At 43.9% G+C, this 487,530-nt stretch overlaps 7 protein-coding genes across 13 annotated transcripts; 4 read left to right on the forward strand and 3 right to left on the reverse strand.

Moving 5' to 3' along the window:
* Window positions 1–6,041: 6,041 nt before the first annotated feature.
* ELAPOR2 (endosome-lysosome associated apoptosis and autophagy regulator family member 2) lies at window positions 6,042–97,468 on the forward strand. Its single transcript, XM_081927652.1, has 22 exons — window positions 6,042–6,204; window positions 48,393–48,507; window positions 53,302–53,497; window positions 56,158–56,305; window positions 63,132–63,218; window positions 66,927–67,032; window positions 69,120–69,272; window positions 70,587–70,675; window positions 73,643–73,823; window positions 75,149–75,277; window positions 76,258–76,348; window positions 77,098–77,200; window positions 77,818–77,955; window positions 78,813–79,076; window positions 79,643–79,816; window positions 82,561–82,750; window positions 84,124–84,220; window positions 84,913–85,014; window positions 86,298–86,424; window positions 88,043–88,221; window positions 90,311–90,476; window positions 95,041–97,468. Exons 1-22 carry the CDS (start codon window positions 6,055–6,057, stop codon window positions 95,098–95,100), a joined length of 3,045 nt encoding a protein of 1,014 aa, XP_081783778.1. The 5' UTR covers window positions 6,042–6,054; the 3' UTR covers window positions 95,101–97,468.
* A 4,516-nt stretch (window positions 97,469–101,984) lies between these two features.
* On the reverse strand, window positions 101,985–240,418 carry GRM3 (glutamate metabotropic receptor 3). 2 transcript variants are annotated; one of them, XM_081927664.1, is made up of 6 exons: window positions 240,293–240,418; window positions 134,231–134,837; window positions 125,226–126,081; window positions 105,254–106,320; window positions 104,045–104,219; window positions 101,985–102,140 (listed from the first exon to the last, which is right to left on the reverse strand). In XM_081927664.1, exons 2-6 carry the CDS (start codon window positions 134,726–134,728, stop codon window positions 102,067–102,069), a joined length of 2,670 nt encoding a protein of 889 aa, XP_081783790.1. In that variant the 5' UTR covers window positions 134,729–134,837; window positions 240,293–240,418; the 3' UTR covers window positions 101,985–102,066. The 2 variants fall into 2 exon arrangements, with proteins under 2 accessions (XP_081783790.1, XP_081783789.1); XM_081927663.1 differs by lacking the exon at window positions 240,293–240,418 and adding an exon at window positions 189,688–190,531.
* A 152,147-nt stretch (window positions 240,419–392,565) lies between these two features.
* On the forward strand, window positions 392,566–401,337 carry LOC309378954 (uncharacterized protein). Its single transcript, XM_081927633.1, is given in 5 exon segments — window positions 392,566–392,734; window positions 392,736–393,012; window positions 394,076–394,311; window positions 395,466–397,561; window positions 399,830–401,337. Coding segments are annotated over 5 exon segments (3,870 nt in total). The 5' UTR covers window positions 392,566–392,633; the 3' UTR covers window positions 400,990–401,337.
* Window positions 401,338–402,847: 1,510 nt separating this feature from the next.
* INTS13 (integrator complex subunit 13) lies at window positions 402,848–430,657 on the reverse strand (the record flags this gene model as incomplete). Of its 4 annotated transcripts, none has more annotated exons than XM_081927712.1 (18): window positions 402,848–404,027; window positions 405,384–405,519; window positions 407,975–408,114; window positions 408,783–409,013; window positions 409,290–409,444; window positions 410,597–410,767; window positions 411,811–411,989; window positions 413,806–413,895; window positions 414,527–414,616; window positions 415,486–415,570; window positions 417,330–417,353; window positions 417,494–417,622; window positions 418,391–418,481; window positions 419,553–419,633; window positions 420,307–420,509; window positions 423,594–423,668; window positions 426,386–426,617; window positions 430,533–430,657. In XM_081927712.1, 18 exons carry the CDS (start codon window positions 430,655–430,657, stop codon window positions 403,988–403,990), a joined length of 2,277 nt encoding a protein of 758 aa, XP_081783838.1. In that variant the 3' UTR covers window positions 402,848–403,987. The 4 variants fall into 4 exon arrangements, with proteins under 4 accessions (XP_081783838.1, XP_081783840.1, XP_081783841.1 ...); XM_081927714.1 differs by lacking the exon at window positions 430,533–430,657 and adding an exon at window positions 430,143–430,268; XM_081927715.1 differs by lacking the exon at window positions 430,533–430,657 and adding an exon at window positions 429,525–429,703.
* Window positions 430,574–441,707, forward strand: FGFR1OP2 (FGFR1 oncogene partner 2). 3 transcript variants are annotated; one of them, XM_081927893.1, is made up of 6 exons: window positions 430,574–430,695; window positions 432,994–433,130; window positions 434,691–434,808; window positions 436,824–436,966; window positions 438,209–438,322; window positions 438,905–441,707. In XM_081927893.1, exons 2-6 carry the CDS (start codon window positions 432,996–432,998, stop codon window positions 439,037–439,039), a joined length of 645 nt encoding a protein of 214 aa, XP_081784019.1. In that variant the 5' UTR covers window positions 430,574–430,695; window positions 432,994–432,995; the 3' UTR covers window positions 439,040–441,707. The 3 variants fall into 3 exon arrangements, with proteins under 3 accessions (XP_081784019.1, XP_081784021.1, XP_081784020.1); XM_081927895.1 differs by having other exon boundaries at window positions 438,908–441,707; XM_081927894.1 differs by lacking the exon at window positions 430,574–430,695 and adding an exon at window positions 431,658–431,721.
* A 1,100-nt stretch (window positions 441,708–442,807) lies between these two features.
* TM7SF3 (transmembrane 7 superfamily member 3) lies at window positions 442,808–468,436 on the reverse strand. Its single transcript, XM_081927744.1, has 12 exons — window positions 468,279–468,436; window positions 457,884–458,041; window positions 456,483–456,633; window positions 455,690–455,810; window positions 454,515–454,680; window positions 453,953–454,130; window positions 453,740–453,826; window positions 450,780–450,860; window positions 449,092–449,244; window positions 448,145–448,242; window positions 446,974–447,136; window positions 442,808–446,405 (listed from the first exon to the last, which is right to left on the reverse strand). The coding sequence occupies exons 1-12, from the start codon at window positions 468,349–468,351 to the stop codon at window positions 446,143–446,145; spliced, it is 1,692 nt and encodes a 563-aa protein (XP_081783870.1). The 5' UTR covers window positions 468,352–468,436; the 3' UTR covers window positions 442,808–446,142.
* Window positions 468,437–471,052: 2,616 nt separating this feature from the next.
* On the forward strand, window positions 471,053–476,806 carry MED21 (mediator complex subunit 21). Its single transcript, XM_081929210.1, has 4 exons — window positions 471,053–471,202; window positions 471,537–471,651; window positions 474,011–474,111; window positions 475,403–476,806. The coding sequence occupies exons 1-4, from the start codon at window positions 471,161–471,163 to the stop codon at window positions 475,574–475,576; spliced, it is 432 nt and encodes a 143-aa protein (XP_081785336.1). The 5' UTR covers window positions 471,053–471,160; the 3' UTR covers window positions 475,577–476,806.
* The last annotated feature ends 10,724 nt before the right edge of the window (window positions 476,807–487,530 follow it).

A 487,530-nucleotide genomic window follows, 5' to 3' on the forward strand; every position in this document is an offset into this window, starting at 1 on the left:
TGTTCTGTTTGGACTTTTAATGGAACACCTTTCCTCCATATTTGAGCTGTGGGTCCAGCCTGGCATGATGTGAGGGACAATGGAGAGTAGGGGAAGGAGTTTCCTTCTGTCTCTAGCAGGTGCTCCTCCTCAGCTGCCACCCACTGGGCTAGCATGGTGGGGGTCTGCCCTGCTTGGCCCTTCTGCCACCCCAACCTCACCTCAATCCTCCGTCTTCCTCCGTGCTTGAATCTCTTCCGAGGCCAGCATGGGCGAGAGGCTGGAGCTGCAGCTCAAGTTGCTCGTGGGAGCCAGCATGCAGGAATCCTTTCGCCCAACATGGGGCTCAAACGCTTGACCCTGAGGTTAAGAGTCTTATGCTCTACCGACTGAGCTATCCCGGCAGTAGGGTGTATACGGATGTGATAATACAGCCTTGTTGTGACAATCTTGTGGGTCTGAGAGCAGCTGAGGGAGCACATACTTCTACATCCCTAATAGTACCAGTGCTTCTAATAAAAGAGAACTAGAAGGAACAAACAGAAATATTTTATGTGCAAAGGAATCTCACATCCCAGAGAAGGGAATGAGTGAGACCTCGCCTAAAACACCACTAGACATTACAATTAGCTGAGCTGTTATCACTGAGGAGGTTGATCTCTGCAGCAGCAGCAGCTGAAGAAAGAGTTTAATTGAAAATCAGCATCATATACTGTACTGATTGCCAGTTGCTTCGTGTAATTTTAAAGTAATAAAAAACCCAACCCAACCTATTTGCAGAACCTCTCCCCCAAGTATGGTGGTGAATAGGCTTTGAAAAAACCAAATCCCGCATTTCATGCCCAAATGTTAAAAATCTCAGTCCTTTTCTCTCCCTGGAAGCAAAACACCACGAATTCGTGGTACTCTATTCCAGCAGTTGTGGTGTATCTTCCAGGCATTTGAACTGTGGGGACAGAGGTGGCCCCCATTCACTTCAGTGTAGCAGAAAGCTTTCTAATGAATCTATACAAACAGCAAATCATGTTTTAATTTTTTTCCTGACGTGTCCAGGAAAGGTTGCCTCGGGATGGTGGTGTGCTTGGGAGGAAGAAAAAGGCCCTGAACCATTTACACATAGAAAATGAGAAGGGACGGCTGGAACACTTCTCCCCAACATCAGGTTCTCTGTGTGGAGGGAGGAGCCAGCAATGCAACACCCCACCTTTCTTGTCTGACATCACACAGCCCAGGAAAAACGTCATCTGGTTGTCATCATAGTTTACGTAGAGAAGAGAATTTTAGCAGGAGGTTTTCTCAACCTCCATAACTTATGACAAGAAAATCAGCACCTTCTGAAATTTCATTCCCCCCCCCCCACACTGCTAAAGCCATGTCCTAGTGTAACTTCCAACAATATAATATCTCCTGTTCTATTTTTCAAATAAATATTCTAATGATAGATGATAATGGAGTTCTGCTAGGGTTGACATGGGCATTTTTAATCCTCAATCTTTCTTTAAGGAAAAAAAATTCATTTGACTGTTCTCTCACCTCAAGCAGGATGTATCATTTCCTGATATTTTTCACTCCTTATCTAGAATTCATCCCACTGACCCTCCTGATATTTCTGGTGAGTGTGCAGTGAGTTTATCCCTCACAAAATGTCAGAAAGAAAATGCCTCAGGAAAGCACAAAGGTTTTGAGTTTCACTCGCCTGATAGGGTTAGCAGCAAAAGGTTAATGGTTTCTCTCACCCTTTTTTTGTTGGCTAAGGTACCATAATGGCGACCTAGAGACCAAGCTAATCTTGGAGCAGCTGCTAATGGTTTTCTTCTAAACATGAAGACATCTGCTTAGATTCCCCTTTTCAGTTGTGTGTTGGGTAAAAACATCAGATCAGAGGAAAATATGATACAGCCACTTTTATGCCACTGTTTGTTCACAACATATGGCTTAGTTGGGGGATGGGCAGATCATCCCCCCCATTTGTGTTGCTTTCATATTTGTTCATTCATAAGTCAGTTTCGTACTATTTCTGCATTAATTTGCAAATGTTTAAAACTGCTTGAAACTTCATATTTAAATACACATTTTAATCAGTATATATATAATTGTGCATGCTTTTAATGTAAAATACATTTAGATATGCACTTTATCTCAATGTATGCATTTCCAAACCCATTTTTATCCTAAAATGCACATTTTAAACACATTTTGGTCTCAGGGTAATTATGTTCTAGGTGGGATGCGAGTGGCGCTGTGGTCTAAACCACAGAGCCTAGGAAGGTCAGGGTAATTATGGGACAGGGTAATTATGTTCTAGGTGGGATGCGAGTGGCGCTGTGGTCTAAACCACAGAGCCTAGGAAGGTCAGCGGTTCGAACGGGGTGAGCTCCCATTGCTCTGTCCCAGCTCCTGCCAACCTAGCAGTTCGAAAGCACACAGTGCAAGTAGATAAATAGGTACTGCTCTGGCGGGAAGGTAAACGGCGTTTCCGTGTGCTGCTCTGGTTTCACCAGAAGTGGCTTAATCATGCTGGCCACATGACCCGGAAAAACTGTCTGTGGACAAACGTCGGCTCCCTTGGCCAGTAAAGTGCTGCAACCCGAGTCTTTTGTGACTGGACTTAACTGCCAGGGGTTCTTTACCTTTTAATTATGTTCTGATCGTCCTGTTAGTCTAGAAGGTACACATCAGAACAATCCGAAGCCTGGGGCTTTGTATACATGGAGAAATGCACTTCTTTAGCTGATACATAGGGTTACTTGGCTGATAGCCTAGCAAAATGTACTGTGTCCACACAGTACAGGCAGCCAAACCCCCTGAAGGCCAGGTTGTGGGGAAGGACAGTCTGCTGGGACTGAACCCCTTCTTCCAATTGTCGAATGTGTACATGGGCAGAAGTGCTGTGGGTGGGGTCCTAACTGGTGACAACCCAGGAAAGCCCTGAAACCAGTCTGCATGTCAGGGGTAGGTAGCTAACATGGTACCCTCTAGATGCTCCTGGACTACAACCCCCACTATCCCTGACCATAGGACATGGGGCTGATGGGACTTGTAATCCAACACTATCTGAAGGGCACTGTGTTGGATACCCCTGAGGGAGGGGGCTTGGCCATGGCCTGAATAGCTGGCAACTATGATATCACAGGGGCTCACAAAGATATGGTTGCCAATGGATCAGTGGGGGGGTGGGGTGGCCGAGCCTGTTCTGGTACTTAATAAAAAGATATGGTGGTTTTTCCAAACATTTTTTTTTATTCCATACTATTTAAATTATACAACAATGGGAACAGAGAAGCGGGGATGGACTGAAAGGGAGGAGGAGGAAGCAAGAGGAGGAAGTAAGGAAACTCGAGCTTCTCAGCTACGCCAAGGAGTTAGCAATATCCCCGGGTCACTAAGCACAAGTTTCAGTCAACCCAGACACAAGCAGCCATGTGTGCCTCTTCTTGCTGGTCTTGCCTGTAGGCTCCAAGTTCATAGGAGGACAGAGAATGCAACTCTGTGATCCTGTATTGTACTCAAGGTAGAAAGATCTCCTTCCAGTGTTGCAGCCACAAACAAAGCAGAGAAGATCCATTGCTCTTGACTTGAAAAAAGGTTTCATATGGAGAGTATAAAATCACAATAGATACACATCTTTAAACCACAAAGAGGACTAGGTTGGTGATAACCAGGACTTCTGCCCAAACATGGTTTTTGCCAAGCATGCCCAGATGGAGAGGATATATTAAATACCTTCATCGTTGATTATAGTTGTTAGGCAGGCATCCATTTTACTGTTGAAGCAGACGTGCTTCCAGATCTAGCAAGGACCATGCAGTAGAAGGAAGCACTACTTTCCATAGCCCTGGTGGCTTTAAAAGCACTTTGATCTAGTTGGTGTAGCTTTTCATGGCACAGAGATGAGCACTGTCATCTGCTAATGTTTGTAGATCAAGCTTTTATTAAAACTGCACAAGAGCGGAGTCCAGTAGAAAAGTGGGCAGCGTAGAGCTTTCTCTTATCAGCATGAGAACATCTGCAGGATGAATAGCAGCTGCATGGATGCTCATGGGGTGTCTGCCTAAGGCTTAAAAGTACCATATTTTTTGCTCTATAAGACTTTTTCCCTCCTAAAAAATAAGGGAAAATGTGTGTGTGTCTTATGGAGCGAATGCAGGCTGCACAGCTATTCCAGAAGCCAGAACAGCAAGAGGGGTTGCTGCTTTCACTGCGCAGCGATCCCTCTTGCTGTTCTGGTTTCTGAGATTCAGAATATTTTTTTTCTTGTTTTCCTACTCCAAAAACTAGGTGCGTCTTGTGGTCTGGTGCGTCTTATAGAGCGAAAAATACGGTAAGTTGTGGTAAACTCAAGCAAACTCAGAGGGCATGGAGTAAGTACTTACTGAGTACTTTTCTGGAGTTTTAACAGGACACAGAACAGCGTTTTCAAAACACATTGTACTATAAAAACAGGTGCACTTCAATTCCCATTGCGAAGCATGACATCACTGTTAAAATCTCATGGGAGCTGAGTAAGGAAAACATTGACTTAATCCTGTGGGCAAATAGTGCAAGAAGCAGAGAGCTTTGTTTACTTGCAAGACATGCAGCCTCATCCTATGCAAAATGAAGTGCGCCTACTCTGTTGAATCCATGGGCTCAGGCGCCCCAAACTCTGCCTTAGAGTTTGGCTAAAGCAGAAGTGGGAACCTGTGGCCCTCCAGTGGTTACTGGACCACCTTCTCCATCTTTCCTGATCATGGCTCTGCTGGTGGAACTGGAGTCCAGCAACATCCAGTGGGAAATGTGTTCTCCTGGGTGAAAGGAAGCCATGGATAAGGGGGACTCCAGGGTGAAACTGCTGAAGTGAATCAAGGTTCTGAATGAATGAACTCCTGCCTTTGAGTGCTCTAAAGCACCATAGAAGTGTTGAGTATCTATCATTATTCCAGGAACTGGTGCAGCCTTTCCCAAGGGGTCCCAAGGGACACACTCCCTGCCAGGCAAGTGGGCACAGACTGCAGCTGAGAAGAATGAGTGACATTTTACAAAGTCCTCAATTCAAATCTTGCTTTGTCACACCCACGCTTTCTCATACATACATACATACATCATTTTATTTGTTCAATAACTACAAACATAACAAAAGTAATCGTGAGTAACAAATAAAATATCAGCAAGTACACAATGAAATGGAACATTTCCACGTAAGATTTAAAATTAAGATACCAGAAAATTATATCAATACCAGCAATGCACCAACAAAACCCTTTAAATAAGGCCCAGGGGTCTCAGTCTATGGGAATCGTGCAAACCCACAGAGTAACATGGGCTCCCAATCTGTGGCCCACGGGCGTCATTCAGCAAAGCTGCGGATTTTCGACGGAAGACGGCACATCCGACGCGTTAAATATTCACACTGATTTTTAATTATGCTCGTGCCGCTTTCATGTCTTCCATCTTAGTGTATTACAGTTTGAAGTCTATGGAACTCCATGAAAACAAGACCCCATTTAGCCTGGCGCATTAAAGATGCTACAGCAGGTGCAAGATGCTGCCTTTCCGGAGACCCCGCGGCTGCCTCCAGCTGCGAGCAGAAGCGCAGGAGCCCCAGCCGAGGAGCCCCCGCCCGAAGCCCGGTTGCTCTCCGGCCCCCCCCTCGCTGCTCCCCGAGGCCCCCCGGCACAGCGCGGCCGGACAGGTGCGCCCTGGGCGCGTCTTCTGGGCGGCGGCGGCGTCTCGGAGCGGCGCGTCCGGGGCCGCCGGATGTGGCGGGCGCGAGAGCGCGGAGCAGCGGCGCTGCGGCGGCGCCTGCGCACTGCGCGCCCCTTCCTCCCGGCCCCTCCCGTGCCGGGCTCGGTCCGCCCCGTTGGCGACGCCACGGAGGGCCCCGCGAGCGAGCGAGCGAGCGAGCAGGTGGCGCGCCCGGCAGCCGCTCCGTTTCTCCGGGCCGGCAGGAGGAGGAGGAGGACCCGGGCGAGCCTGCGCCTGAGATGCGCGCCGGGAAGAGAGCCGGAGAGGCTCCCCGCGGGGCTGGGGCGTCGTCGGGGGCTTGAGTCGAGCTCGGCGCTCAGAAGCCCGGCCGGGAGCTGCCTTGGTGCCAGGATGCGGCGGCGCGGCTGCTGTGCCTGGACGGGCTCCGCGCCGGCCCCGAGCATCCTGCTGTGGTGCCTGGGCGGATGGGCTCTGCTGGGCTGCCGGAGCGCCGAGGCGGTGGCGGCGTCGTCCATCCTGCAGCTGCCTCAGTGCCAGGAGGTGAGATGCGGGCGCTGCTGCTTCTTCTCCTCCTCCTCCTCCTCTCTCTCTCCCTCTCTCCCTCCCCGTCGGGCAGACAGAGCCGAGCAGCTGGGGAGCCCCGCGCCAAGGCGGCCAGGAGGCGCCGCGCCCCCCGCTCTCCAGCTCGCTCTCCTCTGGTCTGGCCGCGTCCCTCGCTGGGATGTCCATCCCCTCGAAGTATCAGCGCTTCTTGGCCAAGGAGGGGAGATCCCACCAGTGGCGTAGCGTGGGTTGTCAGCACCCGGGGCAAGGCAAGTAATTTGTGCCCCCTAACCCGTGGATTTGCGCCCCCTAACCCCCAGATGTTGCGCCCTAACCCCTGCACCCCCCACGCGACGCCACTGGATCCCCCATAAGCGCGGGGGCACTAAGAGGATTTCAGATAGGGCTTTTTAGGGGGAAAGCGCTCCAGGTGTGTGAACTCGGGCTGCTTCCAGGCGCCGCGTTCCTGGCGAGTTCTTCCCGATTTGTTTCCGCGGAGACTAGACCTGAGCTACTTTAGACGAGCGTTTGTCCGGATTCATTTTCAGGGGAGATGGATGATGTCGTGGCACCGAAGCAGGTGTGGCCTCACACTTTTCTTGAGAAGTGGGACTGAGTTTGCTGTGCAAGAGCGACAGCAGTTGTGCAGCTTGAATCGGGTGGCGTGCGATCGAGTTATACCCCAAAATAGCGACAGCAGGAAAGCGCACTTCCCAATGCAATAAGCAAGTTAGCCGATTAGTATTACTGCATTAGTATTCTCATTTTGCGAATAAAAAGCGGAGGCTGTGGGGTCGCCCCTCTCCCTCCCTCTACTCCTGTGCCATTTGCAGTAGGAGCATCGTGACACGGAGAAATTAAGCGAGCAAGGAGATAAATGGACCGGGGTGAGGGAGCAGCTCCTGCTCAATTTCTGGGTGTTAGGAGCAGAGCCAGCAAAAACGGTGGCATCCTGAGAGATCGACAAGTCCTCGTGCTTGTCTGGCAGCACAAAGCGAGCACGCGTCTGCTCAGAAGTCAGGCCTATTGAATCTAATGGGGTTTGCTGCTAGGAATGGGTGTGCGCGATTGCTGCTGGATCACTTCATAACTGAGGTGCGATTTTAATTGAAATCTTCCTGATTCTTGGCTCCTGTTCTAAGGAGCCAGCTGCACACGGCAACTAAGCAGATGCCGTGAGACCTCGATGGGCTTTCTAAAAATTAAAATCAACTCTCTCTCTCTTTGTGCGTGTTTAGCTTTGGACCTTGAGGGAGTGCTTAACCCTTTCCCTGATGACTGTTGTATTTTCTGAGTTTAACAGTTTTCTCCAGCAGCTTTTCACCTCTGTAGTGCCTGTTACCCTGATATAAATTAATCTGGAACTCATGTGGGTGGGAGATGCATTCAGCGTGTGTGTTATTTGGAAGGAAGGAAGGAAGGAAGGAAGGGAGGAAGGGACTTGAGTATTCTCATCTTCCTTAAAGGTTTCTTTGTCCAAAATCACAACCTCCTGAACCTGCTTTTTATTAATAGCAATAAAGCAATACTTTTAAAAAATATGTGCTTGTATATAATACGAACTTTCCCTGTGACTATGTCTGCTCATTTATGGAGGCACAAGCAGAGCCATCCTCAAGAAATGTTGATTTCACGGTTGGCTGCCTGACACCAGACCTGGGGCAGACTTCACATCTATGGGATCTACTTTACCTGTATGATAGGGTCCCCAAAGCCCACTCACCAGACCCACATGCACCCCATGAGCTACACACTAGCAGGACTTGTATGTACAAGTACAAATCTCTGTTTGAGTTACTTGAGATCAGGGCTTCTAATATGGGGGAGGTGGGTGCTGCTTTTTGGTGCTGCTACTGCTAAACTATTGGGAATCAGAAACACTTGTTGACCTATTGCAAATCAGATCCAGATTGTCTCCTGCCCACCCTCTGCCCTATGGGATCTAGTGCATTTGCCAGGATCCCCTGCTTGGAATGCAAATAGCTCCCTAGTCGCTCTCTAGTGCCCTCTGCAGCATCATGGCGGAGGTTTCTGGGGCATCCCCCTGGCACTGATTTCAGTGACGCCCTCAATCCCATTGCCATGCTAAGCAGCGTGGGTTTCTCGTGCAAGCCCTGGGCCTGAGGCTTTGCTTGTTTATTTTGTTAGATCTGTGAAAAGGACCAAGAGGGCATTGAGCTTGGCTTTTCACTTTTCACATTTGAAACTTGTCTCCATCAGCTCCTCCAGAGAACTCAAGATGGCATACATTTTGTTCGCACAGCAATCCTGTAAGATAAGTTTGGTGAAAAGCACCGGAAGCTGCCTTTCACCAAGAAATCTTTGTCCATATAGCTTAATATTGTCTACACTGACTGGTAGCAGTTTGCAGACAGGGGTTTCTCCCAGCCCTACATGGAGATGTTGAGGACTGAACCTGGGACCTCTTTCAGATGCTCTACCATTTAGCTAGGTTAAAGGTAAGTTGGGCTGAAGCCTGCCTTGCCATAGACCAGGGTCTCCCAAACTTGAGTCTCCAGCTGTTTTTTGGACTACAACTCCCATCATCCCTAGCTAGCAGGACCAGTGGTCAGGGGTGAAGGGAACTGAAGTCCAAAAACAGTTGAAGACCCAAGTTTGGGAAACCCTGTTCTAGACGATGCACTGAGTGTCCTGCCTGAGGCAGGATTTGAAACCTTATTTCCTAGCTCCTTCTTCCAAATTCTATCCACATTGGCTCCAGAAGGTATTATTACACTTATGGGCTTGCCATATGTACGTATCTTTTTCATCCGATGCAGCTGATGAGGTAAGCTGTTCATTCAAAAAGGGCAGGACACACCCTAAACCACTCAGCTCAGCCTTCTTCACTCTTGGGACTGCAGGTGTTTTTGGATGACCTTTGGCTAAGTTGGTTGGGGTTATGGGAGCTCTAGGGCAACAACATCCAGTGGGCAGACGATGCTTTCAAAGGGCAGCTCCGCCCCCTCCTGATTGTCTGGCTGTGAAGTCCTTCACGGTGTGCCATTGGTTGATTGACAGGTGGGCAGCCTCAGCCATCTGTCAGATTTGGCCTGTCAGTGATTGAGGAGATAAGGATCTGGTCGGCCTGCCAGAAAAAAAAGTTCCCCAGCCCTGGCCTACAAGGAGCTGCAACCATTTCCTCCTTTGCAACATTTGAGTGCTGATAGGATGTGCTGCGCTGTGCCTGCAGAAGTCCAAGGGGAAACCGCTGGTGTCTTCCATTAAAAGGTTCAAGAGGCAGGGGCTGGGAAGCAGATCTCTGCCAAAGAGAGCTTCTGCCGGTTGCAGTAGACAATAGTGGGCTAGATGGATAAATAGCCTGACTCAATATAAGGCAGTTTCAGAAATGCCCACTCTCACTGAAGAGACTCTGACAGGCTGTGCTGCGTGCTCAATTTATATTGGGAAAATGTTCCATGGCTGCCTCTGCAGGGTCTTTTCTGTGGTGGCACAAAGAGTTGAAAATTATTCCTGAAGGGAATTGGCTTATTTCTTTCTCCTCCTTGTTCAGAGTAAAGCTAAGGCATTCTTATTTCACCCAGATTATGGCACTGCTGAAAAATGAATAAAATGGAAACTGAATCCCCCCCCCCCCCGTTGTTAATGTTGATGTTTTGATTAATTCTGTATCGGTATTTTGATTTGGGAATATTTTGAATATATTTTAGACAGTTGGCTTATGGAGGATGTTCAGCAGAAGCACAGGGCTATGTACTCAGAAATAGGTTCCATGGAGGTCCATGGGCCCTACTCGCCAGTAAATGTGCTTGGCATTGCAGCCTTACAGAGCAACAGAAGCCTCTACTCTACCCTTCTGGATGGTGTTTGGATTTGATGTGGGTGTCCCCTGCGCTTGGCTCTGCTGTCCTACCACAAGGGCCCCTGCTAGGCCTGCTGGCAAGCCCTCTAAAGGGAGCTTTTGGGAGGCAGGGAGGGGGTGAAGCTGGGCTGGCCAAGAATCTCCCAGATCCTCAGCCAGTCCACTTACCAACTATGTGTCCAACTTTGACTTCTCTGCTGCTCTGGCCTTCAGAGCAGTTGCCGCTTCTGCCCTGCCCAGTGCAAACGGCAGCGTTTCGGAGATGCTGGCGGCTCCCCTGCAATGTTCACCTCTGCTGTTTCTGACCAGGAGTTGTTATTATTTATTAAATTTATACACCACCCTTCATCAAGAGATCCCAAGGCGGTTCACAGAATAAAATACAGTGGTATCTCAGGTTAAGAACTTAATTCATTCTGGAGGTCCGTTCTTAACCTGAAACTGTTCTTAACCTGAAGCACCACTTTAGCTAGTGGGGCTTCCCGCTGCTGCCGCGCCACCAGAGCACAATTTCTGTTCTCATCCTGAAGCAAAGTTCTTAACCCGAGGTACTATTTCTGGGTTAGTGGAGTCTGTAACCTGAAGCATATGTAATCTGAAGCGTACCACTGTACAAGATTAAACACAAGTAAATAATTAAGCCAAAAGGTTGTAGGATATCAATCTCCGTATATAATAAAGTCAGTTCCTGGATTGTTCCACACCAATCTCAAGTGATCAAGAAGCAGAGACCAGGGTGGGACTCTGCAAAGAAAAGGATAGGGATATGCAGATAAATACTAGCTTGGTTTTCAGTCGTGTCCATTTGGCTCTACCAAAAGAAATAAAGAAACTTCAAAACAGATTGCATCTCCAGCACTGGAACCTGAAGTGAGTCCTTAGCTCCCTTCCTTGACATTCTTTCTGCTTTATTACGGGTATTTTACTGGTAAATCAGCAAACCAATCAACAGTATAAAGCCCACTGTAGTTCCTGCTTTAACAATACAGTACTTCACGAGTCGTCCTGTTCTGCCTCCTCCAAGCAATTCTTTATGTTTCTTAAGAGATCTGAAGAGAAGCCATAGCAAGCAATTTGTTTTTGCCCTGGATCAAGTGAAAGTCAAGTTTTGAGGTCTGGCGGACATGCATGCTGAACTCAGCAACTTTCTGGAATAAAATAGTTTGGGGAAATGTTGAGGTCTTTCTCTGCCTATCTGTTGCTTTCATGGCCGGTGTGTTCAGTTTTCAAGGCTTTTTGACCTCGTAAGCAGTTTGAGAAGGAGGCAAACTTGTTGTCATTCTAGCAAAAGATTTTAGACGGTAGCAAGCTGGTGCTAAGACATAATATACATGTTAACACAAACACATTCTTTCTCCCCAGAGTTTGATCATTTTTTGTTTGTTTTTAAAATGATACTGCCTTCAAATGATATCCCTCTTCCCAAAGGGTAGAAAGTGGAATTGAAGGTGGGAGTGGGGGGAAGAGGCTGATGGGCAGGTCTGGTTGCCTGTTGTTACTCATGCAAATACTTGTGATAAATGAATGGCAGGAGCAGGAGAATGAACAAAGGGGCAAAGTTGATCATTTCAGCTGATACTAAATTTCCTGCTGCAGTTGCTGTGACTATTAAGCCAAGTCAAAATCCAAACTTCTACATTTTAAAAAATGACATCTCTCTCTCTCTCTCTCTCTCTCTCTCTCTCTCTCTCTCTCTCTCTCTCTCTCTATCATCTATCTATATCTATCTATCTATCTATCTATCTATCTATCTATCTATCTATCATCTATCTATCTATCTATCATCTCTCTCTCTCTCTCTATCTATCTATCTCTATCATCTATCTATCTATATCTATCTATCATCTATCTATCTATCTATCTATCTATCTAATCTATCATCTATCTTTCTATCATCTATCTATATCTACCATCTATCTATCTATCATCTATCATCTCTGTGAGTTGAGGGAGGAGTTAGCAGCCAGCAGCAAACTTAACTCATTGCCGCATCTGGGAGCTTGCAACCAAGAGCTCTCAAACTGGGGCATTTGTGGAAGAGTTTGAGGCGGAGGCCAAGAGTAGTGTCTCTCGGTGTGAGACGGGTGAGCTCCCATTGCTCTGTCCCAGCTCCTGCCAACCTAGCAGTTCGAAAGCACACTAGTGCAAGTAGATAAATAGGTACTGCTGCGGCAGGAAGGTAAACAGTGTTTCCTTGCGCTCTGGTTTCCGTCACAGTGTCCCATTGCGCCAGAAGCGATTTAGTCATGCTGGTCATATGGCCTGGAAAGCTGACTGTGGACAAATGCCAGTTCCCTTGGCCTGGAGTGAGATGAGCGCCACAACCCCATAGTTGCCTTTAACTGGAATAAACTGTCCAGGGGTCCTTTACCTTTACATTTTAACAGCAACACCAGAACTTGCAGCGTACTAAGTGAGGAATAATCCTCATTAATGAATGTCTTTTTCTAGTCACTCTGCGATAGATGCGATAGATGTTCCAGTACATATATTGATATCTGAAGCAGCTCTTAAGGAGGCAAGTTAGGAGAATTAGCATCTAAATCAGATGTGATGAAGCACAATATATTCTGCATCTACAGCAGAAGTTGAACTTGTTCCGAGTAACTTCATGGCAAAGTCAACTAGCAATTCATACTTTCAAATGAGGCCCCCTATCCATGTTTTATACTTATGTAACTCTCTAGTCTTTGCTTATACAAGGACCCACCATTATCCCTTTTTCTGGCAAGGAACAGTGGGTGGATTGAGAGCCTGTTTTGACAGCAAAACTCCTACCCTATGACTAAGGGTACATATATATAAGCCAACACAATGTGCCATAGACTGCTAGTGTTGCCAATATGTTGAGCTGAATAAAAACTGTTGCATTTTTTTATAAAAAAAGTTAGGCTGATAAGAAAGTAGATTGAAGATATTGTATGAGTCATCATCAGTCTTAGCAACTAATGCATAACTAAGCACACTGACTGCCAACACCTGTTGGGAACCCCCCCCCCCGAATCCTGCCTGGAGGTATTGGCCAGCTTTCTTTCTTTTTATCTCTTTTCTTTATTATCAAACTCTGACTTAAGAAGTGTGTTCCCGCCCCCAGGAGAGAGCAAAGGCATGACCAAAGCAGAGCAGGTGAGTCAGGAGTGGAGCCTCATGGGATTGGATGCATCAGGTGCACCCCAAAGCATTGTGGGATGGAGGCTGGGGCTTCTGGGAGTGGGCTTTCCTGCAGCAAACTCTTACACAATTAATCTTCTGGAATCGATAGAAGTGCAGACACACTACAATGTACATATACTTGAACAGAGTTAGGCAAGTGAGCAGAGTGTACTGCCCTGCCTGGCAGAGGACAGCAATGACAAGAATTATTCTCAGTTAGGGAGAGGGAAACCCTCAGATCACTTAACTTCACCAGAAGACTTGGGAAAACCAGGTCCCAACTCCCTGAATTGGATAATACAGTCACAGTGTTGCTTCCAAAAATGGTCACAGGAGCATATAAGCTCATTAGTTGTTAAAACTGAGTGGTATGAATGTATTTAGAGGCATGGGGAATGTTACTTCTTTGGCTTCTGGCAGTATTAGCGTGTGTGTGGGGGGGGAGTCCCTGTGGAAATGAAAGGCAAAGGAGAACCTGGGTGAGCAGGCAGAGGAGCTTTTCAATGAGGTTGCATCCCATGATTCATTTGAGATGACTAAAGAAGACAGAGGGAGACTTGGCAAAACAAATTGTGGGTTTGTGGCATGGGAAGGAGTGTGCACACGGGGCAACCAAACCTAGATGCAGCCTCTAGCTGTGGTGAGTCCCATCATGCATTCTGTTCGGAGATGTTCACCAGCTTTATTAATTCAGCAGCAAGTTCCTGTAGGATGCCAGCAAACTCACCGTTTTCAAGTTCCAGCGCCGTGGCTTCCTGGAGAATCCAGAAATTTAGGAGTGGCTTTCCTGGCGGGGCAGGGATACCCCTTTTCTCCTTGGCAAAACCAAAAGTTCCTATCCCTCCCCTTTCTGATCACTTTGCTTTTCCATGGAGACGGATGCCATTAATTGCTATTAGGTTCCAGTTCTGCTTAGACTGCAACAGCAAAGTCACATCTTTTTCTGGAACATTTTGTTGCATATCTCTATCCTACTTTATCAAATAATTCCTTCTTTTTATGTTTCTATATCAATATTTGAAACATTTAGGTAAAGCCATCCAATCTTACTGTTTTTCAATTATAACTAAAAATCATTTTTTAAAATTACTTTCTTGGGTTTTGATTTTGCTCCAGTCTATTTAAAAATGACCTTATTTGGGCCACTTTTCAGTGGTGGCTTTGCAAATGTGACCCTCTCTTCCTACTGATGTCTATCTTGAAACTTTACTTCATATTTTTAAATGACAGGTGAATATGTACCTTTTCCACCAAGTTTTTGAAGAGAGGGATTGGTTTTGATGAATCTGATGAGTTTTCCCCTGTTGGGCTGTTGTTTTATGGTGTTCCTCTTTTATGCTGTTGCAATTTTAATTTGGTTTAGTTTTTAAGTTTGTTTTCTTGATGCATATAGCCCTGTGTCTGTAAATAAATAAATGAAGCCCATTCCATTTCTTCCCTGGTTGGGGAGAAAGTAGCTCAGGTGGGGTTCTCCGCATACACCAGCACAGCCATGTTACGGCCAATAGGAAAAATATCTATTTTTGTGAGCCATAAATAATAACCCTTGTGGTTTTTTTAAAAAAACACACACATGCATTTTTTAAAACACCAAAACAGACTGCAGTTTGAAAACAAATAAAGTCTGGAGTAGGGTTACCAGGAACTGGGTGGGTGGGTGGGAGTCTGGCTATTTGTGTGTGTTGGCCAGTTTCTGGAAAAGGGTAAGACAGCGTTTTATTGGGGGCGCCTCCCCTTCCCTGAATGGACAGTGTTTTGTGCACCAGTGAGTGCCGAACTCTACTCTCTTGATCTCCCCCAATGGGCTGTGCCAGTAAACTCTTCAAAGGCCCTCCGGCTGCAGATCCAGTGCAGGCTCTGTGCCCAGGTCTTGCTCAGATGCCCAAATTCAATCATTGGATTCTTGCTATTAAGTATACCAAGAAAAAAGCACACCAAGAACTCAGGCCAATATAAGAACTCAGGCCAATATCAGGATTATACATCATTTCTTTAAGACCTCAAATTAAACTGCAGCTGTCCTCTGAACTTTAGAACTCTATGCCTTTGAGAAGATCTAGGGGATCTCATCTACCCCTCTAAGTGCATATAAAAGGTAACAGGCTCACTTTCAAATTGAAAACGCACAGAAAAGCTCAAGATACACGTTGATCTACCCACATGTAGGTGAGGAATCATATGATTATATGCTGCCTTAGAGTTTTAAATTTGATTCAACACATGTAACTATTATTAATATTGATTAATTTCAGTTCTTATCCTTGAGAAACGTGGAAAATAACAGGATATATTTATCCAAAAGTCTTCAAACTTACACAACCCTTTAAAAATTAGATAAGGAACCAAATGTTATATAATACTGTTTTATAAATTATAATTCATGATAATTTAGAATTTAAATGTATTTTCATGTAACATTTGATACTTCCAGCTGATGAAGGTGAATACATCGAAACAGGGCCCTGTCCTGATTTAATCCATAATTGACTTCTGACTTCTGCTCAGTGATTGAAACTAAGAACTCCACGATGAATCTATGGACTAACATGAACTTATCTCTACTTATAAACTCTTACTTCTAATTCTGTAATGAATTATTGTGTTATACATATTTTTATGAGTTTGAGTTTGTAATCTCTATTTGAGTTTGTAATCCTTGTCTGACTACATACTTTTGAATGGATTAGTTTTTGTTACTATTGACTATTGATTTGTGAGTAGGGACCACTCCCGCTATTGAAACTTATATTGGCCTGAGTTCTTGGTGTGCTTTTTTCTTGGCAAATTCAATAATTGGCAGGCCTAATCGGCAGGACATTTTATAAGAGGCACCAAGGACTTTAAAGCATTGAACTAGTGTTCAACTCAAGAGCTCATTTAAATCTCACAGCAGCTGCTGTGCCTGTGGAGGAGTCATTCCAGTTTTGCTCATGTCAGACCTGTTGTTCTTCGAGGATCCTGCCTGCTCTCTTTTAATGAGGAGAGGAGAAAACGCCAGTGAAAAGGTCTCTTCAGAAAAATCTTGAAGAGAAAAGTGAGCTAATCACGATAAGCAAGAGAGCCATTCGGTAAACCTTGTTGAAATGGATTTCCTTCCTAGAAGTGTAACAGCTGCTGTGCCAAACTGTTCAAAATAATGTAAAAACCATTTGCTCTGCATTTATTTTGATATTTTTATTAAAAAACTCAGTCTTTGTAGCCCGGAAGCTTGGGCCTGTTAACAAGGCTTATGGACTGGAGCAGCTGGGTTTTTACTCTTGAGCCTTTGCTGTCCACTAGACGTCTCTTGTGGAATTTAGGTGGTGGGAAATATTCGGAGGTGGAGCTTTGTTCTGTGGGGCTGCTTGTCAAGGCAGCCCACTCAGCTGTTTGACTTTTATGAAAGCAACAGCTCCGTATTAATGCCTAGGTAGTGGTTTAATTTTGTCATGGTATCCATGTAAACATGCAAACTAGCGATTGTTACTATATTAGTCAAGCAGCAGCCTTGGTTCGAAGTTTACAGCTGCTTTGTATGTGGCAAAATCATAGAGCTGGGGAGGTGGAAAGAATCATCTAGTCCACCCCCCCTGCAATGCAGGAGTCTCAGCTCAAGCATCCCTGACAGATGGCCATCCAACCTCTGCTTAAAGATCTCCAAGGAAGGATCGTCCACCATCTCCCAAGGGAGACCTTTTCACTGTCTAACAGCTCTTCACAATACCTCTGAACTGCTCTCCATCCAAGGGCTATCACAGCCGGGTTTGGCGGTTCAGGTAACCTACTGTGGCCAATAGCTATGCCAATACCACAGATTTGTGTAAATTCCTGTTAGTCCACCCCATGTCTCCAAAATAACCTCAATCTGTGGCTCACACATTTCGGCTGGCCTTTGTGGCCACCAACATCATTTGTGGTCGCTACTGGCTCTGCTGCGCACCATTGGGAAGAGAGATTCCCCCCGCCCCGGCCTCACACAATATGAGAGACCCTTTCATTCCCCACGTTCTCACCACAATGTAGAGAACTCATGATGAATAATCTCTCATTTTCTGCTGAAGGCATGTGATCACCAGAATGAAAAACATTGGGTGAAATCCAATGGTAGATATACTCAGAGCTGACCCATTGACATCAAGTGACTTAAATTACTTAAATTCATTACTTTAAATGAGTTGACGCTAGAGTAACAATGGTTACCGTTCATTGTCACAACTTGCCCTGTCCTTTTTCTAAATTACCTGACACATATGAGACCCAGGAGAGGGTTGAGTACTTCCCTCCTAGTTTATACTGGAGGCACAAAGTGGCAGAGAATGGCAGCATGGTGAGAAATGCCTTCTCTCTCGGGGGGGGGGATTGTGGGAGCGGGCACTGGCATTCTGAGCCAGGGGCAGGTGGTTACCAAAACAAAAGCCATGCTTTCCTCAGTGGACCTGGGAGTCCCATTTGTGGGCACTTTGTCATGGTGAGAGGAACACCTGAGCACTGTCATTGGGAAAGATTTCTAGGCCCATGCTTTCCATGTGTTTTTATTCATCATAGATAAGTAGCATGTTAGGGAATAAGATGATGCTAAGCCATGATGCTAAGCACATTTACTTGGGAAAGAGACCTTTTGTTGTAGAAAAGGATAACATATATTTTAAAACAAAAATAATATAATGTGCCACTGTACCCATGCACATGTCTGGCCTGCTGCCCCCCCCCCCCATGTATGTGTGTTTGTCTAATGCTAACTGCTGGATTTCACCTCTGAGGTTCTGCCCTGGCGGCATCACTGTCCTTAGGGCTCCTTGCTCATGTGCAGCAACTGACCTGCAGGAAGAAAGTTTGAAACCACTGTCTTTTTCATTATTACTGTCACCCATAGTTAACGTGATGCCATTGTTCTGGTGCTGGATGTAGCTGTCCTTGTTTAGAAATGGAAAGCGCTGTGGGAGAAGTCCTATTTCCTGGCAATTCAGTTCTAGGGAGGCTTCAGTATAGAAGCCAGCAAAAGCTGTCGTGTTCCATATCACCTTCTGAAGGAAGGCTATCCAAAACAACACAATGATAAGGTTTACAAACTGACTGCTGACCAACTGGTCAGGCGCAAAGAGCAATTCTCTGCCTTGGAGAGTGCAGGGCCATGCATTTCACTTAATCCAAGATAAATGTCTAACTGCAGAACCAACTTAATAGAGGTCAGAAATATTTAGATTCAGGGACTCTTCATAGTTCCACCCTAGGTTTCACCTACAGATATTATTATTATTTTTTGATTGTTTTTGGAGCTGAAATTTGCTCAAATTTTAATCCCCATTCTTTTCTCTTAAACTTAATGTAATGGCAAGAGCCAAAAAAATGTTCTGGTTAAAAGGCCTTCTTATACTTTTTACATGAAAAGAAATTGTTTTCCTCTTCCAAGGAAGGCTGTTTAGAAATCCCTTGAGAATACCATATTTTGTGCATCACACAGTGCAATCCTTTGGAGAATTACCAGCACTTTAAATACATTATTGCAAGGAATTGTATTATGGCTTGAAGCAAACTTTTAGTGTCTGCAGGACTTTAAAGAAAGTCTCATGCTTTTATGATGAAAAAGTGAGAACAATTTCACATAAACCATCCATGCTGTAGAATCCCTGTGGAGGCCCCTAGGCAGTCAAGATCTTGGGGGTGCCCTTCACAAATTATCTTCTAATACGTTTTTGTAATTTCCTTTCAAGATCAAATCAATATTATTTTGATCCGTTGTCATGGGGCCCATAAAAGGTGTCTACTCTGACTGTTTGGTAATTTGGCATTCTGTAGAACAGGGTCGGCAACGTTTTTTGAGGCCAGTCAGGTCCACTTCCAGGCAGACCTCTTGGTGGGCCGGAGCGTACGCCCCCGTGCATGCTCTCAAGCTATTTCCGGCGCATTTCCAGGATGGAGGAGCGCCCATGTGCATGTGCACACACTATTTCCGGCGCTCTGCCCACCTGGAAGTTGGTCCCCTTGGCGAGAAAAAAATGGCACCATGGGGAAAAAAGCACGGAGTCCCCACGCTGATCCACGGAACGGCTGTGAGCCAGTTCTAGGAAGCTCATGGGCCAGAACTGGCCCATGGGCCTTAGGTTGCTGACCTCTGGTGTATAATATCTACTGCACAAATTGGGTAACAAACTGACTACCCTGATCAAGGAGAGAGCCAAAAGGCCCTCAGCAGGGAAATCTTTGGCTGTTTTGGCCCTTGAGCCACTTGGTTGCTCAGTTTCCAATGTTCAGGCTGTGAGCATGTTGCTGCTTATGTCTCCAAAATGGCACCACCTGCAGTGACCCCAAGACTTGCAGAGGTTCATGCAAATCCAAAACCACCTTTAGAAAGCCAGAAATGCAAAACCAGGTGGGAAGGGAGTATCCTGGATTAGGGCAGTAAATTCAACACGGCAACATTTTATTACAGGTCTTACTCGTTAGAGTGTCCTATTTTCCTGCATTAGGTGCTCAGGTGCAACAGTGACAAGTGTGGCTAAGAGGCCCTGAGTGCCTTGCTAACTGCCTCTTAGGGCTGGCTTAGCCTGGTCATTGCACAGTCTGCAAGGAGAGGTAGCAGCTGTCCCTGCCTTGAGAAAATATGCAGACTGAGACATTGCAAATTTCCTTTTCTAGAAAAAAGCAATAAACAAGACCCCAAGTTAACCCAGCAGTCACTTCTTTATTCTGAGCATGGGGGAATTTAGCTGATCAGGGATCATTTCCCATGTTTTTTCTCTCATATTTATACATATGTGTGTGTGTGTGTGCATGCACGCACGCACAACTTCAGGGGAAGATATTGTATCGCACACTAGTTCACCAGCACAAGTATGCTCACAAAGACAGTGAATTTAATAAAAACAATAACAATTCATGTGACTTGCATGGGGAGGGGGAACGACAGACTGATACCTGGATGCTGAAGAGTGAGACAGTGTTGTGTTTCATAGGTGTAAAAAGGGGGGGGTCATTTCCCCTCCTGATATGCAAAACAGCATCTGTGGCCTTATTCATTATTAATGAGAAATAGATTTTACTTAATTACCAATGTCAGGAGGAAACGATCCTTTCTGCTAATGGCTATCTCCATTGCAATTATCTCTAAAGGGTAATGAGAGCTCACTTTTTGTTAATGTATCTCATTAGCCATGGATCATATTACAGCCAGCTAACCTGCTGCCCTGTTAGAGAGTGAAACATTCCTCCCCCACAAAGAAGTGTGGAGATTAATTCCGCCCCCCCCCCCAGCCACACAACCACTGGGATTTTCCTTCAGGTTTTAGTGGTTTGTTTCCTGCTCAGTTCACAAGTCTGTTAAGCCCGTGGGAATATGTTGGGTCTGGATCTCAGTTCTTCTGTTTACTTGGTTGTGATGCAGGCTGATCATTTGATATTATGTGTTTTCATTCAGATGTTGGCCAAGGCTGACCAACAGGAGTTGAGGGGCTCATTTTGTTTAGTCTCCAAACGGCTGCAGGCATATGGGCGGCAATCTGTTGGCTGCATATTGGACAAACTACTTTCTGCATCATTTTCTGTGAGCTGGAAGTGCCATTTCAGATTTCAGTAAATGGAAGGCAAGATTTTCAGCAATTCTTAAAAGTTAACCCCACTCATAGATGCATTCAAGATTACATTGCAATTCTAATCCCACATGCTTTGTAAGGCATGTGAAAGCTGCTTCCAAAATATATCCTTACAGAAATGGCTAACGTGTTCAACTAGTGCATTATGTATGGGGGGTGGGGCTAAAATACATCCACATAATATATACAAACTCCAGAATACTGTCAAACTTAGCTTGTGCATGTAATGGACTGTCTGGAGGCAAAGGGATGGTGGGAGGAACCAGCTGGGGAAGCCCCAAGGGAAGAAGGCTTAGAGCCCGAGGAATGGTGATGGGTCAATGATCGGTGGTCAGAGAGAGAAGACGGAGAAGACTGAGAAGAGGAGGTGCTGGAAGCTGAAGAGGTAACAGGGTTTAGTGAGTGGGGGGAGTCTATGACAGATAGAAGTCCAGGATCAGAAGCAGAAGCAGAAGCAGAAGCTGGCAAGCGGGAGGAGGGCGGTCATGTCCTAGATTGGGATGTGTAATTTAAACTGGTAAAAGTCTTCCCCATTCAGCAAATCTGAGTGTTGTTGAAGCCAACAGCGCTATCAGAAGTCCACTTCAGTGGGTCTTCAGTGGGTCTTCTCTGAGGATGACTTAGTTGGACATCACCCCTTCCTGCTAATCAGTCCATTCTGGAAGAAAGCCAGCTCGACAGGAAGAAGCTTCCAGAATAGCTCTTTGCCTCTTTGGCTGGTGTTCTATCTGCAGAGAGTTGGTTTCAATATGAAAGAACATCCAGAAATGTGGTTCTTCCACCTGAAGTGTGGCAGACCTCAAGATACCACCACCCAGCAGTACTTTCCAGCCTTGCAAGGGGTTGGACTACTTGACCCTTGGGGTCCCTTCCAACTCTACAGTTCTGTGATTCTAAAATATGCAATAAAACAATCCCATTAAAACAAGAGAGTAATTAAAAGAGGAGACTCGGGTTAAGAGACCAAGGAAATGCTTGTGTAAACAAGAGGGTCATAAAAAAAATACCGTAGTTCTTTGTTTTCTGTCTTTCTCCTTAAAATGAACTTCTTTTAATTTGGAATGACACTATTAACTTAATCAAAGCCGCTCAGAAATAGACTTCCACCCTGAAACTCTTTAGACACAAGCATGGGTTTCCTCCCTAGCAGCATGTGTGTTACAGCGTCTTATACTGCTACTGCCTCAATATTTGCCTTAATACAAATAAGTTTGTATTAAATAAGAGATTTTGATAATTTTTCCTAGTCTCTCTCTCTCCCCCTCCCCCCATTTTAAAATGCATTTCCATGTTTTATGAAGCAAGTGTGGAATTAAATGTACATGGGAGACAGTTTACAGAACATCGTGGTAAGCGAGAAATGCCAAAATGCAATTCGCCATCTGCTAGAAAATCAAGGGAGACAGACAGTGAAGAATCTGATGAGAAACATGGTGTGCTAGTTTCTGCTACCCCAGGTGTAAATTTGCGCACTCTTCATTCATGTAACTAATGATTCACGACTTAACACTGGTGTAATCAAGAGCAATGTTTGGCCCATTACAGTACATATGTTTGAAAACAGACTGTGAAACATTATTTTTGCAAGGAATATGAAAGGCACCTAATAGGTAGAACAAAGCTTTTAGGGTCAAATAAATAACTGTGCTGAAATATGATCTGATTTCATCTTTGTCAATTTCAGCGAAAGTTGTTACAACAGGTGCTTCCAGACAGGTGTTTGATGCTCCTCAAAGTGAGCAGGTTTTCTGCAGCACCCATAAGGTGTCAGCATCAAAATCCCAGCCTGTTTTCCTAACCCCTTTTAATATAGATTTACCCTTTTTAGAAAGAATCTAGTAAGTTAACACACACACAAATACACACACACACCTATTGCCAACGGTCCATCTATAAGAACTGAATGACCCTTGGCAGTATTAAGACGCCAACTGAAAATTCCCCAAGAGGATATACTTTTCTTTATTAAAGTGTGAAACATACAATTATTTGTGTGGGTGTGAAAACATGCACTGCCTATGATGCCTCCTTTTCTCTCTGGTTGCCGCATGTTGAGAAGGTGGTAGAAAAGTGTACTGCCTCTGAATGTGAGTGTTTGATTTACCAAATGCCTAGAGGTGCAGAGATGCCTCTCTATGTGGCCCTTGGGATTCCCCCAGCCCCTCCTCAGCCCCGCCCCTCTGGCTAGGCCACGCCTCTCAGCAGCCCCACTTCATGCCCTTCCTGGGGGCTTCTAACAGAAAGGAGTGTAAGTAGAAATTGGATCACTGTACAAAATTACATTTGCTGCTGCCATGTGGCCCCCAGAACGTTGCCTAGATAGGAAGAAGGTCTTGGTTTGAAAAAGGTTCCCTGTCCCTGCTGTGTAGTTATCCAGGAAGGGTCATGCAAACGGTCACAGGGCAGCTTCAGTCCCCCCCTCTCCAAGTTGGGCAGAGAGAGGCTCCAGTTGGAAACTGCAGAGGACTCTTGCCAGGCAGTGTTGATGATTCAGAGCGAGATGGGTAGAACAAGGGCGGTGATCTGCCTTTAGCCGACCTTTGGTTGGAGCGACATCATGATGAATCCATTGCCTGCTCACCCATGGTGAGCAAGATGCTGTTCCAGGTGACCTGAAAGGGAAGCTCATTTAAACTGAAGATGAGCCCCCAGCCCCACCAGCATTTTGTTCTTATGTGGTTGTGCATGGCCAGCTGGACTGACTTATGTAGACTTACTTGCTGGGTTGTTTTTGTCTTTTTGCACCAAGTTCTCCTCCTTTCTAAGTGCAGATTGCAATGGTGTCACTCACAATGCCTTCTGTCTCAATAGGTGACATATTTTACATACAGTCCTTAATGGGAATTGGGAGGTTTAAAGTGTATAAGCAGTAAAAGCAAAAGATGACAAGAAGAGCGCAAGATGAATCATGCCAAAGGCCCAGCCAGGAGAACATCCTGGTCTCACCAACCAGATGCCAATGGAAATGCAGAAACAGGACCAGAGCTGCAGATGCCCTCCCCCCCCTCAGGAATCCTAGGACTTAGTGATGTTTCTCTTTTGTGGAGAGGATGGATCGTGTGTGTGTGTGTGTGTGTGTGTGTGTGTGTGTGTGTGTGTGTGCCTGCCCTCAGGAGAAACCTCCAAGTTCCATCCTTGGAACCAAGCCCTGCTCTTTTGTTTTCATCTTAAGAAAGTCCTTGTCACTCTGCATTGGCTGTTGTCACCTAGGCTGTCACTGCTGGTAAGATTAAAGAGAAATAATAAAAAGGGAGGTTGGGAAAGGGCTGAAAATGGATGGTTTATATAATATTTCTGCATTTTTAAAACCAACGAGAGTAAAGAAAAGGAAGGAATCTACCCTGGCAGCAGAGAATTAATAGCAAATGAGCAGTCTTTTGACTGCTTTCTGAGCTTGTTAATTCAGTTCACTTTCTCAAATATGACAGCCCTGCAAAGCTCATTTCAGATGCAGACTGAACTACTGAATGCTCCAGCTGTACAACAGTGTAGGTTTCCTTCTTTCATCATGCTGGTGATGTGAGCCTGTGGGTGCCGCAGGCAGTATGGCCCCATTGTACACCCCAGGCTAACGTGGTAAACTCTGGGTCATGAAGGAGGAGCTCCTGCTCAGGCTTCTCCTTAGGCTGCTTTTGCCAGTTCTGGAAAGATTTAACATCTTTGTGCGATGATTACCAGCTTGGATGGCTTTGAAAGGAGATTATATAAATTCACGGAAAATAAAGCTGTTGGTTGCTACTAGTCGTGATCACTGTATCTTCCCTCTCTGTATGTTGAGGGAGGGATTAAACTGCATACCAGAAATTTAGCTTTGAACCATTAAAAATCAAAGAACCATAGAATCTTAGAGTTGGAAGGGACCCCAAGGGTCATCTAGCCCAGCCCCCTGGAATTCAGGAATCTGCTAAAGCATCCCTGACAGATGGCCATCCAACCTCTGCTTGAAAACCTCTAAGGAAGGAGAGTCCACAACCACCCAAGCGAGTCTGTTCCACTGTCAAACAGCTTTTACTGTCAGAAAGTTCTTCCTGATGTTTAGTCAGATGGGTGGGGTTTAAATTAGTTGTTGTTGTTGTTGTTGACCCTCCAAGTGCCCCTATTTTCCAGGGACAGTCACAGATTTACAGAAGTCATTCCGGTTTCTGATTTGATCCTGGTATGTCCAGCTTTTCCTTAGGATGTTGCTAATTTCATTGGAGGGTCTGGAGTTCTGCAACCCCCGAGCCAAGGAGATATATAACTATTCAACCTTTAGAAGATGTCTGAAGGCTTCCCTGTATAGGGAAGTTTTTTTAAAAAAATGTTTAATGTTTTAGTGTGTTTTTATATAGGTACGTTGGAAGCTACCTAGAGTGGCTGGGGCAACGCAGTAAGGTGTGTGGGGTACAAATAATAACACCATCATCACCATCATTGTTGTTGCTGTTGTTGAATAGGATGTCCCTATTTTCATTGGAGAAGTGTTGGAGGGTATGTTGTTGTTGTTAGAAAGTGTTGTCGAATAATTAACAGGAAGCTGTACATGCAGTGCCCAAGCAAATCAGAATGCTCATTGTCATATAACCCCCCTGTAAACAAATTGGAATGGATGCTCAGTAAATACTGGGCACAGTATGACCTCTGCCTGAGCTTTGGTCAAACAAGTAAGGGCGAGTGCTCTGTAAATGGCTTGTCTGGAGGACCTTCTGGTGTCGGAAGGCAGTAAGCCATGGAAACCAATGGATACCCATTGTTGAGGAACCCCAGGGTTCCCAAGAAAGAAGATTCCACCTAAACATTAGGAAGAACTTCCTGACAGTAAGAGCTGTTCGACAGTGGAATTTGCTGCCAAGGAGTGTGCTGGAGTCTCCTTCTTTGGAGGTCTTTAAGCAGAGGCTTGACAACCATATGTCAGGAGTGCTCTGATGGTGTTTCCTGCTTGGCAGGGGGTTGGACTCGATGGCCCTTGTGGTCTCTTCCAACTCTATGATTCTGTGATTCTATGATTCAGGGGTAGTTTGCTGTTGCGGGTTCTGCTTGTGAGAAAGGGAGAGCTACCCTAGCTGGACGTTTGGCTTGATCCAGCAGGGCTCTTCTTATGTTCTTGACCACCTCTCAGTTGCTTTATATAAATATGCAGTTTTCCCTGTGTCTTGGTCTCCAAGCTGAACATGTATTCTTTTCAGTCCAGAGCCTGCAGAAAAAAGGCAGTTCTAATGAGAACATGGAGCCCCTGAAAAGTATGGAATTTTTTAAAATAGTAATGTTTTCAGATCAGTTTGTATGGGGTGGACACATTTATTTTATTTGCTGTAATTCCAGGCTACTTTTCAAGGTGGTTTAGGTAATAGCAGTTCTAACTGAGGGCTGATCACTGTTGTGCCACCCAGATGCGGGACTACAATTCCCACCCTCCCCCTATTGCCTGGGGCTGATGGGAGTTGTATTCCAGCAGCATCTGAAGGGTACCATGCTGGCTCCCTTTGTCTCTCAACAATTCTAGTGGTGAAACCACTGAAGCAGCCATGTCCTCAGGTGGAGTCTAAAAACCAAAGAACAGAGCCAGCTTCGCTAGCAGAAGATTAGAGCCGCATCTCTTCTCCAAAACCTGCTTATTCTTCAGCCTTGGCAAATAAATAAGTGTAAAGCAGCGTGTCTTAAAAGTTCCAGCGCAGGTGGGGAGATGCCATAAGCCTGAAGCCCCAACACAACTAGCTGTAGTTGCTCTCTGGAGAAGGCAGCCTCACACTGCTTTGAGGTTTTTTCTTACAGTCACGTGGTATAAAAATTTTATGAAATAAACTAAAATAAAAACAAGGGCAACAACTGCAGGGCAGATGCATGTCATACATTTAAAGCACATGCAACACGCAAGACTTCTTCCGGAGAATTCTGGGAACTGTACTTTTCCTCTGCAGAGTTTCACACCCCAGGGCCCTTAACCAACTGCAGTTCCCAGGAGTCCTTGGTGGAAGCCGTATGCTGTAAATGTGCATTGAAGGAGCTCTAAATGTGTGATGTGGGCCTGCCCTCTGAGTAAAGACTTTTTAAAGCAGATCTTCATGCCAGGGGCTTGGGGAGACAATGCTGCCTAAGATTTGAGAACTGTTATATCTTTATCCCTTTTCATTGGTGCTTCAGTGCTCTCTCTCTCTCTCTCTCTCTCTCTCTCTCTCTCTCTCTCTCTCTCTGTCATTTATAAGAATCTGATGAAGAGCTAACAGCTTCACAGTTAACTGTGCTTAACCATAGCACAGAATTGCAAACTTGCTCTGTTGTGAGAACTTCTCATTTTAAGAGCTTCTTCAACCTTGAATTGCAGTATTCACAATCAGAGAATGCTGTTTATTGCACATTTCTAAGCCTTGCTGCTGCTGCAAAAAGCAAACAAACCTCCAGAACATGATTAAGGGAAAGATTGAAGGCTATAATTGAGGATGCCACAGATATCTTTTACTTCTCTCTTCCTGAAGGTCACCAGTCTTCAGTTGTCACAAATAGGCCAACAGATTTTCAAACAGATACTGCATATATTCACAACAAAAGCAACGGCCATCTTCGCAGCCCAAAAGGGAGATATGCTGTTTATGTGGGCTTATTGCACAGAACAGGAAAAGAAGATCTGAATGTGTTGCTTCAGTGGAGAGGAAGGAGAACCACAGTCTGGTCTTCCTCCTACATCAGGTATATACTGACATGCAGATGGTCTCTTACTATTTCCCCAGACAATGTATTCAGTGCAGACCTAAATAGTCAAAAAGTCTAACTTGGTATAAGGCATCTTCTTGTGTCCCTAGAACATTTTTCCAAAGTAGGGCTAATTCACACATTAAGCACATTACACATACAGCACATTTAAAAAATACAATTGGGTGATGACTGGCAGCAGGAAAACCACCCATGTTTCTTCTCCTCCAAAATCTGAGCTTTTCAATAGGGGTAGTTCACACTCTCAGTTGCCATTCTTTGTTGTGTACAGTCATCAACCAATTCAATACATACATACATACATACATACTATATACAGTATATGAGTGAATCAAGGCTAAGAATTTAGTGTGGTAGTGCTACTGAGGATTTAGTGTGAAATTTCTGTTCTTCTCAAGGAACTACTGTATAACCCCAAAAGCTTCTCAACATTTTTCGAAGCTTTGCCAGCCTTCTCTGAGTGAGGGAGTCACCCGGGGCTCTTTCTGATAGCTTGTGCATTTTTTGTGCTCCTTGGGTATAAAAGCCCAGTGTTGTACTGAAGGCAGTTGATTGGAGCAAAGCAAAGGGGGCAGAGCTGCCTCCAAAGTTGGCAATTTAAGGATGTGCACACTCTGCCTTTAAAGCACATGCTTTCCCTCAAAGAATTCTGGGCATTGTTGTTTACCCCTCACAGAATTACAGTTATTAGCAACCCCTTAACAAACTACCAGTACGATTCCCAGAACTTTGTTTTTTGTATTTTGAACATGCTTCAAAGGTAGAATGTGTATGCAGCCTTGAAGGTGGTTAGGATGGTGGTACCTGAGGTTGAATGGTACTTTTTGCAATGGTATGTTAGAAGAGGTTTGGCTAGTGAGCATCTTTGGGGCAGGATTGGAGGGCCGGCATCCGTTGCAAAGGCAAAGAGACAGGCTAGGGATGCTGGGGGTGTCCTGCTTGCTCTGCTGTCCATCAGCCTCCTTGGCTGGGCTGGCCAAAGTGGTCTCCTGTGTGGATTAGTATACTTTGCCAGGGTACAGAAAGAAAAGTATTGACAGGTGTCAAATATCTTCCATCATGGAATTGCATTGGTGGGAGAAGATGACATTTGTCCAAATCTTCCTTTACCACCTTATGTGGGCTTCATAATGCCCTTATGGAGGAGACTAGGGAAACCTGGACTAAAATTAACTCATCAACTATTTCTCAGGCCATGGGTGGCAGGGACCAGTTGCTTCAGTTTGCCCCGCTGCTTTCTCCCGGGAAAACCCAGTGTAGTGGGAAGCTGCTTGCACTTCAGGGCTGCCTGGCTGTGGGGGAGAAGTGCAAGTGTGGAGGAGCCCTTACTCTACCTAACATAAGCAGGGTTGTTGTGAGGATAAAATAAATAATTCTCAAGTCTGTCACCTTGAACTTGGAGAAGGAGAAAAATACAAATGGGTTACCTTGCACTTCCAGGTAATCCTGTGGGAGAGGATTTTTTAAAAAATCAATAATTATTTCACAAATAATTAATGCCGATAAAAATATGGCTTTTTTGTTTCGGTTTGTGGAATGCATTTGTGTCTCCAACAGGAAAAGTGATGTAGGGTAGTGGAAGATTTTGTAAACAGCACAGGAATCCTTGAATTGAGATGCAGAGTTAGCTGCTTTTGACAATCAGCTCTTTGGTATGTTCTCTCACTTTCTTCCTCTTGTTTTTCTTACCCGTCTGGACTGTATTAACCTTGTGCTGCCTCCTTAGTACTGACTGGAGTAAGAGAGATGACAACCGCTGCCCTCGACATGGTGTCACGATCTGCATTCCAATCCATATAGATGAACACTTTGTGGAGTTCAGTATGGAGAAGTGTTTCTTGCACATACAGACGTGGAAAGCCTGGGTCTAATATAAGCGAATGTGCCTTCTCAGCTGCTTTTCCCTGAACAGCAAGAGTTTACTTTCCTTCTGGGAAGTCCACATGGCCATGTTGCTGGAGGGCAACTAAATGTTGTTGTCTCAGCTCTGCTCCCAGATAGAGAAGAAAAGGAGGGTCTTCCACAGTCCTTTGCAGCATGTAAGGAAGCATTCTGACTATTTTCTACCAGTGAATACTCTTTCAAGTGGCACAGAGGATGCACCAGTCAGTTGCTGGATTTCAGAGGAATAATTTAATGCTGTAAACGTCAGGCCTGGGGACTGAGTATGTCTCTCCAGACCTCTCTGTTTGATCCTTGGGACTCTTTCCAGGCCATTCCCCACTCCGTGGCTGCCTCCCTTTCCCCCATTGCCCTTGCTTCACATCCTTCTTGCATGGTGTTGACATGCTGGAATTTATTGTTGAACTCTTACCATGGCTCTCAATTGCCTGGATGGTGTATAGAAAGAGATGAGTGTTTGTAGAAACTAGCCTCCCGCACAAAAGTAATAGTTATATCTGTGCTCCAGCCACTTTTGTCTCTGACCCTCCTCCCACCGCTGGCACGCCCCCACCCTCAAGTTGCCCAGAAGGGAATGTGGACCTTTGTTACATGGTCACTGGTCATGTTGGAAGAGTAGGGTGGCAGGATCCTATCAGAACTAAACTAGTAGTTAAATGTCAGCGCAAATACATCTCTATTCACCCCTAGCATTTTTATTTACAGTATTTTAAACATTTAAACTCTTCCCCATAGGGACCCAGGGGAGCAGGGGATACTCCAATCAATATAGTAATTAAAACAGCTTACCATAAAACCAATAATTAAAACCATTGACAAAATTACATTGCAAAACCAAAGCCAAAACACAAGCACTTAGGAGAAGGAACACAGAAGAAATGTGATTGTTACTTCTTCAGTTTCTGCCCCCCAAGTTCTCAGTTGGTCACTGAGAGAATAGCATGCTGGTGGCGCTGTGGGTTAAACCACAGAGCCTAGGGCTTGCCGATCAGAAGGTCGGCGGTTTGAATCCCTGCGATGGGGTGAGCTCCCGTTGCTTGGTCCCTGCTCCTGCCAACCTAGCAGTTCGAAAGCACATCAAAGTGCAAGTAGATAAATAGGTACTGTTCCGGCGGGAAGGTAAACGGTGTTTCCGTGCGCTGCTCTAGTTTGCCAGAATTGGCTTAGTCATGCTGGCCACATGACCTGGAAGCTGTACGCTGGCTCCCTTGGCCAATAAAGCGAGAAGAGTGCTGCAACCCAAGAGTCGGTCACGAATGGACCTAACGGTCAGGGGTCCCTTTACCTATACTTTTACCTATCAGTTAGAGCTCTTTAGATGATGGATATTGTTGTGTCACAGTGCCTGTGTTACTGGAGCATCATGGCTGGATATTGGCCCCTTAGGTCCTTGAGGCTGAATCTTGCCTATGCCATGAACCCAGTAGGAGGTCAGAGGGCCACATGTGAAACTAAGCACCGCACATGGTGCCATAGGTGCTGTAGGGTCCCTGGTTTTTTTTTTTTTGGATCATGGTTCAGTGAGAGGGAGTGTAGCCATTTCTTCCCCTGCCATGGTCCCAATGAGAATCCCACTCCCACAGTGGCTATTAGTCCTGGAAGCCAAGCTCTTGTAGGTGACTCGGGTTTAGGCACTTGCAGAGGGGAGAAAAATTTACATGGTTTTATGTGCCTCTGCAACAGCTTTTAACAATAAAATATACAGCCACAGCACTGCGAATGAGGCATTCTGCGCCAAATTTAGTTCAAGGCTGCCTTGCAGGATATCTTTGGGAGAGGCAACTCCTGCAGTCCAGCTGGTGCCTACTTTCCTTTGACTGTATCAGCCAGGCCAAGAGGGGAGTCTTATCGTCTGGGCAGCTCAGGACACACTGCCCAGTCTGGCACCCTGAGGAGGTCTCTTTGGTACTGCCAACACAGTGGTTTGACTTCAACCCAGAGGTGCCGTGGTGATGGGGTTGGGTTCAAAGTGACAGGAAAAGAGAGTATTTAGCAAGGAGTGCTGGGAAGAAGAAGGGGGAAGAAAAGATTGGGCTCCATCTTGGGTTGGCTGGCTGAAGGCTGGCTGGGAGAGATGCCTTGGACTTCAGAGCTGCACGGCTGTGGAGGACAAGCACAAGTGTGGACGAGCCCTTACCCTACCTAACGTAAGCAGGGTTGTTGTGAGGATAAAATTAGTAATCCCAAGTGTGCCACCTTAAACTTCTTGGAGAAGGAGAAAGATACAAATGTGTCCCACTTGAAAGGGCCATGCTGTAAGATCTGGACTCCCTCTATGCAGACTGCAAATTGGTGAATAAACCATATTTCTTAAAGCTATGAGAGTCTCCTCTGTGTCTCAGTTTTCCAAAGGAACACAGGCCCTGGGTGTGTGCTGGGAACCTCATGGGCTCTTGCTACCACTTGGCAGAGAGAGAAGGGGAGCTACCCCACTTTTTAACAGTATTGTCTTTGCCTCCCTCCCTTGCTCATAAGATAGTTGGTGGCTGAAGGCCCTTTGAAGAAGTAGGGACAGTCCAGTCCAGTCTTGTTTGCCTGCCTGTCTCAGTCCACTGTCCCTTCCTAGAGGGGAGCTGCTGCTTATTCCTAGAAATATAGAATTGTAGAGTCCGAAGGGACCATGAGGGTCATCCAGGCCAACCTGCTGCAATGCAGGTATCTTTAGCCAAAACTGTGGCTCAAACCCACAACCCCAAGATTAAGAGTCTTGCGCTCTACTGATTGATTTTCCAAGGTGGCACTGGGCTGATGCAGCAACAATGGTTGTAAAGGCGAATATTTGGAAGGTAGTAATCTGCAGAAACTGCAGGGAGCCTTGCACTTTGCTAAGATGATATGCAGTGGCAGATGAAGGGCAGCTGCTCCTCATACATACAGAAGTGGGTAGACCAGGGGATCAGTAAACTGCAAATCTCTGGAACTCCTTTGAAGCATAAAATGGCTTGATTTCTGTCACTTCTTTATGCCTAACAAGAGCTGTGCCTGTTAGTGATTGTGTATGGAAACTTGAAGACCAAAATTGGCCTTAGATTAACTGTATACAACCACTGGGACAACTTCAAAGCTCAGTGCCCAGCCTGATAAACCATAGCTTAGCAGTCAGGAAGAAGCCACAGCACCATCAGCTTCCTTCACTTCCTCCCTTCCTTGCCAGGCTGAAGTTGATTTAAGATCCTGGCAGTCAGCTGATATTAAGCCACAGTTCCTTGTTTGGATGTTAATGGCTAACTGTAGCTTGAAAAGCATTTTTGTTTAACTTCAGTGCCAAACACGAATGGAGTGAATAATACATTTCTCTTGAACTGTATTCTTCCTTCATAGGCTCTACCTTAAGGGGCTGAACCCTTCCAATTTTGAGGGGTTTGGCAGGTCCCATCAGGCCTTCTCATGGCTGCAACAGGCCTTGCCAGGGCCTGTTTGGCCTTCCTGTTGAACCTGGCTGGGCCTCACCGTGGCTGTGGTAGACTCCGCTCAGCCTCCTCTCACCACATAACATCACATGTGCACATCATGCATGTGACATCACACGCATGCCATGGTTGGCTGGAACCCGGTCCCTATGTCCTCCATCACTGAGGGAATTAGCAGCTGAGCATTTTGCATCTGCATAATGCATGAATGACAGACAAACACTGTTCACAAATGGCAGGTTAGGGACCTGACACAGGGGAAACACTCAAATTAGGGTGCATTTCCCATTACTTGCAAAATGCTTTTCAATGGTAGCAATTAATTGTGCTTATTTTGATACACATATCCAACTCACGTCATTGTGTTCAGTGTAAAAAATATACATCATGTACCCATGAACCTTCTGTCTGTGCAAATAAAATGCAAAGAAATTAGATTAGATTTTGACAACTGGCATAACAGCAGACTGCTTCTTACAATGCGTTTTCCTGTTTAACCATTACTGTGTACTTGGTGAATAATGAGGAACTGCTTTGGCCGTCATTAACTACCTTTCTCCAACAGGGATCAACTAAGACCCAATTAGGCATGTTATAGCTCCATGAGTAAACAGGAAGTAACTAATTATGGGAACAGAAGTGCTTTAACAGACAAAGCCAGGAGGAAGCTGCTGATTAAAAAGACAGTGTGGGGTGAAGGGAGCCTGTGCTTGAACGGGCCGTCTGAGCTGAGCATGGCAGGATCTTATTTGTGAGGATAAATCTGGCTAGATTTGATGAGGAATAGAGCACCGTTTTCAGTGCTGTGCAGAGCCGCTTTTCATAGTGTCCTGAATTTCTAGGCATGGTCCAGGAATTATGGCAGTCATCCTGGCTTCTGATTTGGTCCTGGAACGTCCCTATTTCCTCCGCCAGCACCAGTACCACCACCATCGAGGTCAAGGAGGAAGCTGAACCAAGCAACGACCATGGTGGTGGCAGCGGCTGTGAGCGAGCATTCCATGGCCTTTCTGGGGCTGCCGCCACTGTCCTCCTCGCTTGGGCAGCTCATAGCAGCTGCTGGAGAGCAGGAGAGGAGGCGGAGAGGCTGTGGCTGCACTGGCTCTGAGGGGCAGGCAGAGAGCAGGGCTGCCCTGGGAGGGAAGGAAGTGCAAGCAGAGCAGAGGGCAAGGAGTCTTGCTTTTTTTTTTAAATGCTTTGTGCATCCGTGTCTAATTTTGCCCCTTTCAAAAATTTATTTATTGGTGGGTTTTTTTCCTTTTTGCAAATCTACCAAAGAATAGAATAAAATAAAATCAGAATTGAGAGGTTTTCTCAGGAGGGTGGAGGGCACGTGTTGGCTCTTGCCCTTTTTCTGATAGGATATGCTTTGCAGGGGGAGGGGATAAAAATGGGGGGTTGAAGAGGGTCACTTGGGAAGAGTGAGAAATGCCTCTATTTTCATCTGAGGACTGTTGGAGGGTATACACTATTTTAATTCTGCATGCGTTAGCTCAGTGCTGAAGTTTAAACCCCAGAAGGTTTTTGCTTACAAAATTCTGACATCCTGATACTAGCACCATGAAATGATGAAGCTTTATGAAGAGCTTCAAATAATATTGTCACACACTTTTTAAAAGTAGGAATTTGCAGTTGTATTGGAAGGTTTAAAGGTGGTTTACTCTAGCCGTGGATGAATCCTAGATGGATCTAGTCTATTTCATTTTTGCATGTGTTCAATCTCATAATTCCATTCTTTTCTTTTTCCATGTTAATTTGTGATCTTTCTTCCTGAAAAAAGTGTGGAATTCTGCATTTGAACATTTATTTAAATATTATTTTGCAACCTATTTTCTCTCAAAGCATTAATTTTTACAAATGTGTTTTCCCTTAAAAATGCATTTTATATGATTTCTTTGCAATAAAGGCTGTATAACAAATATTTTGGATAAATAAATCCAAAATATTGGGTTGTTTTTGTTTTAGCTGAAAACTGTGTCAAAATTAGGGAAGCACAAAACCGCTGAATAACTTAAGTTTTGCTCTACAAATTAGTCCATGAAGTGCAGACCAGGCACAAAACTCGGGTGGAAGTTTGGTTTTGTGTAAAAAGATGTCTGGCTATTAATTTTCACTCCAATAGACAGAATGACATTTTGATTACTTCTTCAAGAGTTCTAAAAGTTCCTTGCAATATGACGCTATTGTGGGAAGCCTAAGATGAAAAGACGATCTGTGACTTTGTGCAATCCTTTATCGTAGGGAAAAGCTAACTCTTAGCTCTTGTGAGTGTGACCCCATTCACACATGCGGTAGCAGCCCGTATGGCAGGGCCAGCTGCTGTGGGGTCTCCCTCCTGACACTGGTGCCTCCGCTGCTTACCTGGGTGGGACTTTGGGGTAGGGCAGCAGAATGGTCTAGACTGTGTGTGTGCACTGCTGGTGTGCCCACACTGACCTGTCCGCTATCCCAGCCCTGCCCAGGTAAGATGCAGGGATGCCAGTGCTGGGAGGTTGCTCTTGGGATGCTACTCCACACACGCAAATGACCGCTTAAGGTTGCAGTCATGTTGTAGCCAACCTACATGTGTGGACTCCTTGAAAGGCTAGCAGGTTAATACAGTTGGTGGGCTGGGTGCCAGCTATGGGCAACCTGTGCCCTCTGGATGTTGTTGGACTCTGGCTCCCGTTAGCTTCCCAGTACAGCATGGCCGGCGTTCAGGGAGGCAGGTTTCTCATCTCCCCACGCGGCAGCACCTCCTTTGCCTTGTTCTCTTCTTGGTCTCCGTCCACAGTAACTATGCTTTATGGGCATGGCCTGAAACATGACTTGTCCATGCCAATTATGACCAGATGGCAACAGTGCTGATGAACCCAAAGGAAGGAGAGAAAAGTGAGACCATCTAGGTCAGGGGTCTGCAACCTTTAAGACAAAAAGAGCCACTTGGACCCGTTTCCGAAGAAAAAAAACTGGGAGCCGCAAAACACGTCATTATAAAAATAACTTTTTTTGTCACTTTTTATTATTTCTTTGTTTGACCCCTCAGAATTACTCCTCCTCATAGAAATAAACATTAAATTAACAAGTTACCTTTTTTTGTGTGTGTGTTCTTCACTCCCCTTCAAAACAGTGACCAGCGTACATGCCCCCTTTCAATGCAGTGACCAGCGTACATGCCCCTTACAATGTAGCGGGTGGGCGGGTGGGCGGGAAGGTGACGTCAGGACGGTGCGTGACTAACGCACGCACCGCCCCATGCGACGTCACAGCCAGTACAGCACCCGCCACAGTGGGGAGTGTCGGGGCACACAATGCGCCTCCTCCACTCGCTAGTATCCGCCCCGGAGCCGCGGCAAAGGTGTAAAAGAGCCACATGCGGCTGCGGAGCCGTGGGTTGCAGACCCCTGATCTAGTTCATTAGAGCTGTGCTGCTGCTCCCACTAATATGGTCTCCTGAGGCTCTCGAAAGGTCTCCATGCCAACCCACCTCCCAGAACACCAGCAGGAGAGCAGCAGCACTGGGGAAGTCAGGGTTAACCTTTCCTCTGTGCCAGGGAGGGGGAAGCTGTGCCCTTTAGATGACGCTGGATCACAGCTCCCATCATAAAGGCAAAAGGTAAAGGACCCCTGGACAATCGTCCAGTCAAACTTGACTATGGGGTGCAGCTTTCATCTCACTTTTCAGGCCAAGGGAGCCAGCATTTGTCCACAGACAGCTTTCCGGGTCATGTGGGTAGCATGACTAAACCGCTTCTGGCACAACAGGACACTGTGACAGAAACCAAAATGCACGGAAATGCCATTTACTTTCCCCGCCACTGCTGTACCTATTTATCTACTTCTGCTGGCATGCTTTCGAACTGCTAGGTTGGCAGTAGCTGGGACAGAGCAATGGGAGCTCACCCTGTCATGCAGATTCAAACTGCTGACCTTCTGATTGGCAAGCCCAAGAGGCTCAGTGGTTTAGACCACAGTGCCACCCGTGTCCCTCACATCATATCTGCCCATTGGCATCCTGGCTGCATCTGAAAGGAGCTGGAGTTTCTGGAGGGTCACAGGATGCCTTTTTCTGCCCAGTGTCTTTTGCTGATGTGATTCCTCTCCCATCCAAAGCCATTTGCCTCAGAGCAGAAAAAATGCAGGCATGGCATGAGGCTAATAGTACCTTTGGAGGGGAAGAGATTTAGACTGCAGAATTGGCAGGGGAGATTGGTTAGCTGCTTTTAGGTAAAAATGAAAACATCGGGAGATGTGATTATGGGTTTCCTACTTTGTGTATCTTTTGGCCCCGACAGCAAAATTCCTGATTTGTCTCCCCTGTGAGCATACCAAGGAACCAGCAGCGTAAGGAGGGTTGAGGGCACCTGTGGTATCCTGCCCTCATTGCAAACTGGAAATGGATTCAAAATGCATATTAAAGATAATGGAATATATTGATGGTTGTCATTTTGCAAGCTTCTCTTGACTGAATGGGATAATTAGACATGTTCACAAAAAGGAAGCTGGAAAAGCCAAATAGTGGCTTGGTCAGTGTCTGAGTGAGAGCATCAGACCAGGCTGAGTGGCATCACTGTGATTTCTCATTCTGGCATCCCTGCAGCTGGGGAGGGACAATGGCTCAGTGGGTAGAGCACATGCTTTGTCTGCAGTAGGTCCCAATCTTTGGTATCTCCAGTGAAAAGGACAAGGTAACCAGTGATGAGTGGGACCTCCCTGAGACCCTGGAGAGCCACTGCCAGTCAGTGTAGACAGTATTGGGCTAGATGGACAAGTCATCTGATCTTGTATAAGACAACTTGATTGCTGGCTGTGTGTCCACAGCCTAATGCATTAAAGCATCTTTGGCAGTTGAATCCTGCTAGCAGGCGAGGAGAGAGCTGAGGGCATGTGTGATGGACAGTGGATTTTCATGTAGCACCTTTTGAGCTGTCTTATTATAGAGCAGTGGGGGAAGTCCATCTTAGCTAGAGAGGTATAAAATCAGGAGCCTGCCTTGAATGTAGAAATGATTGGCTATGGCACTCTGAGGAATGTTCTGGGATGCTCTCTGTCAATGTGTCATTTCGTGGCAGAAGAATGTGGAAGCTGAGCTGGTGAGTGCTTTGCTTAATGCAGGGATGGGGAACCCAAGGCCTTCCAAATGTTGCGGGACTACAACTCCCAGCAGCCCTGACCACCCCCCATGCTGCCTGGGGTGGACAGGAGTTGGAGTTGAGCCACATCTGGAGGGCCACAGCTCCCGCCCTCTGGTTTAACATCATGTGGCTTTGTGGGGAAAGGAGGAAGCCTATTCTGTGGCTGAGGAGGAGGAGGAGGAGGAGGACTGGCCGAGGTGTTGCAGTCGTCTTTGCCTGGCCCTTTCCACATCTTCTTTTCATTTACATGTATAGTGGGTTGTACCATCCTGAGCTGCTGCTCATAAAGTTGCAACAGAATTCCAGTCTTGAGCCTGATCCCAGACGCCAGTTAGAGTAGCACCAAACATTATATATGATGTGGGGATGTAGCCCCAAATGACATCCCTGCCGTGGGCTCTTCCCCACTTCTCGGTCATGTCCAGCCACACTTGCCCATGCCATGGTGTCATTCACCCTGTTGTGCATTTGCACTCTCACACCACCAGCATCTAGGGATCAGGTGTAGCAGCAAAGAAAAGCCATGAGGGGATGCTGTGGTGCCATGGGGGGGCATGCCTAAACATTATAGGGAGAGCTGGGAGAGTTTGATGTGGACCAGCTGTTTTTGGCATCAGCCCTGCATCACCGTTAATACCCAATCCCCCGGTTTTTGTTTTGAAAGATTTAAATTGATTTAGTCCTATAAATGTCAATATGGCTAAAATGAGTTCACGCTGAAGTGTTCTCTTGAACTGATTTGTAGTTCACAGCCAGAGCTGATAATGTTTTATTTATATCCTTAGATTTGTTATATCAGGCTCCCTTGCCCAAATGAAAATGTAATCTACAAATCACTTGAATGTGGCTAGGATCAAAGCATAATAGCATGTTATGTATGAGCTGCCTTAAAAACCTGTGTGGCATGAAAAATGAGGCATAGGTAATCAATAGCTGGTTACCATGCTCTTTATTAGAGTGATTTAATTGCTCACATCTAGATTTTCCTTCCGCTGGAAATTTGTATGAGACCTTTTTCGTTTTCTGCCATTGGCTCTTGTCCCTGTAACTGACCAGAGGAGCTTCATTCATAAAACATAATGTGTTTAGAGGGAACTTTATACACACTGTGATTTGGGACACTCATTTCGTTTAAGAATTCAGTCTAGTCCTGTTTACCCCCCCCACAAACTCAGGACAGTTACTCAAAAGTCAGTTTATTTATTAATGAGATTTACATGTCACTCATTACATATATTTTTTGGGAGGCTATAAGTGATAATTATATACAAGTACAATGAAAATGTTATATACAAGTACAATGAATATTTTCTGATCTTTTTTTAGTTGGTACCCATTAGGCATTGTAACAAGACAGGCAGGCACAGGACACAAAGCAGCAAGGTCATTGCAGCACCATGGACAGCTCCTTGTGCCTACTGGCTCCTACAAAACCGGATTTTTTTGGGGGGGGAGGAGAGGGACTCCACTAAGGCCCTTGAACATTTGCCTCCAATGCAACCCTCCTAAGTTTGAAGAATGGAGATTCTTACAGGAACAGACACCACTTCTCTTTTCTCCCACCCGAGTAACTCTCATGTGTCAGGAGCAGCAGTGCTGAAGGCCCTTGGGCTCAGGGAAAAGTGCTCTCCAGGGTTCTGGCTCCAGTTCTGCAGGTTCTTGTCTGCCAAGTCCAGACTCAGGGCTTGCCCACACCTCCACTTGTCCCACTGACTTCCCCCAAGGAAACCCACTCTTTGCCGCTGAAACGGAACAAACGTCAATAAGGGTTTCTGCAGATTGTTGTTTGCTCTGATTCAGCGGTAAAAAGCACGTCTTCCTGGGAGAGTGGAGGGGGCAGAAGAGCCCTGCTGCCCAGGCAGGAGACAAGCAGAAGTGCAGACAAACCCAGACGTGGACACCTGGTCACCAGCCTCAGGCTCAGTGTTAGAAGCCCAGACCAATTTCCGAGGCAGATGCGTTGTGGCCTTGGGTTCAGCAGGTGTATCTCCAAGCTTAAGGTCAGGGCTGTGGCACTGGTGCAAATCCACTTCCAACCCTCTTTGCAAAGTGAGTGTGGCACCAGTTAGTGAAAATGCCAGAGCTGGTGAATGAAGCAAGGCTGACCTCCCTTTGTTGCTTCTCCATAGCCTCTGGCAGGCAGAGGTATGCTGCCTTTTACATGGATTTTCCATTTAGCTGAGATGGTTAATACCAATTGATGGTTTCATTTCTCTTGAGATCTCATTGGTCTGTGCGGATGTAAAATAGACTTGGGGAAACTGGCCTGATTTGCTGAGCACATAACAAATTTGCGGTGATGCAACTGGTCTCTCTTTCTTAATATTTTATTTAGAATTTTCAAACACTCACTACATATTTAATTTTCACCGCTCTTTCTAGTACATGTGAACTTCCCCTCCATCCCTCCATGGTTTCCTTATTTTCCCTTACCCTGCTGCATATTGTAACTTAACATCCCACTTTCATCCTAACTTAATATCTTTTAAAAATAAATTTATTTATAAGCTTTTACAACATACAAAATAAAAATAAAAATAAATCACAACCATTCTCTTATTTTGACTACCCTCCCACTCTTTGTCTGGTTCCTTCTTTATATTTTAATTTACTTCATATACAAATTATACCAATTTGTTATACAGTATTGGCCTGAATATAAGCGGCACCCCCCCCCCCAATTCTGATCATGAAAAGTTAAAGTGTGGCTTATATTTGCAACCTTACACGGCCGGAAAAGCGATGCAGCTCCCCCCCCCAAAGCAGCCCACCCACCACTCCAAAGCCTCCCTTGAGCCACTGGAGAGAAGGGGAAGGGGGGGAAGGCTTCCGGCAAAGCGGCATGACTCCCCCTCCAGAGAGCACCCTGGGAGTGCGGGGCAATGGCACCCTTCATGTCCACAGCTCCCAAGCCTCCCCCGAGCCATCAAATTTTAAAGGTGCAGTTTATTTGCAGGTGCGGCTTATATTCGGGCCAATACGGTATATGTTATTATTTTAATATTATTACTTTGCATTGTTTACATTAACCCTGCTAATGTCTTAATTTGTTTACAATAACTTTATGCTATAAATGAGTTCCATTCTTTCTTGAAAACTTTATCTTCTTGATTTCTTGTTCTTCCGGTATATAACATTCTGTCAGCAGTGGCCATACATAAATACCTTTTTATTTTGCTTAGGTAACTCTAATCTCATTATTCCCAAAAGAAAAGCCTCTGTTTTCTTAATAAAGGTTAACTGAAACATTTTTAAAAATTCATTATCTATCATTTCCCAGTAGACTTTTGCCTTATTGCAAGTCCACCACATATGGAAAAAGGTACCTTCTTTTTCTTAACATTTCCAACAAGTACTCGATTCAGTTTTGTACATTTTTGCTAGCCTATTAGGTGTTAAGTACCATCTATACATCATTTTCACATAATTTCCCCTCAAATTATAACAGGCTGTAAACTTTATATCATTATTCCATGATTGCTTCCATGCCTCTATTGCAATATTATGACCAATATCCATTGCCCAATGTAGCATTGAAGATTTCACTGGTTTGTCTTTTGTTTCCCATTCTAATAACATCTTATACATTTTTGACAACACGTTCACATTGCATTCTAGCAGGTTTCTCTTTAATTGGAAGATTTTCTTTATTTTAAACACTTCATTCAGATGTTGATACTGTAACCAAGTTGTTAACCTTCCTTGTAACTCTTCTAACTCTTTTAATTTAATTTCACCACCCTCCTCCTTTAGTAAATCTCTATAGGTCACCCAATTTTCAGTCATATTTTTCTGTTTCACATCTATGGCTTCTAATGGTGAGAGCCAAAGTGGTGTTTTGTTTTCCAAAAGCTGTTTATATTTATCTCATATTCTATATAGGTTTTTCCTAATTATATGCTTCAAAAAGCTTCTGTGTACTTTTGTCTTCGCATACCACGTGCCATATGCTTGCCAACCAAAACTGTTTTCATGACCTTCTAGGTCTAAAATATAAGGATTCCTTAAAGACAACCATTCCTTTAACCAGACGAGACAAGACATCTCATAATATATTCTCATGTTCAGCAGAGTATCCTAACAGTATCTAAATTATTTTACTGCTGTTTACAGTTCAAATCCTACTTGCATATTAATCTGGTTACTATCTTCCTTCAAATATTCTACGTAAGCTTTCCACTGCTCTCTACACACTGACTCCTCCTGATCTTTAATTTTCATTGTTAAACTTCTGTCAATTTGTTTGCCAGTCTTCCTTGGTTGGTATTTCTCTGTCTTTCCACTTTTTGCTCTTGTTGCTGTCATCACATATAGTAATAAACTGACCAACTTATTGGGTTATTTGCATTTAAAAAAAAAACCCATTGATTCTCCTGGTCTCAACATCTCTGTCAGAATAAAGGAGCACCTTAAAGACCAACTAAGTTAGTTCTTGGTATGAGCTTTCGTGTGCATGCACACTTCTTCAGATACACTGAAACAGAAGTTACCAGACCCTTCTATATAGTGAGAAGGTGGGGAGGGGTATTACTCAGAAGGGTCTGGTAACTTCTGTTTCAGTGTATCTGAAGAAGTGTGCATGCACACGAAAGCTCATACCAAGAACTAACTTAGTTGGTCTTTAAGGTGCTACTGGAAGGAATTTTTTTTGTTTTGACTATGGCAGACCAACACGGCTACCTATCTGTAACTAGAATAAAGGAGGAGAGAGTGTTTTCTCTCTGCCTCCAGCCTAATTAGTTAGAACACTAGAGCATTTGACTGGGTTAAATCCACCCCCCCCCATCTCATAATCCTCCTTTTGTTCTTTTCTTAAAGAAGCTTTAGTGTAGGGTTTTTTTTGTACATTTAATTCCTGTTCACATGTAAATATAGATCACACACGTGTCTCTAAAGATTATGGAAGCCCCTTTTAGCTGAGGAGATCTTTTAATAGCATTGCATGCTGTTAAGCAGTTAATCAGGTTAAGGGGAAATGTCTTATCTGCAAGATGAGGAGAAGTGATGTGTCCTTTCTTCAGAGGGAAGGAGGAAAATTACCTGCTTTCAACCATTTGTTCTGCAGTGATTACAAGATAGGCAAGATGAGAGCCATTACGTTGTTCTTAGTGTTTGCACTTGAACAATAGTACTTATCTATCTTGTAGAAAAGCTATTTCCTGAGAGTCCATCGCACTCTATAGTGCAAAGGGGGGGGGGACTTCAGGCTCAGGGGCCAAATGTGGCCCCCCATCTTCTCTCTCCAGTCCATGGAGAGCCCATATCCACACCCCCATTTGCTCAGGCCACGCCTCTTGGCAGCCCTCTTTGCATGTGTCCTTGACGTCTCTGGCTTGCCAGGTTGGAAGGTGGAGAAATGAGTGTAGAGAAACCTTTGTGTGGCATTGTGAGCTGAGTTCTATACTAAAGTAAGGATTGCATGTGCACACATTTCTAGTTTTTGCCTCTAGTTCCTCCCACCACCGGTGTGCAGTCCCTGGAAGGCTGCCCCTGAGTGAATGTGGACTTTGGATGGAAAGAAGCTTCCCGAGCCCTCCTCTAGCGGGGCCAAGAAGCAACCCAGCCTTAAGGATGTAAAAAGGTAAAGGGACCCCTGACCATTAGGTCCAGTCACCAACGACTCGGGTTGCGGCGCTCATCTTGCTTTACTGGCCGAGCATGACTAAGCCGTTTCTGATGAGACCAGAGCAGCGCACGGAAATGCCGTTTATCATCCCACTGGAGTGGTACCTATTTATCTACTTGCACTTTGACGTGCTTTCGAACTGCTAGGTTGGCAGGAGCAGGGACCGAGCAACGGGAGCTCACCCCATCACGGGGATTCAAACTACCGACCTTCTGATCGACAAGTCCTAGGCTCTGTGGTTTAACTCCCAGCGCCACCCGCATCCCGTAAGGATGTAAAATGGTGTAAATGGCCACTTGTCACGAAAATCTGACACATTTGACATATTTCACTTCAAAAGAGAGAAGTCCCCCAAAAGGATTGGGAAAAATAGGGCCAGCCCAATACATTTTGGCACCTGAGGCAGACCCCAAAATTGTGGTCCCCCTCCCAGGGAAAAAGGGGTGAAGAAGATCTACATTAGGAGCAAGCGGAAAAGGAAGATCGACATCAACATCTGCTGCCCCAGTGTCTCCAGCTGCCTGAGGCAGTCACTTCCCCATGTCTCATGGATGGACCAGCCCTGTGTAAAAAGGAAGTTGCTGAAAGGCAAAGGCAGCAGGGTCAGACCTCTCCAGAATGCTCGGAAGTTGTTTAAAAACACACTATTAGGAGCTCAACGGGAATGTTGATACCAGGAATCAGAACCAAGATGATGCTTGCATTGTTACTGAGCAGAGTCCAGGGAGTTGGAGGAGGCTTATTCCCTGACAGTGGTGCGTGGAATTACCGGTACATTCTTGTGCAATTCCTGGTGTATCAGTGATGGTATCAGGGGATCTGAGCCTGGCTGCATATTCCACTTGCCACACAACACATACACAAGCTCTAATTGTTGAGAGCTCCTGAAAGGTGCCTCTTCACAGGCAAGGAAAAGTGGAGGAATTTGCCCTGACACCATACGGCTAGGGAAGGAGGCATAGCTAGCAGGTGGATCTCAGTATCTGTTTATCTCACTTAGCTAATCTCTGCTGATCTTCAACTGCCAGAGCAGACTGTGCTGTGCTGAATTTCCAGAAGGCTTGATTTTTGATGCAAAAACGTTTGTCTGCTGCGGGTGGTGCAAAATTCTCGGCTTCCCACTCTTCCAATATTTCCCCATGTCACTTCACCGGTCTTGTTTCTCCTGCTCCTGTGCAGCTTTAGCACCCCCACCCCACCCCAAAGGGGTGCCCTTACTGCACGGTGCATTGTGGGTTGTGAAGTGAGCATGATGATCAAAACAAAAAAAAATTCCTTCCAGTAGCACCTTAAAGACCAACTAAGTTAGTTCTTGGTATGAGCTTTCGTGTGTATGTACACTTCTTCATGATGATGTCATGGTGCTTTGGAGCAAGTCAGACTTTACTGTGTGATGACGTGGCTGAGATGATGTGGCTCCCATTGCTGTCACTCTGATGGGGGGGGTGCAAGAGGCAATTTGTCCCTGTGGCCCTTGGCCTTCCAGCACTGAGCAGTAAGAAGGTGATCCTGATCCAATGTTAGTCTCGTCCGTTATGCATGACTAGTGGGGCAAAACGTGGGCGTCTTCCGTCCTCATTTGACATGCCTTTCAGTGGAATATGCATCAGTACCACAGCTATGCTTGCATTTTGTCCCCGCTGGTCAGTGTTGTATAATGTGTAGCCAGGGTCCCCGTCCCCCCCGCACACAAAAAATCAGTACAATAGCATAAAAGCAAAGGGTGTGTGTGTAGAGACCATGCTTTGGTTTCCTCGGGTCATCAAAATGGATAATGGAAGAAAGTACGAAGTGTCTTTGCTATTGTTGAAGAAACACAAATTGCAACGATTGGAAGGAGAACATTTATAAAACTGTCCTGCTGAGCTAAGTGGTTGTCAGAGGGGGGTGGAGCAGATTACCACCATGTATTGCACAGAAGGAGTGTGCTCCATGCAGTCAAGCAGGGCACCATAGCAGCAAAAGGGATGATAATCATCCTTAGGTGGTCTTATAATGTTAAGTTTAGTAGAGTTGCTGCAGTTGTATCTGGCCTTCCCTGGGCCAGTGCTTTCCAGATGAAGGAAGATCCTGTAACGTTGTGTGCTTGAGAAATTCTTACAACATTGTTGGACGACACAGATACCTTTTCACTGTCAGAACAGTACAAGTCAATGCATCGTGGGAGCTATCTGGAAATGAACATCTATCTATTTTTGGCCTTGCTCTCCGTGTTACTGTTAACCTTTTCAGCTGAATCTTGCAAATTGATTTTGGTATGCTTCCTGGAATACTTGGAAAAATGTCAGCCTTCCATTAAGAAAATTATGCAGGTTAACTCTTAGTTTGGTTTTCACTAGAAATAGACCCCTTCAGCTCCTAGCATTACACCTCGGACTCACCATAGTCTTTGCAAAAACACAAAAGCTGAGAGGAAAGGCCGGCAGGTTGCAAGCTAGATTTGCCTTTTGCCTTGCTGCTGAAGGGGGAAAGGAGGCGAGCACAGCTTTCCCTGCTGGTCCCTTTACTGTTATCTACAGACTTCTTCCCTTCTACTCTCCAACTCCAACTCTCACATCATGAATCAATGTCATTTTCTTCCTCGGTTGGAGAAGGACCCCCCCCCCCCACGCTAAATAGGCATGTAAACCCTTCTGGAACCATCCATGTTTATCATAAGAAACAATGTGTCTATATTTCTCTCTCTCTGCAATGGAAAGTCTGTTCAATAGCATGTTGGATTCATTTTACATGGCATTTCATACGGTTTCATCAGCTCAGATGACCACATCCCTCTGAGGTGTCTAAGAAGGGGCTCTTCCCAGCAAAGCTAGAAACAAGGGGGAGAGGACAACTCACTATTTTTGTTTGTGAGCTTTCAGATTCCCCTTTTGTTACATCTAACCAGTGATGTCTTAGCTACCAACTGCACTTTGTGTTTCTAAGGGGTGTTTATTTAGTGAATTTAATGCAAAAGGACATTATCACTATAGTGGAGGTTTTTTTTAAATTCCCCATGAGGCTTGTATGAAGTCAGACACATTGTGCTGCTGCAGAAAGAATTGCCCTGGCTGCCCACCAGATGCTGGGTGAGCTTCGAGGGCTGGCATTGGGGCACAAAGCCCTGTATAGCTTGGGACCAGGATCCCTACAAGTCGCCTCTTTCCTTACATCCTCAGCCAATCACTGTTCTGCAGGGGAGGCATCTTGCAGATACCATCCTATCAGGAGCAGGGCTGGAAGAATCCGTCAATTTCAATTCTTTCCATTTTTTATTTCTCTAATCTTGAATTCAGTTCTCCAAATTTATGCAGCAAGTTTATTTTTATTTTATTTTAAAAAATAAAATCCTAGTGAGAATTATTCAGCATTTTAGTGTAAATTTCTCCTAATAAACACATTTTTGGGGCAGTTTTGACTAATGGACACATTTTTACAGGAAATTTCTCAACATATAATGTATTTTTGCATATTATTTTCATTTGTTATGCCCACTTTCTCCTAATATTTGCATTTTTGTAAAGATTATTTGGTTGGAGAACTGCATTGCAAAAGTTTGGATAAGTGCAAATGTCTATAGGGTTGCCATAATGTTTTGGAAGGTGGAAATTTGCTAGCATTTAAAGCAGGATCTAACTGAATCAAATTCGTCCCCACCCCTAATCCAGAAGTCCATTCCACACTCCAGTGGAGTAGGCTGTATGGTGAGACCCTTCTAGTTCCTGGATCCAGCAAGGATTCAGATTCCCGGAGCAGTCAGGCTAGCTTCCTACTGAGGTAAGGGGTCATCAAGGTAACAAAGGAAGTGGCTTGGTGCCAGAGGACAAATGGGTGGGGCCCCTCCCTTCACTTTCTGGTGGTGAGAAAGACAAAGAGTTGAGTTGTGTGAGCTGGAAGCTGGAAGCTGGAAGCTGGAAGCTGGAAGCAAGGCAGCAGGCTGGGAAAGCGGACGGCAGAGCCATGCCTGGTTTTTGCTGGAATGCCAGGCTGTGGCTGTGGGAGAAGCAAGACCCTCTTGGGGTGTGAATGCTGTGAGCCCCTCCATTGTAGACTCAGCTTGTATATATGTGCAAATAATCCATATATCCTAAAGACACCACGGTCTCTGCTGGGCCTCATTCTGAAGGAAACATGAACCCTGGGGAACCTCCTGGAACCCCGGGAATCTCTCAGCTCTCAGAGACTGGGGAGGTGAGCAACCGTGTGTATTTATTCTACTGTAGGCTTTGGGATGCCTCATTGGAAGTGATTTATAAATGAAATAAAAATAATAATAGGCCAGTGTGTGTTAGTGAGTAAACAACAATATGGCAATGTCTATTGATCAATGATGATGTTTTCCTTTCACATGTAACATTTGGGGCAAATGTCCCCCATTGCTCCCCTAAGGAACGGTGTGCCTGATAGATATGGATTTTGTTCATCGGCATCTTTATGGCCACTTGTCTTGAAAGAGAGCTCTGCAGAATCATAGACTCATAGAATTGCAGAGTTGGAAGAGTCATGTAGTCACAGCCCTGCACTGCAGGAATCACAGCTCACGTTTATGAGCCACTTTGAGTATTTGTGCTCAGTGCTTGGAATGGCATTCCTGCCCATGAGCATTTTGTCTCACAAGCCCTTCCTCTGGCTGCATGTTGGCAGCCTCATTTCCAGAAGGCGAAGCCCACACTCTCAGAGTTGACGCATTTGTAGCCACTTAGAGGAAATTTGGGCCCAAGTCTCGCTTTCTATGCATTTTCATTTAAGTCCTGATACTTTGTGACCCTTGTGCATTTTGTCACTTCATGTCCACCCAGGCACTGGCAGTTCAATATTTTGTATATTAATGTGTTTCCTCCCCTTTGATGTTCTACTGATGCATTGGGATTAAATAGAAATGTAAATATATCATAACTGAAGCATTATTATTATTGCTTGCAGACAGAGTACCACTTTGAATACACGGAGTGCGATAGCAGTGGGTCCAGATGGAGAGTTGCAGTCCCAAACGTGGAATGTTCTGGTTTACCTGATCCTGTCAAAGGGAAGGAATGCAGTATGTATTGATGCTTTCTTGTTACAAATCTCATGTAAAGCTTGCCATTTCTAGGTTTGTTTTTTGTTGCTTACATAATCAAGCACGACTTAGGATGTGATCAAATGCCCATTTATTTGGGAGCAAATCTCACTGAGCTTAGTGGGCCTTCCTTCTAAGGAAACATACGTAGGGATATTCTGTAGATACATTTGAAAAATCAAGTTGATATCTAGAGGGGTTTGCTGCTTCTTACTCTTTGAATATACTTACTCTGTGGGTTATTCTTAGTTTTTTGTTATTCTTAAAACCATCCCCTTTCTCTCAATTTTTATTCTCTGACAGTGACAGCCTCCTCTCACATATTTATCACTAAATGAACCATAGTCTGCAGGTGTTTTCTCACGCAAGATTAAAAATCTAAATTTTTAAAATTAGTTTGTTAATGCAAGTATAAAGTTAATATTTGCTGGAACAATGCTGTTTTATTTTGCCAGCCTTGAAGCATTGGTTAAAAGGTGGGTTGCACATTTTAAAATAAATGAGCATGGCTAAGATTGAGAGAGGTTGGCGCGAGGTGGCCGGGAGCTGGGCATGGGGCAGATGCACTGGCAGAGCCCATCTGGCGTTGCTGACAGTGTTTGCACCATGTCGGTCCCCCCACCCTCCACCCTCCCCTCAAGCAGCAGTGACTCTGCAGCAGTGACTCCCCCCACCCTCAAGCAGCAGTGACTCCCCCACCCCCACTGCCATCAGCTGCTGCTCCTCAGACAGATGTATCTGGACTCCCCCCCCATGGGGGGAGGAGGTGCATTTTGAGTGGGAAACGTCCGCCTCCTCCAGATGCTCCTCTGTTCAAAACCACCTCATGGGGTGAACATTTATTTCAGAAGACCTGGCAGTGCTCACATTCAGGTATTTGCTGTGTAGGACTAGAGCTAAAGCCAGAGCTGATCTTGCTCTGAATGGTTAACAGTCCGGCTGTTGCAGCTCCCGAGCTCAGCTGGCTCTGTGACTAAGCAAACGCATTCCCTTTCTGTCAGGTCTCGAATGAGCCAGCAACCAGCTTAACAACAAAGGGTTTTCTGCTCTTGTTTGGGTCTGACCTTGGTGGGTTTTTTAAAGTACATTTCTGGGACACACTGAGTGCTGCTGAGCCTGTTTTATCTTGAGAGGATAATGACCAGCAATAGCCCAGGATGTACAAGAGATGGGGAGCCGGTGGGCGGAATAGGGGCAAGAGCCCTGGGCTCCTGGGGTGGAGCTACGCTCTCCTTTGAAGTAGGAGGGTGGACCAGCCAAAGAAAGGACTGGGCTTTCTCTTGCCACAGGTGTATTGCAACGCAGGGATGAGAGGAGGTATTGAAATATTGGAGAGCCAGAGAGCAGGAGATGTCAGTGTTGGGTTCTTGCTGCTCCTTTGACTTCCTTCATCCTTCCTGGCACCAGGATCACACGGTAGTTCAGTCTCTCTCCAGTCTGTGCCTGTTTCACTGTTGTTTGTTCATAAATCCCTTAAGTTCATAAGTTCACAACATAAAAATACTTTTAAAAAAAGAACACAAAATACGGTACATAAAAAAGCAATACACATTTAAAATACATATTGCTTAAGAAGCCAAAGGCCTGGTTATAGAGAAACATTTTTGCCTGGCACCTAGAAATATGCAATGAAGGCACCTGGCAAGCCTCCCTGGCAAGAGGATCCCACAGACAGACAGGGAGCCACCACTGAAAAGGCCTCTGGGCCTCATCTAGAGGAGGCACACAGAGAAGGACCTCAGAGTCTGGGACATTTTATATGGAGAGTGCTGGTCCTGGAGGTATTGCGGTCCTGAGCCATTTGCGCCTTTATAGGTCAAAACCAGCACTTTAATTTGGGCCTGAAAACTGATTGGCAGCCAGTGGAGTTGGGCCAAGATTGGTGTATTATGTTCAAAGCGTCTTGCCATGATGAACAACCTGGCTGCCAAGTTCTGCACCAGCTAAAGTTTCCAAACCGTCTTCAGAGGCTGCCCCAGGTACAATGAGTTGCAGCAGTCTAGCCTAGAGGTTACCAGAACATAGAAAACAGAAGTTAGGCTGTCCCTACTAAGACAGGAGCACACCAGCCAAAGCTGATGGAAAGCATCACCTGAGAAATGGAAAGCATAACCTTTAAACAGTTACCATGAGATGCACAGTAGGACTTTTAATCCCATGATTGGTAAGTTTGCTTAGGAACCTTTTTTGAGGACGTAGACTTTGTTGTAGAGTTGGTAGGGACCACCAGAGTCATGCAAGGCAGGAATATTTTGCCCAACGTGGAGATCCAGACTATGACTCTGAGATTAGGAGTCTCAGTCCAAGTCCACAACCTCTGTCTTCATTTCAATGTGAGCTTTTTTAGAGCCTGGGCTATTTTAGCAGCACCCTTTTAAAATTAAGATTCAATTGAGGCTAAGAGTGTAGGCAGTTCTAATAAATGGGGTGAAATAAGCATGAATTCAGGGTCTATTAAGAAGCTCCACATAAATGATTCAGATCTGGCATGCTGAATCAGGAAAAGGAAATTATAGGTTATAGTATTCTTATGAACATTTTGAGTTTAATTTTCCCAGTTTAATTCTTTATTCTTTATTGCTTCATGATATTCCTTGGTGACTTCATTCAGTGGTACTATATTGACTTTAACCAGATAAATTCTATGATGCCATGCAACCCTCCCCAAAAAACCCCCATGGAATTTGGTATGAGGAAAATAAGTATCCTGAGAATATTTATTTATTTTAAAAGTTTCTAACCCTTATAAAATTGGGGCAACAGGCTTGAATGAGGAATGTCTTGTGAACTGATCCCAAATGATTCAAGGTCAGGGGGAGGCTGGGGTGTTCGCTACCCCATGAGCGGAAGCAGCATAAATATTGACACTTGCCCAGGACATTTCTACAGGTTGCAGGATTCCGCCTTTCACAGTGCAGAATTTGGGTTCCTCAAGTGCAAAGTGGTTGACTTGATAGCAAGCAAGCAAAGAAGCAAGAAAACAAACACACACACACATGGGCAGCAGAAGAGCCACAGCTTTTAACACAGGAATTTTCAAAGCGTGTTCTTCTGGGGAACTTTGGAGCTCTTTGGAAGGTTTCGGGATTTTCTCAAGGAGAACATTAGTAAGGACAGGCAATCTGCCACCAAAGGCAGCTTGGTTGTAACTTGGCAACACAGAGTTTCAGAAACTGAGTGATGTTAAAACCGTGGTGGCGGGGGACTGTTCCTATCATTATTTCATGATTATGCTGTTTATTATGTTTTTATTATTGTGCTCCATAAAATGTGCCCTTAATGTGTACACTGCCCTGGTATCTTTTGATAAAGGATGGTATATACATTGAATGAAGACGTTAATAATAAATGTATTGGGCCCACATGTGGAGGCTCAACAGGCCTGGCCAGCCCTCTCCCCAGACTGAGCTACAATGTGCAGAGGAACCTCGGTGGGCAGGCCAGCATGGAAAGAGGTCTCTGGTGATAGACAAATGACCAGCTGAAACACAAATCAAGTTGCACAGATTGTCCCGGATGTCAAAAGAGATTCATTTTGCCATTAGCCATGCTCAGCCTCAGATTGAACCAGGCAAGCAGCTGGCTTCCTCCAAGCTACTTCTGCTCATGGAGAGATGCATTGTGACGGGAAAAGAGCATTCTCCTGTGAAACGTGGAAATAGTTGGCCATTTGATAAAGAGACGGTAATGAAGCAGCAATGAAGGCTCCTGTCGCAGTGAAGAGCCCTAAGGACTTAATGCTGGTCTAGGCTCTCCTCTATGTTCATTAGGACGTTCATGTGAACATAGTGTTCATCTGACGGAGGGGATGGCCTGCACCACCTCATAGGTCACAGGGATGAATCACCTGCAGATCAAGGATGGCTAACTGAATAGAATGGGGCAGGCATCCTTTACTGCATGTGCGGCAAACCTGAAAGTCAGGTTTGGTTGGAATGTGCCTGCAAACTGCATTCTTGTAGTTCCTTGCTAGCAGGTTCTTCAGAGATTAGATGGGCATCGGGAAGAATGTCTGGCCAACACGTTGCACAAGACAGCCTCCGGGGATGCGGGATGCTTTTAGATTTGAAAGACAATCAAACTTGTTGACTGGGGAGCTTGTCTTCTCCTTCTCCTGGGCGTCTCTGGCATTTTGACATGGTGTAATTTGCGACTAGCAGATTCTGGTCATTCATGAAAAACAAATTGGTATTTAGCTGCAAAATTAAAAGCACCTTTTGGTTAAAAGGTGTGAGTGCACATTTGTTCTAGGTGAATGGTGAAACTAAGTATCTTTGCTGCAAGTTGTCAGAAGTTGCATTAATAAATTTTATAGTCTGCACTATTCAAAGGGCTGAAGGGAACAATTTGAAGCAACAATTTTATACAAAGAAATGAATCTGTATGGGGTGTGTGGACTGCCGTGAACATTCAATTCTGTTATTTTTATTATTAAAAGGTGTAGTTTCTTCATCAATGTTTAAGCTGTCCTCATTGTGAGATCAATGAAAATAATTTGCTAGGTGTGTCAATGGTACTATGTAGATGACCCAAATATTGTGTGCTGTCCATGTTGAATAAGATATTGGTTTACAGAAATAAAATTCTTACGATTGAGATTTGTTTTCAGATCGGTGCTGTGGTCAACACAACGGATACCAGATCTGAGAAACAGGTGCCAATCAAATTTGTGATTTTCTACATTTGAGGGTTGCTGAATGCTTGTTGAGAAGAGAGCTTGCAATGGACCAATTGCTTGTGCCCTTAATCAGCTGTGCATGTTTTCCTTCTCAGCTTTCTCATGTGCTTCTGGGGAATACCTAGAAATGAAGAACCAGGTGTGCAGTAAATGTGCCGAAGGAACCTACTCCTTGGGAAGTGGGATCAAATTTGATGAATGGGACGAGCTGCCTGCAGGATTCACAAATGTAGCCACTTACATGGACACAGCCATGGGCTCAGCAGAGAGCAAAGCAGACAGCTGTGGCAAGTAAGGACCTTGGGGGGCTGTGTGCGCATGGCACACAGAGGCTTGGAGAAACCATTATAACTGAGGTGCAGTGGTGCCTCTGGTTTTAAATTTCCCCTTCTCTGGTATATTTATATTCATAGGAATGTTGGAAGCCACTTGTACAATCAGACCATTAGTCCACCCAGCTCAGTATTGTCCACACTGATTGGTGGCTGGGAGATGCTGGGACTGAGCCTGGCACCCTTTGCATGAGAAATAGGCCCTCTACCACTCTACGGCCGTTGCCTACTCTTCCTAAGTTCAAAGTGGCTTACATGGTCTTCTAGCAGTTTCCTGTTCAAGCACTGACCAGGTCATAGAATCATAGAATCATAGAGCTGGAAGAGACCCCAAGGGCCATCGAGTCCAACCCCCTGCCAAGCAGGAAACACCATCAGAGCACTCCTGACATATGGTTGTCAAGCCTCTGCTTAAAGACCTCCAAAGAAGGAGACTCCACCACACTCCTTGGCAGCAAATTCCACTGTCGAACAGCTCTTACTGTCAGGAAGTTCTTCCTAATGTTTAGGTGGAATCTTCTTTCTTGTAGTTTGGATCCATTGCTCCGTGTCCACTTCTCTGGAGCAGCAGAAAACAACCTTTCTCCCTCCTCTATGTGACATCCTTTTGTATATTTGAACATGGCTATCTTATCACCCCTTAACCTCCTCTTCTCCAGGCTAAACATGCCCAGCTCCCTCCCTCCTCATAGGGCATCGTTTCCAGGCCTTTGACCATTTTGGTTGCCCTCCTCTGGACACGTTCCAGTTTGTCAGTGTCCTTCTTGAACTGTGGTGCCCAGAACTGGACACAGTACTCCAGGTGAAGTCTGGCCAGAGCAGAATACAGTGGCACTATTACTTCCCTTGATCTAGATGCTATACTCCTATTGATGCAGCCCAGAATTGCATTGGCTTTTTTAGCTGCCGCATCACACTGTTGGCTCATGTCAAGTTTGTGGTCAACCAAGACTCCTAGATCCTTTTCACATGTACTGCTCTCAAGCCAGGTGTCACCCATCTTGTATTTGTGCTTCTCATTTTTTTTGCCCAAGTGCAATACTTTACATTTCTCCCTGTTAAAATTCATCTTGTTTGTTTTGGCCCAGTTCTCTAATTGTCAAGGTCATTTTGAAGTGTGATCCTGTCCTCTGGGGTGTTAGCCACCCCTCCCAGTTTGGTGTCTTCTGCAAATTTGATCAGGATGCCCTTGAGTCCATCCTCCAAGTCATTGATAAAGATGTTGAATAAGACTGGGCCCAAGACAGAACCCTGTGGCACCCCACTAGCCACTCTTCTTCAGGATGAAGAGGAACCATTGATGAGCACCCTTTGGTTTCGGTCAGTCAGCCAGTTACAAATCCACTGAGTGGTAGCATAGTCAAGACCACATTTTACCAGCTTCTTTACAAGAATATCATGGGGCACCTTGTCAAATGCCTTGCTGAAATCAAGGTAGGCTACATCCACTGCGTTCCCTTCATCTACCAGGGTTGTAATTCTGTCAAAAAATGAGATCAGGTTAGTCTGACATGACTTATTTTTCAGAAATCCATGCTGACTATTGGTGATCACAGCATTCCTTTCTAGGTGCTCACAGACTGTTTGCTTAATGATCTGCTCCAGAATCTTCCCTGGTATTGATGTCAGACTGACTGGGCGGTAATTATTTGGGTCCTCTCTTTCCCCCTTTTTGAAAATAGGGACAACATTTGCCCTCCTCCAGTCTGCCGGGACTTCGCCTGTTCTCCAGGAATTCTCAAAGATGACTGCCAGTGGTTCTGAGATCACATCTGCCAGTTCTTTTAATACTCTTGGATGCAGTTCATCTGGCCCTGGAGACTTGAATACATCTAAACTAGCCAAGTATTCTTGTACTATCTCCTTAGTTATTCTGGGCTGTGTTTCCTCTGCTGAATCATTTGCTCCAAATTCTTCATGTCGGGCATTGTTTTCTTTATCGGAGAAGACTGAGGCAAAGAAGGCATTGAGGAGTTCAGCCCTTTCTGTGTCCCCTCAGAGGTCCAGACACTCTGAGCTGGAATGATGCTGCAGAACCAGCGGCTCTCATGCAATTTACGGGGTCTCAACTCATTGACTGAAATGGTAACAAGGCACAAAGGGCCCGGTGCTCAGAAATGTATGTAGTGGTCTTTCTTCAAGGAGTTGACATCACCACTTGGACCTCAGAAGTAGCTGTGAGAAGCAATTTAATATTATTTTTGTAGGTCCAAGACTGCCAAGCTGATCAACAGGGAAGGGGAAATTTTCAAAAGGAATCCACTGCATCTTGGAGAAATGGTCTCCTGATAGAATGTTAGTTGCAAAATGTATTTTATTTCTAGAAAGCTTGAAAAGCAATTGAATAACATTATATTGTCCTCCTAATGTATCAGTGAATGCTTCCCTGTCATCACTGTATAGGAATTGTAGCTAACACAAATCAGCTGAAAAATTTAATATTTTCTAGACCAAGAGAAGTGATGGATGAGAAGCTCCTTTATATTCTTGCCTTTATTTTCCCAGGATTTTTAATGCAGCAGATCATTAAGTAGCATATGGGTTAAATATGCCTGATAGATGGATATTTATGGTGCCTATATGGTAAAACAATTCTTGTTTCTACTCATGTTTGCTCAGATCGTCGTGGACTCCTCGTGGGAATTACATTGAGTCAAACAGGGACGACTGCACCGTCTCCTTGATCTACACAGTGCACCTGAAGAAGTCGGGTTCCGTCATCTTTGAATACCAGTATATTGACAACAACATCTTCTTTGAGTTTTTTGTAAGGGGGATTTGTGCACTAAATCTACACTAAGGCTAAACTGCAGAGGCAGTCTTCTGAAAAGAACTCTCGCAGCTTATTTTTGAGGCAGTTTATTGGCATCCTGAGTGTCTTTGCCTCTATGAGGCTTATCGAAATGTGCATCTGCCTTATACTGAGACAGACCACTGATTTTATTTAGCCCACTGCAGATTGACAGCTGCCCCCAAAATATGCTTTGCATAGACTCATAGAATCGTAGAGTTGGAAGGGACTCCAAGGGTCATCTAGTTCAAGGCAGCAATCTCAACTGAAGCACCCATGACAGATATTATTATTATTATTATTACCCCACCCCTATGACCGGGTTGCCCTAGCCACTCTGGGTTCTGGCCTCCAATGAAGGAGAGCCCGTCACCTCCTGAGGGAGACTGTTCCACTGTTGAATAGCTCTTACTGTCCAAAAGTTCTTGCTGAATTTTAGTTGGAATCTCCTTTCTTGTAAGCTGAATCCGTTGGTTCGGATGGTCCTCCCCTCCAGAGCAGGAGAAAGCAAGCTTGTTCCCTCATGCATGTGACATCCCTTGAGATATTTGAAGATGGCTATCATATCTCCTCTCAGTCTCCTAAACGTCCCCAACTCTCTCTCCCTCATAAGGTTTGGTTTCCAAACCCATGTTCATCTTGGTTGCCCTCGTCTGCACATGGAATAGAGTGGGACTATTACTTCCCTTGACCTGGAAACTATGCCTCTGCCAACTTGAGTCCTTCCCAGATTCACAGAGGAAGTGTTTATATGGTGTCTAGATGCTGAGAAGTCTAGTTTAGCCAAATGATTTAAGTGCTATTTGGTCATCTTGTCTCAAGCACATCAAAACCTATGGCCTGTCTCAAATGCTTGCTGAATATCCTTCCTTCCCAAAGCTGCTGGCAAACTCATGATCCAGCTTGGAATGCATGGAGATTCTGGATGTAGGAAGTGTATCCTCTATATGGGTTTGTTGTACCTGGTGGCAGCTTGCCCAAAGGCCGCTGACTGTGTTGATCCCAGTGTCCGTGTGTCTAACCTCCGTGTGCGGATTCATACTGTTCATGACTGGCTGGATCTATAGTTTTTCCAGAGGGCCCTCATCGACACCTGTTTATGCAGGTGAAAGGTGTTTCATGCCAAGAATCAGAAACTCCACAGCCTTTTATCCTACAGAGCAGCCAATGGCTAGCTTACAAACCTTCCAGTATGAGTGAGTTCAGGGACTCCCCATGCCAACAAATCTACATGTTGGCATGGTAAAGATATGTACAGGCCAAACTCAGCTGATAACGCTCTTAAATGTAGAGGCTGTAATACTTTGGATTAACTGGGTTGTAGCTAAGGCACTCTGTCATTTTATTTACACGACTGGAAAGAGACCCAGGAACCACCCACTCCAGAACTTTGCCCAAGAAGTGAACAAGGGCTCCACAATTTTTTAGATTTTCTGGGTCCAGCTGGCCTTTCTTAAGGCGTGGTTTTGCCATTGTTAGGCTGGCAGGGACCAGCCCCTTTCTAACACAAGTGACCCACCTTGTAACTCCCTCAGCAAAATGAAGCCCACCGGTGAGCTCCCTGACAGCCCCTCTCTCTTTACAGTCCCTGGAGGGAAGAGAAAGTCTGGCTTCTGGTGAGTCTGGCAGGCAGATGCGTTGGGTGGGCTTGCCTTCGGCTTTGGTTCAAAAGGAGGGCTGGCACCTGACTTGAAACAAAAATGTGATGTAGCTGGGGACACACCCCCCCTTCTTCTTTGTCTTTTTTGCAGTTTCCATAGCATCTTGTGTGAAAGACAGAATTTTGGCTGGGTTCCCAGAATTGTTTGAGTGAACCTCGGGTTTTTCCTAAGTTAAAGTCAGCCAATGCATCTTTACACAAATTGCACTGCATATGAACCGTGAAATGCAGGACAGACCCTGTTGCTCACCTGCATTTCTCCCCAGATTGTTGAATGTGCGACTGGTGGGTGCCTGGGTGTGCTGTCTCTCTAATTCCCCCACCGCAGGCTTTTCTCCCTCGCCGAGGGAGGCGAGGTGGGTGGTGCCAACACAATGTGACAGCTTGGCAGCTGCGGGCATTGCTCTCCCGCCCACTTACCTTCCTGCACAACTCCTTCACTTGGCATTAGGATCTGCCGGCAGAAGTCACAGGAGCAAAAAATGTCTGCTTTCACCAATGTTCAAAAAGTCCAGCCCATTTACACCCCACAGCTCTGTCCCTAGCACTGCCCAGGCCCCATGATTTTTGAAATCAAAAGCTGGCAACCCTGACTTGCACATTATGCAAGCTCACTGTCAGTTCCAGCCGCTGGGCCAAGTGACCTCTTTCTATATGAACTCAGAAGCCTGACCTGGGTCTAGCCATTATTTTAATTCCCCAAAGCGATGCTGGATCAGGGGTTCTGTGGAAAATGAAAGGGGTGGCTAACTCCGGCTGTCCGGCACTGCCATGAGTGCTGGTACAGAAAAAAATAAGGGAGGCCAGGGCAGGCATCCGCATTGGGCTGCAGCGGGTTCTCTGGTTGTCAGGTGTTGATGCCCTTTGCCGGCCTGCTGCCTAATGGGCATCACAAATGCCAGGGGAGTGAGGGGAGCTCCTAATTCATGTTGCCGCCTTGTGCATTCAAACAATGCTGTGCAGGTGGCTGGATGAAAGTAGAGGAAGACTAAAGAAGTGGAGGATGGAAAATGTTCCTCTTGCTCACCCCCCCCCCCCCCCGCTTTGTGTGAGGGATGAATCACTCCTGTTTCTGCTGCTGCCACAAAAGGAGTTTGGCCCTAATTAACATTTGCAGACTGTTTGGAGACAATGAGATGCGGCACTGTGGGCAGGAAGCTCCATGTGCCAGCTCCTTCTATGCGGCAGGCATGGAAACATGGGCAGAACAAGCATGCCGCCCAAGGCACCTTCCTTCTGTTGGTTCAATACCATCCATTGCCCTTCGCTAATAAGACGGTACGTGCTCACGGGAGATGTCTTTTGAAGTACTGTCTATATTTTTAACCATACTGGCTTGTTAAGGTTCTGAAAAAGGAAGCCACAAGTGATTCTGCTGCAGTTACATTAATTTGCTTCCAGATACACACTTGTAGCAGCTGCTTGGCTGGGCAGCAATTGATTTCTTTCTTTCTCACAGGAAAGCAAAATCATCGACTGCCTGAGTATGAGGCCCAAGAATCACTTCCAGCCAATGACTGATGTTGATCAAAGCATCCTTGATAGCTTTTCTGCACTCTGGGGGTCCCATCTTTAAGTCTCATTAAGCAAGAGCAGCTCTAGTGTATCAGTTAGACCAGGAGTCACTGGGGGGAAACACAGACAGACAGACAGACAGACAGACAGACAGACAGACAGACAGACATGCAGACATCTAGCTCCATACTTAGGCAGATGCGCAGCTGGGTGTCTGAACTTGCCCAAACCTCCCCTGACTCTGCTCCTTCCTCAAACCTGAGACTCGCTTTGGGATGTCAGAGAATTCCAGTCAAAATGGGAGCAGGAGCAAAATTTGCTGATGCTTGCTTATTTCTCCCATGTCCAGGAAGGAAATCAATCCAGTGAATAGAATGTGTATTTACTGTTATTCTTGCTTTCAGTCCACAAATGAGTAGTAATTGTTTACATTTTCCCATATTTGCATTCCGTTTGCTTTGCATTGAAAATAATGGGATGGAATAATGTAACAACAATATATGTACATTTTTATTTTATTTTATATTTCTAGTACCCCACCACCACTTACAATATAAAAACACAAAAATATACAACATAGTAACAAACAAACAAAAAAAAACCTCAAACCCAGTTTAAAAGGCCATAGATTGTTTAATTGGCCAAAGGCTTGGGAGAAGAGGAACACTTTTGCCTGGCACCTAAAGGTGTATAGCAAAGGTGCCAGACAAGCCTCCCTGGGGAGAGCACCCCACAAATGGGAAGACCCGTTCTCAGGTGCCACCCTCCGGACCTCATGCAGACGAGGCACATGGAGAAGGACCTCCGATGATGATCTGGATTGGTTCATACGGGGAGAGGCAGTCCTTGAGGTGTTGCAGTCTCTGCTGTAGGGTCAGAATTGATGCTCTATATACTCTGGTGAGCAACCTGGCCACTGAATCCTGCACCAGCCAAAGTTTTGAACCATCTTCAAATGCATATAGCGCAGTGCAGTAATCTAGTTACATTTTTTAAAAAATTGTGTTTCTGATACATTTCAACTAATCTAGTTATGTGAATGGATAAGTTACTTAATTTCACCGCAGTGGACAGCGGGATGAACAATTTTTCATGGAAGACGAACTGCAGCAAAACTGAATCCGAATCATAGAATTGCAGAGTAGGAAGGGACCCCAAGGGTCACCTAGTCCAGTGCAGGAATCTCAGCTAAAGACTCCCTGGCCGATGGCCACCCAAGCTCTGCTTAGAAACCTCCAGGGAAGGAGAGTCCACCGCCTCTCGTGGGAATCTGCTCCACTCTTGAACGGCTCTTCCTGTCGGAAAGTTCTTCCTGATGTTTAGTCGGACTCTCCTTTCTTGTAACCTGAATCCATTGGTTTGAAACAGAACTGCCTGTGGAATGAACAATGAGGCCTTCTTGCACCTCGTTTCACAAGGCAGAATATTATTTTTAGACACCATTATGTCTATAATCACCTTTAAAAGTTCTTTTATTTCCTTGTAGTTAGTTACTCTATAAAGCAAGGTCCAATTTTTCTGTAAGACATGGTTGTTGTTTTTTAAAAATTAATTATGTCAGTATGGCTCACATAGAGGTGCTTTCCTGTGGATGTTGCCCCTGTCAGCTTAGAAGATGCTCTGTCTCACTTTGTCACAGGTTTATTCTTCTGAACATTAGGGTTTCTGATTAAGCACCTTTCCCCCCTCTTTCTTTTTACTCCAGTGTAGTTACGACAAAGATGCTTGAAATGTGAAGCTTAGGCTCCCCCCAACCCCACAGAGGCCTCCAACATCACTGCTCTAGATGAAATAGCATGTTATTATCACTTTTCTTAAATTCCTGCTGTTACAGAATAGCCAGTCATTTTGTCTGCACTGCTATTGAACAATTTTGCTATTCTCCTGAACAGTTATTTGCTAGCAAGTAAAGTAAAAGTGCCCTGCGGGGAAGCCTCCCCCTCAGGCACGGCCACAGAAGATACTCGGGAATCAGAAAAGCCATCTCTGCCTGCCCGGCTGCGGGAGAGAGGGATGCATCAATTCAGACCAAATCAGCATCTTTTCAGTTTCCAAGTATCCATTGCTACTGTGTTTGAAAACATATTTGGAAAGTTTGGATTCATTTGCTGGATCAGGCCAATGATCCGCCCAAGCCAGCATTTCGTCTCTGGCCCATTCAGCCCACGGTTGCTCCCTGCCCGTGCTGGTGGCAGGTCTGTCCCAGCACTGATCTAAGGCCTTCTGCCTTCTGATTTAGAGACTCTAAAACATAGAGGCTTCCTCCTTTTTTGCCACAGGTAATAGGGGGGAATCCCCACTTTTGCAGGGGTTCTGCCCCTGCCCTGCCTCATTCTTCCCCATTCCACCCCAGTCCCCTTTCAGTGCATTAAGCACGTGATTTGCACGTTAAGGAGATGCCTGCAGTCCTTAAGGGAGACAATCAGTTCAGTTGTGTGGGACATGGAGCCTGGGTAGGGGGGCGCTGGAGATGCTGTGAGCCTTGAAGCTTTCCTAGCCTTGAAGCTGCTGTTGATCAACTGTTTAGCCTGACATGCATGTGTAACGCGAATCAAGGCCTACAGCCGTGATCAGCAACCTGTGAGCCTCCAGACCTTGTTGGGCTGCAACTCCCATCAGCTCTGAGCCATGGCCATACTGGGGTCCAGTGAATGGGGGGGGGCACAGGTTGCCTTGCCAGGACTAGAGGAATCCAGCTGGCTTTTGGGTGCTGCTGGAGAGCAGGACATAAGTGAAGTCTGGGTCAAGTAGTCAACTCCTTACATGTAAATAAGTGTGGGGGAGGAAGCAGGATCATGCTGGCCAGCCCTGTACCCTTAAGGTTCATCACCTTTTTCATTCTTTACCGCCCCCCAAATTTGAGGCTGAAGGTCTGAAGCAGAGAGCCTTCTCTGCTATGGAGATTCCTGCCATGATTTAGGTGCCTACTTGTGTGAATGAGGAATTGTCCTATTCCAAGGGGATAGCATATCATGTGAGCCATGAGCTGACTCAATAACCTTAGGAAAGGCTGTGTTGTCTTCACTCACACTCCTCCCACCCCACTCTGGAATATTAATGGCTGTTAAGTTTGGGTTTACTGGGTGGCAAAGGTAAAAAGGGTTGCAGGTTGTGCTGTGGTCTAAACCACTGAGCCTCTTGGGCTTGCTGATCAAAAGGTCAGCAGTTCGAATCCACATGATGAGTGAGCTCCCATTGCTCTGTTTGAGCTCCTGGCAACCTAGCAGTTTAAAAGCATACCAGTGCAAGTAGATAAATAGGTACTGCTGTAGTGGGAAGGTAAATGGCATTTCTGTGCTCTCTGACTTCTGTCATGGTTGTCCGTTGTGCCAGAAACGGTTTAGTTATGCTGGCCACTTGATGCAGAAAACTGTCTGTGGACAAATGCCAGCTCCCTCAGCCTGAAAGTATAGATGAGCACCGCAACCCCGTAGTCGCCTTTGACAGGACTTCACTGTCCAGGGGTCCTTTACCTGTTTATCTTACCTTACTGGCTGGCACAAGGATTACTGAGATGCATGTGAGGGTTTTTTTAAAACATTCAAAGTGTTACATAAATATTGCTTCTGTTATTGGCTGACAGCAAATTAACTCAATATCTGAAAGCTCCCATTTTTAAATCAATAGATTCAGAATGATCAGTGCCAAGAGATGGACTCCACAAGCGATAAATGGATGAAGCTGACAGATAATGGTGAATGGGGCTCCCATTCTGTGAGTATAATGTTTCATGGCTTGATGAACAGAATCATAGAATCGTAGAATTGTAGAAAGGGACCCCAAGGGTCATCGAGTCCAACCCCCTGCAATGCAGGGATCTCAGCTGAAGCATCCATGACAGATGGCCACCCAACCTCTGCTTAAAAACCTCCAAGGAAGGAGAGCCCACCACCTCCCAAGGGTAACCGTTCCACTCCTTTCTTGTAACTAGAAGCTACAGTGGTACCTTGGTTTACTAACTTAATCTGTGCCGGAAGTCCGTTCTTAAACCAAGGACTTTCCCAATCCTTGATCATCCTGGTCACCCTCCTCTGCACATGAGTATCAACCTCTTTCTTAAATTGTGGTGCCCAGAATTGGACACAGTATTCCAGGTGTGGTCTGACCAAGGCAGAATAGAATGGGCCTGTGACATTCCTTGATCTGGACATTAGACTTCTGTGGATGCAGCCTAGAATAGATATAGTGGAAACCTGATGCGTGGGCAGTTCAATCCTGCTTGGTTTTGGTGCAAAAGAGTTCCATGCTGAAAACTCTCTTCCACATCCACAACCTGCAGGAAGCACTCACTCATAAGCCAATGACAAGGGAGATCAGTTCTGCCTCATAAGTATCTTCATCCTACCCTCACAAGCCAACTTTGACAGGTGGGTGGGATAACCTGATGTCTATCCCCTGAAGGCTGGCAGGGAGATAGAAACAAAACCATTTCTCCACTTGCTTCATGTGACTGCATCACTCAAAATTCCAAAGGGTTCACTGTAAAGATAAAAAGTTCAAATTTCTGAGACTGAATGAAGGATCATTCTCAGAACCACACAGAAAAAGAATCACCTTGTGTGTGCTGTGTGTAGGCCTGAGGCAGAGTTTCTCCTTTTATTTGCATGCAGATACCTTATCTCACATTCTTATTCCATGTCAAACCCATGAGCTGAGTAAACAGGGCAAGGCTTCATTTCTCTTTTCTGGGTGAGGGGAGAAAATGAAACCTCTCTATGTGTTTTAAGCAGACCTGTCAGTATGTTTGACTGAATTGTTTGCTCTCTAGGTCCTTTAAACTAGTTCAACAAAACTGGGGTGTGGTTTCTCAAAGATTCTTGTGCCTCCTTGTCTCTTTTAGCTCCAAGGCAAAAAGTACTCTGTCTTCAAGTACCCTGTTTTACTTCTTGGAATTTGCAGCAACAGTGGGGGGGTGGTTGTTTTTTCATTTACTCCTTGGTGGTTCCAAAGTCCGAAGCAGCAACTGGTGTGCGTGAGGATTCTTCCAGGGGTAGCTTGGCTTTGTGCAGTGATGTCAAGCTTCAGCAAGCCTTTCTGCATCGACTTTTTCCATTCAAGGAATGCTCACCTATGTGCTTGGACACATGCACAGATCATGTAAAATGCTGGTTGGCGGGGGCAGCCCATCTCGTCTTACCACCTCGGGTGACGGGTCTTAGTGCTGCTCCCACTGCTGCCACCCTTCTGCTAAAGCCTCACTTTCTGGGGTTGTACAGCATCTTCTGCTGGGATCCTGTGGCGTTCTTGTGAGATCTCGCTGGAAGCTGCTGTCGCCACTTCTCTGGCAGTGGTGGCAAGAGCAGATTTTCCACCTCTCAAGGTGGCTGCCTCGGCCCAGGGCAGCTGCACATGGGAGGGGGAAACTGGGAGCAGTGAGCAAGCATCATGGAAACTTGTCTGCAAATTCCTGTTCTCATTGGGGAGACACCACATAGCTTTCCAGGGTTCCCTGGAAGCACAGTTTGAAGTCACTGCTCTTGCGTAACATCCTGGAGTAACTATGACACCAAATGAGGCCAATGAGGAAGAGACCCCATTTGGTAAAGCAGAGTGGACTTTGGGCTGATGAACATGAGCAGCAAAATGACACTGAGAGTCCTTCCTGGACTGTTCTACTCCCCTCTGCAGATGGGGAGTTGCATTGGGAATACCTCCCTGTCTTAATAACACCCCTTCCTGAATGTAAAAGGCTAGTACTTTGGGGAAACACGTTAGATCCTTTATCCCTGGTAGGAGACATTTCTAAATCGAGGGGATTGGGGATAGAGGGATAGCCTTGGAAGAGAAACACCTGGGGTGAAGACAGTGGTCACCAGGGAAGTCTCTCAGCTTCACCTACATCAAAGAGCAGTGAGGAAAAGATGAGATAAAGCCACATCACAATCACAATATCTATCTATCATCTATCATCTATCTATCTATCTATCTATATCTATCATCTATCTATCTATCATCTATCTATCTATCTATCTATCTATCTATCTATCATCTATCTATCTATCTATCTATCTATCTATCTATCTATCTATCTATCATCTATCTATCATCTATCTATCATCTATCTATATCTATCTATCTATCTATCTATCTATCTATCTATCTATCTATCATCTATCTATCTATCTATCTATCTATCTATCATCATCTATCATCATCTATCTATCCATCTATCATCTATCTATCATCTATCTATCTTTCATCTATCTATCTATCTATCTATCTATCTATCTATCTATCTATCTATCTATCTATCTATCATCTATCTATCATCTATCATCTATCTATCTATCTATCTATCTATCTATCTATCTATCTATCTATCATCTTCTATCTAATCTAATCTAATCTAATCTAATATCTATCATCTATCTATCTATCTATCTATCTATCTATCTATCTATCATCTATCTATCATCTATCTATCATCTCTATCATTTATCTATCTATATCTATCTATCTATCTATCTATCTATCATCTATCTATCTATCTATCTATATCTATCTATCATCTATCTATCTATCTATCTATCTATCTATCTATCTATCTATCTATCTATCATCTATCATCTATCTATCTATCTATCTCTATCTCTATCTCTATCTCTATCTATCATCTATCTATCTATCTATCTATCTATCTATCTCTATCTATCTATCTATCTATCTATCTATCTATCTATCTATCTATCATCTATCTATCTATCTATCTATCTATCTATCTATCTATCATCTATCTATCTATCTATCTAATCTATCTATCTATCTATCTATCATCTATCTATCTATCTATCTATCATCTATCATCTATCAATCTATCTATCTATCATCTATCTATCTCTATCTCTATCTATATCTATATCTATATCTATCTATCTATCATCTATCTATCTATCTATCTATCTATCTATCTATCTATCTATCTATCTATCATCTATCTATCATCTATCTATCATCTATCTATCATCTATCTATCTATCTATCTATCTATCTATCTATCTATCTATCTATCTATCTATCATCTATCATCTCTATATCTATCTATCTATCTATCATCTATCTATCTATCTATCTATCTATCTATCTATCTATCTATCATCTCTATCCATCATCATCTATCATCTATCTATCTATCTCTACCATCGATCCCCCACAGGCCTGAATAAAAATAAGATGTGCAATGGTTTTATTTGCCATTTGAAGTGAAATAATCCAGGAAGGCCTTGCTTGTTGACTTTCTGATAGTTTAGTTCCTCTCTTAATATCTGTTCTAGGAAGTGCTGGGTCAGGCCATTGTGTGCTCAAGGGCAGCTCCCGACTGTGAGTCTACCCATACCCTTGTACGCAGAAGTCTATATCATGTTCATATCAGGGTGAGGTTTGAATGACCTTTTTGTGTGTGTTTTTGTGTGTGTCTCTTCTCAGGTAACGTTGAAATCTGGCACTAATGTATTATACTGGAGAACAACAGGAATCCTTATGAGTTCTCAGGTGGTGAAGCCTGTCCTCCTGAAAAACATCACCATTGAAGGTACAAAGCAGGAGTTGGCAACCTTTTCTCTCTGTCGGGGGCCACATGCCCCAGGAACAAACTGTCAGGGGCAGTCTGCTGATGGTGGGCAGAGCCAGAGACACAGTGTTCTGGATCTACTAATCCAGAAAAAAGGCTTTATCACACAAATATTCACCATGGCTGCCACATATTACAATTCCCAATTCTATGCAAGTCTACTCAGAAGGAAACTCCACTGGGTTTGGTGGGATTACTCTCAAACGTACAAAGGTTTAGTAAAACATGTCAAGAACCAGTGCCCTAAGACTCGGGACGCCCCTTCTTGTTCATTCAGCAGAGTAGCAGAACTTTGGCAACACTTGAATTCCAAAAAGACACAGAGAGCAGGAAATGTCTTTAGTAGAGATTTACTATGGCATAAAGTTGGTTGCTAGCTCCCTAGCAAGGCAAAACTTAGCTCATTTAGAGCAAATCCAGTTTCCAGCAGTAAAAAACAAACCAAACTAAACAAATATAAATGCAAAAACAGAATAGCAGTAGGAGAAAAAGAGAGAAAGAGAAGAACAGAGTCCCCTGGGCAGACAGTGTGTCTCTGGAGCGAAAGGCCTTGAAGTTTAGAGATAGCCCAGCAGGAAAAGAACACCTGTGCTTTCTCTGCCTTTGAGAAGATCTGAGAAACTTTTAAACATTAGAATGTCCCAGAATGTTTCTGGGGGCCTATGTACTTCACAAAACCTATTCCCTGACAAAACATCCATACAATATGCTGCTCTGAAAAGCAAGCGAACAGTACAGTAATCCCTTTCTGACATAAGTGTCACCCACCCCAGCAGAAGCTTATAGATTTCTTCTTAGACAACCGGGGAGGGGGGATTTGAGCAGCGTACACACTAATCTATTTGCAGCACAAAAACTGTATTTTCTCCCAGTCTTGAATGATTCATGTTCATGCTCAATGTGCTGCTTTAAATCTAGATTGATTCTAGATCCTTCTAGATCCACCAGGGTGGGTGTGGTTACTTCACCAGCGTGTGAACTCCCTGCCCCTCCCAGTGCATTATCTACATTTCTCCCATGCCCCAGTCGCTGAAGAAGGAAGTAGCTGTTGCTCTCTTGCCATTCGTCCGCCCCAAGCAAACTAATCTTAACTAACAAGCACCGCCACCACCACTAAGTGGCAGGGCAAACCATCAATGAGAAAGTGAGGTTTTCAATTTAAAGGGAAAAACTAAAGGAAGTACATGCTGCATACTTTGTGTATCGCTTTCCTTTCCACAACAAGCTTCTTTAGGTTGGGAGAACATAATACAGCAAATTTGTCTTGTTTTGTGTTATTCCTCTTTCTCACCGCAATCTGTACTGGACTTTAGTTTAGAAAATATGCCTTTGGAATGCCTCAGTTACAGGACGACTGCTGACCTCTGTTGGGGATAACTAGATTTGCAGTGATACCAATATACCAATATACCTGTATACCTAGAAGATTTGCTTTAGGATTTACAGGAGCATGGGAGTACTCCTGGAAGTGAAAATATCACTTTGCGATATTGTCATCAGAAGCAACTCATAAATGGAACAAAATAAATGAAAATGAAATTCATATGCCACACCTTTCTCGGTTTCCATGCGGGCACACATTCCTTGTCTTGTGGCAAGTGGCTTTGGAACAGAGAGATTCCACTATAGTTTGGGATATATTTAGGAACATGCATCCTAGAGCAACACATTCCAGAGGTGTGATAAAGTCAATCATTGACAATTAGGGGTGAATGAATAAGTTTTTTTAAAACAGACTTCATATTACTTTTGCATGTCTTCTTTCTGCAAATAGTACACATATTGAAACATTTTTATTTAACATTTTTATTTCAAAATATGTATTTTGTGATATATTTTATCTGAAAACATGCATTTTTAGATGCATTTTGTTGTGTTTTTTTGAGCCAAGTAGTGTATCACAAAATTTTAAAGAAGTGTGAAGATAAGAATGCAGGGTTTGGATCCTTCTTTCCTTAAGTCATGCTGAGCCTAATGAATTGGGTCTAATGCTGTTCTTTGGGGGAAGCCTTTGCTTCTATACTTGCTGAATTGCATTTGCTTTATAGGAGTGGCCTATACATCTGAATGCTTTCCCTGCAAACCTGGCACATTCAGCAACACCCCAGGCTCTTCCACTTGCCAGCTCTGTCCTAGGAATACTTACTCGGAAAAGGGTGCCAAGGAATGCACCAAGTGCCAGGAAGAAACACATTATGCAGGTATCGTGGAGAGATCTGAAAGGCTGGGTCCAGTTCAAATTAACCATAAACTGTCATGTCAGAATAGGATTTTGTAGCCATGTGTACAATTCTGATTTGTGGTTATTTTTGTCCCCTCCAGCCCCAAAATGTTGTATGAGAATGTCCTGTGATATGTCCTGAGGAGGTTGTGGAAAGGGCTGCTTCATAGATGAAGTGGTGTCGAGAGATTCTAAAGAGAATTTGCCCTTAAATCTAAGATAGCAAAGACATGTTGAGGACTGCAAATAGTTTTCCTAGAGAGGGTCTCCTTGAAAAGGATTTGATGATTGGTTCAAAAATGCTGGACTCTGCTGTCCCCTCCAAATGGCGTGGCACCTCTCTGTGCATGCAGTTTGGTCTGGGGAATCCAGATCTCTCTTGTCTCTCAATAGAATATACAATGGGGAGGGCTGTGGGTCAGTGGCAGAGCATCTGGCTTGCATTCAGAAAATCCCAGGCTCATGTGAACAGGATCTCAGGGTCCCAGTAGACCACAAGCGTAACATGAGTCAACAGTGTGCTGCAGCAGCAGCAGCAGCAAACGAATGAACAAACCCAAATGCTGTTCTAAGGTGCATCAACAGAAGTAGAAATCAAGGGAAGTAACAGTTTTGCTTTATTCTGCTTTGGTCAGACCACAACTGGAGTCATAGAATCATAGAAGTGTAGACTTGGAAGGGACCCCGAGGGTCATCTAGTCCAAGCCATTGCAATGCAGGAATCTCAGCTGAAGCATCCATGACAGACACCATCCAACCTCTGCGTGAAAACCTCCAAGGAGGGAGAGTCCACAGCCCCCCCCCCAAGGGAGACTGTTCCACTGTTAGCAACCCTTACTGTCAGAAGCCCTGTGTCCAGTTCTGGGGACCACAGTTTAAGAAGGATATCAACAAGCTGTAACATGTTCAGAGGAGGGCAACCGAGATGATCAAGGGACTGGTTGAGGCAATTTTGTATGTTTAGCATGGTAAAGAGGAGATTGAGAAGAGATATGAACTCAAACCAACGGCTTCAAGTTGCAAGAAAGGAGATTCCAATTCAACATCTGGAAGAACTTTCTGACAGCAAGAGCTGTTCAACAGTGGAACAGTCTCCCTCGGGGGGCTGTGGACTCTCCTTCCTTGGAGGTATCTATGCAGAGGTTGGGTGTCCCTCTGTCATGGATGCTTCGGCTGATATTCCTGCATTGCAGGGGGTTGGACTAGATGACCCTTGGGTCCCTTCTACAATTCTATGATTCTGTGCAAAGTATATTTTGGGTTCTGTGTTTATAAGTATCTGTTCTGCTTTCAGAGGAAGGATCAAGCCAATGCATTGAACGTCCTCCTTGCTCAAAGAAAGACTTTTTCCAAATCCACACACCATGTGACCGAGATGGAAAAGTGAGTAGCAGACCCTCCCAAAGCATTTCCACGGGAGTCTTCCATGGTGTGGACTGAAGTGTTGGTGGTTTGCACCCAAGACAGGGCGGCCAAGATGGTACCCTCCAGGTGTTGTTGGACTGCAACTCCCCCCATTGCAGGCCAATGGCCAGGCTGACTGGAGCTGAGAGGAGGTGGAACTGGCTCCCTTGACCTAAGTTTGATCCTTGGCTTAAGGAAACTTGAGATATTGATCCTTGGCTTAAGGAAACTTGAGATATTAATTGTAGTCTATTTGTTGGCCAGCTGCTCATAAGATAAGCATTTGCAATGTTCTTGGCAAGACTGTGGGAGTTTTTGTAAGTTAATCATCTATTTAAGTTCATAGAATTTATGAAACATGTTTTAGGTCATATGATATTGTGCTCTGTGACCTCTGCAACAACCTTGTGAATTAAGAGCATTTACTATTGAACCTTGAGGTAACCCGCTGTAATTGCAGATCACTGTGTAATTGAGCTGTGAAATCCAAATCCCTCCCCAAGGCTCTCCTATTTTGATTAGACTCACAGTCCTTCTGCTTTCTCTTCCTGACCTTTTCACTCAAGCAAGAGGGAAATTATCCCTCTGAAATATAGAATGACTACATAGAAGAAAGCTTTCTACTCTTATGTCAGAGAAAGGGACTCATGTAGATACGAATGTTAGAAGAATAATTGGTTATTGTGCACAAGCTCTTTTGACACATAGCTGTTTAAGTGCCTAGATTCTCTATATGGTTCTGTCCCTTCACTCCATTTTTACAAGGCTCCTTGCAAATGCTTTTCTTCCTTGCTGTGTTCACATTTATTACATTTGCCCAGGTGTGTGATCTCACTTGAGCTACTGAAATAAATGGAAAACATTCAGTGGATTTCAGATTGGACTATGTAAGATCACAGGAAATTCTGTTGAAAAGGCTACCCACAAATAATGGTTGAATAAGTGACAGGACTGGGTAGTAATTTGCAGAGGCCTTAAGAATATGCAAAAAATGATACTGGATCCTGTCCCACGACTAGGCAGCGTGAGAGGGCCGCCCTCACAAGGCAGAACGGGTTATCATTAAAGGGCAGCAAAATGCTCCATCCACCCAGCCATCCATCCATGTTATCTTTCCACCATGTAAAATGCAAGCACTTGCAATACATTTGTAATTTGTTATTATCCTGCTGTCTCTCCCTATTCAGTCATTTCTCCCTTGCATGGGGCTTCTTCACACATTACACTGAACAAGCTGTCTCTACACACAGTTACAGATAGGTAGCCGTGTTGGTCTGCCATAGTCAAAACAAAAAAAAATCCTTCCAGTAGCACCTTAAAGACCAACTAAGTTAGTTCTTGGTATGAGCTTTCGTGTGCATGCACACTTCTTCAGATACACTGAAGTGTATCTGAAGTGTATCTGAAGAAGTGTGCATGCACACAAAAGCTCATACCAAGAACTAACTTAGTTGGTCTTTAAGGTGCTACTGGAAGGAATATTTTTTGTTCTGTCTCTACACACATACAAGTATTTGTGTGAAAGCATGTCCACTTGTTGATTTGTATGGCCCAGCTGTTGTGTGTACAGAAGATTCCACCTAAACATTAGGAAGAACTTCCTGACAGTAAGAGCTGTTTGACAGTGGAATTTGCTGCCAAGGAGTGTGGTGGAGTCTCCTTCTTTGGAGGTCTTTAAGCAGAGGCTTGACAACCATATGTCAGGAGTGCTCTGATGGTGTTTCCTGCTTGGCAGGGGGTTGGACTCGATGGCCCTTGTGGTCTCTTCCAACTCTATGATTCTATGACTGTATACCTGTTGAACATAATGTGTGAACACATTTATGATTAACAGTCACATAAAGGGGGAAGCTGTTCATGCATTGCTGGTGTGTGTGCAGAAGGGAAGGCTACTGAACATGTGTTGTATCATCATCATCATCATCATCATCTTATTAATATACTGCTGACTCACTAAACGGACTTTTAAGCAGTTTGCAGGTATAAAACCAATTACAAAATACTGTTGGCATCCCTCTGTCTTGAGAGACAATGGAGTATGCCTTTGGAGGTGAAGTCAAACTGCTGTGTTAGCAGCACTGAAGTGACCTCTCTGGGGCATAAGCCGGGGCAGCTTGTCTGGAGGTCCTGGGCTGCCCAGATGACAAGACCAAAGGACAGCAGAGCAAGGCGTTTGGCACCAGCTTGGCTGCAGGAGTTGCAGGGAAAAGGCGTTCAAGGCGCCATCCAATCATCTTAAGGACTCCAGATTGCTGTAAGGTTTACTCCTTAGCCTTTTCCCCTCCTGAAGATGTCTCACAAAGCAGTGGGGGTTTATAATCAGCATTTCCTCCTCCTAGATGGGCCACCTTTGCAGGTGGATGAGCCCCCCCCCCACACCTCACTTCCGTCTACAGCACGTGCAGAAACCACCTTCCTGACTATTGGACCCACTCTTGGTCTGGCTGCTCAATCCGCCAGAGCAATTACAAAATATGAGCATGCATAAATAAAACAATCCGATCCAAACATTAAAACAAACATGCACAGTTGAACTGTGCAATGGAACAAGCCCATTAAAACAGTTAATTATGATGTGTAAGCTCTCTCTGCGATCTGAAACCCTGGTTTCATAGGGCTCCAGTTCACAGGGAGAGTCTGTGGGTGTTCTGCAGGAATGCCGCCAATAGGAGGATGACAGAGTAGGCCTGGGAGGGGATGGATGGGGAAAAGGTCAACAAGAAGGGACCACTTTGCAAAGTTGATACAGTAATTGTGTGACTGTCTGATGGGAACTTCTCTCTTGTCTAAGGGTTCATTGGTTTGCTGGCATTTGTTTTCTGCAGGGCAGACTTTGGTCACATTCCTCCCTCCCCTCTCTGTTTTCCTAAGAATTGTTCAGTCCTGTGAATAGCTGAGTAAAATATTCCTTATCTTAACTCCACATATTTTCTCTCTTTCTTTCAGACTCAGCTCATGTACAAATGGGTAGAGCCTAAGGTCTGTAGGGAAGATCTTTCCGAAGCAGTGAAGCTGCCTCCTTCTGGAGAGAGGAAGGAGTGCCCCCCTTGCAACCCTGGTTTCTACAACAACCGCTCCTCTTTCTGCACTCCTTGCCCCCTGGGCATGTTTTCTGATGGAACTCGGGGTATGAGAACCTGAGCCCATTGAAAAGACCAGGTTGTATCCCACCCTGTTGCTCAACTGATGGTACATTTTTGCTGGTGGAATGGAGAGATCATTCCCTCTCCCACTTGCAGCCCACGCTCCCCACCAATAAATCTGCTCAAAATGGTTCCCCAACCCTTTGGAACAGATATTTTTCTCAAGTGGGGGGAGAAGTGGAGGGGGAAATGCCAGAAAACTGTTTCTCTCCTTGTTCTGCTGACGGAAGCCTTGCTGTCAGCTTAGCAGGCCTGTTGGGCACAGCCCACTGTTGTGGCACTTGCTGGCCTGCCTGGCTTGGGAGAGAGAATTATTTTTATCCCACCTTTTGAAGATGATATAGAGGCACCATTGTCCTTGGCTTATGCACTCATTGCATGGTCATTTATGCTTCACAGGATCTTGCGGGATATTATCTCATTCTTTAAGTCTGTAAGATCCATTTCACCAGACGCCACGAAAAAAAGGCTCAAACACCAAGGGCCGTGTTACCTCTTTCAGCTTTATTACAAAAAACTAAACTCTGCCTTCTGCCTTGGCTGACTTCCTCCAACACCAGGCAACTTGTCCACACACAGCCTCCTTTCTTTCTTTTTATTGTAGAACGGCTTTTGTGGGTGTGTTCACTTTTTACATACTGCAAGTCATAGGCTACCCATTATTTATTTATTTTTGTTTCTTGCCTAATACAGTACAACTCTTTTTAAAGCTACCATACACGGGATAATTTATTTATTTCAGAATATTGTCCTATGTCCAAAGATCTCAGGGCAGCTTGCAGTGCTTAAAGCAACAATTGTGCATCAAATTAAATAAGCAGAGAGCAAGCAAAAACGTAAATTTAAAACAAACCTGACAATGGATTTGTGCCCCATAAACATATTGTGGCTCGAGAACGTCAACAGGGTGCTGTACAGGCTGGTGCTTGGGGCACCAGTATCCTGTGACACCATTCACTGTGTCACTCAATGCAAAAGAGTGTGTCGCTCTGCCCCAGCTGTAATAGCATGCTTCTTCAATGCCCTCCCAGCACCACTTTGTCCTCCCCAATGGATCTGCTTGGTTTTAACTTTCCTCCAGTCATGATGCCTTCTCAGTTAGGATGCCTCCTCCCCATATCAACATTTCTTATGTGGAGGAAGCCATCATCCTGAGGCGTACTCTGCCCTGATCCCCACAGTCCAGCACGGAGAACCACCCAAGAATGGCTAGTTCTACCTGATTCGTAACACGTCTAATAGAATGTTTCATTCTGAAACCGGCTGATTTTCTGCATGTAGGCTCATCCTGTCCCATTTCTCCTTGTAGATTGCGAGGCCTGCCCTGCTGGTACAGAACCTGCTCTGGGCCTGGAATACAAATGGTGGAACGTGCTCCCTTTCAACATGAGGACTTCTTGTTTCAATGTTGGAAATTCAAAATGTGATGGGATGAATGGTGAGCGTGTCTGCCTTCATCACAAGCTTATTGTTCCTTTGGATGTTCTTAAGAGCTGATGTGAGGGTTAAGGGAATGCCTGTGGCATTTCTAAAAACAGATAGTCATACTGACCAACCTTTAAAAGGCTGTGGTAAAAGTTGTTGAGGTGAGATATGTTGGGCTCTTTGGAAAATCTCTGGATAAGAGCTAAATATCATTATTGTTGGTTTTCCCCCATGCTCATCAGCAGCATTTGTAAATTAGTACTTTTATTTGTTGGTTCAGTTTATCTTTGTCACTGAAGGAGGGTCCACCAGCTCCAGTCGGAACTATGGAAAAGAGGTATACATTCAGAAAATAATGCATGGTACCAACCAGGCAGGGTTGCATCAGTCAGACTGCAAGTGTGTTTGTGGACTCCATAAAAACTTTGTCTCCACAGAAAGGTAGCATATCAAGGGACAGCATTCCAGTATAGCCTCTTCCCTGACTTGCTAGTTTTCTCCATAAATAGAGTTTTTTTAAATGGGGCAGGGGCACTGAAACACTGCAGGAGAGTCCAAGGAGGATTTTGCTTATATTGGCTCTGAGAAAGATCAACAACAGGCAAGATTACTTGTTTCTTTCAAATATTGTAACTAAGGTTTTCTTGAAGAAATGTGGGTTTATCCAATAAAATTACAGAAATGAACGTTTGCCCACTGGTTAGATGGTTTGTTTGAAATTATGGATACCTGAGTTATTTTCCTACTGTGCCACAGATTTCTTTTCTTTGATTTTAAACACGTACCTTAGGCTGGAATAAAACAATCAGTAGATTCCCGTAGACTTGAGCCAGCTTTGTTGCATCTAATTGCACTGAATTGGCCTAAATATATTTCATCTGTGTTTAACCAGTTGATGCATCTGGATATTCCCCCTCCCCGCTGTGATTTTTGTATACTTTTTAATAAACCAACGTGCAAGATTATATTTACGTGGGGTTTTTTCTTGTTCAGGCTGGGAAGTAGCTGGTGACCACATCCGAAGTGGGGCAGGAGGGACGGATAACGATTATCTCATTGTGAATCTTCATGTACCAGGATTTAAGTAAGGAATCATTAAATTTCTATGCTATTCCTCACCTTTCCCCTCTCTTACGTTATATTCTATCACAAATGATTTGTGCTTAGACAACATGAGGAAGAAAGTTATAAATGGGATTTGAGGTCCTAAACGCCACGTGGAGCAGATCTTCAAAGACAAACACAGTTTCTGCTGGAGACATGTGTCGATGGGGCAGGGTGGACACACAATTGATCAGTTCATTAGTGTGCACCCATTTACTTGAATGTGAGACCTCTGAGGGCATCCAGGGAACATGATCCAATGAATCATCTTCTAACACGTTGCTTTCATTGACATTTTAAGTCGGGGAGCATTTAAGGCCACTCTTTAAGCAGAGGCTTGACAACCATATGTCAGGAGTGCTCTGATGGTGTTTCCTGCTTGGCAGGGGGTTGGACTCGATGGCCCTTGTGGTCTCTTCCAACTCTATGATTCTATGATTCAACTTTGTACCACATCCACATGGGTATCTGCAGGGAAGACATGGGAGCATACCCCTCCCTCCACCTGCACTTGGATGATCTGTAGTCCCCACATCCCCAACTTTCATTTTTAGAATGAAAGTCTGTTTCCAGCATTTACAGAACCTGCAAAGTGAGGCAAAATGGACAGGAGCTATTCTTCAGCACTTTTGTGTGAGAAACTGGCTTGTGCCTTCATTTGGGTGTTTCACTCTGGCAGGGACCTTTGGAAGGACCTTGTAATTGTGCCATTTCTTCTGTGTTGAACAGGCCTCCGACTTCAATAGCAGGGGCGACGGGGTCAGAACTTGGACGGATTGCGTTCGTGTTTGAAACTGTCTGTTCGGCAGATTGTGTGCTGTATTTCATGGTGGTAAGCAAGAACGTGCTCAACATTTTGACTTGCCTTTATTTATTTAGATTTGCTGAATAGATTTATATCCACCTTTTTTACGAGGTGGGTCACGATAACATATAAATTATTATTTTTTAATTTTGTAATGAGATATTCACATTGTTGTACACTTTATCTCTATCCTGTTCAAACATTAAATTATGATAACATATAAAGTAAGCAAATTCATCACAACATATGAAACTAGAAAACACCATAAACAGCCCTGAGCCCAGTAATTCCAGAGGTTTTTGTTCCTGGGCATATACCAAGGATGGGAAATCTCTTTCCTGTTTTTCCCACACCATTTCCAAGGGCTAATGACTTATAGGGCAGTTTAATCAAGCACAATGGTGTCATGTTACCAGGATTCTAGATTGCTACTAGTAGGTATGTGGAATAATGTAGGAAAAGAAGATGAAGAGAACTGAGTGAAAAGTTCCTGACAAGAGAAAATCTGGTATAAGATCTCTTCCTTGTGGCCAAAGCAGTAGCACAAACACCTACAATGATGAAAGTTGGCATGTCTGCTTTAGTGAATAGCCCAAGTTCTGCTAATTGACACTGTATGTTTACTTTATGTCCTTTGCTTCTAGGACATCAATAAAAAGAACACAAATGTAGTGGAATCATGGAGTGGAACTAAGGAGAAACAGTCGTATGCTCACATCATCTCCAAAAACGCTTCTTTTACATTCACATGGGCTTTCCAGAGAACAAATCAAGGCCAAGATGTAAGTAGCACAGGTATCTTAGTGGACATGAACATATTTCATTAGGTTTCAGAAAACACTAATGCTGTGGAACAAAACTTTTTTTAGGCAGTTTTGGGAGGCTTGCCACATTCTAAGCCACCAGGGGAAGTTTGGGTGCAATGGGTATTGTGCCCCAACTTTGGGCTCCAGTCCTACACTCTGCCAACCCGCATGTCCCTGTTATCCACAGATCCATTTCTACAGGTCAAGACTCTACAGAAGTATCTGAAGTCAGGGAGGTGAAGATTTCTAGATGATCTTGAGCAAATCATTCTCTGCCATCCTAACCTATCTCTCAGGGTTGTTGTGAGCATGAATTGGGTGTCGAAAGAGAAGGAAGGAGAATGTATGGACTCCTTGGAGGAAGGGCTGAATATAAATGGAATTAAGAAATAAAATAAAAGCCTCCTGTCCCTCTTTGACTTCAAAGATCAGCAAATTGTGCTGGGCTGCCAGTTTAAATGAGATTGCAGAAGGAGATCAGCAGCAGCAGCGGCAGGGAGGTCAGCTCATCATCCAGCTGAGAAATGCACTTCCTAACCTATTAGTGATCCCTGAAAATGATTTACTGATTTATGGGGAAGCCCAAAGGTACCCTGTACTGCTCAGGGGGCTTACAACAGTGTGGTAGGCCATGCTCCAGGTCAACACCCCTGGATTAACTCAACTTGCCAGGAGCTCCTTGAGTTACCTTGCTTTCCATTGCTGTCTTGCTATTAAAGGTTCATATGTTTTGCAAGGTTAGCATCAGCAGTGAGAGAATAAAGGCGGTGTATTTGAGGAAATGGTAGTGTGTCCCCTCAGTATGAGTTATTTTTGCCCATTGCTCTTTCCAGACCAGGAAGCTCATCAATGATGTGGCAAAGATCTACTCAATTACTGTGACCAATGCAGTCGATGGTGTTGCCTCATCGTGCCGTGCCTGTGCCATTGGTTCTGAACAGTCTGGCTCCTCCTGCATTCCCTGCCCTGCTGGTCACTACATAGACAAGGAAACCAACCAATGCAAGGAGTGTCCTCCTCAAACCTACCTGTCAATTCATCAAATGTACAGCCAAGAACCATGTATCCCTTGTGGGCCTGGCAGCCAAAGCACCAAGGTAGACAGGTGCCATCAGTAGTTTTGATGTTTAAAAACAGACAAAGATAACCCGAATCAAGTCAATGGTCCATCTTGTTCAGTACTTTTTAAAGCAGTGGTCAACAAGCTCACAAGTGGAGCAAAAGTGAGATAGTTAACTCAGGTGGCGTGTTCCATCATCTGGTGATCAGAGTTCTCTGGCTCTGAATTTGGAGTTTGCATTTAGCTCTCAAGGGAATGGCTATTGAAAGGTCTACACTCTAAGCCATCTAAGTCTTACATGAAATTTGTCATTGTTTAACTTCATTGTACTTTTACAGTAGGGAAGATATTTGAGCAGTCCCCTCCCCCACGGGATTCAATGTTCCCCAAATGCTCAAGTTTGTTGAGCACAATTTCAGGAAACTCCAGAATTTTAAAGGTAACATTGCCCCTCATAGCAAATATAGTGGACCTGCCTCCTGGGCGCTTTTGATTGATGACATCCTAATGACCATTTGTGTGGGTTTGCTTCTTCTGGTGCAGAGTTTACAATTTGATTATCTGAAACTTGCCTTCACTTTCATTTTGCTTTCCTTTCTTAAGGACCATTCCGCCTGCTTCAGTGACTGCTTGTTCTCATATGTCAAGAACAACCAGAGCCGGACTTACGACTTCAGCAACCTGAGCAAAGGAGGCTCATTAATGAACGGACCAAGCTTTACGGCGAAAGGAACAAAATTCTTCCACTTCTTCAACATCAGCCTGTGTGGAAACCAAGTAAGCACCTGCCTTTCTAAGGCTAGCGCTCCATCCCACATGTGAAAAGAGGAGGCCATCAGACCAGGGCACATGTGCCAGTGCCAGTCCCTTTCCTGGAAAAAATGAGGTGCCAGTACTCATGCCTTGAAAAATTGGGAAATGCCACTCCCACCCCTCCTGGGGTCTTTTGCACCCCTTCTCTCCTGAATTTGCGATGAATTTTTAATAATGCATTTATATTTATGTATTTATTTAAAACACTCTTTTGAAATAATAATAAATTAATATATTCATGAACAAAGTTCCTACATAATATGTACATCTTGCTAAACTAGTAGAATAATATATTTATATGTATTTAAAAATACTTTACTGAAACTGATACAACAACAACAACAACCCATTTCATTTGGGAGATTCTTTTTCTAATTCACGCACCTTGAGAAAGAGTAAATTGAGAGAAGTCTGCTGCTCACTCTCACGGTGGAGATCACACTACTGACCCCCCCCCAATGACGCTGTTTCTGTCTAAAAACAAGGAACCCCCCTTCCCCCCCCAATTCCAGCGATTTGTGGGGCAGGAACTGGGGGTGGAAGGAGAGGAAGAGTCCAGGTAGTCAAGAGGAAGAAGGAGAGGAGGTGGGGGAAGAGCAGAGAGGTGGAAGAGGTGGTCCCAGAGAGATTCTGGCTGTTAGACTCTCCTCTGTCTCCAAGGACTAGGGGGGCTTAAAGCAACAGGAGCAGTTGGAGATGCCGGGCAGGAGAAGCCTCTGGTTGCTTATGGGCCACCTCAGATGAGGGGGTTTAACTGAGCTGGAAGGGATATGGTGATGGCGCTGATACTTCTATCCAGGTCAGAGCACAAGTCTGTAGAAGAAGATGCCCAGATAGCTGTTTAGCAGGAGTAGTGTGTATATTTGAGAATTTTGGGAGAACAGGTGAAGTCTCTGTGGACTGAAGGTGGGCAAATGTTGTCTCCATTTTTAAAAAGGGGAAGAAAGAAGACTCAGGTAACTATCAACCAGTGAGCTTGATGATACCAGAAAAGGTCCTATAACATTTAATTCAACAATCGGCCTGTGAGCACTTAGAAAAGGATGCTATGATTACTAAGATGCAGTATGGGTTTCTCAAAAATAAGGCATGCCATGCCAAAAATAAGGCATGCGAAAATCTGTCTTCTTTTTTTTGATCCACCACAAACTTGGTGGATCAGGGAAATGCTGTGGATGTAGTGCATCTTGATTTCGGTAAGGCTTTTGACAAAGCCCCCTATGATAGTCTCGTGAGGAAGCTGGTAAAGTGTGGGTTGAATGAGGTAACTGTTAGGTGGATTTGCAGCTGATTGACTGACCAAACCCACAAAGTACTCATTAGGTTCCTGGTCATGCTGGGAGAAAATGACAGGTGGGGAGCTTGAAGGTTCTGTCCTGGGCCTGTTGTTGTTCAACGTCTTTACAAATGACTTGGATGAAGGCATTGAGGGGATGCTCATCATATTACTTGAAAGTGCAGCAGGAGCAGATGGGAGGGCTTTCCTCGTGAGGAAGCCGGGGCAAGCATTGCACAGTGTATGGGGGAGGGGAAGGGTACACACTGGGTAGCTAATATGGATATACTCTTGTTGCCCACACCATATGCCCAAAGGTTGCTCATAGTTACTTAATTTAGGGCTGAGGCAAAACTGCTCATTTCTTTGCAAAGATTGCCAGCAGCGTTAAAGGTGCCGTTTCCCACTCCTTGAGAAAGTAACATTTGCGTTGCCTGAGTTACTCTCCCTCTTGGTGGTATGCTTTGCTATGTAGCATGGGCATGGTTATGGATTTGTTGGGATCACCCATGCAATTGGCCTTGGAGGCATCTCTTCCACTCTTAGATGTCCCCATTTGCCTTCAATGGCATCATCACATAACCAGATCTGGTTGGCTGTGGACCGCCTTCATGTCCTCCCATTCAGGATGTGATCCCATAAGAGCAGGCATGTAGACAATGACAAAAAGGCAACCAAAACTGAGGGAGGGAGCAGGAACCAAAGAATCAGATAGGAATTAAAAGATTAATGTCTGCACAAAATGTTTTGGGAGGAATTAATCCCCCCCCCCCAAAATATTTGCATCCTGAAACTTTAACCTGGAGAATATTCTGTGCTACCCTATTTAAGCTGCATTACTTTTTGTTGCTGCTACTGTGAAGTGCTGGGTGTCTGCAAATTGTATGAAGTTTCGTTATATTTGAATAATATGAATAAATATTTCCACATCGATTTATTGGGAAAACTAAAGAGGTCTATAATTAGGGTGCAATTACACAGTCTGACACTACATGGTGAAATATGCCAGCCATTTTGCTGATGCCATCCATGAAAGGTACCCCTTCTGTTCACCAAATTCTCACTTTAAAGTTTTAGTGAGCTGGTGTATCATTATCTAGAGGCCAAACTGCATTTAGCTAGCAATTCACAATGCCCTGCAAGTCAGCAACATTGTTCATTGATGGATATCTTAAAAAAGAAGCAACAACTATTTCTCAAGATCAGTTCTAATTATATATGTTCTAAAGGGGGTAAGTGCTTGATGATCTTTAAAGGAATTGCCTGGGTTCTTCCATGATGGTGCAGCTCAAGTTTTGTGATTGTCTTTATAATTTGGTGGCAAATTGGTTTTCAGCTGCAGCAAGAAGTGCCTGACCTCTGATTTGCAAGAAGGTAGGAAATCCAGCATGAAAACAAGAAAATGATCTCCCTGTTCATTTAATGTCTACAGGGAGAAATGACAGCAATTTGTGCAGACAATATCACAGATATCAAGCTAAAGGATATGGTTGCTGACTCAGAAGATTATTCCGACATTGTACGGGCCTTTGTCTGCCAGTCTACCATCATCCCACCTGACAGCAAGGGATTCCGAACTGCTTTGGCACTTCACTCCAGCAGCCTTGCAGACGTGTTTCTTGGTAAGCGCTTTAATCTTCTGCTTGTTCTGATCAAGGCTGAACAGATCTAAAGCCACAGGAGGAGAGGAGGAGGAGGAGGAGGTTACATGGCCTAATCCAGCAACTACACCCAGCCTGCAAAGTTGCCACTTGGGGATTGGCTGGGATCTGCTTATGTGTCTCCCCCAAGGATGGTGCCTGTATAACACGTGGGACACACTGGGGGACCCCACCCCACTCTCTGCCAAGCGGCTGCACCAGGCTGGTGTTTCCTTTGGGAAATCAAGGCACAGCGGAGACGAGGGTCATTAAGAAATATGCTTCATTCACACCTACTTACGCTGGGTCTTGGGTGGAGGGGTGGGTGGTTTCCAAGGCACCTCTGTGCCTCTGTCCCAGCCTGCCTTCAGCCACCCTGCTTCCTCCTCCTCGTTCCCAGAATGCCTTGCCAAAAAGCTGTGTAAAAGGAGACCCTCTTTTCCTGCAGTGACATCGCACCCCATGTTACCATGGCAACCTCCCTCTGTGCCTGGCAGTGCCTTCTGCCTGGGTGATGATTTCTGCTGAGGGGCTCATGGCTGCCCATGGCTGCTGAGGAGGAAGCCCATGCCTGCTCTTGCCAGCCTTTCCCTCCACAGCCCTTGGGAACCGATGAATTTTTCTCAAATGCTGGCACTTCACTGTATGTACAGTGGTACCTCGGGCTAAGTACTTAATTCGTTCCAGAGGTCCGTTCTTAACCTGAAACTGTTCTTAACCTGAAGCACCACTTTAGCTAATGGGGCCTCCTGCTGCCGCCGTGCCGCCACAGCACGATTTCTGTTCTCAGAAAAGCAAAGTTCTTAACCCGAGGTAATATTTCTGGGTCAGCGGAGTCTGTAACCTGAAGCTTTTGTAACCTGAGGTAAAAAGGTAAAGGTAAAGGTACCCCTGCCCGTACGGGCCAGTCTTGACAGACTCTGGGGTTGTGCGCCCATCTCACTTAAGAGGCCAGGGGCCAGCGCTGTCCGGAGACACTTCCGGGTCACGTGGCCAGCGTGACATCGCTGCTCTGGCGAGCCAGAGCCACACACAGAAACGCCGTTTACCTTCCTGCTGGTAAGCGGTCCCTATTTATCTACTTGCACCCGGAGGTGCTTTCGAACTGCTAGGTTGGCAGGCGCTGGGACCGAGCAGCGGGAGCGCACCCCGCAGCAGGGATTCGAACCGCCGACCTTTCGATCGGCAAGTCCTAGGCACTGAGGCTTTAACCCACAGCGCCACATGCGTCCCTTTTAACCTGAGGTACCACTGTATATATAAATGTATATAAAATATGAGAGAACTTTCTTTCTCAATGTCAACATTTATTCCTTCAGGATATTGAGATGATTTATTTTTATTTTTATTTGCAGGAGCCACCATTGAAACAACTCTGGGAAATATTAATGCTAAGCCAGAAATATTTGAGCATTCTGAAAAGACAATACCTGATGTGTATTTCTATTACAAGTAAGTAGAAACATCAGCCCTACAGATGCATTAAGCTTTACTCTTTGCTGGAATGTAAAAATTCAGAGGAAACCCACACAATTATAAGAGGCCAACGCTATAGAACCAGGGGACACCAACAATTTATTATATCCACTCCGGCTGTTACTACATTTTACTCAACAAGTCTCTCTCTCTCTCTTAGCTGCAGACAAGCCACAGTCACCAGGAGAAGGGAAGCTTCTGCTTTAGATTAACCACAGTTTAGTTTTATGTCTGCACTCCAAACTGTGGTTAATCTTACCGGGGGCGGGGGGAAAGGGGAGCTAGTTTCACAAACTATTGCTTGAAGTTGGCTTATCACTAACCATGGTGAACTTAGCTGTGGTTAACAAACTGTTATTTGCTGGGTTCAGATGACACAACAAGCTGTGCTTAGTCTAGACCATAAGCAAAAACTACTGAACTCCTCATAGATACAGGGTATCTAGGCTCGTTCATTAAATGCTAACATATGCACTGGCGGAGGAGAGCGCACTGCCCCAGCACCACCAGGGAGGGGCGAACCATCACGGCCACCCCCTCAGACATGCTCTGCGTACCCTCCACCGCGCTGGGTGCCACGTCACCATGGGCGGCACACCACGCATAGGAGGTGCTCTTGGGAAGCAGAAGCTGAAAATAACAAACAAATTGTTTTCATTTCTGTTTAGGTCTTCAAGAGTTACAGCCACTTGTGAAAATGGACGTGCTTCTGTCGTGATACTGAGATGTAACCCAACAAAATCTGACCAAGGAGAAATTTCAGTTCCTAGGTATTTGTTAGTGATGACACCAGGGGTGGGAGAGCTCTTGACAATGGGGGCTTGTACCCTTCTCTGGCCATTCCTCTTCCAAACTGGCCCTCCAGCACAACTAGTTGCAAACTGTAATGGAATGGCAAAACTCTTTCTTGTCACAGATCTGGGGTCAGACCACAGGAAATGCAGAGAACAGGACCTTGCTGTGTTACAAGATGATCTAAGGGCCACCAAGGCAGCAAAAACCACCTGCAAAAAGTTAGGACTTGCCCCCTTAGTCCTGAGCACCATCAGCCAAGGCTTGTTGCAATGGCCACAGGGGGAATGGCAGGCTCACAGGACTAAATGAATTATGTGTCCTGTGTTTTGTGAAGAGTTTCACACACGTGCACCATTGCTTATTTCAGTTAGAGTTGCTCCTGTAACCACAACATTAGGTGGGGACTTGCAATTCTTAGACACAGATCAAAGCCGGCAGAATTTTCATATCTGCAGTCCATCAATTCAGACATTGGACAATTCACCCATTCAGCTTCAGGCTGAGTATTCTGTAGGTGAGTGATGAACTCTAAAGAGCCGTATATGCAAGTATAAATAGCCCTGTCATTTATGACAGATTTAGCCTCAAAATGGTGTCCTATCATTCTGCTTCCTTGTGCAGGGATCTGCATGTGGTCAGAGCTGTATCACCTAGCAGTGGCATGACAACAGATATTTTGTTTTGGACTCCCAGAACACAGGGCCCCTCCAGGCATCCCTTTTAATGTGCATTCATCATGATTTGTGCTCATGATGGTATCCACAATCCCTGCTTCAGTGCTATTTGCCCCTGCAGAAGTTTTAGGGTTGGACATGTTGCCTTGTTTTCAGTCAGTGCATGCTTCCTGCTGAAATGCTGTAACTTTCTATATCACAAATGTTCCACATTTTTGGGTCCCATTTCATAAAATCATAGAACTGCAGAGTAAGAAGGGAGCAGAAGGGTCATCTATTCCAGCCCCCCGCAATGCATGAATCTTGCATCCAACATGGGGCTTGAACCCACAGACCTGAGATTAAGAGTCTCATGTTTAGCCCTTTTGTGACAGTCCCACTCTAGATGGCCAGAATGCTGTAGCATTGAAGAAGCATCACAGAACAAGTAGTAAAGCTGAATGGTGTGTGGGTGCTCCAATATAGATTCACCACTATTGCACTGTTGTTGCATTTCTGGAAATTGTTATGTGACGATGAACTCAACTAACCCCCCCAAGCTTTCTTCATTTCCGTTTATAACACGAGCGTTTCTCTTCTTCTAGTTCTTGCCCTGCAGGTACCTGTGACGGGTGTACATTCCACTTCTTGTGGGAAAGTGCAGAAGCCTGCCCCTTGTGCACAGAGCAGGACTATCATGAGATTGAAGGGGCTTGTAAAAAGGGGCATCAGGTAATAAACAGGTTGCACATCAAGGCAGAGGACTGAAAAGGCTGGAGTTTCCAACTGCAATCCCAAGGGGGGGGGGAGGGCATTAGAAATACTCCACCTGCAAACTTCTATGGAGGGCATGACATGATTTTAGAACAGGATTCTCCTCCTCAGGAATCAGCTGAAACAAAAGGCACTTTATGAAACACTATTAATCTTAGGCCTTATGCAAAACACGGCATGAGTACCAAAGGAGGAGGGCAAGGCAAGAAGTGGTCTGTAGGCCATCAGCTGACCTCTGGTCAACTTACATAGAGTCAGTGCTTTTTTCCTGGGGGTACTCAAGGATATGCAGTACAGGTACCTCCCCTCCTCCAAATGTTAAAAGGGTGGCACTTTCTGTTTCTTTTATATATAAAAAGCACTGCATAGATTTTAAAGCCTTTGGGGATAGAGATAAATGCTATAAGATGCCATGAACCACAGGAAAGGGTTAGGGTATTAGCTACTTGGAATATGGCTTCATGGGACAGAAAAGGGATAATGTACCATTAAATAATATGCATATAAATATATTCCTATTGCCTGCTGGTTGCTGGAATTCTTGCTGAGAATACTCATCTGAGCCGACCTCCCTAGCAAGGTGCTTCTTAAATTTCAGTAAGGTACTTCTTATATACTGTTCAGGAACACTTAAGAGTTGAATGAGTATGCAACCATCCTTTGCAAATTTAATGGAAATCAGGGGATGCTAGTTAATTTTTAAAAAATAGACCATGCAAGGCTGCAGTCAGTTGATCCCTGCACTAAAGGTGAACCAATTATCCACAGTGGGAGCCTTTAACGGTTTTATAATTTACCCGTATTCTTCGCTCTATAAGACGCACCAGACCACAAGACGCACCTAGTTTTTGGAGGAGGAAAACAAGAAAAAAAATATTCTGAATCTCAGAAGCCAGAACAGCAAGAGGGATCGCTGCGCAGTGAAAGCAGCAATCCCTCTTGCTGTTCTGGTTTCTGGGATAGCTGTGCAGCCTGCATTCGCTCCATAAGATGCACATACATTTCCCCTTACTTTTTAGGAGGGAAAAAGTGAGTCTTATAGAGCAAAAAATACGGTAGTAGTAGTAGTAGTAATAATAATAATAATAATAATAATAATAATAATAATAATAATAATAAGTTTGTTTATATGCTGACCATCTGACTGGGTTGCCCTGGCCACTCTAGGCAGCTCCCAACAAAAAAATAGTAAAAGCACCATACAACACCACACACTGAAAACTTCCCTGAACAGGGCTGCCTTCAGATGTCTTAAAAATCACAGATGTTTATCTGTTTGGCATCGCTGGGAGGGTGTTCCACAGGGTGGGTACGCCTACCGAAGAGGCCCTTTACTTGGTTCCCTCTCGCAATGAGGGAACCACCAGGAGGCCCTCAAGTAATCTCATGCCATGCAATTTGGAAGTTACTGACTTTGTGTGCAATCCTATTCATATCTGTTCTTAAGTAAGTCCAAGTGAGTTCAGTGGGATTTACTTCTTAGTAATCGTGTGTAAGATTTCAGGCTTAAAAATGATTTATTTATTCATTCATTCATTCATTCATTCATTCATTCATTCATTCATTCATTCCTTAGGAAACCTTATATGTATGGAATGAACCAAAGCTTTGTACAAAAGGGGTTTCTCTGCCTGAAAAAAAGACAATCATTTGTGAAACAGTGGAGTTCTGGCTAAAGGTTGGTGCAGGTGTTGGTGCTTTCACAGGTGTCCTGCTGATTGCCTTAACCTGCTATTTCTGGAAGAAAAATCAAAAGTAAGTATTTTGTGTTCCATAAGATTATATGTGATACCTAACTGACCAGAAGCTTTGCCAGTGGACAGTATACTTGGGCCACCATCTGTTGCTTAACCATGTGCTACCTGATGGTTTTGGATATACTCTCACAGGAGCAAATACCCATCTCTCTGTACTATTTGAGTTTCTTCTTTTCAGTTTTATTGACTGCTTTCTTGTAGAAGCTGCTATGCAAAATTGAGAAGATCCATTGGGAGGCACCATATTTTGGCATTGCGCAGTGCGCCATATTATGAAAGATTACCAATGTCTGCCCTGCATGGAGCTGCTCTCCCCACATAGGTGGCACTGCAGCACACCTGTAGGGTGGCGGCGAGATCAGGCCTTCTTGGCCACACCAGCAGAGCAAATTTGGGGCTTCCACCAGGGGCGCCATTTCTACTGGGGTTATAGCAGAGGCCATTTCATACTATGGAGCTCAGTGGCATTGAGTGCCTTCCATCAGTTTTGGCTGGTAGCCCAGCTGTGCCCCTGTCTATACAGGGATAACCTAACTTCTGTCCTTTATGATCTGGTAACCTCTAGGGATGCGGGTGGCACTGTGGGTAAAACCTCAGTGCCTAGGACTTGCCAATCGCATGGTCGGCGGTTCGAATCCCCGCGGCGGGGTGCGCTCCCGTATTTCGGTCCCAGCGCCTGCCAACCTAGCAGTTCGAAAGCACCTCCAGGTGCAAGTAGATAAATAGGGACCACTTACCAGCGGGAAGGTAAACGGCGTTCCGTGTGCTGCGTTGGCTCGCCAGATGCAGCTTGTCACGCTGGCCATGTGACCCGGAAGTATCTGCGGACAGCGCTGGCTCCCGGCCTATAGAGTGAGATGAGCGCACAACCCTAGAGTCTGGCAAGACTGGCTCATCTCAAACGGGCAGGGGTACCTTTACCTTTACCTTTAACCTCTAGGTTAGATTACCGCAATGTGATATATGTGGGGCTGCCTCTGAAGATGACTTGGAAACATCAGCTTCCACAGAGTTCAGTGGCCAGGGTATTCGCTGAGGCAAGACCGCTTGAGTATACAACACCAATCTTGGCCCATCTGCACGGGCTGCCAATTAGTTTCCAGGCCCAATTCAGAGTGCTGGTCTTGACCTATAAAGCCTTATGCAGTTCAGGATCCCAGTACCTCAAGGACAGCTCTCGCCATCCAAACTAACCCTGACCCTGCAATTGTCTTCTGAGGCCCTTCTTTGTGTGACCCCTCCATGGGAGGTCTGGAGGGTGGCAACGCAAGAACAGGCCATTTCTGTGGTGGCTTCCCCTTTGTGGAATGCTCCCCACAGGGAGGCTCGCCTGGCGCCTTTGTTATGCATCTTCATGTGCCAGGCAAAAGCTATGGCAGTTGGAGCCAGGAAAAAGATGTGCAGGAAATTTAGCTTTGTGGCCAAAGGAATACGTAATGAGGCCCAAAGAAGTTGGGTCTAGAGGTTTTGGGAGATCCAAAGCACCGTGTCCTGGAAGCAGAAGGCTTCTGTGGTGTCATGCAGAACCATAGGCAGCTCGGGGGCGGGGACAATGGCAGGAGATGCTTCTGGAGGTCAAAGTCAAGGAACCAAGTGGAAACACTGCAGAGCCAGGAAGACTCTTGTTGCTCTGGGGGAATCCTCCACCCCCCAAATGGAACGGGCTTCCCTGGATAGCCATTGCTGTCTAGGAGCATGGATGGCTGGGGCTGGTCCAGAACCTCGGGAAGCTGAACTGCTCAGAAAGATGTTCTCTGATGCCTCCCCCACAAGGGCCAGCTGCACCCACAGCCAAGCACGGTCCCTTTAAGCCCTGCTGGTCTCTTCTGTGGGCCACATCATGTCGACTCTCTTTGAAATCTGAGAATGATGTACGACTTGAGTTCCACCTGGTACTTTGCTCTTTGGAGCTGATGGGAATCCAAAACTGCTGGACGGCATCAAGCTGGGAAAAGGCTACTTTAGTTCTGACAAATCTGCAATACTAAAATCCGCCATGAATTCTTATAGTGAGGTTTTGTCACAAGGTTTGATGTGTTGGAAGATGATAGGACAAAAATGCCACTGTCTCCATTTATACCCTTTAGGTTGGAGTATAAATATTCTAAACTGGTGATGACAGCCAATTCAAAAGAATGTGAGCTTCCTGCTGCTGACAGCTGCGCGATCATGGAAGGGGAAGATAACGAGGAAGAAATAGTATATTCAAACAAACAGTCATTACTAGGAAAACTCAAATCACTGGCAACCAAGGTGAGCAGCTGCTGTTAGTAATTTGCAGCTATATATTGTTTTCAGGCTATTTTTTAAGTGTGCAGGTTGATATGCTTGCGTGAGTGTTGGGAGGACCGCTCCCTCTCCTGCCAACTCCATCCGGCCTAGGGGGCGGGGCCTGCACTACCACTACAGTTTAGAGGCCTGAGCAGCTACCGGCAGCAATGGACAAAATGGTTTTAAATGTTTTAATCGCTTTTAATTTGCAGCACTTTAAATGGTGGTTGTTGTTTTTTATAATATTATATTATTTCATTATTTTATTTTTGCTTGGGGTGGGATAAGCACTGAGTCAGCACTATTGTTCCTTGCTTTGTTTTGTTTTGTTCTGTTTTGTTTTATTATTATTATTATTCTGTTAAATTATTATATAGTTTGTATTTTGCCTTTTAAGGGGAAGGGTCATGGCTGCCTGGGAGTGGGCCTCAGCCAATAGATTGGGTGGGGCAGGTTCCACAGGGGGAGATGTATTGGGACACCCGATCTCAGTGAACACGGGCAGGAGGAGGAGTTATGCTAAGACCAGACCATGTCATTACCGAGGAGGCAGGTTTAGTCGTTGTTGGAGGACTATCCCTGCCTCCAGGTCTGGTCCTGACCGGAAGGATACAGTAATCAGCAAGGGAAACCCACATGACCTGAAAGTGTTGCTGTGCAATGCCAGGTCAATGATGAATAAAACCACTGCCATCCATGACCAGATTGTGGATGGAGGATTTGACCTGGCATGTGTGACAGAGACCTGGTTGGATGAAGCAGATGGGCCTGTCCTTGCCGCTGCTTGCCCACCAGGTTTCTCTTACGCACAGCAACCCAGGTCATGTGGGCGGGGAGGGGGGGTTGCAGTGATTTTTAGGAAGTCATTAGTCTGCACCAGGCGTCCTATTGGGAAGACCCAGTTTTCTGAGTGCATGTTCTGGAAGTTGGGCAATAGGGGCAGTACAGGATTCCTTTTGGTGTACCGACCTCCCCGCTGCACCAAGGATTCCCTGCCCGAGCTGCTTCAGGTCGTGGCGGATATGCTCCTGGAGACACCTAGCTTGGTTGTCCTGGGGGATTTTAACATCCATGCCGGCACGACCTTACAAGGGGCTGCTCGGGACTTCGTGGAAAGCATGGCCTCCATGGGGCTGTCCCTGAATAAGTCTGGCCCAACTCATAGCCACGGACATGCCTTAGACTTGGTGTTTACCTCTACGGATGTTGGTGATCTGACATTAACTAAAAGCGAAACAAAAGAAGTGCCATGGTCAGATCACTTCCTGGTGCAACTGGACTTCTCCGCAACCCTTCCCCTCTGCAGGGAGGTGGGACCGATTCGGATGGTCCGCCCCCGCCACTTAATGGATCCAATTGGCTTCCAGAGAGTGGTAGGGGATGCTTTATCCCAAGTTGATGGCCTTTCAGCTGATTCCCTGGTGGCACGCTGGAATGCGGAGCTAACCAGGGCAATTGACTGTCTGGCTCCGAAGCGCCCTCTCCGATTGCATGGAGCCCGGACAGCCCCGTGGTTTTCCCCGGAGCTGAGGGTGATGAAACAATCGTTGAGACGGCTAGAGCGCCGGTGGCGGAAAACTCATTCTGAATCAGACCGGACACGGGTTAGAGCTCAACGTCGAGCCTACCAAGTGGCAATGGCGACGGCGAAGAGGGCCTTCTTCGCCGCCTCCATTGCATCTGCAGAAAACAGCAGCAGGAGACTTTTTCAGGTGGTTCGCAGTTTATCGGAACCACCTGTACCACCGGGGCCTGTTAGGGACCCCAAGATCTCCTGCAATGCTTTTGCAAAGTTTTTTGCAGATAAAATCGCTCAGATTCAGAAGGAGGTAGACTCCACCGTGGGAGCAGGGCCAGGGCGGGAGAGTGCTAGAGTTCTGTCTGGTCCTGTTATATGGGATCAATTCCAATCTGTTACCTCCGAGGATGTGGACAGGCTGCTTGGACGAGTGAAACCGACCACCTGTCTCCTTGATCCTTGCCCATCCTGGCTGATAAAAGCGAGCCGGGAAACGCTGGGCGATGGGCTCTGCGGGGTGGTGAATGCTTCCCTCTGTGAGGGAGCCTTCCCAGACCCGCTGAAAGAGGCGGTCATTAAACCGCTTCTTAAAAAAACATCTTTAGACCCGGCCAATTTGGCCAACTATCGCCCAGTCTCAAATCTGCCATTCTTGGGCAAGGTGATTGAGCGGGTGGTTGCCGAACAACTCCAAGCACGCCTGGAGGAAACGGACCATTTGGATCCCTTCCAATCGGGATTCAGGCCTCACCATGGGACTGAAACTGCCTTGGTCGCGCTGGTTGATGATCTCCGGCGGGCTAGGGACAAAGGTGAGAGCTGTTTCCTAGTTCTGCTGGATCTCTCAGCGGCCTTTGACACCATCGACCATAACATCCTTCTGGACCGTCTAGAGGGGCTGGGAGCTGGGGGCACTGTCATACAGTGGTTCCGCTCCTTCCTCCTGGGCCGTGTCCAGAAAGTGGTGGTGGGGGGTGAGTGTTCAGACCCCTGGGCTCTCACTTGTGGGGTGCCTCAGGGTTCTGTCCTCTCCCCCATGCTTTTTAATATCTATATGAAGCCGCTGGGAGAGATCATCAGGGGGTTTGGACTGGGTGTTCATCAGTATGCAGATGACACCCAGCTCTACCTCTCCTTTAAATCAGAACCAGTGAAGGCGGTGAAGGTCCTGTGTGAGTGCCTGGAGGTGGTTGGAGGTTGGATGGCGGCTAACAGATTGAGGTTGAATCCTGACAAGACAGAAGTACTGTTTTTGGGGGACAGGAGGCGGGCAGGTGTGGAGGATTCCCTGGTCCTGAATGGGGTAACTGTGCCCCTGAAGGACCAGGTGCGCAGCCTGGGAGTCATTTTGGACTCACAGCTGTCCATGGAGGCGCAGGTTAACTCTGTGTCCAGGGCAGCTGTCTACCAGCTCCACCTGGTACGCAGGCTAAGACCCTACCTCCCCGCGGACTGTCTCGCCAGAGTGGTGCATGCTCTAGTTATCTCACGCTTGGACTACTGCAACACGCTCTACGTGGGGCTACCTTTGAAGCTGACCCGGAAACTGCAATTAATCCAGAATGCGGCAGCTAGACTGGTGACTGGGAGTGGCCGCCGGGACCACATAACACCGGTTCTGAGAGATCTGCACTGGCTCCCAGTACGTTTCCGAGCACGATTCAAAGTGTTGGTGCTGACCTTTAAAGCCCTAAACGGCCTCGTCCAGTATACCTGAAGGAGCGTCTCCACCCCCATCGTTCAGCCCGGACACTGAGATCCAGCGCCGAGGGCCTTCTGGCGGTTTCCTCATTGTGAGAAGTGAGGCTACAGGGAACCAGACAGAGGGCCTTCTCGGTAGTGGCGCCCGCCCTGTGGAACGCCCTCCCATCAGATGTCAAAGAGATAAAGAATTACCTGACATTCAGAAAACATCTTAAGGCAGCCCTGTTCAGGGAAGTTTTTAATATGTAATGCTGTACTGTTTTTAACCTTGATTGGGAGCCGCCCAGAGTGGCTGGGGAAACTCAGCCAGATGGGCGGGGTATAAATAATAAATTATTATTATTATTATGCCATTTTTTACTGGTTCTGGGAACAAAGCAGCACAGCTGGGTACCCCCTGCTATTCCCATAGAAGGGATGGGAGATAAGGATGTCTATTTATCTGAAGTACTTGCATCCCAACCTCACCAAAATCTGAAGGTGGCTAACAGAAAACCACAAAATTTTTAGACAGTAAAAGCTTTCAAAATAGAATGATTTTTCTATGAAGGTTGTGAGGCCAAATAATCAAATGAATAAAAGCTTTGCTTCAAAGAGCATATATATTGATTTTCTCAAGGCTTCCGATATGTTGATTTGAGAAGTGAGATTTTGAGATTCAAGTCCAGCTCTGTTTCCTGGATGGTGTTGACTTTAAAAAAACAAGCAAGCAAACCATTAATATATTAACTAGCCCACATGGATTTTCAGTCTGCAAATGCATGTTGCTTTGGGGTTTTTCACACGTTACATAATGGCAAACCTTGGTTTTGCCACTTAAAGTATACTAGGCAGTGTGTGACAGCCAGTCCTGGGTCCGAAATGAATTTGTGTGCATGATGCATATCTTTGCAACATGGGCATCCACATGTTTTGTTTACAGTTTACCTTTTCAAATGTATAATTAAAATAGCATCATACCCCAAACTGTTAAGAAATTCTTAGTTCCTGGCCTGAAATAATTTCCTAGTTAAACATTCTATTCTATTCTATTCTATTCTATTCTATTCTTCTATTCTATTCTATTCTATTCTATTCTATTCTATTCTATTCTATTCTATTCTATTCTATTCAGTGGATATATGTGTTTGGCAAAACTGAGCCTTAGGTAACTTGTCTTTGGAATGGGCCCAATGAGTAGCCTGGCTACATCTGGGACTGTAATGCTGCTGAACAGATCACATCCTTATGGGAGATGATCTGGAGCCCTCTGTGTGAATGGGATCTGTGCATCGTATCTATATCTGTTTCTATAATATAAGCACTTATCTCTTTGCTATGCAGGAAAAGGAAGACCGCTTTGAATCTGTTCAGCTGAAATCCTCAAGATCTCAAAATATATGAAGACTTTAACTCTGCCTTTGAACCAGCAAACCTGATCTTGATTTACGCAGGGGCACATTTCTAACATGTCCTGGTTTGTGTCTGAAGGGTGGTTTCCTGTGGGAAATCTTGCACAGTCCAACATGAAGAAACTAGCAGGGAAGAACACGAGAGACTGTTGCCTTATTGTGAGACTGAGTCACTTGCCAAAAAGGAAGGTCAAGCAGATGAGCTCCTGAGCTGGGAATGAAGGTCTGCTCAGGGACAGAGGAAACATGGGCAGTGGCAGCCCAAGATGTTTGGGTGCTTGCTGCAGAAAATCCAAAATGGCACCTCCCAGAGTAGTAACAATATATTAAGAAAGACAGAAGATGGTTTGTGGCCCTTTAATGTTCTCTGCCCCTGTGAGGTGGGTTGCTTCACCTTGTACTGCCTGAGAAAGAGGTCATATCCTGACATGAAGTTTACATGGCATGGCACATGCTTCATTATTTGTAACCCCTTTTAGTCCCAATCACTTTTGTCACTTAGCCGAAACAGAGACTGGCTTTTAGAAAGAATAGAGATGATTCCTTAGTCACTACAGGTATCTGCAGAGGTGTGGAGGTGGCAGGATCCTGGCTTTCCCTTGAAATCACACCACTAGTCACTACTTGAAATAGAAGACCTGCAGACAGGCTTCTTTCTACTCCTCAGAAAGGAGAGTGCTTGTAATGTAAATCTGTAGTGTTTTGCCTAACATTAAGAATTCAACTTCTGCTCCTGCAGAATCAACTTCTGGAGGTGAAAAGACAGGAAGGCCTCTGAAAGGCTAGCAGTACAATCCTGTGTACGTTTACTCAGATATGGAGTTTTCTCCTGTGTAAGGATGTTGTTTAGGATTACAGCTTCACTTGAAGGTCACTTTGCTAGCTGAGGAACATGGTGAGACTTAAGACGTCTAGCTTGGAGGGTCGTCAGGTGGATGTTACTCACCATGGCAAGCCCTTTCGGGATGGAGCAATTCTTCCCAATCCAAATGGTGCAATGACATGGTCAAGATTGTTTCAAGCATGTGGGCTGGATGCAAGGGGCAGCTTTGATCGAGTTTCAGGTCAAGCAGCAACCGTATAGCTTTTGGCATTTAAGAAATGACCCTTTAATGTTCAGAAACTAAAAAGGAGAAGGGATCCCGAAGAGGTCAGCCACTTTGCACACTGCACCGGGGCAATGCATGAGTGCTTCTGTAAGTCATTCCTCAACCTGGAAATACTTGATCCAAATTTGACATGTTTGGGCCTCAAAAGAGAGACATTGATACGCTCTGGTGTTCCTGTGACTTCTCTGCCTCTTTTTGTTAGGTTTTCTTAGGTGTGAGACTTGACCCTTTTGAAATGAAAAGTAATGTCTGAAGTAGCCCCGGTCTAATGACTGGGAAGCACTGCAGTCGGGTCCTAATGCATTCACCAAAACAGAACTTCTTACACTGGAGCTTGTATTGCAAATTCAAAGTCTGCGGACTAATCTGAAGCAGGTGAAGGCAGCGTCAACCCCTGGATTGGGTCCCCTTTCAAACCTCCCTCTGCCCCACCCCACTGACCTACAGGTGAATTGCCCCAGAGGACTCCCCTGATTACTTGAGCGTCAAGTGCGGAATGCCCAGGGGCACCTTCAACAGGGTAGCGGGAGATGGCCCATCCGCAGATACAGCAGCAGTAATCCATCAGTGGTGACCATGGCTTCATCAGCTGAAAAGATTGTGGCTTTGACCACGGAAATCATTCTGAGTCACTGCAACTGGATCCGTAGCTGAGTGACTCTTGCCATGGCTCTGGATGCATTGAGTGGAGTCTAGTTTGACCACATGAAAATATGTGGCTTCCTCATTTCGTTTCCTCATATGAGACCTCAGTTTCCTTTAGCCCAGCAAGTTTTATTGCTCTGCCTGTAGTTCACCAAGGGCCTTGGCCTGAGATCTTTCCCAGCCCCATCGCAGATAAGGGGGATTGACAATGGAACCGTCTGTGTACATTTCATGTGTTCTGTGCACAGCTATGGACCCTCCCTGCCCCACATGAACCAGCTTGTGGAAATTCTTTATGGAGATTATTTACATTTTTCTCTTATCTGTAGTCCTCAAGTAGAGCTGCTCTTCCCTCTTCTTCAGGGATTGATTAAGAGGTAGAAATAACTGCACGCAGGGTACTTTCTCACTTCTGTTTTCTCTAAGCCATGGATTTCTGTGTAGGTATTTGGGAAAGATCTGGCAATCTTCCGCAGGCAGTGTGTGCTGCCCCATGGCCATTATTTTCCAAAACATCCCCCATGTTTGGTATTTATTGCAACAGCATTGTAGCGGTATACCTGTCTGATACTAAGGCCATGTGTAATAAAGCCATTTTCTAGTGTCGTCCATGGTTAAAGTGTACCATCTAATTGGGCCATCTCGGAGGCAGGCAAGGTGGGGAATTTGTCGGAATCCCCAGAACAGCCTTTGGCAACCGGGTGCCCTCCAGATGTTTTGGACCACAACTCTCATCAGCCCCATCTGAGACTGACAAAGAGACCTCTGCGCACAACAACGTTGTGCTTCTTTCTTTGACTTCCAGCTTTGCACATCCCGTTTCATTCAGGTAGATCCAATGAGGGACCCCCAAGGCCGGCCCTGGATTCACTGGACTAACTGATGTCATCGGCTGTGATTGAGAGCTGTGCCTGCTATGCACTGAAGTTTCCTTTTTTGCTTTTTAGAAGCTAAGAAATCTACAACAAAATGGAGTGCTCCTGTTCAGTGTACCAGCCAGCCGTTCCATTCCATTCCCCTTCCCTCCAAGTTTTCATTTCTCACCCAACAGGCTCGACAGGCACACAGCCCTCTCTCCCTACTTCTGTAAATCTTGGGGTTTCTCAAAGCATGCTAATAACTCCCTCTTGTTTCTAAACCAGGCAATTCCCGGTTTAGGCGCATCCAATATGTGCACAACCGTGCACATGCGCACAGCACTGAACCCAAAAATGACCCCCCAAAGTCATAAAGACATCACTGAAACATCACTAAAAGGTTGAAATGGGGTGGAGCAGAGGCAGGGGCAGAACAGGGTGTTTGCAGGCTTTTTAAATGGGTGTTTGATGACATGTGATTTCACGCATTGACCTGGAATGCAACCTGTGCACCAACAGGGAGTTGTCTGCAGTTTTTGGCTTGTGTTGTAACTCTGCACTTCGGTTTGCTGTTGGCATATATCACCTCTTTGCTAAAGGGCACTGAATTCTGCCTAGCCAGGAAGTTCTACAAGTAACTTTAATTTTTGGAGGGCAAAATTTGGTACCCACCATATGCCCAGTCCACCTGAATAAAAACCAAACTAATTTCACCTCAGTCAGATGTTCACACTTGAAACATTATACAGTGCTCCCATTGCTTTGTCAAGTTATCTGTTCTTAAACGTTTATAATAGCTGTTTGTCTCATAAAGTTCTCTTTTGTTATTTGAGCTAATGTATACCACCTACTTATAATGGACAAATACGGTTTAGACCTCTCTTAGCACATAGCACAGGTATGAAACTCCAAAGTGTAGAAACTGCCCTTCGTTGAACTGGATCAGGGAGTGTTGGGAGGCAAGGGAGCTCCAGCTGGATAATGGAGCCAGGTGTCAGTCAACGTATACTGGGTAGAGGGAAATCAGAATTAGAAGTTATTTGCCTCCCAAAGTCTCGGTATCCAGAAAAGCAAAACTCCTGTTTCTGAGACCAATCCAAAGTGCTGGTCAATAAAAGTCCAAAATAGTTTGGGACTAGGATGTTGACAAGGTCATTTTCTCACACAATATCCTGCCTACTTATTCACATCTTTGGTTGATGCTCTGGGTCAGGATCCCAAGGGCTATTGGACATCCTGGCCTGGGGGCCTATTCTGGCACTTTTCTCTGTTGATATTTAGATTTCCGATGGAGACTTGTTTGTTCCAACCCAGAGAAGATCTTAACTATATTTTACCAGCTCAAGTTGAGTTGACTCTTCAGTTTTGTTGTGGGTGTGCTGCTGAAGCTGTTTTAATTTTATTAATTTTAAATATCACTTTATATTTTATTGCGATCATATAAAATGGTGGAAGTTACTCAGTGTGGCAGGATACACATAGATTTTTAATAAATAAGTAAATTTGTCTTCCTTTTCTCTCTTTCCCTAAAGAACAAGCTATGGTTATTTCTAGTTTCCCCCAAAGTGAAGACCTTTGCTTTCTTAATAGCCTCCCTGGGCAAACCTGTTGCCTGAAATGCCTTATCACTGCTGAGATACGAAGGGATTGGGGGAAATACCTCTAGTTTTCATCATACACCATTTCACTGTTCATTTCCAAAGCACCTTCATGTTTATTACTGCCACCACTCAACATTTGTCAAATGATTATTTTTTCCATTAAACCTTGCAGATAACACACCCCTCTATGTCAACTGAGGCTCGCATCCGTTTCCTTTCAAATTTGGGACACCCAATTTCATCTTTCAAAGATTAACATGTTATTAACATGTTAATAGTGCTTCTCTGTGTCTGACTGGAGATGCTGTCTCTGCTGTTATGCATTTATTGAACCTGGGGGAGGATGCCCATAGTTCCCTGGACAAGAACACATTTCCAACATTTTGAACTGATCAAGAGTGAATGGGGCTGCCCATTGTCTAGGGCAGAAAGGCTGGTGAAAGTTTCAGCATGAAATGGCACATTTTGGAAACATGGTTATAACATAACTTTTCATAACTCTAGAGTGGTTCATGGAAGCTACTTTAAAGTTTCTCAAAAAATCTGAGTCTGAGACTTTCCCAAATGAATTTCGATTGTGCGACTGGAATCTCTCTTGTATCATGTGTAGCCATATTGGTTATTAAATTGCTGCTGTTGTTTTCATTTCTTTTTCTTTTTGGAGATGGGGGAGGTTGTTAAAACTCTTTATTTTAACTAATAAATGTCTACATTTATTCAGCTAATTTAACTGACATTGAGTAATTCTTCATATCACACTCACCAGTCAAATCTGTACATAGAGGACCAATTTCCATCCCCCATTACATTTGTGTGTCCAGCGCTCCCAGCCTGGGAGAGAGAGACTAAGAGTCAGCTGTAAATTGCAAACTCATCAGGGCAGGGACCGGTCTTTTACTTATCTTACTCTGCAAAATGTTTTTGCTCATTGATGCCTCTCTAATAATAATAATAATAATAATAATAATAATAATAATAATAATATTTATGCATTGGAGGTACAGGCTGCCCCAACACAAGAGTTTCTTGCAGATAAGACAACATTGTTTGTTTGTTTTTAAAAATTTATACGCCACCCTTCATTGTTAAACAATCTCAGGATGGGCCACAACATACAACATACATGAAGTTAAAATCAGATACAAAATTACAGAGCAAATGAATCACTGTATAAAACTCAGCATACACCACTGTCGCATGGGCCAAATCTGTTTACTCAAAAGGTCTGATGGAAATTGAAATGTTTCCATTTGCCACCCAAAACTGCACAGTGTTGATGCTGATCTAACCTCCAGGATAAGAATGTTTCACATCCGGGATGCCATCACCAAGAAGGCCCTATTATGAGTTCTAAAAGGCTGAGCCTTGCTTGGTAATCACACAATGAGAAGGACTTCCCTGGTAGATCTCAAGTAACAGACAGGATGTTACAATATTTAATTATGGGTGAAATCCAACTAAGTTATACATGCAGTTAAACCACTGAAATCACTGGATCTACTTGAGTGTGATTAATCTTGGGCAGAACCCCAATATTTTACTCCTTTAATCTGCCAAGGAAGCCTCAATATGGTACTAGCAAATATAGGGAAACAGCAATAAAATAGGAAATTGCTCAACATGTTTCAATGGAAACCTTCAGGTGCACAAAATTTAAATTTGTCAAGTTAACTAGCAAGGTAGTGTTGCCTTACTAGTCTGTCACTGTTGACTGCCTCTTTTATTTGCTCAGATTTAAAGCAGTTGCCATTTCCCTCTAAGCTTTGTGAATTATATGCCCCCCTTTTTGGGTGTGTATTCAGTGTCATGGTGCAAGCATGTGGACTACTACCTGCACTGGCAAGGAACTCTGGCTGCAGCAGGCCGACAGTTTCCACCCTATGAAGTCTGCTCCACAGAGGTTTCTCCCTGGTGACCATGACCTGCAGATATGATGGCGCAAGATATTTTGGTGCCAAAAGATGGAAAGAGCCAAATGAAGGGGTCCTTTAATCTCAGCACCTGTCCTAGTGGTCTGACATTTGCAAGCCTCAAAACGGTCACCTGAAATGGGATACCTCACCCTTACAATAAAGGCCAGCCTTGGTAATATGTAGACCAGACCCGAAGAATCCACAAAGAGCTTTGTAACCTGGTTAGGATCACCCAGGTGAGTAAAATGGTTATCCTCTGAATGTAGAGTAATTTATAAATTCTGAAATAAAATAATAAATAAAACCAGTATAAAATAACTGCTCTGTTAAGGCAGATTTATCATTACACCTGCTGGGGAAGAAATTTAGTAACCTCTTAGCGGGGAAAAGGGCAATTATGCTGAAAAGCTTTTCAGGTTTTATTATTGACAACTTTACATTAATTAATACAGCTGTGAAAACCATTTGTTGCACAGAATGTAACCATAATATACAACATAGAAATGCGGTCTAAGTAAATTACAACAAGGAATTACAAAAAGTCTCATTAGAAAGAAAGCCACCAAACATGGCAGCCGACCTTCCGCTCACTGCGGAATCAACATGGTGGCACAGCAACATCCCTTAGAACAGTTAATCACAGAAGGCTCTAAATTTGTTCTAAAAAGAACATCACTATATACTGTACAGTCCTCAAAAATAATTTATTACACTGTTTCTAGAAAAAAAAGCTAGTCTTTTTTTTTTTAAAAAAAAATTGTTCTTTTTCCAGAGTCTACAAGAAATGTGCAATTCTTCCCAGCTGTCTAGGAATGGCAGCGCCAGCTGTATGATCACAGAGATGAGGTGGTGGAATCCACAACTTCTCTTCCATTGCAGACGGTTGGCACATATACATTAGCAGAGGCTGAAAGAGAAACATTGCCAGGAGCTAGAGAGAGTTTTTAATACAAGTGCAAATAGCACTCGGTCTTGAAATGATGGAGAGGAGAACTAAATGCCTTAACACCAGACAGATGATAATACAGAAACAGCCCTTAGGACTGCATAATAGTAGGGCATCCTATTTAAAATGTGGGGGTTTTTTTGGGGGGGGGGTTATTGGGTTGTTGCTTTCATTTTGATTAAATATTTTGTGGTTTTATATTCTTATTTTGTTCTGTGAACCGCCCTGAGACCTTTGGGTATAGGGCAGTATATAAATTCAATAAATAAAATAATAAATAATAAATGTAGGCCACAGTTTCAAAAATACCATAAATCTGAAGTATGGAATCCTGAGAATTGCAGTGGCTAGAGATTTTTAGCAAATAAGTCTCAGCACTTTCAAAATCCTCTGGCTTATGTAATGCCTCTTATCAGTAATCCAGTAATCAGTTGCTTTCAGTTTATTAGAGCCCAGTCAAAGGAAGATTTGCCCCCGTCTCGGGCTCAGGGAGTTCAGGTGCTCACCTCCAGTCTCTTGCCTCAGAAGACATCAGGGAAAGTTGTCCCTTGGCAACTGCAAGCAAGGCAGGATTTGTCCCCCTTATGGTCTGAGCACCATTCAGCTGCTCAGATCCACTCCCTCACCTCAGAAGGCCTTGCTCCTAGATGGCAGCTGAAGGGTGAAGACCAAGGATGAGGGAGGGAAGTGTTGCCCCAGGGAGCTGCTGGGCACCTTAGAAGCAACATGTTATTGAACTAGAGCGTGATTTTCTTGAGCAAGACACTTTTAAAGCCTCTCAGGGATAAAAAGTGAGAAATAAGTATTGCAATAAAGTAAATGTTCAATCAAACTACCACTGGTTCAGTTGACTGATCTACCAATTAAACCCCACACACCTAGCTTTTATAGATATAAATTGAAGGTGATGCTTGTCCAAAAGAACTCAATGAATTCTTGCACTGTGTATCCAGGACTCTTATCAGCTGGATCATGCAGGCTTTGAGCATGTGTTTTGTGTGCATGTTTAAGGATTGAAAGAAAATATTTTCTCTCACATCCATATACCAGTTGTTTCTCCGGTGCTGTTTGTTAACAACTGCATGGGAGGCAGAAATTCAGCAGGTGAAGGGCTTGGTCCATCCTGCATGCTGATGCCTGACCAGCTCCCCTTAGATTCCTGCCTCTTCTGTGGCTCTTAGCAAGCTGGTTGCTGAGCTGGTTGCTTTATAAGTGTCTTTAAAAAAACAACCTAGTTGCTTCTGTCCCATTTCTGGAACTTGGTTTTTTTTAAAAAAATAAATAAAACCAATGCTGGTTTTTTATTGCTTGCTTTCAACCAGAGGCGGATTTAGAGCAGCGCAACAGGTTCCTCCGGACTGGGTGCTGGGCAAAGGGGGCACTGCAGGGCATCACAATGTGATGCAGTGAATTGAGCAGAACAGAAGGGGAAAGACAGGCTGGGCAGTTTTTGCCTTGCACAGGGTGCTGCTGAAATTTGAAAGACCCAAGTCCCCCCCTGTTTCAATACTGGGTGTTTCAGTTGCTACTTCCCACCCGCCTTGGCGCTGTTTATTTCAAAATTCAATTACCGTAAACCACGACCGGGAAATCGCAGCCCCCTGGGACCAAATGTGTTCCTCCAGGCATGTCCAGCCTGGCTGGAAAATGTCCTCAAATAAAGTGTCTTACTTTGTTGAAGGGGGGGCATGTTATATGCCCTTGCACATGGCAACTAGCCTCCTGCACAAAGGTAGAATTCACACGTGCTTTTCTGCCCACTTTTGTCTCTGCCTGCTCCCCCCACCCCACCAAGTGATGGAGAAATTAGGAGAGCAAGAATGGGGGGGCGGGCTCTGAAGGCAGCAGCCATGATCTTTAATTACCTTGGGAATAAGTGGTTCCTGTTCCGCTGACGCTGAACCTGTTGAGATGCAGCCTGTGCGTGACCACATTCTTCTGTGGCTGGAAGAGGACAATATGCACTTTGGGGGCAAAGAGACACCCCAAGACAACAAAGCCACTGAGACTTACGGAGATGCACATGGTTGTGGTCTGAACCTGCATGGAGAAAAACCAGAAAGGTCAGCAGGAATGAATTCCGAATTCCCAATAGAAACACAATATCAGACCAGAGGCCCCTTGAACCCTGCGGCCATTGGGATGCCTATGGGAAACTCACAAGCAGGGTGGGAACGCAACAGCACTCATGCTGCCACCATGATGAGCAGCCTTATTCTCCAGACATGCAGGAAGACAAACTCAATTCCTTTTGGAACATAGGAGCAGAAGACCAAAAATATGTCCCAGTGAATCAGATCAAGAGTTCATGTAGTCCAGCATGAACAATCTCCAACAATAGTTAAATGCCTTCACACCCTGCTTGAGATTTTCCTGCAAGCAACAGACTTTTACTATTGTTTGTCCTTGAGCCATTGATATTCAGACCCAAGCTGCCGCTGAATAGTATTGACCAAATTTTCACCCAAGTGCTTATACTTCCAACTACCATCTCATATACGCTTTCCCTCCAGCACTACAAAGATGACATCCAGCTCTTTCGGTAGAGCATGAGACACTTAATCTTAGGGTCATGGGTTTGAGCCCCACAGTAGGCAAAAAGATTCCTGCATTTACTTGTGTAAATGTAATGACCTTACTCTCATGCTAAGTGCCAAACTTTGTGTGATGTTCAGTGTATTTAAGTTGTGTAAATGTCAAGTGTGAGGGAACCCAATCAGGTTCAGAACTGCAGGTTTCATTTTCTTCCTACACCAACATAGTCCCCACAAAATTGTCCCCCAAAGCTGCCGTTTGTCTTGGGAGGGAAACTGGGGTGGTGGAGTGATTTTTCATTTGGACCACAGTTAAGGGAGAAGAAAGGTTAACCCTCCCCTCTCCTTGAACCCAAAGCCCCAATCCTGCATTAGCATCCTGTGTATTCTGGCCTAAGAAGCAGTGGCTGAGATTCTCCTGTTCCATGATACACTGCTCCCTATCCACTACACATAAAAACAGCAGACTTTCATTGGTTAATCTGAGCAGAATATTTAATATTGCACTGGATCTGGCTAAAATGATGGTGGAAAACTTACCCTGTAGTCACTTGATGTCACATAAAAGATTGGCAGAAAGGCCAGCCAAATAATGCATGTCGTATACATTGTAAAACCAATAAATTTGGCTTCATTGAAGTTTTCTGGGCACTTCCTTGTTTTGAAGGCATACACAGTGCATAAGACTACAAGGATCACATCATACATTAAGGAGATCAACATACTAGAATCCTTGACATTGCACTTCAATATGACAGTCTGCCTTTTCTCAGGGATGGTGTATCGACGAGTGCCCGGGGCCTCCAAAATCAGCCACACAGACACCACCACAATCTGCACCATGATAAGGCTCAGGCAAATGAGGACCTGAGAACGTGGGCTGATGAATTTAGGCCTCTGAGCCCCGTTCTTCACCCCATTGAATATTCTGGCAATGCAGTTCGTTTTCGTCAGGAGGGCAGCATAGCACGTGGCAAACGATGTGCCCAGGCCCAGACGCCGCAAGGTGCAAATGGCTGGCGAGGGCTTGGCAATAAAGAAGAAGGTCATGCTGTAGGAGAGGAAGACTCCAAAGAGGAGGATGTAGCAAAGCTCACGGCTTGAAGCTTTGACCAAGGGAGTGTTGTTGTGCTTTATGAAGACCCCCACAACTAGGAAAGTACAAACAAAGCCCAGGCATGCGATAGTCACAGGCCCTATGGCCCAGGCATCTTCCCACTTGATGTAATCTTCTGGTAAGTCATAACAGCTGGTGAGATCCGTAGAGGGCCATTGCCCAAGTCCACAATCTGAGCAGGTGAATTCGTCAGCAAGGTACTCGAAAGGTTCACAGGGAATACAAATCCAACAGCAGACATCTCCTGGCTGCATGTTCTTCATCTCATTAGGTTGGCAGGGGTCACTGCACTGGGCAGTTGGAACAACATCTGTGGACCAGTGGATGGAGTCAACATCAAGGGTCAAAGTTTCTGCCCACTGGCCGATCTTTAAGTAGGCATATTTACCACCATTGTGCTGGAAATTGAAGACATTGTATCGGCCTATCCCATCACCGTAAATATCAAATTTAACAGTGTTGTCTGCAGATTTGGAAGAACTGAATGGAGCTGCCAGAAATAAGAGAGAGAAAAGAATGTTTCTAGTCTATGCATTTGCCCTTCTTTTCAGTGTAAACAATCAATTTCATTTTTTGTCAACAGAGCTTCAACAAACCTAAAACCAGCAAAGAAATAATTTTGCATAAACTAATCTTCTAATCATTTGTACAGAGCTATGATGTTGTTCGTTTTTTACTTACAATTTGGTTCTACCTTTATTACCATTCCATGTCAGAATATGAAGAATTAGCTATGGTTAACAGCATATAGCATGAGCTTAGCTGTCTTGATGAAACAGACTCAGATATTCCAACAAAGAGTCATCAAAGTGTTGTGCCTCAAAATAGGACGGCCCTCAAAATAAACGGTTGAGGCTTCCTTCAGACATCCTGGATGTTACAGGTCTGATGACTATTTGCATCTGTGATGCAGCCCCATATACTTACAACAGCATCACGGCTGCAAGGAGCCCTGGGATGTGTAGTTCCAGGTGCCTGACATTCCAATTAAGAGTTCTCACCTATGGCAAACAAGATGCTCCCAAGGTCTTTCAGGCACAGGATGCTTCTTCTGGAGTACTAGAGAGGAATGGAGACCTTGCAAAGAGGCCCCTCCATGGCTGTCATAATTGCTGCTCTAACCACTAAATTTGGGGTGAAATGGAAGAGGCAGCGGAGGACCCCATGGGTGTGGCAGCTGGGGCAGCAGGAAGGGATGGGAGAGGTGTTCATGCCTCATGATCCCAATTATGTCTACTTTTACAGCAGAATGGAGAATTGATACTCATTTCTGGAGCATGATTCAGAAACAGTTGCCTCAGCTACGCCGTTGCTTCCTGAGAAACTACACTTTCTGCACATTCAACTCATAATTTTGAGTTGGGGAAGGTATGCTGTTCTCTCTGTCTTATAACCCTCACACTCAACACATCCAAGGTTTTGCAATAATGAATTTTGCATGGATCATGAAGAACCCGGGTGTCATGGGCAGAAGCAACCTTCCCCCCATTGGCCACTAAGCTGCAGCCAAAATTGTCTTGAGGAATTGGTCACATTTTCAGATAACATTTTTAGACGTGTTGTTAACATCTGTGAGGGATACACCTTAAAAATATATATTGTCCCTTAGCCTTTCTCTACAGCAAGATGTCTGGCCACAAGACTGAGTCCTGCTATCTGGATTAAGCAACTGTTGACAAACAGATCATCCTTGCCGAGTTTTTAGAACTTTCAGAGACTTCCTTACACATTATCCATCAAGTGTTACTCGCACAGCCAATGTTTCTCCTATCTTCTTGAAGACTTTGGGGTTTTGTGTGAAAGTAAAACTTTGATAGTAGGAGACTCAGGCAGAAGAAATAAAGAAATATTTATTATACAGAGTAAAGTTGGTAAAACAAATGATTTGTCAGGAGATGAAGTTCTTTCAGGGAACAATTAACTTAATAAATCTAGTGGGTGTTTCAGGCTTCTAAACAAGGTAGTAAACATGGAGTTTCTTTTCAACTTCAGCTGCTTATTTTAAGTTAATACTCTTCAGTTCGATGTTACAGGTTTCCAGCCTAGATGGCCGATGCTCAGCTTCTCTCCCGTTATTTCACTTCAGTTCCTTCACTTAGTGGTTGTGTAGGTGTTTCAGCTTAACACTTTGGCTCCTAAAGAAGGGGGGACTTTCCGTCAGTTCCCCAACCTTTCCTCACTCCCACTCCTGAGGTACTTTCATCCCTTGGATCCCCACGCCCCTCTTAACTGGTCTGGGAGCTTCTCTGTCTAGAGGATCCCTCCCCTCCTGACTGACAAACTCAGCCTTCCCTTTCCTCTTGTCTGAATATTCTCCCAAGATACTACACTTGGTCTTTGTATCTCAGCTCAGAGACTCCTTTCTCTAGCTGTGGATGTTCAGCTCCTCAGAGTGGATGTTCCACACACGGACCAGAACCAACTCTGCAACTCCACCTCCTGCTCTTTCCCTTAGTTAGACTATCGGCTTCTCTCTCCTTTTATTCTCCCTCCCAAAGTGCTGGCTCCACCCCCTTCTGACTAACTCTCTTGGCAGCCAATCAGAGAGAGGCGTCAGCCCTCTGGTGGAATTCTGTGGCACTGCACCCCCAGGCTCTGTTAAAAATACATGCTTAATGTGCATAAAATGCTGTGCTTGAATATATTGTATTTGAAAAGCTAGAAAGAGAAGTTTACATTAGGAGTTTAGCTATAGTAAACATGCTAAGGAACGGTTGGGTGTTGAATGTTTCCGTTTGAGGGTTTAGGACAGCAGGAAGTGTTGGAGGGGATGTTCTGTCATGATGAACAAGTTTATTATCTCTCTCTGGAAAGTTTACTGAACTGCATTAAGGACTAAAAAAGAAGATGGGACTGCATTGCTTGCTTGTTTAAGCATAAATTGTAACTGTGTATCTTTATAATGTTTATATGTAGCTATTTTCAAGTAAAGCTTTGAAACTTTGGAGAGCAAATTCATTTCTACTCTGCACAAGGGTCAGGTCAGGGGTACCATTTGCAGCAACTCTAACAATCTGAACTGAAGAAAAGTTAATCTTAATTTTGTATCTCATTTCCATTGGCTGCCACTCCAATTTTCATTTACTTTTTTATTTTTGGTGCGTCGGGGGAAGGAATTATGACAATATAATTAAAATGGGAAAAAAGGAATCAAAACTCAACATAGATTTTTTTTTTTTAAGAAACATAATTATGTTTCATTTATAATTCCCAGACTGAAGGAACCTACTCTGAGATTTTAAACACTGATGCCTTGGGGTTGATAAGAGTCATTTAATTTGAAGTTATTCACTGTGGGAAATAACTTGCACAAAAGGAAGGAAGCATTGCAAGATAATTTATGCTAGCAATCAAATTCTAATTACAAAGGAAATTAAAAGCCCATTCCCCCTCCCCCCCACAGCCTCACGCCACCTCTGGGCCTTTTGGAAAACCACTATGTGATCCTTAAAAAGTTCCTCTGATGCACAGTTCTGTGAAGTGGATGGAACGTGGGCCTGCAAATGTGTTTAGAGAGCCATACTTCATAGTAGGACCTAGTTCTGCTGTGAAGATTGATTTATAGCCTTGTTAAAGCAGCTAGCAATGCTCAGCCCACAGAACTTGATGATCTGACAAAACGTGTTGTTTCACTCTGCCTTCACTGTGTACTCCGCCTTCACTGAGCACTTCTGACTGTGCTCAAAGGAAAATCCATAGTCTGGTTCAGGAATGAGGCTGGTTCAGACTTTTACCTTCACAGTAACATCCTTTGTGTGCTGGGAAAAAGACTCACAACTCGGGAGCAAGTGCAGCTGACACCACTCAAAGGATGGAATCAGGTGTGAGCCATACTCTTTCATCCTTGCCAAAAAGGGAAAAGATAGCCATTAATGAAGTGAGTCACACAAATTGGCATGTGCAAATTCCAGGTTCACATATGGTGTCTTTTGTGTGGGGCTGTGTCCACTTCTCAGGCCCACTCCTCTCAGCTCAAAAGATCATGCCTAAATTGTCCCCTGCATGCACGTGGCTTGACTGCAGCACCAAATAAGGCCAGACATAGTTATTGCAAACAGTTTGACATTACTCTAAACCCCGAACACTCATCAGGTGAAACTATGGACATTTCTCACTCCTCCCCCTCACTGACCCTCCTTGACTGCCCAATTTGCACAGAGCATTGCTACCAACGCTATACCCACAGGGTACAGCACACTCTCCACTGTCCTGAGAAAGCCCCTTAATCCTGATGGTATTTTATTCTTTGTTAGATTTACAAAAAGAAAAACACCCACCAATAAATAAATATTTCTGTCCAGCCAAGCAAGTGGCATGATCAGAGGCCAAGGCTACATTCTAGCTGGGTAAAAGCAGCCATAGAGGGAGCCAAGCAAGGCAGGTGAAGTGGAGAGGGCCGCACTGGGCATCCCATCCCGGAGGTCTTCACATCTGGCTTAGATGGCAGAGATGGCTTTTAAATTTCATAAAGGATGGATCTATCAACAGCTGTCTGCAGCGATTACTGAATGAAAACATCACGTTCAGAGATGGTATAACAGTTGTTTGGGAGAAACACAAAAAAGACTTGTAGGCCATGACTGGAAATAGAATACAGGACCAAATGGGTGTTTGGTCTGTTTTAGAAGGGCTTTTCTTATAGGAAACAAATTTAATAATAATAATAATAATAATAATAATAATAATAATAATAATAAATTTATATACTGCCCATCTGACTGGATTTGCCCCAGTCACTCTGGGTAGCTTCCAGCAAATTAAGGAAGGTAATGCCATGCAGGTAAAGAAATCCCCAGGGGCAGCAAGTGATAAACAGAAGTCAGCTTGTACTTCTCCTCCTCCTCTTCCTCCTTCTACTCGTAGAAATGAAGACAGGTGTGCTCAAAATGCTGCCCTTGCTAGACAGTGAGGGAGCCTGCAGATGGCACCAGAGAATAGTGCTGCATCTATGCCGTGTAACTAAAAGGAAAGGAAAGGAAAGGAAATTGCACTGTTGGGAACTGGAGCTGGATTTGGTGAAGGGGGCACTTTTTACTGCAAGCTGCCTTGGAAGGATATGGGAGAGTTAGTCTGCTCTGAGCAGTTTGCTTCTTTATCTCCGGTAGCCAAAATTGCAACTGTCTCCCACAAATGTAATAGGGTGAGAGAGGGAGGAAAAAGAAGAAATGTAACCTCCCACCCTTTAAGTTCTGTTTTTCCTGTCCCCTTCTAAAACACAGCCGCCTTCTGCAATGTTCTGGCGGTTCCCTCATTGCGAGAAGTGAGGTTACAGGGAACCAGACAGAGGGCCTTCTCGGTAAGCAGCTACCTTATCTTTAAAAGACATCTGAAGCCAGCCCTGTTTAGGGAAGTTTTTAATATTTAATGCTGTACTGTTTTTAACACTCGATTGGAAGCCGCCCAGAGTGGTTGGGGAAACTCAGCCAGATGGACGGGGTATGAATAATAAAATATTATTATTATTATCATTGGAGGCAGCACTACAGCCGCCCGCCAGCTTTGCTCATTGTCTTTGTGGGTGCCTGGTCCCCATATTATTGTGGGTGCCCAAGCACCCACAGTCCCCTAGAGTGGCACCTATATTCCTTGATGGCTGTTTATCTGATATACACTTTTGTTGCATTCACACATTTCAATTTAAACATCTTTGTTGTATGTGTGAATATGTGTGACGTGGCTATAATTGTGGCTCAGCATGGTCTAAAGAATTGCTCCCAGGTTCCACTTCCTCTTGACTTGAGTCTGCGCAGAATCCAGGCAGAGGCATCTAAGTGATTTTAGCAAGATGCGAGGAGATCTGCAATATCTGCAACTACAACATCTTCTAAGTGTCATGTTTGGCCTGGCAGCTTTTACAGCTTCTGAGACACCAGAGATATTGGAGCAACGGAATAAATTTTTTGAAACTAAAAAACTAGTGATCACTTTCCATAAATATTTATTATCAATAAATAAGTCTGACATGCAGACTTTAAGAAATGAATGGAACAAAGAACTGGATCTTCCAATACTACCTATGCGGTGGGAAAAAGTTTTAGCTTCTATAGCAATCCTATTGATGGATCTTAAATATTGATGGACTTATACAACATAAAATAATATTTAGGATTTATTGGACTTGTATTTAAAAAAGACTGTCTAATGTAGCTCTTTGTTGGAGATGTAATAAGGATAATGCCTCTTTGATACATATGTTTTTACAGTGCCCCATACTCACTAAATATGACTGTGGGGAAAAAGTTAAAAAATTCAGAGGAATATATTATTCTGAATATATTGGAAGCTGACAATGAGGCAACAAAAATGGATTCTACACACCCTAATTGTGGCCAAGAGGCTGATTCTGATGAACTGGAAGAATAAAGACAAACAGTGAATTGACGACAGGACAACATTCGCAGCAGACGAACGGATTGCTTATAAACTTTTTCTGGACAAATATATTGACATTTGGAATGAGTTTGTTCAGAATATTGTAGGTTATTAATAATCATAGATGAATTATAATATTTTTATATATCTATATAACAATGTGTGGAAATGTAACTGATTATATTTAACGTACTATGCTATACTCTTTCTTAATGTGTTTTTTGCACTTTTTTCTTTCATCACTTTATTTTCTATCACTGAAACTCTTTTAAAAAAATATTAATTATAAAAAGATGTGGGGAGATCTACCTTATTCTTCAAAACAGACTGATCTGTCATTACATTTAATATAGATACACAGCCCGAGTTGTAGAGGCCAGGGACGTAAGATATATCGGCTTGTCTGCCTAGTAAGCCTGTGAACTTCATGGGGGAGGGGAGACCAGCTCTGAAGGAATAATTTCCTATTTCACAGCAGCATCACTTTGCCACTTGATAGGGCCATCTGTCTAGATGCTGCTGTTCTCAAGTTCTTCCTCAGATCCACTGAGAGATAAATATGTAAATGGAGTGTGCTAATGCAGGGAGGGGCAGAAAGTTGATCGGGAAATTTGCAATAGAACAACAAGAACTCGCAGAAGGCTAATAACAGAAACAACCGAAAAGCCTCACTTCCCAATTAGGTTGCTAGAAAATAATGCCTAGATCAGTGTTTCCCAACCTTTTTTGGGCAAAGGCACACTTGTTTCATGAAAAAAATCTCGAGGCACACCACCATTACAGCCCCGTGACGTCAGCGCGCAGCGTCACGCCGGGAGGGACGCACAAAAGTGTAAGTTTCAATTTTTTCCCCTCCCCCTTGCCTTCCTTCTGTGCCAACCGCCAAAAAGCCAAGAAAAAAGCCAAGACTTTAGGGCAGCAGGTCGACACGGAAGTAGCTCCTACCTAAGGACAGGTGCGACGGCCGTGTCCTCTTCTGCCACACTTGGCAGCCCTGCCTCACGGTCGTGACTCCCACCCTGATTTCTCCCCGCAGGTCGAGCGGCACAGGCAGCCCAATGTGTCCAGCCCAGACACAAGCCCCGCTCCCCCACTCTAGATCCTGAATGCGACCAAGTGCTCTGGACTCCCGAGCAGGGTGGGAAAGAGGACTCGCATCTGGTAGCCTCCGGGCTCCTCGCCTGCTCGAGGGATGGCATTGCAGGCAAGCTGCCGGCCGTCGCCATCGCCGCCCCCTCATGCGAGTGGACCTGCCCGGAGTGGTGGGCCGGGGGAGACTCGCTCTCTGTGGGGATGTGGCCCGCATGCGCGGCCCCGCTTCCTCCTGCCCAGGGCTGAGCTCCTTACCCGCGATCTCGGTCTCGCGCACGCGGATCCCACTTATTCCGAAGCTCGCGCCACTAGCCAGGGCTCTCACACCGTGGCAGGGCGAGGCGGCGCGGCCCACTGACGTCATCGCGGCTCGCCGCCGCCCTCGACTTCCCTGTTCCCTCCCCTCCCTCGGGTCGCCCTGGTTACCGAGGACTGCAAGCTGCTCGGGCGAGCGTGGGGCATTAAGTGGGAGAAGGAAAATTAAAATTAAAACTCGCCTGAAGGCCGCCTCTCTGGATATCTTTCGAATTTTTTAATTTTTCCCGCGGCACACCAGGCAACGTCTCGCGGCACACTAGTGTGCCGCGGAACACCGGTTGGGAAACACTGGCCTAGATTTCTATGTGAAAGGAGTTGTGAGTGAGCTTGGTTCTGATGCTGATCACAATTCCTAATTCCTTAATTCTTGGCAACTGTTTGCTCAGTTAAGGAACTATTTTCTACTTTGCTCCAGCTGGTTGATTTGAAGTTTGAATATCAGTATCAATAATGCCAATAATCGATACGAGGAAAGTTTGCAGGTTTGGGGACTTTTATAGTTCAGAGAAAATGTGAACAAGAGGTGACCTGAGAGAAGGTTATATGTACTTTTCTTTATCTTTTTGTAGTTGGTTACTTGTATATTTTTTCTTTTTTGTACTCAATAAAATTTAATAAGAGAGAGAGAGGTGGGGGGAGGTTATAACATGAGGCCTGGCATGGAGAAAGTGGATGGAGAACAGTTTTTCTCCCTCTCTCATAAAACTATCTGATGAAAGTGACTGTTGGAAGGTTCAGGACAGATAAAAGGAAGCCCTTTTTCATCCAGAGCAGAGTTCAATGATGGCAATTAGTTCAATTTGGATGGCATTAAAAGCAGGTCATACAAGTTCATGGAGAACAGGGCTTTCAGTGGCCACCAGTTATGACTTTTTAGTCCTCCCCCCAGAGCCCCTGAGGGAGATGCTGAACTCTTGAATCTGCAAGTAAACCTCTGAGACCTGGCAATCTTGGGGTGCTTGGGATGCACACATCATGCAACCGACACCGTCTGTCTAGAGCATGTAAGTTGCACACCCTCCTTCCCATTTGCAAATCCTTCTGCCCTTGAAGAGAGGTCAGGGACCACTGCGACACATTATTTCCCTTCCCAATACTTTGCTCCACTGAATCAGTTCAGGAACAGAAGAGGACTGTGGATGTATAATAATATCTTTGCTTAAAGGCAGGAGAACCGACCCATGGAGAGACTGAAGGTGGAAAAAAGCCTGCAAAGTTCTTCTGAAAAGGACATTAGGAACACTAGCCTAAAATTCATTAAAATTCTCTGCCTCGTCTCTTTTTCTCTTAGCCATATGCATTTGTCAACATATAGCTGAGAGCACAGTTGGGTTCAGCCCTAGGCCAAGTGCCCTGGAGATAAAATGCTGTGTGAGATACTCTTTTCATCTGTAGCATCTCATCATCTTTCCACTCAACACAAAACAAAAAGTGAAGCAAAAAGATGACATAATGATGCTTGTAATTGCAATAATAAAGTGGGCAGCAGGGAAGGCACACAAAGACTGTGCTTTAGGAGCTGTGATTCACCGAGATTTCTTGCTTTTAGATCAATGAATTGAAAGTTGGAATAATTGTTCAGCTATCAAAGACACCCGTGAAAAACAGAACTGCAGTTCAGTTAAATGGCATCGCTTGATCCTCTGTTGGTGTTGCTTCCTTGTGACTCCCTTTTCAAGTGATGCTAGCATTGTGGGAGCCATGAAACTCCTTACTCCCTGTGCCACCCTGGCAACATGGCAAGCTCCAGGTCAGAAGGAAGGAAGGAAGGAAGGAAGGAAGGAAGGAAGGAAGGAAGGAAGGAAGGAAGGAAGGAAGGAAGGAAGGAGCAAGCCGATCGGGTGCCTGGGGCCAGCTGCCTGTGGGGCAGGGCAAGCTGAGACAGGACGCTCCACAGGGCCTCTGGAGTCTGCCTGCCTGCTCCCACTCAGCCGCCCTACAGCTGAGGGGGAGGCAACGGGTGCTCAAGCCCGTTTGGGGCAGCGCGGAGGCTGTGGGCACTGCAGGCCCCACAGTAAGTGCCACCCACTATTTTGTCACCTCCCTCAGTGGGGACACCCAGGGCGCAGTGCACCCACAGCACCCCCCTTGGTACGCCCCTGGAAGGAGGGAAGGACCCCACACTGTAGTTTGTCATCATAGTTGGCTTGTGGTCTGTACTATTTCAGGCTCCAAGGGTGAGAGGGGAAACCTCTCTTTATATGGCAAACTAGCTCACAGGCAAGAGTGCTACTGTAAATATTTTGCTCTGATCTGCTAATTTTCTACATGCAATGATTTTTTTTTTTAATGTGAGAGAGCACTTTGAAAGTGTATGGTTCAGAATTCTACCAGAATTCATTTTGTGAAATGTGTAGATTCCTTGATCCAAGAACTATCTTGTAATACGAGGCAAGCTACACATCAACTTTTAACAGGGCCCTGATGCCATTAAAACCAAAAGCAAACCTGCTCCAGGTGTATAGGGGGATTTAGGATGGAGAAATGGTAGGAGCAAGTGCGTCATCCTTTCAGCAGCCTCGTCTTTCCTGCTCTGTGGAAGTCCCTTGTTTGGCTCCAGACCCATCCATCCTGTGGGTTCCAGAAATTCCCGTTCTGAGAGGTAGAAATTTGTATTTTGATCAGCTCTCCTCAAGTGAATTTGTAGAAACATGAATATTCAAAGCAGCAGAAGTGAAGATCAAGAGGTGGCATGCTGTTCCAAGAACTTCAAAGTTCCCTCATTGAAATATGCTGCTTCTAAGTGCCTCTTTCAGTCTTTGCTTCTTTTTAGTACTGCATGCTTTTTAGGAATGGAAGCTGGCTGAGCACAGAACAAGTTCATTATGTTCCTCTCTGATTCCTCACAGAACCATAAAGAATTAAATACTGCTTTAGTCACTCAAGAATCTGAAAAAACAAGATTCAGGTAGGTAGCCGTGTTGGTCTGACACAGTCAAAATAAATAAAAAAATAAAAAATTGTCCAGTAGCATGAAAGCTTATACTCAGAACAAACTTAGTTGGTCTCTAAAGTGCCCCTGGACATTTTTTTTATTTTTTAAATTATTTCGTCTGAAAAAACAAGTATCTGTTCACATGGAAACTGTTCAATGAGGCGTTTAGGTGAAAGTACCATATTTCTAAAAGTGTGTGTAATGGAGCTGTTAAACACTTTGGGCTTGGTCCTGATTCAGGTTGATAAGTCTGTGACTGGTTCTAGTTTAAGCCCGTAAAGCCGTGTTCTCCAACCTGGAGCCCACAGCGGCTGTTGGACAGCAACATTGGACATTGCCACCAGTGGCCATGAGGGCTGGTGTTGAAGGGAGCTGGAGCCCAAAACACCTGGGGGACACTAAGTTGGTGAAGGCTGGAATAAAGGTTTGGTAACTGGTTTCACATACCTCTGGAACTAGTCTCAGTTCAGTTTTGCTTAAATCTGAGTTGCACAGCTAAATCTGAACTAGAAGTCCAGAGGCCATTTCCAGTCCAATGAATTATCTAGAGTCTAGAGACTTTATTCCCACTGCATTGCCTGACACAAATATGACCCCCCCCCCCACCTGAAAAGAGAGGAAATGCTATAAAATGACTTGAGATGATACTTTTACTTTTCTTCATTTGGCTGCCCACCAAGGAAAGTTATTCAACAGCAAACCATGTAGACATAACATCCGGCCCTGATCCTAAAGCCCCTGCTGCTAACACGATGGGAGACTTAATGATAATAATAATACTCATCTGTGATGCAGAGTTTGTTTTCCATCCTGCAAAATGAATTTAAGATGCATGCTTATTTCATGGGTGGAAAAATTCACCGAGTGCTCACATTCACAGTGGCTAGTACTGGGAATGATGGATGTTAAAAAAATTCAACCACATGCATTTTTTTAAAGGTACTATGGTGCCACAGTTTCCATTTACCTTCTGAGAGACCTTCAAGCTTCCAGTCACATTCCCATCAATTATAATTAGCGAACTTCTCCTTAATTGTTCTATAAGCTGGCCCATTATATACTAAGGACTGTCATCAGCAGCCCTATTCAGGGGCCATAGAAAATTCCACTGAGGTAATAAGTACACCCCTATTAGAGAGGGATGGAAACACCTGCACTTGTGGAGTCTCTTCATATGATGTAGATCCTGGAAACCCTGGAGAACCAGAGTTCTACATCACAACTCCACAAGCAGAAGCAGGCTTCCCATTTCAGACATTCACTCATCAACTTGCACAGGGCAAAGGGCACAGGATAGAGGCAGCGGGAGGCAATGCTAACATGCAGGTCCTCATATGCGAGAAATTTCCACATTTCTATAATACCTGATTGGGGCTAGTGAGTTTCTCCCCCACCTCCTGTTGTATCGTGATTCTTTTTGCTAGTATTCACATGAATTTCAGCTGCTTGTCATCAATATGAAATCTAGGAATCAGATGCATTAGGGGGGGTGAAGGCTTTCCAGAAGGATCTATCTTCATGTTGAAATGTGCATATTGAGCAGCCAACCTGTGATTTGCGATTAACTTCATTTTACATATATATTTTAAAGGAAACAAAATTAAGGTGATGGTGTTCAGCAGTGGAGAACTGTTTGTCAAACAGATATGCCTCAATCTCCCTGGGACACAAAGCAGTCTTTGCAGGAAGCTGCGCAGCAAGTCCAGGTGGCCTTTTTTTTTTAAGGCTCCAGGGAGCTGTGTGGCCCCTGAGTTTGCCCACGAGGTCCAGGCTCAGGAATATTCCTGAGCCCGGGGGGAAAGCTTGGGGCTTTTACACGAAGGACTTGAAATGTGTTAGGTGAAAAAACAATAAAGATGTTGAGGGAGTTACCAGAAACACATGGAAAGCGGCTGTATTTGTAAATAACAGATTGAAACTATATATATTTAATTCTCAGCCCTAATATTTTTTACAGTGGTACCTCGGGTTACATACACTTCAGGTTACAGACTCTGCTAACCCAGAAATAGTACCTCAGGTTAAGAGCTTTGCTTCAGGATGAGAACAGAAATTGTGCTCCGGCGGCGCGGCGGCAGCAGGAGGCCCCATTAGCTAAAGTGGTGCTTCAGGTTAAGAACAGTTTCAGGTTAAGAACGGACCTCCAGAACAAATTAAGTACTTAACCCAAAGTACCACTGTATATATTATATATATATACACCCAGCAGGTTTAAGATCAGAGTCAAAGCTATCTTACATTTGCTCATGCCCCACAAGGCCAGGAAAGTGGAAGCGAAGGCAGCAGCTTTAACAGACGTGTGCCATGATCCACAATGAGTTTGTGCAATGTCAAAAATGGTGCTTGCTTACAACTTACCCTCCACGCCTCCCACTTTTCCCTGGTCTTTTAGGCCCAAATCCAGATGGGGAGGAGGGGGTGTCAGGGACCATCATTGTCCTGCTCCTGTATTGCCTTAGGAGGCATCTGAGCCTGATGATATTCTTAGAGCAGACTGTGGGCACATTTGCAAACTGGAGAAATTGTGGGCAGCCCCACAATCAAGCACACACACAAACAATTCTATTAGCTAAAATGGAATGCTTCTTGCAAGACTCATTTCAGGGAGGGGAATATCCCAATTTTCCTTAGGATGTCCCTATTTTCATTGGAGAAATGTTGGAGGGTATAGAGTTATGCAACCCCCGAGCCAAGGAGATAAGTAACTATGCAACCTTTAGAAGACATCTGAAGGCAGCTCGGTTTTTAATGTTTAATGTTCTATTATGTTTTTATATATATTGGAAGCTGCACAGAGTATCTGGGACTACCCAGTCAGATGAGTAGGGTATAAGTAATAAAAGGATGATGGTGGTGGAATAGGACGTCCCTATTTTCCTCGGAGAAGTGCTGGAGGGCGTGTCCTACCTCCACAGTTGGAGGCAGCGATGCTGCTGAGTAACAGTTGCTGGGAGCCACAAGAGGGGAGAGTGCTGCTCTTGTGCTCATGTTCTGCTTGCAGTTTCTCATCTGTTCTGCCCCTGTGAGAACAGGACACTGGACTAGATGGGCCATTGACCCGACCCAGCTTGTTATTGTTAGGTTTTTATGTTCCAACCAGCTACCCCACCAGAAAAAGAAAGAGGGAGAGAAACATGTTGATATGCGGGGGAAACTTAAAAGGTGGGTCTCGTGAGCAGGTGGAGGTGAAAGATGGCTCAACGGCCAGTTGAGGTTGACATGTGTAGCTGAGAGAACTCTTACACCCTTGTAAGAGGCTGTGGCTGCCCCTGCTGCACGGCGACTCTTTTGCACAGGTTTGACCCAGGGCAGATCTAGCATAGAACTGAATAGCTTGAGTAATTCGTTTTTTCACATTTAGTCAACTGAATGGCTGAACTAGTGCAGATGGGACATCAAGTTTGTGTGTGTGTGTGTGTGTGTGTGTGTGTGTGTGTGTGTGTGTGCGCTCAGAAGCCAGGGAACGAATTCCTGCTGCAGGCCAATGGCTGGTTTGCTTTTTTTTTTACCTGAATAAAGTGGTTACCATGGAAATGGGCTCTCATGGCATGTTTTTTCACCTCTTGAAGTCCAGCAAATCCCACAAGTAAAAGGCAAGACAGATTTGTTTGTAAGTGGAGAATGGGCAGGGCTGAGGGATAGTGGAGAAAAATATACAACAAATAATTTCTTGATTTTTTTTTAAAGAGTTGCAGGAGGTAAATTTAGCTCAGTATTTACTGCTTTCTGAGATACTTTACTCACATTGAGCTTTGTTTCTAAAGGGATTATTCATGAATAAGGATGGGCAGGTCTGTGAATTTAGTTTTGCTACATTTCTGCATCAGATTTTTTTAACCCTCTCAAAAGTTCATCAGCCTTTTAGTGTGCATTCGTCTAAACTTTGTATGCAAGTTGGCCTAGTATGTACATTTTGGGATACAATTTTGCTTAATATAATGCACTTTACTATGTCATATTACTAATATGTGGATTCTTATGCACACATTCCCCTGATATGCATATTTTTGTACACATGTTTTGGTTGGAGAACTGCATCACAAAATGTAGAGAAGTGTAAATTCAGGATCGCAGATAGTTTTGGAAAGCCAAATTTCTCCCTTATCCCTGCTCATGAGTAGAAATGCCTAGCCCACAGCACACCTTCTCCTGGCAGTGTAGCACCTAATGGTGTGCTATGTTTGTGTCTGTAGGGCATTTTTCATCAAACTTTGCCAGTTGTGGGACTGTGATCTACCCTTTCATTATCACCATCTTGTTGCCATTGGAAGGTACCTATTATTCAGTCAGACTTAGGGGAGAAGCTGAGAAATTGAAACAGTGAGTACGTATATGACTGTGAATGTGAGATGACTGAGTCCACTGCATGCTTTTTAGTATGTCTTAAGATCACACAGTATTTATTTTCTTTCTTCATTCATTCTTTTATATTGCCCTGTGACTACCAGATGAAGGCCATCAAGATATAGAAATGATGACGGTGATGATGATGATGATTGTAGGGACATTTTTCATGGCTGGTGCCCATTTGCACTGAAATTTGTCACTTTAGTTTTCTGCTGTATTTTAAATTGTTACATGGTACTGAAATGATTACTTGTTTGTACAGTTGTCTGGAGCTGGAGTAAAGCTTTCTAGAATTTTCTAGAATGTTTAAACATCATTTTGCTTTTAATCAGTTAATTGATCAGTGACCAGCTTTAAATAAAAAGATGTCTCAATGAAGCTGAGGATTTTAGCATCCCAGACGAAGCTAACAATCTCTTCTGTTGACTGATTTACAAAGATAAATAACTGCAAATGCCTTTGGTGCTATTTTTAAATCTAGCTATATAAATCAAGAGACAACCAGCAGCTCCACTGAAATCCATGGAAATGTCAGGAAAACAAACGCAGATGTCAGTTTGCAGTGAAGCAGTCAGGATGAGAAAGGACAGGTAGATCTGCGAGCTGTTGGGTGATAGCGGATTTTTTCTTCTTTCTCTCTTTTGTCTCTCTGTGTGGGAAGGGGGTATTTTGTTTAGAAATGAGGCATGGCACTAGCCAGGGAACTCGATGCAACCTCTGCAAGCTTTCCTCACAGCCCCAGATCAAGATTCACTGAGAAGCTTTTGAAACAGAAGACTCAGCTGTTGCATGTTGACAGGTGAGACAGCAGAGGAAGAATAATTGCCGTACAATCCTCTGCCTGCCAGTCTTGTCCATCTGTACTCCACTCTTCCGACACAGATGGCAAGGTGGTGTTCTCTTTCACAGCTCTAAAATATTCAGTCATGCTCTCTGCGCCTGTGAGGTCTGTGTGTCACCTTTGTTTCCTCTCTCACCTGATTCTTCTACAGAATGGAGAAACGGGAAGAATGCGAAAGTGACTCAGTCACTGGAAATAATGTTCGGTGGATGGGGAAATGATGTAATGGAGCTTACAGTGCCACACCACTGTTCACCTTGTGTGCTGCAACTAAGCAATGCCATTCCAACACTCTCATGTATTTGCACAGTGCTTGGCACTTGGAACACCTTGACACTGACATATTTCAAGTATGGTTGTCACCCAGTATCAGAAAATGGAGTGAATTACACACATCCATCTTGTTCTGAAATCACCCTTTAGATAAGAGTCACCAACTCATAGGGCCCCCAGAGCCCTAAAACCTCTTCTTTCCTTCAGAGAGATCTTAGTGAGTCTAGTATAGGGGGGCTGAGACTCAGCCTCATTGAGTACTTTCTTGTGTTTCTGGCCTGATCTCATTCTCGCTTACTCATCCCTCAAGAGCTGCTCTTGTAAGGAGTTCACTTTCCCAGCTCACCCCTGGGTCATTGTAACCCAGAAAGAGTTCCCTGGCAGTTCCTGTTGATGCAATGCTTTACTTTCCCAATCCGTGCTGCTTCTGCAGTTGTTCTCCCCCAGCCCAGCTCCTCTCTTTCACTTGAGCAGGCCGAGGAGGGAAGAGAATCCCACACAGCTCTGCAGATACCAGCTCTAGCCGTGTCAAGCCTCTGACATGTCCTTGTTGCAATCCATTAAAATGATGATGATGATGTGGTGTGCATGGTTGTACCCCCTCTGTCCTCCCAGAAATGCTGTGAAGTAGGCTAGGCAAAGAGAAAGCTACTGGAGCAAAGCCCTTCCCTGAGCTCCATGGCTGAATGAGCTTTTAAGTTTCAAACTCCCTATTCCTAGCGTGACACTTTACTTGAACCACTGGCGGTGGGCAGGTCAGTGTTCTCTGTTTACAGGGGCCCATTGCACCCACCCACCTCTGTCAGTGTGGGCTGTGCCGCTCAGGTCATGTGGGGAGGTGCACCTTTCTGCAAGGTGTTCCCAAGAGCATCTGCTTTACTGCTCCACGGAAGTGCAGGAGAGCTATTTGCTTATGCCATACATGAAGCATCATCCATCAGCTGCTTCAGATGTCAGGCAGGTGAGAAATGCTTTGAAGCCAATCATTAAAATAAAAGACACCAAAAAGGAGTGCATGACTGGTACAGAGGGAAACACATGCTGCCAACTACTGACCACATACACATCCATCCTGGGTTCTCGCTTCTTGGTCAAGTTAGTTTGCGGTGGGATGTCAGGACCTGCTTGCTATTTCACTAGACAGACATGGTTTTCCTCTTTCCTTCTCCTAATGCTGCTTAAACAGCCTGACAAGGAGGTGGGGCTGGGCCTGCCTGAGCTGTTTACAGTAAGTATGCCTGGAGGTAAGGTTCACAGACAACATCTTGAGTTTAAAAAAAACTCCTCCTGATTATATGAGGAGGTTTCAGGGGTGAACAAAGGGGAAATGTGTATTCTCCCCACCCACCCTCAAACCTTCCCCCACCCATGTAAGTCCCCAAGGGTTTGTTTCAGGCTGGCTGGAGACCTAACCAGGTATGTTCCTGCGAGGGGCTGGGGGTGTGCTTCAGGGCTCCCACTTGTCACAGTCCAATTCTAAAAGGCTGAACAAATCCATAACATGCTTCTTCTTTGTTCTCCAGCAGTGACATTACCTTGTAACCAATCTTCAATTGTTTGGACATGCTCTTTTTGTGGACAGGCATCAAATAGCTGTCAAGTACTACAATTCTATGATTCCGTGAATTTGTCTAATTTGTCTACATTCAAACATATTGCTGGTCAAAGACTTTCATTGGCTGGCTGTTGTCCATTCATAAAGGTGTACGTCATCTCTTGGTTTTAGGATGAAAGGAAGTTAGGCATGGGTTATTAAGGCTTATTTTTATGGTTCTTAGCAACTGTTAGGCTTGCCGTATGTATTGACTGCCAGTGGATGAATATGAACCATGAAAATAGGTTTACCAAAGTTACTAGTCCATCCATATACACAGACCTCTGCTATTTATTTGCGGCCAAAAGAAGAGCCAAGTTGTGTTAAACTTTAGTACCTGGTTGCCTGGAGATGTTGTATACAATGCTGGTACGTAAATGTTTAAAAGCCTGACCTATGGGGATATATATTTTATAAGACTGGATTATTATTATATTGCCAGTGAAAAATCCAATGAGCATCTTTTAATCATTGTTATTGCATAGAGATGTAACATACAAACTTGCTTTCCTGTGCACTTTCACTCCTGCATGTGTGTCTTCAAAATCAGTGGAACTTGTGTACGGATAAGAAGGCACAGGGTTAGATCACTGTCACAACTACAGCCAATTCATAGCCAAAGCTGCAGATAGTGTCAAATGTTGTCAACATGTCAGATCAATAGATCTCATCATTGCAGACTGCCCTGAAGACTGCCCTGTGCTGTGAAATATTGATTACCTAGCAAGTCCAAATCAAATGGCAAAAATGATCTATAATAAATTATCAAAGCTAGTTAATCCAACACCTCAATCTCCTTATTATGCAGGCTGTTTTGTTGAATGATTCATGCTCTCATTTGCTAGGACAAAAAATTGCTCCCTAGTGAGACACTGGACAGAAATACCTTAGCTACAGTATTTGTGGGCAGAATAGTAAAAACAAGCTACAACAAACAGACGCATTCACTGCACTGTTGGGGCGTAGGATGTGCCTGGGAAAAGAGGAGCTGGGGAGAGCAGGGGGCAATCCCAGTGGTTCATTGTGCCTCCTCCATGAGAGGGGGGCAACATGAGAATGGGCCTCATCCACAGTGGCTCCTCATTCAATCAATGGTTAAAAAACATGAAATAATATATCAACTTTTTTGTCACAACCAATCTCCATAATAAAATATCACAGATGTCCTGTAAGGTTAATGACCCACCCCCGGATGTGTATTAGGATGCTTGCAGGTAAAAATGGACATTTCCTTGGATTTGGCAACTGTCTGTGATGTAGAGAAGCTCAGGGCATAAGGTGGTTGCGCTGGGGTACTCCCATTTATCACCATACAAGCTATTTTTACTGAACCACAAACCACTCTAGAATAGAGATGGTGACAATGTTTTTCCAAACCAGGCTCAGAAATGAACCGTGGCAGGGTCCCTAAAACCCCTACCCCCCAAAAAAAGAGGGGAGTGTTTTCACTTTTCCTGAACATCTGATCCCATTCAGATCGAAATCTGAGTGCAGGATAAATCCCCAGCTTCCCTTCTGCCCATCTTCCTTTACTACAAGCAACAATGCCATGGTCAGATGCTTTCCCGTTCCAGCAACATTTTTGTAGTCCCCTCATCAGAGGAGTGTTGTTAATTGTTTTACCTGTAAAGTTGACTTTCAGTAGGTAGTCTTTGTAGAGCTTCTTGCCATCCAAATGCTTCATGGCATCACAGAGTTTGGTTGTGTTTGGACACATGGTCCGTTGCATTTTATGCAGGGCGTGCGCCATTGCATATACCGCGTTCACCACAAACATGATCTTAGACTCTTGTTCGTAGTTGGAACTGTTGATAGATAAATGTTTGTCACACATTTTTCTGTGGGGTTTCCTGTTCTGGAGGCTGCACTGAAATTTCTGCTCCCAAAAGTCTTTGAACCAGGGGTTGCGATGGTTAGTGTAAGGGGTGAGGCTTTGGAAGTATCGATCGAATTCTTTAACCGGATGAGAAGCAAGCTCGAGAGTTATTGCGCCATAGGCAACATGCTCATTGCCCTTCACAACGCTTTCCTGTGCTCCCCACCCATCACTGGCAACCCATGTGAAGGAAACGTTGAACCGGTTGGCTGCAGCAATCAGCTCCCGGGAGTCATCACTGCGCATGAAGAGGACGACCACCTTGGCATTGGGTTTCTGGAGCAGCTCCCTGATAACGCTGTCATAGGACTTCCGAATATTGGAGCGACCAACCTTCTCAGAGGTGGCAATGCATATATTTCGGAGGCGTGCCTCTTGCTCAAATGCTTCAATGCCTGTTTCACCATAGTCTCCTTCAGAAGCGACTGTTGACACGTAAGTCCAGTTAAAGAACCGTAGGATCTCAGCCATTGCTTTGGCTTGGTAGAAGTCAGGTGGCACCGTCCGTGCAAAGTAGTCATAGCGAGACTTGTCACTCAGCTTGGCACTGGTCGAGGCGTAGCTTATCTGAGGAATCTGGAAAAGCCTGAGCAAGTTTGCAACCTAGGAAGAAGAACATATATATTAGCTCATATGACCCCATTGCAACCATGAGCAGGGGGCAGATCCAGAGCATTTGCTTAAAGCACATTCAACATACACTTAAAGTATATGACTTCCTCCCTAAATCCTGGGAACTGTAGTTTTCTCCTCACAAAGCTGTGATTTCTGGCACTCTTAACAAACTACAGTGCCAAGGTTTAGTTTGGGGAAGTCACACACTTTGAATATTGAATGTGCTTTAAAGATATGGAGTGGATCTGCCCCACATGGCAGATGATGACAGTTTTACACAGATTGGTTCCAGATGTATTAGAGGGAATATGTGATGAACATTTCTCCTTGCTGGGTTTGGGGGTCACCCCCCCAGGAAATATCTATTTTTAAATGGTATTTGCTACCTGTTTTCCAAAACAATATATCTTAGTATTCTGCCAGCACATTCTGATGCAGATGTTGGCCAGGCTTGAATGTGCAAAGCAGCTCCATGGAAGTTTATTGTGTTTGAGGGTACCTGAAAGGTTACTTTCTAGAGTTTTATCTGTGCTGGCTTTTTCCTGCAGGCAAATCAGCTACTCGAACTTACTATCATCAAGTGAGCAACATTCATGTTAAAATGCTTTTTGACATTTTATCCAAGAAGCTGTAAAGAGGTAGTCTGAGAAGTCACCGAGTTATTTACTCAGGCCCCAGTCAATAGATATTAAAATTATACAGTGCATTCATGGAAATTTGAGAGCTAAATCTGTTAATTGCATCACTAGGATATTCTAAGAAGATTTTATTGCATTCGCTTAAAACAGATTCTCTAACCACATTGGTGCCTGCAGAGAAAAAAATTAAGAAAAAATAACCCTGAAAAATGAAACTGTGCCTGTTCAGAGTTATTGCCTGCCAGCCATCTTGGATATTAAACTGTAAAAATCTAGCTAAATATTCATTATCTGCTATTATAGCACCCCAGGAAGGCAGTGCCCTAAAGCCTCTTATGACTTGATTAGCAAAGCAGAACAGTCAGAGCGGAGGCACTTTCCTTCCAAAGGAGGCCCCTGATTCACACCTTTTTAATGCCAACTTTACAGCATTGCCATTCCATCTGTGGAGGAACATGGATGGTATGCCACCCCCCACCCCCACCCCGTGCCCTCCTGCCACAGACATAGCCGTGTATTTTGCAAAGGCTGTGCTCTCAGACAACCTGCAGGCCTAAAGGTCCTGCCCACAGGGGAGGGAATCTGCAGTAACGATGGATGATTCACTGCTCTGGCCTTGGCTTCTCTGGCACTGGACAATTTTCTCAGATGCCTAGGGAACCCTGTTCATCATGCTGTCCTCTGTATGTAGCGCTCATGTTCAGAGCATGGACCCCAGCAGCCACACACCACAGTGGCTTCCTGGAGGGAATCTGCTAAGAACATCTGCACAGGCACAGGCTCTCCCATGTGATTGGGACCCCAGTTGTGCAGGGACTCCTTACGATACAGAGATCTGAGCTGCTGTTCACTTGGATATGCTTTCTTCTGCTACGGAGGCTGGGCCCGAAACAATGGCATCAAGTTAAAAGAAAAGAGATTCTGACTAAACGCCAGGGAGAGTCAGAGCTGTTCAACAGTGGAACAATCTCCCTTGGGAGGTGGTGGACTCTCCTTCCTTGGAGGTTTTTAAGCAGAGGTTGGGTGGCCATCTGTTGTGTTGTGTATGATCTAGTTGAGATTCCTGCATTGCAGGGGGTTGGACTAGATGACCCTCAAGATCTCTTCCAACTCTACAATTCTATGATTCTATGGAAGTGTAGATGTTGAAAGAGCAGGCCCAGCAAAGCACATGACATCAGGGAGAAATGGGAGAGAGGGGTTCTACCTGGACCAGCTCAATCTGAACATTTGTCTGCTGTTTGTTCTCTCCCCCAGGTATTTGGTGAGTAAAGTCAAACATCTTGCTTGAGGCTTGGTTCTCTGGCATAAGCTGAAGAATGAAAAGAAAGGGCTCTCAGCCTGTGGCTCTCAGGTGGTGGATCACAGCCTGGGCAGAACCTGGAGGAGATGCCTGAGGATCCCTGGAGGTCATGTCCACCTCCCTGCCATGCAGGAATCTCAAGTAAAGCATCCCTGACAGATGGCCATCCAACTTCTGCTTAAAGACCTCCAAGGAAGGAGCGTCCACCATCTCCCGAGGGAGACCTTTTCACTGTCTAACAGCTCTTCACAATACTTCTGAACTGCTCTCCATCCAAGGGCTATCACAGCCGGGTTTGGCGGTTCAGGTAACATACTGTGGCCAATAGCTATATCTGTACTGTCAAACAGCTCTTACCATTAGAATGTTTTTTTCTGTTGGTGTACCAGGTGCCTTCACCATTGTTCTCTAATCTGGTGCTCTCTGGATGGTTTGGATTACAACTCCCGGCATCCTTGAACACTGGTAATGTCAGCTAGGCCTCCTGGGAGGTTCAAACCTCTTGAGAGCACCAAGTTGGGAAAGTGTACTTCAGACTATGTCTGGCTGTTTCTTGATACCCTATATGCTGGTTTCATTTGGAGCCAGGCTCAGATTATGGAGCTGGGGGGGGGGGGCTGGCTGGCTGTGTCCCCTCTCAAAAATGTGCCTGGATCCACACACCCCAGCCCCCCCTATTATGCCCCTGTGGTGTCCAGCTTTTATGGAGCTGTTGAGTTTACAGAACTGAGAAGCGATACTGTTTATATGACCAATTAGACCTCAGAATTCCTAAACATTAGGAAGAACTTCCTGACAGTAAGAGCTGTTTGACAGTGGAATTTGCTGCCAGGGAGTGTGGTGGAGTCTCCTTCTTTGGAGGTCTTTAAGCAGAGGCTTGACAACCATATGTCAGGAGTGCTCTGATCGTGTTTCCTGCTTGGCAGGGGGTTGGACTCGATGGCCCTTGTGGTCTCTTCCAACTCTATGATTCTATGATTCTATGAGAATACTGGAATACCTTCTAAGGTGGTGGAGATGCCTACATGGTTGGATAGTTGGCAGATACTGAAAAGTGTGAACTATATTAATCAAATCCTATTTAGAAATTGTTAGTAAACCAGACTGGGGGAATCCAAATTGCATCCAAAATGAAGTGACATGAAAAATCTGGAAGGAAAGCACAGCTAATTAAATGGAATTACATTAGAAGAGCTCAGAAATGAGGGGTGCATGAGAAGAATGATATTCTTCCTTCTCTAGCAAAGCTAAATTCACACAGTGCTATTCCCCCACTGGTCTTTCTAGGCAAACTCTTGCTGCCATCTCTCTTTCAAACTCACATGATTTTAATTGGCTCCAGATTATGCTCTTTAGATTTTTTAAATTTTTTTACTATTGACTGTGTGTGTCAAGATGCTCATTGCTTATTTACCATTTTTGGGGGTGGGAGAGATGATGAGGGAAGCAAGAATCTGGCAGGAGAAAGGAAGGATCAGACTGACAGCTGTCCAGACAGAATTTGCAGGACATTGTAAATATTGCTGCAAATTACAACAAAGGCAGAAACAAACGGAGGTGCTCTTTGTTGGAATAGCTCAGCTCAGCACACATTATCACTCTGCTTTCACAATGTTTATCATGAAACATGCAGTGAGGGTGAGCTATGAGCCTCAAGACACATCCTGTGGAGCCTTCCTGCTGAATTTCATAAGGATATTCAAGAGAAGGTGGCTTCAAACCTACTTCACCCAATGCCCATATTTAAGCAATATGATGCCCCTGATTCCCTTTGTTCTCTTTGACAGGCAGTTTTGGAACAATGATGGTGATGGATCATCCCACTCCAGGGATTAATGAAAGCAAGCCACCCCCCACCCCCACCCGCAACAGAAGACAAAGTGAGAGAGCGAATGGCTTAATGGGAGAGCTTCTGTTCTGCACGCAGAAAGACCCTGCTCTTAAAGGATCTTAACAATACAGGGAGGAAGGCTTTCTCTGCCTGAGACCTTGGAGAGCAGCTGCACTGAGGAAAACCCTGGGCTATTAGATAGACCACTGACCTAGCTCAGGGCAAGTCAATTTCATACGTTCCATTTGCGGCAGAGAAGCAAGGAGTTCTTCAGATGTGCATACATTTAAAACTTCCAATGTGTGGAAGTGTGAGGTTTTGATGTGAGGGTACATCCCTGGGAGACCCCTCTGTGGAAGCCTCAGAAGAGGATCAGAGCCAGGGGAGAGGAGGTGGACTTGGAAGACAGGTCAGGGGCTGAAGGGGAGCACAATGGTGGGGTGCTGACAGGTGAGAGAGAGAGGAAGAAGAGGCAGCTGGGAAGGAGGGGGGGGTGAGGCTGTAACAGAGTCGGAGGAGCCTGCCACTCCTGCTGTATTGAGCTCCCCTCCCTGCTTATCTCCAGCAGCTTTTGCAGAACAAAGAGCACAGGGAGCACAGCCCCCCCCCCCCCCGCAATGGAGTTTAAGATTGCTGCAAAAAGAGCCAGATGGGAAGGAGACAGGCGGAAGCGGGAGACTCCGATGGTCAGCTCTGGCAACTGCTTTACCAGGGCCAGTCTTGCCCATAGGATTCTCAGTTTGAATTCCGGTTCCTTGAATAAAGAATCACCTTTACTGCTCATCTCTGAGTCTCAGTGCTGACCTGCAGCTGAACCAGCCCTGACATCCCCTATGTTAGGCATAGGGAACCTTTTTGGCTTTGTGCACCCAGTTTGACTGCCCACCTGTCAGTTGCCTGACATCACAGGTGCTTTGAAGTCCCGAACTTGGGACTTCAAAGCACCACAGGAAGCCCAGACATCAGGTGCTGAAGGGAATTGCCCAATCCAGGAGATTTCAGCTCTAATGCCCATCAACTCTGTCACCCATTGGCCCATTGATTTCTAATTTAGGAGTGTATATTTAAGACTCTTAAACTCTCTTTGGGCATTCAGTGCTCCCCCACGCGTGGGGGTGGCCCCACTCATGCTGCCATTCTAGGCTTTGCCACCCTCCATATTCTGGAAGGTCAATGCTCACAGCAGGAACATGCAGGATGGCCAGGGTTCAAAATTATGTGCAGCGGCTTCCTGAGTACAACAGGCTCCCTTCTGTAGACGTTCCCCCTTCAATGCTTGGGCAATGGTGGGTCTGGGCATTGGGATCCTGTAGAGCAGCTGGGCTGGGCAGCAAGGCCATGCTCACCCTCAGGCAATTCTAAACATGTGAGGGAACTGAAAGCCCAAATAGATCTAAAAGGTTCAACAGATATTTACACGTGGAAGGACTATGCCACTAGAGCAGAGATGTATTGTAGCATAGTGACTAAAAGGGACACATCAGTGGTGGTGCCTGCATGTGCAACTTCCACTGAGGTGCATCTGGCCCCAACTCTCCGTATTTTTAGGTGACTGGTTAGGACACACCTTTTATGGTTACTGGAGGAGACAGACCTGATTAGAGAAAGGAATTCATTCCTGCTGCTCCTATTAGTAATTGTGATTTAGGGATTTGTTGCATTGTTGTTGTTGCTTTTAAATGGATTTTATGTATTCTTTTAATTTTATTGGACCACTGTACTGTAGTAAAATGTGGCTTATGCAAAGAATAGCATATAAATAATCTAAATCAGGGGTGGGGATCTGGATCTGGCTAAAAGTCCAGATCCTTATCTCTCCCACCCCAACAGGCCAATTTGACAGGTGGGCACCTGATGTCACAGTGCTGTCAGGTGACCCCCTTCATCCGTACAGTTTGAAAATAAACCGTGTAGGCTTAAGCTTACAATGCACAACGCCTGTTGCCCTGAAATCAGCTTGTGGTTGGAACTTCAAAATGCTACACATAAGTCTCTACAGGTTCAGATGATCAGTGGAGCCTGCAAACCCATTTTTGGACCCAAAGAGATATTTACTCACCAGGAAATCACAGGTGCAGATTTTTCTCTGCCCACCTTATATGTGTGTGATGTAGAGTCACGCCTCCATGTAACCCATGTAGATGCTATGTTACATGCATCATGGGAGGCAGGGTGTCTGCTCACCTCTCCTCTGTCCAAGGAAGGTCCCTGCCTATTCAGTGTGTGCTCTACAGAGCAATGTGCATGCACAGATCAACCCTGTCTCCCTGACTTGTTGTGACCATGGTTTTATGCTGAAAGGTCACAGAATGGCAACCTTACTGAACATAGAGTGCATATAGAGTTCCCCAGATGGGCAGGGTGGTATTACTACTACTACTATGTGCATTGTCCAGTTGAGTTCTTTGTCACCTTGTCCCCAGTTTGAGTTTCAAGTGCTTGAGCAAACTTTCAGATCCACAGCTGTTATTTCTTTCCCAGAAAAGAATCTTTTCAACTGGACCCTAATCCTGCATTCTAGCACTGAGGCCGTTTGCTATTGATCTCAGGAGGAAGGTCTGCTTGAGTCAGAAGCTTGTAAACACATATAGCTGGTACAAAATGCATTACTTGTTACACCTTTATAATTTCAAGTCATGAAGGAGAGCCTGCGCATTTGGAACTGGACAATGTACTACAGTGCTCTGAGCCTTCTGTTAGCCGTGGAAACTAGATGAGATGACCCCAAAGGTCTACATTCCTTAATGCCATTTCTTTGATTCTAAGGTGGGCACTATTAGTCCCACAAGTGATTTATGCCAGTTTCACTAGAAGAAGAAACCAGTATATGTGTAAGTTTCATTATTCCATACTGCAAGGTCCTGCCCCCTAGACTGAGTCCAAAACTCACAATTCTTTGAGAACAAAAGTCTGCTTACAGCTCCAGAGCACCCAGACGTTCTTGGAGAGGAGCAACTTATTCTCCCCAAGCCTCCCTTTGTCTGGAAACAGAGTCCACCTTGAAGATCTAGCTGAAGTGGGCCCTTCTTTGAGAGTCTTCTCAAATAGCCTATGTAGGGTGGGGTGAGGGGAAATGGAGCATAGTGCACCCTTATTCTTCCTTGTCAGGCACTACCTCCATGGCTCGCTGCCACTCTGCTTTGCTGGTGGCCCTCTCCACCAGCAGAATTGTCCCATTTCAAGACATCTCTGGGACAGCAGTGTTCCTCTTTCCCTTCCAGCCTTGGCTCTGTTTACATCTAGCTGATTATGCGGGAAGGGCCTGCAGGTACAGTGTATCTGCAGGTACAGGTACAGAACTGGAGACAACTGTGTTGGTTTAAGACTCAATGAATGAGGGCAAATTTAAACACGAAAGAGCTGCTTTCCACAGTAACTGGGAACCAGGCAAGCATCGTCTCAGTTCAAGGACACGTTCCAGCCAGGCAAAAGAGCTCAAAGAGCCAAGCGAGTGAGGGGTGTCTCTTGGAGAGAGGACCAAATAGAGAGGCCAGGAGGACGACATTTGGTCTCCAGGCCAGAGGTGACCCCCCCCCCAATATTTGAAGTGACCCCATACTGAATCAGATCATTAGCCCATCCTTACCCCAGTATTGCCAACGCTAATTGGCAGTGGCTCACCATGTTCTCAAGTGCAGGATTTTTTAAATCAAGAGTCTGCCTGAGAGCCTGGAGATGCCAGGGGTTGAACTTAGGACTCTGCGCATGTCAAGCATGTGCTCCACTACTGAGTTAGGGTAAACACAACATCTCACATTGATCCAAGTTTGACTAGAGAAGACATTTCCAAATTGAACTCAGTATTCTTATGTCAAAGTCATCCATAGCAGAATTGAACTCAGCTTGGTCCACCACATGCAGTGTGAAGGCAATTCCTGGGCTTTTGGAAGGAGAATGCCCTCTCTTCACTAGTCCTAATTCTGGCATCAAGCTAGAGAAGGAAAGGAGATGACCTCCTGCTCCTGCCAGTGAACATCATGCTTCAGGGTTATCCTCTGTGGTCAAATGATGATCACCAATCTTCATCAGCAAGTCTTTCAAACTCCCTTTCACTCTGTGGTTTCTCTGCCCTTTTATACCCAAAGCCACACACCACCCATCCTTTGCAGCCCTGGTTATGCAGCCGTCCTTTTCTGCCTGCTGAGTGTAATTCAGGTGGCTCTGCCTGACAGGAGCTGCTACACTTTCCAGCTCCTTTTGGGAGGAACCTCAGCTGGGTAGCATGACCCACATGTCTGGTTCTTCCCTGACATGTACGAGTACGTAAGCTTCCCCGGCTTACGAGTGTTTTCCCATTGGATTCTGTAGAGTAGGTAAAAGGACATTGAGATGGAAAACTTGTTCTTAAGAGTTAAGATATCTCACCTGTATGGAGACGCTGCTGTAAGAACCTCCAATGACTCCTGCAATGAGTAGTGGGATGTTTTCTTGAATCGCGTACGACCCATCAGGACACATATATTCGGCTTCATCCACTTTAGTCAAAGAAGCCCTGACAAACTCCAGGGACTGTTCTAATGCATACGTGTCCCGGGAGCAAGTGTCCAAAATGTGAACTCCAAGCTTAATTCCTGGGAGCAAGGAGCTGTCTCTGTTGATCTCATCAATCGCAAACAACATTGCCTCCAAACGCTGGATACCTCGGTCTTCATTGATTCTCCCACATTCTTCTGCTCCACTGCCCTTTTCCTTAATAGGGAACAGACCACCCAAAACCAGGTCTCCTTCAATCTTAATTTCTTTCCTCATAAAGTTGTGGTCACCTAGAGAAAGGAAGCCTCCTTTGGAAAATAAAGCCAGCGCAAGCACATGGAGCTTTGCAAACATCTTTGTTGGTCCTGTTCTGACAGCTCTAAGAAGCATCTGTAGGAGTGCTAGTGACCTTCATTCCTTCCAGCGCATTGTGTGGCAATCTGAAATGCCATCCCATGGGCGAGGGAGGCGCAAGCCGGCCAGATCTTCCATCAAGTCTCTAGAGAGATGAAAAATGGTTAGAAAAGCCTAAAGTAAGAAACATGATGGCTTTCCCCCACTGAACACATACTGAGCTGGTCTTTAAGGTTTCAGAGGACTCTGAAAACATTTTCTGTGGTGTAGGAGTAACCATGCACCCAAACCTTTCATCTCACAGCTCCTGAACATGTGGCACGAGGGCTTTGCAGAGATAGCCAAGTTCACATAACTCTTCCCACTCAAAAAAAGCACATGGGGGCAGGCAGTGATGTGATGAGTGTAGGCGACGATTGTGCACACAGTGATACATGTGAAGCTCTTGCATTTTATGAAATGGGCCTCTGTCCTTATGTCACAATGCAGTGAGAGTGATCTGTTAGCACAAAGAAGATTCAGCTGTGGAAAAGAAGAGCTCAGGAAAAAGAAAAGGCCCCTGCACCCAAATACTGGGCAGTACAAATGTGATGCACATGGACCAATATAAACTGACTAACCATTGACCAGAGTTGCCAGCTCTGACAGTGTCAACGACATGTTGGTGTGCTGTCAATCAAGACACCTGCTTTACCCTTCCTGGCTACATAACTAAGTAAGTGGCTTTCCGGTTCACTGTTCTGCCTGGGCACATAAACATGAGTGTAGGCAAGGGAAGAGCAGGTTCATTGTCCTTGTCACAAACCCTACTCCTGTTCCTCTTCAGAATCCCCCTAGTTTGCCCAAAGATACTCTTCAGCCATGCACCTCCAAGGAAAACCCCCACATAGATACCATATATTGCTGAAATTAGGGGTGGCTAACCTTTTTGGGGCCTAGAACCACATTTGCCCAATCCTCAGGGTGTGGCCGGGCACTTTGATCAACATGCCAGTGGTAGGCAGCCTGTACAGATGGTAGGGAGAGCCAGGTACACCTGCTGTTGACCTCAGAGGGCTAAGCCAGCTTATGCTGCCATGCCAAGAATGCCCCGTGCCTCCCAGCTGACCAGGGACTTCTGCCCTGCACCTCAGACAAGCTCTGTATGGGCCTGGTGGTCTCTCTCTCTCTCTCTCTCTCTCTCTCTCTCTCTCTCTCTCTCTCTCTCTCCCACACCCTGATCTGCACAGATCAGCTGAGGAAGGAGGGTTATCTGAGAACTAGGGAGCAGTTGACTTGCATCACATCCGGTCAGATGTGTGAGAGAGCACTTTCATCTGCTTTAATTGCGCAACCTCGAATTTCCCGGCATGTGCATATATTTTCCCCTGCAAAATACTGACTGTCCAGAGTTGCTTTGGCTGACTGCTGTGGGAAACAGGATGTGCAACTCAAAAACGATATTGTGGACCTAGAAATAATATGGGAAAAGGGGGCAGAGAGAAGACTCGCTCTTTTTTTCCTCATAATACTTGAACCCAGGGTCAGGCAGTGAAGATGAATGCCTGATTAAGAACAGACAAAAGGAAGCACTTCTGCACATAGTGCCCAGTTGAACGACAGCATTTGCTCCTGGGAGATTTAGTGGTGGCCAGCGACTTAGATGGCTTTAAAATGGGACTGGACAAATTCATGGAGGGTAAAAGTGGTTATTAGTCATGATGGCTATTTAGTGCCTCTAATATCTGAGACAGGACACCTCTGAATAGGAGGGAATTGGCGGGAGAGGGCTATTGTGCTCATGCCCTGGTGGAAAGTCATTTTGAGTTTCACTTTTCTGGAAAAAGCATCATCATCATTGGCATTTGGTTGGTCTCTATGGAAACAGAATGCTGGACTAGACAGGGCTTTTGTCTGCTCCAGTAGGACTCTTACATTTCTGTGTTGAGATTGAGCCTGGGTCACAAGCAGGAGGACTATTCTCACATTTTTGTTCTCTTGGGTTCCCCCGGATCCAGCTTCTCATTCTGTCCACTCTGGTGGGGCTGATACCAGCTCCCCGCTAGATGCATAGCACCCCTGTCTGGTAGATTGTGACCCTGATCATGCCAGAAGCAAGCTTAAGCACTTACACACACCATATATTCTGGGTGAGGTATGTATATTGGGGGGAACACTGGTTGTTGTTTTTTGTCCTTGATCCTGTTTCATTAAATTGCAAGATTGGTGTGTTAGCCCTCAAAGTAAATCAAGTATGGTAATATTTATATAGGGCACTTTAATAATGCATGACTGTACTTACCTTTTTCCTTAAAGCAGAATTTATAATGATGGCACTTGCAGGCCTATGTATAATTTAGAAACACTTAGCATTATTTAAAAGAGAGTGCTAAGAAATTTAAAGGAGAGAAAATTAAAATTTAACACCAAAAGAAGGAGAAACAAGGTTGTTTGTTGCTGTAGTTTTCTTCTCTTTCTTCACCTTCCCACCCATGTGATTGTGAGGCAAAGGAGGGGGATCTGCCGGCTTTAAATTGGTAGGAACTCCTGTAAAATGATCAAGACGCTTTTTCTATTGACAAACAGCCTCAACTGTAGCTCATCTAAGAAGTCCAGAGTTTTGCCTTCATGGATGAAAAGTGATATCTGTGCTGCAAAAAAGTGTCTTCACTGTTCACCACTGGCAATCTGCTTTTGTTATTTCATGTGCACAAGCTCCAAGGTTAGCAAAGAGGATGTCTCCAAAGGATAAGAGATACCAACAAAACACATATCCCTGGTGTTTGGATATGAATTTCAAGGACTCATCTCAACAAAGGGAAGAGTATTGAGAGCCCTGGATATTTCATAATTAAATTCCAACTGGAGAAGAATTCACATTTAAGCGCCCTTCACCTGCGGAGCACCCACTCCCCTTCTCCCCCAACTGGATTGGAGAGTGAGGTTTAGAAGAAAGATTCTTAGTCTCTCAGAGCAGATTTAGCAACATGGAGATTGCTCCAAGCAAATTAAAACCTGGTTAGATTTGCATCTACCCTCAACCACCTTTCAGCAAATGTTCCGTACAAAAATACCTGGACTAGAATAAATCACAGACAGTTAGCTTTGCAAATAAGTGAAGATTTTTCTCACAGAGGTTTCAGAAGTTACAGCAAAAAAAATCAAGACTGCATGGTTCCTTCTTGTTCCAGGAAGCAGAGTAGAGCAGTTCAATAAATGTAAGGTTTCAGCTGCCCTTGGGGAAACTACATGTCCCAAGGGCTACCAGGATATTGCATCTTTGTGGTATACTGACATATACCATAAAGTCCTGCCTCGTTCCTTCACCCAGTGACTAGTTGGGTGGGAGGGATTTGGGGGCTTATTATTTTATTTTATTTAACAAAACTTATACACTACTTAACTGTATTAACATGTCTAATGGGGTTACAGTGGAGACAAAGGACAGCCCAAGTTCAGAAATGAGGCAAGCTATTTCCCAATTTTGGGGGCAGATAACTTGGCTTACATTCTAGACAAATCTGGTGCAAACCAAGAGTTGTGCAATGACTGCAGGTTAAGAACTCTCTGTTTGCAGCCTGATGCTGTTCTGCTCTGTTGATGTTTTCTTTAAAAAGTCATATATAGTCTTGTTTAATTCTGCTGCTGAAATCAGTGGGAATGAAAAGGACTTAAATTTTGATGGATCACAATCTAGTATTTAAATAGTAAAGGTAAAGGGACCCCTGACCATTAGGTCCAGTCGTGACCGACTCTGGGGTTGCGGCGCTCATCTCGTCTTATTGGCCGAGGGAGCTGGCATACAGCTTCCAGGTCATGTGGCCAGCATGACTAAGCTGCTTCTGGCGAACTTCAATTCTGGTATTTCAATAAAGGGGCACCATTCGCTAAAAGGAACAGGAAGTGTGAAACTGGGAAGGTTTCCTTTAAGTTTAGTTTGTTTAGACAAAAATCCACTGAGTTCAGTGAAAGTTATTTTGTAGAAAATGTGCCTCAGAGACAGGAATGTACATATACAGGGAATGAGGAGTTAAATCTAAATTTTGTACAAAGGTAATAAAATTCTAGTTGGAATTAATCATGCAAATCGTAAATCTGAATATATTCATTTTGCCATACAAATTAAAACTAGTTTTTGTCATTAAAATTATTCTTCCCATATCCTCACAACCACCACTGCAGAATGCTAGCATTTGAAACTAGGCATGGATGTCTGCAACATTTCAACAGCTGCTTTCCTTGCATTGCTTCTGGGATCGCCTGATCAGGGCTAGAAATTGTCTTAGCTGTGGTTCTGAAGCCATTTCTGTCCATTTGCAGTGTGACTTGCTCTCCCAGGATCTAATTATTAGTGATTTGACAGACTCTGAAGTATAAAAGGCTCAAGTCAAATCACACCAGTGCAGCAGAAGGAGCTGACAAGCTCGATTCAAGATTCCCAGGTCATTTGTGAGAAGACTCAGAGAAAAGGCCTCCCCGTTATACAGAATAAGGTGGAGGACGAATGGTGGAAAGTGGGAGGTTTGTCGTGTTTTTGATGCAGTGAATGAATTGGCAAAGGGAGGGGAGTTGGCTTAGCATAGCCTGATGAGCAACTTTACTCTCTGCAGATTTTTTATTTTTATTTTTTTAAAAGACTAGTGGTCGAGTATTCAAAAATAGGATATTCCTTCTGTATTTCGACATGCTGCCCCTTAGCTGACTTGTTCATACCCATAGCTCTTATGTGAAAGCGCATGAAAGGAAAAATGCAATTCCAGCGTCAAGTTTGGTGAAGGTCCTGATTCGCAAACCCAGTTTAAATAATAATAATAATAATAAATTTTATTTATATCCCGCCCTCCCCAGCCGAAGCCGGGCTCAGGGCGGCTAACAACAATCAAATAATCAAACAGTCAAATAATCACACATTCTAAAAATATTTCATTATAAAAATTAATTAAAATCAAATTGATGGCAACCAATTAAGCAAAATTCTGTGCAGGTTGCCAGAGGAGGGAGTCAGGCTGTGCCCTGGCCAAAGGCCTGGTGGAACAACTCTGTCTTGCAGGCCCTGCGGAAAGATGTCAAGTCCTGCAGGGCCCTAGTCTCTTGTGACAGAGCGTTCCACCAGATCGGAGCCACAGCAGAAAAAGCCCTGGCTCTAGTTGAGGCCAGCCTAACCTCTCTGAGGCCTGGGACCTTCGGGATGTTTTTATTTGCAGACCATAGGTTCCTCTGTGGGACATACCAGGAGAGGCGGTCCCGTAGGTACGAGGGTCCTAGGCCGTATAGGGCTTTAAAGGTTTAAACCAGCACCTTAAACCTGATCCTGTACTCCACCGGGAGCCAGTGCAGCTGGTATAGTACCGGATGAATATGATCTTGCAGCGAAGACCCCATAAGGAGTCTCGCCGCGGCATTTTGCACCCGCTGGAGTTTCTGGGTCAGTCTCAAGGGCAGCCCCATGTAGCGCGAGTTACAATAATCCAATCTGGAGGTGACCGTCGTGTGGATCACAGTGGCTAGGTCAGGGCGAGAGAGATAAGGGGCCAACTGCTTAGCTTGGCGGAGATGAAAAAATGCCGCTTTTGTTATAGCTGTAATCTGTGCCTCCATAGAGAGGGTGGTATCGAAGATTACACCCAAACTCTTAACGGACGATGCTGGCACTAACTGCACCCCCGCAAGAGATGGGAGTTGCCCCCTCGATCCCATATCGTCCCGCCCCAGCCAGAGGACCTCTGTCTTCGAAGGATTTAACTTCAACCGGCTCCCACGTAACCATCCAGCCACAGCTTCCAGACATCTGGTCAGTGTGTCTGGGGCCGAGTCAGGATGGCCATCCATCAACAGATAGAGTTGGGTGTCATCAGTTTCTGGTGGCATTTCCCCCAAAGGCCCACCCATGGCCTGGCATTGTCTTCCAAGACAGATGAATGCCAACACCAGGTTCCTGCACATTAAATGTTAGTGTATCCAAACAGAGCAAATCATGTTATTTATCATCAGGGTTTTTTATTTTAAAAAATGGGTTCACAGCCTTTCAAAACAAGTCATCCATCAGATGGCAATATTGCTTGACTGCAGTTTTTCATACAGTTGATTGCTCCCCCATGAAAAATAAAACAAAAGCTAGCATCTTCAGGAAGGCCAGGAAAAAAGCATAGAGAGTTTCTCAAAAGATCCTTTCAGTGGCCTATTGTGGTACATTTTCTGGAGACCAGATTTTAAATGTATGCAAAAGAGTTCATTTCACTTATCTGTTTCCTTTCACTTTAAAAGTTTAATCTGTTTCATTTTCCATTTATTTGAATTGTATTCATTTCTTTTTGCCCATTGATTTCAATGGGTGTATTCTGCTGCCTGGAACTTCTGTGTCTTCCAGGACTTCCGACCTGTGAAAGACTCCAATTCTAATGGGCTTTAAAAACCAAAACCAAAAACATTTTTATAAGCTTTCCTATACTTCTAGTGGGGGATTTGGTTATTTTTCTTACATAATATCAAACTATACCCACTTAAAGTAGATCATATGGAGCTCATGAATGCATTTTGTATTTTTAAAAAAGCCTAAATAAAGTAGGGATGGGACGTGGGTGGCGCTGTGGTCTAAACCACAGAGCCTAGGGCTTGCTGATCAGAAGGTCGGCGGTTCGAATCCCCGCAACGGGGTGAGCTCCCGTTGCTCAGTCCCTGCTCCTGCCAACCTAGCAGTTCGAAAGCATGTCAAAGTGAAAGTAAATAAATAGGTACCGCTCCGGTGGGAAGGTAAACGGTGTTTCCGTGTGGTGCTCTGGTTCGCCAGAAGCGGCTTAGTCATGCTGGCTACATAACCCAGAAGCTGTACGCCAGCTCCCTCGGCCAATAAAGTGAGATGAGTGCCGCAACCCCAGAGTCGGTGACGACTGGACCTAACGGTCAGGGTTCCCTTTACTTTTAAATAAAATAGACAGAGCACTGGTTTGCACATCGCTTCCAAATTTCTATCATTACACCATCCCCTCTGTTTCTAATGTCTGGGCACTGAAGGCTACACATAGCCCCAAAGTACTGAGCATGCCCAGTAGCCATGGAATGCTGACTGACGGCTGGGGCAGGTGCAGAAAAACAAGGGAAGCAGGGGAAGGGAACAGAGCAAATGGGATCCTGAAGGGGAGGCACGTCCCACTGTAACAACTGAATGGCTCATTCCGCTCGCTACTTAGATTTCTGTTCATTTCTTCCGTTTTCCTGCATTTTTAAGACCAAAGCAACCCCCAACACTTTTATATGAAAAATATTAAGCAGTTTAATTTAACTTTTTAGTGTCTTAATTTTGTTCATTCTGTGTCCCCTGTTTCAGGAACATCTGCAGTGTTACCCCCTGCAGCCCTGCTCCCTGTGAAATTTGCTCGCTCCATGGCCAAGAAACATTGCATATTCATAGCTCCTTTAAAAGAGCAATATTGGAATCTGCCAGGTTTCCTTACAGCTCTGCCAAGGCAGTTTCATCTCCCAGGATTCCGTAGGGAGGCCAAATTACATTTTGCCCCTGGGAAAGGCAGAGTGCCTTTCTCCCCACTCTCTTGCAGCAAAATGATTGCTTCTCTGACCATCCTTGGTTGCAAGGCTGCAGAGGCAGATGGGCTATTTAGACATTGCAGAAAAAACATCCTCCCAGAGACACATGAGCATCATCATGAATTTTCCCCAATACAATCCTAAGGAGCCGACAGGAACAGTGTGGTGAAAATGAACAGGGATGGTCAGGTACACAGTAGCTGCATGAGATGTACTGCTGGTGGGACAAAAGTATGACTTTTGTGTTGTGGCAGGGATGTAGACTAGATGACCCTTGAGTAGATTCCATTCACGCCCTAATTCCTCCCCCCTTCAAACAAAATATACAGGCTTTGAGCCAGACCGCTATGGGTGCAGCATCTGAGAATGGCCCAACACAGCATGGCTTCCCCTTGTCCCCCCCCCCACAAGGTGATCGTGCAAGCACTGTGTCAGACCATTACTGGAACAGGGCTCATGTGTGCACCTCCATATCTCAATGGGACTTACTCCCAGGGACGCAACTGCGACTTTAAGCAGAGCAGAGTGTAAAGTTTTGTCAGCTGATTGCAAATCTTGTCTATAGAGCTTTAGACAATTAACTTCAGCAGACTCTCTTAAAGCTAACCCATACACATGCACACTGCAGAGCCGCAACTGTTCCATCGCATGAATGTTACCTCTAGGCCACGGGAGTCAGTGGTGCATGAAATCACAATTAACGGAGCAAGTGTTTTGCAAGTGAGCAGAAGCTGCTGCAAATTGCCCTGCTCGATTAACTTGGGGTTTTTTTGGCAACAGCTCTGTTGAGCAACAGCCTGATGATTGCTGGACTGTGGCATGCGTTAAAAAATCATTAATAAAGCATAATTGATTGCGAATCGTGCTTGCTTGCTTGTATGTTTTAATTGTTAATGTCACAGAAGTTGGCTGGCAACAAAAGCTGCCCTTGGCTATAAATCATTAGAATGTTTTCTGTGACAGAGACAACAGCATCTGATAAAGGCAGCTTCTCAGTTTGTCACAGCAGCCCTGTCTCCCCACCTCAACATGGTCCAGGTCAAATTCTGCGTGGTGCATTTTTCTTTAAGCTTGGCAGTAGGCTGAAGGGAAATTTCTTAAATCAATCACAGACATCTACTCACTGAATTTACAATCACCATCATGTTTTCAAAATACAAGTGGAAATAATAACCAGTCAGGTCAATGTTCTCCCGGAGTCGACACAACAACTATTTAAAAAATAAATCCCACTTCCCTTGGTTCCCAGGAATGCTCCCACTTCATGCATGCTGAAGTAATTGGTCTTTAAAACTCGAAGGCACTTGACTCATTTTCAGGCAACCTAGGGTTACAGCTCTCATGATCATTGGTCCATCAGTGGGTAGATTAGAGGAAAAGAGATTGGAGATAGTGCTTCTTGAGCACTAAAGAGAGAATAATCAACCTAGGGAGAATTGAGGGAAGATAGAGCAGATAAAACATGGCAGATGCAGGTTCCTAAGTGCATCATAGTGATGCAAATTCTGCTTTTTAAAGCCATGCATATAATTTTCTTTAGTTTTTTACTTGGAAGTTTTTTAAAAAAAGTTCACCATTTGTATTATCATTGCTCAAAAGAAAGTGTCTATCTAGTTCAGCATTCCATTTCCAAAATTAGCCAGTCAGACCCTTCTAGGAAGTCCACTTCCGCCTTAAGGAGGAGGTGGTGGTGTGGGCTCTCACGACTGCTCCACGTGCACGGGGGCTGGGGTGGCCAGCCCTGCACGACTGGGGGATTCCTGGCTGCATCACTGGCCAGGCCGACCAATCTGGTTGGTCTGGGGGTGTGGCCTGCCCCATAAAGGCAGGACGCAGCCGGGAGATCTCTCTCTTTTGGGCTTCCAGCTGCTCTGGTTTTCCCACCCTCCCTCCCTTTAAGGTTTTCATCTCTTTTGACCTTGCTTTGGACTCCGGTTGGTCACTGTTCTCTGGAGAAGAGAAGAGGGGAGGTAGCACCATCACCTGCCCCGTTAAAGGATTCCGGGGGTGTGTGGCCCTGTCCAAAGCCTGGGGAGGTTAGGATCTAAGGCACGACACCTATTGGTGACCCCTGGGGGAGCTCCTAGTTGATGTGCATCAGCAGGACTCTCCCTACTGGTGGCTAACGCTTCCCAGACTCCCTGCAGACGAACTGGAGTCCGATATAGCCAGTTAGATCCAATGCCTAATATGGCTCATCATCTGTAACCAATAAAGTTGTGACCTTTTTTTAGCCCATTAACCTTAAATATTTGAGTCATGTGTCTTTATTCAACCGGGGTGGTGGTGGTTGGGACCTTGCCACACAAACCCCCTAGCAGGGCACAAAGGCAACTGTTTGCTCCCCAGCAGCTGGTATTCAGAGGCTTGCTGCCCCTGAATGTGGAGGATTTATTTAGATTACCAACCACAGATTCACAAGTGCCCAACTGAAAACTCTTGGAGCTCTATACGTTCTCTATTTAATTATAAACTCAAATTGAGAATGCTTGAAATATTCACAGACTATTCAGATCAGCTGTTTGTCAGGAAAACCAAGGTATGATTGGGAAAGTAAAACTAAATAACCATTTCCTCTGCAGAGTGCGACCTTTTCTTCCATACCCATAGGAACTGGCAGGAGAGGCACTTCAAAGTGAAAAAGGCGATGTTCCTATTCTCTGAAGGCAGCCAATTACTTGAAAAGTTCCTGCCTTCTTAAGTCTCTGTTACTGTTTCACAGTTTCTTCAGGACCAATTTAATTAAACCAATTGTAAATAAATTTGCACGTAATCAAACCTTAATATACACACTATTTTGAGGGTAATATAACTATGCAAATCTACTCAGAAGGAAGCCCAATTGAGTTCAGGTAAGTGTGTATGGGATTTCAGCTTTCAAAATTTAATGAACTATAGCTATCACTCATTTTCAGGTAATTTAGTTTAATTCCGTGTAACAGTAGCACACCAACTAAAAATGGTTTCAAAACCAAAGTAAGGCTGTCGCTAAGCCCAAGCAAGTGAATTTTTCCTCTCCAATTCAAGTTAACAAAAGCCTTTGTTAACAAATCTGCGATTAAACTATGTAGCTACAAAAAAAGAAGAAGGTTTTGTTGATGTTTGCATATTTGGCTTCTAAAATTATACACAAGGATCCAGTATTTTAACTTTCAGTGAATTCATCAGCAAATCGGTTCTCCTAGTTTAGTTGCATATTTGAGTAAAAAAATCAACCCAGTTCTGGTGCAGACATAAAGCATCCTCATGAACACGCAAACCCTCTAAGTCTAGTTGAGACTTGGGGCAGACACACCAGCCTCACTCTCAACATCCTTGCACCCATTGTGCTCCCCCCTCAGTGCCTAACCTTCCCTGTGCTGTGTGTGTTGTGTAGTACCCTCCTCTGGAGGCCCTGATAAAGCAAGGAGACTACTTGAGTTCAAGAGAACATGAGTAGAAACCCCCCACAGACATTCCCTGTGTATCACAGGTCAGGCCCTGGAGGGGGGCACCATAGGTGCAACAATGTTGGGGCAGTCCTTTGTGTGCCCCTGTCCTTGTGCACACTTTGAGTGTTTGTGTGCTCAGAGGAGTGCCTGAACATGCCTACAGAATTAAGTTGATTTCAAGCACACCTTCACATAGTTAAGGGGCAACAGGACCATCCATGTGGCACTTTCTCCAAGGTAGCACAGGTTTCTTTCCCCACATTAGGGATGAACATCTGCAGAGGGGAAACCTGTGCATATAGAGCTCTATGGATGTGGATTTTCCCCCAGCAGATGCTTCCACCGCATGCATGGAGGTCAGTCTTTCAAGGAAAAATGGTTTGCTTAATTTGTATTACACAAGAATTGTGGCTTGGGCTGATACAGGTTTCCCTTGGGGTTTTATTCAAACTGCAAAACAGAAGAGAGGAGAAGTGGCCAACAAACCATATTTTTACTATAATACACAAATGTGGAAACTTAAATATATTAACAAGTACAAAAAGGAAAAGTTATTATTCTGTAATATTCCTCCTTGCTCCCTTCCAAATGACCATTAGTTGTCACTGTTTGACTCTTGTGGAATATAAAATTGTTTTCTGAGCTTGGGATCCCACTCAGTCTGAACAATGTTCTGATGTATGCCTTAGACAGATAAAAATGTAGAACCCAGCTCTTCAGTGATCTGCATAAGTCAACTTCTTATGTTTCTATGTTCACAGCTGCTTCTCACTGTGCCTTATAAATCAAAGCACACTCAGTCATTGAATAATGCTGGGGGGCCCAAGAATGTTAGACGTGTGACATTGGCCAGCAGGAAGAAGCAGTTTTCACACACTATTGGTATAGTAACAATGTGAATGTTCAGCAACAGTGTCTTCCAAGGGCCACACGTATTCTCGAATTGTGCCAGGGCTGGTTCCTGGTGAAGAATTATGAGCCATCACCAGGTTTAAAAGGATGTGTTCAGACCCTGCATCTGATCCATGGCTGCGCCCAGGTCTTTTAATGGGAAGAACTGACGTTGGAGGGATCAAGGGACGGCATTACAGAGTTGGCTTCATAAACATTTCCTATATATTGTAGCCAAGGCTTTGCAGCTACAGGAGGTCTGTGACTTCATTATAATTCCTTCTTTCCCACCAGAATTGTTATTATACATGATGCAGCAAACAATCAGAACTTCTAACATTTGCTCTTTTTATAGATAGTTTGCTCTGCTTCCCTTTGAAAACTCTGATTTGTTGAAATTGATTGGCTTTCTCCTTCCAGCCACAAATAACATTGCCCTAGGGTTGCACGTCTCTCCACATTTTGCTCTCTTTCTAACACAGCTAATGGGCACAGATACAATGTTTGCTTCATATCCTGCCATAATTAGGGGGCTGAGGGTGAACCGACACATTTTGTGGTCTAGTTGTTTGTGGGGAGCGGGGGAATGTTTCTTGTAAAGATGCCAAGGTCACTCAGCTCACATGGATCATCAAGATGCTGAAGAAGTCTTGACAGTTCATTAAAATTATAGTAAATATGGTCTATATGGTGTCGAAGGGATAGGAGGAAAGGCTAGGTTAACACCATTAGAGCTATTGGGCTCAACAGATCCATCAATCTATTTTCATGAAATATTATTATTATTATTATTATTATTATTATTATTATTATTATTATTAGTGTGCTTGTGTTTTAAGGCTCCCTATGTAATTGCTCTGGACTGAGCAGGGGCAAGATTGAATTTTGTGTCTATGTATGGCCCCCTTCACAGTATTGTAAAACTTGTTAGAAAGATGGCCAAGGCAAGCAGTGGGCAATGGAAGGCCAGTGTGAACAAGCCATCGGTGAAAGTCAATGCATCTGCTAGGTGTGGAAGATTAAGCTGCCTTGTTTCTTACATTTAACTTCAGGAAAGCCATGATGCAGAATGTTAGCTGTGCTTCGGTGCTGATGACAAGCATGAACTAATGGCCTGGGCTGTCTTTTCAGTCTCCCTTCCCCTTTCTTTTAAAGAACACCAAACTACTGTGATCTCTCTCTCTCTCTCTCTCTTTTTTTTTTTAATATTCAGTTTTATTAGGCAATCTCTATAAAAACTTACATCCATAAGAAATGAGTATACAAATACAAATACATAGACACAAATAAAAGAAAAAACGCAGTGCGTCAGACGCAACACACGAGGAAAAAGAAAAAAGAAAGAAAGAAAAGAAATATAGAAAAAAAACAAAGTAAAGAAAAAAAAGAAAAAAAACAAGAAACAAAAACAACACTTCCATCCATTTCAATTTTGGGTTACATAATCTTAGACAACCTCCGCAGTAGATCTGACAATCACTATACACATCGTAAGTATTGACTACTGTCTGCTGATATATTATTAATTCCCATGTTAATCTCAATATAATATATAAATTTATTCCACTCACTTTTTAGTTTAGCCATATTCTGGTGTCTAATTTTCTGTGTTAGACTCGCTAATTCTATATATTGAAACAATTTTACTTGCCAATCTTTAATCGAGGGCATTTCGGGAGACTTCCACTTCTGTGCTATTAAGATCCTCGCCGCTACCGTGGCATATTGGACAAAGGTTTGGTCTACATTTTTTATTTCCTCCCCAATCATACCCAGAAGAAACGTCTCAGGGGTTTTAGAGAAATTATACTTCAAAGCAATTACTGGAATGGGACACTAAAAAGGATACGATGAAAGGAGCGATGGTTAAATGGGAAAAAGATCTCGGGCATAAGGTGGACTATAACAGATGGCAGACATTGTGGAAAAAGGGCATGAAGTTCACGGCCTGTGCAACTCTTCGAGAAAATTTAGATAAAATGGTGCATCGCTGGTATCTAACTCCGGCAAAGCTAAGTAAGATGTACAGGAATGCCGATAACATATGTTGGAGATGTAGAGATAAGGTGGGAACCTTTTTTCACATTTGGTGGACCTGCGATGCGGTTAAAGGATTCTGGGGACTAATCCACGAGGAGTTGAAAAAGATTTTACTGTGATCTCTCTCTCACTGACCAACACTTGTCTAGTTCAAGTATGCTTTAACTTCCTAATTTAAAATCATTGATCTCCACCTCGAGCTTGAATATACTTAAAGAAATACAACAGGCTCTTAGCAACAGCTGACCCTGCAGTGGCCATAAGACATGTAAAGTGGTGAAAGCATACATTCATATTCACCGTATATCTCAAGAACTACAGAACAGGGATTAAGCCTGAATATTGCAGTGGAACTGTGTAAAGGTAAAGGTAAAGGTAAAGGTACCCCTGCCCGTACGGGCCAGTCGTGACTGACTATGGGGTTGCATGCTCATCTCGCTTAAGAGGCTGGGAGCCAGCGCTGTCCGAAGACACTTCCGGGTCATATGGCCAGCGTGATAAAGCTGCTCTGTCGAGCCAGCACCAGCGCAGCACACAGAAACACCGTTTACCTTCCCGCTATAAAGCGGTACCTATTTATCTACTTGCACTTAGGGGTGCTTTCAAACTGCTAGGTGGGCAGGAGCTGGGACCGAACGACGGGAGCTCACCCCGCCGCGGGGATTCGAACCGCCGACCATACGATCGGCAAATCCTAGGCACTGAGGTTTTACCCACAGCGCCACCTGCGTCCCTAGTGGAACTGTGTAGGATTATTTAAATCTTCTCTGATGCTAAGGCTGTTCTGGGTGAGGTCAACCTGGGCTTCCTTTAGAAAAAGAAATCCTCTTGCTTATTTCACACCACCTCTCTGTGTTAGATCTTGTCCTTGTCCTTGAAAGGGAGCCATCCATGGAGCAATCAAATAATCACCTCTTAAGAAGACAATCAGCACCTCCATCTTATCTGGAGCTAGCTTCATAGAATTATAGAATTGCAGAGCTGGAAGGCACCCCAAGGGTCACCTAGTCTGCAATGCAGGAAACTTTGCTAAAGTATCCATGATAGACGGACAATTTGTTTACTCCCATATAGCCCATCACACTCACCAGAAAACTGTTCAGCATTTTATTCCCTTTAACACATTTACTGGGCTCATTTGAATGAAGACCACACTTCCCTTTCCACATATGATCAGAGCGGATTCTCAGGACCATTGTGATTTTTGCACATTACGATTCCCACTCCAGAGCCACACAGTCCTATCCATCTGCCACCATGTGCAGAATCCAGTTTTGGGCATGCACACGAATATGCTGTTATTTCCTGCCTGGAAAAACAGATTGCTGTGTTTGGGGTCCTTCCTGCAGAGCAAGGCCTATGGAGTTCTGCTCCAAGGTCTGTGCCTGCTGGCATGACTGATTTTCCTGGGTTTTTGCTGAATTCTCTGCCTGGCAGTTAACGAAGTCTGAATGCTCATTCTCCCAAAGCAGAGAACATTTAGAACTCAGGACTCATTCATGCGAAGTAAGGGCATCAACACGTAAATAAACCCAACAGACACAGATTTAAATGTCCTCTATTTATTTCCTTGCTTGGCTAGCACAACGTTGTAGGTAGTTAAAATAAATTGAGTTGGGAGATTCATGTCCATGTGTTGCTCGTTTGCTCACTTTATGTTGTACTAAAAAGCAGCCTGGAGTAGAGATTTCAGGATGATCAGGAAATCAAATTACGGTAGATATAAGTGTTTTCTACCTGCCTCCAATAATACTTTCGCAACTTTAAAATATGGGAAACAAGAATAAAGGACACCCCCCACCCGTCAACAATACTTCTTATATTTGGAAGTTATTTAACAAGCCTCCATCACAGCTGGCAGTTTAGATCCAAAGCGAGCCTTGTCCAGGGAAACCATAAATCCAACAGACAGACAAGAGGGGTGCAGAAACCACATGTTTAAAGCACCTTGCTTCCCCCAGCAAGCATTGCATGTATGTTCCTGTTGGCAGCAAATTTTGCATTAAGTTTCTTCACCTATCCCTTTGTTTGTTTGAAAGCAGAGGACCTGCTCTTAAGTGCTATGGAATTTGAAAATTCAGATACTGCCTGCTTCTTGCCCGGGACCTAGAAATGAAGGTGAGAAAAGCAGATAGGAAAGAATTGGTTTGAACTGGGCCTGAACTAAAATTCCACCCTGCACAATGAAAAACAGCCTCCTTTTGGATGTTCTGCCTCCAGAAGGAAAAAGCATTGTACCCACATACCCAGTCATGTCACCACACCTTGTCTCAGTTTTTAAGGACGTGGCATCTGATTCCATTCACAGAAATGTAGTGATGCCATAATTCATTCCAGTGTAAATCACATTTTAATGCCACCCATTTTGCTATGTATCATGTGATTGGGTGCATAGCATGTGTAACTGTGGAAGTCATTGGTGAAGGAGGAAACAGAAAATATGTTTTTAAAAACAGGTGGAAACCCTTACTCCCACCCCCCACCCCATAGTTTGATCACTGAGCTAACGTAAAATTCAACCCTATCAAATAAAGAATCACTGCCAAAGAAACAAAATCACCATATCTTAATTCAATTAATCAAATAAACAAAATCTGTTTTACGGCATATTAAGCAAATGATGTACATCTTTTGAATGGCCTGCCTTACTTTGCCAGAAGCCAATAAATGGTTTCCAATTTCAGAACGGTCTATTATGATTCTGCCTTCCTTCTTTTAATCTAATGTAATTGGTTAGTTTTCCCATCATGGGATATTCATGCAGTTTAGCTTTCTACTCAGCAAGAGAAGAGCGTAGCATAACATAATGTTGCAGCAATAATCAGGTAGGATTATTTCATGAAGATACATTTGTAGGCTTTTGGTGTAAGTTAGCAAAAGCAACAGAAGATCTAGTTTTAGTGATGATGATGATGATAATTACGGTATATCCTACCCATCTGGCTGGATTTCCCCAACCACTCTGGGTAGCTTAAAGCATATATTGAAACATAACAAAACATCAAACATTAAAAACTTCCCGATACAGAGCTGCCTTCAGATGTCATCTAAAACTCAGTGGGACTTACTTCTGAGTAGAAATGCTTAGGATTGCAGTGTAAGCCTGCTCAGTCTTTACCTAGTTACCTGGGAGTATGCTCCATTGATTACAGTGGGACTTACTTCTGAGTAGACATGCAAAGCCTTGCAGTGTAAGGCTCCATTTACAATAAAGGAATCAACACACTGTGCTTCCTAAGAAATGGCTGACTGCTGAAGCATTGCAATTAAAGAATTTAAAGTGGATTGGTGACATTTTCCTTCAAAATTATAGGAAGGGTTTCATATGTCAGCTTCACTATTTACTTCATTTAGTACAGGTATTTTATTGTCAGTATAAACAGGACTTTTTCACCAACACACACACCACTTTTAATTACAGTGGTACCTTGGGTTACAGACACTTCAGGTTACAGACTCTGCTAACCCAGAAATAGTGCTTCAGGTTAAGAACTTTGCTTCAGGATGAGAACAGAAATTGTGCTCCAGCGGCGCAGCAGTAGCAGGAGGCCCCATTAGCTAAAGTGGTGCTTCAGGTTAAGAACAGTTTCAGATTAAGAACAGACCTCCGGAACGGATTAAGTTCTTAACCCGAGGTACCACTATATTCTCTGAGATGTGGCAGGGAGGAAAAAGGAATTCTGGGATCAAATCAGAAACCGGGATGGCTTCTGTAATTCCAGGAGTGTCCCTGGAAAATCAGGACACTTGGAGGGTATGATTTTGTGCTAGCACCCACAAATCTTTTTGAAAATTTCAAGTGTGCCAACAGACCCACAAGGTTGGTGGCCCAAAAGGGCTACTCCTCAGAGTTTCAAGAAAGATTATTTCCCCTGAAGATGGCAGTGATGGAACCCAGGACCTTCTGCAGACAAAATATTTGCTCTGCTATTGAGCTCTCGCTCTTCTCCAGTTTTTCCAGTTTACAGAACTGGCTGTTGTTTCCGCTTGCATGTTATTGCCTGTTCACTCTACAGAAGTCAGAGTTAGGTTATATTAACAAAATGAAAAACTTTGGAACAGTGACGTGATTTTTTTAGTGGTTTGATTTTCAGGATAAAAAAATCTTCTTTGGGCAGAATCAAAGTTCCTGCAGAAAGGTGAGCCACCCATCAAAAAACAAACATTGCCTTTTGCACTACAGATGTACAGCACAATCTATCTATTTCTCTTGGCAAGCACTTTCTTGCGCAGCAGTAGGGCTGGGTGTGGAGATATATTGGCTGTTCATTGTGTTGTTGTTTCAGTTACTGATAACTGGCTTTGGGTACATTTCTAAACCATTTCAAAGGAGGCAATTTGCAGATGGGAAAGGAATGTGGATTCTGCATGGTGAACATTTTATCTCCTGTTTCACCTTCTTCCCAGCCACTACAGAGTGTGTGTCTGTGTCCATTTTTGTGAAAAGCAAAGGTTTCATGAAACAAGAATCCGCATTGTGATTTTGCACTATTTTGAAGCAAGTTACTTGTTTTTCCTGTGTGAAAGTGTGTGAGGGAACATTGCCCAGTGTGTGTGAGAGATATACAAACTATGACAATTTTGTTTATGAAATAATTTTATGGTTTGATGCTACTGTAAAATCAATTCTACAAGATTTTGATATGACAAAAATGGGTGATTAATTCTTGATTGTACTGAGGTTTTTGGATATTTATATCAGAGCTTCAAGGGGTTTAAGGCAGTGCTTTTGTTCTACAGCAATCCTGTGAGGTAGATAAGACTTAGAGATAGCAATTTGACCATCCAACCTCTGCTTAAAAACCTGTAAAGAAGGAAATTCTACCACATCTTGAGGGAGTCTGTTCCACTGCTGAACAGCTCTTACTGTCAGAAAGTTTTTCCGAATGTTTAGTTGGAATCTCCTTTCTAGCAACTTGAAACTGTTGGTTCGAGTCCTACCCTCCAGAGGAGGATAAAACATGCATGCTCCCTCCTCCATGTGACAGCCCTTAAGATACGTGAAGATGGCTATCATATCTACTCCCAGTCTCCTCTTTTCCAGGATAAACATAACCAGCTCCTCATAAGGCTTGGTTTCCAGACATTTATCATCTTGGTTATCCTCCTCGGCACATCTTCCAGCTTGTCAACATCCTTCTAAAATGGTGGTGTCCATAAGTGGACACAGTATTCCAAGTGTGGTCTGACCAAGGCAGAATAGAGTGGTACTATGACTTCCCTTGATCTAGACACTAGACTTCTATTGAAGCAGCCCGGAATAGCATTAGCATTTTTTGCTGCTGCATCACACTGTTGACTCATTTAAGCTTGTGGTCTCCAAAACCCGGAGATCCTTTTCACATGTACTACTGGCAAGTCAGGTGTCCCCCATCTGATTCTTCCTGTCTAAATGCAGAACCTTACACTTGTCCCTACTGAAATTCATTTTGTTAGCTTGTGCCCAGTTCTCCAATCTGTTAAGGTCATTTTGGATTCTGAATCTATCTTCTGTGGCATTAGCTACCCCTCCCAGTTTGGTATCATCTGCAAATTTGATGAGCATCCTTCCAATTCCTTCATGCAAGTCATTCATAAAGATGTTGAGCAACAACAGACCCAAGACAGAACCCTGTGGCACCCCACTTGTCACTTTTTTCCAGGATGACGAGGAACCATTAATGAATACTCTTTGAGTTCAGTCAGCCAACCAGCTACAAATCCACCTAACAGTTACCTTGTTCAACCCACATTTTACAAGCTTCCTGAGTTTAAGCAGCCTGAGTTTAAACCAGGGGTGGGGAGCCTCTGGCCCACAAGCCTAGTCTCCCTGTTTGGTGCATGAGGCCATTTTGACCTAGTCATGCCCACTTGGCTCAGCTGAAAGTGGGTTTGCAGACACTTGGTTTGCCTGTGGAGCTTTTTCTAGAGCATTCTGCAAGGCAGTGCACTGAGAGGGGCTTCACACACTCCTCTCAGTTTTAAACCTTCATTTTCTACATCCTACACCCAGACCTTCTTTTCTCACCCACTTTTTTTTCTAAAACGGGCACTCAGCTACAAGTATTATCTGGTGGGATTCATCCCCTCCCTCACCTCAAATATTATTCTGGATTGAAACATGGAAAACATATATTGCATGTGTGATAGGTTGCACATTTATATGCAAGGCTCAACACAAATGCTGCTTCTTTGTAGCCAGAGATGGATGAAGGCTGGCAGAGAGAATGGAATAATCACATAGTCACCACTCACTGATCATTATTCTGCTATATATCTATTATCTCTGTTTGGATAGAGAGCAAATGGCACATTGTGAATGCAGATAAAACCAATCATTCATAAGCAGAGAGGCAGCAGCCACGGTTTGTTTGGGATATTTTAGATGGAAGGGATAACCTGATTGTTGCTTTAATGACCTTTGACACTTGTGTGGCCTCAGTGAAATAAATGGAACTAGGGTGCACAAGCTAACACTTAGTTAGCCATTATGATGTAATTAAGACTATTTCCCTGGATAATCTGAAAGGTGGCATTGTGTGTTGAGTCAGTATTTGTATTCTCAGAAGGAATCCCACTGATGTCTATGGGGCTTCTAAGTCAGTGTGATTGTGATTACACTGTAAGTGTCAGAGCTCAAGTCAGCCATCGGTCAGCAGTTCTCCTGAAGTCAGAAAAGTTAACTCTTTATTCAAAGTGAAACAGAAGCACTCTGGCCAAGTGGTTCCAGCAACCCTTCTCTGCAGGCCTTGCCCTGAGGGGGCAGGTGTGAGGACTGAAGACCCTGCCTTCCCAGGCCCAACGAAGGCTACATCTCCCCTGGGTCTCTCCCAAGCAGTCTCAAAGTGGCTTGGCCTGCCTCTTCCTCCGGCTCTGAAGCTTCCTCTGCCTCTGAGTTTTTCCTCCTGGCTGGTACAGTTCCCCACAAACTATGGTCTCTCTCTCCTAAGTCTGACTCCAGCCCCCTTCCCTGCCAGTCCCTGACATCGTGCAAAGATTCTCTCCCCCCCTCCTATACCCAGTTGATCCCTGCACTCTGCAGGTGAGAACTTCCTACAGGTGCCATCTGATCAGGAGGCCATGGGGCATTGTGGACCTCCTCTTTGGAATTCCTGCCCCTCAAATATTATTGTCTGGGTGGGGTTGCATGGGAAAACACAGAAGACATTAGAAACAAAAACCACTCACAATATCATCGGGGGGGGGGGCGGGGCGGCGCTCAGTTGTGTATAACTTATCTCAAAATGTGGAAGTTTTGTAATAACAGGCGCTTCTTTTATCATTTCTGTTTTACACCCAGGTTTATGGTGAAGCTGATGTCTAGATGTTCATGAAACTATGGGTCACCTTCTCCCTTTGGATTGTTCTGCAAAGTTGCTTATGACCACAGAAATGCACAGGTATTTGCAATGCCTGCCTTTTCCTTCATTGATTTTTGTTGCTTTTACTGGCTTCTGCATGCAGTCAAATTAAATAAAGTAAATGAATTTACCCAATTAACCAGATTAAACAAATTAAACTAATTAAGATAAATGATCTGGGCTCAAACTAAATTAGAATGAAACCAAGTGTTACAAATCAGAGGGGAAGTTCTCATTTATGCCAAAGATGTGAAGTCCAGCCCATAAGGGGAAAGAGGGAACAGCTGTGTTAATCGAGGCTGGCTGAAAAGCATTGCTTTGGTCACCAAGAAGCTCCTTAACTATAAAAGCCATCCTTCCACCAATAAGCACGATTGCTTTAATGCTATTTCAGCCCAAACAACATCTCTCTCTTTCCTGGCATTTGACCCAATATCATAATCTGTGCTGTCAAAGCCTATTGTGTAAAATCAAAATATATATCTTTAGTGACAATTTCAGACATTACATTACATTTCCTTCACAAAGATAACCTCAGTGTGCACTTTCAGATATACGCTATGTAAGTGCCAAGGAGCTGTCAATGAGCCAGGTCATCCACACAGAATGTGTGGGCAGGTACGCACACAGAAGACACGCAATGCAATTAGCCTTTTATGAGCAGAAAACAACAACACAGCAACATCCCTGGTTCATCTTAAACTCAACGGAGGCAGGCGTTGTTGAAACTAAGCTCTAGGTACGTCCTCTCCCCTCTAGACTTTCACTCTGGGTCCCTCCTAAGCAGATGAAGGCTGCGTTGAGAGGGTGGCCTCCTCCTTCTCTGGGCTTTTTTGGTGCGTTGCTTCTTGAGGGGAGAGCGAGGGGCGGAGGAGAGCCAGCAGGACGGGGACTGTCTGAGGGCACACGGTGGCTTCTAACCCTGTCCTGGAAGGCCCTCCTTCTCCTGATGTCCCTTGATCCCTCAGGTCTCCTGCTTCTATCAGCTCTCAGCTCGTCCCTTCTGCTGACTGCTCCTCAGTGTCCCACCGTCAGGCTCCCTCCCTGGGAGGCTTCCCCCCCCCCACTCTACTTCACCCAGTGTGCTGTGATAGGGAAAGCTCAAGTTTTTACGCTTGAGGGAGAAAAGAAGAGGCATTTGGCTCAACCTGTCAGTGCATCAAAATCCTGAAAACTTGGCTTATTGTCAGCTCCATTAATTAAGTGGTGTGTTAATGTGACATTTTGGGTTGATTCAGTACCATAATTCATCAACTAGAGCAGGTGTGGTGAATCTGTAGCCCTGTAGTTGTTGCTGAACTATCCTTGCTCACAGACCTTGCTCACAAGTCCTGATGGGAGTTGAGGTCCCACAACATTTAATACATTTAATAAATATATTTAAAAATACTGTGGGTTTTTAATTGTTTTTGTCTGGTACTACATTATGTATTGTTGTGTTTTTATATTGCAAGCTGCCCTGTGATCCTCAGATGAAAGACAGTATAGAAAATTATTAAACACGTAAAATGAGAAATAACTATGTAAAAATGGGGCAAATTTATTTCTTTTGCAGGCACCATATGTGTGGGATGTAACACAGCACATCACTACTGTGGTGGAATCAGGATAAGTCTCGAAGAAGCCGAGTTACTGATGTAAGGAAGTTCCTGATTTACATCTGCACTGATATTGAATGAATTAAGACCATATATATGTCTAATATGGAAATGGATTCAAGCCGTACCCATTCAATTTCCTTTCTGTATCATTCTTCTCCTGTGGTTATCTAGCACCATTTGCATGATTGAACTTCTCTGTCTCTGGTCCCCTGAAGGATCCTCCCTGCATAGGCGCCGACTCCATGGGGCCTGAGGGGGCCCGAGCCCCCTCAAAAATTCGTTTGCCCCCCCAATAATTTAAGAAAATTATTGAGCGAATGTGTGGTCCCTGGAGCCGGAGCGCAGCGGCAAAAATCAGGGAAAAATAAGATCGGGTGGTTGGTCGGTCGGGCGAGGGAAGGCAGAAGCATTCTGCCTCAGGGTCTTACTGCCCACCTGCTTCTCTTGCTGCGTTTGCTCAAACTCAACAAAGAGCAGGGAATCCCCTGCCCTCCTGGCAAGCAGAGGGTTAAGGAAAGGATCGACTCCTAATTCTTTCCTAGTCACACTGCGTGCAGGCTCCAGCCCACCACCTCCTCAAACATGCAGGTGGGAGAGAGAGAGGGGGGGGCTGGCTGGGGGGGGGACTTTTGCCTTCCTTTCCTCCCCCCCACCCCGTTAAACTCCTCCCCTGCATTCTTAGCCAGCTGCTTCTCCGCACACCCCTCTTGTGCTTCTTGTCCCTTCTGTGTTTTTCCTTCCCTCCCCATTTAAAACGTGGTGACAAAGCACGGATCCACATGGATCCTCAGGATTTTTGCATTGGGTCACCCCAAATTCACCATCAGATCACATTACATGTCCATGGCTACAGTCTGTACCAAAAAAACACACGCACCCACTGTTGCCTGGGGCTGCCATGGTGCAAAAACATGGTTACAAAGCATGGATCCACAGGATCTTTGCATTGGGTCACCCCAAATTCACCATCAGATCACATAGCATGTCCATGACTACAGCCTGCACCAAAAAAATCACGCACCCACTGTGGCCTGGGGCCACAATGGTGCAAAAACGTGGTTACAAAGCATGGATCCACATGGATCCTCAGGATTTTTGCATTGGGCTACTCCAAACTCACTGTCAGATATTAAAAATCTTTATAAAATAGAGAATTAAATACATACAGAATGTTAAATTTTCAGTTTCAAAATATTAGTACTAGTTTAGTACTGTATTTCTATATTACTATAGTATACTGTATTAGTTATTTTCAAATACTTAAATATTTTTAGGGTGTAAGACCCAATTAAAGCCCGTTATTTACATACAGTATTACAGTATTTACATACAGTATTAGGCATACTGTATTAACTTTATTAACTGTATTAAAGCATTAACTTTGAGATATTATTTTTATTTAATGAACCCTCAGCCTTATTCAAAGTAAGCTTAAATTAGCTATTTCACTTATTAATCAAAGCGCTATTACTGTGCGACAGCAATATTTTATGTTTTATTCTTTTAATGATAGTTTAGGATTTATTTAAATATCATTTCATTCTTTTCAGAGCTATAAATTCACTGCTCTGTAATAGTCTATAAGCATAATTGTTACTGTAAATTAAATTAGCTTTTTACGAAAATACCGTGCGTGTTTATGTTTTGTTTCTTTTTTCAAAGCCAAAAAGTGTTTCAGGCTTGTCGAGTTTCCCGGAGTGTGGAGTTATAGAGAGTCGAGTTTTCGGGGTTCTAATGTTGATCATATGACTCTAAAATACTTTTTAAAAACTTTAAAACTCACTAATTTTCATCTAAAATTTAGAAAACTTCCCGGGGCAGGACCCCGGTATGGGCCCCCCCAATATTTTTTATAAGTCGGCGCCCCTGCCTCCCTGTCTCTTTGCCTGTAAAAGGGGCAGGAACCACATGGACAGGCACGGCAACAAGCCTATGGGAAGAAACAGCATTGTGCATTGAGAAGAAAGGCTGGAGCAGAAGGCTAAAAGCCATTATCAGCTGCAACTGTTTCCCTCATTTAGGCAGGTTATTTATTTGGGGGAAACTGTATCTCAGGGGCCAGGGGCACAACAGCACGCCATATGCTAGAGATGGGGAGAGGAAGGGAGGGGATCTTGGGCAGCTTTGGTGGCAGGCAGGGGGTAGAAGAGGAATTATTCTCTGGCTTGGATTAAAATTTGGGAGTTGAACATGAGGAGAGCATTGCAAGTCCCCGAGGCTCGTATTTCCAAGCTTGGAGGGATAAGTTTCAGCGGTATCCCTAATCCAGATTGTTTGGTGGAGAAGGAGTTCATCTTCACATTGGAAATCAGACACCTCCCCCAACCCAGAATAAAGAGAAAGGGAGCAGGGAAATCTCAAGCCGCTTCTTCTCCAGTTTTCAGATGAAAAGCTGCTGCGGCTCTTCCTCCTCCATTCATTCCACCAGGCTCTATTCTTTCTTTGTACTCTCCCAGCACTCTGGAGGCATTTTCCTAATCTCATTGAAATGTCTACACTTCATTCATCCTTACAGCCCATTCAACAGGTCTCCATAGAGCGGTGAATGGAAATGTGTTTAAACACATCAGCTGGGCTCTGGAGGAGAGGAGGAGGCGGAGGCAGGGCTCTCTAATGGCCAGCCAGATGCTCCTTTTCTTGCTGTTCTTGTTGGAGGTGACTTTCCAGCTAGCAGGGGCCCATTTCCACTTAATCAAGGGCAATGTGCCCTCAATTGGCATTTGTCTTTTTTTTTTTTGGCATGCTTTCCTGCTGTTAGAAACATTCAGCTGCACAAACCTCCCAGTAGCTCTGGCACTGACCCTGGCCCTGGAGAAAAATTATCCAATAACAGTGGCTTTCTACAGCTGATTACCAAGGAAAAGCCATTATACCCTCTCCAACATGTCTCAGGTGAAAGCAGGGATACTTCTGCATAGGAATGGGCCAATATGACCATTTTGGTTCCTCACTCTGCCAAATTTAAAAACAGTTCTCCACATTTCCATATCTGTGATTCTTTTCCCCAAAGAAGTTCTAATGAAAAGTCACCAGTGTTTTTTCTCCCAAAGTACCGTACACATTTTTGACTGATCTTCATTGACTTCTGAAGCACAGTTTGCTTGTTAGTATACTGACCCTAACAATTTACGTAATACTCCCAGTGGATCTGGTTGTCCTTATTGAAACCACATTCAGTTACATTTACTATCTGAATGCGGATTATGGGGAGGGGGGGATATGAACCCCAGGCATTGTATTTAGATTATTTAGATATTTTGGTCGCAGACCATCATAAGATAAAACATACGGATAAACTGAATACATCAGACTTAAAACAAAAGGGATAAAACTAGTAGTTAAAAGGTGATTATATCATACATACAGGGACGCGGGTGGCGCTGTGGGTAAAACCTCAGTGCCTAGGATTTGCCGATCGTATGGTCAGTGGTTCGAATCCCCACGGCGGGGTGAGCTCCCATCTTTCGGTCCCAGCTCCTGCCCACCTAGCAGTTCGAAAGCACCCCTAAGTGCAAGTAGATAAATAGGTACCGCTTTATAGCGGGAAGGTAAACGGCATTTCCGTGTGCTGCGCTGGTGCCAGCTCGCTAGAGCAGCTCCGTCACACTGGCCACGTGACCCGGAAGTGTCTTCAGACAGCGCTGGCTCCCGGCCTCTTAAGTGAGATGAGCGCACAACCCTAGAGTCGGACACGACTGGCCCGTATGGGCAGGGGTACCTTTACTTTATCATACATACAGTGGTACCTCGGTTTTTGAATGTAATCCATTCCAGAAGACTGTTCAACTTCTGAAACGTTTGAAAACCAAAGCATTTACTTCTGGAAGCATTTACTTATGGAAAACTCAATATGGAAGCTGTGTTTGAAAACCAAAGCAGTTACTTCCGGATTTTTGGCATTCGAAAACCAATACGTTCAACTTCCAAGATGTTAGAAAACCAAGGTACCACTGTACATGCATAACTTTAAAAGATAAAAACAGGGACAAACTGTTAAAAGCGACTATAAGGGAGGGAGTGCAGAGGAGCACAGGTCTTGCATTTTGGGCCTAGTTTGTGGTGCAAACTATCCTTTGACCAATATCCATCATGGCAGTGCAAAGTATAGCAACTGAGTGTGTAACATCTGGGTTTTCATCTTGAAGTAGCAGGGAAGTATAAAGTTGTACTGTATGACCTGGAAATTTATGTAGTATAGGCAAGATGAACCTAGCTTGTATATCTGTATAGTATTGGCAGTGAAAAAAGACATGTTCCGTTGTTTCCAGTTGCTCAGAACCACAGGGGCATTTCCTCTCTTCGTATGGTATCTTCCTAAAGCAACCTTCCTGGATGGCTGAAGGAAGAGCCTGGCAGTGGGCCAGAGGGAAAGCCCTTCGCTGTTTTGGAATTTCAAGGTTGGTTATATATGGCATCTGGCTCGGCTTAGTGCACCCCTTGCCCCTTCTCTGGCCACAGGCTCCTCCCGCTCTTTCCCCTGGCTGGGCTTGTCTCCTTCCACTGGGCTTGACTGGTTGAGCTATCTTAGTCTTAAGTTCCCTCTGCATCTCTAAACTGGTCAAATAGGTTGTTGTTTGCAGGCCAGGGGCCAACCCCAAAATGGTGCCAGGGAAGAATGAGTGAGGGAAGATCAGGAAGAAAGATTGGCATCAGCACCAGCCGCCCCTGCGGATGCTGCCACCTGAGGCAGTCGCCTCATCTTGTCTCATGGGTGGGGCTGGCCCTGTTGCTGGCTCTGTGCAACTGAGCAATATTTGAGGGAATGCAAATCCCATCTGCAGAGATCTCATATTTAATAACTTATCACAATTTCTACATCAAGGTGAGCTGGACCAAGCCATTTAGGTGGCAGGCGCAAGAATGGGACGACTGAAGGCTTCATCAAGGAGGTGGGGGTACCTCCTAGATATCAGGGAGAACAATTGCCTTGTAACCTCTTTGCTGATATGCTAGCTTAAATGGACAAGGGTTTATTCTAGAAACAAACAAATTCTCCCGCCTGCAGTTTGTTTTTAAAATCTCATTGACATTTATGTGAACTAGGCCAAAATCAAAGCTGGAGGAGCCAGCCAAGCCCCAGTCAGACCAGAGAAATCATGTAAGAAACACTGACTCAGGTGAGAACTTCCAAGGCAGGCTTTTTTCTTTGATCTGAGCAACTAAAGGATTTAGCTTGCTGCAGGTCTTGGCTGCAGACACCCTGTTGATTTTACAAAATGTCACTCTATTCCAGACAATAGGAGTCCCTGCACATATTTTATACATCTAACTTTACAATATAAAATTCTTTGCAACTGAGAAAATGTCTTTTCAGATATAAGTTAGCTTTGTGTGAAGCATCTCCCCCCCCCCCAGTAGATTCTTCATTTCCATATTTGGACTTTTCTTGAAAAGATACAAGACTTGGTTCTCAAGTAAGACCAGTGCGCAGTTGGTGGGGTTCAGTGTTGAATACAAATTCAGTGAAACCACAGAGGAGAAAGCATCTAAATCATACTGAAAATATGTGGTTCGTTTAGCCAAATGTAAGTGATGGCTCTTCCCCACGTACATATAGGAAAACAGAAAAACACATATATTCATTTGAACTATGTTCAGTATAGCACCAACTTTTCTAAAATTTGTATTTTTAATTTTCATTTATAACAAAATGACATTTCAAACCGTAAAAAAGGTCATCATTACATGTTAAACCTCAACTCCCCTCCCCTTCTTTCTGCAGTTCCTTAAATTTACTCTTTCCCCCCTTCTTTTCGACCATTAAAATGAATGTATTACCAAGGATGTTATTAATATTTCAATCAATACCAGTGATTGGTAGGACAGATTGCTTCCAGAAATGGCAAAACATATTTCTAAATACATCTAGCAAGGGAAAAAACTGAGAATAAATTATAAAATACTGATACAGTGATACCTTGGTACTTGAACGGCTTGGCTCCCGAACAAATTGGCTCCCTAACGCCACAAACCTGGAAGAGAGTGTTCTAGTTTGCAAACGTTTTTCAGAAGCCGAATGTCCGACGTGGCTTCCTTGGCTTCCAGTTGAGTGCAGGAAGCTCCTGCAGCCAATCAGATTCCGCTCCTTAGTTTTTTTAACTATTTCAGGAGTCAAATGGACTCCCAGAATGGATTAAGTTTGAGAACCGAGGTACCACTGTAGATGCTAAGGAGAGAGGAGGTTTTTCCCTGCCAGATATGAGATTATATTATGAAGCTTCCTGTCTGTGCTGCTTGAAGGAATACAGTAGTTGCCATTGAAGAATCCGCGTATCTTAGACATAGAAGGCAATGATAATATATTTGGCTGGCATGCGTATTTGTGGTATGAAAAGTTGAAAGTACATAAAGGATTTACAAGCCATATAATTAGGAAAAATCTATTGGAAAGAAAAACACGACTTTGGCTTTCACCAGTAGACGCTACAAAGGTGAAGAAGAAGAAGATGATGATGGTGGAAAACTGGGTAACTTATAGAAACTTATTAAAGGAGGAAGGTGGAGAATTTAAATTAAAAGAGTTTAAGGACCTATCAGGAGTGTTAACAACATGGATGCAATATCATCATTTAAACAAAGTATTTATAAAGGATAAGAAACGGGGGTTTGCAGGACAAGTATCTCAATTAGGGAGAGACCTGTTAGACTATAATGTTAAAGTGATGTCTAAAATGTATAAGTTGCTTTTAGAATGGGAGGCAAAAGACGAACAAGTGAAATCATCAGTGATACATTCGGCAGTATTTATTGGTCACAATATAGAAATGGATGCATGGGAATGATTGTGGAATACAGATATAAAATTTACAGCATGTTATGGTTTAAGATAAAATTATATGAAAATGCTATATAAATGGTATCTAACACCTACCAGATTGGCAAGAATGTCGGTATAAACTGAAATCGAATAAGTGTTGGAAATGCAGAGAGAAAGAAGGTACCTTTTTCCATATGTGGTAGGCTTGCAATAAAGTTAAAGCCTACTGGGAAATGATATATAATGAATTGAAAATGATGTCTAAGATAACATTTGTAAAAAAACAAAACAGAAGCTTTTCTCTTGGAATTATGGGATCAGAAGTACCTAAACAATATAGAAATTTATTTATATATACAACCACGGCTGCGAGAATGGTATTTGCGCAAAGATGGAAAGAAGAACCAGTCCTGACGAGACAAGAACGGCTACAGAAATTAATAGACAATGCAGAAATGGTAAAACCTACTGGAAGAATAAGAAATCAAGACAAACTCTTTAATAGGGAATGGAAATCTTTTACTGAATATTTACAAATTGTAAACAAATTAAGACATTAGCAGGATTACTGTAAAAATGTGGAGTTGCTAAAACATATGAAATAGATGAGAAAAAGTATAAATAGATTTAATTGGGAAATATAACACCAACTTTAAATATATTCGGGAAAAAATTAAAAAATTAAAAATTGTTCAGTAGCACCTTAGAGACCAACTAAGTTTGTTCTGGGTATAATCTTTCGTGTGCGTGCACACTTCTTCAGATACATGACTACCCATCTGAATTTAAATATATTGCAAAATTATACACACACACACACACACACACATATATACACACACACACAGTGTGAGAGCAGGATAGATGCTGCATGTTAGACTTGATGGGCCTTTGGCCTGATCCAGAGCTGCTCTTCTTACATTCTCACGTTTGGTTCCCAGGAAACAGCAGCCTAACATACAGTATGTGCTGGCTACAGTGAGAGTCCCCTGTTGAGTATAAGTTCAACGGCTGATAAACGCTGTGGGAAAACTTGCCCTCCTCTCAGAGTGGGACAGTTGGGGGACAGGGTCCCTATGAGTCATGAAATATTTCAGCAGGAGCAAAGGGACCACAAGGGCAGATTTTCATTTGGACCGGGGCCAGCTGTGCAACCTGATTTCAGTGTCAGAGGACATGTGAAATAGCAGAGGGGGTACCTGAACATGTGCAGAGTGCATTTCCTTCAAATCCTATCCACAATCATGGGAGGAGTGGAGTTAGTTGGAAGTGGCTGCCAAGCAGATTTGAGCCCCAGCACATGCCTTTTTAGAAACCAACAAATGTGTAGGGAAATGTGGGGACGGGGGGGGGGGATGGGACGCAAGAGCCTGGTGCCCCTGTCTCCCCCTGTGCCGGCCTTACAAGGAGGAGACTGGGGGAGCGGAGTGGCGCTTGCCTGAGTCTGCAGCTCAGCAGTCCAGGCCAAGAGTGGCGGGGTTGCAGTCTGAGCAGCAGACTGGAAATCTTTGAAGAATAGACTTCAAAGGGAAAGGGGAGGGAAGAAACAATGTATAATCTTCATACAAATGTGCTCGAGGGTCTCTGAAGCTCAAAGCTTTTCCTGATTTTAGAATTAATTATCACTTGCCACTAGCAAGCTTTTATTCACAGGTAACTGGTACAGCAATCAGAGGCCTTTAGGTGTAAAATTCATGAAATTGTATTAAACTGATTAAAGCTAAGTAAACCACCAGATTTCCCTTTGGTATCTTTGCAGCACTCCCCCTCCCCAAATTCCCTTCCAAATGTTTGATGTCAAATCCTCTGCATCATTTATATGCAGGGAGTGGGGCCAGCTCCCAAAAATTCAAATGCTGAAAGGGCTATATTGGAAATACTGCAAAATATAAATTAGAAATTATCCTCGCCACGCTCTCTGGCTTTTTGGTGAACAAGTGAGCATATGCAAACTCAGGCCCCAGTGTTCCTCGACAAATGCCAGAGCAGTTCCGGGAAGGAGTCTTGCTGGTGTAAATCAGGGTGCCACAATTGAGTTACATTGTTGGAGAGTCTGACCCCAAACCATTTGTCAGCCCCATGACTCTACCGTCTATATTTTCAGCATTCTTTTTGACAATGGAAGGAGAATGTCACAAAGATAACTCTCCCTAGACTAATAAATAAATAGTTGACATAGTTCTTCCCATCATCTCTGTTTCCCAGGGACAGTCCCGGATTTACAGAAGCCGCCTCGGTTTCTGATACGATCCCAGAATGTCCCGCTTCTCCTTAGGTCATCTCTATTTCCATCGGAGAAATGTTGGAGGGCATGAGGTAAGACTGGGAACGTCCCCAGTCTGAAACCCTTAATAGCCACTGCCAGTCAGTGCAAGCCATGCTGACTCCTCAGGTACCTTCCTGTGTTCCAATCTGCCTCCCTTACTTGCAATCAAGAGTAAAGGCATTTTAAGAGGGGTAACTGATTTACGATAAGTGATCCCGGAAGAGCTGCTGATTGTCTAAATTGGCCTTGGTTTGGTGCTGTTAATTGCTCATTTGTATGGCATGTATGACTGGTGCTGCAGAAGTCAACAAGTTCAGCAATTCCAGGATCGGGATCAGCATGCCCTAAATACAAGCATTTTAAAAGGAGAAGCCAGACAAAAGTAGTACAATAATGTAAAACTGTCGAGATTGTTTTTGATCTCTCACTCACTGGTTAGGTCTCAGCATTGCTCCAATAGCTCCCAGCTTGTGCCTACGGAGAGGTGTTTTCTCAAAGCTCTGCATGAAGAAAGTTTGGTTCCTTGCTTGTTTCGTAGGGCCAGGAACCCATGTCTGGAGGCACTTGTGGGCCGGATGAGGCAAAATAATCTGAGCTTGAATCCTGGCAAGGCTCTGTGGGCGAGTGCTTCTTGTGTTGGAGAAATTAGTCAATTACCTGCTCTGGACGGGGCTGCCCTCCCTCTGAAGGAGCATGTGCGCTGCCTTGGGATGCTCCTCATCTAGCTTGGTCACTGAGGTCCAAGTGGTCTCAGTGGCAAGGAGTGCCTTTTAGAGGCTTCAGTTGGCAAGACAACTGCAACCATCCCTGGACCTGCAGAGCTTGATCACAGTGGTCCAGGCACTGGTAGGTTCAAGGCTGGACTACTGCAATGCAGTCTACATGGGGCTTGTGCTTCATCTGGAAACTGTATTTGGTGCAGAATGCTACAGCAAGGGTGAAACTAGGCTTTATTTCACCTGGGTCAAAGACCCAGTTTGGCACCCCCACATGCACACAGAGAGAGACTGAGAGCCTCAACAGTGCCCCTCTGGAGGCTTCACCTGGGACAAAACACCCAGCTAGCCCCGCCACAGCAACAGCTCTGCTTATAGTAATGCACTTTCTCAATATATTACACCAGTGCTCCAAGAACTGCACTGGCTGCCCGTTCACTGGGTTGAGCTCAAGATGTTACTTCTGGTATATAAAGCCCTTAACAGCTTGGGGCCAGTTTACTTAAGGGACCCCCTTGCCCCCACATGCCCGCTCTGTCATTTGGAACTGCGGAACGTCCCACCTGCATTTGCAAGGAGTGCGGCAGCGCTTATACTTTGGAACTCCCTGCCTATTGACGTTAGGCAGGGGCCATCACTACACTCCTTTAGACGCCTGCTGAACATGTTTCTGTTTCAGTCAGTTCTGTATTCAGACACATTACTGGTTACACGTGTTTTATTGTTTTTAGATGCTTCTAACAGTTAAATGTTTGAAATATGTTTTTATTTCAACTGTGTTTTCATCACAGATGTGTTTGCCTCCCTGGAAGGAGGAATGGACGGAGAGGAATGGAAAGGTGGTGGTCATGGCTCAAAAGGAGAGGTGGCCCTCAGCCCTGCTCTATGATCAGCTTGGGGCTCTTAAAACCATGAGCAGGACCTAAAAGCAGTGGTCAACGCTGAGCTCTGGTGTAAGAGGGGGATGAGAATACTCGGAGAGTTGTAACTTTGCGGAACTGTCTTTGTTCAATTTTTAGATTTCTTGGTAGATCAACTCATCCACCCAGACTGCTGCACATAAAAAGGGAAGGGTGTTTTCTTCTTTGGGGGACATTCTTGTGTGATGAACATTTAGATGCCAAGCCCATCTCTTTTGGCTCATCGCTGAGATTCCCAAGACTGCAAAGCCACAGGTGACTGGCTTTGCTTCCTGCCCCCTGCCAAAGAGAAAATTGTTGACCTTCTGGAGCATTTGTTTGATTAGAGATAGTTGACACAGCTTGTGGGAAATCATTTTGTAGGGGGAAAGAATCTTACTAGTTCCTCTGTATCCTTAGCTTTCATCTTCCCTCCCGCTGCGTATCATGAACAGCCCACCGAAAATATCTTGTGAGGACCAAGGGTGAGGCCAGGCAGATCTTCCCATCAGGACAGAGGACTGCAGCCTGCAAAAAGGTTGGGCTGTTGATTGTGACTCAAATGGCCTCTGTTCTGAATTCCAGGGTTGGAAAGCATATCTCAGGATTTAAAGATGGTATTTAGAATGGCTCTATTACAATTCCGCCAAAGCCCATTCTCATGACCAGCTGTGGTTTTTGTTTTATATATTATTTACTAAGACCTTCCACCTTTTCTTCATGGAGCTCCAGCGGACATACCTGCTTCTCCCCCTCATTTTATCCGCTTTAAAAAAGACCCTGTGTGGTACGTTAGGCTGAGAGGCAGTTCCTGGCCTCAGGCCACTCAGTGAGCTTCATGGCTGGGTGGGAGCTTGAACCCTGGTCTCCCAGGTACTAGTCCAACACTCTAGTGGTCTAGTGGACCACTCCAGCACGTGGTCGTCTTCCTCAGGGACGCCTCTCTTTTGGAGTGACGATAGGTACAAAGTGTTAACTGGGTCATGTTTTGGGAAGGGCTGGGGTTAGACATCCTCCCTGGGCCCACTACCCCCTCTGTCCATGGGGCTGCTTTCTCACAGCTGCTATTGCCGGCTGCTGCTTCTCTTCCTCACCCTGGTTAGGGCCTGGCTGTTTGCTGCTTGGAGAGCCAGGGAGCTGGGGGGCCATGGCATTCACTCCCCCTTACACCATTGACTAGGGGACAAGGGAGCCATCAAGCCTGAACAAGTCTTGTCAGTCAGCCCGGAATGTTTTGCCACTTGGGGCAAAACAGAAAATGGGGCTCCACCTCTTTCTCCTCCTCCACTGCATGAGGTGACTCGGGGGGGGGCTAGGGAAGCACTGGGGGTGCTGAAGGTGGTGGGGGATCAAAAAGGAGGCTGGAGAGGAGCAGATGATGGTGCGGGGGGGGGCACTGTGCTCCTTGGGGTCCGGATCTGCTGCCCCTCCCAGCTGTCCCCAGCCAGCTGCCCAAGGCAAACTGCTTCACAATGTCTCATGGTTGGACCGGCCCTATGTCCTTCGCAAGGGCCCAACCAGCCTAGTCCTTGTTGCTGGCCCTCAGCTGGGCCTCTGTCTGCAGTGAATATGCTGGTCAAAAACACCTCTCAAGTTGTTTCCTTTCCTTTCTTTTTTTTTTTAAAAAAAACCCTGTGATATTTTGGTGTTTATTGTGAAGTTTCTCCCTGCCCCAAATGGAGCACTTGGAAGTTGTTGAGGGACCACTTAGCATACTTTTTTGTGTGCTAGAAATCTAACTGCATTCAGAACTTATATTTTAATCACAGTAGTCCTTCAAATGCAGTGGTTGTGCATCTGGAGTCAATAGGAAGAAACAAGGAAAGCACAGTTTTTTCTTCCATGCTGGGCCCCATTACCATAAAAACAGCACAGTATGATGAAAACCATGGATCCTATACCAAGGCCTTGTTAGCCTATTTGACCATGGTCAAAATGGCTTCAATCTCCATTGGGAAAGAAAATAAGTGAATTACAGGGCCAAGCACAGACGTTCTTGACTCTTCAACAATCTTCAGTGCCCCGCCAACTCTGTTCAGGTGGTCTGCTCTGCTCTTCTCTTCTCTTGAAACTAACTGGCAGCCACTACCAGCTCTTGCCAGGCTTATTCTTTATGAGACAGTTCCTGTCACAATTCATGGAGACGCCCCCGTAACAAAGTTGGAAATCCCCTGATTTCGGTCAAGCTGCGTCCATGTAAGGCCAGCAGAGCAGGCTGTGACTTTTGGCGTCGTCATTCATCCTCAGGTGAGCTAGTCCTGGTGTAACCATTTATGAATGATGCATGAGATGTTGCGTCATGTGACCCTTAAGCAGTTGTCCGGTCTAGTGTGATCATTGTAATAAGCAACATGCAACATAATTAAAGTCAGAGGGCGCGGAGACCTCTAGGAGAGATGATGCATTTTACTATCACCTACATCAGGCTGTTTAACTGGCAGGAACAATGGTGGTAGCAACAAACTGATGTCTAATAATTTTATGGAATCAGGAACACTGGTCTTTAAAGCACTGGTGGAACTACACTGAACAAAATGGGGCTTTTCATAGCATCACTTTTGTTTTGGGCAGTCCAAACAATTTAGAAAACATTTTCTGTCAGTAGTTGAGGAAAGCACAACTCAGCAGTGTTGCTCTACTGCTAGAGATACTGTGATGGGCAGACTGAGTTCCTTCCCTATGCAAGAAGGCCAAACATTTGCCTCTGCTGCCACCATGTCCTCTTCTCCTGCCCCAGATAAGGCTCATGAGCCCTCGGGGGGGCAGGGGAAGGGTGGTGGAGGTGGAAGCAGAAGCGGGCACATGAAGTTTGAGACAAGCGGACCCCGACTCTATTCATGAAGTACTGAGCATTTGTGCGCATGACTGTTTGATTCCTTGCAACATCTCTATGCCAGTTGCAGTGGGTCTGAACTGAGATCCCTGGAAATCCCTTGCCCCCTTTGGCTGCTGCTTGCAGGATGAAACCACAGACCTTAGCTGGGACACCAGCACCTCTTCTATTAATACTCCTGGTCCTGGAAACCACGTGACCACAGAAAGCCAATCCCATGCCAATGACGGCCAGATGGACAGCACCCTTTTGGTTTGTGGCTCTTACTGCTTTAGGAGCCCAAAGGAGCCCTGGTGGGGCCCTCCCTGATGGACAGAAACCAACTTGCTTTCTGTCCCAGCTACTTGACCTGCCTGCTTGCCTGGATTCTTTCCTTAACTGCTCAGCTCCTTATATATTAAATATACTGCCATTCATACATTGTATAACAGTGGATGCAAAGACATGTAGCTGTATGCTACCCATATATTCCGTCCCAAGTCTTACTTAGCTAACCATATGAATTGCACTTTAAACAGAATTGCAAGTCAGAGAGAATGCCATAAAATTATGAAATTTGCTGCTTTAAATTAGCTTTGAGCATGCATCCCCCCCCCATGTTGTTCTACTTGGCCTCAAATTATATTGTCAAGACTATTATGAACTTTCTATTACGGCTTTTCAGAAGGATTTTTCTTTTTTAATTCACTCGTGTTTAAGCACTTGCAAGATGAGGGCTCTTAAGTGTTATTATCCTAATGTTTTCATGAATAACTCTTCTATGTTGCCAGATATCTTGGGGGTGGAGGGAGAGGGGGGAATGGCAGCTGCAAGCTCTCATACTGCACCACATCAAAGGAATGCTATCATTCTTACTGATTTTGTACCTTAAGCTGCCATCTGTCGCCAGCAAGGTAACGGGTGAAGCCTGAGCCATCACTTGCCTCTGCTTCACAACAACTCAATTTCACAGAATCATAGAATTTGCTTGAATTACGTGTGGTGCAATTTTGTTAATGGCACAGATGCAGACCAAGTACAAAAGAAAAGAAGTGGCAATCATTCTGCTAGCCAGGGTGGCCAGCACACTGGTGGCCAGTCCTGGAGTGGTGTTTGGTTAGAATCTGGCTAACTGGCATTTGGTTTGGGTGGGTGAGTGGATTTTGGAAAAAGCAACATGATTGTCGCCATGCCTCAAACATTGCCTCTGATCTGTGGACAGCGGCAGGCGAGACTTTTCATGCCACGATAATTGCCTGCTAATGATTGCAGAACAAGTGGCTGTTAAGGCAGAGCAGTATAGCCAGTAAGCCGTTGGCCACTGTGCTCCCAGTTGCCCTCTCCCTCTGTACAGAAGCCAGTTTAGGATGCAGAAACATCTTTTGAGTATTTAGGGATGCTCTGTTTCTGAAATGATCTGTGGAAGGTTATAGCTGTATCTGGCAGCGGTCCTGTTTAAATGCAATAACTCAGCAGCGCCCTGTCCCCATGCTGCTGTGATTTATTGTTTTGCACTGTGGTCCATGTCATATTTTGGAAAATTTGAATTTCATCAGGGCACAGATGGAAGACCTCCAAGGAAATCAGAGGAGCTGCAGGATGTGAGATGGCAGTTAGAAGAGGGGCGCAGTTCATATGTTGACCCTGGCTTAAAAGGCTTCTACTTGATGTAATCGGAGCTGGTTGAAAAATGTATCTGAATAATAATCATCATAAAATAATAAACATCATAAAAACCTGATGTTTTGCGCATGAAAAAGCTTCACGTCAGTTTCCTTTCACTGGTGATCACATCCTAGCCAACTTCGAAAATAGTTATCTACCTTAGTGACAGTTATCCACTATTCCCCCCTCCTGCCCCCCACCCCAGCCCCTCACCCCAGCCACGGCAAGCTACAGATTGGGTGGGTGTCACACCCACTGGGCTGCGTGGGGTTTGAAAGGAGCAGTTTTTACTCTGAACAGTAGAGGCTCTGCTAGTTGCCGTCTTTGAGAGGACAGACCATGTCCTTTTCTCTTACTTCATACAGTTGGGTGTTGCCTGCATGACTGGAGTGGGGCTTGGTTAGAATCTGGCTAATTGGCATTTTGTCCGGGTAACTAAATGGATTTTGGAAAATATCTGACAAATATGGGAGCCAGAGTGCTGTTTGGGCCTGTCAGGCACATCGGGGCGAGCGTTGGCCAGTGGGGCCACAGTGCGCCCGTCAGGCTCATCTACCTCAGGAGCCTGCAGTGAGGGAGAAAGCGTTTCCTGGGGCCTTGCTGTGTGATCACAGCGTGAGGCTGGCAGCTGGCTCAGGAGATGGGAGAGTTGAAATGCTCCCATCAATCCACCTCAGCACCCAGGCCTCACATAATATTTCAATTGGGTTGAAATATTATGACTGCAGATTCTATAGTTATATTTTTTAAAATATAGCCAGCTACCCATCAATTTTGTGTCATGCCCACTTGGATGAGTGGCATTTGAAAGGAATGGTTTTTAGTGTGGACAGAAGACAGAGATGTCTTGAATTTTTTGAACTTTTTGCAAAAGGTTGCTAAGGTTTTTCTGGCTGGCAAAAGCAGGCTGCTCAGATTCTTGGGTGCCTTCTTGACTCTGCTTTAGGACTTGTGCTGCATACCTGAAGGAGCATCTCTACCCCCATTGTTCATCCCACAGACTGAAGTCCTCCTCTGAGGGCCTTCTGGTGGTTCCCCCACTGCAAGAAGTGAAGTTACAAAGAATGAGGCAGAGGGCCTTCTCAGCAGTGCCCCCCCCCATGGAACACCCTCCGTTCAGATGTCAAAGAGATAAACAATTCTACGACTTTTTGAAGACATATGAAGGCAGCCCTGTATCAGTAAGTTGTTAATGTTAGACTTTTTTGTGCTGTTTATATTCTGTTGGAGGGGGAAAACTCAGAGTGGCTGGGGCAATCCAGTCAGATGGGCGGGGTATAAGAAAATAATAATAATAATAATAACAACAACAACAACAACAACAACAACAACAACAACAACAACAAAACAACAACAACAACAACAATAATAATAATATGCTTCCTTTCCATCGGCACTAGCTACATATTTGTCAATAATAAATTGATTACAAAACCCACCATGGGCATTGCAAAACATAAAGGAAAACAGAGTTTGATGGCAGATTTTTAATTATTAATTTTAATTCTTATTATTTACTAGTCAGTCACATAGATAATTAATCCATATTAGACAGTGATCTATTGAACAGATCCCAGTAACATTCACAAAGGCAGCCACAATGTGTAAAATGTTTTTAAATCCATCTGCCCATCCCATTTCTTTGCTCTCTGCTTAAACCCCATGGAATTTCTTTATATTCTACACGTCCAACTACCCCTGTAGCCAACAGTGTATCCCTATCAAAGTGGAGAGAGCACAAAGTGACCTGGAAACAAATCAGGATTTTTTTAAAATGCACAGATACAAGGTGAATCTTGGGGGCAGTGCACCCTAGTAGTATTTTGTGGTATCCATGAGATTTTCTTAGATTTCCTTATGTGCCCCCCGTCCCCTAAACATTGGGGACCCCTGCCTTAAAATTACGGTTTTTCATGGTTTGGACTAATTTCCACACTAGGCGTTCCATTACCCATTTCAGTGTAATGTCTGTAGTGAAAATCAGCTGTGTAGGGAACAGATCCACAAGGATCTATCAGTTTCTCCAGCTATCTATAAACCTACCAAGGTGTTATAGCCAAACAGAATTCTTAACAAATCTGTCTCCCTGTGTAGCTAAATTTGCAAAGTGCATTTTGTTCTACCTGATTTGAGTTTCCTCCAAAGAAAAACAGCTTATGGACCAAAAATAGTTTTGTCAAGTGTGAAGAACAGGCTAGATTCAACTCGGTGATGTGTGTCATTCTATTCTATATGTGAAGTACAACATTTGTGTCTGCAAACAGGGTTTTGCACATGGCTGGATGGGAGCTATTTGGCAGAAACCCATCAGGTGAAATTGGTGTGCAAGGGATGATTAATAGACATAATATCTGCTGATGTTCCTAGCTTGAAAACAACATTTCTTGGAGCAGAGACAGCAAGCACATTGATTGTTGATTCAGAAAAGTAATCGGTATGAAAAGCACCTTTTCATCTGACAAATGCCAAGACCTTTTGGTTTATTGAAGGTCCTATATTCTCTGTGACAGACAACAAGGGAGTCATTTCAGGAGAAGATTTTCGATATTTAAAATGCAACCAAAAGGACACAATTTCACTGGGTTTAGTCACTAATACAATTTTGGAGAAAGCCAACTGCTATCCATCACCAGGTTTCTGTGATGTCTTTATTGGTGGAATCCAGGAATAGATCAAGGTAAATGTCTAGCACTTGGTGGCTCTCCCCGGGTCCAATGGTCAAAGGCGGTGTTTTAGTTGCTCATAATTAAGCCTCTTCTACTGTTGCTTTGTTGTGATGTTCTGTGTCACTATATTGATTTTTTGGGGAGTAGGCTTCACTGTTGTAATATTAACTTTTATTTTCAGTACATTGCCTTGAATAGCTGCCGGAAAGCTGACATACAAATTTATGTGGCAAATAAAACACAATGGCCTTTATGGGCTGGCATGTCTAGGAATGCATGTCTAGGGACACGGGTAGCACTATGGGTTAAACCACAGAGCCTAGGGCTTGCTGATCAGAAGGTTGGCGGTTTGAATCCCCGCAATGGGGTGAGCTCCCATTGCTCTGTCCCTGCTCCTGCCAACCTAGCAGTTCGAAAGCACGCAGTGCAAGTAGATAAATAGGTACCGCTCTGGTGGGAAGGTAAACAGCGTTTCCGTGCGCTGCTCTGGTTCGCCAGAAGCGGCTTTGTCATGCTGGCCACATGACCCCGGAAGCTGTACGCCGGCTCCCTTGGCCTATAGAGCGAGATGAGCACCACAACCCTAGAGTCGTCCGCGACTGGACCTACAGTAATGGTCAGGGGTCCCTTTACGTTTACCTTTTTATGTCTAGGAAAGGGCAATACTATTATTTTATTTGTTGTTTTGTTTATTTCATTTACATCCTGCCTTTCCTCCAACAATCACAAGGTTGTGTATGTCATGGTTCTTCTCCACCTCTTACAGCAACCCTGTGAGGTTGGTTAGGAAAAGAGATGGTGACTGGCCCAGTCATGGCTGACAGAAGATTTGAACCAGGGTCTCTACAGCTACAGTCTGCCACTCTGACCTCTGCAAACTGTGCCAGAAATACCCTCTCCTGGCTCCTCCCTGCACCCCACCTTGCTCTTGGCAAGGATTGATAACTTTTTTCCCTGTCAGGCAAAATCAATAAATAAATTGCTTGTCATGTTGGAGCCCTGCCAGAAGAAAAAATGGGCAATCCTATGGGCTGAGGAAGGGAAGCAATGATGGCACATAACACATACTGTTAGCTTTCTGCTTCTTGGGAACAGCAGTGCGAGGTTGTGCTACATTTCCCTTGTCTTAAATTGTAGGACATTGCTGCCCCCCCAGCCCAAATACAGCATGCTGATTTCTGCCCTGCAGCTGAAACTTATATTTGTGCCAGGCTGTAAATCCCCCCCACCCCCGCAGGAGTCCCCAGCCACTTGGTCCACAGTTGGAATTCTGAGAAAGTGTTGTGGTTGCCAGTCACAAAATGGCTGCTGAGAGGGTGTGGTGTAACATCCAACAGAGCAGAAAAAGAGGCAAGGTGATGGCATGCCCATCCATCAACCATCAATGGGAAACGGCACCTGCACTAGCCACTGCTGTTCTCGCTCACACTCACACTGACAAAATCCCTCACACTTTGATCTCTGAGGATTAAAGGGAAACTGGAGCAGAGGTGTGAAGCCTTTTCCAAGTGTCCCTGCATTTCCCTTTTAAGTCTCAGAGATCAGAATCAGACTTAAAGGGGGGAGGGACTTGCAAAAGGCTTTAAGACAGCCCCACATTTCCATCTGAGCAAACAGGAGTGCAGAAGCAGTCTTAAAGGCTTTACAAAAGCCTTTTTGAAGTTTTCAAAGGGCACTTTTGCACAGGACTTTAATTCCTACTCAGCTGATGAGTAGGAATTAAATCACGGTGCCTTGGCTGAACAATTTTGTTTCCTGCTGAGAACAGGATCATGCAGCAAATGCAGAATTAAACTCTGTCCCCTGCACACTAGCTGATTTCCTCAGTGGGGGAAATGACCCTGTGAGCCCAATTGGACCCTCTGGTGGGCCAAAACTGGCCTGCAGGGAGGTGGTTCCCAATCCTTGCTCTACCTGGGAGGTACAACAAAGCTGGCTGAGCACATGCAAGGAAAACATAGCAAGCTTCCTTACCTTGAGTCAGACCATTGGTACATTGAGCTCAGTATCATCTATAGTATCATCTCCCTCCCTCCCCAGCCAGTGTGGCCAATGGGAAGGGATGTTGGGAGTTGTCGTCCAGCAATACTGGAGAGTCACAGAGACAGATAGCAGTTCTGGGGGCTTTCAGATGGCCTTTGCAGCTAACTGGAGATGGCAGGGATTCAATGTGCATATGAAGCACCTCTTCCTTTTATTTCCTCAATTGTGTCGGAAGGAATGCACAGAGGGCAAGCAGTCAGTCTGTGTGATGTGTCCATACTGTGGCTATAGCAAAAATGGATTGGTGACCCAGTAGTATTTCTGACATAAACTTGGTTGTTTTCTAAATGTGCAGGCAGCTGGACAAGCGAATGAGTCAAAGATTTTTTAGAATGAAAAAGAAATCTAGTTTTGAGTCTTGCGTTGTGTGTATTACCTGTTTGCAAAAAAAAAAAACACACAGAGAAGGCTTCTTCGGCTATTATCCAGCCTAAATGCAGCATAGCTGTGCCAAGTTCAGTGCTGATTTAAATCTGAGGAGCATTTTGTGATATATATATCACAAAAATTTTCAACAAAAGCCTTCCTGAAGGCACACTTCCTACAGCCGTTTCACCAATGATGACTAATGAAGCTTCCAGCTACTGCTCACAGGGGACTGAGACAAGTGTTAGGGTGTGAGAGCCTGAGAATGCATTCAGGCCAGGAATCAACATATTTTGGCGATTCATCTTCTGTACTTGATGGAAAAGTGGAAAGAAGCATGTCCCACCATGCAGATGTGCATTACACAAAAGGTCATCCTTTGTCCATCTTAAAAGAAAGATTTCACACATCAAGACTACCTAGCTGTATAGTTTAGAGAAAGGAGGGCTATGGGTGGGTGGGGGGGATGAACAAGGATGGTGAAAATCATATCTTGTTTGTGGACAGAGACTTCCCGCCTCCCTCTTACTTGATAAAATAAATTATGGTGCCTAAAAGTAGCTAGTGATGCTATCAGGCCCAGCTCTATAAATGGGAACTGTTCTCATGTGGCCAACCTCTGCACCTTCCTCACGGAGCTCCCATGGAGAAGCACTGCATATGATGATGCAGATGAAATCAGCCTTCCTAAAGTCCAGAGGGCATGTCTGACTACTCTCAGCTTTCCCTTGCCTGTGTATAATGAAATCCAATAGAATACGATCACTTCCTCCCAAGGTTCCCTGTACTTTCACTTCATCATTCAGTACCTTCCTGTTCACATAGGCGCCGACTCCATGGGGCTTGAGGGGGCCCGAGCCCCCTCAAAAATTCGTTTGGGGGGGCTCTGCCCCCCAATAATCTCCGGCGCCCCTCCAGCAGAGCGCCATCGCCGCCCCTCCCCCAGCCCAAAATGCACAGGAAGGGGCGGGCTGCATGCCTCCTGCCCTCCCTCCTGAGCAAAAGCTCCACCCAATTTCCTTTGGAGCTGATCACGAGGAGGCGGCGCCACTTTATTTGCATATTCATGAGCTTATTTATTATTCATGAGCTTTCCCGGGCCCCCCCAATATTTTTTATAAGTCCGCGTCCCTGCCTGTTCATAAGGGCCAGGTCCAAGATAGATGATCCCTGTTGAATAGTGGGTAGACATGGCAGACGACACAGCGATGTCTCCAAGCAGCTCTTTATTTTGTAAGCTGGAACAGAAAACTGAACAGCAAACAGCTCAGCCGGCCTGCTTTTATAGGCAGCCGGCTGTCAACATTGTAGCAACAACAACCCAGGGTTTCCCGCCTAAAATAACTGAGGTGGACCTGAGTGACAACTATCTACAGTATCCCCCTGCTGGCCCAGGGTGAGAACTTCAGTACATAACAATCCCCTTGTTGCTTCTTCCATCTTCTGGGAAATGAAATTGTCAGCTAGGCAATGGAGGATTTTGTCAGACCTTACTTTCCTGGCAGAGTTTGAGTTCCAAAAGAGTTTGGAGAAGTTGAAGTCTCCCATGACTGTTATATATCTCCTTTTTGAATGTTTCATAATCTGCTGTAGTAAGGCACCGTCCAAGTCTTCAGTCTGGCTTGGTGGTCTATAGCAGACCCTTACAGTAAGGGTCATTACATCCTTACAGTAAGGTCATTACATCCTTACAGTAAGGTCACTGTTGTTTCTCTCGCCTGCACTTTTTACTCATATATTCTCAATCTGCTTTCCATTCTCCAGGTCATGGATCTCTTCACAAGTGTTACACATTCTTTACACAAAATGCTGCTGCTCCTCTCTTCCTGTTTGGTCTGTTCCTTTTGAACAGGTTATACCCCTCAAATCCTACATTCCAGTCATGAGTCTCATTCCACCAAGTTTCAATAATGCCTATTAGGTCATATTTGCCATCCTGTATTAAGAGCTCAAATTCAAACTGCTTGTTTTCCAAGCTCTGTGCATAAAGACAAGAATACTGAAACTATGAGTCATTCCCTCCAGCTATTTCCTTCCTGAGGTTTCCTGCCCTTTAGCGGGTTTCTGTAGCACCACCTCAGTTTCTTGTGCATCACTGAAGATATTATCTCCAGTGCCAGGTATTTCCCTGTTGTCTATACAGTGGTACCTCTAGTTATGAACTTAATTCGTTCCGGAGGTCCGTTCTTAACCTGAAACTGTTCTTAACTAGAGGTGTGCTTTCACTAATGGGGCCTCTTGCTGCCACTGCGCCGCCGGCACACAATTTCTGTTCTCATCCTGGGGCAAAGTTCTCAACTAGAGGTAACTCTTCCAGGTTAGTGGAGTTTGTAACCTGAAGCGTTTGTAACCTGAGGCATTTGTAACTTGAGGTACCACTGTAATATTTTCTCCCTCCCCCTCAGGATTTAAAGCTCTCCTGATCAGGTTTGCAAGACTCTTAGCAAACACATTCTTGCCAGCCGTTGTGAAGCGCAGCCCATCTCTTGCCAGAAGTTCTTCCTCAAAGAAACCGAGACCACAGCTAGACCTTTCCTTACAACACCACCTGCACAGCCAATGGTTTACTTTTAGTATCTTCCTGTCTCTTTACTGTATATTTTAGTTACAGCTATGTTGGTTTTTATTATTATTATTCATGCAAGTTATTGTAAAGACAATTAAGAGAAGATTTACTGTAAATATCACATGAACAAAAAAAATATGTTTTCAATGTTGTTTTAACTACATTGAACTCTTTTAACATTTTTTAAAAAAGAGTCACACCATTTTTATTCCCTAATCTTGAAAATCTCCCCTTGCGGAATTGCTTTGTGATTTATAGGAGCATTTGAAGCCCTGGAGGAGTTGTCTGAATTTCAGTATCATCTCATGCTTTTATTGAAGGGGGGGGGGGAGTCCTCCAACCCACTCCAGTAATTAACATTACACATTAGGCTTTTCTTTCTAACAAGTAAGTGCTCACAGTAATTTTGAGCATCATTTGCTGCATATAATATCACAAGTAATTAGTAAGCAGTATTAGGAATTTAGGGAGGGCAGGGGCACATGACAGTTTGTGTTGCTATTTAAATATATCCTCTCCAAGTGGGGCCTGCAGCAAAATGCTGGTATGTGGGGTGCTCCTGCTCACTCTTCCAAGTCCCCTTCCCCGCTGCCTTCCATTTCATGCACACTGAGCATGCTCAGCCATCATTGGACCATTTTTAAGTCTCCCTCCCCTGGGCCTTTCCCCTAGAGCTTTGTTTTTGTACTTTTGCAGAGCCCACTTGCACCTGTGTTTTGTGTGAACAACTGTGTATAGAGTGATTCACTGCAGGCATTGCAGATGGAATGCTACAGATAGACCGTCTCTGCAGGAGAACCAGGCTGGGTTACAGAGGAGGGCGGGCTGAGCAGGGGACCACAAGAGCAGGGCAGGGCAATCAGATTTACACCAAGATGCAAAGGCTTTTGAGTAGATTCAAGGGAACAATGCAGTGTTTGAAGAGCATTGATATTCATCCTCACATCTCTTTATCTCATGAATCCTCTTCTCCCAAGAGCAAATCATGTGCCATATATTAAAATCAGGCTGGATTTCTTATGCACCAAATATAATTCTTCTGAAATTAACTCTGGGATTGATTGAGGGAACAAGAATAACATCCTCTAGTCATAGTTGTTGAAGGGAAATGTGCAGGTAGAAATGGGAAACTGAGAGAAATTGAAATGAACATATTTGTCCATCGGGGCATCGCTGCTTCATGATAGCAGTCAACGCTAGAGCATTTCTCCATTTTCTCAGGGCTGAAGGAAAAGTTAGTGGTGGTAGCAAGCTGACTTATCAGATGAAGTAGGGTAGATGTGTAAATGGGAAAGCACATCCATCACGGGAGATCCTGAAAAGGGAGGAATTCTTCATCCATCTAAAAGGGCTTTAACTTCTCAGTGTTGAGATGAAAAGAGAAAAAAATGTGTTAGATCTTGGAGTTCTTCCCCCTCATTGCTGTCATTGATGTTTTGCCTGAGTAAGGATTGACTAAAGAATTAAACCTTGAATTACAGGTAAATTCCTTAATTAACATACAGATTTGGTTAAGCAGTGTGCAAGGATGGCTATTGGCAGCTGAGATAAGGGAGAGCAATGGTTGAAAAAAATTAAATGGATTAAAACATTTAACTGGCTTTAGGTTGTCTAATGAGTTATTAACAGACTATATAATCCTCCTCTATCCATGTCCTCCACCCGCTGTACTTATTATTCTCCAAAGATAAACATGGCTGCTTCTAGTGGGGTTTTGTTTTCAAGTGACTTGTGTCTATATCACTGAAGACCTGCAGCCAGTGAAGGTGAGGATCTGCAAAGCCATTCAGGGGGCTGGGCAATTTTATTTCCCCAGCATGGGGAAACAGCCATTGTGTCCCAGCCTCATTCTACGGTATTTGTAGTGAATAGGACCTTGAGTGTCAATGTGGGGGAATATCTTGGCAGAGATCCTGGAAAGTCAGGGAGGGTATAAGGTTGCCCAAGGCCTTTTCTAGAATATGGAGACTCTCATTGAAAATAACCATATCCTCTGGTTAGGAGTGTGGGATGTGCTACATAAGTGGCATTCAAGTACAACATTCCTTGTTTGCCTAGAATGGACATGCAAAGGGAATGCTTGTTCCAGCCGGTCGAAAACTTCCTGTTTCCTCCTGGGCTGGAGCATCCTTCCTTTTGCATGTGACTAGAGGTGGGCGTGACCTTACCTGTGCAGGTAACAAAAGCACAAGGTACAAAGCCCTTCTCCCTTCTTTTTGACTTCCTCTCGTTGTTGAAGCAGCTTTTTAGCTAGAGATGCTTTCAGCCAACAGAGGACAAAGAGACTATCTCCATATGGTATAGACTCACATGTATTTTTCTGTAACTAAGTCTGCCTTCAGGAATCCAACTGTGAACTGATGCTGCTGCTGTGAGTAAACTACTTTTATATACAGTCCTACCTCGGGTTGAATGTGCTTCAGGTTGAGCGCTTTCGGGTTGTGCTCCATGGCAACCCAGAAGTAACGGAGCACGTTACTTCCAGGTTTCACTGCTCACGCATGCGCAGACGCTCAAAATGATGTCACGTGCATGGGCGGAAGTGGCAAAACATGACCCGCACATGCACAGATGCGCCATCACGTCTTACGTTCTGTTCAGGATGCAAAAGGGGCTCTGGAACGGATCCCGTACGCATCCTGAGGTACCACTGTACCTTAAATAAGATTGTGGAGTGTTTATTCTTTTAACAGGGAAATAAGGAATCTTACCAGGAAACTATATTGAGAAGCTTAAACAAAGCTTGCAACCAGCTACCCGCTGTTGCTAGTGCAAGTTAGGAAGGATATTAATAAACAATATATCCTCTCCGGCCTCCCTGAACATTCCCACAAGGGGTGACAAACCTTGCCTGCTCCATGGAATGAGACAGGATGGCATTTATGCAGTCAAGAAGACCAAGGCATTTGGAGAGAAAGAGTGGCATGAGAGTGTGGAATATGAAACAGTCAAAGACCCCACTGAGGTACCAGTAGGCGAAGCTGCATGGGTTTGATTGTGTGAGCTTGTGATGCCCAGTCTGGGGCCTTTGGGTGCTGTTTGACTACAGCTTCTGCAGTCCATGGCATTTGGCCTGCAGTTAAGCAACATCTGTGACCTTTGATTTGGTGGTGGGTCGTTCTGGGTGATGTGATATGAAGCATAAGGCTGCCAACCCTTGCTCCCTTAACATAGTGACTCCAACAAAATGAGTTATTGACTGGATCTATAGAGGAAGAGGGAGACCAGTGAGTGAACAGGCCTGGGGAGGGGGGCAAAGAACTGACCTAGGTGACTCTTTTGGCCCCCTCAATCCTACAATTGCAGGAAAAACAATCTTATCATGTCAGTGACTAAGTCTTAAGTCCTCTGTGCACTAACTTACCTGGAAATAAGCCCCTTTACGCACAGCAAGACTTACTTCTGAGTAAATAGGAATGGGATTGCAATGCAAGAGAAAACAAAAGTGCACAGGTGAGTTTCCTTTTCTAAACAGTCATATTGACACTGTAAATGTCATTTAAATAGCCTCACAAGGAAACTTTAAATAAATATATCTCATCATTATGTGTATTCGACTGATTATGTTTCTTCTAACTTCATCCTCCTCTTGTTTTCTCGGGGGTAAAAGATAATATTTTCCCCCTGACCAGCTTGCTGAGTCTTAAAAATTGCTGCAATTGCATTTGAGTTTATATTACAAACAAGATAAAATTCCCTAGTCTGTCTCAATTTCTCTCCTAGGAAAGCAGAGTTCAGTCAAACTGCACAATTAATTTGAGATCCCTTTTGGGAAGAAGAGGGGTGGGTTAGGAAAAGGTTGTGTGAAGCTCTGCAGCTCTCTTCTGGGGGATTTCAGGTCTATGCAAGGAAGCTTAACTCACTTTCCTATAAAAAGTAGCTCATTGTTTTCCTGGAACTGTCCTATCAGGTATGTTTTCCTTTAAAATTGCAGGTTGCATCCTTTTCATCCTATGGCAGATGCACACCCTCCATATGCTTGAGTGTCTCGTGCTCCAGAGTTTGCCTTGTAATGCCAGAAAGGTACCTCTTGCACAGCTGAGAATCACAAGATTTGGATGCTCAACCTTTTGCGTGTGCATGTGAATCGTTGCAGATGATGCTAAGTACAACAATTTAATTTACTGAGGTTGGGAATGTTTAAATGCATTACTGTGTGTTTAATTCTGGAATGTTCCCCAGTAATTATCCACCTTCCTCGTCCAAAGGAAATATACATTCTGTTGCCTAATGGCTGTGTGGGTTGCAGTGCTGCTATAACCTTATCGTCTTTGCATATCAGCAGAGATGGACCTTTATGGCCTGATCCCACCAATTCACTGGTGTTGTTGGGTTTCCCCCCAAAAGGAAGGAACCACTTTGATCACTTAACATGATATATTGATGCTAACTATTCTGATATATCTCTCAAAATTGCCACAGTATCCTGCTGTGTGATACTGCCTCACCAGCACAGCTGCTGGTGTATCACTTCTTTTTAGCAGTTATGCGCTGGTGCATGAGTCTTAGGCTTGGGAAGAAAGAAGCTCTTTGTAACAGCTGTAGATGTGAATGAAATTTTACACGTGCAATATTGATATCTAGCCAAAAAATAATAATGTGAATAAATCCTGGGGAGACATTTGAAATGACTGAAATGACTTGAAACATTTAGAGAAAAAGTAGAATCTCTCTCTACTGTTTTTTTGACAAAGTGAAGCTGGACCCCATAAGGACTTATGCATGTTCAGTTGTATTTTTACTTTGAGAAGAAGACTCCCTCTCTCCTCTTCAGAGCTTACCAATACCTGCTTCACAAACTTTTGGCAATTAGCTATTTGTACAATAAATGCCATGATTGCAGGTGTGCAATGCAGGTTTTGCATTGCATAACCTGTTTCAGAGGGTTTCCTTTTGCAGAATTTGGAATGCTGGTTCTCATAATTTTGTCATAGTCTGGGAAGAAGGATTCATGAAATAAAAGGAAGCACTAGATGCATGTGAGTAGAGATATGTGCCAAGCACAGAGGCTATGTCTATTTCCTGGTCCTGTCTTCTAGTTTCTTGCTGCTCAGTCCATGTGCTTTCAGGGCTGGAACCTTGAGAAAGAAGGAACCATGTGGGCTAGATTAAGAAGAGAGCGAGGAAGCACAGTCTCCCAGCATTTAGCAACAGCTCTCCGTTTGTGTGTTAAAGCCCACGATCTAGCATACCCGTTTTGGGTTTGTCCTCTGTCACCCAGAATATGATAGTAATTTGTCCATGATTTTTGTGTTCCTAGATAGTTTTCCACTGAATTACTCACTCCCAGTTTAAAATTACACTACATTTCATAGGACAGGCCATCAATTTAACAGTGCTTCATAATGTTAGTTCCACCTTGTTTTGCTTGCAGTTATTATGTTGATTTGGTAACTACAATTCAGGTCAACTGACAGTGCAAGCTGAACCATGTCTACTCCGAAATATGTCCTATTGAATTCAGTGGGGTATACTGCCAGGAAAATGGGGTTAGGACTGCAGTCTTTGTCATGATAACTAGGTTGCACTGGAAATCAAAGGTAAGAAGTTATTTATTCTCAGTGAGCTAAAGTTTGGGGATTGGGGCAAATGGCAGGATGAACTAAGCCAGGCCGTGAATTAGCATCTTGTTTCCATGGGTTTTGAAAATGTTTTCATTGTACAAAGGAACAGTCGCTGAGAGAAAAAAATAGGGGGGATGGACTCTGTAGCTGTGGCTCTGACTGACATAGCCTATGGTAATTTGGACACAGGGGAGCTTTGGGTGTTAGGAATGGGGTAACTTCAGCTGGAAAATTCATTCTTGTATCTTACAGCTGGTTTGCAGGCAACACTTAGAATCAGAGATTTGGAAGAGACCCCGAGGGTCATTTAGTTCAACCCCCTGCAATGCAGGAAACTCAGCTAAAGCACCCATGACTTAAGGGGGATGTGATGGTTTAGCCAGCTTACAGTCATTCACACATCTGAAAACCCAAGAGATTTTTATTTTTGCCTTATCAAAAGCCTTCGGTGTTCAATTTGGTTATTATGTTAATTGGAGCCCCTATTTATTAATGGGAGGCTCCCAGCTACATGGCAGGGAGAAATGCATGAGGTTCAGTTCAGTCACTGATTCCCCATGTCCTTAAAAAGCTTTCATTTGTTGGGTTTTAGCTGACCATGCCCCCTTTTAAGGCACAGAGCCTCTGTCGGAAAGAAAGGTGGCAACCTGGTGCTTAAGTTTCTCTGCACTTGGAATGGACCCCTTCCTATTCTTTAGAGGAAAAGATGTCATAGTTGTAACACAGATTAACTGATTATATCTGTGTGAAACATTTGCTCCGTGCAACTGGTTCTCAGCACAATGTTCACCTTTGCTCCCTCGTTATTTCTACACTTGCCCTGGAAATTATAGGTTCAGCTAAGGCCAACCCCACATTATTTATTAGGGTTCTAAACTAAGCAGGAAAGGGGGGGGGGTAATCAGCTTGACCTGCTCCTGTGCCTTGAGTGGCAGCTTGATGTGTGGAAAAACTACAATCTGAAGCTCTTCACACCATAGAACTAAACAGTATTACTTGCTAATGTCTGCTCTGCATATCAATCTGTGATCAAAGGCAAGGCTGAAGAGTTGGCAGCCCTCAAATTCAGGTTTTTGTTTCACTGAAGTTGCAGTTCTGTGGGTGGAATTCAACTAAATTTTAGCACATGGCTAAGTTAGGTCCATTAATTTCAGTAGGTCTATTCTGAGTAAACTGAATCCCACCCTATGCACACTTACCTGGGAGGGAGGGGCTTTGAAGATAGCATGGTTTAGTACACATGCTTAAGAATGGGCTGAATCTGTTCAAAGATAGCACAGCACAGAACATTAGCTATATATTACTGTACCCTATAGGGTCTGAGCTGATTCTCATGGCAGATTCATCTAGTGAAGAATGCAAGTAACATGTGGTGAAGACCAGCATGTGTGAAAATGTGATCACAAATCTAACACACTCCACATAAATTGATTTTGAAACAATAAGCTCATGTACTCAGCTGATAGCCACCAAGTGTAGTCAATTGATGTCTATGTCTATGTGAACCACATTGGGAGGATGATTTCTCGCTGATATTTATTAAAAATGCTGCATTTTATGTAATGTATTTTGAACATATGCTGGCAAATAGCACCCCCTAAAATGCCATTTTTTAAAAAACAGCAACAGCAGCATCAAAGAGTCTTGTAGCACCTTAAAAGACCCGCAGTTTTTTAATTTTCATATTATTAAGTTATTTTAGTCTCCATGGTACAGAATTTGAGAAAAATTGTTTGTGTTCTTATGGCTCTACAACAGCTGATCACAGAAACATTGATAGTTTTTGGATACTTGGTACAATGGATGATACAGGGGTAAAATATTTATGGACAAAGAAGTACAAAAGGCTGAGCTGCGTCTCCTTCCACCATTGAAGTTCTGTGGCTCTGATCACTCACTAATTAATGGGTCAAGAAGGCTTCTCATGCATATTCACAGATCTGCCCTACAACTGAAAGATTATGTTCAAATATTTTAAAGCACCATGATTTTGTTTTGTTTTTTAAAAATGTGTTCACTTGCAGCTTCGTCTAGAGTAAATAAATAGTATGGTTTTACTCTGATTGCCTGAATCAAAACATGCAAGCAGCAAGCAATATCATTCATGCAGAAAGGGGGGAATATCCTCAAAATGTACAGCCATTGTTCTGTGACAATATATTTGATCAGGTGACTTCTACACCTTGCAAATTGTTTTCATGAATATTTAACCAACCAAGGGATTGTATGAGTGGAAATTCAGGCTAAGTCAGTGTCCTTAGGCTGTTTGACTTTACATTCTGCCAAGAAAGGTATTTTAAAACTAAAATTTGATCACTTCCCTACCAAATCAGTTAATGGCATTTCTTAAAGATTAAAAAAACACAGAGCTACAATTGCTTTTCTTAGATAAATACATTTTAAAGCTAAGTCCTGGATTCCACCCCATTCCTCTGAAATTGGTACAAACAGTAAAATTATTAAGCAAATAGACTTGAAATTAAAATGCACACAGTGAATTAAAAGGTGTGGAAAATAACTGACATAAACTATGCATAGTGCTAAATATATACATATGACCCACATTCCAAAGGCAAAGATAAGTTCTATAGCAAGCATAAAAAGAATATGCATATACACAAAACATACAAAAATGAGTATAAAATGAGAAAGGTCTTGCCAACAGAGAAAACAGTGAAAAGAAAGATATAAATGAGGATTGGGCTATAGTTTCATAACTAAACAAATGTGCTTTGGGTAGGTTGCCCTAGAATATTGGTGACTATGGAATCACAATGGAAACAAGGAACCGAAGGTGATCTTCTGTTTTGCCCCCCCTGTCTGAGGACTGACATTTTTACATAAAATAATGAACACACTCTGACAGCTCAACCTAACAGGAAGTTTTCTCATGCAAGTCTCCTGGAAATAAATGGGAGCTTTGCAGGAGCATTCAGTGGGGCTTGCACAGCACCTCCTGGCAGATTGTCGCCAAAATGTTTAGATCTCTAACCACTATATCTGGTCATTTCCGTGTTCTGAATCTCCAAAATTTCACTCTTGCTTTGCCTTTAAGGAGGAAATTCTGTTTGTTATTGGCCATCAGATTTAAGAGCCAAAAGCCTCATGCAACAAACAACCAAGTAAAGCCCTCTTGGCTGCAAGTCTCATCAGGCCATTTGCTTCTCTCAAATTTCTCTCTCCTCGCTCTCTTTTTTATTTGGGACATGCAGGAAGAGGTCAAGAGAGAACAAGAGGGCTCACACCTGCTACATCTTTTGAAGGCTCCCGTTTACACCCAGGAAATAAAACAAGCCGGATTTCCAGCCCCTGCTTCTCTGCTCTCTTCCCCACTGCAGGAGTGCCAGGTCCCTGCTGCAAACCCTTTCCCACTTGCCCATCCCCTGCATACGAAGTTCGAAGACTTCCCGGGAGGAGCCGACCAACGCGGACCATCCAGGCATGCGAATCCAGAGTCAAACCACACTTGGCCCAGAACATGAAGTCCATCACAGAGGATTAGAGTCTTGGAGGGGGTCTGGGGGGACATCCAGCCCACCCGCTTGCTCAGCAATCCTTAACCACAACACCTTCTCTATTCCAAATGCATATATAATAGTAATTATTATAGATAATAATATTTGGGGAGCCACTGCATAGGGCTCCACCTTCCTCCTGGAGGGCTCCTGAGCTCTCGCTTTCCCCTTCGGATTCAGTCACTCCTCGCCTGGGCTGCTGGCCCCGCTTATCCCGAAGACACCACGACGCTTCCCGAGCGAGCCCTTGCGCCGAAAACTTTCCCCCTGCCGCCCTCGCCCGCTTTCGGTCCTGGGCAGCTTCTCCCGAGGAGGAGGCGGAGGATGTCGCCTTACCTGGCGCTGGCGGGCGACGCTCGCTGGCGGCGGCGGCGGCACTTCTGGTCCTCCACATCGTCACCATAGCGCGGGCGGGCGGGCGGGCGTCCTTAGAGATCCGAAAGAGATGTGGAGGCCCCCCGGGGAAATGCCCGCACCCTCTTCCTTGGGGAAGGTGGTCCTCCTCCTCTTCCTCCTCCTCCTCCCCCTGACCCCCCGCCCCTCTGGGCATCAAGGCTGGCCTGAGCGGAGACGGGTGGGGGCCAGGGGGCGTCGGGAAGAGGCAGCGCGCAGCGGAGATCGGCCCCCTTTCCCAAGCCCTCCTCCTCCTCCACCCGCCACCCTTCCCCACACAGCCCCAAATCGGAGAAGTTTCACTGTCCCCAAGTGATGCGCTTTGCTGCAGCCCCGCATCTGGGGACTGCTGCTCCCTTCCAAGCCTATCGCCTCTCTCTCTGCCCCCCCCCCCAAATCCAGAGCTCCGGGCGACCCCCCCCCCTTGCTCGCTTGCCTAGGATTGGGCTAGCAGGATGGACATGGGGCTAACTTCGCATGGCCGGCGGCTGGTAGCCCTTGAGAGGTCTAAATCTGCCTTTCCTCCCGCTGCAGCCCCGTGTTACTTCTGCTCTGGAGTGACAGCCCTGGAGAGGCAGACTTTGATGCGCGCCTCGTCCCCCTCGGCTGTTTCGCTCCACTTGCAGCCCGGGCAGGAGCCCCAGCCCCTCCGGTCCCTGCTTCGGGAGGACCAGACGCGGCCGTCTCCTAGCAACGCCCTCATCAATCTCCGCGGGATGCTCTGTGATTGGGCCGGGCGGAGAGGGAGACGCGCCCGTTTCCCTTCCCCGAGAACGCTCGGGATGCTGCAGCCTGTTGTTTGCATCTTTCCCGCAGCGATAGGTAGACAAGACCCACTGGCTTGGGGGAGCTGGATAGTGGGGCGGGGGGCGGGGAGGACAGAGAGAGGCTGGAATGCAAAATCAGGGTCACTATCCGCTGCCTCTGCCTGCTTCTGTCCGGGGTGGTATATCAACTTAGATTCTCCTATTGTCTCCATTCTGAGAAACAGCCATTCACAAACTCCTCACTGTGGTTCATTGATCTTAATGACAGTTTGGCTTGGAATTTAAAATGTGCCTTTAATAAAGTGTACTTATGTTCTCTGACAATCACAGGGGAGTGAAAGGGGGGAAAAGGTGAAATAATCATGATGATAAAAATTAAGAATCTTTTAGGATATTTAATATATTAGGTATTGTACACAGTATAATACATACAGGTATATAGTTATTATTAATACAGTATAACTTCATATATACATATATATATATGAAAAATGAAGTACTTGTACCAGAACAGCCAGGTGTTAGCAAGCTCAGTGTCTTTCAACACATGGAGGTGAAAACTGGGGTTAGAATGAAGATAATTCAGCCGCCCTGTCCCAAAAAACCTTGGGGGCAGTGGTCCAACTCTGTACGGGTACAATATCATTTGAGAGCTAGCTATGGATGCATCTAGGGAAAAGACATATATTTATATCCTACTTTTCAAAATTAAAAATCCCTCCAAGGCAGAATGCAACAGGAGAAAACCATAAATTAAAGTCCTCACTAAAACCAACCTGTATAAATCATGAAGAGTGAAATGCAGGAGTGCACAAGACTCGACCCAAACCCAAGCAGTGGATAATTTGGCAATTTGTCTCATAGAAGTAGCATGTGCTTTGTTGGCAGACACGCTTGCCATTAAATATCGAGAAGCATTTCATAAAAGAAGGGGCAAAAAGGCTTGGAAGCAACAAGGAAGTGCCTTATGTAGAGCCGAAATTAGGGGATGTTGTAAAGAGAAATAAATTTGGTTTCTTCTTCACTCTAAAAAACTTTGTAAAAAACCCTCAGTGATCTTGGCAATCAAAAAATAAGTGTTTATTTATCACCACAGGGCAGCAGAACAACATATTTCATTCCCAAACCACACACATACAGAGAGAGAGAGTTCATATCCTGCTCAACAAATATATGGTATATTTATTTCAATTATTTGTTCTAAATGTTTATAAAGCTCTTCATATTAAAACACACACACACAACATTGCAGTGATAAACTTTCTGTCGTTAAGGATGACAGAATACAACTCATTTTCTTCATTTCCTAACCCTACCAGAATCATTTCCATTCTAACTCTGTCACTCCATAGATGCTCCCACACTTTGCCCTGATTCTCTCCCTCCCTGCTGACATTCATGCATTTTATTTGTATGCCACTTTTACACACACACACAAATTTGTGCTCAAAGTGGCTTAGAACAAATAAATTCCTGAATGGCAGGGGGTTGGACTAGATGACCCTCGGGATCCCTTCCAACTCTACAGTTCTATGATTCTATGAAACAGGGATGCTGCCTGGGCATCAAACAAACACTCCAAAAACATTTCATAATACCATAGCAAAACAACAGCAAATATAACAACATACCAAAGAACCCACATTCCAATACTATAAATTATAACACAGTTACTTAAACAACATGTAGCACCCATGTGCTAAACACCCAGCCCAACCCCTTGATGATCTCTCCCAGTGGCTTCATGTAGATGTTAAAAAGCATGGGGGAGAGGACAGAGCCCTGAGGCACCCCACAAGCGAGAGCTCAGGGTCTGAACACTCACTCCCCCTACTTCCTGGACACAGCCCAGGAAAAAGGAGTGGAAGCACTACATAAGTGTCCCCAACTCCCAGCCCCTCTAGACGGTCCAGCAGGATACTGTCCTCGACAGTATCAAAAGCCACTGGGAGATCCAGCAGAACCAGGAAACAGCTTTCACCTCTGTCCCAAGCCCACTGGAGATTATTGACCAGCACAACTAAGGCAGCTTCCATGATGGGGTCTGAAACCCGACTGGAAGGAATCTAAACTTTCTGCATCCTCCAGGCGTGCCTGGAGTGGTTCAGCGACCACCCGCTCAATCACCTTGCCCAGGAATGGAATATTTGAGACTGGGTGATAATCGGCCATAGTGGCTGGGTTCAGAGATGGTTTTCTAAGAATTGGTTTAATAGAATAAGAAGAATCAGTCAAATTAGCAAGGATAATTGCATTGCATAATAGAGGAGCAAGTCTTGGGTTTATGCCACACAGTTTTCACCATGAGGGCCAATGCACACTGAAGCATTTCATGTTCAGTCCAGCATTTTCATTTGGGCCAGAATATGTATTGCGTTTGCCATAAGAATGCTGCTCAAGATAGCTTTCCCCCTATCTATGGCATCCCTTCTCTACCTAACATTTGTGAATACTGACCATGCCTCTCTCCTTGCCTCACCTCAGAAATTCATAGTGATATCAGATGCTATATAATATTGGATTCCCACCACTGGGTACTAACACCTATGAAATGGCATCCTTTGTCAGTTATCAAATATTGAAATGAAATATCTTAGATAAATATTGTATGAACATTTGAGAATCCAGAGAACAGTTGAGCTACGTATCAAAATAATTACAGTGGTACCTCGGGTTGCATACGCTTCAAGTTACATACACTTCAGGTTACAGACTCTGCTAACCCAGAAATAGTACCTCGGGTTAAGAACTTTGCCTCAAGATGAGAACAGAAATCGTGCTCCGGCAGCGTGGCAGCAGCAGGAGGCCCCATTAGCTAAAGTGGTGCTTCAGGTTAAGAACAGTTTCAGGTTTGGGATTTCATGTTGAAAAACATCGAGCAGAGAGAAATGGGAAATGACTTTTTTAACGGAATAAAAGCAATATACACGGAGCAAAAAGCGAAGCTGCTAGTGAACAACATGATAACAGAGGAGATAAAGATCTCTAAAGGTACTAGACAGGGATGCCCGTTGTCACCATTATTGTTTGTGCTGGTCCTGGAGGTGCTATTGGACTCAATAAGGAAAAAGGAAAGTATAAAGGGGGTGACAATAGGCCGAAACCAATACAAAATTAAAGCCTTTGCTGACGACATAGTTTTGATGGCGGAAGACCCGTTGGAGACTGCAGCGGAGATATTGGAAGAAATTGAAAAATTTGGGGAGGTGGCAGGTTTTATAATAAACAGGAAAAAAACCAAAATTATAGCTAAAAATATGGAAAAAATAACAATGGAGGCATTGCAGCAACAAACAGGTATTGAAATTGTTAAAAAAGTTAAATACTTGGGAATATGGCTATCCCCAAAAAACATCGATCTGTTCCAAAACAATTATACCCCGGTGTGGAAAGGAATTAAGAAGGACCTGGAAGTGTGGAATAGGCTAAAGTTATCTCTCTGGGGGAGAATCTCTATGATCAAGATGTCAGTGCTGCCAAAGATGCTGTTTTTATTCCAGATGTTACCAATACTAAAAGGAGTGGCGATTTTTAAGGAATGGCAAAGGACGATTTCCAGATACATATGGCAGGGCAAAAAGCCGAGAATCAAGTATAAATTACTGACAGATGCAAAGGAAAGGGGAGGCTTTGCCCTGCCGGATCTGAAGCTATACTACGAAGCATCGTGCCTTTGCTGGTTAAAAGAATGGATTAAACTTAAAAATACAAAACTCTTGGATTTGGAAGGATTTGACAACAGATTTGGATGGCACGCATACCTTTGGAAAGAAAAGAAGAAGGGATACAAAACTTTTGAAAATCACATCTTCCGGAAATCGCTATGGGAAGTTTGGGACAGATATAAAAACATATTGGAAGGGGGGGTGCCACATTGGCTATCACCACTAGAGGTTATGGGGGTCAAAAAAGTTAATATGAGAAGCGATTGGATTACCTATGGAGACTTAGTAGAGAAAGAAGGAGGAAAGTGGAGATTAAAACCATATGAACAAGTCAAAGAGCATGTTTTTGATTGGCTGCACTACCATCAAATAAATGAAATGTTCAAAAAGGATGTGAAAGAAAAGGGGTATAAAGAAAAAGATTCGAGATACCAAACAGAGATAGTGAACAGCGACTCCAAAACAATTTCCAAAATGTACAAAATCTTGCTGGAATGGCACACAATAGATGAGGAAGTGAAAGTAGTAATGATTCAGTGGGCCAAAGATTTAGGATACAATATAGACTTCGACGACTGGCAGAAAATATGGAATGAGAATTTGAAATTTACGGCATGTACCACACTAAAAGAAAATGTAATGAAGATGGTTTACAGGTGGTACATGACACCAGCAAAATTGGCAAAAATGTATAAAACCTGTAACAAATGCTGGAGGTGTAAGGAGAAGGAGGGTACGTTCATACATATGTGGTGGGACTGTAAAAAAGTAAGGGGGTTCTGGGAAGCTATATACAACGAACTAAAGAAAATACTAAAATACAGTTTTGCTAAAAAACCAGAAACCTTCCTTCTAGGCATAACAAGAACGGATATAAGTAGGAGAGATCTTAAACTGTTTCAATATGCTACTGTCGCAGCAAGGACACTGCTAGCACAAAGGTGGAAACAAGAAATGGTTCCGACTTTAGAGGAATGGAGATCAAAACTAATAGATTACGCAGAGTTAGACAAATTAACGGGGAAAATTAGATACAAAAAGGACCAGAATTTTATTGAGGACTGGGGGAAATTTACAGAGTATTTGGAAAGTATATGTGAGGATAGTACAACGCTAGCGTGTTTTAAAGAGGCTTTGTGAAAGTAGAAGGAGTATTGTCAAAAGGCAAGCAAAGATAGAAACATAATACTTAATGGCAATATAAAATTAAGGAATGTGAAGAGAGGATTGGAAATACGAAAGATTGTCAGAAAGGTTGGGGGAGGTCCAAGTAAGGCTAAATATGTGATATATAAATGGATTTGTTTATTGCTTTTTATGGAAAACTTTAATAAAAAAATTTATATAAAATAAAAAAAAAGAACAGTTTCAGGTTAAGAACGGACCTCCAGAACAAATTAAGTACATAACCAGAGGTACCACTGTATTGGGAAGAAGTTTCTTGCAAAGACATTTCAAATAATGCAGCAGAAAGGAGGGGTCAGTTGCCATGTGGCAGCCATATATATACCTATCCATGACAAATACAATGCATACTTTGGCACTTCTGAATGTTTTTTCATGTTCTCAGATCCATGGGGGTGGGGGCAACCTGCTGCTCTATTTTTTGTGTTCGTACAGGTGGAAAAGTAGGGAGAAAACTGGGGGACATGCACAGGGGCACAGGGCTGGCCCTCATTGGGCAAGGTGAAGCAATGCCCTTTTGTGGGCAGCAGCAGGCCATCCCAACAACTCCTGCTTAGCCCTCTGGCCAAAGATATGTGTGCTCCTGTCATGCACCTGCCATGCACCCCATAGACTGTTGTCTACTAGTGGAGTGGGCGGATGTTATCCCATTGCCAGTGTTGAAAGGAGATTCAGCTGCCTGCGGAGTCTGTAGGAGCACATGGAATAGGTGTAAGTCATTATCTTGTCCTTTGCCTCAGGTAGCACAATGTCTTGGGGCAGCTCTGGGGTGGATGAAGAGAGGGGTGGGGCAAAGAGGGTTCTCCACCCAGTGTTGGCTCTTGTCCTGCCCCCTCCCCAGAATGCAGTGAATGAGTGTGGCTGCATTCAGATGTGGGGTTTAATGTGCTCATCTGACCGGTTATTGTGTTAGCATTTTCTCACATTCCTTTTGTACTTGTGGTACCTTTTGAATTATGGCTCTGTTGCTCTTTGATCAATATATTGCCATGCCTCACTGAATTTGAAATGGTGGGGGAAAACCTCAAGCAAGGATATCACTCCAAATTTTGTGTGGCGTTATCTTGAAAAACCATGGGAGGAGGAGGAGCAGTTTGGATTTGATACCCCGCTTTATAGCTACTCAAAGGAGTCTCAAAGTGGCTAACAATCTCCTTTCCCTTCCTCCCCCACAACAAACACTCTGTGAGGTGAGTGGGGCTGAGAGACTTCAGAGAAATGTGACTGGCCCAAGGTCATCCAGCAGCTGCAGGCGGAGGAGCGGAGACACGAACCCAGTTCACCAGATTACGAGTCCATTGCTCTTAACCACTACACCACACTGGCTCTCCAGTAAATTGAGAATTTACAGTGCAACATTCCTGTGATTTTTCTAGTTAACAGGGTTGCAAACTGACACCCCCCCCCCCGGAAACAGTTAACATCAAAATGAGCACTCAATTCTGCTTAATTTCTAGAAGTAACTTTTATGATATGTGAGTGAGTGGGAACTGGTTTTTAATGAGTGGGCTGCTGCCATCCTATTTGTGCTGTGATTGCTGGTATGTTTTTAATTGAAATTGTGTGTGTGTGTGTTTAATTGTTTTTTAATAATTGTCCCCACGACCACCACCAGCACTTCCGCCAATGTTTTTAGTTGTTCTTATTTTATCTGTAAAACTGCCTTGAGTCTCTATCAGGAAAAAGATGGGGTATAAATAAATTAATAATAAACAGACAAACAAACAAACAGCAGGTAAGGAAGCACCAAGAAGAAGGAATAAAGTTTTGCCTGAAAGCAGCCTCTGTGTTTACTTTTTTATTTTATTTTTTGGATTTTAAAAAATTGTTTCACAATAAATAAGTTTTCACAATACATTTTCACAATACAATTAAATACAAAGCAATGAACGAAAGAAACTAATCTACAGGAAATAAAGAGAAGAATGAAACTGAAGAAAGAAGAAACAGAAAAAGAAACTCCGTCACCACTGTATCTCAACTTTCATCCCCTACAGAGGAAGCTGTGCTCTCACCTGGGCTCATCCTTCTCTTCTCACAGCCTCCCACCCTGTGAGATCTCCCCTGACCCACCTCTCCCATGGGGTCCATACTGTCCTTCCCCTTCATTTGTATATAGTTCTTACCAAAGTACATTGAGAGAGAGTAAGAATATAGGGATAATAATACGCTACCAAGAAATATAAAAATTAAGAGAGAAGAAATAAATAAAAGGACCTCCGGCTATCCACCTGTCAGTTGTGTATACACAATTTCTTCAAAATAGTCAGATGCACAATTTGGGTTACTCAGTTATGTTTCCCTTTACTGGACATGGTTTTCCTCACCTTCCATCCAGAGCTCTCCAGTTCATTTACTTTTTTTCAATGCAGAAATTCTAAAGGAGATTCTCCAGTTACTGCCTTCACAATTATAAAACATTCCCTCTTTATTCTTTATCTCCTCCTCCAAAAGAAAACTTTTTTTCACTGTATTTGTATGTTAACGTATAGTAGTTCAATTGTTTTAAAATCTTAATTCACATCCCAATCCATTTCCTGTGTTATTTTCATCCAGATATCAGTCCTGTATCCATATATCAGTACATCAATCCTGTTTGTCATTTTTCTCCTCTTCTTCTAATTAACCAGAGGGACAAGATTCCATTCAAATTGCACACAAATTCTATCCTTTCTCTGCTGTACTTCCACTCCTGGGGGTTTCTCCAAAATCAAAACTCCAGTATTTGGCAGTTCTGTTACTTCCAGCCTTTGCTCACCCATTTACAACTCTGCCATTCCATTCTGCATTCCATTCTGCATCTCTGATTCAAGGATTTTTTCTTCTTTCCCTTTGGCTCCCCCCTCCCCCGAGTTGAGTCTGCAGCTTGCATCTCCTTTTCTTGCAATTCTGGCACTGCATCAATATATTCTCTTAGGATCATTTCCTCCATCTATGCATTGATTTCTTCAAACAGTGCTCTTGCCACATTAACTGTCAATGGGAGGCCTTTCAAACTCTTCATATTTGTGGTCACGTACTTTCGTAGTCCAGTCCTCTCACAGTTAAATGGTGTGTCCTTGGAATGCTTAGAATTCCAATCTCCCCCCTCCCACACACACTATTTTTCTTACCAGTGGCATAAATCTTAACAAGGAAGGCTGAAAAGCACCACAGAACAACCCCATAGAAAACTTTTCAGAGATAGAGAATCTCCTGTCTGTGTCTATATTTCTTTGATTTATATTTCAAATTGAGCTTTCTGCTTATGTTCTCCTGAGCACCATCACTAATAACTTGAGTCAGTCCTCAGGTCATATTTTGCACAAGCACTTAAACTGACACATAGATAACTTCCCAATTAATTTATAGGTGTAGATAGTTAAAGAGAAAATAGAAGGATCGGAGAAGTGGCAAATCTTTTTGTTGGATTGATCTCCAGCATCTTAAGTGGTGCATGGGAATGCTGAAATTTTCTCCCACTCCCTTGTCATCTCTGACAGCAGAGATAAAGACAGCAGATAAATAAAACTGTCATTAAACACCACTTAATTGCAACTTTCAGAGCTCTAGCGGTGGTTCATAAGAGTTGCGACCAACGTGGATAAACTCCTCCCATGAAGTCTGCGGTCTGTGTGTTTACATTCACGGTCAGGAAATAATGAACCAGGGGTTGGGAACCATGTGGTCTTCCAGATGTTGCTAGATTACAACTCCTGTGACCTCTTGAGATGGAGTCCAACAGCATCTGAAAAACCACAGGTTCCCCATCACACTGGCTTCCCTCTCTGCATGACCACAGCCACCCACAGCTGAATGAAAAAGCAGAAAAGAAAGGGCAGTTTCAAGGAATCTGCAATGAGGATCATGGTTTGCAGATGTGTCAACAAACACCATGAAATGACTGGCCTTCCGTGTGTAATGTCCCCAACACTGCCATTTCAGCCCTACACCACTGATGTAGACCTGTGGGTGGGATGACAGAATTTCCCACGCTACTGCAGAAAAATCAATGACTGCAAATGCACGACAGACTGACTCATCCTTAGGGAAGCTAGATCAACATTTCAAGAAGGGTTCATCATATTCAAGATCACATAGCATGAAATAGTTGTTACCCTTTAACATCCTTAATTACCTTTTTCTATGTACACAATCAGCGAAGTAAAAAAAGGGTGTAAAGATTTTTAAAAAAAACTTTTTCAATCCACATTGAAGTGTAAATCAAGGGGAACTTAAAGTGTTTTGATGGGAATGATTTCCTTTCATAAGCTTGCCATGACTGAAATAATGGGTTTATATTGCAGTTGATTAAACGCCATATTAGTTTCTAATGTGTCACTGCAGCTTCGCGATAACATTTTTCACATCATCCGCCAGTGAACAGAAGAAATTCTATTACAGAACTCAAAGTAAAATTCCTTATATAATTTTCTGGCTGGGACCAATGGCCCGCTGATCTGTTCTGAAATTACTGTAACACTTGAAAATGTGTCATTTCCTCCTTGGTTAAATAAACAAGTGTTATCTCACAGTGGTTTATTGTTCTGTAAACCATATTTACTTTTGCTTAGCCTCTAGACCCCCTGAGTTGCAGTCAGCTAAGTTCCAAATTCATCTATTCTGAGTAGGACGAGTCAATTCTGTGTATTCTAGTCTATTCTGACTATTGAAATGAATAAACCTAGGTTAGTCACTTTCATTAACTTCAGTGGGTCTACTGTGAGTAGGACTACATGAAGTAGATCTGACCATTCTATATGTTGGCTTTGGTGTTAGATTGTTTTGTTGTTGGACTTGGGGAGCAATGTGTGATTTTTTAATTGTTCTGCTGCACCCATTAAGCTGTGAAAAAACTCTGTTGGTTGTTACCCCTGTCCTGCCTTGCAAAATCCACCAGGTTCATAAGACCCAAAGAGCCCTGCTTGGTCAGATCAAAGGCCTATCTGGTCCAGTATCCTGTTCTCACAGTGGCCAGCATGAGTCCTATGGGAAGCCCAAAAGCAGGACACAAAGAGTACTCTCCACCTGGGCTCCCCAGTCTCCTGTATTCAGAGGCACACAACCTCCAATATCGCAAGCAGTACAGAGCCATTATTACATTGAAAGTCATATCTTCCATCAATTTGTCTAAACTCCTTTTAAAGCTGTACAGATTGATCACCACCACTACATCCTGTGGTAGCAAAGACCATAATTTATAGATTGTATGAAGAAGTACTTCTTTGTGTGTGTCCTAAATCTTTCAGAATTCAGCTTTACTGAGTGAACTTTGTTTCTAGTATTTTGAGAGAGGAAGTAAAATGTCACTCTGTCCACTTTCTTTACACCAAACATTAATGCTATGCACCTGTCACGTCTCCACTTCCTCACCCTTTTTCTGAATTAAAAAGCCCCAAATGTTGCAGCTTTTCCTCATAGGGGAGATGTTCCAGCCCCACAGTCATTTCCTTTGCCATTTTCTGAGACTTTTCCAGCTGTGCAGCTCTTTTCCAGCTCTTGGGGGTGCAGCGATCAGAACCGAACACAGCATTTCAAGTGCAGTTTCACCATTGGATTGTTTAATGGCATTATGTTATAGGCAATATCCTTTTCTATTTCTTTGAGAATGTTTCTTAACATGGAATTTTCTGTTTTCACAGCTGCTACACACTGGGTTGACATCTTCATCAAGGTAACCACTATGAGCCCCAGGTCTCTTTCCTGGGCAGTCTCCTCCAGTTCAGATCCCATGTGTACATATGCAAATTTAGGATTATTATTATTATTATTATTATTTTGACCAAAGTGTATGTATTTACAGTTCCATAGGACGAATTGGCTTTGCCATACTGTTTATTTGCCCAGTTTGGAGATTGTTTTTGAACTCTTTAAACCTCTTTTGATTCTTATCACCTCAAACAATTTGTTATTATCAGCAAACCTGGCCAGCTCACTGCTCCAGGTCATTTATAAGGCTCAGGTCCCAAATTAAAAGGCTTTGGAAGACTTCACTTCATATGTTCCTCCATTGGAAGAACTACGCATTTATTCCTACTCTCTGCTTTCTGTTCTTTAACCAATTACTCTTTTTATCCCATGACTGCTCAGCTTACTCAGGAGACCTTGGTGAAGGACTTTATTAAAATAATTTTGAAAGTATAAATACACAATATCTAATGGATCACTCCTTATCAACTTTCTCAAAGAAGCCTAAAAGGTAGTTTGGTAGGACTTACCATTGTGGAAGCCATGCTGCTGCTGCTTCAGCAAGACTTGTTCTTCTATGTGCATGATAACGCTACCTTTACTGATGCTCTGAACCAGGCGTCAGCAAACTTTTTCAGCAGGGCGTGGTCCACTGTCCCTCAGACCTTGTGGGGGGCCGGACTATATTGGGGGGGTGATGAATGAATTCCTATGCCCCACAAATAACCCAGAGATGCATTTTAAATAAAAGCACACATTCTACTCATGTAAAAACACAGGCAAGCTCCACAAATAACCCAGAGATGCATTTTAAATAAAAGCACACATTCTACTCATGTAAAAACATGCTGATTCCCGGACTGTCAGCGGGCCAGATTTAGAAGGTGATTGGGCTGGATCCAGCCCCCGGGCCATAGTTTTCCTACCCATGCTCTGAACACAGGCCAGTCTCTTACTCCAAGCATGGGCCATGTGTCTGCAAAATTACAAGCTGAGAAAGCTAGCTACTCTTAACTTTCTTCCATGCGCTGAGGTGCAATGAAAATCCTACTATCTACAGCAGGAGGGAACATAAGAAGAATCTTACTGGACAACTCAAGGCCTGGAGTTGCCAGCCAGATGCTTCCAGGGAGCCAACAAACAGGGCATGAAGGCAATAACCTCTCCTATTACTCCTCACCAGCAACTGATATACTCTGCATTCTGCCTCTCGTGGTGGTGGTGCCATAGAGTTTCCATAACTAATAGGCATTGCTAAACCTATCCTCCAAGGATTTACCTAATTTCTACTCTAATGCAGCCCAGGGGTTTAACTATTAGTTGGGCTGGGCAATAAATTGCTATATCGTACAAAACCAGTTTGATGTCCATATCGTGATATCAGCTTCATAATTTTTGACCTGGCAATATATCGTGAAATATCACCAGCTAAACATCATGATATACTGATATATCACAATGTCTGGAATAAGGATGAAACTATGTAGAAGTGAACAGAGTCATGTCCTCCAAACTGCTGATACTTAGCGGTCTAAAACTGGTACATTTTTGCTTATCTTTAACATATTGTTAAAACTGTTATGTTATGGTACAGAAAAGAAGTTATGGAGCAGAAGGAATCATTAGAAAAGCCATGCCTGGTTTCATGGTTTTTCCCACGTCACGGTTTTTTACATAACACACACATTGATCATGATTTGCGATATTTTGCCATGTTGAATATTATGAAATGATTACCACGATGTGGACTTCAAACCAATTTTTCACAATGTATGGTGGTACCTCGGGTTACAAACGCTTCAGGTTACAGACTCCGCTAACTCAGAAACATTACCTTGGGTTAAGAACTTTGCTTCAGCATTCTGAAGAACAGAAATTGTGTGGCGGCAGATGGAGGCCCCATTAGCTAAAGTGGTACTTCAGGTTAAGAACAGTTTCAGGTTAAGAACAGACCTCCAGAACGAATTAAGTTCTTAACCTGAGGTACCACTGTATTGATATATTGCCCAGCCCCATTGTGTGTGTGTGTGTGTGTGTTATGCAAAAATCACAATGTGGGGAAAACCGTAAAGCCAGGCAATGCTTCTCTTGATTCCTGCAGCCCCTGCTAACTCTGCCAGCTCAGCTCTCCCCTGCCTCCTGCAGGCAGCAAATCACCAGAGCAGGCGCCAGCAAAAATCACAATGCAGGAAAAAACCATGAAGCCAGCTGATGTCTCTACATACTGCCATCCTTATTTCAGACGTCATTATATATCAGTATCTTGCAATGTTTAGCTTGTGATATATCAGTATGTTGAAAATGTTGATATCGCCCAGCCCTACTATTAGCATCAAGAAGTACTCAAAAACCACAGCCTTCTTTTGCAGACTTGAGAAGGGGAAACATGTTTAGTATGAGCCTCAGAAATAAATGACATAAGCATGTCTAGAGTGCAGCTGCCTCAATAGTGAGGAACCTTTGTATTTAATAAGGTGATTCAATGACAGGCATTCTTTGTCTAAACAGTTCATCTTATAATCGCCACAGTAAAGGAGCCTCCTGGGTTGGAATAAATCTAGCTCTGCATCCTGTTCCAACAGTAGCCAAACACATAAATAATTGTCAAACCTAAAGAAAAGCAGACATACAAAATCTCCATACTTCTATCAGCTCTAAAGACAAACACTACAGTTCCAATAGCACACGAATACTGAAAGTTGCAACACACACAGTGCCTGCCTCCCAATCCTCCATCCCATTCACAAACTAAATGCAAATGATTAAGTAAAAATAAATGTTTGAGTCTCACACTGCATACACCATTGCTCACGTGTAACAAATATGAATAAAAAACAAGCTGAACCACACCCTTCTCATGACTAGCTACAAAGAATGTGCTTTGAGTTGTTTGGAGGTGTGACCACCAAGGAAACAACCCTAAGCATGCTCAGAACATATTATTGGGTCCCAGGTCTAACCAAAAGGGTAGACCTGCTAAGGTTAGATCCCTCATAAGATTGCCATCATGACAGCAGGAGGGCGGGGAAAACAAAATGTTTCTGCATGAGACAGATAGTTGGGAGCTTCTGGCCAAACTTTTTGAACTGACATTGGCTGCAGGCTGTCCAGAAACTGGGAGTATGAAAGCCATGTCCCTAGAAGAAACATTTCTAAATTCGATGGATTATGCAAGGACATATGGAACAGGAAAGAGTCTGACACTGAGATTTGTTTGCTGGGTGGAGGGAGGGAGGAAGTAGAAACTTTTGCTTAACATTTCGAATAGTAGGAGCAGTGGAGCAGTCTCCACTGTCTGTGGGGCATCCAGTTGGCAAAGGCTTTCTTATGATGATCCAAATGGAAAATTTCAAGTCAAAACTTGGACACTGCTGTGCTCATTCTCTCATGGGGATTTCTGGCTTCATGGTAAATGATTATGTTACCAATATCATCCGATCCATTTTGCTTTTTACTCAAGACAGCATTAGGCGGCTGATATAGTCTGATACTCTGTGAGCATTCAAGCTGTTTCCAGTTTTCTCTCTTTCAAACACAACAAGCTGGCAATACAATATTTCCCTTCCTGGCCTCACAAACCTCCCATACGGATTACCTACTTTACATATTTTCTTTAAGGTGCTTTTGGATGTATTAAGATGCATGCTTTGCTTATTGGGGTTATGCAACATTATCAAGCTGTGAGCCACTTAGAAGCCATCAGTGGGTTAAATTCAAATACCAGTTTTCAATTTCTTAAGAGAGCATGCCATAAAGTTCATTGCATTGCTATCATGGGCAGTGACACATGGAGACATTTCCTTTATAATCCCATCATATCTATGACCTGCCACATGCCAAGCAAGGCGGCAGAGTGACATTTCCCTATTAATGTGAGAATTTGTACAAAAATAAGAACACCCGCAGCTCACAGGCAACAGCTTCTGTGAGTCTAAAAGCTCTACTTCAGCCTGTTTTTATTATGTCGGCAAGTGTACTTCTGCTTCCACACACACTGAGAATCCATCTGTTTGTATTGCTGTCTAAACATCCTGCAGAGATCTTCCTTTGCTCCCCTGGTTAAAATTGGAAGGTGCAATTTATAAACAGAAACTTTACTGTTTTCTTTAGTGGAATGATATTCTTCTGAGAGAGTGGGACAATTGATCACTCTTGGTGTGCAACCATCAGCCTCTATGACTGACAAGATACATGAAGTCTCTAGATTGGCTAGGCAAGACATCAATAATACACACAACATCTGTCCATGTTTTCTGATAGGTGTTATTGGCAAATCTCTGTTTCTGTTTCATGCTAACTTTGCCTTTTAGGGAGGCTTGTGGAATGGGATATATATATATATAATAACATTCACAAACTAGATAGATAGAAAGATAGATAGATGATAGATAGATAGATGATAGATGATAGATAGATAGATAGATGATAGATAGATAGATAGATGATAGATATAGATAGATAGATAGATAGATAGATAGATAGATAGATAGATAGATGATAGATAGATAGATAGATAGATAGATAGATAGATAGATAGATAGATATAGATAGACAGACAGATGATAGGTAGATAGACAGTTGTGAACGTAATTTTGTATTGATTTTTTTAATTTGCAAGTTGTCCTGTAAATTGATGCTACATGGCAGTACAGAAATTCCTTAATAAAATATGTTGTTATGAGTTTGGGGTGTTGCTGGGGAAGATAGCTTCCTGGTGAGGTGATGGGGGGGGGGGTGAAGGGGCTTGTTGAAAAATAGCAAATGGGTGGGACCCCCTCCCTCAACGGAGAAAGCCAGAGTTTGGAGTAGAGTTTTGCAGTGATGTCACCTAGAAGAAAAGCAGCAAGCCGGAGAGAGAGTCAGAGCAATGTTTGAGAGCAATGCTTGATTTCTGCTTGAGTCCAAGGCTGCGTCTTTGGGAGAAACAAGACTCTTTTGGGGTATTGATGCTCTGGACCCCTCCATTGCAAGCTCAGGTTGTATAAAGGAGTAAATCAAGCATATGTCAAAGAAAACATGAACCCTGGGTAAACCCCTGAAACCTGGAATCTCACACTGCTCAGACATTGGGGTAGCAGGCAAACACACACACACACACACACACACACACACACACACAGAGAGAGAGAGAGAGAGAGAGAGAGAGAGAGAGAGAGAGAGAGAGAGTCCTGCCTGTCCTGACAGCTACAACACAAAACATTCAACTATGTGTACTGATATAATTAGTACAATCTCCCTGAGCCTCCTCATTTTCCTCCGTGAAATGTTGGAGGGTATGGAATATTAGGACTTTGGCCTTCTGTCTGAGCCGGGTCAACAGAGCTGTTACTTTCTGCTTATTGAACTCTAATCTCCACCTGCAAGCACAATAATGCAGTTAGACTCTGCATTATTTTAGACTCTGGATTCAATGCTCTACCCTCTCTTTAGATGATAACATGAATGTTTTTGCTTCTTACAGAAAGCAATAAGTTGGCAGCACTGCATTTGGAATCATCTGCTCATTATACTGAGTGGGGCACTGGAATTCCGCCCCCAATCCTGTTCTGACAGCATCAGTGCTCCAGCTGAACCCACTAGCCTCAAGGATCATGTGTTGATTCAGGTGTGGATGACCAGTGTCGCCCTTCCAGCCATGCACAGAGCAGCCTCTCCCAGCCTTCTGCCCTCCAGCATGGACCACGGTCAGGGATGACAGGAGTTGTGGTCTACAACATCAGGAAGGCCCTTTGCTGGGGAAGGACGGCGGCATAGACTCCTGTAGATGAGGGGCAGCCAACCTGGTGCACTTCAGATGCTGTGGACTGTGACTCCATTCAGCCCCAGTCAGCGCAGCCGATGGTCAGAGGGCGATGGGATTGCCCTTCACAATCCCCAGAGGACACTACACTGTTGCAGACCGGTCTTTATGTGGAATAGCTGTTTCTGTGGCACACAGTCCCTGCTGTGCTCAGAAAACACTGAGCCAATTATTCGACAGTAATATTACTATTCTAGCTCACTGTCCAAAAAGCAATGAAATGTTATCATCTATTGTTGCTGGTGTAATGAGCCAAACAATAACTGGCTAAGTTAAGCAGGAATCATTTGCAATATTCCAAAACTAGCATTCCCCCGAAATGAGGGAGTTACTCAGATATGAATATCCTAAATTAATAACTTGTGGGTGGCTGCCTTTTCAAAAAATCTGAGTGAATGCAACAACAATTCTGTTCCATTTTCTGCCTGGAACTATGCTGAGGGGAGAAATGTTTTAAATATAGTAAACCTGCACACACTTTCCTCAAATAAAACTCAAACTCACAGATGTCGATGGGGGAGGTGTGTGACTGGCAGGGTAAATAAGCAAACCCTTGTTAGCACCTTTCAGCCACAGAGTCATGCGTGGCAATGGCTCAGTTTTTGCAGCGTCTGCTGATCCTATGGAACGTGCAACTGTGGGGAGGGCTGAGGGATGCTTTCTGTTGGAGGAATGGCAGAAACAGTGTTGAAAAGAACTGCAGTGTGAAAATCTGCTCAGGGATATATTGTGGGCTTAGAAGAAGAAAAAGCTTTCCTAGAGGATTTACAGTTTTCATTGACCAATCTCTCATGAATAAAAATACTGCCATTTATAATATGCTACAGACTCAAAAACAGATACCAGCTTATTATATGTGGAGGAGGAGGTGTCAGGGTTGAGTGCATATTTTTCCTCCCAGCGAGGATGTGGCTTTTTAGATTGGTGCTTTCAGAAATGCAAAGCGCCAAAGAACAACACAATGCTCCCCATCTCCTCTGTTTCTTTACTTTGGATGTGATGTTGCTCTTTGGGTCCTGGATAGGGATGGCTGAACCTTTCAATTTTGGTTTCTCTCAGTTTTGCATTTTTACAATCTTAAATTCAGTTGTCCACATTTCCACTTCAGTTTGCATTTTGAAAAAGTCCCAATGAAAATTTATCAGCATCTCAGTAAAATTCCACCTAATATACATGGTTTTTATTTGCATTTTCCCCATACTAATTTTTTTGCAAAGCAGTTTTCCATAGGATAACATTTTTAAAAATGTAACAAGACAGAATACAACATAAAGAAACAAAATAAACAAAGATACCATTACAAACATCATTCAAAGCATCAAAAAATACTGTCCCATGGCAACTCTATGGACACAACTGTGCAGGTAGGAATGGAGCCACCATGGTGTGGTGCCACTGATAATCATCCCACAGAGTCAGTCTAGAAGAAGACGACCATGGACAATGATATTAAAAACTGCTGTGAGGTCAAGCAGAAGAAGCAAGGTTGCATTCCTCCTGTCTTTCTCTCAAAAAATGTCATCCATCAGGGAGACCAAGGCAGATTCAGTCCCAAATGCAGGCCTGAACCCAGACTGGCACGGATCCAGATAATCAGGCCATGTATGGGATCACCACCAACACTTTTTTATACACACTTTTGCCCTTACACATTACGTGGCTGGAAAACTGCCTTGTGAAACCCGGAGACGTGCAACTTTTGAAGGACAGCTGTGCTTCCATTCTCATATTGTTTTGGAGAATGTGAATGAGGTAGGTTGACCTTTAGAATGTAGACTGGATCATGTTTCTCCCCCTGGTTTATACATTCACCAGGCACCACTTCAGTTCTCTTGGTGGAAGAGCAGGACCCTCACATTCTCCATGATGTGACGCAGGTGCCCCACTCAAAAGTCAAACTGCAGGCTTGGTGCACTGACGTCTCTTGCTGATCTTCCCCCAACCTCCAGCTCTATCACAAAATGCTTCTTCACAGCATTCATTGCTATCAGAAGCTCACTTGGATCATGACTGAACAATGCTGAGTCTCTTGGATTGCAGCTGGGAAGAAGCAGGTGGTGTTTTGGGAGCACCCAAATGTCGGCTGATGACCATGTGCAGGTGCAAAGCATGCCAGTCAAGAATGTGCAAATGCAAGAAGCTTTTGATTACTTGCTATACTTTACACACACAAGAAAAGCTGTGCCACAATGCAGAGTCAAGAAGAAACTCGGGTTCAAAAATATAATTGCCATTATCAGTTGAAATGTATGTTCTTTGAATGTTGATTCTGATTTCAGTAATCATTAAATGACTATTTTCTTTCCATTTTTATTCCATTCTTCCTCTAAGAAGACCAGGGCAGGATAAATGACTGTATCTCCCCATATCCTATAAGCATCCCCACAGTTAGGTTAAGAGATGGTTACTCACTGAAGGATTATTGGTGAGCTTCATAGATGTCAGGGACTGGCTGGCTGGAGAGGAGTGGGGGGAGGCACCAGTTGGGGAGCCCCGCAGGGAAGCCTCGGGAGAGGAAGGCTCAGAGCCAGGAGAGTGGTGGTGGCATGCTGAGGACAGATCAGAAGGTGAAGGGCGGAGGGAGATGGCTGGAGGCTGAAGATGCAGCAGACTGGAACGAGCAAGAAGAGCCCGGTGAGGCTTCACAGAGGAGAAGAGGACAGCATCTGCAGAAGCAGCCCAGGAGCTTGCTGTTCCTACTGCAGAGCTCTCCTCCCCCCTTGTCTCCAAGGGCATGGAGGGCTTCACATGTAGCAGAAGAAAGGGCACTGAGGCCCCTCCCTCATAGTTTAAGGCTGCTAGGGAAACATCCTGCAGAGGAGTAGGAGGGGTCTTAGAGGGCCGAGACCCTCAGTCCTGGCAACTGCTCAATGGAGCAGCAGGCAGTGCCAAGCTGTAAGTTGTGTTTGTGAATAAAGAATTAAAAGACACTGCTGAACTCCATGTCCTGTATGCTGACAATAGCTAAGCAGGGATATGAACCAGAGTCACCCTCCTGTTCCTAGTCCAGCTTGTAATAGTTCTTCTATCTCAACTGTAAAAAAATCCTGTTTTGCCAGAAAGGGAGCTTTCTACACAGACTCATTCATGAGTTATCACATGCCCACTTTTGCATGTCAGACATTCTGGAAATTGTCAGCTTCAGAATGAATGTCACAGGGTGGGCTTCTCTGTGCAATCTAAATATGTTCCTACATAAGGATGAAAATAAAACAAAGCCCAATATTCTCCATTTGTGGGGGTTTTTAAGTGGGGCCTGTTGCAGATCAAATATTTCTTTCTCTTTCAGACTTGCAAGGTCTAAGTTGAGAGTTGCTGCTTTCATGGTATATTTGAATTAAGTAGCAGTGAGACACTTGTACTTTTTCCAAGAGCAAAAACAAATCTGTTTTTCAACATGTGACGTGATCACCCCATGAGTTTTAATGTCTATTTAAGTGATAATCTCTATCGCCTCATAATACAGCAACTAGCGAACAGCTGTTCTGGCTGATCAAATGCAGAACCAAAGTTGAGACACTAATCTGTTGCAGAAGCTGTTTATTGCTCCTGGCGCATAAAGCAATAGGGGTTACTGCCATCCTGTAACCAGCAGTAATGAGAAGGAAGAGAAAACAAAAATGGTCTTGAAGCAGATCCCACCCCCGTATACTCTAAAAACCACCACGGGTTGTTTTAGGGTTTTTTATGTGAGGATAAACTTAGATACTTGGAGACTCAGGCAGACGTTGACCAAATAAGAAAGATTTATTTTAGAGAACAAAGTTGGTAAAACAAATATGTCAGGAGATAAAAGTATTTCAGGAAACAGATAACTTAATAATACTTAATCTACTGAATGATACAGGCTTCTAAACACAGGAGGTAACACACAGCTTCTTTTAAACATCAATTGTTTAATTCGGTTATTACTCCACAGATGTTACATGTTTCTAGACTAGATGGTCAATGCTCAGCTTATTTGTTTATGTTACTTCAATTCCTTAAATTAGTTGTTGCTTAGGTGTTACCGCCTAACACAAGGTGGAAATTTCTGTTGATTTTCCAACCTTTTTTCACTTCCGGTAGTATCACCGTTCCAGGGGATCCCCACGCCCCTCTTAACTGGTCTGGGAGTCTTCAGAGGATCTCTCTCCTCCTGACTGACATGCAACCCAAGGAGACAGTATCCTCACAGCTTCTCCTTCTCCTGACTCAAACTCAGGGTTCCGCTTACTCCCGTCTTTGTATCTAAGCCTAGAGACTCCTTTCTCTAGCTGGAGACGCTGAGGCCCCCTCAGCCCCCTCAATATTTGCAGGCAAGGGGCCAAGCTCCCCTCCCAATGTTGAGGGGGCAGAGAAGGCCTCCTCCCAATGATATGCGTGCCCCACATGCGCTACCCCGCCACCCCCTGCCCATAAATGCGGCTCAGAACCCCTCAAACCATTGCTGCTGCCGCTTGCTGCCTGCCTGCTCACTCTTGGCAGGCTCTCCAGAGCAACTAAGTCAAGCTGTCCTCTGGCCCCACAAAGCCGCCCTTGAGGGCTGCTGCAGCCGCAAAAGTACCTCTAGAAGCCGGGCCACACTTCCAGAAGGAGGTTGGCAGTTGCAGTGGGCCTCAATGGAGGCCTTGCGGTGGAGGCCTTGGCCTAGCCGGCACCCCAGTAAGGTGGTGGGTGGCAGAGGTGGCGGAGGCCTGGGCTGCCTTTGCAGGCAGGGGGTAGTAGTGGGACACCTTGTGCCAGAAGGAGGCCGAGCACGGAGCCCAGCATCACACACATGTGGCATTACACATGATGTCATGACATCACATTGCATGTGCAACACTAGACCCCCACACACACACACCATCTGGGGTGCAAGTTGGTGCCTCTGGCTGTAGACATTTTCCTCAGAGTGGATGTTCCACACAGAGACCAGAACAAACTCATTAACTCTCCCTTCCCAAACTCTCAACCTTAACCCTCTCTGCCCATCTCTCAGAAATGGCACCTTTTATTCTCCCTCCCAAAGTGCTGGCTCCACTCTTGGCAGCCAATCAGAGAGAGGTGGGATTCTGAGGCACTGCACCACCCGACTCTGGCCTGGCTCAGCTGTCCATCACAGGACTCCTCTTCCTTCAAAATGTTTGGGGGCGTTACATTTCCAAGTGTGTGTGTTTCTGGTTCCATTGGATATCTTAATGGCAACCAAGAACATATAATAAAGGACCCTCAAATCATTCCAAGGGGCCTCATTATTCGGCCCCCATAAAGAGTTGTTGTACTCCCCTACTACTGGCATGTGTCTGCAGTCACTCTGTACCCCAAATCCTACCTGCCAACTAATTAACCTATTCCTCTGAGTGAGCTCTAGTCAGGGCCAGCCCACCCATGAGGTGGGTTGAGGCAGCTGCCTCGAGCAGCAGAACCCCAAGAGGCGGTGCTCCCTTGGGGGCCCTGCTGCCTCCACTCCTGCCTGCCAAGATCTCACTGAGACCTCCATTGTTGTTGCTGCTTTGCAGGCACAACTGCACAACCAGTCACGGGAAACTTCAGCCATGATGGGGCAGCATCTTCCTGTTTCGTCTCAAGCAGCAAAACGGAACACACCATCTCTGTCTCCAGTAGTCAGGGTGTTCATCACACCCATGAAGCATTTGTTGCTACATTGGTCCAGCTTTGTTACGAAACCTGACTGACAGTGAGGAGTGCAAAGCCGTATCCAGCTGTTATTGCAGGAGCCCCTGTGCCTATGGAGTGCGTTTGGAGTAAGCAACAAGCTTGCAGTAAGTTACCTGAAGTGGGATGGGGAATAGAAATCAAGGCAACCTACTCTTCCTTTACTGGTTCTTCCTTAAGCAACTACTTTTTTTAAAATGTATTTTTATTAAAGATTTTCTTGATTTACAAAGGTATGTGCAATGTCTCTCTCGTGTTTTTTTTCTGTGTAACTTTTTTTTTTATAAATCGGTTTCATTTGTTGAGACATTAGGAAAAAAGGGGGGAAAGAGGTGGAGGGGGGAAAGATGAGTGGGGGTGGGGTTTCTATTTTAATTAATATATGTGGGGTTTTGTGTCAGCATTGCTTGTGCAGGTTCTCTGCTGTTTACTTGTGTTCCTTTGTGGTGAGAGAGGTTGGGCTTGGCCGAGGGTGTTCATTTGTGGTTGGCTGTGGTGGTCTTTGTTTTCATGGGTGAGTGGGGTGGGTGGTAGCAACTACTTATTGATATGTAGATTGTCTTCTCCTGCTTTAGAATCATAGAACTATAGAGTTGGAAGGGGTCGCAAGGGCCATTTAGTCCAAGTCCCTGCAATGCGGGACTCTTTTGCCCACGACCCTGAGGTTGAGAGTCTCATGCCCCACTGATTGAGCTATCACAGGAGTTTACTGCCTTCCTCCTTCTTCTCCAAGGTCAATTAGCAGGAATTTCCCCCACTTGGCTGATTGGCTGTAGCCATTTGGGTTTCGCCTGCCGCGTAGCAATTCATCACAACTTGAACAACTGGTTCAGATGATAGGAATGGGAGAACGCTCTCGCCATCCCTATCTGAAGGGTATTCCGTTAAGGGAACCCAGGGACTCAACTTGGTTTGTGCCTGTGCCTGAGTCCAGGGAGCATCTAGGTAGTGAACAGAGTCTGTTCCCAGACTTTTCACCTGCCTCAGGTGTTCACCCTTGGCTGACCTATGATAGAGCTCTGGGTCAGTGCTACCTGCAAGGGTGCAGGGAGCTAGTCAAACCAGAGCCTATGCAACCACTCACTTTTCTGTAATCAATAAAGTTGTGTCTTTATTTAGGAGGGAGGTCTCTGGGTCTGAACACGCAACTGAGTACTGCTAAGCTTGTGCTCAGAATGACTTTGTTTGCCATGAGCAGTGAATCTTTATTTTCCTTATTCATTCAACCAGCACTGTCACCAGACTGTTTCTTTCTCCACTCCGCTGCATTGGAATGCAGAGAGGACTGGGGGCAGTGCATCCTAGCGCCTCCCAGTGTCTCCATGCAGGATGCTCACAATGCAGGCTACCCACTCACACGGTTGATGCTGTGTGTCTTCAGCTGCATGCATGAAGAATCCCCCTTCAGGCCTCCTTGTCAATGCTGGAAGGTCCCAGGCGGACCCAGCATGCGCACAGACATTTATGGCAAGCAGCTAGAAGGCCCAGCCACACTCCTCCCTACACAGGTTGCGGCAGTCGTCATACAAACCAGACTTTTGGCTCCTGTGCCTGTGCAGAATATTGATGCCCTTAAAAGTTCAAAAGTTGGCCATCCTACTCTGAACTGAGCCAGAATCTGTTTCACGGGGCCAGTAAAAAGAAAAAGGGGGGAAGCCTGTTATTGCAGCATTTATTTACTTATTTTATCAAGAACAGAGAAATGAGATGCAGGCAGCTTAGACTTCTCACATTGATAAAATGAAAGAAAACAGGCTGATTTGGGGCATGGATTGCCAGAGGTAAGGGAAAAAGGAGAACAAACAAGTCGAATGAGACTTAAAAGGAGAGCTCCTGAATATATAAGAAATATTCTGCTTTGTAACCCAAGATATGTTATCATAGCAAAAGAGAGAGCGCTGAGGAAACATTGACTTCTTTTAGGATTTTGTTCCACTTTGGGGGTCTCTCTGTGTTGTATTTATGACTCCTGCGCAGTTTTGTTGGGATAACCTTGGCACAGTCATCCAAATGCCATGGTGTGTTTTATTAGGCACTTGCCTTGTGAGCTGCTCCGACCTGATAACCGTTGGAAATATCTAGCCGTTTCAAAAATAAATATTTCAGAGATGCTCTGGCAAAGGACCTTTGTCTTAATCACTGTGAAATCACAAGCATCGGTCTTGGAGTCCCTGTGACTCCTGATGGAACTGCTTTCAATTCATTTCTGCTCCTTGAGGGATGGGTTCACTGACAGTTCACCGGATCCCTGCCAAGATGTTTGTCATCACAATATTTCACATTAACGTGACAAACTTCACTGCATTAAGCAACCATGCCACACTGAAGCAATCCCTCGAATGCATCCTTGCTTCTTCATCTCTCCTGCAACGGATTCTTTCTTGCTTTGGGGTGACTTCAGTTCCTGATAGGAACATGTGGAGGTGGGGAATGGAATCATGTGACCCAATCTCAACATGGTCATAATAAAGGCCTGAAAGGAGCACTTCAACTGAAACAGAACTGTTAGATCCCCAAATTAAGAACTTGTCAAGAATGTATAACTTGCTGTTGAAATGGAACACTCAGGATGAAACGGTGAAATCAGCTATGATTAAATGGGCACAAGATGTTGGACATAACATTATGATGGCTGACTGGGAATAGTTATGGACCACAGGTATGAAGTTTACGGCATGTAATGCCTTATGAGAGAGTATAATGAAAATGATCTACAGGTGGTACATGACACCAGTCAAGCTTGCAAAAATTTATCATTTGCCCGATAATAAATGTTGGAAATGTAAAGAGACCGAAGGTACATTCTTTCACCTTTGGTGGTCATGCCCAAGGATTAAGACTTTCTGGGAGATGATCTATAATGAAAGGAAAAAGATATTTAAATATACCTTCCTGAAGAAACCAGAGGCCTTTCTCCTGGGCATGGTTGGCCAATTGGTGCCAAAGAAGGATAGAACTTTCTTTATGTATGCTACAACAGCAGCAAGAATACTTATTGCAAAGTACTGGAAGACACAAGATCTACCCACCCGGGAAGAATGGCAGATGAAGGTGATGGACTACATGGAACTGGCGGAAATGACTGGCAGAATCTGAGACCAGGGAGAAGAGTCGGTGGAGGAAGATTGAAAGAAATCCAAGATTGGAAGATTATTTACAGAAACATTGTAAAATTAATGAATGTTAGAAGGATGTTGGAATGAAGTTATGTGGTTTTAGCAGAAATGTTATAAAGGATTAAGTAAAAATAGACTGTTAATTGGTGAAAGGAGGGAAAGTAAAGTTAGATTATATCAAGATAATTTACAGGACAAAAACTGGGAAAGATTAAAAGGATTTGCTGAAATAGCTAACCGAACTAGAATACAAAAAAGGGAGGTGTGAGGAGGTCAAGGAAACAAGCAAATGAAAGATAAGTTATGGGAATGTTCATTGTGTTTTTAATTGTTTCTATTTTTCTGGTTTTTTTCTTTGTTTGTTTTTTCTTTTTCCTTATTGTGATGTGCTTTTTTGTTTTTGCTTAATTTGGTGTCTTCTTTTTTTTTCTTTTTGTAACCCTTAAAACCTTAATAAATATTACTTTTTTAAAAAAGAAAGGAGCACTTCCACTGACTGCTTTCTCTGTGCTATCAAGATCCTAAACAAGAAATTGCATTCCAAGGACTCTTTCCAGACCTCATTATCAATTCATGGAGCTCAAGCATGCGCAAGCCTGATTCTCCCACATACAACCCAAAGACTCAGGAGTTATCTAATGAATGCAGAGATACACCTTGAACCCAGGACTGTAGAACTTCAGACTCACTGAGACAAGCACAGTCCACTGATGTCAGAGACTGGCAGGATGCTGATGAGTGTGCACTGGGGGCAGGGGGGCTGGAGTCTGACTTGGGAAAGACAGGCAGTGGTTTGTGGGGAGCCCTCCTGCACCACTGTCTCCTAGAAGCAAGAGGGAATGAAAAAGAAATGAGAAGTTTCCATGCAGGTACAGTCTTCAGCTGTGTGTGCAGCACATCAGGGGAAGATACATAACCTGGTGGAGGGGGAGTGGTCCTCTGTTTCTGCAACTCTTCCATAGAACATAGACCTAGAAATAACTGCCTAGCTGTTAGATTGGTGTGCGCAGATATCCAGAGCTGCAGAAGGGACTGTGTTATCTCTGACAATAACAGAAATAGCTGCCTAGCTGTTAGATTGGTGTGTGCAGATATCCAGAGCTGCAGAAGGGACTGTGTTATCTCTGACAATAACATAAATACTTAAGCATCTGCCAGGAGCATTCCTTTGGCTGGGAAGTGCCTAGACAACCAGGCATATACTGTATTTTGGTCTGTCCAGGTGCTTGAGGGTAGAGAAGCCAAGATGAGGTGGCACCTAGTAGACTGGGGCAGAGCTGAGGGAATCTGTTGGATCAAGGGTGGATCAAAGAGAGAATCTGGTGGGTTGTGGGTAAAGCTTGATAAAACTCAGTTCCTGGCTGAGCACCATGCACAGCTGTGTTTGGCTCCATGGGTCACAAGCTGTGCAGAGATAATCTGACTAATATCTTTGGAACTGCCTCAGCATGAAGCCCCCTCTGCTAAAGGAATATTTAAAAATGTATGTGACACAACAGAATGAAAATGGGTCAGAGAGTAGGAACGACAGTCCAAAAGATTGGACGTGATTTGTTGGAGACAATTTTCCTGAGCTGCAGTGAGGAGGGCAGCTGTAGAATGTGGCATACCAAGTCAATGCATCAGGAGATAGGCCATATTAATGGATTTTGACTGGATTTCAGTGGGAGCAATGCATGCAGGTCTGCAAGCCAGAAACCCCTGAACAGTGGAGGCCAAAATATACAACCTCACCACACCCCACTCAATGCGTGTTAGCTAATATGTTGCCTGAATAAATGTGCATTACAACTGTGTATGCTGCAAAGTGGTCCTTTGATTATCTCACTAAGCTCGGAGCAGCATCCAGAATGGCAATTAGGTGTATGGTGAAGCAAATGACATACATTTAATTGCCAGAATTTTGCCTGGGTGTTTGCAACAGATACATCTTTTCTGACCTCCCAAGGACTAAATGCTATTTAGAACTGTTTCAAATCATTGTAAGTCATTTATGTATCTCTGTTGATTCAGGCAATGCATTACAGGAGACCTTCCAAAATGTAAGAACATGCCTGATTTATTTAGCCAAGAGTGAATGTTATCATCACAAAACAACCCCAGAATATTACCAGTACTTAGAAACTGTTGCATTCATTTTGTTGCTTGGTTAATGGATTAAAAGCAAAATGACTAAAGAGCTTTAACCGGTTGACACAGCATTAGTAAACATGGCAGGCAGCCCTTGCTTCTGTGTACATGCTGAACTGATGAATCAAAGTGGCTAAGAGAACAATCCTATTTGCACTTATCTGAGAGGAAGTCTCATCAAACTCAATGGTTCTTCCTTTTCAACAGATGTGTTTATGATTGCGTTACAAAAGGCTGGTTCATGCCTTACTTTTTCTGAAGTGCACTCCTAATATTTTCTGTGTATTTAAAGATGTTAAGTGCCATCGACTGATTGGATGCAGAGCGATGGTGGGAGGAACCAGCTGAGGAACTCCCAAGGGAAGATGGCTCAGAGCCTGGGAAGAAGAGGGAGAGGACTGGAAGGAGGAAGAGTCAGAAGCTGAAGAGGCAACAGGCTTTAGTGAGCAGAGAGAGTCTGCGGAAGAGGGAAGTCAAGAAACAGAGCTAGAAACTGAAGCAGGGGAGGGCAATGAGGGAAGCCAAGAGGCAAAGATGAGCCAAGCTGGTGAAGAGTCACAGGTGTTTCCCCCTCCTGCTGCAACAAGCTCCCCTCCAGGAGAGGCATGAAGTAGGTAGAAGAGAAGTTAGCTTCACGCAAGCGCAGTCTCATATTGCTTGAGGAAAAACCCTGGAGAGGCAGCAGTGGGGAGACTTGGACCTTCAGAGGCAAGACCTGCTGGAAATGAGTTGCTGTGCTCATGAGGACTGACACTTCTGTTGTTGCTAATAAAGAGTTAACTCCAACTTGCTCGGTGTGATTTACTGCTGGCTCACTCCTGTCATTAGGTGTGACATTAGCACATGCTAATTTGCACATTATAAGGTAAAGGTACCCCTGACAGTTAGGTCCAGTTGCGGAGGACTCTGGGGTTGTGCGCTCATCTCACTCTATAGGCTGAGGGAGCCGGCGTTTGTCTGCAGACAGCTTCTGAGTCATGTGCCCAGCATGACTAAGCCACTTCTGGCGAACCAGAGCAGCGCACAGAAACGCCGTTTACCTTCCCGCCGGAGCAGTACCTATTTATCTACTTGCACTTGATGTGCTTTTGAACTGCTAGGTGGGCAGGAGCTGGGACCGAGCAACGGGAGCTCACCCCATTATGGGGATTCGAACTGCTGACCTTCCAATTGGCAAGCCCTAGGCTCTGTGGTTTAGACCACAGCGCCACCGGCATCCCACATTTGCACATTATACACATATTGATTATGAAGCTATGGCTGGTTGTGCTTTCACACAGAGACACATAGCTCAGTGATAGAGCTTTGCATGCTGAAAGGTGGGGCTGCTGGTGAGCTGCTGCCAAACAGTGCAGAAAATACTGAGATACAGTAGGTGGACCAATGGTCTGATTGCCTTACAGGGGTGTCCAACTGGTCGATCCCCGGGAAGTTTGGGTTGATCGTGGTCTCTTTTTCCTTTGCGTAGTAAAAAGAGGATCCAACCTGCCTGTCCTCCATACTCTGACTTTCCTTCCTAAAAAATGCTCAGCAGCTTTGACCTGAAAGCCCCCTCCCAAAAGGGATAGATCACTGCCAGTTTTTTATTCTGTGAGTAGATTGCAGTCTCTTGGGACTGGACGTCCCTGCTCTAAGGCAACTTCTTAGGGGAAGGGTGCAGCTCAGCAGTGGAGCCCATGATTTGCATTCAAAAGGTTTCAGGTTCAATTCCTGGCATCTTGAGGAAGAGCTGGCAGAAGCCACTGTCTGACTGGCAGCTTCCAATGTGGCCTGAGCTCCACCCTCATTGAGTAACTTTCAAAGACCAATCTGGTGTGGAAAGTAAATGCCTTCACTTGATCAGTCGTTTGTTTGAGAGATTGACTCCAATTTATGATTTTCAGGGTTTATTATAATTTCCTTATTACATAAAGCATCTTGGATTTGTAGAAAAATGGGGATATACACTTGAAAAGAAATACATGTTCAAAACACCTATTATTTGTCATTTAATACACTGATCAGCAAGCAGATATCTGATGCTATTGTTTCATTAATGTCACTTTTTCAGATTGTAATTCCTTATATCAGAAAGGATAAAGATATGAACCAACAATGTTCCTTTTGAGGGTGGAAGGAATGTGAATAGCCTGACATTTAGCTAGGCTAAAGGCTGACAGATATGTCCAGAGTATATGTACACAGACACGCTTTATTTTCTGGCAGGCAGTCTGGAGAAAGGGTACATCTGCAAAAGCGGCACGTGTTTCTAAGCAAACTCTGTTTAGTTTACTTTTTAGAAATAGTCCTTCCAGGTGTTCAGAAACGCACTAATTTGAAGACATCATTGTGTTGGGGAAATTGATACAGTGGTGCCTCGCAAGACAAAATTAATTCGTTCCGCAAGTCTTTTCGTCTTGCGAGTTTTTCGTCTTGCGAAGCACGGTTTCCCATAGGAATGCATTAAAAATCAATTAATGCGTTCCTATGGAAACTGAATCGCCTTCAGACCAGGTCTGGGGACAGTCTGTCCCCCGACCTCTTCTGAAGGCTGGCGAGGGCGAAAGTCTTTGCTTCCCCCCCGCCTGCCTTCCCGGGACAGTCCCGGGGGCTTTTAAAATGCTGGCGGGCAGCAGCGAAGCCTTTGCTGCCACCCGCCAGCATTTTAAGATCGCCCAGGGACAGCCCAGGGACAGCGAAGGACTTTTCCGCTGCTCCCCCCCGCCTGCCTTCAAAAGCCGTCCGGGGGCTTTTAAATCGCCCTGGACAGTCCCGGGGCGATTTAAAAGCCCCCGGTTAGGCAGAGTCCTGGACCTCTTCCGAAGGCGGGTGGGGGGCAAAAGTCTTTGCTCCCCCCGCCTGCCTTCAAAAGCTGTCCGGGATAGCGGGAAGCACTTCCCTGCTATCCCGGACCGCTTTTAAAATGCTGGCGGTGGGGAGCAAAGCCTTTCGCCCCCGCCGGCCTTCCTGGACCTCTTCTGAAGTCTGGAGGGGGGGAGAAAGGCTTTGCTCCCCACCGCCAGCATTTAAAAAAAGGTCCCCGAGATTTCCCTATGGGCTTTCGTCTTGCGATGCAAGCCCATAGGGAAAATCGTCTAGCGAAGCGTCGCAAAAACCGAAAAACCCTTTCGTCTTGCGGGTTTTTCGTCTTGCGAGGCATTCGTCTTGCGGGGCACCACTGTATTTGTTTGTGAGGAAGAGAAATGGCCTGCCATACAAAGGGGTTGGGTGGACACCTTCCCCACAAGCTGAGAAAAAGAAGACACAGAGCAAGAAGATGGGGTTCAGCTGAGGAGGGAAAGGCAACATCAAGTCACCTGAAGACCTTTTTCAGTTTGCTATTATTTACCAGAAGTTTGCTATATGATGATCCTTCATTAGTACCTTATACTAGCTAGATTGTTGTATTTATTTGCTTGATTATTTAATATATGGGCCCTGCTCCTTCCTGCCACTCACCATCAGGCCTGGGGCGGGGCCTGAAGCCTCACAAGGACTGCTGTGCTCTGCTGCCCAGGAGGACTCTCCTGTGTGAGTGTCTGAGGGCCCTGCTCCTTTTTGCAGATAAAATCGCTCAGATTCGGGAAGAGGTAGACGCCACCGTGGGAGCAGGGGGGGCGGGGGGGGCTAGAGTCCTGTCTAGTCAAGTTGTGTGGGATCAATTCCAATCTGCTACCTCCAAGGATGTGGACAAGCTGCTTGGACAAGTGAAACCAACCACCTGTCTCCTGGATCCTTGCCCATCCTGGCTTATAAAAGCTAGCCGGGAAGGACTGGGCGATGGGCTTCGTGGGGTGGTGAATGCTTCCCTCCGTGAGGGAGCCTTCCCAGACCCACTGAAAGAGGCAGTTATTAAACCGCTTCTTAAAAAACCATCTTTAGATGCGGCCACAATGGCCAACTATCGCCCAGTCTCAAATCTTCCATTCTTGGGCAAGGTGATAGAGCGAGCGGTTGCCGAACAACTCCAGGCACGCCTGGAAGAAGCAGACCATTTGGATCCCTTCCAGTCGGGATTCAGGCCTCATCATGGGACTGAAACTGCCTTGGTCGCACTGGTTGATGATCTCCGGCGGGCTAGGGACAAAGGTGAGAGCTGTTTCCTAGTTCTGCTGGATCTCTCAGCGGCGTTTGATACCATCGACCATAACATCCTTCTGGACCGTCTTGAGGGGCTGGGAGCTGGGGACACTGTCATACAGTGGTTCCGCTTCTTCCTCCTGGGCCGTGTTCAGAAAGTGGTGGTGGGGGATGAGTGTTCAGACCCCTGGGCTCTCACTTGTGGGGTGTCTCAGGGTTCTGTCCTCTCCCCCATGCTTTTCAACATTTACATGCAGCCACTGGGAGAGATCATCAGGGGATTTGGGCTGGGTGTTCATCAGTATGCGGATGATACCCAGCTCTACCTCTCTTTTAAATCAGAACCAGTGAAGGTGGTGAAGGTCCTGTGTGAGTGTCTGGAGGCAGTTGGAAGATGGATGGCGGCTAACAGATTGAGACTGAATCCTGACAAGGCAGAAGTAGTGTTTCTGGGGGACAGGAGGCGGGCAGGTGTGGAGGATTCCCTGGTCCTGAATGGGGTAACCGTGCCCCTGAAGGACCAGGTGCACAGCCTGGGAGTCATTTTGGACTCACAGCTGTCCATGGAGGCACAGGTTAAATCCGTGTCCAGGGCAGCTGTGTTCCAGCTGCACCTGGTACGCAGGCTGAGACCCTATCTGCCTGCAGACTGTCTCGCCAGAGTGGTGCATGCTCTGGTTATCTCCCGCTTGGACTACTGCAATGCGTTCTACGTGGGGCTACCTTTGAAGGTGACCTACAACTAATCCAGAACTCAGCAGCCAGACTGGTGACTGGGAGCGGCCGCCGAGACCATATAACACCGGTCTTGAAAGACCTACATTGGCTCCCAGTACGTTTCCGAGCACAATTCAAAGTGTTGGTGCTGACCTTTAAAGCCCTAAACGGCCTCGGTCCAGTATACCTGAAGGAGCGTCTCCACCCCCATCGTTCTACCCGGACACTGAGGTCCAGCACCAAGGGCCTTCTGGCAGTTCCCTCGCTGCGAGAAGCCAAGTTACAGGGAACCAGGCAGAGGGCCTTCTCGGTAGTGGTGCCCTCCCTGTGGAATGCCCTCCCACCAGATGTCAAAGAGAACAACAACTACCATACTTTTAGAAGACATCTGAAGGCAGCCCTGTTTAGGGAAGCTGTTAATGTTTGATGTATCACAGTATTTTAATATTCTTTTGGAAGAGAGTGGCTGGGGAAGCCAAGCCAGATGGGCGGGGTATAAATAATAAATTATTATTATTATTATTATTATTATTATTATTATTATTATTATTATTATTATTAAAGTATATAATAGCTCCAATGTAAAATTTACATGGCCATTTATGGGATAAAAACAACAAAACCTTAACCATACAATAAAATGTCAATGATCAATTCAATAAAATGTTCCATGGGAACAGATTCTGGTGAACTGCTTCACAGGCCATCTTTAGAGGAGCTGAATTTATGCCCAGATTTATCGGTCCTGGACATTGGATAGTATCAATCAAATCAAAAGATGTGTCAATAGGCCAGATCCTTTGAGTGCTTGGTTAGAGTACGTTGAGGATAATTTTCATCCCTCCAAGCTAATTCTTGGCATTGGAAAAGACTCCTGTAACATCAGGAAAGGAATGGCTGATGAACAACCATTGAAAGTTTCAAGATGAATCAACTGATATGTAAATTCTTACCCCAAAGAGGGTTGGAACTGTAGTTTTGACAGTAGAGAACTACTACATCAACGACAACTGTTTTTAAGCTCAGGCTCCACTTTGGTTTCACCTGCATATCTGTAAATAGACACAAATATTGCAAAATATCAATAGGCCTCCAGCAATGCCCTTCCAAAGGAAACCAACCCTGTGCTCCTGGAATTTCTCATATTTCATTGTTTTTAGCTGTTATTTTCTTCTCATGGCTTATTGCTCTAAGAATAAAGAACCGTCTGCTGTGTGCTATCTGCCGTTGATCTCAATCAGCCTACTCCCAAGGAAATCCCATTGCCTAAATTCCCAGGAAGCTGTGTAAAGGATGGTAGCTCACAATTTTCTGCTTCATAATAGCCTTTTCTAATTGCAGTTCTAGCTCTCAGGGATCATGTTGAATACTTGAATGATTCCCTTTGCTTTGCCAAAATAAGCTTGACACTATTCCTGTGTTTCCAATTAAAGGTGATATATAGAAAACAGAGAAGTCATAAGAAAGCTTTTTAAATGGAAGATAAATTCCTCGAAATTGCAAACTGCGAGAGGTGTTTATTACAAATGATTTAAAATAAAAGCAGTAAGCAGCTGTAAAAATGTCAGCTCTGGAAAATATTGGATCTCTGCCTCCAGGCTAGAGGTGGGGAATTGGTGGCTCCTGGGGTCAATTTGACCCACACAACCATTTTGACTCCCCCTTCAGCCTCTCCTGGAGCCCCATCCCTCCTCGGCAGCAGCGCAAATGGGACCACAAAGTGCTATCCTGAGGACCTTCTGCTTCTCGTTGTAGCTGAAGGGGAAGGTGGGCAGAGCATTGCAAGTATTGAAGGCACTGCAGAATATATCCACGTGTGTTCATGCGTGCATTTAACAGAAATGTTTGTTTTCATTTTCCCCTTCCATAAACTACCATTTCTAATGCCATCTCACTACCCGTTTGGGTCATCTATAGGTAGAGATATTAAAAATTCAACGGTTTTGTTTCCAGCAGGGAGCTGCTATCTATTCCCTAAGGAGATAACTGACAATGCATTTGTGCCTTGAATTATTGGTTGCCAACACAGATATCAGGTGCAGGGTGACAAACAAGCATCCTACTTTGTTAGCTTTAACTAAATGGGAGTCAACTGGGTCAATTGCATCTTGGGGGAAACTCTTACCAAAAGAAGAACAATTATATACTGTTCAGATATTGCTTGGTTGTTATAATTTTTCCTGGGGCTTAGCCAACCATTCTAAATAAAATATTTAGAACATTAAGTTCAAATGAGAGGCTTTGTGTGCAAGTTCCTATAAAAGATCTGTTTTGCTAAACAGATTTGCTCATCCTTCACTCCTTGTTTGCAAAAGCATCAACAGTGTTGCTGTCCACTGCTCAGTGTCATTTCCCACCTTTGTGTGCCTTCAGGTTTTTAACATTGATTTAGAATCCCACAGTATTGTTATTGAATTGACAAATCAAAGCTGTGTGTCTTTATGGAGTCTTACTCTGTTATGTTAAATGGACAAAGCAATTTTTTTGTTCTGAAATGCATAATCCCATACAGTACAGTAAACCACCAAGAGGCACCGCCCATCATTGTTTCTTGTTGCTTCTCTTTCGTATCGTGCAATGGTGTGTGGAATTCCGTTGTATAAAAACTAAAAAAAAATAGTCACGACAACAACCTATAAGACCCTTTATCCCCCCACTCCAAATTATTTCTGCAGGCTCTAATGGTGGCACACCAACAAACATTCAGGCAATTACGCAGTTTGGTTGCTTGGTGTGAGGTGGGGGCGTGTAGCTCTTTTACGCCCGGGGCCAGAGAACAGGACATTCCTTCTATCTGGGGTGGTCATTCTCTTCTGTCCAGCTTCAGGAGGGATGCACATGCAGTGCAGTCAGCCAGCCAAGTCAACTCTGGTATCAATGGGGTGGCTGATATTACAGTCAGATCAACCTTACAACCATGTGTGCAGATTGTGCAGGACAACAGTACATTAACTAGGCTTCAGTATTCAACTTGGTTTTGAATTTGCACTGGTTTTGATGTACAGTCATCTCTTATGCCCAGAGAATTCTCTTTTTCCAGGATTGTGTTCCAGCTACTGTTGAGGCACCATGTTTACGATAATAAGATGTCCTCCAGAGAGAGCCTCAAGTTTTATTTTAATAATTGTGTATTATAATTTAAAATATTCTGGATGAGAATTTATCCTGCCTAAGTTTTTTTGCTGCTACTTTCCTGGGTTTTATGGATTTTTGTATGGTTTTTATTATAACCAATTCTTACAATAATCTTTAGGTAACAAACAACTAATAAATTGAAGTAGTAATAATAATTAGAACTCCATCTAATTCGCATAAGGTTCAATTTACAGACATGGCAGACAAGCATAAAACTCAAGTTATTTGCCTTCTTTATGCAACAATTTGGGTTCTTGCCGCCTCTCCCAGTCCTCAAACAGTAAGAAAGTTATACGGCTTTTGAAAAGGAAAAGACTCATTTCTCTAACTTTCTTTCTAGCTGGAATGATAAGACACAGCAATATGGTGAGGTGATTAATGTGGAAATAGGCCAGCTACTATAATGTATCTCTCCCGATAAGGCAACACATTTTACTGTGATGTTGCAGAAGTGGATCTGTGCTTTCTCTTGGCTTATAGTATTTCATTTCTGTTTTGCCTTCCTTCCTTCCTGATGGCAGTGGGAGCTGAAGAGCCACAGGAGAACTCTGGGCCGCTGCTAATCAGAGGAGAACATGAGTGAGGAAGAGAGGTTCTTGCTTATGTACACAAGAGTGAACTTCAGAAGAGACATGGCAGCCATTTTTGTAACAATCCCTGCAAGGAGGGGATAGAAAGCTACCACCTGAGGAAAAGAATTTGGGGCCCAGCTTCATGCTTTCTTATTGCAAAGGTGGCTTGCTTGCTGGCTTGCTTGCTTGCAATGTAGTGGAGGGTTTAAAAATATGATCCTTCACTTAAAGTCTGAAGTGGTACAATTTATTCTGCTGCCTTGACAGACCAGGTTTTCATTTCAACTCCCTCCCTCCCACACCTGTGCAAATGCTAGAATTGGCACTTTTGAAGGATAGGCAGACCAGCAGCTCTGAGAGGAGATCAGACTTCAAAATGAACAATCTCTGCTACTTTACAAATCAGTAGCTTGATGCCTGCATACCCAACAGTAATATACACAGAAGAATATACTGCAAGGCTGCCTGAAATAGCATCTGTACCTTCATTTCTGTCGTGATACCTAGTATCACACACAATGGGCTAGAGCTGTGTGCAGATAGTCTCTTGAAAGTCTCTACCCTCCTTGTGGACAGAGAAATTGAGGGGTGGGATATTTACAGAAGTTTATAAAATTATGCCTGGCATGGAGGAAGTGGAGAGAGAAGAGTTTTTCCTCCCTCTCTCATATGCTAGAACTGATGGACATCCAATGAAGTCAAATGTTGGAAGATTCAGAACAGATAAAAGAAAGGACTCTGGGCTTTGCTCCCACTGGCGGTAATAATAATAATAATAATAATAATAATAATAATAATAATAATAATAATTTATACCCCGCCCATCTGGCTGGGCTTCCCCAGCCACTCTGGGCGGCTCCAAGAAAAATATTAAAATACTGTAATACATCAAACATTAAAAGCTTCCCTAAACAGGGCTGCCTTCAGATGTCTTCTAAAAGTCTGGTAGTTGTTGTTCTCCTTGACATCTGATGGGAGGGCATTCCACAGGGAGGGTGCCACTACCTAGAAGGCCCGGTAGAGATGACCACCAACCTGGGTGGCTTTAAATGAGGACTGGACAAATTTGTGGAGGATAAAGCTAACAGTGATTACTAGTAGCAGCTCTGCATCCCCTGTTGGAGGCAGTAATGCTTCTGCATACAAGCTGCTGGAAGCCACAGGAGAAAGAGTGCTCTTGGGTTTGGGCCCCACTTGCAAGTGCAGATCTCGAATTTCTGCAAAACACATTATCCATGAGGCCAGTGCCACATGCACAAGAGTGCAGCCTGACCACAGAATTGGTAAGAACCAGTTAAGACAGAACGTTAGAGTGAGAAACAACTCCATGTAAGGAACAAGGAGGGCTCTGATAGATACAACAGAAATGGGTTGTGCTTTCAAGGACCGTAGTCAGATGAAGAGATGGTGAAACAATGAGCTGGCCTAAGGTGGCTGGTGATGGTGAAACAGCCAAGATGATGCACATTTTTTCAATATAGAGTGTGTCGTAATGGAAAGCAAGAGTCTTTGAACTTCATCCTGGATTCCTGAATAAAGCCTGACCAATTGGGGATTTGGTGTGAGCCGCCATCCTTGAATCCCCCAAATCTCTCTCGCAGTTTCCCACTGTGAGAACAAGATGTTTAGGGAAGCTTTTCATATCTGAAGGACTATTGTATTTTAATATTTTGTTGGAAGCCGCCCAGAGTGGCTGGGGAAACCCAGCCAGATTGGTGGGGTATAAATAAATTGTTGTTGATGATGATGATGATGATGATGCTGATGCTGAAGTAGTTGGACCATTGGCCTCATCCAGCAGCTTTGTGTTGTGGTCAAATCTTAAATTTTTCTTAATTTCTCCAGCAGGAATAGACATTCGCCGACATTTTCTCAGGGGTGGGGCTCACCATCAACAATGGCAGTAATAACTATTCTTCCTTCTTTCCTCAGGAGATGTTGTTGCTCCTGCTGCAAGTGGGAGCCGGGAGCCACCTGCAGAATGTTATTCTTTATTATTATTATTATTATTTGCTTACATTTATATCTTACCTCTCTTCTGTCACCAAAAGGCAGAACTCGTGAAGATGCAGCTCTGCTCTCCTGTTTCTCCTGACCACTCATGGAAATTATTATCAGGGCTTCTGGTGTGGTGGAGCCCAGGCCAGTTTCTGTTTCAGAGAACCAGGCATCAGTATTGTGTTTGAGTTTGAAAGCAGATGTGTTGTAACAAAATGATAGCAATGTATATTAAGAATAATGACAATGACGGGTATTTTGTGTTTTCCTTTTGTAATTTTATGCTGTAAATCAAATAATCAAATAATAATAATAATACATGTGGATGCCTAGGCAGATGTCCTTTTTGATGTGTCAAGGGGGGGGGCAGAGTCTACTGCATGTCTAAAATGTGTCACCAACATGTAAAGTTTGGAAAGCTCTGCTTTAGGTGATATCCAGTGTTGTGCGTTGGGATCTAGGGTGTTGCTGGGGGGGGGGGCTGTTTGGTGGAGGTTGCTGCTTTTTAAAGATTTTGTTGTGATTTATGTGGAAATTGTTCAGTTTGGTTTTGTATTTTTCAATATTTTATTTATTATGACTACTTTTGTTATGTTGTGGTTATGTATTTTTTCATGTTGTAAGCCAGCTTCAGCACAGTTTGAACTGTGGGAAGGTGGTATACAAATAAAATTAAGTATGTCTGAATGTAAACTTTGAGTAGACTTCCTTTTCCTTTCCACCTGCGTGCTCTCCCCCAATCTGCTCCCATGTCCTCGCCCCCCTGCAGCAGAGTTTTGGGGATGAGTGGTGCTGGGGCTGCAGGCTGGGGAGAAGAAGAAGTCCTGTTGCACCAGCAGAAGACCATTCCCTTGCCTTCCCAACCAGAGTTGCAAACCAGGAACAGATCATGTGCAGAATTAATCAACTAGCAGATCTGAATGGGTGGGGAAGGAGGAGAAAGTGCAGGAACCCACATCAAATTCTGAACTGACCCAAGGTGTCTCGCTAGCTGTTACATGCCTCTCCCTATGAGGGAATCGTTATCAACTTGATTTCATTTTCCAGCAGAGCACCGAACAGTGAGGATCACACAAAATTGAACCTGCGTTTTCTCTTGGCTCATTTCATTTTTGTGGGGAATGGAACACAAATTTCTGACTCCATGAGGGGAATCCCAATCGCCCTGGTGAGTGTTGGGAATGCAAAGTCAAATACAAATTCTCTTCCATGTTAAGAAAGAAATGTGATTTGAAGTGAGGTTGCAGGGAGCCAGACAGAGGACCTTCTCGGTAGTGGCGCCCACACTGTGGAACTCCCTCCCTTCAGATGTGAAGGAAATAAGCAGCTATCTTATATTTAAAAGACATCTGAAGGCAGCCCTGTTTAGGGAAGTTTTTAATATTGAATGCTGTATTGTTTAATGCTGTCTTGTTTTTAACACTCGTTTGGAAGCCGCCCAGAGTGGCTGGGGAAACTCATCTATAACTGTATAAAAATAATGTATAAATAATACATTATTATTATTATTATTATGCAAAGGAAAGGTTGCTTTTTTAAAAGTATATTTGTAGAATATGAAGAGATCCATAATGCAGAAAGTACAATAAGTGATTGCTCCTACTTACATTGCTCAAGGAAGCGTCTGGAAATGCATAAATCTATGCTTCTTTATCATTTGTATTATGTGCAGTAAGTCATGTGTTAATTTGCAGATTTCTTAAAAAAATGAATATTTGATCCTCACTTATGACCCTAGGACAGTTATAGTTTGTTTGTTTGTTTGTTTGTTTGTTTGTTTGTTTGTTTTTGAGGAGGTAGTACCAGAGAAGAAGTGCCTGAGATGAAAAGGGAATGAAAGAGATGCTTAGGACTGACTTTCTGGATTTGGTTGTTGCATTTTTTAAAATAAGAGGATGAGGTTTATTCCTTCTATGGGTTAGAAGGAAAGAAGAAAGGTAGCTCTTCAATGGGTATAGAAGAAAGCATTGCAAGGGAATAGTCTGGTAAAACATTGGACGCAATATGAGGTGTGCAAAATAGAGCCCCTTTTGTACTGTCCCCTGGAAGTGTGTGGGGACTCTGCAACTCAACTCTGTCTTGCCTTGCTGGCGTAATGGGAGAAGCACCAGACTAAGTGAGTCGAGCCAGAATTTGGCCCTCCTTATGGCAGTATGGCCTCATTTTATGGAATGGGCTCTGCTAAACATGAGAGGAGTGACAAGGAAAATGCTAAGTACATGGAATCCATTACTGCATTCCCTGCTGCCCCTTTTCTCTTGGACTCAGTTGTTTGGCAGAAATGACTCTGCTGAAGCTATTATACCTAAGAGGTGATATTGATTCCCAGAAACAAATGACTAGGTGTTTTGCAATTGAAACAGCATACTAGGTACTCCATTCCACTTCTGCTCTTAATGAAGGTGCCACAGGAATCATAGAATCATAGAGTTGGAGGGGACCCTCAGGGTCATCCAGTCCAGTCCCCTGCAATGCAGGAATTACTTGGAGGAGCCCACAAATTTTATTTTGGCTCCATTATTTGTGATGGACCCTTTCCTGCTTCTGAGTCTCTGGGAAGGACTTGGGAGTTCTCACATGTTCTGTTGAACTTTAGAGCAGCAGCCAGAAGTGCGAGACCAGGGACTAATCTACACTGGCGAGTTATAATGTTGTAAATACATTATAAAAATGTGACACCAAGGGGCCCTGTACAGCAGGCAAAGGGAAATTCCATTGAGAGCTATACAACGGGGTTTTTTTCCTTAGCATCTTTTAATATCAGTGTAGATACAGCCTAGCCCAGCCAGTCCCCATTCCAAAGGGCAGCTTCCTCCTACTCATGACCAGCAGCTACTTCTGCTTGCCAGATGCAATGGAGAATCATGTTACTTGAGGAAAGCTCTGCAGTGTGTGTGTGTCAGGGAAAATGAGGTGTAGTGGCTAGATATGGAAGTTTGGGCACTGGGAGAAGGAAAGAACGGATCCATGATCTGAAGGAGCCTGGAACAGCCGGGAGACCTGAGTCAGAAGCAGGAGAAGATGCAGGAGTGGAGACTGAAGAGCAGGAGGAGAGAGAGAGAGAGAGAGAGAGAGAGAGAGAGAGAGAGAGAGAGAGAGAGAGAGAGAGAGAGAGAGAGAGAGATCCGGCTGGTGGAGAGTCAAGGGCTTCCACATCTCCTCCTTCTCCTGCCCCCTCCTCTCCTGCTCCACTGTCTTCCTGGACCAGAAGAAGTGTGAAGCAGGAGGAGCACATTCCCCCTCCCCATCACAAGACGCAGTGTCCCTGCTCACTGTCCCCTTGCCAAGCCACACACACACCCCGCCGCAAACCCAGGTTGTAGCAGAGGGGCTCCATTCTCTTTCCCCAGGCTGCTACTTGGTTCCCCAGGTTTCAGGAGGCTGTTTGCTTCTTTGTTCTCCATCTGGAAAGATCCTCCCTCACTCCTGGATAGCTCAGTCAGTCCAGCATGAGACTCTTAATCTCAGGGTTGTGGGTTTGAGCTCCATGTTGGGCAGCAGATTCCTGCATTGCAGGCGGTTGGACTAAATGACTCTCGTGGTCCCTTCCAACTCTACAATTCTATGATTCTGTGATTCCTGTTGGTATTGTCTGTCCCACATTGGGGGTTTCTTCGAGTTTTGGGCCAGAGGCGGAGATTAGGGATTCCTAGCAGTGGAAAGGAGAATTCCTGGAATGTAAGATCCAAGTTTGGGGTAAGTACTCTTTGGTGAGAGAACTCCAGCAGAGATTTAACAAAATATACAGCAAATCAAAGCATGGAAATAGAGGCAGTAAAAACTTAAAAGGTGCTCTTTAAAGTGAGATCCAAATTGCCCCCATAAAATATTCCTTTCCAAAGCTTCCCTCTTCCCCCAGCATAGGAAAAAGACTACATGTTTGGCAAGTTAAAGAAGAGTTTACTTACAAGCTCTCTGAAGGTCAGATTCATGTGCTTTAGAAAAGTAAAACTTAGCTTAGTGCAAGTTCCTAAATTATTGGTATAGGAACTCAAGAGTGGGTTGTGAGAGCCAAGCAGCCTTTGCTGGAGCAACCAGCTCAAATCTTTTCACACACTGAGCTTCTCAGGTAGACTGAAGGTGAACAGAGAATTAATTACCGTACCCATTTCCTCCCAAGGTAAGGGGAAGTGACCTAGGCTAAGCCTGGCAGGACAGCTTACTCTATGGTATTAACTCCTTCATGCATTAATTAGACAAGCATGTTGCTTATATGAGGCTGGTTATCCCATAGGAATGTAGCCTCCCTAGCTAATGTAACCCATGAATAAATGAGAGACAGAGTTGACAGTTGATGTTTTATAGCTGTGTGGACAGGATTGCCAGATAAGCCTGGACTCCAGTTCTGAGGACTGGTTCTCCGCATTGTCTTTCATTGTGTAATTTGAGTTATGCCACTCCTTTTTCCAGCTTATGTCAGGTTGCCAAAGGATGTGACCAAGCTGAACAGGCTTAGGATCCAGTGCTAGTTTCTCCTGCATGATCCTGGCCCTTATGCTCCACCTTTGGGACTTGTAGTGGCCTACGTTCTGAGCCCCAGCTGAGCCAGGATGGGTGAGTGAGGCCAGGCTATCTCTGGCTGATCCAGGCTTAGAGTCTTATGCCAGCAATCCACCACATCATAAGATACTTAGCCCAGCGGAGGCAGCAGAATGAGGTGATAGAATCCCAAGCAAGCAGATTCCTGGTGGGGGTGAACTTTTTAAATGCTTCTCCACATTAGCAAAGGAACACTTTCTGCAAGTAAAGGAAACCAGGCATATCAGCGAGAGAGCTTCTTGCCCATCCTAATACTGGCTGTGCTCATTTTCTGCACCTACAGCCTTAAATCGCACACTGTGCTCCACCACTGCGTTTCCATTCCAGACTGCTGCTATAGAGAACAGGCCTCAATCAAGTCTTCAAATGCAATTCAATTTAGATGTAAAAATAGTGATGGATTTTGTAATTATACACCTATTAATTTCTCAAGTACTTGATTGGATCCAGTTCAATATAATCCTCGCAGGAATCCCTCTTATAGACTTTAGGTGGAGAATCACACTTCCAGGAGGGACTGTAAGAACTGGACCCGCTGCGTTTCAGTCAGCCAAGCACAAAGCAACAACTTAAGGAGAGATTTATTTGAAGTTTTTCAGCCTTAGTCAGCAATATGTAAAATCCTCTCTGGCCTCCTCATCCATCATTCAATCCACTCCCCCTCCCAAAGTCATCAATTTTTTCACCTCTCTCCATCCATCTTCTGCCATTTCCAAGAAACTATATTGTGATGCAACCTCTACCCTTTCTCCCTGCGGGGAACACATTAAGGCCATTTTAAAGTCTGTTCTGAAACTCTATAATAAGAATAATACTAACAATCCCACACCCCCCCCCCCAATTCTGCAAATCAGAAATGAGTGCTGAATCTCTACAGGTCAACTAAATGTAATTCCAAAATCTTGAAACTGTAGTATTACATAATTTCATAAGGCTAAAAAGAGTTCCAGGCACAACCAGTACTGTTAGGAAGCCTTGTAAACTAAACAGTTTTGCTATTGGGAAATCTAAAGCAGTTTCTCCCAAGCTAGTGCTTGCCAGGTGTTTTGGACTATGATCCCAATCATCTCTGATCATTGTTCATTCTAGCTGGGACTGATGGGAACTGTAACCCAACAACACCCAGAGAAGACCAGGTTGGGGAAGAGTGATCTTTTACTTGTTTGTTTGTTTGTTTGTTTGTTTAATTTGTATACCACCCTATGCCTACTAGTCTCAGGATTCTGATCTAAGTATTCTGAGAATAGCAATGATCTGAAGATTATGAATGAAGATTTATAGCAAACATTCTCTGTTTCCAGGTGTGTTGGAATGTTCAGGCAGAGGGCCTTTTTGGTAGTGGTGCCTGCCCTGTAGATGTCAAACAGATAAACAGCTATGGGATTTTTAAAAGACATCTGAAGACAGTCCTGTTCAGCAAAATTTTAAAGTGAGATGTTGTAATGTGCTTTTACTCTTTTTTGTTGGGAGCTGCCCAGAGTGGCTGGAACAACCCAGTCTGAGGGGCAGCATATAAATAATAAATTATTATTATTCATGAACTTTCCATTCTATCTTATAGTCTTGTCCAGAGGCTTTAGCACGAGTCTCCTAAGGCCCACCACCTTCTGTTTGTTGGAGGGGAAGCGGAAGCATGGAGTCTAAACCCTGTGAGAAGCCCACTGCAGGGATCAAACTTTGCACCCAGATGTTCCTCTTCCAATAGGATTCGAAGCAATGGCATCAAGTGGCAAGAAAGGAGAATCAGACTAAGGAAGAACTTTCTGAGAGTCAGAGCTGTTCGACAGTAGAACAGACTCCCTTGGAAGGTGGTGCCCTCTATGTCCTTGGAGGTTTTAAAACAGAGGTTGGATGTCCATCTGTCATGGATGCTTCAGCTGAGATTCCTGCATTGCAGGGGTTTGGACTAGATGACCCTTGGGGTCCCTTCCAACTCTACAGTTCTATGATTCTACTATTCTGTTCTATGATTCAATACATGAAGGGCTAGTAGGAGCAGCAACTAAGGATGTGACAGAGATCCAACTAGCAAACATACTTCCACTCTCTTCCTTCAATTGAAATCCTATTGGTGGAGGGGACAGACCCTTGAAGAGGACTACAGTGCTGCCGCCCCTTCTAGGGGGTCAGTGGACTTGATTTTCACTACTCTACAGCTTCACGAAAAATGCAGAGAGCAAAACCAACCCCTGTATATGGCGTTCATTGACCTGACTAAGATCTTCAACACTGTAAATCATAATGCCCTGTGGACTGTCCTTCTGAAAATCGGCTGCCCGGATAAATTAGTGAACATCCTTCAGCTCCTACATGATAGTATGGCAACAACTGCAGATAAAATGGCTCTCAAAATGAACCATTCACAATGGGATCAGGCGTTAAACAGGGATGTGTTATCGCCCCAACTTCATCACCGTGATCCTACACATTGTCGAAGGGAAACTCCCCACTGGGGTAGAAATAATATTTATCAAACAGAAGAAAGCTTTTCCATTTGAGTAGGCTTAAAGCAAAGAGTAAGGTTACCATAGAGCTTCAATATGCTGATGGCAACGTAGTGTGTGCACACTCAGAGGATAACCTCCAAACCATCCTAAATATCTTCACAGAAGCTTACAGAAAGCTTGGCCTATCGCTCAATATCCAAAAAACCAAAGTGCTGCACCAACAAGCACAAAACAAGCCCTCCACAGAGCCACAAAGCCAACTTAATGGTGTAACATTGGAAAATGTCAATCATTTTTTCTACCTGAGTGCAGCTTTCTCCCAGTTGAAGCACAGAGTTTTTGATGACTGGGACATTCGCAGGGAAACCAAAATGTTTGTTTACAAAGCTATTGTACTACCAACTTTAATGTATGCTTGTGAAACATGGACCACTTATAAACACCATCCCCAACTCTTCAAAAGATTCCATCAACAGTTTCTCTGGGGGGGAAAAATATTACATATCACTTGGGTGAACTAATGTCAGTGTGCTGGAAAAAGCAAAGATCACCAGTGTCAAAGTGATGATTCTTCAACATCAACTTCGTTGGACTGGTCATGTTGTTCGGATGCAACTACTCTATTCCCAGTTTAAGATTGGAAAGCGTAATGCCGATGGACAACAAAAGAGGCTTAAAGACGCTCTCAACGCAAATCTAAACAAATGTAGTATATGTCATGTGACAAAGACACATGAGAGTAGAAGCAGCAAAGCAGGCTGGGAAGTGCTTGGACTTCACAATCATTTGGGCCTACTAAAGTTATTCAGGCCTAACTGCTAACTGTGGAGTCACTCTGACATGGGACTTAGCAGCCATTTTCTCTCTGTGTTCTCAGTAAGATTTCAGTTAGAGTCAGTATGGAATCTCAGTCAAACTGTTTGGAACCATGTTGTTTATGAAGAAGTTTATTTTAACTCAGTAAAGTTCTTATTCTTTCACTTTAAAACTCTGCATTATTAATTTGTGCTGCGCGTCAGTATAAACGCCAACAACTGGGAAACATTGGCCTGCAAGCGTTCCAATTGGAGAACAGCCTTTACCAAAGGTGTCATGGACTTTGAAGACCCTCTAACTCAGGACGAAAGGGAGAAATGTGCTAAGAGGAAGGCACGCTTGGTGAACCCTTACTCACTGTTAAAACCGGGTTCATGGAAGACAATCTTACTCAGCTATGAGGGATCACCAAAGAAGGAAGAAGGTGGGGGAAACAGAGCCTTGAAGAGGACTACACTGTCTGTGGGGTCCCTTGATTCAAGTGTTGTCTTCAACATGTGATGAGAGAAGTAGTTGTATGGAAGCTAATTACCGTATTTTTTGCACTATAAGACTCACTTTTTCCCTCCTAAAAATTAAGGGGAAATGTGTGTGCGTCTTATGGAGCGAATGCAGGCTGCACAGCTATCCCAGAAGCCAGAACAGCAAGAGGGATTACTGCTTTCACTGCACAGCGATCCCTCTTGCTGTTCTGGCTTCTGAGATTCAGAATATTTTTTTTCTTGTTTTCCTCCTCCAAAAACTAGGTGTGTCTTGTGGTCTGGTGCGTCTTACAGAGCGAAAAATACGGTATTAATATTGAGCTTCATAGCTGAGAAGGGATTTCATTCTGTGTCTCCAAAGTGTAACAATTGGAAGCGCTCTCTCTCTCTCTCTCTCTCTCTCTCTCTCTCTCTCACACACACACACACACACACACACACACACACACACCTTTTTGAATTTGGGCAAAGCTGTGCAGGAGATGAATTTGCCCTTCTTTCCTCTGACATCCTGCCCATTTTATGGATTGTCAAGCCTGGCTGCTGATCATTTAGCTTTATAGAGAAAGTCATTGTATTTTACGGAGCATTGATATTATTTCATTTTCACCTCCTCACAATTACCCATTCAAAGTAATGTTTAACTTCCTGTGAATGTTATCCTGAACTGACAGAACTCAACAGGGCCAGCTCAGTATTATGCTAATGGAGTCTTGGGTTCTTTTTATCAACTACACGTCCATTCAGGTTTATGACAAGCTTCACAGAATGGCCTTTGTGGTGGTGCTAATGCTGACTTTCAATTTTATGGGAAAATAAAGCTGCATATATATATGGTTTAACTAAATGTGTTATGGGCTGTTGCTTGCAAATGTTAGAAATGCATATGAATGATAATATTGTCCTAGAAAATAGGTACCTTTAGGCTCATAATAATGAAACTGAAAGAGACGGATTTCCAAATAAGGCAGGATTACTTTAAGCTGACAATGAAACCGAAAAGTGCTTTGAACACAAGAAAATAGTAAATTCAGGAACTGTTTCTGGGAATCCCTGATACATGTCGTTGCATGTTTCAAATGGATGCAACTGATCAAAGAAAACACTACAGCTCAGACTGGAAAAAATAGCTCCTGAATGCTTAGAATGGGCAATGCTACTTTGTGTCAAGCTGGCAAATAATATATTTGGTTAATTTTTCCTCTAACCTTTTGATTTTGTGTTGTTGGCATTGTACTCTGAAGGGGAACTTGACCTTTGCAAGGTTTTATTCCCTTGCAGCATCTGACTCATGTCAGAGTGCTACATCTCTTCCCCTTGGAATGTCAAAAGTCATATGTCATTGTCGGTGTATGTCATCTAGACCATCTGAAGGAAGGGGGCTGGTTAGAGACATTGCATTTATCCATGGCTTTCCATTCCAGAAGTGAAAAACCACACATTCATTGTTAAGGATAAGTGCTGTGTACAGGCAAGAGGCATTATTATCCCTGAATTATAGTATTATTGGGTTAATTAGATCTATGACTTGATTATGGAAGATGTTGCACAGACCCTCTCTCTATTAGTAAGGTGAATATGGAATGTGTGGACATGCTGAATGTAGACAAAGGCAGAGGGAAAGGGCAGGAATGAATTTCTCTGCAGCCCCCTAGAGATGCCATTAGAGACAGATGTAGGACAAAAGAGAACAAACATGTAAAAATATCATCCTGTTGTTGCACATTAACAATAGAGGGCAGGCTAATAATAACATTAATAATAATTCCTAATATTACATCATGAAATACACAAACATCAGTTTACAATATCAGACATTATGAAACAATTGCAAAACAATAAAAAAACCTAACCACATGGGTAACATTTCATGTTAGAAAAAGGCTCCATCACAAAACACATAAAACGAAGGGGATTTATCCCTAGAAGGCTGTAATTGAAACATGACCTAGGCTGATGAAGAATATCAGCAAAGCCCAAACTGCATTTTAGGAAAGATTACCAATAACGGGATGGAAGAAATGCACCCCTATGAAGTGGAGACATAGACCCATATCAGACATAGCAGTCCATCAGGCTTGAGTGCTACATGAACAAGCCTGAACGATCTTCCTTCATCTAATGCAGTGTTTCCCAACCTTGGGCCTCCAGCTGTTTTTGAACTACAATTCCCATCATCCCTGACCACTGGTCTTGCTAGCTAGGGATGATGGGAGTTGTAGGCCAAAAACATCTGGAGGCACAAGGTTGGGAAACACTGATCTAATGAATCAGGAGAGTGTGATTGCTAGAGTTTGGCATTATGAACCAAGTGGTACAGTCCATTCTCCCTGCTATATCCCATCTCCTTCTGCTACTTACACAGAACACATTTAAAGTCAGAGGTTATTTAGCACAATGTATCATTCTCCATATATTCCTCTGGCAAATGAAGTTTCTTCTTTTCTTTTAAATAGACAGAATAATGGTCAAGGCATTATGCAAATAGAATAAGATCTGGAAGAAAACTGAAGCATTCCTCCATGTCATTTCTTATATCATGTCAAGAACAGGTGGTCTGTCCTGTGGGCTCTATTTGCCAGCAAGCTGTATCTTTGAATGCTGTTCCTTTGAGTATTGCACTGGCAATAGAACCATGATAGGTGCACAGTCACATACAACAACAGAAACTTCAGGGCGTCAAGCTCTGCAAGAGACCATATGCCAGCTGAGCTCCTTTATAAATTTGAGCAAGATAAGAGATAGTCATATGAAGACCCTTCATATGTCGATGGGGTTGTGTCCTGCGTCCATGCCCCCCTCTCACCATGCACCAGCCAGCCCCTGCTGGCTGTGCGTTCAGCCAGTGTGTGAAGAGGAAGCAGAGATTCTGGACCAATCAGGTTCCCCATTCATGTAGGCGGGTGGGGCCTCTTCACACAGTGGCCAAATGCATGAGTGGCAGGTGGTGTGGCCAATGTGCACATAGTATGTGCAAGCATTGGTAGGTGGGTGGGGAAAACATGGTTGACAAATGCAACTCCGTTCTGCTCCTCAACTTCTGAGGAGTGTTTGCATGAGCACCTGTCTAGTCATAGGAGATTCCAATGCCATCGACTAAATGCAGATCCTCATGACACTTGCATTTCAAGTCAGCAGAGGTTTTGTACATGAGATCTTGCCTAATATATCTGTCAGTAATGGACAAAGAACAAGGCTATACTTAAAGAAACATATGAACAGGAATAGAAATGGCATTTAAAAATCCAGAAATACAAACCCCTCTGAGCAAACATTTCAACCTCACTGAACAGTCCATAAGAAACCTCCAAATGACCTTTTTAAAAAGAACCAATTCCAGCGACTGCACCAGAGTGAGGTGGCAGAGCAGGAACACATCCAGAAATCTGACTGTGTGACACCTGAAGAAAGACTATGAACTCTTCTCCCTGGTTGTCATGCTTAAAGTTGTGGAGGAAGCTGTTGCATGGGCACAGATGAGATGTGAATCCACGCTTACTGCACGGAAAGACATTTGTTTTTAATGCTCACACCACTTCCATGTTGCTTTATAATGGCCGATAGTTTGTCACTACCCTTCGTAAATCAGCATGCCCTGTCATTCCCATCTTATTTGTAATAAGGCAGATGCCCCTCTCCAAATGTGGGTTCCTAGGAGCACACATATTGTTTTGACTTCCTTTCTGCAGGCAGTTCCACTCCTTTCATCTGGAGAAGTGGCCCTCCAAGCTACGAAAGTTTGTGCTGCGTTAACATTTCTTTGAAAATGTACCCTTGACACATACGTTCAATAATGTTTATCAAATGACATACCGCTCGCTTAGAGGGATCCTCTTTGCCGCTGTCATCATAGGAGTCACATTCCAGGTTGTACAGTTCCCTTTGAGAGGCCCAATTCCCTGGTGATTCCAGCAGATCCACAAATTGTGCTCCTTCCATGACAGGAGGGGCAGAGAGAGCCTTGAGAACAATGAACGGTGACAATAAACACTGTCAGCTCGCTTGAATCCTTTCCAGTTTTGCTCCAGTTGTAACCCTCCAGAAACAAAGCCGTGTTCTTCAATCAATGTTTACATTCACTGCTTGTCAGTGCCAGCTGACGGGGAAGAATCTCTCACCAATTTGGATTGCCAATTTGTTATTAGCAATTAGCATTGAAGATGAAAAAAACATTAGCCACATTTGTTCCACATTCTCAGGGCCTCAGAGTCAGTCTCTCTCTCTCTCTCTCTCTCTCTCTCTCTCTCTCTCTCTCTCTCTCTCTCTCTCTCTCTGTTAAAGGACTAATCAACACTTTGATGAAAATGAGAAAGCGGAGCATTCTCTGCAACACAGGCATCCAGAGGACCAAGTTGCTCTTTTGCATCTGCCTCCTCCTGCACTTGGGGACGCGGGTGGCGCTGTGGGTTAAAGCCTCAGCGCCTAGGGCTTGCCGATCGAAAGGTCGGCGGTTCGAATCCCCGTGGCAGGGTGCGCTCCCGTTGTTCGGTCCCAGCGCCTGCCAACCTAGCAGTTCGAAAGCACCCCCGGGTGCAAGTAGATAAATAGGGACCGCTTTCTAGCGGGAAGGTAAACGGCGTTTCCGTGTGCAGCTCTGGCTCGCCAGAGCAGCGATGTCACGCTGGCCACGTGACCCAGAAGTGTCTCCGGATAGCGCTGGCCCCTGGCCTCTTAAGTGAGATGGGCGCACAACCCCAGAGTCTGGCAAGACTGGCCCATACGGGCAGGGGTACCTTTACCTTTACCTTACCTCCTGCACTTCCTGCCCCACCTTTATGCCTGCCTTTCTTCTTCCATTTATCCATCCATTTTGCCCCCTTCTGATATAGGAATTAGAGACCCAGGGGTTCATTTTTTATATTTTAAGAATGCTTCAGTGTATCACTTTTAATTGCATTTAACATTTTAGATAGAATGCATGAAAGGAAAGGTTTGATTTCTGTGTGAGGTTCCTATGGGCCTGCATTTTACAATCTTATGCTCTCTAGGCCATAAACAAGAAACCCTATCTAACTCTGAAAGTGGCACAAATGGCCCTCCAGGATGTTGTTCTAAATTTCTCATGAGTTGGCTCCAAAGTGTCCTCGAAGCTTCCTGGAAGAAAGGAGAAGCCAGAGAATGAGATGAAGGAAGGAATGTCAACAGCCTGATGAAGGCCTTGTTGCCAGGGGAACAGTGCTAGAAATGTGACAACTGAGACCAAATGGCCTGAGCACTGGTGGCACCCCAAGGCAATTGTGGGGTGCAGATACTGGTATGGAGCCATGTGTGTTGTGCTTCTCATGACCTGTAACCTTTCTTGATGTATGTAGAAGGATGCTTATGTTTTAAGAATGTTGTTTTGATGGTTTTTTTAAAAAAATATATTCAAAATTATAACAAGACATATTATCCAAAAACATCCTTGTTTCATCCTTGTTTCCCCCCCATTTTCCTCCCTCCCCCCTCCCACACAAAACCCACCCACCCCCACCCCACCCCCCAACTTCCATCAGTTCCAGTCTTTGGTTTCTCTAAGAATGCTGTTTTCTGCATGTTACAAAGTTGTATAGATCCTCAAACTATTTAGCTGATTATTATCAATAAAAAATTTGTGAATGTTTATTCAAAACCTGCCAAGGAGTCCAGTTCGCTTTGTTGCATCTTCAGATACTTTGTAAAGGGTTCCCATTCATCCTTAAAGTCACAGTTATCCTTGTCCCATAGTTTATATGTCAGTTTTGCCAATTCTGCATAGTCCATCAATTTTTCTTGCCATGATTCTTTAGTTGGGGTTTCTTCAGTCTTCCATCCTTGTGCTACCAGAACTCTCGCAGCTGTTGTCGCATACATGAAGATGTTTTTCAACTTTTTTGGCAAGAATGTTGTTTTGATGTTTTATCACTCTTTCTGTGAATCCTTGTTCTGATGCTCCTCATGGCAGACCTTTTAATTGGTGGTTCATCCTCAACAAACATGTTAAGCTGAGCTCGGCCCTATTGCAAGATCTACCATAAATACTGGGTCCCTCTTGGATACTGGGCTTGAATTAATTTCCTTGGTTCCATGTTTAATTTTAAAGGTGGTCGCTTGCCTGGCTAAGGAAGAAAGTGATGTAGAAGTAAACTCTTACCCTACCTCCTTCCCAGTTGACCCATCCCATCCCATCCTTCTCTCCATCTGGGTTCTCTCCACCCACACAGGGAAAGGACCTCATGCAGCCTTGAAGCGCAGGTGGACCATCTCACCGTATGCTAAATAAACTTCCTAAATAACTGATCATTGGAGCATTAAATTATTGGTTATATTATCTAAACAATTGACTGGTGAGCAGCTAACTCCATAGATTAAAAAGTAGCAACAATGCCAGCGCATTTCCTCCCCATAGAAACACAGGAATTAATTGGTCAGCATAAACAGAAAATGAGAAGCCTTGTGGTGTGGTGTTAGTAAGCCTTTCTTATTTGCACTCTTTTTATTGGGCTGAGGCTACAAGAATAGCATTCATGTGGTTCTTCTGTCACCAGACATTTTTTTACTTCTTCAGATGTCGAAGAACAGGCCATTAATGTGAAATGCATTCATCATATTGTCATAGTTGATGAATTAGAATGTGAAATTTGAATGCAAGAGGCTAATGCTAAGCTTTGGAGACTTTATCTTCATTATAAAGTGGGGGGGCGGGGGCACACAGGTATTTGGAAACTGATTATTAACATTGTAGGTGAGAGCTAATGTGTGTCATCAGCAAACACCTTTCTCTCCCTCTTGCATTTCTGTGTGAAAAAGCTGGATGTGGTAAATATTCATGAAAGTCTCATTTCAAACCTGTGGCTATATTTTATGCAAGCACTTTATTCAGCAGAGAGAGAGGGAGAGAAACTCTGTTGCTACAATAGAAATTAGTGATGGTTGTGAACACTGACAGTCCTGTTCTTTCTTCAATCCTCTTATATGTAGCAGAGAATAAAAATGATGCTCCCTGTGCCATTTTCTAATTTCTACAGTGTTCTGGTTTTATAATACTGTGTAGGAGATTTTGGGAAGGTGATTTAGGCTGAAATCCAGCACACATTTGCCTAAGAGAAAGTCACATTGAACTAAACGGAACTAACTTATGGGCAGATTTGCTTAAGACTGCGCTCTTAACCTGCAGTGGCTACAGCTCTTTGAGGGAAAGAATGGACTTCAAGTGCACTTTAAATGCATAGCACATGCAGCAGAACTCTTAGCTTAACCCACGCCACAGAGTTGTAGTGAGGAAGAAAAAAGGGAGGGAACTTGGGGGTAGAGTGGGATAAAAATACACAGAATCACATAGTTCAATGTACCTGACAAGACTCTGGGGTCCTGTTTTATGATGAGCCCGTCCACTCCATTTCACGGCAAACCAATTTTGAAGCAGAAGGGAACCTCAAAAGCATTCATCACCACCTCTTTTAAACCACAATGACATTTTTTCTCCAACTTAATGAGGTAATTTAACTAGTTTTCAGTCTCTGTGGGCTTGGCTGCCATGGCACTTGCCCACCTTCCCCCAGCCTGCACAAGGTGCTTTTCCTCTTGGGGCAGTTGGCCTCCCCCAAAGGAGAAGGCAGGCAAGCGCCGTGGCACCTGAGCTGTGTGTGGGCTGTGTGTGTGAAGATTAGGCTGTTTCTTCTCCCGCACACCTGCCATCTCCACCCCCAGCTAGATCTTTCCATGCCATTGAGAGATCGTGCAGGTAGGAGTGGTGGAGATTGGGAAAAGAGGCAATCTGCCCCACTTACTCGGGGTGCCCCTCTCTGAGAGGGGGTGGAATGCCATTCTGGGGCATTCTGGCTGGGCAAAATAAAAGCCCTGGTTGTTCTAATGGGAGAAAATGCAAGGCTGGAATGTAACACAAGTGAAAGCAACAAGAAGCAATATTTAGAAAACAACTAGTGGCATTCCGTGATTAAGCATTCCTCTGAAAATTCCCAAAGAATAAACTAAGGAGAACAAGAAAGGTCTTAGAAATCTCTGGCATATTGCACATTTCAATTGAAATTTGTGGAGAAGAAAGCAAATGTAGCGACTGGAGGTACAATAATGGAAAACCTGTTGTGTGTGACTAAATGCTTCACCTCGTCATAATGTGAGAATCATTAATAGCCAAGTATGCGGTAAAGTTACTGAAAAGACATGATCATACAGATCAGATCATATGGCCTCTACGAAGCTTCATGGATCTGCAAGCCATCTGATAAATAATGGAAAGCGGGGCACGTTGCTTCCTCTACCCTGGGGCAGGATCACTTAAGTCTAGAGACTGTTTCATCACCCCACACTGAATGTGTGAATTGTGAGGTAGTCAAATGGGCAGCTCAGAAGGAGAACGGCCATAATGAGCAACAAACGAACAACATTTTAATATATTCCATGATAAAAACAAAAAAGAAGTTCAAGATCAGGCTTACAGCTATCTCATGTTGGCTGAAGCTGCATAAAGCTGGGGAACTGAAAGTGAAGACTGATGCCTTAACAGATGTGCTGTGTGAACATTATTTCCCTTTCACTTCTAAGCCAGTTCACTGACTGAGTCTGAGTGGGAAGCAAATAATAATAATAATAATAATAATAATAATAATAATAATAATAAATTATATGTCCCAGATACTCTGGGTGGCTTCCAGCAAATTAAAACATCAAACACAGTAAAATATCAAACATTTAAAACTTCCCTAAACAGGGCTGCCTTCAGATGTCTTCTAAAAGTCAGATAGTTGTTTATTTCCTTGACATCTGATGGGAGGACATTCCACAGGGTGGGTGGTCCTACTGAGAAGGTCCTTTGCTTGGTTTCCTTTAACCTCACAATGAGGGAACCACCCAAAGGCCCTCGGAGCTGGACCTCAGTGTCCAGGCTGAATGATGGGGGTGGAGATGCTCCTTCAGGTATACAGGGCTGAGACCATTTAGGGCTTTCAAGGTCAGCACCAACACTTTGAATTGTGCTCAGAAACATACTAGAAGCCAGTGTAGATCCTTTAGGACCAGTGCTATATGGTCCCAGTAGCTGCTCCCAGTCACCAGTCTGGCAGCTGCATTCTGGATTAGTTGTAGTTTCCAGTTCACCTCCAAAGGTAGCCCCATGTAGAGCACATTGCAGCCGTTCAAGCAGGAAATAACCAGTGCATGTACCACTCTGGTGACACAGTGCACAGACAGGTAGGGACTCAGCTGGTGTAGAATTGGAGATTTGACAATACAGCCAGTTGCTTTAAAATGTTGACCTCTCCCATGGGAGGGGGGAGTAGTCATCCAGCCAAGGACTGATTGGCCACGAGCAAGCGGGCTTTAGGAACAATTACTCGACCACTGACCATATGGTAATTATGTATCATCTTGCCAGAAAATATTCTGCCCCGAGTCGGCGGCGCCTATGTGTTGCTTTCATAGACTTAAAGGCCGCCTTCGACAGTATCCCACGAAACTGTCTATGGAAGAAATTAGAGAGATGGGGCATAGATAGAAGGCTGTTATGGCTTATAACCCAATTACACCACGGGTCATCGGCTAGAGTGAGACTTACACCGGCGGGAAACCTATCCAATGAGGTCCCAATAAATAGAGGTGTGCGCCAAGGCTGCATTTTGGCCCCACTCCTCTTCAACTTGTTTATTAGTGATATGAAGCTCTTTCTGAGTCAGTCTCAAGCCAACATTCATGCCCCCCGCCTAGCTGATTTTCGCTGCCCTCTGCTCTTATATGCTGACGATGCAGCGATCCTTTCCTACTCTAGAGTCGGTTTATGCAGAGCTCTAAAGATTTTTGCGGCTTATTGCAAACTCAACCACCTGATAATTAATCATGGAAAATCTAAAGTACTGGTCTTTACCAGGTCTCGGAAAATTTACAGCTGGAAGTTAGATGGAGTCCAATTAGAACAGGTTTTCAAATTTAAATACCTGGGAGTCTTTTTTCACTACAACCTAAGCTGGAAGCCACAGATACAGTATTTACTGAACAAAGGGAAAACAATACTTTAAACTCTACTCCAATTTTTTGCGGTCGACGGAGCCTCCCACATCCCTTCTGCATTGAAGGTGTACCACGCAAAAGTGGTTTCCACCCTCTGTTATGCTGCCCCGCTCTGGGCCCCAGGGTCCAATTTAACATCGCTGGGGACATTGCAGAATCAGTTTCTCCGTCGCCTCCTGAAACTCCCCATATGTGTTAGCAACGCAGCCATACGTCTGGAGTTAAGGATTGCATCTTTAGAGACGGTCATCTGGAAGCGAGTCTTTGGCTATTGGCTGTCCAGCTGGCATAGGCTTCCCAACCATTACCTCTTTCAGTGCCTCTGGCGGGATGACTTTGTTAACCCGTGGGTAGGAAAAATCCATGCTAAACTTCTGAGCTTCGGAATTTCCCCAGCGGACTCCTTAAAGATGAACCTACGCTCAGCCAAAAGCCTTATCGAGCAAAGATTAGCAGACATTGAAAATCAACACAACCTCTCCAGGGGTGGGGGTGTCTGCTCCCCCAGGTATCACGGAATAACCCCACCACTTGGCCTTCCATCATACATGTCATCTCTTTCATCTGTACCACACCGACTTGCATTTATTCGTGCAAGGTTCAATGTTTTTCCATCGAACCTGCTGAGCCACAGATTTTCCAAGGGTTTGGTGTCTCCGCTATGCGAGTGTGATGGGAAAACAGTTGAATCTCTTCCACATATAATGTTCAACTGTCCCTTACATAGCATAGCTAGGACTAAATTCCTGGGTCCTGCTTTATTGCGCTTGGTTGGCAGGCCTGTTGAGTCACATGCCGCACTGCTTTTGCAGGATACAGATCCTTCTGTAACTCTGCAGGTGGCGAGATTCCTGAATGCGGTTATCTCACACACAAAAACCACCAAAAAACAACAACAACAACAAAAACTAATCGGACAGTTATGATGAGAGTGCATGATGGATCTCGTCTCCAGTTCTCCTTTTTCTGTGAACCGTCCCTTGGATCTTTCCGGGCCCCAAGCTGTTATTTGTCACTGCTCAATGACCCACCCTTGCATCGTGGTGTTCCCCTTCTGTTGTTAGATGTATTGGTTTTTTATGCTTCTGTGCTTTTATGTTTGTACATATTTTATGGGCTAATAGCCGTAAATAAATTTGAATTTGAAGGACTGAGAAAAGTTTATCAAAGGTTGATTTAAGGGAGCATGGCCAGTTCAGTCGCACCAGGTGCAGAGACTCAGGGTACCACAACTATGATGTAAAATGGAAGGTGAGGGGGGAGCACTGAATTTTGGCATCACACAGGGCACTGCTGAAATCTGAGACCTCAAGTGTCAGGATGCAGGTCAGCTTGAAAGGGTTCTCTTGTCAGTTAAGTTAGCTCTTTCATCAAGGAAACAGCATACAACTCAGCAACGTTTCCCAGCCCCTGTGGAGCAGCTGCCATGACTGAAGGTCCCTGCAGTGAATTAAGGTCTTACCTTACCTGCCCGCACTGAATGTCAAACAGCCAAATAATGCCAAAACAAAGACAAAATGCTCGGCAGTGTGAAGCAAGTGAAGACAGGGAGTCCCAAGTGCCAGCCAAGAGCTTCCCAAATTCCAAGTCAGCCCCATGAAAAGCAACCATCTGAAGCCCACACTATACAAGGAGGAAGGGTATTCCCAAAGACTCACAAATGGAAGGAGAAGGCCAGTCTGCTGCTTCCTTTGGACACTCGGCCCCACATAGATCCAAGCCCCATTCTCTTCCTCTGGGGAAGGGGTGAGGCAAATTCACCTCTCCTGAGTGCAGGAACACCATTGTCCTGCTTGAGCTTGCTTCAAGAACATTGGCTTTCACATCCAGAGGGAGGTCTGCCAGTGGCAACAGTTTGTTCACTTTGCCTGCTGAGGACACAGTGGGAAAAGAGAGGACTGGAGATGTAAAGAGCACCTCCTTCCTTCTTCAAAAGGGATGTTGCTGCCTTCCCTTGAAGTCTTTGTGAGTCAAGGAACTGGAGCTCCAGTCCTACTTTCAACTGATCCAAAGAGCTGGATTTTATGTGGCCCACAAAACTCTCTGAAGGCTGCCCTTTCACATCTTTATGTCCAAAGCTTTGTACTCCCCACTATCCTTCCTCACAGTATTTGATTTTGGAAAAAGAAGGCACATATCAGCAGGCCATGCCTTCTTAATTTGGCACAATCTCAGCTTGTGAGTGAATTTAGCCAATGAATTCTATGTTGCCCAGGCCTGATTTTATGCACCTAAAGCCTTCTGCTTCAGAATCTGGCAGACTCGGTTGAAGAATTCAGGCCGACTGGGACTCTCTTTTTAGTGATACAAATAATCCTTGATAGCTTCCTGCTCCTCAGGGTTTGCATCCTATTTGAATCATCACTCAACAAGTGGCAATTAGATTGGAGACATATCGTTTAAATCAGAGAACAGCAGAGTAAACTGTTTGGATTTAAAAGCAACATCAAGGGAGGTTTTTATACTTCACATTTCTGCTACCCAATTTCCAAGTCTTATTGAAGAAATGCTCTACAGACACTGGAGGTTACTGCTCTAATGCAATTCACTTTAATTACTTGGGATGACGGGGAAGAGAAGCTGTAGCCTCTTGTTAAACAGATTTTAATTAGTAGGAAACTGATTGTTCCCTACCTTTAATTTTTTTTAAAAAAAAAAAGATCAGCAAGATTATTTATTCCAGAAGCTTTCTGTTTGAAATAATTGTTATTGAGAGAAATAGAATTTCCCCTAATCATTGCAACATGTCACACATTATCATATATGGAAGATTAGAAAGATGTTTGTTGCTGAAAATCTCATTGAATCTATACTAGCATAAAATTGGTGCTGAGCCAAACAGGAATCAGTCCAGTGCTGCTTACATGTACCTGGGGGAAGTGAGTTGAAGCTTTCTATTTGAGAAGACTGACATGCATGCAGATGCTGGCATCCACAGCTATTTCTACCTGTATGCAAGAATTTGTCAACAATGTGTTGCAGAGAGCAACAAAGCTATAATATTGCCACCAACACCATCATTTAACAACATCATAATTTTGCATAATAATTCTGGACAAAATCAAACAGAAAAGGATGGGCAATCGATAATTTGACAATGGGAAAAGAACAATTGGGAAGAGACCATTGGTAACACTTTTGGGATATTGGGCGCCCCAGCCCACTCCCCAAAATGATTGTGGGGGCTCAAGAGGACTCCTCCTCAACAGGTTGGCACCCCTGCTGAGGAATAAGGAAACTGCATTATTCTGAGTGGGGCCATTGGGCCCTCGTACACAGTATGGCTGGCTGCCAACTCTTTCTGTCTGGCTGGGATTAAAGAAACTGGGATCTTCTGCCTGCAGTGCTTGTGCTCTGCCCCTGAGTTATGGGTCGTCCCCCAGCAACATTTCTTTTGGAGATCTTTAATTTATGGAGTAATGTATCTTCTTCAGCCCTCTTTTCAGTGGCATTTTACCCATGCACTAAGCAAACCCCACCACAGATAACCACTGGCTATCAAACAATAAGCTTGCTAATTACGTAGGGCAACATTCAGTATGCTTTATTTTTTATCTTGTGAGCTGCACTCAGATCTTTGGATGAAGAGCAGTACATAGATTTCATAAATAATAATAATAAATACTTTTAAATCCTTTTTGAATACAATTACAGATGTGCTTAACTATCCCATTGAAATCCATGGGACGATCATACCCTATGATGAATGATGTCTATGATCTGCACTTTCTGGAAACAACTGAATCCATTTTTTATCCCAACAGACTTTCCAAGTTGGATACATGGGATTTTGCCATGAATGCCTAATTTTCATTCTTTTAGTTTTGTTTTAAATGTATCTGCTTTTTTATGTTCAACTGCTTTTTTGCTGTTTTTATAGTACATCACCTTGGTATGATTATATTAATATTTTAATTGTTCTAATTGAAAAATCACAAATTATGAGTAGCATATTTTGATAAGCCAAGTCCACACTATTAATAGCTCAGTCAGTAGAGCATGAGACTCAATCTCAGGGTCCTGAGTCTGAGCCCCACATTAGGGAAAAGATTCCTGTATTGCAGGGGGTTGGACTAGATGACTCTTGTGGTCCCTTCCAACTCTACAATTCACATGCAAAATACCCTATGAGAAGTATGGCTGCTAGATGGGCCTGGGCCATTTCCAAAAGATCAGGTATCATTTTGCATGGAAATCACTTGCCCTGGGTGGAATTAATCTTGTCAGTTTGGCAATTTCTGGCTGATGCAATCCACAATGTTCCAATGATAGTAAAGATATAGTGAGGGAACCCAAGGAATCACTGCTCTGCCAAGCTATGCTTTGGGCTGCTAAAAGGCAATCAAACTAGCATTTATCAGGAAATGGATCTGCATGGGAAATGTAAACTTTGATTCAGCCCTCTTGGAACAGACATTTGAGAACTTTAAAGCTATTAAGTTGAATGCATGATAGCAACACAAATTGTGGTTTCTGAAGGCATCAAAGCCATCATATCCTTTCCCTGCAGGCAGTCCATCTCCAATTGCTCTGACACAGATAAGGGTTAGCAGAAAGAAGAATCTTTCCAAATTTTCCCACTCAATATACTTTCATAGCACAAATCCAACACTGTATATAAAATTATCTGCAGCTATAGGCTCCTGCTACGACATCAGAGAAGCAGGAACAAAACATAGCGCTAATACTGTAATATACAACACTAATAATCATCAATGCAAACAGAGATAAACAAAAACTTTAAAATTGTTGGTCCTCTTTGCAGTCCATGACAGAAGTCTTTGGAAAATGATGGTGCTATTGTACATTTGAGGTTCTGCTTGTTTGTAATTTTTTTCTGGCCTGCCAGTAGAATGCAAATAATATCAGTCAGGGTCCAACTAGCTCTTGCCTTCTAAAGGGCTCACAAAAATGAGCTCTGGGACCTGAGTACTAGGGACAGTGCAAAAGATATACACTGCATCTTCCACCTCCCTTGTACCACAAACACATGTCCACTGTGATAGGGAATCCCTGTATCCTTTTCCTCCAGATTGGCTGAATGCATTGTTCATAAATGAAGGACATTAAAAGCTTTTCAAAGGGCAGCAAAAATTAGGTCTTGAAAGTACCATTGAAAGTGTTGATCTCTCTTTAATAAACTAAACCAAGAGGAAAATGCTTGCAGTTGACTGGCAAGAAGATTTTCATGAGAATCTACCTCAAAAATTCTGTTTCTGATGAAAAATTTGTCCTTATGTACTAGGAAAGTCTGGGTATCCTCAAAGAAAGATTGTATCAATGTCTACTCCTGGCAATTTGTTCCCCATAAAGTACAGCTTACTTAAGAATTCTTGCCTTGATGGAAAGAAGGTCAACTTCCAACCTTAGCAAGGAGGAGGTTATCCCTGGGGGAAGTGCCAGCAGTTCCTCCAAAAACCTATTCTGAATGCTCTCATCTGTTGCAACATATCCCTGCCCCCATAGCTTAACTGGGAGATTACTTTACCAACATCTATTTTCAAAATAGACGCTCACTAAGAGCCTCCTTTAAACTTATAAAGGTCAGGATTGCTTTGGCTGTCCTCCAAGTTGAAGGTTTGCTACCTCTGTATGAGATTTCCATCTGCCATTGGAAGAAAAATGCACACCCAAATATCTAAAGTAAGAGCATTGCTCAATTGTGTGTTCATCTCGGCGCCATTGATGCAGATGCTTCCTCTAGGAAAAGACCACCACCTTCATTTTAGAATAATTTACCGTCCAATTTTTCTGACTACAAACCTTACCAATTTTGTTTACAGGTCCTCATCAGCATGGGACAGTATTTGGATCTTTGCATTTCTGACTGATGGAGGGAACCATCCCGAGAACCTAAATTGGAATCTTTTTCTTTTTCTTTTTTGCATAGAAGTTGAACAAAAATGTACCAATAAGCAATCCTGGACTAACACCTCTCCTGATATTAGCTTTGCCAGAAAGAGTTCGCGCTGGACCTGTGGATGAAGTTTTCTCATAAGAAGCAGCAAGCCCTTATCTATATTTGTATGTGATAATTTGTTGAGGTTCCTTTAATTGCTCTAAAGGAAAATCTGGTGCAAATGCTTCCCTTATCTTGCACCTGCAGGTCTTGTGATTAGTGTTTGAAGGTCACTGACCTGGCAACCGGCCAAGGGAGTGGGGCTTCTTGGGTCTATTAAGAGGGGGCCATACACTGCCTCTTTGCTTGGCTGCAAGGAAGCTCTGCCAGACTGAGACAGAACTTAGTGCTGTATGTATGCTGTGAGCTGTGCTGGCTTTGCATTTGAAGCCTGCATCTTCTGCTAGGGATCATGGGGAAGCCTGTACTTTATGTATATAGTAAAACTGCCTCCATGCTTTGGACCTGTCAGAAAAGGACTGAACTGACTGAAGTGTTGGGAGTCTGACTGAATCCAGCAGTGTGCATGCACACAAAAGCTCATACCAATAACAAACAGTTGGTCTCTAAGGTGCTACTGGAAGAAAATTATTATTATTATTATTATTATTATTATTATTATTATTATTATTATTAATTTATTTTGTTTTGTTTCAGCTGCCATAAACCAACACACTTGGGGAGCTGCACATGTTTGGCACAAGCCATACGGCAACCTAATTTCCCCCACAAGCCTTTGAAGTCAAAAGCTGGAGTAAAATCCAGGAAAGCCACATACAAGCTTCCTCCCACTCTGAAAGATGAACAGTAAAATTGCTGTTGTTAAGGACATAATAGCCTTTGGACTGACCTTTGTTATACTGTAAGACAAAATGGGTAGATCTGCAGTCCTCCATTTTTCTGTAGGAGCACTGCAGCTGCTTTATCTGAGAAAGGATAAACTCAAGCAAAAGATGCAATAGTTTGTTTTTGTGTGTCAGGCCACAAAGTTGCTAAGTCCTGTACCTTAAACAGTTTGGAAGAAGAGGAGAAATCCGAAATGCAGCTTTTCTCACCCACATCTAGAATTTGGTGCATTTTTAGACCAGGGATGGAGGAGAAGCTATGTTTTGGAGAAGTTTTTGGAGCACAACTCTCCTTGACCCTGACAGTTGGCCAGGCTGTCTGAGGCTGATGGGAGAGCTGGACTTCAGCAACATCTGGAGAGACACAATTTCGCCATCCAGACATTAGGCCCTCTACCACCAGTTTAGTAAAAGTACAGAGGGGACGGAGATGCTGTTACTTAATGTGAAGAAGCAAAACCTAAATACATTGGGGCAAATATTAAGCACTTTTTGTTCCATTAACGTCATGGATACAGGGGCAAACTTTGCTCTTTCATATTTCAACAGATTTTGCAAGACCAAAAATCCGCTCCTTCCACCTCTCACTTTCCCTTGTGCTCAGTTCACTTTCTCACAGCTGTGATGCTCTGCGGAGCCCCCTAGGCTCTTGCCCAGTTGGCAGAACCAGTGGCGCTGCCATAAATGCAGCTCTGATGGGTCAGATCCTTAACCATGTACACTGAATTTATGCTGGTGCCTTGTTGAGAGAATGCAGGCTGTTCCTCACTGACATTTTGTCTCACCTTCTATTTTTCAGCAACCTGAAATGAGAGTTAAATTAATTCAGGCTGACTGCATTTTACTAATCTATGACAGATTATGACTGGATGTTAAATAAACCTTGTTCCAAGCTCAGGCTAATATTGTGTGGAAATTCTCTTTTTCAACACTATTTCACTTGAATCATGTAATCTCTTTCATAAAGTCATCTCATTACATGGTGATAACTCATTTGCATGCATGACATGTCCTCATTTAAGATACCTACGTTGGCCCAAGTTGCATCAGATTTGGGTAGTGACACACTTTTATTGCTGTCTTGATCAAATGACCTCCACTCTCATGACTTAATCCTCAGATCTCTGTTGACACCAAACACACTTGAAGTGGGCAGCATTTGAACTGACCAAACACTTCAAGGCTTGAGGACTTATATTGCTCAACAGATCTGCTTGACGGCTCTTTTCTATCCAGCAGTGATATTTTAGTTTATACAGTGGTACCTCAGGTTACAGACTCCGCTAACCCAGAAATAGTACCTCGGGTTGAGAACTTTGCTTCAGGATGAGAACAGAAATCGTGCTCTGGCGGCGCGGCAGCAGCAGGAGGCCCCATTAGCTAAAGTGGTGCTTCAGGTTAAGAACAGTTTCAGGTTAAGAATGGACCTCCGGAACGAATTAAGTACTTAACTCGAGGTAAAATATTCTGGCTTCATTAAGTAAATAGCTACCCGGTCAGCTGAGGGGAACACAAATGTGATGGGGAAGAATATGCATGAATATGCAGGTGCTTGTAGAGAACTTTGAGGCCTGTAATCACAGAACCTTGTTTTTGTTGCTCACCTTAAATAGAAGAATACCCCCATTTTGTGGGGGAGTCAAGAGGGGGTGGGAGCAAGAAAAGAGACTGACAGCTATCAGCTCTAGCCACAGCAGCCAAATGAAAATTGTGATTGCTGCCTCCCTACAGTAAAAGAGAGAAGGCATTGCAATGAATCCACCTCCAATCCCTAGAATAAGTCAGTGATCAACAGCCTGGCATTGTAGTCACATTGTTTCTTCCCTGTTTGACAAGTGTAGATGAAAGGCAGTTGTTTCTCAAGCACCACACTTGTTGGAAAAAAACTTTTTAGAGGGAGAAGGAACAGAGGGAATTGTCTCTCCCTCTCCCCCTCCACTTGGTCCCCCACACTTCTGTGGATGGAACACTGAAGAATGTAGACCCGCAAAATGTGCTAAATCCCCAGTAGTGTGGGAAGTCCATTGCTATTCCACTTGTACCTTAAAGTGAAATTACAGTGATTTTGTAGGATCTTGAAATACCCATTGTGGTTAAATATATATATATACGCTCACCACGTCCGGCAGTAGGCGAGGTTTGTAGCCCGGCCCGTGACCCCACTGCCCTCCAGCAGCCCCGCTGCTCCACTGGCCATTGCTCCTCCCACCCTCTTGCCACCCACCCAGCATCACCCACCCAGCCCTCCCTCCAGTTGTCTCTTTTCTTTCAGAGTGACCTTTCTCCTTTCCAGGTCCATGGGCGTTGCTATGGTCGGACGATGGTTGCTGTTTTTTCAGAGCCAGGAAGGAAGTTCCCCTGCCTACAGGTTTTGCCTTCCCCGTAGCAATTGTCACAACTTTGGCGGTTTTAGGCCTTGGGCAGAATCCTTTAGTCCAACAACTGAGGAAGGGGTGTTGCGGTAACTCACCCCTTTTGCGGCAGCAATATCGGGGTCCCCCATTAGAGGGGTCTTGAGGGGAGTCTCTGACCACAAGCACACAGCAGTGGCCATAGAGCTCCCCTCAGCAACGAGGGAGGGGGCCAGTGGTGTAAATGCACAGTTTGCAGTGTCCCCATATTCCCAATTGACCCTGTCCTGCCCAGCAGGGGCTGAGAGGGATACATGCCCAATGCCTAAGACAAGATTTCCAACATCTGAAATTTAATAAAGTTGTGGCCATTTTATTCCTAAATATGGTGTCTGGCTCCTGGAAGGGAGGGGGGCTGCACCTGGGCGTGCAATCAATGAACCACAAAAGGGGGGGGGAGTGAAAACATGATATTTTGATCAAAGTTAGTCCCCTGCCCCCCTTGAAAGAGATGCCAAGCTAAGAAGGCTGCTTTATACAATAGCTTTGCACATATTAAGCTTTCCAGAGGGATCACCTGTGGTGGAAACAGGAATTTCTTGGCCCATTTTGATTTGTTTTATTAAGGTTTTTTTTAAGTGGAGGAACATGGTTTGGCTATGTTAATTACTTTTACATAGCAGGACAAAATAATTCAGAGATAAGCACATTTTGATAAATTTCTTCATAGAGGAAACGTAACTTTTCTTGTTACTGCTATATAAGCTGTGAGAAAGATTAGTTTGGTTATAAAGGAACAAAAGAAAAAATAAATCAAGAGGCAATGTTTTGCTTCAACACAATCTGCAGAAAAGATTTGCTTGTCACTGAAAATGGATCCCTTTGCTTTTGCTATTTTCACTTTGCTTTCTCGGCACAAGTATACAAACTTTGCTTTTTATTGATTTCTTGTCCTGTATTAGATAAAACTAGTGCCTTGAGATTATGGTAAAAATTGATGACCAGAAATGGAAATCATAACTCAAAATATATAAACAAATAATTCTAGGCTCTGTGCCTATTTGCAACAGAATCATGTGGCACATTGTGTGCATGAACATGTGTGCATGGTTGGGGGGCATTGCATATTGGACTGTTCTCTTTATAAATAGAGAAATAAATGTGTCAGGCATCGCAGTTGAATGTTAGAATAAGCTGCCTTATAATGGCAGCTCTCAGTGCCTGAAAGGATGCTCTGCCCTATGCGTAGCCAAACCTTTTCAAAGTGAGTGGGGTGTTGTCTATACTAGATCTCCTTTATATTCAGGAAACTAAGGGATTTGAGTAGTGCTTTTTCTCAAGAGAAGCAGGTGTCAGAGTTCACCATGAAGTTGTTACAGTCAGTTGCTGGACAACTCAGGGCAGCCCTGAACAGATGCTGATGCCCCTGGTTCTGGTGCAGGTCAAATAAATGTGTCCCTCCCTCCCTCATTCTCTTAGATTCAGGCAAACAGGGAAGCTTGGAAGGACCTTTGTGCAAACACACACATGTGCAATGGTAAAGGCCTGTCTGGAAAGCTTAAATACTGCCAGTGCTACACAGGAGAAGAAAAGGAAATACGAATTGGCCCCCACCCTGTCGCGGCTAGAAACTACTTGGAGGCATAGATCTGAAAAAGGGTAGACTCACACACGCTGGCCAGCTTCCCTTCTGACTCACAATGTTCATTTTGGGCTTCTCAGACCATAGCCACAGCAAAATGTTGACTGAAGGAGTTGACTGACTTGCCTCCTCAGAATGGAGCTAATTCCACACCATATATTCAGTGGCTTTGTTTTCCAACTCCAAGGAACTCTTTCCACATTGACCTGTCTATTGAGGGATCTCTGGACATTGCAGTAAATTATGGGGAGTGTTTGGGAAGTGCCTGTTTACTGCCACTGTTGTTCCATATGCATCCTGGAGAGCACGGAATAATCTCTGGTGGCTGTACGTGTTAGATGTTGATGGGTAGCAGTAATGGGCAAACATATAGAGAAGCTCGTTCACCATTACTGATCTTCTGAGTGATCCACATGCAATCCCAACATTAAACACCTTTTTGAATCAATGGCTCCTCCCAATGCAAAAGTGTTGCCTTCATGGATCAATTCAGAGATCCATCTAGTGCTAGCATTCTGTTTCCATAAGCAGACAGCCGGGTCTCCGATCTCTCAGAGTGTGAAGAACATGGTTTTCTCTTGTTTTCTCCCAACACCAGATACCGTCAAATATTTTTGTCCCCCAAATTGGGACATCACTTTCAGTCTGGTGCTCTGGCCTACCCCACTGACTCCTGCCAGAGTGAGTGTCTTTTGGTCCAGCACTCTGGTGCAAGGACTCATGTCAGAGCAATGGACCAAAAAATAGGACATTCTGGGATGCAAGCAGAAGCCAGTACTGGATACCCCCCAACTACCTTGTTGCATCCCCCCCCCCAAGTGTCTTGTTTTAAGTGGGACATTCCAGCTTTGTGATTCCATGGTGTCCAGCTTAAAACAAGATGCAGTTATTCAGAGGTCTATTGACCCCACTTCATGGAAGCTAATTCCATCAATGGTTACGGGTCACAGTGGTTATGTTCTACCTCTACTATCAGAGGCACTATGGCTTTGAATTGCTTGATATCACAAGTGTGGAAATCAGTGTCACATTCAGGTCTTGCTTGTAGGTCTCCCACAGGATTCTGGTTGGCTGCTGTAAGAATAGGATGTTAGGCTAGATGGACATTTTGAGTATGGAGGTTTCATTTTGGAGCTTTTGATTTATCTAACATTAGTGGTCAACACAGTATCTTGTGGTAGTGAGTAGCAATGCACAAGTACCCTGTGCTCATTCCAAAAGGCTTCAGGTATTTTCACATGCTCCTTCCAAGGAGAAGGTCTACAGGAGCCTTTTCCTTGGCAGGGATGGTGAGCACAGCATCAGTTTCCCACTGGGAATGCTGGGGTTGGTAGCGCTCTGAACCTCTTACTTTTTAAAAACAGAGTGTCTAGCTGTGGTAGCACATGGAATTTCCTGGGTCACCATGTCCAGAATACCTTTCTCTGAAGGACCCCAGCTCAGCCCTTCCTCAGTGCGGGCATAAGGGGAGGGGAGCCCTAGGCTGAAGCACAGCCAGCACTATTGTTGCATTAGCAGCAGTGAAGCAATGCACAAGTAAGCCTGGGCGAGAAGGGAGGAATAAATGGGCCAGAGCGACAGCATCCGCCTTGGGGGGTGGAGACACAACATCATTTGTTGGCCCTGATGGGGTGAATCTGAGGTCTAATGCGAAGGGGTGGGGGGGTCCAACTCCCCCACATTGTTCATAGATTTCAACCATGCTCTTTGCAATTATCTTTCGCCTATAAACTTAAATGTCATAAATCTTTAGCCTTTCCTCATTGGGAAGGTGTTTCTAAATGAGGCCAGCCAGCTCCGTTACAGATGCAGCAGAAATTAGAGACAGGGCTTAACATGAGCCAGGTATGCTAGCAAACATGGGCGTAGCCAGGGGAAACAGCTGCCCCCCCCCCAAACAATCAAAATCAATACAAATCTGAGGTCCTGCCCCCCAACAACAAAAATCCTGGCTATGCTCATGCTAGCAGACTTTCAAGGAGAAGCATGAGCACGTGTATGATGTACTGAAAGAGAAGTATTTTGAAAACAGGAATATGAAACAGCATCCGGTGGCATTGTTGAAATGGATCTGAAAGATGCTTAGGAATTGGTTGGAAGAACCGATAAGGAAGACATAGGACATAATTATTGCCTCCCTTTGCTCCTGAATCTGAAGCACCATTTGACACATCATTAGCTATGAAGGGTAATATGCTAGGGTTGCCATATTTCAAAAATGAAAATCCAGACATAAAAGTTGTTGAGCCTTTTCCCCCTCCAAATCTCAATCAATCTCTCTCTCTCTCTCTCTCTCTCTCTCTCTCTCTCTCTCTCTCTCTCTCTCTCTCTCTCTGTTTTTGAGCTACTATTAAGGAAATTCACCAAAATCTAGACTTCCGACATGGTTGCCATACGTCCTGATTTTCCTGAAACATTTCAGCAATTTCTGCCCATACCCTGTTTCCGACTGCCATATTCCAGACGCATAGCAGCCCTAGGTAACACACTTTTGAAAATGTTGGTGGAGAAGGCTGCTTCCATTTGATAATTGTCCTTGTCGTTTGATATGAAAAATGATGACCTTTTTAAACACTTCTTTTTTCTCTTAGCCTTATTGTCCATGAAGTGTCTCATAAGAGCAGAGCATTTCATGAGCTTTATGATGCGTTGCAAAGGATAGCAGATAGGGCTGCTTTAACTCCATTATATACAATCTAAGCAAGATAACCAACGAGCTATGTTACACCTGATATGAATGGCCTGATTAGTATCACCCCTACAAACAGGCTAGTATATATAAGTTTGTTTTATAATACTGTTACATGCCACCCCAATCTCCGAGTGGCGTGAGATTCCAGGGTACCAGGAAGGCTTCCTAGGGGCTGTGTTTCCTTTTGGAAATGAGGCACAGCAGAGACTGTGGTGTCTTTATGATATATGGTTTCTTAACCATAGGGATATACACCCTGAATCTCGATGGAGACGTTCAGCAGCATCACTTTCCGATCAGCCGCCCCCTCACAAGCTGATGCATACCCCTCAATCCAAGTGCCTCTCCTTGCTCTCTCCTTGGAGCAGCCAAGAGGTTCCTGCCACCTGGCTCCACAAGGGTTAACAGCAACAATAGAGCTGCCAATTCCTAGAGTGAAAGGGCAGGCTAGGAGAGAGGAGTTTCCGCTTGTCCCACTTCCTAGCTGGGCCTCAGTTACTGGAGAAGAGAAGTGGAAGTGAAACTGGAGAAGTCCGGATCCCAGGCGAAGGAGCCCAGAAGCCAGAGAGAAGTGGGGGCAGCCCCACAGCCACCTTTCCGCAGGGCAGACCAAAAGAGAAGCCCAGCACGCAGAAGTTTCTCCACTATAAACAATTTAAATAGCCCAGAGCCCCATTAACAATGCAGCACAACAAAAGCAGTTCAGATAATAGTTACTCACAAATAGGTCATATAGTTGTAGCTCAACTCACTGCATCTGGTTCATAATATTTTATAGGTAATTTCACTTGACTTTTCTCTTGTTGGTTTTTTTTGTGACTTTAGGATATTGGAATATTGGAATTTCCTCACAATATCAGTCATGGACAATCACCACAAATCATCTGGAAGTACTTCACAAATGTGAAGCAATAAATGCAGAGGTGAAATACTAATTTTTCTAGAAACCACAGAACATCAAGTTCATGCCCCATCAAACTAATGAAAGTTAATTTTGTTTAGAATATCACAGCAGTAGAGTATAAAGGGACAAGCTAGTATTCCCAATACAATAACTTGCAACAATTTTTTTATCAATTTTTGTAGTGTTGGAAGGGATCCCAAGGGTCATCCAGCCCAACCCCCTGCAATACAGGAACCTTTCGCCCAGTGTGGGGCTCAAACCCACAACCCTGAGATTAAGTGTCTCATGCTCTACTGACTGAGCTATGTTGCAGCTTCAGCTCCTGTCAGCTCCAGCCAGACCAAGGATGAAGGATGAAGGGAGATGCAGTCCAGTAACATCTAGAGGCCTTCAGCTTCCCCACTGATGCTTTGCATGGATGTGTTCACTTCTTCCAGGCAAGCAGGAGAAGTCATTACAGTACAAGGAAACACTCCAGCCAGGCAAAACTATTCATGGAGGGTGTGGAGCAGGTGTAGAGCTTACAGATAATCTTGAGAGGCGCAGCCATATTTGGCCCCTAGGCCTGAGGTTCCAGAGCAGTTTTCCAGATCAATGAAAAACAACCTAAAATAGATGACATAAAAGGAAAAGGGAATAGGGAGAAAGGAGGAAAGGAACAAGCTCAGGTACTAGTTCTTGAAGTTATAATGACCAGTTGGGATGGAAACAGTGTAGGGAGCTTGATGGAATGACTGCTGCTAGGTGACCGTTGTGGAAGAGACAGCAGCAGTGATAGAATAACCCTGCTTCCTTTCTCTCTTTTTCTGTTCTGTAGCCTGGTGGAATATTGGCATTTGCTCAGTACCATATATGTCTCTTTCCAGCATGGCCTGTTTTTAAAGTGTGTCAGTCTAAGCCCTGATGTTTCACCCATAGTTTTATTTAATGTCACTGTGTTGCACACCTTCAAACAGCATTCTTATACATGCATATTTCTCCCATTGTTTTTCTGTATTCTGTGATGCACAGATCCCACCATTCTGATTATTAGCTAGCAGTTTAACAAAGGGAGCCATTCAAATACATAGCAGGAGACATACCTTCAATCTTGCATTTGTATTCCAATTATTCCATTGTCATGAATGGATCACTCTCTGGTAAAGTTTGCATTGATGTTAATTCCTGCAAGGGCAGGGAGTCAAATAAAATGGTCCATCCTTGAAGACTTGTGGAATCTAATAAGTTAATGCCAAATCTGGAGGGTTTTCTATTTGGCATGGCTGACACTCTTGTCAAGGGCCTTGTCTTGCTCTGCAATGGTGCAACTGCCCTCCCCAGCACTGCAGAGAATTATTTTATAAACCTGAAGTTTATAAAAGTATACATGGCATCGAGAAAAAGGACAGAAAAGTTTTTCTCCCTCATAACACTGGACATTCAATGAAGCTGAATGTTGGAAGACTTAGGACACATAAAAGAAAGTCGTCCTTCATGCAGGGCATAGTCAGACTATGGAACTTGCTCCCCCCGGAGGCAGCGATGGCTAGCAACATGGATGGCTTGAAAAGAGAATTGGACAAATTCATGGGGAAAGAGAGGGCTGTCAATGGTCCCTAGCCAGGATGGGTGTGCTCTGCCTCCACAGTCAAAGGCAACAATGCTTTGAATACCAGTTGCTGGAAACCGTGGGAGAACAGGGTGTTCTTGTTCTCATGTTCTTTTCCCTGGTCTCCCACTGTTGGCCACTGTGGGAACAGGATGCTGGACTAGATAAGCCATTGGCCTGATCCAGCAGGCTATTCTTGTGGTTTTATCAGATTTTTAGAAGGGTTTCTGTCAAGAAAACAATCTGAGTGGTGGCTGGTGGTGGCACAAGTTGCATAACAAGGACAGCTGCAATGTGCTCTACATTGATCTGCCTGTAAAGATGGGTTGGAAGGCAGAATGTGACTTCACATATTATGAAAAGTGCAACAAGAAAGGGCAAAGTATAGCACAAACTCCACTAGCTACCCATTGGCTACCTGTTCAGAACGTTGACTTTAATCTCCAAAGCCCTAAATGGCTTAAGGACCCAGCTAGTTGATGGAATGCCTCTCCCCACATCTGCCAGTCTTCAAATAGCAGAGTGTCACTCCCATAATCCCAAAATCTGCAGGTCCCCTGCAGGTGCCTCCTATCAGATCCCAATCCACATTTTGAGAATTCTAGGACTTCAACTTGTTTTGTTCAGTAGCCTATAAAAACATGCAACAGCTCCTCTGCCTTCAAAAGAAAAAAGAGTGCAGTACTTATTTATCGATAGTGTATTTATAATCTCTGCCTATTAACTTTAAAATTGAGGTGAAAATATTTTGACCAGAGGATAGAGTGATGTCTGAGATCTACAAACCAGATAAAGGAGTGTACTTTATTTAAATGGCCTTGATCTACCTCTAGCTGTCCCTAATTAGTTTCGCACAATTAGCAGCTCTGGTTGAGAATGTCTTGCACCAACCTCATCCGGCAATTTCAGGAGGGCCTGTATGAGCCCTGCCATACAGATGAGCATTCAGATGAGCAGCTGCATCTTGATCAGCTGCATCAGGACAGTCTGTGTGCATAGAGCTGCCTCACTGCAGCCAGGGGAATCTAATTTACCACCTGCAATTTCAGAGGCATTTATTACTGAGTAAGGCTGTGGTGAAATGTGATCTTGAATAGATGGGCAATGCCTTGTATGGTATGGAATGGAAGGTGAAATTAGGAGTGAAGTACAAGTAAGGTCTGCATTAGGGCTGTTGTATGGTCGCTAATAAAAGGGTTGCTATTAATCAACTGCAGTCTCTGGCATTCATTAAGCAAATGCTCCTATTCTGTGCATACTTATTTAAGACTAAAGCTAATTGAACTTGGTGGAGCTTACTTCTGAGTAATCATGTATAGGAGAAAGAGGCACATGCACTCGGACTTATAGCATCTTTTGTAGGAGCAAAGTGTGTTACATCTGTATATGCTCTCAAGTAGTTTGCAAATCAGACTGTGTGTGTGTGTGTGTGTGTGTGTGTGTGTGATCTAATACTTTTGCTAATCGTTTTTCAAAATATAAGTGGATCTAAACTGAGGCCACAACTTTCTGTCTACTCATTTACACAGAGCAACATGTGCATGGAATCTCTAATGCACTGGTGAACCGAAATGAAACATCACAGATGTCTGCACATTTAAAATAAATAAATAAATCACCATACATTTCTATTAACAAGTAAATTGCTTAGACAGCAGCTTGAGTCTTAGTTCGATTGGTAGAAGGCCGATAAAAGGGTAAAGAAAAGGCCTGGCTTTTGGAGCTTAAGACTGTCATTCACCCATTCAAACTTCCAAAGACTCTCAGTGTTCTTTGTTGAAAAAGAGGCTTATTGGAGCCACCACATACTGTGTGAAACTACCAGAAAATCATTTATCAGTACATCCTTTTGAAACTGTCATTGAACTGCCTGAATCTGAGGAGTGATAAGCATTAATAAGCATTAATAAGTTCCCAAACACCAACCCATCCTTGGCTTCAAGAGCAGTGACAGCACATACCTTCTCAAAGCAGCAACATATTGCTTATTCTGCAGCAACCTAGGAGCAGGAACAAGATGGTGAAAATCCACTGAGAGTGGGCATTAGGAGTTTTGGAGCAAGGTGTCACCAGTACGCTGATGACACACACAGCTCTACTTCTCCAAAACATCTGAATCAGGAGAGGCTGTGAAAGCTTTGGATTGGTGTTTGATGGATGAGGTCCATCCTGGGAAGACGCAAGCTCATTGGGTGGGTGCTTCCTGTGTCTGGGGTATCAGCAAGTTAACTTTTCTGGATGGGGTTCTGAAGGAACAAGGGCATAGCTTGGAGGTACTCCTGGAGATGTCTTTGTCACCAGAGGCCCATGTGCCCTCTTGGGCTAGTAATGACTTTTACTAGTTTGTCTGGTTTCCAGCTACAGCTATTTCTGGACATGGATAGCCTGACCACTGTGGTCCATGCATAGGCAAACTTGGGGCTGGATTACTTTGTGGGACTGCCCTTGAGCCTAGTGCAGGATGCAGCAGCCAGACGGCAAAAGGGGGCACATGGTGGACAACATAGGACACAATTGCTAAAACACGTGTACTGGCTTCTTACTCCTGAGCCAGGTTCAAAGTTCTTGCATTAATTTACAAAATGCTGAACAACTTCTATTCCATCTCAGTCACTGAGATCATCTGCAGGAACATCTTTGGTCTTTCCCCAAGTTGGCTAGGCTCATTGGACAACAATAAACTGAGCTTTGAGTGCCATGGCCCAGCCCAGCAGAAAGCTCTGCTAACAGTTCAGCAGGCACCTTCTTTGGCAGCTTGTCAAAGCCTGCTGAAAACGTTCCTGTTCTGACGGCCGTGTGTGTGTGTGTGTGTTGTAAATAGCCATGTTGTTGTTGTTGTTGTTTGAAGAGCAGTATTTAATGACTGAAATAAAAGAAATGGGTGGGACCCAAATACACTGCCTAAGAGTCCCCAAGAACCTTGCACACATTCTGGTGGTGGGTGGAGGCTGATATTTGAGAAACACAAGCACCACACAAGCAAAGGAGGCACAGTGCTTGCAGTCCTGGATGAAGCTGTAGGACAAGATTGAGAGAACTGCTCCAAGTCACTATAAAAATTGTTTAAAAGAAAGAAACAGAGTTACCTTATAAAAGCAAAAGAGCTTTTATATATATGGTAAAAGTATGCAGATTTTAAAATATTTTCCTAACCCAAAAACAATAACCCACAGACATGGATGGAATGGACTTGTCCATCCCAAATCCAACTGCATCTTTTTTATCAGCAGAAATGCTTTATGGGACACAGTGTGTCCTTGTGCCAGCATGGCCAAGTTCAAGCAATTTAACAGTAGTTTTGTGGCCTTTGGTGCCAGCTGACAGTCACACTGCCAATGTGGTGCCACATCCTCAGTGCAAAGATATGAGGGGTGAGCTAGGCTGAAAGACAAACTCAGCATTTCAGTTACTTTAGCTGCCCTCATCTTTTTGCCCTAGTATTCCTGAGTCCAGCACTCAGGACTTTCTGCTGGACTTGTTTAAAAATGTATGATATTGAAAGTAGCTATCCACAGAACATACAAACCCATCGTAGTTAATGAGTTTAAAGTCCCATTGATTCCATAAGGGGCACATGCACCACCATAGCCTGCATCTTGACTCAGAAAAAGGCGTCCCGTTGTGTGCATTGGGGCTGACTCTCCAGTCAAGGTGTTTGGGATTGTGGCCTTAACTTTCCTATTGAAACCAATGGGTCTTAGAGTACTTAACCTTAGCTGGATTGTGCTAGAAAATTGCATTAAGCAGGGAGCAGCAGAAATCATTAAACCTAGCCGCAGCGAATAAAGTTAACCTGAAAGGGGGAAAATGTTTTAAGAATAAACCACCCGTTTAAAAAGCAGATTACTCTCTGGAGGAGAACGATAAGCGCCATAGCTTCCTGTTTCACAGAATCATAGTCTTAAACAGATCACAGTCTTAAACACTTTTCCTTGGCAATATGTCCTGCTGAAGATATTGTGCTTAAGTTTGCAGCCTCTGATGGAAATCTGATCTCAGAAGCACAGGCGTCTGCTGAGAATTGTCACTGCCCAAATGAAGTGAGGAACTGGAGATAAGGGGGTGGGGGGAGGAGAACTGGAAGGGCAACTTGGGTCCAGGAAATAAAGTGCAAGTTGGCATGAAGGCTCCAATATGGACTTTTTCCTGTTCAATTAATGATTGAGTTTTGTTAAATTGGCTGAGCCCTGTCCTATTTACATAAGAAAATATCCCCTCATGCTTCACTGAGCAGTGACCAGGCCCCTAATTGACAAGTTATGGTCGAGTTCTCAGTGGATGTGAATGTACTTGCACATTCATTCAAAGTGCAAAGCATGTCTTAAATGAAAATAGGGTGGAACAGGGGTGAGCAGCAACTATTCATGTTAAATCTGCACAGCAAACAAAGTTCCAGAGCTGAAATGAGTTGAGAGACTGCCAGGAGTCTGAGCCAAGCATGGATGGGCTTGTGTCTGTCATCGTCCACACAAGATGCAAATACTTTCTCCAAGTTCTTCAAAGCATGAAGCAGCAGACTCCCATGAAAGGTGGTGGACTCTCCTTCCTTGGAGATGGGTGGCCATCTGTCAGGGATGCTTGAGCTGAGATTCCTGCATTGCAGGGGGTTGGTCTAGATGACCCTCAGGGTCTCTTCCAACTCTATGATTCTATAGTCCTATGGTTCAGAGCAACTCTATTCAGCACGGACATCTGACTTTTCCTTGAAACAGGGAACCATACTGTAAATCACTTCTGGAGCTTCTCACTCCTCTGACTCCTGTGCCCTGAATCCTGAATTCAACTTGTTACTGAATCCTGTGCCTGCACATTTCAGTATATCTTCTTTCTTTGACGATCACTCATAGCCGAGTAAGATTGTCTTCCATGAACGTGATCTTAACAGTGAGTCCATAAGTGACTATGGAGGCCAATTCTGGATCCGCACATCCTTCCACAGTGGGGACATGGGTTTCTGGGAGCGAGTTGATCATGGTGAGGGTTTGCCAAGTGTGCCTGTGCCTTCCTCTTATCATATTTCTCCCTTTTGTCCTGAGTTCAAGCGTCTTCAAAGTCCATGACACCTTTGGTAAAAGCTGTTCTCCAATTGGAGCGCTCACAGTGATTCCCAGTTATCAGTGTTTATACTACATTTTTTAAAAATTGCCTTGAGACAGAGTCTTTAAATCTCTTTTGTTGACCACCAGCATTATGCTTTCCATTTTTAAGTTCGGAATAGAGCAGTTGCTTTGGAAGACGATAATCAGGTACCTGAACAATATGACCAGTCCAATGACATTGATGTTGAAGAATCATTGCTTCTGATCTTTAGCCTTTCTCATGCAATACTTTTGTACTGAAATTCTGGCAGGCACAGTAGACTCATATCAAAACTTCAAATCTCTCACATTTCTTTTCAGTGCACTATTCTGAAAGTTATACCGGATTCTACCATGACATAAGTGGCATTATGTATATTCCATGAATCTGCAACTGAATGATGCGAGTGTGATCTTTTTAAAAAATTGAAGCAGTGTTCAGCATCCTAATATCTAATTTACTTTATTATTATTATTATTATTATTATTATTATTATTATTATTATTATTGAATTGTTTTCCACAAGGCATCTTGAAGAGATTTACAACTGAATAACAGATTAATAATAAAAGCTTTTTTATAGATAAAAAATTATAGCTATAAAAACAATTAAAAACACCACAACACATGTATAAAAACAATTCAATCTAATACGGATACCATCTGTGATAAAGAGGTGTCTTTTTAGCAGGAGCCAAAAAGATACAAGAGAAGAAGTCTGTTGGTTATGCAGTGGGTGGGAGTTCCAAAGGGAAGGGGCCGAATCTGACATCCTGCAGAATGTCCCTCCTGATACAATGGGATCTGCAGGATGCCCTTTCCTGCAGAAAACAGTGATTGACTGAGGATGTAGGGGATGAGGTGATCTTCTAAGAATGCTGGTCCCAAGCTGTATACGGTGGGACACGGGTGGCACTGTGGTCTAAACCACTGAGCCTCTTGGGCTTGCCGATAGGAAAGTGGGTGGTTTGAATCCTCGCAACAGAGTGAGCTCCCGTTGTTCTGTCCCAGCTCCTGCCAACCTAGCAGTTCAGAAGCACGTCAGTGCAAGTAGATAAATAGGAACTGCTGTGGCAGGAAGGTAAACAGTGTTCCGTCAAGGTGTTCTGTTGCACCAGAAGCATTTTGTCATGCTGGCCACATGACCTGGAAAGCTGTCTGTGGACAAACACCGGCTCCCTCGGCCTGAAAGCGAGGTGAGCGCTGCACCCCATAGTCGCCTTTGACTGGACTTCACCATCCAGGGGTCCTTTACTTTACCTATGGCTTTGTACACCAACGCCCCAAATAAAACTTTTCAACAGCAGTATAAAAGGAATATCTATTCACCCATCCATGTATATGATAAAAAAATAAAGTTGCTAGTTAAGACTGTCAAATGTAATGGACCATGAAAACATCAGCAGGAACACGTGTCCTGTTTTTGCTATTTGCTGTTTTATTGATTTAGTTTTATTGAAATTGTGATTTCCAAGACGCTTTATTATGTTTGCCACCTACAGCACACTTTTTATGCACTGAATTTCTCATGCTTACAATTCATCTGTATCTCCTTTGTAAAACATGCATGGTAACACAAATTTCTTCCACATTTTGACTTTGGAAGCTGTGATATTTGCTGCATAAATCAGCCTCATTTAACCAACATGCTTAACTCTAATTAATTTATGAAGGGGTTGAGACCATAGTGTAAGCTGTCCTGACAGGCTTAGCTAGGCCACATGCCCTCACCTTGGGAGGAAGAGCTACTAAACTTTTTGTTCTTTTGCTTCCACCTTGTGAACCCAACCAGTAAGGATTTAATAGTTGGATGCTCCAAGCTTAGACCACGTGGCTTTAGAAAACCACCTTTTGTGTTTCTATACAAATTTTACCATTTGGTAACCTAAGTTAAACTGCCTGACTTTTCTTGCTATTGTATGGAAAAGCACATGAATTTGACATTTGAAGAGTCTGTAGGTAAACCATTTTTAACTTACCAAACCTGTGGTCTTCTTCTATGCTAAGGGAAGTGGGAAACTTTGGAAGTGACTTAGAAGGGGATATTTTAAAAGTCTAACAGCTTATATGTCCACACTTTGCTGCATGTTTGTGACTTTAAATCTCTGCTTGGGCTTGCTCACCAAAGAGTAGTTTCCCTCAGCCTGGATCTAGGCATTCAGGGAATTCTTATATAGTATTTTTTTTCTTTTTTAACCAATCACAAAATACTAGAACTAACACTATTCACATTTATTAGATGTCTCTACTAAGTTGCGGGTGGTGCTGTGGTCTAAACCACTGAGCCTTGGGCTTGCTGATCGGAAGGTCGGCGGTTGGATTCCCCACAATGATGGGGTGAGCTCCCATTGCTCAGTCCCTGCTTCTGCCAACCTAGCAGTTTGAAAGCACGTCAAAATGCAAGTTGATAAATAGGTACCGCTCCGGCAGGAAGGTAAACAGCATTTCTGTGGGCTGCTCTGGTTCTCCAAAAGCGGCTTACTCATGCTGGCCACATGACCCGGAAGCTGTATGCTGCCTCCCTCGGCCAATGCCATCCCACCTAATTTGCACATCCACAGCCACTACAGAAACTGAAACACAGCTAGCCTTTGAAATTCGCACTTCTTTGAATATTGCAATGCAGTTTGCTAAACAAAAAAAGAATGTAAAGGTGCATATATTAGGGGAATGGGTGCAGCAGAAAGAGCACATTAGTGAAAGCAGTGTGCAGAAATGCTTATCATGGAAAATAGCAGGGAAACATATGTTAGGCAAATATACAAAAAGTGTATATCAGGAGAAATGTGTGTGCAAATGCACAAGAAATTCCATGTAGGTTTTTTTTTTTAATTGCAAACTGATGCAGAAATGGGGAAACAGAGCTTAATAGCTGAAAATGGTAAATAGAGGGAAATCAGAATTGACAGATTGTTCCACCCCTGGCCTCTAGCTACAGGAAGTGATTTGTTCCTAAGTGATACCGACAAATTGAGGGAGACAACTTCACACAGGTATATAAGAGGGAGAAATCAGGCTTGGACACAATTCTATCTTCGTGAAAGCTCTCGGAAATCACTCCTTCTGACAAAGAGACATTTTGAAGCGGTTCATTGCCCCACAGTCCAACAACTGCGTTGAGGCAGGGAACCTTGTGATGTTATACAGCCTCTTGTGACAGACATTTACTGCTTGCAATGGTATTTTCTCATCTTGACAGGGGTTCCATTGCGATCCTATGTACATTTATTTAAAATCTGTTTTGCTCTGAGCTGCAGTCCTCTTCTGCAGATTCCGAATGGTTCCCCTTGCATAATGAGTTATTTGCTTATCATTTTCTATTGTGCTCTGTGGGATATAGCTGGAATGCTGCTCTACATACACTGGACATTAGCTGGAACTGAAGGAGCAACTTAGAACCTGAAGAAGAAAGGAAGCAACTGGGCAGGTAATTATTTGCATTAGGAAAAATGCAGGGGAATAAAAATAGTCAAAGGTGACTTGCCTTCCCCTTTGAGATTCAGCAGGACCTTGATCTCAGCTTCACGTGACCTCTGTGCAGTGATAATAATATGATATAAGGCTTCAGGTGAACCTAGATCCTTTCCATGTGTTACATCATCATCATCATTTATTGAATTTATATACCACCCTATACCCAGGGGTCTCAGGGTGGTTCACAGAATAAAATCAAGATATAAAACCACAAAATACATAATAAAAACAAAAACAACCCAATAACCCCCTCCAAAAAACCAACACATTTTAAAAGGGCATAGCATAGAGCAGGGATGAACAGAAGATAGTCCACCAGTGGGCTATTCTCTAATTATTTTGTAGTCCCGCTGTTATATGATAGTTGCAATGAATGTTAATCCAGTGCTGTTCTTTTTTTTAAAAGGTAGAATGTGCAAGAATAAAGTCAAACTGGTGTAGATGAAAGAGCTGGAGCTAATGTGTTGAGAAATGGTGTTCAAGCAAGTTCTCCAAACTTTAATTTCTTTTCAAATATATATTATATGGGAAGCCAGTTACCTTTTTTTGGTTAGCATGTGGTGCTGATTATGCCAAGTTCACATATAGGCCACCTGCATATTCCTGCATTGCGGGGGGTTGAACTAGCTGGCCCCTGGGGTCTCTTCCAACTCCACCATTCTATGACTCTCTATATTAGAGACCATTCTGAGCATCTTCCTTGAGTGGCAGCAGATTCATTGGACCCTACAGTTCAGTGGGACTTATTTCCAAATAAGTGTTTGCAGAATTACAACCTTAGGCACACTTTCCTGAGAGTAAGCCCCAATGAACACAGTGGGACTTACTTCTATGTAGACTTGCATCAGGCTGCACTGCAAGGTGAGCTGGGATGTACCGGATTCAGGAACTCACTAGACAGCCTTAGAAAAGCTACTTTTCTCACCCCACAGTAACCCTAGCCTATAGGGAGGATGCAAAGATTACTGACGTAATTCCTATTAAGTACAATTAGCACTTGAAATGTGCTGCATAAATTCTAAGTATTGTGATCTCATAAGCACAGACTGCACTGCATGCTTGTGATTGGCTATTATGACTATGCATCTGGTGCTCTGTGAATTTGGATGGAATCAGTTCAGGATTAAAAATTTCATTCATTCCACGTACCGTAAATTCACAGCTCCTCTCCAGTCTATTCAAACACATTCAGCAAAGAGAGTCAAATGTCTGTGCTGTCAATCATGAGCAGTACATGACACCAGATCTCAGCCCAAACTACCTGGCATTTGCCGTTAAGAAAGACTGCACTGAAAGCCTCTCTGCTGGTAGTCAGGAGAAAGAACAAAGAATTAAATAAATTAAATTTGCTTTGACAATCCAGGACTTAATAAAACATGAAAGTCAGATTGGAGTCAAACAAACTGGCTAACAGTTCATTTTAAAACCAGGGTGAGGGAGGAAGAGAAATAAAATAATCTCTTCTTTTGTTTAACATCCATATCTCCTAAATGGTTCTAGGTTGTGTGTACTTCATAGTTTTTAAAATGGATTTTCTGGAGCTCATTTTTAAAAAGCGTTTTCTTTCTTCCATTGCTTTTCTTAAAATAGTCATTTCTCTGTGTTGATAAGGAGCTTTCAGTTACTCATGTTCCAACGATCTTTTGTTGTGTTGTGTGGCTGCTTGGTTTCATTCAGGTTTAGATGCGCAAAGAGTAAGCCAGGAATCTTAGGTTTATTGTTAAAGACGGCAACTGAAGGCAACGTTTCCCCACAGTGTCACCTGATTCATTTCATAGGTCGCTCAGACTGTCAGAATAAGGGACAGGAGAGTCAAGTACTAACTGTGCGGCTGAAATAACCACTGTCCCAGAGTCTTAGTGGTCACCTCTGCAGCAAGGGCGGCCTGGTCTTGACGCAGAGCAGAAGAAGGTGCTATGAGGTGCCTAAATAGAAAATACAACTTCAGGCTGTGAGCAAAAGGCCTAAAATGTTCTCTGGTCTAAAAACTCCTTGCAAGTAGACAACTCACGTGGCTAGGAGTGGGCTGAACCAGAATGTTCTTTCTGATAAGATTGCATTCGACAAACAAGAGGAGGATTAAAATGGCATCAGTGCTAGGAATGGGGGAATCTGTCATTTTTTGTTTCTCTCCGTTTCTCTTTTTTTCAATCTTAAATTCAGTTCTCCACATTTCAGCATGTATGCACAACTTTCTCCCACTCTACACATTTTCATATGCAATTTCCCCTAATACACACACTTTTACAAACAGTTTTCCCTAATATGATGCATTTTCTACATTATTTCCCCTAAGATATGCATTTTTGTGCACACTTTACAATGGTAACATAGACAAAAGCATAAGCATTTTTGTACACATTACTGGACACCTGCATGGCAAAATCTGGGTAAATGCAAATCTGAATGATGGCTGTGTTTTGGTTGGCATATTGTTTTGCAGAACATGAATTTGGTAAGTTTAGCTTTATATGTAAACGGAATAGAATTTCTTCACCATCCCTAGACACCACCCACTCTCTAAGTGGCACAGTTCACTCTACTAGCAAAAGATTCCCATTTTGCTTCCTGTCTAGACAAGGGCAATTTTCACATTTTCATTTGTTTTCATTCTTTTAGATTTCATTCTTTTTAATGTACATTTGTTAAAGTTACAAATCACTTTGACATCCATTTGTTAAACTTGCATTTGTTTCATTGCTACATTTGCTTCCCCCTTTCTTTTACTGTTATTTATATTTATTTATTTATTTATTGCTATTTATCTATCTATCTATCTATCTATCTATCTATATCTATCTATCTATCATCTATCTATCTATATCTATCTATCTATCTGGCTGAAGTATTTTCAGGAGCCACTACCAGCCAGGCACAAAAAAATCAAATAAAATAATGGTGTCCCCTAGTGCCTGTCTTCCCCTTCATGGATCACTGCCTTGCCGTGGCGAAGGGGCTTGAAGAACTCAGAGAAGCTATGAACTATGCCGAGCAGGGCACCCAAGATGAACAGGTCATAGTGGAGAGTTTTGACCAAACGTGATCCACCTGGAGGAGGAACCGGCAAGCCACTCCAGTATCCCTGCCAAGAAAACTCCATGGACAAAGACAACAGGCATATAAAAGTTATGACGCTGGAAGATGAGCCCCTCAGGTCGGAAGGCGTCCAACATGCTACTGGGGAAGAGCGGAGGGCAAGTACAAGTAGATCCAGAGCTGATGAAGCGGCTGGGCCAAAGCCGAAAGGACGCTCAGTTGCGGATATGCCTGGAAGCGAAAGGAAAGTCCAATGCTGTAAAGAAAAATATTGCATAGGAACCTGGAATGTAAGAACCATGAACCTGGGTAAGTTGGAGGTGGTCAAAAATGAGATGGCAAGAATAAATATTGACATCCTGGGCATCAGTGAACTAAAATGGACGGGAATGGGTGAATTCAGTTCGGATGACCATCATATCTACTACTGTGGGCAAGAAACCCGTAAAAGAAATGGAGTGGCCCTCATAGTCAACAAAAGAGTGGCGAAGGCTGTACTGGGATGCAATCTCAAAAATGATAGAATGATCTCGATACGAATCCAAGGCAGACCTTTTAACATCACAGTAATCCAAGTTTATGCACCAACTACTGGTGCTGAAGAAACTGAAATTGACCAATTCTATGAAGACTTACAACACCTTATAGAAGTGACACCAAAGAAGGATGTTCTTCTCATCATAGGGGATTGGAATGCTAAAGTAGGGAGTCAAGAGATAAAAGGAACAACTGGCAAGTTTGGCCTTGGAGATCAAAACGAAGCAGGGCAAAGGCTAATAGAGTTCTGTCAAGAGAACAAGCTGGTCATCACAAACACGCTTTTCCAACAACACAAGAGACGACTCTACACATGGACATCACCAGATGGGCAGCATCGAAATCAGATTGATTATATTCTCTGCAGCCAAAGATGGAGAAGCTCTATACAGTCAGCAAAAACAAGACCTGGAGCTGACTGTGGCTCAGATCATCAGCTTCTTATAGCAAAATTCAAGCTTAAACTGAAGAAAGTAGGAAAAACCACTGGGCCGGTAAGATACCATCTAAGTCAAATCCCTTATGAATACACAGTGGAAGTGAGGAACAGGTTTAAGGATTTAGATTTGCTGGACAGAGTGCCTGAAGAACTATGGATGGAGGCTCGCAACATTATACAGGAAGCAGCAACTAAAACCATCCCAATGAAAAGCAAATGCAAGAAAGCAAAGTGGCTGTCCAAGGAGGCCTTACAAATAGCGGGGGAGAGAAGGCAAGCAAAATGCGAGGGAGATAGCGAAAGATACAGGAAATTGAATGCAGATTTCCAAAGAATAGCAAGGAGAGACAAGAAGACCTTCTTAAACGAGCAATGCAAAGAAATAGAGGAAAGCAATAGAATGGGAAGAACCAGAGATCTGTTCAAGAAAATTGGAGATATGAAAGGAACATTTCGTACAAAGATTTCCATAATAAAGGACAAAAGTGGAAAGGACCTAACAGAAGCAGAAGACATCAAGAAGAGGTGGCAAGAATACACAGAGGAATTATACCAGAAAGAAATGGATGTCCCGTATACCCCAGGTAGTGTGGTTGCTGACCTTGAGCCAGACATCCTGGAAAGTGAAGTCAAATGGGCCTTAGAAAGCACTGCAAATAACAAGGACAGTGGAAGTGATGGTATCCCAGCTGAACTATTTAAAATTTTAAAAGATGATGCTGTTAAGGTGCTACACTCAATATGCCAGCAAGTTTGGAAAACTCAGCAGTGGCCAGAAGATTGGAGAAGACGAGTCTACATCCCAATCCCAAAGAAGGGCAGTGCCAAAGAATGCTCCAACTACCGCACAATTGCACTCATTTCACACGCTAGCAAGGTTATGCTTAAAATTCTACAAGGAAGGCTCAAGCAGTATGTGGACCGAGAACTCCCAGAAGTGCAAGCTGGATTTAGAAGAGGCAGAGGAACCAGAGACCAAATTGCAAACATGCGCTGGATTATGGAGAAAGCTAGAGAGTTCCAGAAAGACATCTACTTCTGCTTCATTGACTATGCAAAAGCCTTTGACTGTGTCAACCACGGCAACCTATGGCAAGTTCTTAAAGAAATGGGAGTGCCAGATCACCTCATCTGTCTCCTGAGAAATCTCTATGTGGGACAAGAAGCTACAGTTAGAACTGGATATGGAACAACTGATTGGTTCAAAATTGGGAAAGGAGTACAACAAGGCTGTATTTTGTCTCCCTGCTTATTTAACTTATATGCAGAATTCATCATGCGAAAGGCTGGGCTGGATGAATCTGAAGCCGGAATTAAGATTGCCGGAAGAAATATCAACAACCTCAGATATGCAGATGACACAACCTTGATGGCAGAAAGCGAGGAGGAATTAAACAACCTTTTAATGAGGGTGAAAGAGGAGAGTGCAAAATATGGTCTGAAGCTCAACATCAAAAAAACCAAGATCATGGCCACTGGTCCCATCACCTCCTGGCAAATAGAAGGGGAAGAAATGGAGGTAGTGAGAGATTTCACCTTCTTGGGCTCAATGATCACTGCAGATGGTGACAGCAGCCACGAAATTAAAAGACGCCTGCTTCTTGGGAGAAGGGCAATGACAGGCCTAGACAGCATATTGAGAAGTAGAGACATCACCTTGCCAACAAAGGTTCGTATAGTTAAAGCTATGGTTTTCCCAGTAGTGATGTATGGAAGTGAGAGCTGGACCATCAAGAAGGCTGATCGCCGAAGAATTGATGCTTTTGAATTATGGTGCTGGAGGAGACTCTTGAGAGTCCCATGGACTGCAAGAAGATCAAACCTCTCCATACTGAAGGAAATCAACCCTGAGTGCTCACTGGAAGGACAGATTGTGAAGCTGAGGCTCCAGTACTTTGGCCACCTCATGGGAAGAGAAGACTCCCTGGAGAAGACCCTGATGTTGGGAAAGATGGAGGGCACAAGGAGAAGGGGGCGACAGAGGATGAGATGGCTGGATAGTGTTTTCGAGGTTACCAGCATGAGTTTGACCAAACTGCGGGAGGCAGTGGAGGACAGAGGTGCCTGGCATTCTCTGGTCCATGGGGTCACGAAGAGTCGGACACGACTAAACGACTAAACAACAAAGTGCCTGTCTTGACATTATAACTTGTACCATTAGCACGTCTGGGCCCACTGGGCACCATAAATGTGGCAGATGTTCATCTTGCCCATTTTCTTTACAGAGTAAAGAAATTTATGATAAGAAAACCAATTTCAGATTTGTTATTCATCAATTTAGTACATGTCAGACCAGAGACGTGGTCTACCTTATTCAATGTCCTTGTAATCTATTGTATATAGGCTCTACCACTCAAGCAGCTGGGGTTCAGATTTGGGAGCATCACTCACCTCTAGTAGAACATTTTGTTTCTCACAATCATTCAGACACAGATTTATTATTTACAGTTTTATGGGTGAATCAGAATACAAATGGTATCAGAAAAGATTGCGAGCGACAGTTATGGTAGCAAGAAACCCATTTTATTTTTATGTTTAAAACTTTTCTTCCTGGGGGACTTATCTCTGAATTAGACCTCAATTGTTTTATTTGATTATCTGTATCTTTGCTGTTACTTTGTACTGTGGCTTTAAACTCGGTCTCCTTGTTATTAGTATCACCTGGGGTTGGCTATATATATTTTTCAAAAAAATGTTGTTAGTAACAGTGACTACATAATCGCATGAGCACTGGTCCAGAGTATTTTTCATTCCCATGTATATTATATCTGTTCGAAAAAGATTGGGTATGTAACTTTTTAATGTTACAGTTTATAATTTCTACGCTATTTGAAGTTGTTGTTATGCATGTGCAGGTCATCGTTTGAATATTTTATTTTCAGTTAATGAAGAAATTACATATCTTTCTACTTACGAGTGTTGAACTAATTGGCTGATGAAGAATTCAACAAAACAGTAGTTGTTATCCAGAAACACTGTTCAGTAGAGTTCAGAGTTGGACATCAGAATTTACTGATTATACAAAGCTTCACAGCTTGCTCTCCGCCGGGTAAAGTCTGGCACTGTGATTCATTTAAGGACTTTCAGAGACTTCAGTTTGTTAGTTTTGATGTTTTGAATTATTCCATAAAGTTTTTCACATTGTAATCGTTTCTGGCCATCGTGTTGCTTTTGATATTGCTTGTCAATTAACACTGCAGGTTCTTAAAAGATCTTTGGTAGACAATATGTAAGGGAAAATATATTTTTATTTGAACACAATAGGAAAACCTCCTCAAACAGCAGCAGCAGCAGCAGCAACAAAAACCCTCAAACCGAGAAATGACCCCAAAGGAACAATTTCCCCACCAGACCTTCACCCACATACAGCACCAGACCAGCCATAAGTAACCTCCACAGCATTTGACCCCTTGTCCTCCTTGACTGTTGCCCTGAGCCATTTGCACCTGCCCCAACCAGGCAGGGCTGGATGTCTCCACGACCCCCACCTGTGCCAATTAGGGCTCCTAATCTAGGCAATCCAGCCCCAGCTGGGCCACCCTCAAGGGCAGGAGTGCTCCTGCGAGGACTCACAGGAAGGGTGGGCTGCGCAAGGACAAACCTACACCCCCTTGGTTTTCCTTCTGCATTTTCTACTACAGTGCCTACCTCCCCCCCCCTGCCTGCCCCCCCCCCAGTTTCTGGTGGGAGCTGTCATTCTCCTGTACTACAAAGCGCATTCTGGAAAAATAAAATAAAGCAGCAAGTGGACCGGCGTGAAAGAAGGCTTCCCCCTCTCCCCCTGCACACTGACACATTCCTGAAAGAGTGGTGAATGGATACATAAGGGGAAACAAAAATGAATCCAATTTGTATCCATATGTTACCCTTGCAGTTCATTTTTTAAGAATGAAAAATTGAATGAATGGCCCCCTTTTGGTTTGATTTTCCATTCATTACAAAATGAACACATGCTTCTGTTGCAGACCAGGCCATTTTGACCGTGCTTAATAATGCTTTTTAAAAATTAATGCCATCAGCAAATTAAAGATTTTTGTTAACCATCCAGTTTAAAACATGATTAATTGATTAGTAATTGATTACATTTGCTGAACATGCCACAGACACAATTACTGGAAACATATTAAACCATTAATAGACAAAGGTTACTTTATTTCTGCAAGGAAAAAATAACAATTAACATAAAATGAAACATAACTGGGAGGTATATATAAGCTACAGTAATCTACTTTTCTATGCTTGCCAATCAGCTGACATTCCGCCAGAGAGCATAACAAGAACAACCAATTTGAAATACTCATATGTTAACATTTGGAGAGAAATAAGAAAATAATAGAGAAAGCAGAAGAAGGAGGGAGGGAAGTACAAACTTGTTAGAGTTAAAGCATTAAGGTTAAAAGAAATAAGGTATGTATTATGTATTATGATGGCGAAATTTGTAAAACCAATAAAGATCATTTTAAAAAGAAAGAAAGAAAGCCCACCAGCGTGCCAGATGTTCTCCTGCCCCCACCCTGTTGGTTCTCCTCTTTCTCCAGGGTTTGGAGGGCAACAAGGACAGTAGGATGGTTCCACTTTCCATCAAGGGAGGAATTTAGAATACCTGGATATGGGCTACATGCCTAGATGCACACCTGGCTTGGCCAGGTGTATGCTTAAATATTTCATGATTTTCAGCTAGGAAGAAGCAAATACTGGGGTTCTCAGAAGCATCAGTAATGAAATCTAAGACATATTGGACATGGTGAGAATCCAACATGCAGGTAAGATGTTCCAAAAACACTCAAGAAAATCAATGTAATATTGCAAACCATCCTTAGAATGGTTTACATTTCAAGAGGAAACTCCCAAGACCCATTTAAAAACTCAGTTATTGGAAACTATAAAATACAGGTGTTTTGTAGAATCATCACATGTAAATTGATAAATGCAAATTCCCAATGTCTGAAATATGCAGCAGCACAATCCAAGAATAAGAACTCAGTTACTATGGTAACCAGGCTAATGTAATAGTGCCTTCACTCTGAGGAGAGGGGGGAATTGAAAAAAATGGTTAAACTCTAATGAATTTTCTCACTAATGAAATAACAGAGAAACTGGCAAAAATGAGGTCAGCTGTGGATGCTTGAAGTCTCATATGATAAAAATGGAGCAAGAACTGAGATTGTGGAATGTCATATTGCCAAATAAATATAATGAAGACTGAGAAGAACCCTTTAAGGTCAATGAAATTAAGTTAGATTTTCTGTACATGCCCAGAGAACTGTGCTATCGAATGATCAGTAAGTGCAACATGCTAGTAAAGGATGTTAACTGAGATGATAGCATAATCAGAAATGAACTGATATTTTTTCTAAAGCCTCTATGAGCTTAACTGCCACCAGTGAGCGCTCAATCCATCTGAAATTCATTCACAATTTACTCAATACTAGGCTGGTTCACATATGCGGATCTCATGACTTTGGGGTCTGACTTCCTCTGGAGGAAGAATCAGAAGATGAGAGGGGGTTGCCCTCTGCACCAGCCACAATGGTCCCCATTTTCACAGAATCTCAAGATTTTGGGGGACAGTAGACCCATCTGGAATTTGGAGAAAGTGCCTTGGAACAAAATGAGTGCCAAAGAGTGTGGAAGAACACAAAGTGGCTGTTTTGAGGGTGCAGAATGACACAGAATGGCTGGTGTGTGGCTGTGGCATAACACAAATTTGTGGTCACATCCAAAAGAGCAGAAAAAGAGAGGGGGATACAAATGGCTTTGGCATGCCCCGCCCCCCTGCAGTCAGGGTGCCAACTTGAATAAAATATTTGAGCAAGGTCAGGTAAGCCGCGCCCCGCATAATCAATCACAAGGCACGGCCTGCACAAACCATTTTAATGGCAATGCCTATCATCATTGGGGGTGGGACCCAGGCCCCTCTAATATTTTATTGCCGGTGGGGAGGCAAAGGGAGCTTGGTCCCTAGGAGTTGGTTCTTATGCCCACAGTTAATGGGAAACAGTCACCGACATCACCCAGACAGTTTGCTGGTGCCATTCAGAAAGCAAGTTGTCTCCTAAACCTTTCCATGCCGTCCTATTGTGCTAAATCAGGGGCCACCAATGTGTCGCTCCTGGATTCCAACATGCCTGCCGGTATCTCCTATAGCAGCAGTGAAATATCTCAGTAACCCTAACCCTCTCAAAAAATCCAGAATGTGTGCCATTATACTTCTGCTCAGTTCCTGTTTGTGCTGACGTGACCTCTTCTACATTAAACATGCCATATTTAATTGGATGCCAGGATTGGACTTCCATTATTCTGTACAGAAAAGAGGTGCAAACGTCTCTCTTGGGCAATTGCACTGATGAAAGAAATGACACAAAAGGTGAAATAATGAAATAATTTTTAAAAGACACAAGAAAAATTTCAAGTGCCATGGTATCTCTTTATTAAATATATAACACAGAAAGAGCAAAACTGGCAACCATTGGCCACACAGTTTTCTGTGGAATGACTGTATAAGATGTCACTGTGAAATAAAAAAAGGAGAATGGCAGTCATCAGTAAAGAAGAACAAATGTTTTACAGTACAACAGAGATTGTATGGGGTGTATGGGATATTAGGGGAGGGGTAGTACCTCTGGTGGGGGTGCATTGTGTTCCTTCTGGGGTACTTTGTCCACCTTTGGTCCCCATCCTGCACTCAGCTCTCACCTGTGTCTCCTAGAAGCATGCATGTGACTGAGGCCACACCCAGGGAACGGCTGTGGATGACTAAACCAGGTGAGGGGAGCCGATGGGTCTCAAACCCTCAGTGACCCCTGCATGCGAAGACAGGCTCTGGTGGACTGAGCAGACAAGACCAAGAGTGAATCCAACAGTGAAGAAGGCCAAACCCCCAAAGACCAACCTTGCGGGACATCTTAGGGAGAATAGAAGGCTAAGGAGTGAACCCTACACAAATCCGGACTGGAGTTACTGAGATGATTGGATATCATTTTGTATGCCTCCTTCTGGCAACTCTTGAGCCAGAGAATTCTGCTTTCCTTTGGACCACATTAATGAGGCTAAGAAGGGGGGTTTGCCATTTGGGCAGTCCGGGGACTCAGCTAGACTGCTGCAAATAAAATGTTTTAAATGTGTTGTAAAGTGCAATATACAAGTGTGACAATAGATGGCGACACTGAGCTATGCAAAAATCAATGTATTTTTGAAAACATTTTTTTAAAAAGCATTTTCACAGCATTTTTATATGTGTGTAGATTCTACCCAGGAACGCCATACACACTGCCCCGGCTCACACTGGAGGAGGTCACTTCAGTGCTGCTAATGCAGCAGTTTGACTTCACCCCCAGAGGTGCACTCCATTGTCTCTTGAAACAGGGAGGTGCCAACAACAGAGATTTAACCAATGCTCTTAATGTTACTTATATGGTTATGGTGTTATATATGGTTCTGTCTTTGCCACAAAAGCAAATAAGATTTATGTCAAAAGAAAAACAAAGAAGACACCATTTTGCAAACTTCTCTGTGGCTTAAAAAAAGTTGCGTTTCCACCCCCCACTTCCAGAACCAACCACAGAGCCCCTCTCTCCTACAGATTGCAGGAATCTATGGCTGCTGAGACAGATAAAGAGAAATTTGACCAGGAGAGCCTCTCTCACTGGGGGATGGAGCTAACTCCCCACGCTGAACTGCAGCCTCATCTAACACTGTTATATATTACAAAAGCAACAATCTAAGCTTGCTCCAACTTGGGTTCCCCCCAAACACCTTGCCTTACCCAGGATCTATCAGACATCAAGGGATGTGAATGAGCAATCGCAAATCTAATACCAAAGATTTGTACCTGCGCCCCCTGCCTCTTGAAATCTTCTGACCTAGCCCTGCTCCTAATTCCATCTAGACTCTGCTTGGGGAAGCCGTTCTGGAACACTCACTCATTTAAAATGTTTATAACTATATAATAACCACCCTGTGTCACCTTAATGGTGCGATACTGTTTAGAAGCAAAACCCGTTACAATCATTGCTGCCTGCTCCCAGAGGACAGAGCAATCCAACTCCTCTATCTACCATGTGTGTGTGTGTGGATGGAGTGCATGTGTCCTTCTGCCCAGCTCAACTCCCTGTGCCTTCACCAGCAGCTTTATTCTGTAGCCAACAGAACTCTTCCCCTCTGGGTGTTTTGAGGTTCAAACTAAGCTTGCACGGGTTAGTGGTAGGTCCTCTGTGTGGGGAGCACTCTGGGCAGCTTACAACATATATAAAAACATAATAAAACATTAAACATTTTTGTAAAAACCCTTCCCTATACAGGATTGCCTTCAGATGGCTTGGGGGTCAGATAACTCCATACCCTCCAACATTTCTCCAATGAAAACATCCTAAGGAAAAGTGGGGTGTTCTGGGATCAAATCAATAACCGGGACGTCTTCTCTAAATCAGGGGCATCCCTGAAAAGAGGGATACTTGGAGGGTCTGCTGTGGACCACATCAGCATGGCTGAGATAGGGGTTTTGTAGACTGGGCAGCTCAGGCTTGCACCCCAGAGGTCACTTTGGTGCTGCTAATGCAGAGCTTTGACTTCACCCCCAGAGGCACACTCTATTGTATCTTGAGACAGACAGATGCCAACATCAAAGTCTAGAACATGCTGGCTGAGGCTGATGGGGGTTGTAGTCCAAAAACCTCTGGAGGGACCTGATCTAGAAACTTCTTGCCTAAATAACAGGCATTGGAGGTTATGTTCTTAAGTCTGGAATATCAACATGAAGTAAAACATTTTTTGTATTCATCGAGGGCCTTATCAGTACTACTCCATAAGGAAGATAATCTGCTTTGTCATATTTCTTTCCTTCCTCCTAGATACTTACCAGCAGCTCTGAGCATTGATCACACTTCCCTTATCAGGAAGCAAAATCTATCGCCAGCCAGCTACACTTAAGCTTCTTTTCTTTGAGCAGAGAGAAAAAGATTCAAAGGGAGGAAATACCGGGGAATGGCAGATCAAGGGAACTGAATTATGGTCTGATATTCCAGACAGATGGAAGGATTTATAAGATTCTGTTGAGTGTCCTTCCAAAAACTGGGAGGTCAACACTAGCACTGAATACTTTGGCATCCTAATAATCATTTACACACACACACACACACACACACACACACACCGTTGTGGAGCCTCCTTTTTGAAAATGTTTGCAAGCACGGTCAAAATTCCTTGAAACTGCTACAGATGAAACCTATGATCTCTATATCCCAAATTCCCCCAAATCTTGACAGATTAATTGTCATATTATTTAAAGTGCTTGCCAACTTGTATTTCTGACAGTGCCAAGGGAAAAGGGTTGCTGTGACAGGGGGAAGTGGGCACAAAACGGTCTACAAAGATTGCCACCAGGGCTTCCTCTTCAACAGTGCCCTTCTGTAGGCAGCTGCCCACATGGATTCAATATCTAACTAGCCTTGATAATTTATAATTGTGGAGAAAGGACAATGTGCTTACAAAAATTGGGTTTGTTTTACAGATACAGTACAATGTACATGGGTGTGGAGCCATGTGAGGGTTAAATTTGCATTACTAAGTACCTGTTGATAGCTGGTCATTGGCTGTTACTTACATGAGACTGATCTGGAGGGGAAAAGCAAGGCTCATCTCGGGACCATCTGAGAGGACTGCAAACTCTTTGTCACAGAGCTTTGGTTGGACAAAGGAGAGCCTGGCTGGAACATAAATAGGCCAGTCCTACCACAGAGGAGGGGGAGCATGGGACAATGAAACCTGTTGACCAGAAGTGGATGAATGTTGAAGGCACAAGACAGGAGTCTGGAACGGAAGCAGACCAGAAAGAGGCTGCTGCGGCTGGTGAAGGCCGTGTTGTACAGCCTGCCCAAGATACATTAGCAGCTGAATCACTGGCTTGCTGTTTATTTCTTTGTTGCATTTCTTTATTGCATTTATATCGTGCCTTTTTCTCCAAGGAGCTCAAGGTGTGGTACACATAGTTCCTCCTCATTTTTCCTCCACAGCAACCCTGTGAGGTTGGTTAGGCTGAGAGGCAGGAACTGGCCAAAGGTCACCCAGTGAGTATGGATTCAAAACCTGGTCTCCCAGGTCCTGGTCTGACCCTCTAACCACTACACCACCCTGGCTAAATCTGAAAATGGGCTGTGAGGCCATATGCGAACATTGGGCAGTGAGGAAGTTTCTGAAGGTGACTAGAGTGGAAGCTGCCTGCAAACCTGACTCAAAGGACAGCCAGTAGAAGTCCTCCTTACCTGGGAGTGGTGAGAACTGACTGGGAAAGAGGAAATGAGAGCAATTGGCCTATAAATTAAATTAGGAACCGAGCTTACAAATCAGTCTTATGTGGATGCCTGTATCTGAAAGCAACTGCCATTTAAAATAACAATCACCTTTTAAAAGAGAGTGTAAGCCTCCAAGAGACCGCTGCCAATTTAAGTGTAATAGTTACCTTATTTTACCCTTATAGTTCATAATAAATAAATAATCTTTTGTTGCTTTTATTTATTTATACAGTGTTTCCGGTTGGTTTTGTACCACATTTAGATTACTAAGCTACTGAATATAGCTAAAGGGGCTGGTAAGAAATATAGGGCAGGTGAGTGGGGGCAGCGGTTAAAATGTGACTCAGCAGTGGTAAATAAAACTGGCTGTTCCCATATTTAAATAAATAGATGGTGGTGGATCAGGCTCCCATTTTTCTACAATCATGGATTAATTTAACCAACTGAAGTGTCAGCGCTTAGCCAGATCCTCACAACAACCCTGTGAGGGAGGAAGACTAAGAGAGAGTAACGACTCTGAAGTAGTGCAGTGAGATTCAGGACTGAGTGGCAATTTGAACCACCAGAAGCTCCCTGTAAGCCATTCTGAGCTTTTTAAAAACAGAAGTGAAGTGATTAGATAAATCTGAAAAATAAGCATACCCACCCCTCCCTCCCCATGGACAAAAGAATTAGGTGTAGAAAAGAAATGCCCTATATTTCTTTTCCGGAATCTGTGAGCCAGAGAATCCCAAGATGTTACCTGTGGCAAGACAGAGGCAGAGAAGAGCTCTCAGAGGGGAACTTAGCTAAACATTCCAGCTGCTGTGAGGGAGTTGCAGATAAATAACATACGGATATATGACTTACACACAAATTTCCCAAACCCTGAGAAATTGCACAGCTTAACCCACAGTTAAATTTTAATGAGCTGTACAAATGTGAGGAAATTATTTACCGGTTAACCAAAAATGTTTTGTAGTAGTCCACCATAACTACTGCTATTGCATGTCCTAAAATCTCTGTCCTATACACTGGTCCAGGTAACTAGAACGCTACACAAAATCAAGACCTGCATGTTTCATGCAATTTATTTTCACCTTCATGCAGGACACACAAGTCCTTGGATGTTCAGCCTCTCCACCATATTTCCTATGGAGGTTTTTTTTTTGTCACATTTCCCTCCAGTGGTCAAAGTGCCCACTATGAATAAATCTGAGGAATGCATGGTCACTATGGAGTGTTTCAAGATTCTCCGCAAGCATGGCATTTAGTGAGATTTAAGGCCTACTCATTCACTTGCCATGTTGACAACGTGTGTTGAGTGGATTGTGCTGAATTCTGCACAAGCCGTTAGCAAGTGGCTGGGACCTGAAAGCAGCTACTAGGGAAGAAGCATGGGGAATGTAGCTCTTGAGATAAGCTATGCATCCTTCAAACGCTTGTCATGATCATGACAATAAATGTGGGACAGTCACTCACACTCCTTCAGCTGAGATACAAAGGAAGGTCTCAGGCAGGGCTCTCTTGTTTCACCTGCTACTGAGATAGGCTAACCCACATGGCAGGTTGTTGCTAAACCCCCAAAACAGTACCACTCCTTTGTGAAATAGCAAGATATAAATATGAACAATTGGAAATTTAATATGCAATGAAAACAATTGCTATAATAAAGATAGCAAAACAAACTCATGTGGGTTGCTTTATACATTTTGTATGTCTGATATGAAGATACTAAATAAACATGTTTATCTAAGGTGACAGGAATGGTTTCTGATGGTGGTGGATTAAATCTTCCATGGCATAAAGTTTTATTTTTAGATTTATTAAAATAATTGTAGGAGTCTGGGATGGTTGCGAAAACATATGGCTATGAAGATGAACCATATCAGGAAATGAGACACCCAGCTGGCAACATGGAACCAGTATAGACTATTTTGTTTTTCCAACAATAAAGATGCAGATTGAATTTCAACCCACAAGATCAGTTACAAATTTGGCAGCCTCAGATGGGATTTGCAGATAAATCTGGCAACCATCTGCAGGCGTTGTGCTGATCAGGTGCTGCTGCCCAGTGAGAGCATGAAATGGAAGAGAGAGCTGGATTTTGCAGCACATTGTGCTATCTGGTTTGGGTTGAAGGAACAATCCTTCAAGGACACAGGCATTTTTCTGTTGGCAAGATAAGTTTTGCATCGCTTACAGGGTGGGTTTGGAAAGTGAAATTGCACCACTTCTGTCCTTCACTTTATCACCCAGTGTGGAGGTGCTGAGAACCAGTACTATCCCCTCTCTAATCAGCAAACCTACCGTATTTTTCGCTCCGTAAGGCGCACCGGACCATAGGGCGCACCTAGTTTTTAGGGGAGGAAATCAAGAAAAAAAATCCATCCCGCTGGCTGTCTTGGCTTCCTCTTTAGCCGTGCGCAACCTCTCCAGCCGGGAGAGGCTGTGCGCGACTTTGGCAGAAGCCAAGACAGCGAGTGGGATGCAGCCAACCCCAAGCTAGAACAGCGAGACGGAGCACTGCGCAGCGCTCTGTCTCCCTATTCTGGCTTTGGGCTTAGCTGCGCAGCCTGCATTCGCTCTATAGGACGCACACACATTTCCCCTTAATTTTTGGAGCTTAGTATCAATACTTATATAGCGTATTCCTAAAAGACATTATCCAAGCATTTTGCATATATTATTTAAGTAACACTTGTAACAGGGCAAGCCACAGCGGTGCCCTCAAGTGTGGGTGGACTAAGTCTCTTACCATGCTAGACCAGGAGGAGTTGCACATCTCTAAACTGCCATCATAGCTGCCTGCAGCCAAAATGTGAGGGGATCCTAGAGCAGGGATGAGCAGCCTGTGGCCCTCCAGATGCAGCAGGACTCTAACACGCATCATCCCTGACCTAGGGCTGATGGGAGTTGTAGTTCAACAATAATCTTGAGGGTACCACATTCACAGGGACTGACTTTGCTAACCTTTCATAATACGGCACCCTGTGCAAGGTCAAAACCTGGCGCCCTCAAATGCTTCTTCTCAATTATGGCTTTCCTAAAGCATGCTAGCAGCAAAATGAAGGAATCTCCAATGAATTTTGGCCCATAGCAAGTACAGTAAACTGAATGCATGACCTCTAGCAACTAGCAACTCATGAAAAAGATTTGATTAATGAACTACATAAAAACAAATGTTCTAAATAGATTGGGGGGTGCATTTTTAGAACTCTTCTTTACTAGGAATATCTCAAACCAGAAGAAGTGGGAAGCACAATGGACAGACTGAAAGCAACCCCTCAATTTCACTGTTTGTTTACCTGGGACACCATTGACATTTGCTTATCCTAATCCTTATCTGAGCATGAGAACTCAAGCATTGTATAATACACAGAAGACTGAACCTCAGAAACAAAAATGCTTAAACTCCAACTAGCTCCCTCTCTTGAGACCTTTAAATGAACCTTGGACTTTGATATTCTGTCAGTATTTTTGTTGATTTATTTTTTCTCCATGATTTTATCTGATGCTATTTTAATAGTGTTCTTTTTTCAGTTGCTCTGTTTTTAACATGTTTATTGTAAAGCCACCTCGTGAGGGCTTGGATAAATTAATAATAAATCCAAGAGAAGTGATTGCAACAGGATGGAGCGCACATCTATTGGATCTTCACCTTGTGAAGCAAGGACAGTTGAACCTCAAAAGATGTCCTCTGAAACTTATCAAAAAACTGAGAAATTTAGAATGAAAAGGGGTATGACCAGAAGTGAATGCCAGTTGGAGACCTCAGTGGGAATGAAATGAAGTACCATCAGCCTTCCCCAACCACCCAACACAGGTCAAATGACTAAACTAAATAGGGTTTTTAACTATTAGATGGGTCCTGGGGCAGCGGGGAAAAGAGACAGAATAAGCCAAGGACTGTATATACAGGGCAGTATGGAAAAGAGAACAACATAAGCAAAGATTAAAATGCATGCACCTAAAGGAAGCTCTGCACTTTCTCTGCAAATAATATTTGACAAGCAGAAAGCTCAAGACAGGCAGAAAGTGCCTATTAAGCAAAAGTGATATTTGTGTTTCCTGACTATTGTGCCTGACAACCACTGTGGCCTAGTTCTCATTCAGTTGGTCAACCTGTGTCTGGGTTGACTATTGGTGGGGACTGAAGATAGAAAACTAGCTTGCCAGGGGCTCCAGCCCTCCTCCATGATGGGCTCGTTTTTTCCAGGGAAGGAATGTTTTGCATGGAGGATTATTCCATGATCTGAACTTCCACAAGCAGAATAAAGAGGTAGAGCGCAGGCATGGGTTTACCAGCCCCAAGTCTTTAACTAGAGCAGTTAGTTAGTCAAGCAGCATGGAAGGCACATTCAGAATCGAGTGAGATCACATGAATCTACTTATTTAAAGCAATGATCATTGGGGCCTTACCTGCCTTTCACCCTAAGGTCCCAGGACAGGATATGCAATTTAAAAACAAAGGCATTACCATTATAAAAGACATCAAACCATTCCAAATGGAACAGAAGAATATTAGGACCTCACAAGTTTCTCCTCAGCCCCTAGCTGATTGGACCAATGGCCCCACCATTATTTTATTTCTTCAGCAACCTGGGGTTAAACTATTGTGAGAGAAGGAAAGGAATAGGACCTGTACTGAAGGTCCTATTAAAGGTGGATTGTGGGTTGAAAAGGTTAATCCCCATGCCATAGCGATACCTACCCTCCTGTAGCCTGCAAGCTTCACCAGCAGCAGTAAACACTCGTGAAGTCTGGATGAGGAGAGAGTCCAAAGTTTTATTGATCTGCGCAGAGCAACTGATTCAGCAGGATAATGTCCCAAAGGCTGAACCCTGGGTGTTGTCCACAGGGACCTTTTATAGGGCTTACACACAAAGAATACATACAGAATCCAATTAGAAGCCCCATAACTATGGCATTGTCTGATTTGGAACACCTGCAGCTGGGGAAAGCTCATTGGCTACTTTTTGCCGCTCTAGCATGCTGGCATGCTGGCCTGTAGTCTTGCTGACACAGCCCTACCTAACTTGGTTTGCAGCTAACTTTTACTCTGCCTTCTTGCCTTCACCTGGATCCATTTTGTTACAATGCTGTTATCAACAGAGCTGTTTGTGCTTTATGTGTATAGCTGTATGTGTATAGCTGTTTTTCAGCTTAGGTGGGGGCGGGGCGTAATTGACTTCCAACATCTCACTTCAAATCCACAATGGAAAAATCCAGGACGCCATCTTTCCATTTTTTTCTCATGGAAGAACGTCAGCCATTTTGGAAACCATGATCTAGCACAATTTTGTGCTGCAAATCCCTCCCCCCCCAAAAAAAAGTGCTTTTGGGGCATGGTGCCCCCAAACCATGCATTTTGGGATGCCACACAAGATTGTGACTTGGGGGGGCTTTTTCAAGTAAAAATCGTGGTGTGAAATTGCACAAGATCACAGCATCCAAAATGGCCACATGGCTGAGTGGAGTTTGCTTACCTCTGTATAACTCCTTTTCTGTCTGTATCCTTCCCAGCCTGTAATGCTCTGTGTTTCCAATGAAACAATGTGGTGTATTTTTCAGGTACTACAGATTTCAAGCCTTTCTTGCACATAGCCCTACCTTATTCCATCCTGTTAATTGGGTCAGAATCTAGCTTCTCACTCTTTCTGTGGAGAGACAGTGGTTGCAATGACCTAAGGCCATCTATAATCGCTTAGGCTTGATTTGATATCCTGGGCAGCAGCTTGTTGAACAGTCTCTTTGACAAGCGCTTGGAGGGCACATTCCTCAAGATCAGCTGCTGAAATGTGCCCGGCTGCCTCCCCTCCCTCTGGACTAGCAACTAAATGGCAGCCATTCCACCTACAGCAGAGGCAGAGAATTCCACTGACTTTGTTCTTTTTTTCTCCTGAACTGTTCCCATCGCAGCTGATTGTTATAAAAACTTGCTCACTTTAAGAACAGGTACCTAACTTTCCTCCCTCTCTCTTTCCTTTTGTGTTGTGTCTTAGGGAACAGTTCTAGGGCCTGGGAGACCAGAGTCTGAATCTCCATGCAGCTCTGAAGCTCTCTGGGTGACCTTGAGCCAGTCCCTCTTGCAGCCTAACCTGCATCACAGGAATGTTTTGAGGATGACATGGGGGGGAGGAGAACCATGTGGGTCACCTTGAGCTTCTTGGAAGCTAAAGGTGGCATATAAAAGCAATAAATTAAAGCAAATAAATAGAAATCATTTAAAATGTACACATACATAAAATAAAATACTCCACAAGGCCAGCTGGTACCCCATGGAGGGCTGGATTAGTCCCATTGTGGATCCCTTTCATAAAATCATGACAATCTGATTCACCACTTGGTGTTTTTTCCTCCCATTGCTTTGATATTTTATTTCTGTGTGTATTTTTAAAGAATTATGAAAACCTTGCCTTCCATGTCCTTAAATTTGCATAACCACATTTTAGTGCTTCTTCCTGTTTCCACTAGCATTTTCGTTAGTCCTGCTTCTGGGCGAAACTTCCCATCTTTAGGTGTAACATAACAATGGTTTATTCAAGGCTCATGTAGCTAATGCCTGCTGCATATAATTATTCATCTTCACTCTTCCATCATATAACAGTTTCTGGGATGCTCTGGGTGTGGGGTGTGGGGGGAAAGGTGTTAATTAAAGAGGCAGAAGGAAAGCAAGCGGTAATGTCAGCTGAAGCAACAATTAATTATACTGGGGGTGCGCACTTGTGAGAAATGATTCCTATAGGCATTGCATAATGTGATTAAAAGCCAGAAGAGTCACATAACGTAGGACAGAGGAATCAAACAAGGACACGGTACAAGTTGCCCATTTCCCTCATGGATGCCGGTGTTGATGCTGATGCAGGGCAAGAAACTGGGCACCATCCAGCTCTTGCTGGGCTCCTTCTCCCGTCAGTCAGCATGGCCAGGGGTCCATGATGAGGGGATGAGGGGAGTCCAACAGCATCAGGCACCCAGCGGGCCCTGCAGGGGAGAGGAGTGGACATCCATAGACTCATAGCATTGTTGAGCTGGAAGGGACTCTGATGACTGGAGAAAGGAGGTTTCCAGACTTTTCATGTTGTTGGCACACTTTTTAGACTTGCATCATTTCGCGACACAGTAATTCAGTTTTCCCGTTCCAGCCCCGGGAGGAGTGCAGGGATCGTTTGCACGACACACCTACACATGGCAGCCAACACACTAATGTGTCACGACACACAGTTTGGAAAGCTCTGTCCTAGAGGCATTAACCTCTAGGGCTAGGAAGCGGTGTTTGGTGAGATTGCAATCCTTCTACTTCTGGTCTCTCACCTGTCTGTGTTCCCCAAATCCACTCCACTGCAGTGAGCAACCCCCCTTCCAGAGCATTTAGAAGTTTATTCCAGTATTAATACAATAAGATAATAACTGTCATTAATTGCCACTTAATTACCTCTGTTGACAGCATCTCAACAAATGCAGCTAACCAGCCATAGTACCTCTGCTTTTCATCTTTGATGTAGTGTGGGTTGTTTTTTTTAACAACCCTAATAATTTCATTCTTGTGTTCCTTAACATTTGTGTTGGCTGCTTTTTCACAAAGAAAAAGCAGGATAGAGCTTTTTTTAAAAAAATAAATCTGAGCTGTGGGTCCCAGAGGACCTGCTCCCTGCCTTGGAGGCCTGGCAGTGGTGCCCAGACTGCAGGGCTGTCTTAAGCATATGTGGCGCCAGGGTGCAAAGCTCCGCCCACCCCACCCGTTGCCCAGTCCCAGACGTGCAGGAGGGCGGAGCCGGCCGGCCACCTCAGCATCTCACTGGTTCAGTCGCCCCTGAACTTGCGGTGCAGAGCCGCCTGCAGCAGAAGAGCCCGTCGCAGCACTCCAACCGACGGGCAGGCTCTTCCCCGGACTCAGCTCTCGGGCCCCAGATTCTTGGCCTGGTGCTCCTGAGAGCTTTGCACCCAGGTGCCACACACCCCTAGCGCCTATGGGTAAGATGGCCCTGCTGGACTGACTCCAGCTACAAAAGCTGAGACTGCTGAACAGACTCTTGGGCTGTTGTGTAGGGGATTTTGTGGGATGGATTGGTTTTTTGCTGTGATTGATATTAAATTTTGAATCTTTATTTTAGATCTTATTATGATTTATGTGGAAATTGTTTAATTTGGATGTGCACCTATTGATGTTTTATTAATTGTTTATGACTGCTTTTTTGTTTGTAATCATATGATTTCTTTTCATGTTGCAAGATGCGTTGAGCATGGTCTTAACTATGGAAAGGTGGCATAAATGTATGCATGTATGTATGTATGTATGTATGTATAAATAAATCTGTGATGCTGCAATTGTCCTAATAAAGATATTGCCTTACTTTTCTCCCCACACCCCTGTTTCAACACAGCTGCCTGCCATTTTTCTTAAGAGACATTGTGGCTAATTCTGATATGTTTAGAGTCTTCTGTGCATATAATCCAAACTGTTCCCTGGTGTCTTCTTCTAGTCCAGTCTATTATAATGTCTGCAGGTGGTCTAAACCACTGAGCCTCTTGGGCTTGCTGATCGTAAGGTCAACCGTTTGAATATCCCCAACGGGGTGAGCTCCCGTTGCTCTGTCCCAGCTCCTGCCAATCTATCAGTTTGAAAGCATACCAGCGCAAGTAGATAAATAGATACTGCTGCATTGGGAAGGTAAACAGCATTTCCATGCGCTCTGTCTTCCGTCATGGTGTCCAGTTGCTCCAGAAGCGGTTTAGTCATGCTGGCCACATGACCCAGAATGCTGTCTGCAGACAAATGTCAGCTTCTTCAACCTGAAAGTGAGATGAGTGCTGCACCCCATAGTCGCCTTTGACCGGACTTAGCTATCCAGGGGTTCTTTACCTTTTTAAATCTATTACAGTATCCTATTTTCTGACAATGAAGGCTTTGTAGGTACGCTCATGGCTTACCTACAGGATTTCCTTTGGACTGGGCAATTTAACCTAATGCTAATCACCTGTGCTAACATTTGTATTACAGATTATGAGCAAAAGCACAGAGCAAAGTCATTCTTAATCTGTTGTACGAATGTCAATGCAGATTACTCTAAACAAGACACTTTGTTAGGACAAATCCTGGATGGACAATTCGTAAAACTGTGGACATGGGAAGTTGACTTAGCTGCAACCAACAAGCCACACCAGTCTGGAAAGAAAATGAACAAGACAGGAGGCCAGGAAGCTGGAATAGGAGGACTCCCCTGCTCAGGATATCCGATGCCAAGGAGTTTTCAAGATTGTGCGATTCTAAGACAAAATAGTTATTGAGCAAGCTAAGGGCTAGTTGGCATCTTCAGTTACTGATGTGGTACATTAAGGCAGGTAAGAATCATTCTTATTCTTATTCTTTCAAGGTTTCTTAGGAAATGAGCTAGCATAAACAGATACAGTTATCTCACAGGGATGGGGGAAATTCTGTTTAATTCACATTTAAAGGCAAACTGACTTAATTTGCACTTCCTGGAGCAATATGTAAACTGAAATGCATCTATTCTTCAAAATTCATACTACTCTGAATTTGCAATGCAGTTATTCACCCACAAAAATGTATTTTATTAGGGGGGAATCACTTGCAGAAATGTGTACATATGAGAAACTTGCAATAAATTGCCAATGGATTTTCATAAGGACTTTAAAAATAAATAAATCACAATCTGATGTGGAAATGTGGAGAACTGAACGTAAGACTAGAATATTGAGAAACTGAGAAAAACCAGAACTGACAGAATCTACCTAGTCCTAGCACCCCATTTACAATGCTGGTTAAATAAATGTTTCAGTTTACACCTTGTACTCAGTATATATGTCATGGACTGGCTAGATGCAGAGCCATGGTGGGAGGAACCAGTTGGGCAACCCTCAAGGGAAGAAAGCTCAGAGCCTGGGGAGTGGTGGTGGGACAATGGTGAATGGTCAGAGGGGAAAGAGGGAGAAGACTAGGAGGAGGAGGTGTTGGAAGCAGAAGAGGTAACAGGGTTTAGTGAGCAGGGAGAGTCTGTGGCAGAGAGAGGTCGAGAAGCAGAAGCAAGAGAGGAAGGAGGCCAAGAGGCAGTGATGACTTAGGCTGGTGAAGAAGTCTAGGGGGTCTCCCCAACCTGCTGTGACATGTCCCCCCTCCCCCCAGTCTCCCAGGAACAGGAGAGCCATGAAGAGGGCAGAGGAGAAATTAGCACCACACAGGAGCAGTCTCAGAATGCTTGGGGGAAAACCCTGGAAAGGAGAACTTAGGCAGCTTAGTCTCCAAAGCTGCCTCATAGGGGCAAAACCTACTCCAGAAAGTGGCTGCGCTCATTGGGCCTGGCATTTCTGTGCAGATCTCCCCGCCCCCCTATGCAGAGTTACCTTTGCCTACTCTTTGTGATTTTCTGCTAGCTCCCTCCTGTCAATGTTCAGTACAGTGGTACCTCGGGCTACAGACGCTACAGACTCTGCTAACCCAGAAATATTACCTCGGGTTAAGAACTTTGCTTCAGGATGAGAACAGAAATCGCAAGCCAGCAGTGCAGCAGCAGTGGGAGGCCCCATTAGATAAAGTGGTGCTTCAGGTTAAGAACAGTTTCAGGTTAAGAACGGACCTCCAGAACGAATTAAGATCTTAACCCAAGGTACCAGTGTGTGTGTGTGTGTGTGTGTGCGCGCGCGTGCGCGTGCACATGCAAGAGATGGAGGCAAGAGTTGGAGCAGAGGAAGCTGGTCCCCTGATGCTGCCCCTGCTCCATAGAATGTGGACCTGGGAGTAGCTGCCTAGACACTCAGTTGGTGCACATAGATATCCAGAGCTGTAGGAGCGACTGTAAGCATTATCTTGTCTTTGACAATAAAGAGTTAATTTGCCACTAGTTATGTGATGAATCCATCACCAATCTGTCAGGCCCAATTTTTCTTTATCCTTTAACATGCCCTTTTTAATTGAAATGAGTTGCCTTTTGAACTCCATGATATATAGATTAGGGGTGGGGAAGTTGTAGTTTTCTGGATGTTGTTGGACTCCCTCAGCCCCAGCCAGCATGACTGGTAGTCAGGGAAGAGGAATTCTTGTAGTCCAGTAACACTGGGGGGCTACAGGCTCCTCACCCCTGGCATAGATAGTGGTATGACTGCAAACCATAGCCAGAACCTAAAGGCCTACACCACTAGTTTCACAGACCAAATCTTTTGTGTTTTTTTGAATATCAACTTCCATGCCACACGGTCCACTTTTGAATCTCAGGCACAATCCCAAGCTAATTACTGTAATTAATTATGGCACAGGGCTCCACAACTGAAAGTTGAAGAAGAAATCTGCTAGGCATGCTAAGGTCCTGCGGAGTGTCTAACATAGCTTGGATGATTAATCATATTATGTGAGGAAGGTGGTTTTTCCCTAAAAGACCTTAAATAACAGTTAATGGGCAATGCAAACCATACATACCTATTTGTTTCTTTGCTATATCAGAAATGGACAGAGGGCTGGGCTGGTTTGTTGTGCTTCCTGGGAGGTAGAGGCAGTGGTGGAGGAAGCCTCTCCGTCACCCGGTGCTGGGTGCCAAGGGGCGGGGCGAACTGCCCACAGGGGCAGGGCAAACTGCCCGGCTGTGTACGTGCGGCGCCCATACAGACAGCAGGTGGCGCCCACCCGGATGGCGCGTGAGCAGCGCCTATATAGACGGCACACATACCAATGGTGCATGCATGCCCTCGGCTGCCCTACAGTTGGGGGGGGGGGAGGCAGCGGGCAGACAGCACAGAGCCTGCAGGCGCCCGAGACGTGTGGCTCAGGTGTGCTGCAGGCCCCACCGTGAGTGCCGCCCGCCATTGTGTCACCCCCCTCAGGGTGACACCCGGAGCGGACCGCAGCCCCCACAGCCCCCTTCCTATGCCCCTGGGTAGAGGGGTAGAGGTGAGGTGGCGGTGGCAGCTGCGGAACATACGCCAGCCAGGCGCAAGAATGCTGTCTCAGCAACATCCTCATGGTGTTGCCCAGCCAGAGAGAGGGGCGGCAATATTGCCATGACTCTCCTCCTCCTCTCTGCCCTGGGTCAGACCGGAGCCAAGAACAGAGCTGCATCTGGGTGTGAGCCAGACCCAAGGAGGTAGCCGGGGGGGGGGCGTCTGGTTGCATCTCCTCTCAAAAATGCACTTGGGGCCGCTGCCCCCCCCCCGGACCCCCATGCTACGCCCCTGGGTGGCAATGAGGCCAGTGGAGCCAATCCACTCCTGCCCGCGTGTTTGCACTGCACCAACTGCCCCGCTGCCCCCCCCCCCTAAGCAGCAGCGATGTAACTGACCAGAACTCAGGGGAGCGGCAGCACTGCACCATCCCAGGTGCTCCACTGATTTATACTTTGTCCAACCATAGAAAAAAATACTCAGGGCAAGTAACAATAAAATCCATAAGAGAAAATAAGCAGGCCACATAAGAGAGTTACAATGCAGAGAAGCAGGGAATAATTCCTTGGAGGAATGAATTGCTGAAAGTGCTATGCGCTTGGTTCGTTCTGTTGCAAGGTCAAACCCTTATTCATGGTATGGGAAAATAAGTTAGCAAATCAAGAAGTGCCATGATCCAATTCCTTTTTCCTTCTTTTCCTCCTTAGCCCACTTTCTCCCAGCACGCAATGTGCTCCTCTTTTGAACTGCAGCCAAAGGGCACGGGTGTTACAGAATGCAAATTGTAATAAGATTTACTGGGTCTAATTGCTATGTACTTGTAGGTGCCCCGGAGAACTGTACCGAGCATAAAAGTTTGCTAAGTGTGGTGGATGTGAAATACCGATCAGGACTAAGTGCTGTGACGACCTGCCATCAAAAGGGCCGGAGGCATCATCACTCCCTGCTTGCATTCAACTCTCCTTAGGGGCCAATTCAGAGCTTGGTGCCCTTGTCAGTTGACCCATCAGGGGTTGTCCATGGAAAGCCAATTATTTGACTGTAACCAAATGTTTTCTGAGGTCAAGAACACTTTTGCATAAGCAGAAGGCTACTTTTTAAATAGCTAGTAGTTCTGCCTGTTTCCTTCAGGTCAATGCAGCAACAGTGGAACTAAATACAAAGGAGAAGAAAAAATGCCCTATTATCCTGCAGTATATGAGGCCCTTTGATGGAATGTGGGGGGCACTTTTCAGCCCAGGGGCCACATTTCCTTCTGGGGGCCACATTACAGTGCTAGCGAGGCCCAGAAGAAAAAGTTTTAGAACAGCAGGTGCAGCTTCAGAAGGAAAAAAGACCAGAATCATCTGGAGCTCTGTGCAAAACTCTACAAATTTGAAATTCTAGAAAAAGAATGCTGGAGACCTACTAGCACTCAGCAGACTGCAGAAGTCAGCAAATACAAGAACAACATCAGATCGATTTTCCTAATAACATGGAATGTTTGCAAGACTACCAGTGAAGCAGTTGTGGATCTGGATGTTCCTGTGGTAAAGGGAGATAGCAGCAGATGTAGAGTGCTGCTGTTACCGATACTGTAAATGCATGCTTCTATATTTGCTGGGCAGGGCTGCTTGTTTTTGTTATATTTTGTATTTTGGTTAATATGGCCACCATATGCCTTGTGCTGCTTTAAAATGTGGATTTTTATTGTGATTTTTGCATTCATTTCTGATGTTTTTATTGTGATGAAAACCAGAGAGATTTGTTTGAAACATGGAATGGTATATAAATTACTTAAATAAATATAATAAAATATAAGTGTATGTGATGACAGGCAAAAAGTACGGTAGTTTTTTTTGGGGAAAATATTTTTAAAAATTGTTATTCCCCCCCCCCCCCAGGTGCGGGGCTGCTATCCGCAAGCTGTGGGAGAGCTGCGCAAAGCCCGAAGCCTGGGGCATGCTGAGCTCAGTGCGCCCCAAGCTTCTGGGTGCAGGCAAGCCCTCCGCTAGCCCTGGGAGAGCTGCGCGAATTCGCGCAGCTCTCCCACGGCTTGCGGAAAGCTTCCTGAAGCCTGGAGAGGGGTCAGTGCGCACCAACCCCTCTCGCTCTCCAGGCTTCAGCGAAAGCCTGCATTCGCCCCATAGGACGCACACACATTTCCCCTTCATTTTTGGAGGGGATAAAGTGCGTCCTATAGGGCGAAAAATACAGTATGTGGAGCAACGGATGTGATTCTTCCAGTAGGCTGCCTCCCAGCTGCTCAAAAACTAGAGGGTTCTGTGCACAAGCGTCATCTCTCCATCCAGGCAAACGCACTCAAGAACCAGGTGGAGCAAAGCAAGTGAGAAGCATGTCCTGAGGACGAGGTATAGGCTGGACTCCGTCTCCAGGGCTAGACAGAGAAGCCTGCAGGATTGCGTTTGTCCTCTGAGCCTGAGCCCTGCCCCATTAACTTAATGTTCCATGGTGGCAATGTGGGGAAAACACCTCTGAGCTTATGCAGAGTGCCTTTCCCTTCCAAGGGGAGAGTGTATGGTCTGCAGGCAAACCTGAGTCCCCAGAGCATATTTTGTTGTATGAATTAAGCTCTAGGGCCAGAAGAGATATTGACATATTTCTTTCCTTCCTTCTCATTACCTTAAGGAGTAAGAATTGCAGAGGCTTCTATTATCTACATTGGTCCTCTCAGACACTTAAACTTTTGCTTCAGCTGTTTGGAGGAAGGATTACAACTTTAATTTTCTCACTCCTGAGAGCTACAGTCCTGCTAGTCTCTGGGGAATTGCTTCTGATCTATTCAGGTTGAGGTTACTTGACTGACAATTCATCTCTCCAGAAGCTTTCCCCGGGGATGAAATTCAGCTCAAGTCTAAGCTCAAGTCAACTAAGTCTAAGGATGGGATCTGTCATCGCTTTGGTTATGAGTAGAGGAGAAATTAAATTTTGTTTGGATTTTAATTAGAAACAACCTAATTCAGCTGTCCACCCTGTCACCCACCAGCCACTCCATTCAAAGTGCTTGTGACACACTGGGTGAGTTGTTGGCCTCAAGAGACAGTGGCGTGCGCCTCCAGGGGGAAAGTCAAACTGCTGCGTCAGCACAAGTGTGGGACCGTATGGAGGTCCTGGGCTGCCCAGACGAGAAGATCCCTCTCTTGGCCTGGCTGATGTGGTCCAAAGCAATGTTTACCCCTGAGCCTTTTGTTCTCTCCAAGATATCCTGCAAGGCAGCGGAGGTTTAGGATAAGAGTTTTCCTTCTCCTAGATGGACTCCCTTCCCAGGCTGGGTTGGAGCAATAAAGGGGGTGGTTACCCAAGGTGTGTTCCATATGTGCTATGATGAGCATGTGATCTCCACGGAATGGAATGTGCAGGCTGTTACCTATAAACTACGTCAAGTCTGGCTACATGAACTACTCCTGTCTTGTTCCACAAGAAACTGTCTCAGCCCTTTACTCTGCTTCAGGTCCCCTGAAGTGATGGCAGGGATTGCCAGAGAAGCTCCCCTGATGCCAACGCTGAAAACCTTTCAGTGTCAGACATAGAGTATTTGTCCAGACACACTGCTTTATATTTTAGTGGATTTTGATGTGGCTTCTGTGACTCTGAGTTGTTATCTTTATGGTTTTATTTTTCTTGCTTTAAACTGTGCACTGTCCAGAGAGGAGTTCTGTAACTGAAGGTTGGATGGGCAAAATGAATGTGAATAAAGGGGGGGGGAGGTGTTTCATGAACAGGATAGGCCAGATGATCTCAGGACTAGGGGGAGCATTAGTAGAAAGTGAATTTTGTCCTTCTGCTTCAGAAGGCAAACCTTACAAATTGTGTTGCTGCCTATTCATCACAAATTGTGTTGCTGCCTATTCATCACAATTCTCTCATCACTTCAGTTGATGTGACCTTGTCCATGTGCTGCATCTCCTCATTTCAGGCCACTCCCCCTTTCTCTCTTTTAAAAGAGCTACTATGTCCCTTCTCATTATTATGTGTGTACAGTGCTTGTCATGACGGAGGGTTCCCTGATCTGTATCTGAGGCCTCCAAGAACTACTGCAGTGCAAATCATCATGGTGATAAGGGGTGCTCAGCAAATCCCCAGGGGGACCTCATTACTTTGCAGGATGAGTCAGGAGCAAACTTTTTCTAATATTTTATCCCCTAACCATTGTATCCACTGTGCAATGTTCTAAAGCTGCTCAACAATTCATTAGGCACAGGGCTAAATGTTGGAAAATGCCTGATGGGATTAACCTTCAAAAACTAATTACTGAAAAGATCAGCAAAAAAAATTGCAGCCTGCATCTCAGCAGAGCAACACGCCACAGCCGTCTGCCGTCTGCAGTCGAGACTTGGAATGTGTGATTTCGACACAAGCTGCTGTGTACATAAATCATGTAATGGCAAAAGCCTGTCAAGGAATCAACGGCCTCATTATTGGAAATAAAAACAATTTCCCTCCACAGAACGTTGGTCAGGATAACTAGTGTGTACATTATGTAACAAGGGCCCCATAATCTGCACCGGCTAACTGTAGCCTTGTGCAGGGACGGACTATGGTAATATGGCGCCCTGAGCAAGGACAAAACATGACACCTCTCCCAAATATTTCTTATTTTCCCAGTAATTCATTTTGGTAAGTTGTATGTTTATGGATTTTCTCAGTGAGTACTACCATTTCTTCTTAGGGCTCATGGACAGGGGTATTCTATGGGTATTCTATATAATAATAATACTAACTGCCCACTCTTAACAACCTGCACTGCCCTAAATCTACTGCTGCCGTGTGGATACAATTACACTTATAAAGCCCTCAACTTTGACATCTCCTTCTTTGGAGGATCCCCCCCCCCATCTTTTATTTATTTGCTTTCCTGATAATATATCATATTTCATATCAACAAAATATGAAGAAAAAGAATACAGGAAAGAAAAATCTCTGGACTAAATTTCTTTATATTAATGTATTATTTTTTTAAAAAAAAATCTAAGAATAGACAAAAAATCAGAAAACATTCCTTGACCGACTTCCTCACATCTCCTTCCATGGTTCCTTTTATCCCCTCTTTTTCTCACATTTTCTTAAGTGAGATGGGCGCACAACCCCAGAGTCTGTCAAGACTGGCCCGTACGGGCAGGGGTACCTTTACCTTTACCTTTACCTTTACCTTACTGTCTGAAATAGTAATAGCATCTCTGGGAGTATATTCATTTTTATAACAGAAATTTTACCCAACAGTGACAATTGTATTCTATGCCAAATTTGTAGATTTTAAAAATTTCTTTCCGGACCCTTACATAGTTATCATTAAAAATTATTCGCCGTAAACCATATCCTCAGTATTTTACTTTCTTTTCACTGTTTATACTACTAACTCTTTCCTAATCTTTCATAAGTTGACCATCCATATTTTTTACTAGCATTGTGGTTTGTTTGTTTGTTTGTTTGTTTGTTTACTTTAGTTTAAAAACTGCTATGTTACCAAACTCCTTTATTTTTTCCAGAACTGCTGGTACACTTTCTAGTGGGTTTTCCAAAGTCAAAACAACATTATTCACATATGCTTTTAGCGTATAATTTTGTTGGCCCACTCTTATACCCCTTATTTTGTCATTATTACTTATCTTATGTGTCAATACCTCCAAAATCAAAATTAATAATGGGGACAGCGGACACCCTTGTCTAGTTCCTTTTATGACCCCTCAGAAATAATGTTATTTACAATAATAGTTGTTTGTTGGTTGGTATATATTGCTTCTCTAGCCTTTAAAAATGTTTTTCCCAAATCCATTTTCCTCAGGACTCTTTTCATAAAAAACTACGACATGTTGTCAAACATTTTCTCCACGTCCCGAAATATCAGTGCCGCTTCTTTGGAGGTTTCTAAGCAGGGGTGGGATGGCCATTATGGATGCTTTAGCTGAGACTTCTAAACTATCCAACTATGGTTCTATAACCCAACACACTTTTGGAGGCTGTTTTCTAAATGTCTAAGGTTATTTATTTTATTTGTACAACTTCCTATTCCGTCATTTAAAGAAAAGCATGTTGGTGAAGGTCATAAAACAGAACAATAAAATTACATTCAAAAAACTAGTACAAAACATGTCGGAAAATGTGATGTTTTTCTTACTTTCACTGCAGCCTACAAGCCAATCACCATGGAGGCATGGAGGCTTCAGGTGACTGTCCAACAGGGACAGAAAAAACCTGACCGTTAAATCGCTCTGGGATTTCTAACTCGGTGAGGAGAATAGGAGTGACTATTTAAATGGGCATGCCACTGCTTTAAATGGGGCCTAAGATTGCAGCCTAGCCCTGCAATGCTGTGGTTGGTGGAAAGTTATCACGGGGCCAAAGGAAACATGGGACCTCTCTTTCTGAGTAGAGGGGGAGAGAGTTTGAACAGTGTAAAAAAGAGGTGCCAACTTGAATAAAATATTGGGTGGTCAGGTAAGCCCCACCCTGCATAACTGATCACATAAACACACCATTTGAATGGCAATGCTCTTCAACTTTGGGGGCCCCGGCCCCCTCAATTATTTTATGGGGGGCAAAGGGACCTTGACCCCTAGGAGCTGGCTCCTATGGTGTAAAGGCAGATCCAATATTGCTGTCCTCTCTGTGCCACTGTGGAAACTTTTCTGGCCCTTACCCTACCAACATCCAATGTTGGTAGTACTAGGGGGGGGGCAGATTGTAGTAATCTGGCAGTGCACCAGGAAAAAGCTTGGATCCAAAGGATCTGATGTTTTCCCAGTCCCACCCCCCTCACCTCGCCAACACACTCTAAGGCCAGGGTTAAAACTAAGCCAGTGCTGGTATGTACAGTATTGAAATATTACAAGACCATTGTTATTTTGAGAAGGTTTTATGCAGTATAGAACAATATTCCTTGCATGCCCAGAAATCTTGTGGGGCCTGAGCCCTTTAAAGGGTTATTTCCATAAAATATTGCTTTCTCATTGCTAGTTAAATGCTGAGATGGCCGTGCTTGGGAATTTTAATCTATAAGATGCTTCCACAGGGGCTAATAGTGACACCTTCTGTGAGGAGTACCTGCTAGTCTTGGAGCTATGTTGGCTGCTTGCCATATGTTAATTGGTCCTTCCCTCTGCCAAGGAAACATTGTCAAGGCCACTGACCCAAATACCAGGTGTGATTTATGTAACCCCGATAGTATATAAGATCCAAGAACACCTCTGCTAGCCAGAACCTCAATGCAAGATAGATCTGGAAAGTGCTGTGTACCAGTCCCTGCTCTAGCTCCAATTTTAGGAGACACATCCCAGCAACCATTGTTCCTTCTCTGTCTTTTAGCTTTTTAAGATCTTAAATGAAATCTTTAATCTTTACCACATTTGTATATTCTGTGTGTTCCAAATCCAGTAAGAAACCACTGCCTCTTGGCAGAATATAGAGTTATTTTACTTTGGCTAGTAAAAATACAGGAAAAAACAGAGAAGTGCAAGAGTGTCCCTCAACCTTCACTTCTCCTCTGCCAGTGTGAGCCTGAATGATGTGATACATCCACCTTTGGTTCTGCCCCCTCTCCCCAGTTTAGGATGGTTTCTTAAAGGTAGTTGATTCCATTTTTGAGCCCTCAAGCATCTCCATCTGCTCTAAACTATTCTACTTGATAGGTGCCACTGTTAACCTAAACGAGCAAGTACAATCCTTACATTGCCTCCTAAAGCTTAACTTCTTGTTGAATATTCACACACACTAAATAAATTAGTGCAATCGTGTAATGAATTACAAGCAGCAATTCATTAAATTACCAGCTATTAAATGATAATAGGACCTATTATTTCATTTCTTGCTGACATGAGTAGTAATCCTTTCTAAAGAAAATGCCACCATACTCTGTGGCTTTACAGGAGTGTTCAGATAAGCCTTTATTCTCTGAACTTCTTATTCTTTATCATATCATCCCAAATATATGGAGCACTTAAAATGTCCTTAAATAAATCCTAAACTTGAGGCCTTTAAAATATCCTGTCAAATGGTCTTGTGAAATCCTAAGTTAACTAAAATCTTCATATAACAGCTTAACTCAGGTTAAGGAAAGTGTGAGTTTTCATCGCTCCAGAGAAATATTAATACCTGTTTGTTAGTGAAACAGTGAATAGGACGGAACATATTAATTGTGAGACCCCCCCCCCAAGAGAACGCATCTCTAGTTAAATGGACTTGGTGCAAAGATAGATGTTTTGAGAAAGCATGTACCTCACTCACATTCCACACACCAAGAACTAGCGTAGCATAACATGGTGCAGAGATGGGGATGGCTTGCCATCAATTGTTCATTCTGTGGAACCACGGCTGCAGTCCTAGTACATTTAACATCAATGGGGCTTGCTTCTGATTAAACAGTTAAATGTTTAAACCAGGAGTCGGGACCATTTTTTCCCCATCAAAGGCCACTGTCCCACAGAGGAATAATGATAATGATAATAACCAGAGGCTACACATGTTGTCCCCTTCATGGATCACTGCCTTGCCGTGGCGAAGGGGCTTGAAGAACTCAGAGAAGCTATGAACTATGCCGAGCAGGGCACCCAAGATGAACAGGTCATAGTGGAGAGTTTTGACCAAACGTGATCCACCTGGAGGAGGAACCGGCAAGCCACTCCAGTATCCCTGCCAAGAAAACTCCATGGACAAAGACAACAGGCATATAAAAGATATGACGCTGGAAGATGAGCCCCTCAGGTCGGAAGGCGTCCAACATGCTACTGGGGAAGAGCGGAGGGCAAGTACAAGTAGATCCAGAGCTGATGAAGCGGCTGGGCCAAAGCCGAAAGGACGCTCAGTTGCGGATATGCCTGGAAGCGAAAGGAAAGTCCAATGCTGTAAAGAAAAATATTGCATAGGAACCTGGAATGTAAGAACCATGAACCTGGGTAAGTTGGAGGTGGTCAAAAATGAGATGGCAAGAATAAATATTGACATCCTGGGCATCAGTGAACTAAAATGGACGGGAATGGGTGAATTCAGTTCGGATGACCATCATATCTACTACTGTGGGCAAGAAACCCGTAAAAGAAATGGAGTGGCCCTCATAGTCAACAAAAGAGTGGCGAAAGCTGTACTGGGATGCAATCTCAAAAATGATAGAATGATCTCGATACGAATCCAAGGCAGACCTTTTAACATCACAGTAATCCAAGTTTATGCACCAACTACTTGTGCTGAAGAAACTGAAATTGACCAATTCTATGAAGACTTACAACACCTTATAGAAGTGACACCAAAGAAGGATATTCTTCTCATTATAGGGGATTGGAATGCTAAAGTAGGGAGTCAAGAGATAAAAGGAACAACTGGCAAGTTTGGCCTTGGAGATCAAAACGAAGCAGGGCAAAGGCTAATAGAGTTCTGTCAAGAGAACAAGCTGGTCATCACAAACACGCTTTTCCAACAACACAAGAGACGACTCTACACATGGACATCACCAGATGGACAGCATCGAAATCAGATTGATTATATTCTCTGCAGCCAAAGATGGAGAAGCTCTATACAGTCAGCAAAAACAAGACCTGGAGCTGACTGTGGCTCAGATCATCAGCTTCTTATAGCAAAATTCAAGCTTAAACTGAAGAAAGTAGGAAAAACCACTGGGCCGGTAAGATACAATCTAAGTCAAATCCCTTATGAATACACAGTGGAAGTGAGGAACAGGTTTAAGGATTTAGATTTGGTGGACAGAATGCCTGAAGAACTATGGATGGAGGCTCGTAACATTATACAGGAGGCAGCAACGAAAACCATCCCAATGGAAAGGAAATGCAAGAAAGTAAAGTGGGTGTCCAATGAGGCCTTACAAATAGCGGGGGAGAGAAGGCAAGCAAAATGCGAGGGAGATGGTGAAAGATACAGGAAATTGAATGCAGATTTCCAAAGAATAGCAAGGAGAGACAAGAAGACCTTCTTAAACAAGCAATGCAAAGAAATAGAGGAAAGCAATAGAATGGGAAGAACCAGAGATCTGTTCAAGAAAATTGGAGATATGAAAGGAACATTTTGTACAAAGATTTCCATAATAAAGGACAAAAGTGGAAAGGACCTAACAGAAGCAGAAGACATCAAGAAGAGGTGGCAAGAATACACAGAGGAATTATACCAGAAAGAAATGGATGCCTCGTATACCACAGGTAGTGTGGTTGCTGACCTTGAGCCAGACATCCTGGAAAGTGAAGTCAAATGGGCCTTAGAAAGCACTGCAAATAACAAGGCCAGTGGAAGTGATGGTATTCCAGCTGAACTATTTAAAATTTTAAAAGATGATGCTGTTAAGGTGCTACACTCAATATGCCAGCAACTTTGGAAAACTCAGCAGTGGCCAGAAGATTGGAGAAGATCAGTCTACATCCCAATCCCAAAGAAGGGCAGTGCCAAAGAATGCTCCAACTACCGCACAATTGCATTCATTTCACACGCAAGCAAGGTTATGCTTAAAATTCTACAAGGAAGGCTCAAGCAGTATGTGGACCGAGAACTCCCAGAAGTGCAAGCTGGATTTAGAAGAGGCAGAGGAACCAGAGACCAAATTGCAAACATGCGCTGGATTATGGAGAAAGCTAGAGAGTTCCAGAAAGACATCTACTTCTGCTTCATTGACTATGCAAAAGCCTTTGACTGTGTCGACCGGCAAACTATGGCAAGTTCTTAAAGAAATGGGAGTGCCAGATCACCTCATCTGTCTCCTGAGAAATCTCTATGTGGGACAAGAAGCTACAGTTAGAACTGGATATGGAACAACTGATTGGTTCAAAATTGGGAAAGGAGTACGACAAGGCTGTATTTTGTCTCCCTGCTTATTTAACTTATATGCAGAATTCATCATGCGAAAGGCTGGGCTGGATGAATCCCTAGCCGGAATTAAGATTGCCGGAAGAAATATCAACAACCTCAGATATGCAGATGACACAACCTTGATGGCAGAAAGTGAGGAGGAATTAAAGAACCTTTTAATGAGGGTGAAAGAGGAGAGCGAAAAATATGGTCTGAAGCTCAACATCAAAAAAACGAAGATCATGGCCACTGGTCCCATCACCTCCTGGCAAATAGAAGGGGAAGAAATGGAGGTAGTGAGAGATTTTACTTTCTTGGGCTCAATGATCACTGCAGATGGTGACAGCAGCCACGAAATTAAAAGACGCCTGCTTCTTGGGAGAAGGGCAATGACAGGCCTAGACAGCATCTTGAGAAGTAGAGACATCACCTTGCCAACAAAGGTTCGTATAGTTAAAGCTATGGTTTTCCCAGTAGTGATGTATGGAAGTGAGAGCTGGACCATAAAGAAGGCTGATCGCCGAAGAATTGATGCTTTTGAATTATGGTGCTGGAGGAGACTCTTGAGAGTCCCATGGACTGCAAGAAGATCAAACCTCTCCATATTGAAGGAAATCAACCCTGAGTGCTCACTGGAAGGACAGATTGTGAAGCTGAGGCTCCAGTACTTTGGCCACCTCATGAGAAGAGAAGACTCCCTGGAGAAGACCCTGATGTTGGGAAAGATGGAGGGCACAAGGAGAAGGGGACGGCAGAGGACGAGATGGTTGGATAGTGTTTTCGAGGTTACCAGCATGAGTTTGACTAAACTGCGGGAGGCAGTGGAGGACAGAGGTGCCTGGCGTTCTCTGGTCCATGGGGTCACGAAGAGTCGGACACGACTAAACGACTAAACAACAACAACACATGTTGTAATTGTACAATAGATTCTTAACTATGACAAATAGTCATAGTTCTTAACTATGACAAATAGCCATCAATAAAAATTACTGTAGCTTGTAGGAAGATGAGTGTTGTGTTGCTGTCTTCTGAAGCTCTGACTGCTCCAGGTGGTATCCCCTGAGGAACAGGAACAATGCCATAGCTATCCTTGGAGCAGACTGATGAAAAGCACACTCATATGCTCCAACTATCAGGGGATGTACACACACACACACACACACACACACACGATTTCCAACATTCTTTAATGGAGTAGGTGAAGAGCCCCTGGAAATGCCCAGGGCCCAGGTGAAATTAAGTAGGTGGGTGGAAAGCATCTAATCTAAGTTGGTAATGGAATTGTGAAATTCAGAGCATAGGGCAATTGTAGTACATGTAGATTTGTGGATATTGAAAGTCTTATTTATGCATCTCTGGAATCTGTCAGGAAACCAAAAGGTACAAATTATTCATGCTCAGCAGTGCCTCCAGTCATCTACGTCAGGCTTCATTTGCCTGTGGTCTGCATTGGATCAATATATCCTTGCACACTGACATCCATCAGTCAACATGTTGCTAGCTCTTGTGGAGCCAGAAGGAGGGCATAAAGTATGGCTTCTATTTGCACAAAACATGGTTAGCATACCTTTAAACAGCACTGCATCTATAAACAGCATTCGTTCATATCTGGCATAATCATAATCTGAAAGATTACAGACATTCTTTCTCTCACTCACTCTTTTTAATACCTTGGGAAGAGAGCAAAATTCAAGAGGTGCAGTTTTACTCATCACCCTTTCATTATGACAAAAGGAACTCCATCTTACACCTTAGGGGATAAAAAGTGCCCAAGTAAAAATTGCATCAACCCACATCCTAAATAATTTTTAACATTTTTCTGTCTCTCTTTGCAAAATGCACCACAAAAATCCCTAATCAAGTTGCATTCTGGAAGCAAGGAATCATTATGAGACATTTATTTTGAACTAGTTTATTTGACATGGGCAAATAATAAGATAATACTCTAGTCTACAGGTTTCTTTCTACTTTTTTTTTTTGGTAGCAAAAGGCCAGTAAAACTATGCCCCTCCCCTCAAAAGACAGCAAGGGATGTGCCAACTGGAAAATGCTTCTGGGTAGACATGTAGAAATGCACTATAAAGGCACATACTGAAGACATTGTTTTGACTGTCCTTTTGCTTGCTGGCTTAAATCGAAGGAATTTAACATCCGTCTACTCCTCCTTGGTAACAGAGACTTCTAATATTTATTTATTTATTTATTTATACATACATACATACATACATACATACCCCGATCATCTGGCTGGGTTTCCCCAGACACTCTGGGTGGCTCCCAACAGAATATTAAAAACATGATAAAGCATCAAATATTAAAAACTTCCCTAAACTGGGCTGCCTTCTGATGTCTTCTAAAAGTCAGATAGTTCTTTATTTCCTTGACATCTGATGGGAGGGCTTTCCATAGGGCGGGTGCCACTACCGAGAAGGCCCTCTGCCTGATTCCCTGTAACCTCACTTCTCGCAGTGAGGGAACCGCCAGAAGGCCCTCGGAGTTGGACCTCAATGTCTGGGCTGAACGATGGGGATGGAGATGCTCCTTCAGGCCGAGGCTGTTTAGGGCTTTACAGGTCAGCACCAACACTTTGAATTGTGCCTGGAAAACGTACTGATCTCGGCGACCACTCCCAGTCACCAGTCTAGCTGCCACATTCTGGATTAATTGTAGTTACCAGGTCACCTTCAAAGGTAGCCCCACACAGAGCGCATTGCAGTAGTCTAAGCAGGAAATAACCAAAGCATGCACCATTCTGGTGAGACAGTCTGCAAGGAGGTAGGGTCTCAGCCTGCGTACCAGATGGAGCTGGTAGACAGCTGTCCTGGACACAGAATTGACCTGCCTCTCAGTGGACAGCTGTGAGTCCAAAATCACCTTGCCCAAGAATGGAAGATTTCAGACGGAGTGATAGTTGGCCATATTGGCTGGGTCCAAAGATGGTTTTTTAATAAGTGGTATAATAATAATAATAATAATAATAATAATAATAATAATAATAATTTATTATTTATACCCTGCCCATCTGGCTGGGCCCCCCCAGCCACTCTGGGCGGCTTCCATAAAAACAAAAAATACAGTAAAATATCACACGTTAAAAACTTCCCTGAACAGGACTGCCTTAAGATGTCTTCTGAATGTCAGGTAGTTGTTTATCGCTTTGACATCTGCTGGAAGGGCGTTCCACAGGGTGGGCGCCACTACCGAGAAGGCCCTCTGCCTGGTTCCCTGTAGCTTTGCTTCTCGCAGTGAGGGAACCGCCAGAAGGCCCTCAGCGCTGGACCTCAGCGTCCGGGCAGAACGATGGGGGTGGAGACGCTCCTTCAGGTATACTGGAACGAGGCCGTTTAGGGCTTTAAAGGTCAGCACCAAGACTTTGAATTGTGCTCGGAAACATACTGGGAGCCAATGCAGGTCTTTCAAGACTGGTGTTATATGGTCTCGGCGGCCGCTCCCAGTCACCAGTCTAGCAGCCGCATTCTGGATTAGTTGTAGTTTCCGAGTCACCTTCAAAGGTAGCCCCACGTAGAGTGCATTGCAGTAGTCCAAGCGGGAGATAACCAGAGCATGCACCACTCTGGCGAGACAGTCCGCAGGCAGATAGGGTCTCAGCCTACGTACCAGATGGAGCTGGTAAACAGCTACCCTGGACACAGATTTGACCTGTGCCTCCATGGACAGCTGTGAGTCCAAAATGACTCCCAGGCTGTGCACCTGGTCCTTCAGGGGCACAGTTACCCCATTCAGGACCAGGGAATCCTCCACACCTGCCCGCCTCCTGTCCCCCAGAAACAGTACTTCTGTCTTGTCAGGATTCAACCTCAATCTGTTAGCCGCCATCCATCCTCCAACCGCCTCCAGACACTCACACAGGACCTTCACTGCCCTCACTGGTTCTGATTTAAAAGAGAGGTAGAGCTGGGTATCATCCGCATACTGATGAACACCCAGCCCAAACCTCCTGATGATCTCTCCCAGCGGCTGCATGTAAATGTTGAAAAGCATGGGGGAGAGGACAGAACCCTGAGGCACCCCACAAGTGAGAGCCCAGGGGTCTGAACACTCATCCCCCCCCCACCACTTTCTGAACACGGCCCAGGAGGAAGGAGCGGAACCACTGTAGGACAGTGCCCCCAGCTCCCAGCCCCTCAAGACGGTCCAGAAGGATGTTATGGTCGATGGTATCAAACGCCGCTGAGAGATCCAGCAGAACTAGGAAACAGCTGTCACCTTTGTCCCTAGCCCGCCGGAGATCATCAACCAGTGCGACCAAGGCAGTTTCAGTCTCATGATGAGGCCTGAATCCCGACTGGAAGGGATCCAAATGGTCCGCTTCTTCCAGGCGTGCCTGGAGTTGTTCGGCAACCGCTCGCTCTATCACCTTGCCCAAGAATGGAAGATTTGAGTCCACCCAAAACTGTGTTTTTCTCTTATTTTATTTTGCCTTGAGCTTTTAAATTTTGTAATTGGTGCTTTGTCATTGACCGTAATAAAACAACTTGTACTTGAACTTGCTTCATACCTGTCAAAATGGCGAATTGGGACTGGACAGGCATTTTGTGAATGGGGCTACGTCCTGAATGAATAGGGTCTTATAGCAATTTCGCTGGGGCACTTATTTACGGGCACATAAAGAGGAAAACGGCAAGAAGATGGGAATTTCTTTGCAGATGGATGGCAGAATCATGTGTAGTGAAGTTCCCCCCCCCCCTTTGTCTCTGCCTCTTGTGGAGGGTTCCTCAGGTTTTCCAGTAACAGTGAGTATGCGTGATTTGCTCCACGTGAGCTGTAATTTAGGGCCGGTTCACACTTTTGCTTGTCCCAGGCCTAGAAGCCATGGCCCTGAGTGGTCTTGCCTTTGCCCTTCCTCTTTCCCCTGGAAAATCCACTCTTTAGCTTTAAATTGGACCAAATAACATTCTGCTGAATACCTGATTGTCATTTATTCCAATTCAGCATTAAATTGCTGCTTTCCTGGGGGGAAGCAGTGGGGTGAAGGGCAGTGTTTATGAGTGCAAAATCCCCCCCTTTTGCTCTATCATTGTCTTCCACTTGCTGAACCTCACCCTGCATTCATTGTTGAACAGAACTCCAAACCAACTAAGAGACTGAAAACTCATTGGTATTTTATAATCTCAGACATTGTATACCGTATTTTTCGCCCTATAGGGCACACTGGGAAATGAATTTAAAAAAATTATTTCCCCCCCAGCCGCGGGGCTGGGGTGGGGGAAGCCCGAGCTTCCCCCGACCCCAGCCCCCAGAACAGGCTGCCGCCCGCAATCCTTGCGTGCCCGGGGGGAGTTCCCCCGGGCGCTGCAGGCTTGCGGACACCAGCGTGAAGCACAGGGCGTCCTCCGGAGGGCGCCCCATGCTCCACGCTGCAGGCTGCCGCCCACAAGCCTTGCGCGCCCAGGGAAACTCCCCCCAGGCGTGCAAGGCTTACGGATAGCTTCCTGAAGCCTGGAGAGTGAGAGGGGTTGGTGCGCACCAACGCCTCTCGCTCTCCAGGCTTCAGCGAAAGCCTGCATTCGCCCCATAGAACGCACACACATTTCCCCTTCATTTTTGGAGGGGGAAAAGTGCATCCTATAGGGCGAAAAATACGGTAATCTGAGAAGGGGAAGTGGCTGTGAGGGGACACTGCACTTTGAATTTGCCATTCTTCTACCACATGTCATCCCATAGAACCCTTTCATTAGATGAGTTACCTCCTCTTCAGTGTGCCATTGTAAGATAATTGCTTTTTAAGGGCTAATTATTTTTGCAGTGGAAGCACATTGTTGCTTCAGAGACAGGTCTCTGTTCACCTTTAGTGCCCAGAGAAACAGTATCTCTCTTTTTGTGAGATCCAAAGTTCTAAGATCAGCTCAGGGATTTGGGCAGAACAGAATTAAAAGCATACACAGTACTGTTGCATCGTGAGTGCTTGGAGTGTAAGGCCTCTCCCTCCTCAGGCCAATTCCATCTGGCCTAGGGGGCGGGGCCCAGGCTCACCTTCGCCACGGCTTGAAGAGGCCTCCTTGAGGCCAGGGACATCGCTGCTGCTGCATCCATAAAAGACTCCAAGGAGGCCTGGGACACTGCTGCTGCCGCTCTGCCGGTGAGTCTTGGGGAGGACCGCTCCCCCTGCAAGCCCATTCTCCATCTTGGGCCTGGGGGCGGGCCCCAGACTCCACCTCAGGAGGCCTCGGAAGATTGCTGCTGCCGCTTTGCCGTGCGTTTGGGGGGAGGACTCCTCCCCCTGCAGGCCCACTCTCCATCAGGCCAGGGGGCAGGGCCCACGCTCACCACGGCCGCAGCTTTTGAGGACACCAGTGCTGCTGCAGCGGTTGTTTGAAGTGTTTTCATATGTTTTAAACTGTTTTTATTTTTTGATTTGTTGTACCACCATAAGCGGTGGTTTTTATCTATGTATTTCTATTTTGTTTTGGTTTATTTTGGGTTGGGGTGGGGTGATTGTGGAGTGGGGTGGGGATTGGTTTGTTTCCGTGTAATTGTTTTTTGTTTGCTTGCTTTTATATTCTGTAAATGGAGGCGAATATGAGGCTTGGGATTCCTACTGTGGAGGGGCGAGGGAGGTATGGCGGTGGGGGCAGATGTTATAGGCGAAGGGGATCGAGATACGGATATGCTCGTACCCCTTCCAATCTGCGCCCCATCCCGAGAGACGAGGGTAGGGTGAGCAAGGATTACTCACCTCCTTCACTGGTGTTGTGCAATGCCAGGTCTATAGGCAACAAAACCGCCACCCTGCGAGATTTCTTTACCTCGCAGGGGGTTGACCTGGCTTGTGTGATGGAGACCTGGGTGCGCGAAGGGGTAACTGTTACCTTACGAGAGATGGCGCCCCCGGGCTTCTCCGTCCTCCACCAGTCGCGGACTGTGGGCCGGGGGGGAGGGGTGGCGTTATTAATCCGGGAAGATTGTTCTTTCAGGGCTCTACCATCGCCATCGATCCCCGGCATTGAATGTGTTGGCCTAGTGTGGGGCTCTGAGGTGAGCTTGGCTGTCTGGCTGGTGTACCGGCCACTTAGCGCACCAGCAGCCACCCTGTCAGGCCTGCTGGAGGCGGTGGCCGGCTGGGCCTTGGAGTTCCCTAACCTATTGGTATTGGGGGACTTCAACATCCATGCTGATGCCACTCCCTCCTCACAGGCTCTGGACCTGGTGTCTTCCATGGCGACACTAGGGCTCTCCCAGTTTGTTTCGGGCCCCACACATCAAGCAGGCCACACGCTGGATTTGATCTTTGGCATCGGTATAGATGTGATCATGTCTCCTTCGATGAAGGTGCCATGGTCTGATCACTATGCTCTGAAAGCCAGGATTGACGTTCCACCCCCACCCTGCTTGGGTGGCGAGCCAATTTGGGCTCGCCCGCAGAGGCTGATGGACCCTGATAGATTCCGTCAAGCCTTGCGGGACCTTGCTCCCCCTGGCGACTCATTGACTGAGCTTGTTGAGGCCTGGAATACCCAGCTCCTGGCAGCCATCAATGAGATCGCACCTAAGCGCCCTTTGCGACCCCGCAGAAACCGGGCTCCCTGGTTTACCGAGGAGCTTCGGAAAATGAAGCGGGACCTCAGACGGCTAGAGCGAGTATGGCGGGGTGCCCGTGACGGAGCTTCAAGAACATCTTATAGGGTTTTTATGAAAACCTATGAGATGGCAGTGAAGGCCGCGAAGAAGTCCTACTTCTCGGCCTCCATTGCATCCGCTAGCTCTCGCCCGGCGCAATTATTTAGTATAATTCGGTCTTTAACGTCCCTCGAAGGACAGCCAAATTTAAATAACAATTTGACACACAGCTGTGAGGCATTTGCGAGATTTTTTGCGGAGAAGGTCTTGTTGCTCCGCCATGACCTCCCTGCCAATTTGGATACAATAAAGGAACTGGAGGCCCCTCGACTGTCCTCGGGTTCAGTATTGGACCACTTTGACTGGATATCCCCAGCCGATGTGGACAAACTCCTCCGAGCTGGAAAGCCCACCACCTGTCCTCTCTACCCGTGCCTGTCATGGCTGATTAGAGCGTGTCCAGACGAGGTGCGGGCCCCCCTGGGGGATATCATCAATCTGTCCCTTGGCACCGGGACATTCCCAGGGGAACTGAAGGAGGCAGTGGTGCGCCCGCTCTTAAAGAAAACATCATTAGATCCCTTAGATCTATCCAATTACCGCCCGGTTTCGAATCTTCCATTCCTGGGTAAGGTGATTGAGAGAATGGTTGCTGAACAGCTTGGTAGGTTTCTGGATGAAACATCGGCTCTGGATCCATTCCAGTCCGGCTTCCGCGCTGGTCATGGGACCGAGACGGCTCTGGTCGCCCTAACAGATGATCTCCGCAGGCAGCTGGATCAAGGCGGGTCGGGGCTGCTGATTCTTCTAGACCTGTCAGCAGCCTTCGACATGGTCGATCACGAACTCCTGGACCACCGCCTTGCCGACGTGGGGATCCAGGGCACAGTCCTTCAATGGCTGCGCTCGTTTCTCTCTGGTCGGGGACAGAGGGTGGCGCTTGGGGGGGAATTGTCATCCCGCCACTCCTTGGTGTGTGGTGTGCCCCAGGGTGCAATACTCTCCCCGATGCTTTTTAACATCTTTATGCGCCCCCTCGCCCAGCTTGTCCGGAGTTTTGGGCTGGGCTGCCATCAGTATGCTGATGACACCCAACTCTATCTGTTGATGGACGGCCACCCGGACCCGGCCCCAGACACACTGATCAGATGCTTGGAGGCTGTGGCTGGATGGTTACGTGGGAGCCGGTTGAAGTTAAATCCTTCGAAGACAGAGGTCCTCTGGCTGAGACGGGACGACATGGGACTGAGGGGGCAACTCCCATCTCTCGCGGGGGTGCAATTAGTGCCAGCACCGTCCGTTAAGAGTTTGGGTGTAATCTTCGATACCTCAAAGGCGGCATTTTTTCATCTCCGCCAAGCTAAGCAGTTGGCTCCTTACCTCTCTCGCCCTGACCTAGCCACTGTGATCCACGCGACGGTCACCTCCAGACTGGATTATTGTAACTCGCTCTACGTGGGGCTGCCCTTGAGACTGACCCAGAAACTCCAGCGGGTGCAGAATGCCGCAGCGAGACTCCTTACGGGGTCTTCGCTTAGAGATCACATTCATCCGGTGCTATACCAGCTGCACTGGCTCCCGGTGGAGTACAGGATCAGGTTTAAGGTGCTGGTTTTAACCTTTAAAGCCCTATACGGCCTAGGGCCCTCGTACCTATGGGACCGCCTCTCCTGGTATGCCCCACAGAGGAACCTACGGTCTTCAAATAAAAACACCTTGAAGGTCCCAAGCCACAGAGAGGTTAGGCTGGCCTCAACTAGAGCCAGGGCTTTTTCGGCTGCGGCTCCAACCTGGTGGAACGCTCTGTCACAAGAGACAAGGGCCCTCCAGGACTTGACATCTTTCCGCAGGGCCTGCAAGACAGAGCTGTTCCACCTGGCCTTTGGCCAGGGCACAGTCTGACTCCCTCCTTTGGCAATTCTCACAGAACTCTAGCCCAATGGTTGCCATTAATTTTGATTTTAATTCATTTTATAATGTTTTATAATGTTGTACTGTTTTAATGTTGTTAGCCGCCCTGAGCCCGGCTTCAGCTGGGGAGGGCGGGATATAAATAAAACTTATTATTATTATTATTATTACTCTACAGGTGGTCAATAAATCCCAATAAACACAATAAATGCCAAATTTCTGCTGCAAATGAGAGATTACACCTCTCCCATCCATTCTATCTCATGATTGTTCTGTGGTTAGGCTCTGCTGCGTTCTTTTCCACCTTCTTTCTGATTATACTAGACAATTGCTCAGTTAATTTTGGAATGAATATATACATGGTTTCACCAGTGTTCAGCTTATTCCCTTTCTGCATAGGTTTCCACTAGGGCACTAGGGCCGGCCTTCAGACCCTGGTCTCTAGCAACCAATCTCACGTGCTTTACCTCTTGCGCTAGCTGCACTCAGGGGCCTCGGTAGCACAACCAGACGAGGCTTTATTGATCAAGTACAAAAATAATTTATTTGCGTGTTCAGACCCAGAAACCTCCCCCCTAAATAAATTCACACATGGCTCAAATTTTAGGTTTGGTTTTTGGCAGAATTTAGGCCACAACTTTATTGATTACAGAAAGTGACTGGTTGCATAGGCTCTGGTTTGACTAGCTCCCTGCCATGCAGGTAGTGCTGACCCAGGATTACAGAATAGGTCAGCCATGAGTGAACACCTGGATAAGCGGAAAGCCGGGAACAGGCTATGTCCACCACCTGGACTCAGGCACAGGCACAACCCACTCACAGGGGTTGACCAAACCATTGAGTCCCTGGATTCCTTTAACAGAATACCCTTCACATAGGGATGGTGAGAGCGTTCTCCCATCCCTATCACCTGAACCAGAGCCTATCTTCAACCTTACAAGTTGTGATGATTTGCTACGCGGCAAGCGAAACCCAAGTGGCATACTCCACCCCCAGGACACACACCAGCCCCACCCCCGCCTGCTCTCCGCCTCTCAGTGCTGGAGTATGAAGCTCTGCCACTGGCCGTCATACAGGACCAGAGTTATCTAAGGACTGCACTGATGTGGCAGAGGTAGAAAGAGGGGCAAACAGTGGTGAGAAGTTATTCACTCACAGTTATTCACTCCACTTCTGTCAAAGTGAGGGAGAGGGGGTGAGTGAGCATGTGACGGCTGGTGGTGGTGCTCCTTCCCTTTCCTGTCAAATGGTCACTCACCCTCCCACCACTGTTGTGATGGTGAGAGTCAGCAAGCAAATGAGAGGGCAAAAGCAATACAAGGGGCTGGAAAGAGTTTGGCCTGTTTGCCACAGTGTGGATGGGGAGAACCTTGAAGAACATGCTGTTGACTCCAGCAAATATGCACTAAAATGGATTAGTAGGTAATCTAAAGGATCTCAAAGAGCAGATCTTACTAGTGTTCAGGAAAATTCATCAGCATTTTAATGCAAATTTCTCCCAAGAGACATGTGTTTGCAAACCAATTTCCCTAATATTAATGCATTTTTTGTATTCCCCCTCCCCCACTAATATGCATTTTTTTCACACTTTACTCCAGTGTATAAATTTTTGCACACATTACTTGGCCAGAGAACTGCATTTGGAGAAGTACAAATACGAAAGAATGGCTGCGTTTTGGTTTGTGTATTGTTTCAAAAAGGGTGAAGTAAGTGGATTTGCCTTTAAATGCAAACTGAATCAAATCAGTGCCCTAGTCCTAGTTAGCAGAACATTCTGAGGCTCTATAATGACTTGCTATATTCAAAGATTGCACTTCCTTTACCAAAGCTGATGATAATTAGTTTGTATACTGAATGAATTTAACCAGAGTGTATCAATACAGGTCCTTTATTTTAGTCCAGTTCAAGCTGATGCAGAATTTTGCTTAAGATTAGCACATGCTGAGAGTTTTATAATCTGAACAGCCTAAAGAAACACTAAAAAAAAAATCACCTTACCTGGTGTTTAAAAGAATCAACTCTGACACATTATTTTGTAAGGTCTGGCATGATCTGACATCTGTCATTTTATACAAGGCGAGGTGAGCCCCATGCTTCCTCTCCTAGCACCATAGCCAGTAGAGAAGTTTGATGGCATGCCAATGCAATGCACAACAATTGGGATTGCTTTGTGCTTTGTGCCAATGTTCTCCTCTGCAAATGTTTACAGAGATAGCACCTTCAGAGCTCTCTTTTTTTAAAAAAAAAGTGAAACCAAGATCTGACTCAGATGTGTAATAAACTGGGTATAAGAAATGAGCTGATTTTGGAACAAATATGTTTGTATTATGGTAATATGTGTTTTCTTTGTTCACCTTGAAATTAAATTGTGTTCTCAGCTAATATTGGGATAGAACATAGACCCAGAGTGTCACAGTACTGAGAAACTTTGTTGTGTGACCCTCATTTAACAATTTACCCTTGCTGTGATGTCAGTGACCAGACTGCCCAACAAATTCTCCTATGGTTCTCTATCTGGTTGGTTGCATTAATTCTCTTGATAGTGTTTTGCAAATGTTTGTTGTTGTTGTCATTTACCTCCATCCTCTGAAAGCCTCCCCTGTTCCTCATGGTGCTCATTTTGGGGACGGGGAGTTCAGAACATAGGAAGCTACCTTATACTGAATTGGATCATTAGTCCATCTTGGCCAATTTCATCTACACCAGGGAACCTTTGGCCCTTGAGATTGCTAAACCACAACTCCCATCATCCCTGATCATTGTCCATGCTGGCCGGGGTTGATGGGAGGTGGAGTCCAATAACATCTGAGAGTCACAGGTTCTCCACCCCAGGTCTACACTGAGCGGCAGAAGCTTTCCAGGGGTCTTTTTAGCCTTACCTGGAAATGCCTGGACCCTTTGGCCTACAAAACATGTGCTCTACCACATGTTTAAACACACAGCAACACCTCAAGGGCCACAGGTTTGCCATCTGTATTTATAATTCCTAGGAGACAATATCAAAATGCATGCAGCATTTATGTACTGGGAGAGAATGCAGAAGGGGAAGGAATTATTATTTATTTATTTTTATTTTTATTTATTAGATTTTATATACCTCCCTTCATCACAAGATCTCTGGGTAGTTCTTAGGATAAAAATACAAGGGGAAAGCACAAATAAATAGTTTAAACAACAAAACAATAACCCCCTCCCACAGATATAAAAGACTGCAAGATATTAATTAGCCAAAGGCCTGGTTCAAGAGGAACCTTTTCACCTGGCACCTAAATATATAGAATGAAGGCACCAGACAAACCTCCCTGGGGAGAGCATTCCACAAACAGGAAGCCACTGCAGAAAAGACACATTCTTGTGTTGCCCCCCTCCTGACCTCATGTGGAGGAGGCACATGAAGAAGGGCCTCAGATGATGAACACAAAGTCCAGGATGGTTTATATGGGAAGAGGTGGTCCTTGAAGTATGGTGGTTCTTCAGGGGAGCTTATACCGAGCCCATGCTGAAGTGAGCCTTGGAGAGGTACTTAGAAGTACTTAGAAGCACTATAGGTTAGAAATTATGGGCTTCCAGTCAATGCCCACATTCAATGGTGACTGTTCTTTACAGCTCCTCTGGGGGCTGTGAAAAAGTTCAAGCAGAGTGGAGGAAAAAAATAAGACATGATCTCTCCTGGACCTCTCTGGGGAAAACTGGAGGAACTAAGGCACACGTAAATGTCATTTGACCCCATGGCTGCCTCCTCAGGAGGCAGAACGAGGATGACTCTGGGAGCGAGTCCACTGCCAAAGAATGAGCCTCCATAATCGCCATGAAGCATGGAAATATTCCTCCTTCAGTTTGGATAATTAGATAAAACTGAGAGGCACTCTCTGGACAAGATATGTATAGCAGGCTGCGACTGAATTGGCTGTTGTGTAACAACTGAAATTTCTGAAGGTATGGAAATGGAATTTTAACATCTTGAGGGGAAATCCCTCCAGCTGACTTGAATGGAGAAGGAGAGTGGCAGACTTTTTCATGTTGCATTATGATTTCTTCCTTTGCTTTCTCTGCCCTGTCCTGATTAATTAGAAAAAGAAGCAAGTGTCAGGAAGCGTTGGGACTGTTGGCTGAGGGAAAAGGAGGGCAGAGTTTTGTTATGTTTCACTAGGAAGTTAAAAAGGTATTGCTGTGCCTGCCCTCCTCTGACTAAGGACTGACTAAGGACTGTCATTTTATTTGTGTACAGTATATGATCTGTATATTGTTCAGTGTTGCTGGAGGAAGAAACGCAGGAATTGTAATTTACGACTCTTTGGACTAACAAAAATGCAGTCTACTATGGGAGGAACTCTGGCCACAAAGAGGTTGAGAGGAACATGATGCAGCTTGGCACAGAGGCAAAACAGATGACCTGGAGGTACTGGGCGAGATATGCCTGCTTTGTGTTGGAGAGGAGACTGAGACTCTAATGGTTTGAGGAAGCACTCTCTTTGAGAGCCAGATCTAGCTGCAGTTGGTCTGAAGTGAGCTTGGGTAGAGGGAGAGTAGGAACAGAAGAGCTGCAGTTAAACAGGGAAAAACTGAATTTGAAGAAGGAACATGCAGAAGTATAAGTTGGAAGACAACACCAAACTCTGAAAAACAGAACTTATTAAAAATCAGGCAAATGTTTAAAGTGAAGATGGAGTAATGACCATACTTGCTGTCATTAGATATATATATATTAAAATTCACTTGTGTTCCTCTGCTGTATGCAGGGAGGTAAAGGGACAGCTGATGGACAATAAGTTTGGTAAATACTGGAGGATGTTAGCTAGAGATTAATTGCGGAGGCGGGGAGCAGCAATGGGGTTCATCTTGAACATATCTTATACAAAGAGTGGGAAGCCGGTTTTGAAAAACTGTATTAAATTGAATTAATTTGGCAATGATTTGTAATAATTTGGAAAATCAATAAAAACAATTGGAATGATATAACTACAAATAGTAATCATAGCAGAATCTGGTACAGACCTTCAGGGACAAATATAAAAGGGGAAGCAAAGGTACAGTAAACAGAGAGATAGCAGGAGAATCAATTCCCTGATGCCAAGAAAAAGAGAGTATGCACAGAGGCGGAGCTAAATGCTCTGGCACCCGCAGCAGCACACATGCTGTGCACCCAGGGGAGGGGCAAGCCACCCACGGGGGCGGGGTGATGAGCATCCCGGGGGGGCACAGCAAGCACGGGGGCGGCAGCGCCCACAGCAAGCGTCCCATGGGGGCGCCGTGGTGAGCGGCAAGTGTCTCAGGGGGTGGCACGACAAAGTCACCCCCCTCAGAGATGACACCTGGGGCAGTCCACACACACCCCACACCCCTTTCTCCACCAGTAAGTATGCAAAACAGTATCTCTTTTGAGTAACCCTGACAGTGTGGGCAATAGTCAGGGGTGAGAATTGCAGTTCAGCAACTTCTAGGGCAGGGGTTGTCAACGTGGTCACTACTACCCACTAATGGGTGTTTCAGGATTCTAGGTGGGCGGTAGGGGGTTCTACGGCACAAGCGGAATCCTCCTTCCATCGAGCACTGGGGGGCAGTAAGGAAATTTTACCATCAAGAAAGATGCATTAGTGGATGGTAGGTATAAAAAGGTTGACTACTCCTGTTCTAGGGGCTGGAGCTTCCCCAACCTGCTTTAAATCTGCCATCAATTATTTCAGCAACAGAGAGAGAGAGAGAGAGAGCGCAAAATAATTCCCCAAGCTAACAGCACCAGGGGCTCATGGGGGCTGAGATATTTCAGGTCCCCTCAATATTTGGGGGGAGGGAGCCCAGCTGCCCCCCATGTGCAAGGCACAGGGTGCTCAGCCGTGGTGCCCAGCCTCCTCCCAGCCAAAAGTGCATATCATATGTCGCATGCACAACATCACACACACGGCTCATGCGTGTGTGACATCGAGCCTCCTCATTCTTCAGTGCAAGGTGGCGCCACTGCAGAGCACTGTTTATTATACACTCATTGTCACATAAGTATGCAATGACAGCAATTGCAGTTGTTCTCAAAGAATGGGAGAGATTACTGAGGGAGGCCCAGTGGTTGTCAGGAAAACCTAAAGCTTTTCTTTGCCTCTTAGCGCCCCAAGCTCCACATTAATTGGGAGTACTCATGCTCTCAACACTCTCTTACAGAAGCTGAACATAGACTGAACATCCTTTGATGGCACAAGCTATAGATGGCACCATGAGAGGCAAGAGAGGGGCAAGCCAGGTTAACCCCGTCCTAACTTTAGCCTTGCCACCAAGTGGGTATCTTTATTTTTCTATGGTTGCCTCCACTAAACAGCCCCTTTACCCTCAAGAATATAGGCTATTGTGGCTACAAACTCTCTCTCTCTCTCTCTCTCTCTCTCTCTCTCTCTCTCTCTCTCTCTCTCTCTCTCTGAACAACCCTCTTTTTTGGAAGAACAGTATGGCACTTAGGTGTGGGGTGAATAACAGGGTTCAGATCAGCTTTCTCCCCAACTTTGTTTTTACTCAAGATTTTAGTAAGGCAACAGGTTAAAAATTTGACAATATTATTTCAGGAATAAATAATGTTACAGTCTGCTTGGTTACCACTAAAATAAAAATAAAGACATATAATCACATTCAACTTTGCCTATTCTAGGTCATTTACCTAATCAAGTCAATATTTATTAATTGGCATCTCTTAGTTTGGTGTCTGGCTCCCTTAGGGCTTTTTCTGCAGGCTCCTTTCTGCTGCAGTGTTCTCTTAAAATGTTTCAACGCCTTAGTTCATGCTCTTCAAGATTCTCTGAGAGCACAATAGCTGGCTAACTACTGTACTCCATTTACTTGTATTACTATTCTCCCGAATCAGAAGGATCCTACGTTCCTGGTTAAGATTCTATTTACCTGTAATTGCCAGATTCCTAGATTAAACCTTTGATCCTCCTAAGTAGAACTTCCTGTACAAACCATTCCCTTAAACTTTTTGCCCCACTTGCAATAAAACATGTCTCTCCCATTATTGTTCTCTACAGCCACAGCAGGCATTGTAATTCTCCAACCGTTTGACCTCACCCCCAAAGAGACACCCTTCCATTGTCTCCCGAGACAGACAGCTGCCAACAACCATGAACTTTTGACCCCCCTGTGCAAACGAGCCTTTAAAACACTGCCAAAAACCAAACACAAAATAGCTGACAGTATTATTCCCTCTTGGCATCAATAATTAGAAGGCTTTTGTCGATACAAGTTTTATTCTCTGAATTCTATATTTTTAAGTGCTTTACTTAATTTTACTGGTATTATTTATTTCTGTTTAACATGGACTTTGACAAAGTTTACACTGCTTGTAAGTCACTTTGTGAGGTCTCCACTCACCCTCTACATTCATTAATCACATAATTAATAAGAAGCTTCTTTCCTTGCATCTCTTCTCCCTCCCCATTTCCTGCAGTGTCTGGATAGAGAGAAACTGAAAAGAACTCATGTTCAGAAGCCATTTCATATTCCTTAAACTTCCATGGTTTCCATATTACTGTACATTACATTTGCTCTGTGGGATTTTCTTAGCTATGACTGGCTCGCCTGCATCTCATTTTCCAGGTGGGATAAATGCAGCTAATTTCACACATTCAGCCTCACTGAAGGCTTAGAGGGCCCTCCAGTCAAGAAACAAGATGGGAACTTTATTGACTCCCTCCAATAAGGACAGAAGAGCAACAGGAGACTCTTGACTCCATGGAGATACAACTACGTCTAGTGCCCCCTAGTGCTAAACCATATAATTATGGTTAGAATACACCATAGATTCTCCCTTTCTGTTGAAGTGCCAATTTCTGGTGAAGACTGGTGCAATGGTGTCGTGCCAATATGGGATAGCATTTAAAAGGTCCTTTAAAGAGGTAGGGAAGGGAACCTGAATGGTCTCTCCACTTCCCCCATAACCTGTCCTGGAAAACCCATAGGCGAGGGATGAGTACAAAGGAAATTGCAAAATTGTGAGTTATATTAACTAATGGGTCGGCGTGACTGAGGCCAAATTGACATGAGGTAGCAAATTCTGCTACATCAACCTGCAGGTGTATATTGCATTCTAGAACATTCCTGCAGGTAGAAACATAGCAAATCAGGATAGAAATGAAGATTTAAAAAAGCATTCCTTCACCTGCACTCTGAAATAATGCAGTGTATATTTTATCACAACAGGACTCAACTACCTCTTTCTGAGTCGTGTAAGGAGCTGTCAACAGGTGACTTGCCCTCTTGGGCATTATCATGCCCAATTATAGACACATGTGCCAGAAATTGGCTGGCAAGGGAATAAGAGCTCCACCCTTATCAGATAAAGACTCAGATGAACAGTGAGAAGGAGAGCAGAAACCATATAATTGGGGGAGCTCCACAGCCTACAGAGGTTGTAGCTAGAAGCCTTCACACCCCCAGTGGAAGGAAGCTAAACAAAAGAGATAAGTAATCTCAGGGCTATATTTCTAGAAAAAGAGGCGCCGAAACTCACCATGGATGCCTCCCTCAGTCTCTTAGAATGACAATGCTGCCCAGCTGAGAGGTGCCAGGACCGGGTTCCAGTGAGTTCCAGCTGAAAAAAGCCCTTAGTATTTTGGACTCTGGGAGAAAAAAAGGCAGGCAAAGGTTGAGAGTGATGGAACTCGCTGGAGTTTAAAATATTAATTGAAACTTATGATGATAAGAGTCTGGAACTTCCTCTACAGATAACTGGACACATAACTGCATAGATAACAACCATACCAGATCTCCTCTTCAACTCTGAGGCAGATTTGAGACTCTGAAGAAACCTTGTCCATGAATGCTGCAATACTTTAAGGTGAAAGCAAATTGAAACATGTGGATTCAGCCTCATAGATCCCTGTCTGTATTGCTTAAGCCATCTGGTCACAAGTGGACAGCTGTGTAATAGCTGGTAGGGGACAAAGTATGAGTTTTCTACCCCACCCATTGCTATTCTGCTTGGGCTGAGTTGTCCAAGTCATTTGGGTGAATGCTCTGAAAATGCTCAGCCTTTTTCTAAGAATTCTTCAGGACTTGGAAGGACCTGTCGTGGAAGAAATCCTCCATTGTTGCCAAACTCTTGTTTGCCAGTTTCTCTTCTTCCTCAACCTTCCAGAATAAAAAATCATGCTAGTGGGAGGTTTTATATATGGATCAGAACACAGCTACAAACCTCCCAAGTGTCCCTATTTTCCAGGGACAGTCTCGAATTTACAGAAGCTGTATCTGTTTCTAATTTGACTCCGGAATGTGTATTGTGTTTTGATTTTTATGTTGTGCAAATTATGTTCCTTTTCATAATATTTTACTAAAACGTTTTCATAATACAATACAGTGGTACCTCGGGTTACAGACTTTTCAGGTTACAGACTCCACTAACCAGAGAAATAGTACCTTGGGTTAAGAACTTTGCTTCGGGATGAGAACAGAAATCATGCAGTGGCGGCGCAGTGGCAGCAGGAAGCCCCATTAGCTAAAGTGGTACTTCAGGTTAAGAACAGTTTCAGGTTAAGAACGGACCTCCAGAACGAATTAAGTTCTTAACCACTGTAAGATAAAAAACTAATCTAGATAAAAACCGGGGGGGGGGAGCGTCCTCTCTCAAAGGTAATTCTTAACCCTTGTCTCACACAAGGTGGTGGCCCCTCCCAGCTCTCAGCTGGGAACTTCCCTTTCTTCTCCCAGTCCCCCATACTTGACTCTCACTCAGGGTCCTTCCACTGGCAGAGGAACAGAGGTGCGGGGGGAGCACACCGCCCCTGGCGGCACAATCCTGTTGGGGTGGCATCGCAGCTGTCCCCCGGCCATGCTGGGCGCCACACCCCAGGATGTGTGCCATGCCCCTGCGGGTGGTCACCACGCCCCCCAGGACGTGCACCAGCCACGCCTCCGCCTGCTCTCCGCTCCCCCCCCCACCAGAGCTTGAAGCTCTGCCACTGGGTCTCCCCACCAACCATCCACAACCTAGTACATTATATTCTTAGTGTAGTACACTGCCCTGTGATATAAATTGCATGAACAAAGAAATGAATAAATAATAAAAGAGACAGGAGAGTGTGCTTGGAAACATAGAATCACCGAGTTGGAAGGGATCCCCAAGGGTCATTGAGTCCAACCCCCTGCATCCTCAACAAATGGCCGTTCAGCCTCTGTTTAAACACCTCCAGGGAAGGAGAATCCACAACCTCTCGAGGGGGACCGTTCCATTGTCAAACAACTCTTACTGTCAGAATGTTCTTCTTGGTGTTTAGCTGGAATCTCCTTTCTTGTGACTCCTTTCTTCTTAACTAAGTTCCTTACATGTGTTATAAGAATTTTAAGGTCATATATATATAAATGTTCATAATGCAGGTTTTGGTGTCCTCGGGTGTCTTCCCGTGTAAAAGTTGGGGTGTCTAGGCGACGTTTCGACGAGGTCTCACTCGTCATCTTCAGGCTGGTGCTTTCGGCTTCTTGTTACTGGAACAGAGCAGGATCTCAGTGTTTGAGTTCCTATAAATACTGTTGAGGGGGTGTGGTGTATAGCCTCCAATGTTCTGGGCAGAGAGGAAGTTCCCAGGCTAGTGTGCCTTTTCTTCTTTTGTTCCTTAATTACTTGAGGGATATCTTGAGTGATTTCTTGAGTGATATCCTGAGTACCACTTAGGTGGGTCATTAGGTGTGGATTAGTTGCTAAAGTCTTTGTGTCTTGACCTCTTGAACTTTGTGAAGAGTTTTTCTGAGAAGATGGCTGTACTGCACTTAGTTGTGCTCTGGCTTGGCTTCGTGTATAGGGGCGAGCTGTGGTTTTGTGGCCTGTGTCAGCCAGATCTGTGTAGGGATTGCAGGGGGGTGCAGCATCCGGAGGTGCCACCATGGTTTGGCTACTGGATGGTGTCTGTAATTTATCTGTGGAGAGGGTCTGGGTTTGGGTCTGGTGTGGTTGATTGGTGATGGCGTTCTGTGTGCCTCTGGATCTGGTGTCAGTTTTTGTGGGGAGGGCTAATTTCCAGATGTCTGGCAAGCGGGATGTGTCGTCACGCTTGTTCATGTTGTGAGGGTGTTTCTCTATCTCGATGGCTTCCATGATTATTCTCTTGTGGTGATGTTCCATGTTAAAGAGCAATTTGGAATCTGCAAAATTAATTTCGTGTCCTGTTTCTTTCATGTGTTGGAAAAGAGAGGAAGTTTTTTCTTCTTTTTTGACGGCATTCTTGTGTTCTGCGATACGTGCATTTATTCGTCTGTTTGTTTGTCCAATGTACGTGGCTGGGCAGACTTTGCAGGGTATTTCATAGACCCCTTGGTTTTCCAACTGGATTTTATCCTTGGGGTTTCTGAGGATATTGGCTATTTTTTGGTTGGTGCAAAAGGCTGTTTTGATATTGTGTTTATGGAGGATTTTGCTAATTTTATCTGTAGTGCCCTTGATATAAGGAAGGAGGGCCATGCCATTGTTTTCTTCTGTGTCTTGGTTTTCTCTTTTCCAACACATGAAAGAAACAGGACACGAAATTAATTTTGCAGATTCCAAATTGCTCTTTAACATGGAACATCACCACAAGAGAATAATCATGGAAGCCATCGAGATAGAGAAACACCCTCACAACATGAACAAGCGTGACGACACATCCCGCTTGCCAGACATCTGGAAATTAGCCCTCCCCACAAAAACTGACAACCAGATCCAGAGGCACACAGAACGCCATCACCAATCAACCACACCAGACCCAAACCCAGACCCTCTCCACAGATAAATTACAGACACCATCCAGTAGCCAAACCATGGTGGCACCTCCGGATGCTGCACCCCCCTGCAATCCCTACACAGATCTGGCTGACACAGGCCACAAAACCACAGCTCGCCCCTATACACGAAGCCAAGCCAGAGCACAACTAAGTGCAGTACAGCCATCTTCTCAGAAAAACTCTTCACAAAGTTCAAGAGGTCAAGACACAAAGACTTTAGCAACTAATCCACACCTAATGACCCACCTAAGTGGTACTCAGGATATCACCCAAGAAATCACTCAAGATATCCCTCAAGTAATTAAGGAACAAAAGAAGAAAAGGCACACTAGCCTGGGAACTTCCTCTCTGCCCAGAACATTGGAGGCTATACACCACACCCCCTCAACAGTATTTATAGGAACTCAAACACTGAGATCCTGCTCTGTTCCAGTAACAAGAAGCCGAAAGCACCAGCCTGAAGATGACGAGTGAGACCTCGTCGAAACGTCGCCTAGACACCCCAACTTTTACACGGGAAGACACCCGAGGACACCAAAACCTGCATTCCTGTACCCGTGAAAATCTACGAAAGCAAATGTTCATAACTGTATAGATAAACCACATGTCTGAAACCCCATAGAAAAGGTCCTGAACAAATTGACTTCAAATATTTCTCTGCAAGGTCAAACCTCCCCATTGTCTCTTTCCTCACAAATCCTGTCTTAAGGGCACATTCAAGATATGAACAGGGTGTGAGCCTGTGACCTGTGACCTAGATTCAGGAATTAAGTAGTTATAATAACAAAAGAGTGGCCAAAATCCAGACAATGCAATCAGGTAACTTGCCACACATGAGATAAACAATGCACTCAGATTTCTGTTGTAGACCGCCTTTGCTGTGATGTATGTATTATGTTTCTGGGGGTGGTCTTGGACTCCGGGGCGGGCAATTTAAAATGTCTATATAAGGGCAGGCACACCTTGGTTCTGGGTCCTCCTCCTCTCTCCTGCGTGTGGGGGAGCACTCTGTTCAAACAGTTAATAAAGATCAGGCTTACTAGCTGCTTTGCGTCTCAGTATTCTCTGGTTGGTCTCTGTTATTTTCTCCTACCGATAGAGAACCTACAAAAGAACTCTATATGGGCTCTTGAGTACCCCATAAGGGAAAAGGAGCAGGGTTTTTTTTTTCTTATATCCCATGGCTGTCATTTCTGCACACCACATTGCTCTTCCGAACAGCTTCTCCCTCTCAGTTATGCAGCTGGTACCATGTTCAGGGGCGGGGGGGGGGGTTGCAGTGGCGTAGTGTCAGTGAAGCCTCACAAGCAGAATGGCCCACTGCCTAACTGGCAGGCAAGAGCAGCCAGGTTATGGGGACACCAGGAGGGCAAGGCAGAATGAATGGTTTTTTATGGCTTTCTTCCTTTCCCTCTGATGTCTTATGTTAACCCACGGCTGATACCACGCAATCTTGGTGCAGCACCACCCTGTGAGAATTGTCTTCCAGGGCCTTAGGCAAATGAGAAAATCCTTCCCACTTTTCACATCCAGCCCTTGGGTGGCCCAAAGGTTACAGTAGTTGATGTTGTGCTTATTGGTGGTCCACAATGTGAGGGCTCGCAGCGACTTCCCTCACATCCTAGTTCCCCACTGCTACGCGCAGTTCTCAGAGCTGTAGCCACTGACAAGAAAAGGATTCGTTCTCATTAGAAGTGTACCAGGAAGGGGTTTGAAAGACAAATGCAGGATTTCACCCCACCCTCAGGGAAAAGGAAGTAAAGTACCCGCTCTCCCTGCTTAACAAGACCCAGAATGGATGTGGCAGTCAAAGTGGACATTCATAGCTGTGTCTTTAGAAAGGATTTCACTTGAATCCCTCTCCCAATCCCACAGCCTAATTTAAATTAGAAGGTGGTCGTGAAGGTGGCCTTTGATCTTTCTGTGTCCTGTTACAGGCACTCCCCCAACCACCACCCATGCTCTAAAATACAAATAGAGATCTCAGTTCAATTTTTTTCCACGTTGTTGAAAGTGAGCCTATTCGTTGCCAACAGCCAATTAGCAGTGTGCACACAGAGGGGACCTTTGTTTGCTTGGCTGTTTATTGATTGAAATTTGCATGCCTATTTCTTTACGACTGCAATTCTATACTTACTTACATGGGAATAAGCCCCATGGAACTCAATGGGACTTCCTTCTCAGTAATCATATGTAAGATTGTATTGAAAATATATTGGGGAAAGGCAGTAGGCTACCCCTAAATCACCTTGTGGGTGTTTGCTTAGCTCTCTTCCAAATGAGATTAGGATCTAGCATTTGGATAAAATTAGATGGAATATGAGCAGAATTTTTTGCAGTGAAGTGGAGGTGCATACATGGTTATGTGTGTACCAGTGGCAAAAGAGAAACTTGCTTTGGAATAACAAATATCAAGACAATATACAACCATGTTATGCTTGCTGCTGCAGTGCTTCATTAGCATATGGGAAATGTACTCTAAAAGACATTCATTTTGATTTTTATTGGCAATTTGTCCAGGCAAAGTGTTTAAATCAAACAAGATTTGTAATCTTGATGAGAACATGCTTTCATCAGAGTGAGCTGCATGTTTTAATTAAGTCTGGCAGAAAGCAAGAGTAGAGATCTTGAGACGCATTAAGCTTCTTGTCTTGAAAATAAGAGCTTTTCGAGCTTTGACCTCTGTCAAGAACATCATATCCTGTATTTGGATATGGGTGTATTTGGGTGTTCCACTGTTTCATAAAGATGAAATGATGTAACTAAAGGCCATAAATCCTTTCTGGCATCTTCTGAGCAACTTCATTGATCATGGCAAGACATAGCATGAGTAGGTGAGGCATTGTTTATTATACAGCATCCTCCCTCTCTTTGTGTGGGAGGGGCACTCCTTTCTAGCCACAGGAGACCTGTTGACTCACTAGGCAAGTGGGTCATTTGTCCCAGGAGTGAATTATATCAATCCAACCAGACCACCTATTCCTCAAGTGCTACTTACTCTGAAGTAGAGATCAATAAATCTGTCAACTGGGTTGCCACAGCCACTCTGGGCAGGTTACAACATATATAAAAACATAGTAAAACCTTAAAAAGCTTCCCTATACAGGACTGTCTTCAGATGTTTCCTAAATGTTAAATAATTACTAATCTCAACATCTGATGGGAGGGCATTCCACAGGGTAGGCACCACTACCAAGAAGCATACATTTGCATGCCGTTGTGTGTGTTTTTAAAGCGGCATGAAAATGTACACAATTTTGCATAGTATATGCATTCTTGCATGCAACTTTCTCAGAACAAAATGCATTTTTGTCATTTTCACTAATATATGCAGACATGCAATCTTTGGATGGACAACTGCACCAAAGACACCGGTACGGGGGGCACTAGGGGCTCCAGCCCCCTCAATATTTTGAATCAGGGGGCCCAGCCCGCCCCCCACCCCCGTATTGCCTACCTAAGCCATGGCTACTGACCATCCCAGGGGCTAGAGCAATACCCCTGCTCAGTTGTTGTTGTTGTTGTTGTTTGCAGTCTGAGACAGGTGCTTTATCAAGCCACTATATATGATTGAGGAGCTGCATTTGGCTTGGTAGCTTCCAAGTTGTGCAGGTGTAAAATAGTATATGAAATATTGTTCAAAATAACCTCCAAACGTGTCACAGACATCCTACCCATTTCACACAGCTGCCTCCTTGGAGCTCGCTCAGCATTCTTGCTACACTGGTTCAAGATCAGCTGAGATAAGAGGTCAGATTGCTGGTCTGTCTCATTCAGCTCAAGATTTTCCTCAAAATTCCATATCAGCCATTCTAACTCTCTGCTTGGCTCTGGTCTCAGAAAAGTGAGTTGGGGGTATATTAGTTCATGGTATCATACTTGATGATTAAACATCAACAGTTAGGAAGGTATGTATACATATTAATCAGAGCAAGGATAAAAGGGTTATACAAAACTGAAAGTTTGGGTGACTGGATACCAAGGGACTGAAAAACTGCAAAAAAAGCCATTTTCTGCTCCAGCCCCAAAGCAAGTATTGCAGAATTCCATTTGTTATGTGTGTGGGGGGATTAAACATGTTCATTAATGGATAGTGTTGGCTCTTGCATGTGATGAAAAAACACAGTTTAGATTGAGGCTGAGCCAAGTGCCCACCACTGGTGAATTTCTTTGCAAGGATCTTTTCAAAGTTTGGCAAGTGTGTGGGCATTTGGGGAGGGAGTTAAGGAGTAGATAAAAAGGTCAAAAATAGTGAGGACACACCTGAAAAGAATACTATAGCACTCTGCAGACTTCTTTCCTGAGGCATCAGCAGCCGCATTTCAGAAGAGCTTAGGGGCCAGGCTGCAAAACCAAACCACAAATTTTGGCTGTTTAGAGTGAGACAAAAAGGCTCTTGAAGCACCTCATTGTTCAGACTCCGCTAACCCAGAAATAGTACCTCGGGTTAAGAACTTTGCTTCAGGATGAGAACAGAAATCGTGCGGCGGCGGCGCGGCAGCAGCGGGAGGCCCCATTAGCTAAAGTGGTGCTTCAGGTTAAGACCAGTTTCAGATTAAGACCAGTTTCAGGTTAAGAACGGACCTCCAGAACAAATTAAGTACGTAACCAGAGGTACCACTGAACTCCCAGACGTCTTTAGAGTCTTCCCCCCTTGCCAAATATCTCTCCTCTCTCCCACTCCCACGTCATGGTGGACCAATTTCTGCAGCAGCTGGAGAGAAGAGACTTTAATCTAGCATTAGATGAATGATGCAGCTGGTGCAATTGAATCCATTCTTGGCTCCTGCAACTCCAGAGTCATGGGAAGGTATGCATGTTTAAGGTGTGTCCCCCAATGATCATTCTACAGCAGCCTTTCTCAGTCTTGGGTCCCCAGATGTTGCTGGGCTGCAACTCCTGTCCTCCATAGCCAGCAGGGACAGCAGTGAAGGCTGATGGGATTGTTAGGCCAACAGAATCTGGGAACCCAAGGTTGAGAAAGCCTGTTCTAATGATGCCCCAATGTTTCCTCAAATATCTCTGCTATAGGGTTTGCCCACAAGTGCAAATCTTACAGGTTTTGTTTTATGCAGTGTGAAAGCAGGACACTAACTTGTTGCCATACATATTTTTGCTCTTAAAGTGAGAATTACTTAGATTTATCCCCAAATTACTCAGCCTGCATTATTTTAGTAAGGTCAGAAATGCAGCCTAAAAAGCAATCAAAGTCATCTTAGATTTTCACCTGCCCTTGGTATAATTCACTGTTCTTTTTCCCTCACTCCTCTGCCACTGCCTTCTGGTGACCCTTCCATTTATATTTTACTTTTCTTGGAAGTTACAAAGGCAATCTTTATTTTATTTATTCCATTTATCAGCTGCCCAATAATAATGGTTCTCTGGGCAATGCAGAAAACAATACAGCTTAAAAGTGAAAATTCCAATAAAACAAAAATCGATATGGCAGCAAATAAAAAATCCCCTATAAAAAGCAAACCTTAGGGTCAAACAGCACAGCAGCAATCAATTATTGCAGAAAGACAAAGGAATCCATTTTACTGAGCTGAAACAAGTGTGAAGCTTAAGGAATAGATCAGAAACCAGGCAATTGCTCGTACTCTGTCAAGATCTTTATTGCACTGCCATACATCAGGGCAAATGCTCAAGAGCATGTGCCTGAAATACATAAAATGTCTTGTTCACATTAGAATGCACCCAAAGTGGGCCTGGTCCAGCTTGTGCAGAATGTGGCAGCTAGACTGAAGAGGGCAGACAGCTGTCAATACATGCAATCCTTGTTTTGGGTCTCATGTGGGTGAGGTACCACTGGCCTTAACTTGGGCCTCAACTATGAAAGCTCAAGAGGTGGCGCCCCCACAAACACCCCAACCACCCTGCTGGATCTTGCTGAAATCTTCCTGAAACTTGCTGTCATTGTTGCCTCTTTGTAGGGGCCTCCTCACAAACGCAATCTTTGGTTGGGGTGCGGAAGCAGCAGCAAACTGGGATGCCACGGTCCTGCTTAACTAATTATGCTCAAATCAGACTTGTAAATAGATAAAACCATGGTCCACCGAATGCAGTCTGGGGTACTTCTGGATCTGTTGCTGACTGGAGCTCAGGTGGCCTCAGGGCACAGGAGTGGCTTCCTTCAGCTTCGGTTGGTGGCCCAGCTATGCCTCTTTCTGGACAGGGATAGCCTAACTACTGTTGTCTATGCTCTGGTAACCTCAAGGTTAGATTACTGCATTACGTTAAATGTGGGGCTGCCTCTAAAGGCTTGCTTAGAAATGTCAACTGGTACAAAATTTAGTGGCCAGGTTGCTCACCAGGGCAAGACGGTTGGAGCATATTGCACCAATCCTGGCCCAACTGCACTTGCTGCCAATCAGTTTCTGAGCCCAATTCAAAGTGCTGTTTTTGACATATAGAGCCCTAAATGGCTCAAAATAGCAATACCTCAAGGACTGCCTCTCCCCATTTGAACCAACCCAGACCCTGCAATCTGAGGCCCTTCAACATGTGCCTCCTCTACAAGAGGTCCAGAGGGTGGCAATAGGACAACAGGCCTTTTCTGCAGTGGCTCCCCATTTGTGGAATGCTCTCCCCAGGGAGGTTCGCCTGGGGCCTTCGCTGCATCATATCTTTAGGTGCCAGGTGAAAACATTCCTCTTCTCTCAGTTTCTTTGGCTAATTAAATAATCTATGGCCTTTTAAACTGGCTTTGGGGTATTGCTTTTGTTTGTTACTATATTACATATTTCTGTGCTTTATATTATAAACTGTCCTGTGATCCTCAGATGAAGGGCAGTATAGAAATTCAATAAATAAAAGTTATAGCCCAATTTCTGTGCTGTGCCAAAATTTCATTCCATATTTTTGGCCATTATCCATCAATTAATGAAAAAAGACATTGCATTCAGAAATCATCAAATGGGCAGCAATTTTTTAGTGAATTCTCATAAGCAGGGTGAGGGGTTTTCCTGCACCTCCCTTACTTTCAAGGTGGCTGAGGGGTGTTTGTTGGATGGCCATCAGTCATGTATGATCTAGTTGAGATTCCTGCCTCACAGGGGGTTGGACTAGATGACCCTCAGGGTCCCTTCCAACTCTACAATTCTACGTGTCCTTTTTCATTCTACAAATCTGGTGGTTTGCAGTCTTTCTGAAACCCCCCATACCATCCTCAACTCAGCTTTCTGTAGGTGTGGGAAAATTGGAAAGGCTACTTACTGTGGAGGGAGGGGCAGGTGTTCACTGCTATTTTTTAAAGTGGAGTATTTTCTCTTTTAACCAAATTAATAATAATAATAATAATAATAATAATATCATCTTTATTGTCATTGCCCCCTCTCGGGAACCACGAAATTACTTGGCTCCATCCACCCAGGTAGGGCACTCCACACAAAATCAAAACAACTATAGAAACACTAGTTAAAACAATACAGTATAATACAGCAAGGAAGATTAGATGACTTTCAAAGTCCAGGCTTCCCATTCAGGGCCGAGATCGCTCTGGAGAAGAAGCTGTTCTTAAGACGGCTCGTTCTTATCTTCATCGTCCTGTATCTCCGTCCCAACGGGAGGAGCTCGAAGAGACAGTGACCAGGATGCGATGGATCTTTTACTATGTCCAGTGCCTTCCTATGGCACCTTGTGGCATAAATCTGCTCTAAGGTGGAAAGTGGGCAGCCAACAATGCTCTCTGCTGCCTTAACAACTCTGCACAACCCCATCCTGTCCTGGGTAGTACAGCTTCTGTACCACACACATAAGCCATAAGTGAGCACGCTCTTAATAGCACAGTGATAGAAGGCAAGCAGCAGTTTCTGCGGAAGATGGTTTTTCCTTAGAATTCTCAAAAAGTACAGTCTCTGCTGCGCCTTCTTCACAAGCCCCCTTGTGTTGACACTCCAGGACAGATCCTCTTGGCAAATCAAGGCAAAAGGAAGGCCTTCCCTTAAGACACCATATTCAGAGCCTTTCTGGCTGGTGCTTTCTCAGATAGGAGGTTGAACAGTAATTTAACAGCTTGGCTGCAGAGGCTGCTGGAAGGAGGCTTGCAAAGCGCCATCTATTAGGGTATTAGGAACTCTGCTCTGGATTTGTGTAGGGGTTACTCCTTAGTCTTTTCTTCTCCTGAACATATTCCACAAGACAGCAGAGGTTTAGGATCAGAGTTTTCATTCTCCTAGATGCCTACCTTCCCAGCTTGACAAGCCTCATCTGCCTCTCACTTCCCTCTACAGCATGTGGAGGAACTGCCTTCTTGACCATTGGACCCACTCTTGGTCTTGTCCACTTAATTCACCAGATCCTTCACATGCAGGGGAAGTCCCTAAATCCACTGGGGGTTTGAGGGCAATCAGCTACCCTCACCTGGTTTAGCCTATCAGTCCCTGGGTGTGGCTGCTGTCACATGCTGGCAGCTTCTAGGAGCAACAGGTGAGAGCTGAGTGCAGGGTGGGGACCAAAGGTGGACAAACTACCCCTGAAGGACCATGATGTTTTCTCCACAGGTAGTACTACCCCTCCCCTAACACCCCTCATGTCATATAACCTCTTCTGATCGGAAGTACTCTGAAATTTCTTCCAAATCATTTGTCTGATTTGCCACTTCTTGTTTTAGTTTGCTGTCTCCTATGCAGTTTTCCTCAGGCCTCATTCTCGATCTCTACCTCTCCTAACCAGCTGTCCTCCAGAAGGTTTGGTCTACAGCTCCTATCACCCAAGCCAGCATGGCCACTAGACAGGAATGGCGGTCTACCACCCCTTTCTTCAAACTCCTCTTTCCCAGCTCATGGTTTCCACTATAGCCTTTCTTCAGCCTCTAGGCATTTGTGCTGCCAGCCTGAATATTCCTTAGCTTTTCTCCATGGGATCTGTGCCTACTCTTCATCTGCCCCTTTTGGCTGTTTAACATTGCCCAGATTGATAACTTTTTCTTCCTAACAGAAGCTGAACTGCAAAATATTATGTTCCAGAGCCACTGCACATCCCACGCCATGCTAGAAAACCTCAGCTAACTGGTGTATGGAATAGTGTGCATACCATTTTGAAAGGTGACTTTGAGCCTATGTCGTATACATGAGAAGAAAGAGCATTCGTTTTGCTTCTGCCAGATTTATCTCATTAGCATCGCACATAAACTTTTAAATGTGAAAGACATGAATTCCACAGTCAGTCAGGAAGATTGAAGAAACAAAGGGAGCCACATTTGCAAAAGAGCATCTGTCAACCATTACTGAGTGACAACACCAATTACTGCCTCCAAATGAGCTAACATTCATACTATTGCCTTATTGTCAAAACTACTGCTATTTAGGGTCTGTTTCTAGGTTAGAAAAGCCCAAGTGAATTTATGCATCTCTACAATTGCAAAAGTGTACTGAAAGAAAAACCTTTACAAGGTTGTGGCAACAGCAACTTCTAGGTCTCTCTGGGATAGTGATGGGGAACCTGTGGCCCTCCAGATGTCACTGGACTATGGCTCTCATCATCCCTGACCCTTAGACATTGTGGCTGGGGCTGATGAGCACTGCTGTCCAAGTACATCTGGAAGGCCTCAGCTTCCAGAAGGCATGGATGCTTTAGCTGAGATTCCTGCATTGCAGGAGGTTGGGCAAGATGACCCTTGGGATCCCTTCCAGCTGTGCAATTCTTTGATTCCCTACCCTAATCTACAAGTTGCCTCAGAGAGAGATCCAATGAGTTAAGCAAATCCAGTGGCAACAACTTTTAGCCCCTTGTGTGAGTCACCTCATAGAGACCATGTTGCAGATAGCTCACCACTGCAAGAAGCGAGACTGAGCTGACTTGAAGTAATCTTTGCTGGGTCCTTTTATGAGTCACCATAAGGATCCACTGGTGGAGCAATCTATCCCACCTAATGGTAAACTGATCCTAAGGTTAAATTCATAGTTAAAATATCTAGAAATGTTCTGTCCAAGAGTGTCTAGAAAAGCAAAATAGCTGTATTTAGCAGACCTTTCACAATTGTGGTTGATGGAAACCCTGTGGTGCATAGCCTTTGAACTACGAATCACCATGGGGAATTTCTAGCACCTCATTAATGTGAGAAAAGTAGCAGACTAATTAATATGACTGTTATTTATGGCAGATGATACTGCAGATGCCCACCGCAGTTTGGGAAACAAATGAAGATGGAACGCTTGGTCAAACAGGTTGTTTGGTATGTAAATAAGAATGTGATTGTGCCTGGAATAGAAATGGAGACAGCTTCCTGGCGATATGAGCTGCATTCGTATTGGCAGTTGGGGAGGCATTTTCAACAGAAGTATGAGCATCAGTAGTGATCCTGATGAAATGTTACCTTTCCTCCCTCTCCTGTGTGGCTTGCCTTGCCAAGTTCTGTCAAATGGATCCACACACTGGGAAGACATGTGGAAGAGATGTCCCAAATTTGCTTCTGTTTACCTTCCTAGTGGTGCAGCGATAAAGCTGCTAACACATTTGCAAAGCTAAGCAGAGTCCAGTATGGTTTCAAATTGGATGGGGGACCGTCCTGCATTGCAGGGGGCTGGACTAGATGATCCTTTGGGTACACTCCAACTCTACAAGTATATGATTCTATTGTTTTGACACACACTCCACTCCCCTTTCAAGAGCACAGGTTGGAACCAATCAGTTGCAGATGGCTCCCTCCCCCATTCCATCTCATTGTCTGTTTCCCTCCTGCCCTCCTTTTTCCCTCTGGGCTCCCCTGCAAGGTGTCATTCCAAGCTCACTGAGAAGCAGCCATATCATCTCTCTCTTCCCACACCATGTGGAAGAGGAAGTGGTTCCTAGAGGGGTGGTTTCAGTGGTTTGGAGAACAAGGGTGGGCCCATATCATCTGAAAGACTACTTGAAATAAGGGGAGCAGCAGGTTCCCCAACACTGATTTAAGCAATATGAAATTCCTTAATACCCAAAGTGCAAGAAATATTTGTCTTCAGCACTGTTTCAATTCTGCCACTAGGCTTACAGTGAATATTGGATCTACAGCTTACATAAATATCCCAGGAGAAGAAAAGCCAATACTGTTGCTGCCTTTATAAAGGTTAGAGAATGAGATAATTGAGTCTCAGAAGGCTAAAGTCTTGATGGTCTTTGTTCTCAAGTCTGTACTTAATTCCAACAACAAAAAACAAGATTGTGTCATGAGAGAACTTTACAGCTAATATATATTTGCATCTGTTGTAAAAATGCAACAACCTCTGGCACAGTGGAAGAATGAATTTAGCATATATTAGTGTAGAAGGTAAAGAATGTTCCCCCTCCCACAAAAGCACTTTAGCAGCCATGCTTCATTTTTGGAACTGCTTCCAATTCCTACACTGCTGGCCAAGTTCTGTCTGAGCCCCCACCAGTCACTCCAGATGTGTAGTGTGTAGATGTCATTACCAAAATACATAACATGAGCATAGCTTTTTCCTACTTTTTCACCTGCATTTTACAAATAAGTCATCAGGTCAGTTTATAGGTCAAATACCGACAGGGCAGACTTCCGGGTTGACGCGATCGGTTAATGGCGGATTCCCTCCGAGCTCCGGAGGGAATCGGCTCTGCTGAGGACGGGTCTTACCGTGCCGACGACGCGGGGACCCTCAGAAACCACAGGCGCAGATGCCTGTGGACTTGGTGACTCGGTGGGCACCTTAAGCGCCCTCCTTGACAGTCGAAGAGCCTTTTTAAAGGCTGCGGAGAAGGTACGAGGAGTGGCGTGGTGCTGAGAGTAGACCGCTACCTCAGCGGAGCGGAGCCGCATGCCATTGCCGGAGAGCGTCAACTTTTTTCCCGACAATTGGACTGGAAACAAATACCCCGTAAGTAGAATGAAATTCGGATTTTAGAAGAAATTAATATCCTTAATCTGGAACGAACGGGGGGGTTGTGCTAAAGGGAAGTCCGCACCCCCCCTTTTATGCAGACAATTGGAAGTAAGGAACGAAAACCTAAGATCGGATTAAAAAATCTTTTTGTGCCTTTTTGGACTGACAAGAGATTCCATTAATTTGTGAGAATAAGTTTTTATCTTTTTATTTTAAAGCTGTGCTGGAGGGAAGAGGTGTTTTTTGAAAGTTTTTACGAACCCCCCCCCCTCCGGGACCCTGGAGTGTCCTGTATCAACTTAGCGCGAAAGAACGGGAGTTTGACAGCTGTCAACTGAGCTGTCAAACGGCTAGATCAAGATAAGAACTGTATCTTTATATCTCCCTGACATAGAGGTGTTACATTCGACTAGAAGGGACTGGAAATAAAGTAACAACAAGTAACAATAAAGTAAAGGACTGTTGGTGGGGAACTTTGAAAAATGGAAATCCCCCTAGGGGAAACCAGTGATATTACAATGGTTGCAGAAGGAAAACTACTAGCAGAAATAGAAAGAACTCTTTTTCTCGTGGGAACTTTACAAGAGCAAGAGATGGTTATGGAAAAGCAGCTTATGACCTTGATCTCTAAAACAAGCAACCCTGTTGATGGAAGTGAGGACTCGACCTTGAAAGATTTTACAACTGAACCAGAAAAAACATCTTTGGAGCTGGTGGAAAAGGAGTCTGGAGGGGAAAAAGTGCAGGAATATGAACTTGTGCAGCCAGGGAACAGAGAACCCTTTTGGATTACAAGTTACAGGAGAAGAAAAGCAAAGGAGAAAGTCCATGGACACTATGGAGTTAAAGTCAAAGGAATAAAGAAACATAACTGGGACTTCCTCCTCTTTTCTGGCCTTGCTGACTGTGATCTGGGGGAACCTTTGGTAGAACCCTGGCAGCAAACCCGAGTGGAATTTGATTGGAGAGAAGGTGAAGAGACTGTGTTTGACATCCTTCGAGACTTGGAGACCTACAAGAAGGACTACCAACAGAACAGGCAGAGAGAGACTCAAAGGGACTTAAAAGCCTCTGATGTGAGAAATCCGGGCTAAGAGTTCTACAAGAGGACAGTGATCTGGGAAGGGACAGATATCAGGGCAGGGAGGAAGGGGGGGAAAATCTTACTTCATTTTATGACTTTTGGGTTTTATAATTTTAATCTAGATTCTAATATGAAAAGCGGAAATTTATGGTATAAGAACCTGGATCGATCTTAGAAAATGGATTTAATGTAAGAAATAGATAATAAAATTGGGCCTAGCAAAGGGAATTAAGTTTAAGTATAACAAGAATAGGTTTAAGGAGTGAAACAAGAACTTGCTGAATTACACAGGAGAATTGGGATGCATGGGGGGGGAGTCAGGGAAAGAGGGTTATGAAAGAATCTATTTGTGTTCTTTTTTCTTTTTTGTTTTTGTTTTGTGTTGTTATAAAATTTTGAAAACTCAATAAAAATTTTAATAAAAAAAAAAAAAAATACCGACAGGGCAAAGAATATTTACGCAATTAAAGCATCTATTTGCTGTTAGGGTATCACTTCCTATTGAAAATTCTGTTGATTGCATCCTGCAATCTGAGAAGTTTGGATAGAACTACATCCAATTAAAATTACTACATCTCCAACTTCAGGACCAGTTTTTCACATACCAGGTGGCATGGATTTCATGTTATGCATTCATTTTGCACAATACATATGCTCTCAATATGTGTTACGATATTGTTGTATATTTGTGATCATTGCTTCTGCTTTTTAGAACAAGAGGTGCTGGAACTCTCCATGAACACCTCCCTTGTTCTCTTGTAATGGCAGTGGCACCCACCTGAAAGGTGCTAGAACTGAGCTCTGACAAGTTCTGGCTGGGAAAAGCCCTGGTTATGAGTTTGGGCAGGAGAGGGTTGATGGCACCAGAATGACAGCAAATATTTTGAGTAGTCTGTGGCAGGGTTGCCAGGCACATATTTTGTTAAGGATATTGCTGGATAAATGACCATTGTACTCTTTCCGAATGGCTAGGAAATAGAAAGAAATACAAAATAGGGGCATGTTATGCCCAACCCCCAGCCTTATCTAAGGAAGATGTAATATTGTGTGTCTGTGTGTCTATGTGTGTCTATGAAAGGGAACAAAGGAGATGTGGAATATGTCAGAATATGTCAGATGTGGAGATGTGGGCATATGTCAGAAGATTAGGTTAGCCTTGGGAAATGACTTTGGACATATGAATTGACCGTGGTATTTTTGCTTTCCAGTTCCATTTGTTGCAAGGAATGTTGATGCAGTGCCATTATTTCTAACTAATAGTCAGCATAATTACTTTCAGAGAAGGTAGAAACCAGTGGTAATAATCACATGGAATTTGATCTCAGAAGATGGAGTGATGGCTACCAACTTGTATGGCTTTAAAAGAGGATTTGACAGATTCATGGGCAACACGGCTGTCTGTGGCTTCTAACCCCAATGAGTGTGTCCTACCTTCGCTATCAGAGGCAATGTGTTTCTGAATGCCAGTTGGTGGGAATCACACGTGGGGAGAATGGTCCTGCTCGTGGGCTTCCTGTGGGCATCTGGCCTGATGCTAAGAGAACAGGATGGGCAGTGGGGAGGTGTGTGTGAATCTGAACTTTGATATGGTTCATCTCTGTAGATCATGGCATAAGTATAAGATTGCCATGTCTAATATGACATGTTGCCGCCTGTCCCTTATTTCAAGGGGAAATGTTGCGTTGTTTGTCTCTTATTCCTGCCTCGCTTTCTTCTCACCCCATCTCTGCTGAGGCGAGTGCTGAGCTCAGCTCTTCCCTCACATCTCTACCAACACAGTTGTCTCCCTCCTGCCTGTCCGCGTTCTCTCTCTCTCCCCTTTCCCTACCCTAAAGGTAAAGGTAAAGGGACTCCTGACAGTTAGGTCCAGTCGCGGACAACTCTGGGGTTACAGCGCTCATCTCGCTTTACTGGCTGAGAGAGCCAGGACTAAGCCACTTCTGGTGAACCAGAGCAGCGCATGGAAACGCCGCTTACCCTCCCACCGGAACAGTACCTATTTATCTACTTGCACTTTGACTTGCTTTTGAACTGCTACGTTGGCAAGAGCAGGGACCGAGCAATGGGAGCTCACCCCATCACGGGGATTCAAACCACCAACCTTCTGATCGGCAAGCCCTAGGCTCTGTGGTTTAACCCACAGCACCACCCACATCCCATTTCCCTACCCTACCCCTCCCTAAATCCAGTGGAGTGAATGGAGTGACTTTGGATGAGCGGGGGGGGGGGAGAGAAGTTGAGGCTGGCCGGCACGAGGGTCTCGCACACCCACCTGAGTCTGTGTCTCACATTAAAGCTGGCTGTTCTTTTCCTGCTGACCAGGGAAGCGGGAGATACTAGGCTGCTGTGTGGGTCCTCGTTGCTTTTTACGAGCTTCCCTGACTCCGTTCCTTTCCTCCCCCACCCCAAACCAATGACTATTTAAAGTGCTTTAAATGTTTACTGCTGATGAGGACTCAAACTCCCTTGCAAGAAACTGTCACAGTCCTAAATTCACTTTCAGCCTGATCCTTTGAAAATAGAAATGTCTCAGTTCAGTTGAATTTACTTCGAAATAAGTATGCAGAGGATTGAAGCCTTAAAATGGTTGTTTTTATTTATTTAAATAAATTGATGCAAAATATTGTATAAAGGGCAGGTCCAGAAATGAAGTACCCATGTAACCCCAGTGCTTAGATGAATTTGTCTGACTATGAGGTATGTGCGTGAATGTGTGTGGCATTAGCAGCTACTTGGAAAGGGATGTTGGAGGCAAAGCTCTGTGAGGAAGAGAAACAGAATTTGTTGCTATCTTCATCCCTCTTTCTTTTTTTGGCTGGGTTTCTACATTTACCATTCTTCTGACACACAGAAATCCAGCAAGTGGGGAGGATGTGAGTCATTGAAATGAATGTGCATTGCTAACTTAGATCTGTAGATTTCACTGGGCCTCCTCTATATGACCAGCACTGGAAACAACCCATTGTGATGGATTGCCTGATCCAGCACAGCTCTTCTTCTCTTCTTCAGAAGCCGCCTTCTACTGAGTCATAGCACTGGTCCATCTAACTTAACACTGTCTACCATGGACTGGCAGCGATTCTCCAAGGTCTAATGCAGGAGCCTTTCCCAGCCCTACCTGGAGATGCCAGGTATTGAACCTGGAACTTCCATCATGGAAAACATAGACTCATAGAGTTGGAAGGGACTCAAGGGTCATCTAGTCCAACCCCCTGCAGTGCAGGAATCTCAGCTAAAGCATCCATGACAGGTGGCCACCCAACCCCTGCTTAGAAATCTCCAAGGAAGGAGAGTCCACAACATGTGCTCTACCACTGAGCTATGGCCAAGGGAAGTGTCCTAGTGGGAAACTTATTTCACTGGATAACCATTTGGAAGAGAGGTGAAAGTCCTGTTCAAAGGTTTTCCTCAAGCTGCCCAGTGTGGACAGTTGAATTTCCACCCATGCAACCTCCCTTACTATTGGCCTGACAACTTGAAGGCATGCAAACTGGAGACAGGAGATGCTGATTTCTACAGTAAAGGGACAGAAAAGAAGCCGAGGAAGGCAAACAAGACATCGCAGTGAATAATATAAATACATTAACTGTTTGATCTTTTTTCCATCTTATTTGGTACAAAGAAAAAATACACTTCACTCTATGGGAGCTGAACTGAGCCTCAGAGGCATGGCAGTATCTCCAGTCACAACCACCACCTCTGCTGCGCAGCCTCCTGCGAAAGAAAACACAGCAGCCTTATCTGCAATAATGTTATTCAGTTTGATTTGTGCTTCAGAAAGATTAAAGTGCTTAAAAAATGACCCTGAGTCCAACTTTTGTCATCCAGTCTGTATCTCGCTCCATTCCCCTTTCTTGTGTGTTCTCTGATAAGGGACTTTGGGGACTAAAATATAGATCAAAGTTGTGGCCTACGGCTGATCAGAAGAAAGGAAAGGTTGGGTTCAACAACTTTTTTTTGAAAAGGGGAGGAGGATCCCAATGTCTTTAAGCTGATTGGATCTTCTAACCTGATTTTTTTTAAAAAAACACACTTTTAAATAAAGTATTATCATAACTTTTAAGGATATTGAAAAAGTGAGGGAGGGAAGGAAATATGAGCTGGTATGGTAGGGTGGTTAAGTTCATGGTGTGGTAGGGTGGTTAAGTTCATGAGTTATGAATCAGGACCCACACTTCATCCCAGGTGAGCTCATTGGGTTGCTGAACACCATCAGCAAGTTCTCTTTCTGATTTATCCTCCTCACTACCACCCTGTAAATAATAGTGAGGGTAATAAGTACTAGCCTACATTACAGACTTGTTGTAAACATTATTGGAGCCGGCTTTAGATAACACTGGAGCAACATGGTGTTGCAAACAGTGCACAGTCATCTCTGGAGTGCCATCAGCCCAGCTGAATGCAAACAGGATCGGGCTAGAACTGATGCCTGGTCATTGGCAGGAGGGCATGGCCCTCCAATGCAAATCCAAAGGCTTCTTTATTTTCAGCAAGAGAAGGCAGCACACGGATAGAAAGCATTCTGGGCATCAGGAGAAGCAACTGGGTGGCAGGCAAGTATAAAGGCCTAAATGACTTGGGACCTATTTGTCAGAGTGCCTTTCCTCAGGGCAACGAACCTGAGATCAGCCAGGTATGTGTGTCCTTATGTTCCCACTCATGGGCACAACCCATCATGTAGGGATTTGGAACAGGGAATTCTCAATACTCGCAGGCAGTTGTAGAACTCCCTGGCTTGCCTGACACCACTTTGTGAGTTTATGCCCAAGGTGGTATTTGAACTGGGCTCTGATGAAGGGAACGCAGTGGATATAGCCTACCTTGATTTCAGCAAGGCATTTGACAAGGTGCCCCATGATATTCTTGTAAAGAAGCTGGTAAAATGTGGTCTTGACTATGCTACCACTCAGTGGATTTGTAACTGGCGGACTGACCGAACCCAAAGGGTGCTCATCAATAGTTCCTCTTCATCCTGGAGAAGAGTGACTAGTGAGGTGCCACAGGGTTCTGTCTTGGGCCCGGTCTTATTCAACATCTTTATCAACGACTTGGATGATGGACTCAAGGGCTTCCTGATCAAATTTGCAGATGACACCAAACTGGGAGGGGTGGCTAACACCCCAGAGGACAGGATCACACTTCAATACGACATTGACAGATTAGAATACTGGGCCAAAACAAACAAGATGAATTTTAACAGGGAGAAATGTAAAGTATTGCACTTGGGCAAAAAAAATGAGAGGCACAAATGCAAGATGGGTGACACCTGGCTTGAGAGCAGTACATGTGAAAAGGATCTGGAGTCTTGGTTGACCACAAACTTGACATGAGCCAACAGTGTGACGCGGCAGCTAAAAAAGCCAATGTAATTCTGGGCTGCATCAATAGGAGTATAGCATCTAGATCAAGGGAAGTAATAGTGCCACTGTATTCTGCTCTGGTCAGACCTCACCTGGAGTACTGTGTCCAGTTCTGGGCACCACAGTTCAAGAAGGACACTGACAAACTGGAACGTGTCCAGAGGAGGGCAACCAAAATGGTCAAAGGCCTGGAAACGATGCCTTATGAGGAACGGCTAAGGGAGCTGGGCATGTTTAGCCTGGAGAAGAGGAGGTTAAGGGGAGATATGATAGCCATGTTCAAATATATAAAAGGATGTCACATAGAGGAGGGAGAAAGGTTGTTTTCTGCTGCTCCAGAGAAGCAGACACGGAGCAATGGATCCAAACTACAAGAAAGAAGATTCCACCTAAACGTTAGGAAGAACTTCCTGACAGCAAGAGCTGTTCGACAGTGGAATTTGCTGCCAAGGAGTGTGGTGAGTCTCCTTCTTTGGAGGTCTTTAAGCAGAGGCTTGACAACCATATGTCAGGAGTGCTCTGGTGGTGTTTCCTGCTTGGCAGGGGGTTGGACTCGATGGCCCTTGTGGTCTCTTCCAACTCTATGATTCTATGATTCTTCTAAATGCACATACTCATCTAACATGATACACTAGCTTGGGGGTGGGGAATCTGTCGACCTCCAGGTGTTGTTGGTCTCCTACTGCTGTTAGCCCCAGCCAGCATGGCCAGTGGTGAGGGACAATGGGAGTTGTACTGAACTGAATTTCTCCTCCATCTCTCCTCGTCACATGGCAAGCTTGGAAATATACCATTTGCTGCTTATTTTCAGGATTCAGACCCCCTACACTTAAGCCCAATGTAGAAACATGCAAGGGGAAAGTGAAGATGAGCTAGTTGCCTCTGATCCCTCCATGTGGAAACTACTGTCTGCATGGAGTCCCCCCCCCCCCCGTGATTTTGAACCCTGATCATGGAAGGGTTCTTCATCGTGTTGGGAGCCTCCATGAGAAGAATACCCCCCACACACACACACACACACAAACATTTGCCCTCCAATGCATTGCATGAGAACACCTTTATTTAGCACAACTCTTGACTAAGGATGTTGGTTTCCAGGACAGAGCTAGCAGGTGTGTTATATTTCTGTATTGCTATGTGAGCCATGGACTCTTAGCCCTGTTGGTATTGCTTCTTCAGGAAATAATTTACAGCACATTTTGAGATATATGATAAAATAAAACCCTCTTCCGCCAGGCTACTGAAAAGATCCCTCATATAGTTCAGCATTGCCAGACACTGTTGAGAATTACGAGACAGCTCTTCAGAATAAGAACCTGGTGTTAGGAAGATTGGACTGAGTACCCAAGAAATCTTTGTATATGCCTTCTGTCTTTAACATAGAGAGCATTTTTCTTCCTTCTCATATAATACCAGATCTTGGTTCATCCCATAAAGCAGATTGGCAGTATGATCAGAACTGACAAAAGGGAGCTGTTCGTTGCGCAGTGTGTGCTTTAATTGGTAGGATACACAGCCACAAGTCATGGCAATGACTCCTAGCTTAGATAGCATTTTGAAAGGATAGAGCACACCTGTGAAATAAACTATATATTCAATATAGACATGCCAACAGGTATCCCTGCATTAGCAAGGCTTTGGAGGAGCTCACCTTTGAAGTCCCTTCTAATGCTATGATTCTAGTCACATGAGATAGAACTTCCATGTCGAGAGACTGTGCACTTGTGTACACCAGATCCTGGGACCAAACTTACAACATAGGGAGGCCATGAGCTTTAGGCTCTGCTTGGTAGTAGCTGGGCTGCTGTTGGAAAGAAAACCCAGGAATGAACCTCATTCTGACCCAGCAAGGCAATACATAATTTATGTGTACTTTTTAAGCCTGGGGGATTTCCTGTGGAATCCAAAGTTCTGTCTGCTGCTGCAAAAACTAAAGAGGTTACAATATAATACAAAGATAACAGACTTTTATCAGAAGTTGAGGGGACACAATAACCAGCTATGGGACCGCTTGCAATATGTATTTTCCTACTATAAATCTATATCCTGAGACACAATGTGACAATAGATGTCTGGATGTGAAGGATCTCACTGTTTTCCAAAATCACTCTGTGTTCTCTCCCTCCCTGCCTTTTGAAATCTGAATCAGAGTTTCACTTGCTCTTTCAAAATATGCATAAAAGGAGCCAATTAAGGTCTGGTAAAGTGGGAACAACGGCAAGATCAAAGAAACGATTTCTTAAAAAATGAATTATCTGATTTTTGCTCCTATACAAGAAGTAATAGTTTCTCAGATTTGCCACTTTATATTCTTTTTATGTATATTTAAATAAGAGCTCTTTCATGCATCTAAGTTAAAACCTAATCTCCTGACTTTTTGTAGTTGCAAAAAAAGGGTGGAGAACAATCAAATTTAAGGAAGGTTAGGCAAGAGTTAGAGGTACGTTATAACTCCAACAGGAAAGCACAGCTGACCTTTGGTTGTCCTTGAAACAGAAGAATCAGACAAACAAGAGACTTTGCAAGGTCAGCTAGACCTGTCCCCTAAGAGTGACTCAGGTGGCGCTGTGGTCTAAATCACTGAGCCTCTTGGACTTGCCAATTGGAAGGTCAGTGGTTCGAATCCCTGCAATGGAGTGAGCTCCTGTTACCGTGTCCCGGCTTCTGCCAAGCTAGCTGTTTGAAAGCACACCAGTGCAAGTAGCTAAATAGGTACCACAGCGGCGGGAAGGTAAATGATGTTTCCGGGCACTCTGGTTTCCATCACGGTGTCCCGTTGCACCAGATGCAGTTTAGTCATGCTGGCCACATGACCTGGAAAGCTGTCTGTGGACAAACGCCGGCTCCCTTGGCCTGAAAGTGAGATGAGTGCTTCAACCCCATCGTCGCCTTTGACTGGACTTAACCGTCCAGGAGTCCTTTACCTTTACATTTTATCTAGAGGGGAGGCATTTCTCCAGATGCCACTGAATTACAAGCCCCATCCTTCCTGAACGTTGGCCTTGCTGTCTGAGGCAGATGAAAGTTGCAGTCCAACAACTGAAGGGCCACAGGTTTCTCATGTCTGATCTAAGAGAACCAGCTAATGTTTGCTGTATGCTTGTGTCTTTCTGAAAAATACAAGGAATAAGTTTAAAGAGGACAATATGGATATGTTCTTCAGATGACTCTCATCTAGCACTTCCCAGTCATGTGCTCTCTTGATTATTTAGGAGATCTCTGCCCCCACCTTTCAACACCCAAGGTGACCTGCAAGCTAAAAACATAAAAATAAAAGAAATATAATGAGAACTAGAAACACTATGGTTATTTTGCAACATCCAGGGGTGACATGAATGTTCCAAAGGTAGAAACCTGCCATTCTTCTACCATATAGCAAATGTGTAGCTGCTATCCACAGGGGAAATGATCTATTTCTATTGGGGCAGCAAGGTTTGAGAATCTATGAAAGCTTAAATTAATTAATTTGTGGGAGCCTAGTGTAACTGGTAAGGCTATGAATTGAGGCCACACTTGTACTGAGATTTTGCTTTAATAATTGAATAAGAACTTGCCATAACTCCTTAATAACGCACATCCCTTACCTGCATAATGCCTGAAACCTTGGAGAGCTGTTGCTGTCAGTTAGCCGAGATCAGGGACAAGGAAAAGAAAGTGGGCATGGGTTGGGGAGACTCCCAAGGCTGATCAAAATTGGTACTGTCTGCAGGGCTGCTGCAACAAACAGTCACGCAAACCTTGGAGAGACAGAGATGCAAGAGGGCATCAGAGGAGGGAGGGAGGGAAGAAAAAAGGAACAGAGGCCAGGGTTACCCACTGCGTCCTTGACCATCATTCAAGGCACTCCAGGGTGCTATGGCACACTGGTTGAAAACCACTGGCATAGGGGATAGAATTGAGCCCTGAGAAACTCCACATTGAAGGGTCCATTGGGCTGAAAAGCACTCCCCAAGGATCGCCCTCTGGGAACAACCATCCAAGTAGAACAGGAACCACTGCAAATCAGTACCATCTAACCCCAATTTAGATAGTTGCTTCAGAAGAATATCACAGTCGATGGTATCAAAAGGTGCTGAGAGGCTGAGGAGAATTAACAGGGACATACTTCCCCTGTCTTTCTCTCAAAAATGTTATGATGCAGGGCGACCAAAACCAGGCCTAAACCCCTATTTACATTCCAGGGCTGCCACATTTTTTCAGTGAAACTTGGTTTGGTCTGCAAAACCTGGCATATTCTGAACAACATCACTCTTGGGGACGGATCCCTGGGCCACTGTGCTGTTGAACTCTCCCATTGCTGAGAACTAGACATTGTTCTCCCTTCATACCATCCCTTCTAAATGGATTTTAATCTGACAAGCCTTTACCTCTCACTCCATGGTTACTGAACTCTTCTAATAGACTCTTTATCAAAAAGCTCCTTTGAAGTTGTGAATACATTACACTGCTTTGCCTTTATTCTTTCTTTTGTTAATTCTGAATGAATTCTGGCATCTTTGATGAGTGCTATTTCCTCCTCCTCCTGAAAAGCGCTCCTTTTTGTCCTATCAGATTAAATACATTTCACTTATTTCTAACACTGTCCTTAGCTATTTCCTCAAGCATTATTTCCACCTTGCCCCTTGGATGCTCAAGCTAGACTTTCACATTCTGAACACTTAAAATCACACTTAGATCACTGTGAATGAATAGTGCTGAATGTCACACTTCCTTCGTGTCCAGAGTAGCAACTGTTTTCCTAAGCGGAAAATGTTTTGGATTTTGAATAGTCTGCACTGATTCCTGAAACCAAAGCTAAAAACAAACTGCCAATCTGTGCACAGCCCATTAAAGAACCAGGAAGAATGGATCATGAACAATATGCTGTAGAAGAGAAATTCAGAGATAGTGGTGCTATGCAATAATAAGAGATAATAGCATGCAACTACCAATAAAAGGAGCTTCTAAAAATGTGGTTTATCATCTTCTGTTTTATTCAACTATATTTTTAAATTTAAATGTATGCATATTGTGGCAACTTGAATATATATGCCCATCTGAGGATGTTGGAAGAAGTTTATCATTGCTACTATGTAGATAGCCAGAGTCAACTAAATAGTTGCACAGATGGGAGCTGGCACAATGGGTCTCTCTCTCCTCTTCTGAGGACCCCAGGACCCCCAAATTAGCTCTGCAATGTCATGAGAACACTCAGAACTGTTCATGGGGGAGGGGAGAGCATTCTGACTGACAAACAGAAATTCTTGCACTGACAGAATACCGTATTTTTTGCTCTATAAGACTCACTTTTTCCCTCCTAAAAAGTAATGGGAAATGTGTTTGTGCATCTTATGGAACGAATGCAGGCTGCGCAGCTATCCCAGAAGCCAGAACAGCAAGAGGGATCGCTGCTTTCACTGCACAGCAATCCCTCTTGCTATTCTGGCTTTTGAGATTCAGAATATTTTTTTTCTTGTTTTCCTCCTCCATAAACTAGGCGCGTCTTGTGGTCTGGTGCGTCTTATAGAGCGAAAAATACGGCAATTGTATTCATGTGATGATGCTGAATTCTTCCCATAATTTGCTACTATATACTGCTCTAATGTTCATATTTTCTGAAGTTTAAATCTGTTTTAAATTTTGTACATGGTATTTTTAATTTTTTTGTAAGACACTTTGAAATACTTCATAAGCCACTTTTTTTCTTTAAATAATAAAAGGGAAATGAAATGAAATAAATTTGATTTAAAGAGTTACCCATTATTATTAAAGGTTTGTATGCCATCACTCTCAGCTTTTCAATGACTGGTCAAGATATATGATTCCAAGTTTTCAGATGAGTGTGCTCTGCTGGAGCATGTGATCTGAAGGGGAGGAGCTACTGCTGAGAGAAAGCCAGGCTGAATGAGGAAGTGAGTTGAGGAAGGAGTGAGCAGTCAGCAGCTGTCAAACGTAGCTCACTGCAGCTCTGGGAGCTTGGGACCAAGAGCTCACAAACAGGACTTCCAAACAGGGCTGTTTGCAAGGGTGTTGCGTGGGAAAGTCTAAGGGGGAGGCCAGTACTCTGGTACTGTCTCATGGTGTGCCTAGGACCAAAAGACATGGAGGGCGAGGGAGCTGCTGCAGAGATCTGCAACATCTGTGCTATGTTTGTCTTTCTGCCAGAGAACATGCAAAAGTACACTTGTAGCAAGTACAAGCTGGTTCTCTTGCTGGAACTCGAGGCCCACCTAGTCCCACTTCAAGCTACAGGACAACATGCAGAGTTTCTTGATGGAGCTGAGTGATGGAACAGCAGCACAGGTGGGATGCTCCTAGGGAGAAGGAAGAGCGCTCATTGCAAGAGACTAACTCCTGGAGGAATGTGATGCACAGAAGGACAGTCACGAGCCATGCTTTGTCACTGGAGTTACAAAATCACTTCCATGCTCTCACCTCAGACACCAATTCTTGGCCAGAGGAGCTAAGATAGCAGTTGCCAACCTCCGAGTACTCCAAGGTGGTTGTCGATAGCCACTGAGAATTATTGGAGAACAGGGGAAGTCCCTACAGACTAGGGGCAGGCAATTGTTGTCCCATCTTCAAAAAGGGGGGGGAGAAAACCCAGGAAACTACAGACCGGTGAGCTTAACATCAATACCAGGGAAGGTCCTAGAAAACATCATTCAACAGTCGGTCTGTGGGCACTTAGAAAAGGATGCTGTAATGACTAAGACCCAGCATGTGTTTCTCAAAAGTTAGTAATGGCAGATGAATCTCATTCCGTTTTTCTGATAGAGTCAAAAGCTTGGTGGATCAGGGGGGATGCTGTGGACATAGTATATCTTGATTTCAGTAAGGCTTTTGACAAAGTCCCTCATGATATTCTCATGAGGAGCAAGGTGGATTTGCAGCTGGTTGACTGACTGAACCCAATGAGTACTCATGAATGGTTCATCATCATCCTGGAAAAAAGTGACAAGTTGGGTGCCGCAGGGTTCTGTCCTGGGCCCATTGTTGTTCAACGTCTTAATAAATGACTTGTATAAAGGAATTGAGAGGATGTTCATCAAATTTGCCGATGGCACCACACTGTACAATTCTATGATTCCATTATTTCCTCCTCCTACATTGCTCTGCATTGCTACACACTGCTGTTGCATCCTACTCTTTTGTTATTCTGATACTGGTTGTTTTTGTGGTTTTCATAGAATCCTAGATTTGGAAGGGATCCAAGGGTCATCTAGTCCAACCCCCTGTAATTCAGGAATCTCAGCTAAAGCATCCGTGGCAGACGGACATCTGACCTCTGCTTAAAGACCTCCAAGGGAGGAGAGTCCACTGTCTCTCGTGGGAGTCTGTTCCACTGCTGAACAGCTCTTACTTTCAGAAAGTTTTTCTGAATGTTTAGCTGGAATCTCCTTTCTTGTAACGTGAAGCCATTGCCTCAAGTCCTACCCTCCAGAGCAGGAGTTTAATTATATATTATATAATATATAATTATATATTATATACTTATTTAATTATTATATTGTTATAACCTGCCCTGGAACCGTTTGGGGATAAGCTATAAGTATAAGTAGTAATAAAAAACAACAGGCAAGCTTGGCAAAGTAAGGAAAGAGTAGCTGTGCCTGTACAGTTTACACAGAGGTCTGCACATTTCCATTGGCCTCACTGATTAATTAGGGGCCTATTTTAATGTGCAATTACAGCACTAGCTCATTAACTTCCCACTTCAGGTGATTGAAATTGGACTTATATCTGCAGGTGGATGGGGCTATGAAGTACATTGTAATGCCCAATCTTCAGTTAGGGAGTTAACATCTGACACAAATAATAATTTCTGGCGCATGATGTACATTGTCTGTGAGCAGGCATTATATCTCAGGGGCCCTCTTGGACCGCACTCTTCAGAGCGGGACACACACTTTAGATGGCACACGCAGAAGGATGAGGGACAGTGCTTTGTGTGCCCCGTGTAGCTCCTATATTAGCCCACTGCCCTCGGGTGAACTACCTTTGTCCTATTGCTGGTGCTCCTGCCAGCCTGCTTGTCTTGCCTACATGGAATAGGAGGAGGTGCCATCATCTCCTCTGCCTAAGGTAGCCAGATAATATGGACTGGACCTGTTCCAGGTTGTAACACATCAGACTGCAAGTGGTGGCTCAGTGGACCGAATACTCCTCCAAATAACAGTAATTCCCTGCACATAGAAAGGCAGATGCCAGGGAGAAGACAAGACTAGAACTTAGAATTCCTTTTCTCTATAAAACTGAATTTTCTTCATGCTTGGATCTCCCTGTCCCTCCCTCCATCATTCAGTTATGTAAATCCTACCTGCATTCTCTGTATTACAAATATGTTTCCGAACGTGACATGAAGGCTGGCAACATTAACATTGCCATATGGGAATCCCTTGCAGATGATCACAGCACCTAGAGAGAAAGTCAGTTTGTATATCCACAGCAGTGACCAGAGAAGGAATGACCCTTGGGAGGAGCACAGAGAGAAGAAATGCCATGGTGCACCAGTAGCAGCAAAACCAGACGCCTCTATCTGCCCCACCTGCAATAAAACATGTCTCTTCCATATCAGTCTCTACAGCCACAACAGGCACTCTAACTCTCCAATGGTGTGACTTTACACCCGAGACAGACAGATGCCAATACACCTGCAGTCTTCTCTTAACTGGTACAATCAAAATATATGTTTACTACATCAATAAAAACAATACTGTAATTTTCTGGAGCTGTATAAACTATAGCAAATACCACTCCATGTTGTTATAAAGCAAGCATTTATTGCTCTATTGTCCAGGGCTTTATATTGACGTTGCAAGTAGCTAAGCATTCTCTCTCCAACACAAAAGGAAAGATTAGGGGTTGAGTTTTTAAACACACACACACTGCAAATGTGGTGTATGAACATGGCATAGATAATCTCATGGGCAACTATATTATAGAGGCAGTAATATATGAGAAAGGGAATGTCTTGATGATTTCCTGTGGCAATGGTAGCAGCAGGAGGATTATTACTGATAAGAATAGAAGAGGATTAGATGGAATTCTCCAGTTTACAATAAACATGTTTTTCCACAAAACAAATGGCAGCCTTCAATAATAGGTATATAGCCTGGCTTGCCTGAAGTATTCAGTACAAAATGCTAAGCATCAGTTGAGTTTTTAATAAATACATACAAAAACGCTGAAATTCATGCTTTGCTATTTTGAGACATAAAATTAGATTGGTATTTGCTTGATACCTTGCCAGTAAAATAAGTTTGGAGATGACTGCATTGTAAAAAGAACAAAAGAGGGGAAACAGTAATTGCATTTCAGCCTTGTTCAACTTAGAAATTTCAATAGTGAAGGACTATGGCGGAGGCAGGAGCTTCACTCCTAGAGCAGAGGTGAGCGGTGAGTGGCCCTCTGGATATTGCTGGACTGCAACTCCCATTATGCCAAGCTGGCAGGGGTGAATGGGAGTTGGAGTACAACAATAGGGGTTCCCCATCCCTGCTGTAAGCACCACAGAATTCTACAGTGGGCATTTTTTTGTTCCATTTCAGCAGCAAGAGTCCCCTTGCTTGAAAGAATGGGCAGCATGGCTCTCCAAGGTGAAAACAAGAACGAAAGCTACAGAACTGTAATATCGGAGGAATGTTTTAAGGGGGTGCACTGTTCCGTATAAGAAGCCAGTGCACAGTCATGACATGAACCCCATTGTAATGGTTGTTAGGGGTCACTTGTGCGTAACCTTACTTCAGTTCAGTTAGCTTGCTTGCCCCAACCATGCCCAGGGTCGGAGCTCGCCCTCCGTGACCTGTTAGTCACTTGCAGAATCCGAGAGTGGGCGTCTCTTGAACCTCTTCCAGCATAAAAGCTGTTTGACCCCGAGTCTCCTCCTATGTTCTCTGCGCGGAACGCGTCTGCGCAAGTAAGGGGAAGGCAGGGGCTTCCCAGCGCTCTCTCCACTATCGTCAGGGGAAGGGTCTTGGAGCCCTGTCACCAATTCCTCCATCTCCCTCTCTTCTCTATGGGTGTTACGTTGAAATCCTTCCCCCCTGCTCGTCCCCTCTCCGGCATCACTGGGTGGCCCTGCCTCCATCTCTCGTTCTGATGGCAGTTCCCTGACACCCATAAACCTTAATGGCATTAGGCACTCCTCCCACATTGATCATTTTATTAGAAACAGTTAGTCATGAGGATTGTACTCCAGAAATAGTTAGCAGAACCAGATTTTCTGTCTGGATTTCTGACAGGTTTCCGGGACTGTCTCTGGAATTGGCTTCGACATTTTAGAAGTGGCATTTTTTAAATTCTAAGATGCACATGGGCAGAGGCCTCCAATGCCTTCTCCAGGGACTTCTAGGGAGGTAACGAACCTGGTCAGCTGCAGTTGTCAAAAGCTCCAACAGATAATTAAGTGGTAAATTTATGATAGAGATTTTCTATTATTTTTATCTCTGATGACAGAGATAATGCTGAGATGAACTTCTAAAGCTCTAAAAAGGATCATTATCCGCCATGGGATCCAGAAGACTTCAAGGACGAGTGAAACCAGAGTGGAACAAAATACAAGCTTCCCAGTCACCACTTACCGGATTTTTTGCTCTATAGGGCGCACCGGACCATAGGGCGCACCTAGATTTTAGGGCGGGAAATAAAGAAAGAAAAATTATTTTCCCCCTCAGAAAGAGCAAAGAGCAAAGAAGAGCAAAGAAGCCAAAGAGCCTTTGCCCAAAGAGCAAAGAAGCCAAAGAGCCTTTGCCCAAAGAGCAAAGAAGCCAAGACAGCAAATGGGTCCGGGAGTTGCGGCGAGGTTGCGCGCAACCCCGCCTTCGCTCCCGGAGCTTCCTGGGCTGGGAGCTTCCCCTGACCCCAGGGGGCGAGGTTGCGCTTCGCTCCCGGAGCTTGCTGCTATATGCAAGCCTTCGGAGCCCGGCAGGAACTCCCGCCGTGCTCCGAAGGCTTGTGGATAGCTGCCTGAAGCCTGGGGTGCGCAGTGGGAGTTGGTGCTGCACTCCCTGGGCTTCAGGCTGCAGGCTGCTATCCGCAAGTTCCCGCCGGGCTCCGAAGGCTGGTGGATAGCTGCCTGAAGCCTGCATTCACTCCATAAGACGCACATTTTCCCTTCATTTTTGGAGGGGGGAAAGTGTGTCCTATAGAGCGAAAATACAGTACTTTCTAGGGCAAAAACCAGTAAAAACAACCTTTGTGCAATTAATTTTGAAATCTTTCCAAAGTATTACACAGACGTTATCTAACTTTCAAAGAAAGTTACTCACTGCTGAGAGATCCTTAACTTTGGAGAGGTATTTTTGTTATATTTTATGGCTTTCCTCTCAGTCCAATATGGCGATTGAGGTTAGAGTGGAATGCTGAGAATCCATTTTCTAACTGCATAGTAAGAATTGTGAGAGGCAAGGACTGTGAATCTGTAAGATCCAACCCAAAGATGAAGAACTCTAACTGTATTCCATTAGCCATTGCTCTGGCACAACAACTCTTTGATGAGAAAAGACAAGCAATTAAAACAGAAATCCATGACAGAAACATCAATCTATCATCAACTGGTTGTGATTTAAACAGTGGTGCCATCTATATTTGCCCAACAGGTAGAATAACTATCTAGTGAATGATCCTTGTTCAGAGTGACATCCTTGGTTAGCAGTTTTGGCATCTCTAACATTTAACATTTGGAGTGTGACGTTCCCAAAGTTGTAGCCTTCTGGCGGTTCTGTCACTGCGAGAAATGAAGTTACAGGGAACCAGGCAGAGGGCCTTCTCGGTGGTGGCGCCCGCCCTGTAGAACGCCCTCCTGTCAGATGTCAAGGAGATGAGTAACTATATAACTCTTAGAAGACATCAGAAGGCAGTCCTGTATGGGGAAGCTTTTTAATGTGTAATGTTTTATTACGTTTTTATATATATTGGAAGATGCCGAGAGTGGCTGGGGCAACCCAGTCAGATGAGCCGGGTACAAATAATAAAGTTGTTGTTAAATTGTGCACCAGTTACGAAGAAGAAATGTTGATTTTTGTTTTAAGATTATATATATATTTAGTACATATTAGGAAAAATCTGCTGCACTGGAGAATAATTATGTTAATTTAATTTAGGCAAAAATTATGGTAATTGGGAACATCTCCTGTGGCAGGCATTTCCATGACTGCAACGTTCCAGTTTCGCTGAACTTGCTGTGTTTGGTAATTAGGGTGGCTTTGCAAAACATCTGAAATTTTATGCAAATGTAATGGCAGTTGTTTTCTAAAAAGCCAGCTAGGTGTAACTCCATATAATTTATTTTATAGCATGCAATCTTAGAGGACTAAAACAGAGCAGGCGCATTGTGAGTTGTGCAAGTGCAAGATTTTACTCAGATATTTCTGTTAGTTTATCTGCTTCGGGAAAACACTTCTTGAAGCATGAGGACTAATGACTTCCCTTACCCAATTAAGAGTTTGCTGCTTTTTGCATGAACCAATTTCCATAGGTGCTGCTGATTTGCAGCCACAGCAATCCTAGATTTTGCGTTATGTTCTGAGTATATTTATATATGAGGCAAAAACTAGACTTGTGTGTGTGTGTTTCCCATTTTATGCTCTGAAGTATTCTGGAATTTCTCAGAAAGCCTATCTGTGATTCTTTGAAGAGGAGATTGGTAAAGGTAGACAAGGTACCCTAAAGGCAGCTTACCTGGAACTACTGATCAACCCCTGCAATATGCAGGTGAAGGGAGTGCTCTCATTTCAGCCAGGCAACAGTGAAACCCAGCTGTTTGGTCCACATAAAGTGCACTTCATACAACTATGGTAAGGTTACCAGATGTCCCCGTTTCCTGGGGACAGCCCCCAGATTTAGAAATCAGTCCCCATACAAAATCCTATCATTCCTATTGAAGTTGAAAAGTGTCCCCGGATTCATTGGAAAAAATCTGGTAACCTTAAACTAGGGTTTCCTTATTACCTGTTTGACTGGGTTTCACGTGGATTCCAGCTATCAGCTATACCACCAGGGTTCATTACCACCATTAGAGGGCCCAGATTCCCAGAACCATGTTCAGGTACTATTCTGCTCAGTCATTTTGTGAGCAATGGGCCTGCCACTACCCTTCAGTGCTTTTAGCCAATGAACAAAGTCACAGCTATGATTAACATTTAAGCAGTAGTGGGTGGCAGGTGGAGGAGCAGCACTCCTGTTGAGTTACAGTTGCTTACTGGGAAGGAGAAGGGGGAATGGTGGTGGGAAGCAAGGTACAGTGCAGAGGCACAGGAAAAGATGCCAGGTTGGCTCTGCCAACATGTTTACACCATGTCACCCTCTCTGCCAACTCATCCCTCCCTCCCTCTCTCCTTCCTAGTAAGCAGCAGCGACTAGGAGGTCAGATGAACACGGCCACCTTGTCCCACCATTGACTGCTGCACTTAGGTGAATAGTGCTAGGCATAGATATTTTTTTTAAAAAAAAATTAGAAGTGATATATCCATGGCCTGGTTCATCTTGAATCCATTTTGTGCGTATGTCTTCCAGCTGATGAAGTTATTACTGCCCACAGCCTGTGGCGTGAAATTTAGCCTCCCCCCACCATAGCACTGCAGGTCTGGCTCTTGTAGCTTGTCGCCTGAGGACCAGCTTCAAACTGCTGAGAGGATGGAGTTCCTCACCTTCAAACTGCTGAGAGGATGGAGTTCCTCAGCACCACTGCAACAGGCAGCTCCGGAGACAGACCAGGGACTTCCCAACCAGGCAGGACTTCCCAGGGAAGGAAGGAAGCATCAAGCAGCAGCAACCGGGAGCAGTGTGGGTTAGGAGAGAGAATCGGGGGGTGTTTGTGCCTTGGTTGTCCCATATAGGGTGGTGGTGGATGGAATGAAGCAAAGATCAGCCTCTCCCGCCCCCCTTAGTCCATTTGACCTCTGGAAGATGATAATTACCGTAGGCATCCAAACAACATGACCAGTCCAACAAAGTTGATGTTGAAGAATCATTGCTTTGACACTGGTGATCTTTGCTTCTTCCAGTACACTGACATTAGTTCACCTGTCTTCCCAAGTGATTTGTAAATTTGTAAATGGTGTTTATAAGTGGTCCATGTTTCACAAGCATACAGTAAGGTTGGTAGTACAATAGCTTTGTAAACAAGCATTTGGGTTTCCCTGTGAAAGTCCCGGTCCTCAAACACTCTGCACATCAATCCGGAGAAAGCCGAATTAGCAGAGCTCAGGTGATGCTGAGTTTTGGCATCAATTCCCTTGTGGAAAGATAATTATACAGGTAGGAAAAGTCATCGGCATTTTCCAACATTACACCATTGAGTTGGATTTGTGGTGCTGCAGAGGGGTTTTTTTGTGCTTGTTGGTGTAGCACTTTGGTTTTTTGGATGTTGACCATAGGCTAAGCTTTCCGTAGGCTTCTGCAAAGATATTTAGGATGGTTTGGAGGTCATCCTCTGAGTGTGCACACACTACGCTGTCATCAGCATATTGAAGCTCTATGATGGAAGTTATGGTAACCTTACTCTTTGCTTTCAGCCTGCTCAAGTTAAAAAACTTTCCATCTGTTTTATATATGATTTCTACCCCGGTGGATAGTTTCATTTTGACAATGTGTAGCTTCATGGCAATAAAAATAATCAATAGAGTTGGGGTGATTACACATCCCTGTTTAACACCTGATCCCACTGTGAACATATATGTAACAAAGAGGGTAAATAACAATAGGGTTTAATTTGGTGTTACGTACTGAGTGGAATAGGATCCAAACTACAGCAGTCTGATTGGTCCTAGAACAATAGGATCCAAAATGTAGCAGTCTGATTGGTCCTAGAACAATAGGATTCAGAATGCAGCAGTCTGATTGGTCCTAAAACAATGCAGCAATATGATTGGTTGGCAGGAACCACCCAATCCAGCTCCAGGTGGAAGTGAATCCACAACCTGATTGGCCTACAGGAGAATTCCGGAATTAGCCAATCACGTGCAGCCCATTGTGTAAATAATGTATATAAAGCAGATACTTTGAGGGGACTTTCATTCCCTCCTCACCACTATGAGCTGAATAAAGAGCATGAAATCCACTCTCGACTCTGAGTATATTTCATTTGGAAATGCAGAAAAACAACATAAAAATAAGGAACTGAAGAAAGAAGGGGAAGGGGGTTGAAATAAGAGAAATGAAAGATTGTTTGTGTTTCAAATTTTTGATTTTGTGTATATTGTAAAAGCTTATAAATAAAATTAGTTTAAAAAATATTATGAGTTATACTGAAGTCATTCTGTTTTAAAGTTTTGTGTTGTATGCTGTTTAGTATGTTGTAAACTGGAGACAAAGTGCTAATTCAAATGCAGGTCACATCTTTCTTCCCTAACTGTGAAACTCTGTACATATTTACAAGGATAGGAAATTCAGGTGCTGCACAGCATACTCAGTACTGCCAGCCAGAAAGCTCTTCCTTGCCTGGGTCTGAAGCTCCTCCTCATTATTTCATCTTCCCTATTAGAGTAAGTAGGCCCAAACCCACTTCCTAATTGTAGGGATTGTACAAATCTGTCAATTTCAGTTTCTCATTTTTCCCATCTGTTTTGCACATTTCTGTATCCATTTGCGAATTTCTCTAATGTAAACACAGAGAGAGAGAAATGTGCATGCCCTTTTGTGTGGATTTCTGCATTGTTGTACACAGCTTGGTCTAATAGATACATTGCCGCAAGCAACAGTCCCTCATATGCTGTTTTGAACATTATTTTAACTAACATACACATTTTTCAGTGCACACTTTCTGGTTGGCGAACTGCATCACAAAATTCGGAGAAGTGCAAAGGATAGCTGTGTTTTGCTTCACTTCTTAGTTCAGGAAGTGTGAATTAGGTATGCCCACATGAAAATGTGAATTCCTTCCCCGTTCCTGCTAAATTGCCTATAATAGTAGCTGGGTGGCCAGCTCATTTCATCCCTAAGAAGCTCTTTTCCCAGGTGGGTACAGATCTTCCTCGCTGTGCCACACTTGGGAAGGTGTGCTTTTCAAGGCTAATCTGACAGATGCTTCTTGGCTACCTTGAAATGCTCCACTGCTCTCTGGAATGCTCAGCATCTGTTTCTGCTGGGAGCGATGTCAGAAATGGTAGGATATGGGTGACAGCTGTTTCTGAGACATGTCATGGCTGTTGTTCCCAACTGCATTGGCAGCATTTGTTTGCCAAACAACAAACACAGCTTGGGTCAAAGTGTTTGCCTCTGCTTGACAAATCTGAAAGAGAACAGAATCGTTCTCCTTGATCGCAACAGTTTGTGTTGCTGAACAAGGCGCCTTATCCTTTACTCCATTCTCCCTGCCCCCGTGACCCCAAAAAGGAAGTGCAGCTTTTGAAATATAGTTGTGTTTCGGTGTGCATAGTGGTTTCAGAGGTGCAAATTCAGTAGATTCTCGTTAAAATGCAAATGAAATCGAATTCCCTCTACTCCCTGCCCCATAGCTTTTGTTGCCTGAGGCAGGTGCCCGTCCTGAGCACGCCTAGCCCGAGGAAGGCAAACAGCCACTAGTTTAATTCTTTCTTGACAAAGCGCACGCTTAATGGTAGCTCCCAAAGTGCACAGAACACACTTCTGGCGACTAAGCAGCTGGCATCCCCTCCCCCAGCTTGTGCTCTGAGCTGGACTGCTGAAGCAACAGCATGGCCCAACTTAAGTGCCCTCATCTGATGGGGTCCATGCAAGCATCCTGTGACCTCTCCAACATGGAAGTTGTTGCTGTGCCTGGTGTCAGCAGCCAGAGTCAGGGGCAGGTAAGCAATAAAACACTGAGTGTCAGTTAACTAAAACAGTGCAGGCCTAGTGATCACAGCAACTCTTCCTAGTTGGTCTGGCCCCAATGAGGCAGCTGCAAGGACTGAAGGTCCTTCCCAGTGCTCTCTAAGGCTTCTCCCCCAGCAGACCAAGGCTGCTTTGTCACGTCTCTTTGCTCCATCGTCTTCATTTCTCTGCACGTTCTGGGAGATCAGGAGGGAGGGGAGCTGGTCACATTGGGAGTGTTAGATTTTTTTGGCTTCTTCAGCAGCCTGCCTCCATTCTGCCTCTTGACCCACCTCTGATTCTGATTTTAGACTGCTCTCTGCCACAGCCTCTTCCTGCTCACAAAGTCCTGTTACCTCTTCAGCTTCTGGTGTCTCCTCTTCTCCCTCTGACCACCCATCATCGTCTCACCACCAATCCCCTGGCTCTGAGCTTTCTTTCCCTGGGGGCTCCCTTGGGGGCTCCCAAGCTGCTGCCTCCCACAGCTCCCTTGCATCCTGCCTCACAGGAGCCACTAAACCACATAAATTGCTACCCCCTCTGACACTGCCTCAGTCTGCCTCATGGTAGGGCCGGCCTTTGCTCCTGGTGTTCCTTTTCTTTCTTCTTTAGAGGACTGTGTCCTTCTGGACCTTTCTGAATATCGACAAAGGCATTCTGCACAGCAACGAGAAAGGAATGTGATTGTCCTTTGTGTGGTTTCGACAGCACTAACAGCTAGGACAAAAGTGCAGTAGCGCAAGTTTCAAACGGAAAGGAGATTTCTTCCTTAAATAATTGGCCTGCTTTAAAGAGCACAAGCATCCAAGCACTAATTAATTTTTTCAAATGAAAATGGACATGAGGAGGTAAAGAGGGAATCAAACTATCAGAGCTGAAGTGGTGGTAGAATGGGTTCCTTCACTGCCCAGGATTCTCTTCAATCCCTAGAAGGGCCTCACTCTCGAATCATCACAAAATCCCACCCCACTCTGGCAATCAGTCTTTAGAAATTGTACAACTGGACTATTGAATGAGCTGCCAGTGGTGACTGGAGCACTACATTGGCAAGGCAGTGTGGGAAAACTGCAACTGCTCTCAACAGGCATGTTACTGTGACTGCATAAATTTATTTTTGGTTGGTGACTGATTTTTCCATGGTAACCTGCACACCACTGATATGATAGAATTCTGTTTTGGGATGAGAGAGAAATCAGATTCAGTTTGCATTTGAAGGCAAACCTACCTACTTTGCAATTTCTGAAAATAACCCAGAACGGAAATGTAGCTAATCCATTTGAATCTGCACTTCTCTGAATTTTGCAGTGCAGTTCTTCAGCTATGTAATGTGTACATAAGCACGTATATAGGAGCAAAATGTGCATAAAAAGCCAGAATATACAGAATATAACATAAAGATATGTATTAGGAGAAATGTGGAGATGTGGAGATCTGAATTTAAGAATGGAACAATGAGATACTCAAATTGACTGATTTGCCCATCTCAACTACTGTTCCTACTCAGACCGTCTGAAAAGGCTGACTGAAATCTCAGCTCCAAGAAATTTTCAGCTTCATTTCCCCAAACATACAGAAATGAGTTGAGTAGTGTGATATTGGTTTTTTTAGTAAAAAAAAAAAGTATGATTGAAAGTGACACAGTGGAGGGGGCAGAAAGCAGATCAGGATCTACTCCTAGCACTGTAGCATTAGAAGGGACCATGAGAGTCATCTCGTTCAACCCTCTGCAATGCACAACATGGGCCTCAAACCAACAACCCTTATGTGCTTTGCTGCAGAGCTCTCCAAACTCTGTGTGGGCTGCAGTGTGTCGGTGTGTCACGCAGACACTACCCACGCTCCTCCTGGGGCTGGAAAGGGGTTAGTTTAACTTCCGGTTTGCTAGTAAAACTGAATTACTGTGTTGCAAAATGATGCATGTCTAAAAAGTGTGCCACCAACATGAAAAGTTTGGAAAGCTCTGCTCTACTGACTGAGCTAACCCAGACCTGGTAGGTTGCTGGATTATTTGATCAGCAAAGTTTCTACTCCCAATAGCAACATGGCCCCCACCCCTTGCATTAGGCTGGAAGAATGCTTTATCTGTAGTAACTCTAGGGTTGCCATACATCTGGAATATTCCAGACATTGCCAGGATTCGGCCACTGGAAACTGTGTCTGGGCTAAAATTGCTTTAACATCTAGGAAAATCCGGACGTATGGCAACCCATGTCAAAATTTTAACCCATGTTAAAAATAGCCAAAAAATCTCAAGAACGTTTGTGTCTAGATTTTCACTTTTTTAACTACTGCAACCCTAAGTAACTCAGATGTACATTTGCATCTGTATATGCAGTTCCTCCCAGAATATGGCTCTTGGAATGCAGGGGAATTGACCCTCCTCCTGTGCCACTTACTCTACCCTCAAAATCATCATGCAAATCTTCATGAAGCCTAAATTCTTCCCATGCCTGTCATGGGAAAAGATGCCCAAAGAAGACCATTCCAATATTGCCTTGTACAGGATTTCCATGCAAGTACTGAACTCAGCCATGATATTTTTCAGGTTAAACCCACTCCAATGCAATCCTACACATGGTTACTCAGAAGTGAGTCCAACTGAATTTAGTGGGCCTTCCTCTTGGATAAGTGGAGTCAGGATGGCAGCCTAAGTGCATAACCAGTTCAGCAGCAGTAGAACAGGCCTTCCTCTACCTCTGTTTATTCCTCTCCATGTAAGCTATAAAACTGCCGATGTTGCACTGTGTTTCATTCATCTTAGTGCACTGCATCAGGCAGCCCCTGCAAGGGTGACAAACCTGCTTTATGCAGAGTCAGCTGATGAGATAACAAGATCCTTTATGTATTTAAAACTGGGAAAGAAATGGGTCATGTTGCCGACATTAGCATAATTCTCACCAGAGGCTCTGGGAGAAGGTAGGTCACATCACATCGTTTCTACAGAAATGTGCGATGTCAGGATGGTTAGCAGACAGCAGCCCTTGTGGCAGATCTGTTTGCTGGTGTGCATGCTGTAGAATCTGTGAATCAGACAGAATGAATCAGCGAGGGCAATGGTGGATCAAGGGTGCAAAGTATTTCCCTCTACAGAGCATCACATCTAGGATCAATGGAGGAAAATCAAAGGAGATATAGCCAAGGGGAAGCCTGCTTGTCAGCGCACATGACTCTTGATGGATTGGAGCGTCTGCACCTCCTGCTCAAAATGTCTTCCTCCTCGGGATTGGGGCCATTGTTCTCCCCCACCCCCACCCATGGCACACTGACCAGCTGCCGTTGCTGCAAATGGTTTTTGCCATTTTATTAATGGTGATAGGGCAGGTGCTCCCAGCATCTGTGGATACATTTCACCCCACAATCCTTCACTTTGAATGTTAAAGGGGTTCTTCCTCATTGTGGGCAAGGTGAGCCAAACAGAGCCTGTGCTGTCACTGTTTTACAGTGGTAGGAAATGTTGTTGTTTAAAAAAACATGGTGTGCTACCATTATTTTTTAAATACCCTTGGCTACTGCCACAAACAATGCCAAACAGCCATAGAAGACGAGGAATTGTATGCAGGTGAGTGAATGAATTGGTGTAAGGATGGAGAGCTCTGTCAGTCCTCAGCACCCAGCAGAGAAAGCAAGCAAGGTGTCAGAAGATGGAAGTTCCCTCCTCCATAACCACAACCAGCAAAAATAGTGGGAGAAACAAAGCCCTCATTCCTCCCCAGGGGGCTAGTAAGGACTTTGCTTGCTTGCTTGCTTGCTTGCTTGCTTGCTTGCTTGCTTGCTTGCTTGCTTGGCATGCTAGTAACTCTTGCGGACTTACTTACAAGGCTGATGTAAGCCATTTTAACATCATTTTAAACAGTTTAAAATCAGTGCCTGGAAAAGCAGGATTCCACAACAAGTTGTGCAAATTTACCTAGGTTTTATGCATGTGTGCCTGCAAATTACTCTGCATTTTTTTCTGGGTTTTGTGTTGTTTTTTTAAAAAAATAATCCATAACTCATTATGGGTTTGCTAGTCATGGGGAAAGCATTGAAACTCTACCCCAGCTCTGTAGGTTTTGGACTTTCATGGACAGATCTTTTGCAGGCATAGGGACTAGAAGCCTGCTTTTTTTGAAAAAAGAACAAATAAGGATTTCAAGATCCTGAGAAAGTTGGATTCTGAGCTCTGGGCTCCTGTTGAAACACACAGAGCCCTAGCCATGCCGAAAGTAAAGGGAAGCTATGACTGGTGGGACAGAATGGCTAATTTCAGAGTATATTTTTAAAATGTTACACATGCAAGTACACACACCCTCTCTCAGACAACTCAGTACTAAGCAGATGTAGTTCAGTGGATATTATTACATCTTAGTAATAAACAAGTTTAAATATAAAGTTAATCTGCCTTCCTGAAAGCTTAAGGCACTGCAGATGAAGTTGAGGCTGAGCAAGGCGGAGAGAAGCCTCATTGAAATACATTGGCATAATTTGTTTTCCTGGCAGCTGGGTAAAAATAGGATAGGATATGCGCCATTTATATTAGGGACATATGTTCCTATCTAACCCAGACATATTTCATCAGTTTTCCTTTCTGATAATCCGATTGCCGTTTTTATAGTCCATAAAATCATGGGCCGACGTGATAGGAAATGACTTTCAAATATCTTCTTGCTGCCGCTGCTCTATTTTTCTACATTTGCTTCATGACTGACTGACAGCTCAGTAATCAACTGCAGATCAGATTTAGAGAAGCCACAATCCACTCTTGTTAATTAATAAGAGCCTGTATTCCCCCTCCCCCGGTGCCAAGAGGCTGTGACAATAGGGCCAACATCCTTTGGCATGGTTCTAATGAACTTTCAACATATATGTTTCAGTAATGTTATAGTGCACAAAGCAGATTTGTATATTTCAAACCCAGGTGTTTGGGTCCATCACATTCCAATGGACCCCAGGAATGTCAAGACGCAGCAGCAGGAGCAAGGTTTGGAATATGGGGATAAGGTGTTGCTCAGGTGTTTGTGGGTTCCATTGAGCTCATTGGGACTGGTTCATCTATGCCTGTGCTTATCACATGAACAATAGTGTTTGAACTGAATGTGTAAACTAACTGACTCATTTTGTTGTTGTTGTTTTGTTACCCACCCTTCATGCTAATGTCCCAGGGTGGGTTACACAATCTAAAATGCAATATTAAAAACAATTTTAAAAATTGTCAAAGAATACAATCACAAAAAATAAGACGAGCCCTACAAATAAACATTTCAGGTGTCAAAGGCCAGGATGAAGAGATGCATTATGTAAGAGGTACTACGGAAGTTCTGTCTCTCATGTTAAATCAATAGCCCATCCATACATGGAAGTTATCCACTGATGTCATCAAGTGATAAGTGCATGAAAAAGTTATCAAGCATTCAAGGGCAAGCACTATTCTTTTAAATGCAGTTGAGAATCCAATTCACCTTTCTCTCTTGCTGCCAACTTGTTAAATGAATATAAATCAGAACGGCTGTATCAGTTATTGGTGATTGCCCTTCAGCAAATTAACACAAATGACGTCTATTATGGGCTATTTAAAAATCCTTACTAATTTTTTACTCCATTGATCTTACATACAACAACGAATTCTGTCTAAGTCTACGTATTGTTTTAGCTAGCAATGACCAAGCTATGAGGATTTGTCAGTCTTGTTTAGCCCAGTTTCATGGGGGTCCTTCTTCCCTGGAGATCTTGCAATAGAAGTGCTGCACACCATGACACCTCCATTCTTCCCCCTACAAAAGCATTTACCATAAGCCCACAGATGATCCATCTGCATGTCCAGATCCACAGGCTGTTCTGCAGCTCACCTGTGTGGTTATTTCTTTTCTCTCAATAACGTGAAGATTTAAAGGAAGCATGGGCAGTTATGCTTAATCACATAAAATGTCACATGAGGATTAATATGTGGTTTTTATTGTTATTATTAATAATAATTTATTTCATTTATTAATTGCTTCCTATTAGGCATCTCAAAGTGATTTACAATGCAATAAAACCATGTATAAAACACAATTTTAAAATAAAAAGTTAACATTTAACAGTTAAAACAACAACAATAAAATATATAAAATCTTTTCAAATTTAGTACAGATACCAACTGGGATAACAATCTTCAATTGCAAGTCTCATTGAAAGAAGAAGCTTTTAATTTCACACTAAAAAGATCATAGAGCTGATGCCTAGAATCATAGATTTGTAGGGTTGCAAGGGACCATAAGGGTCATCTAGTCCAATCATCCGCCATGAAGGAAGCTTTTGCCCAATGTGGGGCTCAAACCCATGACTCTGAGATTAAGAGTCTCATGCTCTAGCAACTGAGCTATCAGCTGATATTGTCTGATATATGGGAGGCAGTTCTTAAGTGCAGGTGCCACCACACAAAAGGCACTATTCTGATATCTTGTGAATTGCATGGTATCTGCAGAAGGCCTTCTCTTGCAACGCAGTAATCAACTGAGTATACAAGGGATAAAATGATCTTTTAGTTACCCAGTTCTCAAGGTTTGCATACCAGTAGTGGCTCCTTGAATTAGGTAGCTAATTGGCAGCCAGTGCACTTCTTTTAGCATATTATATGTATGTCAGGGACCTACTGGACAATGAGGAGTGGTGGGAGGCTGCAGCCAGAGAACCCCTAGGGAAGCCTTAGAGGAGGAAGAATCAAAGCCAGGGGAGAGGTGGTGGAACAGGTCAGAGGATTAAGGGGGTAGAATGGTTGGATGTTGAACAAGCAACAGGCTTGAGTGAGAGAGAGGAGACAGAGGCAGAAAGCACTACAGATGCAGGACAGGCAGCTGATGAGGAGGAGACAGAGGCTGCTGCAACTTCACAGGAGCCTGCTGGCCCTACTGTATTAAGCTCCCTCCCTTGTCTCCAAGGGCATGAAGAACCCTGCATGTAGCAAAACAAAGAGCACAGAGAGCACAGAGGAGCACTCCCCAATGGAGTTCCAAGTCTGCTTGGAAAACATCCGGCTTAGGGGAAAGTGGGAGGCACAGGTTGTCATTTCTGGCAGCTGTTTTACTGGAGGCCAATGTTGCCCATAGGTTTCTCTGTATTCTGTTTCCTTGAATAAAGAATAAACTTTACTGCTTGTCTCTGAGTCTCTGTGCAAACCTGAAGCTTAACCAGCCCTGACAATGTATCATCTAGCAGTGTTTCCCAACCTTGTGCCTCCAGCTGTTTTTGAACTACAGCTCCCATCATCCCTGACTAGCAAGACCAGTGGCAAGGGATGATGGGAATTGTAGTCCAAAAACAGCTGGAGGCACAAGGTTGGGAAACACTGATCTAAGGCAGGCATCAGCCCTCCAGATGTTTTGGTACTACAACTCCCATAATTCCTAGCCAACAGGACCAGTGGTCAGGGATGATGGGAGCTGTAGTCCCAAAACACCTGGAGGGCCGAGTTTGGGGATGCCTGATCTAAGGTGTACATACTAGGGATTTGCACCAGTTGCAAAGTTCACATTTTATCTATATATTTAACATTAGGATCTGTATTTCTATTTTTTTTTTAAAAAAAAATATTTTTATTAATTTTCACCAACATAGAAAACAAAAACAACAAAACAATACAAACTGACACATAATGTGACTTCCCCGAACCTCGCCTTCACTGCATCCTTAATTTTAAAATATCAGTTCTTAGCAAACCTTCGTTCAAATTCAAAGCTATTTTTCCTTAAATTTTCTCATATTTTAGATTTAACCGCTATTATTCTGTATCTCATATCCTTTGACATCTCAACATTCCGAAATTTTACAATAGTTCTTAAGATAAGTTTTAAACTTCCTCCAGTCCTCTTCCACCGCCTCTCTCCTCTGGTCACGGATTCTGCCGGTCATCTCAGCCAGTCCCATAAATTCTGTCACCTTGATTTGCCATTCTTCCAGAGTAGGTAATTCTTGAGTCTTCCAATACTTTGCCAGTAGAATTCTTGCCGCCGTGGTTGCATACATGAAGAATGTTCTATCTTCCCTTGGTACCGTTTGGCCGACCATGCCCAAGAGAAAAGCCTCTGGTTTCTTAACAAATGTCCACTTAAGGATTTTCTTAATTTCATTATAGATCATCTCCCAGTAGGCCTTAATCTTTGGGCAGGTCCACCAAAGGTGGTAAAAAGTTCCTTCACATTCATTGCATTTCCAGCAATTGTTATTGGGCAAGTGATATATCTTTGCTATAGGATCTGTATTTCTAGTTTGACTTGTTATTCAGATCTGTATCAGATACATTAATGCTGAAGCTCTGTTTCCCCCATTACCTGTAATGCTGAACCTAAACACGGTTTATAGCTCTCCCCCTTTTCACAAAAGTGGATGAAATTTGCAGATGAATGGATAATGCATGCCTAATCACAGACTGGCCGTATGGACCACTTCCTCCCTTCTGTTCAGATATCAGCTTAAAGCAAGTGTGGGAAACCTGAATGCGGTTCTCTGGGCCTCTCCATCTGGCCCTTGGGGCTTTCCTCAGCTCACAGTCCTCACTTGGCTTGCTTCACACTCTCCTTGAATGCTTTTGCCTAACTTGAAGGCATCCTTGCACTCTAATAATAGCCTGGATGGAAGATAGCGGGTGGTGTGTCAAAGCTAGGCTACTGTGCAATGCTCACATTTATAGTCATGGCTCTGTCCACTTTTTCTTCTGCCTTTGCCCACTCCTGGAAGGTTTCTCAAAAGAGAATGTGGCCCTTAGGCTGAAAACAGTTCCCCACTGCCTTAGAGCTTTCCAGTACAATTAGATGCACAACTATGGTCATGGTTGCAACTGTGCTTTTAAGAGTGCATAGATTTACAGTTTTCAAATGTTAAATGCATGTCTGGGGGATATTACTTGGCATTCAAGAAGGCTACCTCTGGGTGTTGAAAAAACATCTGCCCTCATTAAAATCATTTAAAGGAAGCACCGTAGCAGCACTCTGGATAGCTTTAATTGAAACTAGTTGAAATGGCATATGTTTTGACTGCAAAAGAAAAGATTATTTTGATCCCTGCTGTGTGGAAAATGACCACAATTACACTATCTGGTGCCTAATGCACACATTTCTTTCATCAGATACAAAAAAAACATGTACTGTGGTGCAAAAATAAATTTATTCATTACAGTGCACCAGGGCTTGTTAAAACTGAAATAATAAAAAAATTGTATGCTGTTAGGAAACAGGTTTCATAAACATCGTGCATCAGTGATAGGCTGTTATACTGGGACATGGAGATCTTAAAGACTGAAGTAATCTGCACTAAATATCATATTGGTTGGCTAAATGGGAAAAGCTAGTTAACTCCATTATCTCAAGGAAATGGATTTATCAAAGCTGGCAGAACCCAAAGAACAATCTTTTTCTTTCGTGGTGGTCCCACTCAGGTTTCCTTTTGCTGTGTCCACAAAGATGTATTAAGGAATGCACTTAATGGGTTTATCCTCCATGAGTCAGCAGAGATGACTCATTCCCCACAATGCACCTGCAGACTTCTTGTGACTCTCTTATCTCTATTACTGGGCAGATTTGGCAAGTAATTTGTGTATAGAAAGACTCAGGTTACAGTGTGCTGTGTGGGTCGTAGCAGGAGAGTTCACAAATTTTTGAAGGCTATCTGTTGGAACTGTGGATTCAAGTGAAGACTTTTTGAAGAGAGAGTTTGAGGAGGAAGCTGGGAAACTGCCAGATTGCAAAAGTCAAAGAACTCTATCAGTTACAGCAGCGGCACAGCATGGAGGTTACCAGAGGCGCCGTGGCCCTGGGTGCACAGTCTGGGGGTGTAAACCACCCCCACCACCCCAGCGCCCAGCGTCCGGTGGCAGTGCAGGCTGGGGAGGGCAGAGGGTGCTCTTCACTCTCCACACCCTTCCCCTGCCTGACGCACAAGCACCTGACCAGTGACGGGGGCTGGGTGTGTGCGTACTCGCCCCAGGCGGGGGCAAACAGCGCAATGCCCCTGGGTTACAGGACTTTGCAAGCAGCTGAACTTAGGCTTGGCTGTGGACTTTAACACAGCAAGGACTTTGAAGCAAATAATCCTTTGTGTATATAGTATGTAAATATAGAGTGTGCTTTGAGTGTGCCAAGTAAAATAACATTGCTAAAAACAACTTTTTCAAGTTGGGGAGCTTAACTGCTTGACTGAAGTTTCCATGGTGCATACAAAGAGAAGACCCTAACAAATTCTGCTTTTGTGTTGTAGTTGGGAAATTTGGGGTTCATCACACTGCCAATTTCCTCCACTTGGTTGGTGCACACTCTAGGGACTATGCGCCTTCTCACTTCGCTTGCCAGAGGCATACTCCCCTCAGTAAACTTGCATACACACCTTTCCAAACCTCCCACACCCCCTCTCACCAACTCCGCTCCCGTTCGCACCCAATGACCCCCTTGCCAAATAGTAAGATATGGGCTAGCATGAACCAGACACTAGACACAGGAAGCCAGAATTTGGCCCCCAAAGCACGGCCAATGCAAAAAGCCTACTAGAAATAGTGCTGCCTATGCAAACAGGGGTGAAACTTGGCTTTCCTTCGCCCAGGTCAAAGACTCAGTTCGGCAAACCCGCCCACACCCATGCATGTTTGCATACACATGCGCGCGCACACATACACCCCTCAACACATTTGTTCTTAAAGGGCATAAAAATAGGCAATGTACTATCTGAATATTTTGAATAAAATATATTTATGTAATATTTTTATTGACTTCAAACATAATTTTCACAACAAAATATCCACCATAACTTATAACAAGTAAAAAAAAGTATGCATTTTATAGCATTGGGAGATATAATGTATATCAACTTATAGCATTATAATTTTAAAGCTAGTATCACTGGATCAAGTTACTTCATTTTGTTGAATTAATTAAATAGCTTTGATTGGATTTTGAATAAATGTGCAATTAATTGTTACTGTTCTGAATCATGCTTATATAAGGTTTGGGGTACTGGGGATGAGTTTATGGACTCAAGGGACGGTGGCCTGAAAAAAGGGGGTGCAGAGAAGTTCAGCATCTCTTGGTCTTCAAGGGACAAACATTTTTGGAGGGAGGACCATGCAGATGTCGGGTCTCCAATTTGCAGCTGGATTGCATGGCTTCAGACACCTGCCAATGGGTCCCAGGAAAGGAGCTTTTGTGGGGTGGGGTCTCTTTGCCCCTTTCTTCTCTCTCCCCTCTCTCATCACCATACTGCCTCTTTACCTCATTGTCCTCTCTGGACATCCACCTCCCCTTGCTCACTATACCAATTTCATTTCCTTCAATATAAAGGGGGGGCATTTTCCACTGTCACCCCTCCTCCCCTTTCTAAAACCTCCCATTTCTTGAGATGCTTGTTTAGTCTGCTTGGAAACTTCTGATCCATAGAGCAGAGCAACCCCTGCCTTGGTTGGGATGAGAGCAGGACGTGTTGGCTCTGCCTTTTGCCTCCTGCTCTCTGGGCTCTGCTGGGAAATTGCCCCCTCCCCATTTACTGGGAAAGTTGCTGAAGGAGGATCAGGATTAAAAGTTGGGGGTGAGTGGGGAGAAAGTACCCCCCTCCCCACTCCCCCATAAAGGCTCCCCCCCTTCACCTGCCATGAAGATTTGCATTGCAGGATCCTGGTGCGAATCAGCTGGGGGTCTCCTTCCCACAGCGGAGAGTCTGAATGGTGGTGGGAGGAGGGGTGGCTTTGAGTGCAAACATAAAGATGGCAGGCTAGGAGCCTTAACAGTGCCCTCTGGAGGCTTAACCCACAGCAAAGGTCCTGGGTACCCCCCCCCAAAAAAAAGTTTCACCCCTGTGCACACTCTTACATTATCCCATCTCCACATGGTCCTACATCTGGGTATGCAATCCCATGGGTGGATTTAGCAATGTGGCCCCTGCCTTGCTGCTCTCATTATGGGCCTTTTCTTAAGCAAATTTGAGACACGCTCATGCTTTGTGTGTCGAACTTCAGTACACTGAATGAGGTATAATGATGCATCAGTTACTCAAATATAGGTGGTAATTGTGTTTTGCTGAATTTTAAACATCTCTGAATTTAAGCAGTGGGTTTCTGCAGCTGCACTTATTCCTCACATATTTGGGGAGATTACTGGAGCATGCATAAGGCCAAATGGACCCAGAAAGGCTGTGGGGCCTGACAACTCTGTGCTCATTGTCTTATCTAGATGACATACAGGAATCCTGTGGCTCTCCAGGAGTTGCTGGACTCTGGATTCCCATCGGGCCCAGTCAGCATGGCCAATGGTCAGGGATGGTGGGAGTTGTAGTCCTTCTACATGCTGAGGGACACAGATTAGACACCCTGATCTAGACAATTAATTTGGGTTGCCAAATTATGCAGACTAAATTGGCTCACAGTTTTCCTCAGATGTTCAGTATAAGACCAATGAAATTGGAAACATGTATTTTGAGTACAACAGTTTTAATGTTTTTTTAAAAGGATAACTCATTCCTAAAATTCACGATTTCCACCAACATCTCCCACTTTGTTTTTCTTCACCTTTACATAGTAAAATGTTTTTTACTTTTCCTTTAAACATTCAGAAGACAGCTGAGGAGGGAAAAACAACTGCCAAATTTTTTGAGGAAGAAATGGAATCCTTTTAAAATATAATTTTATAATGTTATATATTATGTGAACTTTGTAAGGAAATGGGTTTTGTGAAGCACTGTCCAAAATGAAAAGCAGTTGTCTGAAAATGCAGTCATTATATTCAGGATGGATTCTTCTAGCCTCAATTTAGAAAAATATGACTGGATTACTGTGTGCATAAATTTGCCTTGATTGAAAAACCACTTTTTTTGTAGAGAGCTACATACTTCAGTCTTTTGAAAGTGCATTTCCTTTACCCAATTCCCTTTTCTATAATAAACCAGGGAAACTATCTTGTTGAACCAAAGGTGAAATGTTCTGGAAGGTCTGCAAATGCCATCTTGGTAGTCAAGATAACCCCAAAACTAATTGGTAGTTGTTGTAAGAATGAGTTCATATATGTTTAAATTCACTTGTTTGATATACACTAATTGTCTTACTTTGATGTTGTGCTTATCTGTGGACCCTCGAATGCTGGGCTCTTGGGCCAGAGAGGGAAGTTATCTGTAGTAATAATAATAATAACAATTTATTATTTATACCCCGCCTATCTGGTTGGGTTTCCGCAGCCACTCTGGGCGGCTCTCAACAGAATAATAATAATAAAGCCATGTCTTCTAAAAGTCAGAGAGTTGTTTCTTTCCTTGACATCTGATGGGCGGGCGTTCCACAGGGCGGGTGCCACTACCAAGAAGGCCCTCTGTCTGGTTCTCTGTAATCTCACTTCTTGGAGTGAGGGAACCACCAGAAGGCCATCAGAGCTGGATCTCAGTGTCTGGGTTGAACAATGGGGGTGGAGACATTCTTTCTGGTATACTGGGCTGAGGCTGTTTAGGGCTTTAAAGGTCAGCACCAACACTTTGAATTGTGCTCGGAAACGAACTGGGAGCCAATGTAGGTCTTTCAGGACTGGTGTTATATGGTCTCAGCGGCTACTCCCAGTCACCAGTCTAGCTGCTGAGTTCTGGATTAGTTGTAGTTTCCGTGTCACCTTCAAAGGTGGCCCCACGCAGAGCGCATTGCAGTCCAAGTGGGAGATAACTAAGGCATGCACCACTCTGGCGAGACAGTCTGCAGGCAGGTAGGGTCTCAGCCTGCGTACCAGATGGAGCTGGTAAACAGCTGCCCTGGGGGGGAAATTGACCTGCTCCTCTATGGACAGCTGTGAGTCCAAAATGACTCCCAGGCTGCGCACCTAGTCCTTCAGGGCACAGTTACCCAATTCAGGACCAGGGAGTCCCCCACACCTGCCTGCCCCCTGTCCCCCAAAAATAGTACTTCTGTCTTGTCAGGATTCAACCTCAAGCTGTTAGTCACCATCCATCCTCCAACCGCCTCCACACACTCACACAGGACATTCACCACCTTCACTGGTTCCAATTTAAAAGAGAGGTAGAGCTGGGTATCATCCGCATACTGATGAACATTCAGCCCAAACCTCCTGATGATCTCTCCCAGGGGCTGCATGTAAATGTTGAAAAGCATGGGGGAGAGGACAGAACCCTGAGGCACCCCACAAGTGAGAGCCCAGGAGTCTGAACACTCATTCCCCACCACCACTTTCTGAACATGGCCCAGGAGGAAGTTGCAGGACCAATGTATGACAGTGCCCCCAGCTCCCAACTCCTCTAGATGGTCCTGAAGGATGTAATGGTCGATGGTATCAAAGGCCTCTGAGAGATCCAGCAGAACTAGGAAACAGCTTTCATCTTTGTCCCTAACCCACTGGAGATCATCGACTAGCACAACCAAGGCAGTTTCAGTCCCATGTTTAGGCTTGAATCCCAATTGGAAGGGGTCCAAATGGTCCGCATCCTCCAGGCGTGCCTGGAGTTGTTCAGCAACCACCCGCTCAATCATCTTGCCCAAGAATAAAAGATTTGAGACTGGGTGATAGTTGGCCATATTGGCTGGGTCCAAAAAATTTTTTAAGAAGCAGTTTAATAACCGCCTCTTTCAGCGGGTCTGGGAATGCTCCCTCACAGAGGGAAGCATTCACCACCCCGCAGAGCCCACCCCTTCCCTGCTCACTTTTAGGAGCCAGGATGGGCAAGGATCAAGGAGACAGGTGGCCTGTCCACATCCTCGGAGGTAACAGATTGGAATTGATCCCTTCCAACTGTAAGCTTTGCATAGTTGCTGCGTATGGACTCAATGGTCAGGTGTATTGATGGGAGGGTCTGGCATGCTGATTTGTATATAAAGAATGTTTAAATGTTTGCTTGGGTGTGGACAAGTCATAACGACCCCCCACTGTTGTGGTGTTTGTGGTGTTTTTGAACGTTTTGGAAGTTGAACGGAATTCCGGAACATATTCCATTTGACTTCCAAGGTACGACTACAAGTCCTTTTTTCTTTAATTCCATCGCACCAATCCTCACAGGTTAAGAACGCCTCTTCTCACCCCAATTCTAAACTTAGAAACTACATAGCTCATTTGGCTTCTTGTCATTCATAGGAATGTAGGAAGCTGAATTTGTCCTGCTCTGCTGTGAGGCTGGATGCAAGACTGACACCTCTTTCTTCCTATGGATTGTTCAAGGTTGTTGAAACCAAAAGAGATTATCATAACAAGCTCCAAAAAAGTGCATGAGTGGTAGCATGGCCAATGAGTTTCCTCCCAGGTCAGGAAGTTAAGTTTAATCTGCTCCATAAAGCTTCTTCATCCACAGTTCCATCCAAACTGAGAACTACCCTTCTCAAAGTAATTGGACTCTAACCATTCCATTGCTTGTAGGTTTGTTCTGAGTAGCTGAACTGGTCGGTGCCATCACACCAAGTCAGCCAGTTAAGGAAACTGCAAGCAAGGAAACAATATAACTTAGCATAGTCTATGCCCAGTATGAGGAGATGTTTCTGCAGTGCTCCTATTATTGCAGCTAATTGTTTGTAAATAATTGATTTAGGTTACATTAATTGTTTTGCATCTGTTAGGCTTAGATATAAAAATGCAATCTTAAATGTTTATTAGCTTACCCACTCTCTTTTCAAGTCTCAGCTGAACAAAAAGATAATTAGTCCTAGAAACAATTTCTGAAGGACTCCATTTAAGTAATTATTTTGTTGTGTCCTGGAATACGTTTTGTTTAACAAATGCTGTCCCCTAGAGTTTGCAGTTTCATGGTATGCTTTGGGCAGGGAGAGAGGGAACTGTGTCCAAAGAGAGTAGAAGTTTCATTTTTTAAATACAAATTTATTTTCAACAAAATTATTCTTTTGCAGTCTAAAGGCTCCCCCCCCCCCGGTGTTTATATCACTTTAAAAATGTCTTGCCTATAAATAACTATAAAGGAACTGAGCTTCTTGATGGCTATGAGCACTGATCTTTACTTCATGATTCAATAAATGGAATGGATTTTGCTGGGTAAGCTCACTGTTAAATCTCATTTTAGAGTGAACCACCTACACATTTCATGTTGCAAGACCTTGAAACACAAACTCAGGATGATGTCCACATTTTTTGAGAGGTGAAACATTAAAGCAGTTTGGAAGTAAGTATTATAGAAAAACTCCAATGCTGCTATTCTGCTATTTTGCTTCCTCTCATGTAAAATACATGATAAGTGAACAAATGTTTGTTTGCTGCTTATATTTGTCAGCTGCAAGCCCTTTTTGAGATGTGCAAAGACCTCTAGAGGAATTTTTGCTAGTGTTTTTGAAAATCTTTTGGTTTTCCTTAGGCTAGGATATACTTCACATTTTGCCTTGTATAAATTCACATTGTGCAATGTTCCACCGCTTATAATAATAAAGGTTTCAGGGAAAACACTTGCACCCACAACAAGGATCTTTGTTGAACTGAAACTTAGATAAGTGGCTTGTTGATCAAGTTAATGGTAGTTGCTATAGACTTGGTGCCCATATTCATGCCTTCATGAACTTGAAGACTCATGTCTAGCAGGGCCAACCCACCCATGAGGCGGCAAGGTGAGGTGACCGCCTTGGATGGCAGAATCCACGGGGGCAGCCAAGGAATGTCTCGTCTTCTGCTGCAGTGACAGCAATGTGCGCTCCCTGGAAGCAGCTCCCCATTGCAACCTTTACAGCAGCCTCTCAGCAAATAGGAGGTGCTATTGGTCTCTTCCCACTCTTAAGGAGAAAACAGTGGGGTTGCCCTCAGGGTTTTCTGAGCTCTGCACCCACCCAACATGAGTCAGAGTGGGCCCCTTTGCTAAGCATAGTGATTTAATTCGCTGAAATTGCAATGCTTAAACGCATGACTGTGTGTTTCATTCTGGAATGTTCCTCAGTAACTCTCATCTGTTTGGTTAACTCTGGTCACATGGGAGGTATCTTAATACATTCTCCATTTTGTTTTGTGTGTGTGTGACTTGACTTTAATGTCTGCATCTCCATGAACACAGAAGAAGAGACCGTGCTAGATAATTCTCTCTCTAAACACAGTAGAGGAGTGCTCATGCTTCTGTGTGAATGTATGTGACAGAAAGAAGTAGAAAAGTGGATGTTTTTGCAAGCAGTAAGGAGAGGTCTGCTGAAAGGAGAACATGGAAACCTCTCTGAAGGAATTGCATGGCTGGGCTGGGTCATGTACAGAAGGCTGAGTGCAAGGACTGAAAGAGAGAAAGACACAGTTTGTTTGAGTGTTTAAGGAAGAAACTGTAATCTTCAGCTAAGAAAAAATAAGCCCATGCTGGGATAAGCATGTGGATGTAAATATTCTGCATCTATTCTACTTTAGCTATATGTTCTTCAAGTAAAAGCTTTTTGAATATTTTAACAAGTGTTTGGACATTGTTTTAATTTCAGTAAAAGTGCCAGTATTGCACATGATTTGACTTCCTAGCTGCGGTTTAGGTATTCTGCCAAATCCTTTCTCCCCATGATGGCCCACTTCAACCATCAAGCAAGGTTTCGATTTGATTTTCCCCTTGTCCCCAATATAAATCTTCACTCCCTTCTCCCCCGGTGGGTGGGTGTGCCATTTTGTGGGTCTCCTCAGGCGCCCAAATGTTTTGGGCTGGCCCTGATGTCTAGACTACTGTTATCTGAACTAAATGGGAAACACCCTAGAAAGTTGCCTGGTGCAGAAAGTGATGGAACATGCCCTCATGTGCATTTATGAGTGGAAGCTCCTATGCTTCAGCATTGGCAGTAGCTCCCAGCTATCTTGTAGACACAGATCAGCATTCTGATGTTGACCTCTAAAATTCTTAGGAACTAGTGCATTGAAGGCCCACAGTTTAAAAATGAATTGAATAAGGCTGCTAGCTTTGCCTTTGGTTTACGTTCGGTAACCATTTATCGTAGAGGAAAGTGAGAGGCAGATGAGGCTCATCAACCTGAGAAGGTAACCCATCTAGGAAAAGGAAAACTCTGATCCTAAACCTCCCCTGCCTTGTGGGTTTTCTTAGGGAGAAGAAAGGCTAAGGAGGAAACCCTACACAAATCCAGAGTAGAGTCCCTAAGACCATTTGATGGCATCTTGTATGGCTCCTTTCAGCAATTCCTGCAGCTGGAACATATTGCTCTGCTTTCATTTGAACCAGATCAGTAAGGCCAAGAGGAGGGTTTGATCTTCTGGGCAGCCCAGGACCTCCTTAGTCACTGCCCAGGCTTGTGCCCCAGGGAGGTTACTTCAGCGCTGCTAACACAGTGGTTTGATTTCACCCCTGGAGGCGCACTCCATTGTCTCTTGAGACAGACAGATGCCAACAACAACATATTTGGATGTAGGGTTGCCATATTTCAAACAGTGAACATCCGGATAGAAAAGTTGTTGGGCTTTCTTGCCAAATTCGCAAAAGAAGAAGAATTAATTTTGGCGCTATTTTTAAAGGAAAATCACCAAAAACGTCACTGCCACCATAGGCTGCCATACGTCTGTATTTTCCAGGACATTATAACAATTTCCACCCAGACACTGCTTCAAACTGCAGTATTCTGGATACGTCTGGGAAATTCCAGGCGTATGACAACCCTATTGGTGGGAATATAAATAAGGTCATTAATTTTCTGGGTAAGGAACAACTGTATCATTTCATAACTGCACCAGTTGTCATGCAGGCATCAAACATTTTCCTTTTAGTTCCTATTCACTTTAATTTGAGGGCTGGTTTTGAGCTTTCAAAACCTGAGCAGCCTGGTACCAGGGTACCTGAAGGATCTCATCCTTTCATTTGCACTGACATTGTAGGATGTAATCGTTCTTGCCCATGCCAGTTCTCCCTGTTCCATGTGGATTTGGAATGTTTGATAGACCAGACAGAAGTCCTATTTTGGCCAAGGGCCTGAGGTTTCCTCCTCTATGATACAAGGATCGGCTCTCTCAAATATTCAATTGAACATGCTAAGGGAGCAGAATCCGCCCCAAGGGTATTCAGACACACTTTTCAGCAGGGCTGTTATGTCAAGTGTATGGATGAAATGCTCTTCCAGTTTGGGTTCTCTCAGTTTCTCATTTTCCCCACTTTAAATTCAGTTCTCTGCATTTTGACAGCAATTTGTGATTTTTTTAAGTCATTGTGAAAATTCATCTTGATTTTAGTGTGAATTTCTCCTAATAAAAAGGTTTTCGGGTGCAATTTTGACTAATATACACATTTTTGCATGTTATTGTCACTACCTTGTGCCATTGCACATTTCCTCAATATTCATGCATTCTTGTGAAGATGGTTTGGCTGGAGAACTTTTTTGCAAAACTAAGGTTAGTGCAAATTTTGAAGGACAGCTTCATATTATTTCTGAAAGTGCAAATCTCATTGATTCAGTTTTAAATGTGATCTGAATCACATCTCTCCTCTATCCCTAGTCTAGAATTGTTCTATATTGGTATGTATCTAAGGAAAATCTTCTGTAATGGATTATGCAATCGGAAAAGTAGCACTTTTAAAACACAATGCAGCTAGGATAATATAGGATGATAAGAATGTGTTACGATGAAATGATATCTCAGGGAATTCTTCTGAAATACTTTGCTTGGTTCTAAGTGGCAACTTTAAAGGTTGCATGAGGAGCTGGTGCTTGTTTTATAAAACAGTATATTCACTGACATATAGAAAATCAGGCAATTAAGTGACTGATAAGGCTTGCAGCTTCCGGCCCTCTTTCCCCCTTTTCATTTGCTACGCTGAATATGCTTTTCTGTATTCTGTGAGCCATTTATTTCTTCTGCCTAGATAACTGCTGTCTTGTAGAATAGCCTATCACAATACATTTCAAACATTTCCCCCCATGTACACTTTGAGGTTTCTGCCAGCGTTTTGCTTTCCAATTGTTTTATTATCAGCATCAAAGATTGCTGAAATATTTGCTGTAAATCATTCTTTGGTTTTCTGCAGTTTACAAGCAAGTTCAATTGCCTGGCCATTTTATGGATTTATTTATTTATTAGGCAGAAAGGAGTCTGCTTGGCATGAAATGATCTATGCTCAGGTCATTAAGCAGAAGAGAATGCTAAGCAAAGACCATCCAAAATTAGCCATTGGGCAGGTGGCTAACTCAGCTCTGGCTAAGTTGTCACCAATGAAAGTTGCCACTGGTGTGTGTGTGTGTGGTGAAGCCACCATTTCCTTCTCCCCACAGTTATCCAGTACAATGTTGCGTCTGAAGATTGTAATGGTGGCTGATCTATCAAGTGGGAAGTTCTGCTTGCTGACACCTCACTTGTAGCAGCAGCCACTGCCATCTAACAAAAATGTTCGGGGAAATTTAATGGAGCTTATTTCCAGGTAAGTGAGTATAGGCCTGCAGCCTGAAAGTCACTTAAAAACACTAACACCCATAGCCCTGGTCTTCCAAGGAGTGTGTGGCTCTGTAATATGGTGATGTGAATTCTCTGGCCTTCCAGAAGCTGCTGGACTTTAAATCATGGGCAGCCAATATGGCAACCTCTGCATTCTTTCTGTATTACATTCATCAACCCCAGCCATTATGGCCAATGTTCAGTGATAATGGGAGTTCAGGAACATCCCTGGCACAACATATTCCAAATTCTCCAAATGAGAAATGTTTTATTATCATTTCTATTTCACTTCATATCAAGCAGGTCTTTTCAGCATTTATAAGCAACATTTGTGCCTGAGTCATCTCCTGCTGTGGCATTTGATTAAATAAAATAATGTATATGTCCAGATCAATATTGGGGTGCCACTGGAGAAGATATTATCACAGCAGCATTACTACAAACACTGGAAATTTGTCCTGGCTCCTAAAACTCTTGTCCCAGCATTCTGTGTGATGTAGTTCACAAGTGCACACTCACAAAATAAATCGCATGTCCTCACTGAGGTGTCAGTGTCAAGGACATATGTTTGCTTCCATTTATACTATATAGGTTTCCCCTTCTCGGTGAGGATGTAATCAACTCTAGAGGACAGAAAGATGCAGCAGCACCACCTGCTGACAAATGAATACACAGAGCTTGAAGCAGTTTACAATAACGACAAATCTAAATGAATTATGAACGGACAATTATTATTATTATTATTATTATTATTATTATTATTAGCAATTTATATACCACCCTTTATTAAAAGATCCCAGGGTGGTGTACAACATTAAAAACACATTATAGAACATCAATGATAAAAATGATAAACTCAAATGAGTTACTTTAAACCCAAGTACATGATATCTCGGGATGCAGGTGGTGCTGTGGTCTAAACCACTGAGCCTTGGGCTTGCCGATCGGAAGGTCGGTGGTTCAAATCCCCGCGACGGGGTGAGCTCCTGTTGCTCTGTCCCAGCTCCTGCCCACCTAGCAGTTCGAAAGCACGTCAAAGTGCAAGTAGATAAATAGGTACTGCTCCAGCGGGAAGGTAAACGGTGTTTCCGTGTGCTGCTCTGGTTTGCCAGAAGCGGCTTAGTCATGCTGACCACATGACCCGGAAGCTGTATGCCGGCTCCCTATGCCAATAAGGCGAGATGAGCGCTGCAACCCCAGAGTCGTCCACGACTGGACCTAATGGTCAGGTGTCCCTTTATCTTTACTTTTACATGATATCTGTATCTAGACAACTAAGATTTAAGTTGTTTAGATCTTTAACTCCCAACCAATATAAAAAGCATGCTGTTCACACAACCCTGACACAATCTCACTCTCACACAGCCACTGCAACCAATGGATGGCTTTAGAAGAGAAGTAGCCTTATCCTTCATAAATTTATCAATCAATGGCTACTGGCCACAATGGCTATATTTTACCTCCACTGTTGGAGACATTATGCCTCTGAATACCAGTTGTTGCAGTTGGTGAGAGGATTGTTGTGCTCAGGTTCTGCCCGTGGCCACTATGAGAACAGGACGCTGGATTAAACGGGACTCTGGCCTAATCCAGCAGGGTTCATTCCCCACCTCATACAATATCTCCACCAATCAACCACTCATACCCAAACCACTCACACTCAGCAACACCACAACCCACAAAGACTCACTCTGCACTCATATCCTTCCAAATGCTCCTGTCAGTAGTTGCTGGCTACCCAGTGTGGGTTACAGGGTTGTTTGTTCTCCTGGCTTCCCAAAACTGTGCTGCCACTTACTGAATCAGGAAGGCAGCACAGCAACTGCAGGGAACCCCAAAATGGCACCCACTGAGGGAAGAAAGGGTGTGTGAAGAGCTACGTCACAAACAAGGGGGGAATCAAGATCTACATCGGGAATAAGGGTGGGAGGAGACCAGCAGCAACACCTATTTGCCAGAAGGTCGCTGTAGAGGTGGTATTTGGGGGCGAGGGGGGGCCAAGGAGAAGGTACTTCTGGCCTCCAATGAGTGCACTGCACTGTTGCTGCCACTGCAGCAGTGGCAATGGCAGTAGCAGGTGATGCATTCCTTGGAGGCTGGATCTGCTGCCCCTGTGGAATCTGCCGCCTGAGGTGGGTCAACCCTGGGTGCTCAGCATAGTGGTGGCGCAGTGGTGGAGCCAATCCAATGCACTGCGCCAACATGGTGCTGAGCTCCCTGCTGCCTTGCCCCTTCACCTCTTGTGATGCAGCAGTGACGCTGAGAGAGCAACACAGCCTCACAATGGCCGCACTGTCATCGACTACTGGTCCCTGTGATTGAGAGGAAGTTGAAACTACTGCGTATATCTTATTATTTTGTAACCTTTATCAAGATCTCCGGAAAGAGGACATTAATCTCTGGCAACAGTACATTAAGTCTTATAATAAATAAAAACGAGTAGCCTTGATGTGAATTGCATTATTTATGCAGCTTAATTGCTTGGGAGCAGAGGGTAAGATGTCCTGTGTTGAGAGTGTTAAGACTGGGCTGAGGTTCAAATCTCCACTGCAAAGCTCACTGAATAACCTTGAAAAAGTCACTGTCTCTCAGTCTAACCTACCTCACAGGGTTATGAAACTTGTTTTGGTGGTGGAGGAGGAACCATGTATGTTTCCTGAACTCTTTGAAGTCACTGAGGGAAACTGTAAGCAATAGGAATGAGTGGATTTCCCTCATTCTGTGGGTTCATCCAGCTGTTCTGACTTGAAAAGTTTCAAATTTTGGAGCTGGTGTTTGCATAGCTTGCCACAGCTTCCATCTGACTCTTTTCTCAGGCTATTGACATGCGTCAACAGTCCACAACTGAATACAAAATGCAATTACATGATAGATATTTTTGCACTTTGATTTAATCACCGTGAGTGTGAATTGACAATCCAAATTTTCATGTGGCGTGCAGTAGCCTGAACAAGGAAAGCCTGGGAATAGGACTTAAAAATGGTGAAATGGGGGGATTAGTAATATGCTGATGCATATTACTACATCTTATCTACATTTATGTAGATAAATAAGAATAAGGGGTAGTTTAGAACTCCAAAGTTTGGGATGCGCACATAAGCCTATAAGCCAGGGAGGTCCAACTTTTCATACCAAGTGGCCCACAAGAGTTCAGTCCACACACTGTGTTGTGGCACATGAAGGGAGAGTGAGGCAGGATCCTACAGCCGTCCTTCCCATAGCTGGGAAACCATGAGCCAGGCTTGGAGGAGCAGGCAGGAGGAGTCATTGTGGCAGCTTCCCAAAGCCAGGCGTCTCACTTACCTGACTTTGGGAAGGCAACACAAGGGCTTTGGGGGGTGGGGTCAAATTTTGCCCTCGCATGACGCTCCCATGTGACAAGGCAGTACGTGGGCCGTGGGAAGGCAGTGTGAGGGCTGCGCACCAGGGGGGCATCAGATGTTGCCAAGGGCTGCCAAAAAAGCCCTCAAGGGCTGCATGCAACCCTCAGGCCATCAGTTGGCTCACCCTCCTATAAGCATCCCAAGAGCAACAGCACTCTTCCCTCTTGCAGTTTCCAGCACCTGTTGTTCAGAAACATGCTACTGTGGTTTGCTATTTGCAGAATTCAAAGCTAGTTTAATGAGCTCCTTTCATGGGGAGGAGAGACTCTTGCATTCTGGATATGCTTAATAACATACCCCCCAAATGTCTCAATTTTCCAGGGACGGTCCTGGTATTACTAAAGCCATCCCAGCTTCTGATTTTATCTGAGAATGTCCCTATTTCCCCCACCAGCACTGCCGCCACTGAGCTAGGGCAGGAGAGGAGCCGGAGCTTGTTCCGAGAGGTGACGAGGGAGCATCGCTCTGCCTCTGCATGGCCTCTCCATGGCTGCTGCTGCTGCTGCAGGCCTTCTCCTTTGGGCAGCTTGCAGCGGCTGCTGGAGAGCCAGGCAGGAGGTCAAGACACTTCTGCTGCAGAGGCCCATCCCTGTGTGATAGGCTGGCTCTGAGGGGCATGTAGAGGGCAGGGCCTCCCTGGGCAGGAAGAAAGGGGGAGCAGAGCAGAGTGCAAGGAGTTTGGATTTTTTTAAAAAGAATGCTTTGTTCGTCTGCATCTAGTTTTGCCCCTTTCTACAATTTATTTATTGGTGTGTGTTTTTCTTTCATAAATCTACCAAAGAATAAAATAAAATAAAAATTAAGAGGTTTTCTCAGGACAGTGGAGGGCATGTGTTGGTGGCACTCACCCTTCTTCTGATAGGGAATGATCTGAAGGGGGTAGGGGGGGAAATGGGGGGTCAAGGAGGGTCAGTTGGGAAGGAATGAGAAATGTCCCTATTTTCTTCTGAGGGATGGTGGAGGATATGTAATAAGACCTGGCAGAATGCAAACTGTGTGGGTGCTGCCTATTTTAGAATAAAGCTGTGGGGCGGGGAGAAGAGAATGCATCTTGAAGGATGTCAAAAGATAAATTCTTGTCTTTTCTCCGGAAAGTGTTGTGGGGAGAGTTGCAACATTGTTCTCATTATCTCAGAGGAAGAAGGGTAGCATTTGAAAGTCAAATAAATTGCATGGAGACAGATTCATTTAATTTTTTTTAAGTACCCATATTGCAGCTTAAGGCATTGACTCTCCTGTCAAATGCACAATAGCAAGGGATGGGGAAAGTTTTAAGTTATGAACACTTGATTGAGACTAGATTGTCAGCAACAGAAAGGCTGCAGCCTCGGGGGCTGTTTAATCTTTTTCAGGAGAGAAGAGGAGAGCTGCTGGATGCTCCTGCTGCCTTTCAGAGTTGTGGGGGCAGGGCCAGGAGGCCAGGTGAGGTGACTGCCTCAGGTGGCAGGGTCCACAGGGTCCGCAGATTCCAGTGCAGACCTTTCTTCCTCCTTGTTCCTGAGGTAGATCTTCCCTCAGCCATTTTTCCTTGTAAGGAGGAGCACTGCTGGGTGGTTTGCTTCAGGTGCCAAAATGTACTGGGCCAGTCCTGGGCTGTGGGGAGAGAGGGACTGAGTCTGAAATAATGACAATTACAGAATGAATAAAAATATTGAAGCACTGTGTCTCAGGCTGTGTACATACCACACCTTTCATGTGGGTGGGATGTGGGTGGCGCTGTGGTCTAGATCAATGAGTCTCTTGGGCTTGCTGATTGTAAGGTCGGCGGTTAGAATCCACACAGTGGGCTGAGCTCCTGTTTTTCTGTCCCAGCTTCTGTCAACCTAGCAGTTTGAGAGCTCACTGGTGCAAGTAGATAAATTAGGTACCTTTGCAGCAGGAAGGTAAACGGAGTTCTCATTATCATTTTAAATGCAAATTAGGCATGCTTACTATTAGCTGCCTCTCCTAAGACAATTTGAAGGGGAAGTGGAATGAAAAGAAGGAGGAGTCTTGGTGCAAAAGTCCTTTTTCTGCCCATAGGGGCCAACTCCTGGGGACCAAGGGGTCTCTGCCCCCTAAAATATTTGAGGGGGCCGCCCCCCAAAAAGTTAAGCCATTCAAATAGTGTGTGCGCACCGGATCATGTGATTGATTATGCGGGGTGGGGCTTGCCTTATAGTCTCATTTTTGAAGAAGTGCCCTTTCCCACAGCTAGTCAGCCATTCTTTTTGACTGCTGGATCATGAGGTGAAGGAGAGGAAATTAGCAGCAGGTTTGGGGGTGGGTGAAAAGAAAACCTTTGCTAAGTTTTGCAGACATACATCATTTGTAGTTGGTGAGCTGCATGTGCATCTGTTCCTGTCTTGGGTCAGGCTGTGCTGCTTCTCTTGATCTGCCACCTTCTGTGTCCAGTGAGGTCACACAGCCCTGCCACTGCAGAAACATTGGGAGAAAACCTTCCACTAACCATTCTGCATTCATAAAAAGCTCAGTTCATCTGTGTCTGGCTGGGGGGGGGGGGGTTATTACTAGCATTATCATCTACTCTTTGCTCTCATAGAATCATAGAATCATAGAGTTGGAAGAGACCACAAGGGCCATCGAGTCCAACCCCCTGCCAAGCAGGAAACACCATCAGAGCACTCCTGACATATGGTTGTCTCAGCTGACGAATGCATGTTGCAATGGTGTGCCCATAAAAATACTCAGGTAGATGGATTCTCCTGCTCCTCTGTAGCCTGCCAAAAGCGTATGACACTTCTCAGGCATTACACCTCCTGTCAGATAATTGCATCTCACTCTGAAGGAAGCCCAATCAAAATCGCCTTAGCCTTAATTGGTTTTATTGATTATTAAACCCCAGAGTCACCAGGTCTGTTGGATTTTAACAAGCGCCTCACAAGAGAGCACTTTCAGTCAAAGCTAAATGACGACTTTCGGAAGAGGTTCAAAAGATTCTTGTTTTCTAGCTTTTGCTTCATTAAGCCTGTCAGCCTTCCGTATAGATGAGTTTTGTCAAGATATTAGAGTCCCACAGGGGCTCCAGTACAGCATTTGTCAGGCACTTGGTGCAAATTGTTGTAAAACTGTGGCTTTCTGTGTGGCTTAGGCCTAGAGCTGGACTGGAGTAGATTTTCATGGCACTTTGGCTCCTGCAACAAAATATGTGCTTTCTACAGTATAGATATTTATCAGATCAGTAGGCAACACTAACCCTAACCTAATCCTAACCGTAACCCTTACCCTAACCCTAATTTAACATTAAGCCTAGACCTTAACCCTTAGACCTAACACTAACCGTAACCCTCACCTGAACCATAACTCTAACGCTAAACCTAACCCTAACTCAAACCCAACCATAATCCTCCTTTTTTTTTACAACCCCTTTTTGTGGGGTTTGTGTTTTTTTTTGTTATTGCTTCATTTTGTAGGTTTGGATGCTTTCTTTGTTTCTTGCTATGTTGCTTCATTTCACAGGTTTTTAATGGGCTTTTGTCTTTCTTTTGGTATTGCATCATCTTTATTAGTTTTTTTTGCTTTCTATTGAATAGCTTTTTTTGTCAGTTCATTATAATTTGCCTTTCCTTCAGTTTGCATTTGTTTGGTTTCTGGTAGTTCTGCTTCTCTGCGATTCATTTTTGCATTTCTGGTGTTTTGGCTTGGTTTAGGGGGATTATCAAATCTCATAAAATTTAAGAAATACCATGAGAAACACAAAAACCAATAAATATTCCCAAAATGTAGCAATACCAGAAGAAACATGAAAAACAAGCCAGATCAAGGGAAAAGAAGCAAAACAACAAAATGCAAGAAACAAGCAAAACCACCCTAAATTAAGCAAATCAGCAGAAACCAAAAGAAGCAGCAAAGCCACAAGAAACTGGAAACAAATATAAAAAGACAATCAGAAACCCAACAAGCAGGCAACTTATGGGAGTCCAAAATCACTACAAACCCCGAAATTAACCAACACTTAGCATATTCGTTTTCACTGGTTCTTGGATTTCTGGTGAATGTGCCTCATTTGGGGTTCGTCTTCTGCTGGTTTCATTTCTTTTCCATTGGTTTGCCTTGTTTTTTGCACCTTTGCTTCATTGCTTCTTTTGAAAAGTTTTATTGTTTTTGCATTCTGGTGGTAATACTCATTAGACATTTCTGGTAGTTTTGTTTCATTTTGGGTGGTTTCCCTTTTTTCTTGGGATTATCAAATCTCGTAAAAATGAATCACGCTGGTATGCTTTAGAACTGCTAGGCTGGCAGGAGCTGGGACAAAGCAACGGGAGCCCAAGAGGCTTAGTGGTTTAAACCAGAGTGCCACCCGCATCCCTAGATAAAGAGGTACTGTGGCGGCGGCGGCGGCAAGGTAAACGGCATTTCCGTTCACTCTGGCACTCATCACAGTGTTGCATGTGCCAGATGTAGTTTACTCATGCTGGTCATATGACCCGGAAAAGCTGTCTGCAGACAAAGACTGGCTCTCTCGGCCTGAAAGCGGAGATGAGTTCCGCACTCCATAGTCAAATTTGACTGGACTTAACCATCCAGGAGTCCTTTACCTTTACTTAACATAAAGGGCTGATTTATTTTACTTGCTCAGGCTGAGTTTATGTCTAGTATGAATCACATACAAAAAATCATTGACAGTGAGCAGCTAAACTAAACTGACTTGAGGATTTTTGTTTGTTCGTTTTGTTTTTAAGCTGCTAGTTGAAGACCCCCCTCAGGGAGCCCTAGTATAGCATTTCATCTCCTAGATACCAAACTGGCCTTCTTCCTCATTACAAGAGAGATGAACTGGGGAAACACCATCATAATCTCTTAAGGATGATTCTCAAGTAAAGAAACCTTATGTAAGTCTTGTATGGGTTTCAAATGTTCCTGCCTTGTTAACTTTAACAATGTTTTGTTCTTCTACAGTTCTGACCTTTGTGATGAGACAACCACATCCACCTTCCTTGATTATTCCTTCCTATCTAAGAATGGCTGCTTCAGACATTTGTCTTTCCTCAGGTGCCACTTTGCTGCTGCAGAGGCAAATTCCGATGGCTCTGTCCTTGCTCCTCACCCTGGTCTATCTCACCACCATCAGGCCGGCTGCTCTTGCCAAGGAACTGCTGCATAGGACATGTGAAGAAATACAGGCCTTGCAAGGAGTTCAAGATGCAAGAGCAGTTGCGGGGAGAGTTTTTTCTTATCCCATATCACCATTTGCTTTCCAAGGGAAAATAACTCACTACAAGGTAATGTAGCATTGCTGGCAATAATTCTGTCTGGTACCTGTCACAGTATTTAAATGGTTTTGTTCAGTTGTGAAATATGCTGCAGGAAAACAGCAGGGCATGGATGCCCTTTAAAGAGGGAAACGGGGGTTATTTCTCCCTGTATGCATATACCACAGAAACACCTATATTTTTGGTCAGTGGTTGTTTGACTTGTGTCAATAACACCAATGTAGATTTTTATGAGTTATAAATACAAAATTATAACAACTGCTTCTAAAATATGCAGCTTTTTAGCAATTACCAGCATGATTCTTATCTCACGAATGCATGCTTGGAAATAAAGTCCACAGTGTTCCCTGAGGCTCGCTTCCTTATAAGTATCTTAATTATATCTAAGAGTGTTCCTTTACATCTTGCTGAGAAACCTGCACTTCCATGTGTAAAATCTGAAATGTCAGCCCTGCAACACAGGTTGCTTCAGGTGAGTTGTCTAAACAACCACATCTTAAGGTAGAACTAGATGTGGTAACTCTGACTTCTGATGAGGAAGCACCTGACTTCTGCTGGTGCGCTTTTTAAACAAAACTGGTAGAGTTTGAAAACTGTAAAATGGTGGGGGAAGCATTTGAAATCAACTCATATTCTGCTCACAATACATCTAGTTTGGCTGTGAAAAATCTAACTTCTAGTTGTTCAGAGTATTATGGGAACTTGGCAATCTTCCTTTGTTCTAGAAATTGCTTGTTATTGACCAGAATGACTGGTAGATGTTTTCTGAATGGGAGCTAATGAGTAGGAAATAGCTGGCTGTGAAAGACAAGTATTAGTTGTCCTGCTGTGGTGTGAAAATCAGGATTCGCCCATCACCATCTGCTTGTTCGGACAGTCATCTGCAGGTCCATACACCAGGCAAATTAAGAGAGTACCAAATATATATATATTACATCTTACGAATCTGAAACAAGCAGCCCTGTTGCATCTAATATGATGATTGTGGAAACAATATATTTTTTATTATTCATTATTTTGATTATACTACATTCCATCTCCAGTGCCCACATCTTTTTTTATAATTAAACAGGTTACTCTGGCTAGTGGTACAGCTTTACCAATGTGGTTGGAATATAACCCTAACACAAATGCTCTTCAAGGACTGCCAATGGTGGAGGAGAGTGGAGAATACCATCTAACTATAGTTGCATATGGAGAGTCTTGTGGCTGGAAAACACCAACTGCTAGTGCAAACTTTGCAATTCATGTTCACAACGGTGCTCTTGTCCATGAAAAGGAAGTGGTCACAGACCCACAGCATAACAGGTAAGTTGCAGTGATTTCCAAAAAGGAATGTATTTGATTAAATTAATCATTATTTCATTTATTCTGAACTATGTGCAAATATATATGTGTGTGTGTGTGTGTAACATATAAAGAACAAAGTTGGAAAAAGACACAGGTTGGATTCAAGGTTCCATCAGCAAAACAAGGCCCTCTTGGGTCTCATCTCCTCCTTCTCCCTGCAGCCCCCTATACCTGCCATCTGCTCTGGAGGGTTGGGGGACCCTCTGAAAGAGTGAGAAGCAGCACAGATGACTGCAGAAAACCAGGGGGGAAATAAATCACCTCCCTTCACTTCTGTTCAGAAAACCTCTGCTAGATCCAAGCCCTTTCCTCAAACAGAAAGACACATTTCGTATAGTTATTAAATAAAATGAGAGATAAAATAAGTGCCCTTGGCATCCCCTGGAATAACTGCCAGGGGTGAAAAGCTCTCTGCCAGCTGACTAGGAGTGCCTTTTCCAGCTTGGGTTGTTTGTGGACCAGGATAACTTGACCACAGTAGTCCAGGTACTACTGCAATGCAGTAATTACTGCCATGGGGCTTCTCTTGCAGGTGGTTCAGAAACTGCAGTTAGTGCAGAGTGCTGCAACACGACGGCTGCAGGAATAAGACAAGAGCATATTTACACCTCTGCACAAAGGTCTACACTGGCTGCTGACCTTTTCCCGGCCCAAGTTCAGGGGTTTTCTATTGGTGCCTAAAGCCCTTAACAGCTTGGGGACAGTTTGCTCAAATGAGTCTCTTGCCCTTTATGTACCTACTCAACCACTTTGATCTACAGAGCTTGCATTATTACAAGTGCCGTATAATAATCATTCCACAGTTGTAAGGAGTCAGTTTTTCAGTATGACAGCACCTATGCCTAATAACTACCTGCCATTGACATTAGGCAGGGACCCTCACTATATTAATTTAGACACCCACTACAAACTTTATTTCAACAAGCCTATTCAGATAGATAATCTACCATTCGATTTTACATTTCGCTGACTTGATCTGCATATTTTGCTTTATGTATACTGTACTGTTCAGAGATTTATTATTATGCTGTTTATATGTTTTTTTCCAAATAAGTAAGATAACCCTTTTTAATGCCAAATTATTTTAATAGCACATGTTTTGGGGCTTTCAGTATCTGTTCTGCAGCACTATGTGAAAGGGGAATGTCGGTCACCTTTGCTGAGATTATAATTCATACAGAAAATTATTTAGCAATTCAAAAGCGACTAGATCTAGTTTGCACCATGGCAGACTATCTCCATTTGCATCCCTCTTCATTGACACTTGCTTCATTTGAAAGCCCATTTAATAAACACTATTGGAATCTAACCATATTAGCTGAAGACATTCAATACCTCAACACTATGAAAAAGCATTGTGTTGGAATCCACTGGCCAGTTGGGTTTGGAGTGTTCACTATGCTTTATGAATTAGTACAAATTCTACAACACAATGTGGTGTCAAACCATCTCTCACAGTTGCTGGGGTATGAAATTGCTGGCTGGAGAATACTTAAAAAAGAAGGCAATGGAAAAAATCATTTAGGAAAGCGGCAGAGGAGGCAATTAATGGCCACCCCTGGACTCTTACTGAGACCAACCAAAATAGAGTCTTTAACAATTTTGTCAACTACTATGGCATACACACAGTCTGCTATAATACCTAGTGAAAGTTCATCACTTTTGTATGAAGCTGTAACAGAAGTTATCCCCACTTACATGGATGCCTTGGGGTCCATGGACATTCAAATGTTACTGAATGGTCAGATTAAAACCCAAGTATCTGGCTTTTTCCAGTCGCTTTCTTCTGAACTTTCACCTTCTCTGGTATCACCATCAACAGAATTTGAGGGTAAAGTGGCTTCCAGAACACCAACAATATTGGAGGAACTACAGTCTCAAGTGCCACAACAAAATGTGTATTCTGTGCCTAAAAAATCCAAGCCAAAGCACAATTCCACACTCTATTTTTTAGATTTTTCTGTGCCAATGAGCAAAACCCAGATCTCAATACCTGCTCACAACTTGGAAACTTCAGTTTCACCAGACGTAACTGCTTCTAGAACAGAATCGCTAGCATACTCAGAGGAATTAACAAGAAGTCTCGATTATACAGGCCCATATGCACAGCTAACAGCATCTGGATTACTATCTAAAGACACCATATATGTTGCAAATCTTCCTCTACCATCCATATCAACACTGATGAATTTAAGAACATCATCTAGAGTCCTATTTTCCAATGTTGTAGTTTCTTTGCTCTCATCTGATGGTAGCTACGAGATTCAAGACCTACTCAGCAACTACAAACATGCCTCAGAGTCATTTATATCTTTACCACAAACTACAACGCTGATTGATGTGCCCAGCAGGAATGTAGGCTTCAGTTTGATTGGTATTACATCACTAGGCACAAGTGGTGCTTCCGTCCACAAATTTAGACTGCCGGTCAACACAAGTCCGTCTCAGTTCTATTACAGTAACAATGCTTCAGCTTTGGCAATGCATAGCAGTCAGCAATTCAGCATATCCCCATCTGTCCATTCACTAGAATTTGGATTTCTATCAAGAACAAGCAACACTCCAGCAATGGCTTCCTCTTTAACATTATCAACACCAGCAGAATTCCCTGTATCATTTGGACATAGTAATATGATATCAATGGGGGGAAATTTGTCTGAAAGGACACAGGTTAGCAAACAGGTAATTAAAATATACACACTTGCATCAGAGTCTTTTATGACTGTTCAAGAGACAGACAAATTTTTAATTTCAAAAACCAAACTATTAGCTCCTACCACATCCCAGATGGACACTCTCCTGTGGGAAACACAACATTTAATTTATGATGCATCATCCAGGGCTTCAGTTTCAAGCAGCAGCTTCCGTGAAGGTGATCCATCTTATAAAATGAGCCAATCATCAGAGTGTTATTCTTATGATGCTTTGCTGCCTATCTGGTCTACAGAATTTGCTGGCACCCCCAAATTACCTTTTTCTACAGATGAAATTGGCTCTTATGACTGCAATGCTGTTAGAACTCACAAGCCATGCTTTGATGCTTTACAACTAGACACAAGTGATCTAAGCTTGGACAGCTCATTTGGAACCAAAATTAACTTCCAAATTACCAGGGACTTAACTTTAGAACTGTTGGAAGAGTCAACTATTACTTCCAATAAAGATATGTCCAAACAAACTGGATTCTATGTCACTACTTTATACCAAGGTAAGCTATTAATATTGGTGTGTCAAATTTTGATCCAATGTGAGTAACTCACACCAGGTTTCATTAGTTACTACATTGTTACTACTGCTACAACCTCAATTTATGTATATACCTCCTTTTGACCAAAAGCCCCCCCCCCATGACTAGCATAATAAAAGAACAAAATGTACAGTATAGTTTAATAAGTAAGCAAAAGAAAATAAGCAAGCAAAATAATATGACAGCCAAATCACCATATAGAAGGGCGGTAAGAAGAAAGTGTTCCCAAGCTAAAGGGTTAAAAGGTACTTAGCTAAAAGGTATATTCTAGACTTAAAAATCTAGACAATGAGAAATATTCAGAAGTGTGCCCTAGTTCAAAGAATTAAGGGGCACTCACAACAACTCCCATTCTAACTAATTTTCAGGGGTTTGGCCCAAATAACCTTAGTAATTAACAGTTGTCCAATAACATTTTAAACAAACAAAAATAAAATTAGGAATACTAGCAATATTAACAGTTGCCACAAAAGGAAGAGCCCCACACCCCACCCCATGCTTTTTAGGTGAGTAAAGTCTCCCAAGAGCTTAGGATAAATAGGGTGCAACTCTTGCCTTTGGGCCAACACAAGGTGAGGCCTCTCTCTCTCTCACAGCGGCTGGTTAGTCTCCATATGTGGTACACATGGGACCATTCCTCCTCAGCTGCTACACCTCAGGCCTTTCAGGGGAAATAGCTGTCAAGATGACACATAACACATAGGTTTACACACAGAGATGTTTGGAGGTTTCATGACTCACGACTGTTTTTGACACTGAAGCTATTTTTTGCCAGTTTCATGTGATTTTTAATTATGTTTAAATTGTTTTCATGGTTTTATTAAGTGTGTGCTTAATACCCTGGCATTCAGACAAGATGAGGAGCAGTAAATACACATCCATTCTCATGTCACCTCAGATGTTAACAAGTCACTCCCCATCTGTTGTATACTTTCAAATTATTTTACCCATTTCATGGCTGATTTGAACTTGTGGCAGCATTACTGTAATAAAACCAATTACCTTGAATAAACAAAAGCTTTCTTCTCTCAGTTCAAGTGAAATGCTTAGTTATGTTTGTTTCACATTTCTGTCAACTGTCTGTAGTCAGTTTACAATTCAGTCATACACTGAACTAAGGACAGCAATTTTTTCATATATTCCACATGTATTCCCTCCCCCAGCCCCCCACCTTCTCCATAATTTGAATTTTTTGGTAGGGGCTAGAACAATGATAATTGTACAAAGGTGTAAAGGATGTGATGTGTGTTGAGCAGTGAGAAGCAGTTTGGAAACAAAAGGAAGCATGGAAGATTTTCACAACTCCTATAATTGTTATATGTTTTGTGAGTCTTTGGGCTTTAGTGGCCCTTAAACACCAAACAATCATCCAGCCCCTCCCTCAAGCACAGCACCCAGGTGTCCGTCCCGTGATAGGTATAGGGATCCTAGTGAGAAGACTTCCTTCAAGGGAGAGTAAGGCTGCATACACACCTGTGTTTTAAAACACATGGCTCCCCCCCCCCAAGAATCCTGGGAACTGTAGTTTACCCCTCACAGAGCTACAATTCCCAGAATCCTTAAGGAATTAGCTCCCAGGTTTCTTTGAGAGGACATCATATACTTCGAACATCACCTACTTTGCCTCTGTCTTCACTCAAAAGGAAAGCGATGCCCAACCTGGTGATCACAGAACAAATGAGGAGGGAGCTGTGGCCCCTAGCTACTTTAAATGAATTCACATCTCCAGGGCTGCATCCAAGGGTACAAAAGGAGTTATGGGTGTAACCTCAGTGCCTTTGTCTATGATCTTTGAGAAATCTTGGAGAACAGGTGAGGTCCCGACAGATTGGAGACAGGCAAATGTTGTCCCCATCTTCGAAAATGTAACTACCGACTGGTGAACTTGACCAGGAAAGGTCCTAGAATAGATAATTCAACGGTCGGTCTATGAGCATTTAGAAAAGGGGATTGGACGAGATGACCCTTGAGTCCCTTCCAACTCTAAGATTCTATAATTCTATGGTGTGTATGCAGCAGAATTGAACTGGCCAGAATTACACCTGGGATGATCTACCTGAAGCAAGAGGCCAGCTGTCTTAGTGGGGGTGAGACACTAGGGCCTATCTCAGAAAAATTCTGTGAGATAAATTGACATAAACATTTTACAAATTCCTCTTGTCATTTTTTGTCAGACTTCTAAAAACTTGGTTTTTATATTTCCTCTCTGTTACCTTCACTCCTATGTAGGTCCAATAAACACCTCCCCAAGAGTTGTTAATGCCATTAAGTGGATAACAGCAACAATTGGACACAATTTTTCCTTTTCAGTACCTCCAGACACATTTTATGACCAGGAAGATGGAGATACAACCCAGCTGACCCTTGGAATAAACCCAGCCGATGGTTCACCAACAGGTTCGGAAAGCTGGTTGCAGTTTAATTCAGATTATCAAACCATGTATGGTTACCCACTTGATCACGATTTTCAGTATTCACCTCAGGAATTTTTACTCTTTGCCACCGATTCAGGAGGGCTGAGGACATCCGATACCCTCTCAGTTGTACTACTCAGGCCAACCACTATCCCATGCCATACTTATACCATAAGAACAAAAAATAGTTACCACTCCTTTCTGAGAGACAGGGATAGAGTTAACGTGTTTTTTGAGAAGCTTTCCAAGTATTTGATTTCTGGCTGTCCTGGCAATATGACACTACTTGATCTCAAACCTGGGTCCACTGTGATCACCTGGTACAACAGCTGTTTCTGCACAAGGGCCAGCGGATGTGCAAGGGATGAAATCCAGGCTGTGCTGAGGAAACTAAGAGTACCTGGTGGAAATATAAATCCACATTTTGTTGAGGCAATGTTGCCAGCCTACAAAATTGATCGAATTGAAGAAGTTGCTTTTGGTGGAATCTGCTCAGCAATCACAAAACCAGTGAATGAATCCCTGATATCAAACAGCACCTTGGCTACATTTGACAACCATTGCTGGATAAGAAACATTTTTACTTCCTTGTTAATAAGTGTATGCATTGCAATTATAGTGATTCTGATAGTTGCCTTCCACTGCTGCAGACATCCCAAGAAAATAACTGGATTACAATCTACAACATCTCATGGAAGACCCTTCTTCAGCTACATTGATTTGGAAATGGATATGCTGAAATCCCGGAAGTCACCAATGCTAGAACAGGAGAGCCCACCATCAGCTCAGTTATGGTTGCCTGTTCCAACACCTTCCCCTCAGCATATCTACAGAACAAACAGAAATCTTGTTGCCTCAGGTCTACCTCCGCCACCAAAATACAGACTACCACCATTTTATGGAATGCAAGAATCTAGTCAGACTCACCAGGATACCAGTCCCAGAAGCTATTATCCCAAAGCTAGCCTATACTGAGAATGCTATTCTGGGAGGAGCGGATTTTTTTCATTCTTATATAGAATTATATAGGAATTATTAATGATGATACATTAACAAAGAAGCTAAAGAAATGCCAAGTACAACAGATTTAGATACAAAATCCTACTACATAAGGCAATGTGTTTATTGTAAACACAAATATCTGCCATGTACAGAAAGCCTAGAAAAAAACACAAGCTGCTTTTTCACAGCACCAATAACAATGAGAAACACCACCACTTCCACCTGTTTTATCTCTTATATACTTCCTGGGACAATAAAACAGTATTCTCAGTGGTACTGTAGATATGTTAATGATTATGTTATTTTCTTAAAATTTCTGTAGATAGTATTATGAATCAAAGCCAGGAAATCCTTTTTTAAAGTGTCAGTAGTTTTTTATGATGGGAATAGTGTGGCAGCTGCTGCTCCATGGCTTCACCCATCCCATGTCAATCTAGTAAACTTAAGAATATAAAATTGTCACACGGGAAGAACTATGCCAATATTGCCTCCTCTCATCCAGCATGAGCGTAATGGACTTTTCCACACAATTGCTTTCTTCTGATGTAATTTTTACATGTGATTGAGGGATCAGGAAGAAATAAACCATGTCACTTAAGACCCAGTCCTTTAAATAGCATGATGCATGCTGTAGGCATTAACTGTTTTCTCTTGCCTAGATGGTGTCAAAGAAATACTGGGAGACCAGAGTTTAAATCCCCAGTTGGGCATTGAGCTCACTGGGTGGTCTTGGGCAAGTCATAAAACTCTTTGCCTAGCCTACCTCACAGGGTTGTTGCAAGGATAATATTGAGGTGGCGAGAGCCATGCAACCACCTTGAGCTGAAGGAATACAAATGCAATAAATAAAAAGAAATTAACTTCTTACTAGCTTCATGTGCAGCAACTTGATCTGTAGACATTAGCAGACATTTACTCTCTCAAAGCCATTAAAGATTTAGATTACTGCTGAGATGGCCCTTCAGCTGTTGTGGAACAACTCACTGTGCTGGCTGGGGGCTGCTGGGAGCCATGACTCCAGCAACTAGAAGGCCACAGCTTCCTCACCAATGCAATCCTAATGTCCGCTTTCAGAAGCACAGGAGCAGGCCAGACTTGTGCTTGGGGTAAGCTAGCCATCCTTAGTCTTTTCTTGTGCTATGACCGCCACAGGTTCCCCGAAACCAATGTTATCAGTTTTGAAAGTACTAATTTAAAGGTGTTATAAGTAAGGAACATTGTTTTACTTCACAAGTTTTTAAAATAATTTCCAGATTGCTTAAAACTTGAAGGGTAATCTAAGGTAAGAACTGAAAAGGGCAATGCCTTCCATTTAATCATTCTTATACCATCCCAGTAAAGCAGGCATGCCTAAAATGCTAAATGATTAATATAGGATTGCTCAGCCTAATTAGGAATATTTCTGAGTGCCTTCACTGAACTCCATTATGCTATCTTTACTCCCAACACACAAGCAGGTAAACAGTTGGCAAACACTAAATACACCTTAACAATTAAATCAAAGCCACACCCACACAATTTGGGACCAGAAATCATTTCCCATCTAAGAAGTTTGTTTTTATATATCTGAACCATGGCCTATTTCTGAAGAATAGATTACAATTTAATTTAACATGCTGAAATGGCTGCTAATCAAAGAATCAAATTTGATGCCAAATTCAGAAGGGGGATTAGTGTCTTAGCTCAAAATCCAGGAAGGAGCCAGAGTGTTGATTTTTGGCTCGACCAAGTGCTCTTAACAACCAGCAAAAAGTAGCTGAAACAACCGGGCGCGGTTTTAATTTAGGAATAAACATTACCAACAAAAATTTGGCTTATTAGACATATAACATATTTTTCTGAAAAACCAAGTTTATTCTTAAACAATTGTTCTCATGCTTCCCTCTCCCATCACCCCACAATTCAAAAGCTGTGCTGGCCAATACGGAGTTGCAATCAAGAATACTATATTTGTATACAAAGCACAAAATAATGCTATCTTTATAGCTTTAACAGTGTTGCAGGGCTACTTCCCCTTCTGAAACTGTTTTGATCTCAGGTATTAGTTGTGATAGTTGGCAGGGTGTCTATTCCCCTTTGCAACAGGGTTTTACTTAATGTATCAGCCTTCATAATCCACTATGCAGTAAGAGAACTAATGGAGAAAGCCCAGTGTGAACTGGACTGTGCAAACACCCTGTAGCCATGTTGTCAATGAAAGCAGCTGCAGCCTGTCTTTCTGTATAGCCCAGTTTAGACTTAGGTTTCTTGTGCCTTTCAATACACAAAAGATTATTTGCAGCCCCATCTATATCAATACATGTTTAAATAGCACACACTAACCCAAACAACTGATCAAGGACAACCATACTTAAATCTATATTTCTTATTATCTAGGACTGGTATAAGCAGTTCAGCATTTTAGATAGCATTTTATTTACGGAATGTGCTATATAATATTTTTAGCCTCAAAACAATTGTGTGTGGCAGGTCTCTGTTACCCTCAACTGCCCCTTCTTTAATGGAATTAAGAGCCCATTGTTGCTCTATAACATACCCAGACAGTTTATCACTGTTCTGTCATTAAAACCAAGACATTGTGTCCAACAACAAATGTCTTTATGCAGCACTCTCCTAAAGTACAATCTCCTAAAAAGTTTTAATGTATCTAAAAGCACACCTGAAAACACAACCCAGGTAAAAAAAAAATACCGTGTTTCTCCAGAGGGAATCAAAAACATTTTAAAATTCATTTTTTTATAAAGACCTTACTATTAGTTGGAAATGAAGTCTTGCTTTATTTGATCCTAGAGTAAAAAGGGATTTGGGACAAATGATTTACACATTTAATATAATATTGAGATTTTCTATTTTTATAGAAAAGTGCTAAAAATAGGGAAAAAACAATCAAAGCAACTGAAGTTTGAATCAATTTGAATCAAGAATAAAATGTTTATGCAACATAACAAATTATAATTCTTAGATTCCATTTTCACTGCCGGCTGGCTTTCCCATTTTCTGTTGTTTCCATTCTGAAACAAAGCAAATAAACAAACAAATAAATTTTGCCTTAAGAGCATTCTAGTAATTATTTTTAAAAAATGGCATTCCCCCACCCCAGATTTTTCTATTTACAAGAAAATTGATCAGTATGTTTCAAAAATATTTATGCTTCTTTGTCTCCTAGACTAAACCTGACCCAACTGCATGCATAACTAATTGCCAAAATAACATGTGTGTCTCTTAACCTTTCATCATTATTTTGAGACTGCAGAAGAACAAGATAAACTGAGGAAAACAAGTTTGCTTACTCCAATTTTGTTTTGCTTACTAAAACCCTATTTCTGATTGTCAGTTTGCATTTCTTGGTGCAGAAAGTTTTGATCTGATGTGTAGAGATCTTTCCTATTCTAATTAATTCAAGAGGGTTCTGGAAGCTTCTCTATGTGAAAGAAGCAAGCAGAAAGTTCATGATGTTTGGATTATACCTTCAGAGAAGCTGAGAACAGCTGGTTTAAACTGGTCCTATTATCTTTCTCTCAAGGTCATGCTGACTATAATAAGAGGCCAGAAGGAGCCTGGGTTTCACTTTCTCTTTCTATCTCTTTACCTTCTGGTGCAGGATTCTGCACATAGTATGTTTAGTGTTAAGGTTTATTAGAAGTATTATTATAAGTTATTGTAAGCTTAAGCTTAAGTGGGGGACGCGGGTGGCACTGTGGGTTAAACCTCAGTGCCTAGGACTTGCCGATTGTATGGTCGGCGGTTTGAATCCCCACGGCGGGGTGAGCTCCCGTCATTCGGTCCCAGCTCCTGCCCACCTAGCAGTTCGAAAGCACCCCTAAGTGCAAGTAGATAAATAGGGACCGCTTTATAGCGGCAAGGTAAACGGCGTTTCCATGTGCTGCGCTGGTGCTGGCTCGCCAGATGCAGCTTTGTCACGCTGGCCACATGACCCGGAAGTGTCTTCGGACGGCACCAGCTCACAGCCTCTTGAGCGAGATGAGCATGCAACCCCAGAGTCGGACACGACTGGCCCGTACGGGCAGGGGTACCTTTACCTTTAAGCTTAAGTGAAGTCTGCTGCAACTGGTTTTCTTATGGACTGTGCTAATCCTGAATGTATTGGATTTGTGACCATTATGCTCATTTGCCTTCAGAAGCAGTAAAGCTCTGCTGGATCAAATATTAATTGCCTCTAGTCTATTTTCTGGGAATTCTGTAACTTGTTTAAGTTTTTACTCTGCTAACTATATGCTGGAATCTGCTCTGGATCAATACTGAGTAGAATTCCATGACACTGATATAATTATAAATATGATATTCAGACAGTTTTTGGCTAGTAAAAAAAAATCACTTCAAGTAACATGCTATTTAGTAGTACAAACCCATTCTCGTCTTTAAGATGTTGATATAACTCAGCTTTGTTGTTGACAGAGTTCAAGCGACCAGTAAATTCCTGATGTTTCCTAGAATTTGCAGTGTTAATTCTGCTGCTCCATAAAGACAGGAGAGAAACTGGCCCTAGGTTTGGTAAACACAATTTAAGTACGTTCAATAGTTTTCATTCAAAAACTCATACAACAAGCAGCATACATTTTACAGATACATGAACACAGCATTTCCCCCTTGTTCATATTTCACCAGCAGTGGATCCAGGATAAATAGCACCTTCATTTCTAACAGACCAGGGAATATCTAAAAGCAACCCACATTTTAATTCAGAGACAAAATCCAAAATTAAGCTCTGTCAGTACACAGGGACAACAGAGCCTCCAGACCTTCTTCAACCCAACTGGTTTCTTACAACACTAGTTTCTCAATGAAAGTACAAAACAATAACGATTTCACTTCACAACTAGGGACAGACTTTTTTCACAATTATAGTCAAACCTCGGTTCCTGAATGGCTCTGTTTTGGAATGTTTCGGCTCCCAAATACCAAAAACCCGGAAGTAAATGCTTCTGTTTTCAAACGTTTTTTGGAAGCTGAACATCTGATGTGGCTTCTGCTGAGTGCAGGAAGCTCTTGCAACCAATCAGAAGCCGCACCTCAGTTGTCAAACATTTTGGAAGCTGAATGGGCTTCCAGAACAGATTATGTTCGACAACCGAGGTTTGACTCTAAGTGAAAAAGCTCTGCCAGTTGTATTATTTCTGTCACCTCTTAGTCGTATTTTGTAGACACAAGGATGTTTATTGCAGTTCTATCAGTGTAACCCTGATCAGCAACTGATCATAACAATGGGAAGAGGAAATGTGGTCTGGTCCTTCCTTGTGCTGGCAAGGCCACCTGTCACTGTTCTAGAGCAGCAGCGGGCAGTTTCTTTGGCATCAAGATTGTAGAGTTGGAAGGGACCAAGTGGGTCACCAAGTCCAACCTGTTGCAATGCAGGAATCTTTTGCCCAAATTGGGGCTTGAACACACAACCCTGAGATCCAGAGTCTCAAGTTCTAATGACTGAGCTATCTAGGGAAGTTCTCTGGCATCAAGAAGAGAGGGAAGAATGCGTGGTGAAGAGATTCCTCTGCATAGCCCTTTGGCAATGCCGATTCCTATCTTGCAAAGGCAGAAATGGCTCATAAAACTGAAAGGGAAAGGGGAACAGGAAAGTATGTAAGCAACAGGATCCCTCCTGCTGCCATGCCTTCAAAGGCATGGGGAGGGGGGCGTCACCACTGTCGCCCTGGGTATATTTTTTTGAGGGGGCACAGCAATCTTATCCCTGTTTACCTAGGAGCAAGTCTCACTGAACTCAATACGTAGGATGATGCTGAAAATGAATTGGGTTGGGGGGAATTGAGATTGTGGCTAAACCTGATTTGAAGGGTGGCTGAAGGCTATTTATTTTTGTGCTCTGTTTTGTTGTGCAAGTTTTCTCCTGCCTCCTTGCAAAATATCTTTCATCAGGAGCTGAAAGGTACTACCTCCTGAATGGTAAATTGGGATTCTTACAGGAAATTAAAGGAAACAACAACACACGCTTTGTACAGAAAATATAGCATTTCAGAAAGAAACCTTAATCTTCATACAGCAGTGTGTATGTATATTCCTGTGTTAATTGGGACTGCCTAGTAAATTATTTCTTCTTATTCTTCATTACATTTTTATGCCACGTTTTCTCCAAAGGAGCTCAAGATGGTCACATGCTTCTCCTCCCCATTTTATCCTCACAACAAGTCTGTGAAATGGGTTAGGCTGAGAGATGGTGAGCGGCCCAGGGTCACCCAGTGAGCTTCATTGCCAAGTGGGGGTCTAATACTCTAACCATTGAGAGCATTGCTTAGCTTTGTCTGGTATGGTTGGTTTCTAATTGGATGGGGGACAGGTTGGACTAGATGACCCTTGAGGTCACTTCCAACTCCACAATCTGATGATTCTAAGTTTTGTGGGCTGGTGTTGTGAATTAGTGTGTTAAGCTTTTTAATTAACCCCTTTTGAGGTTGCAAATAAATGTTTGTGTTAGGCCATCACACCGATCACCCTCTGCCCAGTCCATGGGGGGGAGGGGAGTGCAGCACTTGTCCCACCCTGTGCTACACCACCACTTACATGCCTCTCTCCCCACAGGAACACTTGTTACATTGCAGTGCTTCTTTGCAGAGACATTTAAGAATATTTGAGTCGCTTCTTCTGAAGGCATCCTGCAAGCATAGTTTGCATTCTGTAGCCCCAGATATACGATTCTTTCATTCACTTTTATTAAAACAACATTGGCAGCATCCAGCAGATATACAGGCCTATGTCTTGTTGAAGTTATTCTTCTTCCACCCAAACAAGCAAGTTTTCTAGTTATTTACAGCACAAAAGTAACTCTAACCTTTACACTTTATAATTTTTTTAATCTCCAAGGTTACTGGGTGTTGTTGTTGTTGTTGTTTTAAAAAGCTTAATGTTAGGTCACACATGATAATGCACCTCAAATCAGTTTTTAACTTTTTCTTTTTTTCTTTTTTTCAAAAAATTATTCAAAATCTACCTTTAGTTTTTTCAATGGTTGGAATTTCATCCACTGCAACAAGGGGCTTTTTGTTTGGTGGCTCAGGAGAATCAGGTGAATCTTTTATTACTTCTGCCTCTGCTAGTTCTTCTTTTTCACGCTCTAATAAGCCTTTTAACCTGCGGAAATAAATAAAAAGAATTACCACTGCAATTTCAACGCCAACGGTTCCGTTTAGTAAATTGTGAGACAGTGATATTACCTAGAGAATCAAAGAATGGGCCAAAAAAGCTGGAGACCTGCGCTGAAAAGAGCTTGTTATTTAACAAACTATGTTGGGAAGAAATTAGAATTAAATCTATGGACAGCAAATTACTATACTTCTGTTACTTTTGAAGCATGAATAACTACTTAATTTGTATTTTTAAAAAATTAAAGCCAGCTTTTCTTTCTTTTTTAGTTTAACCTTTCAGTTCCCAGTGTGTGTAAACACACAAACATTCATGAGGCAAGCACATTATGCTTGTAGGCAAATCGCAGAATACACATTCCACAAACACTTCTTGATACTCGGAACTTAGCATGAACCTCAAGTAAAAGGTAAGGGCAGATGTAGCCTGGGTTCTCCCCTCTGCTGATGGGGGGTTCTTGAACAATTTTTTAAAGATACTAATACTTTCTGGAGAGCTCCCATTCCATGCTTTGGGCTTCGTGCTAGAGTCTCCTTGGAACAGGCCAAAATCAACTCTTTCTAATGGTGCTGAGACAAAGAAAACTGGCCTGTCACTCCTGCCGTTTATATAAACCTAAAACCTGAAATAAAATTCTATCGGTACTGATAAAGCACCTTTCCGATTCCTGCCAGGATTTTTCTGGTTCATAGTCTTTTCCTGCTTTCTCTGACTTTTCTTCTTTTTCTTCTCTTTTCCTCCCCCGTTTCTTGCGCTCCTCTTCTTCAGGTGGTTTGCTTCTGCAAGCCAGAAGGCACTCCAAAACTCGCTGGTGTTTATCCGAGTTGGCTATGTGTGCTCTAACAAGAGTCTCCAGTTCATTCCACATGATCCTGTACTGTTCATCTCTATTGAAAAAGACAACATGTTTTGATTCTTATCTACACAAATTCTCCAATCTCAAGTATCTAATTTATCCTCACTTCTATTTTAAGACTTCTAGATTCATTTCAACAGTTTATTTTGGAATGGACAAGCTTCTGAGTAAAAAATAATTATTAATGCAATCCCTTTGATGTATGTGGTGAACTGCACAATCAATGAGTAAAAAGGAGAGGGGCAAGGGGGTAACTTCTGCTTTCAAAATATAATTTGAGTTAAATGTACCAAAAAGTCATATTTACCTTTTAGGACCCTTTCCTCTTGTTCCAACTGTTGATATGGGCAGTGGGTCATTTTTTCTTTCCATGTCTACTAAATTGTAAATTGTTTTCTGACAATTGAGGACATCTTCATCTGTCAATGCTTCCTTGACAATAACACTGGCCAATGGCACCACCTATGAGATAAAAAGAAAACAGATGTTCTTCATGAACACAAGAAAAGCCTGCTGAATCAGGCCCATCTAGTCCAGCATTCTCTTCTCACAGTGAACAAGCAGGTGCCTGTGGGAAACCCGCAACCAGGACCCAATGGGGTTTCCACCAACTGGTATTCTGAAGCCTCTGACCGTGAAGACAGAGCAACTCCATAAGGGAGAGCCTCATCCTCCATGAACTTGATGGCAGTGAAATCATTATATGCTGAAGAGTTAACAATGCAAGTAACCGGCAGGAAGCCATAAATTGGTTTTATTAAGACACTTACCCAAATTCATTCCATCTAATAGCTCAGTGCCCTTGTCCTGACAAAAATGGAGCCAAAATGGGTTCAGGGAGGAGTCAGCGTGCTTGGAGGAACCTCAAGTTTTAAAGAAGTATCAATAATAATGATAATAAAATCATTAAGGGGGGGGGCAATCTCTCCCTCAAACAAAACAGCTCAAATAGAACTGAATATGTTCAGTGGGACGCGGGTGGTGCTGTGAGTAAAACCTCAGCGCCTAGGACTTGCCGATCGCATGGTCGGCGGTTCAAATCCCCGCGGCGGGGTGCGCTCTCGTTGCTCGGTCCCAGCGCCTGCCAACCTAGCAGTTCGAAAGCACCTCCGGGTGCAAGTAGATAAATAGGGACCGCTTACTAGCAGGAAGGTAAACAGTGTTTCCGTGTGCTGCGCTGGCTCGCCAGATGCAGCTTGTCACGCTGGCCACGTGACCCGGAAGTGTCTGCGGACAGCGCTGGCCCCCGGCCTCTTAAGCGAGATGAGCGCGCAACCTCAGAGTCGGACTGGCCCGTACGGGCAGGGGTACCTTTACCTTTACCTTATGTTCAGTGAACCCTAGAATCCACACAATACCAGAAGGGGAAATATCCCTGAAAACTTGGAGGGTGTAGAAAGAACAGTGAACTTGATTGCCTGAACCCCCAAAAAGCTTAAGAGTATTCTTGTTAAGGGCTGAGGAGATATTGTAACATTTTGAAACTACCACGTGTATAGATTAATATTAAGCAAACATTAAATGTATAATGCATTCCCAACTATATTTAATTGCCTATTACCAAGTAAAATGTGGTTTAGGCCTGGGATTTAAAAACAATCCATAGTCACCTACTGCTTGCATGTTGAATATAGTAGTCTGTGAGATGATCATGGGCCAGTAGCGAGTATGCTTCTCTAGTTGATCTTTGGCTCGCTCCAAGGGAATCTCAAAACTTTCATCACTCTTGTATCTGGGTTCCAGAAAAGGAGTAAGCCTGTTTTCCCTCATAAATTCACCAAAATCCTAAATAAGCAAGCAAGATAAAATGAGAATCTTTCCCAACATTTCATCATTACTGCTCAATTATAATATCCTGTCTGATCATCATATATTACATGCAACTTAGCTTAAATAGGCTTTTTTAGTTTTCAGTATCAGTGCCAAATCTTACAGTTGTTACCAACAGGGAAAGTTCAGCTGCAGAAAGTTTTGAAAAGTTTTGAAACATTCACACATTAAGTTGCTAAAATATTGACCAGAATTTTTTTAATGAAGCCATTTCAGATCCTGTAAGCGTTGTTCAAGATTCAAGCAACACCTATTTAAAGCTGAGATCACATAGCAGAAAATGGCACAGTGAAGAAGAAAAGTTGTGTTTTGTGAGCTTCAGAGTGGATGCTGTTGATTGGATTTTAATGAAGTACTGTACAGTGGTACCTTGGTTTATGAACTTACTCCATTCCGGAAGTCCATTCTTAAACCAAAGCGTTCTTAACCTAAGGTATGCTTTCCCATAGAAGGGGGGGACTCAATTTACAAATGGAACACACTCAACAGGAAGTGAAACATATTCTTATTCCAAGGCAAAGTTCACAAACCAAAACACCTACTTCCGGGTTTGCAATATTCTTAATTCAAGCTGTTCATAAACTAAGCTGTTCTTAAACCAAGGTACCACTGTACAGTTAATGCTACAAATGCTACGATAAAGCTGGATTTTGGGCCAAGGACAACTGAGACCTCCGATTATAATAGACCCAAATAAGTTTAAAAACCAACCATTTATTGCTTGCCCAGATCCCACAAAAACCTGTTGGTGGCCCCAATTTCAGTCCAGAAGGATGAAAACTAAGGTTGCCTTCAAAATCCAGGTTATTGTCATTCCTCAAAGGAGAAATTAATCAGTTTCACTTTTTCTTGAAATTTCTTGAAAAGTAGGCCCAGCTTCCTTTTTCCCTGTCCCTTGATTATAAGCTCCCCTCCGTGACATTAATACAAGGGTTCTGCCTAGCTTTGTGGCTGTGAGAGGATAATGGCTTAAAGAAAAAATACATAAAGACATTTACTGTAATCCTGTAGTCTGTGACTCTACCACCACATCCTTCACTAATTGAAGGAGGATCTTCCAAAATGGATCGAGAACTGCTTAGAACATGAAGAAAAATCTCTCCTCCGTGGCTACTAAGCATATGACTAATTACTTTAGAGCCAGACTTCCGTGGTTGTTCCAACAACACAGAACGACCTATTGAAAGAGAAATTGATTCATTAGTTACCTAGCTTAAAAATTCTACAAGATACCTGGTTATTTGGTTGTATTTTTAAAAAACACATAAAATATTTGTAGGAAAGGACATTTTCATTTGTTTGCATTATTAAAAAATTTTGTTTGCCTACTTTCTGAAATTGATCCCACCCCCTCTTTCTTCTGCCTCCTGCTCGCCCATCCCACCCCTTAGCAGCCAAGTGAAGTTTTTTGATACTGAAAGAAGCTGACCAAGAATATCCTTGAGCTAGAGGAAGCTAGTAGATTATGCAAGCACAAATTACATTTTAAAACAAATATTTATATCAATCACTTGCTGGAAAAGTAAACTTACAAGCTTTGGAAATTGTGTCTTAAGAGTGGCAAACATTATGTTGAAATTAAAATAGTGGCATCAGTTATGTGGCATACACCTAAGCAGTTTAAATTCCAACCTCTGTCCCTAACAGTTCCTATCTCTGTCCTTGGTATTAAAATGAGGCTTGGGATTAACCCAGGAGCATCATTTTATATTTGTGACTGTTTGGTACACTAGCAGAAGCCAATGTTGAAAAGCAGCTTATGGCTTGTCTGGAAGGTGTGGAGAAAAAAATACCTGCTTCAAGAAAACAAGAGCTGTATCGAACTAAACCCTTGTATGCACAGAACAACTTCTGTGAGTGCAACTTAACTTTCCCTCCCTCTCTTACCCAGTCTACCCTGGATTCCCCCCAAACTTCAGGAGCAGATTGGGAAGAGGGGTGAAGTTGCATTGTGCTCACAAAATTCCTTCAAGCATGCAGTGATTTAGTTGAATACAATCCTAAGAATCACAAGTGAACAAACTTAATTGTACAGCTCATGGCATCATGGCCAGAGTTCTTAACACAATGAGACATTTTCCACATTCAAATAATCAAGGAAATCCTACCAGAGACAAAAGCAAATCTTTTGTGGGAAGCAGCCCAAATTTTAGGCAAGGCAACATAGATATTGCAAGCAGAAGTTACACTTCCTGAATCTATGCAACTATCAAGAGTATAAGCACTTGTATATTATGTTCAGACAATATGACTGAATACGAAGTTTCCATTTTGTAAGGCCCCAGCCAGGATGCTCGGGGGGGCAAGTAAGGGGGGCTCTGGGTGCCTGAGGTCTTGCAAGGCCTTGGACAGCATCTCCAAGGCCTTGAAAATGCTTTCTGAGGCCTTGCGAGAACCAGACTTCTGGTGGCACCGGAAATAAGATTCGGACGTCTTAGAAGGTCTCAGACACCATCTCCGAGGCCTCTTGCCTCAGAGGTGCTTTCCGAGCTCTTGTGAGGTCTCGGAACCTGACTTCTGGTACCATCGGAAGTCAGATACCAAGGCCAGGGGGCCCAAGTGAAATGACGTCACATTACAACATGACATCAGCACGTCACACATGCTGGGCACCCATAACCAGGGGCCTAAGTTGGCCCCTCTGGTGTGTGTGTGCATATGCGCACGTGCACACATGTCCACACAACCAAAACTGATATTTGATCAGCTCAGTATCATTAAGGACAGTGGCTTGAAATGGAAGCCAAGGTGTAGCCAACAGAAAGCACTACACAGCTGAGCAGTCAAATGAAAAAGGTCAGGCTCCTATTATTCATACCAGGCCTGGGCAGTCCAGAGACTTCAAACTGCCTGCACTTCAAGCAAGTTCCTTGGCACTCCAGAAGACTCTCTAGGTTAGATTTCACATTGTATAGCTCTGAGTTCAAACCTGAATCCAGAACAATTAAAATAAAATATATTTTTTCTGAGTTTTTAGACAGAAAGTATTTTACCATTAAGGAGAAAGTTGGTAAGGCAAGAAGAAGGCCGACTATTTACATCTACAGGTGATATTCTGAAAGCTCCAGTACAATAATGAAGTTCTAAAGGGGGGGAAAGGGGGGGGAGAGGAAGAGAAACTTTAGTTTGATTACAATACAGAAAAAATACCTAATTCATAAAACAAACAAAAATTAAACACCATAGAATGTAATGAACATTAACCACACTGCAAAACAAGCAAAACCGATATTGGTGGTAATGTAAGTGGTATAAAAGCAAAAGCAAACACTGATCTTCGTGCACACATACATGAAGAATATGTCTTTCAGTTGTGCGCTAACAGGGGCTTTCATATGCTCCCCAGCACAACAATAACTTCTAAGTGTATATGGTTCATTTCTGCACATTCTTCAACATCGTTTTGAGATGACGCTTTCATGTAAGCTCACATAGTCTCCATTCAACACTCATTTACTGCAGTGTATATCTGATAATTTTAAGTTATTTTGACCCTCTCTCTCTTTTTAATTAAAGCTCACAAAATTATAGGAATTCAGTCATGAAACAAAGATCAAACTGTCATATTTAAAACAAATTAATGTGGCACAGGTCTCCTGACTCTGTGCAATGCATGATCAACAAAAAACAGCAAGGTGGAGGAAAAGAAGAAACAATATTGTTAGCATTATGCAGTTCATGGACATATCCGAGAGAGAGAAAAGGGGCACCTACCAACACTGTTTGTTCTTGGTGTACACCATTTTAAAGTTACAGTTTCTTTTAATGTACCTTCTTTGCTACTACCACCCATATGATTATCACCTGCAAAACAACATTTGAGATAAATGTAAGTACACAATTTAGTAAAACACGGAAAATAATAGAAGTCAATATACAATAGCAAATGAATATCAAAACCAATTCATTTGCCTGTCGCTTTGTTGGTGATTAACTCTTTCAAATCCATTGAAATCCTACTTTGACATCTTCAAAGCAATACTCTGCCCTATAACTGCTATATCTGTACTAGATCCCTGGTATTATTTTTAGTTCCAAAAATTTTCAGTTTTCCTCTACATTTAAATTGCATCATCTTTCCTATTTTAAAAATTCCTTTTCACACCTTCTATACCTGTAATTATGTACATAACTGAGGCAACTTGTGTGCCTTCCATTGTTGGGTATCAACCCTGAATTGATACAGCTGGGACCAGAGAGAGGGTCTTCTCCCCTAACCTTATACTGCATACAGCATTAATGTCTCAGATCGAACGTAACAAATTTGTAGAAAAGACTATGACCTGCAAACAGAGACAATGCACATACTTTTGTAACCCAAGAAAATCTTTAATAAAAAATATCCAAATGAACAATAAGTAGAGTTCTGCTGAGTAAATAGAGCTTTCCCACCTATTCTCCCTACACCAGCCTTTTAGATCCCAGCAAAGAAGCCACACTCAACAGTTGGGAACCCTTGGAACAATACGGGATATGGAGCTGAAGATGGGAAATAGGAGGAGGGTTTTGGCTTGTGCAAGAAGCTCCATAGAAGTTAACCAATAAGCTTTCAAAAAATCATAAATTCTAAAAGCAGTCCCAAAATACAAAACAGCCTTAATATCCACAGTTGTGACTATATTATATCTCAGAATATACTATTATATATTATCTATATTATTTGTTCTACTCACCACTTTTTAAAAAGTCTACGTGTGCTTCCTTGTGATGAAGTAGTTCCACATCATAATTGGCAGATGTATTGGCATGCTGCTCTTCCTTTTAAAGAAACACACACACACACACGTGTGTGTGTGTGAAAGAAGATTAGTTTAAAAAAAAGAAACAAAAGAATACAAGGATAATTTTATGTTTTGCCTTTCAATATAAGACTGCAAAAGGAAAAAGAACACTTAGACATGAAAGCATTAATGAGTTGGAATTGAGGAAATTTATTGAGTTATTGACTTCTTTAACGATCTAGCAGCTTATAATCATAAACAGAACAATCTTATGCATGTTTTCTCTAAAGTAAATCCCACTGTGTTTAATGAGGCTTACTTCCAGTAAGCACACATGCTTGTATCCTTCAATTACTTTATTTAGATTACTTTTTAAAAATAACTACAATGAATGTTCAAAATCCAATGCCAAATTAAGATGTGAGTTCATTCAATAGCCTTGTCCTTGTTTATTTCTACACATAAAATTAAGTAGGAATGCAATATAAAAACCGATCCAACACCCACTTCCATTCAGAGATAAGTTATCCAACAGGGAAGCATTTTCATTTCATAAGCAATGAACAGTAATTATGATTATAACACCACCATCAGCAAGTGTAGCCATTTCTCATTTTATGGGGATTTCTTTCACTTCAGGTTAAGAAGAGAAATCACACATAGTCTTATCCGGCTTCCACAGCTGGATTAGCAGCTACTATGGTTCAAACTGCATGCAGAAGGGTAAAAAGATAAAAGGAAACACCAACTTTTAAATAGTTGAGGCAGATTAGCAAACACCACATATGGCAGATTAGCAAAAGAAATTCACTAGGACTTGTTTTTGAATAAATAATACAAAGGGAACCCAACATATATACTATTACTAGAAACAACAAAAGGCAAGAAGAGAAAGCATAGCAGCAGCACACAGGTCAGTGAGTTGCAAACAAGGTATTTGCAAACATAAAACATTGTATGCGATGGTTCACTGAGGTTTAATTCAAATGGCCAGGGTGCATCATTCACAAAAAAATGTAACTGCTGCCTTAGGTTACACAATCCAGGCAGTACAATTAATGTTCAGCAAAAACAACAACAACCACACACAAACCCCACTGTTTATTAGTGTTACAATGCTTTTCCTTTTGTGCATTCTTTTAACCAATACAAATACTGGGTATGTTCTTTCCAAATAGTGCTCAATTACAACATATAATTGAAATTTCAGGCTAATAAGGAGGACAGGTTTCTCCAATGGCCACTGCAGGGCCAGGTAAGGCCAATAATAAAAGGAAACCCCCCACTAGGGCTGCAATCCTAAACATGCTTACTAGGGAGTAAGCCCCTATGAACACAGTGAGATATACTTCTGAGTAAACATGCATAGGATTACACTAAGTATTAGTAGGGAGAATGTCAAAGCCAGGTAAAGGGCCACATTTTTTAGAATATCTCATCAAAATTGTTTTCCTGTTTCTACCTTTCTTGCTGAAATAGAACTAAATCGCTTGGGATTTATTTTTTAACTCTTGTGTGTTTCTTCTACTTGTTACAAACACCTTTATGTTGGAAGGAATGCATGGAAATGACACAGAGGAAAGAAAGGCTCACTATGCCACTAAAATGCACAAGGGGCAGAAATTTCTAACACATGTATTAAAAACAAAAGAATCACAGACAAAGTAATTTGAAGCTAACTAGACTACATTTATGTAAAATAAAGGAAAACAAATACTACTTTCATAATTGAATGAATTGCTGAAAAGTCATTTTGTTCTGTGATCCTTTTTTTCTCCTTCATAAAATTTACTAACCTGGTCACAGACATTGAATGTGGGCTAATAAAAAACAGAAAAAATATGATATGGAGAGAAAAAAACAAATGTAAAAATATCATTAAATAAACATTAAAACCATTAAACAAATTTAAAAGAAACGGTGCAGCTACTTCAGCACAGAGCTGCTGACACAACCTTACCTTCATGGGGATGTTAGTTATAGTGGTTGAAGCCAGATCAAAATGCTGCTGTACTAAAACATTCAGTCTGGTGGCCAGATGCCGTCCAGCCCGAACACTATGTACTTCGCTGGTTAAGACAGGAGAGAGCTTTTTAAAAAAAGACAAATACACACATACACACACAGAATACTCAGTAGCAGCAATTATGGTATGGCAGCATATACTTCAGTAAGAATATCTAGATAAGAACAGGAAATTTTTCATCTAGTGAATGGCCAATCTGTTAAAATGTATAATCTTATATTCACAGATAAATCTCTGAAAATGTGGTCCTAGTCTTTTATATATAATATACCCTCTGCAACTATACCCTCTTCCAGGACTCACTCACTCATACAGATCCCATTCACGCAAAGTTCTCATGGTCAGATTGGTGAAGGATAGCCAACTTCTTTAGCCCACTAAGTTTCTGGCAGATAGTATAAAAGCATGGAATTAAATCCTGGATTATGTGAAACCCATCTTTACATATTACAGTAATCTCACAATTTATGCACTTTAAACTTGTGTGTATTCAGTTTATGTGCTTGGCAAATAAAAATGAAAATATTTTTTTTAAAGAGGCTGGAAAAGGGAAGGCATCCAGGAAAAGAGACTGGCAATCCCACCTGCCATTTAACGCAATGTGTCTTGACTATATGTGATTTTGGTTTTATCACTCCAGAACATAATGCCCATGCAAATTGTGGGCTTTGTGTGCTGGAGGCAAGTCATTTCTTTTACTCCACTACAGTACCAACATTTTCCTATTAACAAAAAATATTTAATTTTACATGTATGCAGCATAAACACCGAGATAAAATTCTAAACACACAAAGTGCTATATAAAGTTATGCAGTAATTTAAGAGCCTTACCTCTTTTTTAAGATGATCCGACACAAGACTTTCCTCACCAACAGGGTAAGTGTGAATTAAGACCAGCTCACATCTCTGGATCTGCATAAGACTAAAAAGCAGAAAACATTCTGTTACCAAGGCAGTAATGCCACATCAACTGCACAATACCTAGCATTCAGAAACTTTTAACTTATTTCATGAATATGAAGCCAGACAAAAGCACTGATTGTAGTATAGTACAGTTAGCACACACTGCAATTTTCAATTTCTTGATATACTTTCAGGATCACGCTTCCATTTCCTGTAAGTAAAACACCCAATTTAAATTTTAAAGATTTGTAATTTGTACTAGATGGCCATGATGATGCCAGATATATTGTTTGTATGTGCCAATTGTAGGCCAAAAATGTTAACAAAAATTATTATGGCCCATTTTTCTTGTCTGAACCCGTAAATTGTTCAAATTCTCCCAAATAAGATAGCAACATGATTTCATGCAATATACTCTCTTGTTTCCATTGAGTCAGGAGTGTGTGGTTTTATGTGCTTAAGGAAGCTTTAGTGCAGTCTTTTAATAGGGATGAGTCATTCCCAAATATAAGGTATCTTTGGGCTTTTGTTTGCTCACCTACTCTCATGAACAAACAAATGGACTACATGTAGTATACCTAAGAATTTCTTACTGCAAGGAATATTCCAGATGCTTTGCACACAATCTGCTCCACTTTTTCTCACTAGGGAATACTTGACTACCATATCTCACAATACATGGGAAATAGATTGGGCGTAGAGTAAAAGATGCTTCTCACAATGCTTGTAAAATATGCTATTGAAAGGTGAAAATAAGGTTTTAGTAAAAACAAACTCCATGCAAGACACTCTCATCCTTTTCTCACCTAGGAGCATAGGAATGCTGTCTTATAACTTCAGTCCACTGAACCATTTAATTCAGTAATATCCACATTGACTGCCAATGACTTTCTTAGAGTTTCAGACAGAAACCTCTCTTACCCCTTTCTACAGATGCAAGGGATTAAACCAGGAAGCTTTTGCATGAAAAGCATGTGCTTTACACTGAGCCACAGCCCCAAAAGGTCTCACAAATTCCATTTTTAGCACCACAAATACAGAATTCAATAAAATTATGCATTCAAATGGAATAACTAGTCTGCATACTTACTGATCTGAATTAGCTGCTAGTTTGTTGTGTTCATGTATCGTTTCCTGGACAAACTCCTCAAGCATTCGTACATGGCTGTCACTGGAATGGAGGAACACATTTATCTTAGAAAAAATTATTGAAAATCAACTATCATGAGAAAATATAATAATTCATTTATTATTACAACTGGTATTTACAATGATGATACTGTAGTATTGTTATTCTAACTGCTAAAATTATATACTATGTGCTACATTCTATAATTTTGGATAAAAACATTTTTAAGAACTTGAGAGCCATAGTTCATATAGGAATTCCGGTCTTTATTATCTGAAGAAGTGTGCATGCACACAAAAGCTTATATTCAGAACAAATAAATAAATAAATAAATTGTCCAGGAGAACCTTCGAGACCAGAACAAACTTAGTTGGTCTCTAAGATGTTACTGGACTATTTATTTATTTATTTATTTATTTCTCTATTCCACAGTTTGCAAAATAGAAGTGCATTTCCCTCCTTATGAGGACAGCTAAGAGAAACAGGCATTTGACAATTTACTCTAATTTTGCAATAGACACATGATGCTTGCCATACTTTCTACTTCCCCTCTGTAGCAACACAGATGGTCACTGTCAGACTCTGAACATGGGTTAATTTTTCAGCAGTCTTCCACCAATATATTAATATGCAAGAAGTCTTACAGGTAAAACAGAACCTAAAAAGCTTTGCTAAATTATAAAATTGTTACATTAATACAGGAGGTGCTACAAACCTCTTTGCGTTAGTAATACAGATTATTCGTCCTCTGTTTCCAACACGGTCAGCATTCTCCATTAGTAAGGTTCGGGCCTCATGTTGGTATTCAGTAATTTTGCAGAGTGCCTCTACTGCTGCAACTAAGCCATGAAGTATACTGCAGCATTCAGGGTCTGCACGAGGATTGGGAGGTCCAACAGCTGCTAAAGCGGCCATTAACTGATTAAAAAAAAGTTTTGTTGCAATCCTAGTTCTTATTACTGAAGAGATCATGTCACAAAAACAAGTTATTCCATACACAAAAGCACATTGACAAGAAAAGTTCCAGAGGTTTTCCACTATACTATATTGCTATATAGCATCTAGGTCTATTATCCTCTTAAAATAACAATGCACATTTTGTCTGCATATGTCTACAAATAGCTAGATCATTAATCTCTAGGGATATAAACTGCTATGACCCCAAACAAATTATTTTTCCATAAAGTACCTAACCATGGCTACTCATAAGTAACTCCTAGTGAATGTTAATGGAGCTTACTCTCGGAAAAGTGGGGTTAAGATTGCAGCCGTAGCCAATAACAATGAAAAATTAATAGAACAAACCCAATGAAACCCTGACAATCTTTAATACAAAAAAAAATCTTCCCATTTAAAATTTGTGCTCTATAAATAACATTTTAACCATTAACCCAGGTCGTATTTGCTTTCTCCATCACTTTTATATTTGGAATCTCTCTCTTTGCCTGTCATGAAATTAGAAGCAAATTTGATTTTCCCATTAATGATGAATTATTCCTAGACTTTGCTGATGAAACTTTCTTTTGAAGCATAGCACAGACATGTGATTTGATGGTGAGTTTGGGGTAGCCCAATGCAAAAATCCTGAGGATCCATGTGGATCCATTGCAGCCCCAGGCAACAGTGGGTGCGTGATTTTTTTGGTGCAGGCTGTAGCCATGGACATGTAATGTGAGCTGATGGTGAATTTGGGGTGACCCAATGCAAAAATCCTGAGGATCCATGTGGATCCGTGCTTTGTCACCACGTTTTAAATGGGGAGGGAAGGAAGACAGAAGGGACAAGGAGCACGAGAGGGGTGTGCGGAAAAGCAGCTGGCTAAGAATGCAGGGGAGGGATTTAATGGGAAGGAGGAAAGGAAGGTAAAAGTTCCCCCCCCACACCCAAGCCAGCCCCCCCCCTCTCTCTCTCCCTCCCTCCCTCCCTCCCACCCACCTTAGAGCACGGAGAGGAGGAGGTGGTGGGCTGGAGCCTGAGTGCAGTGTGACTAGGAAAGAATTAGAAGGAAGGACGTGATCCTTTCCTCTGCTTGCCAGGAGGGCAGGGGATTCCCTGCTCTTTGTTGAGTTTGAGCAAACGCAGCAACAGAAACAGAAGCGGGTGGGCAGTAAGACCCTGAGGCAGAATGCAGGAAAGCAGCAGCTTCCGCCTTCCCTCCGCCCGCCTGCCCGATCTTATTTTTGCCTCTGCGCTCAAGCGAGTCAGCTCCAGGGACCACACATTCGTTCAATAACACGCACAGACATTTCCTCTTACTTTTTAGGAGAAAAAATCTGCGTGTTATAGAGCGAAAATTACGGTAAACAAATCAATTGAAAGAGGAAAGGAAGACTTCATGGTGCCTCAATATCCCCAAAAGATGAATACAGCAGTGTTTCCCAACCTTTTTTGGGCAAAGGCACACTTGTTTGATGAAAAAAATCTCGAGGCACACCACCATTACAGCCCCGTGACGTCAGCGCGCAGCGTCGCGCCGGGAGGGACGCACGAAAGTGTAAGTTTCAATTTTTTTCCCTCCCCTCCTGTGTAAAGGGGAATGCACTCTGCTAAGTAAAGGCACTTGCCACAGCAGCGTCAACGTCACAGCACCCACCGGCACCCAAGAGAGAAGGGGTCTCAGCAGCCCTTTTGCCAGGAAAAGGAGCAAGAACGAGAGGAGGAGGAGGAAGAGGAAGAGAGTCCCCCCCTCTTCCTCCTTTTGATCTTCCTTATTTGCAATTCCTCATTGCAAAACAGCGGTTGATATAGAGCTGATTTTTTTGTTATTACAGTCCCCACCCCCTCACCTAGAAAAACACCCCGTCAATTTTATTATTATCATTATTATTATTATTCCCCGCCACTCTGGGAGGCTGAAGCCCTTTAAGGCTTCCTTCTGTCCACTCTCTGTGAATTACCTGCCTGGAGCGGGTTCCTGGGGGGGGGGGGGCGCTGCTGCCGGTGTCCTCCCCGTCGAGTCTCGCCTTGCCCGGCACGTGGCGGCCGCCCTTTCCCACACTCTGCCGGCTGCGCTGCCAAGTGGCTCGGCCTGTCAGCGTTACCGGGCTCGGCGGGCGGTAATTCCCGAAGAAAGCCGGCGGCGCTTGAAGAGCTGGCAAGCCCCCATTTGCATGTCTGTTTTCCGCAGCCCTTGGAGAGGATTAAGTTCCCTCCTTCCTGCCGGGGAACCTCCAAGCTTTGGGGGTGGGGGGGGGGGAGGAGGCAGCAAAGCGAGGCAGGAAGGAGAGCGCGGCTTGGCTGGGTGAGCTTTGGCAGGGGCAGGGAATGAGAGCCGCGAGGCGGGCGCTGCGGGCGGAAGCGCTGCCCGCCGAGCTCGCAGGCAGCCAGGCAGGCAGACGGCGAGAGCCCCGCGCTGGGCGACCTCTCCTCGCCGCCGCCGCCCCGCCTCTCACCGCCCGACTCGCCCGCCTCCCTCCCACGGAGGTAGGCTGGTGTGCTGTGGGAGGGAGGCGGGCGAGTCGGGCGGCGAGCACACGCGGGGCGGCGAGCGAGCTCCCTCCCACATCCCATCGCCGCTCGCTTCGGCCGGCCTACTGGGCTGTCGCAGGCGGAAGGCCTGCGCATGCGCGAGGTTTTCGCGCCTTCCTCCAGTAGGCCGGCCGAAGCGAGCGGCGATGGGATGTGGGAGGGAGCTCGCTCGCTGCCCCGCGCGTGCTCGCCGCCGCCGCCCCGCCTCTCGCCGCCCGACTCGCCCGCCTCCCTCCCACGGAACACAAGGCAACGTTCTGCGGCACACTGGTGTGCCGCGGAACACCGGTTGGGAAACACTGGAATACAGGATAGGGTGAAGAAATAACTTGCATCTATGTAGGCCCTTCCTACATTTTGGCTCTCCAGCAAATAGTTAAGGGTAGCTTTATAAATCATTTTTAGGACCCACCTTATTTTTGTGATTGTAAGTTGTTTTAAACTGTTTTTAGTATTGTGTTTTATGTTGTAACCTACCCTGGGATCTTAGTTACTATAATTTATTATCTGCCCTTAACCCTAACAAAATCATACCTCTTGCAAACTTTGATCTTCTTGGTTCCAAGAGTTTAAGACATTTGCTCCAGAGTCACTTACAATGAAGTTCACCTGAAAATTTACAAAACACAGCTTAAGAAAACATTTTTAAATCTTGATACTGTAACAATTAACACTATCCATAGGGTCAGGGAACACGTGCTGAATCTTCAAGCTCCTCCCAACAAATTATAATGGTATTACAAAAAGATGAGCTGAAGATGCGTAGAACATCACATCTGGCTGGTTCACATAACACACTAAGCCAAAGCTTGGCTTAGCATAAGTGTGCACAGAGAATCTTGGACCTGCTTTGCTCCTCCCAGGTCCCTTTGCTGCTGCACTGCATCCATGTTTAACTCTTGGTTTAACTCTCATTAATAGCAACCTGTAACCACAAAGTCTGACGAGGAGAAAACCTAACCACAAATCCCAGTTTGGGCAGCACGCTATGTCAAGCCCTAATCTAACTTGGATCTAACTTGATCCAACAATTCCCCCCCCCCAGCAAACAAATCTCACTGCAGCCAACTAAAGACAACCAATCACACCCTGCTCCCCTCCACCTCTCTCACTACCAAGAAATAATAAGCGAATGGGGGGGGGGGGGGAACCTACCCAAGTGATGGTGACAAAAACCCCACACGTATATTAAGTAAAATAATATGTTTTGCCACCCCAGTACCCCTCTCTTTTCTTCTCCAACCTTATACTGTATACAATACGAATGTCTCCCAACAAATGTAATTGATCTGTAGAAAACACAACATGAAAAAAGACAATGCACGTACCGTTGTAAACCAAGAAAATAGTTAATAGTTAAAAAAAAAAGGACCAGGGAGCAGCAAAGCTTTTGAGAGCATAGGAGATCTCAATAAGCCAAGGTTTCACTGAGCATGTCATACAAACCAGACCATTATGTTAAAAGCTAAAAAAAGTCATTGTTCCAATGCATAGATGCAATGTTGACTATGGCAGCCGTGTTGGTCTGCCATAGTCAAAACAAAAAAAATTCCTTCCAGTAGCACCTTAAAGACCAACTAAGTTAGTTCTTGGTATGAGCTTTTGTGTGCATGCACACTTCTTCAGATACACTGAAACAGAAGTTACCAGACCCTTCTATATTGTGAGAAGGTGGGGAGGGGTATTACTCAGAAGGGTCTGGTAACTTCTGTTTCAGTGTATCTGAAGAAGTGTGCATGCACACAAAAGCTCATACCAAGAACTAACTTAGTTGGTCTTTAAGGTGCTACTGGAAGGAATTTTTTTGTAAAAGTCATTGTGTCACCTATGTTTCATAAAAAATTGAGTTGATTTTTTTTGAAATAACATCTGTTATTCCTTCAAGTGATGTGTCAATAATAACTAGTTAAATGAATGTAACTCCTATCAGAAAGAGAAGTTGAAGCTCTGAAAGCTTATACACACACTGTAAAATCTAATAGTAAGAAGTCCCATTAATCACAATGGATAATTTGAATTTGCCTCTACCAATAGCTTTATGACTGTAGGTAGTAAAGGTCTAATTATTCTACTTTAGAATATTCAGCTGGCAAAGATAAATTGCTGCAGAGAATCTAAAATGAGAAAGGTATTGCCACTTTTAATACGCCAAACCCTTCATCTAAACAACTACAGTGAGGGGGGTGGTCTGGAACTTTAGTACAGCAATGCTAATGTTTTTATTCTGAATTCTGTTATTCTTATTCTTATTTCATTTTATTTATTTTTTCTGTTAGTGTATGAAATTAATTTTATTAATTTCATCTGTTTTTATTATATTTTATATAATTTTGTTAAATCACCTTACCATATCATTTTATTAAAATATGAGCACAATATGAACATTAAAAAAAAATGAAAGGGACTAACAGGGGAGGATGCCTCATTGAACATAGTGGAATAATTATGAGTACAGGCATACCTTGTTTTATCATGCATTGCTTTATTGTGCCTCACAGATACTGCTCCTCACAAAGACGTGGGTGCAGCCACAGGCACCCTGGCTGCTTCCAGGGGAGGGAAGCCACCCCACCTCTGGCCATGGGAGTGAAAGTGGCTGGTTTTTCGCTGCCCACCCCTGCAGCCAGGGTGGCTGGGCTTAAGAGACTACAGTATAGTGTAAACATAACTTCAATTGCACTGGGAAACAAGCAAAAAATGTATGACACACTTTATTGCAATATTCACTTTATCGCAGTGGTCTGGAACCAAACCTGCAATATCCCCAAGGTATGCACAGGATGTGCAGTGAATTGCATGCCAATCATTACTGAAAGCTGTAACTAATTGTATTTCTTAAGTGTGAAGAAAAATGTGGTAGCAAGTACCAAATTCAAAATACAGGTTTCTATTCAGTGATTTTTAGAAAATAAAATGAAAGAGTTGCCAGTTTCTACTAACACAATGTCCCCATGGCTATGGAATAGGTTGAGCTTACCATGGCTACCAATTCTTTACAAAATATGGTTACTTCCATACCTTTGCAAACTTATTCATCATCTCTTCTGTATCTCTCACTATCTTCAGTTTCAGCAATTTTGTCTTAGGCACCAATGTAAATGCAGGCACAACTGTACTTTACACAATACTAAAATCAAAAGACCAGCAACAAATTGTGCAACTGCATAAGGTGGCCAAAGATCAAGATTGCAAATTTCAAGAAGCACTAAACTGCAATCATGACCACTAAAGTACAAATCCTACAGAACTCAAGAGTAAACATAGTTATGATGCACTATTAGTGTAGACTCCCCTAAATACAAAATATAATTTTACCCGTCACTTACTAGTTTTTTAAAGGGGAATATATCAAACATTATTCTACAATATTCCATGGATGATTCCACTGAACAGGTCCATAGCGATCGTGATATAGGTGCAAGAGGTATGATTCCTTGGGTCCGATTCTTCATTAACATATCAAAATCAACATGTTGTCTGCAAGATTCTGCCATATAAGGGCAGTGATCCACCACAAAAACTGTTTTGTGTGATTCTGAAAAAAGTTTCATTTTCTTCCTACAAGAAATGAATAACAGAATTAGTAAAACACTATGCAAACTTCAGCACAATCATACATATCTATTCAGACATAATTCCTAGAGTTCAATGAAGCTTACTTCCAGCAAGTGACTATAGGATTGTAGCCTCATAAGCAAGCCTAAAAGTGAAGATGTGAATAAAAAATACAAAAAGGATTGGGAAATGTTTGTAAGGTATTTTAAAAATCAGCATAAACAGGTGAACAGATTAGCAGGACTTGAATAAATTCAGCAGTGTAAGAGAAAGCAGGAGATAAAGTGTAAGAAGAGTAGAATTAGGTAATTTAGAATATGTAGAAGGGGGTGGAAAACAAAAGAAACCAGCGAAGGAGAAGAAAGGGAGTCCTTATGAGTTTTGTTCTTTGTTCTTATTTTTGTGGTGTTTCCCCCCTTTTTTTCTTTCTTTTTATGTCTTTTCTGAATTGTATGCAAAAATGCAAATAAAATTTTTACATATTAAAAATAGTGTAGTTGTGAAAATACAGTGGACGCTCGGATTGCGAACATGATCCTTGTGGGATGCACGTTCGCAACCCGCAACGTCTGCAACCTGCAACGACACATCTGCGCATGCGTGGGTTGCAATTCGGCGCTTCTGCGCATGTGTGAGTGCCAAAACCCGGAAGTAACCTGTTCCGGTACTTCCGGGTTTGGCATTCCGCAACCTGAAGCGCCTGTAACTCAGGATATGACTGTACTTCTTTTGATGCACTTTTGAGGTGTACCTATTGGCAATCATTTCCTGCTTCCTTTGATGTGGGGTTCAGTAATTACTTTGAAAAAAGGAAATACGTACAGTGGCCCAGTTTGCACAATACAGTAAACAGTAATGATTTGCTGGGATGGGCTGATTTGCTCCTTCCTGCTTGTGCTGGGGAGAAACAATCCACTACCCTTGGGCACAGTTTTACATTGTGATTTGCTTCATTCCAAAAAATCATGATTGGTATGTCAAGAACAACCCCCGGAATAAAGGGCATTTCCTTCAAATGGGATCCAAGTCAGTAATGCTTTTAAAGACACAAATACCACTATCCACATTTATTAGGACTAAAAGATATTTATGAATGTTTCCATCTTACTATGAACCTTCAGATGTTATAGATCAGGCATCCCCAAACTCAGCCCTCCAGATGTTTTTGGACTACAACTCCCATCATCCCTAGCTAACAGGACCAGTGGTCAGGGATGATGATAATTGTAATCCCAAAACATCTGGAGGGCTGAGTTTGGGGGTGCCTGTTTTAGATGAATCATTTTAGTGTATTAGTTGGCAGGTGCAGAAATGGCTTCTCAAATAGTTAGCTCATAATATTTAAATTAAGAAACTTTGTTCAGTACTGTTGCACTTTTATTCTTCTCCCAATTAACACTGCATAATATTGCTTTTCCATGTGTCACATCTCTCACAAGATTATGTAAAATGTGACACTTTTATTGAGTGCTAAAGACAACCAATTTGTTTTCCATCTCATCCTAAACATTTCTTCAATTTATGAGGGGTAAGCAGTGCTCAAGTAATAATAATACGTAATTATTCTTCTAAAGAACTGATCAATAGATTTCAAACTTATAAAAACAATCTGTGTGAAACCAAGAACTACAATCCCCTTTCAACAGATTTTGAAGATGTCAAAACCCAAGCCATGTTGATAGTGATCTGGTTGAGATTCCTGCATTGCAAGGGACTGGACAAGATGACCCTCAGGATCCCTACCAACTCTACAATTCTATGATTCTAATCGTCATTCTTTCTCAACCCCCCCCCCCACCAAAAAGACAATAAAAAACTGTTTGTAGATATATGCTTCTGTTTATAGGTCACATGCCCATTCACCTAAAACTCTGAAAAGTCAGCAGCTGAAGGGGAAAAAAGCCCCAAATCAGTTAAGAATTGGGATTTTTTTAAAATCTTGAACTTCCACACAATTTGCTTCTGCATGAGGATTTCTAGGATAGAAGCCCCTCTCCCTTCAGTGGAAACTCTTTATTGAGTTAGTTAGCAAGTTGTTGCTGCTGTTTTAAATGTAGGTAGGAAAAGAATGTGTTCTTTTGTGGCTCTTGCAAGCAGTTGTCTCTAGGGCTGGTAGGGATGGCAGAATTCTCCAGCTTGCAGAATTACAAAAGACTGCTTCATTGAGCTAGGGGGAAAGGAATCACAGTGCGTGTTTAATCTTTGGCTCAATCAGGGCCTGCCCACCCATGAGACGAGGCAAGGAGAGTGCCTCAGGCGGCAGGGTCCACTGGGGCAGTCGTTCCTTATGCAGATCTCCCCTGGCCCCTTCCCCCCCCCCCCGTGGGGACGAGAGCAGCACAAGTTGGGGGTTTGCCTCAGATGCCAAAATGCCCTGAGCTGACCCTGGGCGCCAGGCAACCGACTAACACCTATGCAGATCTTCCAAGCTATCCAAATGCCTCCTGCACGAGAGATCCAGAGGGCAGCAACACGAAAATCAGCCTTTTTCCTGCAGTGGCTCCCCATCTATGGAATGCTCTTTGCAATGAGGCTCACCTGAGGCCTCCATTATACACCTTTACCTGTAGGTATCAGGCCTTTTGGCTGACGAATATCCCACAGCCTTTTTAAATGTGTTGGGGGGGGGAGTTTTTGTTTTGTTTTTGTTCTTGCTTTTATTATGCATCTTGTGTCCATATATTGTATTTCCATGCCGTGAAGCGCCCTGAGATCTACTAAAGGGCGATATACAAATTTAATAAATAAAAATAAAAGGTGTTTAATTGGCGCGGGTTTTATCGAAAAGCAGCATTAGAGGCTCGTGCCCGAGTCCCGCTGGGGCTCCCGGGGTTCGCGTGCAGCAGCTGAGGAGAGGGCGCGGCGGGGGGCTCTGAGGGGCCAGTTTCGGGCCTCAAGGGTGTTTCTTACTGTGGCTCCTGACATCGGCCGTCCTCCCGAAGTCCAGCCGCACCGAGGGGCAGGTAGGTTACGAAAGCGGACGAGGCTTCGGCCGCCCTGGGACTCGCCTCGCGGGAAACGGGCCAGCCGGCGCCTCCCCCCCACTCGGAGCCGGCCCAGCCGCCCTCGCCTTTTCCGCGGCGGCTCCCTCAAAACATCGCGAGAGCCTCCGGTTTCATAGAGGCAAGAAAGGCAAGAGTAGGGCTCCAGCCAATGCCCTGGCTCCTTTCGAAAAACAAGGCGGGGAAACGCAGGGAAGGTGAGCGCTGCAGATCCCGCTCGCTGCTTCCTCCCAGCCGGCAGGAAAGCGCTCGGAAATGCGGTTTAAACTGCGTCCATAACGCCCCAATGTCGAATGTTCTGGATTCGAAGCAGCATGAATTTCCGGGCGACTTTGGGACTCTCACGCGCGAGCACCCGCCGTGATCCCGGGGGGGGGGGTAGTGCTAAAGTTCTGGCTGCTAACGGAGATCTGTGGCCAAAGGAGCCCCAGGGGCTTTGGTCCCCGCAAAGTGAATGGGCATTGCTGCCATTCAAATGGGGAGCATGCATTGTGTCATGTGATCACTTATGTGGGGCGGGGCTTACTTGGGCTCCCACAATATTCCGTTTCAGTTGGCGCCCCTGCCTGTCATTTCTGACAAAAAGTGGTTCGAAGTCCACCCAGAAGCAAGCTCCTCAATACACGTCTACATGCGCACATCTATAATGTCTGCTTCTTCCTTGAGGGAGATTCTCGCGATATCTCGGCGCAGAGTTCTATTAGCTGGAGAAATTGAGAGGCATTTCCTCCTCTCCCCTTCAGGGAAGTCCCGCGATACTTCGGCCCCGCCCCCGGGAGAGCGGAGGTGACGCTGGCTGAGCTCGCCGCTCTTCTCACCCAAAGAGCGAGCGGCCTTCGGCGACGGGAGCCGCGAAGTCTCGCGAGAGCCGCTTTGGAGTGACACTCGGGTCCATCCTTCCGCTCTTCCCCACTACCTCACGGCCCCCTCATGGGGTCTGTCGGCGGGTCTGCGCCGCCTCCGCGTCCTCCAGCCGTCGCCGTCTGAGGAAGCGCCGCGGCGGACGAGAGGCGAAGGCGGGCTGCGGGGGCCTCGCCACATCCCGGCGCCGCCCGGCGAGGAATGAGGTGGAACCATCGGTGAGGGGGGGGGGGAGGGACGGCGGCGACCCTGCCGCCTCGTGGGGAGGCGGGTGGGCGCGCAGGTTCCGCGCTTCTCTCGCCCCTTTGAGACCTCGAACCTCAACGGCGGAGAAGCCGGGACCGCAGAACAAGGAGAAATGGGGCAGCAGGAGCTCTCCCGTGTGGGCCTGACGAGCTGCTGCCGCAAGATAGCATCACAGAGCTGGAAGGGACCCCCGAGGGTCATCTAGTCCAACCCCCAGCCAGCCCTGCGGGAAACTCAGCTAAAGCATAAGTGACCGGGGGCCACCCAGCCTCTGCTTCAAAACCTCCAGGGAGTCCTTTCTGCTGTCATGCAGCTCTTCCAAGGAAGGAAATGAACTTTGTGACAGTAGCTTGAAGCCATTGGTTCAGGTGGTGGTGGGGCAGGGGCCTGCCTGCATCTGCCCCTGCTAGAGAACTGCTGGAGGATGTGGATTATTGGCATGTCTGTATGTGCTCCTCCACAACTTTTTTGTTGTTGAGTGTGTGCTTAAATGTTAAAAAAAAACACACACAAACAAAACATGCATTAAAAGATAAGGAACTTTGGTTTTGTACCCATCACAGTCCCTGCACTGATAGCTGCAGGGCTGACTGTAATGTACTTACTTACTTCGCATGATTTATATCCCACAACTTTGACACAGTTTAAGGTTTCCAGGGCACCTAATAAAGTAGAAAGAAACACAAAGTACCATTTAAAATAAATACTATTATAATAACAAAAAGTATAAACTAACACAGCAAATTAAAAAAACAACAAATCAAAACATTTAATAGCAGATTTAAATTGCTTTCCCCATCTCTGCTCTAAGGTTTCACTAACATTGTAAACCACCCCCACCCCCATATCATAAATTTTAACACTGGAAAAACACATTAGAAATTCACTGACAGTCACAATCCATTCCTGCCTAGGTAGTATTTCAAGCCACCATACAAATAAGAAGTCAACATGATTATCCTGTCTTTGATTGTACACTTCCTCTGACACATCTTTTGGTAATGTAATTTACATAACAGGACACTACACTAGCAAAGTTCTTAAATTCAAAATGTAACACCTAGTTTTAATCCTGCCCATTCTAATGTGCAAATTCTTTTACTCTCATTGCTGTAGTTTTTGTTTTTAAGCGTTTATATTAATGCTTTTAGAAATTGGTTGGTATCTGTATCTGTATATTTTATTCATTATACAGCATTTTATGATTATATTGTGTGTCATTATGGGTACTGTTAGTAGACGAGCAGGATATAAGTTTTGAGAAATGTGTGAAACAGCACCAGATTTAGGGTGATATAGGTGGTTTCCCAGCACAAGGCGCCGAGCTGAAGGGGAATTTCCTCCATCATCATTAACATTTTTGACAGATTGTCTTATGCTTTAGTGGGGGGGGCACTTGGCATCAGGCAAGCTGACACCCTGGCAAGTCTGCCACTGCACATTCATTTGGTTGATACACTATAGCTACAATGGTAATCTGGGGTGGGGGCAAATCTTCAAAGAAACCAGTGATCTTTAAATGGTGGAGTATCCCCCTACTTTTTAAAATAATTGCATGAGTGCTCCTGTACCATTTACAGGGAAGTGCTTTCCTTTATAGAAATAAAAACATTAGAACTTTGAAAATAATCCTGTTATGTGGGCATGACAAAGTGAGACAATGTCCCTCGCTGGCAGTTCCACCTATCACAGAAGCTGTGACTTTGCAAACTGAAAGAAAAAAGGTTTACTCCTGTGAGAGTCAGTGTGGTGTAGTGGTTAGAATATTTGTAGGTCTAGGACCTGGGAGACCCAGATTCAAATCCCCACTCAGCCAAGAAGTTCACTGGGTGTTACTATAATAATACTAATAATAATTTTACTATTGATATGCTGGTTTCCCCAGCCACTCTGTCCTATACATGCCTAAACTTAAGTCCCACTGTGTTGTCTGTATGACCTGTTTTGCTATGGCTAGTTACAACTTTCCAAATACCACAAACTGCAAAAAGAACCAAATTATGAAAAAATAAATAGAAAGTGCTGTTGCATTGGGAAAAAATATGACTAGTCATTCTGTTTTTGCGCCCATAACCCAGGTTCCAGGAGCCATGTGGCGAATAGCTTTTCTATCTCAGTTGCTAACACTAGAGTACATATTAAAATGGTTCCTCTGGCTGGGGAGTAAGATGATAATTATATTTTAATGAACACACATGCCACACATCTTGCAAGTAATGACATTGTGTTTACATTATGCAACAAACACTTTGTCCTATCATTTATTATAGAAATGAGTTGCACAATTGAGAAGGCCCTAGCTGATGCAAAAGCACTAGTGGAGCGACTGAGAGAACATGATAATGCAGCGGAAGCTCTGATTGAACAAACTACAGCACTCAACAAACGAGTGGAAGCAATGAAGCAGGTGTGTGGTCTCTTGTTAATTGTTCCTATTTGGAAATAGACTGTTTAAATGTGACCATTTAAGATTATTTGCAGTGGCCTAGGGAGTAAAATGAATCACACAGTCAGTTAAATGTTTAATAAGGCGTTTGAATTAGTTGATGTAATCTGTATATTGTGTGTTTTTGTGTGTGTGTGCGTGAGAGAGAGAGGACCTTCAGCTTTTTGCATATAAATTTGAGACCAGTTTAAGTAATGTAGTGTTGTATAGTCTTGCAAAATCTTATGCATCCACAATTGAAGCCTAGGGATTCTTTTGCATTATGTTGTTCAACTTTGATCAGATTTTCCTTGTATCAATCATATTGTAAATATATTAAATTTTTGGCAGGCACGTGGACTTTTAAACTCATTTTTCTGCAAAAAAATCTCTCTAACACATATTTTAATAATACTTATAATTTATTTATACCCCACCCATCTGGCTGGGTTTCCCTAGCCACTCTTTTTTAAAGCTTCAATAGACTCTTTTACCTGCTAGGACTTGCATCTGAACACTCTACTGATGCTTTCCATTAGTATTCTTGTCCTTTATTTAACTTTTTAAAATTAAACTATATGCCTTGCCTTTCCATCCATGAAGGCTCATAAATGGCTTAATAGTATTAAACCTATAATTAAAACAGCAGTATAAAAAGAGAATAACAATCTACAGCACAACATGGGCATAGAAACAATCAATAAGCTATTATCTGCAAAGACCTTTCTAACAGTAGCATTGCAACCTGCTACCTAAACCACATTCATGAAAGAACCAAGTGAGCTCTTTGGAAGGTATTTTTGCTGAGAGAAACATATATACTGTGCTTATTTTGCATATATTTAAGTTATAATCTAATAGTCACAGGCATTTTTGTATGTGTTTCATTTCCATTCAACACCCCTGCCACACCCATAGGTAAGTATGCCAGCCAGCTGAAAATAACAGTTCATACATGTACTGTAACATAAGGGTGGTGGGCCCATTCTGATGGCCAACCTTCAGAGACTGATGGAACCTGATGCATTTCTGAATGCTCTGGGGGATTTTTCTAGTAGAGAAAGGTGATGACCTTGTTGAAGCCCTGGTCTTGCTATGGCAGTGTTTCTCAAACTTGAGTCTCCAGCTGTTCTTTTACTACAAATTCCATCATCCCTAGCTAGAAGGGCCAGTGGTCAGGGATGACCCAAGTTTGAGAAACGCTGTGCTATGGAATGGCAAGAAGAATGGGTGGTTGACACAATCATTCCTGCATGTCCACTCCAGTGTTTTGGAGCTCAAGCAGCTCCTTGATACTCTGAGAGGCTCTAGACTATAAAGCAGGCTGGACAAAGACTGGAGAACAAGTGGCGCAAGTTTCGCTGTGAAGCTGACTGAGCTGAGTGTAGGCAGCATACAGCTGCAGACACTGATTTAACAACCCTTTCCCCCATAAGATAAGGGGGAGGGTTTGGTGAAAGGATACTTCAGAGTACAATTATGGAAATACCACAATATTATGCAGTACAGCATGCCAATTATGAAAAATTTGCCTACTTTCAGTACCAAGAAGAAATTCAAGAACTTAATGAAGTAGCAAGACATAGGCCCCGCTCTTCACTGGTACTGGGAATCCAGCAGGAAAACAGGCAGATCAGGGAACTACAGCAAGAAAATAAAGGTGAGTAAGCATTCACTCTAGAAGGAGATTCTGCACCATTTACATAGTTTATAATGTACCGTATTTTTCGCTCTATAACACGCACCCGACCATAACACGCACATAGTTTGTAGAGGAGGAAAATCCGTAGGCATGCCACCTGTAGGCATTCCCTCCATAACACGCACAGACATTTCCCCTTACTTTTTAGGAGGAAAAAAGTGAGTGTTATGGTGCAAAAAATACGGTAAGTTCCAGTAACTGAATCCCAAAGATTGTTCATTAACTTTAAAACATTTCATTGAAACTAATCATTTGTTTACTACCACTGTTGCTACTACTACTACTACTACTACATCTGAGGTGCATATACACTGTTAATCCATTAAAAGGTCTGAAGCAATAGGTGGATGCTGCTTTGAAGATAGATGGGATGGGCGCCTGATTGGACTGAAAGCTCTAAGGAAATGTGTCAAGATTCTGCAGATGCTTGGATAGCTAGAGACTAGTAGTAAAAATGCTCAGTACCCAAGATAAACGCGGGTGGCGCTGTGGGTAAAACCTCAGCGCCTAGGACTTGCCAATTGCATGGTCGGCGGTTCAAATCCCCACAGCGGGGTGTGCTCCCGCTGCTCGGTCCCAGCGCCTGCCAACCTAGCAGTTCGAAAGCACCCCCGGGTGCAAGTAGATAAATAGGGACCGCTTACTAGCGGGAAGGTAAACGGCCTTTCCGTGTGCTGCTCTGGCTCGCCAGAGCAGCTTCATCACGCTGGTCATGTGACCCGGAAGTGTCTGCAGACAGCACTGGCTCCTGGCCTCTAGAGTGAAATGAGCGCACAACCCTAGAGTCTGTCAAGACTGGCCCGTGTGGGCAGGGGTACCTTTACCTTTACCTTTCCCAAGATAAAATATGATGATGATTTATTTGTAACCCTTCCATCCTGACGGGGTCAGACACTTATACAGATTGGATGGGTAAAAAGTTCATGGACATATGCTTATAATGCATTAATGCTAACAACTAGACCTACTAATAGAATACTTTATTTTTTTGTATGTGTCAGTATTGGTGTAACTCTTATCAGATTGAACAGAAACTGCTTCCACATCTGGGTTTTAGGAACTAGGGGTGATTGTTATGGAATGATTGAACAGGTGGTCTACTGTTGCTAAAGAAATTATCTGAATACAGAAAATTTAAAAGGGGAGTAATTAGCAAATCTTCTCCAGGTAACTTGCAACTTGCGTGCATTTAACCTGTGCACATTCAGCTTTACGCGCTTGGGGAATGGAGAAAGGGACAGGAGGCCGACGTCTGGGGAAAAATAACTGGCAATCCCACCCTCCATTGAACCCAATGTGCTTTCACCAATAGTGTCCAAACGTTTTCCAAAGAGGGCCAGATTTGATGAAGTGAGGGCCAACCAAAGGACCAACCAAAATTGTTGGTCCTTTTTTATGATTTTACCCCAGGAAATAAACTGCCACAGGGGCCAGATTAAACCGACCACCGGGCCGGATTAGACCCCCAAAACGGACTTTGGGCATGCCTGGCTTTCACTATATGCAATTTTGGCTTTACACTCTAGCCCTGGAACATAACCCCTATGTAAGAGTTGCCTGTAGGTAGTTGTTTGGTTTGATTAAACATGTTGCCACTTATATTAATGGTGTACCAACACACACTTGCTTATCTGTTTGTTGTAGTGCTAGACACTATCAATTCATAGTATCAGAAATTTGGGTTAGTTTCATATATCCACCCCCCAATTAATTAATACTATGGCAACTATAATGAAATGGGTAGTTCTCCAGTAGTGTAACCAGTCTGAGCAATATAGTGGATTGTTTGTATACAACATTAGCCTGCTCAGAGCAAACCCACTGAAATGAATAGACATTATTAACGTTGGGCAATTCATTTCCATGGGGCTACTCTGAGTATAATTCAGTTGGATACAACCCAAGCAGAAGTACCTGCTATGTTTAGATAGTTTCCTGTGCACAAGTGAAATGTATTGAACTTATTTCAACAGAATTACATACTTCTCTTGAAGAACACCAATCTGCCTTGGAGCTAATAATGAGCAAATACAGAGAGCAGATGTTTAGGCTGCTCATGGCCAGTAAAAAGGATGATCCAGGTATAATAATGAAGTTAAAGGAGCAGCACTCTAAGGTAGTATGCCTTTTAAAATTCTCTAAGCCTTTTGCAGTACTAATGTTTTACCTTCTGATTTATGCACCTTCAGTAGTTTTAACTTCAGACCTTACATTTTTACTCTAAGACTAGAGCTGCATGGCCAAGACTCATTTCCAGATCTTCACCCTCTTCTACTGCACATTGGCATTGGGGGGAAAAGATTTGCAAAGTAGTAGGTGATAGCAGGAGTAGTACTTAGTTCTTTTTCCATCAACTACTTTTGCTTGTAACTCCTGATTTCACCTAGCCAGGATTCCAGACCTGTACACATCTAAACAAGTTTAACTGCACACCATGAGTAGGTTTGGTGGCATACTGAAGACATATTGAAGACTACAAAATAACCTGAAGTAGTCAATGGAATGCTAACTCTCCAAAGAGCTAAATGGAAACTTTTCAGTTTGTCTGAAGGACAGTGTATTAGATAGAATACACTGCCCAAAGAACTGGGTTGTTTTTCTCAGGGCTGATAACCCAATAGAGTGCTGTTACCCTATGCACTTGCTTACTGAAGCTAATTTAACAGATTTGTTTCCTTAGTTTCCAATCACCTTTTGAATGACTTATTTAATGTTCCTCCTGAATTGATGTGCTACATGTTCATTGCAAAGTGAGATGAGGTGCTTTAATTGCTCAAAAAATGGAATGCAACTCCTGTTTGAACACTATGTCATTGATACCCCAAGACCTTTGCACATAGAAGTATAGTGTACCATCATGGAGAAGGCAGTTGTGCATAATGTCTGTTCTCCTGAAGGTGGCTCTAAAACCATGGTTCCTAAAGTGGGACACATGCCCCACGGGGGGGGGGGCAATTTGATTTTTATGGGGGGCAATTCGAGAATGAGTTAGACCAAGTTAATGGCCTTTTAGGCTTCCTCCACATGAATAGGAGTTCACTTTTTGAATAATAAGAATTCTATGCCATGGGAGGGCATCAGGATTTTAGAGATGCTTAGGTGGGGCATGGCCAAAAAACCGGTTGGGAACCACTGCTCTAAAAAAAACCCTGCTGGATATGAAGAATGGGAAGAAATTCTTTTGGAATAGTAATATTACCAAAGACTACCTGTGGTTTATTGTGTTGGAAAGACTTATAATAAAATATTGAAATAAAAAAATCTTATGCTTTTTATAAACTTTTATTATTTACAACTCAGTTAGCATTTTAAATTTGAAATGTTACTAGTGATTTTTACTTTTATTCTTTTGGTTTAGGAGCTACAAGAACATGTGGACCAAATCACAGAAATGGCAGCAGTCATGCGAAAGGCCATTGAAATTGATGAACAGCAGGGTTGCAAAGAACAGGAACGCATTTTTCAGCTTGAGGTAAATATTCAATTCTATGGAAATTGAAAAAATAAGTGATACTTCTAAACTGATGAATTCAGATCATTAGTAAATGACAGAAGAATTCATTTTCGGAATCATTTTCCGTTTTGAATGAAATTGGTCACTTAGCACGAGGCAAACATTTTACACAATTTACCTTAAAATGCATTTTTAATTACATTTGGTACTCATACCTTACGTGGTAAACAGACTTACTTTATTGTGTAAAAGACACCATTTGGCATCTAGATCCTAGGGGCTGGCTTTCATTGCAGTGGCCCAGGTAATGGCTTCTGCTGCTGCTGCTGTAAGCTTATTTTTTGTCTTACGATTGTTTCCAGTAGCATATTCTGGGAAAGAATTTATTGTGTAGCCTCATGGGAAACCTAGTTCCTTAAAGCGTTTTCTGGAGTAGAGCTTGAGACAACATAGGACTTGGACTTTATCTGTGTTTTCCAAATTTTTTCCTTTTAAGTGCTTGAATAATTTAATATGTTCCCTCCATAATGTCTTCTCTGTTCAAATATTATTTCATGCTTTACTATGTTTCATTTAAAAGCATTGTGTCCTTGCTTACAGCAGGAAAACAAAGGACTGAGAGAGATCCTGCAAATAACTAGAGAATCATTCCTGAATCTCAAAGATGATGCATCAGAAAGTACATCTCTGTCAGCATTAGTAACGAACAGCGACTTGAGCCTGAGGAAGAGTTGAAGATCCTATGGAAATTTTGTATGGCCAACTGCACATAAGATCATAAAGCATCAGGGTTCACTTGTCAAGCAGCTGTTTCCCAATGCAGCCTTGACAAGTTAATGCATTCTAAATTAGACGACAATTTGATACTTTTTATACCATGTACAGTACATTCAGATTTATTTAAAATTGTCATTACTGCCCAATATGGATTACCGGAAACATAATTTCTGAAGGAAACTGGCTAACATCAGTTAAAGTTTTGAAAACAGCACCACCCGGAACAGCTGCAAAACTACACACATGTATTTAGAAAGTTCAAACTACTCCTATAGGGTGCTTAGAAATATACATAAAAACAGAAGTTCCTGCTCTCTTGGGCACATTCACAACATCATCTACCCACATACTTATTCCATTCATGGACTGAACTTGAAGAAAATCAGTTGTTTTGAACAGTACTGATTGTCTTACACCTTTAGTCTCTATCTGCTTCAGGTCATGTGACATTTTACAAATGGGTTGTATTTAAGAAAAATAAAAAACAAGGTACCAAATAAATTAACGCATTGTCTTTTTTTTAGGTACAATTCTTTTGTAAAATATTGTAATCTCTGTAGTGAGGAAGGGAGAAAATTAGGTTTTTCTTGCTTGTAGAAAAGATTGCAACAATTGTTACTACCTGTACTCATTGGTAATCTAAATAGAATGAAGTCTGAGGTCTAAGATCAATCTGTAGCTAATAGTTACCGTATTGTTGCACATCCAGTGGACTTCTAACATTAATTGCCTTTCAAATAATTGGTAGTGGCTCCTTACAGTGGAAAGAAATGTTGGGAGTCCAGGGAAATAGTTCTATTTCACTTCGCCAAATAATGGGTTTAAAAATACAAGGCTTGCTTTTCAGCTGTAAATAAATCAAACCTAGCAAGCCCCACACCTACTTGTAGACAAGGAAGTAATCTAATGAACTTGAGATTCTAAATCTGCTATCTTGTGGTCTCTACACTATATTCATTTTTCAAAGAAATGCAAAAAGTACATAATTTTTCAGAATATTTTTCTAGATCAATAATAATTTTGCTCAGCTATTTAGTGTGAAGCACTTCATTTTCTTCCACTATAAATTAAACACAGAGGCTTGGATTCAGTAGCTGTCTATGGTGTTAATGTGTGTGCACTCTGGGTTTTCCACTACAGCTCCCTCCCTCTGGGAAGTCATTTCCAAAGAGTTTACAGAATGGTGTGTGCAGGACTGCAGCCGAGGGTGGGCAGAGAATGGGTTCCCATTCCCCTGGGGTTTCCAGTTGTGCATGACACACTTTGGGATCCAAGCCTAAATATAGAAGCTACTCATCTACTAAAACAAGTTGAAGTTGTTTTATTTTTTTGAAGCACCTGGAACATTATTTCTGTGTGTCAGTCTTCTGACAGATGAGAGATGCCAAAAAATAACATTGTGGAACAATAAGATTAATTTGCTATGATATACTCAACTTTGACCATTTGACAACCAGAAACAAATAGTATATATTTGATAAGAAATCCCATTCTTCAAGCAGCATGATGGGCTGCAGTTATTTCTTAAGTACTTTGCAGAACCTGTTTATGAGAGGTATGCTATTCTAGTAGTCATGTACTAGACAAAGGAAATGTTAAAATGAACAGTTTACGGAGGCAAAGCTTCAGAAGCAGCATGAGATACATCCTTGAGGAAATCTAGAGCTAAATCTGGACAATTTAGAAACATGTAGAAAAGCGGTACTTAACTTGGCCTCAATTTATAAGCAAAGTAGTAGCTACGCTTTATTCATAATACATTATTTTGTATCCACAAATGGTACAGTGCACACTCATCTAATAAAACTACTTCACCTGCACTATCAGCCCAAATAGTAGCCAGTTGGAATATCTGTTTAATCCTAAACATTTGCAATGACATATCTAGGCATAGGGCTGGATTTTTTTTGATGCTAAAAACATAGCTTTTGAAAATACAAGCTGGTCAAAATATGTGACTTCTATTTCAACTTTATTTAAAACATTTTGTCCTTTATCTCAATCTGTTTAGTCTGCTCTGGTGTATGCAGTTAATTGTGGTAGGCACTAAAGCAACTTTAAAATAATTGACAAATGAACATAATTTATTATTACCGCAGTGGAAAGGAACTTGTTTATAATTTGCGCTTAGAAATTTTATAATCTGACTTTCTCAAACAAATTGTTTGTCAAATAAATTATTAGCCTAAGCACAAACCTTTTGTATACATTTTTTTCTTCCAGGTGGACAAGAGTGGAATTTCTAGCTCTACTTAATCCTCTCTGTAAATTATGAAATATTTATGTAAATAGTTTAACAAAAACTTATTTTCATTATATTTGGAGTGTAAAATACTAACTAAAATGCAGTCATCTCCAAGCTTGTGGAATGGATGTACAGTAGTAGTAAACTCACCAGTAATTCTGTACGGAAAAAGAGGCTTGACTAATGATTTGTAACTGTAAATTATTGTGATTGTCTAGTTCAGATTTCCGGTTGTCTTGAGTATTATTCTTTTGCATGCCCAAAGCAGCATAACTTTCTTGGAACGTGGCATGAGTTTTCCTTATACCATTATTTTTGTAAGGCAGATGCTTGTAATGCCCTTGAAATGCATCCTGTACAGTAAACTTATTTTTGCCAGTATTTTGGGTCAAGTAGATGTTTAAACCATTCAGGTTTTGTCAAATGCCAACATGAAGTGTCTGTTCTGGTACAGCTGCCTCAGCTCCTAGCAACCAGCACCCCCTGGCTAGCTCCAGAGGCACCATTCGTCTGGGGAGCTTATAGCCAGAGCTGCTGCAACGAACAGCTGTGCAAGCCTTTGGGAGGCAGAGACACAAGAGAGCATCAGAGGAGGAAAGAGGGACAGAGGCCAGTGTTGCCATGGCCCTCCTGACCATTGTACACTGGTTGGAAACCACTGCTTTAAGAGGCCCATCAGGTTGAGAAGGACATATTTTTTCAGTGGTGGCACCAGTTGCAGTATTCCATTGTCAAGAAAGCAGCTGGAAAAGGCATGCAGAGACCACAGCCCTGTTTACCATAACACCCCACCCCAGATGCTCACTAAGCCTGCTGTGGCCTGGAACTGGTTGTATAAAGTGCAGGTGGCCAATTGCTGAATGGACACAGCTATGGAAAAACCATCAGAACTTGGTGGCTGCCCACAAAAACAAGCCCTGCCACAAGTGTTAGGCCACCACCACTGGTGCTGGCAAATGGACTTAATCCCTTTGGGTTACCCCTCAGAAGAGTTACAGGACAGAAGTGCCACTCATCTTGATTTCCAACCACCATGAAGTTTGCACCAAGATAGATTAGGAGGCTGAGGTACCTGGGTGAGGCAGGAGAATGAGAGGGGTTGAGTGGGTAGGTGTGATGGAAGAAGGGGTGTGTGGTACAATCAGTATGCAATTATGGTATTGATATTGTTATACAGCACTTTATGAGATGTTGCTAGCATGTTAATCACTAGCACACACCTTGTAGCATTTATATGAATTCCCAGTTTGCATATTGTAATGGATTGTATGTTTGGGGGGTCATGGGTTGGGTTGTTTTTACCATTTTAATGTTTTTTATATGCTATAACCCCCTTTGGTACTGTCTAGTAAAATGTTGATAAATACAAAATAACTCCACCTTTCTGGTCCCCCCCAAACCCCTTTAGTGGTCCCCAAAAGATTTTTTATTCTGCTAAATGTTTTAATATGCACTTTATCTGATGTTAAAACCACTGAACGCCATTTTGTAAACATTTTTATTGCAAAACTGCCTTTGAGAAATTGTCCTAAAATGTTGGGATAGAAATAAAGAAGTACGACCAGTAACCATGAAATGCAATATATGTAGTAGATTTAAGGACAGAGTTTGAGAGGCCATCAACTAATACTCCAGTGGCAGACTGATGCGTATTTGATCCTAATGTGCAGAAAGTTTCCATACAGAAGCCAGTCACTGCTGCCATAGCTACATATTCACTTACCTTGCAAAGCAGGAATTGTATTTCCCATTCCTTCACTTGGAAAAACACATATAAGCTGCCCTTCCCTTCAAGATAAAAAACATGAGACAGAATGAACTCAGACACACAGATGAGTCCCTAAAGGGTAACACACACAGGGAGATCATACAAATAGCACACCTTTCAAGTACACCTTTATTATAAAAAGGAGTAGAAAATGGGCTTGTTTTTTGTTTCTTTGCATTGTAAATAATGGCAGTTATAAAAACCAAAGCAATTGGAACTAGTTGCTTTATAACAAAGTGTGGCCTAAACAGCCAATATGCAGCAATTAATTCTCAGTACAAAAAGGTCAGAGCTAGTAAAATGAAGCTGCCCTTGACAGAAAGGGACACAGTATATTTCATCTACAGCTTCTACTTTTCAACATTAAAATGAAAATAATCTCTGTCTAGTTGCCAAGAACTATGGACTTTTCCATCTTCTTTCCACCACCAACTATTGCTTTCAACTGTCAGCCTTCTTGCATCTAAAAATGGTTTAGGTTAAGTATCAAGGTCTGTTTGACACAAGAATGCCCTACAGCTCTTCAAAAAGCTAAATAGCTTAAGGTGGAATCCAGCACCCCACAAATTAACTTCACCTTCTTCCCCCTCGCTGCAGCCCCACCCCCATGCACACAGCCCAATCCATGCATTCTCAGAACAGATTATGGGGGTACTGCAGTGAGTTTGAGAAGGTAAAGTGCAAGCAGACGTTCATCTTGTTCATGGATATAATCCACAGTTTGAACATATGTGGGAGTTGCTGGGATGAAACCTGGAGATCCACACAGTACCTTTAAATTCCTTGACACATACAAGGCGAATGAAGCAGTATCTGCCTTGTATCCCCTTCCTGATGTACAGCGCACATGAGGCCTTGTTATGCGAGGCAGGGAAGAGGTGAATATCAGAGCCAGGAGAAGAATGGACTGGCTCATCTCCTGCACATGGAGAACTGTAAAAGGTGCAATGCATCTCCGGTTTCTACCTAGCAGCCTTAGGGGCCTGAGATACAAATAAAGCATATTTAAAATTAGGTAAATTTAGATATGCACCTTCCAAGATGTGCTCTTGTTTAGAAGGTGTCCTACCACAGCAGCTTTCCTGGACTAGGAGTGAGTGTAGTCCATGCAGTCTGTGCCAACAAACCTTCTACCACCCTGCAACACCATTATTGCTAGAATATACAAATGGCACAAGCAGCAAGCAACTCGAGCATCAACATGGAATGAAACAGATCCTCACTATACAGACAAGTTGTGTTTGAACACAAAGGGGAGATAATAGAAAACAGTTTTCTGTTCTTACACCACCTGTCTGCAAAAGAAAATACATATTATGCACATAGTGCCAGGTTCTGCAGTGATGGGGCTCCTCCACCTTGGATAGCTGTGTACATCTACAGGCACAGCTTTTAACGCTGCTACAATGAGAGGACAAACACACCTGCTGAAGTTCTCTCTGCTGGCTGCCTTCTGAAGATCAGGAACCCCAATTCAAACACTGGAGGAATCTTACAATCCTAGCCAAGCCAGACACCTCCACCAGTTTCCTCTCCCACAATAAAAAAAGCCCTGAGAATAAGACTTCAGCCTGGGTGCACATTGACTAATGCAGTCACACACTTCAGGTTTAAACTGGATATTTATCATGCTTCACGGCACTTTTGCTCCCTGCACCCACACAAGTGGTTTGAGCAGTTCATTGCAGGAAATGTGTTTGTCAAATAAGGTACTGGTATAATGTTCAACTAATTGCTTTACGTATAACTGCATTACTCCAAGCCAAAGGGTTATTATTGGGGAGGGCCAACTGATAAAGAGGCACAGAGGCAGGGGCAACTCTGTGCGCGAGCTGCAAAGCTAGGGGTAAATGGGTATAAGGCCAGAAGCAGGAGATTAAATGGTTCCATTTTCTCCTCTGCCTGCAGAATCCTCTTCTGTGAACTCGGTGTCCCAAATAGAGGCTTGGGGACCATCCCACTCCCACGCCTCTAGGGCCAGAAGTGACATCATGGTTGAGGGTGATCTGGTCTGGACTCCTAGGCAAATTACCCAAGATCTGCCCTTCTTTCCCCCACCCTCAAGGCTCTGGAAGCTGGCTGCCCTAGATGTCTGTTACATCTTTCTGAGCAGCAGTGCCCCCAAATGCCTGCAAACTGGGTTTAGGGGTTTCTTTTCTTCTCAAATATTAAAAAAGGAGAGAAAACATCCAGTGACAATTAGTGTAGTGGCAAACACTTCAATACGAAAAGGAACTTAAGCAACTGAAGTGCCGTAAAGGCTACTCATTGTGTCTTGCACCACAGATCCTAATAAAAACAACCTTCCATTTCAAAGTGCATCAAGAGACTATCCTTTTTTTCCAGCCTTAGCAGCCACCACTCACTACAACCAGATTTACAGCCTAGTAGAAAATTGAGCGCTAAACTTTCATAAAGCTTTTTCTCCTCTTGGGTGTTGGAATCAAAATTACTTGATTTTCTCACACACAGAAAGTGAATGCAAGCTAACCTGTTAAATGATCAAAAAATATTTTAGTACAGCTTGACATCTTAAAGGTATTGGCTAGCAGCAACTGTGCAAGTTTAGAATTAATAGTGCCACAGTCACCAAGAGGCTGTTTTTCCATATGCAGTCAGTCTCCAATTATTCTCCCCCCTTCCTGCCATAGTCTGTGCAACAGAAATGACTGTTCAAAATGTGGCACTTGTTAAAAGGGTGTACTGTGCTTGAAGAGAACCATGCGTGTGCTTGAAGATTTTGAAGTTGCACATCTGTCCATTACATTCTCTCTCCATCTTACCCACCCATCCCCATATTTTCACACATTGCACATACGTATACTCCATCCTTGTGGCGAACTACCAACAGATGCAAGTGCCTGTGTGCACAGCAAACCATCAAGCAGGACTACTTTAAGTAAGCTAGTGTTGATCTTCTTCCAGTTCATTCTTATTTCTGTTTAGCAAGGCAAGGTGACAGAGGAAGTTCTCAGCACCACTGGGTGTCTGCTGGCTCCAGAAAAATCTCTGCCTGCATTTCCCAAGTCTTCCCAGCTGCATGACAGTTTACAAGAGTAGTGGTGTTCTCTCCCCTGCTGGCTGCTCTTTTTGGAAAAAGTCCTTGATCTGAGATAGCTTGCTATGAATTCTTTCTTTCAAGGGAGGGACGTGGTGACTTGGATCTAGGATGTTAGTTATCCTGCGCTCTCTTTCACGCCTCCATATCAGGTAGGGATGTGGTGGAAAAGGGGCTTCACGTTTCTCTCTGCGCAGCTGTATCGTTATTCCTCCAATGGCCAGCATTGCCCAAACCGCCAAGAGTATGATGTCTGCAAGATGAAGAAACCAATAGGTAAGTCTCGACTGAAGTGGGATCTCCTCCTTCTCTTTTAGTAAGCCAGGCCAACCTCATTTACTTATCCAGGCCAGTTTTCCTTTACAGTTTCTAAAACCTACACCTGCTTTTTGAAATCCATCTTCACATCTACTTTCTCCCACACAGGCCTTGGAACTGCTACTCTGCCCCACACCCTCGAGCGATTTAAGATGTTCCATAAAAGTGTGAAAAGGAAGACCAGGATGCTGCCGAGTCTTGTCTGAAGAGACAAGGTACAGAGTATTCATCTCCAACCAGGACAAAACACATGCCCCTCTCTCCTTTCCCTTTGGCCAAGACCCAGAAGCTTGGGAAAGAGCAGCATAGTCATTCATGCGTTTGGAACATCCAATGCAGCGCTAAGCTAAGTGTATCTGCAACGGCACTCTTCAGGCACAATTCTTTTCTGTCCTCTACTTTAAGCTTTTTGGAAGCATTCTTGGTTGCTACAAACTTCTCTTCTGAGGTTCTCAGTTGCAAGCCTCCAATCAAGGAGCTCACTCATCTGAAGACACACTTACCGTTACGCTGAAAGGGCACATTGGTGAAAGCTCTTTTGAAGTTTTCATCTAGAATCCTCCGAAGCAGGTCGATGCTAATGTAAGAGAGACTTGTGTACAAGTAACATGCTGTAGCCAAGACTATGGTGTAGGACCCTATGATGCCACATGTCAAGATGTTCAGCTAAAGAGAAAGAACAGACTGTGAATGGCTTTGAAAAGAGGTCAGCCACTATCTATGAAGGTAGAAGATTGCAAAGCACCATCTAGACAGCTACAAATTCCCTTTCCCCAAATTAGTGCTTTGTAGGGGTTTTTTAGAGCATGGCTTTCATAAGGGAAAACTACTGTAGGTTCCACTGTAGCTCATGAAGACATACAGAACAAAAAGTTAAATTGCTTAGAAATGCAGTTAAGCAGAGGCAAAATGTAGCCAGGCTGAGCCAATGCAATTCACCAAGGATGGGTCATTATTAACAGAAACTGTCCTTCTACTGTAAGGTATACCTGGAGCAGCAAACAATTACAGTAATAAAAAATTAAACATAAAATAAAGTGGGGCTGTGGGAATTGTGTGGGTGGGTGGGGGAAAGAAAACATAATGAAACAGGAATTCATATATCAAAAGCTTGCCTCCGGCAGCTTATCTCCCTGGTTATGTAACATATGCATAACAGAATGTAAATGAGAGGGAGTAAGCAAGCACTAGGGTGGCGCTGTGGGTTAAACCACAAAGCCTAGGACTTGCCAATCAGAAGGTCAGCAGTTTGAATCCCCGCGACGGGGTGAGCTCCCGTTGCTCGGTCCCTGCTCCTGCCAACCTAGCAGTCTGAAAGCACGTCAAAGTGCAAGTAGAGAAATAGGTACCGCTCCAGCAGGAAGGTAAACGGCGTTTCCGTGTGCTTGTTCTGGTTCGCCAGAAGCGGCTTAGTTATGCTGGCCACATGACCCGGAAGCTGTACACCGGCTTCCTCGGCCAATAAAGTGAGATGAGTGCCGCAGCCCCAGAGTTGGTCACGACTGGACCTAATGGTCAGGGGTCCCTTTACCTTTACAAGCAAGCACTGGCTTTTCACAACTATGTCCAAAAGGGGAAAAGTTTAGTTACAGCATTCTGTCCACCATCACTCCAAAATGTACAAGAACAGAAGCTGAAACAATTACACTTTAAAAAATCAAATAAGGTACTTACAACTCTGGGGTACCCAACAAAAAGTATTGGGACTATCAAGGCAATGCAACAGAAGGTCACCCAGAATACTGCATCATCTTGGAAAACTTTATAGTCTCCTGTGAAGGTCAAGTCAAGTCATATCATTTTATTACAGTCAATGACCAGTATCAAAACAAAAACACCAATTACAAAATTTAAAAGCTCAAAACAAGATAAAATTGCATACACCTTAAAAAAAGCAGATCTGGGTGGTCATTTATCTGTCAGAAAGGAAACCCTTCTGACCTAGAAGTGTGTGAAGGCATCAGATGAATGTGAGTTAAATGCAATTCCAGGTGGCATTCAAAGTCATTTATCAATGTTCAAAACCGTGCCCACATAGGGAAGTATCTTGCATGAGACATCTGGAGACCAATATCCCCAGTCCATTATTTTGAGAGAAGTAACTGCATTTAAAGGAATGACTGAGGAGCAAACTAATTGCCAAGTGTTGGCTGCAATACTTTCCTCAAAGTGGATTCTTGTTAAAACATTTGCTGAAGTATATCTGAACTCCTATTAGATAACCAACACAAGATTTGCCATGTTTAGAAAAATATATAAAATATGACCATTCTTACACAAGTCCATTGTAAATAATACATAATACTTTAGAGTGTAGCTTTTTTTTATGCAGCAGTTCTGCCTCTATGACATTAGTATACAGGATAGTTTTGCTGTAAGCCACCTTGGGAAGGTTTTGCCCTGAAAGGTAGCACATACATTTTTGAAAAGGACAGAAATTAAATTGGCAACACTCTGTTTTAATACAATATTTTTGCTCTCAGAAGTGCAACTGGTAGCGCCCTTCTCTTCAGACCTAAATCAGTGGAAAGCAAAAGACAGCAAGAGTAATCGCAACACAAAACTTCATAAAGTAACAAAGAATATTCACATTTCATAGGAATCATAACTATGTGACATACCTATTGGAGTGAAGAAAACTGTAGAGGCGACAAGGAAGCCCAGCACAAGCCCCACAATCAACATACAGAGGATCACAAAGCCAAATCGCCACCAGTAAGCGACCAAGAGGAGACCTCCAAGAACTCCAGCTACTGCAGTAAGACCAAGATTGACTGGGATGACCAAGGAAGGAGAAGAAGAGGGAAGAGTGAGGTTTGTTTCTCCAACATCACCCACGCCTCTGCAAATGCACTTTGATTTTTAAAGAATCCATGCCAACACATTCCCAGAAAGGTAGCTATGTCAGTTTGTTGTAACAAACAAGGAGCGTTAGAGAATGGTAGAAAGACTAACACATTAATTATGGGATGCATTTTTGTGGACTAGCCTCTGGGGTCCTAAAAGACTTAGTTCTGCTAATCAAGATGACTCCTGCTTCATGTTGGACTCCTCCATACTGGTTTAAAAAGAAAAGGGAAATTAAAGGGTTGCTGATTAACCATGTTGCCCAAGTAACATTTTGAGTAACCACAGCAGTGCAGGATCATTCATGGGAAATCAGCAGCTACACGGCACTAGAAATAAGAATAACAGAAATAGCAGTAGTAGTGGTGGTGGTGGTGGTGTTTATTTATATCCTGTCTTTTTCCCTGACAGGGACTCATGGCTGCTTCCAGATAAAATAAGAACAGCTAAACAATTATGAATGTAACTTGTAGTTTTAGCTACTTATTCCATGACTACCTGTGGTCCTCTCATTAATCAAGAAAAAAAAAAAATTTCAAGGCAACAATGCCAAGGCAAAAAATAAATATAAAATTTTCAAGGCAACAATGCCTTGAAAATTTGCCTGAATTTTTCAACTGGCTATATGAGATTGTCAAAGAGGATTCTGAAACCACTAGCATAAAAAATTATCAGCCTCTATAAAGAACTGTGCATCTGTTACGATAACACAATTCATTTAGTATCAATATGCAGAATTCTGCTACAAAAAAATGGAAATAAATCTTGGTTGTATCTTTCTGCATAGTTTATTACACTTTATCTTCTTTCCAGGATTTACTTTTGTTTTGCTCATCATGGCAAAGGGTAAAAGGTTATGCAACATACTGAATCTTACCGAAGCAAAGAAAATAATAACTTAACCATCTATTTGGTTTTGAGTGTCGGCAGCCACCGCCCACATACTTTCACACATATCTTCACAGCAAGAAAGGTGAGAACCTTTGGTTTTTTTAAAAGTGAGAGTCAAAATATTCAGGAAACTGAGTTCTGAACTTGCACCCGCCATGCTGTTTCTAGAGGGCAATGGAACTGAAGTATACACACAGTCATGGCTTATGGACTCAAACTTCTGCAGCTCAAACCTTTAACTGAAAGAAATGCTGACAGATTTATAGATGTAATGTGGACTTTGCTTTCTCCTAGCACAAAGATTAAGGAAAAAACAAAAGTCATTTCTGTTGATTCTAATCCATCCTTAAATCTTAGCCATGCACTGTACTGCACCTTTCAGTATTACTTGAAAAGTCTTCTTTAGTCACTGTTCAGTAATTCAGGAGTGAGATGCAACTGTTAGTCACACCAGAAAGGTACACAGCATCAAGCTGGCCAGCTGATATTAACAAGAGGACATATGTTCTAATGCTGGTCTTCAAACAAACATTCCCAAGGTATTAATAAATCCATACTTGACTCTGCTTACCATCATAACTGAGAGCAGATGTTCTCGAAATGGTTATGAAGAAAAAGAATGCCGTAAAGATGAAGCCCATGAAGAATAAATCTAAGAGGGGAAATTAATATATTTTTAAAAACAGTATTTTCCGGGTTTTGAATGAGAAGGGTCTATTTGGACTTAAAAGAGTTCTACAAGTTCACCACCCCACAACCTGGGCGTGTAACCTTTACTGCCATGACACTTTTATATGTACAGGGACTCAAAAACTGATAAAGCCCACTGTCATGTCCTTGAATAAGCCAGTGAACACTTTTTGAGACAATGGAACTAGCAAGAGCCATTCTGCAACACCAATGTATTCCTGCAGCTATGTGATTTCACCTTTTTTTTCAAGGCAACAGTCCACACACACACACACACACACTGGGTTGTAACTGACCATTTGATCATTCCTGATGCAGAGACACTGCAGAATTGCCTACCATAAAAGAGGCTTCCTGTTAACTTCCAGCTCTGGGATGGCCTTTGACCAAATCACCACAGATTAGTGACGTGGTACTCATACAGTAACACAGGGAGTATATAATTCTCTTTCAATCTTTCTAAAATGGGTGGGGAGGTCTTCCTTTTCAGGTCCAACTAAAGCCACAATTGCACAGTGGCTTAAATTCAAGCCAGGAATGCAAATTAAGAGTTCTTGCATTCTTCTTACTTTTACCAACAGCTTGAACTTTCCCATGCCCCTCACGTACAATACCAGGGCCAGGGGAAGGGAATGTGGTTAGCCTAAAACAGCCTGATGAGCCAACCTCAGACACCTGGCTATAAGAATTAAGTATGCTTTCTATTATAATTGGGGAAGCGAATAAGCGGTGCCTCTGCAAAAATAAAGACACTGCTCTCTATTTTTGTAATAATAATGCTGATAATGATATTTACAGTGGTGCCCCGCTAGACGAATGCCTCGCAAGACGAAAAACCCGCAAGACGAAAGGGTTTTTCGGTTTTTGCGACGCTTCGCTAGACGATTTTCCCTATGGGCTTGCATCGCAAGACGAAAGCCCATAGGGAAATCTCGGGGACCTTTTTTTAAATGCTGGCGGTGGGGAGCAAAGCCTTCTCCCCCCCTCCGGACTTCAGAAGAGGTCCAGGAAGGCCGGCGGGGGCGAAAGGCTTTGCTCCCCACCGCCAGCATTTTAAAAGCGGTCCGGGATAGCAGGGAAGCGCTTCCCGCTATCCCCGACGGCTTTTGAAGGCAGGCAGGGGGGGCAAAGACTTTTGCCCCCCCTGCCTGCCTAACCGGGGGCTTTTAAATCGCCCCGGGACTGTCCGGGGCGATTTAAAAGCCCCCGGACGGCTTTTGAAGCCTCCCCCCGCCGCCCGGCTTCGGGGCATCGTCCCGATGCCGGGAAGTGGGGCAGGAACGCCTCCCCCAGCCGCCCGGCTTCGGGGCATCGTCCCGATGCCGGGCGGTGGGGCAGGAACGCCTCCCCCAGCCGCCCGGCATCGGAACGATGTCCCGAAGCCGGGCGGCCGGGCGAGAAAGCCTCCCCCAGCCGCCCGGCTTCGGGGCATCGTCCCGATGCCGGGCGGTGGGGCAAGAACGCCTCCCCCAGCCGCCCGGCTTCGGGGCATCGTCCCGATGCCGGGCGGTGGGGCAAGAACGCCTCCCCCAGCCGCCCGGCTTCGGGGCATCGTCCCGATGCCGGGCGGTGGGGCAGGAACGCCTCCCCCAGCCGCCCGGCATCGGAACGACGTCCCAAAGCCGGGCGGCCGGGCGGGAAAGCCTCCCCCAGCCGCCCGGCTTCGGGGCATCGTCCCGATGCCGGGCGGTGGGGCAGGAACGCCTCCCCCAGCCGCCCGGCATCGGAACGACGTCCCGAAGCCGGGCGGCCGGGCGGGAAAGCCTCCCCCAGCCGCCCGGCTTCGGGGCATCGTCCCGATGCCGCGCGGTGGGGCAGGAACGCCTCCCCCAGCCGCCCGGCTTCGGGGCATCATCCCGATGCCGGGCGGTGGGGCAGGAACGCCTCCCCCAGCCGCCCGGCATCGGAACGACGTCCCGAAGCCGGGCGGCCGGGCGGGAAAGCCTCCCCCAGCCGCCCGGCTTCGGGGCATCGTCCCGATGCCGCGCGGTGGGGCAGGAACGCCTCCCCCCGCCGCCCGGCATCGGGGCATCGTCCCGATGCCGGGCGGTGGGGCAGGAACGCCTCCCCCAGCCGCCCGGCTTCGGGGCATCGTCCCGATGCCGGGCGGTGGGGCAGGAACGCCTCCCCCAGCCGCCCGGCTTCGGGGCATCGTCCCGATGCCGGGCGGTGGGGCAGGAACTCCTCCCCCAGCCGCCCGGCTTCGGGGCATCGTCCCGATGCCGGGCGGTGGGGCAGGAACGCCTCCCCCAGCCGCCCGGCATCGGAACGATGTCCCGAAGCCGGGCGGCCGGGCGAGAAAGCCTCCCCCCGCCGCCCGGCATCGGAACGATGTCCCGAAGCCGAGCGGCGGGGCGAGAAAGCCTTTGTCCCCCCTGCCTGCCTTCCCAGGGGCTTTTAAATCGCCCCGGACAGCGGAGAAGTCCTCCGCTGTCCCGGGCGATTTTAAAATGCCGCCCGCCAGAAGAGGTCGGGGGAAGGCGTTTTCCATAGGAACGCATTAATTGATTTTCAATGCATTCCTATGGAAAACCGTGCATCGCAAGACGAAAAACTCGCAAGACGAAGAGACTTGCGGAACGAATTAATTTCGTCTTGCGAGGCACCACTGTATTATTTATTATTATTAATTATTATTATTATTATTATTATTTACTTGTACCCTGCCCATCTGAATGGGTTGCCCCAGCCACTCAGGACAGCTTCCAACAAAATATAAAAAACAACACATCGTAATGGAGCTCATCAATTAAGCTAACCTGCAGGGATCAGAACTGGCAAAATGCAATTGTGCTGGGAACCAAGACTTTGTAAGACATACACTCTCTCCTTAACCAGTACCTGTTTTCCAGAATCTGTGTCCATGAAAACAGATGAAGAGGCCAAGAACAGCAAGCACGGTGAAAAATATTTTGGTGGAGAGTCTCTCTACAGAAGAAAAGAACATTTCATGACAGGGGCAACGGTGTGCAACTTTCATCCAAGGAAGGACCACCATGTCCCCTTAGGTACATTGAGTTGGGAGGATGATATAGATACATTCCAATGACTTACTAAGAGAGGAACAGTTATCCACCGAGCCAGAAAGGCTACACATGTACGTATGAGCAGGTACATAGGCAGCAGAGGTATTCCACAGTGGATCCTTTACTATGACATTATAGATCACTCCTTGTCCAGGAAGCGAGGAGAAGTACAAGTCAGTTTTGTCTTGGTTCACTAAGGTCATCATCTGTGGAGGACATATAAAGAGTAAGGGAACAAAAGAGATTGGTTATGTACACATGCCTTCCTTTTCCCACACCTCAAGTTTTAGAGACAAGTTGTGTGTTGCCTCTTAGCCCTCTGAATTATTGAAATAAGGATAACCCACTATTTGACTGAAGAGTCTCCTAAGGCAGTTGACATACTGGAAGCCATATAAAAACAACAAAACGCAAAAAGATTCTAGCACAATAACTATATGAAATATCATTAAAGCAAGTCACCGCAAACATGGACTACAAAAGGCCTCAAGAAATCTTCATTCAAAATGGACTAAAGAAATTAGCACAGTCACACCACGGGATCTGCAGATCATTCATACTCATTCATACACTGAAACTGCACAACTTACTTTAGTGCCATGCCTTCTGATGCTTTGCACTTCAGACATCTTTCTCATGTGGCTCACAAACGATGCTTCAGACAAGTCATTCTCTGGCAAGAAATACTGATAGACTTCGTAAGATAGTCGCCACCTAGAGCTACTGCCCAAATCACACAATGGTGGGTTTGTACCTCTGGAAAATTGCAGGGGAGAATATTTATTTGAACTTGTTAGGCTCATTTTCACACTTCGCTTTGAGGCTAGAGTTTGTAGTGCCAATAGCTACTTCCCTCCCATACATTGCAGAATGGTTTAATATATCTTATTGTGATCCACAGGCAAAAAGCCTAGCTCCAAAGTTACAAATCACAGTAAATAACTGGGAAATTCTGTTTCACAAAATGTTAAGCTGGAGCCTCTTTCTTCCCATCTACTGCAGATCCATTATTAAAGAGGCTTGGAGTGGTGGGTCATTACCCAATCTCAAGAGGACTGCAAAGTTGCTACTTCTACCATTAAAAAAACCAAAAACCTGACTGCTGATAAAAGATGTCAGTATTTATGACAGTATTTTGGAGTATTTATGTCAGCTTGTTAATTTAGCAGAATTAATATACCACTTAATCATCTATAACCTCTCAACGGTTTAGTGAGGTTGTAAATTTGTTATTTTAAAATGTTGATAAAATCTAATTATAAAAGCAAGTTAACCTAAAGAATTATCAAAATATAAGTGAAAACAGGTGCTATTAAAAATATACACAATAAAATTACATGTCTGGGTAGGCCTGCTTAAATAAACAAAAGCAAGCCTACCCAGAATTGTTATTTTATTATGTATATGACTGAACATATAATTACTTCAACTACCATTTTCTGCCATTGCCTTTACATTTATTTGCAAGTCTAAGGGTTAGAAGTCTACATTCTTCCTTACCCCCACCTCTTCTGACTACAAGAACCAGCCTTGGTTTGCCCCAATATGTCTGAAGGATTTTTAAAAAATCATAGATTGCATACTGCCAGTCCTCTGGACAAAAATGGCTAGTCTAGCTCTGAAAACCACCTTAATTCCTTCCTTTCAGGCTGCAGAAAGCAGGTATGCCTTAAGATTATGATGCAGACTCACCTAAAACAACTTTGTTCGGAAGTCTAGAAACACAATAACCCATATAGTCACCATCTAAGAGGAAGATACATACCTCACATATCCTAGATTTGCTGGGGCAAATTTAATGTGTGTCTCAGCCAAGTTATATTCTAAATAAATATTGGGGTCAATTTCCAAGTTAAATTCCATGTTGCAGCCTCCAGGGATTGGATCTAAAGAGAAAGAGTCAAATGACTTCAATAAAAAGGAGTAACACATTTTCAATCAGCTGTTAAAGTAAGATACTGTGTCTTATGTTCACTCCTTTTGTGAATAGGCTCCTGTTGCATGGAGCGTTGTTACTCAGCCAGTGCAATCATAATGGCAGCAAAAAATGGTTTGCAACTCAAGAACCAGATTCATGAACATGTGATCTCTCTGCTCCCACCCCAGACCATGGTTCTGCATTACGGATCTGCCAGACCAAGCCATGGTTCCTTCAAAAGGGAAGGAAAACCAGGACTTGAAGTGGGATTGCACTTAAAAGCTGGTTCTGAGAGGGAGTCCAAAGTGACAAAAGGTAGAAAGTGTGGCCTTCTCAAAGTCTGCCGAGGTTCCTGAGAAGCTGAGGGGAGTGAATTAAACAGCTACAGGCCAGGAAAATTAAAAGCTCAGATAAAATTGGATGAAGAAATACAATGGAGGAGGATTTTTTAACGGGATGAAAAGAGAGCAAGACATGACCTTTTGCATTTCTGCTTGATTTCCCAAACCTTCACTCTCCTCTATGCAGGGAGACTGGAAGGCACAAAATTTGTATTACACACAGGAGCTCAAAGAGGATAGCCTTGGAGAAGGCCACACATCATTTTGACCCTGACTGCAGAAAAAATAAGATGGCTTACCTCTTTCAGCATAAGAGAAAGAAACAGCTGTGCTCAACACCTGGTCAGCACCCACAGCTTGCAAGTACCACGTACACACTGTCTGCTGAGGCCGAAGGATAGAAACCAGTCCTTTGTCTGTCCCAGCCCCAGAGTTATTGCTGGAAGGTTTCTAAGAAGCAAAGAGATTAATGAGTACCTCTAAAAGCTGCAACGTGCTAAGTTTATTTTTCATGCTCTCACAGATTGCAGGGTGCTGGAGTAATGTCCAATTGCCCATTTTGAGAGCAATCACTAAATCCAATTGTCATCTACTGAATCTTTGACAAGAGCCCCTAGACAAACAGGGATGTTGGACTTTCTGCAGATGCACCAACAGGGAATTGAAGGGCATTAGAGTTCATGAGATCCCACTGAACCTACCTATCCACGCTCCGTCCACACAATGTGTCCATTATTCCACTTGATGCTGGGTATTCCAGATGCAAGTGAACCAAGTATTAGATCAGTGACTAGGCCTGGGTGATATATAAATATATCGCCCAGGATGGGTATGAGGGGCAGACCCTCATGACAGCTTCACTCAGCAGTATATCGCTGGTGAAACCGCCGCCACTCCTGAGTCCTTCTGCCACCAGCGCCCAGCATGCCAAGGGAAAAACAAGCTCCAGCCAGGCACTGGAGACAGAGGGACTCAGGAGCGGTTTCACCAGCAATGTTCTGCTGAGTGAAGGCATCATGGCGGTCTACCCCTCATACCACCACAGAGGGAGAAGCAATCTGCATTGCTTGTTCCTCCCTCCGCTTCTTAAAATTGCTTGGCGGGGTGGGGGCTCTGTTAGAGTGCTCCCCCTCCCCAGCAGAGAGAACCCTAATTGTGTTCCTGCTTGCCTGAGAGCAGGATCAGGATCACGGCTGCTCAGCTGGGGAATGCGAAGCCCAGGCTCCCCAGCTGACAGATTGCCCCCCTGCCCCTGCTTGTTACACCCCAGGAGGAAAAGAGACAGCACGCCTGCACAGACGAAGGCGGCCCAACGCACAGAGCCTGGCAAGCTCCATGCAGTTGGGTACTGCTGCCTGGTCTGTCTTCGGGAAGGGGTGGCCTGCTGGCTTGCCCAGCCCCAGCTCAGCTGGAGGAAGGAGCTTTTCCGCTCCCCAGCTGAGCAGCAGGCTGGGGCCAGCTGCATTGGCCCCAGCCCGCGAGGCGCTGAGTCAAAGCACCTCAGCTCCCACAGTGAGAGCTGTGGCAGTTTCACCCTGTGAATCACTGGCTGGGGCCAATTCAGCTTCTTTCAACATCATGGTTCATCACCAAACCGCGATGCTTGACCGCTGATACACCGTGATGTTGAAAACCCAACATCACCCAGTCCTGACAGTGACTGAAACATCACAAGGGCTAATAAGAAGCAATTCAGATACCTTATCGAAGGAAATAGTCACATTCTTGTGGTGGGTGTGGATCTGAAAGATAATGACAGTCACATTGCTGTCAATATTCCTCAACACTGCTTCAGCTGGAATGGTTTCGTTCAGCAACACATTCTTAAATTTTCCCAAAGAAAGCTCCAAGAGAGGGCCTGCATTAAAAGGGGGAAAGCAAGTGATACTCGTTAGTTGACTTGAGTAGATGAAGACATACAGCTAACTAGCAGCCTACAAGAATGGAGGTGAAGTCGACTGCTCAAATATTGTCATGAGTTGCTTGAACTGTCTTTGTTTAAATGGTTGCCTCCCTTTTCCACTGGGTCACTGGTCATGCTAACTACTTTTTCATCAGCCCTCCAGAAGTCTGGGTCACAAGGTGCCACCTATTCTCTAGAACAGGCACTCCCAAACTTAGCCCTCCAGCTGTTTGGGGACTACAATTCCCATCATCTCTGACCACTGGTCCTGTTAGCCAGGGATGATGGGAGTTGTAGTCCCAAAACAGCTGGAGGGTCGAGTTTGGGGGTGCCTGCTCTAGAAACTCTAGTGGGCCAGACTTTGGAGAGGTCAGTGAGCCTTCTAGTTCCAACTTCTTCCTTCTGAAATAAGCCACATGGCCAAGCCTACGCCACTGGTTATTGTGTTACAACTGCATGCAATTCTAATGTGGCCAGAGTGGAGGAACCATGCTTCATGACAAAATAACACAAGCAACCATTATATTAACACAGGACACAACAGCTGCACCACTGCATTCCCCGAGTCAAGGCATGTTCACTCTGCAAAGTTTCTCAGAAGGCTTGGAGTTTTCTGCAAGGCCATCAATTTGTGAATACAAGAACTTTCTTTGCTACTGTTATTAATCACCGTTAATTGACATTTTTGGCCAAAATTCAACTGACAGTGGAGCATGTTTTTGACGCATCAAGAGCTAGCCCTATCTTAACCCAGATACCCCAGCAGTCAAGTGCCTTTGTTTGCTAGAGTCAGAGCTATTTACCTGGCCTCAGCCATTTTTCCCTAATAAGAAACAAAGTGGGATATGGGTGGGAGAATTTTGGTGAAAATTTTAGGGGCTTTCAGGAGATTACTGTACCTTAATAATGTTTACAAGGTGGCTGAGAGGTGTGGGTGTTCTCTTAACACTTAAAAAAATTCCTTGTGTTGCTTTTTCTACAGGGCTCCACAATCTCGCTCGCCAGCACACTTCCTGAAGCACTCATGAGGGAAAGTCATGAAATGAATGTCCTCAGCTGGGAACACCATTAACTACATCAGTCGGGGAGGCCAAAGAAAAAGGAGCATCTGCACTAAGTAGGATTGGTTGGGTGTAGCCAGTTATTATAACCAAAGTATCCTACCCCAAAAGATCTACACAAACCAGTTTATCTGACTGCATTATTCTCATTTATTTCTAATTGCCTAATCATATGGACCTAAATTACATTATGCTGTAAGGACCTTTAATAAAATCTTAGAATTGTAGAGTTGGAAAGAACCCTGAGGGTCATCTAGTCCAACTCCCTGCAATGCAGCATCCATGCCAGATGGCCGTCCAACCTCTGCTTATAAACCCCCAAGGATAACCCCCAAGGAAGGAGAGTCCACTACCTCCCAAGTGAGACCGTTCCACAATTGAACGGCTATTACTGTCAGAAAGCTTTTCTGAAGTTTAGTTGGAATCTCCTTTCTTGTAACTTGAAGCCATTGGTTCATGTCCTACCCTCCAGAGCAGGAGAAAAGGGGCCTGAATAAAAGTGGTCGCTTGCGAGTAGAACACACGCAAGTTGAGGGATGCCTGCACTCTCAAGGTCCATTAGCAGTTCCTCCATTAGACCAGGGTTAGCCAACATTGTGCACTCCAGATTTTGTTGGACCAACTCCCACCATCCTTCAGCACTGGCCATGTTTACAGGGGCTGATAGGAACTGGAGCCCAAGAACATCTGGAGGACACACCATTATCTACCTCTTCATTGGGGCTTTCGTCACTGATGGTCAAATGTCTTTACTCAGCTCCACTCCCATCTCCAACCTTTCAGCCCTTACAACATGCCACAAAACCAAGCAATAATGATTTTTAAAGAAGATGTTGGGATATTACTGTTTGATGTACTAGCATTTTTGTAGTTAAGACTTTAAGGGGAAAAAATATTTGCATTAATTACATAAAGAATTAACTGAAGGCAGCCCTGTTTAGGGAAGTTTTTCATGTTTGAAGTTTTATTCTGTGTAGAATATTCCTGCATTATGAATGGTCCATGTCACCTTTAAGAAAAAGAGGTAGGATTAGGCCAGGCATGGCCAAACCTGGTCCTCCAGCTGCTTTGGGACTACAACTCCCATCATCCCTAGCTAACAGTGGTCAGGGATGATTGAAATTGTAGTCCCAAAACAGCTGGAGGGCCAAGTTTGGTCAGGCCTGGATTAGGCCAACCTTCCATATTCCTGGATCAAGTGACTTTTTTTCTTTAAGTTCTCAAAGTTCTTAACCTAGCTCAAGGTTGTCATCTGAACTAGCCAGATGTTTAACTGATAATCAATCACAGCCAGTCAATCCTTTGAAAAAAACAAGACTTGAGAGCCGTCTTGTCCAAAAACGGCAACTACGGTAGACATTCTGTTTTGGCAACTGTAACCTTGGCTTAAGGAGCATTTTGGTGCCTAGATTATATAGCTGAGTTTCTAACACTGCCAACCTCAATATAAAAACATGGGATATGCAAACATTGTACAGTCCGCAACATGGAAAACGCAGAACATCTCCCATTTATGTTACTTTTTCAAGGTTCTTCTTTTCACACCTCCTGCTTTGGTCTGGTTGTGTGCAACAAGTGCAGGAAGCTCCATTGTGGGTTTGTCCTGTGGCTCTTATGTTGACCTAGACCTGCACAGCGTGCACCCCATTATCATCAAACAGGCTCCACCCATGGAAGGTGGCAAAAGAAAGAAAGAAAGAAAGAAAGAAAGAAAGAAAGAGAGAGAGAGAGAGAGAGAGAGAGAGAGAGAGAACAGGAGGTTCTCCATCCAGTGAAAACAATTTTTGTATGGCCACATTACAATGGTTGGTCATATTTCTTTAGCTACATACACCTCACAATAGACTCAAGCCAACTTACAAACATAAATTTAAAAAATTATCTAAAATACAATAAAGACAATTTCATACTCTAAAACCAAGTCAGGTAAAACAGAATTCTGCTCTTTGCAGACTAAAGCAAGTTAATTTCTATTTCAATTTGGAACTGCACAATTTTAAACATACAGAATGATCTTAAAGGGATCTTTTCTCTTCCTCCCCACCAGTTTAACCCTGCTCTTCTGAAACCTTTGAGATCTGAGGCATTTATACTTCTTTCTGAGAAGTACAAAGCAGTCCTTAGCTTCAAAGAGTTTATGATGCCTTAAGGTGATGTTATGTAAGCAGTAAATACCGCAAGAGCAATCTTCTGCCTATCTCTCTTCAAAGAATCGATGCTGTAGAGAACAAATTAATCATTACTTTCCCAGCACACTCATCACAGGCACATGACAAAGCTTTCAAAATAGGTGTGAAGGAATATTGCAGCACATAAAATGTGAGTGTAGGTCATGAGCTGCATTCATACATTGGTACAACGCTGGTCTCTCTCTCCTCCATAATAATTACAATTTTATCCTTCCACACCTCTCTTTTGAGCAATTTAACAGGCTGGTTGAGTGTATTCATTTGAGTGTATTCATTGTCATGGCTCAGCCAAAAGGGCTGTGCATTTTGCACAAATCAAGAGGCATTTGGATATTAGTCACCTTTCCTCACCCCCTACTTTGATCAACTGCTTTGGCAACAGACCACAATTTCTGTATTCATGAATGTATACCCCCCCTTCCATATTGAAAATAGCTATCTATAATCCTGGTAATGAGCATGTGAGGTTCTGTTGTTGGCATGTGTCTGTCTTGGGAGACAATGGGGGAGTGCGCCTTTCACTGTCTTATGCTAGATGGGGATGTTTGGAAAACGTGTTTTCTTGAAGATCTACTAAACCAAAAGTGGAGCTTTATTTTCATTTAGTGAGACGCTTATTCCAGCCCTTTATCACTTTTTGCTTTGCCTTCACTGTGGTTAAGAGAGGTGGCTGGTGGCCTTCAATCACTATTTGATTCCAATAGCAGATTCACATACAGTGGTACCTTGGGTTACAAACTTAATTCGTTCCGGAGGTCCGTTCTTAACCCGAAACCATTCTTAACCTGAGGCGCACTTTCACTAATGGGGCTTCCCACTGCAGCTGCGCAACCGGCGTGCAATTTCCGTTCTCATCCTGGGGCAAAGTTCTTAACCCGAAGTAACTACTTCCAGGTTAGCGGAGTTACAAAGCATTTGTAACCCAAGGTACCACCGTATTAGAAAGAAGAGTTCAGAAAAGAAGTGAAAACTGTTAATGGGAAGGATGTCAGTCAAAAAGATGTACGTATTACTGAAGATGCTCTTTTAATTTAGATGCTCTTTTAATTTCAAACTGCTCCAGTAACTGGCAAAACAGGATGTTTCAAAGAATGGCAAAAATATATTTCAAGATTTATCTGGCAGGCAGGGAAATGGAGGATAAAACATAAATTTTTGATAAATGCTAAAGGAAGAGGTGGATTTTCCCTGCCAGATTTAAGACTATATTATGAGGCATCCTGTCTTTATTGGTTAAAGGTGTGGTTAACATTAAAAATGTGCAAATTTGAATTTAGAAAGATTTGATAATAGATTTGGCTGGCATGCATATTTGTAGTATGGAAAAACTGAAATAAATAAAGGTTTCATGAATCTTGTTGTTAGGAAAAACTTATATAAAGTGTGGGATAAATACAAAAACTTGCTGGAAAGGAAAACACCATTATGGCTGTCACACATAGAAACCATAACGGTGGGAAAAAAGAAATATGAGTGATGAATGGGTAACATATAGAGATTTGCTAACAGAAGGGGAAGGGAAGATCAAATTAAACAGGTTTGAAGAAATAGCAGAAATATTAACGAGTTGGTTACAATATTATCAACTTAAGAAGTTATTTAAGTTGGGCAAATATAGTGGCTTTACAAACCAAACCTCTCCGCTAGAAAAAGACCTGCTAGAGAAGAATCAAAAAGTTATGTCTAAAATGCTATTAGAATGGCAAGCGAAAGATGAACAGGTGAAATCATCAATGATACACTAGGCAATGTATATAGACTTAATAGTGAAATGGCAGCATGGGAAAGATTGTGGAATGTGGATTTGAAATTTACAGCGTGCTCTGCTATAAAAGAAAATTACACGAAAATGATGTATAGATGGTATCTGACTCCTACTAAATTAGCAAAAATGTAGGTCAGAATCAGATACCTGATGGAAATGTAAAGGGGAGGGGTACCTTTTTCCATATGTGGTGGTCAGGCAAGGCAGCAAAAGCTTTCTGGGGAATGATTAATAATGAATTGGGGGGAAATGTTGAAGATAACTTTAGTTAAAAAAAACCAGAAGCTTTTCTTTTAGGTATAATTGGTGGAGAGTTACCCAAAGAACAGAGGAAGAGATTATGTGTGCTACAGCTGTCTGATTGATTTATGCCAAGAGGTGGAAAGAAGAAAGAGTTCCAATGAAGGAAGAACGACAATTAAAACTGATGGAATATGCAGAAATGGCAAAACTAACCAGAAGAATAAAAAACCAAGAAGAGAGACTTTTAAAAACAGAATAGGGAAAATTTATTGATTATTGGAAGATGTATTGTAAACAACCTAAAACATTAGCAGGATTGACATAAACACCTGCAGTAAGAAATAATGAAAAGGGAATACAAAGGGGAAATTAGTAAAGAGTTTTGAACGGGATATGCAGTAGCAAAAGATATCAAATAGGCAACCACAGAAAGGAGGGGAGGGAAGTTGAGAGAAATGCAGATTGATTATGTAAAGATTTTGCTTTTTTGTTAAAATATTTGTAAAATGAGAAATAAAATTAAAAGAAAAAAAGTGAAAGCTTGCACCATTGCTATGTCTTATTTTATTTTATTTTAGTATTAGAATCATAGAATCATAGAGTTGGAAGAGACCATAAGGGCCATCGAGTCCAACCCCCTGCCAAGCAGGAAACACCATCAGAGCACTCCTGACATATGGTTATCAAGCCTCTGCTTAAAGACCTCCAAAGAAGGAGACTCCACCACACTCCTTGGCAGCAGATTCCACTGTCCAACAGCTCTTCCTGTCAGGAAGTTCTTCCTAATGTTTAGGTGGAATCTTCTTTCTTGTAGTTTGGATCCACTGCTCCGTGTCCGCTTCTCTGGAACCTTATCCAAGCCATGTGATTCTGAGGGTTGCTGTCTGAGATCAAGGGCAGTTGTAAATTCATTGAATTTATCAGCTCTCCTTAGTGCATAAGGAAATTGCTCGATTGGCAAGCATAGTCTGGAATGAGAGCCACTTCCTTGGTGCCTGCCTTTTTGAAGTCTCTTGTACACAGGAAATGCCCTACTTTGGGCTTGAACTGGTTTTTCAGAGAACAGCTACTTTATACAGCAGTTTCACGCTGCTTTAAAAGAGAGAGAGAGAGAGAAATACTTTATCCAGAGTCCCTGTCCTTAAATCATGAGATGTTAAACAAACCAGAGTTTCTTTGCTAAAGTTCTGGGCTACCAACAGTAACAGTTGCTTATAACCTATTTGACTGTGAAACATTTTTAATTTTGTTAAAGTTGACAACTGAATCTTGCTCATTAAAATGGCATTAATCTTGGTATGACACATATTTGAAAAACAGCACCACAGAACTCTGTGTGTGAGACCTTTAGTGAACCAAATGATGATTTGTAGATCCTCTTCCTGTTTGAAGGCAGATAACAACACATAATACTTGTACATAGCTCTCCATGTGAAAACATGCAGTGAGGAATGTATTTCACAGAAATGTGACAATTAAAACTAAAAGGCACTTTGAGGAATAGTGCTGGTAAGGGGCAGTGCAGGCAGATTACCACAGCCAAGGAACCATTTTCACATTCAAGAAGAGTGACCGACAGGATTTCGAACCAAAGAAAGGATTCTTCTTTTCTGTATTGCACCACTACCCAAAGTCAAAGGACAAACTAGTGCAAACACTTGTGCAAGGCATGACAGAAAAAGTACTTAGTTTACTTCAGGGACTGAAAAGCACACTGATCTTATACACAAAATATAATCCCAAGGGAAGCTAGACAATGCAAAACCCCGTTGCAAATAATGAGATTTATTCAGAGTCACACAAGTACACAATTACTCTTAAGATCCATTCGTTCTAATGAGCCAGATGCATACCTAACTGATTGGAGATGGTGCTCATTATGTTTCAGCAAGACAAGATATTTTCTATAGCTAACATAACAAGAGATACTCTTGAATTTGGCCTCAAATGACTTCGTACCAATTGCACTATCCAAATAAAGCACCATTCTGTTAGTAAAAACTACTTCGTTCCACATTCTCTGCTTTTCTACTTGACAAGGGTTTTCAAAGATTCACAACACTGAAGGCAAAGAAAACCCTTTACAGTGTGGCTGTCACATTTTTTTCAGTTGCTCCATATGCTTTTGTTGATTAATCTGTGAACAGCCTATATAACCCATGTGCTCTGAGCAAGGCATAATTCTGATTAGATTGTTTTGGAACGTGAGTACCATTTGTGAAAACTGCTGATCAATACACTGCGTATCATATTTGAGTGACTGTAGGGCAGTTCAAAAGCACGTCAAGTGCAAGTAGATAAATAGGTACCGCTCTGGCAGAAAGGTAAACAGCGTTTCCGTGCGCTGCTCTGGTTTGTCAGAAGTGGCTTAGTCATGCTGGCCACATGACCCGGAAGGGAGGAGGTTGGGGGCAAACTAGAATGAGTTGAGCTCCTATTGCTCTGTCCCAGCTCCTGCCAACCTAGCAGTTCGAAAGCACACCAGCGCAAGTAGATAAATGAGTACCGCTGCGATGGGAAGGTAAATGGCGTTTCTGTGTGCTCTGGCTTCCATCACTGTGTCCCGTTGTGCCAGAGGCAGTTTGGTCATGCTGCCACATGACCCGGAAAGCTGTCTGCGGACAAACACTGGCTTCTTCGGGCTGAAGCAAGATGATTGACGCAACCCCAGTTGCCTTTGACTGGACATAACCGTCCAGAAATACCTTTACCTTATCAGTTGTATGTGCCTGCCTAAAGTTAAGGTAGTAGCATAAAATGGGCAGCTTTGCTGCTTTTGCCATCTTAGGTCAGGAATGAGATGGCATTACACAAGTCAAAAGAGAGACTTAAACATAAAGAAATAATTTGCTTTAAAATACCAATACAGCACATAGTTCAACTGTGGAATTTGCTCTCACCAGAAGTAATGATGGCCACCAAATTGGATGGCTTTAAAGGAGGATTAAAAAACCTCTTAGAGGATAAGGCTATAATCTACCTCCACTGTCTGAATACCATTTGCTCAGAATCACAAGTGGGGAGAGAGCTGTTGCACTCAGGACCTCTTTTCAAGCATCCCATAAGCATCTGGCTGGATACTGAGAACAAAATGCTGGACTAGATGGGCAACTGGCTTGATCCAGCAGGGCTTTTCTCATGTTCTTATTTTTTAGACTCTGGTTTTGTTTTGGTTTTTTGGAATTGGAAAGCAAATGAGTCGCTCCAATGTGCATTCCTTTTATTTGTCATCAAGACAGCTCTGGAGAAGTGTTAAGGTAGAAAACCTATCCTTCCTGGTGTAACCAGTGGCTCAGCAATCAGACATGGTTCCAAAATTCCATGAACTGCAACAGAGACTAAGCTGCTTCTGGCGAAACCAGAGCAGCGCATGGAAACGCTGTTTACCTTCCCGCCAGAGTGGTACCTATTCATCTACTTGCACTTGACGTGTTTTTGAACTGCAAGGTGGGCAGGAGCTGGAACCAAACAATGGGGGCTCACCCCGTCATGGAGATTTGAACTGCCGACCTTCCGCCTTCTGAAGTCAAAGGAAAAGCAGTTTAGCTTACCAGCTGTGTACAGTATTGCAAAATACCATGGCCCTAGAATAGTCACATTCTTCAAGCTGTAAGAATGCGCCTTGCTTCTAATATTAATTAAGTTGTTCTTCTGTAGACCATTATCAAAGCTCATGCAATATTGCAGCAAGAACTCTGACAAACCAGTGAGAGCTGCAAAACTAGTTCGAGCATTTACATATAATGTAATTGCGTCCAATGACACATTTGCTGCTGTTCCTTCTGCATTATCCACAGCAGAACTTTGTCTCAGCAATAAAAGACATGCTTGTTCATCAGCTCAGGGAACCAAGAACGCTGCACAGATGCCAAGGCACATGACTCAAACTATGAAGACACATGACCAGTTCTTTTAAAGCCTACAATTCCCATGACTGCTTTGCTTCCATTGGAAGACAGCTGACATGGGAAATACAGGCAACTAATGCCTATATTCCCATTGCCAGCCGAAAACAAGGAAGCCCCCTCCCTGGCCCGCCTTTGCCGCTTCCTTGAGTCTTCATGTCTGGCTGGAATGGGTCCTTGGACTCCAATAATTGCCTGGACCTCGGCTAGAGGGAGGTGTATTTGTGAGTGTGGAGAAGCCTGCCTGCTGTACCAAGGTAAAATTTACAGCCATTTATCTGCTCCCTTTTGCCTCTGTCGCCTTCCACCAGTGGTATGGGCTTCCTGGAAGGACAAGCAGCCCTGAAGCCAAAAAGGGGTTTTCCACCCTGGCAGTATATGAGTTACAGTTTCTTCATACATAACATTTTAAGGTTTACATCTTTGGGTGTGTGTATATGTGAATATATATATACGCTCCCTCCAGAAGTTTAATGTGACATACACACGAGACAGTGAACCATATAAAGGAGCCAGGTTGAGAGGACACCTGGTGGCAAACTCAGGTTTGTTGTTGCACACTGTGCAAAACAGAACACAGTACCGATTAGATAAAGCAACTCTCCTTGCACCCATGGGGGGGGGGCGGGGAAAATTTCCCTTTGCTTTAGCTGAATTAAGTAAACACAATCAACATAGTTTTCATACAGAGCCCCGAAAACCCAATCCATACACAACAGCATCACTCCAAGGCGCACACAGCCTGCTTTGCTGACCGATTGTTGAGAAACAAGACAGCCCTTCCGGGCTTCCACGCTGAGATCCCTCTGGAAGGAAAGCAGCTTTAAGCCACGGCCACTCCAGCCATGATCCAGACCAAACTCCGTTAACTTCGGGCATGAAACAGGCGCATCAGGCATTGGGAGCGGGGCACCGTTTCCCAGAAACCAAGCCATGTGTGGCACCATCTTTAACTTGTCTGGTCAGTGAGCAAATCCAGATAAAGTGGCTACAGGATTATTATATAAGTATCAGCCTTTGTGGCCTTACCTGCCGCGGCGTCCTCGGCACCTTCGTGCCCGTAAAAGCACCCGAAGACCAGAAGCAGCGCGAGGAGCCCCATCCTGTCCGCCGCCCCTCCGCGCGCAAGAGGATCCGCAGCGCGAGACGGGGGGTCGCCTGCACCCGAACCAAGACACAGCGCAAGGCGGGGGCGCGGCGGCGCCAGCGGGCTCTACCCCGGGCAGCAGCAGCAGCAGCAGCAGCAGCAGCAAGCGCCGAGCCGCATCCCTCTCCCCGGCGCGCCTCCCTCGTCCCGCAACGCGCCTCGATGCCCAAACCCCCCGGCTGCGCAAGAGGCCAGCAGGCGCTCACTTCCGGGGAGGGAGCCCTTCGCGCCCGCCTCCCTTTTCCGCGGGGCGGGCGGCTCCGCCGAGGCGCCTCTGGGCGCCGAGACAACGACAATCACCCCCCCCCCCGCGCAGGTTGCAGCAACCCTCCTTCCCCGAAGGGCAGCCCGCTTGCTTTGTTTGCATCTGCCGCCGCCGCCTCACCCCGAATGTCAAATGCTTGAAAATTCAGTTCACCTTAAACAAAATGAAAAGGCTTGCCTGCTTCGAGAGTGTGGAGGGGAATAACGAACCCGCAAGCAACGGGGGTGGGAAGGGGGAAATGCAGCCTTGCATTATGGAAAGAAAACATCTTGGCGTTTCCGATGACTGGGCAGGGACGCAGGAGCAGGCGAGACTAGAGGGACTTCTCCGAAAGCTCTACTAAGGGAGGAGGCAGAAGGAGCTGGGGTCTAGGAGCCTTGGGGGGGGGGCCTGGGCGTAGCCAGGGAGGGGGGCAGCCAAAGTGGGTGAGGTTTTTTTCAGGCCGCCTTCCCCCCCCCTTGTCTACACCCATCTTGGAGGGGGCCGCCCTCCCTCCAAGTGCCATTCAAATCGTGTATGTGCGCCAAGTCTTGGGCCCTGAAAGAGGCTGGTGGTTACTCATTAGAGTTGCCATCTTCTTCAGCACAAGCACACGTTTTAAGTGTGTTTTAAGTGCATTATACAATGTGACACTAGATGGTGTGAGTGAGCTAATGAAAAATTCCATATATATTTTAAAATATTTTTTAATAAAAGCATTTTCACAGCGTTTTATATATGTATGTAGATGCAGCCCTGTTTGCTCAATTATTTCTGAGTCAAATGAGGTTTTCTCCATAGTAATATCCCTGTCAGATACATGTTTCTCAGAAGTAAATCTTGCAGAGATCAGTGATTCTTCCTAGCAAGTAAGTGCAGAAAGAACTAGTCTTGTGTGTGTTTTCTTGAAAGACGTTTTTTGTGTGCGCTTTTAACAGTTGTGTGATTTGCAAAAATTCAACAGGTGCAGAATCTCATGCTCTACCAAATGAGCTATACAGAGGTTGACAGCATCCTTTTCACAGCCTTTCATAATACATCACCACTGATTTCAACAGAACTTCCTGAGAAATTGGAAATGTCAGAACCTGCCTTACGCTAAGTCAGACCATTGGTCCAGCTAGCTCAATGTTGCCAACACTGACTCTGCAAGTTTCAGGCAGAGTCCAGGGATTAGAGCTGGGACATTTTGCATGTAAACCATGTTCTCTACGTTACGGTGCTGTGTGCAGCCCTGTCCTGCACACATTTACTCCAAGTGAGTGTACAAAGGCTGAAAGCTCTTGCAGCTCCATCAGCTTCTCTACTGCCAATCAGAGGGGAAGCTGGGTTAGTTTGTTGCAGCAAACACCACAAAAGAATATTGTAGAATCTTAAAATACTAACAAATGTATTATTGCATAAGCTTTTTGTGGATTGGAGATGGTTATGCACAAACAAGGGAAGACTGCAATGTGCAGCCACATAATTTATCAAGACCAAAGACTCTTGTGGCACCTTAAAGAGTAGCACATTTATTTAGAGGTCTAATTCTATTAACACATGATTTGAATAGGAATAGTGACATTTTAATCACACTAGTTTACAAATGCCAGGATATATCTGCCGGATTGCCTTACCCCATGTTCACCCACTCACTTGCTTAAACCTGCGGAACTGGTACCATTATTGGTGTGGTGCCTCTTAATGCTTATTCTTAGCATTTATTTAATTTGTCTACCACTTTTCACCCAACGATCCCAGGGAGATTCACAGCAGAAAAATACAAAACGAGAACATCACTTTCCACAGTTGTAACAAAATCTCTTAATGTGGTGACACCTAAACTTTGGAACTTCCTGCCTATTGATTTCTGTACTCCTTTCAGTGTCTGCTTGAAAACATTTTTGTTTTGGAAAGCCTATCATGTAGGCGCTGATGTGCCTTGGTAGTTTTCACTGTTGGTTTTAATGACCTTCAATTGTTTTTGTTGATGCTTTTAATATTTCTCATAAACAGCTTAGTGGTTTTACTGCAATCAAGCAATATATAAATTTCATTAAATCAATAAAAGAAACATGTATGCCATCGCCAACACTGCTTTGCCCATGGCCACTGCTGCCTCAACTTAGTGTATTTCACTGCTAATAACGTATTACTTTCATTTTCCTCTGACCTCACCGTTTACTGTTCCGCTGCCATGTGTACCATACGCAGCCCAAACTCTCAAGCTACAATTTGCTAGTCTTTAAGGCGCCACGAGACTTTCTCAAAATGAGAGCTGCAGCGCCTCCTCCTCTCCGACAGAGGGCGCACCACGAAACGGTTCTCTCTGCCGCAGAGACGAGACTCTCGCCTGGGTTTGGTTGATGTTTTTCCGCTATGGCACCGGCAGCGAGGGGGACCAAAAAGGGAACGCTTCCGAGGCGTCGCCCTGGCAACCTCAAAGCCCGCCTCCCCGCTCCTGCTCCGTCCATTGGCTGCGCCCAATGAGGAGCGGAGGACGAGGGCGCCGCCTCTGGATGCCGGGACTGGCGCGCAATGGCCGACCGCCTCACGCAGCTGCAGGATGCGGTGAACTCGGTGAGGGAGGCCGCCTTCCGCCCGGGACGGGGCCTGGGCCTTGAGCGGAGCATCCCCGGGCCCCTTAAAGCGGGGGGGGGGGGGAGGGAGGCCGTGGCTGCGCGCATTGTGATGCTGCAAGTTCCTCCGCTGACCGTGTTATTGTTTTTATGTAAAAGCCTTTCTGAAGAGCCTATTAGTTAAAACCCCAAAGCGGTGTGCAAAAACGCAGGGGCAAAGCAGTAGAAAGAGGGTCCTATGAGTCAGGGAAAGAGCCTGGGCACAAAAAGGGGCTTCCTGAGACGCCTGAAGCAGCTAATGGCTGACGCTTCGTGTGCTTTGTATTTGTCAATAGCTTGCAGATCAGTTTTGTAATGCGATTGGAGTATTGCAGCAGTGTGCCCCACCCGCTTCCTTCACCAATATTCAAACGGCAATAAACAAGGATCAGCCTACTAATCCTACAGAAGGCAAGTAAACTTCCCTGTAATACTTTTCAGGGAGAGAAGAGTAAAATAATGCACTGTAATGTAAAATGGGAATCTCTTTTTAATTCTGAACTGTTCTTTACTTTTTAAAAATGTCTTAATGGTTTTATAAAAGAAACAGATGTAACAAGAACAATGAAAACCAGTATTTGTCCTTTACTTTTTAATAAAGTAAATGTATGTGAGTTTCTTCCTTAACAGCTTTTTAATCAATAATGAATTGGCAGGGATTATTTGTAGGATGTACAAGTGTGTGAAGCAGGTGTGGGAACCTCTTCCCTCTCCAGAGGTGGCCGAACTCCAACTCCAACATGGCCAGTGGCCAGGGATGATGGGAGCTGATAGTTTACCAAAATCTATAGGGCTCAAGGTTCTCTGCAACTGATGTAAGAGAGGCCGCTAACATTTGCCTCAGTTTAATTGTCCATGAGTAATTCCTCCAAGTAAACATTGAATGAACCTTTAAGACATATTCATACCACCGTACATTTTTGTTTGCCTTCTATAAGGAGGGATTCTTGTGGCTATAAGTTGGACAGCCTGGGGACTATGGACTGCAGGAATATACCACTTTCCTGACTTATAGTGATGCTTCCCTGCCTCCAATTGTTCAGATGTGAAGCATCTTATAACAAAATAAATCTGTGAAACTCTGGTATTTGTGTATTGTCGCTTGCATAGTAAGGTCATTTAACCTGTTCTATGCTTGTTTTAACCTATTCTATGAGATTCCTACATTGCAGGAGATTGGACTAGAGGACTCTTTGGGGTCCCTTCCAATTCTGTGATTCTTTCCCAGTCTCACCATGTTGAGTGGACCTTACTACCTAGTAAGCGTGTTTAGGATTGCAGCTTGGAGATGCTGCAAGTAAGCTACACTGAACATTGTAGAACTTATTTTTAAGTTACAGATAGGTAGCCATGTTGGTCTGCCATGGTCAAAACAAAATAAAAAAATTCCTTCCAGTAGCACCTTAAAGACCAACTAAGTTAGTTCTTGGTATGAGCTTTCATGTGCATGCACACTTTTATTTTGTTTTATTTTTAAGTAAATATGCAAAGGGATTGTGCTGTGAAGCTTATATGGTCATTGCGATGCTCACATCTCATAATATTGTTTCCTGTTCGTTAATGGACTACTCACATAATAGAACCTATCCTGTGGAGGCTTTGCCATAGTAGCAGGGACATACCTAGGGATTGGCCAGGTTATCCCATGGCACAGGCCCAAGTGGGTGCAAAAAAAATGTACTTCTCCACTCTGGCTCGGAGTGGCTATGAGCTTCCCCTGCCGTCCACTGGTAGAACACTTAAGACAACAAAAGCAAACTTCTTGAGTTTCTGGTTGGAGATGTTGATACAGCTTTTTGCCAAGGGTGCATGAGAGGCTAGGTACACCTCCGCATAGAGAAGACACTTCCACTCATGCAGGTTGGAGCACTTATTACTGATCCCATCCACACCCCCACCCCTTAAGTCTCCAGTCTCCCACAGCAAAGCTTCTCCCAAGTGTTAGGGGACCCTCTGTAATGGATAATAATAATTATAGTAGTAATAATAATAATAATAATTAATAATTTTATTTATACCCTGTTCATCTGGCTGGGTTTCTCCAGTCACTGGGTAGCTTACAGCATAGTAAAACATCAAACATTAAAAACTTCCCAATACCTTCAGATGTCTTCTAAACGTTATGTAGTTCTTTATCTCCTTAACATCTGTAGAGAGGGCGTTCTATAGGGTGGGTGCCACTACCAAGAAGGCTCTCCTCTTGGTTCCCTCTAACTTCACTTCTCGCAATGAGGGAACCACCAGAAGACCCTCAGAGGAGGAGGACAGTGTCTGGGCTGAACAATGGAGATGGAGCCACTCCTTCAGGTATCCTGGGCCAAGGCCATTTAGGTCTTTAAACGTCAGTACCAACACTTTGAATTGTGTTCGAAAATGTACTGGGAGCCAGTGAAGATCCTTTTGGACCAGTGTTATATGATCCCGGCAGCCACTCCCAGTCACCAGGCAGTGGGATTGTTGAAAATCAGGTGCCCTGCCTTGCATGAACAAAGTGCTTTCTGCTTAGGCAAAACCAACACTAGATCCAACTTATTTGCACTCTGTAGGGATATGTGTTGTTTTAGACTTTCTGTACTCCATTCCCATGTGCTGTACAGTAAATCTTTGCAGTAGTTATTGTAAAAATTTGAAGAAAACAAGTAAAATAATAAAAATCTCTGTCATTATACCGTAAATATTATTGTGCATCTTGAAATTTTAAACTATGACTTGAACAACTTGATCTTCTGCAATAATTATAAAGATGGTGTCCATGTTGTTGCTTCTACAGAATATGCCCAGCTGTTTGCTGCATTGATTGCAAGAACTGCCAAGGATATTGACGTATTAATAGATTCCTTGCCCAGTGAAGAATCAACAGCCACATTACAAGTAAAAATGAAATTTAAATGGCTCATGCTTTGTGTAATACTGCTTTTGTTTACTATTGGATGCTAAGAATATGAAACAACCATGACTGGCACAGAGAAGTCCATAATAACTGCTAATGCTGTACACTCTAAGTAAGGGGCAGAGAACCTGTGGCCCTCCAGATGCTGCAGGACTCAAACTCCCATCATTCCTGACTATTGGCAATGCTGGCTGGGGCTGATGGGAGCAGAAGTCCAGCATCTGGAGAAGTATGTTTTATCACCTCTTATGTAAATGTCAGACAGCATTTTCTTTGGTGGGGGTGGTGATCTCTGTAGGGAACCATTGACCGAAACGTGTCTTCCAGAACGCCCTTCTGGAACTGCACTTCCCAGAATGATTTGTGGTGCCAAAACCCCATTTCAGCCTGTTAGTCCAGAAGTGTACCCAATTTTATGATATCAAACCTCTGCAGATCCAGCAGAAACACCAACTCCTGATTGATGTAGACAATGCACTTAGAACAATCAAGGTTGTTTTTGTTCTATAACTTGGGCTATAACTATATGAAAATGGCCCAAACCTGGAGTTGAGAGGTTGCTATGTTCTGGTAGCTTGCCCAAGAACTGAAGACTGGCTTAGTTCCTGCTGTGACCATTAAAAAGGTTAATCTATCTTAAATACAGTTCTTGATAACTTAGAAATTATTAGCTGTGGGGGTACATACCTGTTTTTTAAAAACAACATTTTATATCTATTTTTAAAGATTAAAAATGTATTTAATTCTATTTTGCTGCATGGTTGTTTGATGCCCTGGGCTCTTTAGATAGGGAAGATAAAAATTTAAATTAAATAAGAAGTCCACTTTTGAGTGCTTGAGGGGGTGTCAGCATATAGGAAGCTGGCGCGTACCAAGTCAGGCCATTGGTCCATCTCGTTTATTGTCAACACAGACTGGTAGTAACTCTGCAGGGTTTCAGGTGGTGGTGTTTTCACAGCCCTGGAGGGACTTTTGGATGCAAAGCATGTGCTCTTCCACTTCTGCGAAGTCATTAAGAGAGTTGTCTCCAGTAAATGAAACTGTACAGTATTAGACTTTTCAGGTTCTGTGTTACTGAAATGCGTAATAACATGCAGTATTACAAAGTGTTATAAGACACCAACTATTCACAGGCTAAAAATAAGAGGGTCCCAGAAATGACTCTTACCTCCTCCTCCTCCTCCCCCCCCCCCCGCAAGAGTCAATCCTCTTCAATTTTAAAGCACTAAACAGATGTGCTGTCGGCGTTTCTGTTTTTTCCCAAATGTATAGGCTGCCAGTTTGCATCGCTTGGAGGAAGAGAATCACGAGGCAGCTGCACGTCTTGAAGAGGTGGTTTATCGTGGGGATATGCTTTTGGAGAAGATACAGAATGCTTTAGCTGACATTGCTCAATCACAGCTGAAGACAAGAAGTGGCAGTCATAGTCAACCTGCTCCAGATTAACCACCAGAGGTGTTGGGACTTGACCATAAAATTTGAACTTCTTGAGAAGGTGGGGAGGGGAGGACTTTTTTAAAAAAAGTTGTACATTACTGTTGAGCCTTAATCCTGCAGAAGGACGTTTGGTGTTGTGCTTCTGGGAAAACATCTCCCTGTTGACAAGATATTCAGTCTTTTGTAAGGTATTGCACTAGCAGGAAGTAATCACAAATTGAGAGTTGCCAAACTTTTAATTTTTAATATGTTCCTTATGCCCAAAGCCCTGTGCTTTGTTTGTTAATGTTTGTTAGATCAGAATGTCTGATTTCATTTGACCGGCAACCTTGTGAAGTCATAATGAATTAAATGCCCCAGGCATGCATACTGGCACACGGTGTTTTATTGCATGGAATTGTCCTTTCAACTTCCAGAGCATTCAACTTCCAAATCGCGGCTTCTGATTGGCTGCAGGAAGCTCCTACAGCCATTTGGAAGCTGCAGAAGCCCCGTTCGACGTTCGGCTTCCAAAAGAATGTTCGACAGTTGGAACAGTCACTTCCGGGTTTCGATTATTCGGGAGCCAAAATGTCTGAGTTCTAGGGCGTTTGACAACTAAGGTACGACTGTCACTAAGCCATGGTCTTTAACTTGTTCCTAATGTTTATTATTATTTTTCTATTGACTAGCGGACTAAAGAAAATCCTCTAGTTTTTCCAGTACAGATTTGCAATGGATAGCAAGAGCTTGGTTTTTATTTCTTGTTGGAGATCTGGGTACTGTCCAGCTGCTGAACAGCTTATAGTCATGTCGGTATGGATGATCACTGTACATTGGGGTGGGAAACCTCTGACCCTCCAGACATTGTTGGACTACAACTCCCATTAGCTGCAGCCAACATGGGCAGTGGATTATTGGAGTTGTAGTCCAGCAGCATCAGCAGGGCAATAGGTTCCACATCCCTGCTGTATACACTGTTACGGATATAATTGGATGGTCTGCTTTGGTGTGGAAGGGGAAGGAGAGAAGGTATGGAAGAATTAGAGGTTTGCATACCTGTTCTACATGGGACACAGCTTGGGCCAAATCAATTGATTCAAACAAAGGTGAGCTGTCATTTTTTATTGGAAGCTCAGTCTTGATGGTATCCAAAGTTAGAACTTAGACAAGTTGCATAAATGAAGCATAGCTGAATATGACAGGTCACTTTAATGTCAAACATGTGCAGACAAATAAAAATTAATTTTTGTCTTAAAATAGTTTGTTTATATCTATATTGTCTCACACTCACACACACAATTTTACCCTACTGCTTTTCTTTGTGTTGTAATATTAGAAACTAGATAAATTGCCCTCATATCATCCTGATACTTTTAAATTTATTTTTATTCTACCATCAATTATATAAATGTAAAAATTAAAAAAACAAACTGTACTGCTCTTTACAATATTTTGTACACCATTTTTTCATGTCTGCTTAATAAGAAAACTTATAAACAGTACAAAATCAGAATTAAAAATATACTAAAAGCAGATTAAAACAATAAAACTCAGACCCTAAAAGGGACTAGGAAAAACACACACAAACACACGTACGCGTCAAAAGATAGAAAAGTAGTTGCCAGATGGGTCTGTGGGGAGGAAATTACATAAATGAGGTATTGCCCTCTGATTGCCGGTCATTTCATCTTGCGCACTATGAAAATCCTTTTCGCTGACAACAAAAGACACAGTATTGCCTGGGCTTTATATGCATGTTATAAAGATTTTGTTGAACTATCAGAGCATAATCTTTGTGTCAGATTTAATATTACTGATATTCAGGGAATGGTGAGGATTCCTGAATATTTAAAACAGTTGCTTGAAGAAATGTGGATCTTCCTTCTCAGCTACTCTAGTACTGGACCGTCCCATTCACTTTGGTATTAGAAAATGAAGAATGAAATCAAGGTTCAGCGTTTGTGCTAGAAAATGCTACACGTGGTTGACAGCATCCATTGTTCAAGAGAATGCAAATATAGGCACTAGCACTGATTTATATTGCCTAGGCTTTCTTGGGTGCTAATTAGTGTAAGCCCTTGTCTATGTCCCTTTCCTGGAAACAATTCCTAGGGGTCCCTGTTCATTCTTCATCAGAATAGTTCTCTCAAGTCTAGTAGATACAAAAGTTTTGCTATCTTTTCACTATGTTAACCATTTTTTTCACTCTTTCATAATTGGATACAGAATGGAATACAGGGTATAGCAGAGGATGTATACCGTTTATTTATGTACGGTATTTTTATTTTTAAAGATTTTAGATTTCCCTGAAGTATGACCAGTTAGGATCTGAAACATGTTAGATCTATAAGCAGAACCAGGCAGACTACTAAGGAGGGCTTGGGAGAACCTGAAACTTGAATGTAAAGAACAACATGCAGCTCTTAATTCAGTTCAATGACCATCAACTCTTTTATGGTGAGGGCCTTTCTGGTGTAGATCAGTGGTGCTATTCTTGCAATTCTTGTGTGTCATAGCTTAGCAGTGGTGTTTATCAATGGTACTTTAAAAATCAAAGTATTGTTGCATTTATCAAAATTATTTTTATTACTTTATTTTCAATAAAGGAAATATGAAAAGGAATAGTACAATCCTGTGAACCATAAAGAGAAATGCAATTATGCAGAGGGTGGTATAGGTCCATTAAAGCTGTATTTCACTGTCCAATGTATTTCTCCACAGGTGACAGGGTCATCTAGTCCCAACCCCCTGCAATGCTAAAGCATCCATGATGGATGGCCACCCAACCTCTCCTTAAAAACCTCCAAGGAAGGAGAGTCCACAACCTTTCAAGTTCAACCATTTCACTGTTGAACTGTTCTTACTGTCAGAAAATCCTTCTTGATGTTTCATCAGAATCTCCTTTCTTGTAGCTTGAAGCCATTGGTTTGAGCCCTGCTCTCCAGAGCAAGAGAAAACCAGCTTGTTCTCTTTTCCATGTGCCAGCCCTTGAGACATTTGAAGATGGCTATTCTATCTCCTCTCAGTCTCCTCTTTTCCAGTCCAAACATACCCAGCTCCTTCAGAGCTTCCATTCATTTCAAGGCAGATGAATGAAACTATAAGACATTTTTTCCACCAGTATTTGTGACCTTCTTGTCTAGTCCCCTCCACTTTAGCCATTTTGAGACCACTATGATATATTTCCCCTTAAATAGATTTATGCAGTTTTAAAAAGTCTTCTGTCATTGGAAATTTTCCTGCATCTCTTTGGGATATATAATATACTATATGGTGGAAACTATAATCTATATTCCATCCATAATTTGATGGAGCAAGATGTGCCTTTATATGTATCCCTAGAGATATTTTAGATAAGTGGCATTCAGTTGAGTTTCCTGCACTGCAGGGGGTTGGGCTTGGGGTCCCTTCCAACGCTACAATTCTCTTATTCTTTGATTGAAGGGCTGTTTGAAAAGGTTATTTTATACACTTTTAAGAGCTGGAAAGGGGAAGGAATGATTCTGCACATCATACTTCTTCACCCAAACTTTCCCCTCTGTTTTTGAAGTCAATTCTGAAATGCTGTTTCAGACCTGCTAAGCCCTCAGCTCATTGATTCTTGAAGATGGCGGCATCTCATACTATTAATGGAAGCTTTATGTGATCACTAAATATAATCAAATTATTTCTAATTGTAGGGCATCTACTACAGGCTTTTTCACTTTGTTCTATTTATTCCACTGCAAACTGAATTTTCCCAATGTTGCTTACACAGCATGAAACACTTACATTGGTCTGGGAAATCCATTAAGGTGAGATCTGCCACCACAAAGCCCCATCTGGCATTTATTTGTTCAATACTTATTAAGGTAGCTAGTGACGTGCTTCCTTGAGCTTGCCGACTCTTTCAGCCACAGATGTCAGCTGTCTAGCATTGTCTGAAATTACCTATATTTGTCTTACTCTCAGGCTGTTGTGTCTGCAGCTGGTGTGTGTTTGCATTTCTCACAGTCTTTATCCTCCATTAAAGTCACCCCTTGTAATAGGGTAATACAGCCTCTTCTTCCAAGGCAAAACAAGCATTTATTTAACTAACCACATTTATTGACTGACTTTACAGTAACATAGTCCTTTGACCTTTTGCTATGAACTCTGTTTATTTACAGCATAGACAAAAGCATACTAATTAGCCTGGGAACAGGACATTTGTTATTAATTATTAGGAAACTAGCTCACTTTCTAAACACTCACAAATCTGAACAGATGAACTTTCAATATTTAAAAAAAGCTTTCAGCTTTCCATTCTGGTGTTATACAGTTGATTTGACATCTTAATGGACTTTATAACTGCAAGTATTTCACAGCCATGGAGTTGCCATTGTTGCAAAATATTACAAATCCACGTACAAAATGTGTAGAGATTCTATACAAATATGCAAAATGGAACTACAATAGAGCTGAAGTTTTAATAATGTAAATACTTTTATTTGACAAAAGTATATACCACCAATTCAATACAATTTAACATGGCAGTTTACAGCACTATACATAATAAAATATAAAATCAGCAAAAAAGGACTAAAGTGACTGGTTGATAAAAATTGTAAACAGTTGCATAGATCTGTTTACATTAAAAGGTCTTCAAGAGATTCCCTTTTAATGCTGAACAAAAGTCCAGAAATAGCATTGTTTGACAAGGTTAAATGTACCCAAACTGTGAAGGACTTAACTTACAAACTTGCTGGCAGTGGCAAGGGATGTTATAGCTAGGAAATGGAAAAAGCAAGGTGGATATCAAATAGAAGAATGGTATAAAGAAGTATAGGATATAGCAATTAATGATCAATTAACATGTGCTATCAAAGAAGGGGAAAATGGAAGATATTTGTGGAATTTGTATTGTTAAAATAGAAAGGGTTAAACCATTTCAAGAAATGTTACATTTTGGAAAGTTTGATAATTATGATAAATAATGGTCTCAGGGGCAGGGTACACATTTTTATTTGTAGTATTCTTATTTGTTAAAAGAAAGAAGATGCTCTTACCTCTTGTACTGGTAAGAGATGTGGATCCCACCCTCCACGCGGTTATAAAGCCAAATCATCTGCCCTCCAATGTTTCTCCGAGGAAAATAGAGACAACCTACTCAACATCAGGAAGCTTCTCTCGCATTGGATCTCACAGCACACGGATACCTCATATTTGTCATGCATTGATATTGATCACCTTGAGCCAATGGCAACCTCTGCACCTCACCTATCTTACAGAATTGCTGTAAAGAAAACATGTGCAAGGGAAGGGATCCACAGATAAATGGAACAAAATAAATTTTTAGTGTAAACTGCCTTTGTTCCCTGTCAGGGAAAGAGGAGAAGAATGGAAACTGAGAATGACCGAGAACATGCCAGAGAGCCTACCCCACCCCCTTTCTTTTTGTTTTTAAGATTCTCTGGAAGCTGCATTCTGCACCCACTACCATATTTGGGGGGGGGGGGTCTGGAACATAAGAAATTGCCTTCTACCACGTCAGACCATTGATCCATCTACTACCGATGCTGTGTTGCAGATATTAAATATTGCAGTTTGAAGTGACTGGAAGCATAAAAACTGACTCCTTTAGAAGTGAAACATTGTCCAGACCCATAGAAATATTCAAACTTTAGCTGGCAGAACTTTCTTCAAAACAGAATAAAAACATCTAAAATATCCATGCAATATCTTGTGCTATCCAACACAGGCTCAGCATCTTACAAAATATGAAATGATCCAATCAGACCTATAAGCAAAGGTCTTTCCAGTCTGCTTTCTAACCTCCATGCTGTTTGATCTCCCGTCAGGAGAGCCATTTACTTGTGTATCTTCACTCCCATTAAGTTTGAGAGGCGAAGACTCAAAGGCAACTCCTTTTGAAGGGACAGGATACCCAAATCCTGTCTGTGAAATCACCCCAGGCTTCAATAATCCCCCAAAATTCCAAAACTGTCCAAAATTCATTTCCCTCTCCTAAAATCCAGAGCTACAGCTTTTCTGTGGATTCTCACAATTGTTCCAAAGGTAAAATGTTACTTTTAAAGGCTAATGAATAGCCTCTGTAATTGCCAAGAATACTCAGGACTGAGAAACAAATCTTATCTCATTCGGTTGCAACATCTTTGGACATGCTGAACCACTCTCATTCCCCTTTCCTGGGAAGGGTGCCAATAGTCCCAAGACAGCTTTCTGTTCATGCTCAGAGGAACTCATGGGGCAGGACTCCTGGAAAAGGAGGAGAAAGGAGGAGGGTATATATGCTTGTGCACCTGACTGTGAACTTCGTGCATGCTTTTTTGTGACTTATCACACTTGCTCCTTCTACCAGTTCATGGATGGTAGAAATAAAACCTTTTTCTCCCAAACTATTCCTTGAGTGTCTGTTGACTCCCACTTCCCTTTCCCAGGCGCAATATTTTTCCCACCCGAGGGCAAAGCCTCATAAGGCTACACTTTCAAAATGGAAATTGCGACCCCCATACCTTCTCACGTGATCCTGTTAGCTACCAGAGAACAACAATAAGTTAATCATTAACTCAGCAGGAGCTCAGAGTCCTTTAGAAAAACACTTGTTTTTAGCCATTTTCCATTTCCATTAATACATACACATTTTTCATTTCTGTGTGAATTAGACCATTAACATGCTGACTGAGAGTGGCACTCCAGGGTTTTGGGCGGCCCTATCTGGAGGTGCCAAGGACTGAACCTGGGCCCTCATTCTGCACTGGTGTGGAACCAGCCAGGAGGGAGCCTTTTGTGTGAAGACCTTTTGACATAAGAACAGTACAAATAGAGACACATTTGAACATTACAGAATCGGGGGTATTCTTGATGCTACCCAGCAGACATCTTAGGAATGTATGCTACAGCAATACGTAATAGGGGAAGCAGTCATCAGAGAATGAAGTCATTGGGCCTATTGTGTTGCCAGTCAGCTAGGATCTAAAAGGACCACATGGTGGAAATGACTACTTCATCACTATATAGTGCTGCTCTTGAATCTATTGATCAACTGGCAACAGGGAAATAGTTTTGGAGGACGAAAATATTTTAACAGTTCCTGATTTCAGATTCCCTCCATCTTGTTTCTGAGCCTAACAAATCCCAAGAACATCTTGAAGCAGAAGGATTTAAATTGGTTGCCATAGAAAACAAGAACGGGGGAAGAATTCTGCATTTTAGGAGAAGGGCTCTGTCTATGACAGTCCGACAAAGGCAGGGAGAACCAAAGGAAGGTCACTAAGGGGTAAAGTTTTGTTTGCACTTTTCTGGTAATCCAATATTTATTAAAAGCAAGTGAAGCATGGCTTTTTCAGCATCAAGCAAGCAGCTGGGAATTTCAGCTAAATCATTTTTCTTCCACCAGAACTCAGCAGGTCAGATGTGGCTTAGTCTTGCAAAATACCCTGTGGCCAATATACCACAAAGCTTTAATGTAAGGCTTGTCTCCTAGTAAATAAATGCAAATGTTTCAATAATTCATTTTGAATGGTTCTTCGAAACTAGTGTACATTCTCAATGAGTTTTATGCCCATTTGGAGACAGCTTTCGGCATCTAGCCCTGAAGTTCATTCTGTCCATTTAGAGAGGGGGCAGGCCACCTTTCAGATTACATACACTTATCCTACAGCAGTCAATCTTGCTATGTTATAACTTTCCAACCACAACATGTTCTTAAGATATATACTGTTGTTTTTGTAATTTAATCTAAAATATATCCAAGAATGGGGACAAGAAGTTTTCTGTGAATTCTTGCAACCTCAAAATCATTACAACCCCCCCTGAAATGACAGCCCATCTACCCTTTTTAATAATTGCATATTATTAAATATGCACAGAATCCTCCACTGGCACCAATGGCTGCATATTAGCAGAATACTCATCTGCAGAAAATAAGGAAGAGGGTTATTAACAAACACGCTGTTGGACAAATTTGCCAGGGATCTTCCCCAGAGGGAGTCAATTGCTCTGTGAGAAGAAGGAGTCAGACACCAAGACAAAGCAAAACCAAAGGTTGTTTATTCTAGAGACAGCACTGCACGGGCAACTAACTCCGCGACTCGTGCTGCAAATAGGGAGAGCCCCATCCTGTTCACATCAAAGGTATTTTATACCACACATGCTTCCAAACTTTAAGCAGCACTGTTAAACTTGCTTAGCTTAGTAATGAGACAGAGCCGAGAGGGAAACAGTGCTGCTCCAGTTCACCAGATGAAAATTATCACATTAATTAACCGCAGTGCTTGAGAAATGAAGCAAAAGGGACAAAAGGCAAAGCTGAAGAATACAAACAATATGTAAAATGTTAGCAGCAGCAGGCACCAGGAATAGCTCTATGAAGGGCTTCATGCTTTTCCAGCTACTGCAGTAATTATTTGTGCAAGTATTATTTATTTAGCCGGCCAGTCAAAGCCGTTTCCCGAGTGTGGCTGCTGTCACATCTAGAAAAAATAATTGCCCTCTGCAAGTTTGCCAAAGCCCAAGTAACACCAAAGGCCTTTTTATCCGCCGTGTGACAAGGCAGTTATGACCACATAACACACATCCAATGGTCCACTGGAATTAAAGTTGCAGAAGCTTAGTAGTGGAAAGGAGGCTGTCTTTCAGAGAAGGGTGTCCACCATTGCTGAGGTTTTCTTTGCAGAGTCCTTGGTTGTTCCAAGAAGCCTCGGCATTGGGGATGGGGATGAACGCAGGAAAACAATAGAATAAAAACATTTAATAGCATTGAGAACATCTAAAAGCTTTCAACAGCAGTCACCCATCCCCAAATCTAATACAAGTAACTCTCAACTTACACACATTTTACTTGTGTATATTCAGCTTAACGTGCTTGGCAAAAAAAAAAATTTAAGGGAGCGGGCACCCAGAAAAAAAAGACTTTGGCAATCCCACTCACCATTGAACCCAATGTGTTTTGACTACAGGTGATTTTGGCTTTATACGCTGTCTCCAGAATGTGACCCCACATAAGCTGAGAGTTGCATGTAATCTGAAGGTTGCTGGAAGTGTATCTTGCAGCTTGGGTGAACATGAATGTTTTTAAATCCCTTCTTAGTGTTATTCATAAAGCAGATGGATGCGCCTCACCAGATGTCAGGGATTGGTTGGACACTAATGAGTGGAGACTGGGAGAAGTGGTGTTGAAAAAAGGGATCAGATATGGGGGAGTCTGTAACCTCCAGTAGACAAGCGTCAGGCAGAAGAATTGGAAAGTCAAGAACAGGTGCAGGAGGGAGATATAGGTTGGCATAGAGCAGGGGTCGGCAAGGTTTACCTCGCCTGGGCCGGTTCACTCCAGCGAAGATCCCTCTGTGGGCCAGATTTCCTGCTTCTGTGTTGACACAGATGCAATATTCAGCGTCTACGTCTGCGCAGACATGATTTTCAGTGCCATGGAAGTGAGTCCCCACACTGCGCCGGCTTAGCACAGCACGCAGGGACTTGCAGAGTGGGCGGCTCGGTTTGGAGGTGGCTCATGGGCCAGTTCAACAACCCCTGTGGGCCACTTGTGGCCCATGGACCTTAGGTTGCTGACCCCTGGCACAGAGTCAAGGGCTTCCCCACCTGCTTCTCCTGCCCCCTCCTCTCCTGCTCCACAGTCTCCCAGGACCAGAAGAGGATTGAAGAGGGTGGAGCAGTAGCAAGTTGCACACAGGTGGAGTCTTTGCCTGCTTGCACACAGCTCAGGTGGAAACGATACCGTATTTTTGGCCCCATAGGGCATACCTAGTTTTTTGGGGGGCAGGGAAATAAAGAAAAAATATATATTCCCCCCCCCCCGGCGCGGGCTGGGGCGGGGGAAGCCCAAGCTTCCCCCGACCCCAGAACAGGCTGCTATCTGCAAGCCTAGGGAGCCCGGCGGGAAGTCGCGCCGGTCTCCCAGGCTTGCAGATATCTGCCCGAAGCCCGGGGCGCGCAACACAGCGCTCCCTGGGCTTTGGGCTGCAGGCAGCTGTCCACAAGCCTGCGGAGCCCAGAGGAAGTTCCCGCCGAGCTCTGCAGGCTTGCGGATAGCTTCCTGAAGCCTGGAGAGTGAGAGGGGTCAGTGCGCACCAACCCTCTCGCTCTCCAGGCTTCAGCGAAAGCCTGCATTCGCCCCATAGGACGTACACATATTTCCCCTTCATTTTTGGAGGGGAAAAAGTGCGTCCTATGGGGCGAAAAATACGGTACATAACCAGAGGTCAGGATGGGGCGTCTCTCTTGTGGCAACTGCTTCATTGGGTGCACATCTAGGAGTAACTGAGAGACATGGGGCAGATGAACATCCCTTTCCCTAACTTGTAAGTGTACTTTCGACAATAAAGAGTTAATTCCTCACACTGGACATTCCTTGCCTGACAGTGCCGTGACACCAGGGAGGGCAATCTAAAACGGGGTAACTGCCACTGAGAATGCCCTATCATGGATTGGCACCAACCGGGCCTCCCTTGCCAACTGTGGAGCCCAAGATGGTTGATATTGAGAGAAGTGCTCCTTGGGGTACTTGGATCACAAGCCAATGTGATGGGCTGATTCTGTGCCTGGTTCTGGGAATGAAGGAGCCACAGAGGTCTGTGTAAAGGAAATATACAACAGCTGTTGCAGACTCTCCACACCAGGCACAGCCAACATGGTGCCTCCAGCCTGATGGGGGGTTGTAGCCCAAGACGTCTGGAAGGCACTGGGTTAGACAAGGAAAATGTTTGCACATAAACCCAAACATTACGTAGGTGTCGGAAATAGTACTTTGGGGACTGACCCTAACTCCTGCACAGGTAAAGCACGTAAAGGAAGATGAGAGTTTTACTCCAACATCTCTGGCAACCAGTCCAGTAGCCTGGCAAGAGGCCAATGGGTCAAAAAACCAGTCAATCCAGGTTAACAATTTATGTTTACAGTACCAAATAATGCATCAATTGCTGACTTCTTTTTATACAGGAAAGAGTGACTCAGGTCCATGCAGAATTTTCAGTATATTTTTACAAGACAATTTCTGCCAACGGTAGCCAGACGCTCATCCAGGGTTGTGTTTCCATTGGGAAATCAAGGCATAGTGCAGTCTGCAGTGTCTTGGAAATATAGTTTATTCACACACATTTACACCTGGAGTCTTAAACCCCAAGGGTACCTTTCATTGCTCCTTTCACTGCTAAGGTCCAAAGTAGGAGCCAGTCATGGCCCTTGGTCTCTCCGTGCATCCTCCTCCAACCAGCGCCACATGGCGTTCTGCCTAGTTTCCTCCTCCTCCTCCTCTGGCACTCACCGGCCTGGGCAAGCTCCCCCTCCATTACCAGCATGGGCATAGCCAGGATTTTTGTTAGGGGGAACAGGAGTGATGTGAGTGGTCAGTTAGTTAAGTATTCCTATTGCTTTTCTTGATGGGGGCAGTTGCCCCCCCTCTGTGCCCATGATTACCGGTAGGGTCGTTTGTCTTGTAGATGGCTTTTGGGATGGTTGAATGGCAAGGCCATCATCTCCCTCCGCCCCTCTGGCAAAGCAACAAGCGCAGCCTGTCAGCTCACCTTCATTAAGCTCCGATTAAGACCCAGCAGCCAAGAATCTAGAGGGGGAAATCTGCCCCCCCCCCCACTAACCCAGAACAAGGGAAGCTGGTGCACTTTTTGAATAAGGAGCGCCAAAAACCGGCGGGGTGGGCGGGCATGATCAGCAAACTGCACACAATTCCCCCCTAGACTCAGATGACACCCCCGCCCCCCCCCCGCCATCTGCTGCGCTGGCCGAGTTCACAGAGCAGCAGCCGGCCGAGCTCGCCAGCGTCACGCGGGGAATATTTGCTCTCTTCCCGCTTCCCGCTGGTCTCTGGCCTTTCCACAGACGAGGCCAGCAAAACAGAAGGTACTCCGTGCACAGCAATCGGGCTCCGCGGAAAACGGAGAAGGCGGTTCGGCGTCAGCCTGGCCACTCGGACGCGCGTGTCTGCGCGCGCGCACTTAGCCCGGCCGGGGGCGCAAGAGGGCCTGGCG

The sequence above is a fragment of the Podarcis melisellensis genome (assembly GCF_964234715.1).
Source record: "Podarcis melisellensis genome assembly, chromosome: 10".
NCBI classification, from domain to species: domain Eukaryota; kingdom Metazoa; phylum Chordata; class Lepidosauria; order Squamata; family Lacertidae; genus Podarcis; species Podarcis melisellensis.

Bases quoted from the DNA above. Each gene is read 5' to 3' on its own strand.
- ELAPOR2 (XM_081927652.1), top strand. From the start codon at position 6,055: ATGCGGCGGCGCGGCTGCTGTGCCTGGACGGGCTCCGCGCCGGCCCCG. The intron at 56,306-63,131 runs GTAAGGGGGATT...TTAAATCAATAG, and splicing joins ACATCTTCTTTGAGTTTTTT to ATTCAGAATGATCAGTGCCA. The intron at 63,219-66,926 runs GTGAGTATAATG...GTCTCTTCTCAG, and splicing joins GTGAATGGGGCTCCCATTCT to GTAACGTTGAAATCTGGCAC.
- GRM3 (XM_081927664.1), bottom strand. From the start codon at position 134,728: ATGCTTCTTAGAGCTGTCAGAACAGGACCAACAAAGATGTTTGCAAAG. The intron at 104,220-105,253 runs GTAAGTTTTCCA...TTCTCCATGCAG, and splicing joins TGACATCAAGTGACTACAGG to GTTCAGACCACAACCATGTG. The intron at 102,141-104,044 runs GTAATTAAAGAT...TTTCTCTTTCAG, and splicing joins AGGAACCACTTATTCCCAAG to CCTCTGCTAATGTATATGTG.
- FGFR1OP2 (XM_081927893.1), top strand. From the start codon at position 432,996: ATGAGTTGCACAATTGAGAAGGCCCTAGCTGATGCAAAAGCACTAGTG. The intron at 436,967-438,208 runs GTAGTATGCCTT...CTTTTGGTTTAG, and splicing joins TAAAGGAGCAGCACTCTAAG to GAGCTACAAGAACATGTGGA. The intron at 438,323-438,904 runs GTAAATATTCAA...CCTTGCTTACAG, and splicing joins AACGCATTTTTCAGCTTGAG to CAGGAAAACAAAGGACTGAG.
- TM7SF3 (XM_081927744.1), bottom strand. From the start codon at position 468,351: ATGGGGCTCCTCGCGCTGCTTCTGGTCTTCGGGTGCTTTTACGGGCAC. The intron at 455,811-456,482 runs GTAAGCCATCTT...CTTTCTCTTTAG, and splicing joins TTTCTCTTATGCTGAAAGAG to ATCCAATCCCTGGAGGCTGC. The intron at 448,243-449,091 runs GTATGTCACATA...TGACCTTCACAG, and splicing joins AGTTTTCTTCACTCCAATAG to GAGACTATAAAGTTTTCCAA.
- MED21 (XM_081929210.1), top strand. From the start codon at position 471,161: ATGGCCGACCGCCTCACGCAGCTGCAGGATGCGGTGAACTCG. The intron at 471,652-474,010 runs GCAAGTAAACTT...TTGCTTCTACAG, and splicing joins GCCTACTAATCCTACAGAAG to AATATGCCCAGCTGTTTGCT. The intron at 474,112-475,402 runs GTAAAAATGAAA...CCAAATGTATAG, and splicing joins AATCAACAGCCACATTACAA to GCTGCCAGTTTGCATCGCTT.